The sequence below is a fragment of the Zootoca vivipara genome, chromosome 6, assembly GCF_963506605.1.
Source record: "Zootoca vivipara chromosome 6, rZooViv1.1, whole genome shotgun sequence".
NCBI classification, from domain to species: domain Eukaryota; kingdom Metazoa; phylum Chordata; class Lepidosauria; order Squamata; family Lacertidae; genus Zootoca; species Zootoca vivipara.
Genome location: NC_083281.1, coordinates 42,010,932 through 42,580,539, shown reverse-complemented (window position 1 = coordinate 42,580,539; position 569,608 = coordinate 42,010,932). Strand labels below are relative to the sequence as shown.

Here is a 569,608-nt window from a genome sequence, read left to right as displayed (position 1 = left end):
TGCATAATGCGGAGAAAATAGGGGCAAGGAGGAGTTGCCACAATTCTAGAACTCAGGATCATTCGGTTAAACTGAATGGAGAGGAAACAGGCAAAATGAAGTACTCCTTCGTGCAGGAAATAGTTGAACTATGGAACTTACTGCCACAAGATGTGATGTCTACCAACTTGGATGGCTTTAAAAGGAAAACAGATGATGAGGAGGATAATGCTATTGGTGGCTGCTAGCTAGTCCCAAGTGGACCCACAGGGACCCAGGTGGCGCTGTGGTTAAACCACTGAGCCTGGGGCTTGCTGATCAGAAGGTCGGCGGATCGAATCCCTGTGATGGGGTGAGCTCCCGTTGCTTGGTCCCAGCTCCTGCCAACCTAGCAATTCAAAAGCACGTCAAAATGCAAGTACGGTAGATAAATAGGAACCGCTACAGCGGGAAGGTAAACGGCGTTTCCATGTGCTGCTCTGGTTTGCCAGAAGCGGCTTTGTCATGCTGGCCACATGACCTGGAAGCTATACGCCGGCTCCCTCGGCCAATAATGCGAGATGAGCGCGCAACCCCAGAGTCGGTCACGACTGGACCTAATGCTCAGGGGTCCCTTTACCTTTACCTTTAGCTAGTCTCAATACTGTTCCCGGGAATCGCAAGTGGAGAGAGTTCCTATTGGGCTCAGGCCCTGCTTGTGGGCTTCCCAGAAAAGGCATCTGGTTGGTTACTGGTAGAATAGAATCCTGTACTGGATGAGTCATTGATCTGATGTAGCAAAGCAGTTGTTGATGTGCTTGTGTTTTATAAGCTGCTGATGCAAATTTTCCGTAAAACTGAAGTAACATCAAAGCTCCCCTCACAAGTGTTTAGGATTCTGTGCAGAATGGTGGTGGATGGGGAAATAGTTAAAGGCTTCCAAAAGTCTCTCTCCTCCCAATATCTATGGGTATATATTTTAAGAGGGAGAAGTAGTCTTGTATGTTCCATTTTTCTAGATGTTTTGTTTTGTTTTTCGCAATAGCTGGCTGTAGGTGGGGGACATTTTTCTGGATGGATGTAGAGATGGATGCTTAAGGATTGAAAGGCCCCTCTCCACCTATGTATGGATACTTTTAACTGCTCTTATTGATAATCTGCAGGCCTCTCTTGGGAAATGCTCTTTTTTGTGGAATTTTTCATTGTAGATGGCAGTGATTGTTTGGTGCAGGGATCTAGCTGGGGTTTTTTGTACTTATGGGTACTTATGCTAGCAATGCACAATTGCAGTTTTTATTAAATCAAGGAGAAAGTAAGGTGACTGTGACTTAAAATGCCCTGGATGAAGGCTGAAAGAATCACAGGTGCTCAATTAGCCTGGCACCTAAAACCTAGTGCTAACACTTAGGCATCAGAAGACAGAGATCCACCCCCCTCCCACCAGCTCTGGATGGTTTGAGCAAAGCAGAAACCACTGAAAATACTTGCCCATGTTGATAACTGCAACTTGATTTACACATCAAGCAGAGTGAAGTGGTTCATTCCAGTGCTAGAATTCTGAAATGTGCCACCGGGCTGCTTGGGAGATGACCCTTTAAAAAAAGGTGTGTTTTTAAATGTTCCATGTTAAAAAAACTAAACTAAAACACCTCCCTGCTTGGAGAAAAGCAGCACATCAAAGAGATGGGTATGCTAACCCTTTCTGCTTGATGAGCTTGCTTTCTACACCAATAGCTTACCAAAATTCTGTCACCTAATTCTGTGTAATGTGTTGAACAACTCTGGATTGTGGACCCAAAGGGCTGGTGTCAAAATAACATTTGGAAGCAAAGGGAAGAATTTGAAGCATATCCATGCAGTTGGTGGAAGGGGTGGGTCTCCAGAAGTGAAGTCATCCCCCCCTTCTCTCTGTGTGTGTATAGTATATGTGCAGTGCTTTTTTTTCTAAAAAAATGTTTAGGGGTACCCTCATTTTGAGTCAAGAAAATCTTTTTGTAGTTCAAGTTGGGAAAAATAAATACAATAAATGGACAAAAGTACAAAGATTCACAAAATGTTTAGGGGCATGTGTATCCCTGCTCTCCCCCCCCCCAAAAAAGATCTCTCTCGTGCTCTCTCTCTCTATATACATACGTATACACACCCACATATACACATGAATGAGATGATGAGACGGGTTATTTATGCAATTTCCCCCATAAATTTCCTGGAATCATACTGGAAAGTTAATAGGATGTGAATAAGCAATTTGGATGACATTTTCCTTTGTGGATGTGCTCAAGGGATTGCGTCAGGAACTCCTCCTGTGAACGCCAAATGTTGCATTGAAACAGACCCAGGACAGTTTTGGGCTTTGGGGAGAGTGTTTCCCTAGATCCTGCAGGAGAGGGCTGTAGCCTCCATGCTCTGATCTGGATGCTTGCATAGACATCTGTCTGATCTTGCAACAAAACACTAAATTAGCTAGACTGTGGCTGCGCTCCAACCAGTCTTTCCTTATGTGTTGGGGTTTTTTTGGGTGTGTGTGTCCATTTTGAGCAAAGGGAATGGGAGTGGTGGTGAACCACATTGCACATTTCCTCTGCTCACCTCTCTTGCTCATTTCTTTTTCTCCACTTCCCCTTGCAACCCTTCTACAGGGTCCGCAAATGGGTTGCGGGGATTGGGGGGCTATGAATGCTTGCAGTAAGGATGACCAAATGATCAAGGACTGCCAGTTCATTGCCTCTCCTGTAGCGAGCAGCCAAGCACACACCCCGTACCGACCTGAAGAAGTATCCCAAAAGGCAAGAAGAGTATTGCTTATCCAGAATCTTTTCTTTTTCCTGCCTGCTCCTCTCTGGGGCCAGTATTGGGCATATTCACATGACCAGTAGAAAGTGTTTAGTATCTGAGATGATGGGGAATGTATGGCTCATGATCTGGAGTCTTGGACTGAGTGGGCATTTTGTTGCCAATTGCTGTTAAGCTCTCTTGATTGAGTTATTTCTTTTTCAGTGCCTCAACCTCCTTCCTGTATCTCATCTTCTTTGGGTGAGTATTGGATTGTCATTAAATGTGGTGTGTCCTGTAGAGCTGAGGGAAGTTGATCTTGGGCAGTTCCAAAATGGAACATCACCCAAAATCCTTAATGGGGTGTTATCAAGGGTAAAGGTGGATAAATGTAAGGTAATGTGTTTGGGTTCCTGGGGTCTCAGAAATATGACCTGTCATTCAACTTTATTTATCAACATTGCCTATTGCAACTTTCACTATGTGACCAAGAGACCTAGAAACTTTTAACAAAAATGAAAGCTGAGATTCTCAGGATTCTTTGTGCCTTGCTCAAATATGGAAGTGCGAGGGAAGTTGTAGAAAGGAGACCTTGCAGAGAGGAAGGAAGGAAATTCTTCCTGTTCAATCCCAACTGACAGGCTTCCAGCACAGCTTACTAAGAGAAGACCACAATTGTACAATAAAGCTTGGGGGTGGTATGGCTATGGTACAAGGTAGAGCAGATAAAATTGCAGCACTTAGAGAGGTAAAAAATTGATCAACCTAAGATGAATAAACTAAAGGTTTATGAAATAAAAGTGTCTTTCCCTGTGGAGAATATTCCAGAGTCAGGAGGCCACACCTGAAAAGGCCCTACTGATAAGAAATGTTTTCTTCATCTAACCCCAATCAACCAGCCGGGGATGATGGGATTTGTAGTCCTAAACATCTAGAAGGCGCCAGATTGAGGAAGACTAGTCTAAAACAATGGCAACTAAGTTTCATTATGATCCCCAGAAAGTTTTAGAACAGAGCGGTGATTGCTTCTGGAACCTGCTAGTCTCCTGACAAGTGCAATTTACATAATGTCTGAGTTGTCAGCACATAGAAAATGGAATGTTGTGCTGTCCATCATTAGGCAGGCACTTCCCATGAAAGTGGATTCAGTTATTTATGAAGCAGCAGAGGTGTTGTGTTCTGAGTTGTCTGCCCACTAGGTGGTGCCATCCATCCAGCACTGGGTTCTAGAGCAGAAAGGCCAAAATTCCTTAAGATTAGCTGGAGAGAGCTGAGAGTGGCATCCTTACAGACAGAACACAGCAGCAGCAACAACAACAGTATTAGTGGTGGTGGTTGTAGTAGTAGTAGTAGTAGTTTGGATCCTTGCTACGTTAGGAATTCATTGCTCCATCCATTCAGAATCACGAACGTCTTCCTTGATCTTTTTTTAAAGTCCAGATTATTGAGACTATAATTCCAGGGATAGTCTGCTGGAAGGGGTTAGTAAAATATGAATGAACCATCTCTCTCTCTCCCCTTCTGTCTCTCCATGATCTTCTCTTTTGCTTTGCTGAAAATAAATTTCTGCTCAAAAGGGAGCTGACCCACTTCTGCTAAAGCTTCCAACAAAAACAATTCTCAAGCCGCGTTCTTCCAGGGTGGGGCTCCGAGTGTGGGGGAGCCTTGTCTAAAGGATGGCCCCCTCCACATGTGATGAAAGAAACCCTTCTCCCCTGGCAAAACCATGAGGGAGGCCAGGTATAAAGGAGGAGCAGGCTTCGTTGCTCCTTCCAATGTTTGCAAGGAGGAGGGATCTTGGCAGATCCTGTCTTCCACACCCTAATCCTGAAAGGCTGCCCCTGCGAAAAATCCCCTATGGTCATGGCCACCAGAAAGACTTTGGCTTCATAAATCAGATCCCTGTTTTGTGCAAGCAAAGGCCCCACACATCCCTGCTGCTGGATATGCTCAGCATTTCCAAGTCTGTATTTCTGCTTTGAATATATATATTTAAGCTTGGGTTGTGAATGGGAGAGAGGATGTGAGCTTTCTCATGCAGGTAAAGCATGCACACGTCCAAAGACAAACTTTTGCATTTAAATGACCCCTCCAGTGTACAGAGTACCTCATTATTTTGGAGTGTGAGCAACCAGGAATGAAAAATGCAGGCCCATCCCTGTGCAAGGCCAGGGAAAGGAAAACCATTTCAGGTTGTTGAGTCTTGTAAGAACAACAGAAAATCCCTGCTGGATCAGACCAAAGCCCATCTAGCCCAAGCTCCTATCTCCATCAGTGGCCAGTTGAATGTCTCCAGGAGCACACTAACAGTGTGAAGGCGGCAGCCGCCCACTCTTGTCTCTCCCAGTATCTCACATTCAGAAATAGAGCACCTCTGAACACAGAAGTTCCATTTAGCTGTCGAGGCTCATAGTTGCTGCTCTGTGGACCCATTCCATGTATGCATTTGTCCAAGGAGAACCACGCCTTTGGGAGGCGCTGCCTTTGCTCAGTGGCAGAATGCACATGGAAGGGTCTCGATTCAGGCCATGGCAGGATCTCAGCCAGCAGGAAGACCCATCTGTGCCTGAGACCCTCAAGAATCCCTGTCAGGCAGGCAGACTCGGTGGACTTGTACATTTGCAGCTATTCTTCTGTTGGTGTGTTTTAAGGAGGCATCTTGTGATAGCAAGCTAATAAGTCTCTTGTGGGAAGCGCTCCCTTTTTACAGTCCTGCTGCTTGTGCGCAGGAGACTGGATACTGGGGTGGTGCATCTTCTCCTGAGGATCTGTTGTGCCACTTTTAATTCTGACAAGGTGGGCTGCCCTTGAACCCTACGTGTGGACTTCCTGTGTGTACACGCATGGGTCTTCTGCACACAGTGCTGAAATGGGTGGTCACCTTTGGGTGTGACTTAAGTTGAGCCACACCTCCATCCTTCCTGAAGATGCTGTGACTGATTGCAGCTCTCTGGGTAAGCCGACCGATCACTGTTCAGCAGCTTAGAATGTCATTTCCTGGCATCTCTGGTTACAAGGCACACAGGCCTGGGAATGGTCGCCAGGTGAGATTTTAGAGCAGCCTTCATTCACCTGGTGCCCTTCAAATGTTTTGGACTACATTTTTTTCAGTCTCAGCCAACCCATCCAGGATCTTGGGGTCCTGGTGAAAAACTCAGTGAACGTGGCAATCTAGTGTGTAGCTGCTACAAAAGGGCAAAGGGCAAAGGTGCCCTTATCTATGCTGTTGCCATACTTGAAATACTGTTCTCAGCTTTTGTCCCTCCATTGTAGATCTAGGGAATGACAACCGAAATGATCAAGGGGGCTGAGACAATTCTCCTTTGATGAGTTTTCAGCGTTGCTGGTTTGGGAGCTTTTGAGTTTAGGAAATGGGGGACTTTGTAAAGTGATACATAGAGTGGAGAAAGCGGTTGGGAACATGTTAAGAACATAAAAAGAGTCTTCTGGATCAGCCCAGCATCCTTTTCTCACAGAGGCCAGCCGGATGCTTTTGGGATACCCACAAGCAGAACATGAGCGCAAGAGGCTCCCCTTCCCGGTGGCTTCCAGAAACTGGTATTCCGAATCATTAGTACCTCTGGCTGTGGAGGCAGAGCTTAGCCCTTGCGGCTAGTAGCCATTGGTAGCCTTCTGCTCCAAGTTTTACTCCCTCTTTCACGGTGGTGAACTCCGGGCCATCATGCAATGGGAGCAAATCTGGGCAGTTAAAAGGAAATACTTCTTCACACAGCACACGGGGAAACGGTGAGGTTTGTTTTCACAATTTTTTGTCATATTAGACCATCGAAAAGAGATTATTCAAAAGAATGGAGCATCAGGCTGCCTCTGGTTACTAGTTGTGATGGTTGTGTACCACATCCAGGGTCAGAGACAGTGTGCCTCTGAAGACTAGTTGCTAGGAGGATGTTGCAGTTGTGCTCATGCCTTGCTTATGGTAGGCTTTCCAGAGGCATCTCGTTGGCCACTGGGATGCTGGACTGAATGGTCCTTGATCTGATCCAGCAGGGGCTCTCTTCTACAGAACGGAGGGGAAGAATATGCCTTTTTATCCACTGTATGTATTTAGTTATAACGGTTAGTTAGTTGTCCTTCCCTTTCTCCAAGTTTGCTCAGGGTAGGGTGCACAGATTTCTCCCGCCCCAAAATGTTTGTTCTTGCACAAGAACCCTGGGAGCTTGGTCAGGCTAAGTCACATGGTGGGGATTTGAACATGGACCCTCCCCAGTGTTTGTCTGACACCAGCCAGTTCACCACACTGGTCGCTCGGCAATGGAAGGAAGCAAAGGCAGCCCCTTCTTCCTCTGACTCCATTCATTTGTGGTGACAGTTGGGGAGACCAACAAGGAAGGAACAGAGGCATCAGGATAGAGCCAGTGTGGCGCAATGGTTAGAGTGTTGGACTAGAACCTGGGAGACCAGGGTCCAAATCCCTGCTCAGCCAGGAAGCTCGCCGGGTGACCTTGGGCCAGTCACTGCCTCTTAGCCTAGCCTACCTCACAGAGTTGTTGTGGGGATTAAATGAGGAGGCGGGGAACCATATACACCACTTGGAGCTCATTGGAGAAAAAGGTGCGATATAAATGCAGTAAATAGGGTATGAACAGGATCCCTTCCAAGCAAAGCCGACTGGTGGTGTATGGTTGTTACGAGTGCCTCTTCTGCTCTGGCCCCTCTGCTTGGGAATCAAGTGGATTCCATTCCTCGTTAGATAAGGGATTCTGGTTTCTCACCTTGCCCGCAAACAGACACAGCTTTCCACTTCAAGGTCCCCTTAAGTGAAACCTTTCCATCTGAAGGGAAGTATCACTGCCACTAAGAGCAGTTTAAAAATGCATCAAGTCAGCCACAGCCATATGACAAGGAAAGGAAAAAAAACCCACAAGGAAATGTCCACCCACACACAGAAGCCAGGGTGGGGCATGCTATAATTTTTTCCTGCCTGTGGAAAGCAGTGGAAGAAAAAGGAGAAGCCCAAAGCGGTGGTCGGCTTAAAAATGAAGAGAGAGAAAATGTAACTCCAGCATCTCAGCTCAGTCATACATTCTATCTCATCCATTCCAATGGGATTTGAATGTTTCTAAGACCTTTCAGAGCTTCTGGTGTATTCCTAGGAATGCTAGAAGGTTGAAACTGTCAGACTGGGAAGAAATAAAGACTCTGTGCAAACTCCTCCCTTTTTCTCCCCTGCCCACCATGTGAATACAAAGGAGTGTCAAAGGCGTAGAGTCCTGTGTTTGCAAAAAGGGTCACTCTTAGCATGGATAAGGAGGAGGAACCCTTAGCCAGAAATTTCATGGTGGTGGTGCAGAATCGCTGGGAACTATTGACAGATAGCCTGATTCATTGATATGAAATTTTATAAGGAATTTGGAAGGAGTGCCCTGTGCTTTCCACTCGTTGACTAGAATACTGGAAAATGGATTTCTTAACCACAGAACTGGGCGGATTAGAACATGGCCTGTTTCCTTATATGTAAATGTGCGAATATAAGACGTGACTTTTGTTTTTTAAATATTCAGGGAATTTATTTATTAAAAATATTTATATACCGCCATATCATAAATATATATATATATCACAACGATTTACAGCAATATAAAAATATGGAACGATACAGTTCCAAGAACAAACGGAGTTAAAATAATTTAAAACCAAAAGAATTTAAACAAACATCAGTAGAAGAGGCCTAGAAATATATCTGTGAGGCAGGCCAGTTCTAGGTTTAAGGGGGCACTGAGGAAAGTCCCTCTTGGGGTGTCCCCTCTGCTACGGAGGGGAATTTGAAGTTGCTTCTGGTAGGCAGTAGCAGCACGAGGCAGCTGGGCCCAAGAGCCCTTTATACCGTATTTCCCATAATGCCCTAGGGCAACATTCGAGGGCCATCTTGGGACATTTAATGGGGCCTAGGTTGTTTGGAGTTCTGGGCTGGAAAAATTATCTGAAGGTGGTAGAGAACAAGGGCAGGCATACATAGCAGGCCAAGGTGGCTGCTGGCTCTGGGTTTTCCAGTAACCATAGGCAGCCCAATGGTGAAGGCAGCTCTAGCAGTTGCCGAGGGAATCCTTCACCAACCTGGTGCCCTCCAGCTGTTAGTTCAAAACAGCTCCATGGCAGCCTTGCTGAGTGGGGCAACAGGAGTTATAGTCGAACACAGATGGAGTGTGTGGGGTCTGGCATAACCTCCCTCATAGGATAGTTGGGCAGGGGGAGTTAGTTCTTTGGAGAAAGGGCAAGGCTGAAAACCCAGCTAGATGAACTAACAAATAGATGAATCATCCCCATTCTCCATGGTGAGTTTGCAGGCTCCTTGCAGCTGTTGTAACATCCCATCCATTATCAAAATGGGGCTTTCTCCATCCTGGAGTAGTGCTTAGTTTGGAAACTGTTTTGTGTCCAGGAGGTGTCCTCTCCTCCCCTCCTCTCTGGTCTAAATATATTTTCGCTTTTAGAAGGAAGCTGCTGGGCAATGTGCTGGGGCCTGACCATCCAAATGGCGCCCTTTTTCTTCTGGGCCGGAACACGGACCCAGCCTAATTGCATCCGTGCTGTCATTCTCCTTGTGCAGCTGAGCTTGTATGAAAAATTGCGCAGCTGCGGCTGCTGTAAGAAATAGATTGTGGGGAAATGAATCCGGTCTTGAGAGCTTTCTTTTTTCCTTCCCCAAAAGGCAGGCTTATCTGATAGCTTCAAATCAGAGATCCGGTTTGAGCAGGGGTGGAAATAAAATGTGCTCTTGTATAGCTTTTTCTTTCTTTATTTCTTATCACCCTCGGCTGATAAGCCAGTAGGTGAGAGAACAGGCTATGTTTTTGCAGAGAGACAGTCGCTGCTTATTTGTACTGAGTTGCAGCCTCTTTTGTTCCAAGCAGCGTACAAATGTAATGAAAGAGCAAGGTTTAATTTCTGCAAAGAAAGACTCCAGGGGATCAGTGCTGTGTGGAAGCTTCTTGCAAAGCTGACCTCTAAGCCAAGGGTGTGAGTGTGTGGGTGTGTTGCATCTTTTGGATTAAGCTGTGGTATGCATTGTGCACTTTGCACATGATCAGAGATGCTGTCTTCATTATTTCTTCTTCACGTTTATTCTAAGGTTGAGCTGTGGGTCAAATTAAGCTCAGTGACAGAGACTGCAAGCTTTTGGGGCAGAAAGATAACATTAAAGGCAAGGTGAGGGGGGAGGCTGGGAGAAGGAACAGCATTGAAATGGGAGGTCCAGAGACATGTATCAGGAATGTGGAGGCCTTTTAATTCAGGACTGCTGCTTTGGTGATGGGAGAAACCTATTCCCTGAGATTCATGGTGCCCTCTTTGAATAGCGTCCATATACTCGGGTTACAAACACTTCGGGTTACAGACTCCGCTAACCTGGAAGTAGTACCTCGGGTTAAGAACTTTACCTCAGGATGAGAACAGAAATCATGCGGTGGCAGCACAGCGGCAGCCAGAGACCCCATTAGCTAAAGTGGTACCTCAGGTTAAGAATGGTTTCAGGTTAAGAATGGACCTCCGGAACGAATTAAGTACATAACCAGAGGTACCACTGTATGTAGCGAGCCAGAATCTATTAATTTGTGAGCAATTACTAGTCTCCTCCCCCGGACACTGAGGTCCAGCACCGAGGGCCTTCTGGCGGTTCCCTCGGCAGAGGGCCTTCTCGGTAGTGACACCCACCCTGTGGAATGCCCTCCCACCAGAGGTCAAAGAGAACAACAATTACCAGACCTTTAGACGGCATCTCAAGGCAGCCCTGTTTAGGGAAGCTTTTAATGTTTGATGGATTTCTGTATTTTAATATTTTGTTGGAAGCCGCCCAGAGTGGCTGGGGTAACCTGGCCAGATGGGCGGGGTATAAATAATAAATTATTATTATTATTATTATTATTATTATTATTATTATTCTCAGTCTTTGCATAGCTGCCAAGTCTCCCGTTTTCCGTGGGAAACCCACAGATTTTAATCCGTTTCCTGCTGTTATCCCGAATAGAAAAAAATCCCGGAAATCCCCCGGATTTCCTACCTGCCAGGGAGGCTCCATTTCGGATGCTGCTCTGCCCATGTCTGGGCACTGGAAATCAGGCAGAGCGGCACCGGAAGTTGCTTCTACGCATGTCTGGACATGCGTAGAAGCGTCTTCTGGTGCTGCGCCGGTGCTGATCCTGCATTTTTCAGTGGGAGACTTGGCAGCTATGAGTCTTTGTCAACCTGGTACCTTCCTGATATCGTGGACTACAGGCTGGGGCTGATGGGAGTTGTAGTCTGGGATATCTGGAGGGCACCTGGTTGATGAAGACTTGTTCTAGAGGCACAGTTGGAAAACACTTTCCCATTCACACACTTCCCTGCCCCCTCTTCCTGCTAGTAATATGCAGACCTTTCATGAGGTCTCTATGGGCCTTTCCACACAATGGCTGTGTTCAAAAACCTTGGTAGACCACAGTTTGTGGAAACCAAGCCTTATGAGGAACGGTGGATGGGCTGGGTATATTTAGCCTGGTAAAGAGGAGACTGAGAGGATTATGATAGCCACCATATAGCCACCAAATATCTAAAGGGCTGTCACATAGAAGATGGAGCAGGTCTGTTTTCTCCTGCTCTGGATGGTAGGACACAAACCAATGGATTCAAGTTACAAGAAAGGAGATTCCGACTAAACATTAGGATGACCTTTCTGACAGTAAGAGCCATTTGACACTGGAAGGGACTCCCACAGGAAGTTATGCACTCTCCTTCATTGGAGTTTTTAAAGCAGAGGTTGTACAGCCATCTGTCATGGATGCTTTAGTTGAGATTCCTGCTTTGCAGGGGGTTGGACTAGATGACCTCAGGGTCCCTTCCAACTCTACAATTATATGATTCCCATGAACACAGAGGTTGCTCCTGCATCACTCCTAGCATGAGCAGCAAACCACAGATCCCTCACGTAATGTTGCATCCAAACTGCAAATTAGCTCAAACAAACCACTTCTGGGAACAAACCTTGTGGATCAAAACAAACTGCATTCCCCATTTCAGACAGAACGGTGTTAAGTGTGGGATGGTGACTTGTTGTTCCCACTGGCTGGTGGGGAAGGGCATAACTGGACCAGTCTTTGTCTGCTCAGTAAACCATTAACTTTAGCAATGAGCTGTGAAACACCACAGGGATAGTGTATACAAGAATAAAAATGAGATGAGTAAAAACAGATAAACTTCCACGGACCATGACTTCCATCTGGCAGGTAGGTACCTGGTCTGAGCCACTGTACAATAAACCTCTGGCACATGTGGCACCACAAAGGGAGTCTCCCTGGATGATTGCCGGGAATGGGCAAGTAAGGAGGGAGCAAGGTGATACTGCAGAGAGCCTGGTCCCAAATTGTTTAGGGATTTATAACCTTAAATTTGGCCCAGGAGCGTTCCTGCAGCACTGGTGTTAACTGTGGTATCCCTTGATGTGGGAATGCAACCAACGAGGCAGAATGTGATCTGGCAACCATTTTGTAGTTGTTGCAAGTTCCTTGTTGATGACATCTGTGGAGTACTTTGTGCACACATCGGGGTTGGGAAGTTTTAGTATTTGCAGGACGATGATGATTTACCGTGTTTCCCCCTTTTTAAGACACCGTCTTATAACTTTTTTTACTCAAAAAAACAGACGGTGTCTTATTTTCAGGGGATGTCTTGTACCTTAAGGCCTCCTCGGAAGGGCCAGGCCACTGGCTCGGAGTGCTGCTGGGCGCTCTGCGCGGCACCGAGGCGGCAGGCTGCTGGCTCGGCGCTCCGCCCAGCGCTGCTGGGCGCTCCGGGCGCTCGGCGCTGCAGACCGCCGCTTCCGGCGGCGGGGGGCAGGCCTCGGGCAGCTCTCCCCCCAAAAGAAGAGGCCAGGCGCTGCAGAGCCCTCTGAGCGCTCGGCGCTTCGGAGCGCTCCGCTCTGCAGCCGCCGGCCTCAGGCAGCCAAACAAAAAGAGAAGAGGCCAGGCGCTGCAGGGCGCTCCAAGCGCTCGGCGCTTCGGAGTGCTCCGCTCTGCAGCCGCCGGTTCCGGCGGCGGGGCGGCAGGCCTCGGGCAGCTCCTCCCACCCCCCAAAAAAGAAGAGGCCAGGCGCTGCAGGGCGCTCCGAGCGCTCGGTGCTTCGGAGCGCTCCGCTCTGCAGCCGCCGGTTACAGCAGCGGGGCGGCAGGCCTCAGGCAGCTCCCCCCCCCCCCGCAAAAGAAGAAGCCAGGCGCTGCAGGGCGCTCCGAGCGCTCGCTGCTTCGGAGCGCTCCGCTCTGCAGCCGCCAGTTCCGGTGGCGGGGCGGCAGGCCTCGGGCAGCCCAAAGAAAAGAAAAGAAGAGGCCAGGCGCTGCAGGGCGCTCCATGCGTTCACTGCAGCAACAGCAGCCGGTTCCAGGCCCCTCTGGCTGGCTGGGGCGCTCGGCGGTCTCGCATGGAGGTATGTCTTATTTTCGGGGGGTGTCTTAGATTTCACTAATGCTAAAAAATGCTGCCATGGCTTACTTTCTGACTACGTCTTAAAAAAGGGGAAACACGGTATGTATGTATTGAATTTATATCCCACCTTTCCTCCAAGAAGCTCAAGGTGGCATAGTACATGGTCCCCCACCACCCTCATTTCATCCTCACTACAAACCCGTGAGGTTGGTGAGGCTGAGAAGATTGCAAATGAGCCACAAAGACTGGATTAGAAGGCATAAACTTTACTGAGCCACGTGTTGCTTCCCAACTGTATACAAAATGGAAAATCGGGTCCTCCCTAACAAGAGGGCATGTGTTGAAGTGCGACCTGGCAACCAGACCCTGTGTTGTGGGTGGGAACGTTTGCATGGCCACAACACCCTATTGGAGGTCCCTCGATCTTGGGTGCAATTGGGCCAATGGGATGCCAGTCAAATCAATCGAGGGACCTCTATTTAAGCCCATGCACATGTCCCTGAGCTTCCTCTTTCAGGCTCAGTGCATCGGAACACCCGCCCACCTCTCCCTATATTTAGGGCTTGCGCGTGACCTTGCTATGCCGTCATGTGTCGCCTGTCGTTGGAACAGGGGCACGGCAAGAATTTTCCCCACTTGGCTGATTGGCTGGCGCCATTTGGGTTTCGCCTGCTGTGTAGCAAATCGTCACAACTTGTAAGGTTGCGGATAGGCTCTGGTTCAGGTGATAGGGGTGGCAGGATGCCCTAGCCATCCGTATGCATTGGGTATTTCGCTAAAGGAATCCACGGATTCATGGTTGGTCTTCCCTGTGAGGGGTTGTGCCTGGAGCCTGAGTCCAGGGGACATCTGGGTGAAGGTCTAGCAGGGCTCCTGCTTGCCACTGTCCCAGGTGTTCACCCGAGGCTGGCTTATGGTTGGTGCCCAGGGTCAGCGCTACCTGCAAGGGTGCAGGGAGCTAGTCGAACCAGAGTCTATGCAACCACTCACTTGATTGTAATCAATAAAGTTGTGGCCTAAATTCTGCCAAAAACCAAACCAAAAATTTGATTCTTGTCTGAATTTATTTCGGGGGGTGGTTAAAAGGTCTACACACACAACTAGTCAGATCTTAACTTCCTTTCCCTGCTGGTGCCACCCAGAACTGATTCCCCCCCATACTGACATTTCTAAATCACTTCAGTTCCTGTTCATGTTACAGAGGTAACCTTGCAGTGTGTGTCCATGAATGGAGGAGGGATCAGGCACAATGCTATTTGTCCCAGGGCAGATTCCCAAAATGGTGAGTCACTCACCTTTGCTGCTGCTTATAACTTTGGGGGGGATGTATCTTGATAGGCAAGGCCTCCCTTGACCGTAACACCTGCCATTGCTACATCCATAGCTTGGAATTTAGTTGACTGATGTCTAAGTGGCAGCAAAGCCCTTTTCCCCAAATTTGGTTAGCGCAGCTGCTGCGCCCCTCTATGGAGATGCATGGCACACCAGTTATCCCTGCTTTGGTCACCTCTAGGTTGTAGTTCTGTAATCTGTCATGGGTGGGGCTGCTTTAAAAAAAAAAGCTCTGCTGACCAATAACAACAATAATAATAATAATAATAATAATAATAATAATTTATTTGTACCCCGCCCATCTGGCTGGGTTTCCCCAGCCACTCTGGGCGGCTTCCAACAAAAATTTAAAATACATTAAAATGTCACACATTAAAAACTTCCCTGAACAGGGCTGCCTTCATATGTCTTCTAAATGTCAGGTAGTTATTTATCTCTTTGACATCTGATGGGAGGGCGTTCCACAGGGTGGGTGCCACTACCGAGAAGGCCCTCTGCCTGGTTCCCTGTAGCTTTGCTTCTCGCAGTGAGGGAACCTAGAATATTTACTGTATTCATTTCTTTTGTGGCATTGTTAGGTCACCCACCCACCAAGTCCTATGGGCAGGTTACTGATTTCAACAAATGCAGACAGACAGAGAGAGAGAGAAACAATATCAATGAATTATTAATACCATGTTTAATAATACACCTCTTGGCAATTAATTCTTTCAGCTTTCAGAGTTGCTTATGTTGTGTGTAAGCTGGATTTATCAGAAAATCTGATAAATGAGCACAGTACTGTATGTGGATTCCTGACTATCTGAGCTTTCATTTTAAAAAATAAGTACAGTAAATCAGAAGTTACTTTAGTTTCTAGCACTCATGTTTTTGTATGGAAGTCCAGATAAAGATTAAAACTATTGTGTACTTTCCTGAGGAATTGACAAAAGGTAGGAATGGGAGAGAAAGTTGATTCAGTTCACATTTCAAATAGAATGCACCAAATATGCTCTTTCTAAAACATGTGAACTGAAACAGCTTTCCTTTCAAAATTCACAGGTCTCTCTCTGAATTTTGCAGTGCAGTTCTCCAACCACGTAATATGTATAAAAAGGGTAAAGTGTGCATAAGATTCACATATGAAATGCATTATGTTAAGGAGAATTGCTTAGCAAAAAATCTGTAGGTTCGGCAAAATGGCATACAAAAATGTGTATAAATTACAAGAAATTTGCACTAAAATGCTGATTAATTTTCATGGGGACTTTAAAAAATAAAAAAGGCACAATCTGATGTGGAAATGTGGGGAAATGAAAGAAACTGAAAGAAACTAAAATCGATGCATTTTCCCAGCCCTATGTGCAAACTGTCTGCTCGCTTAGGGCTCTTTTTTGAGCAAGCCCTGGCAGGGTGTAAATGAATGATGGTACCATGGGCAGCTGTTCCATGCCAAACTCCCTCTTGCTTCCTGCATTTCAGTTTTAAACCTCCAGTCCAACCATGGGGAAGCAGAACAGCAAGCTGCGCCCAGAGATGCTCCAAGACCTCCGGGAAAACACGGAATTCTCCGACCTGGAGCTCCAGGAGTGGTACAAAGGCTTCCTCAAGGACTGTCCCACCGGCATCCTCAATGTGGAGGAGTTCAAGAAGATCTATGCTAACTTCTTCCCTTACGGTGATGCCTCCAAGTTCGCTGAGCACGTCTTCCGCACCTTCGACACCAACGGTGATGGCACCATTGACTTCCGAGAGTTCATCATCGCCCTGAGTGTCACTTCGCGGGGGAAACTGGAGCAGAAGCTGATGTGGGCTTTTAGCATGTACGACCTGGATGGGAATGGCTACATCAGCCGGGAGGAGATGCTGGAGATTGTGCAGGTAACCTTTGCCCCTCCTCCTCCTTCTCCTCCTCCTTCTCCTCCTCCTCCTCCTCCTCCACACAGGTTCTCCAGCTCCCCCAAAACTTTCCCAGCCATGTCCATAAAAAATACCCCGAGCTCCCTCCATTGTTTCCTGCTTCCTTCAGTTCTGGGTGAAGTTTTTGTATTTCTGTCTTGAAGGTTATCGCTTAAGAAAAACCTATCCGATTTCAACATTGATCTCTTTACCTCTGACAGCTTTTGAAGTTGTTATTTATGCAGCTTACTGCAGTATTTGTAGAACTTACAGTGCTTGGTAATGTTGTCCTAGGAGCATTGTCACGCTTTGCTGGTTTTTAATCTATAAAAAAGGACATGAAAGGTCGAAAGATTGGGAAAATATTGCCTAACAGAAAGTGGGTCAGTTGGGTGTCATTCTAGAGTGAATATTTTGAATAATTTCTTTTATATGACTGACAGGCGGAAAACCACAAGTTGTTTTTATTTCTTTTCTTTTCTTTCCCCCCCCTCTGGTGTTTTCTCTTTCTGTCTTTGATTTTATTTAGATTAGATTAGTTTATTTATTCTGAAAAAGCTTTAATAAAAATTTTATTTTTTAAAAAAAGAGATGTGAAACTGGAAGTTGAAAAAGAAATTGTAACACCAACAGATTCATGTTGTACGTAGGCACAGCACAGAACTTTGGGAAAAAGTGAAAAGTGTGTATGAGCTCAATGCAGACCAAGCTTAGCACTGGGGGCAAGTGCTCCAGCTCATCCACCTCTAAAGCCATCCCTGAGTGTATCAGAGCATCTGCCAACACTTCCCTCCAGCTGTTTTGGACCACAGTTCCCTGCTGCCTGGGGCTGCTGGGAGTTTCTAGAATCATAGAATCTTAGAGTTGGAAGGGTCATCTAGTCAGAGCAGAAACCCAGTCAGTGCAGACTGTCCATGAGTGGACCATGCAGAGGTGCAAAAGGCTATTCTAGTGTCTCGACACCAGGAATGAGTGAATGACCCAGATGTACCCAGTGCAGATCATCAGAGCAGACCAAAACAGCAAATCATGCAGAGAAATGACAGGGAGACTCCTCCATGGTGGGAACTATGGGCTCATGGGAGCTCTTTCAGTGATGAATTTTGTCTGGGAATTGTAGGCTGAAACATTCAGAGGGTCTCAGATAGGCAATGGAAGTCCTAATTACTGATAGTATACTAGAGGCAGCAATAAGGGCTTGAGGATGCATGTCATGAGGTGGGGGAAAGAAAAACAACTTTCCCCTGCACTACATTGGGAGGTGTCAAGTGAAAAGAAAGGAAAAGAGATGCATTCTCCCCCCTCTCCAGAAACATTACCTCCCCCAATATATAGCAATGAAATGCTCGGTTTTAGGGTTTGCTGGAGGCTTGAACAAGAGCTGAAAAGTCACTGCAGCATTTGGTGTAGTTCTCATCTTGGTTGGGATTATTTCAAGCAGCCTTTCTCTTCCCACCTACCACTTACTGTTTGAAGGGAAGTGTTGACATTGTCTTTTTCAACCCCTAAGATGTGTAATGCAGGAGGACCAAAATAGTTCTGGATAACTGGACCCTAAAACTCAACAGTTTCAGAATTGCCCCCTAATTAAAACTGGCCCTCACTGCTTAATCAAATAAAGTTGGTTAATATGCTGATTAAGCTGATCAAAGCTTGCAGTCCTAATTGAAGGAGTGGGCAAATCCACTCTTAAGGGGTAATTAATCTTGAGTATGATGATTTAATCTATGCTTCAGTTGATTAATGCACCAATCTTTAAGATATGTATATAGGCTGTGTTTATCAACAGTATTTGCAGTGGCCCAGAGTAATTCCCTGGAGGTGTGGGTGGGTGGGTGACCTGTCAGTGAAGCCAAGGGGTTTTCTCCAGTTTTGTAGACAGACCTTTCCTTTGTGTCTGCCTGCCTCCCTTCTTCTTTTCCACTCTCACGCTCTCTGTGTGCCTCATTCTCTTTCTCTCCCCCTCTCTCTGTCACTCTCTAAGCGATGCTGCAGATTTAAAGGAGGATACGCCCGACAAAGGAGATAGGAGAACTGCTTTTCATGGAGATTTAATCAGCAAAGGGAGCAGATTAGTTGGGGTGAAGGGTGTGACTGGCTTGCCCCTCGTGGATCCCTCTGTGCCAGGGCACCCGGGGTGCCTTCCTACTCTGGCAACTGCTCACCCCACCCTTCACTGCCCACTAGACGGGGGGGGGCAGGAGGGGTGGAACAGCTGTTCCATTTCTGTGCCACAACAAGATGAAATGAGACATGGAGGCTTTAATCCCGACCAGTGTCAGCAAGTCGAAGGAAGCCCCCCCCCCTCAGTGATTTGGATGGGAAATTAGGCCCATATTGCAAGATGCAAAGCTACAGACCTCTCAAAGGAGCCTCAGGGCACAGTTGTAGAAGAGTCCATCCTTAATAATTTTAGTAGCACTCTTTAAGCATTTTTTTCAGAGGGCTTTGCGGGATTTGTCTTGCAGGTCTTCACAGCTTCTTCCCCATCACCCTCATCATCATTATTCCTATTATTCCTCTTCCCATTTTTCAGGAGATGGAGCCGAGACTGAGGAAACTAGGGACTTGCCAGTGGACACACAGTGAGTCTGTGGCAGGCGTGAGGCTTGGACCCTGTCCCGCTTTTGCCCCACCCCCCTCAGTGCCTTTTGGTTTCATCTTGGCTTTTACCTCATCATCATCTAGATCAGTGTTTCTCAACCTTGGGTCTCCAGCTGCTTTTGGATTACAGTTCCCATCATTCCTGACCACTGGTCTTGCTAGCTAAGGATGATGGGAGTTGTAGTGCAAAAACAGCTGGAGACCCAAGGTTGGGAAACACTGATCTAGATAAGAACTAGATGTTGTTCAGTAAATGGGATGCGTTTGCAGAGGAGCAGAGAGGGACCAGAAGTGCTTAAACATCACATTTCTCCATCCCTTGGTGGTTAAAATTTGGAAGCCTCTTGGGACCCTATGAAGCTACCTCTGACATCTTAGGAATACCCTAAATGGAACTCAGCTGGAAATATCTTTAGTAGGAAAGAGGATGGATTTCACAACACCTTCACCAAGGCTGTTGCAATGGAGGCTTTTTGTGTGTTTAGGACAGCTACAGTCTAGGAGCAGAGACACACTGAACCCCCGACAGACGGGGCAGGTCGGAGCAGGGAAATAGTGGAACAGAAAAGTGCCATGCACCCCCCACATTTCTCCACTTTGTCTCCTCCCCAAACTACTTTTCTTTTCTTCTTCTTTTTTAAAGTAAACTGCATCAGGGACATTAGTTTACACATGTGACACATTAGTGCAAACCAAGGGCTATGTACACACGACTGTTTACTCTGGCTCCAGTGCACTCCTATGACAGGGGTTGGAAGCTGAGTATGTGTGACGTTAGTCACAATCCTGTAGTCTTTTGAGAAATATCCCTGTTTGATATGTTTTTCCTCAAGCCAGCTTTCATCTGATTTGAAAACACAAACCATGGTTTATAGTGAGGTGTGCATTGTTCAGACAGCTGTTGTGCATGCGCAAACAGCAGCTTCGTCAGAAAGGCGTTCAGGTGGGATTGCAGGTTTGGGGAAACAAATTGGGTCATGCGCATCGAGCAAAGATGCTCCTGTCCCTTCTCTGGTGTGTACAGCAATGTGCAAATGCTGCTTGAAATGCAGTGGGGGGGGGAAGCAACCTCACTCCATGTTAAGCCATGAATGTGTTCATAGCCTAGATCTCTCTCCAAGGAGCAGCCCTGGTCCTCAGCAGCTTCCTGGGCTGTGCCCTGGTAAAAACAGGTGGTGGAGCCTGCAGGTTTGGTGGGTCCAACTCTGGTGTCTTTCACAAACTGATGCCCCCCAGATGTTTTGGACTGCAACACACTGGCTGATGGGAGCTGTGGTTCAAAACATCTGGGCACCAGGTTGAGGAATGCTGTCTTACACCCAGAAGAGAATCAGGTTTTATTTCAGCCTGCTGCAGCTGTTGTTCTGGTTCTGTGTCTTTTCAAACCACAATTTACTTTGAACACCCCTCTGCGCAGCCAGAGTGGGGGAGGGAGCAGAAACCCTTTGTAAGTGAACTTGCCTTTGGGGATCCCTTTTTATTCCACGCTGACATGCATTACAGTTGCTTTTGATCCCACCCGAGTTAAAGCACTTGCTTTTTGGGAGAGAACAGGTGGGTTCCCCACAGAAAGCAAGAAATAGTCCAGATTGCTTGCAGGCAGCCGTGAATCTTTTAACTGGGTCTTGGATATTTATAAATTGGAGCTCTGGTGTCCTTGGCAGAGAGAAATTGGAGCACCTGGGAGGGTGGCTTTTTGTGTGTGTATGTGCAGGTGAATTAAAGCTGGGTGTGTTCCAAGATCAGTTGAGGGTCCCATCTACCCATTCCTCTTGAGAGGTGGAAAGAGTAACATCCCCTTTCAGGTTGAAAACCCAGATCTGTGAAGGATCCAGCCATCTGGGGCTGGTAGGAGTTGCAGTCCAGAGCAGTTCAAGAGCACCAGGTTGGGGGAGGCTGACCTCGTAGCAAATGGCTGCCGTGAACTCAGAGACATCAGTGAGGGAGTTGGTTCAGCCAGGTGTTGGAATCCTGGATTTCAAACCTTTATCAAAGATGTGAGAATTCACTGGAAAGGTCATCCTATGTTCCCTATCTAAAAAATGGGAATGACAAGGGCTTGCGATGATGATGATGATGATGATGATGATGATGATAGTAGTAGTGGTGGTGGTGGTAGTGGTGATGATAAGTGCCACAAAATAATCAGAAACCCTCACTTATTTTGGTTTGGTTTGAAGTATCATGGCCATTTCATGGTTGGCCACTCCTGGCCCCTGATCTGTCTACCCGGAGGGGCTTTTGTGGAATTTGCTGTCGGAATGCGCTCCTGGGGGGGACGGCAGACCCCCAGTACCTCTGAGTGTATCCGGGAAGGAACGTCTCTGGAATGGCATTCCCCTTCATTCCAGAGTGCCTCTGTGTGACAGTCCTTGAAAACGTGCACACAGGTCTTCTGGCATTTTGCAGCAAGTAGAAGAAGACATCCATAGGTCTAAAATATGTTTTATTCACACTATATACAGAGGATCCATAATCACGTCTGTGTTCTCCAGCTCAGGCAGAACAAGACTGTTGCATACTGCAAAACTGAAAGTAAAATAACAATAACATGCTCAGACGGAAGAGATAAAACAGTCTTCCGTTCCCACACTCTTCTCAGACATCTCATGTGATTTATACCAATCACACTATCCAGCATTGGGTACTCAAAATCCTAACATTTGCTAAGTACTCACACAGGGCAATGAAACATGGTGAGGAGGAGGGCTTGTGTCCTACTTTTCCTGAGGTTGCTTGGAAGAGTAGCCACGGAGGCTTCCTTAGAAAAAAGAACTCAGCAGGGACTTCCCAGGAAGCATCTTATGAGGTTATAGAAATGCAACACAGCGGCAGCTGGCCTGGGGAGTCTGCCTCTCTCCAGATGTTGCTGCACTCCAGCTCCCAACATCCCTGAACGTTGACCACGCTGTCTGGGACTGATGGGAATTGGAAATCCCACACAACATCCAGAGGATGTCAGGATACTAGAATTCAGGGTCACTAAGCTCCAAAAGCAAGTCACTTAACTTCACACAACATACAGCCAGCTTATGGAACTCATAGCTACAAGGTAGTGGTGTTTGGTTAGTCACTTATACTGACTGAGGGTTTGGCAAATTCACAGAGGATAGCCTTTCTGTTAACAGGTATCTGCAGAAGTAGTATAGGAGAGAGCAGGGGAAAGTGGATGTCGCCTCCAGGTTCTCCTTGGAAGCTCCAGGGCACATCTGTCTCCAGCTGCTGCAGGATGCTGGTGCAATGCCTGTGTTCTTACTGAATTTCCTGCCTAGCTTTATATTGCCCTCTCCTGGTTGCAGGAGAGTATTGCATGTCTGCATTAAGGGTTGCTGCTGCTGCTGCTGTTAGCCTGGGTCTGCCCTCCTGGAATCTGATCTTGCCCCATGCAGGGCAACCATGCAGAAGGGGTGGGGTGGTAGTGGTAGTGGGGAGACTGACAGAGAGACAGAGACATTTCCCCATCTGTCCTTACAGTTTGTTTTCCTCCCCACTGAATCCTGTCCTCAAATGTTTAGAATTAATTACCAATTTCTCCAACCACGCAATGCACACAGCCTCCTGGGAAACAGCAGGCCTGGGTAAAAAAGAAAAGAACATAATTTTTTTAAATGCTGCTTTTTTATTTAATCAAGTCTGCTCTCCTTTCTTCCTTTTGGCCTTCGAGCACTTGGAGATTGCGCAAACATAGTGGCATTTCTCGTTGACTCTTACCCAGGGGGCCTCCACCACTCCTTAGAGAAGCCCGCCCTCCCTTTGGTCTGGCTGGGGCTGATGGGAGTTGTTAGGCATCTGGAGGGCACACAGTTGGGGAAAGCTGGCTTAGGGCAAGGGATGCTAGGGTGGGGAGAGGATTAGACATGCATTAGATGTGGGAAGCTCCGGAGCAAAACCGTGATACCCATAGCCGAGCAGATGGTGCTAGCAGCTCTTGAGTTACCAGCATCGCCCAGCTTGCCCAGACAATGCTGGGGAGGTCAGAGACTGCTCTGAGGGCCCTTCCCCATCAATCCCTGCAATCTGCACTGTGCTGTTAGCCTGGCACACAGGGAGGCTGCTGCATTTCACACTCTTTCTTCTGACCCATGGCAGGAATCTTTGCACAACCTGAAGATCTGAGATAGGCCTGCCGGTGTGTGCTAGTGTTGCATTGGGAAGGTTTTTGTAGAGTTTCTGGCAGACCTTATCATAGGGGCAGCCAATGTGACGCCCTGCAGATATTTTGGACCACAGCTCTTGTCATCCCCAGCTAGCAAGTCCAATGGTTGGAGATGATGGGCGTTGGAGGGAACCACATTGCCCTGCCCTGTCTTAAAATATGAATTCAGAGATGTTTGGAGTTCTCAGCTGCCTGGAAAGGGCAGCCTTTTCCCCTGTAAATATCTCCCCCCCCCCCGCCTGCCGGCAACAATTTCAGAGGTTTGGGGGCTGGTTGTGACTATGCACTTTTAAGAGGAGCCACTTTCTCCATCCTGCATGGCCTTCTCCTCTTTATTGATCTGCCTGAAAGGCAAAATAGAGCTCAAGAGGGAGAACTCCTTGCTTAAGCTGACCGTCCCCGCAGGGCTGCAGCTCGGGATTTGTGTCTCAACTGGTTCCTTGCTCCTTCTCCGCAGGCCATCTACAAAATGGTCTCGTCTGTGATGAAGATGCCTGAAGATGAGTCAACTCCTGAGAAGCGGACGGAGAAAATCTTCCGACAGATGGATACCAATAATGATGGTAAATGAAAGGAGGGAAAGATTAAGAGGCAACCATCATCCTTAAATCCAGAGCTCTTAGATGGAAAGGCAGGCATGCTGATTAAATATATCAGTTGGGGGGGAGAGAGAGAGTGACAGGAGGATGACCCACACAGTGATTTGGCAAAGCTGGAGGTCAAAGGTGGCGGGAGGCAGGGAAGGAAAGCCGAGATGCCTTCCTGCTGCAAGGACAGGTTTTAGCATCTGCTTTGCATGCAGAAGGTCCTAGGTTCAATCCCGAAGCGCATCTCTGTGTAGGATTGGGGAATGCCCCCTGGTCTGAAGCCCTGGAGAAGGAAGATCTCTTCCTGCTAACTCACCTGCAAGGTGGTTGCCACTTTGGGAACTACCAGTCTAGATGGTTTGGACAACTCCCATCAACCACTGCGAGTGCAGCTGTGAGATAGATGACGGGTAGATGGATGGATAGATAGATAGCTCTGGAGCCTACCTATAAATATAATGCAGCAACCTAAGGAAAGCTAAGCAGGTGCTCAGGTGTGGTCACTGGCTGACCTTGGAATCTTGCCATGGGGAAGAGGTAGGATAATAAACAGTAAAACAAGAGGAGAGGTGACAGGAAACCTCTGCATGCTTCTTGTGATGCTGAAAGATGAAAAGCCAGCCTAAAGAGAAATGTTAACTGCACACTGGGTTGGACAAATTGGACATGGCAAATCTTCAATCTCAGGGAATCCCATAAAAGGTGGGGCTCCTGGGAGTCCTGTGCCTTCTCTGTCACCTGTCGCAGGTATGGGCCCTGATCCCCGGTCTGCCGCAGCCGGTCCTGAGCCCATGACGTTCTAGGCTCCCTTCTGGATGGCGTGTTCATTCTGCTCTCCCCTGTCTCTCCTCCCCAGGCAAACTGTCCCTGGAAGAGTTCATCAAGGGCGCCAAGAGTGATCCTTCCATTGTGAGGCTGCTGCAGTGTGACCCCAGCAGCGCCTCCCAGTTCTGAGCGCCCCCCGCCCTGTCTTCCCTGTGCAGCGGCAGCAGCAGGCGGCAGGACAAGGCGGCTTTCGGAAGCGGAGGCGGCACCACCACCACCACCTCACTTGGCTCACGGTCTCTCCCCTCCCCCAAGGAGGTGACCAGCTTCCCAGTTCTCCCCTTGGGGTAACGGACATGTCCCCAAGGAGGCAAACGGCACTGCCGACGTATTTCTGTCTTCTGACTCACAGGTTTCCTCTCTCCCCCTCTCCTGAACACTGTAGTTGTGTGTGAATGTGACACTGATGTGGGGGTGGGGGGCTCCTGCGTGGTCGGGACAGTGGCAGCAAGAAGGTGGAGCACACAGTCCAGCTCATTTCCTGAGGTGTTGGCATTTGGGTTTTGCAAACTGTTTTCCACACCTGACTGCTGCTTGTGATGCACTATAACTGTGACTGCATGTGTGTGTGTGTGTGTGTGCGTGTGTGTACGTCCTTAATTACAGGAGCAGAATATGCTGCCTGGGGTCCAGTTCAGCCTCCTGAGAACCTTGCACTGTCTCTTTCTGTAAGGCAAGCCCTCTAGGATTTGGGGCTGCCAAGGGAGACTCTTGGGAAACTGAATGAAATCTCAGAAGGAAGAAGGAGATGGGGGGGGGTTGTTAAAAGATACGATGGGACAATGAGCAGGACTAGCACTGGTCATTTGCTCAGTACTCTGTGTAGCTGTTGGCTTCTCGACCCTGGCTAGGAGAATATATTACGTATAAAACCGCCGTTGTCAACCTGGTGCCCACCAGATGTATTGGACTACAATTCCCATCAGCCCCAGCCAGCAGTTGTTGGCTGGAGCTCTTGGGCGTTGTCACCCAATAAATCTGGCAGGCGCCAGGTTGGCACAGGCCAATGTAATGTAAGCACAAATATACACGGTCGCATCATTTAGGAGCACCTCTTTCCAGTATAGAGCTAGTATTTTTTCGCCTACACTACATGCAAACCCTGGTTGTTGTCCGATTCACATGGAGCAGTCTCACACTTTTCAAGGGTGCTTGAACGCAAACCAATCCTGTCTCACTGAAAGGTGCTGGGCCTCGATGGCCTTCAGGTGCCCGCAGATCAACATATAAAGAACCTGAGAAGGAATCAGACATTGACAGCATGTAGGGCAATTTATATAGTTGGTTCATTCGTAACCCACACCTTCCTTGTGCGTTTGTTTCAGGAAGGGCAGAGCATCATCCCTGACCTCTGTTCCAAGTGCCACTGAAAGGAATAGCCCAAGCCACCTTCCTTAAGCCTTCCGACATTTGCTGTCTCAGGGGGGCACAGCTTAGAGTACCTGGTGCAGTTGGGGAGAGGGTCCCTTCATCGGACCCTGAAAAGCTGCAAGGGACTCATCTGGGTCTCAAGACTGCCCATAGAGGAACAGCTACAGAAGCCAACCCCTCAACAGCCAAGGTTAGGCATTCACATCCCTTCAGCACTTTCGCATGTCTGTAATTTATTTATCAGTTTTATTTATATCCCAACTCCCTCTCTGAAAGATGTCCAAGACAGGCAGTTATCAACATAAAAACACAACAATCTCCAGTGAATAATAATAATAATAATTAATAATACCCCACAGTCATACAACTCCAGTGTCTACCAATGTCTACCCCCGTCCAATGGCCTGGGCAGATAAAAAGTCTTCAATTTCCTCTTGAGCATAACCAGTTAATCCTTCACCACCATCCTTGTAAGGTAGGCCAATCTTCTCATTCCCTGTTTTACAGATTGAAGGCTGTGAGAGAGCAATGACTCAGTTAAGACCAACGAATGGGTGTGAGATTTGACCCAGTATTAATATGCTCAGTTGGTTAAGAGGCTGGTGCTGATAATGCCAAGGTTGCAGGTTCGATCCCTGTTTGGGACAGCTGCATATTCCTACATTGCAGGGGGTTGGACTAGATGGTCCTCAAGGGTCCCTTCCAACTGTACAATTTGATACACATAGATGGCTCGGATTCAGCTGGCACTAATAAGAGTACAGTACTGAGGCCTCAAAAAACAGACGTGTCGCCCATGTTGCATGTTTCACCATGTGGGGGCGCCAGGCCCCACATTGAACTTCAGTGAGGCAGTTCCTGTTGCTGCATTGTGGGTGAGAGATCAGAAGCAGGCAGCTGGGCTACTGCCTGTGCAGGCTGGCCAGATCTGGCTGCCTCACTTCCCAGCCAAGAACCATGCAGGGCTTGGCCACACAACCCATGGGTGTGTGCTTTGCAAAGAAATAAATGGCAAATCTGGAACCAGGCAATCAAAAGCTGTTCCTTTGCATACATGTGGCCTAGTGAACACCCACCCACATTTCTGCTTCTATGGAGTTCGGCTTTTATTTCTGCTCTTGGGGAGGGCAAGCAGGGAGCAACCATTACCAAGAGCTGAAAGTCCACTTTAAATGAAGGCTGGGGTTCTCAGGGTGTGGCTGGAGACACCGTGGGGAGGGGCTCAGGCAACAGGTATGGCGTGCCCAGATGAACCCCAGCCTACCCAGGAGAACTGTTGCACTAATGAATCAGTCTGCTCCCCACACACTACTCACCCCAATGGTCTTCCAGCTCTGGAATGCCTTTTTGTTAACCCATTCATCTCTAGAAGCATAGAGCATGCCCAGACAACAGCTTTAGACTCACTCCACCCACCACATGTGCACTGAAGTCCATTCTTCCCTGCCCTGCTATTTCAGTGAGTATTTGCAATTGGTGGGGGGGGGGCTCAGTGGACATGGGCTTAGAACTTTAGCAGTAGGTTGGGGAGACTGTGTCCCTGCATGCGTGGCAAGCAGGATTAACTGGGTGAGGAAATGTAAAGGCATCAAGTACAGTGGATGGTACAGCCCACACAACTGTTTCAGAAATGGAGGTCATCATCACAAGCTTGCTGTCCAGCACTAATATCCAAGATGTGATGGAATGTTTTATGCTGTTCTGCGTGGATGAATAGCAGGAAGCTAAAATTGGGGGTTGGCATTCAGAGGGGCCCTGAGAGATGGTGCCCTTTGTAATTGACCCCAAGGCTGGAGAGGAAGCAGAAGGAGCTGTGAGGCAAGAGAAAATGGCCAGTGGGGCAGAAGGTGGTAAGGTTTGGGACCATTTGCCATGGCCTCTGCCAACCTGGTGCACTCCAGATGTTTTGGACTACAACTCCCATCAGCTCCAGCCTCATGCAACCATATGATGCTGAGGCTGATGGAAGTCATAATCCAAAACATAGAGGGCACAAGGTTGGCAGAGACTGATGTACAAGTTGTTTAGCCGATTAATTAGCTGTTTCTTAACCTGTCAGTGGTTAAATTAATGCATTAAATTTAAATTTCCCAATCTTCAATGCAGATGGCCCTTCTAACATACTGAAGGCAGTGTCAGTTTAATTTACAATTTCACAAACAAATGCTACCATGCCTTTTTAGAAGGAAAAGGGCGTCTTCCATAGATCTGTTTTCATTGCCTTCTAAATTAATGCAAAATAGCTTCCAAGAATCAGAGTCTCCCCTGTCAAAATTTGTCCCCCGATTAGTCCAAGGAAGCATTTGTTGATCAATGCCATCCCACCCACCACCCTCCTTCTTCAAAGAGGGCTGTTTGCTCACGACAGAGCTCCAGTCCCCTTTTCTACCTCAGAAACGGCTGAGAGTATTGCCACCCCTCCGCTCCGGAGAAGAATCCAGCTCCACCCCATTGCAGAAATGGAAGCACCAGTCCTTCATCCATCCATCACAGGAGTGCATGCAGGAAGCGGGAGGGGGAAGGGAACCACAGGCATTGTTTGTTTTTAATAGCTTCAAAAATAAAAGGTATTTTTTTGTCTCAGTGCAATGGCCCGCAGAGTCATTTCAGATGCTCACGGGAGCCACGCAGCTCCCTTCATTCCGGAGGAGAGGAGCGCTTGGGGTCGATTTTTCAGCACAAAGCAACCAGAGTGCTAATCAGAGCAGTAAAAGGTTTGTGCCTCGAGGGAGGCCACTGTTCTCCCGCTTCTGGAGCCCAGTTGCTAAGATTTGGGCCTCGCCCACTGCAGAGAGGAAGCACGAGGGGCCACGTCCATGCAGACTGGAGTGAGGCTGGACTGTGAAGCAGAGGAAGATGACACTGCAAGAGTGGAGGTGCTTCCACAAGAGCAGCCGCAATCTGGGCGGCAAGTGGCCTCTAGAGCCGCGCCGTCTCCATGCAGTCCAACCTCAGGAGATTGTGGCCCTCGCAGCTTTCTCTGGTCTCGGGTATGACAATCTGCAAGGAGACCTATAAATCAAAGAGGCCGGAATTAACAACAGTCCAAGTGTGGCAAAACCACTTCATTGCTGTTTCTCAGAATTAACGTGTTGCTGTTTTTATAACCACACAAGGGAAATCTCATGGAAAACAATAGCTCACCAAGGGGGTAAATACTCAAGCTTCTCACATGAGGGAACAGTCATCACATGGCAAACTGGGCAAGGGGGCAGGAGGAGTTCACCAGATCAGGAAGCTCACTTGTCATGACAGTTACCAGTTGTTCACGGGTGGGGGGGGGCAGTTTGTAGATAACAGACGTCTAGATCATTGGACCACATTCCTTTGATTAAAACTTTAATGAGAGTTTGGAACAGATCCCATTGGCATTCATCAGAGTAAATATGGCAGCTAGGTCACCACAGATGTCTGTGATGTGCCGCTGTCTCGTATTTAAACAACTCTGCTGGGCTCAGTTGAAGGTGCTACTTTTTCGGCCTCAGTTTCCCCATGCAAAAAGAGCTTTTAAGCCCTTTGCCTTGATTGCAGGGCAAGACTCACTCAGAACACCAGCTCCAGCATGATAGGGATACTTCTGCAAGATCTTGCAGGAACTTGGGACAGCACTGCAAGAGCATCCCCAAAAAGGCCCACCAAGAGGGCCTTGTGTGCCCCCCCAGCAAGACAGAAAGCTTAAAAACACTCTGCCATTCTTGCATTTCACTTGTGGGACTTCAGCCAGCCGTCCTTCAACCATGTGCGGTTGAAAGAATGCAATTTAAATGTGCATAAGATGCAGTTGTGCTATATCGGTTGCTGGGAATCACAGCAGTCAGGCGCTGCTTTGTGGGCTCCCCAGAAGAGGCAGGATGGCCCCCCTTTGGCCAGATCCAGCAGCCAGGCTCTTATGTGCCAAATCAGGTCACAGTGTCACTGTCCGGGTGGTGTATATGGAGCTGGCACACAGACACACTGGTGCACAAATGATAGAAAGGTTCTGTTATTGGCAGGTATATTGCAAATTAGGTAAGGCCAGAATTAACAAGATGCAAATTTACCAATGAGTTGCAAATTGCTAATTCTTTGACACTGGCCAAATTATTCAGAGGTGGTTCAAAGGCCCCAGAGGGCTTGAATTTGAATATTTGACAAGATTCTGACAGGCGTAATTGGATCCAGGAGTTTCAGGGTCCCAGCTGCATCAGAGGAGAAGGCCAGTATTAAGAGCCTCGGCTGCCCTGCATAATTGCTTTTAGTTTGCAGAGAAAAGGCTCTGCTGCAGACCATTCACCTACCATCTGAAGCTGCCACCATTAATTTGGTGCCCTCTAGATATTCTGGATAGCAGCTTATCATCAGCCTTAGCCAGCACAGCCACCGTCACTGGGACTGATGGGGAGCTGTAGTCCAAAACATCTGGAAGGCATCCAAGCTGGCAAAGGCCAATGTGAAGAATGGAAGCAGGCAACTGACATAACCAGAGGGGCTGGTAGACTCCCACCAGCCAACGAGGCCAGTGGGTTAGGGTTAGAATTGGTGGGGCCCAGCAAACCCTGAAGGGCCACAGATGTTCCCTGCATTGTGGCATTTATTCACTTATTCATTGCATCTATTATACTGCCTTTCTGCCAAGGCACCCTAGGAGGTTAAAAGGGTTAAAACAAATGATATTACATGTAAAGTTGGGTGGGGAAGGGGACAGTCTGGCTAGAGCAGTCCCCAATGTTATCTTCACCTGCCTCCCTTGGTCTCAGATCTTAGATCCTGCCTCCAGTTTATTTGTTTTATTACACAGGTGGGGCACCTCTGGCCCTCCAGATGCTACTGGACTGTCATCAGCCCATCTTAGCCAACAATTGGGGGTTGTAATCCAGAAACTTCTGGAGGTGCAAGGAGCTACAGTATCAGAATTTGGGAGTGGTGGTAGAGTAGAGGAATGGCACACCAAACCCTTCTGCAAAGCACATGATAAAAGGAGACAAGAACCTGAATTAGGAGGGTGGTGCAAGGAGATTTGTACCTTCTTCTTGCGCGTCCGCCTGCGACACAGCCTCAGATTCAGGAGTGCAAGGGTGATCAGGAAGCATCGAATGCTGAAGATGATCTCCACGGCATCCAGGAAGAAGGAGATGCCCCAAAGGACCAAAGCAGAGCTCTGTGGGAAGGGAGGAAAGTGGACCGGGGGGGGTGTGGGCTTCACATTTTTGGAGTCAAAACTCAATGCCTCATAGAACCAAGAAGGCCATTTGTAATCAACCCATGCAATCCAGGGCCAGAGCATATCACAATCCCAGGTGGGGCGACAAGGGAATGCAAGAGATGACCCAGCTAAGGTCTTGCATTAGCTGAATGAGGGTGCATGGACTCTAGAGACTTCTGCAAACTGCAGAGGATCCTCAGCAGGAAAAAGGAACAGTGTTAAAGGGCCCCCAGAGGTTAGGAACTAAACCATGCTAGAACCCTAACCCTACACTAGAAGCCTTTTATAACCCCACCCCCTCCATCTTAGCACCTCTCCCATTGCCTCTTCCAAGAGGTCCCTCATGGCAGGAGCCCACTTGGCAGACTTACGTAGACCCGGGTGGGGTCGAAAGGGCACTCGTGCGCAATCTGGATGATCTCCACGTTGGCAAAGGTGCAACGAGCCAGGAGGGATCGCCCGTTGTTGAGGAATGTGAAGATGATAGCGACAGCCAGCCCCACTGAGCAGAACAGCGAGAGGAGGGCACTGCTGACGCTGAGGGAGAAAACGGCCCATCTCTGCAATGGAGAGAACACAGTGGTGGGTCTGCTAGTCCAAAAGGCCAGGCACACATGGCTTGCTGCAACAGGGAGCAAGGGGTCCGAATCCTACCCAAAGTGACCATGGGGAAGGACACTCTGAGGTTGGGGTGAATCATCTGGGAGCTGAGCACAAAGCTCAGGTTTCTTGGACACCCAAAAACTCCCAGGAACATGCAAAGTATTTGTTTCACTGTTGTGTTTGGGCTCCATTCATTCATTTATATATTTCTAAAAATTTGTGGACAGCTTAATCACCACTCTCTCAAAGCCAAGTTGAGATGCCAGGCATTAAACACGGCACACCTCAAAACCTGCAGCCTGGCTTCTATGCCCGTCCCCTCCCCAAGCCAAGGATTCCCACACAGAAATTGGCACAGCCACTATCCCAGAAAGTGGGTCTGCCCCCCCCCCCGGAGCATCCCCAGGAAGGAGTCAAAGAGATTGCAAGGTAGCAATGTGGAAACCAATCGTTCTTGGGTGGGGCTCTTTCCTCCCCCCACTGTTTCTTGAGCTGCAGCCAGCAGGGATATTTTACAACTTCTGAAGCTATCAAACTTTCCATGCCATCATCTCATATCCTGGGTGGGGCAGGCAGCTGAGCTGACAGTAACTTAAGATAGGAGAGTACCTAGCTGGGGGTGGGTCTCATGAAAAAGAGGGTCCCCTGCCTGAAGGTCAAGGCTTCGATAAACAGCTGGGTGTAACTAAGAGCCTTGAAGGGCTCCTCCACTTGGAAACATGACCTGCCTCTTAAGGGAGATGATTCTGCTCCAAGAGAGGGGTTTCTTACCAGTGATTTCCGGGATACATATCTGGAGAGTACAATTGCTGCTATTCCACAGGAGATTGTCTGCAAAGGGGTGACAGATGACAGGAAATAACACACCGTAAAGAGTTTTACAAGGTTACAAGCTGGGCTGTACGTGTGGGAAACCAAATTCCCAAAATCCAAATGGTGCTTTCAAGGGGCCATATGTGCAAATAAAACACATTTGAGAACTTTGCACCATCTATTTGCACGTGGGGGACTAAAGAAGAGGGCAAAAAAGAGTGCTCCCCCAATTTTGGCTCTGCCCATTCCCACGGTAAACCAGAAGCCCCCAACCTCAAACAGAACACAGGTTCACTACCCTAAAAGCACATCATTTCCCCCACCATAAGAGTGAATAGCAACCATTTACTTGTATGGAAGCCAGGAAAGGGGTTGGTTGACTCAGCTACACCATTGGGGGCGGACTACACTGCAAGATACTACTACAACAACTTTTAATTGCTCTCTGCCAACCATATCCCAAACTGGAGCACATTTAGTTCATTTCCTAGAACTTCAAGGGCACCCTCTCTGAGAAGGCGCATCAGTCTTCCCTCCTCCAGCAAAGACCCTGCAAGAAAAGGCGTACCAAGATGGCAGAGATCACGGTCACAATGTTGGAGATGGCGTACTGCAGGGAAATGGTGTCATGCGGGTTGGCAATGTGCCGCAGCACCGTCCCATGGACCAGAGCGCTGGTGATGAAGTTTAGGTGGCCAATGACTATCAGGATGAGTCCTGTTTTCATCAAGAGCTTCTGGGTGCTGCTGGAATCAAGGTGACCTGAAAGAGAGGAAGGCGAGGTCTTTCTTCCAGGACTGAGTCTGGCTCACAAGCCACTGTTTCACCTAGACCCAGAGCATGGAATGTTGCAAAGTAAAACAAAGCCAGAGGAAAATTATTATTTATTTCACCCTTATTGCCCTGCCCTTCCTCCCATTGGGAGCACAATAAAAGCAAGCTAGTTAGAAATTTAAAAAACCTCCCCCTTTCCATGCCAGGCATCATGTCTCCCTCCCCACGCCAGTACTTACCCGTTCTCTAAACCAGGGGTCAGCAAACTTTTTACGCAGGGGGCCGGTCCACTGTCCCTCAGAGCTTGTGGAGGGCCAGACTATATATGTATATATTTAAAAAACCAAATTCCTATGCACAGTGACAGGGGGGCAAGTAGTCCTCCTCCACACATACACACACACACCAGCCACCTTCTCGGTTTGCCGCTTGCCTCATTCACCGAAGGGCTGGCAGTGGTGGCGCGGAACAGGCTTCCTCCCCGCCTAGAGAAAGAAGGCGTTGTACTTACCTCCCCAGGGGCTGCCGCCACCACTGCCACTGCTGCTGCTTCTCGTGAAGTGGGTAGGCAGAGCGAGCTCATCCATTCCGGTCTCTGGCCCGCAGGAGCACCAGGGTGGTGGCAGCAATGGCGACAGGAGGAAGAGACCGAGCAGCAGCGGCTCTGCCAACCAAACCAGGTGCGGCGTTTGATTGGCAGAGCCACCGCCACTCGTCCTCTTCCTCCCATCACCATCGCCGGGAGTCTCGGCTTCGCAGTAGGTTCTGGCTTCGTGGCACGGGCCGGATTTATGAGCCTGGGGGACCGCATCCGGCCCTCAGGCCTTAGTTTGCCGACCCCTGCTCTAAACCTTAGTTTAGAAAGTTCAGGTCCCTATCATCATAATCTTCCCACATAGGGAGGGGAATTTCTTTCAGCTGCTTGATGGCTGCCTTTATTGCCCTTTTCTGCCCCTTCCCCAATTCTACAGTATCCCTTTTGAAAGGTCACAGAACTACTGTATATAAATGGAGGACGCCAAGTGTGGCTGTGCCACAGATTTGTATAAAAGCATCACGTGAGTTGATATAACATGGCAGTTTTATGTTGATCCTTCCCTAAGAATCCCTAGAATGGAATTTCCCTTCCCTCTTGTACGTGAGTGGTACAGCCCAGCAACCCAGTGCCATGGACTGGTGGGCAATAGTGGGTCACCCTAGTCTAGATTCTGATCTGCCTTTGGTGGGAACAAGATGTGCAGGCAAGCAGATTTTTCTTCATGGCGACGAGGCAAACCACACACCACATGTTCAATGCACAGGGCTCAGGATTCCTCAAACTGTGGGCCTCGGGCCACTTTCAAGTGGGTCTCAGTGCCACAGCCTGTGCAGGACCTCCTCACTTGCCTGCCCTGCTAGAGCCTTTGGGCTGGATTGGACCAAAGGCAGCCTCTCCTGCTGTGTAAAGGCGGCCCCTGGGAGACAGAGAAGTTCAAAGGGGAAGAAGAAAGGAAGGTCTCCTTCCTTTGAAAGGGTCAGGGGTGCTGAAGGAAACTAGAAAGTGAGATAAAAGCTTAAGATTGAAAATGCTATTATCATACAACTTTATAGAGCACTTCACAGCTTAAAGCCAACAAAGTGGGGTCCAGGACAAAAGCAGAAGAAAACACAAGCTTCAGAAGCAACAAAAACAATTCAACAACCAGCAAAACAATTTTATTCAATATAAAAATGATAATCCATAAATGGTTGGGGAAAAGCCTTCCTAAATAACAAGGTATTCAGTAGGTGCCTAAACATCAACACACCAGGCGGCTGCCGGATTTCAGCTGGCCATTTATTCCAGAGAGCTGGAACTCAGACACTAAAGGCCTGTTTCTAGTACAGGCTAAATGCAACTCTGGGGCAAATGGCACTCTCAGTGGTGCCTCATCTGAGAAACACAGTTGCTGGGCAGCAATATAGTGGGCGAGGAGGAAATAGATAGAAATAGAGAGAATGGAAATAGAAAGAAAAGAGGTAAGAGGGAAAAGCTGTTATCGGAGGAATAAACACATATAGAAGATCAAGGGAAGAAAGGCACTGGCAGAGAAAGTTTTTTTGGGGGGTGAGGATAAGGCACATGCTGAGTGTGACAGGAAAATGAGTAAAAATACTTTTACTAGTGTGGCAGAAACAAGGGCAGAAGCTATGAAAGGCCCTTTCAACCCACACATTCAAAACAAGCCATGAGGTCCATTTTGTTCCATCCTGCCTTTGTTTGACAACATTTTAATGCCAGTGATTCTGATTCCTATGTTTCTAACCCCTTTCCAAAGCATTTTAATTGTATCTCCTTTAGTTGCACATCACCTTGGGAGGTCTAAGCCCTAAGGGGGGGGTGGAATATAAATAAATACTTTAAATAAAGAGCTAAAACATTGCAGATTTGGTAGGCTCCTGATTTACAAAGCCTATGCTGTGTTTCAGCTGGAGTTACCACAGACACATACAATATCTCCTGAAAATCAAGATGAAAACAGGATAATTGGAGGGTAAACCATCTCCTTTTAAAGTATTCCAGGGAAGGATCTTGCTTGCTCTGACCGACAGTCCCAAGAGCTGCTGCTAGTCAATGTAGACAGAACTGAGCAAGATGGACCAAGAGCCTGAGTCAGTACTAGGTCCCTGTGTTATGTTCTTATAGCTCAATTGGTAAAGCTTAAAACTCTTAATCTCAGGGTCATGGGTTCAAGCCCCACATTGGGCAAAACATTCCCACATTGCTACGGTAGATGAGCTTCAAAATCCCTTCCAACTCTATAAATCTATTCCTACTGGTGAGCCTGGGGTCCTGCAGATAATATTAGATTCCAACTCCTATCAGCATGGCCAGGGATGATGGGAGTTGTAGTCCAACAACTTCGGTAGAGCCACAGATTCCCTAGCCCTGGGCTACGTGGCCCAAAGGTCTGATGCAGGAGGCTATTGAATGGCTACATCTTGGACCGACTCTATGGTGACACCATGCTAACTCCCCCAGAAGCCTCAGCCAGGCAGGTGGAAGCTTCTGGCAAAACAGTTTTTTTTAAAAAAATCCTGTAAGACTATAGAACAGGTTTTAGGGGACCCACTTTTTGCTGATTTATCACACCATTTGCTTTCTTATGGTGACTTTGTACTTTCATTGTATGTTTGGAGAAAGACAGGATAGAAATGAGACTATAAATCAAGATACACAATGCACTACCATATGCAAAGATATACAAATTGTACTGGAAAATTACACCTTTTCTATTTCCAGCCCCAGTGCATCTTTGCCCATTAACAGCAACCATTTATCTTGCCAGATTGCTGGTGTAGTGCCCAATATACAGAATGATATACATTTTGCTTAATGAAAAATACTGGATATGGGGAGGGAGGGAGCAGCACAATAGGTTAACAGTTGCAAGAGTCAATGGTTAGGAAGGCAAGTTAACCTAACTCAGATGCAGGAACAAGTTTGGAATCATTCTCAATATTCCCCTGTGGTGCTTATCTGTACCTATACAATATTTGCACTGTGTGCATACTTTATTGCTCTTTGGACTGGGGCACAGGGAAGGTCTCTCAGAGGCGTAACTGTAAGCTAGGCCAATGTTGTTCAATCTTGGCTACCCAGGCGCTGTTGTGGACTCCCATCAGCCCCAGTCCCTGAAGCCAATGGGATGATACAAGTTGGCGTTGAACAGTATCTGGGAATCTAAGGTTGAAAAACCATTGGGCTGGGCTGTGTCAGATGGCAGCTGGGAGTCCTGACGAAAGGTACAACTTCTAGACCTCCGGACTTGTCAGGCATTCCAGGCCTCAGAATCAACACTTCTCTTCCAGAAATGGCCGAAGGGAAGGAACCTCAGCTGTGTTGCAGAACAGAAAGATGCAGAGCCACCTTCCACAGATCAAGGCAGAGAGACAGAGAGAGGAGGTGGGGAGACAGAGACACCTTTTCAGAGGGAAAACTTCACACCATTGGATTAAGGGTTTATGGAGAACATTCAGGCATGTTGACTCAAGCGCCATAAGGAAGTCCCGGCAAGGTGGCATTTCCTTTGGAAAACAAGTCTGTGTCTTTAAAGATTAACCACTCGTTAAACAGCAAACAGCAATCAAGGTCATCTTCCTGCCAGAACATCCCAAAGTCTACAGGCTACATACAAGTAGGGTTTTGGGGTGGGAGGAGGGAGAAGGTAAGATTGCAAAGGACATTCAGCATGCTAGTGGTTTAGACTCTTGTTTCTGCTCTTGCAGGTCAATGTGGTAACCGGTGGGGGCAGGTACTTCTCAAGAATATGTTCTGGAAATCATCTTTGTAGACAGGTGATTTCCCAGGGGGCACAAGTGTTTTCTTCACTTGTCAAGATTTCACTTAAGCACCTTAGGGACAGGTGCCTGCCTTTTGGGGCAGGGGGGGATTGTGAAAATTTGTAAAGTCCCATGTGTGCTGATGGTTCCAACGAAAGCTGTTTTTAAATAACAAAAACCACCAAGAGCTGAAGAAAATAGGAGATCAATTTTTATTCTACTAGCCTGCCTTAGGCAAATCACTTTCTCAAACACTATGCCTTGACCTCATATAGTACATGATTCCCCCCCCCATATTATATTAATAAATAAAACCATATACCCAGCATGCAGTTTGGGTGGTGTGTGCATGTGCACACATGTATCCAACCTAAAACTTAATTCTCGTTCCAACTCCCTTGGAATGTCAGGTGCCAAAATTAGGACTAGTAAATCAAGATTTAAACTTGAATAAACATTCACACCACAGCAGGGAGGCATTCTGTCGCATGTACACAATCCAAATCGGTTCCATTGCATACACAAGGATCACAATCCTGCCGCTTATTTGTAAAATGAGGGTCTGGAGCTCAACCCTATTTAGAAGTTGCCCTTTCCCACCCCTCACTATGCCCCCTTAAAACCTAGATTATGTGGTGCTGGAGGGTTGCAGCAAACCTGTGTTGCTGGGAATGTTTTGCATGGGTTGAAATTTGCTCAACATTGTCAACTGTTCTGGAAAGCTCCTGCATCTTGAAAGCCCTATTTAAACGAAATAATAGCCATGTCTTTGCCTTTATCCCTGCTGCACAAGCATGGTGTTTAGGCCTGTGATGGGAGAGCTGAACCCTAGGATCCCTTTGGATGCCACAGAACAGCCTTCGCCAATTTTGTGCCCTCCAGATGTTTTGGGCTGCAACTCCCATCAGTCCCAGGACCAGCACAGCCTTGCTGGCTGACACTAATAGGAGATGTAGTCCACTAGCCAGAGGGTGGCCAGGTTGGCTGCCATTGAAGATGCTGAGCCAAATCTCTTAAGCTGCGTTTGGTTGCATCCTGGGACACTTGGCACTGTTGCAAGGAAGCGTGAAGGTACTGACACCTTTCTAGGGAAGGGAAGTGCCAAGGGTCCGCCCTGCCCCGCTTGCCTTTGACTTTGGAGAGGGGCCAACTCACCCAGCCGACACATCTTTGCAGTTTGGGATCAGGCCATCAAAATACATCTGAGTTAAAGTCCTCTGTTCTTGTTGTCTCTGCAGAGCACCTGGGAGCTGGCCTTGTTGCAGCTGCCGCTGCCTTGGCACTTCTTGACCATCCACCTATTTCGCGCTTCTTCTGGCTGCCGCCTGCCTCTCAGCATCAACCCTCCTCCTCCTCCTCCTGCCCTACAACTGCAATTTGAAATCAGCTCTTCCTGTTTGACCAGCTCTCCAGGCTCTAGAACAAAGGGCCAAACTCCACCTTCTCCTTCCCGCAGGAAATGTGATTCACCTCCCAAACCCCACCCACTCTGGAGTTCCTTGCTCCAGCCTTCCTGACTTGCTCCCCAGGTATGTCAGCTTGACTTAACATGCTCAGACTCCAGTGGCTCGTCTGATCTAAACTTCCCACCCTGCCCCCCACTGCATGCTTTTCACTGCAAGAGTTTTGCTATTTATTTCTCTTCCTCCCACCTGCAAAACTTTTGAGACAGAAAACATGGCTTTGAAAAGCTCATGTGCATTCCAAAATAGAATCAGGAGTGTCATTCCAGAGCAGTAACTTGAATATCTTTTGATCAGCCCTGCATTTCAAGGTGCCCAAACTTGCAATTCCGGATGTCACAAATTCAAAGGCAGCAGAGTCAGGTGCACAACAATCTTTCTGCGTGTCTATTCTTAGGGCCATTGGCTTCTTGAATTCACTTTGCTATAGTGCCACCACCATTTGCCAGACAAAAATACACACACAGCAATTTGTAGTTCTTATAGGAGACTACGCAGCCAGCACTGCTCTCACAGAAGCCACTTGGCCTCATCCCTCACACACTCTGGAAAGCCGAACCACAATGCCCACCTTCCAACCTCTAGAAGTGCTTTAGAGTCAGAATTTCTTTGTGATGATTCAGGCAATTTGGTTATTGTAGCACCTTGCACATTTCGTTTCATGCATGTTCTGATTCCCTGGTTTCAAATATTTATGCAACTGTGCTTAGAAGAAACTGCGTATTTACTACTCTTTCCCTGTGTTTGTTGTAAAACATTTGAAAATAATAGCTTTTAAAAGTTAATATGTTTACCAAGAGATACAGGAAGTGTGAGGAGCAAGCAGGCGCACAAACATCTGGTGCTCTTCTAAGGCAATGTGAGCCATACCACTAACAGCAAATGTGCTCTGGTAGTTTCCTAAGGCTGGCTGGCTGGCTAGCTATCTAATTTTATATCACCCTCCATCTGAAGATCTCAGGGCACTTCGCAGCATAAAAATACAATATAAAAACACAAAATACATAATAAAAACAAAAACAACCCAATACCTCCCCCCCAAACTTAAAGGGATGTTTATTAGCCAAATACTTGGTTAAGACTTCTCTTTGTCAACCAACTGGCTCCCAGTATGTTTCCGAGCACAATTCAAAGTGTTGGTGCTGACCTGTAAACTGCCTTGGCCCAGGCAGATACCAGGCAGAGGGCCTTCTTGGTAGTGGCGCTCACCCTGTGGAATGCCCTCCCACTAGAGGTCAAAGAGAACAACAATTACCAGACCTTTAGAAGGCATCTCAAGGCAGCCCTGTTTAGGGAAGTTTTTAATGTTTGATGTTTTGTTGTGTTTTTAATATTCTGTTTGGAGCTGCCCAGAGTGGCTGGGGAAACCCAGCCAGATGGGCAAGGTATATGTATTCATTTGTTTGTTTGTTTGTTTGTTGTTGTTGTTGTTAGAACCTGAACTCGTCTGCTCTGTCTGTATGTCTCTTTTACCCAATTTCAAACTGAGGTGAGTGAAGAGAGAGCAAACCACTTAGGAACATATAGGACATATAGGAAGCTGCCTTATATAGAATCAGAATATAGGGCCAGCTAACTCAGCGTTGTCAGCAGTGACCGGCTCTCCAGGTTTCAAACAAGGGAAATTTCCCTACACCACCTGAAAATGCAATGGGTTGAAACTAGGATCTTCTGCATGCAAGCATGTGCTCTGCCACTGAACTACCCCCTTTGCTTTCTTCCTTTGCTGCTGGCTTTTAGCTTTCCCATCTCATTCACCAATAGGAGAGTCTGGCTTGCACTGCAGATTCTGGGATAATACAGTGGTACCTCCGGTTGCGGACGAGATCTGCTCCAGAGCTCCGGTCGGATGCTGAGGATTCTGCAACCGGAGGGTCTGCTTCTGCGCGTGCTACGGTAGACTGCTTCTGCGCATGCGTGTGCGGCAAAACCCAGGGAAATACTTCCGGGTTTGCCGAATTTGCATCCTGAAGGATATGCAACCAGGGGTGTGTGTATCCAGAGGTACCACTGTACTATCAATGCCCACCAGCTAAGTACCTCCAGCTATTAAGCTGCAACAGAAACCTCAAGAGGTTGCCAATTTTTCACATCACGCAACAGAGACAGAACAGACTCATAGAGCTGGGAAGGACCAAAATGCCTAGTTCCAAGTGTCATCCATTCCCCAAGGTCTCCCTTAGATCTCCAGGCAATCCAAATCACAAGCAGAGAAATTTCAGGTACTCGCGGAGGCCATTTCAGAGGACTCAATAGAGCAAGTGAAGCTGCCTTGCAAGAAAAATGAAAGCACACCATCACCACATGCACATCCTGGTATCAACCAGTCTGGGCTAGAGCGAGATTCCTTCTTAAACACAAGGTAATCAGTGTTTCAATAGGATTTTTTGGCAGGAGCTGCTGAAGGTCAATGGTATTTTGACATTACACTCAGGGAGTCTCCAAATTTCCCACATCCATATTTATAATGTTAATACCATGTTCAGAGGCTACTCACTACCATTCAGCAGCAGAGAAGGGGGGGGGGGAGAGATGAGACTACAGGGCCGCTCTGTCCACTCTGCTTGAAGATTAGCTCCATCAGGCTCCTTCTTCAGCCATTATCTACAGCAACCATTCCACCAGGCTGTAGAAGTGAGACGAGACTGTGGAGCCCCTCAACCAGCATTACTGGAAGACAAGCAACTTTTGGTTCCTCTTCTTGAAATATTTTCATTTTAGCTGGCCAGTTAAAGGAATAAATAGCACCTGAGTTTACTTTTTTCCATCCTCCTTTCCAGTCCGTTTTCCTTTTGAGTCGTGTATTGAGATTGCAAGCCTGGGGGCAGGGACTAACATTTGTTAACTGCTCTGGGAGCCTTTTTGGGGTGAAGAGCAGGATAAAAAAGATTTAACACAGAATCATTCTCTGTCATGTGAACTTCCTAGAATGATTTGGCCACCACTGTGGGAGATAGATATGAACTGGTCCAGCAGTACAGATCCTGTGTCTTATTTTCTCACCACCCATAGGCCTGCTATCAGTATTCCAGCTGTGTGTGGGTTTTTTGAGAACTTTCATTGTAACTTTTGTATTATCTTCTACATGCCACCATCACTGGTATGTCAGGGACACATAGCCAATTATTCACATCACCAGTATCCTAAACTGACAGTCATTCATTACTAGGTTCAACTCAGATAGCACCCCATCCATTTCTGTACAGGACTACCAAAATGGTGCTGCTCTGTACTGCTGCTCCTTCTCTTTCTAATTTTAGAATGGAGCAGTAATGACAGCTATTTCCTCTCCTTGATTGCACTTGTTTTAACTGCTCTGCTCCAGAGCTCATTAAGGAGAAAAATGCTGAAATATTTAGAAATTCAAACAGCAGTTTAACAGTTGGGCATCTTGTATAAGGCTACAAGAATAGAAGTGTAGGAAAATTTGGCTGTAAAGTGCTTCAGTCATGAATTTTGTATTGTGGAGGCAGCATTCACAACTAGCCCTTGAACTGTAGTGCAAGGAGGATGCAGGCTTCAGGCCGGGTGCAGGTGTCTTGTCCTGTGCACACAAAACTTTGTATACCAGATACCAGAAACTGCCCAGGCAAAGAGAATGGGTTTTGGTTACTGAACAGTGTACTGTACAGTATTGCTGAACAATGTCAGAGCAAGTACATGGTACTGGATCCTCAGAATGAAAGTATTAGTCACATTTTAAAGACATATAACCTCCCAAACATGGAAAGCTAGTTTTATCAGGAGAAAGTTTCCACTTCCTACATGCAGGAAATGTTTGACACTGGGGAGCTTTCAATATAGAAAACAAACCCACATAGGCTTGAGGGGACTGTACCACATAGTATTCCTACATATTTGGATCTCCACTTTGCCCTCTTAGAGGCATTCACTCTAAACACCTCTGCATGAAGGGTTAAGTGTGTGTGTGTGTGTGTGTGTGTGTGTGTGTGTGTGTGTGTGTGTGTGTGTGCATGCATGCACGCGCATAGAAGAACAAAACTGCTTATACAGGATATAACAGGATGTGGAAGAGTCAAATAAATAACTAAATATTTTCCGAAGAGCCTCCTTCACCTTTATGCTTCTGCTATCTTTTGCTGCCTTTTACACTCATTCCTGTTATACAATGTGGGGGTACCGAGTGGGGCTATTGCTACATGACATACATCTGTTTCACTTCATCCATCCAGTCACTTGCCACACTCCAGTTGCAAGCTGCATCAAGCTTTCCTCTGGACTCATTTCCATCAGGCTATGCCTCCTAAATGAAGTGTATTGTTGTCAAGTGTCCTTATCACTTCAATAGGCTCAGAGCATTCAACACCACAGTATCACTGAGTGCTCTGTCATGATGCAAAGCAAACTTGCAACTGCAGGGACCCAAGCAGCCTCTGGAGGGCAGCAAATTCAAACTTTCACCCTACTCTTGTTGGAAGTATGTGTGCCACACCCAGGCTTCTACACAACAGCACTAATCAGACTGAGTTAGAGGTACATCACTTATATTTTAGGGCAAGGAACAAGCTTCACCAAGGCAGGAGCGCAACAAGGAAAATTCAGAAGAACTTACTAGTCCTAAGAAAAGGGAGGACAGGATCCACTATGAATGGCAACAGGAATCTTTATTAAAGGCGTTCTTTAGGCGTATGTTTGGCAGACATACGATGTACACGCACACTTTTATGTACACTCTTACACAACTCACAGAGCATCACCAAGCGCTTGAACCAATAAATTAAAAAAGAGAGAGATCAAGGGTTTATTATCGTGTAAGAAATGCCATTTCCCCAGAGTCAGGTTAGGGCAGCAGTCTGGGGAATCAGAAACAAAAGCCAACAATGACATAATCACCCCCACTCCTGGGTGGCCCTCACCATAGTAGAGGCAGTAACAATCAGTGTGCTTCTTCTCAGGAGAGAGCGGCCTCATACTCGGGCCTCAATGCACTCCAATGTAGAGACTCTCTCCTCTGGCCTGTGCCCTTCTGCTTGGGCACACTGGCCAATATGGGCACTTGGGCTCTCAGCACCTCTGGCGTTTGGGGGATGCAGGCAGGCAGCAGTCTGGGGATAAGGGGAATCACATTCATCCGAGGTAATGTCAGGCACATCGTCCGACTGACTGTCTGAGCTCTCCAAGTCACTTCGGATGCTTTCAGGCTGTGCTAGAGTGATGTCCCAGGTTTTGCTAGCAATGCAGTCTTTTTGCTCACAGCTTTGGTGGTTGCACATCTGCTCCTGCTCTTCTTCTGCTTCCTCCTCCTCATTCTCTGCCATCTGAGTGTGAACATGGAGAGAATCCTCTGTGCTGCTCCCACTAACAAGCTGGTAATGGCTCGGCTTGGTCTCTATGTCCACCTGGATCTCCATATTATTACACTCTCTGTGGAAGGAGGAGCCCATGTGAGTTCTAAGCGACAACTTTTATTTCAGAACTATTTATTGCAATTCTGAAGTTCTGGCAAGCTAACATTTCTAATATAGTTTTTTAAAACTTACTACAAAACAAACAGTATAATACATGAACAAGGCCCCACAACATATTGCCATGTATCCCTGATGTGTGTGTGCTACCTGAGCCTGTGGCTAGAAAAAAACCAAAATGTTAGCATCAACAACATTAAGTCACTGCTCCAATGTGGGTCCATATGTGTGCACAAAAACACACACCTGGACACATAGACAGACAGATGTTTTTTTTAAAATACTGACAAAGTACAACCATAAGAATAAAACCTGCTGGATCAAGCCAAAGGCTCATCTAGTCCTGCTCTTAACCTCACTCTTGCAGCCTGCAACAAGGGTACAACCAATTCGGAAATAATGAGATGACTAACTCCTTCAAGTGATTTGAACTGTCATCCTGAGTTTCAGCAGCCTTCCCTGGTTCTAGGTCACACACAGAACTAAAGAATCCTGAAAACATTCCACATAACTTTATGCAAAAGATTTTGCTTCCTACTAGGTGCTGCAAGCATATAAGAGCAGGCAACAGTTGAAGTACACCGAGAGCACATAAAAATACGTTAACTGAAGCAAGGTGGCAAGAGAGGTACAGTGGACCCTCGGGTTATGTTATCTTTGGGTAATGTAACTTTCGGGCTGTGAATGCGGCAAACCTGGAAGTGTAAAATTCCGGGTTTCACCACGTGCACATGCGCGAAGCCCTCTGCGCACATGCGCAGGAGCACTCTATCACGCTGTGTGCGTGCGCAGAAGCAGCACCTCATGTTGCAGACTTTTCGGGGTACGTATGGACCCCCGGAACAAATTAAGTTCATATCTGGAGGGGCCACTGTATCTGAAAATTTACTCTTTAAGTTCAAATCAAATCAAATCAAAGCTTTATTACGGTCATATACCAGCTATTAAAACTAAAAATGCTTTACAAAGCTATGGGAGTTGTCACTCGGGGTGGATATAAGAGTCTATGAGTTTGAAGGGGCTATGTTTCCAGAGGGCGGGTCTGGCTGGCCTTTCCCCAGGTGCTGCTCTAAGTCTACTCCTATTACAGGCAACGCACTCAAATACGGCCCTAAGAGTCAGATGCAGTCGTCTAGACTCTAGGGCATATAACAGATCCCATCAGAACCTTCAGGGGTGTCAGGCAGGGGTGCCTTTTGGCCCCCTTATTATTTAATTTCTATCTAAATACTCTTTAAGTTAGTCGCAGAATAATGAAGTATCCAGTATGTGTATTCTTATGTCTTAGCTTCCGATTGCTAAGCTAAATGATCTGCAGAGAATAATAGTCAACAAAGTCCACACCAAGTCACATTCATCCAACTTTCTATCCAACTCTGCCATACAAGAAAATACTCTTCTCACTAAATGAAGTTTTCCATAGAAAACAAGTTATGGTGACCTCCTGCCAACATCTGTTAACAAGATCAGCTTTCTTCAGAGACCACTGACCCCATTACTAACACAAACTAACTGCATTAACATACCTGTCTTGGGGGTTGTAAGAACTAATGATGGAGCCTGCCATAGCTCGCGTGCTGGCATTGTCACTGATGGCTCCAAGGCTGACAGAGTCCTTCGGGAAAATCTCTTTCTGGACATCAGCCTGCACTTCCAGCCTGGGCAAGGGACAGGAATTTATTAGGTTCTTTATACTAATGTAGCTCCCCCACCTCACTTGATGTTTGACTATACCAAGGAGTTCACAAGAATTAAGCATAAAGTGACTCAGTTTTAAGCAACAACTTATTTTGTTGAATTTTGCTTTGCCTGTTTTTCTCTAGAACAGGATTAGGTCATGTCTGTGGCCATGACTAACAGTTCCTGTATAGCACGTTCCCATACATTCTACAGTCAAATTCTGGACTGTACATTTGGTGCTGGATAGAGATTTGATTACACAGCTGCCTATTTCAGACACTCGATCAGAGGAACAGACCTTATAACCTTATGATTCAGGAGGCAAGCTTTTTTGTCATTGTGCCAATGGGATCTTAAAACATGCAAGACAATGCATGACAAAAGCACAGAAAAGACTTAACCCAATTCATTTTTATTTCTAACTAATATAACCATGAAGTAAGAACAGGGGACATTCTTGCATGGGAACACCTGGCTTGGGGTTGTGCAATACAAGCAAACTAGGTTTACTTATGACTGAGTCTCAAACCCATGATATCACACACAGGTGCTGTAGCTGAAATGAACTTTTATTTACCTGCTGTACTTTCCTTTCCCACCCAAGAGGACTCCACCGCTCAGGGTCCCCCCCGAGAGCGCAGCGAAGCTGGCTGTCTCACTGTAGTTGCCCTGCATGACACTGAGCCCATCAGTAGGGCTCCCACTGGTGCTTAGCACACTGGTAAGGCCTTCAATGCTGCTTTCCCCAATGCTGGGATTCTTCAGAGCCCTCCAAGCATCCGCCACTAGAGACCATGAAAAATAGAAGGAACATAACGCAAAAGGTGACTTGACAGCAGCATTCCTACATTAGCAAGTTAAGTTCTATGTAAACTAGCATACCTGGAAGCAAAACAATGAAGCTGAATGAATTTAGTAGTTTTAAATATTCTCGTCCCTATCAGTTTGGAGCAGCAAGTGAAGAAATATGTACGAAGTAATTTGTTTGTAATGTCAGCAAGAAAGAGAAAGAAAATCAAACTGACCTTACAAGTTCACCCCATCAATTATCTAACCCTTCCACTTGCCCCTGGATATAGCTGTTTTTCCCCATCAAGATTAAAAACACAGTTACTTCTTTACCTGTAATTGGCCCATCATCTTCATCAAACTCGATTTTGACTCCTTTCCCATTGGCTGTGCTAACTCCACAACCACCACCACGGCACAAAGAAATTGGTACAACTCCATAGACATATGCCAACATAATAGGGACTCCAATACCTGGAAAAAAGAATAAAAGTTAGTAGGAAACCAGAAACCTGCAAATACAGGTACATGTCCTCTCTGCACATTCTTCAAGGACAGGATGAGTGGCATCTCACTCAGCTATCTTCTTACCACCACGAAAGTTCTTAGTCAGAGACTAAGAACACTATCAACTGGAGAGAAGAGTAGTTTGCATAGATTACACAGATAGCTACTAGAAGAACAGCAGTAACATGTAAGTAGCTTGCCTTTCTTTCTTCCAGTCTGTGTGCTGTTCCATGAATGGGTGATTGAAAACCTCAGGAGAATGACTCTTTCAACTGCACTACCAGCATAAACTTTCACATCAAGGATTAAGTGGGCATAGTGGGAACTTAGCAGTATAATAGAGACACCCAAAATATCCTGAGAATGTAGCCATTTCTCAATTGATATTTGTGAGTATAGGCTGCTTGGCCAACTAGCAAAGCATGAAAGTTGAAACAACCAAACAAGAGAGCTTTGAAACCAGTTTGCCTTTGCACTAAGTCACAACAAGCATTTTATTCTAGCAAAAATCATTGATTCTATGAAGATAGAAGACAATCATGAAACCGACACCCAGTGTGTGCAAAGCAAACTTCCTGTCATTGTGGGTGGGGAAGGCGGGGAGATGAAATAGATTTCGATTAAAGGTGAGGTCTAGTTGACAAATCACCTTGTCCTCATGAAAGGCAAAGCTTAGCAAGAGAACAGGGATAAATAAAATTCTTCTTAAAAGATTATTGTTAAAAGAGTGAGAAAATGCTGATCTATGGCAGGACTGAGGTGGAAGAACATGCGTCCAGAGGAAAAATATCAAACATAAACACAGGGTCTGAACTTTGAGAAGTAGTAAATATACAAAAGTCTATCCATTTTGCATAAGAAGACCTCCAAGTGGAAGATTTCTGTTCATTCAAAAATATCAAATATAGTTCCTTGGAGGTTCTTTGGTTGGGATGTATCGCCTAAACTGAGAGATCAAAGGACTGTAAAGTATGGTGAAGAGTTCTGATATTCTTCTCACCCTATGTCAGATTAGGAATGGAAGCATATGTACTTGTTGTTCTGGGCACAGTGAAAAGACTCTTAGCGCTGTAGAGATAGCACATGATACCAATAGCAGGTATTGCGAATCACAAGAGATCTATAGAGTTGCAGCTGATATTAATGTAAAAGCAAACATCCTCTAGATCTATGAATGGAAACCATATCAAGGGTATCAGCAAAAGAAACCATATAAATCTACTGGGCATGGATAAAGGAAGCAGAGCTGCTTCTTTTTGAAAGCATGCTCTGTTGCTTGGACACAGTTGCCTATTTAAGTAATGTTAGGGAAGGTATTAACCAAGGCTCATTTTCAAGGAGACACACAACTTTTTATATTGAGTTATTATTTCAAGCAGAGAAGGGAGTGACAATGTTCAACCTCATTCAGCATGGCTTATTGTAAAAGATGCTGTGGTACTACAAGAGCTGGAGGGCACAATGTTGACTGCCCCTACTATAGAATAACAGAGGCGGTGCTTGGCAGCATTAATATAAATGATAGAAAACTCCATTAACTATATTAGGACAGAGAGGAGAAAGAGTTTTGTTTTCCTGAGCTCTCTCAAAGGAAGCCTTTGGCTGTGCCACTTCTGCAATGCCAGAAGATTACTGGGCAGAAAGAAATTCACCACCACTCTGCAAAGCATTAACATTGACCACCACCACCCATCCCAAGTTCTGCAGATGCTCTGCAAAGGCACTGCATTGCATCCTGAGCTTAAATATATGTGTTCCATGTAATTAAGTTATAACCCATCTAAGCAGTGCTGGGGTTTAGAAAATCTTAACGCTGCTGTCACACTGAAGCAGTAGCCAAAGCATATCATCCTATGCTTTGTAACACAGAACTCATTTACTTACCTACACTGACAGCAGCAATGACAGGCGATGCAATCACAGATAAGGTTACACCACCAGTGATGGCCAGGTTCCTCTTGTGCTTAGAGGTTTTTTCCCCCTCATACCTGCTATGAATCTGACATAAGAAGAATCAAGGATAAAACAGGCAATGCAACACAAAGAAGAATGGCATTCTAGGAAGATGCTACCTATTGCAGCTCTTAATAGTTTATAGCAGAGATGGCTTCTCCAGAAAAAAGAAGAGAGGCTGAAGGGCTCTCTAGAGGTGGAAGTCTCACTCTGTCCATAACTGCTCAGGTTGGCAGAAATCGGAGCAGGGACCATCAACAAGAATCAATGCCACAAAATCAGCAGCAACTTCAATGAAACTTACTACGCATGCAAAGCCACAGGCAATATGCAGTTGGGCTGGCCACACATGTGTTCTAAGGAAAGATTACCCATCCCAGGTCCCACAATGCAAACTTCAATTATCACTGAAATCTCTCCACCTCCAACCTAAGAGTAGCCTCCTGGATCTGACTATAGGCCCTTCTAGTCCAGCATCTTGTTTCTCAGTAGCCAACCAGATGCCTATGGGAAGCCCACAAACAGCTATGAGTACAAAAGCCCTCCCCCACTGTCATTACCAATGATTGATATCCAAAGGTATAGTGTAATATATTGTATGGTCCCTCTTAACTATAAGGGGAACCACCAACCCTGCAAAAAAACCTTCAGCCTTGTAGTTGGATTTAATTCAGCGTATACAGTTATTATTCTTACCTTTCTCCCAACGTAAACCGGGATTCCAATGACCATGGCTGGAATGGCAATGCCAGCAATGAGGGAAATACCCACTGGGGCACCAATCAATGTTCCGAGCTGCCAGAGAATCTTCTTTTTACGACTCCATGGCTTCTTGCCCCAGAATGTGCAACCAGAAGGGCTGCAAGAGATTTCATATTTGGTCTTCAGAGGGACAAGATTCCAAAATGGGGGGAAGGCAGACACCTGCCCACAAAGGTACTACCAAACCTCTTCCCTCCTCTTCCTGTCCAAGTAGCTAAAGGTGTGTCTACAGCACAGATGGGGAACTGTTTTGACTCTGCAGCAGTGTTAGAAACTGAGATATGAAAGCTAGGAGCTAAATGGCACCTTAAATCTAGGTTATGGGCACAACACAGAATATCTAGGTGCGCTTTTTTAATAACAAGAATACAAAAATGAAAATGAATGAACTGCAGCTAAAGTCTTATTTTCATTTTTCACATGGTCTAGTCCTCATCTGAAGACTGCAAAAAACAAAGCCATTCTTCCCCTGCCCGCCCCCCTAATATTCTTAAGAGGGTCTCTTCTCTAGTCTTCAGAGAGTGGCTGGAAATGGGGAGGCAGAAAAAAGTCCTCCTTTCCTTCCACTGTGCAGTTTTAATCTGAAATCTTAGGCTCAGTAACTGCTCTCGCTAATGAAATTCCCTGTTGCAAAATGTGCCTAGAACAATGGGAGTTTCGAATGCTGCTCTGAGGCATTCCCTCATTGCCAACCCTCCCAAGGGCTACATGCCAAGCAGAGGGGGGAGGGAGGGCACACTTTTTCACAGACACATAATTCGCACACAAATGTATGTACACAGTACACAGCCCCCCACCCCTGCAGCTGATCCATGTACAGTCATGGGTAAAAAAAAGTGCACCTTCTTTGAATTATGTGGTTTTACATATCAGGACATGATAGCAATCATTTGTTCCTTAGCAGGTCTTAAAATTAGGTAAATACAACCTCAGATAAACAACAACACATGACATATTACACCATGTCATGATTTATTTAACAGAAATAAAGCCAAGATGGAGAAATCGAGTGTGAAAAACTAAGTGCACCGTTACTGCTTCCATAGGAACTAAAAGGCTAAATAGCAGACAGGGGCTGCTAATCAAATGGCCTTGCTTAATTGATCATCAGCAAGTGTGCCCACCTCTATAAAAGCCAAATATTTTAGCAGTTTGCTGGTCTGGAGCATTCAGGTGTGTTTTAACACAATGCCAAGCAGGAAAGATGACAGAATGCTCTTAGAGAAGCAAGTGCTGCTGCCCATGAAATTGGGAAGGGTTCTGAGGCCATCTCCAACCAATTTGAAGTCCATCATTCTACATTTTGAAGTATGAGAACACAAATCAATATTTTATCTGTTTTGGTACTCCTACAACACAGTATCTTTTGAGTTAGTGTAGGTTTTGGACCACAGCAACGTAGCTCTAGCAAGGAAGAGCAGTTAAGAGGGCATTTTACCCTCCAACTTACCTGAGGTAATGCAAATCAGAGATTTCCTTCATACAAAGCCAGCAGAATTCACAGCCACATACAGCACAAGTCATGTGATTACAGCTGCCATCATTCATCTTGATGATGTAGGCACTGCAACGTGGACATGGCTTGATGTCATCTGCTATGGAAGTGAAAAGGAGAACCCAGTAAAATTTTGTGCATTTAAAATAAGATTTCCCAAGGAATTGAAAATCATTGTGATCTTCCATTGTAAGAAAGAAGGTGAAAGAACCACCACAGTCTTACTCTTCCAGCCCATCCTCCTTTGAATGAAAAATGTGCTTAGGATCATAGGCTGACATTTATTTACTACATTTAAATCTCACCTTTCCTTCAAGGAGTTCAGGGGAGAATATGCTTCTCCCCCCCCCCACCTTATCCGTACCAGAATCCTGTCATATAGGTTAGGCGGGGGGGGGGGGACTGAAAATGAATGTCTGAAAGTCACTCAGTACTTAAGGTTATTGGCTGAGAAACTCATTCTTAGACTAAAAGGGTAAGAGTATCCTGGGACTGACAAGTAATTCATCCCTGATATTTTTAACAAGGCTGCATAGGATCATAGCTCATTATTACTGCAAGTCCTTTAAATTCAGGAGGTCCCAAATTCAGTCCCCGGATTCTCTAGTTAGATCAGGTGATGGGGAAAGACCTCTGCCTGAGACCTTGGAGAGCCACTGCCAGTCAGATTAAACAATACTGGGCTAGATGGAGAAACAATTTGACCCAGCAGAAAGGAGCTTTCTATGTTCTCAACTCCACCAAAACAGACTGTTGTTGCCAGCATGCAATTTGAAGAATGACATTTGATTTGAACTGCATAGTTATGTTATGTCTGAGGTAAAAGTTTTATAACTCACTTGAAGCAACTGGGTACTTTAAAACAGAGGTGTGGAAACTTATACCTCAGTGCTAAAAGCATTCGCCAAGGCCTCTCTATCCAACCTTGATATTCTTCTCAGCCACATCCCTTATTCTCCTCAAATAGTTTTACCCGTCCAGAATGTGCCCTTGAACTGTGATGATGCTTCCTGCTTGCCTAGATAGAGCAGTGTATGTGTGCAAATATTTGCCTTTTACATTGCTGAAATGTAGCTACCATACAAAGGTAAGAGTCACATCTAATCAAGTCAATCTCTTTCCCAGATCTTCACACACAACTGCAATAGCAACTGGTAAGTAGCTCACTGGTACATACCTGGTCCAGATTCTTGTCCATAACTGAGGCCTGAGGTGTGCTTTGTCCGTACCCGCAGAGTTTGTGCTCTTTGTTGGCGGGCCATGTCGCAAGTTTGGTTTGGGTGCCATATCTGCTTGCAGTGATAGCAAAATTCAGTCTGGCAGCCTTCTCTCTCACACGTCAGTTTGGGGCAGCTTGCACATCCATAGGCAATAACAGCATAACTAAGCAAAAAAGTAAATGGCAGGACAGTGTTTTGTTTGGGGCTTGTATTGACAAAACTGGACTATGTGAAGTAAAGCCACACAGACAACTGTCTCTGTAGAAATATATTCAGCCACAATTAACCTAGCTTTCTCAGATTTACTACCTATATCTCAGCAAAAATTAAGGTACTTTATTTGATGTAGTTAACATCTACAAGCTAACATAATTAACCCTTGTTGAGAACAATACATTTACTGACTTGCTTGTGTAACATTCTAAGAGCTCTAATCATGGGAAGTCTGTCATAATAAAGTTAGTTTCCTCCCCATTTCCCTTAATGGGCTTGGAGTTAACACTTTGGAAACAGAAGCCAATTGGCAAACAATTTCTACCGGTACCCGAGCACAAAAAAGAAGTCAGAAGAGAGGTAAAAAACAATTCCTTGTCACAGAAGCTACCCACCGTACACACACACACAAAAAGACACAAGGAGGTTGTCTAACACTGTAGTCTGCAGATTTTGTAAGGGTCACAAATATCACCCTTGTTACTCTTCTGGCTTTTAATTCCCAAATAATTCAGGTTGCATAACTATTTCTCAGATCTTGCAGCATGACAAATCTGGAATTGTCCACATGATTCACAACCTGTGGGAGCTGGAGAAACCATTTTACCCTAGTGTAGCACAATTAGTAAAGGTGACCATCACATACCTACATGCTAATACGCAGATTCAAAAGACAGAAAAGGAGGTCCATGTATATCTGTAGGACTGTTCTATATTTCTAGTATACAAGAATGCCCAGTACCAGCAGAGAGGCAGATTTAAATATATTAACTGTGCACCACCTATCAAATTATCAAATGTACTACCCTCAATTCATGCAAGTCCTGAACAAAAAGTTATGTTTCATCAGGAGATACAGAAATATGCATGACTACAGAGCATGCTTCCCTTCATTCTGCACTGTCAAAATCCAGGTAATTTCAACTTCCCCAACTCAATCAAATTCTGCAGAACATGCAACCTTGAAAATGCAACCAGAATAAAATATGTCTAGGGTTTTTTGCAATGTACTTAACTTGTTAACAAATTATTCTAAATGTAATACTCTTTTTTTTTTAAGTGGATGATTCCAGAAAGCCATAGTTTAGGCAGCCCTGTTTAGGGAAGTTTTTAACGTGTGACATTTTAATGTATTTTAATCTTTGTTGGAAGCTGCCCAGAGTGGCTGGGGAAACCCAGCCGGATGGGCGGGGTACAAATAATAAATTTATTATTATTATTACTATTACTATTATTCCATGGAGGACAGGGCTGCTTCTGGGGGGGGGGCTGCACTATACAATTTGTAAGCAGCTGCTGGGGAACCTAATTTCCATTTTGTCAGTTTGATAATCTCCTAGCAGGTGGGAAAAGAGGCTTTGACTATCCCAGCTCTTCTAACCTGAGTCCCCACTGGGGAATTAAGCCCCCTCTAGCCATTCCACCCCATCATTATCAGGAAGACAACTGCTGTCCTACAAGAATCATCTTTCACAAGGAGAGCAACATCAAGTTCAAAGACATAGTGTTAATGACAAACCTTTCAGTCTTGAAGGTACAGAAGCCAAGAATTCTCAAGTCTCCTTTAATCCGTTCATGTTTTGCCTCTTAACTACCCACATTTCCACAGCCAAAACTACATTGAGAACAGAATCCACAAGTGGGACCTGCAACAAAACACTGAAGTGCTTTTATTGAAGGTTCCAGGCAGCAAGCCAGGCCCTTTTCCAAGACACTGCATTCCAATTCACATGCTTACACTCACCCCGTTTCTGGGTATGTCCTCTCATCCTGTCAGTTTTCAACACCTACTGAACAGTTTAAGTCTTCATATAACCATTTGGTTTTAGTGGGTCTTTTTAGAGGCAGGAGAAGAGTCATTGTGGTTCATAAGCTATCACTGCATTCACCAGAGAACTTCTCCCCTTTGGGGCAGGCTTTGATTGCCTGCACCTGTTGTTGGGCCAGGTAGATTGGGGTTGCTATCAGATGTCCTACCCACACTGCTTCTAAACAGCTTCCCTGAAGGTGTCCATGACTGTGGTGTTAGAGAACCCCAGGACTGTTCTGGAGAATTCAAAGTTCTTGTCTAAGCTGCCTCTACTGGACCAGCCTCCACTGCAACCATGCAGCTGTCTCAGCATGTTTTTGCATGGCCTGACATACAAGATGGGATATAACTTTGATTTCAGTCTTTGCCACAGGGTGTGAGAGAGATTGTCTGGAGATGTGAAGGTATTGTTATAACCCTGCTGTTAGATCATTTCTTGATGAGATTTGGTGTCATGACAAAAATCCGTCCCTGCAAGCGTAAAGGGTCTATCAAAATGGTCTGCTGTTGAAGACTTATGGAATCCAACTGATTCTTGAATGCTCTGGGGATGTTTCCTGTCTTGATGTGGAACGGTGAGATGAAGCAGGCTATCAACAAAATTGCCCTCAAGCGCTCTGTCTGACACTGTGGAGCCTGAGTAGACAATGCTACCATTCAGTGGATTTATAACTGGCTGACTTACCGAACCCAAAGGGTGCTCATCAATGGCTCCTCTTCATCCTGGAGAGAAGTGACTAGTGGGGTGCCACAGGGTTCTGTCTTGGGCCCACTCTTATTCAACGTTTTTATCAATGACTTGGATGATGGGCTTGAGGGCATCCTGATCAAGTTTGCAGATGACACCAAACTGGGAGGGGTGGCTAATACCCCAGAGGATAGGATCACACTTCAAAATGACCTTAACAGATTAGACAACTGGACCAAAGAAAACAAGATGAATTTTAACAAGGAGAAATGTAAAGTACTACACTTGGGCAAAAAAAATGAAAGGCACAAATACAGGATGGGTGACAGCTGGCTTGAGAGCAGTATATGTGAAAAGGATCGAGGAGTCTTGGTAGACCACAAACTTGACATGAGTCAACAGTGTGATGCAGCAGCTAAAAAAGCCAATGCAATTCTGGGCTGCATCAATAGGAGTATAGCATCTAGATCAAGGGAAGTAATAGTACCAACTGTATTCTGCTCTGGTCAGCGCTCACCTGGAGTACTGTGTCCAGTTCTGGGCACCACAGTTCAAGAAGGATACTGACAAGCTGGAACATGTCTAGAGGAGGGCAACCAAAATGGTCAAAGGCCTGGAAACAATGCCTTATGAGGAACGGCTTAGGGAGCTGGGTATGTTTAGCCTGGAGAAGAGAAGGTTAAGGGGTGATATGATAGCCATGTTCAAATATATGAAAGGATGTCATATGGAGGAGGGAGAAAGATTGTTTTCTGCTGCTCCAGAGAAGTGGACACAGAGCAATTTTACCTAAACATTAGGAATAACTTCCTAACAGTAAGAGCTGTTCGACAGTGGAATTTGCTGCCAAGGATTGTGGTGGAGTCTCCTTCTTTGGAGGTCTTTAAGCAGAGGCTTGACAGCCATATGTCAAGCCATATTTGATGGTGTTTCCTGCTTGGCAGGGGGTTGGACTGGATGGCCCTTGTGGTCTCTTCCAACTCTATGATTCTATGAGTAACACTGTGGTTCTCTGCAGAATTTCAGACAATGACACAGAACAGATGATAGGTAAAGCACATTTAGCCTAAGATGTGATGTGAGAGAGAGTGAACATAATTGTATCTATTGTGTGGTGGTGAAGGCACTAAAGGCTTAACTGGCTGCCACCACTGTATCCTCAAGTAGCTGTCCAGCAGATCTTTTCAAAGTGGCATGTGCTTTACTTATACCTGCTCCAGCAAAAATTAGGCTTGAACCCTCTGAGGCCTGCTGTAATAATTTGCTAGGCACCAAGTGAAGGTAAAAGCATTCCTCTCCACAGTGATCTGAACACCAAAGTTAGAATGGATATTGGTGAGGTTTCCAACTCAACATCTGGTTTAATCCTGTAGGATCAGTTCCAGCTAAAGAGGCCTGATGACATGTAAAAAAGATATTTGTAACAGTTTTACCATATCCTTGCCCATCAAGGCTAATTCAAGCTAGCAGGAATGGGCTGACAAGGAAAGTCCAGGGATTGGTGAATGTGTCATTATGCAAGGGGGTAGTGCCAGACAACCGTAAAGATGTGGTTGCATGACCACTCCTCAATAAGCCCTACCTGCAAACCAAGGTTATGATTAACTACCTCCTGAACACAGGTTCTCCCTTTTTAGCCAAACCAAGAATAGTGGAAGTCCTAACACAGGCTTATTGGAGGATACTGATTATCTTGAGCCATTCCAGACTGGCTTCAGGTCATAGTATCCTCCTGATCAGCTTTGTAAGATACAAGTTCAGGGCACGATATTGCAGTGGTTCTGGTCCTATCTATGGGATTGGTTCCACAGCTTTCTTGCAGTTATGCTATGGGGTGCTACAGGACACTATTCTATTGCCAATGCTATTTAATATCTACACATAGCCATAGGAGTGGTCATTTGAAGTTTGGAGGCAAGGTCTACTTCTCTACTACATTTAAGTCATGAGTGTCATGCATGACCTTCAGAAATTGAATTTGACTCTATCCTGGCACTTGCTGCTATCCTCTTGTTTCTGCCAAAGTTTTTAAAGTGTAAAGCAGATTTTTATATAAGCAAGGCACTGGTTACAAGGTATAGAAGGTACAAGAAAGGTTTAGATGCACGACTAGGCACAAGTGAACACATTGAACTAACAAGCAGCATGCTCCATCAGCCTGTTGAGGAGGGGGTACTTTTAGTGTGTGTGGTAGGGAGCTGGAGTCCTTGGAGTGAGCAAGCAAATTAGCATTCCTCTGAGTGGGTTGGAGCTGCGGTTTGTTCATGCAGGTGCTAGTACCTCCATGCCCTTCAAGACGAAAGTGCAGCATCCAACCTACTCTGTTGCATTCCCAGATGGCAGCGGTTCATCACTGACAGGAGGTAACATTAGAGGTGGTTCCACAATAGCAGAGGTCTGACAAGAGGCAGCTGTTATCACAGAGCAACAACATATCTCTGTCAACCCACTCGATCCCTCCCGAATCCAGCTGTGCACTCACTGCGCCCCCCTCCTTTAGTTGAGATTCCTGCATTACAGAGGGTTGGACTAGATGACCCTCAGGATCCCTCACAACTCTATAATTCTATGATTCAATTCCTTGGGTTCCAATCTTTCTTGGGATCCCAATTTCATCTTCCACAACCCACTGGGACCTTCCTCTAGGTTGCCAAACTTCAACTCCCCAAGTTATTCTTATTTTTCATCTGGATTGGACCAACCGCTCCACAAGACCTCCACAGGACTCATGGCAGAATCCTTAATGAAGTGCATTGTGGGTGGGTGTTTTTGAGTCTTGAAATAGGGAAATCTGCCAGTTCTAGATGGGGTTGGACTCCTTCTGGAAGGACAAGAGCACAGTTTGGGGGTACTCTTTAATCCATCTTTGTCACTGGAGGCCCAAGTGACCTCAGTGGCAGGAAATGCCTATCAGGTCTGGCAGGTATCATTTCTATACAGAGATATCCTAGCTACTGTGATCCACATGCTGGTAACCTTACAATTGGGTTACCGTTAACACATTCTATGTGGACTGACCTTGAGGTTGGTCTCTAGAAGCTGCACCTAGGTTGCTGGAGCTTCCTACTGCACACATATAACATCAATAAAGAGGTATCTGCAATGGCAGTTCATTAGCATAGCTGTCAAGTTTTCCCTTTTTCTCGCGAGGAGGCCTACTCAGCATAAGGGAATTTCCCTTAAAAAAGGGGAGAACTTGACAGCTATGTTCATTAGCTGCTGAACAAAGTTTAAAGTGTTGTTTTTGACCTCTGAAGCCCTAAACAGCTTGGGAACCGATTATATTCAAGACTCCCTTTTCTGTGATATTTGGGTGGGGCACTTCTGACTGCACTGCTTAGTTGGCTGGAGGGACAACTATCGTGGCACCCATGGAGATCAGGAGAGCAGTGATGATAGGATAATTTCACAGATAGTTAAAGACCATTCTGTTTATCATGACAGCCAAGTTTCCAACAGCCAATTTTAAGATATTTTTTGGGTTCTAGCTGTTGAAAAGATATGACTATTTATTTTATTTATTTATTTTGCATATTTTGAACTGCTTTGAGGTGCACAAATTTATAAATAAAAAACTGTGTGTTTACAAATATAGAAGGGACGCGGGTGGTGCAGTGGGTTAAACCACAAAGCCTAGGGCTTGCCGATCAGAAGGTCGGTGGTTCAAATCCCTGCGACGGGGTGAGCTCCCGTTGCTCGGTCCTAGCTCCTGCCAACCTAGCAGTTCGAAAGCACATCAAAGTGCAGGTACAGTGGTACCTCTACTTACGAATTTAACGCGTTCCGAATGCACATTCGTAAGTCGAATTTTTTTTAAGTAGAATCCCATAGGACTGCATTGGGAGAAAAAATTTGTAAGTTGAAGCAACCCTATCTAAAAATTCGTAAGTAGAAAAAATCCTATCTAAACTGCATCCAAGATGGCGGACGGAGCTCCATTCGTAAGTAGAGTTATTCGTAAGTAGAGGTACCACTGTAGATAAATAGGTACCGCTACAGCGGGAAGGTAAACGGCGTTTCCGTGTGCTGCTCTGGTTCTCCAGAAGCGGCTTTGTCATGCTGGCCACATGACCTGGAAGCTGTACGCTGGCTCCCTCGGCCAATAACGCGAGATAAGCGCCGCAAACCCAGAGTAGGTCACAACTGGACCTAATCCTCAGGGGTCCCTTTACCTATACAAATGTAATATAATACAATATAAGTCAATAAAAATAGATATAATCCTGCTTCTACCTTGACCTCAAGTACCAATCTGCCTACCACCTTTCACTTCCACAGGCTGAATGAGAGCTAAATACATGCCCCACCCTATTCATGCTCTGCTCTACTCATTTAATTCTGCCAACACAATGAATTTATTTTAATACCCTGAAATTTCCCCCTCAACCTCAGGGAAAAATACAAAGCAATGAATGTCAGACAGCAGCACAAGCTGACTACAATGAAAAAGGTAGTTCCAGATTTGTATGCAAATCTAACTGTGCACCAGAAGACCAACATTACCATGGAAACACACCCTTGTGTTATGTCTGCAGTTTACCTCCCTAGGCAGAATAGCTAAGCTTGCATTTATGAAGATGCTTAAAGCATGGGTGGGATGCAGAAGCCATGAGGATTTTGCATGCTATTTTTCTCAGAACATGCTGTTACTGCAGTCTCACAGAGAAACTGAACTATGAAACCTATGTGACAAAGATTTTCTACAAAACATGTGAGAAGCAGGGAGAAAGAAATCATATGCATCGTTCTGAACCCACACAGACTACTGACAGCTCTTAGGTACTACTTCAGGCAGCACATATGCTATCTTGGCACCATGTACAATTGACTTTTGTATAAATGTGACAGCTATTAATCAGAGCACATTCCCTATCCCACTGTCTCTTCCAAACGTTTTTTACACGTAAAATCCCCCACCTGAAAGCTGAAAAATTGATATCTACTGTTCAAGCAAGTGATATGCAAAACTGCAGCTGGATTTTGTGCAACCAATTTTTTTGATACTGTATTCTAAAGGTATTACTAGCACTAGCAGCTGCACTGCCTGTTTGTGCTGCTTACCAACCCACCTAACACCCCCCCACACATTAACCCCCTAGAGAAGGGGTCAGCAAACTTTTTCAGCAGCGGGCTGGTCCACTGTCCCTCAGACCTTGTGGGGGACTGGACTATATTTGGGCGGCGGGGGGCGGGGAATGAACGAATTCCTATGCCCCACAAATAACCCAGAGATGCATTTTAAATAAAAGGACACATTCTACACATGTAAAAACACGCTGATTCCCGGACCGTCCGCAGGCCGGATTTAGAAGGCAATTGGGCCAGATCCGGCCCCCGGGCCTTAGTTTGCCCTACCCATGGGTAGATCTGTGCTGTTTCTTCATCTCCCCCTGCCTCCGGAAACTTCAACAATTGCAAAGGGGGAAGGGAAAGCAAAGGTTGGGCATGGGTAGGCAAACTAAGGCCCAGGGGCCGGATCCGGCCCGATCGCCTTCTAAATCCAGCCTGCAGATGGTGTGGGTATCAGCATGTTTTTACATGAGTAGAATGTGTGCTTTTATATAAAATGCATCTTTGGGTTATTTGTGAGGCATAGGAATCCATTCTCCCCCCCCTGCCCAAATATAGTCCGGCCCCCCACAAGGTCTGAGGGACAGTGGACCGGCCCCTTGCTGAAAACGTTTGCTGACCCCTGCCCTAGAGCTTCCCCCTTCCCACCCCATGCAATTGCAAAGCTTGCTTTTCACCTCTCAAACCCCATTTCTGATGCCACTTCTCTCTATTCTACAGCCTCACTTTGCACTCATTTCATCTTCATCCCCTTGTCTGTGCCTCATCCTCTTTTTGTACAACACCCTTACATACAAACCAACCCCATGGTAATCTCGGGTACCTTCCTCTTCCTACACATTGCAACTAAGCACCTTTTCCACCTTCCGCTCAATTATGAAGCTATTCCCTCTTATTCTGCAGACGCTTTCATGACTCTGCTTTGGTCTTCAACCCCATTCCCATGCCTCTTACTACCTCTTTTTTGCAACCCCTTTTACACTCCTATTTTTTCCATCACCCCCTTTTTTATTCCAGCCTCATCTTCACTTTTCTCAACTCTCCCCCTTGCACACAGATCACCATTTGCATGCTTACTCAACTCCCCTATTTTGCAGCCCCCTTTGTGGACACACACCATGATGATATACATTAATGTAGCTTTAAAAATGAATAGAATCTTAAAACCAAGACTGTCAATTGGGCTGTTCAGTTTTAAAGGATGTTGTACATATATGGATGTTTGATTGTTAATTAACTAACTCTTCTAAATTACAGCACTGAATCTGGAACCTCATGTTGAAGACAACACATGGTATCAGGAGTGACATACACTCTGTGAAGCTACTGTGGGATATTTGAGGGCTCAACATCTTTTATTTCTCTGAAGAATAGAAGAGAGAGAAGTTTGAGTTCAGCAACAAGGAAGAAATACTGAAAGAGGAAAAGACGTTGTTTTAAACTGGCAAAAGTTTGAATAAAGCTGTGGTAGAGTAACCCTCAGGGTGGGGAATTGTGATTGTAAACAAGAGGTTTGAGTAAATCAATAATGGAAGACCACTGAGGATCTTTGCTTGTTTTAAACCAAATTGGTTTTAATAAAGAGAACAAGCAGAGATGCATGCAACACAGAAGCTAACAGCACAAAGCCTTTTGAAACTCCCTTCTCACTTGTACTCAAACCCTGTTTTAAACTGCCACTTTGCCCCACTCAGGGTCACCCCTGCTACTTTACTCAAACCTCTGTCATTGTTTAAAACCACTTTCCCCCCTCACAATGCCTCTCTTTTTTTTGCTATCATGCCACAGCAACCTTCTGTGCAACCTGCCTGTAACTTTGCCCCTAACCCCGCCCTCATTTCATGCAAATTCAGGATTGTGATGAGGAACTACAAATGGGGGTTACCTGATTATATTCTTACATTGTTATTACAGTGGTACCTCTACTTACGAATTTAATGCGTTCCGAATGCACATTTGTAAGTCAAAAAAATTTGTAAGTCGAATCCCATAGGAATGCATTGGGACAAAAAATTCGTAAGTAGAAGCAACCCTATCTAAAAATTCATAAGTAGAAAAAATCCTATCTAAACCGCATCCAAGATGGCGGACGGAGCTCCATTCGTAAGTAGAAACATAGAGGTACCACTGTATATACAAAGAAATGTAAAACATAACACTTTAATATGGAAAAGGTCTGGTTCATTATCTCTTGCCTGTTTCCAGACTTTTGGCAGGGATGAGATTTCATTTTTAAATGAACCTCTGCAAATTTAAGAACAGTATATTTTTTTAACAAAACAAAATCTAGATTCCAACAGTGAACATCATGAAACCCACCAGTGTCTCAAGTTTGTTACAAAGGGTACAGTGCTGAAGCTTCTTTCAGAATGTTTCTGGGTAGTCTTCAGGGTCTCTATGTACAAACTATTAGCATAGAATACAAGGCAACCAGATAGGATATATTTCATTTCAGTGTTAAATAGCACACTAACCTTCAGAACCCTGCCACAGAAGTAGCATTATCTCAAATAAAGCAAGTTGGCAGCATCTATCCAAGAACAGGGCGTTCCACTAGCTTGTTTTATGTTTCCTATCAAATCTGATAATTTTTGCATCAGCTGAATAGAGGAAACAGTTAAGTGATAACCAGATTCTTGCTAATTTAGCAAAGCAGAAAAACTGCCCAACAGTATTTAGTGGAGCTAGCGTGTGGGTGGTATACTTGCCCACCTTCTTTTGATCTCTAATTCCTCTAATTATGCAGTACAGCGTAATTTGGGACTGTCCAGCAACAACATATGCATGCCAGAAATCAACAGAATCAGAAGCAATTACAACAATTCCAAGAATATTATGCAGTGCCCAGTACATTACAACTTCCCTTACCCCATGAAAAATTTAAGCTGAATGTTCTAAAGGACAACTTAAAGAATCATTGCTTGTACTTTCCATGCTGTGTTAGAGAAACTTTGGGAGGCTGGTTTAAAAGAAAACAGAAGTGAAAGTAAAACAAGACTTACTCAAATCTCATTCTGACTAACTGCCAAAGGCTAGGCCATTTCCCAGTTACCCAACTGGATGTTGAATCACGATTCAACATTTCACCACCTGCATCCCCATACATAAAATGTTTTCTTACCAGAATGTGCAAGTTTCTGTTCTTACTGAAAGTCATTGTTTACAGTTTCCTCCACTGATGTGAAAGTATAGCTTAAATCTGCTGAACTTCTCAGCATACAGAGGGTTGGGAAAGACCCACAGTTCCCTGGCATTTTAGAAACAGGAACTTTTCAGTAAAAAAAAAAATCCACCACAACCTGAAATACATGCAACACTTGGTGTCAACCTCCATTTTTAAGATGTGATCAGAAATTTTCAAATCAAACTCCCCTTGCCTCCCTTCCAAGTATCACCCACTCCTCCTCATCTGTAACATCAACCCCACATCAATAAATATTCATTAGTACTTAAACCAGATTATCAGGAAAATAAATTTTACTGACAAAACGATTCTGAGCAAAGTCTACCTGCAACTAATGAGACAGGAATGACACAAAGTACAATTCACACCTCACTGCAGGACCTAGTTAATTAACTACCATAAGCAGGGGCAGCCAGTCCTTGCCAAGGATTCAAGCCACAGAATGATTTGGGAGTATCTAGATCACCATAAGCTGGGACTTTCCATAGCTGTCTGACACATTATCTTCCCTCTTGATGGGCCACCCCTCCTCTCTTACTGAGGCCAACAAGTCATAATCTATATAGGTAACAATAGACCACAGCTTAAGATCTTTTGATGAAGCGCAATTTATTAATAACCACCACCACTCATGGTTTTTTAGGTTTGTTTACGCTGCTTGTACTGGGGAGGAAAAAATGGGATCAATCAAGCAGCAGGTACTGCTCATTCATGCTAAACCACAATAACCCAGAGACCCCAGCTTATCTTTATATGCCAACACAAAGTGTTTGAGATAGCATTTCCATTTCATATAAGTATTCCTCTTGAGCAGGGGTCAGCAAACTTTTTCAGCAGGGGGCCAGTCCACTGTCCCTCAGATCTGGGGGGGGGCTATATTTTGACAAAATATATGAATGAATTCCTATGCCCCAAAAATAACCCAGAGATGCATTTTAAATAAAAGGATACATTCTACTCATGTAAAAACATGCTGATTTCCGGACCGTCCGCAGGCCTTAGTTTGGGGACCCCTGCTCTTGAAGATTACTTATGTGTTGCCCTCCCTTTACAGAGGGAAACAGTCCTTAATAAACACCTCAAACTTTAAAGGATATACTGATCTTGTAAAGTCTGTGTATTCCACGTCTTTTCAGTCTGCAACAAGATAACTGATCTTATACATACCGTACATCCTATTTCCCTTCCTACACTGGGACCGTGTTTACTATTCCCCAAGCCCTGTAAAGAAAGTGTCCACTCAAAGAGATGCAGCTTCCTGTGTCCTCTAAAGGTTTAGACTGCAATCCTACGAGGAATGTATATGCTGATTTGCTTCTAGCACATCTTTGGCACTTCCAAAGTACAGTATCTGATCATGAAAGTTTCATTTTCATTTTCACTTTCACTCACACCTATTCCTTTGCAAAATTTTAACCATTAGGCAGCAAAAGTAGCTGCCTTAATGAGAATGGAGAAACTCCTTTATTAAGGGCTGCGAATGATTGGAAGAAGCTAAGCACATTCAAATTGACACTTCATTGCTGGACATAGTCCTGCTGGTGCACTGCATGCACTTGATCAGTAATGCTTTAGTCTTAAAAAATTCTGCTGTTTACCACCATTTCCCCTAAGGATATTGAAAGAGACAGTGTGAGCAGTTTGGGAACAGGGCACTTACTTGTCTCCCTTTGGACAGAAAAAGTCAGATGAGGCAACATTGTTGAAGTACCCGGTAACATTCCCTGTACTACACTTAATTTCTATAGGAACATGGAGCAGTCTGGGCTCCTTTCAGAGGAAGGGCAGGATAGAAACTTAATAAAATAAGTGAACAGTAGTTACAAATACAATACTTATTACTGCATACAATGTTCTTAGTGTTCAAGTGTTTTTCAAACTCTCCTACAAGTCGGAAAAAATATAAAATAATGATGTTCTTTATTGCAGATAAGGGGCTAAAGCTAAATGGCTTGATATGACTGTTCATGGCAGGTGAGATATGAACTATAGACACAATTATACACTATTCCTCAAATGAAGCAGAAGTGTGTGAACTAAACAAGAATATAAAATCTGCAAAAACCACCTCTCCTACGAAGCCTCTGGGCTTAATTCCCAAAGCCCTTATCCCCAACAGAAAAAAGCCAGAGGATGCTCTTCACACCCCTTTTTCTTATATTTCCATCCCTTTGCCATTTTCTCTCTAAACTATCAAATTTTAAACTGTAAACTGTTGATGGCAGAGTGACATACCATTTTTGCTCATTTTATTCTAATGCACCATGTATTCAGTTGGTACAGAACAGTGGCTTGGCTACAAAGACAATATTTAGTCAATGCAAAGGCACCTCCCCTGCACCTTTAAATTGCAGATAGGGCTCAGTAACATGACCTTTAAAAAGAGTTCTCTCCCTAGTAATGCATGCCAGTCTGTGAACCTTGAAACCTGGTACACACCCTGCCAATCATGGCTGGCCCCAATCGAAGTACTGTACTGGCTTGCTTTTGCTCTGAATTGGTGCAGGACTAAGCAGCTTGGAATCACGCTGTTCTGAGGTTTAATGTCCCCCACTGGCAAGAGCCCGCTAGGTGGTGCTGTCTGGACCTCACCCCTATCTGTAATCTGAGGGGCAAGATCCAAAACGGCCAACCCTTCCAGGGTTGTTGTAAAGATCACAGCAGGCTAATACAGATAAAGCAATTTACTCCCCATAACGGCCACCAAAGTAGCAGCTGCTGCTATTATTCTTATTCCTATTCTTATTATTAAACGTGTCCTTCCTCCTGCCCCCGCCTTTGCTCTCTCTCACCCGCAGTCCGGGGCCGGGCACCACCTGCAGTCCGGGTCGGCGGCCAGGCAGCGGCGGAGCATGAACTCCTCATACTTGGCGACAAGGTGGGGCGAGTCGCGCAGGAGGAGGCGGATGTCGGCCGGGTTGAGGCGCTCGCTGCACTCGGGGCAGCTGATGTTGACGCGCGACTCGGTGATCTCGATGCGCAGGTACTGGCGGAGGCACGAGCGGCACGAGCGGTGCGGGCACGAGAGGAGGCGCGGCGCGTTGCCCGCCGGCTGCCGCACCAGGCACAGCGGGCACTCCAGCTCCGACGGGGAGGATTCCTCGCCGCCCTCCTCGCACTCCGCACCACAAGACGACGACGAAGACGAGGTGGCGGCAGCGGCGGCGGCATCGCCCTCCCCGGTAACCGCCGCCGAAGGAGCAGGAGGAGGCTGTGGCGGCGGCGAGGAGGGCGGCGGCGGCGGCGGAGTGGCCTGGGTTGATGCTGCGGTGGGGCTGGCGATCGCCGCCCCCGCCGCCTCCACCACCGGGGCGGGCTTGGCTTGAGGCGGCTCTGGCTTGGCCTTGGCCTTCCGCCGCCGGCGGACCCCGGCCCCGGAGGCTGAGGACGAGGCGGCCGAGGCGGCGGCCGAGAAGACGCTTTGGAAGCTGAGGAGGCGGCGGCGGCCCCGGCTAGTGCCGCTGTTACTGCCGCTGTTGCCATCACCTCCTCCTCCGCCGGTGCCTCTGCCGCCTCCTGCTTGTCCTGAGCCGCTCTTGGGGCATTTGGCCGGCGGGGCAGCCGCGTGGATCGAGGTAGAGCGCGGCGACTCCGAGTCCTTCTCTGAGCCCATCGCGAAGGAGAGGCAGGCGGACGGCTGGAGAAAGCGGCGGCAGCGTCGCCCGCTCGGCTCTGCGCCTCCTCTGAGGTGAAACGAGAGAGAAAGGAGAGTGAGGCGGGGGGAGGAGAGAGCGCATGCGCGGCCGATGGCCCGACCAACCGACCCACTGACTGACTGCTGAGGTAACCCAACCGCCGCCAACGGCCTTTCAGCTCCGGCTGCGCAGGCGCAGAGGCGTCAACTCCGTACAACTCGCTTTCCTTACCCAAGCCGTCTGCTCCTTTCGCAATGCGCATGCGTCCCAAGCGGGGGAAGGCGACTTAAGAACCAATCTCATACCATAATGTATTTTATGTAATTACATGTAATGCAGGCGTTGTGCTTTGAGCTTACGAGCTGCTCACACAGTGAAGGTCCAAAAGGAAGGCTCGTGCGGCGCTCTCAGTCTCAGAAGGTGGGCAGACAGAGCCTTGTTTCTGTGTGTGTGCAGATTTCAAGTGAGCCTCTGCTATTTTTGCCTTTAATTTGCCTTCCCCCCACAAAAAAAGACAGTGTATAAGTTTTATAAAATAAATACTGGGCCGGAAGATGTTCAGGTTGAGGAATAGCATCAAACAACTCTAGCTGGCTCCAACACCTTTTTATTTTTGGGCCTAACGTGGGTTTTCTAAATGCCATACGTTCCAGCTGTCAACCCAAGCCCCTAATTTTGCCCCTCTAGTTGACAAAGGGTGTAGGGCACATTCCTCAACATATGGGCAATAGCAAAGCACATGCTTGGCATGTAGAAGGCCAAGGTTCAAGTCCCCCTGTTCCCCTCAAAGAGCTAGTTTCCAGAGTGATTTAACAATACCTCTACCCAAAGAACACGAGAGTTGTAATTCTGGGAAATTGGGACCTCAACAACTCTCAGAACCCTTAAAAAAAACTACAACTCCTAGGATCACTATCCTTTAGCCCAGGGGTCCCCAAACTTAGGCCCGGGGGCCGGATGTGGCCCAATCGCCTTCTAAATCTGGCCCATGGACGGTCCGGGAATCAGCATGTTTTTACATGAGTAGAATGTGCCCTTTTATTTAAAATGCATCTCTGGGTTATTTGTGGGGCCTGCCTGGTGCTTTTCATGAGTAGAATGTGTCCTTTTATTTAAAATGCATCTATGGGTTATTTGTGGGGCATAGAAATTCATATTTTTTCTTCAAAATATAGTCCAGCCCCCCACAAGGTCTGAGGGACAGTGGACTGGCCCCCTACTGAAAAAGTTTGCTGACCCCTGCTTTAGCCCTTGATAAACCTGTAGTCATGGCAAGAGCCATAAAGTCTCAAGCTACTCTAGGTAAGAGTGCCTCATCTTGCATGATGAAATCCCAAATGACCAAGATCCTTCAGTTTCTTTAAGTTACTTTGTTTCAGCTTCCTCCATTTCTGGCTGCTTGATTTGTATTTATAGCCAAAACACAACATATTATGTACAGTACTCTGTGTGTGCAATTATACATGCATTACAAATGCCCTTTAGACACTTGTCCCTGATATCAGGATCTAGTGTCAGTTTTTCTATGCACAGTGAAAACCAGAAGCCTAGATCATCAGCTCCCATAGGTTCCAAAGCTTGTAAATCCTATTGGAAGCACTTGCTCTGCACAGGAAACACCAGCAGGAATCAAGGAACTGGGGACCTATTGTTCTTGAGATGCCACAACAGAAGGTGCATTCTGTCTGTCTCTGGGGACTACAAGGTGAACCCTAGAGTTTGCATCTTCTTTCCTGGGTGAGGTTCTGGACCAGCAGCTCCCTGTTCATCTGTTCAAACATCACTTGTTTTTTCACTAGAACTCGTAAGATCTGGGCACCTAATAGATACAGTACATGGAATCAAGTTTGTAGAAAGGTCTTCAAGCATGTTCTACCATTCAGCTTCAGTCTCCTGCCTCAAGTTATAGACTTGCAGCCCCCAGCCCAGTGGGGGACTTTCTGCAATAATGAATAAACCACGAGCTCCAGAGGAAACTGCATGGAAGCAACCTTGTGCCTGGGAGATATACATATACAAGGGGATATTTGGGCAAATATTGCTTCTTGCACTACCAAACCCAACCCTTTAGGTTCTGAGCAGGCAGCAAAAAGCCAGAAATAAGTTTTCACCTATTTCAGTAAGAAAATCCCCACCCTTTTCCAGTGTAAGCTGAGCCCTGAAGGTCTACTCCAATACGGAGGTATTGCAATACTTCTGGAAGGTGTTTAGTGCAGTTGTTCCCAAACCTTTTCCCCACAGACCACTTGAACATCGCTGAGGGTCTTGGCAGATTGCTTAATGATCTTTCTGCTCGTTTTAGCAAGTGTAATAAGCTGTACTAAATGCCATATGGTTTTTAATTGTATTTGTATTGCCTCCTTTATTTCTTATATATTGCATTTTCTAAAAGAGATACAGGCAGCAATACAAATAAAAATCAATATGGATGTTTAATGCAATGCAAATGCCATTTCTCTTCTTCAGCCACAAATCCATACACTCCATGGGCCAACCTGAATGGAGCTTTTCCTTGTATGGGGATGGATGTGTTGGGGAAAGCTTAATTTGTTTAAAATGTTGTCCTGATGGCTTTCTGCTAAAAGCATAGGAGGAGGAGATGCATCATGGTAAGAAATGTAATCAAACAAAATAAAATAAAATAATTAATATGAAACCTTGGTCGCTTGAACATCCTTCAGTATCTCAAAAAGAGATCTAAATTTATGTATTGATAATCCACATTTATTTAAACTAATGGACAGTTGATTAGTCAACCAAAAATCTGTTTGTAAATTTTTAGTACCCTACTCCAGTGGAATGAACATAGATGATGTTGAGCTTAGGGAGACTTTATAAAAAGTATAAATCAGGGTTCCAAAACTAAGGCCCCGGGGCCGGAGGCAGCCCAATCGCCTTCTAAATCCGGCCCACGGACGGTCCAGGAATCAGCATGTTTTTACATGAGTAGAATGTGTCCTTTTAATTAAAATACATCTCTGGGTTATTTGTAGGGCCTGCCTGGTGTTTTTATATGAGTGGAATGTGTCCTTTTATTTAAAATGCATCTCTGGGTTATTTGTGGGGCCTAGGAATTCGCTTCCTATTTTTTTTCAAAATATAGTCCGGCCCCCCACAAGGTCTGAGGGACAGTGGACCGGCCCCCTGCTGAAAAAGTTTGCTGACCCCCTGGTATAAATAAAATCCCACTGATCAATCTGTCAGGTGGGGAAGAGCCCAATTCCTAGCTTTAATGGGCTGATGTTTTCCTTTCTACAGGTGTGCTACAAGTGTCCAGCATTCTTTTCTCACAGTGGCCAACCAGACACCTTTGGGAAGCCCACAAGTAGGACCTGTGTGCAACAGCGCTCTCCCCGTCTGGCGATCCACAGCCACCGCTATTCAGAACATCAATACCTCCACCACTGAAAGCGAAACACAGACAAACATGTGGACACTTGATAAGTCATGTCCTGTCCACAGCTAAGATCACAGACCTTGCTATCTGCAAGCCCCAAGTTAAATTTTCTCTTTAAAGTATCATTACTTCCTTCCCTGTCCCACACCCCACTTAGAACACAGCTGACTGTGGTTTATCCTTCTGGTTTCTCTCTTCAGGGTTCAGGTTGCTATCAGGGTTTAAATCTTCCCTGAAGCCTATGCAGGACCAGAGAAACACGTCATAAAGAACTTGAGCCTATTGCTGCAACCAGCCTCCCACAGCTCCCCACACCCAAAATCAAGGGACAAATTTGTTCAGGTACAAAAGTGACAGCCATTTTATTGAAGCAGCAGGTGGGCCCTAAAAGGATGGCAAGTAAAAAAAACTGGAAGCTGCAGTGTTTGAGGGCAGGGGGAGTGTTCTTGGTCCTGGTCTTTCAGTATTTAAGTGAATACTACTCTGAACAATAAAGTAGGCAGCACTGCCCCATCCAGGTGGTGACGACTTCAGATGCCAATTGCTGATGCAGGAATTCTGCAGCATCTCTGCAGCGGGAGTTATTGAAAGAGCCGTTATCCTGAGGCCAAAATTGTCCACCCCAAGTGGAGGCTACATGGAGAAGAGGCACAGCAGAAACAAGGACTTGTGCACAGCTGGAACTCATGGGCTTAGAGAAGCTTTTGAGCGGATTTCTTGCAGTGCATAGTCTGCTAATTTCTGCCCTTTGCCTCCAGTGAACTTCCTAAATCACTGGGACCATCTAGGGGAAACAACTGGGTCCGAGATAGCTTCCCCTCCCTGCCAAGTTAAATTTTTACAATGCAACTGTCTAGAGTCAGAGCTATGGTGATATCTAGCCTTTACAAGCCTGTTTCAACACAATAGAGTACACATTTTCCTCCCTAAATTCTGGTTTGACTTTCTTAAAGAATTCCTTTCAAGTTACCCCTTGTGCTTCCTGCCCCTTTCCTTGCCCTCCCTTCCTTTGCCCCCTTGCCTTGAGAGCAAAGGGTGAGGGTGATGAACATGCAGCATTCGATGGTGTTCTGTCCTGTCTCGTCCACCTCCTGGATTCATGCGGCTGAAATGAAGACAAAATATAAAAAGAAAAATGGTCCTTAAGAACTCAAAATGAATACTTCTTTATGGCAGACAGAGAGGAGATAAGAAATCAAGGAGGAGGGGCTTGGGGTATTTAACACACTTGTGTATTGCCCTTCATAATATTTATCCCAGCGTAGTTTGCAATGCAAATTAAAACAAAAGAGCAATAAGGATGATGGTGGGTGGAGAACTGATTGGCAGCTGCAATGGAACTAAATGGACTGGCCTGTCCTTGTTGGGAAGTTCTTGTTCTTAGGCTCTCTTAATAGAACCTCCATCCCCTACAGGAAAACTAGCTCCCCCTTCACTATTAGATTATAACGGCCTTCCTTTAGAAGGCCTCAAAGGATTCTCAGTGTACAGACCAAAGCTGCTTATGCTCAAGGGATTGTTCATAATCTTAAACTAACAAGGCACCATCAGTGTCTCAGAGATGGCAACAAAAGCAAGCCTCAAACCAGGTGATTTGCAAGCTTGATTCAGTTGCATCCGTCTCCAAGCAAAGCACACAATCTGTGCTCCCAGAAACCTAAGCACCTAAAAGTAGAGTTCTCTGTTGGGATAAGAGATTAAGGCAAAAGCAGCCATAGGTTGGTCACAAATGGGAAAGGGCTGCAACCCCATGGGATGCATGGGTCTTTTTAAAATCACAAATTCTGTGAAATGGCCTCCTCTTGGAAAGAGATTCCCTTTCCAATAAATCACCGTTTTGAGAAGGTGTAATCATGTCCCATTCTTTTGAATCCCATGAGAAAATACCATCAAACATCAGTTCTGAGAAAAACTTTACAAAAAAAACAAAAACATTTTGAGGGGTGAGAATGGTATGTCTCCCCAGTGCCTTCAGATAATATAGTGAGACAAGGCAATTTAAATTTCAGGACTGTTATCAGGCCATCAAACAGGCAAATATTTTCGACTAAACTACATAATTTCCATTGTGAATTTTCTTTTTTTCAAAGCTGCAAAATGCTTCTCAATATACTCTGCAGTTCAGTGGGTTAAAGTGTTCTTCTCACTGCTGCGTTTCTTGCGCAGCGAAATACTATTTTGGCCTATTTAATCAAAAGAGGAGCACAGGTCTTTCAGAACAGTCATTTGGGAGCAAAAATACATTTAAGAACAATTAAAGGAAGGATAAAAAGAGAGAAGTGGAAAAAGACAAGGACACAGGTCAGTGGACAGGCACAATGACTTCCCTCCCCCCACACCCACCTGCCAAGGGCACTACAGTCCCTGATCTATCAAGTCAACTACACATACACAAGGACAAGAGAGCTGTAAGGTTGTGAGGCTAACTGGCAGATATAAATGTGAACCCAGAGGTAGGCAGCAACATCCACACATGCTAGAATTTGCACCTTTATTGTGTTGCAGCAAAACTCAGGAAAAGACCCTGGCAGCCACAAGAGCCAAGTGAAGGCGAGCAACGTACTGTAGCTGTAAGCTGGCATGATGGGCCCCGCAGATGGAAGCACATTATGAAATCAGAGTTCCCTCCCCCCCCCCTCCGCACGCCAGCAACATTGCCACTTGTCTCAAGAAAACTCAAGTGCATCTCAAGGATATCACAAAAGGCAGGTCAAGTTTGAATGAGAACAAGGCTGCTTCAAAGCAAGATTGCAAAGGGGAGAGCAAGGGCTCTGTTTCCCTATCACCTCACTGAAAGGCAAGAACGGGGTCACTCCCAGCCAGCCTTCCCCAGCCTGGTGCCCCCTGCCTCCATGTTATTTTGGAGTACAACTCGCATCAGTTCCAGCCATGCTGAGAGTTGCAGTCCACACCATCTGGAGGGCACCAGGTTGAAAAAGGCTGCCTTAGTGGGATACAAAGTCAATTCTCATGAATAAATTATGCCAGGAATATAGGGCAACAGCATCCAGGCTCTGCCAGACCATTGTTAAGTGGGTTTTCAGTTTCTCCACCACAAATGCAATCTGGCCCACATTCTGGCGCCACTGCTAACCTGCCAGAGGAAGGTAAATGGGAGGGAGTGTTGATTGTCTTGCACCTTTGCCCCACGGTGGCACAATTCACCACAAAGCCTAGGAACCCTCCGTATGCATTCTCACCTTGTCAAACCAGTCCTCATTTTGCCATCTTATGCAAGTTATGGCTTGTACATTAATACACTAAGCCACAAGCACACACACAAAAGCAGAATTCTCAAGCCTGAAGAAGTTACGCAGAGTAGATGCTTCCACATATGGGCTTCCAATTTCAGGCTTCCATCATGAAGTTATAGAAGTATGGGATATGCACCGCACTTCCAGGGATGTGCTGGTTGTAGAGTTTCCGCTTGGCCCATGGAAGAACAGGATGTGCCCATGTCTCTTCACACAGGTGCACACATCTGTGCTGCTTTTGCACACACCCTCTTTAAGCTGACATGGCATTTAATTTCCTGCAGTTTTGGAGCCAAGGACTAGGACAAGGCCAGCCAGCAACTTTGCTTCCCGCCCACAGCTGCTAGTTTGTGACCTTCAGAACTCCTACAACATCGCACCAGGCCACCCGACATGTAGGTGGAACAGGAGAAGCAGCAGCAATTTTCCAGTTTAACCCTGTCGCCAAGATGAGTAGCAGAGCGCTTTCACTTTTGACTGAACAGGCGCAGCAGCCTAGTCCCCAGGTTCCGGAAAGCGGAGCGTGAAGCCGCTGCGCCCCCTGCAGGCCACCTGCACACAGCCCACGAGCTCTTCAAAAAATATATGCATACAAATCGGAGAAAATGCAGCATTTCCGTTTAATGGACAGTATATAAACAGCCTTCCTCCCTGGCAGCTTGGCACCTCTCCTACAGAGCTTGCTCTTGCAGACCCCAGAAGACAGGAAAGGAGAAGGAAGCATCAGACAGGAGAGCCCTAAACAAACATAACCAGGTCTTTACATGTTGCTTTTGAGAAAGCTGCCAGGATGCTGGCAAAAACCACATCAGGGGACTGGGAAGCATCCACAGCCGTATGGATGCCACGCCTGCTATAGTAGTTAACCAGTGGCAACGTCTGGGTGTGGTAGGCCTGCAGACGCGTCTTCAAAGCTCCTTCGTTGTCATCTGACCGGCGTATCAAGGGCTCTCCGGTGACCTAACCAAGAGCAAGACATAAAAGCAGGGGCAGCTAGTGATTTGGATATCAACACCTGGGTCACCTCTGAACACCGGCCATGCTGGCTGGGGGAGCCAAAAACATTTGGAGGGGAACTATGTGAGCTACCTTGAGGTGAAGATGCATCATCATAGGAGGCCAAAAGGACCTAAACTTCAGGATGCTGCAAGACGCAAGAGCTGTAAAAACCCTTAGCAAGCTTAAAACCTGATGCTACTAGCTTGATGACTCCCAGGAAATCTCAAATGCTATTCCAGTTCCCATCAGAGCCAGCCCAAGATATCTGGTGTTCCAAGCACCTAAACTGTCCAACTTAGGAGGTGCCCCTCATGATTCCTTGTACTGTGGCAGAGAATGCTGGGATGCAAACTCTGCCAAGGGCACTTTGCATTAAAAGGGGGGGGCAGCAGAATTCTGTCCTCTCATTTTGCAGAATTTGTTTTGAAGTATTTTATTTAATTTATTCTGATGCTGCTAACCATTGGAAGGGACCAGAAGCTATTCCACTCCCTCAACCAGTGGAAATATTATTTCAGTCTTCCCTTTGGATACTGAGATGTTGCCTACACAGTTTCAAGCAGTCTTTCACAACCAGGAAGGCAGGAATCAAATACTTGCCCCCACCGCTGCAAGACACTGGCAAGGCTCTGGTGAGTGAGACAGTCCCACAGGTTCTGCTTTGGATAACCCCTCCCGCTCAGCCCAACAATTTTGCAGAAGCTAGAGATATGTTCGGATCTGCACTTCTGATTCAATTAAACTGCAAAATTATCAGAGGATTCTAAGTCTAAAAGCAATATCCATCAAGTCAATTGGGAATTCAGTTTTGGTTCTGAATGAATGACCCAGTCAAGACTTAACTGCAGGCTAAAGCCACAGCAAGACCATTAAAAAAATTACAGTATTAAATTAAAATAAATTAAAGAAGTCTATCCAGCCTCCTGAAGGCAACACAGAGCAATCAAAGGCATATTGAATGGAGCCCCAAAAGGGAAGATCAAAATGGGAAGGTTACATACATCATCCTTCATGTGGACCTTAGGAGGATTGAAATCCTCATGGTATGAGCGGCCACTTGCTGGGTGGATGAGCCTGAAAGAGACCACAGCAGTCAGTCGAGTGCATTTCAGAGCAGGTCAAGGGGAGGCGTTATGGAGGAGAATTTTCTTCAGAACTAGGACTACAAGCATTTGGACCAGGCATTAGGGCTGATGCTGCAGCATCAGTGAATCTAACAGGTGGTCAGTCCTTGGATGGAGACCAATGGTTTTTTAAAAAAAAAAACACCTGCATTTATATCCCACCTTTCTTCCATCAGAGAACGTAAGATGACAACACAGGATTCCTCCATCCAGACTAACCATATTTAAAACCCTCTTAGGTTCAATGTATAGCTATGAAGTAAGTTTTAAACAGGGCGGGGGAGGGGACACCACAGCAGAGGTAGGGAACCTGTGGCACTCCTGATGTTGGTGAGAATCCTGCTCCCATCAGCTTCAGAAAACAACATTGCAGAATGCATCATGTGCCCTGGGACCTGTTCTCCAGAACAGGAGTTGCCAATGTGGTGCCCATGGGTGCAAAGGTGTAACTGCCTCTTCCGTTATGTGATGGTAAGCAGGGCTAGTGGAGGTTGTACATGGAGCAGAAGGAAGAAGCTGGAGGAGTGACACTCTATCCCACTTCCCCACTTCCTCCTTCAGCTTTATGTGTTTCTCAATGCTCAGGCTAATTCTACTGGATCCAACTTTTAACAAACTCCCTTGGAAAAGCACACTTTCTTTCTCTCTTTCTGTCTCTTGTGGTGTGTATGTGTTAGATTTGCAGGAGGGGAGAGATAAGTGGCCAGAAGAGATTGTACCCACGGCACTCACTCAAAACCCCCAATGTTCCCACAGGCTTAAAAAAATTGGTGACCCCTGCTGTAGAATATATAGAACAAAAACGTAAACTTTAATGGGGGGAGTGAACAGAACACATTTTCAACAAAGGGTTTCCTTCTAATTCTCATTAGCACTGCAAGCAAGAGCTATCTGCTCCCCACACATTGTACAACACTGCACTCCTAGTTTTGTTTTACAAAGGTTATAACATGCAGCATCTAGTTTTTCTGAGTGGCTCAGCATATGGAATCCCCCCCCCCGTTTCCCCCAAAGGAAGTGGCAGTTACCGTCCAGTGATTCTCCGGATGAGTAAGGAGTCAGCAACAGCGAATTCAATGACAGAATCTAGTTTCTCTTTTCTCTTTTTCATGAGCTCATCCAGCTGCAGCATTTTAAGAGATGGAAAGAAGAACTACTTTTAAAATGCACAGAATGAGTGGATACAGGCCTAAGAAAGTCTCCTCTGAAACAAGAAAAATGAAGGCAGCTGGACCCTCAGCAGGCTTGGAGCTCAGCAATGGAGCCCAAAGTGAGCCATTCCAAGATAATGATCTCCAACTATGCGCCCACATTTTTCCAAACAGAATATACACCTCCTCCCACTTTCCTGTGGGGAGTTACAAAATAGCTCCCTTCTGTAGTTTGCAATCCACTTCATCAGATGCAGAAGTACTGTCCTTAGTTGTAACTCATGGTTGCTGGGGAAGGGAGTGTGGTCTTTGCCAGCAGTGAGGTCAAAATGAAGTGAAAGGGATAAGTATGTTGTTAACAGTGACCATTCAGAAAATTAAGTTGTTGCCGATAACACAGACATCCTGGGCATTGGCAAGCCGATTAACACATGCACTGTGATAAATATCCTTTGTACAATAGTGTTGCCAGGGTCCAGACCTGGTGGCAAACCCAGATGCCAGCTCTGTCCCTGTTTCTACTCTAGCAACACAGTCACAGTAACTTCCAATGTCAAAGGTTCATTCACTTGTTCACCTTCCAGTTTGCTACATGTCCTCTGGCAGCAATGCTCTTCTGCATTCTACACAGCCAGGCTCAATAGAAAAGAAGACACGGATGCAAACCTGACATCAGAAATGGAAATGTACAAAAACCAGCAGGGGAACATTTCAACTTCCATCCAATATTTGTCCTACTGAGGCTAGGCTCGTTGAAATTAATGGACATGACCAGCTTAAGTAAGTTCTATGAGTATAAATTACTTAGCTACCATCCTTAAGGCAGCTATGGTAGAGCAAAGAAATTTCAAAAGGGGACTGCACTGTGAAACAATTCATCAAGAGGTTTGATGCCATTGGTCACGGGCTACAGCAGGACAAAGGATTTTAAAATCACACTACATGTGTTAACCAAGAGCAGGATGTCTGCACCATCAGCAAGTGTTTTGTTTTGTTGGTTGGTTAATGGCCAATATTAATAACATATGTACTTTTCTGCTTTTCATTTCATTTTATCCTCAAGTGTTTACAGTTACACACACACGCCTGAACTCTGGATAACACTTCATCTGATGAAGTGAGCTGTAGCCCATGCAATCTTCTGCCACGATAAATCTTTAAAGTGCCACAATGCTCTTGGTTGGTTCTGCTGCCACAGACTAATGCAGCGGCACTCCTGGAAACTCTTATCCCCAATCTTAGAAGATCCAAATGCAGGTATCAGGAATCACGTACCATCTCTGCTTGTCGCACTGTGCGTGGAAACCCATCCAAAAGGAAACCATTCTTGCAGGAGGGCGTCTCCAGGTTCTTGTCAATCAGCTCCACCACCATTTCATCACTCACCTTACAATTTGGAGTGGGATGGGGGGTGGGGGAGAGAGAGACAGAGAGAGAGACAGAGAGAGAAGAAAATGAAGTCTTGCTACAGTGTCACCAGCATGTCAAACATGCTTATCCCTACCCACAATAATTTTTTCTTCCAAGAAGTCCTTGCGGCTATAAAGTAAGTTTGAAACTAGAAGTGCAAACACACTAAAGGATCAGAAAACAAGAAGACAGAAAGGATAGCTTTAAGACATTGTGTTGCACTCAGGATATCCCAGTTTATGCAACGGCTAGTGCAATATTGCACATTTGATTTCAAAAGAGGAGCCACAGAACAGAAGCAACATCCCCACAATTGCAAGCCCTCTCTATTCAAAGTGCACCACGGCACAGAAATTGTGCAGCCTGGTGCGGCTGGGGGTGGAAGAGGGCTGTCAGTGCTCTGGTGTCCTACTCCCAGCTAAAGACAGAACTAAGTGATCTTACGATCCCTCCCACCTATAACTTTCATGAAAGCTTCAGATTTAAAATTTCAGTTTATTCCTATGCATCAGAAATACATATATAAGTTTCTGATGTAGTCCGCAGTACTGAAAAAGCTACTGTTATCTCCCATCTCAAGACCTGGGTGTGGCGTGCAGTCAATGCAGCTTATTGGCTCCAGGTAAAATAAAACACATTATCTGGAATATCCAGCCATGCCCACAGTGCTCTTGGGTGTCTTAGGCCAGTGATAATCACAGTGGTGGCTTGAACGGAACAGATAAGCATTATCCATCACAGTCATGCTCTAAAACTGTAACTCTGAACAAAGTCTTGTTTGGAAGGCCACCAGCTATGACACAAGAAAATGCAGGCAAACAGAAGAAGCCATCCACATGCAACCCTAACCATGTCAATGAAGAAGTAAATCCTGCTCTATTCAATAGGGCTCACAGTCCTAAGTGAGGTTAGGACTGTGGTCCTAGACACCAAGTCTTGGTCTAGAGATGTCTACAAAGCAAACAGAAAGAGCAAAGAAGCATCTTTCATCAGTTCAGCTGCTGGCATAAGACTGGAATACGTACACTTTGATCCAAAGTATTCTTTTAAAAAGGTCAAACAGCAGGAAGATAAGCTAAATGAAATGGACAGAGGTGCCTTTGCCAACCTGGTATCCTTCTGATGTTTTGACTGGGGCTGACAGATGTAGAGGTCCAAAACATCTGGAGGACACCAGGCTAGCAAAGGCTAGTCAAGAAGAAGAAGAAGAAGAAGAAGAAGAAGAAGAAGAAGAAGAAGAAGAAGAAGAAGAAGAAGAAGAAGAAGAAGAAGAAGAGGAAGAAGAGTCTAGACTATTGCTAGTTCAAATATTTTTTGTTGTTCCAAATAATGTCATTGCATTAAAGTAGGTAACCATGTTGGTCTGACACTGTCGAAAAATAATATAAAAAATAAAAAATTGTCTATAGACCACCTTATAGACCAACTACGTTTGCTGTAGTATACTCCTCTGAGAAATACCCCACCCCGCCCTCCCACTATATATAAAGGTCTGGTGACTTCTGCTTCAGTGTATCTGAAGAAGTGTGCATGCACATGAAAGCTTAGAGCAGAACAAACTTAGTTGGTCTATAAGGTGCTACTAGACAAATTTTTCCCCATTACATTAAGGTTTTAGACATGAAACATTTCACACATTGACCAGGAAAGGATGGAGATGGATGGAAGACAGAAAACATTTGTTTCCCACCAATTCTTCCTAGTTTGTAAGCTATACTGCTTTTATCACAGCAGTCATGAAATCCAAACTGTATAATGAAAATTTTAAAGGGAGAAGGTAAAGAGGCACTCAAATCTCTTTAGCCAGGAATGCCATGAAAACTACTTGAACAAAAAAGAAAAGAAGGCAATGCAATGCAATTGGAACACCAAGCCTCACTCCCTGCAACCAGTTCATAAATCAAAATCCATGCCCAGGGTGATGTGTGACACGACTCCACCGGGCGGTGTGCTGAACGTGTCCACAGAGGTTCTGTGCTCAACTCCAAAACTCTGTGGACACGTTCCGCACACCACTGTTTCCAAATCGTTTCCAATTCTCAGTCACATAAATCAGAGGCCAAAGAACATCATTACAGCAAAAGCTGGTGCCAATACTCAATTTAAAGAGTGGTTTTCAAAACAACAGAAGCTATTTAAAGGATGTGGCCAAAGGGAATGGCTCAGTGGCAATGACCCCTCTGTACCTACCAGCTTTCCAGCATCCATCGTCTGCTTCAACTTTTTGCCCAGCGGTGAGCCAGAAGCCACCATAGCTCTCAACATGTCGCCTGTCGCCAAGTGACATACACAATAGGCCTCAGCTAGCCGAGGGGCCTGCATGGGAAAGAACAAAGGAAATTGTGGGGGGGGGGAATTCACAGAGCAGCAACTGTAGGAAATAATTTTGGTGCATATAATTGAATCACATAGAAAATATGTTCACATGACCACTACAATATGGTAGAACCTTTACTGTGCCAGGTGTGTGAATGTACGTTTTGTGCTAAAGCCTGCAGCGAAAGTTGGACCACTCACTGAGTCCATCTAGCTTCGTTCTCTCCCAGCCCTACATGGAGATGCTGGAGATTGAACCTGGGACCTCCTGCATGCACAGATGCTCTACTATGGCCCTTCCCCTGTTGGAAGAAGGAAGCCTGGATTATAAGAATTGCTTTGGGGAATAAACTGATTGTCTCAGTGGTGTCTGACATTGCTAGTGAGAAAGGGATGCAGGATGAGTGTGTGAGGGAAGAAAGAGAAACCCCAGTAAGAGTCAAGAAGCAAGTAAGGGAAGGCCAAGGTGGCCCTAGAACAACTCTGGATAATTTATTCTGGATTTTAGGATTAATAGTACCAGTAGAGACCTAGGAGGTCACCTAGTCCAAATGCTTTTCAACTGTCTCCATATGTTGCTGGACTACAAACTCTCACCACTTCTGACCACCGACTACTAAGCTATCTGGGGATGATTGGAGCTGTGGTCCAACAACCTCTGAAGGTCAATCTAGTCCAACGGCTTTTCAATGCAGGATGCAACTACTTCAATGCACAGCACCTGCTTACTTACCTCCAATGAAGGAGAGACCTTCCAAAGCATTCCCAAAGTGTAGTTAAAATCTTTCCCCCTGAAATTTCCACCCCTTAGTTTTAGTTCTGCCCTCTGGAATAATGGAGAACAAGTTTGCTCCTCCAAACTTTGAACTCCCCTGCCCCTCAAACACATCAGAGTGAAAGTCCTTCTCCCGCTCTGATCAGATGTGTTAACATTTCCTAAATTGTTGATAACTGAAGCCCACTCCCTCCTGCATTAAAACTGGGAAGCCCACTTCATTCATACAGGCATTTTCCTTTTCCTTTTGGGAATGATTGAAAGGAGGCAAGTCCAGACCACTGACTCATGCAGAGACACAAGGATCAGCCGACTGACAGCAAAGAATTCTGCTATCAGGTGCGATCAAGTGGCATCCAATGCAGATATGGGGGAGCCTGACAGGGAGGAAGCAAAGTCAAAGCAGTGAGCACATACACAGACACAGGACAACCTCCTACGAGTGAGCACTCTAGCCTCACAAGAGGCTTTAGTAATTTGTTCACTTCTTGCAGCAGGGCAGCTGTTCCTTCAGGGCACACTACTTTGCCCAGGCCCACAGTTTTTAAGCACTAAAGAATGCTGATGGTTTTTAGATAGGCAGGCAGCTGAATGCCAGTTTTGCAAGAAATTATTACAGACATGCAATAGTGCCCCACCCAGCACTGTACAAAGGGCAAGCCGCTTGCCTTGCAACAGAGCAGAACGTAGATTAGTTGGCGCAAATAAAGTCCTACTCCAAATAACTTTCTGGTTTTGACACCCCAGCTTTAAATGAAGCGGCTTACATATGCTGCAACATCTGAGGCTGCACATCTTCCACAGGAAGTAAACCTCCCTTCACAACATGGGATAGAAAAAAGACTCCACAGAGACATTGTGCTTCACACACCCTTTTCTTTCTTTCAGATTAAGGGCATGTGTTGTGTAGTGGTTAGTTTCAGACTAGGTCTTCGGAGCCCAGGCTTCAAATCCCTGCTCAGCTATGAAGCTCACTGGGTGACCTTGGGCCCGTCATTGCCTCCCAGTCTAGCCTACCCACCTCATAGGATTGTTGTGGGGATTTAATGAGGAAGGGGAGAAGCACTAAATAAATAAATCTCACCCTACCCAACAGCTACTCCTGGCTATGGCAGTTTTACTCAAAACTAAACAAAAAACTCGGCAGTTACGTTTAAAGTACAAATACTAAAGCCCTACAAAGCAGGAACTTGCGGCAAAGTCTATTCATTCAGGGGAGAAAACTTGCTGTAATAAAAATGTTTCCGGGAAATGTCCTGCGCTGGAAAGGGGGTCCCTGCACAACCTGGGAATCCCGGACTCCTGGGTTCCTTAGAGGAAGCGGGGAAGGGGCAAAGAGGGCAGACTGGGGACCACGCAGGGCGGCTGCTGGACCCTCCACAGCCAAACGGGAGAAAGAAAAGGGCAGGAGCGGGGGAACTGGGGACGTTCCCTCGGGGAGGGACTGGGAATCCCGGACGCCTGGGTCCCCTCACCTGGGTCCCCTTCCCCGCCCCAGGCGGCCCGAGCAGCACAGCCCGGATGCCTTTGCGGACCCCGCGGCCGAGGCTTCCTTCCGTCCCGCATTCCTTGTTCGGAGCCATCGCCAAATCCTCCTTTGCCGCCTGACTCCGCAGAAGGCGTGCGGAGATGGCCCGCCTCCTGCCGGGCCCCCTATTGGCCAGCGCTCCCGGTCCCGTCCCTGCATGACGTCCCTGTCGCCCAATAGCCTTGGAACAGCGACGGGAGTACTTGCTGCCGATTGGAGGACGCGAGGGTTGAAAGGGGAACGCGAAGCGGTTTAGCTGCGCCTGCGCAATCTCAGCTGAGCGGCCACGTGGGAAGCTGCCTTTGGAAGGGCGGTTTGTGCAGAGATAGTCGACCGATCCTCCTCCTCTTCCCTGCAAATCTCGAGAATTAGCTCTTAGAATCATGGAATTGTAGAATTGTAAAGATGGAAGGGATCCCAAGGGTCATTTAGTCCAACCCCCTGCAATGCAGGAATCTCAGCTAAAGCGTCCATGACAGATGGCCATATTGTTGCTCACGCGGGTGGCGCTGTGGTCTAAACCACTGAGGCTCTTGGGCTTGCCGATCAGAAGGTTGGCAGTTCGAATCTGCACGCGACAGGGTGAGCTTGTTGCTTTGTTCTAGCTTCTGCCAACCTAGTAGTTCAAAAGTATGCCACATGCCAGTGCAATATAAATAGGTACCGCTACGGAGGGAAGGTAGACGACGTTTCTGTGCGCTATGGTTTCCATCACTGTGTGATGGAAGTGGTTTAGTCATGCCCCCGGAAAGCTGTCTGGACCAGGGGTCAGCAAACCTTTTCAGCAGGGGGCCGGTCCACTGTCCCTCAGACCTTGTTGGGGGCCGGACTATATTTTGAAAAAAATATATGAACGAATTCCTATGCCCCACAAATAACCCAGAGATGCATTTTAAATAAAAGGACACATTCTACTCATGTAAAAACACATTGATTTCCGGACTGTCTGCGGGCCTTAGTTTGGGGACCCCTGGTCTGGACAAACGCTGGCTCCTGGCTCCTTCCTCGCATCCCTTAGACTTTAACCATCCAGGGGTCCTTTACCTTTTACCTTTACCTTGTTGCTATGGTATTACTGTATTCCTATTATCACTATCACTGCTTTCATTGATATTTTCTAATACTGTATGTAAGTAGTTTTTTTTTTAAGGGAAAAAAGTATATGAAGGCTTTTTAGCTAAATAAATGGTGCCACTATATAAACGCTACTATAGCACTTCAAAGTGCATGGAGCTTTAGAGAAGGGGTGGATAGATTGGGATCTACTTAGATCAGTGATGGCGAACCTATGACACGCGTGTCAGACGTGACACAGAGCCCTCACTGCTGGCACGCGCCCCATCGGCCCATTCGCGCTGTTGTTGTTTCCCCCCCCATTTGTTCTCCTGCTGCTCCTCAGCTACAGCTTGTCGCTGTTAAAACCCAGATCCTTTTTTGTTGTTGTTGTAGCTGGTAGCCAGAGATTGTTTTTTAACCCTTTCTGTGCTGTTTTTTCTGGCGCTTTGGCAGACTATGATTGGGTGTAACAGCGTTCGTTTTTTAACCCGTTCTGTGCTGGGTTTTTTGGCGCTTTGGCAGACTACGTCGGTGCTGTGTGTTAGTTCCAGCGAAGGTATCATTCATCATTTATTTCTGTTCTCTTCCCCCCCCCCCAAAAAAAAATGTGCAGCAGCTTTGGGGCATCCCCCTCAAAAAAGCAAAGCAACTTTTGTACCCCGCCCCCCAAAAACCCTCCCAAACTTTGGTCAGCAGCTCCCCCCAAAAAGCTCAACAACTCTGGGCACTTTGTGATAAATAAGGGGTTTTTGGTTTGGTTTGGTTAAATAATTAGTTTTTGGTTTATTAAATACAGTTATATATTACAATTATACATTTTTGTTATTTAAACTACAAATATCGCGAAATTGTGGGTTTTTTTCTCAAAGTGACACACCACCCGAGTTATGCTCGGTTTTTTGGCAAATTTTGACACACCAAGCTCAAAAGGTTGCCCATCACTGACTTAGATGGTCAATTTGTAGTAGATTGGTAAGAGAGGGTTTTCTCGTATTTATTTTTGCATGTGTACAATAGGTATGAAAAGGGCATCAGAACAAATATACACCTTGTTGAAAAGGCAGGAACATAAAATTATCAAAATGCAAAACTATTATAAGGCTACCAACAACTAATACTGAAGAAAAGTTTGAAGGGCAAAAGGACATAGGACCAAATAAAGTCAATATTGTTGGAATCTGTCTGTCTCGGGAGACAATGGAGAAGTGCGCCTTTGGAGGGAAGTCAGACTGCTGGAAGCCTAACTTGGCAAGAATGAGGTGATGGATAGCCTCATTGGGAAAGAGTTTTAACAAAAATATTTATTCCACCTGCTGAAATGAAGAAACCTGTGCAGCACTGGAGTTCTGTGTGAAACTCTGGTGAGATCAGTTCAGTTCTGGTAGTAAAACCAAATTTATTGGCTTAGAATATGCTCAGAAGCACCCTGCCCTTTAATTCTAACTGCATGTCTTGCATCTGGCTCTGGTTGGTAGATCTTGGGATTCTAGTGGGAAAAAGCAGATTCTGTAAGCCTGAAATCTGCTCACCCCCTTACTTTGCATAATGTAAGAAGACAGCTCTCTGTGTGAGATATTTACAATCTAATATTTTGCGGACTTGAGAACATATGGAGAGGGGAGGAGCATAACATAGTTTCTTATGCAAAAGGACCCAGGTTCAACAACTGGCGTTTCTAGGTAGGACTAAGAAAGACCCCTTCCTAAGAGCTGTGGTCAGTTAGTGTAGACCAGGCATGGCCAAACCTATCCCTCCAGCTGTTTTGGGACTACAATTCCCATCATCCCTGACTACTGGTTCTGTTAGCTAGGGATGATGGGAGTTGTAGTCCCAAAACAGCTGGAGGGCCAAGTTTGGCCATGCCTGGTATAGACCAAATTTCCATTGGCTCCAACTGGATGTGCCTGATGGGAGAGGTAGTTCCTGGCCAAGCCTGCTGCAGAGGACCTCTGCCGCCATGCAGTTAGCAACCATGCAGTTAGCAACCAAGAACATGCAGTTAGCAACCAAGTGAGCACACAGTCCATAGGTCTCCTCTTGTCCCATTTGTATTAGAATAAAAGTTTAAACCAGCCTGCCCCTACTCTTATCAGCCCCAGCTGAGCTGTCTATGCTAACAGTGACTGTTAGGAGTTGTAGCCTAAAACAACTGGGCACCGGGTTGAGGAAGGAAGGCTAATTTATATTCCGTAGACAACACAGCAGCAAACATTTTAAACAGCGAAATGAGGCCATTAACATTGAATGTAGCCATATTATTGTGGTCATTGTGGTGTTCTTTAATTTTAAAATATGCTACAATCCTATATGGGACTTTCTTGTGATCATTTGTGGAAGCTTTGATGAATGCTTATAAATCAGGGATGCTCCCCCGGATAACCTTGGCAGGAGGGTCAAGCACTCCTTTTTGATCTGCTTGGTTTTTGCCTTTGTTCATCTGAATGCAACCTTTCTTCAGTGGCATGTGGACCCTTTATAAGAAGTCACTGTTTGTGGTAAACTCACCCTCTAATCCAGCCCTTAAGAGATTCAAGCACTTGCCAATCAGTTCTTCAAAAATATGACTATTTGAACTATTTTCCATCCAAAATGTGCAGACAAATTAGGGAGCATGAAGTGTATAAAAACAAATGCAGGATCCTCCAGAACCACTGAGTCAAGGCTAGGATGGCTGCGTTGTTGGTTATTTTTGCTTGTTTCTCCAGCTGTATCTTAAGGTCAAGAACTTGCCTTGAGATGAGAAGCAGAATAACCCTGTTATTGCTGGAAGAGGGATTCATTTCTCCTTTCTGGCAAAAATTCAAGGATGCATTGTTAGTGCTGACAGTGGAATAGATAAACCCCTCAAAAGACATGGCTGAAAATTAATACAAAAGTTAAGCATTGAAGAGTACATCAGTTCTGACAGGCATGAACTGTAAATGGTTAAGAGTGTTTGGCTATGACCTGGGAGACTAGGGTTCAAATCCCCACTTAGTCATGAAATTCACTGGGTGACCTTGGACCACTGACCATCTCTTAGCCTAACCAACCTCACAGGGTTGTTGTGAGGATGAAATGGGGAGGAGGAGAACCACCTTAAGCTCCTTGGAAGATAGAAGTGGTATATAAATGTAATAAATAAATATTGTTTGTACACTTCATTGGGCTGTCACCAGTCTTTAAAATGTCTTAGAATTATAGAGTTGGAATGCTTCCCTAGGGTCATTCCTGCAATGCAGGAATCCTGCCCACAACCATCCCTGGGGGGACTTGAACCACCAACTTTCTGGTTAACAGTCAGATGCATTGACCCCTTGCACCACACAATCAATTGCAAGCATTTTCATTAATGCTTCATCAACTGCATCTGCATCTGTTTGCATTGAAGCAAAGCAGTAGGTCTGAAGAAGAAAAAAATATACTTTGCTGTTAGATAATACACACTTGAGTGACCCTCACAGAAGATGAATTTCCTTATGCACGTGTGAGAGAAAAAGCACCCTCAATTTCTGTGAGTATAAGTATTGGCAACAGGTTTTTTAAAAAGAGAAAAACATTAACTCTTAGAAAACATGACTTTCTCTTCTCCCCCAACCTCCAGCTGTTATACCAGGAGGATTACAGTAATTAAGCCAGGCTGGCAGCAACACAGCACACAAATCCAGGCTTCACTCTGGTTGCAGCCTCAAAACTACAGAATAACGAGGGATTCCCTCCAGAGGTAATTTAGCAGCCACAGAAGGATTTTCTAGACCGCAGCAGGGAAGCAATGAACTACACCCATCCAGTGCTGTGCACTGCAGTCCTGATTCAGATAGGGTGGACAGAGAGACAGCAGCATTGCAGCAGTTGCTGTTGAAAACTATACTAAAATACACTGGGTGTAAAGTGTTAGTTGGCCCAACTGACACAAGGGAGGACCAGTCATGGGAGGCTGGCCCTGATCCAGCAGGTGGCCACATGCCCTGTTGGAGAAAGGCAAAAGGGAATAATAATATTGCTCTTCAACTACTGTGTTAGGAAATGCACGTGATTCTGCCCACCACTAAAAGCTGGAGCCAGTAGGTTTTGGGGTGTGGGTGTGGCATATCAATCTCCTTGCAGTTTTAAACTGCTTTGGGGGTTTTGTATTACAATCAGGTGGTACATAATTTTTTATAAAATAAATCACCCAAACATCGCACCCTGGATTTGTCACCTGTGGCAGAGCTTTATTCAGCCTGGTCAGGAAGCCCACTTTAAAGCAAATGCCTTCTTTGCAAGAGGAGAGGTGCTGAGGATCCAAAAGCCACATCCCTTGAGTTTGGGGAGCAAGAGAAAGGAACTTGCTGCCCCTTCCACAAGCCTAAGCAACTCATGCAGGTCAGACACAAGTCAGGCTTGACCCAAGTCAAGCGGCTGCCCCAGTGGCGGCACCAGAACCTCAGGCTCCCCTGTCACGTTGCAGGGATGAAATTATTGGGTGGCATTGTGCAGCCATTTGGAGGGGCACACAAATGTTTTGGACACCAGCTCTGATCTATTTCAGTTCTGCTGGTTGGGAAAGCCATTCCACCACCACCAGCAATAACACACATCCCCAGCATACCCAAACTGGCCTGTGAAAGTGACAGCTTCCCCCCTTCCCTAAATGCTGGGATTGTCCTCCATGCCTTGCCTGTAGCTGCACCTACGTATGTGCAGCTGAAGCTGGAAGGAGAGAGAAAGAGAAAAAGGAGGATGGAGTGTCTGTGCTTTGTTTTCTCTCCTTCAGCCAATTGGATTGCTGTGCTTGGTTGCCAAGGCTACCCTTGTGAGCAGAGATGGAGGGGGCAGCTGCCTATATAAAGGACCAGCATTCCTCCTGTGTCTAAGATTAGCTGGTGCTGCTTTGCATGGTGTAGGCTTTGGAGTGGGGGGAGGAGGAGGAGCAGCCACTGCCGAAGCCTATATTTACTCTTGGGAGACCCATGGGCAAAATCCGTTTAAATGCTTTTTAAGGTGGGTGGAGGGGCAGTCTGGGTACCAAGGTGGGTGGGGAGGGGATGGAGGCTCAAGGGAGAGAAGAAGGAGGGAGGGGGAAGGGAAGGGAACGATTTTCTTGCATGGTTGACTGAGCTGTTCTGGTAACCAGGTGGATTTCCCGCCCCACATCCTCCATATCCCCACCCCTTACAGAGATCTCGGATCCCCAGCAGCAACTGCGCCTCGGGGTGTTGCAAAAGCTCAGAGTTCACCGGAGAACCCCCCTGGCATTACACCTAGCCACCCAGGAAGGAGGAAGGCTTCGGGACTTGGTGAGGCCTTGGGAGGATGGAGGTGGGGTGGAGTGGAGGGTGGGGAGGGGAGGGGAGGGGTGGGGAAGGGTGCTTCCTTCACCTCCCAGGGAGAGGAGGGAGGGAGAGGGACAAACATTGCAGGCACACCTTCACCTGAAATGGGCACCTTTCCCCCTCCCCAAACCCCAGGTCTGCACTTCACGATTATTAATGTGGGTTAAAGACACCATTCCCCTGTTTTGTTTTTGTATTTTGTGGCAGGGGGTGGAGAGAGAGAGAAAGACCTTGACATATATATGCTGTTGTTGGCAGGTTCAGGACAAATAAAAACCAAGTCCCCCTTTATGCAGCTCATATTTAAAACCATGGCATTTGCATGGCCACCAACTTGGATGACTTTGAGAGAGAACTGGGCAAATTCATGGAGAAAACCATGATTACTGTTGTTGTTGTTACATTATTTCTTATTATTAATCACCTATCCACTGTAAGGTCATCAGAGCAGGTTACAGTGTTAAAGCACAATATGAATAACCATTTAAATCAACTTGCAACCGTAAAAATAAGGCAGGACCTAAAATCATACACTTCAAATGTTGAAAGCCAGCGTAAAGAGATGTGTCTTCAGCATTCTCCAAAAGCTGTATAATGAAAGTGGCAGGTGCACTTCTGTGGAGAAGGTGTTACACACTTTAGGGGCTGCCACTGAGAAGGCCGTCACCCCCTAAGCCTTTGAGTGCAGAGGAACAACCAGGAGAGCCCCTCCACTGACCTCAGCACCCAAGAGGTTCTGAAGCGAAGGAGGTGGTCGTCCAGATATTTAGGGACCTGTGTTATTTGGGGCTTTAAACACCAATCTTGAATTGTGCACAGAAATGACCTGGCAACCAGTGCAGCTGCTTTAAAACAGGATTATATAAGATTTAAGTGGAACCCCAACCAGTAATCGGGCTGGTACATTTTGAATCAATTGAAGTTTCCGAGTTGTCTTCAAGGGCAGACCCACAGAGTGCATTGCAATAATCTAGTCTGGAAGTTACCAGAGCATAAGAGTACAGTGGCCAAGTCATCTCTGTCCAAAAGGGGTAAAAAAGCCACAACTCCTATAGAAGCTTTTCCTATGCATCCCAGATGCCAGCTGTATCCCTTATTTCCAAAAAGCTCAAATCAGTGGTTATGATTTATCAACTGCAGGGCATTTCCATTGGCTCAGCTGAGGCAACAGTAACTTTAGTCTCCCCATCAATGATTTCCATTCTAGCTAGTCAGTTCAAGAAGTGCTAAGTGTCTGAGTTTTCTGTTTTCCTCTTCCCTCCCAATCACTTTTCCTTTTGTGTCACACCTTTTAGATCAGGCATCCCCAAACTTCTGCCCTCCAGATGTTTTGGACTACAATTCCCATCTTCCCTGACCATTGGTCCTGTTAGCTAGGGATCATGGGAGTTGTAGGCCAAAACATCTGGAGGGCCACAGTTTGGGGATGCCTGTTTTAGATTATAGACCTGAGGGCAGGGAGTGTCTTATTACTGTAAGCTACTCTCAGAGCCTTTTTTGGCTCCAGAGCAGGGTAAAAATGGCTTGGGTCCAAAGTGCTACTCAGGATCATGCAAGGTATTTATTCTAGTGGAATTCACTTTTTAAAAATATGAAGAAGTGTTTTTAAAATTTTCTTCATTGCTGTGTGACATGTAAAGACTGTGATTCAGCCTAAAGTTGTTTTAGAAATTATAAATTCAAGTTTAGTTGTTTATTCCCATGTAAATGGGAACAGGATTGTGGCCTTAGCTGCTGCTTTGGTTAGGTTAATCATTTTAAAAAAAAACTCTTTAATCAGCTAAAAAGGGGGCTCACAATCAGGCCACATATTTGACAAACATAAATTATATTTAATAAAAGTGTTTGTGCAAAAGCAAAAAAACCCTGCAACCAACTAACAGTATATTAAGAGAAACATTTCTCCCTTGCACAGAAGGAATGTCTCTTCAAAGATGATGCCTGCTATGGCACGCATGTCCATCTGCAATGCTCTAATCTCTTGCCCCTGAACTCTGTGCAGTGCCCCAAAGAAGATACAGTAAAGGACAAACTCTGCAAGACCCACTTGTCCCAACATGAGAAGAGAATGGAACAGATGCAACAGGTCAACAGAGGCTTGGTGAACTCCTGAAAGGCTGTGCCTTCAGCTAGGGAAAATATCTTTCTAGACTTCCATGTTTCTAGTCCTCATGGCTGGTCGTTAGGAATAACTTGGGCAGGCAATGGAAGGCGTGGCTGCTGAGCACCTTTCCTTGGCCTGAATGGGAGAGAAGGAGGCGCCTGCCTTGACTGTTCTTCTCCTTCCTTTTCCTTCGCAGTGTGTTGCATACTTAAAAACTATACCCCCTACTGACGGAGGCTTTAGAAGCAATATCCTCCTTCGACAGTAATGATGACCAGGTACTTGGATGAATCGGACATCATGATGGTGGAGGAGGGCTTCACCACCAGGGACTTGCTAGAGAATCTCCTCCTGGAGGTTTCCCAGGCGGTAAGAGGCAAGGGACAGTTGACTTACTGGGTGGGTGGATTGTAGCCCTTTTTGTGTCTCTGCATCCCATTATGTTCTGTCCATACTAGAGAGTATGACCGCTATCATGTGCATAAGGGAGGGAACAGTTTGCCTGAGCCTGTCATTTTTTCCTCTCTTTTTTTTTTAAAAAAAGTTTTTTAAAAATTGCACTAACATGCTTCTTAAATACCAGAATTATTTCATGATTATTAAAAAGGAGGAGGAGGAGAAAAAATGTAATAAAATGACCTGACAGGAAAGACAGAGCACAAGTGCAGGACTCCAGGTTTTAAGAGGGTTGGGAGCAAGTTTCTTTACCTTTTGGGTTGAAATAGATGCTTGAAAGTCCATGTGCTGTTCCTGGTGAAACCTTGGGAGCCACAGGAATACTAGCTGAGCAGGATCCTGCTTCAGGGCTCTTCCTAACACTTTGCCTCTCCCCCTTTCGCTTGCAGAAGCAGAATAAATCACACAAAATAAGAGTAGCCAGCTTTGTGCAGGTGTAACTTATACAGCTCTCAGAATATAGCTTTTCATATGGAATAGGTGGAGTGTAGAGATTTGAATTTATATCCCATTTGTAGCCCACCCTTCCTCCCAGAAACGTATGCTGGGTAATATGAGAGCTTCCAGTTTTATCCTCAGAAGAACTCTGTGAAGGGAGGTAAGACTGAGAAATGGTGATGGCCCTAGAAGCCTATGTGACCAGGTGTGGGTACCCTGAACCAAGTGAGTGCACAGAGCCATGGGCGTACCCAGCACGGGGCAGGGGGGCAGCTGCCCCCCCAGAAGCAAAAAAGGGAGAGCACAGCACAACAGGCAGGGGTGCTGCCAGCTGTGCTCCGCCTCAGCCTGCTCAGCTGAAGTGAAATTGCAGCAGTGGCAGCAAAGCTGCCTCCGTCAAGGGAAACCTGGACCTGGACCTGGGCTAACTTCAGCCCACACTACTTCAAGTCACAGTGACTTCGCTGCTGCTGCCTCGTTTTAGTCTCCGCTGCCAGTAAAGGAGTGGGCGAGGCAGAAGCACAAGCGCGCCGCCTCGGCAATGGCTGGAAAACGGTCCCTTTCCCTCTGGGGGGCGTGGACATTGACCACGTCTCCTGGGGGGATCTTGGCCACGTCATTGCCAGCCAGCCAATCGGGTGGCTGGGGGTGGGGGCGTGGCTGGCGTGCCCACCCCCTAGTTTTGATCCTGGGTACGCCCATGCACAGAGCCCAAGAAAAAGGAAACCACTTTAAGTGGAAGCTGTCCGAAAGGCGAATAGCATGTTAAAAACAACTGGGTGTGTTTCCCCAGGGACAGGATCTCTTGACTGTCTTTCCTCTTTTTCCAGGGAAGACAAGAAGCCTTTTTTGTGGCAGATCTCGAGGATGTGGTGAAGAAACATTTGCACCTCCTCAAGGCCTTGCCCCGCATCAAGCCTTTCTATGCTCTGAAGTGCAACCGCAGCAAAGGAGTGGTTCAGATGCTGGCAGGGCTGGGGGCCGGGTTTGGCTGTGCCAGCAAGGTAGGAATGCGCTGGGAACAGGGAAACTAGTGGGCTCCCTTCAAGAAGAAGCTGGATGCATGCATTTTTGTTTGGCATGCATTGCAGCATATGCCTTCATTACTATTACTACTACCTTTCCTCCAAGAAGCTCAAGGTGGTGTATACATAGTTCTTCCCCCCCCCCCAAATTTATTCTCACAGGACTAGAGAATGGGGAGCCTGAGGGCAGCACCAGCATCCATCTTGATAAAATGTTGCTCTCCTGCAAATGGCTGGGAGGAAGCCTGGCTTTCAGTGCAGGTCAGACCTTCCCAAGCTTGTGCCCTCCAGATGTGGCTGCTGGACTACAACTCCCATCAGCTTCATTCAGCATACTTCACATGGCTGGGCTGATGGGAGTTGTAGTTCAAAACATCTGAAGGGGCACCAAGTTGGGGGAGTCTGCTGTAGGTGAAGAGCCTACTGCATCTTCTTCTTTTTAATATTCTACCTCTTTCTTCACCCTGAGTGCTGCAAGAGTTGAGTCCCAGCAGCTAACTGGGCAGGATGCAGTCCGGAGAGCAGGGCCGGCTCTAGGGGTAGGCTGAGTAGCGTGGGGCGCCAGGTTGGCAGGGGGGGTGCTGTGCGGCAAAGCCGCGCGGAAACCACACTGTGCCCTGTGCCCGCCCACCAGCCGCGGGAAGAAACGGGGCGGGGCGGGGGCGCCGGGGCGATCTGCACACCATGGCCCCAGGGCACCCGACCTGCTTAAGACGGCCCTGCCAGAGAGAAAGCCAGAGATAGGGATATTGTTGCTAAGGTTGCTGTGCTCAGCTGGATGCAACAGGGCTAGACAGGCAAGAGGAATGGCTGGGAGACGGTTGCAAAGGAAACAACTGGGAGGCAACAGAGCCTGGATCAGAAAGATTCAAATCCTTGACTTAAAATGCCTGCAGTTCCCTCTTTCCAACAGCCCTCCTGATGCTGCAGGAAAAAGGGAGTCAGTATGTGTTCCTTTACAGTTCCCAGCCACCCACTGCCTACAATGCCCAGTCAGAAGAGTCCTTCCTTCCAACATCCTTTGTTTTGAACTTTCAGGCAGAAATGGCCCTGGTGAAGAGTATTGGAGTCCCGCCAGACAGAATCATCTGCACCAGCCCTTGCAAGCAGATCTCCCTGATCAGATATGCAGCTAGCCAAGGGGTGCAGCTGATGACTTTTGACAATGAAGTGGAGCTCAGCAAGGTAGCACGGAGCCACCCGTCTGCCAGGTAAGGCATACAGCACCTGTGGGCATAAATATATATATGCAGAGGGAACAGTTGCAATGGGCATAAGAGTCCAGCGCAACAAGCAGAAGTAGTGAATCTTAAAGGTGTTGATCACAAAGGATATGGGGCCTTTGCTGGAACCCCCAAAGGTTTCACTTTGCAGGTAGAGAAAAGGGGCCATGTGTGTGAAGTTGCAGGTCAGATTGGAGCAAACTCCCTTTGGAGTAAGATTCAGGTTTCAACCAGATACCAGACTATGGAGCTGCCTGCAGACTGTTTTTATTTTGCGAGAGGGATTCAAGTACATCCCGGAAATGTAGATTCACACAAAGTTGATTAATGGACTCCATCGCTCTACAGCAACAAATCCACTTAAAAAGAAAAATTAAACTTTTGCGGTTAAGAAAGTGACAGGGAAATGCATTGAAAAATGTGGGGTGAATAAATGAATAATGGGAAGATGTATAAACACCACACAAGCAAATCAGTTGTGGACCTTTCCCTTAGAGATGTGCCTGGCACCTTCATTACAGTATACAGTTTTCGGTGAATACTGAGGACAATTTTCTTTGTCCTGGCTTTTGAGGTGCAGATTTTTAGGACCCACCTTATTTCTCTAATTGTAAGATGTTATAAAATGTTTTTAAAAAATGTGTTGTAAAGTTGGGTTTCATTGTTGTAACCTGCCCTGGGGCCTGAGTGTGAAGTACAGGTAATATATATTTTTTATGTGGGATTGAGGATAGAAACTTGCAGTCTGAACTAAGGATATTTGCTGTGTGACTCTGCAAGTCTTTGTCTCAAAATTCAAATACACTGTAAATCTGGATTTTGAAAAAAAAAAGCCGGAGAAGAGAGAAACAATCAGCAAAAGGAGAGATATAAAAAATGGGATATTTTAAAAATAATTTGTCCTTGATGCATAATTGGGGGAAAAGGCAGGTTATGGGTTATCACAGGCATCTCCTGGAAAGCAACTTTGCAAAAGATGCCGTTTCTGAGTCTGTACTGTGCCTAGCACGGTGTTGGCTCAGAATAAGCAATAAACCACAATTGTGACAGTCGTTGTCTGAGTTTGCTCTCCCCACCCACCCACCTTGTTCCACAGAATGATTCTGTGCTTGGCTACCGACGACTCCAGGTCCTCCACCTGCATGAGTATGAAATACGGCGCCACCCTTAAAGTCTGCCGTCACCTGCTTGAGACTGCAAAGGAGATGAATGTCGAGGTGGCTGGCATCAGGTAGACTGCGGGTTTCCTTGTGCTCACTAAGGAGAGGGGAAGAAAAGGGCACTCTGTCAAGGCTCACTCCTAGGCAGCTGGCCCCAGGTCTCTTCAGCTGGCCCCCTACCTGGACCTCTGGGTCTTGCTCTGTAGCTGCCATTGGCATTGCCCCTGCATCTTCCCCACCCAGAGTTTTCAGCCCATGTCAACAGCTGAGTCTTGGACACACCCTGTTTGCTTAGGATGCAGGGCAGAGAGCAAACCACTTGGGGCACCTGCATTGTTGGGGGCTTCCATGAGCTGCTGGGTGGGTGGGAACAAGTAAGAGCCCCCACCCACATCAGGACAGTAACTTGAGTGGCAGATATAATAAATTAGTCAGTGAGAGTTTAATCATATTTTGTGGCAATGTCCAAAAGCAAAAAAAAAAAATTGGTAGGGAAATGATTCATAATAAACAGCCTCTTTAGACCCTCTTTTTTTATTTAAGTTACATGGACACGTAAAGAGCAAGTGGCAGGCATGATCAAGTCTGCCAGAGTTCATTATGCACATAGGAGAAAAAAGAAAAAGAAAAAGTATTGGCTGGACAAATTAGAGGAATATATGCTCTTATGGGCAAAATGAATGCATTGTTTTAGTTATTTAATTTGTGAATCGCTTCCCTTGAGGCACCCCAAAGTGATTTGGCAAACGGTGCTCTTATCAGAACAAGAGAATAAACACTGAGATGGAACAGGTTTAATGAAATCTGGGCTTGCTCCAGTGAGTATTGCAGAAGCAAAGCACTCTAACCAAACAGGCAGCATTCTTTTTTTTGCATCCATCTAGACGTTGGTCTGGAAATGAAGTATGTGATCTGTGTTCTGTTACTTTTAAGAATTAATTTGTTTTTTCCTGTGCATCAGTTGTTTGTAAACTGTGGACGTTTTGCACTCATATCTCCAACAGATTTTGGGGGATGTGCATATCTTGACTGGATTGTGTACACACACACACACACACACACACACACACACACACACGAAATGGTTTAACAGTTTTGAAAAGCTACTCACCAGCCGAATTGCCTTCCTTTCCAGCTTCCACATTGGAAGCAGCTATGCCGACCCCCAGCTCTTCACTCAGTCCATAGCAGACGCTCGCCTGGTCTTTGAAATGGGTGCAGAACTAGGCTACAAGATGCACCTCCTGGACATTGGAGGGGGCTTTCCTGGTGCTGAAGAGTCCAGAGGGCGCTTCGAAGAGGTACGAGTCTTGGTTCTCTCTTCAGCAGATGGCAAATAGGCCAGTTTGGGGGGGGGTGCTGGCTCTGGGTGCGCAAGAGCTGGATTCAAATTCCTGTTGAGCCGAGAAGCTTGCTGGGTGGCCTTGGGCAAGTCACAATTGTCTCAGCCTAGACTACCTAGTGTGAGGATAAATCCAAGATGCTGAAAAAGCCAGAGGGAACTGGCAGTGGAGGGCGGGTGATCTATGAAGGTAAGTGGGGCACTCCCCCCCATCACAGTCTACCCCCAGCTAGCTGCCACCTACAGTGAGGGGGGAAAGTATTTGATCCCCTGCTAAATTTGCCCATTTGCTCTTTGACGAAGAAATGACCAGTCCATAATTTTAATGGTAGGTTTATTGTAGCTGTGAGAGACAGAATAACAACAGGAAAAACCCCAGAAACCCAGAAGACAAAAGTCAGAGATTAATGTGTATTATAATGAGTGAAATAAGTATTTGATCCCCTATCAACCAGCCGTCAGGCTACCTGGTATCTTCACTGTATGTAATGAGCTGAGATTAGAGGCACCTGCTGTAAGGGAGAGGTCTTACCTATAATCCCAGCTCGTTACAGTACCTGTACAAAAGACACCTGTTGACAGAAGCAATCCATCAGACTCCGAAGTAGCCACCATGACCAAGACCAAAGAGCCGTCCAAGGATGTCAGGGACAAGATTGTAGACCTGCACAAGGCTGGACTGGGCTACAAGACTATTGCTAAGCAGCTTGGTGACAAGGTGGCAACAATTGGTGCAATAATTCGCAAATGGAAGAAACACAAAATGACTGTCAACCTCCCTCGGTCTGGGGCTCCATGCAAGATCTCAACTCGTGGAGTTGCAGTGATCAGGAGAAGGGTGATGAACTACACAGGGGGAACTTGTCAATGATATCAGGGCAGCTGGGACCATAGTCACCATGAAAACAGTTGGTAACACACTACGCCGTGGACTGAGATCTTGCAGAGTCTGCAAGGTCTCCTTGCTCAAGACATGTACAGGCCCGTCTGCAATTTGCCAATGCACATCTGAATGAACCTGAGGAGAACTGGGTGAAAGTGTTGTGGTCAGATGAGACCAAAATCGTGCTCTTTGGCATCAACTCAACTTGCCGTGTTTGGAGGGGAAGGAATGCTGCCTACGACCCCAAGAACACCATCCCCACCATCAAACATGGAGGGGGACATATTATGCTTTGGGGGTGTTCTTCTGCTAAGGGGACAGGACACCTTCACCGCATCGAAGGGACGATGGACAGGACCATGTATCGTCAAATCTTGGGTGAGCACCTCCTTCCCTCAGCCAGGGCATTGAAAATGGGTTGAGGATATGTACTCCAGCATGACAATGACCCAAAACACCCGGCCAAGGCAACAAAGGAGTGGCTCAAGAAGAAGCACATTAAGGTCCTGGAGTGGCCTAGCCAGTCTCCAGACCTTAATTCCATTGAAAATCTGTGGAGGGAGCTGAAGGTTTGAGTAGCTACACATCAGCCTCGAAATCTTACTGACTTGGAGAGGATCTGCAAAGAGGAGTGGGACAAAATACCTCCTGAGATGTGTGCAAACCTGGTGGCCACCAACAAGAAACGTCTGACCAACGTTTGCCAACATGGGTTTTGCCACCAAGTACTAAGTCATCTTTTGCAAAGGGATCAAATACTTATTTCACTCATTTGCACATCAATCTCTGACTTTTGTCTTCTGGGTTTCTGGGGGTTTTCCTGTTGTTGTTCTGTCTCTCACAGCTACAATAAATCTACCATTAAAATTATGGACTGGTCATTTCTTCGTGAGAGGGCAAATGGGCAAATTTAGCAGGGGATCAAATACCGCCCCCCCCCACTGTAGTTGCCTTCTTAGTAGAAAGCAGTCCAGGGGTGCTGGTTTTGCCTGTCATTGGCTCTGACTATGCCAGACTTGCTCTGAGCTTCAAGGCTGTGCACCTGCTGGAAAGGAAATATGAACGTGTCTCTGCTTGGAGCGCCAAGAGGCACATCGGAGGCTCCCCTGCACCACCATTTCACCCATCATAATGAGACATATTTTGCTAGTGAAAGTAACAAACATCTTCCACAGCTAAGGAGACCTAGTTTCTGAATGGACACAAGACCTTGAACACTGTCGTATTTTGGTTGCCATTTACCCCAGTGAAACACATCATTACAGATGGTGTGGACATTTAAAAAGAGGTCATATATTTGACCAATTTTAAGGGAGGCCGAAGCAAAGTGTGTGAATGGCATCACATCTTGTTGGACACCGTAAACAGCCCCCCCCCATTGTATACATTCCCAGGTAGCCTGTAAAGTTCTGCCTATGACTGATTCCTGCTCCCCATTGCCATCAGCACTCAGAATGTATTCCAGTGATTCCTGCATTGCAGGGGGTTGGACTAGAATAGATGACCAGTGGGGTCCCTTCCAATTCTACGACTTGAGTCCCACATGTTTGTAACAGCTGGATGTGGACTCTTCTCTCTCCCCCCCCCCCATTCAGACAGCAGCTGTGGTCAGCTCCGCCTTGGACCTATATTTCCCAGAAGGCTGTGGGGTGGAGGTCATTGCTGAACTGGGGCGCTACTATGTGGATTCAGCCTTTACCTTAGCGGTCAACATTGTTGCCAAGAAGGAGGTTCCCCTGGACCAGCCGGGCTCTGATGGTAGGTTTGGTCAGTTTCCGTCCGGATTCTGCAATAGGCGTGAGAGATTGTTGCCAGACACCACCACCCCATCACCTGAGACAGGGAACACCAAACCCAGGGGCCAAGTGTGGCCCTCCAGACCTCTCTGTCTGGCCCTTGAGATTCTCCCTAGCACAGGCCTCCTTTCTAGGCCACACTCCTCAGTGAACGTGGGTGGTGTCTTTCAGCTGTACAGTTTTCTATATCCCAAGATCCTTAAGGAGGCCCTTCAACCTGTCTCAGCAACACAGGGCTGGCCTGTCCATGAGTCTCAGTGAGGCAGTCGCCTCAGGCAGCAGGCTGGGGACAGCTGGGAGGGACAGCAGATCTGGGCTTCCGAGGAACTCACTGCTCACCATCCTCCTGTGCTTCTTGCCCCTGCCTCGTCCTCAGCTTCCTCCTCCTTAGCTGCTGCCATCTCCTTTACAGACTCCTTTTTCCCTCCCTGCCACATTCAGCAAGCCAGAGCTTCTCCAATCTCCAGGCTGCCTCCAGTCGCTTCAGGCAGTGCAGGTGGGGATATTCTGTTTTGCCTCAAGCAGCAAAATGTCCTGGGCCAGCCCTGCACCAACATCTGAAGCACATCTGACGGGAACAGGGCCTTCTCAGTGGCTGCTCCCAGAGGCCAAGAGAGACTCGCCAGCCCAGTCACTGGTTACCTTCCACCATCAGGCAAAGGCACTTCTATTTGGCTGGGCCTTTGATGCATATGCTGACGTTGCAATTAGAGGTTTTTTAACTAGTTTTTTTAATTGATTCAATGGCTGTTTCACTTGCTTTGTGTTTATTTTTATTATTTTTTTACTTTGTATTTTCTTGCTATTTCATTGTATTTGTATTATTGCTGTTAGCCGCCTTGAGCACTGCTTGGTGGAAATGCGGGATAGAAATTTAACAAACAAACAAATAAGGCACCCCTGACTTGGCCTCTGCTGCATTTCCTCTGGCTGTCCCAGATGAAGACCCCGGTGGCAGGAAGAGCTTCGTCTACCATCTCAACGATGGCGTTTATGGCTCCTTCAGCTCGGTCATCTTCAACAACGTCTGCCCAATCCCCATCCTGCACAAGGTACAGAGGGTTTTGTAACTGGCTTCCTTAAGCAGAGCCACAGAAGGAGAATGTGGCTGTCACCTGGCACCAAAATCCATTTGCAGGTTTGCAGTAGGGATAGTCAAACTAGAAAGCCCAGCGAAGCAGCACCCTCGGGTGCCAGAGTTACACAGGCCCCTCCCTCAGTAGTGCCACCATCTTGGGGCACCTCTCAATGGTTGGTGCTATGGGGTGGGATTCAATAGTAAATAGCTGGTGTTTGTGGGTGGGCAAGCTTCCCTTTGCACAGATGGGGCACAGTCTGGTAAAAGTGAATTGTGACAAATTTGGGAAGAAAGCAACTGAATAAGCCTTTTTTGTGGCAGTAACTTAAGTCCAGTTGGTTTCAGTGCAACTTGGTTGTGAATACCTTTTTTTGGGTTGTGCCCATAAACTGCTTGTTGATTTCTAATGGTGATGTTTTTTAAACATTGCGGGAAGTGCCTGTATTAATTTCAGACTGTATTGCCTTCCTCCTGACCCAGGATTCTGGTTAGTTTTGGGGACAGAGATTCATTAACCTGGAGAATTTCCGCTTTATTTTTTAAAATACATATTTCTAGTCCTCATAGAAATTCATGCAAGGTCTGGCTAGCCAGTCATAGCTGTTTCCTCCACTTCTCTCGATGCAGAAACCCTCTCCAGATCTTCCCCTGCACAGCAGCAGCTTCTGGGGACCTACTGGGGATGGGCTGGACTGCATTGCGGATGGCATGGAGCTCCCGGAACTGCACCCCGGGGACTGGCTGATCTTTGAGAACATGGGGGCTCACACCATGCCAGCTCCCTCAGCTCTCAGTGGGGCCCAACAAGCACAGATCTACTACACCATGTCGAGGATGGCCTGGTGAGATAATTTCCCAGAACCCCTTGCGAGGGGGAAGCAGGAGATTGTATCAAATCTAAAATTGGAGAAAGCTGTGACCCTCCAAATGTCGCTGGGCTGCAACCATTGGCCCTAATGGCCAGGGCTGATGGGCAGTGCTGGAGGAACACTCTCCGGCACCCGGGGCGGGATGCCGAGGGGCGGGGTGAACTGCCCGGTGACACACACGCAATGTCCATACAGAGTGTGCATGTGCGGCATCCCATACAGTGTGCATGTGCAGCAGCCTGCCACACATGCACAGTCTGTACGGGCTACCGCACATTTGCACTCCGTATGGGCTGCCGCTTACATGCGCTGTCCGAGTGGCATCCTGTATGGAGGGCACACAAGAGCGGCGCCATACTGACTGTGCGTGCCCTCGGGCGCTCTACAGCTGGGGGGAGGCAGGAGGCATCTTGTCACACACACACACCCAGAGTGGCACCTGGGGCGGCTCGCCCCCTCCGCCCCCACTTCATACGCCCCTGCTGATGGGCATTGTAGTCCAGTGGCAACTGGATGTCTGCTAGTTCCCCAGGATGGGAGGGCTTGGATCTGAAACACTTTCAGCATTCTTAAAGTGCTGCAGAAGCTGTGTTATTAAACTTTTATAAAGGCAAAGGAGTGTCATTTGCACCTGTGCTTGTGGGCCAGGTTGCAAATCACACTGGATTTCTTTAAGAGCAAACTGGGAATTGTCTGCTGGCAGGAGAGGGGCACCAGTTTGGAAAACTGAGCCAAGAGAGCAACTGAGTCCTTTCTCTTTTGTCTTGGGCTTGCTGCGGCCCACAGGGAAGCCGTCCAGCTCCTTCAGGGGAAACTGCTGCACCAGGAGGAGGAGGACCGGGAGAGTACATGCGCCCCCCTGTCCTGTGGCTGGGAGATCACGGACACCCTGTGTGTTGCCCCCGTCTTCACTCCAGCAAGCATCATGTAAGCCGTGCCAAACATTCACCACGGGGGCCAGACCCTCCTCCCAACAGAGTCCTGCCACACCTCCTCCCTCTCTCTTTTTCTCTCTCTCTGGCCTGCCTGCCTCCCACATTTTCTGCCCTTGAGTAGGAGCTGTTTTTATCCCCCCCAATGCTGTGTGGTTTTTAAGTATGCAACATAAATCCTGTTCCTCCTGATCTGGGCGTCTCTTGTGTTCTATGCATGAGTGTGCAGAAGTGAATCCGCAAATGATCATAGAATCAGAGTTGGATGGGACCCAAGGGTCTTCTACGGTAGTACAACTCCCCCCCCCCCAAATTCAGGAATTTCAGCTAAAGCATTCATGACAGGTGGCCATCCAACCTCTGTTTAAAAACCTCCAAGGAAGGAGAGTCCACCACCTCACATAGGAGTTTGTTCCACTGCTTAACAGCTCTTACTGTCAGAAAGTTTTTCCGAATGTTTAGTCGGTATCTCCTTTCTTGTAACTTGAAGCCATGGGTTCGAGTCCTACCCTCCAGAGCAGGAGAAAACAAGCATGCTCCCTCCTTCATTTGACAGCCCTTAAGATATTTGAAGATGGCTATCATTAGCTTTTGCTGCTGCATCACACTGCTGACTCATGTTAAGCTTGTGGTCCATCAAGACCCCTAGATCCTTTTCACATGTACTGCTAGTAAGCCAGGTGTCCTCCATCCTATATTTGTGCATCTGGTTCTTCCTGCCTTAGTGCAGAACCGTACATTTGTCCCTACTGAAATTCATTTTGTTAGCTTGTGCCATGTTCTCCAATTTGTAAAGGCCAATTTGAATTCTGATTCTGTCTTCTGTGGCATTAGCTACCCCTCCCAGTTTGGTGTCATCTGCAAGATCTAGTTTAAAGCTCTCCTGATCAGATTCTCAAGACTCTTGGCAAACACATTCTTGCCAACTGCTGTGAGGTGCAGCCCATCTCTCGCCAGAAGTCCTACCTCAAGGAAGCGGAGACTGTGATCCAAGAAGCCAAATCCTTCGTGACAACACCACCTGCACAACAAATGCTTGAGTGGTTGACCTCAAGCATTTTCCTCTCTTCTTGGGCCTCGACCTTCAACAGGAAGGAGTGATGAAAAGGCTACCTGTGCCCCAAGTCTCTTACGCTCCCTGCCCAGTGTCTCATAATCCCTTGCTATGTGTTGCAGTATTATTTGTACTCGCATGAATCAGAAAAAGGAGTAGTGGTCAGTGGGCTTTATAAGACTTGGCAGCTTTTCCGTCACATCGTGAATCTTTGCACCCAGAAGACAGAACACCTCCCGTGACATCCTGTTTCCTCCACACACGACTGCCTCTGTTCCCCTAAGTAGGGAGTCACCTATCACCACCACTCATCTCCGTCTCCTCCTCCTCCTCCTCCTCCACTGGGGAGTAGCAGGAATCGGGACAAGGGGGACTTCACTGACCAAAGTGAAATGAGATGGGAAGGGAAATGGGGGAGGGGGAGCATACTTTGGGTACCAATTCTTACAAAGTTATTTGGTAGCTGAAATGGAAACAGTCCAGAGCTAGGAAGAATCTGGTGGAGCTGGTCTTATAACAGAGCTGTGGCAATGTGAGAGTGGAGGTCTGTCCTCCGAGAAGGAGGGCACCTGTCTACCTGAATTACAACCAGAGGGATCCTCTTCTTTTCCTCTTCTGGCATAAGGATTGGGCTGGCTGGAAATCCAAACTGGCCTCAGCCCCACCTTTGACCTGCAGCGTTAACATCGGAGTACAATGCAGATTACGCTGTCTTCAGCCACACCTGCCCATCCTCATAGATCACAGTTGCAATTGGGTGCGACTTGGCAGGACTAGTGTTTAAGTTCTTAAAAAACCAACTTACTGAACAAAATTAAAATAGAAACCTGAATAATAATAAAATAATAATTCATTACGTTTATATCCCACTTTTTTTCCTTTCTAAGGAGATTCCCTTCCTCATTTAATCCGTACAACGACCCTGCGAGGTAGGTTAGGCAGGGAAGCTGTATAGGGATTTGAACCCCTGGCCACCCAGGTCTTAATCCGAAACGCTCACCACTACACCTTACCGTCCAACACGCCTGCTGCCCGTTCACGTTCTGGCTTTCTCAGCCTGTCCCTAGAGGCCGCTCTCGCTTCCCTCTCACCGGCAGAGGGCGGGGAGATTCGTTCTCAAAAAATGGTTTATCCAATGTAAGCCCGGAAGTTAACTCCCGAGACGGCGAGTCACTCTTCATTTTTCTGTTCTCTGTGTCTCACGTACACGTAATCTGAGCGGAATCCTCCGCGAGTCCCGCAGCGGTTTTACGTCCAGCCGCAACTGTCGTGAAAGCGAGGGGCACGCCTGACGGCAGCAGTGTCGCGAACGCTCGCAAGGACAGGTAGGAGGTAGGTAAGGAAGGCTGGGGGGGGGGGAGAGAGCTGTTACTCAGGTGGAAGGGGCAGGTGAGGGGGTTGTGTGGGAAGGATATCCATTTCACTTCCCCACCCCGTCTGCCTGCGGCGGGGAGGGACAAGCTGTGTAGCAAAGTTCCCTGCAAGATAAAAATGCAGAGCCATTACTTGAAGACGGTTCTGGGGCCTGTTTCCTATGCCTTTGGCGGAAGGGAGGGCCGCCCCCAGAAGAGTTTGCAGCTCCTTGAGGCTCCCCTCAGTGCATGATAGCGCCCTGGCTGGTCGAGGTAGTTTAGAAAGCCCCTTCCGCTCTTCCTCCTCCTGGCAACAAAAACGCCGTAAGAATAGAATAAAAAAATTCCTTCAGTAGCACCTTAAAGACCAACTAAGTTTTTATTTTGGTATGAGCTTTCGTGTGCATGCACACTTCTTCAGATACACTTGAAACAGAAGTCAGACCCTTATATATATACAGAGGGTGGGGTGGGGGTGGGAATGGCTGATGGGAGTCAATGAGGCACCACATTGAGCCGCATGAAATGGAAGTCCATCAACACTCCCATCAGCCCATCACCCATTCCCACCCACCCCCCACCCTCTGTATATACATAAGGGTCTGACTTCTGTTTCAAGTGTATCTGAAGAAGTGTGCATGCACACGAAAGCTCATACCAAAATAAAAACTTAGTGGCTGGGGGAACCCGGCCAGATGGGCGGGGTATAAATAATAAATTATTATTATTATTATTATTATTATTAGTTGGTCTTTAAGGTGCTTCTGAAGGAATTTTTTTATTTGCTTCGACTCAGACCAACATGGCTACCTACCTGTAGCCGTAAGAATAGGTTAGAGCAGTGGTTCCCAAATCTTTTTTGGGATCATCCCCTCACGGTACTCCATAAAAAGCATCATTCAGAACAGCGGTTTGTACGGCCCACTAAGGAAGATAGCGCAATAAAATTCAAAACAGTAACAATTAATTGCATACTTTTTAAAAATTCAATTAAAGCTATTTAATAATAATAATAATAATAATAATAATAATAATAAATTTTTATTTATACCCCGCCCTCCCCAGTCAAAAACCGGGCTCAGGGCGGCTGACACCAACAGAACCACAATAAAACATAAAAACAATTAATTAAAATACAGATTAAAATACAGTATTAAAATTTAAAGTGCAGCCTCATTTCAAGTAGGCCATAAGTGGCTGACACCAACAGAACCACAATAAAACATAAAAACAATTAGTTAAAATACAGATTAAAATACAGTATTAAAATTTAAAGTGCAGCCTCATTTCAAGTAGGCCATAAATCCAAGCCATGAGGGAGAAAAACACAGGGGTCAGGCTGAGTCTAACCCAAAGGCCAGGCGGAACAGCTCTGTCTTGCAGGCCCTGCGGAAAGATGACAAATTCCGCAGGGCCCTGGTCTCCTGGGAAAGAGCGTTCCACCAGGTTGGGGCCAGTACTGAAAAGGCCCTGGCTCTAGTAGAGATTAGTTTAATCCGTTCAACAAAATTGATGAACTTGATCCAGTGATACCAACTTTTCAAAGTCAGATAGTCATTTAGACCTCCAGCACCCCCTGCTGCCCACTTTCCACCTCTCCCTAGGTAGCCCACATTGGCAACCACTGGGTTGGTTAGATGCACTAACCATGTGCGGCTAAGCCATCTCCTTTGAGTGCCCTATGGTAGGGCTGGTCCTGCTCCCAGATATGCTAAACTTCTGGGAACTTTGAAGCTGGGTGTGTGGATGTGAAGCGGGATGTAGTCTGGGAATATTTTGAAGTCTGGTGGGGAGGGGAAATTTGGAGGGAAATGAATTGTTTTGATGAAACATCTCATTGGATTTAAGCTTGCTTTAAGTATGTAAATGTTTCAGGTGTATTTGGCAAGCTCACAGAATTTACAGTTTGGTATATAACGGCTTAGGGACCCAGGTGGCGCTGTGGGCTAAACCACTGAGCCTAGGGCTTGCTGATCAGAAGGGCGGCAGTTCGAGTCCCTGTGATGGGGTGAGCTCCTGTTGCTTGGTCCCAGCTCCTGCCAACCAAGCAGTTCAAAAGTACATCAAAATGCAAGTAGATAAATAGGAACCGCTATAGCGGGAAGGTTAACGGCGTTTCCATGTGCTGCTCTGGTTTGCCAGAAGCGGCTTTGTCATGCTGGCCACATGACCTGGAAGCTATACGCTGGCTCCCTCGGCCAATAATGCGAGATGAGCACGCAACCCCAGAGTCAGTCACAACTGGACCTAATGGTCAGGGGTCCCTTTACCCTTTACCTTTATATAACGGCTTAGGACTCATTTACTTAAGGGATCACCTTACCTACGTGCCACTTTGATCTGCAAAACTTTAACTTCCACAAGTGCCACACAGTGTTGGATCCAAGTTTATGAGTAGTTCTTTTAGAGTGGCAACACTCTAGCTTTAGCTGTGGAAATCCCCTCTTATTGACATGAGGCAGCAACATCGCTATATTGTTTTAGGTGCCTCCTGAAAACTTTGTTTCAGTGGGCCCATTCAGGCATATGACTTGGAAACATGTGTTTTAAAATTGGAATATGTACTAAATTTATTTTTAATCATATTTCCTAGTGTTTGTCATCTTGGGCTCGTTTGAGAAGAGAGTGGGAAATAAATGAAATAAATAGTGTATCAGTTTATAGGTAGTTTAGAAATATGATTGCATTGATTTTCTCCAGATGGTAATTGCAGCATATTCAGCATTAGAGAGGCAGCAGTATGGTGCTGTAACCATTAAGTCCTTAAATGTATCTTGGATTTCTACCAGTTATGGAATTATTATTTTGAAACCATCACTATTATTATTTTGGGGGGGGGGGTATCTAGACTTGGAAATCTCTCCTTATTGTCAGCATTAACCAGACACAAAAAACCTACAATGAATGTTCACATCACAAGCAATTTTTCTTCTTCAAACTGTTTCCAAATCTCTGAGAATTTTTTTTTAAATGCACACACATGTATGTTTGTGGGACACACTTTTGCCCATTCCTAGCTATGTTAAAATCTTTGATTTCTCCATTGATTTCTATGGCCAGTTCCCGCTTCTGTCCCTAGGGACATTTAAAAATAGTTTCTCAATGTGAACCCGGGAAATGACCTAACTGAACAGTGGAGTAGTTCTGCCTATGTGTCTCTTCCTTTGTACTTCCTCTCTAGCCACTCAGTTCAATTCCCAGACACCCAGTTTTCATTTCTCCAGCCACTTAGTGTTCCTTGCCATTGAGTAACCTAGGGACTGTGAAGGTTTTTTCCCATTAAAGATTGTTTGTATCATTGAAAATCTCATAATTACCCTGTCTGCTGATGTCACCCCTTTTTGGGTGTGAGTGGGGGGGGGCTGTACTGCAGAGCTAGCACACAGCCCTGGGTGGGCTTTCACCCCCATAAAGGTGTGGGCAGGTGCTGTGGCTGTAGCCCTACTTCCTGCTCCTCCTCATTACTTGGTGCAATGGTACAGTGAGTGATTGCCAGCTGACCTCACCTCTGGTAGCTCCTAGACGTTGCCATGTGTGTTATCCATATCCTCCACCTAAGGATGTGTTAGGCGGTGTTTTTTTAAAAAAAGGAGAAAAAAGAGTATATTAAACTGGGAATATTTTATTTATCCACCACTGCCACTTCAAAGATGAAGGCAGGCAGTCATCAGATTAATTTGTTCCTGCTTGAACATGCTCACCTTTAAAGCCTTTCTTCCCAGAACTTCCTGCTTCTCTCTCCCTGGGTCTAATGTTCCCCCTAAGGAGGATTTCTTCCTGAGTCACCTGGCTACTCTTCAGCTACACACCTAGCCATGCACATTTAGAATCATTTCTTTATTGGTGTTTTGTTTTTTTCTCGCCCTCTCAGCCATGCCACTTCTCGATCTCCAGAACCAGCTGGGCATTGATGTTGACAGGTGGATGCTCGTTGGGAGTTCCAAGCAGCCCTACAAGCAGTCCAGTTTGTGCTTTGCCTTTGAGAAAGAGTGGCTGGAGTGTGGTGACGCCATTGGGTCCGTAAGGGCAAAGAAGGAGTGCCAGCAGGAGATGGAGGATCTTGCTGAATGTATAAGCAAGCAAAAAATGGTGAGTGGGAGACCTGAAGCAGGGGCCCAGGGTCAGCAAGTGTGCATCTGTGTGCGAGGATGTATTCGTCTGTTTGCTTTTCTTTTTGCTGGAGTATCTGCAGAAGTTGACTGCCTTTTCCCATGTGCTGCTTGAAAGAAATGGTATGGACAGTTTTGGGGAGAATAGATATGTGGTAAGTTTGCTTTCCCTGGGCAGAAGTTATTAGTAGGCAGCTCATTTCAAAGGCAGAATTCTCTTGTATTCCCCTCCATCCTTGATGCCACACAGAGCTACCATTTGTCTTCCCAACATGAGGGGCAAAGGAAAGAGAAGCAGCTGTGCTTCCTTCTCACTGCAGTGAGAACATTAGAGAGGTAGAGTAATTCACAGCTGCAGTTAGTGTGGGTGTAATAAACTGATTTGTAATTGAGCTCTAAAGCAAGTGGTTGACATAGGATAAGGGAACAGCCTTTACTCTATATGCTGGTAACTGCAAGCAGGCTCTGTGGTTTGTGCGCTAGTGTTGGGGATCCATTGGTTGACCCCCCCCCCCAGGGGCAGGGCCATAGCTGTCAAGTTTTCCCTTTTCTCACGAGGAAGCCTATTCAGCATAAGGGAATTTCCCTTTTAAAAGGGGAGAACTTGACAGCTATGGGCAGGGCTGATGTGTGATGCTGCCCTGCAGTGTAGTCAGACCAAATGGCTTGGTATTCTGACTCATGAATTTTGCCAGTATATGGGACACCTTTTGAGGTGCTATCAGGGTGGGGGAAGCAGGTAGAATTCCAAAATGTAAACTCTGTTGGGTTGGTGGATGTAAGCTGGGAGAAACGTTAAAATATTTTGCAAGCTGCAGCTTGTTGCCATCTTTCAGTGTAATTGGCCCACCCCTTTGAATGTTTTCATCATGCAATGGGAGTGAGGTATTGCTGCTTCAGAGCCTCTCTCCTCTCCTCATCACCTCCCCCAGCCCCACCTGCTGTTAACAAAACAGCCCATCCCTAACTGGGCTTCTCACATCTCTGTAGCCGAGAGTGCAGAGTGAACATCTTGGTCAGCTGTGCTGGCACCTCAGGAGTCTGGCAGACAAAGATCATTTTGTGGCAAGTAGAGAATAGCAGGCCATCTGGAGGGCAGCCATGTGTGGGAGCCCATCAAAGCCTTTCACTAGTAAGGTACCTCCTGGCTCTTACTCTGACACTTTGACCTAAAGAACATAACTGCAAGACTGAGAGTAGCAGAGTTGTCAGTCTATTTGAACTCAAGATCGGCTCTAAAAAAAGAATCTCATGTATGTCCGTTTCCCCCCTTCTCTCCCCACACTGATCTGACATCTTTACACTTGTATAGAAGAGAAGATTTGGGCAGGTGCAACTTCTCACAAAGGAGTGGCAAAGCCTTCCCCTGTTGCAGTCTCCTCTTTTGCACAATTTTTAAAGGGAAAGGCATTCCATGTTTTCCCTTGCATCTGGTTACCCTCCAGTGAGTTGGAGCACATTAAAGGGAGTGCTAAATCTGAGATCTTCAGCAATGGGAACATGCTCCTTTACAAATCCCTACGTGCTCTGACCTGCTGGAGAGGGCAAGATTTAACTCAGAAGGTGACATGCCAACTCTCTCTTCTGTTCCTTTGGCAGGTGAAGCGAATGTTGGCGATTCATGCACAGAGGGAGAAGCTGATAAAAGAGGGAAAATACACCCCTCCTGACAACCATTCTGGGAAATTTGACCCCACACCTTGAACTTCTGCTGCTTACCCTGGAGAAAACAGAGCAGGAGCCACTTCCCAGTCTCTCTTCCTTTTTTGTTTTCCTTTTAAAAAAAAGAGTTCTTTCACTAATGTATCAACAACGTCTGGCTAGGGTGGAGACCTTTCTAGTGAAGTGGCAGAGTGTTCCTGGCTTGAATAAAACCACCTCTTTGGGTCTTGAACATTAAGCTTGAGGTTCTTTTCTCCCCCCCCCCATTTTTGTTATTACAGAGCTGCAAGTGGCCATTTGCTTGGAATCTGTGAAAGTGTGGAATGCACAACATGGAAGGCGACCACCTCAGTCAGAACATGGCTGGGGAATCTGTGTCGTTCCTGATGTTGCTAGGATCGCAACTCTCAGCAGCCCACACAACCTAGTGGTCAGGGTTGATGGGAGTTGTAGTCTAGCACCACCAAGAGAGAGGTTCTGCATCCCGATCTAGGTGCTGAAAATGTTAGCTTCCTTTCACCACTTGTTCCTGCTGTCTCAGACAAGCCTGTCTGTTATTACATTTATACCTGTCTTCTCTCAAGGAGCTCAAGGTACACAGTGCCCTCCCCTTTCTATTCTCAGAAACATTGTGTGAAAGAGGTTAGGCTGAGTGAGGGTGACTGGCCCCAAAAGTCACATAATAAGCTTCATGGCTGTGTGAGGTATTTAACCTTGCCCAGTTCTAGTTTGGTGCTCTGGTTCTGTCAGATACTTCCCACCCATGCATCCCAATCTCTGTTTTCTGCTACTTCTTGGGAATAGAACAGTCTTCCAATGAGTGCAGTATAAGAAAACAAATGGATCTGGACTGATAGCCAGTGGGCTTCTACAGTCTGTTGGGCAGTCCTCTTGCACCCTGGATAGGGGTTGTGGCCCATGTCAAGTTATCAGGAGGGTGTGTGAGTCCTTTGGACTCTTCCCCTTTGAGTAGCCCAGTGTTGACTTCTCCTTTCAGCTTGTTCACTTCCATCTGATCAGTCTCTTCCTTGCTCCTTCCTCTTCTGGATTGCAAATTCACATCTTTTCTAGCAGAGGGCCATTGGACAGAGGGTGTTGCCCCCACAGCCTCTACAATGCCTAGCACACACTCATGGCCCTGCATAAATAAATAGCAACCATTTTCCTTCTTACAGACCTCTTAAGTGGGAATCCTCTATTAAGTAATTGAATTCTCAGAGAGTGATGTCCCAGTCTCTAACATAGAGAGTGTGCAATAGTTTTTGTGGCAAAAAGGCTACCAAATTGCCCAGAGTTTTTTGTTTTGTTTTGTTGGCAAACAGTAACTTGGGAAGTTTTGTTACTGGAGGAGACCAAAGGCTTCTGGGATTTCATTCAGGGAAAGAAGAGGCCTCTGTGCATTTGGGTCCCTACCAATCTTCTGCTTTCATGCTTGGTGGAACCCTCTTTTCTCTCCCTCAAATCCATTGTCTCAGTCTCTAGCCAGCCAGCTATATCATTTTAGGAGCTGTCATGTAGTTCTGCAAGTCTGAGGTATGCAGGGACCAGCTGTTTGGTTGCTTGATCTTCTGCAATACCTGTTCTGTATTGAGATTTGCTGGAGCAACTCGTGTTTATTTACAGGTAGAGAGCTCCAGGCTAGGATTCTGTTCCCTTCTGCCATACCTACCAGCCTAGAACTGTCATCTGTCATCTGCTGGGAAGCAAGGAAATGTTGCTTTTAAACCTTACCTGCCACTTCAATCAAGTCACACTGTTCCCTGGTTGCTCCATGTTTACCTTTCTGACAGGCGCTCTCCCTCCCCCCACATTTGCCTGCCTGCCTGCCTGTCTCTGTAGATACATAAATATTAATAATAGGGGCTGTGTCCCTGCTCACACTGCTACCCAACCCCCTGCCATCCCCCCTCGTATTAACCCATAGAACTTCTCACCTCATGCAACTTCTAAGCTTGCTTTTCACTTTCCCCAACTCCATTTCTGAAGCCATTTCTCTCATATTCTGCAGCCCCACTTTGCATCCATTTTCAGCTTCTCCCCCAAGTCCATGCCACCTCCTTTTCTGCCCCATTTTCCCCTCTCTACCCTACTCACTTTTCTCAGCTCTCCCTTGCACACAGATCCCGCCCCCATTTCCATGCATTCCTCCTCTACCATGCAGACCCTTTGCAGACACCCCCTGTAACCTTAAGATGAATAGAACCTTAAAAGCAAGCCTGTCAGTTACTTTATTCAGTTTAAAAGGGTAAGTTCAGCTGATGGAGGTTGCACATATATGGATGTTTGCTTGTTCATAAAATATCTTTTCTAATTTACTATATTTAATATAGAACATCATGTTGAAAATAATACATGGTATCAGGAGTGCAATACATGATTGTGGGAAGGTAATTACCAGCTGGTGAGCTTGATGTCGATACCAGGGAAGATCCTAGAACAGATAATTAAACAGTCAGCCTGTGATCACCTCAAAAAGGATGCTGTTATTACTAAGACCCAGCATGGGTTTCTCAAAAACAAGTCACACCAGGCAAATCTCATTTCTTTTTTTGATAGAGTTACAAGCTTGGTGGGTAATGAGAATGCGGTAGGCAAAATGTTATCTTGATTTCAGTAAGGCTTTTGATGAAGTTACTGTTAGGTGGATTTTTAGCTCGTTGACTGACCGTACCCAAAGAGTGCCACAGAAGACAGAACCGGGATTAAAGATTGCTTTAACAAATTGGAGAACTATGCCAAAGCTAACAAAATGAATTTCAGTAGGAACAAAATGTCAGGTTCTACACTTAGGCAGGAAGAACCAGCTACACAAATATAAGATGAGGGACATCTGACTTGCAAATACCAGTAGTATATGTGAGAAGAATCTAGGCTACAACCTTAACCTGAGTCAACAGTGATGTAACAGCAAATAAAGCTAATGCTATTTTAGGCTGCATCAAAAGTAGTCTAGTGTCTGGAAGTAATAGTACTGAAGGCAGCCCTGTATCAGGAAGTTTTTAATACTTTATATTTTACAGTGTTTTTATATATGCTGTAAGCCACCCAGAGTTGCTGGGGAAACCCAGCCAGATGGGTGGAGTATTATTATTATTAATACCACTCTATTCTGCCTTGATCAGACCACACCTGGAGTACTGTGTCCAGTTCTGAGAATCACAATTTAAGAATGTTGACAAGCTGGAACATGTGCTGAAGAGGGAGACCAATATAATCGGGGGTCTGGAAATCAAGCCTTAGGAGAAACGGTTGAAAGAGCTGGGTATGTTTAGCCTGGAAAAAAGGAGAGACTGGGAGGAGATACGATAGCCATCTTCAAATATCTGAAGGGCTTGCCACATGGAAGTTGGAGCAAGCTTGTTTTCTCCTGCTCTGGAGGGTAGAACTCGAACCAATTGCTTCAAGTTACAAGAAAGTAGAACTTTCTGACAGTAGCAGCAGTTTGACAGTGGACTCCTTCAGAAGGTGGTGGACTCCCCTTCATTGGAGTTTGTTAAGCAGATGGTTGTCTGTCATGGATGCCTTAACTGAAATTCCTGCATTGCAGGGAGTTGGGCTAGATCACCCTTGGGGTCCTTTCCAACTCTACAACTTTATGATTTGAAACTAACACAACAAAGCCTTTCCCAGCTCCATTCTCATGGCACTCAAACCTTGTTTTAAACTGTCACTCTTTCCCTCAATGTTACCCCCTCATCATTCTGCTCTGCAATTTTTTTAAAATCACTTTTTCTCTGTTTCCTTTACTCAACTCTCTGCTGTTATTTAAAACCATCATTTTAAAACTTTCCTTCTCTTGCCCATGCAAATCCAAGACTGTGATGCAGTACTGCAAATCCTCCAATTGTGTGTGTGTGTGTGTGTGTTACCTCCCACATTACAACTGCCATATACTAATATTCAAGCAATATTCAAGGGAGTGGGTGGTGTTGTGGTCTAAACCACTGAGCCTCCTGGGCTTGCTGATCCAAAGGTCAGCAGTTCAAATCCACACGGGGTGAGCTCCTGTTGCTCTGTCCCAGCTTCTGCCAACCTAGCAGTTCGAAAGCACACCAGTACCACTGCGGCGGGAAGGTAAGTGGCATTTCTGTGTGCTCTGGCTCCCGTCTCAGTGTTCTGTTGTGCCTGAAGCGGTTTAGTCATGCTGGCCACATGACCAGAAAGCTGTTTGTGGTCACAGGCTGGCTCCCTCGGCCTGAAAGCGAGATGAGCACCACACCCCATAGTTGCCTTTGACTGGACTTAACCGTCCAGGGGTCCTTTACTAATATCCAATCAGTGGACCCAAACATGTACCCTTATCTAGCCAAAATGGCCCCCATTATCTCTCAAGAAGGAAGTCTCAGCATGTTTGGGGGAAATCCAAAGATTGCAGCAATACAATAAATGTTTAGGGAAGAAAGCCAATGAGGACTGAACAAGCTCAGTGGGTGTACAATGCTGCCTAGCGGGGGTGGTGGAAAACAGTAAAGTATGCTGGCTGGGGCTGATGGGAGTTGTAGTCCACCAACATCTGGAGGGTGCCAGGTTGGTAGAGGCTGAAATAAGTATCCAGGAAGAGGGCATGTTTGGCTAGGACCATGAACAGACTCACTCTTAGGTGCAACATTTTATTACAGCTTCCACTGGGTCAGGATTAATTTTGCATGCAAAATGCCCTGTAGCACAAAGTCCCTCCAGCAAAACTTGGCTGCCTGTGATGATGATATCACTAATGTGGAAAGTTCCCAAAACAAATTGGGAGTATAAACCAGGCTCAGAAATGCCCCCTGCCGCCCAGAGAGTTTGAGAAGAGGGAAAATGGGTGAGGCAGAGGCCAAGCTGGACCTTGTGTGTTTGATCTTTTTTCATTGCTAAATCTTCACCCTTGTGTGACTTGTTTCATTCATTAAGAATGAATTTCACAGGGTGTGAGTGTGTGACACATTTAAGAAATACAACAGGAAAAAAGTCAAATACCTGTACATTTTTTCCTGTGTGTGTCATACATGAGATGTTATAACATTATTATGTAAGGTATGTATGCTAGTGTGTTTCAGGTGGTTGTGAAGAGACCCAACAACCTTTTCCCCCAAAAGATTTTTTGCGTTTAAAACCCGGAATTCTGAAGGTGACCAAAAGGAGAATGAATGGATTTAACTGAGTGTGCGAGAGAGAGAAGTGTCCTCCCGCTGGTTAGCAAGATCCGTAAATATAAAGCAGAGTGTTCTCTCTCTCTCTTTCTCTGCAAACACAGTCATGAGCATAATGCTCTTGTCCTCACACTGTGTGTAGTCAGCGATAAATCCTCACTTGGCTGAGTGTGTTAATTCCCCCCGCTGCCCGCAGAGGAAAGCAAGCAGCTAATTATGCCAGGCTGCCTTTCCACAGCTGCGCTCTGGCCTTGCAATGAGGCTGCAAGATCAAAAAACCAGAGGCCTATTGGAAAATGGGACAGGACAAGGCAGATCAGGTGCTTCATGCCCTGACCACTTTCCTTTTTGCTCCACCTGCATTCCAGACCTGGAGCAGCAAGGCCTTGAGGGGTGCTTGTAAAAAGGCATGTAATAGTCTACCTGTTTTATAACAGAAGCAGGCACCCACAGCAGGAAGTTTTGATGGAAGTGCTGCCTGCCAAAATGGTTTTCTCCATTCCATTTCACTTGATGTTTTAGACTACAACCCCCACCAATCCCAGCCAGCACAGATGTGCTGGGTGGGGTGATGGAGGCTGCAGTTCAGCATTAAAACTGCCAATATCATAATGCCACTCCACTAATCTGTGGTGCAACTGCACTTTGAATATCATTCTGGTCCCTGCACCTCAAATGGGACATGTCAGAACCTGCATTGCAGGGGGCTGAACTATAGATGACCCCCGGTATCCCTTCCAACTCTACAATTCTATGAGAATCACAAAAGAGGTCAGGAAAGGGCACCCAAGGTTATTCAAGGTCCTGGAAGACCTACATTGGGTACCAGTACAATTCCGAGCACAATTCAAAGTGTTGGTGCTGACCTTTAAAGCCCTAAATGGCCTCAACCCAGTATACCTGAAGGAGCATCTCCACCCCCATCGTTCAGCCCGGACACTGAGGTCCAGCTCCGAGGGCCTTCTGGTGGTTCCCTCACTGCGAGAAGTGAGGTTACAGGGAACCAGGGAGAGCGCCTTCTCGGTAGTGGCACCCGCCCTGTGGAACGCCCTCCCATCAGATGTCAAAGAGATAAACAACTACCTGACATTTAGAAAACATCTCAAGGCAGCCCTGTTTAGGGAAGTTTTTAATGTTTGATGTTTATCGTGTTTTTAATATTTTGTTGGGAGCTGCCTGGAGTGGCTGGGTATAAATAATAAATTATCACAATAATAATATTATTACAAGGAGCTGGAGTGATTCCATTATGCAGAAAGGGATTCTTCTCTCTTTCTAATTGTGAAGTGCAGCTAAGATGTTGCTGTAAAGGACCACCCCTACAAGGTGCATCTTCTTTCCAACAGACCAGCTGGTGGCTCCTCTTCTTCGTCTTCAACTCATCCCCTTTGGAAGGTGCAGGCCGCTCCCTCCTTGCTCAGGTCCCAGATGGATTAATTACTGTAACACAGATGGGTCTTGCAGCAAGGGAGCTGCTTGGTGTGCCCCTGTCAAAGTTTCATTGGTGGGAGACACAGATGCTCCATTTCCCCTGTTAGTGACAGACCAAAGGAGCGTTCGCTAAAAGGGAGCAAGGGAAGACCAGCTCCCAGGGTGCACCAACTGCAGCGTCTAACAGAACTTCAGCTCTGGCTATGAACTTGTTCTGCAAGTTTCTGTGGTTCCTCTCCACTTCAACAGGGCTTGTACAACAGACCCTTCCAAACAGACTTTGGGGGACTGCTTTAATGAAAGGTATGGTGCTGTGCTGTTTTTATTGGTATGGTTGTAATATATTTTATATATGTATCTCATCTTAATTCTATCAATGTTTAATTTTTCACATTATATTTTTTCTGTTTTTAGTGGTTCTTATTTTTATCTGTGGACCTCACTGAGTCCCATTGGGAGGAAAGGCAGGATATAAAGAAATATACAGTACAAGAGTAAGAATAAGAACAGTGGCCATGGGATAGCCCGTGTGAAAAGGTAATTCTGCATCCAAATTCTGCAGCTTGCATACATTAGGCAAATAAGGCACACTTTCCATTTTCAAAACTTTAACAAACAGCAAAGTGCTCGTAAGGTGCCTCCAGACTGCAAGCATTTCGCAGGAGGGATTCAAGGGCATAGAGAGAAGAGTACGCAGGTATGTACGGTATATGGGAACTTGAGGTTTGTGTAATTAAAGTGGATTGAAACATTCTCTTGCCATAGTACAACAAATGAGAGAGAGAGAGAGAGAGAGAGAGAGAGAGAGAGAGAGAGAGAGAGAGAGAGAGAGAGAGAGAGAGAGAGATACCCAAACCACAGAGTTTTTACAGTTTGGAAAGTGACGGGAAATGCTTAGAAAAGTGTATAAATGAATGAAAGATTAATGGGAAGACATATAAACACCACAGAAGCAAATCAGAATGAATGCTCATTGTCATATAACCTGGTTTAAAAAAAAATCAGAATGAATACTCAGTAAAGGCTGGACATACAGTAGTCTAACCTATCCAAATTTATTAATGGCTCAATAAAACAGTAGAAATGGGTTTTTAAAGAGTGAAATGGAGCTTGCTCTATTATACAAACTTATGGAAATGTTTACATGCTTGCTACTTTGCATATATAATTCTGGCTTTGCCAGTCATTGAGCTGTACCCTACAACCAAGAATCTGATTGTTCTGGCCCTCAGATTTCAGCAGATATGTGCTTTGACACATATATTTGCCTTCATGAGGGATATAAACTTGATCCTTTAAGCAAAATCACTGAACTGTGCCCACCAATGGCACATTTCCTAACTTTTCCTTAGGCCAGCCCCATTCCTGCTCAGTCCTAAGGCTCCCTTCTTCTTCTTCTTCTTCTTCTTCTTCTTCTTCTTCTTCTTCTTCTTCTTCTTCTTCTTCTTCTTCTTCTTCTTCTTCTTCTTCTTCTTCTTCTTCTTCTTCTTCTTCTTCTTCTTCTCCTCCTTCTCCTTCTCCTTCTCCTTCTCCTTCTCCTTCTCCTTCTCCTTCTCCTTTTCTCTCTCTCTCTCTCTCTCTTCTTACAAACACAGTCAGGGGGATTAGGAAGATGCCAAAACAGAAAAGAGTTGAAGAGAAGGACCAAAATCAGCTCTGGAGGAAAAAATAATAAAAACAAACATCAAAGAGTCCTGCCATGAGAAGGGAAACAGGGGATGTACTGAATGTTGGTGCAGGCTGTGAATGATATAAATAACCATTGACCCAAATCTGTTTAGTACTCCCTTTGAAAACTCATCCCCGGTCTGTCTGTATGCAAACTCTGGGATGGTGCTCTATACCCTCCAACATTTCTCCGATGAAAATAAGGACGTCCCATTCCATAATGTTTATTTTACTATTTATACCCTACACATCTTACTGGGTTGCCCCAGCCACTCTGGGCAGCTTCCAACATTTACAAAAACATATCAAATCAAAAACTGGGATGGCTTCTCTAAATCAGGGACAATAGGGACACTTGGAGGGTCTGGTGCTCCGAGCTCAGAACCACTAAAGAAAAATAGGGGAGATCCAGGAAATGAAGGGGGTGGCTTTTTACCCAGAGGACTCAGTCCTGGAACATGTCAGGATGGATAAAGGAGGGAGTGCCTTGGAGCCCATATCCCCACCCCCACCCCAGCCTTGCTGCTGAGCAACCTCAGTCCAACCTAAATTACCAAGGGTCAAGTAGGACTTCCAGAGCAAAGAGCAAAATGTCCAACTTTGCTCAAGAGCCTGGTGATGACTGGCCATTTTGCCTTTGTGCAAAGTCATTTGCCACAACGATGCTGAAATAAATTATGAACCAGTAAGTGAAAAAACACACAGAGCTGGGGAACAGAGCTGCAGTGTGATGCCGCTTCCAGAGGCTGACACGCACTGTCGTGATAATTGCTAGTTTGCCACAAAGAATGTGAGGGGGAAAGTGCACTTAAAATAAGACAAAGGAAGAGAAGACTCAGCTCTTTTAAAAAGAAGAGAAAATCATCATATCTTGCGGCATTTGCTAGCATCCATTCCGGTTTGAGTCATCCAATCAAGCACAATCCAAGTATTGGAGGAAATATTTAAATATCTTGAAAGGCTTTTGCATCCCAAGAGACTCTTACAGATCAATTCAAAATGTAAACGGCCATCAGGCTTGGCAGATTGGGGGCCCTGTGGAAATCCACAACAGGGAGGACCGATTGAGGGGGGGGGGGTGTTGCAGCTGGAGTTCAGTTCCAGTTGTTGGATTAAGCTAATAGCTACTGAGAAAAAAGAAAAATACAGATTGAGAAAGGGACAGAAGAAGAGTGACACCTAACAGTTCATGGAAGGATGAGGGAAAAAATCATACAGTTCTTGCTGAGCAAAATGAAACAGCTGTGGATGCTGGTCTGGTATTTGAAGGTATTTTTTAAAAACAGTTACCAATTTTAAGCCAAAATCGCCATATTAGGGCAATTTTAGGACAACAACACAAAATAGTGTGTAGGTTTTTGAGTTCTCCTGAACTCTTCATCAGGCTGGAAATGGAGGTGATAATAATATAATAATAATAATTTATCTGGCTGGGTTTCCCAGGTGAGGGGAAGAGAGGCTGGCTGGCAGTAATTAAAGTATGTTTCCTTTGGAATGGTATTTCAGAAAGCAGCCTGGCCAAAGTCCGAACTTCCTGAGGAAAAGTTCTTAACAAAGTAAGCGGATCTTGTAAGGTCCTGCCTTGTGTTGTGTGAATTAGCATAAATGTTTGGTCTGTACTGTTTTTAATTAATCCCACACTTCTCTCTCGGAGTGTTAGAGGATTTGCCTTAATGCTAAAGGCCTTGGACTGGATCCAGGAGGAAGGAAAGAGTGGTGGTGGTGGCAGCTTCACCATGTGCGTCCTCAGAAAACCTATTTGGGTGTTTTAAATACATATAGACATGGCTATGCCCATGCCTGACTCTGTAGTTCTTTCAGGGGGCTTGCTGGTCCTTGGATGGGTCTCTTTGCAACTACTCCCTGAGCTGCTGGTCTGAGAAAAGAAACATCTCTGTGGATGCAAAGAACAGAGTGAAAGCCAATGACGAGGCATGAAGGGGGTTAGCCGTCATGGGAAAGAGAGAGCATAACACCACCTAATCCCACAGAACAAGCTAGTTTTAGGAAAACAAACGCTGGGTCAGCACTCTGTGGCCAAACAGCAAGAACCACTCTCTGTTGTTTGTTCACAGCAGTTGGCTTTTAGAGGTTTACTGACTCTGAACACAGAAGGTCAACAGGAAATCCTATGCTTGTCCTAAAGAAGCTGCCATTTTAAAGTTCTCCAAGAGGTGTAGATATTTCCCATCCCACCACCAGCTCACCTCAGAAAGACGAGGAGCTGTGCAAGAGCATGGGGGTGTCTGTCTGTTCATTTCTATGGGATCATGTTTCACAAAATAATTCATAGAGTTGGAAGGGACTCCAAGGGTCATCTAGTCCAACCTCTTGAAAATACAGGAATCATGACTAAAGAATACCTGGCAGAAGACCATCCAACTTCTGCTCAAAAACCTTCAATGAAGGAGAGCCCACCATCTTCTGTCCCACTGTCAAATGTGAAGCTGCCTCATCCTGACGGCTGGTCCATCGATTGCAGCATTGTTTACTCTGGTTGGCAGTGGCTGCTTGGGGTCTTGGGCACAGAGGGGGTCTTTTCCGCCCCATCTCTGTTCATTCTTATCTATATTTTCATAATTTGATTATGTTTACTTGCTTTTCCAAGTCGGCCGATTTTATTGGTATTTTCTTTATGAATATTTTATATTTTTTATGTGAACCACTTAGAGGTTTGTTTGCTTTTATTAAGTGACACATGTCGTTAAATGAAAATAAATAAAACGACCTGTTACCTGACTCTCTTAATTGGAAATGCCAAGGATCAATCCTGAGACCTTCTATGTGCCACACCTTTGCAGTATGGGCTCCCCACCCCCGAGCTAAATGGTGCTTTTTGAGGAAGCTGCTGTGGTCCACGTACTGCCCGTTCCCACAGCCTGATTGGGATTCCTCTCATCATGCAGGTGCATCAGTGTTTATAAACATAAGAACCTAAGAAAAGCCCTCTGGATCAGGCCAATGGCCATCTAGTCCAGCATCCTGTCCTCACAGCGGCCAGCCAGATGCTTCTGGGAGCCCCCAAACAGAGTGCAAGAGAACTCCCCCCTCCTTTGGTTTCCAGTAAGTGGTATTCAGAAGAATGATGCCTCTGGCAGTTGAGGTCAAGACAGCCATCCTGGCTAGTAGCCATTGATAGCCCTCTCCTCCATGAGTTTGTCTTAACTAAAGCCATCCAAGTTGCTGGTCATCACTGCCTTCGGTGGCAGTGAGTTCCACAGTCTAACTGCCTGAAAAAGTATCTGTCCTGAGTCTTCCAACATTCAGCTTCATTGAATTTTCATGAGTTCTAGTGTTATGAGACAAGGGAAAAACATGTCCTGCCATGCACTCCTGAATGGCACATACTTTTTTGGAGTAAAAACAGGCTGATTTTTTGAAAGCAGCAGCAGTGCTCTGCTACCTGCAGGAAAGGCGACATCTTCCACAGAGAGGCAGCAGTCTGATTTTCTTTCCCAGAAAACTAGGTTGCTGTCCGTTAAGTTTAATTTGAGGCAGGGCTCACAGGCAGCACCTGTTTTTCAGAGCAGGACTCTGGAATTGGTGATTGTTGCAAGCAGGCTGCCTGTAAATAGCCACTCCTTTGGTTCACCTTTGGCGAATCAGACTCACTTCCAGTTGAGCAGGTGGAAGAAACATTTTCACTTTGGGAAATACAGTAGCTGATTCTTTTCCCATTTATTCAAGCGCCACAGATGACTATGCGTAGGCAGATGGACTAATCAACAACGGCCTATTAATTTTTGTGGACTTTCTTGCAAGGCTTGTTGTAATAATAAAAGAAGAGATGAATTCAGTGTTGCAGGAAAAGAGATTGAGCTCCATGTTTAGAGGGAATATACCTGGGGTGGGACAAGCAATAGGAGAAGGCTGTTACCGGTAGAATAGGCGAGGGTTAGCCACAGCACAAATGAGAAGCTGGACTAAAGGCATTCTGGGTCTGATTTGGGAGCAGACAAGCTCTTCTCATGCTCCGATGGAGGTGTGTGGGATGGGTGTGATTTGTGTCAGGTTGGTGTGACTTTGGAAAGCTCCAGAACAGTGCCAACTTCTATAGGAGGGTGTGCTATCTATGGCAAATGATGGCTGCTGCATGAACCTTATCCTATGCCAAGCTGTGCATAGAATTTTTGATGTTCAGCAGATAACAGGCCTGACACCAGTTCCACAGTGGCTCCTGTATGCACATGGAGTCAATGGTGTGGCCAGGCTCTGAGATGACTGGATGGAAGGCATTACCCATCCCTCTGAAAATGTGCATGGATCAGCCTTTGCCAGCCTGGTGCCCAACTTCCATTAGCCTTAGCCAGGCACTGTATCCCAGAACCTCTGGAGGGCACCAGGTTGGCCAAGGCTGCCATGGACATGGGATTATTCTCTCCAATGCTGGCTCTCTACTGTGAGAGGACAGGAGTGCGTTTCTCTCTCTGCTTCATCTGTGCCAGGCTCTTGGTGTGTGTGTGTGTGGGGGGGCCGGATTCCCATGATAAGTGCTAGGCTGCAGGCAGGGAGCAGCTTGGGTCCTGGTTGGGCGGGGGCGGGGAGAGAGAGGTTCGGATTTGGAAGAGGATGCTAACTGCGAGGCTCTGGTGTGGGCATTTCTCTGGGGGCCGGTGGATGCCTCTGGCTGCTCTGCTGGCCTGGGTGCGGGATGGGTGCGGGCCTTTTCTAGGGAGCCTCCCCCAGCATCTACGGGGAGTACCTATGCCAGGGGGCTAATTGTGGGCCCTCTCCCCCCCTGAGCACCTTCCCCGTGGTGGCCACCTGTGCGTGTGGAGGGGGGGGGGTCGTGCCACCCCAGTCCGTCCACGTGGGCGCGCCTGGCCGCGGGGCGGTCCCGATCCGGGCTGGGCGAGGGGCGGCGTCTGCGCGCTGCTGGCGGCGGAGAGAGGGAAAGAGAGGGAGGGACTGGCGGTCGGCGCTCGCTCGCTGGGCTCGGGCTCCCGCTCCCGCCTTCCTTCCTCTGCTGGCTGCTTGGGCAGTTCGGCCATTGTGCACGCGCGGAGGTCGGATCCGTGCGCTCCGACCCACTCAGGCCGCCGGGTAAGGTTAGACGGGGTGTGGGGGCGGTGTACGGAGGGGGTTTAGAGAGGGAGGGAGGGAGGGCGGAGGCGGCCGGGGCATTTTCTCTCCCCTCTCCTCCGCGCCATGGCACTCTGGCAGCATCTGGGGGAGAAGGAGGGGAAGGGGGCACCCTATAGCCTGGCGGCGAGGGAGGGAGCAATGAAATGGTGCCAAAGCAACAGCCCCCCCCCGCTTCCAGGCAAGGATGCTCCCTCCTCCAGTGGCATCTTTGCACCTGCTGCTGCTCCAGCTGCAGCCCCCAGACCCAAAAGGCTGGACGGGGCGGGGCAAGCACCCATCGGAAGGCAGAGGGCGAGCCTTTAAAATAAGGGGGGTGCTGTGCTGGATTTGCACCCACGAGCCCACGGATCGGTTTCCTCCGCGCGCCCCTCCCCCGCCCCCCACCGAAGCACCGAGGGTCGCGTTTATGCCTCCGTTGCACGGAGCCTCGGCATGCCGCCGTCTGCTCCTACTGGAGGTTTCTGGGGTGGGTGTGTTCCCCAGGAACCAGGCACCCCAAAAAGGCATCCTGCCTTTTCATTTCTCCCCACCCCGGGTTGCCCTGGCAAGGCGTAGTAGTCGCCCGATGGGCTTGTGGGTTTGCCTGGCAGATGGATGCCCATTGAAACGGGCGCGCAGGTATCCCCACTCCCAGCAATGGAGGGGGAAGGGTGCTTTGCTGGGGCGCGGGGGGAGAACAGTGAATGGATGCTTACAAATGCTCTTTGTTCTCGACTATTATTTTCATTGATTGTTTCCAATTCCTTGTTTTGAATTACCCTCCCCTTCAGAAATCATAACGGTAATAGCATCAAAATGGAAACGAGGGTATTTATAAATGGTGCTAGCAGATAATGAGGTCTGAGGATCGGGATGTTGTTGTTATTGCTCCATCGCACTAAATGCACAATTTCGCTTTTTAATGGCCCTGCAGGTTTAGAAACGGGTATTATTTAGAACTGTGGTTCATCATCTCTTTGATTGTGTGTGGATTTAAAAACATTTATCCTCCACCACTCAGTTTAGAGATGGAATTATATTTTGCAACTGATGGCTCGTGATCAAATGGATTTTTCTTTTTTTTAAAAAAGCTGTTTCCAAAGGAGGGGATCCAACTGGATTCCAGCAGTTGTGGCTTTTTTGTTTTTGGCATTGTTGAATAGAATCACTGTATTTTAAAAAAAATCTGGACAGAAGGATGCTTTGAATGAAGGCAAATGCATTCAGTTTATTAGCACAGTAGCCTTCTTGCATTTCTCGTGCCCAAGATGGGGGATTCTCTCCCTCTCTGTCTCCCTCTCTCCTCTCTCTCCCTCTCCCTCTCTCCCTCCCCACATTTCCAACCCCCTGCTTTTAGCACCTTAAACTAGAGCCTTGTAAGGCTGATAGTAAAGGATGCATCCTTCTGGCATTGTTGCTCAGGAGTCCAGGGTTTGCAAAAGGAAGGAAGGCGTTCTGCATTTATGAGAAAGGAGGACCACTTGGCTGTCAAGGAGGCTAACCACACACAGCAGTGGTACTCCAGGAAGCTGACAATTCCTACAAGGGAAAAGCCACACAGCAAAGGGTCTAGGAAGGGAAGCATGCTTCCTTCGAGGGACCCTGCCCTCATTTACTACAAATGTAAAAATAAAAAAATAAAAAAATCCTTAGCACCAGTGTGGACAATGCCCACTTTGTTCTCAATGAAAGCCGAGTTGGCCAGACCTGAAAGAGTCACACAGGGCTTAATTGGGATTTCCCTGGACTCAGATCTGTTTTCAGTGCCAAGTCTCAGCCTTGGAGCATATGAAATGCTATTGGAGTGTGCCTCTGAGCATATGCAGAGTGCCTTCTGACCCCTTCTGGCTGGAACCATGTGGAGCAGGGACTTCCAGATCACGGAATGTGGCATCCAGCAGGGGTGGAATGCACAGTCATTCCCAACGGCCACAAATATGTGTGTCCTAGTTGACAGTTGCAATGAAAAGCGCTGAATCTCTGCAAATGGGGACAGGCATGTTCTCTGAGGTACCTCCTCCCCTGCATCAGCCTGTGCTGGGGTAACTCCAAGGCGCCCTCAGCCATAACTGGGGCTTCTTAGATGCATGAACACAGGCATCCCCAAACTGCGGCCCTCCAGATGTTTTGGCCTACAACTCCCATGATCCCTAGCTAACAGGACTAGTGGTTGGGGAAGATGGGAATTGTAGTCCAAAACATCTGGAGGGTCGAAGTTTGGGGGTGCCTGCATTAACATATCCACACCTCACACACCCTACACAAACACACAGAAACTTCATACCTAATTTGCATAGAAGCTGTATACTTGCCTGTTACATCCCACAAAGGTAGGGTTACAATTTTCAGGGCAAGCGCTCCATCTTGTGACATGCTGTGTGCATGTGTGAAGTGCCTTTCCCTCACCCTAGAGAAGCTGCAGCCCGCTCCAACACGCTGGGAGTTGCAAGACAGGGCTTCTAAGACAGCATTCTCCACCAATCTATTTGACAGCTGAGGCATGCATATTTTATTCTGAATTAAAAATTGGAGGCATGCCTTTGTTTTTACTTTGAAAAGGAGCCTGCCCCTTATGTTTCACTGTGAGTAGCTGCTGGATGGAGGTGAGCAGGGACTCATGCAGAGAAGTAACAGGTAGACTCCTCTGAAGGCAGGCAGTTTTGCTGCACCAGGATTTGATCCACTGTTACTCAATGCAGAGATACGGTTGAAAAACTTGCTATCCTGACAAAGGCTAAGCAGAAGGAGATATGGGCAGAACAGTAACTCATACAGAGTGTTAGTGGATACTTTGGAGTGCCCTCTAGATGTTGGACTACAGCTCCCATCAATCCTGACCATGGTCATGCTAGCTGGGGCTGATGGGAGTTATCATAGAATTGTAGAGTTGGAAGGGACCCTGAGGGTCATCCAGTCCAACCCCCTGCAATGCAGAAATGTTGGTTGGAGTCCAACAGCTTTTGTAGGGCATTTGTTAGCTATCCCTCGTATAGGAAGTGACTCCTACGTGCACTTGAACCCTGCAGCTCTTTGTAGAAATTAAGTGACAAGACTAGGGCCAGATCACACTGGAAATGGGCCAAGATGAACAGGGAAGCTGCAAGGGCTTGGACAGATCTGAACTCTTCTTCCTCTTCTTCTTCTTTCTAAAATCAAGTTTCTAGACCTCATGGAAGTGAAAGTTGAAACCAATGTGCTGCAAAAGCACTGAAGCTCTAAAAGTTACCACTCACTCCTTTATGACTTCCTGCCATGTTGCACTCTCCATGTCTTCTCTTTTTCTTTTAAATATAGTTTTATTATTTTATATAACAAGGACACAGAAACAAATTTGGCACCCAGTGCAAAGGACTAATTTTCTTGCTTCCTACCATCAATTAACTACAATGTGTATTTTGTATCTTTAAATGGTCTTCTTCATATGTTATCCCAAAAAGTCCGTCCATGGCTTGCCTTGAGCATTGGAGATTGTGCTTGTATTTTATTTTAATTTCCATAACGTACAAAGCAGTCCCATTGTGCAATAAAATCAGCCATAGGCCTTCGTCCGGTAGTGGCTACAGACCTTTCTTTTCCATACCCCTTTGTGCTTACAGACTGGCAGCCTTCCCCAACAAGGTGCCCTCCAGATGTTTTGGACTCGTCTCAGCATCATATAACAGTGGTGACTGGGGCGGATGGGAGTTGTAGCCCAAAACATCTGGAGGGTACCAGGTTGGCAAAGGCTGATCCATGCACATTTTCAGAGGGATAGGTAACGCCTTCTGTCCATGTAGTCATGGCAGGGAATAAGAATCAAATAACCTAAGAGCTACCCTGCTGGATCAGGCCAAAGGTCCTTCTCTTCGAGGTTCCTCCTTCCCACTCTGGCTGAACAAATGCCTCTGGGCAGCCCACAAGCAAGGGGTTAAGGCAAGTGCAGCCACCAAGCCAGTGGCCATCCCTGCATTATGTAGCAGCCAAGCCTTTAAATTAATTATGTGTCACGTGGATGAGAAGACTTCTTTTGGTCTGTTCTGAATCTCCTGCCAACCCCTTTTCTTGGCTGACCCCTGAGTTCTGGAGCGGTTTCCTTCGCGTCATTCCTGGGCAAAACCACCCGCACCCCTGATATATTTGGAGGAAAATAGGGGGAAATGAATTTGCTTCATTCAAAAAGAACATCTGCGGGATGTTTAAAGCACAAGAATCTCAGGGCAAAACTTGCAAATGTGCATAATGGCTATTGATTTGCATAAGCTGTTAGGAGGCACAGTCTTTAAGATTCTTAGGCAGATGTCAAGGTTTTCAGGCACAGAGAATGTTCTGTTTTTGGAGCAAAGGAGGGAGATCAACTTGCTCTTGGTTCATTAGCACTGTGTAAGGTGCAATGCTTTTGGGGGCAGACTTTGGTAATCTTTCGTACTATGGTGCCCCTGAATGGATCTTTTCCATTATGGATCTTCTCAATTTTGCACCCTGTTGGCTTGGCGCCCTATGGGGTGGGGACCGCCCGGGCCACCCTAAATCCAGTGCTTTGGAGTCACCCTCCTGCCAGGAGACGTTTGTAAACTCATGGTAGTGGAGATCGAGGACCTGGGGGCTGGACTAGATGGGAAGGGCAGTGCAGTGCAGGAGAGCATTTTTAGAGCGCCACACCCTCACCACTGCTTAACTCCACTTGTCTGTGGGGCGAGTCCAGCTCCGTGCAGCTCAGGGGGTAGTGGTAAAATCTGACGGGCAGGTGCTGTTCCTGACACAATCCATAGCCAGGTCCTGTCTCAGACTGCAGACTGCACTGTAGCACCAATACCAAGCCACCCTTTTTGCTCATTGAAGGGTTCTGATGGGCTCCAAAGCTTGCTTGCTTGCTATTTTGTGACATTTTGGCTGCTCGTAATAAAGGGACTTTTTTTCCAGAAAAAAAATGGCACGTTAACTCTTAACTCTGCATGCTGGTGTAACCTACCACTTTCACTGCTTAGACTTTGGAAATGGGTTTGGCAGGTTTCTCTCTGAGAAAAGCTTATTTGTTTGGCATGCAGTGGGTAGGCCAAAAGTCCCCAAGGAGATGTCCCTGCTGTGAAATAAGTGATAGCGCTTTGATCCCACCTGCCCTGCTCTGTTATACCACTAGTGCAGCCACACCACACCCAAGAATTAGCCACACCCAAGCATAGCAAATGATACTGGAGCACCCCAGGAAAGACAGTGTCTGGAGGGCGTTGGCTGGTCCTGCATGTCTAGGTTTCAAGGGCAGATCTGTTACTTCCAGAAATCTGGGTAGCTATAGTTCTTTGGAAACTATTTGGAGAGTGGCTTCCTCAGTGGTAGGGTACAAGCTTGGTTCTCAGAGGCTCCCAGTTTCAATCCCAAAGAGGGATGGAAAACTTGCCACTCAGAGCAGACAATGCTGTGCAAGATGGTCTGACGGTATAAGGCATCTTCATCTGTTTGAATGCTCACATAACACAAAACCGTGGTGTAACTTGGCAATGGTCCTTGTTTGAATGTGTGAGCCCAGCTCAGCCGACTAACCATGCCGAGAACTCACAATGTGCTAACCTGTTGGTTTATGAACCATGGTTTGTTTTAAATACAATTGGACATTCTGCGTGGACGGAGCAGCCTTGCTTAAGCATGGTTTGCTTGACTACCCCATCCTAGATGCTCATCATTTCCCATCAATTCATGAACCCTCCACCATAAATTCACCTACACACCCATTGGCTGTTATGTGCCTTCATGTTCCCACTAACCTGAGATGTGTATGCAGCTCTGATAATACAAATGTCTCTGTTACTTTTACTGTGTGAGTCGCAGTTGAGTGCAAATCTGTGACTATGGAATTAAATTGATCAATTAATTAATCAATAATTGTAATAATCATGCTGATATTCCTAGGCCGGCTGTTCCTAAGGATCGGCAGCCCCTCTGTGCCTCCTTCCCTCCTTCGGGGCCATGTCGTCCTCCGACGAAGAGACACTGAGCGAGAGGTCTTACCGGAGTGAGCGTTCGTGCCGGAGTGAGAGGTCCTATCGGAGTGAGAGGTCCGGCAGCCTGTCTCCTTGCCCACCGGGGGACACCTTGCCCTGGAATTTACCTCTCCATGAGCAGAAGAAGAGAAAAAGTCAAGACTCTGTGCTGGATCCGGCAGAAAGAGCCGTCGTCAGAGTAGCTGGTAAGGAAGCGGGTTCTGAGGGAACCTCAGGGCGGGGGGAGGAACAAGTGTGGCCCTTGAAGCCTCTCTGTATGGCCCTTCGCACTGTCTCCAGGCCACTCCCCCTGTTTCCAAGCCACACTCCTCCCTTACCTTGCATTGTACCCTCCTGGAGTCTTGTTCCCTCTCTGGAATGTGTCCATGAACTTTGCTTGCCTGGATGGAGGCTAGAGAGACTGTGGAGAGATAGATGAGCCTACTATACAAAAGTAATATTTACAGCCCTTGCCCCACCCACTTTTGCCTCTGCCCTTCCTCCCAGTATATAGCTCTCAGGAGATTGTACAGAAGGGAATGTTGCCCTTGGGCTGAATAAGGTTCCCCACCCTTGCCATAACTTAAGGAGGCATTGGTTGATACCTACACAGTTTTCTTTGCAGGGTTTCCCAAACTTGGGTCTCTAGCTGTTCTTGCACTACAACTCCCATCATTCCTAGCTAGCAGGACCAGCAGCCAGGGATAATGAGAACTGTAGTCCAAAAACAGCTTGAGACCCAAGTTTGGGAAACCCTGCTTTAGAGGCAGGTCAGTTCCTAGAAAGTCAGATAAAAGTGAAGATGACAAGGCCCAGGGTCAGGAATGTGACCTCTGCCTATCAAGAAGTTTCAAAACGTTCATGTATTGGGGTCCATGTTCAAATGCTGGTGATGAACTTCAGACTCCAGCATGCCAGAGCAGATGCACATACAGTCCTACCTGAAAAGCTGTCTGTCTGAGAACCACTTGGGAACACTGGGCTGAGTCAGGGGGGTGAGCCACAATCTTATTGTCACGTTTCGGGGCTGAGTCACATGAGTAGGACTGAAATAATTCAGCTCAAACAACTCATGTCTCCCTGCAGAGCTTAGCACTAGATCAGTGTCTCCCTAATGGCACACTCCCCCTTTAATTAAAATTAGAAGCACACCTCACCCAAGCACCTATTTGTTTCTTGAATGTGAAAGAGGGGGGGGATTTCCTGCCCTCAGAGAAGCCTACCCAGCCTTCTGTGTTTCTGTGGAAGATGCTGTTCTTAGGCAAACTCAAAGACTGGAGGTGATGGGTAGCAGAGGAAGGAGACCTGAATTAGAGCAAGCGGAACCCAAAGAGAAGGGAGCGTTATCATGATTGGCACCAAAGAACAACCGCTCATTCCCACAAACTTAATTCACTTGTGCACCTGCCAGTTTGAAATTGCCCATTGCATCACATTGAGGCTAGGCTGGTGGCAGGATAAACCTACTGGGAGGATGAATGTGGCACAAAAGTAGCCAATTGGCTTCCAGTGGCAACTCCAGAAAGACAAGAATGCAGTGGTTGTCTCTCCTCCTTCCCTCTTTCCCCGCATCTTCCTGGTACACCCTCCCACCCCGTCTCCCCCAGCTGGATGCATCTCATTTCCATATCGCTGCCTCTGTCTTGGGTCTTTCTTTGTCATTCCTGGGCTGAGCACTTCCACAACCCTGGCCTCCTCTCCAAACAATCCACTCCCTGTGACAGGCTCCTTTGCCCCGTCCTCGGGCATGACAATGGAATCACTGCAAGGAGCAGTGAAGTGGTCACTAAAGGGGACTTCATCAACTGACCCAGGGTCAAGGGCATGCTGGGGGCCACCCAAAACCTCCCAGATGGGGCAAACGCTTGTCCATTGCTCTGGACTTTGCTGGGCCACCTGCTTCTGCGCTTGTGACAACGCAAATGTTGTGCTGTGGTTTTTGTAGCAGCAGTGCAAAGGCAGTGAAAGCTGTGATGGTGTTATGGAAAACAGTGTTATAGAACAATGGAGGAAGGGTGAAAGCCTTGTGGCCTTCTGCTCTGGGGGCATCAGAATGGCTATGTTTTCTGGGGAAGGGTTGTAGATCAGTGATAGAGTGTTTATGCAGAAGGTCCCAGGTTCAAATCCCAGCTGAGAGAACGCACCCTGCTTGAAGCCTTGGAGAGTCCCAGCCAGTCAGTTTAGACACTTCTGCACTAGATGAACCACTTGCCACTTAGTATAAGGCAGTTTTTTTGTGGGGAGATTCAGGACAGATAAAAAAGAAAGTACTTTTTCATGCAGCACATAGTTAAACTATGGAACTTGCTCCCTCAGGAGGCAGTGATGGCCACCAACAGAGGAAGCTCAATCTTCAGAGCTCCCATTTCATTTTTTTTTACAGGATACATACAGCTATAGGGGTCCCAGAATGGATCAAGACTAGGTGCTGAGAGACATGCTCGTTTTTTTGATCCAAGTTGCATTTGATTTGGAGGTGCTTTTTGCCTCCTGGAACAAAACATCCAGGCACCTCACGGCACTCAGCTTCTTGCAGCCTTAGCTGCTTCTTTTCAAATGAAATTGCTGCGATTATTCCATCTATCTCTCACCTTTCATCCAAAGGAGTCAAGGTGATGTACGTGGCTTTCCCACTCTCCATTTCCTCCCTGTGAGGTAGGTCACCCAGGTAGCTTCCTGGGGATTTGAACCTTAGCTTCCCAGAGCCTGACCTACCGGTAGTGCTCTGCACCACTTTTGGCTCACATTTGTGAAGAAGTTTCACAGCAGCCTTGGGTCCCTTGTGAGCAGAGAACATTGGGGCCCTCAGCTGCTTTAGTGACCTTGTTTTATTTACAAGTATCTAGGTTGCACAAGAGGGGCAATATTAGATCTAAAACAGCACCAGTCCTCCAAACGCAACAGCATACCAATGCAGACTCCCCCTCAAGGTAATTTATTCCCTCCCAGCTTCTAAAGCCAGGCTTCTTTTCATTTTTCTCAATCCTTTTCCCTTTTTCTTCATCCTCAATTCAGGCAGGTGGGGTGGGATACAAGTTTCAGCAGCCTGGAGTAGCCACTCACTCATCCAGGACTATGAATTAAGCCTCATCAGCTATCAAGATGTACAAAGGCAGAGAAAGGGGGAGAGGAGGAAATTTTGCATCTCTGAAGAGCATGTTTATAAGAATGCAGTGAATAAATACAGACAACTTGTTGGTCTTCTCTGAGTGTCCTGGTCCATCGCAGGTTCTCTCATGGGCAGTCACTGCTTTCCTTTCCTCAGCACGCCTGTCTTATGCCATCACTCTAGTGGGCATCAGGTAAATGGTTCAGAGGCAAAATGGCAACAAAGGCAGCTCTGGCTGACTCCTTGTGCTGTCACCATCTCCTTAAGGGAGACATTTCCATGAATGCAGCAGTGGATGATGGCTGTCTTCAACATTAATTACACTTGCTTCATTTAGGGGCTGGGGGAAGGATAGCTTTCTGTTGGAATGATGGATTGGGCCGCTACATCTTTTGGGGGGAAATAAGCAGTGTTAATACAGTCCGATATTCCAAAAGAATGGACCCTGGGAGAAGGAGCCATTTGTTGTGGGTCATTTTTTATGAGATATAAATTGTTCAGACAAGGGGTGCATTGGTCATTCCACTGCACACTAGGGAGTTGAATGCACATCATTGTAAACTTAGGGAAATCCATTTTGTTTGATTGAAAAAGGGGGCATTCCCATCAAATAAGAGACATCTGGCAAGCAGATGTTTTAATCAAACTCTAGTAATTTAATTCCACTGTTCTTGTCCTAGTTTATCCTCTGTGATTGCAGTCCTTCCCAGGTTTATAGCAGCTGTAGGTTTTGATAAGCCTGCTGTCCACTTCCTTGTCCAAATCATTAGCAAAGTTGACATGTTCACACATATGAAGTGCAAATATAGCCATAAGAAGGAGACTGCTGAATCAAGGCAAAGGGCCATGTAGTCCAGCATTCTGTTCTCACAGTGGCCAACCCAATGCTCCAATGGGAAGCCTGCAAGCCAAACAGGAGCGCAACAGCACTCTCCCCAGTTGGTATTTAGAGGTATACTGCCTCTGACACTGGAGGCAGATTGAAACCATTGTGGCTAGTAGCCATTGATAGCCTTGTTTTATTGCTATGGCCGATGGCTCATGCAAATAAAGATTCATTCATTCATTCATTCATTCATAGCCTTGTCTTCCGTGAAATTGTCAAATCCTCTTTTAAAGCTGTCCAACTTGGTGGCCAACACCGCCTCCTGTGGGAGTTTAACTATGAACATGAAGAAGTACTTTCTTTTATCTGTCCCATTGAATTGTAGAATTGTAGTTGGAAGGGATCCCAAGGGTCTTCCAGATTCCATTTCATTGGATGTCCACAAATTCTAGTGTTATGAAAGGAGAAAAACTTTTCTCTATCCCCTTTCTCCATGCCATGCATAATTTTTATAAACTTCTATCATGTCACCCAGGGCCGTCTTACCCATAGGTGCTAGGGGTGCAGGACACCCGGGCGCCGGGCTCTCAGGGGCACCAGGCCAAGAGTCCGGGGCCCAAGAGTTGAGTCCAGGGAAGAGCCCACACATCGGTGGAAGCGCTGCAATGGGCTCTTCTGATGTGGGCAGCTCTGCACCGTGAGTTTGGGGGCAACTGAGCCAGCGAGACGCTGAGGTGGCCAGCTGGCTCTGCCCTCCTGTGTGCCTGGGACTGGGCAACCTTGGGGGGGGGCTGCCAGGCGGATCTTTGCATCCTGGCGCTGCATATGCTTAAGACAGCCCTGATGTCACCTCTTTCTTGGCCTTTTCTCTAAACCAAAAAGTCACACACACTACAGCGTTTCTTTATAGGGGAGCTGTTCCACGCCCTGGATCATTTGGGCTGCCCTTTTCTGAACCTTTTCCAGCTCCACAATATTGTTTTTGAGGTGAGGTGACCAGAACTGCACACAGTATCCTGAATAGAGTCACACCAGAGATTTGTATAATGGCATTATGATATTGGCAATTTCATTTTCATTGCATTTTCATTTATTGCCTAATAATCCTTAGAGTGGAATTGGCCTTCTTCACAGTTGCCACACGCTAGGTCTACAGCTCAGTTGACCCCAAGGTCTCATTCTTGGCCAGTCACTGCCAGTTCGGACCCCCATGAGCCTGTATGTGAAATTAATGACCCCCTCCCCCCAAAAAAAATGTGCATTACTTTACACTAGATTACACTGAATTGCAATTGCCTTTTTCCTGCCCTCAGTTTGGAGAGCTCCTCTTCACAATCTCTTTTTGGTTTAACGACCTCGAACAATTTTGTATCATCAGGAAACTTGGCCAACCCCTGAACTGTCCCCTCCTGCTGCAGTCCTAAGAGGTGCCATCTCTAGACCAGCTCCTCTAGGCTAGTCAATAGTTGATCAAAATTTTACATGCAGCTTAAAGTAAATAAGCAACCTCTTGTATACCCCAAATGAAGCATCTTATTTCGTCAAGCTGGATACAAGGAAATGGTGTGTTGCCCTTTGGCAGGTTTATGTTGTTAGCCTCTTTATTGAGAAACGAGGGAGTGCGCCTCCAGGGGTGAAGTCAAACTGCCGCGTAGGCTGTACTGAAGTATCCTTCCTGGGTCGCAAGCCTGGGCAGTGTGTATGGAGGTCTTGGAATGCCGAGACAACAAAAAAAGCCCTCTTGGCCTCACTGATATGGTCCAAAGGAAAGCAGAACAATATGTTTAGCACCAGCTTGGCTGCAGGAATTGCCAGGAGGAAGCATACAAGTGCCATTCAACCGTCTTATGGACTCCATTCCGGATTTGTGTAGAGTTTACTCCTTAACCTTTTCTTCTCCCAAAAATATCCCACAAGGCACCAGAGGTTTAGGAACAGAATCTTCCTTCTCCTAGATGGGCTGCCTTCCCAGGTTGACGGGCCCTATATATGATTTATGTATAAAATTTCTATACTGCCCTTCATCCGAAAATCGTAGGGCAGTTTACAATATAAAAACACAAACATACATACCCTAATAACAAAAGCAATACCCCCCCATCCTGCAGGATAAAAGGCCACATATTGTTAAATTAGCCAAAGGCTGGGAGAAGAGGAATGTTTTTGCCTGGCGCCTAAAGATATGGAAGGAAGGCACCAAGTGAGTCTCCTCAGGGAGAGCATTCCACAAATGGGGGGCCACTGCAGAAAAGGCCCATACTCATGATGCTACCCTCTGGACCCTTCTATAAGGGCCTCAGATGATGATTGCAATAAATCTATTTGTTTATATAAAAAACCCACAATTTGAGAGCTGGAATTTGAGGACTGGAAGAGGGATATTGATGAGGAAAGCAGTTTAGGAGAAGGAGGACTCCCATTTACTTGATGAAGTTGTGAATATTTTTGCATTCCCATTATGATTTGGTGCTCTATACTATTGGGTGCTCTGTGTTATTTGCAACTACTGGGTATTCTAGTTTCCACCTGGGAACAGGGATGTGCCACTAAGAAGCCCGGGAGCAAAGAGGTGATTTTCTTCTCTTTTTCCTGGGGGAGGGTGGGAATGTGTTCCTTCCCAAGCCTTGTTAGTTTGCATATTATTAATGCATTTAAATACATGCAACTTCAATAATAAGCACTTGGCAGAGAGTCGTGTTTGGTGGGGCTGTGGTGGAAATATGATGTGTGTGTGAGAGGATAAATGAAAGTTAAGGACAAACAAAGGAGAACTTTGTGCTCCAAAACATGCTTACGGTAGGAAGTGAATGGTAATTGACAAGAACTGTTATTAAGTAGCATTGAGGGCAAATCAAAATGCAGACAATTGAAAGCAACAGGGAGGCAAAAATGCAGGTCAGGCTGCAGCTGAAATTGTCTAGACGCCCCCCCCCCCCCTGCTCACTTCCCTGTCGTGCTCTAAGCATGACAGATGCTTTACTTATTTTTAGGGTAAAGTTGACAGCTGAAATAAGCAATACCGTGCAGAGTGTCTTTTCTGGAGATGGGATGTTCTAAAAAAAGGAGACCTGGTTTATTTTTCTGGTAAGCTGATGATCTGAAGTACATGATGTGTCTTAAAATAAATGAGTCTCCTGAAAATAAGGGACGAAATCACCTTTGCCTCATTTAGGCAGAGGTGAAACACTTGGTAAATAAATGCCAGGTAGAGGCTGGGTACCATAGACAGAGCCAACTTCTAATTAATTTGCACATCTCTCACTTAAGCTTATGGCTTTGTTTGTTTTAGTAACAACCACCTGGGGGGTTATTGATAGTGAGGAACCTCCCTTTTGGACCACCCAAGATATGCTTCGGAAATTCATATTCAGTAGTATTTAAAACATTCTACAAGCTTTAAAAAGAAGGTAATAAGTTTCAAAACCAGATTTGCCACACATTTGGAGGGTTGTTTTTTTTAAAGGGGGGGGGCAATATTTTCTACTGAATTTTTGTCTACTGAAGTTGAAACCTCATAATCCCTGCCCCACCCCCTGCTAAGTTTGTTGGAAAGTTGTTGAAAAGCAATGGAGATCTGAAATCTGGGCTGAAGCCCTTTAAAGACAGCCTGGATGGCAGCTGCAAACATTTCTCGACAAACAGTTACACCCATCCCACCTGCTTTTAAAGGTGAGACGCAGTGTGCTCACTTACAAGTCTCTTTCTTCCTATGAAGCTACTAAGGAGCTTGGAGGCACCCAAGGGTGGTGGATCTGCTGCCAGCGGCAGTGGTAGTGATGGGAAGGAGATGAGCCATCTGGCTCTTCCTCCAGCAGTCCAGCCTCCTTTCCTGTCTGGCCAGCACCCTCCCCTATTGATAGGGATTCCCTCTGTTCCATGAATGGGGCAGGACAGGGAGCCAGAGGGACTATGTCTCCTTCCCGTGTGTCTAAAGGCACAGGAGTGACGGCCCCATTCTCCCTCAGGCCACTCTAGTCTCCTGACACCCAGGCCCACTTTCTCTCCATGGTCCTGCAGCACAGAGTACCTCTGCTATGCTAGGCAGCACTGGAGATGTTTTGCACTGACACAACTGGTGTCCTGTTCCCACCCTGCAGCTGCATTGCATCAACATTACATGACTGGTCCTTCTTCCCCTTCTGTGGAAAAAGTGCTCGCAAATCGTATTTCATCCTGTGCACTTGCAGATGAGTGACAAACAAGATCATTTGTATGGGATAGGCAAATCATGCTGACACCTCTCCTTTTGGACTCCAGGGTGCTTTTGAGTTGGGCTGGAGTGTGCCAAGTAGAACACTTTAAAAACAAAAGAACAAAATGCTTCACCAACCCATTCTGAGGACTGGTTAAGAGCATGTGCTATGAACTGGCAATCCCTGTATTCTGAGCTTAGCCCTGAAGTGACACTTGCTCTTTAGACAAGCTGCTGTCTCTCAGCCTCAGTCCTCAAGCTGTAACGTGGGCCTAATAATGCTGGTCTACACCGTTCCTGGGATTACTGAGGTAATGTTTATTTGATGCAATCCTATAAACATTTGCCTGAAATTCAGTGGGGCTTACTTCCATGTAGACATGTATAGTATTGTGCTGTCAGGATGCAGCTCGACGGGACAGTGAGAGCGGCAGGACCCAACCCAGATGTTCCCAATTTCCTACAAAGTGTTGTTTGTTTGTGTGTGTGTGTGTGTGTGTGTGTGTGTGTGTGTGTGTGTGCAGAATTTATAAAGTGTGGCCTGGAGTGGTTGAGTCCTCCGCCACCCACCTTTTCTATGACAAACCACTTAATCCCTCCTCCTCCTTTTGGGGTTACTTTCAAGTCACAAAGTTTCAAGGGTGAAAATGGCTTTTTTTTTAAATGCGTGCATTTTGGGGGGTGAGGGTAGGTGCAGAAAACCACGGTGGGTGTCGTAAGGGTTCAGCTCTGCATTGTACCTCAGTATCGCCTGCAAGGGATGCAGAGCCCCCCCCCTCTCAAAACCCCAGCACCTCAAGTTTTGCTTATGTAGTCTGCATATGGGAGAACACTGAGGAGAATTGTCATGCCAGTCAGCTCATGTGAGATTGAAACTGGAATGGAATAAGGCGCTTTTCATGTTGCCATTGCAACGCAGATGGCTGAGTAACCATTCTGTTGGTTGCCGTGGTTACAGAGAGAGGAGGGAGGAAGGAAATATATATAGCTGACTACTCCTGGTTTGGCTCCACCTATCCCCATCCGTAAATAGGATAGTGGGTCTCAAGATGCCCGTTTTGAAGGGAGTTCTTCCCCTCAGAAAAAGACTAAGGGTTTTTTTTGGGGGGGGTTAAAGTTGATATTATTGTTGTTGTTGTTATTATTATTATTGCATGTTATAACATATATAAAACAGAGAGAACAATTACAGTAGCAGACGAAAGATGAAAAACAGCAGTAGAAAATATGCACATAGAATGAGTTAAAATAAAAAGTAAAGACTTTCAACGTTGAAAAAGACAAGTTTTTGAACACTTTCTGTTGTGAAGAGAATATTATGTTACAAAGGCAGAGTCTTCACTGGGCCTAGTTTTTTTTAATTGTAATAATTATTATTATGTCTTATGCCAACAAATAATGCCCTCAATCACTTTGTGTGCAGGACACTCATTCACTTCCGAAAACCCCCAGAATTGCTCCAAAACGTTTTGGTGCTCAATGCAGAAATGGAGTATATAAATTCAATCCATCCATTGCTCAAGTGACTGCCCCCATACACCAATTGATAAAAGGCACAATTCAGTGAGTTCTCCTGCGCAAGCAACTTTGCTCTGCCCTGTGCCACAGCTACGGGTAAGATTTGCCTGCCTCTTCCTGCCACTCATTGCAGCCCCACCAGCCTGCGGTCTTGTGTCATCACAGGAAATCCCCCAAAGAGAATCTTTGGACTTTCCCACTAATTGACCCTTGATGAAAGTGTAGCTGCTTTTGTGCACATACAGAGAACTCTTTCACCCTGCCTCAGTCTGCACACCTCCATTTCCAGCTGGAGACAATTGGGGCCCACAGCAGTCAGACACTTATCTCATACTTCACTCCTTTTTTGGGGGGAGGGGAAGCCTGCTTTAATTTCCAGGCAATTTCTGCAATCCCCTTTATTTCTGACAGTGAGCACATCCTAGCTTCCCAAATAACAAAGCAAGTGGTTTCTTTTCTGGGTCTTGCACTTCTCAGGATTTCCCACCAGATGTCGCTCAAAATCTTCAATTCATTTGCTGCTGGGTCCCTCTTCAGTTATGACAGATTCTCTTCACCGAAAGCAGATCATTGCACATAGACATCATAGACATCTATTTTTGCACTGATCACATTCTGGGTGAACAATGGCACAGGCCTGAGCTACTTCTAGCCCACCTGCCTGGTATGTGGCCTTTCTTGCCTCCTGCTTTTGTTTACTGGCCAACTCTGCCCACCCCCACCGCTGTCCCAGAAGGTTTGTTGAATTCTTGGTGGAATGTTTTTGGCTTGGTGGGACACAAGGAGCTCAGACATGCAGGAGTACCAGCAGCAACACTAACCTTTGCCGCCCTCCCCCCCCCCCCGGCTTTAACCCTACCTGGTTTGGGAAGATGCTAATTTATTAAGACAAAGTGCCTAGGTAGCAAAACAGCCACTTCTGCAGGGTGCCTGGAGAAACAAGGTGGATTTCTCCTTGAACCAGCAATGTGAAGGATGCCTTCAATGGGGTGCAAGGTTTGCTCAAGGAAAAAAAGCCAGAGGAGCCAGTTTGCAATGCAGATTCAAGCTCAGGAAGGTTTTGACAAGATATATGGAAAATGAAGGGAGAGGGGAAACAATTTAAGCAAGTGAACATAGGATTGCAGTTTACCACTGCCCATACCTCAGAAATACTTGGTGCTCTCCAGCTCCATAAGAATACAACAATTAACAGCCCATGGGAACCATCTGGAAGGTGCTGGGTTGCCAATGACTAAACACTTGCCTACTTCAAAGGTGGAATAAATGTTATCATACAGCTCATGCTGAATGCCTCTGCCTCTTGGCAGCCAGAGGCGGATTTAGGGGAGCCTGGCCAGTTTGGTCACACTGGGCACAGAGCCTCAGGGGCGCTGCAGGAGATGCCGTAACAATGCTTTAGAATGGAGCATAAGAGTCGGGAGGGTGAATTTTAGTGTTGCACAGGGCACTGCTGAAATTTGAGACCCCCAAATGCTGCCTTTGTGCCAACACAGCCTTTTGGAGCTCTGTGATGGGGCTTCATCCTCCAAGGAGCCTCATTTTGCACCAACCATCAACTCCAACAGCATGCAAGGACTATGACATGGCCACTAGTTTGGAACATTTTTCTAGTGTCAATGAAGTGTGGGACCCTGCAGGACTGGCGGAATGGATGCCATTATTGGGACCTGTAACTGGCAGCAGACAGGTGAGATGTTAGGATTCGGCAGCGTGTGGTTGGAAGATTCAGCTGTCGGGGCATGTGAAGGCCAGGCCAGGGGTGCGGGTGGTGGTGGTGATGGGGTGGGGTTCTGGGCACGGTTCTGCTGAAAATGATCAGTGGTGGGCCAAGCCCTGCCATTTGGCTGAGTTGAGGTGGATGCTAGGAGGGCAGGGTGGGCAGACCTCTATATGCCACATCAAGCTCTCAGGTGTGATGGAGGACAGACATCACCAGGATAGAAGTTAGATTCAACAGCCTGATCACCTACAAGGACTGGAGTGGGTGTGCATTGAGTGTTGCACCATCTTGCCTTTCCTCCTAAAAGCAGCAAAAGGGCTTGGGAAGTGGATCAGGAAGAGGGAGGGTCTACTACAAATTTAGATCTGGGGTGAGTTCCTGACTTCTTTGTCCGCTGCCCCCCCCCCCAAATAATTTTCTGTTTCTTTTGCGGATGGAGGCAATCCAACCAACCCCTTCTGGGTCCGCATCCCGCCCATCTGCTCTTCTTCGGATCCAGTTTCCTTTTCTGTTCCGGTTCCCTTTCTGCCTCTAGCTCTGGCCGTTTCCACGCGCCTCTTTGGATCTCGAGGCCTGCATCGCCAGGTCTCCTGACATCCCGGGGCCTCTCGCCATGCCTTCCGGGCTCTGGGTTCGGTGGTCGCACCTGATTCCCGGCCAGCCCAGCTCCTGATGCGGATCCGCTCCAAGTGGCGCCGGCCGGATTCTGCCCTCGCTCTGCCTCTGCAGTTCTGCGGCCGCCCGCCGGGCGTCGCCTCCGCCTCCGCCACCACTCGGGTTGCGCCGGGCTAAGCAGGCTCCTGCCGGGCCGGCAGAATAAGAAGGAGAGCCTCCGAGCCGGGGGCTGGCCTGGGCCTCCCTGACAGCAGCGGGTGGAGCCTGAGCCGGGAGGCCGGGAAGAGAAGGAGGAGGAGGAGACGAGGCGGAAGGAAGGAAGGAAGGAGAAGCAGCAGGCGCAAGCAGTAGGAGCAGAGCCGGCGGCAGGGAGACGCCGACGCCGCGGAGCTCCAGCGCCCAGCCGCCTCTCGCCTTCCTCGCCCGACGCGCAGCCAGCAGGCACCAGGCTCGGCACAAAGGGATCGCCGCTCCCTCCCTCGCCCGCCCGCCAGCTGGTCTGGCCCGGTCCGGGGCGGGCAGCGCCATGGCCGGCTACGTGCCGGGCAAGATGCCGCTCAACCGCAGCCAGGAGAAGGAGTTCGTGCAGGCCTACGAGGATGTCCTGGAGCGCTACAAAGGTGGGCTCGCGGCTACTTCGGAGAAGGGAGCGGCACCGGCGGTCGGGCGCCCCCCTCTTCCTTGTCCTTCCCTTCCCTGAGCGGGAGTCCCCGCGCTTGGGCTGCCTTAATAACACCCACCCACCCACCCCGGCCCAGGTGGGCCCCCCTCGGGCGAGAGGGTGCTTGGGCGGGGGAGGCGCCGAAGGATGCTAAAGTGGGGGGGGGGGCAAGGAGAGGGTTCCAGCCTGGCTGTCAGAATTCCTGGCGGCGGCGGGGAAGCCTGGTCCGGGGCTGGCGGTGGGGGGCTAGTGCGCGTTGGGGGGCTCGGCCGCGGTCCGACTGGCTCCTCCCTGCAGCCTCTTTGCCTTGGAGATCCCTTCCTGCCTCTGGACGCTGTTTGCCGGCCTGCCTCGCGCAGCTCCTCCTCGCCTGCATTCTCGGGCTGGCCGGGGAAGGGCTGCCTGCTGGCTCCGCGCCGAAGTGCGGTGGTGGGGTGTGTGTCTGCCGGCGGCGGAGGAGGACGGCGCCCCCTCCCGCTCCATCCTTCCAGGCCAGAGCGGCCCCGGTCCTCCGCCGCCTCTCAGCCAAGGGCTGCCCAGAAGCGGCTTTCCCTTTGTTGATGGGCCCGCAGGCGAGCCGCGTGCGGGTCTCTCGCAAAAGGAGCGCCTGGACTTGCCCCACCCGAGGACTCGGGAGCTCTCCCTGCCCCGCTTGGCTGCTCCTCTTTAGAAGAACGGAGAATGACGCCTTCCATTTAACTTTTGTTGCCGCTAAAGCAACAACAACGAGGCGCCTACACGCCCTTCCATTCAGATCACCGCGGAGGGTTCATAGGAACTCAAAAGCCAATTGCTGTCGAGACTCCTTCGTGGCGGCCCGTGTGATTTCTAGTGTGGTTTGTGGGTTGCACGGGCGGTGGGTGTGTACGTTCCCATGTAGACTCTCTTTTCTTCCTTGATGTGGCTTGTCTGTCTGTTTGACCCTGCAGGTATGCAGTACATTATTAGCATCACTCGTATGTATATTTTGCCCCTTCCTACCTGATTTTCCTCCAGGTGTTTTGGACTCTGCTTCCCATCACCTGCTCGCTGAGGCTGATGGGAGTTGTAGTCCAGAACCTCCGGGGGAGTAGGGTATTGGAGTGGGAGGCTCCTTTGCTGAAAGGGCTGCCAGTCAGTCACAGAGCATGTGCAGAAGGCCCTAGGTTCAGTTCTCCAAGCCATCTCCAGGTTGGGCTGGGAAAGGACTCCGCCCTGAAAACCCGGAGAGCTGCTGCCAGTCAGTGTAGACAATGAGCTAGACAGAGCAATGAATTGCCTTGGTATAAGACGGCTTCCTGTGTGTTATTGGTGAAGTCCGTGCAGAGGGAAAGTGGACCTGGAAGATGCAACAAGAGAGCTTCCAAGCCTACCATTTCCCCCATAAACTTGGGAGGCATAGCTGTGCTAAAGTTTTTGATGGCAGGTGTGTGAGTGTCATAATGACTATAATCCTTTCACCTGCTCAAAACATCTTCTGTTTTTTTAAAAAAAAATGCTAAAAGCAAGGAATAGCTCTCTATGCAGTATCCAGACTTCACAACATTGGGGGATGGAAGTAAAAACTGGGAAATCCACAATGAAACACATGTTTTGTCCTGCTAAATCTGCTGCTGGAGAGTTGAGTGCTTGCTTGTCTAAATCACTGCTGAACTCAACTGACTTCTTTTTCTTCATTGGGAAACTGGCTGGGTTGCTGCCTTGATTTGGTGTCCTTGCCATACTGCACAGTTGCACTTTGCTGGAGCTCACTTCCCTAATCAGACGTCACTCTCAAGATAGATAGTGCAAGGGAGGAAAAACGCCCTCAAGAACAACCTTGCAAACTGTACAGACTGGAACTGGGTGCTGGAAAACAGCATAAGAAACGTAGGTCATGTGAGACAGTATCTGGTAGCTGCTCTACAAAGTTGCCAGCTTCAGAACTTTGTGTTCTTCGTAGATGGTGAGAGCAAATTTCAGGGTTGTTGTCAAATAGCTTCCAGTTTCAATAAAACAGCCTTTCCCAACCAGGTGCCCCCCCCGAGTGATTTGGACTCTGTTTCCCAGCAGCCAATGGGCTGGGATGATGGGAGTTGTAGTTCAGCAGTGTTTGGAGGGTCACAGATTAGGTGCCTCTGAACATCTGGGGTATTATTTGCCAGGCCTAGTTAGGTTGCTTTTTCTTGAGAAAAGGGACGGCCTAATTTCTGCTGAACATTCTGGTTGTGGGGCTGGAGCACCCCAATGCAAACTCTGAAAGCTTATATGCTGTTGGTGGCAAATCTTAAATCAGTGATCCTTTTCAGCATCCTCTTAATGCAGTGTGCTCCCAGAAGGTCTGTATGGTGCCAACTCTCTCTCCTAGCCCATATTCAAATCTTCCATTTCCCCTGCAATTCTCTTGCTGAATCCCCAACTGTCTTACCATGGTTCAACCCTTGTTAGCTTTACCTCTGCTGTCACTTTAGGCTAGTTCTCCCCAACCTGACTCCCATCTTCCCTGACCATTGACTTGTGCTGCGTGGGGCTGGCTGGAGTTGTAATCCAGCAACATTTGGAGGGCACTAGATTGAGAGGTGATGACTGTACGTTTCTGGGGGTGCGGTGCCTGTCTTGTTTTATCTTATGATGTAAAATGCTGCACACTGAATAAATAATGGCAGGCTCTTTCTTTAAGGCCTTCAAATTAATTTTTAAGCAGTTGCTGCTCTTGATTATAAGTGGATTTCTCTGCCAGGTTGGATGAGGAAAGTGCCTTCTGTTCCTTTAAGAAAGACCTGGAGAAAGTCATGGTCTTCCTAAGACAATTGCCTACCAGGTGCTGATGGGGACAGATACTGAGAAGCTGATGGTGATGCCTGATGCTTTCATGCCCTGGATTTGAGCTTCCGAGCAGGGAGTATCTGGGTGGCCATGAATGGGATTCTGGGCTGGATGGATCCCCGGTCAGATCTAGCAGGCTGGTAATGCAAAGGGCATTGGGTGATGTGAGCCACTGCCCTTTAAACAACAGGCTTATCTGATGGCAATTGAAAGTGAGTGAGTTAACAGGGTGCGCTGAAACTTGTCTGGTGAGGTTAAAACTTTTTCTGAAAGTCAACATTAACTCTCACCTTCAGGCCAAGTTAGACAAGTGTACACACACACACACACACACACGTTTGACTGAGAATTGTCTATGGGGTGGGGGAGAGGAAGGAAATGAATGGCAAACTTGTTCTGGACAGGAAAATCTATTTTGCATTATTAGGCGGAAAGAGGGGAGGGAACACCAGTAGAAGCAAATCCGTCTTTGGTCTTAGCTTAACAAATTGGGCTTCTCTTTCGTTGTATGTACAGCCCTCATGAGCAAAGACTGAACGTATCCTTGGAAGAGACATACACGCACAGACAGACACGAAAAGGGGGTGGGGATGGATTTTACAGCTTAAACATTAATTTCCCTTTGCTAGGCCGGCATCGTAAACAAGATTATTCCCAGCTGGGCTGAGCCCCCTTGTGAATTCCAGGGCGGCAATTGGTTTTCATTAACCAGCATGTCACATTAGCCAGAACTGCGCTTCTCATGGCATGGACCACTGTCTGCTTGAGTCTCTCTTCTGGACAGCCTTTAGGAAAATGACCCTGCGAAAGAAAGAGGGTGGGGGTGTGGGGGGTGTAGAATTCAAACCACTGAGTGCATCTGAGTCCCAAAGCAAGTAAGGCAGCAAAGGAGAAACTTTTTCTCCTTTCATCTTCTTCTGTCACCCCTTCGGAATATACAAAAGCTGCTCCTCCTCCGTATCACTTTTATATGGCACTTTTAATTTAATGAGCAGAGCTATGCACTGATCGCTATGGGGGTCTGACATCGGATCAGCCCTTTGGACCAGCAGCCTTGAGAGGAACAGCTGGCCCACCACTCTCTTTTACATTTTTATTTATTTGTGATATTTATGTTGGCTGTGTAGTTGCATGTTTCTCTGTGTGTCTCACAGAGATAACATGCCAGAACATAATATTTAAGTATATGTGGAAGCAGGAAAAGAAAGGACCATAGTTTTAATAGAAGAGCATCCACTTTGCATGTGGAAGGTCTCAAGTTCAATCTGCCATGGCATTTCCAGGCAGGGCCAGGAAAATACTCCCCATCTGAAACCCTAGAGCAGGCATCCCCAAACTGCGGCCCTCCAGATTTTTGGCCTACAACTCCCATGATCCCTAGCTAACAGGACCAGTGGTCAGGGATGATGGGAATTGTAGTTCAAAACATCTGGAGGGTTGAAGTTTGGGTATGTCTGCCCTAGAGAGCTATTGCTATTCAGTGTGGACAGTGCTGACCTAAATTGACCAGTGGTTTGATCAGGCAGCTTCCAGTTTAAATCTAGTCCATGAGGACTAAAAGCTTTATTTTTTAGGGGGAGGGCTATAGCTCAGTGGTCTTAGAGAAAAGGCAAGCATGTTTGGAGGTAGGTGTTCCAAGTACTCTGGTCCCAAGCCTTGAAGGGCTTGACAGGGCTGGGGCCAATACTTTGAAAGGAGTGAATTCTCTCATTCACTGCCTCTGACTTGTTCAAAATAAGACCTGGGGGTGCAGGTCCCTTTGCTGGTCTTGAAGAGGGCACAGCAAAATGCTTGACATGGCCAAAATGTGTAGTGCCTCATGCCCCAGGATCCACTGCATTGTGGCAGGGGAGGTTGGCGTACAGCCTCTGGGAAGAGCCACCATAGCTCAGTGGATGAGCACCTGTTTTTGCATGCAGAAGATCCCAGCTTCAATCCCCCACGCACCCTTGGTAGGGCTGGGAGAAAGAGCTGCCTGAAACCCTGGAGAGCCACTGCCAGTCTGAGTAGGCAATGCTGAAGTAGATGGTCTGAAGGTCTGACTCGATAGAAGGCAGCTTACTCTGTTCTTCTGTCTGTAGGCAACTATATAAGGCCAAAGGTTGCTCTGGTGCTCTGGAATCGATCCACACTGCACCCCACATTTATGGTGTTTCCAATTTCCTTGCACTGTTTCCCTGATGGTGTAGAGGTAGAAAGTATTCTTCACATGCAAATGCTGGTGGCTTGGATCTTGGGCAGCATGGAAATCCAGTCGGGTAGGTTTTCCAGACGATTGTGAAGCCTTGTCTCCCTTTCTGCTGACAAAGGATAATAATATTGTGTTCACGTGCTAAGCAACGTCTGTGGGGACCTGCTGCTCCAGTCTAGCCAGCCAGAAGTGAGTTGTAATCCAGGCAATGTGATGTAAACTGTACTGCTCTGAAATTGGAATGGAGAAAGAGGGAGAGAAAAGTGGGTGGTTGTGAAGAGGGGGAGCATCTGTGTGGTAAATTATCAAAAGCTATGGCATTATCTACTGTGCCAATTTGCAAGGCATCCCTGCAAACTGAACTCTTTGATCCAAAACAGCATTCATCATTGCATATACTGTATTGAGTGGTTTTGTGGGGCCTATTTTTTTATTGCCTCGCTGATCCTCTAGGCCAGGCATCCCCAAACTTCGGCCCTCCAGATGTTTTGGACTACAATCCCCATCAACCCTGACCACTGGTCCTGTTAGCTAGGGATCATGGGAGTTGTAGGCCAAAACATCTGGAGGGCTGCAGTTTGGGGATGCCTGCTCTAGGCTGTTAATGCTGTGTGTTGCACAGAGGTAGTATTGCCTAGTCACTCTCCACTGAGAGGACTGAGGTCGATGACATCATAAGAACGCTCATACCAAAAGCCATCTCCTCCTCCTCTGCTATGCTTCTGTCATTCAAGCTCCCATTGCTGCATATTGCCCAAGAGCTTCAGTTGTCACACTGGTCTGTGATTTTTGCCCTTTGAAATAGGAAGAGATGCCCATGTTTCTGATTGCAGTGAGGTGGAAGTGGCCTAGCTATTTGCTAGGTCCCAAGCCAATTTGGAGGCCCCCCCCCCCGGCCCTGCTGCAATTGCTGATCTCCTGCTGCTCCTTTCGCCCTCCCAACTCTCTGTGCTCCATTTCGCCCTGCAATGATAAACATAATTCCTTTGTGGTGATGGAGGAGAACGTCTTGCTTGGTGAGCGTTTTGGTTCCTGCAGAGGCTCAGCCTGCAGCAAGTGGCCTGTTCTGCTTAAAGAAGTGGCAACACTCCCTGCCTGGTGAGCGCTTCTACCTCCCAGGTTGGTGTTGCTGGGCGTTGAAGCACCTTTCCCACCTTGCCTGAGCAGTGGGTGGGAAGGAAGCTGTATTTTAAGTGCTGCAGTTCTAGGTGGAGCAGCTGCATTGCCTGTTCTTTGCACGCCAAGCCTTTTCCCTGTAACTTGAAAAATGACATCCTGGATGCTGATGGTTCAAACTTTGGGACATACTGAAATATCATAGTTGGGCTTTCTTGACATGGGGGCTGAGGGAGCCTAGGCTGGGACAGAAGCCTACCAGTGAACACCAGCTGAAATGGAATGTGAACCTAGGTTTTTCCAGTTGAATTTAAGCATATTGTCCAATGCACCAGGAGAGAGAGAGGGAGAAGAAAGAGAAACCTTTAAGAGTTTTTAGCTACTCTATGTGAACTAAGAATTCTTAGAATTGGCTGGCTGCCAAAATTAATGGCCAAAATACCCCCCCCCCAAGCTGAAACAGTATCGTTCAATAACAGTTCTTCCCCAGCCAGGTAACTTATCAATATTTTGGACTACAACTACAACAACTACAATTCCCATCAGTCGCAGCCAGCATAGCTGTTGTAGATGGGCGTTGTAGTCAAAAGTATCCAGACTCTCATTATTGTGTGGGAGGAATTCAGGTGCCTACCAGAAATCTAGGTTTGTGCAATTAAAGTGTCCTAAGAGACTCAATTGTCCTAGTACAACAAATCCACACACACACAAACCGGGACTTTTTGCAGTTAGGAAGTGACAGGAAAAAATGTACTGAAGAGCATGGGATGAATGAATGAATGATTAATTAATTAATGGAAAGACAGGTGAATACCTTGCAAGCACATCAGGATGGGTGTGCATTATTGTATAATTACCTTCTAACAAATCTGAATGAATGGTCAGTAAAGACCAAACATGGCCTAACCTCCTCATAAGCTTCGTGCAAGCAAATCAGAATGAATGTGGAATAAACAAGTGGTGTAGATAAGAGTGTAATGTGGGGTTTATTAAGTGCTTTCTGGGTTCTATCACATGGCCACTGCTGAGCTATGGTTACAGGGAAGCCAGTTGTGTGGGCCTGCCTTCCAGGGTGAGCTGTGCTTGCAGCACAGGGCTGTTGCAACGCAACCTGGAATATAGGAAAGGCCAATACCTTTGCACTTGACTCTTGTTGTGGCGAGAGAGGAAGCCATCTATCCGTCCCACCATCTTCAGATGCTTTGCTGGTCCATCCTGCTGCACAGCTTTCAGGCTGAGGAGTGCCTCAGCATCTCCTTGCTGGCCTGTCGCTCTGTTGGCATCCCTAAAAATACCCTGTCTTCTGAAAGTTCTCAGGTTGCTTCGGTGGTGAAGTCTTGGGTCCTGAGTGGGAATGTTTTGTTCTCTATTTTTGGAGATTCTTTGGCTGTCTTGGTTGGGGAAGGAGAGGCATCCTGCCTCTAGGGATGGCGCCTGCCATGGCCCGTCCTTCTCATCTTCAGCCCCCCCTTCCTCCTTTCATGCTGCCTGAATTCCTACCTGCTGACAGCCTTGGCGTGGCTTGCTCTGGGAGGGGAAGGTGCATCGCTAGGAGCAGACTGAGGAAGCCTTTGATCTCTTCTCCCTGGCGGATTTACTGGATGGCCTGAGACCAAAAGCGCTGATAATTGGCTTGTTCCGTTGCCTCTCCAAATTAAGTGCTGAACCTCACTGAGTGTGAAGGTGCTTCTGGTGTTGCATGTTCAAAGAGAGGGGCCTCCAGTGGGGCCCAGTAGGCAGCGTGGGAAGGGGCTATGGTTTTGTGTCTTCTGGAAAGCTAGGTTCTTTGCCCTCTGTAAAAAAGATGCACATTTGCTTACATTGCGAAACTGCAGTTTTCATGATTTGACATAATACTGCTTCTGCTTGTCAGGAACTCCACAGGGCGCCAGTGTCCTCTCTAACCACCTGAAATCCTAATTTGGGAACTCCTTTGGCTTTTGAAATTTCACTAGACATATTTGCTCACTTAATTTTCAAGCATGGGAGGGGCTAGATGCTTGTTTTCTCCAGGAACCTTTGTTCTTAGGAAGCAGGATTCTGCATGGTGTGTCATGCTGCTTCTGTTCTTCCACAGAAGTGGGTCATGAACATGGATTGGACAGATCAAGCCCTAGCCTGGGAATTGTGATATGAGGGAGGGCTGAAGTCTTGCTCTGTTGGCAAACTTCTTTTAAAAATTGAAAATTTCCCTTTTGTTAGCTGTGGATTCCATCAGATATTGTTGTGCAGCAAATTGCTTACATGGCTTGCAGGGGCAGTGCTCTGGGACGGCAGCTGATCTCTGCTTGTGGCCTCTGCATCACAGTTAGTGTGGGTGGAGCTGGTGGGTGGGTGTCCTTGCCTTGTGCTGTGGGGTTTGGCTACAAACCCCCTAAGCCCCCTTCAGCTTGTACAATTCTTCCTCTTGGCCTGCAGCTTGTCGAATCTCCTTCTGGGTTGCCAGGATGCCCAATTAATTTGTTGTGCAATGGCCGTTGGTACCTCTGCACAGTTGGGTTCTTGGTGCTGTTTCCTTGCCAATTCTTGCCTAAAGTTGTGTATTAAAGTTTGGCAATGGAACAAGGGACAAGAGAGCAGGATTAAGGGAGAAAATCTGAGCCAAAAAGGTTTCTTACAACAAACAATTCCTTACTAAATCCCCTTTGGGCACATGGTTGACTAGTTTTTGTGAAGCCAGCAAAAATGCCTGTCTTTGCTTTACTTTGCAGCAACTCTTTAGGGGACGAGCTGTAGCTCACTGGTTATGCACCTTGTCTGCATGCAGGAGGTGCTAGGCTCAGTCTCCATCATCTTCAGGTGGGGCTGGGAAAACTCCTAGTGCAGTCCCTTGAGCCGCTGCCCATCTGTGTAGTCAATCCTGAGCTTGATGGACTAATGGTCTGAACCAGTATAGTTTCCTATGTTCCTGAACCTCACCTTGAACATGCTCTCTGCTCGAGAGTTGCCCCTCTCTCTCCTCCAGGCCCTTGCCTTTGGCAGGCTGCGAAATTGATTCGCTGTGCTTGTTAATTCTGCTTGGGCTTATTAACATCACTGAGCTGGTGGTGAAGCAACGCAGTGGGGCCCCCACACACCCAGCCCTCCAGCACAGCAGCAAAGAGGCTTCCCACACCTCCCAAGCTTGGCCCAATTGTGTGGGGCTGATGGATTTGCAGATCCTGGCAGGTGTGTCTGTTGTCGAGTGAGCTAACTTCCCTTTGAAGGTTCTTTTCCCATTGCCTACCTTGTGCTATGTCGGCCCAGAACTAAACACACAGTTTTCCAATAAAACTAAAGAAGTGAATGCGAGATTTATCTTGTAGAATTGGGGCTGCTTTGAAATCAACTGGGAGCAGAGAACAGGTGCACAGTGAGCTGGGCTGCGAGCTCCTTGTCTCCAGACTCTGAGAAGCTACCGATTTGGGGTGGAGCTCTTCAAGGCTGTCTTCCCAGGACATCAGCTAGGACCAGCCTTCACCAACCTGTTGTCCTCCAAATGTTTTGTACTATGGCTACCATCAGCCCTGGGCAACACAGCCATATGATGCTAGTTCAAAGCATCTAGAGGGCACAAAATTGTCAAAAGCTGACCTGTATTCTTGTCTCTGGTTTTAGGTCAAAAAAGTCACTCAGTTCTGCACACTGAGATGTGTAAAACCTTGAATGTGCAGCATGGTTTGGGGTGCCTTGGCACCAGCAGCTAGATGACCAGATGTGCCCCTCTTTCATAGGATTTGTGCTTGACCAGGGGCAGCTGGGTCTGACTTAACTACTGGAAGGTCTTGCGCCAGTTCACTGCTGTTTCTCTTTGCCTGATGGAAAATGATGGTGCTGGTGACTTCAGAGTAAATTGCAAGCACACATCCTCCTGGGCAAATAGTACAGACATGAAGTTCGCTGCTGGTGTTACAGCAGAACAAGCTGCAACCAATAAAAGAAAGAGATGCTCATGTGCACAAAACCTTCACAACCACCCTTTGAAGGTAGGCCAGGACAGGAGAATTGGATCCAGCTTGCTTTCCCCAGCCCTCACAGGCCAAGGTTGACGAATTACCTGACATCACAATGATGCCAAATGACCTGTTTTAGCCCCCAGGGATGATCAGCTGATTGTCTGTGCCTACAGGGTGCCATGTATGAGGTTTTTGCAGGTGCTGCCAGTCAGCAGTGCTTGCAATCCCCCCTTTAGAGCCCACCTGCATGTTTACCCACCCTATCACACCTGATGTCATATGGTGTATGGCAGGTGGGTGTGGCTTCGCCAAAGCAGCCTTGCAGACCTGAGATCCCTTATAGTTGCAGGGTAGGCCTTGGGCCAGTTTTGGTGTGGGAAGCCACTGGCTGCTTGAGGCTTCTCAGTGGGAATCATGGACGAGGGTTGATGTGAAGAGCAGAGGCCCTGGTCTAACTCCATCTGCTGGTACCTGTGTCCCCAGGCAGACTGTATTTTGAAAGGCTCTTTCAAAGACTGGTCGCTGCTTGTGGTACGTATACTCAACATATCTGGCAAGTTCTTGTATGGTATGCCTTCCCTTTTATCTCTTCTAAGCACAATTGTCTTGGTTTCTCTTCTTAACTCCATGGTGCAGCGTTGAGTAAGCAGGTGTGCTTCCAAAGATGTGCTTCTTGAGTCACTGTCCCAAACTGTCCCTTTCCCACAAGCAGCCTGATTGTTTCCTTCATCTCTTGCTTCAAGGAGCTCTGGAATCGCTGGCTTCTATCTTGCATTAAACTGTTGAGCTTTTGATGCCTTTGATAAATTACCATGTAGCTTTGCCCTGGTGCCAGGTTAACCTGAGTGATGCTGTTTTGTCAAAGAGCTTTGGACTCCTTTCATAAAGCAGGCACAGGAGTTACTCTCTTGTGGGAGGGAGGGAGGAATACTGCAGCATGCGAAGGAGAAGACTGCACACACCCTCCCCGAACTTGTATGGGGAGTGATGCTCCCTAGGCAAAAAGGAGTGGGAGACAGACATAAACAAATATTGGTCTCCAAGCTCCTGGATTCAGAGTTGCTTCTCTACATTCTAAGTCTGAAAAAGGCTCCTCTTTCAGATCCAGATTATATGGAGAAATTGGGTGTACTGTGCCCATCTGTAAAATGGGTGGGTTTCCCTCCAATTATCTCACAGGTACTGGGGACAGGCAAAATTTGTAGTCCCGACTGGGGCTTCATACCGTCCAGCATTTCTCCAATGAAAATAGTGACGTCCCATCCTATAATGATAATTTTACTATTTATACCCCACACATCTTACTGGGTTGCCCCAGCACTATGGGTGGCTTCCAACATATATAAAAACATAATAAAACATTAAACATTGAATGCAATCTCATATAGGGATTTTAAAAAGGTGGCTCAGGGATCAGATATCTCCATACCCCCTATATTTCTCCAATGAAAATAGGGACATCCTATGGAAAAGTGGGACATTCTGGGATCAAATCAGAAACTGTGATGGTTTCTCTAAATCAGGGACATCCCTGGAAAATAGGGTCACTTGGAAGATCTGGAAGTTTTATTTATGGAGGAGAGGTCTTTCCACGACTTTTAACTATAATGTTGGACTAGATGATCCTCAGGGTCCCTTCCAACTCTGCAATTCTATGATGGTTATGTAGAGCCTCCATGTTCCAGGACTGTGTACCTTTAAGAACCAGTTGCTGAGGGGCAGCAATAGGGCAGGGCTGTTGCCTCCCCACTTGTTTGGCTGGGGGTTGGTTGTGGTTGAAGTGATGGTTCAGTACATGGTAAGGGTTGGTTTCTTTCCTGGCATACGCAACTCCATGAGTTGGCTGACTAATTTCTAAAAGTCTTGCATCTCCCTGTTAGGCACTTCTGGAAATCAGGCTGGCCAATCCTGTGATTTCTCATTGATGAGTGGGGAATCACTCTGCAAATGCTCAGGGGCATTCTCTCATTCCCATGTGCTGCAGGGCTGAGCCCTGGTATCATCAATTGGGCTGTGCTCTGCTGAGCCTTGGCTCAGGCTAAGCTCTGGGTTTCCTCCTCGCTTCCTTGCAACTTTTCTTCACTTGGATGGGACCGTTCCAGGCTGCTGAGCTGTGACTCTTTTGGGACAGTGCTTTATTTACTTTTTCTGCAAATGAAAATCTGGTTGCTCTTCCAGTTTCTGCTTCCTGTTTTCCGACAGTGCAAGCCCAGCATCCTGTATAGAAACTTCTGGAGTCTTAACACTGTACTTTTTTATTTTATTAAAGAAATTGGCATGGACCATGGTGGGGGTGGGAGGGGGAGATGTACTTATTTAATATTGCACTGGAATCCTCACTCTGCACCACTCCCCACTCTCTCCCCCTGCCTCTGGGGCAATATCGGCACTCTTAAACCAAAGCAATCCAAGTTTCCAGGGCCCCCAGCCAAATTGCTGGGATAGGGATGCAAGAAGTTTGTGTTTAAACAGTGCTTAAACACTAAGAGGCTAAAGCTATGAGGATGGAACAGGTGGAGAACCTGCACCCCAGAGTTTGTTTCTCTGGGGCTGCTGGAGAGGGAGATAGACGAGAGGGAGCAGTGGAAGGCTCCCAAGGAAAGCTTCCTCTGGGAGGAGAACACTGATTTGTGTGTTGTACTGTACTGTACTGTATACGTCTTTCCCTTTTTTGCATGCTCCCAATACAGTAGTGTATAGCAAGGATGGGGGAGCCAAATTGAGCCTCTCTGTCAGGCCACATCCTCTCGGGCCACGCCCCTCACCAACCCTGCTTCACACGCCCTCCTTGACTTCTCTTCCTCCAAGGAGTTCCAGGTGGCATACACAGTTCTCCTCCTTCTCATTCAATCCCCACAACAACCCTGTGAGGTAGGTTAGTTTGAGAGGCAGGGACTGAATCAAGGTCATACCCAGTAAACTTCCTGGCTAAGTGGGGATTTGAACCCTGGTCTCCCAGGTCCCAGTCCAACACTCTTAACCACTAGACCACGCTGGCTCTAGCTTGCTACTGTACAAGGCTACTGTACAAGGGTAGAATTATCTTTTGTTTCTCGGCCCACTTTTGCTCATTGTCCCACCACTGCTAACATGTTTAAAGTGTTGATACAAACATGTAAGTGCCCCGTCTGCAGTAACTCAAAACAGGGCTTTTAGCTGTCCCTGTCCAGATATGACAGGCTGCCACTATCTGCACTTTGCGGAAACAATCGAAGACAGCTTTTATCCTGACAAACTTTCCAGCTGGATGCAAATGTCTCTGCCGTGGGTGTCTATTTTGTATTGTTTTGTGTTTAAAATTGTTTTGTGCTTCTTTTTGTTTTAATTGCACGTGACCTTAAGACGATTGTGTGGAAGTTGATTTATGCATAAATGATTAACTATGTGGCCACTGGAAGGGAATATGGTCCTCAGGTTGTAAAAGTTTCTCATCCTTGCCATACAGCTTGGTTTACTTGCCTAAGTTCCCTCCACTTTCGATCAGGATTCCAATACCACAGCAAGGAGAAATAACGGGTGCAAAAGGCAAGAAAGGGTTAAAGTGATAGAGCTGATTTCTAGAGTGGTGAGGCAGATCATAGAAAAAGGCATGGCTAGAGCAAACTGGGAAGTGGCATGAATCTGACTGGCCTGAATAGCAGTGTGAGCGGCCTCCTATGGGGGATTGCACAGGTATTAGGGTGGGGAGAGGAAAGACAGCTCAGCCAGGAAAGTACAAGGTCAGGGATGAACAAAATGTGGTCCCCACAGTAAATGCCCAGTGTGGAAGCAGCCTTGGGTGGTATCACACCACACAGTTGGTGTGTGTGTGTCCCTCTGTCTATTATTATTATTATTATTATTATTATTATTATTATTATTATTATTTCATTTCTATACCGCTTTAAGAAAAATCTCCACCCATTGCATGTTCCCCCATGCCCATACTACTTTGCCCTTGACAACCAGACAAATTTACCCCTGCCTGCCTGCAAATATAAACACACCTCTCTTTTTAAAATATGGTTCCTCCCCATGTTAATATTTTTATTCCTGTTTGGTGGATGAAACGATTGCAGTCTTTTGATGTATCTTTTTAATTAAACATTTTTCAATGAGACTTAGGGAGGCTCTTTTAAAGGATTTTATGTTGCAGAAGCTGTTAAGCTGAGCTGTCCTTTCTGTGCAGGGCGGCAGGGATATACGGTATGTGTGCTCACGAGGGAGCATTTGTACCTTTTGGTGCCTCCTCCCTGCCCCGTAGCCTGAAGTGGTGCAGTCCAGGAAAAGCTTGATCATGTCTGTTGATATATAAACGGGTTTAAGAAATGGAACCCAACCTGGAACTATGTAGATAAAAGGGGTGGGGCTATGCAGTTAGAGAATGAATGACTCCCTCCTGCCCTCCCACCCCAGACAGGGCTGGGGGCAAAGTAAGCCTTTGCAGTTGATGTCTGTGTCTTCCTCTGTTCTAGTAACAGATTCTTGTTACTTGTTTCTGGAAATCCGCATAGGCTGTACATGGGTGTTGAGGATCAGGTATTCTGATTATTATTATTTTTTACAAAAGGAGAAGCTGGGGAAAAGAAGCCCCACCCTCTCCTGATAAGATGTATGACACATGCTGTCATATGCAAGGTGCTAAATCATCTTGAACCCGCCTTATTCTGAGTCAGCCTTCTAGTCCAGCATCTCTTCCTCCCAGTAGCACTGGCATCCCTCCAAGGCCTCGGGAAAAGGCATTTGCTACCATTGCAACCTGATAAAACTAAAGACATTAAGGTCCATCTGAAGGCATTAAGGACCCATCCTCTCTCACTAAGCTACAAGCGTTTCCCTGTGAATACATGAAATTGCCTTACGCTGAATTGAGCAGTCGGTTCATCTGACCCAGTGTCATCCACTCTGGCTGGCAGCTGGAGCTAGATGGGGATGGGGACAGGACACACACTTTTTCATCACTAGGGCTTCTTTTAAGGAAAATTTCAAACTGCTCAGTGGTGTGTGCTTATAATTTGAATGCAAAGTGTGCACCACTACAACACGCTAGTGCATTTTCCTTGTGTGTGTGCACATGCTTTTCTGCTAAAGTCTCCTTCAGTGATGTTTAGAAGCCTACCCAGAGTGGGAGAAAATCCTCAGCTGGCAATTTGGCATCTCGACTAAAGAGGGATCTTGTAGAGAGAGTTGAGAACTCAGACTTCCTAAGTGCCTCTTAGAGGTCAATATGCTGGTGACTCTTGTTACCGTGATAAATCTAGATGGGAGATTTACCTCTTTTCAAAGCTCAGATTGAATAATTTTGTGCTGTGATTATGCTTTCAGGCAGAAATGTTTCATGTTGCTTTGCCCCAGTAAGGTCTCTGTTAAGAATGTCACACTGGATATTTCTGGCATTACCACTGCCGTTATCATAATACTTGCAACCTCACATGACTTGCCAGGAAAGGGGTCTCCCTGCAATTATTTCCTTCCTGGGTACAGACGTTGATGAATACTCGGCAAGGACAGAGCAGCCATGGTGCCTGTGGGGAGGGTGTTTTCTGGGGGTGGGAAAAGAAGAAATGGGCTCCAGGGCAGCCCAGACAACTTAATTTACCTTTTGCATTGTTGTCACATTTGCATCACCTGACATAATACATACATGACTTGAATTTTTGAACTGCCTCCCCCCCCCTTTGGTAACTGCCCATTTGAGTCTGGCTGCACATTAAACAAAAAATTAAAATTAAAAACCCACCTGCCTTTACTTGATCCATTTAAGTGGGGATTCTGGAGGTTGAATTTGGGACTGTGTGCATGCAAAGTTCCTGCACTCATCTGTGGCCCCTCTTGAAACTCTGCCCAGAGTAGTTTCGGTTAACACTCTCCCCTTTCCCTTCTGTGTGTTTCCTTTATGTGCATCTGGAATTCAGCGAGAGTAAGTTTATATTCTATTATTAGAAAAAGAAAACACCAAGGAGATGTGTGTCTGTTCAGCCAGTCAGTCCAGAGAGGTATCAAATCACTCTCCAATTAATATTTTAGAAAACCTTTTCCTCTTCTGGGTGCATCACTGTTACTGGGATGGAAGGGAGGTACAGAATCTCAAAATACTTGCTTTGATTCTGTCTTGAGTTATATATATATATATATATATATATATATATATATATAGATATAGATATAGATATAGATATAGATATAGATATAGATATAGATATAGATATAGATAGATATATTGATATATATATATAGAGAGAGAGAGAGAGACCCACCTTTGCTGTAGGATCCTGAGTGGTGTGTCACAATGACTGGGCTGGGAGTTCCCAGAGTGGGGGGTGTCTGTTGCTGACTCGAAGCCTGGTGGGGCTCACCAGAACCCAGGCAGAGCCAGAGTGGTGTGTGCCTAGGCACATGGGATTTCCCCACAAACTTATAGCATAGAGTGGCCTTCCTGTGGCCCTCCAGTTATTAATGAACTCCCATCAGCCATAGACAGCATTGCCAGTAGTCAGAGATGAAGGCAGCTGAGCCACATCCAGATGAAATAACATAATTGTATGCCAGCTTCATTGCCATAATCTGAGCTCTTGCCCAGGGTTCCCCAAGTATCCAGAGGGTGCATTGGCACATGAAAGCTGCCCTATGAGGCCACCTGGCTGGCAGCAGCTCTGCAGGGTTTGGGGGAGAGGGGGTGTCCTGGCTTTTCTCACCAGACTCAAAACTATCACCACAAATGGAAGTTCTAAAGGTTTTATTTATGGAATCCCAACATGGATCAGCAGATTACAAATTGCTTGGGCTTGGCAGAGATCTCCAATATGGAGACCCTTCCACTGGATCTGGACTACCACGATCCAAGCCACTGGGACTCTTCCCTGCTCAGATTCTCATCCCCCAGCCTGAAAGGACCTCCCCAGCACCCTCCTCCTCTGACTCTTCAGTTTCCTCCCATTCCTCCCTCTCCAGGATGTCTACATGGGAAGCCTTTCTTGTCGCCCTGCTCCCTGAGCTTTGACTGGTGATGTTTGGGCCTGAACCTTCTGCATGCCGTGTGGTCTCTGCGGCCTCCAAGTAGCAGAACTGGCATGGTTACATCTTCAACATAATACCCTTTCTTCATGTATAAACACTCGATCTTATAGTGCAGCATCGCTTACACTTTGGAACTCCCTGCCATTGACACCAGGCAGGCACCTTTGCTATATAATTTTGGTGACTGCTAAAAATATTCTTGTTTAGATAAGCCTACCCAGATCTTTAGAAAGTTGCTGCAGGTTTTAGCTTTCTGAACGTTATAAATTATTGTCAATTTCCTCATTGATATTTTTATAAATTGTTTTATCTTTTTTTCGAAACCGCTTTGAGGTTTGTTTGCTTTTACAATCAAGCAGGGTATAATTTTTTAATGAAATAAATTCCCACTGTTCACAAGTTACTCTATTTCCCCAACTTTTAAAAGCCCCCTTCCCCTCTGCAGACAGTCTTCCCTCCAGACTCTACTTGGTTGGAAGCCAGCTGCAGTGGAGCAGGTTTGGCGGCTCAGGATTGCAGTAGAGGAAGCCCTCCAGATAAATGGGTGCAGGGTTTCTGACAACTGTACTTTCTGCCAGGCAAGCGGTCTGTATTGGCTGTGGGGTGTTCCCCTTTTGCTCAGATTTTTGCTTGTGGCTCCTGCTGGAGCCAAGGAGGCCGAAGGAATGGACATCTCATCCTCTTCAGCTGTTTTGAATGCTGTTGGGTCTCGCTGAGCACAGTCTGATGGGAGATCCTTGGGATTCCAAAAGCCAGGAGGCGGCAGAGCGCCCTGGGGGCACCCCAAGAAGCAGAGAGCTCAGGTCCCCTCCCCTCCTCTCGCTTTTGGGATGCTGAGGCAATTTCCTGTGCATGGCAAGCAGTTCTGGGTTTCCAAAGCCAGCTGGAGCAGTCCCTTTCTCTTTCTCCCTTTCTCAGTCCTGGAATTTGAGACATGCTTCTTCAGAATGAGGGAGAGAGAAGCCTTGTCAGCATCAATGAGTTTAGCACTGGAGCAGGCAGGAAGTTAACCACTTCACAGCTGTGCAGGAGTGGACACCCCAGGCATGGAAGTATGGTGGTAGATGGGGAATGAACCTATATCCCAATGCTTTTATGGCTGAAAGTGCATGTGTTATAGCAGCAAAAGCAAACAGATTTTTCGTGTGTGTGGTCACTTCTGGATTTTTTCTGGAGATGCTGCTGCCAGAACCATTTATGGAATCCTTGGCTTCTTAAAAGGTGCCTACAAAGTTTCACTTCTTGTTCTGAGGCTGCTAAGGGACAAACCCCAGAATCCCTTGCCATGTTGCAGACGGCCAATCATGACTCACAGTGTTTTGGTCATGGGGCTGGCATTCGGAGCCAGAGAAAGAGTGAGTTAGTGTTACATGGCTTCTCTGAGCCTATGCAGATTACCTTCCGGCCTTTGAGATCCAATGGGGAATCCTTAAACACCCTTGAATCCAAGCATTTATGGTATCTTTGGTGTTGGGAGTGAATGTTGCTCAGGTTCAAGAGCCCTGCTTATCTGTCTTTCAACCCATGTTTTCAAGGTATTGACTTCAAATGTGTTCGAAGCATATGGTATATGTCTGACTACACAGAGGTAAGCTGGCCCAAATCGGTTGAAGACTAGTTGTGCCTGCTCACTTCTGAAGCTAAGCCGCTGTGTATGTCCCCAGAGACACTGTCTTTGTTATTACTGTACCACCCTTCATATTTTCTTGGACCGAGCCATGACACTGAAATCTGGTTTAGGGTCTACATTTTGGCATATGTTAAGCTGACCCAACTCATTAAATGGATAACCCAGTGGAAGAATAGATTGTTCACAAGGCCTTATTTTCTTTCTTTGTTCCCCTTCCCATTCCACTTCTTTTCTTGGGGCTGAGTGTTTCTGCAGGGATGTGGAGAGGCCTCAAGCCCTTTCTGGCCTCTCTTTGCAGCTCCCTCCAATTGTCTCTCTGGGCCACCACCCCTCCCCAGATATACCTCTCAGCAGCCTTAATTTGCACCCCTCCTTGAGTATTTCGGGGTGCGGGTGGTACTGTGGGTTAAACCACAGAGCCCAGGGCTTGCCGATCAGAAGGTCGGTGGTTTGAATCCCCGCGACAGGGTGAGCTCCCGTTGTTCGGTCCCTGCTTCTGCCAACCTAGCAGTTCGAAAGCACGTCAAAGTGCAAGTAGATAAATAGGTACTGCTCTGGTGGGAAGGTAAACCGCGTTTCTGTGCGCTGCTCTGGTTCGCCAGAAGCGGCTTAGTCATGCTGGCCACTTGACCTGGAAGCTGTCTGCGGACAAACGCCGGCTCCCTCGGCCAGTAAAGCGAGATGAGCGCCATAACCCCAGAGTCATCCGCTACTGGACCTAATGATCAGGGGTACCTTTACCTTTACCTTTGAGTATTTTACCTTGCTGGGATGTGTCCTTGAACTCTGCTAATGCCTCATGCTGGCCTGGATGCAGGGGAGTGTGCAGAAACAAGCCTGCTGTAGAAAGGCAAAATTTACATTTATTGCGCTGCTCACTTTTATATCTGGCCTTACCCACCCCTGGTGTGTGGGCCCAGGAAGACTTCCCAGAAGGGAATGTGGCCCTCAGGCTGAAAATGCTTTCCCCACAGCTGAGTGCGCTGAGCTTGCCTTGCCATCTTTGGTGTGCTCACCACAGCCTGCCAGTTTTCTTGTGATCTGCTGGAGACTTTAGTTCCATGCAGCTCTGCCTGATCTTTTCCTGGCCACTGTTCCTCCAGCCCCTGACCTACTTTTCCTCCTCACAATTGAGTGTTTGTGAGCAGGGGGAGGAAGGCAAAGAGACAAGAAATGCTTTAAAAGTTTCTAGTTACTTTTTATCATCTTGGAGGGGGGAATGCAGGGTTTGAGCGGTCAATAGTCTGGGACAAAAGTGAGCAGAGGGCACCGTCCGATGGCCGTGGTGGTCTGGGTCATCGATAGAAGCCTCAGCTGTGCCCAAACCACCTTCTCCCCGGGCCAATAATTGTAATTTCGCTTAAACAGCCATCTGCCTCCTTTACTTGCCAAGGAGCCTGTGAAACCCCCTCCAATCTCTTTCAATGAGGGTCCAGGAAAAGCAAGGGAACAGGGAAGAGGGAGGGAGGAACCCTTCCCGCTTCTGAACAATAAAATTGGACGCTGACCAACCTGTTCCTCTCATGGGAGGCCAGCTCTGCTCTTGCTGTGGCTTCCAAACAGTGCCAGGATGTGGCTTCGCAGTGGTGGGTGGGCTTCCAGACCCTCTTCAGAACTGTTGAGGAGAGGACAAGGATGCCATGCTGTTCTGGTGGAGAGTGCTAAGCGCAACTGCTCCCCACCCCCTTTAGCATGTCTTTGGGACTTCCTAATTAGCAAAGAAGCATTTTCGAGTCCTAATTGTCATTTGTCTCCAATAGGCAGATGACACCCAGCTCTGCTTTTCTGTTCCATTCCATAAGCAGCAGAGGCAGTGCAGGTTCTGAATTGGTGCCTAGAGGCAAATAATGAGCTGGATGTGGAGTAAAACATTGAAATTAAATCCAGACAAGACAGAGTTTCTGTTGGTAGGTGTTTCCCAGGTCCAGGTCCAAAACTCTGTTTTGGACAGAGTTGCAACCCCCTGCTCCCTTGAAGAAGCAAATGGGGATTGTTGGTTCTGCTAGAACAGCTATTGTCACTTGAGGCTGAGGAGACCTCAGTCACCAGGAGTGCCTGTGCCTGCCTTTGATTGATGCATCAACTACAGGCTTTTCTGGACAGGGACAGTCTGGTGTCAGTTATCCATGCTCCTGTAATCTGCAGGATAGACAGCTGCAAATAATTTTGTGTGGGGCTGCCCTTGAAGGTGATCAGGAAGTTGCAACTTGTGCAGAATGTCATGGCCAGGGTTTGGTGGCAGCAGGGAGTCAGTCACATGCAACTCTCAAACAGCCACACTCATTGCCAGTTGTATTTCAGACCCACTTCAAGGTGCAATTAAAGCCCTGAATTTGGGCCCCAAATATTGGAGAGAACACCTTCTCCCATATCAACCTGCCCATATGTTAAGATCAGTGGAAGAGGCTCTTCTGCTGGTTCCTGCATGACATGCATTCCACCAGTGGGAAGGTGAGATTCAGTGCATTCATGATGGAGGTGGGGACTTGAATCCATGTTTCCCAGACCAAGTCAGGCTTGGTTGATTCTTGGAGGTGGAAGATTCTCCCATTGTTGACTCCTGTGGTGTTTGGCCTTATTGGCTGCTGGCTTTCCATGCAGTTTGGAATTTTTTCGCCTTTTTACGTTCTTGCACTACACAGCAGGTTAAACCACAGAGCCTAGGGCTTGCCGATCAGAAGGTTGGTGGTTCGAATCCCCGCGATGGGGTGAGCTCCCATTGTTCGGTCCCTGGTCCTGCCAACCTAGCAGTTCGAAAGTACGTCAAAGTGCAAGTAGATAAATAGGTACTGCTACTGCGGGAAGGTAAACAGCGTTTCCATGCGCTGCTCTGGTTTGCCAGAAGCGGCTTAGTCATGCTGGCCGCATGACCTGGAAGCCGTACGCCTGCTCCCTCGGCCAGTAAAGCGAGATGAGCGCTGCAACCCCAGAGTCGTCCGTGACTGAACCTAACGGTCAGGGGTCCCTTTACCTTTACCTTTGCTACACAGCATGGCCAAATGCTTAAAGCAATACAATTTGCAAGGAGAACCTACTTAAGGAAGTCCAGTAGCAGCTGCTGCAGGTATTGTTGCATTGGGTATTCAGCAAAGATTTGTTTGGCCCAGGTGCGAAACAGTTCCTTGAGCCAGTGTGGTGTAGTGGTTAAGAACGGTGGACTCGTAATTTGGTGAACGGGGGCTAGTCACACTTTTCTCTCAGCCTCACTCATCTCAGTGTGTTTGTTGTGGGGGCGGAAGGGAAAGGAGATTGTTAGCCGCTTTGAGACTCCTTAAGGGGAGTGAAAGTGGGGGATATCAAGTCCAAACTCTTCTTCTTCTTCTTGAGCATCCTTGCAATAGCGCGGAGTTCCATCCGTATCACTCCCATGTTGGATCCTCCTGTTGAGGTGAGTTTTCAACCCACACCTTCCAACTGTAAGATAATTAATCAATTTGGAGTGGTGAAGGAAGCACATCATCCCCCCCAGTTCTCAACAGTTGCCCTGCCAGGCTTCCCTTGGCCTTACTTGCCCAATGTTGTGAGGTGCATTGTCTTAAATCTCCTTGCCCCCAGCTCTCTGCAATCACCAGCCCCAGGTAACCCAAGTACTACCTTGATTCCACAGCTTGTTTAGATCATGGTAAATAAGCAGATAGCCTTAACTGAATTTATTTGTTTTGTATTTGTGGAGGGACCTGTCCCTTGGCTCTGAGCTTTGGCTCAGCCTGCCTGTTTCTTTTCATGGAAAGGCCACAGCTTAGTGGCCAGGCACCTGCTTGAGACTGCAGAGAGCCACTGCCTATTGGAGGAGACAATCCTGAGCCAAGAGAGAGCAAGCTTTGTGTTCGAAAGCTTCCCTTGGGGCACTTGGTTACATTTATAAGAGTGAGCAGGTTTTATTTGGGCCGAGCTATTGCTATCTAGGCAGGAATACTTTTATTGTCTAGCTGTTTCGTTTCCGGCTGATTGGAACCTTTCGGACTGGATCAACTTAAAGATTGATTAAGTCCAGCCTTCTGGCATTCATGCAGATTCCTCGCCCACCCAACAAGGACTCTGTCTGCCCTTTGGAGCGAGGCAGATCCTCTTCCCAGGAGATTCCGCCAGGCTTAGAGCAAGTGCTGTGCTCTCCCTTCCGCTTGGCCTATTGTGAGAGATCAGGTCTGTTCTCGCTCAGGGAAAAATGAATGTGTCCCTCCCCCCCTCTCTCTCTCTGTGGTAGCTGCAGATCAATAAATCAATCCCTGAGTAAGGGCAGTGTCCCCCATTGATGTGAAGGCAGATGATGGTGCCATTCCAGTAGAAGCACCAGGGTGGGTGGAGGGAAGGTGCTAATTCTCCAGTCTCTGCTTTGTGTCTGCTTTTCCATACTTTGCCATTCTCTAAAGAGGCTTGGAATGGAAATTCCTAGGGCACTTGGCAAATCTGCAGGCATGGAGCTGTGCCATTTTGGGTTCCTGTCACCACTGTTGCTGAGTGGGGTGGTGGTGGTGGTTGTGCGGGTGGGCTTTAACCCCCCCCCTTTTGTAGGCCAGGGCCATCCATTTAGGAGCCGGCCCTCCCAAAATATCTCATCCAGTCCCAAGCCTGGTTCCAGGCTGCAACATGCCACAAATGCAGGGCTGATATGTTGCAGGTGGATGTGTACAGAGACAACTTAGGCAAATGATCCCAGCCACAACCTGCTGAGAACACGCTCTCCCCTCATCCCAGGCCACTGGGCACATGATATTTTTTACTGTTGAGGGGCAACTCCTTCCTTACACCAAGCAGGGTGATTTCCAGACTCCTCTGTACAATGTTAATTCAGCTTCAGCCCATTTTGCTTGCACAAAGCTTACACAGAGATTAGATAATATTTGGGCTCAATTGGGCATTCTTTCCAATTTCTTTATGAGGCAGTTACAGTCATACCTCGGTTTAAGTACGCCTCGGTTTGAGTACTTTTAGTTTAAGTACTCCACCTGTCTGGAACGGATTAATCCACTTTCCATTACTTTTAATGGGAAAGTTCACAACAGGTTAAGTACGTTTCAGGTTAAGTACAGGCTTCCGGAACCAATTGTGTACTTAAACCTAGGTACCGTATATGGCAATGAGATTTCATCCTTCATTCACTCTGATTTGCTTGTGGGGTGCTTACACATCTTCCGGTTAATAATTCATTCATCCCACACTTTTCTTCCTATCTTCCCATCATTTCCCAAACTGAAAGAAAAAAAAAGCAAAAGTGGATTTGTTTCGTTAGGATGGAGAAGTGCTTTAATTCATGGAAGGTTCATGGTACAGTTGAATCTTTCTTGCAAAATAATGAGTCTGGAGGCACATTTACTCATCTGTGCATACTCCAAAGTCCTTCCACCAAGCTTTTCCTAAAGGGAAAGAATTGAACTTAGCTGTGTAACACCCAGTGCTCCACCCCCAGTTGTGGTGTTGGGATGGGTGTGCACTAGGTTTTTGCAGTGACAGAAAATGGCTTCCCTTGACCCAGCACCTGCTTTTTTAGCATAGAGATCTTTGGGGCCCAGAGGAGCAATTGTGCCTCTTAGATTCCTGGGCAAACAGCTGCTGCTCAGACAAGAAGCAGCAACTGGTGTCCAATGCTACTTTTGCAGCAAAGGAAACTGATACGGTGGCCATTGTGTGCCGGTCTCTGCTGTGCCCTCCTGCTTTTGGGGGCCTCCTTAGAAAGACAAGAGCCTGGAAAGGGCCTGGTTGCCATGGATCTTCTAAGAAATACACTTTTAAAACGCACACGTGTTATTTTCCATGCAAATGCTTATCTGATGTGATCCCCACATTCTTTGTTACCTTGGTATACACGGGATATAAGGGCCATTGTATATTTTAAAAAGAGAATGTCTCTGACCATGTGCTGAGTGACTTTCCAGCATGGCTGAGGAATCACAGCCTCTGCCCCTTTTGCATCCAGAGTGTTGCAGAGGGTAGAACTTATGTGTCTGAGTGTGAAGCTTCCAGGCTGGGTGAGCCCAACACCATTATTTGGGCTAGTAGTGCTTTGCATTTGTCCTGGCACGATATTTCTCTAGAAGCCTGAGTTCTAGTCTTTGGATTTCTGCTCTCCAGCCCCAAAAGAAATGCTATACTCTCTCCCTGCTTGGACAGAGCACAGGGTCCTCGGGTTTAATCACTGGTCGAATTTGCTAAGTTGCATGTTTCAGCGCTCAGTCCTCTGTGCATTCAGGCAAAACCTCTGGCTCTGTTGGTTGCTCCTGTTACCTTCCCAATTTGGCCCACTTTGCGCTGGGCTTTAATGGAGTAAAAGGGAGGAAATTCCATTGGGACAGAAGGAAGTGCGATAACATTGAGTGCCTTTGCAACAAGGCTGGTTCTGGTGTATAAAAATAGTGTTTGGGTAAGCAAGCGCTTTGCATTATTTGTAGTCTGAGTGAGGAGGCCGGGCAGCACCTACAGATGCTTTTCAGGGCAGCCCCAGCAACCCTCTGCCCACTGGGAGCTTGCAGCTCTGCAGGCGGCTTCTGTGTGGGAGAGGAGGAGAGCAGGACATTTGGCATTTCCACTCACAGTGAGGTGGGTCAAGCCTGCTCCTTGCAGGGTTCAGCTGCACTCCCTCAGATAGCATTCAGCAGTCCCTGGTGCGGAGACCGTAGTGGCTGCCATTGCTAAGGCGACGGACGTGGGAGGCTCTGTGGAGTGAGCTGGTGATTGGAAGAGTGGGAGGCTGGCCACGAAAGTGCTCAAGTTGCAGGAAAGCAGCAACAGAGAAGCAGGGGGGAGAGGGGAGGCCTGTGGGTGGGATGTGGGACTCTGCGGACAGGCATAGGCAGCAGCACTATGCCAAACTCACACCTAAACCCCTCAGCTGAATTCTGCAGCTTGCATTTTGTATCTTTCAATAAATGGGGGAGGAATATTTGAGTTTTCTCCCGTGTGGTTAGGTATTATGCAGTCAAACTTCCTTTGAAAAACCAATTTGCTGCATTGAGAAGGCCAAAGTTACGCAACGAGGGAAAATGCTCCGTGGATTTCAGTCACATTCCGCTTGGATCACCTTTTAGGCTATTTGTTCCCAACCAAAAAGCCTTCTGAAAAACAAGTAGTCTCTTTAATGACTTTGCCATTTGCGTGCAAGGAAGAATCCTGAGGGGGGGGGTACGCAAAGAGGGAAGAAGCCGAGGTGGGCTTCCTCTGCAGCAGTTCTGCATCGCTGCTATGTAGGTTTGAGCTTATCTCCCTGTCTAGGATCTACTTTTGTGCCAGGACATGGCAGAGTGTTGGGGCATAGTTGCATGCAAGAGGGACAGGCCCTTCTGCGTTTTGCTTGCTGCATCCGCACAAATCCATGTGTCTTCATGCAGATTGCAAAGGTTTGTGGCTTCTCACCACCATGTGTTGTATGGGAAACCATAGCAGCTCCTGTGGCATTTGGGTTTTTATCCATGCATGTCTGAAGAATGAATATGATGTGGGAATCCTTCTGAGGCAACACAGAAGGTGTCGGGGGAGGTATAGCCAGGGCCGTCTCAAGCAGGTCGGGCGCCCTGGCGCTGAGGCGCGGAGATCGCTCCAGCATCCCTGCCCTTGCAGTGCGCAGCACGGCTTCCGCGCGGCTTTGTCGCGCAGCGCCCCCCTGCCGGCCCGCCGCCCTGGCGCCCCGCGCCACCGGGACTACACCTAGAGCTGGGCCTGAGTATAGCTGCTGATATCCAAACAGATCTTTGACTACTGCTTACTTCTGCATACCCCATTTTCCTCCAGCATGTCCCCTTGCCTTGCCAAAGGCCTTTCTGACTCTTCTGAGATGTATCAAATGACCAAAAATTGTATTGATTCATCTCATCAGAGACACAAAGTAAGAGTTAGCAAAATTATGAGTGTGTGTGTGCAGACTAGGAAAAATCTGGTTCAGATATGACCTACCTTCCAGTAGGTAGCCTTTAGGCGAGGTGCTTCTCTCAGCTTGACCTCAGCCCCCCCCCCAATCTACAGTGTGAGGACAATAGTACTGATCTACCTTACAGTGGCTCACAATGTAATTCAAAGCCATTGTTTGTTTGACAAACTATGAGCTATGTATTGTTTTCCATTTTGTACCTTTGTGGCTGGAGCGGAGCAGCCAAACTATAATTAAGGAACCACTAATAAATCTTAAACCATTATTAAGCAAGGGTTTGGAGTTTGCTTAGAACACTGAGCCACAGTTTATAAACCCCAAATTTCTAGGCCATTGATAAACCATGGCTTCAAATTTTGGTTTGTTGGTAGATGCTGGAGAGACTTTGGATGATGAAACAAACCATAGTTTAATAAGCAATAGTTTAATAAACTGTTGCTTAACATTGTGTGCACAACCAGGCCAGTGTTAGCATTCAAATTGCTACTCACTGAAATAAGTTATATTAATACTAAACATTGTGGTTACTCTCTTCTTCTGCATGGAGAATATCCAGTTGCATTAGTTCCATGTGCCTGGCTGCTTGGTGTTTCTAAGTAACTTATTTGAAATCCCACTTACTGCATGGATGAGGCCTTTCTCTCTTGCAAACAGTATTTTCTCCAGCTCTGCCATCTCTCTCTCACTCTTTCTGTGTGGTTTGGTTTTGGGGCGGGGTGGCGGTGGAACCCTACACCTCTCCTTCGCTCACAGATGGGGCCTTTCTACAGTGTCACTGCTGGTTTGCATAAAGAAGAGGGAGGCATGTGGCTGCGTATGGGGTTGGCTGACACCCAATGAGGTTTTTAATGCACACTTCACCTCAAATAAGGAAACACAAAGAGGGCCGTAACACAGGGAGGCTGGCCGGGTGACATCACTGCTCAAAGAGCGACCAAAGTGCAATTCTTGTCTGGTGGCTGGTTAACTTGGAGCAGGACAGGAGGCTGGCTTGGACCCTCAGAGCGACTCTGTGGATCTGTGCATTCATTCTGCACCCCTTTGGGACATGGTCACGGCGCCTTCCAGCTGAAAGGAGGGCACACCAGCAGGCAAATGAACACCGAGAAATACCGGAAGTTCCTGGATGGACTCAACAACCTGAAAGGTACAGATGCAAGCTCCTTTATTTCTCCGCTGTTGGGGTGTGTGTAAAAAGAAGCAAGGTAGCTGAGCCAACTCTGTTGCCAGGCTCAGGAGGGAGCAGAGCCCGTTCTCCGGTGAGCACAGGTGCCTGGGATAGGAAGGAATAAGCTCCCTAAGGCTGGCGACGGACAACAGTTTTGCAGCCAGTTGAAGGTGGTTTGCCAGGCACTTCACTTGACTGGAGAGGGGGGCAGCTGTGCACAAGCGTTCCTTTTGTTCCACGGCTGCCTCTGGTCAAACAGGCTTTGCAGGTTTTTAGGACTCAGTGAAAACTGCAAATTCTTTTGGCCAGTGGTGCAAATGGGATGTGTGTCTGCATCGTGAGCAGCAGCAGCAGCACCAACGATTTCCTCTTAAGCATGCCTTCAGCTCTCTGAAGAGCCATTGTCTCCAGCTGGAGACTGGCTTTGTGGGCAGTCAGGCTGGAAGGGAAGCGACTGTTCTCCTTGCCATTAATCTCTGTCTGGCTGTTCTGTTGGTGGGGCGGGGGATCGACCCCCTGTCCTGCTTTGTTCTTCAAGAGGTAGCTGGTCCAGCCTTTGTCCTGGCGGTGCCACCTTGTTTCCTGTACCCATTTCTCCTACGGTGTCTCAGTGATGCATGAGTCAGAGTTTAAACATGAACCTCTTTCCCGTAGTAGCTGAAGGCAATGGCTTTATAGGGGCAGAAAAGGATCTAGAAAGCATTTGCTCTTTTACATAAGAAAAACAACTCTCTTTTTTCTTATGAAAAGGCTGCATTATTGCCATTCCTTGAAGTCTAGAGAGGGCTTTGCTAAATAACACCCTGAGAACTTTGCTTCTTCCTGCCCTCTGAATCTACCATCCTTGCTGGGTTCTGATTTGCAGAGAGATTTCCAAGCATTTTAGCTCTTGTGTGGGGTTTTTCTTTTTTTTGGGGGGGGGGATATGGATGGACAGACACATAAAGCTCTTGTATGAACCAGGATTGTAGACTGGAGGGAGCAGATGGTGCTATGTGATCCTTTTGTACCAGGATTGCGATGGATGGAGGCACTTCTTGATGCTCCAGCCAAGCTCTCACTTCCCAGCTCCATTTTTTCCCCACCTCTTTCCCCCCACCCCACCCCCAGAGGTTGGGAGAGGGGATAATGTGTCGATGGACATTTGATCAAGCTCTCTGTGGCCTCTTGAAGCAGGTGCTGGATGGTGGTGGGGGGCACGCGCTTGCACAAATGTTCAGTCTGCGCATGCAGTGTGTGGCTAGTGAGATACATAGGCATGTGCTGAATTGCGGCTTGGCTCAATATGCCTTCCATATATTTTTGCAGCAGGGCAGTCTTGGTCTGTGTCATGCTGAAGATGTTCAGAGCCTTCTCAGGATTAGTTGCCATGCCAGTTTGAAAAGGCAGAATGATGCAGGAGAATTCACTGTGCCTAAATGCTAAATGGTCATGTTGTACTTGAAATGTTGCTCTGACAGGGGAGATGCTTATGGCAGGGGGGTTGACTGGCTTATTTGTAGCGGGAAAGGATTTTGGTGGATTCCTAAGGCTGATGCTTGTTTTCTCCAGGTTATGTCCAGCCACCCTTTGGGGAAGGTTGCCTTCCCCTTGGACCCACAGCCACATATTTCCCGTGCTCAGTTGTCTGCAAGCCCCTCTGAGCAGCTCAGAGAAAGAGGGACAGGAACAGCTGCAATGGGAAAGGGTAGAAGCTGATTCTAGGAAAGAGCCATAGCTCGGTGGCATCCCACCAATGTTGCATGCAGATGGTCCTTGGTTCAGTCCCCAGAATTTCCTCCCAAGTCTGAGAAATAGTCGTCTCTTGAGCCCCCAAGCAGCCACTGAGAGTTGCTGTGGTGTCCGACCATCATTTGGAACTCCCTGCCCATTGACACCAGGCAGCCACTCTTTGTGGTTAAAACATTTTTGGTTAGGCGAGTCAATGTGTTTCAAACTTTTTCCTCCCCTTTTCTTTTTACTGTTGTTAATAATGTTTTAAACTGTTTTATCGGTAGTTTCAATATTTCGCGTAAACCGCTCAGAGATTCTGCTGCAATCAATTGGTGTCTGAGCTTCCCTAAATGAATAAATAAATCCACCCTGAGCTTTACAGATCTCGATGGACCTACAGTCAGATTCCTGGGTGTGACAGCTTCCTGTACCCCTATGGGCAAGGACTTAGAGGGGAATGGGCAGGCGGCTGGGCTCCATGGCTCAAACCTCCTCTGTGTTGGCAAGCAAAGAAGTCTGCTCTTGACTCTTTCACTGGCTTGAACTGCAGGAGAATATCGCGTCTTGTTGGGGCGTCTCATTAGTCAATGAGTTTTGGCCTAGTTTTCTCTCTCTTTCCTGTTTATTTTCCTAGCCCCCAGCAAGGCTCCAGAGCTTTCCTGGGGTAGTCCAGTGACCCATTTTGACTTGTCATGGCCTCTGTTCCTTCCGTTCCCTGTTGGAATAAGGGTGGTTAGTAATGGCAACCCCAGCGGGGAAGTCTCCCCGAACAAGCCTGTGTTTCAAACACAATCTAAATTTGAAATGGTCGTACTGCAGCCAGGCTTGTAGATAGCTGCTCACCTCATCGCCTCTGTTGATTTAAAAATTGCCTATAGGTGACCAGGAAGGAGACATGGAACACAGTTCTTTTCCCCCACCCCTTTTAGGTGACTGCTGTGCCACAAATGGTTGATATATAGTGCGGGGTGCTTTTTTGCTGTTGTTGTTTAAATGGGGCAGTCTTTGACTTGTTTGAGGCTGTGATGGAACCAAAATATGACAGTTTCCTCAAATAAAGCAAGTTATAGGAGCTGAGGAAATCAGGAATTGCCTTAAATTGGGACTCAGGGGCTTGAAACAGCTTGGAATCTGCTATTTATTATGATGACTAGTAATAGTAGTACGGTAGCACCAGCAGCAGGAGCCAGCGTTTTCTCAGGCTTAAAAGCATTGTTTGGGAGAAAGGCACTCCTTTCTCCTTTTGACTATTATGCTTCAGCAATGATCTGCCATGACTCGAATGGGATCCAGGAGAGCTTAAATTCAGCCCTGGCTTTCCATATTTTTTCTCTGGAAGTTCTCTCAGCTGATGATGTTGTTTTGTGTTGCAAAGGTGAGCTGTGTGTTTAGTTTAGCTCAATGCCAAAGGGGCTGCCCTCTGCCTGTTTTCACATTCCCACCTGGCTCGCTGTCACTTTCATGTTGCCAGACTTAGAAGAGAGGCCTGTGACCTCCTATTCCTGCATTTGCCATACAAGAAGAGTTAATCCAGTTCACTTAAATTGGAAGGATTTTGTGTGCAGAAAGAGTGTGTTAGAGAAGAGATAGTTGGGGCTATGTCCTTCATAAATGTTTTTTTCTGTCTCCACCATTTGCAGCTGGTGTTGGGGAATCAAGTGTAAACCAAACTTCTGAATGGCAGTGAAGCAACTGTTTGGAATTAAGGGCAAGCCTGGAGACATTATTTTAAAACACACAGACAGACACACACACACTGGTCATATAGCTCACCATTTGGCTAGCACATCAGCAGTTGTCATACGGAAGTGAGTTTGGCAACTCATTGCCAACCAGCTGGTCTTTTTGTTTAAAAGTACCTTTAAAAAAAATGAAAGGTATTGCATACTTGTCTTCTGCCCGGTGCTGGGCCTTCTGTTTTTCTCCCAGCTGACCTTGTGTTCTACTTTTGCTCCTCCTGCTTTCAATTCTGCATCTATGCTGGTTTTGGGCTAGGCAATTAGCAGGTCACTGCTGGATTTGTGGAAGAGATGGCATTTGTTTTCGCGATGCAGCCCCTGCTGCGTTCCTCTCCCCCTTGGCTGGTAGACCCTCTCAGGGAAGCTGTGAAGAGAGACTCTGGCCCTTGGACACAAGGAATGTTCAAGGAGCTTTGGCAAAGATTGTGCCCACTGGGGAGTGGGAAAGACCTGGATTGCTGTGTGGCTTTTTGACATATTCCTTTGGGACCCTGCTGTCTTGCTAGCCTTCTTCACTTCTTGATTGTTTTGAACCCACTGTGCTGAAATTTTAATTTCGTTGTTTTATATTTTTTGTAAGATGGTTTGAGGGATTTTTTTTAAATAAAAAAACCCAATCAAGCAGCATGCAAATTTCATGAAATAAACAAATGCTCACATTCCTGCAATGCTGTTGCTGTCGATGTCACAGCTTCCCCACATTTCTGCAAAAGGCCTTCAAAGAGATTGCAGCCCAGAACTGTGGTATTTGGTAGCAAAGTTGATTCTGTTGAATTTGGACTCTGGTCACTGGAACATCAAAGTAACTTGTCTTCCTTTTACCGGTAGGTGTTTGGTTATAACTGTTTTTGCTGTGCTGTTGCCAGAGGTGTCTATCCTGCAAGGATTTCCTTAGTTTTGATTTTGCATCTGTTTGGCCTCTGCATGGAGATGGGACAGACCTTGGTGTTTCATGGCTACCTCACCGCCCTGTTTATCATGTACCCTGACAGGTAACCCTTGGCAGGTAACCCTTCACACATGTGTCAGAGAGGGGGCTAAGACACAAATGCTTGTGCCTCAACTAGCCTGTTAGTCTTCTAGACTTGTGTTCAAAAACCAACCAACAATTTATTGGGTTACTCCAGCTACTCTGTGCAACTTCTTCACAATGAAATGAAATAAAACCTGGTGCGTGGATTCTGAATTCCTGATTTACTTGCAGCATTCAGGGTGTTGGGCAGCGATCCAACAGGTTGAGTTGGGCCAGTGGGGATGGATTCTACTTGGCACTGGTGCCAAGAATGAAGCAACTGCTGTGCTTAATTAATATGATACATGGAGCTTAAATCAAGCTCTGCTACAGCCCCAGAGTTCATAGAATCATAGAGTTGGAAGAGACCACAAGGGCCATCCAGTCCAACCCCCTGCCATGCAGGAAACACCATCAAAGCATTCCTGACATATGCCTGTCAAGCCTCTGTTTAGAATGTTAGCTTTTATGTCTGAAACTTAGAACAGGCACCCCCAAACTGCAGCCCTCCAGATGTTTTGGCTTACAACTCCCATGAAACCTAGCTAACAGGACCAGTGGTTGGGGAAGATGGGAATTGTAGTCCAAAACATCTGGGGGACCCAAAGTTTGGGGATGCTTGACTAGAAGCTGCAGAACCTCTGAGTGTGTGCAGAATACCTTCTCATCACTTGAGAAACTACAGGCAGCCCTGGGTAGATGGGGGCTCATGGGTTCCAGGTTGAATGAAGTGCTGGGGCAACCCAGCCAGATGGGCAGGGTAAAATAAAATGGTAAATTTTGCAGTTTTGATGAGGATAGTGGCTTCTTTCTAGCCCCATGTGACATACTGAATGCATGGGATGGAGACTGGATCACAAAGTTCCACAGATTTGGTACCCCCTGGTGGGTCACATGAACATGTCGTGTCGGGGAGGGGGAGAGAATGATCCACAGATGCTGTTTAGATTACTTCTACCGTGATGCCATGATCCCGTAAAAGTATTTTGCTGATATTATTCTTTTTGTACGTGAGGCCCTTGCGAAATGTGATACAGTTCTTAACTGGATTGAAGGAAGATATGTCTTAGAATCTAATGTTAGAACTTGGATACTTAGAATAACCTGTCCTGGGCTTCTTATGAAGGGTGGGATATAAATAAAACTTAACAAAATATAACACCATCCATCTATCCTGCAGATGGTTGGAATGGAGAAAACACCTTTGAGCCCATGTGGAGTGCCCTTTTTGTCACCATGAGGTCTGTTCGGAAAAATCTACCGTACCTATACGTTTCCAAGCCCAGCTCAATATTGATTTAGCTCCAAATCTCCGAGGAAACCCCTTCCCCTCCTCCACTTTGCCTAGGCTTTACATTTGGTAAAAGAGGTTCTTATAGTTGTCTTGCTATCAGGTGAACAATGCTGTGTGAAAATGTGTGAAAAGACCTTTTTGGTGGTAGCACCCCATCCCTGGAATGCCCTTCCCTCTTGCTGTGTGTCTGGTGCCCACATTCCTTGGTTTTTTGGCACTGGCTAAAGATGTCCAGGGTTCTGGGTGGAGTTGTAATAAGGTTTGTTACTGTATTTAAAACCTGCTATAATACATAGCAGCTATATCATTATATAGTGCTTTAGTAATTTTTATCTGATGTGTTGGATTTGTTTCTTTTTGCAACGGTCATTGTGATTTGTTTTATTATGTTATAACAATCCTGGGATTGTTGAAACAACGAAGAATGGGTTTATAAATGGAAGGAAATGAAATAAATAATTATCTCAACGTTAATTTCTTTTTTTAGTATAGTTTTTTTATTCTGCCCTTCCGGTGGCTCTGCGTCTTTTAAACTGTCAAAACTGTACTTTAATAATACATTAGGACAAATACATTGTAATTGGTATACTTTATTTTTGTTTATGGTGTGTGAATTTCTGCCCTTCTTTCAAAGAGCTGAGGGCAGTGTACATAATTCTGTCTCTGATTGGCACAACAACCCTTGGAGGTGGGTTAGGCGGAGAAGCAGGAACCTGGCCAATGGTCACCCAGGGAGCTTCATGGCTGAGTAGGGATTTCTGAAGCCATGTGTCTCTGGTATTGATTTTTGTCATGTTATGGGTTATGGGGGCCTTTGGCCAGTTAAGTGGGAGCTTGCATTTGAATGAATAACAATAGGAACATTCCCATTTTGATCCATGCTGAGTCAACAGTGTTCCCTCCCTTGCATTCCCCAGAGGGTTGTCTCAGAAGCAAAGCCCTCCTGTTAATTGTCTTATTTGTTCCCTTAGGCTGGAAGTTGCATTGCTAATGTAGGTCACTGAGCTTTCCAGGAGTAATTTCCTGCCTCAAGTTTTGATGGGCAGCAACCATGACGGTCACTGCTCTCGAACAACACACACATGTACACACACCCTGTGCAAAGTGCCCGGTAGCTTCCTGTTTAGCTCACGTGGAGGGAGAAGCTCTTTAGACCAATATTTTATTATGGCATCAACCTTGTCTCCCCAGATGTGGGTTTCACTTTCTCCCCAGCTGGCTTGTCGCTTTCCATCAGGCAAAGTTCCAGTAGCCAAGGTTTCTGGACCACTTTTCCTCCCCTGTGTGCCTGGAAACCTTTGGACCCTTAAAATGCTTCTGGCTAAGCCTTCCTACAAAAGATGGCTTTCTTCAGTCCATCTGCCCTAAAGCAGTCTCAAAAAACAACTGCCCTCTACTGTTGAAGGTTCATTCATGAACCCCATTCAGATGGCAAAGGTGTGTCTCTGGGGGATGAGGAGAGGGAGAAGCCCTGCTTCATACTGGTAGCTCTGAAGCTTTGTTCTCCATGAAGGAGCAGGAGCCCCTTGGCATTTTCTTGTCTGACCTTCTGTGTGTGAGTTTCTGGGGTGGGGATTGGCCAGTGTTAATGACACCAGCCTTTGCCAGCCAGGTGCCCTCTGGATGCTACTGGACTACAACTCCCATCATCCCCTGTCAGCAGGGGCAGATGACAGTGGAAGTCCTACAACAGGGGTGTCAAACTCAAATTCATTGGGGGCCGCATCAGCAGTTTGGTCACCCTCAAAGGGCCGGTTGTATCTGTAGGACTATGTGTCCACTCTTTATTATCATAAATTATTGTCACTGCATTCAATTATTACTGTTTTTTTGTAATAATGTAAGTAATAACTAGCTAGGAAAGCAGAAACATAGTCAGAATAATGGCAAGTAGATATTCAAATGTACAATTATTGTACAATTTATTGAAAAATGATTTTTGGTAACTGCACTGGGTGGTGGAGGCTCGCTAGGGTTTCATGCAGGACCTTTGCAGAGCTACTAGTACCTGGAGATGCTGGGGTCCTTCTGCATGCAGGACAGATGTTCTGCCAGTGAGCCACCACCCTTCACCAAAGGGACTGGCTGAGGTTGACTCACTGGAGCTGCTCTCCTGGTTCCAGGGTTTAAGGGCCAGAAGTATAAAGCAGAATCCTATGTTTCTGAGGAGAGGGAGAGGGAGAGGGAGAGGGAGAGGGAGGGGAGGGAGTGAGGAAGGAAGGAGGGAGTGGGAGGGAGAGAGGAAGGAAGGAAGGAAGGAAAGAGGGGAGAGAAAGAAGAGTAGGAAATAAGGAAGAGAATAAAGAAGGAAAGAAAAAGAAAGAGGGAGAGAAGACGGAAAGGGAGAAAGAAGGAAGGAAGTAGAGGGAAAGAAAGAATAAGAATGAGGGAGAGGAAGAAAGAAAGGGAAGGGGGGGGGGTCGCCGCCTTGATTCAGCGCCAGAAAAGAGCGCGAAGGGACCCAGGGGCAAAAAGCATTTCCCCGCCCCCAGCTGTTTGTCGGCACTTTGTTGGCGCGGCGCTTCAGCAGCAAGGTCCCACTGCTGGGTCCCGCTGGCTGGGGCGCTCGGCGGGCCACATGATGAGGTCTGGCGGGCCGGATTTGGCCCCCGGGCCTTGTGTTTGACACCCGTGTCCTACAACATCTGGGGGCCACCACCATGATGATGATGGTTAAAACTTAATTATTAATTTGGCAAAGACCAAACTACACAAAGGTCTTGAGCATGGGTAGGCAAACTAAGGCCCGGAGGCCGGATCCAGCCCAATTGCCTTCTAAATCCGGTCCGCGGATGGTCTGGGAATCAGCGTGTTTTTACCTGAGTAGAATATGTTTTTATTTAAAATGCATCTCTGGGTTATTTGTGGGGCATAGGAACTCGTTCATTATTTTTTCCAAAAATAAAAAACGTTTTTTTAGAAATGGCCTTTGCTTCCTTGAGTTTCTGTGGGCTGCCTTGAGGCTGCAGCTGTGTGCCATAATTGGACATGTAACCAGTAGCTTTCCACTGGAGTCTCTCTGGAGTGTGAGCCAGATGTGCATGCAGTAAAGTGGGTTAAGTGCCAGAAATTGGGCTGAGGCACAAGCAACATGCCCCCCCTCCCTGCCTTTTTGCTATTTTGGGGTCACCATTCTGAATGCAGTGCCATTGACTGGTGATGAAAACACCATCTGGCCCTGACCATATGTCCCCGTGCCTGTTTCCCTAAAGATACACTCAAAGCCCAGTCTCCTGACCCAAGACGATGCTAATGTCTGCCCAAGGTGGATAACTGTCTTCGGATGGGATTTATCTGGTCTTCTGACTCTTTAAATAGTGGCTGTGTATTTACTGAATCTGGGCGTTCCCCGAAATCATACCTGCTAGGGAGTGTCCATGTTGCTTGGACTGATTTGGCTAGCAAAACAGGGCTGGGTTCTTTCGGGCTCTGAAAGTAAGAACAATGTTTGAGATCTTGTCCTTGCCGCTTGCCCAAGACCTTCACCGCCCTTCAGCTTGCCTGAAATAGGTGGTTAAAGTGTTTTCCCAGGGTATCTGATTCAAGTTACTTATTTATCGCATTTATATTCCACCTTTTTCTCTGAGGAACTCAAGATGTGATGTATGTGGCTCACCTCAATACAACAACCCTTCGAGGTAGGTTAGCCTAAGAGATGGTGACTGGCCCCCAAGGTCACCCAGGGAGCTTCATGCCCGAGTGGGGATTTGGACCCTGGTCTCCGAGGTCCTAGTCCAAGATCTAACCCAGGGGTCGGCAACGTTTTTTGAGGCTGGTCTGGTCCACTCCCCGGCAGACCTCTCAGTGGGCAGGAGTGTGCACGCCCGCGCATGCGCTCAAGTTATTTCCGGTGCTAGTGTGTGCTCATGTGCACGGGCGCTCCTCCATCCCAGAAGTGTGCTGGAAATAGTGTGTACGCATGCGTAAGGGCAGTCGTGTGCACACACACTATTTCCGCCACTCTTCTGACCTGGAGGTCGGTCCCCGCGGTGAGAAAAGAAAATGGTGCTGCAGGGGTAAAAAGCACGGAATCCCCTGACTTTTCTGCCAAGGCTTGAGAGCGATCATCAGTTCTCAGGAGTTAGAGGTGCTCTAATGAAGGCATTGTTCCTTCTGGCCTTACTTCTTAACTCTCTCCCTGCCCCCGCCCCCTCGGTGTCCTGCCTGGGTGAACAGGTCTTGCAGGTTTTTGGAGTACAACCGAAACCTGCGAAGCACATTTGACCAGAGACTACAGAGGTGTGCCAGGAAAGAAGAAGAATTCATGTTCCATGAGCGGCAGAAACAGTCTTGTCTGAGCCAAGCTGCATGTTGTGTGCTAAGCCTGTGCCTAAAAAGTCTGCTTAAAACTGGCCACTCTCTGTCAGCAAAAGCTCTGTGTGCACCACTAATTCCAGATCATGACCAGGAGGAGAGCATGACTCTCTTCCCTTCCCCCCATTTTCAGTGCCACTTTCCTGCTGGAAATCACCTCTGAAGGTGCTATTTGCAGCAAACTGACGTGGTTAAAGAGAGTAGCTAGGAGGAACTGGCTGCTTGAATCCTGGCCCCGTGGGGCGCCATCAGGTGGTGTCTGGGGGGTAGGCAGGGCTCAGGATGCCACCTCCAGTCCCCCACTGCCAGTGTTTATTTTCCATATATTTGCTTTTTTGCCCAGTCATCTGTTAATTTCCTTGAATTGGAAGCAGTTGGGGCCGCTCAAGGTGTCTGTGTATGATAAGACAGCCTGAGCTATGACACTGTGTGTGTGTGTGTGTGTGTGTGTGTGTGTGTGTGTGTGTGCAGGTGCCTTGAGGCTTTTCTACCCCATCCCCCACCCCTGGGGCAAGGGGTGCGATCTTTTGCAGCTTCCCAGTGCTGTCTTGTGGAGATGAGTGGGAAACTGCATGGATCAGGGTGGGTGGGTGGCTGCAGTCCTAAGTATTTCTTGATGGCCTGTGGTTGAAGTTTCGTCTTCCTCACTCCAAAATGAAAGCTGGAGGCTTTTTAAAGGCTCCTGGGGATGCAAAGGCCACCTGAGAGCAGATGGAGCCTGGGGACTTGCTGCCACAGCAAGCTGGTAAAATTCCTATTTTGCGCTTGCTTGGTGGTTTTAGCCAAGCCCCTTTTCCTCTCAGCCTCGGCTCCCCACACCCTTTTGCTGCAGCCTGGGTATACCAGCACTGGCCTACCTTGCAGGACTGTTTTATAAGGATGGTTGGGAGAACATGGGTGTAAGGTGTGTGTGTCTGTGTCTGTGTGTTTAACTTTATTTTAAAATCACCTACAGAAACAATGCAAAGAATTGAACTCATTAGCAGGTTTTGAGTAAACATTTACAAATAACAAAATTTATAAGATTATCAGTGCAATAAATTAAAAAAAACATTTGAAATGTTTGAAAATGTTAAGAACATCTTGAAATATTGTTAAACAGCCACATATCCTCGGAAGTAATAATTTCAAGGTTGCATGGAACAGGTATCATTCAGCCATCAAATTCATGTGTGGATGAACATGAATAACGAGGCAGACTGTCACCTCACCAGGGAGAAATTTCCACAAGCGGGGAGACACTACTAAGAATGCCCTGCTGTGTGTCAGCAGCAGCATCAACAAGACATTTGTAAAACTGTCCCCATACCTACTTTTTGAACCTGGGCTGCCACGGGTCACACTCTGGCTTCTGGCCTCCTGTTCTACCAGAGCTTTATCGCTACTTTGGGCTGGGCAGACTGTGCTCCATGTCATCTGGGGCCAATGAGAGCTGTAGTCCAAAGCCGCTGGAGGGTACCAGGTTGGGAATGACTAGCCTGGACCTGAACTAAGCAAAGGAATGTTAGCATTTGCATGATTTAATTTGGTTTCTAATTGGCAAATAGGTTTTAAGACAGGAGAGCAACCCTCCAGGGAACAGAATACTGATCCTTCTTTGCGTTTTGATGATCTCAAATTCCTGATTGCTGCCTTGTGACTTTCAAGGTTGCATTGAGGGGAATAGGGAATAGGGTGGGGAGACTGTAGTGCAACAACTGGGGGTGGTGGCGGCGCGAAATGGCCCTTTAAAAGTTTCCATGAAACGAGCTGAGCTTCTGCTTCTGGTGAATGTGCCTGATTAGGAGGAAAGCGAGGTGAGGGGGATTTCCACATGAGCCGGGAGATGAATGGTAGAGGTTTCTGTTTGCATAAACACGATTTCTGTTTGCATCCAAAAATCTCTCCCTCCCTCCCCCCTACACACACACACACACACACGGAATCCATGCAGTGACACAGGCGGAAGCAGGGGTGCTGCTGTAGCTGGATCTGTCTAGCAAAACCAAATGAGAATTCATTCAGCTGTTCAAATTAGAACTTGGCCAGACACGCGCAGGGTTTTCATGCTCCACATCTTCAGCGCCAGTCGCTAAAACAGCAAGGGGAATCTCTCTGACAAACCGATTTATTTTATCGCAGCAGGAGGCCTTCGAGGACTACTGCCCAGGTTCTCAAATGTGAGCTTTTGTCATGCCAAGTTGCCTGCCCTCTTATTTCAAGGGTCCTCCCGTTGTCTCACCATGGCAAGGCCTCTTTTGAGAGAGGATTGCAGCCTAACAGCCCTCGGTTTCAGTGCCTTGCCCTCAGCTGGGGAAGTGTGAAGCCTGGCGCTTTAAGCCTGTAGGTCCACCCGTGAGGTCTGAATGGTTGGGGCAGTTGTCACAATGCAGACTGTAGCCATTGTGCACATGGTGTGTGCATTATTATCTACCATCGACTCAATTGCACTGACTTATATCTGCAGTGTAATGCAAATCCAAATAATTGTGGCACATCCATGTAAGCCGCCCAGGGTGGCTGGGCAAACCCAGCCAGATGGGTGGGGTATAAATAATAAAATTATTATTTATTTCTTATCTGCAGTTGTTGCCCCTAACCACTTGCTCTTCCCTCACATTCCCACAGTGGATTCATTAACAGGATTTGCAAGACTCGAGCCTGTTTGGGATCCTTCTCCATACAATGTTTGCTTTGGAAGCAAGAGCTACCCTGTTTCTCTGAAAATAATATGTAGCGATAAATAAGCCGTAGCAGGATTTTTAACAACAGCAGGATTTTTAAGCATTCAAGGAATATAAGTCATGCCCCGAAAATAAGACATAGTAATAGGCACAGGAGCTATGCCAGCTGCGGCAGGAGGAGGAGGAAAAAAATAAGACATCCCCTGAAAATAAGTCATAGTGTGATTTTTTGAGGAAAAATAAATATAAGACGGTGTCTTATTTTCGGAGAAACACAGGTATACACTGAGAAGGCCTCCTCCTGCTTCTCTTCATTACATGATTGCAATTTCTGAGGACTACCAAGAATGACCTCTTGCATTTACCTTTTCTCAGCATGGCATGTAGAAAGATGGTTGCAGGAGATGCTTCTCTGTTGGTTTTTTTTATTTCCTCGGACTTCTGCAAATTCCTGGAGGGTCAGGCTATCCATGGGTACTAGCCAGGGTGGCTATATTCTGCCGCTGCTGCCAGAGGTACTATGTCCCTGGGAATTGCAGGGGGGCAGAGTGCTGTTCCCTTGGGTCCTCCTTATGGGAGTTGTAGTCCAAAACACCTGGAGGGGCACGTGCCGGCTGGAAAGTCTGGAGGGCATCAGAGCTGCTCTAGCCACTGTCTTGGAGCAGCTGCTGGACCAGAACAGTATGCATCCGCAGGCCCCTTGGAGTGATTTTTGACTCACTTGAGTGGTGTTTGTGTTTGTGTTGGAAGTGGGTGGCCTGCCTGCGTGGAAGATGTTACAAAAATACACTCAGAAAAGGCCCAGCATACCAGAAAAAGACGCAGTGTGGATGGTTCCCACAAGCCTAACATTTTCATATTTCCCGTCTCTGCCAAGTAGCCTCTGGGTTTGGTGTTAGAATAACAGGCTTGTTTGTGAAGACACCGCAGCTTTTGTTCAACTGGCAAAAAGGGCCTTTTTCACTCCCTCATTCAAGGCTGCTTTCTCTCTCTCCCCCCCCCCCCGCCCCACTCCTCTATTTTTCTTCTTCTTTCCTGTTTCCTAAGCTGCTGTGGGAAGGTTGGAGAGCGTTTGAAGGGGATTCCTTGAAAGCACCCGGACGCTTGAGAAGAGGGGAATTGAGGGGGCTCAGTGAAGCAGAAGGATTTATGGGTTCATAAGGTCCCATGCACAGCCGAGGCTGCCCCCATACTTCCAATAAAAATCCAGCTCACATGCAGGGGCCACAAGCAGATGCCAACCCACCCGTGTCAGGGGAAAGCAGCAAACGGCCTCCAGAGTCACTGTCCAGTTTGTCCAGGTCTTCAGATGAACACTGAGCCTGAAGTGAGACACTTCTGTGTTTCACAGAAGTGTACCGGCATATTCACAGAAACATGGGTTGTTGTGGAGCATGGCTGGGCTGCTGACCTTGTGGAGAGGGCTACATTTCTTATGGGGTTTCAGCTGCAGGTGGGGCTGGATGCAAAGGTGGGTGGCTTTTTCTTGCTTTCTGCCACCTGCATGAGATTAGGCCGGGGGATGGAGGCTACCAACCCCACCTGTGAGAATCATCTCCAGGAGGGGGTGCAGCTGGTTGGCATCTCATGTTTGCCCTCAACATCTGGGTATTCAGAGCTATACTGCCCCTGTCTGTGGAGGTTCCATTTTATCTGACATCACTAATAGGCTTTTTTTTTCAACTGGAACTCAGTTCCGGCACCTCTTAGGTGGGCGCCATTGCCATTATAAGAAAGCAAGGGAGGTGTTCATGGTGAGTTCTAGAACTTCTTTTTCTAGAAAAACAGCACTGCTAATAGGCATTTATAGCTCTGTCCCTCTCCGTATATCAGTCACAACCCCCTTTTAATGAAGCTACAGCCAGTCCCTTGGACCTAGTTGTTGTCAATGAGGATGGTGACCACGGGCGCTTTCTTGCAGGTGCGTGGCTATATATTAGGGTGGCTTTGCATTGCCTTAAAAGTCCATGGTTGTTTTTAAAGCAAGTTCAAGGGTGGGGAGAAGGTGCTCTATGCAAGCAGCACTGCATCTGCTAAATTTGTCCTGCTTTTGGCAATGCTGTGTGCCCACACAGAGCCAAGTGACCCATTCTCCTGGGTCAGGCCCACCTTGTTCCAGCTTGTCCTCCTTTTGCCCTGGTCTTCCAGGTGGGGAGGCAACCCCCTCCCCCCGTTCCTTAGTTGGTTGTGCCTTCATGGGAGGGAAAGTGGGAGGGGCGCCTTCCTTTTCACATAAATCTAGAAGGGCCTCTGGCCTGCCATCATGTCTGGTGCCCTCCCCCTGGGGAACCCCCACATGCTGGCAGCTTCCAGGGCTCTGCTATAAACAGCGATTAGTTGCTTAGGGTTCGAGGCCTCTGAGAACTTCACAAAAGGTCTGGCCTCGCTGCCTTTTTTCTCAGGACTTAATTAATTCTCTGTCAGTCTGCACGTCTCTTTTCTTTTTGGATTCTCAACCCCCCCCCCCCAAATTTCCTTGTTTGCTTTTTCTGCTTCCAAAGTTCCTTTTCTGTGGTGGTGCTGTGGATGGGTGCGGGCGTCTTTCTGCATCCAAAATATCTCCACCCACCCCCCTCGCATGCACACCTTTTGCGAGCAGCCCACGTCTGCTCCTTGCCGCCTGCTTCCGAAGTTTCCTCTTTCTCTGTTGGCCAACACGGAGGTCTTCATTCCTGTCTGCCTCCATGACTCCCTCGTTTCTCTGCTCTGTTACCCAAACTGCCCTCCTCCTCTCCATTCATTGTGTCTTAGTTTCCTTTCCACAATCAACCTCCCCACTCTGCTTTTTAAATGTTCAGGGTGATTTTCAAAAACTGTTTGCACAGTGCCGTCAATGTACTTTTTTGAGTAGCGTGAGTTAAGAAAGAAAAACAAGGGTACCTGCCTGCAAGAAGCTTGCAGTGCTGGGGGAGGAAGAGGGCACAGGAGAGCCTCTGGGGAGCAAGGCTTTCTCTTGTCAGTCTTGAATCACCAATATCATTTGAGTGACCCACACATGAAAGATGGAGCATGTTTGTTTTCTGTTGCTCCAAGGCATAGGACCTGAACCAATGGATTGAAATGACAGGAAAGGAGAATCTTACTGAACATTAATAATAAAATAAATAAATAAATAAACTTTTTTTATATACCCCGCCCTCCCCGGCCAAGACTGGGCTCAGGACGGCTAACACTAAATATAAGTACAGTGTTGTTGTTGTTTAGTCGTTTAGTCGTGTCCGACTCTTCGTGACCCCATGGACCATAGCACGCCAGGCGCTCCTGTCTTCCACTGCCTCCCGTAGTTTGGTCAAACTCATGTTCGTAGCTTCGAGAACACTGTCCAACCATCTTGTCCTCTGTCGTCCCCTTCTCCTAGTGCCCTCAATCTTTCCCAACATCAGGGTCTTTTCCAAGGATTCTTCTCTTCTCATGAGGTGGCCAAAGTATTGGAGCCTCAGCTTCACGATCTGTCCTTCCAGGGAGCACTCAGGGCTGATTTCCTTAAGAATGGATAGGTTTGATCTTCTAGCAGTCCATGGGACTCTCAAGAGTCTCCTCCAGCACCATAATTCAAAAGCATCAATTCTTCGGCGATCAGCCTTCTTTATGGTCCAGCTCTCACTTCCATACATCACTACTGGGAAAACCATAGCTTTAACTATACGGACCTTTGTCGGCAAGGTGATGTCTCTGCTTTTTAAGATGCTGTCTAGGTTTGTCATTGCTTTTCTCCCAAGAAGCAGGCGTCTTTTAATTTCGTGACTGCTGTCACCATCTGCAGTGATCAAGGAGCCCAAGAAAGTAAAATCTCTCACTGCCTCCAGTGAGAGTAAAATACAGTAAAAACATTAAAAACAAAACAAAACAAACCAACACACAAACAGTTGATTAAGATATAAAATATAAGTTAGAATACAGTTTAAAATGCAGCCTCATTTTAGCGGTCGCCTATAGATCAAAGCCATAAGGGGAGAAAATGTCCAATATTCACCGGGGCCAACTATCCATGCTGGTCCTACGTGGGCCAGCAAAAGAGCTGAGGGAAAATTTATATACAACCATATAAGGGGTTCCATTAAAAAAAGGGGGGGGGTTTAGACTGAATCCAGCCCAAAGGCCAGGCGGAACAGCTCCGTCTTGCAGGCCCTGCAGAAAGATGTCAAATCCCGCACGGCCCTGATCTCCTGCGGTAGGGCGTTCCACCAGGCCGGGGCCAGAGTTGAAAAGGCCCTGACCCTGGTTGAGGCCAATCTGAGCTCCTTGGGGCTTGGGACTTCCAAAGTGTTGTTATTTATGGACCTTCAGGTTTTCTGCAGGGCATAACCAGGAGAGGCAGTCCCGTAGGTACGAGGGTCCTAGGCCGCATAGGGCTTTAAAGGGCAAAACCAGCACATTAGGCAGATGGTAAGAGCTGTTCAACAGTGGATGGACTTCCTCGGAAGATGGTGGACTTTCCTCCACTGAAGGTTTTTAAACAGGTTGGATGCCCATCTTTCAGCGATTCCTGCATTGCAGGGGATTGGACTAGATGACCTTTTGGGGGCTCCCTTCCAACTCTGCAACTCTATGATTCTATGAACCAGAGTTTTGGTCTGTGTGAGTCAATCCTAGAGGACCCATCTTCAGTGCAGAGGAGAGCTGGCTGCTAGCCGCATTGCTGATGTGCAGGGCAGTTGCACAAAACCAGTGAGTGCGCACGTGGGCACTTGTCGGGCTTCTGCTGGAGCTTCACAGCTGGCACATTTTTGGAATGCCATTTCAGCAGCAGCTCCCCTGGGGCACTCTGGAAGCCGTGGAGGCAGAGGAGCTGTGGGGTGTGGGGATCTGCCTGGGCTGGCAGGAGCAGAGTGGTGATATGTTCATGTTTACATCAGTGCTCCTTCTCTCTGCCCCTGTCTTGCCATGCTTCTGTAGAGAGAGGAGCTGTCAATGGAGGCTTCCTGCTGGAACTGAAGAGAAGCCTCCTTCCTTGAGGGCCTTGAAGAAAACCCTTCATAAACACAAAAGCAGAAATGTGCTCTGTTTGCAATGAAGCACAAGTGCCAAGCTTCTTCCTGGCATTTTTTAAAGGGGTGGGGATGTTGGCATTACCACTGTGCAAACTGCAGGATGCTGTGGAATTGGGGCAGGACAATGGGCGCGGGCAGGATTTTTGTTGTGGGGGGGCAGGACCGATGTAATTGGTCAGTTATTTAAGTATTTCTATTCTGAGGAAGAAAACCTGAAATGAAGAAGAATGCATTTCCAAATGCTATTCCTGAAATGTCTGGCTTGAACTGTGGACTTCATTCTTGCATGGGCTACCTTCTCTTTGGGGAAGAGAGCAATTTGTAGTTAGTATGTTACTATTAAGTAAAGAAGAATGTAGAATTGTGGAGTTGGGACCACAAGGTTCATCTAGTCCAACTCCTTGCAATGCAGCAATCTTTCATTCAACACTTAGGGACTCATGTCCCTGAGGTTAAAAGTCTCAGTTTGGCAGGTACAATCACATGATAGCTCTGCCAGACAGGATCCCAAGAGCCACTTCATCGCTACACAGGTTTATAATCACTAGACAAATTTATTGTAAGGAAACCATGTGCGTCTCCCCCAACGTGTGATATGTCGACAAAGTGGAAATCTGCTGTTGAATTCGGTGGAAATACATTATTATTTATTTAGAGCATTTGAACCCTGCTCTTCAGCCAAAAAGGCTGAAACATACAATTAAAAAAAGACATTTCCCTACCAGAGGCTTGCCACACAAAAAAAGACATGCAAAGCAAAAGGGACAAGGAGGGAAGAGGAAAATCAAAAACTTGGGCATCACTTTCTACACAGGTGTTCCTGTATTGACCAGTTGGCACAGTTCAGGGGCAAGAGGTGCCTGATGGAACTGGCCCTCCCTCCAACAAAGCTGATGAAATGAGTCTTTTTGCTTCTTGTCTCCCCATTCTGCCCCCCCCCACGCCAGTCTTATGGAATGGCTGCCCCCAGGATGACAGTGGAGAGGAAGGAAGGAGGCTGGTGGGACTGCCTGTCACAGCTGAACCGGTGGAGCGAGCCCTGCTCCTCAGCTCTCTCACATACTATAGTGCAGGCACGTCCAACAAGTAGATCGTGATCTACCGGTAGATCATTGGACGTCTGTGGTAGATCACTGGTATATCACTGGCTTCCCCCAAAGAAGCTCAACAACTTTGGCTCCCCTAATAATGCTCAATATTTTAGCCCTTCACCCCCCCAAACAGGGCTTTCTTCCCGCCTCAGAAAAGCTCAACAACTCTGACCCGAACCCCTAAAAAATGGGCCTTCCTCCTTCCTAAAAAATCTCAACAACTTTGACCTGAACCCCTAAAAAACAGGGCAGGGCTTCCTCCTCCCTAAACAACTTTGACCTGAACACCCCAAAAGGGGGTAGATCACTGCCAGTTTTTAACTCTGTGAGTAGATCGCAGTCTCTTCGGAGTTGGCCACCCCTGCTATAGTGTATACTGTCTTCCTGTGTGAAATACCCTCATAAGAAATTGTCTTGTATGAAGTGCCCCTAAAATGCTATCCCCACCCCCACCAAGTTTACTAGTTACTTCATTCTTCAAGGGACAGGCCTCAGTTTCTTTCTCCCGCCTTTCTCCTGGCAAAGGTCCATTTCTCATTAATCCTTATGTATAGTGTGGATGTGGAATTTCCTCTTGGAAGAAAGCAGCTCTGTTTCTGAGATCTTCTGCAAATCCTTCGAGCTCTTTGTGTTCTCTCCTCCATCAGCTCCCCCCCCCCACACTTCAGTGATGTTGTCTTTGTGGTGTGGGAGTTGGGAGTGGACGTGTTAGTGCCACACAGTATTATCAGGATGTAGCAAAAGGTGTGTTGCTTCAGATTCCGCAAACTGGAACCGTATTGTCCTGTCAGATACCTGGCTTCAGATTCCTAATTGTGGTTCTCCCTTGCAGGCCTGATTCCTGCTAGCTGGTGAGTTTTCCTGCACTGTCAGGGTTAGAACCTCCAGTGAAAAAAGATGGGCATAAACAAAGGCTGCATAATGAAGTCGGTCAGGCCTTGGGGGAGATTAAGAGGCTGCCGGCGCAAGCGGTGCCTCCAGCTTTGCCAATTTTTCCACTCAGAGCTTTTCAGTTTGGCCAGGCTGTGGTGAGCGTGAGAAAAAGGCTTCTGTAAGCATTGCCAAAAATCATTGAGAGGAGCACAATCTACCATACTGCGCCTGGAAGTCCCTGCGGCCCTTTGACAGCCAGCCGTTGTCCTGGAGATCCAAGGGCTATCCTTGACTGGCTTCCTTTGTATGCCCAGGGATCTGCAGCCAAGGGTTTAACCTGGAGCCACTTTCTTTCCACTCTCAGGAGAATGCTAATAACTTTGTCAAGGTGCTGGTGTTGCCACAACTGCATTTGACTGTTTACTTTTTGGGGGGTGGGATGGTAAGCAAAGAGGCCTCCTGTTTGTGCCTCAACCACAACGGAGCCCTCTTATCTCTTCCTGCACCAGCAGAACCTGTCTTTCCTTTCCTTTTCAGCTGGGCAAGGTGAACCAGGGCACCTTCTCTGCCCGCCGACACCTGTTCATTCCCCACTCTCTCTTTTTTTCATCCTTACAGCACTCAGACAAAGGGAGCTTAGATTTTTGGTGCTTCTGTGGCACACGCTTCACACAGGTGTCTCTGGAAAGGCATGTGGTACCGGTATGTGAGATGTCCCAAGAAGCAGCAATCCAGATGAAGGCCCAAGGCCCGCACTACAACAAGGCCACAAGATCTCTCTCTTTTGCAGCCAAGTATGAGCTACTGTGGATATTGCTCATGCAACCTTTGCCCATTGACAGGGGCCGCTGGGAGTTGTAGTTCGAAACATCTGGAAGGCAAAGAGTAGTTGTATCAAGCACTGTGCTGGTAATAGACAGGTAGCAACAGCACACACAGCTAGGTCTTTGGCTCCTCACCTTTGGCCTGCCTTTGATCACCATCTGCATAATAGGAATAATAGTTACCAACTTTTGCACAGTGGAGGGGAAGCACAGCGAAGCTTGCACATGGGAAGTGAGTAGTAGGCCAGGGCTGGAGGCCAGAAGGAAAGCTGGATGTGTGGTGGGTGTGTTGCAAGAGTTGTATGATCTCAAAAACAATGTGTCTTGAATACGGAGCCCTAAGTCTTGGGGGCAGGAAGGTGGGGATCCCAAAAGAAGTCTGCTTACCCTTATATCCCCCCCCCTCGGTAGAGTAACACAGGGACACCAATTGAGAGCACGGCCGTGTCTGATACCTGCACCTAGTTATCTGCAGAGTAGAGAGTGCCCAAGGATTGAAGCAAATAAGCCAGGCTGCACTATTATTGGTCTTTAACCCTCCAAGTTCACTGGCTAGATCACCTTGTGGAAAAATCCACCTCATTAACAGGCAGAGATACTCACTCCTCTTTGAGCCAACTGTGCTTGTTTTGAAAAGGTCCCGAAGGTTTTAAGTTGTCATCTTACTTTGTGTTCCTCTGATCCTTGGAGGATTATGATGCAGATAAGGTTAATCTCCCCTATTGGATCAAAAGGATACAAAGAGGTACACACACACACACACACACACACACACACACACACACACACACACACGACTTCAGCCATAACATGCTAAAAAGGTAATTGCTGCTCAGCTGTAGGTCTGCCTCCTTTCTCCTCTTCCTGATGATACTGTACTCAAGAGACTTTGTTCTTTTGGTCTACTTATTTTGAATTTGGGCAGGATGGTTACAGAAGTGCAGTGGTGCAGCATGCAGCATCTACTTTCATTGTATAGGCAAAGAACATCAAGACTTTCTTAGAATTACTTGCTCTTTTGTAACTTTGCATTCCTAAAATCACCATTCCAGGAATTCTTTAAAAATGCAAAATCAGATTTGTGTTGTGTTCTGTTTTCAGGAGATGTCCCTCCCCACACGTATCACACAACCAGTGCCCACTAAACTTGGGGAACCTCTTGGATAGTTTTTTGGGAAGAGACTCCCAAATGCATATCCCATAGAGGAGTCACAATGCCACCTCAAAAGAGAGGGGATATGGCTAATTGCGTTCCTAAGCACCATTGTAGATCCATGATGAAAAGGAAGCCTCTCCTTTCAGTGTGCAATCAGAATTAATCTTTTGGTGTGAAGGGGCTGCTGAAAAGAGGAATTGACTTGAGCGTTTGAATCCTTGATTCCAGTAAGTTCCCCACCAGGGTTCCTCAGAGTTCATATTTGTATGTGAAAAGACTGTTGGACACCTGACAGGGTACGGGCCTGTTCCAAGGATTGATGTGAGTGTGTGTGTCTCAGGGAGAGAGAGAAAGAAGGAAAGAGTATCGTTGTGTGGTGTCTTGAAAAATATTTTTCTGCTTCTGTATGAGGGTTGGAAAGGCCTGCTTCCTCTCTGGCTGTTGGAATTGAGAGCCTGTTCAAAACCGATTCTCAGAAAATTCTTTGGGAGTTAAACATTTACCTTTGATGCCCTTAAGGAGACTTATAAAGTCTGGTGGTTTCTCAAAAGGAAGAGGCTCTCCTGCTCTGCTAGCAAGGGACCCTCACCTCTCTTCTCACTTGTGGTATTCTAATATAAATTCCTTCTATATTTTGAACTGCTGCAAGCTGTATGGTGTCCTGCCATTGTGTACACCAGCCCTCTGTTTGGGACTACAACTCCCATCAGCCTCAACAAGCACTGCCGCATTTTGCTAGGGCTGATGGGAGTTGGAGTCAAAGACACCTGGGGGGCACTTTGCAGAGCTTCCACGCTTTTGCCTGCCATGATGAGTATACTGTTGCCCTCCTGTAAGTATGGCATGCCTGAGCCCCTCCTAGCTGTGGTTGGGTACCCTCCTGACAACCCTTGCCTCCTGCCCCATTTCTGAGGCTGAGAGGAAAGCTGGGGGATTGGCTGCTGCGTTGTCTAGGTGACCAGAGCCTCCTGCCGCCCTTTCTAACTCTACACTAGAGTCGGGGGTATCCCTGGCCTCAGGGACAAGTGGAAGGTTAGGATCCTGCTGATCACAGCCTGTTGCTTGGTTACCAATGGCAGTTCCAAATTGTGGACTGCTTAGATATGGGAGCGGATCTTTCCCCTGACCACAGCTGTTTGTTTAGATGGAACCCCTTGGCCGGAAAGAGTAGAAGCCTTGAGGGAGACTTGCTGAAACTGGCATATACTATGGCTTAGAGCTGCCTTTCCCAGGTGGCAGGGAACCCAGGTGGCGCTGTGAGTTAAACCACAGAGTCTAGGGCAGGGGTCCCCAGACTACGGCCCGGGGGCCGGATACGGCCCAATTGGCCTGCCAATCCGGCCCGCGACGACCCCCGCCGCCCGCTCTTACAGCGCGCAGCGCGGCAGTGCTTTTCCGGGTCGGGAAAAAAGTGCTGAAAATCCTTTGTGCGCATGCGTATGGGCCTCTCCCGACCCGGAAGAGGTCATTTATGGTGCACTTCCGGGTCGGGGGAGGCCCATACGCATGTGCACAACGGATTTTCGGCGCTTTTTCCACCCTGGAAGCGCGCCGCCGCGCCAGTAAGCACTCGTGCGCATGCGCACGGGCGCACACTCCCCCGTCCTCCGGCCCGCCACGCGATCGGCGCGGTGGGAACCGGCCCAAACGCCAGTAAGTCTGGGGACCCCTGGTCTAGGGCTTGCTGATCAGAAGGTTGGCAGTTCGAATCCCTGCAACGGGGTGAGCTCCCGTTGCTCGGTCCCAGCTCCTGCCCACCTAGCAGTTCGAAAGCACATCAAAGTGCAAGTAGATAAATAGGGACCGCGCCGGCGGGAAGGTAAACGGCGTTTCCGTGCGCTGCTCTGGTTCGCCAGAAGCAGCTTTGTCATGCTGGCCACATGACCCGTAAGCTGTCTGCAGACAAATGCCGGCTCCCTCGGCCTATAGAGCGAGATGAGCGCCGCAACCCCAGAGTCGGACACGACTGGACCTGATGGTCAGGGGCCCCTTTACCCTTTACCTAGAGCTGCCTTTCTCAGGCTTGGGGTCCTGCATTTTGGTGGACTACATTTCCCATCACCCCTGATCCTTGGCCACGACCGCTGGTTGCAGATGGGAGTTGAGCAACATCTGGGGACCCGAGGTTGGGAATGGTTGGTTCAGGAAGCATTTTGGCCAGGATCTGTAAACACCTGTGATTCATCTGCAGTGAAAGGCATTTCAAAGGGGAGCCACAAGATGTGAAAGCCATGGAAGGAGGGGCGCCATGGGAAGCCGGGTGGAGTCCCCGACTGTCTCTAGAAATGTCATATTTTCTTCATGACTTTCCTCAAGGCTGCCGGCTAGGAGCGGGGAGGGCTTGCATGGCTTGATCCATCTCCTGCTGCTTGCCTGTGCTTGTAGGAGGGTGTAGCCCATGTGTGTTTGTGCTAAATGCCTTACTGCTGACTGCATAGGCGGGTATATGCCCAGAGGCATGGCCGAAAGGTAGAAATCCAGGTGAGTCCTGAGGTTGGCATCTGGGTCAGTTCAAGAGGATGATGATAATCCCCACGGCTCAGTGTAATTATTTTAATTAAATAATAATAATTTCGGGAAAGTAAAAAGCAGAGACATCACCTTGCCTACAAAGGTCCGTATAGTTAAAGCTATGGTTTTCCCAGTAGCGATGTATGGAAGTGAGAGCTGGACCATAAAGAAGGCTGATCGCCGAAGAATTGATGCTTTTGAATTATGGTGCTGGAGGAGACTCTTGAGAGTCCCATGGACTGCAAGAAGATCAAACCTATCCATTCTGAAGGAAATCAGCCCTGAGTGGTCACTGGAAGGACAGATCGTGAAGCTGAGGCTCCAATACTTTGGCCACCTCATGAGAAGAGAAGACTCCCTGGAAAAGACCCTGATGTTGGGAAAGATTGAGGGCACTAGGAGAAGGGGAAGACAGAGGACGAGATGGTTGGACAGTGTTCTCGAAGATACCAACATGAGTTTGACCAAACTGCGGGATGCAGTGCAAGACAGGAGTGCCTGGCGTGCTATGGTCCATGGGGTCATGAAGAGTCGGACACGACTTGTTGTTGTTGTTTAGTCGTTTAGTCGTGTCCGACTCTTCGTGACCCCATGGACCATAGCATGCCAGGCATGTCCTCTGTCGTCCCCTTCTCCTAGTGCCCTCAATCTTTCCCAACATCAGGGTCTTTTCCAAGGATTTCCAAGTATTGTAGCCTCAGCTTCACGATCTGTCCTTCCAGTGAGCACTCAGGGCTGATTTCCTTAAGAATGGATAGGTTTGATCTTCTTGCAGTCCATGGGACTCTCAAGAGTCTCCTCCAGCACCATAATTCAAAACGACTAAACAACAACAAAGCTAAACGGACACAACGACACGACTAAACAACAACAAAGCGACAACCATAAAACTGGAAATAACACAAATTCAGCCACAATCATTGGCCAGAAAGCTAGGGCATTTGTACAAATTTCATGGAAAGAACTGCAGAGCATGAAGGCAGGGAAGGAATCGGGAGCAGTGTTCACAGCCTTAACAGAAAGCAAAACCAACAGGGTAACCTGTGGCAATTTACTGTCGCCTACAGTGAGATGGACTGTGTGATTTTGCTGCAAGGGACTAACATGACGACCCCATGGAAATTGCCAGAAAGCATCATTCCTGATCTTATCCAACTGCTAGAGCAGAGGATGATGCTGAGAGCCACCCCATTCAGTATCCAGAGTGAGCCACAGACTTTTCTGTTGAAGCTGAACATGATGGAGTCTCTGAAATAGCCTGTGCGATGCTCTTTCTAGTGCCTGTGGTGAGTGCCCTGAAGTGGATATCATTTAGAAAAGTCATCCGTGGTGTAAAGCTGGGGGTGGGCAACTTTAGGCTCAGGGACCAAATACAGCCCTCTGGGCCTCTCTATGGACTCAGCTACGCAGGTCAATTTATAACATTATAAATATGACACCAGATCGTGCTGTAGAGCGGAATCCAAAGTCAATGGCAGATTGCCTTGGAAGCTCCCCCCAATAGCATTTATTTTTCCATAGCATTTTTTACATGTTTAAAGATCCAGCCTAAATCACCCTCAAAACTCTCCTCAGGCCACACTTCCAACTGGCCTTGCATTGAGTGTTTTGGTCTGCCTTGAGTATTTCCTTGAACTACGATAAATGTGTCATGCTTGCTTTGATGAGGATAGAGGGTGTGTGTGTGTGTGTGTGTGTGTGTGTGTGTGTGTGTGTGTGTGTAGAAATTAGCACACTGTACACAGGTTTAAATTTGCTTTGGTTGCTTCACCCACTTTTGCCTCTGGCCATGCCCGCCACTGTCATGTGGCCATCATAAGGTTGCTCAGAAGGGAATGTGACCCTCAGGTTGGAAAATGTTCCTCACTCCTGGTGTGGGAACTGTTGAAGGAGTCAGTGTTGGGTCAGGTTGAGCAGAGAGCGGTGAAGAAGTCCTCCTGAGCAGCTGGCAGCAGCAGCAGCAGGTCACCTGGGCCGGTGCTTGCCTCTTCCCCTTCCCCAGTTCCCACACAGCTCAGGAGAGACCCCGGAGGGCTGAGGGCAGGCGGGTGGCTGGCCTGTGTGGGAATGACGTCTACAGGAGCAGAGAGGCGCAGCCAAGCGAGGTTGGATTCTAGGGCTGTGCACTCATGGCTGAACATTGTGCAGATTTGCTAAGGGAGGAGGGGGAGGGTGTCAGGGGGGTGACGGCAAGTGAGAGAAGGGAGGCCAAATTCCAAACTGGCTAACCAAAAGACCTTTAGTCAGTAACTTGGTAAGCTGAAACACTCTTGGGTAATGATGTGAATTTTCAAATTGAAATATTGCTCATGCTTTTCAGGCAAAAGGTCCCAGCTTCCACCCCTAGCATCCTCTCCAGGCATGGCTGGGAATGTCCCCTATGCCTGAACCTTGGACAGCTGCTGTCAGCCAGTGTAGGCAATATTGAGCTTCATGGACCAGCTGTATGACTTGGTAAAAAGGCAGCAGGTTCCTATGGACTGCATTCCACAAAGATGAAATTTTGGTCTCTATGTTCTGCTGATGTCTTATCTAGACTCATTTATCAAGTTTTTGTTGTTAGGTTGTTTAGACAACAGCCTTGGTGGTCTAAAGTCCACTCTGTCTTATTCATGAAGTGTTATTATTCTCTACTACTGGCTGAAGGCAGATGAGTTTGTTGTTGTTGAGCAGTGAGGTAAGAGGGCACCGAAATGCAAAAAGTCTAGGCTTTGACAACTTTTAAGATAAGTGAGCATTCATTCACAAGAGAAGGAACGGAAGATAACACAGGGTATCCTAACATAGACAAAACCCACAAAGAGAAAAACAAACATTAACAACAAAATAATGTAACTTCAACTCAAGGAGCCTCTGATAATAAAGTTAAAAGAAAAGTAAAAGATGTGTGAAAGAAATGGATACAGTGATAAACAGGGTATAAAAACACAACTTACATTGTACAATGAAGGAAACAGGAAAAAAAGAAAAAGGTCTTGCTTGTTTACAGATGCCACCAAATAATAAAAAAGGGATTTGCCACCTGTGTAAATTCGATGTCGGGGCGCAGGTGGTGCTGTGGTCTAAACCACTGAGCCTAGGGCTTGCCAATCGGAAGGTCGGCGGTTCGAATCCCCGCGACAGGGTGAGCTCCCGTTGCTCTGTCCCTGCTTCTGCCAACCTAGCAATTCGAAAGCACATCAAAGTGCAAGTAGATAAATAGGTACCACTCCGGCGGGAAGGTAAACGGCGTTTCCGTGTGGTGCTCTGGTTCGCCCAAAGCGGCTTAGTCATGCTGGCCACATGACCCGGAAGCTGTACGCCGGCTCCCTCAATCAGTAAAGCGAGATGAGTGCGCAACCCCAGAGTCGTTCGTGACTGGACCTAACAGTCAGGGGTGCCTTTACCTTTAAATTCAATGTCATATATTTATTAAACAACCCCCACCCCACAAAAAAGAGAGGATCTGCATCACCCCTAACTGCTCAAATATTATAGCTCAGCTTCTCTGGGATAGCAGTGTCAAATCAATAAATGTCTGTAGCAAAACTAGAAGCCATTACCGTATTTCAATTCAAGCCCTTTACAAACTGCTTGATGGCTTCAAGTTCTGTTGAATAATGCTACAACCAAAAACCGCTGTTGTAGAATGGCTCCTTTCAGTTCGTGAGGGTTCTGAGAGGTAGGTAAGGTTTATTTGCTTTGTTTGTGTCATATAATTTATACATCGCTTGATTGTGTAAAAAAAAAGTATAAAAAGTGGTTTACAGATACAACAAATTTTAAAAAATCACAACCATACTTTAAAATATACCAAAGTTAAAATACTAAAACAGATTAAAATGACCTCAACTTTCTAAGCATCTGGGTAGGCTTGTTTAAACAAGAATGTTTTAGCAGTAATCGAAAAAAGTACAGTGAAGGTGCCGGCTTGATCTCAGTAGGCAGGAAGTTCCAAAGTGCAGGTGTTGAAATGTTCTCTCCCTGGTTTGGGAGTCCCATTGTTTCAGATTTGTGTCCATTTATTCTTTTGGGTAGAAGCTGATCTGTTTGTCTTTCGTAGAAAGCAGAAGAGCACTGCATAGCAGGTGAATGAGCCCCAGTGCTCTGGCTGATCTTGCTGCCAGGGTAGGGTGAAGGGGACTGAGTTGGCACCTGGGCTTTTTGTGGGGTCTTGTCCCTCCGTTGTGGTGTTTTCTGTGATGTGGCCTGTTTCCTGTTGCTAGTGAGGAGCTGCTTTTAGGTTAAGCAGTGGCAGGCCTAGCATCTAAGGCTGCCTTCCCTAGGGTGATGCCAGCTAACTTTCAGACTACAGCTCCCATCAGCCCCAGCTTTTGCAGGCTGGGGCTGATGGGAGTTGTAGTCCGATACAGCCAGAGCCCACCACGTTGGTGAGAAGGCTGTCCTAAGGCCTGTGAAAGGGAAGTATCGTTGTCCCTGGATGGAGGGTAGATTTCTGGTTAAAATATGACAAGCCTCATAGTTGTGTCTGCTGCTACAGGGCGACATGGCTGCCTTTCTGGAAACTGTTTTATTTAGCTACTCTGAAACTTGCAACAGAGGGAGGGGGCCATTGCCCCTATAGATGTTGTTAGACTCCAACTCCCATCAGCCCTGAGAGTCAATGTGGCCAGTAGTCAGGGGTGACATGGGAGCTGTAGTCCAGCAACCTCTGGAAGGCTGCAAATTGCCCACAGCCCTTGCACACATGCACATTCCTTGTCTCTACAACATGATCTGTTTTCGTCATTTCAGCAGTATATTTTCGGGGGGGGGGGTAATTTTGTTGGATAACGGGGAATTGGAAATGCTTGCTGATCCACCGCTGGGTGCTCATCTGCCTTCTGCCAATGCTGGCCTGGAGAACTAAGAAAATGATGTTGGGAGCAGCCATTGTAATAAGCAGAGTTGCCAGTGGGTGACTTTGATGGGTAAAGGTTGATGCCTGGCCCATGGCTCATTCTGAAATATAGTTGCTGATCGGGGCGATGAATCTGCTGGTTCTGGGAGTTGAGACACGGCTCTCTCTCCCTCCCTCCCCCTCCCTCTCCCCCCTCTCTCTCACCCCCTCTCCCTCTCTCTTGTTGTGTTGGGTTCTTGTTCTGGGACCAGGGAGTCTACTTTTTAGGTTTATCTTCCCCTTTCTTAGGAAGGGACAGAGTTCCCCATCCTGCAGGGAGAGAGGCTGTCGTCATGATTTGGGTGTCAGGGGCAGGACTCGGACTCCATTATGCCCAGTCAGTTGGCAGTGCCTTGTCTGACATCTAAAGACTGAAGCAGCCCACGAGGAGGTGACTCGGTTCATGTGGGCTTTGAGTCTGCTCTTGAATCTGTTGGCCACATCCTCTTCCCACAGCTCATAGAGTGGCACCAGCAAGCGCAGAGGGTTCCAGAGGTTGCATACTGAATCTAGTTGCTCAGAGGTGCTCAGGCTCTTAGTGATGTTCTCCTCAAGGGAGGAAGTAAGTTGGGTTTGACATCCTGGGGGTTTATGAGGGTAACCTGTGGCTCTTAAATGTGTCTGAGAGATGGAGAGGGGGACACTCCTTCTAGCTTGCATGATAAATGGTGTCCTCTCTGAGCAAGAAGTACAATGGATGACTCAGGGTCTCATGTGTGAGATATTTATACAGATTTCCTTGTTCTACATGATGAAAGCACAGTTGGAACCTCACAGCCAGGTTTCCTGTAACTGAAGGATTAAAATCCTCTTCCTACCGTAGTCTTTCCCCTCATCCACTGCCTAATCAATTTCTGTTTGCATTTATGAACACAGTGATGCTATGGGAGACTTGGATTTGAGAGCTTAGGGTCCTTCTTTACATTTTCTGGGTTTCACTTTGACTGGGCTGCAAAAATGTTGGGGTGGGTGGGAACCCCCCCCCCCCGCCCTGCAAAGTTTTGGACTACAAATCCCATCAGCCCAAATGGCCGTGTTGCAGTGGGCCAAAACATTTCATGGAGATCACAGAGTTGTAGAGTTGGAAGGGATCCCAAGGGTCATCTAGTCCAGCCCACTGCAATGCAGCCATATGCAGTTACCCCATACATTATCAGCACCATAGTCTTAACCAACTGAGCTAGAGAAGACACACAAATGGCTGGATTTGGAGGACACCTGATTGGGGAAAGCTGCATTAGGCAGATTCAGAGTGAGAGGCCTCTCGGTAAAAGCCAGCTCTGATGGTTAAGTGGAACCTCCAGGTCCAGAGGCAACCTACCTCAGCATTCTAGATGCTCGCTCAAACTGGAGCAGGCTGCTCCCTCCGTGCCCTGCTTGTGGGTGCATCTGAAAATGGCTTGATTCTGGCCACAGCTGGAGATGGGGTGACGTTCTTCGATGGACTATTGGTCTGGTTCTGAAAGGTCTTTCTCATGTACTTCCTTTGCAAGCAAGTTTCAGCCCTGGCTCTTTTCATTTTGGAAATGAAGAAAAAATTATGAAAGGCTATACAGTACCGGGTATATACATGGCAATTCAGGTGAGCAGTTTTGCTAACCCACAGATACAGTCCTGTAGCCCACACTTCCTGCGGGACCCTTGGGTAAAAGAAGGTAATCATGAGGAGGGGGCTGGATGGAAGTCTGTGGTAAATCCACTTCTGGTTGTGTGTTCCAGAAACAGGCTCACCACTTTTCCCTTGTGTTCTTTACTTTAAAGCAGCCTTTGCCAACCTAGTGCCCTCCAGATGTGTCAGACTGAAAACGCCATCAGCCCCAGCATCATATGGGATCTGTAGGGCACCAGTGGCAAAGGCTGCTTTGAAAGTGCATGCTCTTTCCTCCCCACCCTTAGAACACCCCATTTCATGGCTCTTGCAGCCCCATTGCATCTGTCTGTTTTCAAGCAAAGTCATGGAACCGTATATATTGTCCATCAACCTCTCTCTGCATTAGTCTCCCTCCCTCAAACAAACTATCCGCTCTGCAGCTCTGCGTACTGGTCCTGAATGCAAGTGGGTCAACCACGCCTGCACTGCTGGCTTGCGGCTTCTCTGTCTCTTCCCTGCTTGAAGTGATACTGGTAGGTGATGCTTTTGAGGGTTCTCTCAAGCCCCCCCCCCCAATCCTATAAATTGCATGGGTTGTAGTTTTGTGCTTCTGCAGCGCCATCTGGCGGGCACTGCAAAGAATGGGACAAAAATAGATCACATGCTTTACTTTAAAAGAACCGCCAACAGCAAAACTTGCACCAGATCGTACAGTTGATTATACAAGTTGCATAGATTTGAATGATTGTTTTTGTGCACATTATTGGCCTCTACTAAACAAACAAACAAAACAAACCTATTCCGTTAAATTTAGGGGAGTGGAGGGGAAGGAACCTTCCAGGGCATTATATACCCTTGGAAATAAAGCAAAACAGTGAGAGCATTGCACACAGACTGTGTTCAAGCCTGCCTTCAATACCATAAGGGTTAGGAAGTTGCTTGAAAAAGAAGAAAACAAGCTGGGATTCTCAGAAAGCTGGGTTTATTATCCAGTGCTGCAATTAGTAGATTTTCTACAATCTTGTGGAATTGTGGTATGCCTTTTCAGCGCATTACACCAGAGAAATGAGAAAAGATAGTCAGTGCCTTCTTTTGTGGACTGATATGTACGCAAGCCTTTGAATTGCACATAATTGCACCACCACTTTACCAATCCAGTAGGACATTCATCTGTTCATGACTTCTCACATGTTCCTCCTACTGTGTTAGTCATTTGGGGGCATGATGATGATCTGAAAATAATATGGAATCAGTGCTCTCACAGTTTACCTAAACTTCCCATACTGCCCTCCTGGAGATGTTTCTTATTATCCACAGTTAAGTAACTGTCTATCTGCACTACAGTAGTCTCTGTTGAACATCTGTCCTAAAGGCTGCTGCTGCTCTTTCTGCCATCCCTATTAGATTGCACTATTGTCCAGTAAAAGGCTTTCCTTCCTTGGGGACGAGTTTCTGATCTTTTTCTGCTCATATGCAGACCTTAAGACCCTCTGTGCTAAGGAAGGTGGGAGTCCCTTGTGAACAGATTCAATTCCATGAAAGTTTCAGATAGGGCAATCTGTGTCTCCCGGGATACACAAGCAGCCCATGAAAAGCCTTTTCGACAGCAGCATCCTTTTGACACAAAGGGACTTGCCCCCCTGCCTTGCTGTTCTGGTTGTACATTTGGATTTGAACTGACTCTGCAGTGGTAATCTTTGCTTAGCAAGCAGGTACTGCAGGAACTACTGTAGTTTGGATTCAGCTTCAGGAGTTTGTAGCTTTGTGGGGTTTTTGGATAACTTGAATGACTGGGTCCAATCCCTGGGGATTATGCTAGGTGCATTTCTGCACTGATAAAACAAAATGCAAATTTTGCTTCAAGGTGACCTGTACTCTTCCCATTGGTACAGGTGCAGCTAATTAAGCAGACAGGTGCTCGCTTGCTGGTTTTAAATAATCTGATGCACTTTTGAGTTCCAGGTGTTCAAAAGACTAGGGATTCCTTTAGCAAGGACTTGGAAAGATATGGATCATTTCAGCAAACCAATAGATGAACAAGCTATTTGGGGTAGCAAAGGCCTTTGTTACTATTCTTCCATTCCCTCCTTCTCCACACTCCCTGTCTCAAACTTTTCACTACAAGAGCAATGTCTGTCATTGTAATCAGCGTGAATTGCATTGGGGCTGGATCTCAAGCGTGTACATCCCTCTCCTGCCCCCTCCGATTGGAATTCCCTACTGAAGTCAAGAGTAGGATCCATCAGTTTGGCACAGCTGTGGTGGGGCAAGACAGATCACACTATAATCCAGCATATTCAGGACAATCTTGGCTGTTGAACCATAATGATCATAGAATCATAAAGTTGGAAGAGACCACAAGGGCCATCCAGTCCAACCCCCTGCCAAGCAGGAAACACCATCAAAGCATTCTTGACAAATGCCTGTCAAGCCTCTGCTTAAAGACATCCAAAGAAGGAGACTCCACCACACTCCTTGGCAGCAAATTCCACTGTCAAACAGCTCTTACTGTCAGGAAGTTCTTCCTAATGTTAAGTGGAATCTTCTTTCTTGTAGCTTGAATCCATTGCTCCGTGTCCGCTTCTCTGGAGCAGCAGAAAACAACCTTTCACCCTCCTCTATATGACATCCTTTTATATATTTGAACATGGCTATCATATCACCCCTTAACCTACTCTTCTCCAGGCTAAACATACCCAGCTCCCTAAGCCGTTCCTTTTAAGGCATTGTTTCCAGGCCTTTGACAATTTTGGTTGCCCTCCTCTGGACATGGTCCAGCTTGTCAGTATCCTTCTTGAACTGTGGTGCCCAGAACTGGACACAGTATTCCAGGTGAGGTCTGACCAGAGCGGAATACAGTGGTACTATTACTTCCCTTGATCTAGATGCTATACTCCTATTGATGCAGCCCAGAATTGCATAGTGGTGATAGTGGTGATATGGTGGTGGTGGTGGTGATGTAATATCTGACATATATTAGCAGTCCCCCCCCCCCAAAAGGAACCCAAAGTGCCTTCCAGCATCAGATAAACATTAGAACCGAATATTAAACCTGAACTGTTGCAGGTGCTGCCAGTGCCACAGCTGAGGCCGAGCGCATGTAAGCAGTTTGGGCAAAGCCTCCTTATGCGTTTGTGGCCAAGATTTGCACAGGGGATTTCCCCACCTTGCACCCACAACCAGTCTGTGATTCCCACTTGCAGAGAGCTGCTTCTGTTAATGAGAGGGTATTTTCAGTTCAACAGTTGAGTTTGGGAAGAATATAAAGAAGCAGGATTCGGGCTGGGAGGAGTGGGAAAGGCTGGTTCTTTGCTTGGTGGACCTGCGCTCTCTTGAACTGCTGCCAGCTTCTCACATCTGTTATAAGGCCCCTGATGCTTTGCAAAGTCACAGAGTGCTAGGCTGGGGAAAGTGTTACTCACCAGGGAAATGTCGAGTAAGTATGCAGACTGGCCTGACACACACACTGGTCTGAGCCGAGCCAGAGGGTGACTCAGCTCTGAGAACGGAAGAGACATCTCTTTAAGAATTGGCATAAAGGGCTGGGAGTTTTGCAGATGAGAGTTCCACAGCAACTGTCTCTTTCGGGAAATGAATAAACTGTGCATTTGTGCATCTTTTAAAAACTCTGACTGGAGCATGTGGCAGTTGTGGGATCAGTTGTGGGTCATTTGTCTTCCATGCACAGGCTGCCTCTTGAAGCATCTGGCACAGAATCTGAATCGCTTAGAAATGTTTGTTTTTGTTTTCTTGTAAGGCAATGTCCCCTAGCTCTCCTTAGGGGAGAATGGGGAAGGACCATGGACATGTGCATGTGGGGGTGAATTGGAGCAGGGAGGGCCTGATTCTCACATAATGCTGTGCCAGAGTTTCTTTAAGCTATGGTTTGTGGAACAAACCACAAGCTGCCCCACAGTTGATCCAACAAACCTTGGTTTCCGAGCACAATTCCAAGTGTTGGTGCTGACCTTTTAAATCCCTAAATGGCCTCGGTCCAGTATACCTGAAGGAGCGTCTCCACCCCCATCGTTCTGCCCGGACACTGAGGTCCAGCACCAAGGGCCGCCTTGGCGGTTCCCTCGTTGCTAGAAGTCAAGTTGCAGGGAACTAGGCAGAGGGCCTTCTTGGTAGTGGCGCCCGCCCTGTGGAATGCCCTCCCATCTGATGTCAGATGGGAGAACAACAACTATCAGACTTTTAGAAGACATCTGAAGGCAGCCCTGTTTAGGGAGGCTTTTAATGTTTAATAGATTACTATATTTTATTTTTCTGTTGGAAGCCGCCCAGAGTGGCTGGGGAAACCCAGCCAGATGGGCGGGGTATAAATATTATTATTATTATTATTATTATTATTATTACAAGTTTGCTGTGTTTTCCAGCTGCTTTTGTAGCTTGGTAATTGTCTGGGGTGGGTGAGGTGGCCAACCAACCTTCCTCAGCTGAGAGAATTGCTATCTCCTGTCACATTCCCGCAGGGGCTAAGTAATTCCTCAGGACACTTAGACCAAGTGCACTGTCTCTTTTTCTCAAGGGAGAAAAGAAGTTAAATTGCCTGGAAGTGAAAATGTATTTCCCTTTATTCTGGCCTATACACTGTGTTGCTTTCAGAAGGATTTTGGCCTTTTTAAGCTTAGTAGACAAGAGTCACCACCCTCCACAATTTCAGCATCTGTAGTCAAGCACAGTCCACCTTTGGGGCATGAGACTGGAAATCTGTCTCTCTGACAGCACAAACCTATTTTTTTAACCAGCTAGTTTCTTTTGTCCCTTCCCTGCCTCTTACAGGGTATACTGCACACAGGGACTATAAATAGGCCGGCCTTCCCCAACATGGCGTCTTCCAAGACATTTTGGACTGCAGCTTCCATCAACCCCAGCCAGCATAGCCAACGATCAGGGTTGATGGGAGTTGTAGTCCAAAATATCTGGAAGGGACCAGGTTGCAGTGTAGCAGGAGGGGATGGAAGCTACACTAGGAGGTTTCACAGGGAACTGGCAGAAAATGATGCTTTCCTTGCTTGGTGGTGTTGGAAGCTGAAGAGGTTACAGGGTTTAGTGAGCAGGAAGAGGTTGTGGCAGAGAGCAGCCCAGAATCAAAGGCAGGAGAGGAGGGGGACAGGAGATGGAGATGAGTAAGGCTGCTGAAGATGCCATGGAGTCTCTCCATCCTGCTGCAACCAGTTCCCCTTTGTCCTTGTCTCCCAGGACCAGAAGAGGTATTAAGAGGGAGGAGCAAAGAGAGACAAGACAATGGAGCCTTAGGCTGCTGGGAAATGGAACCAGGGGAGGCACCTTGGAGAGCTGTGGGAAGGTGGGAACCTTCAATCCTTGCAACTGCTTCATTGGGGCAAGATCTACTGGGAAGAGTTGCTGTGGTCACTAGGCCTGCACTGTTTGGGGTTTTTTTGAATGAAGAGTAAACATCACTGACACAGGGTGTTTTATTGCTGGCCTGCCCCTGACTCCGACTCCTGGCAGTGTAGTGGGAGGGAGAGCTTTTGCTCCTCTAGACAATTTTGAACTGAATTTTTCCTCTGAGGATCATTTGGCTGAGCTTGTACCCTGTCCTTGTTGGAACCCATCCCCTTTTAACCTCCTGCCTCCCTTCTCTCTGCATACAATAGTCTCTCAAACAGGACGTGTGCAGAGAACGCCTTGTCCTTCTTTCTGCTCTTGGGTGGCTTCTGGTGGCTCTTCCCTCTCTGTGTGTGTGTCATTTGGACTGTTGTGATGGTCACGGCTGTTTCAGTTGCTCCATTCACAATAGAGGCTTACTGTATTTTTTAGCAATTTCATATGAAGAAGCAGCAAAATGGGCACAGTGGCCGAGGAAGCAAACTGCACCATCAAGTTTATTACTGGTTTTCCTTCACAAAGGGTGGGTGGAGAAAAATCCTTCCAGCACGGTGTCCTGTCACTTTGGATTGGGGGTTCCCCCAAACTTTTCCACACATGCTTTGAAAGATGTGCTATTTTCTTCATCCTCCCACTGGTCTCTTCAAGCCACAACTCCCATCTGTTAATTCTCTGGGCGAATATTTACACTGCAGAGGATAGAGTAGAGTGGCATTATTATTTTAATAAGTCCACAAACTAACGTGGAACTTTGGAGAACTGAATTTAATAATGGAAATATAAGGAACCGAAACGGATAATTTTTCCCATCTCTAGGTGAACCTTTGGATATCTTATCTCCCAGGCTCTGAAATGTCTTAATCAACAGACAATGGAGATGACTGGATTTCCTCTTATCTTATTTTGACCTGAGACCCAGATTGGAATCAGTCTAAATTAAATGCAAAGAATCCAGCAAGCCTGTGAAAGTAGACATTTTTGGGGTATACTTGTGGAAGAAATAGTAGCCTGGACAGCAACTCTCCTCAGCCCCAGTGGGAACGGCGGTGGAGGGCACTCAGTTGGGGAAGGCTTTCTTACAGTATCTTGGTATGGGGTGTGGGTGTGAAAATATTGTGCTTGTTTAAATACTACACTAGGCTTTTATGTACCGGTAGTATTTTCAGAATTTTTGCTTTTTTACATATCAGTGAAAACCTCCTTTTTAAAAAAAACAAAAACCGGGATGCACAGTGTCAGGTTGTCTCTAAACGGAGCCAGATGGGAACAATCGCCCACTGTCTTCTCCCATCCCTGGCATGGTGAGCCTTTCCCAGTGACCCCAAATGTAGCCACTGCGAACAAAAGTGGCAATGTTTCCCCTCCATCCTTGGAAGACATTGATGGCTCTATGGCTTTGCATTTCTGAATTGGAAAGATCAGGATTTCTTAACCTGTGGGTGCCACTTGCCTATATTGGGCCAAAGCATTGAAACCAGGATAATACTATTATTAATATCATTTGTATAGTGCCACCAGTGTATAATAATAATAATAATAATAATAATAATAATAATAATAATAATGCTCTGCACATAATTAAAATACCCGAAGGTCATACAATCTACAATTCTTCATTAATTTGTTTAGCAAAATTCCTGTGGGCAAATGGGCATGTGTGGAGTTGCGTGAGTGAAGGAAAGGCTTATATCTCACAAGGGCACCTGTGTGTGCAGCACATCACTATCTCTGCACATAGTTGCACATGGCATGTACACATACACTGCCTTGGGAGCCTTGGGGCTGTCTACTCCCACATGGTACAGCCCAACCCCCTGGATGTGTTTGGAGGGACTTTTCTGGTCCACCTGATGTGAGGTGGGTGGGGGATGGTGATGGCAGAAACGACCTTTTTTGAAAGTGGCACCTCAGCTTTGGTACACTCTCCCCATGGACACCAAGAGCATAAGAAGAGTCCTGTTTCTAGACCAGGCCAAAAGCCCAGCTCATCCATTATCATGCCCACAGAGAGCTCGCAAGCAGGACGTGATCAAATAGCACCTTTGGCAGCATGTATCAAATGCTGCAGGTGGTAAACAAACATGATGGCTAGTAGCCATTGATAACAACCCCCATGGATTTGTCTGGCACCAGCTCTTCTGTTTCTTAGTGCCAGGCAAAGTCCTTTCTAATGCCTTGGTTTTAATCTGCTCTTAACAACCCAGGTCAAGCCACCCAACACCAGCAAACTCCCAAAGCTCAGGGCTTCACTTTTGCCCCCTAGGAGTAAATGGCACCCATTCATTATGGCAGAAAGTGAAAAGGACATCATTGTGATGGGGCCTGTCCTTGATCTCGGCTCCAGGGGCCATTGAGAACCAAGGCTTTGCCCATCTGCATAGCCACACCCCCTCACCTGCCTAGCCCAGCCCTCTTGCCCTCCAGTTGTTTTGGACTCAACTCCCATCAGCCCCAGCCAGCACCTCCTGAGGTTTGCAATTCAATGAACTAAAAAAAGCACTGAGCCAACTGGTCTCTCTTTCCCCCCTCCTGTCATCCAGAAGGGCTGAATGGGAGGCTGCTCTTTAGGCAGCCTGTCCTGAGCTAGCAGAAACCCTGCTCTGCCTTGTCTGTCCTGGCTCCTCAAGCAGTCCCTTCCCTGTTCTCTTCCAAACAAGTCTGCTTGGAGAGTGGGCATTCCGATGGGCTTAGGAATGGAAATTTAAGAGCATGACGTTCTCTCTCTTGAAGGGGGGGGGAGGGAAGAGAGGCTGAAGTTGGTTCATTTCATCACGTTGGTGGATGCCAAGGAAAGATGTTTGAGTCACCCGGACGGTCATTTGCTCACTTTCTCTGTTCGAAGTCCCCTTGCTCCGTCGGGCATTTTTGTTTTGGAAGCAACAGAGGGCAGGCTGTTTCTCCCCCACCCCATGGGCTGATGAGAGACGAAGAGAATCCCCCCCTCCTTCCAGAGACAGCTCTCTCTCCTCTCTCTCTCTCTCTCTCTCTCTCTCTCTCTCTCTCTCTCTCTCTCTCTCTCTCTCTCTCTCTCTCTCTCTCTCTCATCTGAACTCTGTGCCTTTGCTGTTCTTGCCTGCCCTGTTCCGTGTGATGCTGTGTCTGGGCGCTTGCGGCCTCAAGAGAGGAATTTAAAACTCGGGATCTGTGATAACGGCGCGGGAACCAGGAGGCAAATGCCCCTTTTGAATGGCACTTTCCTGCCACCCACTGTGTTCGTCTTGAGTCACGTTCTTGGAGTTGCTGGAATCTTGTATTGGACGAAGAGCAGGAGGCAGGAAGGTACTGTTATTTGAGGACCAAAATGTACCCCCCCTCTCTTTCTGTGTACAGTATATGTGTTTGTTTGTTCTTCCACCTGACCTTGTTCAAAGCAGCAGTCCTCTTTTTCTGCTTGATGGCAAGAGGTCAGGAACAGCCCAGAAGCACTGCTGGGTCAGTGATGTCATTGAATATGCAGGAGACTCTGCAGGACACACATAAGAGAAGCTTCCAGAGGGTTAGACTTGTGAGACTCTTTGTTGCACATAAGAAAGTTTCAGTACTTCCTTTAACTGTCAAAGAGTTCTGGGAATTGTAGTTTTTTGAGGAAACTAAATGAGTTGTTTGTTGACTCAGGTGATGCCCGTGACTTAGCCCCTCTGCATGTCACCGGTGTTCATTGGTCGAAGAGCATTCTGATTTATGCCACGATGACAATTTCCTAAGTGACAGCACTATGTGGCTATGTCTCTGGGGCCTTTTGTACGTTTCTGCCTCATTTCTATGAATGGGGATCTTCAGTCTTACACTTCCTTAACATTCTGGTTTCCACGCAACATCCCAGAGCACCATGCAAACCTAAAATTCAGCACTTGGAAAACTCTTTTTAGAACAAAGGATTAGAGAGCAAAGAAGAACAGGTGCCGCTGGGGAAGAATTAGCATGGCTTCTGCAAAGGAAGATATTGTAGAGCTGGAAAAGGTTAAGAAAGGGGCAACCAAACTGGTCCAGGGTCTGGAGCAGCTCCCCTGCAAAGGGAAATGGCGTTTGGGCTTTTTCAGTTTAGAGAAAAGGCAAGAAAGAGGCAACATGCAGAAGTTCATAAAATCATGCATGGCATGGAGAAAATGGATTGAGAAAAGTTCTCTCCCCCCCCCCGCCCCCTCATAACACTAGAACTCATGGGAATCCAATGAAGCTGAATGTTGGAAGATTCAGGGCAAATAAAAGAAAGGACTTATTCATGCAGCACATAGTTAGACTATGGAACTCACTCCCACAAGAGGCAGCATGTGATGGCCACCAACTTGGATGACTTTAAAAGAGGATTAGACAAATTCATGGAGGAGATGACAATTTGATGGCTACTAGCTATATGACTATGCTTTCCATCCATAGCTGGAGGCAGTAATGCTTCTGAATACCACTTGCAAAAAACTGCAGGGCGGAGTATGCTCTTGTGCTCAGGGCCTGCTTGCTGGTTTCCCACAGGCACCTGGGTGGCCACTGGGAAAAGAGGATGTTGGACTAGATGGGTCATTGGCCTGATCTAGCAGGGCTATTCTTATGTTCTTATGTAAGTCCTGCTCCAATGCCTTTTTGGGGTTATTTGAGAGCATCAACAAGCATTTGATGGAAAGGCGTGATTCACCAGCAGTGCAGCCTGCCTTAAGGTTGGGTTTGTTACAGCAGCGGCATCACCGTACAAACCTACAGTAGAAAATTGTAAGAAGTGGAGCCCGAATGCATGATTAGGTTAAGGATGATTTACTGGTCAGAAAAGGTTGAAGATTATTGCATTAAATGTGGCTGACTTGGACTTCAGAAACGTTTTTGACAAAGTCTGCCTAAATGTAGTGATTCTCTTATGGACAAATAAATGGTTAAAAATCAGAAGGTGGAGTAGATTGTTCTCACACAGGAGAGAAGTGAGCGATGGAGTCTCCCATGGATCTTAATTGTGACTGGTGCTATTTCAATTTCTTCATAAATAGTGTTTGGAGGTGGCTGAGTTTGCAGATGAAATCGAAATGGATTGCAAAGACCTCTTTGAATACAAGGCGAATTGGGTTCTGTGCAAGTGTAAAAGGCTTCACTTTGGGACAAACACTGGCTGTGCCTGAATTGGTAGAGACTAACAAGAAAAGAGATTTTGAGGTTATGGAGGAGTGTTCAGTGGAAATCCAACTTCATGTGCAGAGGCAGTGAAAAAGGCAAATTCCATGCTAGGGATAATTCAGAAAGGGCCTGAAATTGAGACAGTGATATAGGAAGGAATGCATATATACCCACTAAAGTCTATTCTATTCTAGCTTTGAACTGGGACAGGGCTTCAGTGCATATTCTTGATGGTCTGATCCATTTGCTCTCTTTGTGCGCGGGCTTCACCTGCTGTTTGGGAAAGCAGCCTTGAGCCTCTTTGTGGGAAGTCCCTTGATGAGTGCTGGACTCAGAAGTCAGCAGGAGAGGAAACCTCCTCATGAGAAAGTGACTGTTTGCTGAGTGTCTTTGCTTGAGAGAACACAGCTATAATCTCTGGTGGAAACAGTTTTTCCAGAGAGACATGGTGACTTGTGAATGGCCCAAGATCATCAGCAAAGTGGGCGTGGCCTTTGCAACACTGTGGAAATCCTTGTTAATGTGTGTGGGTGTTGAATCATGGTTGGGTAAAGAAACCCTCTTATAGAAGACAACTGAAGTTGACGGTCATCCTAATCATAGTGGTTGGTAATCACAGAACCAGCTGATGAGCATTGCTCTGGTTTAACTAAGCCCAGAATAGCAGGATGTGATTTTGTGTATGTTAGGGATGGACAGACAGACACAGCTCAGCAGGAGGGCATCTGCTTTGCATACAGAAGGCTTCGGGTTCAATTCCTCTTAGCATTGCCAGTTATAGGGTTGGGAAAGATTCCTGCCTGAAACCCCGGAGAGCTGCTGGCAGTCAGGTGAATTGGCACAAGGCAGCTTTCTGTATCCCTATGTGCTGTCAGTCCTTTTCTTTCATCAAGTGCATGCTTCTGGTTAGTCCCTTGCTATAGAACCCATTGAGAACCTGGAACCCAGTTACCTATCCTGTGTATTGGATCGGAACATGACTGTTTCATAAGGCAGCCTTTGCGGTGTCCAGCTGCGGATCTTGTAATTGCTGGAGGCTTTGCAGCAGCCTTTCTCAAACTGGTGTCCTCCAGACATTTCGGACTACAATTCCCATCAGCCCAACACATCACCATGTAGCCATGATGGCTGGGGCAGGTGGAGTTGCAGTCCAAAACACCCAGTGGGCACAAGGTTGTAGAAGGCTGCTGTAAAGACTATTCCAAAGGGCGCAGCTGAGTTCGTGCTTTGCTCTGTTTGAGAAGTGCCTTTGGTTTGTTATTTTTTCCCATTGCTGTCTTTTTGTGCTGAGCTCCTCCAGCTGCCCCGAGCCTCCCTCCCTGCTCCCCCTTCCGTCTGTTAGGCCAGGCCAGGTCACTGACAATAGCCGCTTTGCTGTGGCCTCTGTTCTTGGCCTTGGTCAGGAATGCCAGACGGTTGGTTGGTTATCTTCTGGATGGGCAAGGGGGGAATGTGGGCAAGGGTGGGATAGCGGGTAGCCAGCCAGTGAGGCAGCAGCGGGGGCTGCTGAGAGCTGAGCAGTCGGGTGGTAACAGGTTGCTTATCAGAAGGACTCTCTGGGGAAAGATTAAGCAGTTGAAGATAAGCTGGCAAGACCTTGATGTTGTTGGTGAGAAGGAGCAAGAGACTTATTCTTAGCTCAGTGGATAGGATAGTGTCTCTCTCTCTGTGTGTGTGTGTGTATGTTGGGGGTGGGAGGGCTAATCTCATTAGACACCAAGATCTACCCAGGAGGAGTAAGGCTGGGTGACAGGCTCTTAAGTGATGAGAAAAAGCATCGGACAGAGTACTCATGGAGTTATTTCCTGGGTGGCAGTGAAGGAAGCCAGAAGCTGATGTTTTCTGCTGGGCCTGGTCGCTGCCAGGGTGCTTATGTGATGCTGCAGCTTTGTGCTTAACTTGCTGGAAGTGGGGAGCACTCAGCTTGGGTCAAAGAGACTGAAGTGGAGTTATATTTAGAAGAGGAAAAGGAAGATAGCTGATAAGCTAGCCCCGTTATCTCTGCCGTGGACACGCTAAACCATTGCCCTCTTCAAATGGCGTGGTCTTCTGCTGAGCTAGTGCTTTTGCAGAGCTGAGCTCTGGAATTTTTGGGGACTGTCTTCAGCTCGAGGATGTTTTATTTGTGAAGATGCTGCAGGCCCACAATGAATGCAGAGAAAGAAGAACAGCCTATTGTTCTGCCTTAGTGTTTCAGTCTGTTTGGTGACTCTGGGAGTTCACATTAGAACCAGGAGGCAAACAGCCTGGAGCTGCATTGCTGAGTTCTCTTGAGAGAGGTGCTGGCTGGACCTTCTAACTCCCATATGCTGCTTGCTGCATGGAGGTGGCAACTTTGGTGCGATTGAGTTTTGACCAGAAGTTGGAATTTTTAGAGGACAAAAGCTGAAGAAATGGAAAATTCCTCTTCTGTTCCAAGTCCCTGAGTAGTTGTGAGTTGTCCTTTGCAGTGTGTCTTGGATTTGTACTCTTGCTCAACCTGAAGAATAGATTCTTTTTCTCAGTCTCTTTTCTCTCTTGAGAAGTGCTGGACCTGCTGCATGCTTTTTACATCTATTTTGACCTGACCTCATTTCTTGAGTGCAAAGGTGATGGTGGGAATAGGGACTTTCCACCAAGGACATTGCAGTGACTGAATGAAGTATAACCCATTCTGGGGTGAGGCAGGATATTGACCAACCTCCTTGCCGCTGCTGAATCTTCATGCACAGCTGAGGCCTGTGGCTGCCTGCCCCTTTGAGGTCTGGTGATGATGTGGCAGTTTTGAAATATTTGTGCTGGACCACTGTCTTATTTTTGTTTTGCTTGTGGCTCAGAGGGTTTTTGCTGTCTCTCCCTAACTATGGAAGACATTGGCACCTTTTTGCAAAGTGAACCCCTTTTTCTTTGAAGCCTCCAAGGCTCCCTTCTGTTTGGGACTGTTTGCAGAGATGTTCTGAAAGGAGGCTCATGCGCGTGCACGCTTTCTTTCGCTGCTGATCACGAAGGAGGAAGCTGTGGGAGGAGCTGTGGTGAGGAAGCCGGCAGCTAGGGCATGGGGCTAGGAGACCACGCTGAGGATAACAGACTCCAGGGGAAACCAGGAGATAGAAGAGCTCTCTTGCAAACCAAGGACTTGATGCCAATGGCGCTGGGATCTGAGGGGTCCATGTGGCACATCTTCAGAAGGGAGAGGGAGCTGAATGCCCACCTCGTGTGCAAAATGTGCTGCTTTGGTTAGTACGGCCTCCTCGTTTGTTACATCTTCCTTAATGGTGGGTGGGCGGGAGGAAGTGGAGTGCGTGGCAGCCTCATCCAACGCATGGCTATTCAGAGGTTACTTATGTTAACTTCACTTGCTTTCTATGAAGTGTCCTGAAGAGTAAAGCCTGATCCTTCTGTCACTCTCCTCTGACTCATGCATGGGACGTACCATCACCTAACCTCTTTCTGTTTTCCCTTTCTTTTTTAATTCGAGCCTTGTAGGAAGAGAATTTGGGGCATCTAAGGAAGGCTGATCTGATCCATAGCTGGGGCACAGTTCACCAGAAAGGGGCATCCTGTACAATGAGTGGAAATGGTGTGACACTAGTTCGCTTAAGCTCAGTGTGACTTCACAGGAGAACTTAATGTCCCCTGTTAAAAGAGAGGCCTTGACTTCTAATGGGCTTTGCTGCTGCTTTGTCACAAGGCACCATCTTTTTCACACATTTTTGTAACCGTTGTTTTGTTGGAGAAACGCATTGCAAAATTCAGAGAAGTGCAAATTTTCAAGGTTTGCCATGTTTCAGTTCACTTGTTGTTTTGGGAAGTACAGGTTTGGGAGCTTTGCATTAAAATGTGAACTGAACAAAATTTCTCCCCAAGTCATGTAGCAGACACAATTGTCCTCCCTCCCTCCCTCCCTCCCTCCCTCCCTCCCTCCCTCCCTCCCTCCACAGTCTTTTCTGCTGACTGGTGAGAATATACTTTCTCCCTCTTCTGAAGCCATAACTAGACATTGGTTAGTTGATAGAAATGCAAAACTAAGTTATGGCGTGATAAGGGAAATTTAATGTAGCATGGAGATGGTTTTCTTCTGTAAAGATATTTGCTGTTCTTGGGTGTTTTTTGTTTTTTATTAATGTTCTTTTTGGGAACCCTTCTTGCAAGGATGGGGAGCCTGTGGCCCTCTAGAGGCAGGCTGGACTCCAGCTCCCATTAGCATGGTTAATGGTCCAAGGATGATGGGAACTGTAGTTCAGCAAAATCTGGAGGGCTGCAGTGTTCACCATCCTTGACTTACATATTGTTTATGTTAAGTGATAATAAAGTAAACTTATACTGGGGATACATATACGAAATCATTTTTTTAATTTTTTTAAAAAATGATTATATGAGTACTCAAGAGAAATAGTGAAGAGTGTATGCATAGCTGCCAAGTTCTCCCTTTTTTTTAAGGGAAATTCCCTTATGCTGAATAGGCTTCCTCGTGAGAAAAGGGAAAACTTGGCAGCTATGAGTGTATGTTCCTTTATTTCCCCAACCTGTTGCCCTCCAGATGATTCAGTTCCCAGCAGCCTCTGCCAGCATGTATCCTGGCAGGGGCGTACCCAGGATCAAAACTAGGGAGGGCAAGGGGCAGGGCCAAGGCACGGGAGGGGAGGAGCCACAAAATGGGGACGTAGGCAGGGCTACGGAGCCCAGATGAGGAAAGACGTAAGCTCCGGAACCTCTTAAACAATACTGCCCCACCCCCCAAAATAATATATCTCACGTTAGGGGTAAGACACATAATTTGAGCCCCGGAACCTCTTTTCAAATGAGGAACCCTTCTCCGTAAGTGTCTCAGGTTAGGAAGGCGGGGCACAACTTTGAGCCCCGGTACGTACTGAACCAGTGGCGCTGTGGTTAAATCACTGAGCCTAGGGCTTGCTGATCAGAAGGTCGGCGGTTCGAATCCCTGTGACGGGGTGAGCTCCCGTTGCTTGGTCCCAGCTCCTGCCAACCTAGCAGTTCGAAAGCATGTCAAAATGCAAGTAGATAAATAGGAACCGCTACAGCGGGAAGGTAAACGGTGTTTCCATGTGCTGCTCTGGTTTGCCAGAAGCAGCGTTGTCATGCTGGCCACATGACCGGAAGCTATACGCCGGCTCCCTCGGCCAATAATGCGAGATGAGCGCGCAACCCCAGAGTCGGTCACGACTGGACCTAATGGTCAGGGGTCCCTTTACCCTTTACCTTTACCTTTACGTACTGAAAAGCTCTGCAGAGTTTCCCTTTGGCAGGAGGGGGTGGGATGCAGGCATAGGTTTTTGTGTGAGAGGGGGGGAGGGGGGAAGAAGCCATTTCATCTCCTCCTCTACCACCCCATCTCTTCCTTCCTCCCTTCCTCCTTCCCTGCTCAAAGAAGGGGTGGCCCCGGGATGCTCGGTGGCCGCCGGTGTGCGGTATATAAGAACCATGGCGCTCCCTTCTGCCACAGTGGCTTCTCTGGTGTGTCGCTCCGACGGCGGCGGGTGCTACTCAACGGCAGCCGTGCGCTCCGCAGGTGACAGCGGCTCGCTAGCATCGAGCGGCTTCCACTCGCAGTCGTGGTCACGGGGGCCAGCTTGGCTCATCAACTGAGAGCCTGGAGTCATCGCTGAACGGCGACCTGCGCAGGCGCAATGAGAATGAGGTGCTGCAGGCTCTCAACGACCGCTTCGCCGGCCCTGCTTCGAGGGGGGGCTGCCCCCCTGCCCCGTGCTGGGTACGCCCATGTATCATGGACAGGCTGGATGCAGAGGGGAATGGTGGGAAGCACCAGCTGGGAAGAAAGCTCTGAACCTGGGGATTGGTGGTGGGATGATGAGTGGTCAGAGGGAGAAGACTGGGCAGAGGAGGTGTCGGAAGCTGAAGAGGTAACAGGTTTTCGTGAGCATGAAGAGGCTTTGGCACAGAGCAGTTCAGAATCAAAGGCAGAAGTGGAGGCTGGAGAGGAAGGGGGCCAAAAGGCAGAGATGGGTCAAGCTAGTGATGAAGCCAGGGGGTCTCCCTTTCCTGCTGCAACCAGCTCCCCTCCCCCCAGTCTCCCAGAACCAGAAGAGGTATGAAGATGGAGGAGCAAAGATAGGCATGGTGACAGAGTCTCAGATTGCTTGGGAAGGAACTGGGATGGGGTGGGGGGGTGGGAAGGAGATTTAGGCAAGATCTGCCAGGATGAGTTGCTGTGATCACTAGGCCTGGCCTCCTGAGTTGACCTCGTTTCCTTGAATAAAAAATTCACTGACACTGTATGGTTTATTGCTATCCTGCCCCTGACACCTGCTTCTGACAACGCAGCTATGCTGGCTGGTGCTGATGGGAGTTGTAGTCCACACCATCTGGCGAGCACTTGCTTGCAGGCGAGCTGCTTTCAAAGGCCATCACTGACCAGAGTGCAGAAGGCATTAATGAGCCAAGACGGAAACATTGTGGGGCAGGATTCTGGGTGTTGTTCTGCAGCTAACATTAAGAAAATAGAAATGTTTCTGAATTCCCAAGAAAATGTCAGTGCAGGTAACTCGCTCACAGCTGATTATTCAATTATGCTGATTTTCCTCCAAATGAGAATATACAATGGGTAGAGATTTCAGGGTATTCTCCAAGTAACCTGCTGGAGGTGCATCTTCTGGGCTGGTGTCCTATCTGCAGCCACCCAACAGCAGAGAGGCATTTGGGAGCTATCAGGTCCCTATAAGATTTGGAGAGGTCTTTAACCTTACCAGTGCAGGCCCCTGAGAATGAAATAAGTCTTGCAGTTATGATGGGAGGAACTGGAGGCACCTTGGCTCTGTTTCCACAATGTTTCATGGTGATTTTCTTGCAATAGCAAATATATTTTGAGAAGCATTTTGTAGAACAGGGGTGGCTCACCTTTGTTTGACCTGAGAGCAGCTCTTAAGGTTGGCTGACCCTCATGGTGCTCTTTGTTGAAGTGGCTGTGGCTACTCAAGATGAGAATGTCAGTAATAAATAGCCCATCCCTGGAGAGTGATTAGAATGGGGTTACCCCGGGGGTAGGGGTAGGGGATCCTTGCTTCTTGTTGCTTTTAAAATCGGCAGATGTTTAGAAATCTATAAAAGGCCATTTGAGGAAAAGACCCATTGATGTTTCGGCTAGGCCTCCACAGAAGGAGAGTCCTTGAGCATGATAGCCTGTGCGCATGAATCACAATAAATTGTGCCTGCTCCTGGATCTTGATTGCAGAGAGGCCAAAGGTCAGGGCTGGGTGAATTTGTGCTGGAGATGATAGGACTCAAAAAAGAAAAATGTGTGTGTGTGTGTGTGTGTGTGTGTGTGTGTGTGTGTGTGTGTGTGAGTGATGGGTTTGTTCCCCAGAATATGCAGAGTTGTGATGATTCACACAGGGCACCAATGCCCATGGATCTTTATAGATCAGCTTAAGTAGAGAACAATAGTAGGTCCCTTCTCAAAGTATAAATTAGGCTTCTCCAACCTGGCACCCTCCAGATGTTTTGGATTACCACTCCCATCAGCCTCAATATAATTTACCGTGTTTCTCCAAAAATAAGACAAAAAACGCAATGGCTTATTTTCAGGGGATGTCTTATTTTTTTCCTCCTGCCGCGTCCGGCATTGTTGCTGCGCCTATCACTATGTCTTATTTTTGGGGTGTGGCTTATATTCATTGAATGCTTAAAAATCCTGCTATGGCTTATTTTATGACTATGTCTTAAAATAGGGGAAACAGGGTAGCTGTGCTGGCTGGAACTGATGGGAGTTGTAGTCCAAAACATCTGGAATGTACCTGGTTTCAGAAGGCTGATGGACTCTTCTTCATTGGAGGTTTTTAAGCAGAAGTTGGATGGACATCTGTCATGGATGCTTTCCTACTCTACAATTCTATCATTCTGTGAACTTGGGCATTGCAAGAGAGAAGAAGGGGAGGCCGGAAACGGAGTTGTTAGAGCAGACATCCCCAAACTGTGGCCCTCCAGATGTTTTGACCTACAATTCCCATGATCCCTAGCTAACAGGACCAGTGGTCAGGGATGATGGGAATTGTAGTCCAAAACATCTGGAGGGCCGAAGTTTGGGGATGCCTGTGTTAGAGAGTAACAAGGAGTGTGTCACTTCCAGTAACCAGGCCAAGATGTGTGGCGTTTTGGCTTTTTTGGGTTCTCATTTTAATTTTAAATTAGCCTGGAGTCTCATAATCAATGTTTGTGAGTAGCCTCACAAAAAAGCACTGCTCATTATTGACAGCATTGCAGACCTTTTAATATGTAACCTTTGTCCCCTTTCAGGGTCCGTTTGGGGTATTGATGAGGGAAATACTTAACATAGCATGAATTTACTAGTGGCGATGGAGTTGGTAAACCTTGGATTTGGTGTGTGGCTTGGCTTGCTTGCTGAAGTTGCCTGGAGCTGTTTGCTCTGCAAGGGTCCTCTGGTGGTGTCCCCCAACCTAATGCACAATGTTTTCTGGGTTGATCTGGGCTGTGGGGATGGCCCTGCATTTCACACTGAAGTTGGATTGAAAACTTGGACTCAAACGGCTTTGATTATCTCCCAAACGTGTTTCATTGGCTGGGGGGAGGGAGTTGCTTGTAGCACAGAACTGGTGGGCATCTGCTCCAAGGTGGGAAGGGTCCTGAGAGCAGAGCCCTCACCCCCCACACTCTGTGTGTTTTCATTTGAGATGTATCCATAGACCGGGGTGCTTGGTGTTTTGTTTTGTTTTTAATAAAAGCTTCAGGTGTCCTTGGGTTGAGCTTGAGGGCCTAAAATAAATGTTAAATCCCTAAAATCCAATGAACCAAAATACAGTGAAAGAATAAGCCGCTAATTGCCTGCATTGTTTTAGGCTCTAGAAGGGCAGCTTCTTACAACCGATAAATGCACTTGGTTTATGTCGTTTATAAAACCTGTACGCTCGGGAAAGGCAGCAAAAGGTATAGGCTGAGACCCTCATTCGAGAAAGCAACCTGTGTCTGTGTGTGCATAGTTTGGCCTCTCCCTAAATGCACTTGTAGGCATGCATCAGCTCCGAGAAAGGCTTGTGATGCTCCTGCTTTTCACCTGCAACACGAAAAGCTCTTTGTTTTTCCAGGTGACTGATTTGCTAACTTAGGCCTCTCTCTCTCTCTCTCTGCTCTTTTTAACAGATGAACGGGATCGGGTCCAGAAAAAGACTTTCACCAAATGGGTGAATAAGCACCTGATGAAGGTAAGCACGGTGCTGTTTCTGATTCTATCTTATCACTACCAGCAGCCAGCATGGTGGGGCAGAACCACCCTCCCAACACAGATGTTGCTGCAGTTTACCTGGGACCGGGCAAGGCACCATGGCAGTGAGGCTGGCGCTCTACAGGTGCACTGGCAGAGCCAGCCGCATGCTCCTGCTGTTGCGTCTGCACAGCGCCAAATTCCCCACTACCCTCTCTTGCCCTGGCTGCCTCCAGGTAAGTTGCAGTGATGCTGATGTCGGGAGGCACCCCACTCTGCTGGCTGCTACTGCTTAGCACCCAGAAAGAGCTTGTTGGATTTTCCTCTCCTCCTTTATTTATTGTTTGCCTCATGGCATATGCTCAGTTTTGAAAGGATCTGGGGCTTCTGTCATGCATATATCCCCATTCTTAGTACTGAGAATAGTAGTGTACATTCTTTTCTTTTTTTGAAAATGTAGCATGCTCTTAGTTCTTATGGCAGCAGAAACAGGCTTTGAAGTTTGAAATGTCTATCACAGAGCTTAGTGGTGGTGGGTGATCTTTTAACTTTTCTGTAGTTCGCGCCAGTCTTTGCATGGAATATTGCCATGAATCCCGCTCCTCCTCCTGCTGCTCTTGAGTTTTTTCTTACCACTACCCAACAAACCCAATAGGCAGCAGGAGGTGCCCACTGCTTTGTGTTGCTGCGTTGCCTGGGACATTCCTCAGGCAGAGCATATGAACAGGTGTTTTCTTCCGTTTTGGTCCTACAGGTGCGCAAGCATATCAATGACCTCTACGAGGACCTGCGAGATGGCCACAACCTCATCTCTCTGCTGGAGGTCCTCTCTGGTGTCAAACTGGTGAGTTTCCAGGACCCCCTCGACCCCTTTATTTCCACTTCCTTTAGCAATCAAAGCAAAATTATCCTGCTCCTCAAACTCCTAACCAGGGGGATATAGGCTTCCTGTTTCACAAGACATGGACACACACATGTATTTTATTACACTACTGCTACCTTGTGCCACCCTGTAATGCTGGTCTAGGCTGGAAACCACCAGGAACTGAATCTGGTACCTTCTGCAGACCAGCCATATTCTCCCCCACTGAGCTGTGGTCCAAATGTTTGGTCCCAAAGCTATTTCTGCATCACAGGCTCTTCTGTTTTCAAAAGCAGGCACCCTTCTTACCTCTAGGTCTCACTTAAGATTCAGCAGAGGTGGGTTGGTTCCCTTCCCAGCCAGCACTCTCACTCTGCTTCAGTTGAGTGTTTGCAGTGGAAATGTCTATATTTATTATTATTATTATTATTATTATTATTATTATTATTATTATTCATTTGAGGAGGAAGGGAAAGGCCCCTGTTGTATGTGTTTCCCCTCCTCCCCCCTGTGCATTTTGCGTGTGCTGCATTTTCCTTTCCTTTTGGGGGGGTGTGTGTGCCATTTTCTTCTACTTGGTGTCATTGTCTGTCTGCAATGGTTGTTAGCAAAAGGAATCCTCAGGGCAGAAGACCCTTCGGCTGGTGAAAGTGCCGTCCTGGTGTCGCACGAGCAGCGAAGAGTGCGAAGAGGAGGAGGAGGAGGAGGATGGTGATGCAGTAGGTCAAAGTCCTCCTTGGAGCAGCGTTAACAACAACTGGCACCGGGGCATGCTCAGATAATCCAGGTGTACCTGAGGTTTTGGGCAGGGATCACCCAGGCTGTCTTTTGAGAAACAGAGAATGATTCTTTACACTGATGGTCTAAAGGCACGTGAGTCTTTGCTCAAGCTATAAGCAGGCATGGGCCTGGCCAGTGCCTGGGTGGGTGACCATCTGGGACCTAGGTGTATGCTCTCTTGGGAAGGGCCATAGCAGAAGATCCCAGGATCAATGCCTGCTGGTATCTCCAGCAAGGGCTGGGACAGAGCTGCTGCCAGTCAGTGTAGACAATACTGAGCTTGATGGACCGGTGGATCTGACTCAGTATAAGGTAGCTTCCTATGTTCCTATGAGTGAAGAAAGGCAGGAAATAAATTCAAGTTTGGTATTTTAAATAAAATATTTAATATCAGAAAATCCTATCCCATTGCCCTTTTTGCTTTATTTAAAAAAATTTCCTAAAGGTTTGATTGACTATAGATAATAAAACACTCTAAAGGATTCATTGGGGTAACACTGGATGTCCAAAAAATACCATATGCATTCTCTCAGTTGGTGTTACTTGGACATAGTTGAACTCTGTAACTTGCTCCCACAGGAGGCAGTGATGGCCACCAAGTAAGATGGCTTGAGAAGGCGACTGGGCAACGTCATGGAGGCTAAGGGTGTCCATGACTACTAGCCAGGATGGCCGTGCTCTTCTTCCATGCTCGGAGGCAGTAATGCTTCTGAATGCAGTGACTGGAAACCACAATGGGGAGCTAGATAGGTTTTTGGCCTGATCCAGCAGGCTCATGAGAAGTGTGTGCCTCCCGTCTTTTCTCCCTTGACACCAGCCTGGTGTCTTTAGCTGTTCTTCACTACAACTCCCAGGAGCCACAGCCAGTATGGCTCTGCTAGTTGGGGCTCATGGGAGTTGTAGTTGAAAGCAACTGGAGGGCGGTAGTTTGGTAAAGGCTGGGTTTTTAACATCCACTGGATTATCTGTACGTGTTTTCTGGTGCCGGTAGCTGAGTGTGTTGATACTAACCCACGAGGTGTGAGTGCATGATGGTCTGCCTTAGGTACAGCAGATCCTGCACACTTCAACAAACATGTTATGGGCTCGCATGTGTTCTATGTTCTTGTGAGCACATGTACATCCCAGGCACATGGGGATGTCAAGTCTCTTCCTCACTGCCTCACATGTAGGAAATAACTGTTTATGATTAATATGGAAGTCCAATGAAGGCAGTCTCTTTTCTGTTTGGGGAGGCAGACCTTTGTCCTTCCAGAAGGTATCTTATGCCTCCTTAAGTTGCCACAGAGTAAAATGTAACTGCATGCTGTTTGCTTGCCCATGTTTTGAACCACATTGTTCCTTTGAAATGTTCTTGCAGAGGATGGGATCCTGACACTTGCGTGCAGGTAGTTTGTCCGCCAACAACGAGTTGTGGGGAAAGGATTGCACCCCATGAGCTGGAGAGAAACAAAAGAAGGCATGTGCCTTCTATGCATGAGGAGCCAGAGCAGAGTTGTGTGGAGCATCTTGGAAAAGAGAGCATTTTTTGGTACTCTGAACACACTATACCAGGGGTCAGCAACCTTTTTCAGCCATAGGCCGGTCCACCGTCCCTCAGACCATGTGGTGGGCCGGACTGTATTTTGAAAAAAATAATGAACGAATTCCTATGCCCCACAAATAACCCAGAGATGCATTAGAAATAAAAGCACACATTCCACTCATGTAAAAACACCAGGCAGGCCCTACAAATACCCCAGAGATGCATTTTAAATAAAAGGACACGTTCTACTCATGTAAAAACACGCTGAGTCCACAGGCCGGATTGAGAAGGCGATTGGGCCGCATCCGGCCCATGGGCCTTAGGTTGCCTACCCCTGCACTATACGATTAAGCCACATTTGAAGAACATCCTTTCCCTCAAAGAATTCTGCACACTGCAGTTTACCCCTCAGAGTTCCAAGTCCCAGCAACCCTTAACAGACTACAGTACTCAGAATTCTTTGAGGAAAACAATGTGCTTTAAAAGCATGGTGTGTATACAGCCTGTGAACGGTCATTCTAAATCTGGCTTCCTCTGTGCTTTGAAGTACAGTACTGGGGGTTCTTTTGTGGCCAGCTCAGCTGAAGGAGTTAAAAACAATGGCGTTAGTACAAGTTGCTGTGTTCTCTGCTGCCTCCCCCTTCTGGGGTTACCCGCTCCTTTTGCTTCCTTGCTGTCAGGCTACCTTCTGGCTTAGAGAGCTTCCTTTGGTCTCTGCTTCTTCCTCATTCTGGCTGTTTATCTCTCCCTCCTCACTGCTGCTGCTGCTGCAGTTGCTGCAGCATAATTGCCCAGGAGCCATCTGGGCGGAGGCAGCCACATTTTGCCATATGGGCCAAAAGGCACTTGGGCCCTAGGCTTGACAACATTTGGGGCCCCCAACTGCATGGGCAACCCATGTTTTTAAGGGTAGCATGAGACGCCAAGATCCCAACATGCTCCATGAACCCTAGAATCATGCAGCAGAATTGCTCAGTTGTGTTGGGCTGGCACCAGTGTCTGAAAGCTTCTGGGTTACTTTCCCTTGGTGCATGCAGAACAAAGCAATCCCTTTGACTCACATTTTCTCTTGACCCCACTCACCCCACCCTGCTGTTTCTGTTCTACTCTAAAGGCTGTTGAAGTTGTCTTCAGGTATCCTGGCGATGAGAGACAGTGGAGGTTTCTTACTGGGTTTCCTGACTCTTTAAAATTCGGTCCAAAGCCCCTGTTGTGGGCAGAGCAATCTGGAGCTCATTGTTTCCCTGGTGCTCTCTTCCCAAAAATACCTCCACCCGAAGGAGCTGTTTGCCTTCTTAGGGGCACAGTCTGTGTTTCCAAAAGCAGCAGCTGATTTTCATCTGCAATACATTGAACAGGGGAAAGGGTTATATACCCCTAACCTCTTTCTCAAGCATGATAGGCCCAGTCTGGATCTGCTCCTTCTGTGGGCTGCGATTCACCAAAATGCAGTTGTGGGTTTCTGCCATCTCTTTTTGTTTGGCCCTGAGTTACTCTCCAGCTCAGCTGGGGAACATGTGAGCCCTGGGGTGCCCTTTTTCTGTGAAACAAGGCCCACCACCTCATACAGATGGGGAGTGCAGCCAGTTGCCACCATGCTAGTTCTTCTTCGTTCTTGCATTTTGTATGCAACTCTGTTTGAAGTTAAGCTGGAATTGGATTAGCATTCTTCTTTCTCTTTCTTCGGCTTGATCCACTAAGCTGAATGCAGCCCACCTGTCGCCATGCGCTGTGCCCTGACAGGTCCTTGGCCACCTTTCCCTGTTTTTGCAAGTCCCAGATAGGCTGGGAGCACAAGCAAGAGGCTTACAGAACTCATGGTTGGCAACTGTGTTCAACTTGTTGGGTCCTCCTGCAAAAAGCTACCATTTGTTAGTGTTCTCAAGCTAAGGTGTGCTTTGCCCACTGTTGTTCATGACATTTTTACAAATGAAAAACAGGAGCCCCTGCTATCAGCTGTTGACCTGCTTGCCTCTTTCCTAGCCATCTTTCTCTGTCCAGTTGCTTTGCTCTTCCTACCTTTTCGAACGAAAGCTTCTAACCCCTGCTTGGGCCATTTGCAGACCTGAGAACAAAAGCAAAGAGGCCTGTCATCTGCTGAGGGTCTGGTCTTCTTTTGAGCTATGCAAGCACACTTTGCATTAGTAGCCCATGCTCAGGTCCCTAAGAGAAAGTGAGGAGGCAGATTGAAGGGAGTACCCAGTGTGGGTGTCAGGACACCTCTCAAGTAGATTCACATTTTTTCCTGGAGTGATGGAGGAGAAGGTTTGCCGGCCGGCTGGAGATGAGTCCTTATGTCTTGCTCCAAGGAATGCTTGAGTTGAGTCTGCTCTGTGTCTCTTTCAGCCACGGGAGAAGGGCCGGATGCGCTTCCACCGACTTCAGAACGTGCAGATTGCCCTGGATTTCCTGAAGCAGCGGCAGGTAAGACCCCTCCCCAACACACCTTTCAAGGAAGAGAGGACTGTCAATGGTTGCTAGCCAACTGGGCATACTCTGCCTCTGCATTTGGAGGTGGCAGTACTTCTGAATACCAGCTGTTGGAAACCACAGGAAGGGAGAGTGCTCTTGTGCTCTGATCCTGCTTACAGGTTTCCTACAGGCATCTGGTTGGCCACTGTGAGAACAGGATGCTGGGCTGGTCTTCAGATAAATTTAATGGCAAGAGAGCCTGACCAAGAAGTCCCAGGAATTGTAGCTAGCATAGTGCCCTCTGGATGTTTTGGACTGCAAATCCCATTGGCCCCGGGTGCCATGCTGGCTGGGGCTGATGAGAGTTGTAGTCCAAAACACCTGGGGGGCACCAGCTGGACCAAGACTTGCCATCTTAACTGCCTCCATCTGAAGGTAGCCCTGTTTAGGGAAGTTTTTAATGTTTGACATTGCTTTTTTATTAATTTTCTGTTGGGAGTCGCCCAGAGTGGCTAGGGAAATGCAGCCAGATGAGTGGGGTATAAATAATATTATATTATATTATATTATATTATATTATATTATATTATATTATAACCAGGATTGTTTGGGGAAAACTGTAGCAGTTTGTGTGACAATTCCTTGGACGGAACTGGGGGTGTCTCCCTGTTTCTGCGTGAGCTGACTTACTATGCCTGTTAAAAATGGGTGGGTGGGAGCACTGTCATGTCAGTGTGGTTCTGCATTCGCTGATGAAACTCTGTCCACGATCTCAGGCAGCGCCTCCTTTCCCTGCTTGTTCTGTCCTGATGCTTCTGTTCTAAAAGGAAGATGATGACAAGGGTGAGGAACAGAGGTGAGATTTATTACCCCGACTCCCTGGGGCCTGCTGGCTTAGATGAAGGCACGTGCCCTGCCCTGGGGAGTGTTAACAGCTTAATGATAGCTCCTCGCCCTGTGTTTAAAAGGAGCAGCAGAGTCTTGCTGGAGGCTCTTGGTAGCTGGTTCCTCCACACAGACGCTTCAGAAAAGCCTCCTCCATCTTGTTATTTCAAAGCTCAGGAGAAATTGCTTGTTGAGGCACATTGTATGCAGGGCTATAAAAAAACAGAACAACCACCCCAAGTACCCCATAATTCCAGGGTGAGAAACATACAGCCTCCAAGAACCGTTGTGAATCCGCAGATCACTCTTCAGTGCTTCTAGCCTGTGGCCATTTTTGGGTGGGATTCAGTCGCACATCAGCAAATTTAGGTTGTACAATTAAAGTTGGATTCGTGTTCCTGGGGACAAACCTGCTTTCCCACCCCCCTGAAAGCCATTGGGAAATGAACTGGAAAGTATAACAATTGCTTGACTCAATACAAGCAAATCAGAATGGATGCTCAATGTTCAGTGAACAATGCTTGGGTGCTGCTCTGCACATCCCTGCCTAGAAACACTCAGATCTAAGAAAATGTTTGGATCTGGGGAATGAGGAGAGAGCCAGTGTGGTGTAGTGGTTAAGAGCGGTAGACTCGTAATCTGGGGAACCGGGTTCGTGTCTCTGCTCCTCCACATTCAGCTGCTAGGTGACCTTGGGCTAGTCACACTTCTCTGAAGTCTCTCAGCCCCACTCACCTCACAGAGTGTTTGTTGTGGGGGAGGAAGGGAAAGGAGAATGTTAGCCACTTTGAGACTCTTGGTAGTGATAAAGCGGGATATCAAATCCAAACTACTACTCTTCTTCTTCTTCTTCTTCTTCTTCTTCTTCTTCTTCTTCTTCTTCTTCTTCTTCTTCTTCTTCTTCTTCTTCTTCTTCTTCCTCTTCCTCTTCTTCCTCTTCTTCCTCTTCTTCCTCTTCTTCCTCTTCTTCCTCTTCTTCCTCTTCTTCTTCTTCCAAAATAGAGACAACAGCAACAAAAGGCATTAGCTGCCATCAAAAACAGTATAATGAAAGTGCCTCCCAGTGAATATTCATAGGCAGGAAGGTGCCCCTGACCTGCAAGCTCCTGTTTTGATCCTTGCTGTACCCAAACATTCTGGTCCTCTCAGTGCCGGAAGTACTTTGGGTCTTAAAGGCTTCCGTTCAGCAGGGTGTAGGAAGTCTTTGAGGGATGGGAGAGGAGAAGATTTAAGAGGGAAAGGCACATATTTTGGCACTGTGACAGTTTGAGTCCCTAAGCTCTACTTTGCATGGGGCCAGGTCTTCTTTGCCTACTGCACCACCCTTGACTATCACTGTGCTCAGGGCCGATAAATCCTTATGAATGGAAGTCACAGTTCTGCAAGTTTCGGCTGAACTTCAGAGTTGGTTATGGACCATAATGCAGTTCATGTTTGTGATCAATGGTTCAGACAACCATTGTGAGCACATTTTGGGGTACGGTGCAAGAGAGCATCATTGTGAACCATTCCTCAGCCATTGGCTGGGCTTTGAAGAAGCATTTCACCTTTGAAGCCTCCCCCCCCTCCCGCCCCCATTCCAAAACTCTGTGGATAAACTAAGCATTTCCTCCAGTGTCAGGTCCTGAGGCAGTTGTGGTCTGAGGTTTTATTAACTGGGTTGGTTGTGTAATGCAGAGGGTGGGGTGAGCAAGTTTGGGCTTGCGTCTTACGTGGTCGGCAGATTTTTTTCAAAGATAGCATGGGAGGTGGTGAAGGGATAAGCAATCTAAATCAGACTGGCTAAAGGCAGCTCTAAAACACTGCCATGAAATATATGGGCAGAGGCCCTTGGAGAAATGGGGTATATGAAACAAAGCAGGGACCTCAGTGCACTCATGGAGAGGAGGTTCCCTGATCCTATTGCAAAGCCACTTCTCACTATGCAGTGCAGTGGAACTTGAAAGGGAACTATTTGCTCAGTGCTAGAGCATGGGGTCCGTGCATGTTGTGTCCCAGATTCGGTCGCTACCCTCTCTGAGGACCTCCAGTAAAGAGGTTGAGAAATACATTAGAAAGCTGCAGCTGGTCCAGTTAGGCCAGCCTTTCCCATCTGGTGTCCTCCAGATGTTTTTGCTGGGGCTGATGGGAATTGTAGTCCAAAACGTTTGGAGGGCACCAGGCTGACAAATGCTGAGTTAGACAGCACTGGGCCAAATAGACCAATTGCAGCTTTGTGTATTTACCGTACATTGTTGTTTGAGGGATCCTTTCCATGGGGTTTAATGCTAGGAGCAGCATTGAAGACTTGTCAGCTGATGTGCACTCTCAGATACCTACGTCCTATAGCTGAGGAGTTTTAGAGGCTGCAGAGCTACCACTCAGCTTGCTGGTTGGTTGTGCTCTGCACAAGTGCCTCCATTTGAAATCTGCATAGAGGTGGAGGAACAGAGGAAGAGAGGGGGAGGGGTAAAGGAAGGCATATACAGAGGGAGTGGGCAGATACTGGGTTGAGTCTGCACACATGAAGGGGTGTAGTTTCAAAAACCAATGTGTGTGTATGCGTGTGTGGGTGTGTTTTCATTCATTCATTGATTCTCAGGAACTGCTTTTGATACCCACATAGGCATTTTCAGATAACATAGTTGTTTCATCATAACATTCTTTATACTCCTTTAGATTTTTGAAAGTGATAAGTCACACTTGTAGATTAAAAAAAGAGGTTAGAATTATGTCTGATAATAAATTACAGGGAAAGAAAGGAAGAGGAAGAATCGTATATTATTTTTGTTGTTGTTGCATTTTTATCGCACTCCCCCCCCCACAAGGAGCTCATGGTGACATCCATGGTTCCCCCCTTAATCATATAATAGAACCAGAGTTGGAAGGGGCCCTGAGCATCATTTAGTCCAACCCCCTGCAATGCAGGAGTATGCAGCTGCCCCACATAGGGATTGAACCTGCAACCTTGGTGTTATCAGCACCAGGCTCCAGCCTCGTTTAACCCCCTAAACAACCCTGTGAGATAGGTTAGGCTGAGAGGCAGTGAGCTTCATGGCTGAGTGGGGATTCGAACCCTGGTTTCCCAGGTCCTAATATGACACTCTAACCCAGGCAAACTTCGGTCCTCCAGATGTTTTGGACTACAATTCCCATCATCTCTGACCACTGGTCCTGTTAGCTAGGGATCATGAGAGTTGTAGCCAAAACATCTGGAGGGCCGCAGTTTGGGGGTGCCTGCTCTAACCACTATACCACAAAGGAAAATAATTATATAATGCTGTATTGTCATTAAAAAAACCCTGTCATTAATATAAAGTACCATTTTTTCTATAAAATTGTCTTCTTGAGTATGTACTAGGGCCATAGGGACCAGACATAGGAACCAGACACACAAACACACCCAAATCAACTGACAGGACAGCCACTCTTATGGGCCAGGATTTTCAACATGGCCAATCACAAACATATTTCTCAGAGCCTCAGAAGTCTCAAGAAACACCAGTTTCAAATTTGCTGTGATCAGAATGCAAGGAGTTGATGGCTTGTGGTTTCCTTTTGTTAATTTTCTCCAACAGTTTTTGTTGTTTGTTGTTTTTCTGCCGCTAGGATATGCTTGTTCCTTCTTCACGATAGGGGTCCAGAAATCCCAGACACTCTAGGTGGCACTGTTGAGCTACATCAGGCTATTGGCATTAGTAACACCCTAATTTAAGAGAAAATGCAAGAAAATCATATCAGGAGCAAACACTGAGCAGGCCTATTTTAATCTTAATATTGGCACACGCTGCAGTAGGCACACATTATGCATTTGAACAGAATTAAAGCATAAGAAGGAGGGAGGATAGAACCTGCCTCCTAAAGGTGCCAGGTTTGCCCAGTGAAAGAGAAAATCCTCCAGAGATGAAAGTGGGGCGTCGTGCCCTTCCTAGTGCGACTCACCCTGTCGGGATTCTTTACTTTGAATAGTACTGACTTCAGGAACTTGCTACCACAATGGCTTTAAAGAGAGTGGACAACTTTTGGAGGAGGATGTCTGGCAACTGCTATTAGTCATGGTAAATAAATGAGGCCTCCATATTCATTTTGGGGAAAATATTTGGGGGAATAACAAACAAGTAGAAATGAATGGTATAGCAGCAGTAATACCCAGAAGCAGTATTAATACCATAAGGAAGTGGGGTTAGACTTCTTCAAGCGTATATACCCCAGAATTGTAGAGATGGAAGGGAGCCCAAGGTTCATCTAGTGCTGTATTGTCATTAAAATTTTTGTTGCGATGCAAAGGAGCACAGGATCCATTGCCATGTATAATAAATATCTATTTATTTTACAGAAAGTTAGAACCACAATAGAATAGACTAAAACAAATTAACATTTGGGTAAATAAGTCTAAATAAGAGAATGTCTTCAGCAAGTGCCAAAAAGAATACAGTGAATGTGACTGCCTGATATCAAAAAGGCAGAGTTGTTGCCGCCACACTAAATATACTTAATAAATAGCAAAATAATGAATCTGTATGCAATTTGTGCAAAGGGTTTCAGGCTGAATCCTCAGTATCTGCAGTTAATATCTTGTACCCAGACAAGGAAAGCCTTTTCCTGGGAGAGCTGCTGCCACTCAGAAAAGACTTTACTGAGCTAGATAGGCCAATAATCTGGCTCCGTATGAGGCAGCTTCCTGTGCTCACATGCTTGTGGCATGGGTATTGCCATGCTGCCTTCCCTGCTTGTGGTCTTCCTGCAGGCACCTGGGGTTGCCGGACCTCCAGGTGGGCTATGTGGGCCTTTGATCTGAGCCAGCATGTGGTGCCTCCAGGGTCCCAAGGTTGTTAGCCTTCCCCATCTTGGTGCCTTCCCCGTGTTTTCAGTTACAACTCATCAGCAAGACTGATGGGAGTTGTAGTCCAAAACATCTGGAGGGCACCAAGGTGGGGGAAAGCTAGGCAATGAGGCAGCAGCCAGCACTCTATGCTTTTTCACCACATCTTCCTGTTCGGTTGCCTTCCAGGTGAAGCTGGTGAACATTCGCAATGATGACATAACAGATGGGAACCCCAAGCTGACACTGGGGCTGATCTGGACCATCATCCTGCACTTCCAGGTAAGAAGCTGGTTTCTCTCATCTTTGAACATCAGACAGAAAGAGATGCATACTGCATCCGGGATCCAGCTCAATTCGACATCTGTAGGGTGAGGTCTGCATTTTATGATGAATCCTGATTGGTCTGTTAGCATATCCAAGTCAGTGTCATGGAGACCAGAACATTGGAGAATACGCAGCTGCTCTCGCTGATTGTTTGCATAATTCATCCATTAATGACTGACCATGTGAGCATGTTACACACCTTTTGATTCGCAGTGAAGTAATTGGGAAGGCTGTTGTTTGCTTAGCTGAGCTGGAGATCTTTGGAGTTTTTTGGAGTGTCGGAGATGGAATCTGGAAATGTCTTTGAAGGAGGGATGCTGTGATCCCACATTAATAGGACAGTGTTCCTCCCAAAATAATTTTCTGTAATTAATCTAGGAGGTCACAAAAAATTCCTTGGATTTTTGTTCAGCATTGGAGGCAGCTGTGCTTCCTCAGCTTGGTAGATGAGTTTGGGTCTCTGCTTAGGGTCTGAAGATCTCAACACGTGTGTTGGTGATTATTTGTTTTTACAAAGTAATTTTGTCATAGGACAGGATGAGGAGCCTCTGGCCGACCAGATGTTGTTGGATTCCAGTGCCTATCTTCCTTAATTGGCTGATGGGAGGTAGATTCCAACACCTAAAGGGCCAGAGGTTTCCTACCCCTGACATGGGAGAATGCAAATAATACTACGGTATATTCCTACTGCAGCCATAAGGAGAGCATTATTTCCATTTCACAGCTGACCCATGTGTTGCTCAAGGCCACATGCAAAGTCTATGGTAGAAGGGGGGAAACTGAGCCCAGGTCTTTCCATTTCTCTCCTTTGTTGGCTCATAAATTTGCAAGCAAGTTACACCATGCACATTATTGGCTGCATGCTTTTCAATATTTGGTTGCAAGAAATGGCTATATTTTATAATTGGATTATCCCCACAACACCTGGATGGTGTCAGTTGAGAAGTGCCTTCAGGCATAGCAACTGTTTGGTCATGAATTCTGCTGTGATAGAGTGACAGGTGTGTCGTCTTGCTGTTGGTATGCCTGGGTGTTGGTCCTTGTGTGGGAAGACCGTCAGGAATCGCCATGGAATGCCAATTGGGCCAGGGGACCATCCATGCCATTCTCTTGAGTAGTTCTCGTAGCTCACATGTTTCCTGTAGAACTGAATAAACAGATATTTGCCTCCACCCCTTTATCTGATGGATGTGAGGTTTTCCTCTCTGTGGCATTCTGCTGGGACAGGTGCTTTGAGTGCCAGGCCTGACTGGGAGAAATGCTCCTCATGGGGTGGACATTGTGCCCTACAATCTGCATACATGGTACTGTTGGCGATCCATTTGTGGACACTACCTTCCACCCACACTATCTCCTCTCACCAATGGAAACCTGGTTCACTTTTGCTAGGAAGTGGGGCAAATTTGATGGCAACAGTGAGTGAGTGAGTGAGTGAGTGTGTGCCACTGAATCCGATTTTGTCGAAGTAGATGCCCTCCTCATGGCGGCTAGGTGTGGACTAGAAGCCTCTTTTCTTTAAAACACACACACAATTCCTCTTTTTGAACCTTCATAGCAAAAGAAGGCACAGTAAATACCAAAACAAGTGACATCTGCACATATACTGTAGATCTGTACTTATTAGATACAGGCCAGCATTTTAAACCAAGAAAGAGTCCCCAAAGAGTTTGGAAATCCCAGAAACACTTGGACTTGGAGCTGGAGATTATCACGGATCATTCCGTCTGCCACATTGGGTGTGAAGGAGGATTAGCCCAGGCTGGGCCGCAACATACCGTGTTTCTCATATTATAAGACATGTCTTATATTTATTTTTTCCTCAAAAAAAACACACTATGGCTTATTTTCAAGGGATGTCTTATTTTTTTCCTCCTCATCCTGCCGCGGCCGGCATTGCTGCTGCGCCTATCACTATGTCTTATTTTCGGGGTATGGCTTATATTCCTTGAATGCTTAAAATCCTGCTATGGCTTATTTTATGGGTATGTCTTAAAATATGAGAAACAGGGTATTCCCAAGTGCAGAGATCATGAGGCCAACCCCCTTGCAGAAGCTAATCAGGTTTGGGTCTGGACAGTGCCTGGAGACCACATTAAGGATTCATGTTGGCAGGATGGCAGGTTATATTCAGGCCTTTAAATTTTTAAGATGAGCCAGTCATTTTTAGTATCATTCTGCATTGTTTTTAATGGTATTTTATAAGGGTTATTTATTTATTTATTGCCTTTGTACCCCACTCTTCAGCTCAAAAGCTTCCCAGAGTGGGCTTACATACAAATCAATTTAAAAGGACATCTGGAGGGCACCAGGTTGCCAAAGGCTGATTTTGAGGTTGATGGCTTCAAAATCTTACATATACTGCTGGAAAAGGTATTGATTCCCCACCCCACAAAAAAAAAAAAACTCCACGTTTGATGTGAGGCATCTTGGTTGTCTGTGGACACTAGAGGGTGTTGCTGTACTGAGAAAGGAGGGGATGGAAGAGCTGGAGGGGTTGATGGCAGTGGGCCTCTGTGAGCCTGCATTTTTGGTGCCCAGGAAGTGCTTCAGGGTCCCTGCTGCTCCACTGACTCTAGATGAGAATAGCTACCAGCCTTGGGGAAAAACTAGTCAGCAAGAATGAGCTTGGCTAGAGCTTAACAGCTCCCAACTGGAGAGTTTTCTGGGATATCAATTGCTTGTTGCAATTCAGTGTGAATCCTTTTCTCTCCTTCGCATCCCCCCACCAAATTGGAATTATGGGGATTCTTTTTTGGCAATGTGGCTGTCTTGTGGAGTAAGTACCCCAAGGATCAGTATTGGGACCTGTGCTTTTTGCTTAGTCGTTTAGTCGTGTCCGACTCTTCGTGACCCCATGGACCATAGCACGCCAGGCACTCCTGTCTTGCACTGCCTCCCGCAGTTTGGTCAAACTCATGTTCGTAGCTTCGAGAACACTGTCCAACCATCTTGTCCTCTGACGTCCCCTTCTCCTAGTGCCCTCAATCTTTCCCAACATCAGGGTCTTTTCCAAGGATTCTTCTCTTCTCATGAGGTGGCCAAAGTATTGGAGCCTCAGCTTCACGATCTGTCCTTCCAGACCTGTGCTTTTTAGCCTGTGCTTAAACAATCTAGAGTTACAGGTGAGCAGTGAGGTGACCAAGTTTGCTGAAGGTACTAAATTGTTCAGGATTGTTAACAGAAAGAGATACCGGTAGTGAAGGTCTCCAAAAGGACCTCTCCAAACCGAGTGAACAGGCAGTAAAATGGCAAATCCAATCAATGCAAACAAGTGTAAAATGCTGCATGTTGGGGCAACGATTCTTAATCTCGCATATATTTTCTCATGGGGTCTGAACTGGCAGTGACAGGCCAAGAATAAAACCTTGGGGTCAGAGTGGCTGGGGCAACCCAGTCAGATGGGTGGGGTACAAATAATAAAATTATTACTTTTGTTATTACAGTGGTACCTTGGATTACGAACTTAATTCGTTCTGGTGGTCTGTTCTTAACCCGAAACCGTTCTTAACCTGAGGCGCGCTTTCGCTAATGGGGCCTCCTGCTGCCACCGTGCCGCAGGCACACAATTTCCGTTCTCATCCTGGGGCAAAGTTTGTAACCCGAGGTACTACTTCCGGGTTAGGGAAGTTTGTAACCCGAAGTGTTTGTAACCCAAGGTGTTTTCAACCAGAGGTACCACTATATTATTATTAGATTAGATAGCTAGAAGAAGACATAAATCTGGTATGTTGCTGAACAAATCTGTGGTGTAGCCACATTTGGAATACCATGTACAGCTCTGGCCACCTCACCTCAAAAGAGGATATTGCAGAGTTGAAAAAGTTTTAGAAAAGGGCAACCAAAATGGTCAGGGGGTGCAACGACTCCCCTAAGAGGAAGGGTTGTCGTGCTTGGGACTTCTTAGCTTAAAGAAAAGGCGAGTAAGAGGTGACATGATAGAAGTTTATAAAGTTATGCCATTGCATCGAGAATGTGGATAGAGAAAAGTTTTTCCCCCTCTCTCATAATAATCTTAATCATGTAGCAGTTCAGTTGCAGGGAGAAAGTGGGCCAAAGCTGAAAATGAGCTCAGATTTGCGGATGACACCCAACTAGGAGGCGTAGCTAATGCTGCAGAAGTCAAAGTTGAGATTCAAGATGACCTTAACAGTTTGGAGAACTGAATTTCAGTAGGGACAAGTGTAAGGTTCTGCACTTAGACAGGAAGAACCAGCTGCACAAATATGAGATGGGGGACACCTGACTTGCCAGTAGCATATGTGAAAAGGATCTAGCGGTCTTAGTGGGCCATAAGCTTAACATCAGTTAACAGTGTGATGCAGCAGCAAAAAAGCTAGTGGTATTCTAGGCTGCATCAACAGAAGCATAGTGTCCCAATCCTGCTCTATTCTGCCTTGGTCAGACCACATCTGGAATACTGTGACCGGTTCCGGGCATCACAGTTTAAGATGGATGTTGATAAGTTGGAACATATGCAGAGGAGGGTGACCAAGATGATAAAGGGTCTGGAAACTAAGCCTTATGAGGAATGCTTGAGGGAGTTGGGTATGTTTAGCCTGGATAAGAGGAAACCATCTTCAAATATCTATTTGCAGCCATTGTTGCCTTGTTCACAGCCTTCTGTTTCTGCTTGTGGGTGGATGAGGGGAACCATCAGCTTTATCCAAGCACAGACAACTAGTCTGCTAGTCCCTCTTTGCCACTCTGTGTTGGCCCTTTCATCACCGACTAGTGTTGTGCTGGAAGACTTTTGCCCCAATCCAGCTTCTGTTGGGGAAAGCTAAATAAGGAGTAGTTGGGTCAGAATGCCAATGGGGCTGAGCATCTGAATGGGCATCTAATTGAAAGTAATGCAATGTGCATTGTGAGGTACTGGAGGGCAAATAATATCTCCATCTGTAGAGAGTGGCTTTGCAAAGTATATCATTCCCGACCAATGGCAAAGTCAGTTAGTTGTACATAAACGGATGAAAGAAGACAGAAACAGATTTCTTTTTTTAATGGGACATCTTTTATTTGTGCAATGTGAAATCTTGCTCTAATGTGTTAATAAAATCACTCCTCAACACTACTTTGACAAGCATATTGTGATAATTTTCTTGAAAAAGAAATGAACACCATATGGATAGACAGGTAGTACATCTGAACACTCCCAAACCCTGTCCTGCCACAATTGGCCTACCCTTTTTTCTTGCCACCCCTTACTGTGGGGTCCCAGAAGAGGTCACAACAATTTAAAAACACAATATCAAGACCAGTTGAAACAGATTACGAAAAAGTGAACAGGGTTGCTCCTAAAGTATATTTATCAGTTGCATCTTCAGCATACAAGAAAAGCTATGTAATATATAATATCTGACACTTCATTGTTCATGCATGTGCTGAAGCAAGATCTTGCTTATTATCAAAAGCTTTTGCTGCCATAAATGTGTTAGTTTTTAAAGAGAGCCTTTTGATGGAAAGGCAGGATTTTTTTTTAGCAAAACAGGACTCTTGGGCTCTATAATTTCATGCTGGACTCTGTATCATGAAGCATCCCCTCCCCCTTTCCAGGATTTTCAAGACTGTATGCCAACGCCTTTGCTGTTGGGGAGTGGTGCAGTACAGTCTTTCTACACCTTGTAATTGGAAGAATATTATTTGCAACAATAGAAATCTTGGTGCTTCAGGCACTCTCAGCATGCTTCAAGTGCTTTTTCTTTTAGCAGAACAGCACATATATACCAAATGGAGTCCCTCTTAATTAATTTGTCCCCAGTTAATTTCCCACACAGATCCGGTTCTGAAATTATTATTATTATTATTATTAGTAGTAGTAGTAGTAGTAAAAGGTAAAGGGACCCCTGACCATTAGGTCCAGTCGTGACCGACTCTGGGGTTGCGCGCTCATCTCGCATTATTGGCCGAGGGAGCCGGCGTATAGCTTCCAGGTCATGTGGCCAGCATGACATAGCCGTTTCTGGTTAACCAGAGCAGCACATGGAAACGCCGTTTACCTTCCCGCTGTAGCGGCTCCTATTTATCTACTTGCATTTTGACGTGCTTTCGAACTGCTAGGTTGGCAGGAGCTGGGACCAAGCAACAGGAGCTCACCCCATCACAGGGATTCAAACCGCCGACCTTCTGATCAGCAAGCCCTAGGCTCAGTGGTTTAACCACAGCGCCACCTGGGTCCCAGTAGTAGTAGTATGTATATCCTGCCTTTCTCCTAAGCTGGAATTCAAGGTGGCTTATGCATTTAAAAGCATTACAAAGTAAGAAAAACGAACCACTTAAAAACAATAATTAAGATACATCATAACAGAAATCACCCCCACTTATCATTATCCCCAATTCACCACTACAGTAATATCTCCGCGAATGTCCGCCTCATCTAGCGTCCATTCCAGCGAACATCCGCAACAAACCTGGAAGCACCGGAATGGGTTACTTCCAGGTTTGCTGCTCACGCATGTGCAGAAGCGCTGAATCGTGCAAACCACTCCGGACGCATGCACAAATGCGGTGCTTTTCCCTGCGTCCTTTTCGGCTAGCGGCCAGGGCTCTGGAACGGATCCCAGCCACAAAACAAGGCACGACTGTAAATATACAGTATATATTTTTTATTTCCCCAAATTAATATCCTACCCACGAGGTGCTCTGGGAGCCTTTTAAAATTCCACCCTTCCTTTTTCATCATTTTAAAAACCAACGCCTTTGCCATGTCATTGCAACAGCACCACGTGGTGGTATAGGATATGTTCCATTGAACTTGGTGGGATCAGAGTGTGGGCAAATGCTCTTCCCCCAAATTGTCAGAAGTGCATGGAGCCTCTGCAGTTAGTAGATGCTTCTTCACCCCTCCTCCCAAAGCTCCCCCTGCCAACCTATCCATCCCCTAGCCTTTTCCTTCTCTCATTCTATCTGGGACACCCCACACTGACAACTCTGAGCACCCATAATAAACTCCAGTTCCAAGACTTATTTGAGGGAAGCCATTACTTTTGACAGGGGTATCCTAGTGTTTTAGATGTATGGTGCAAATATGGCCTGAGTTCAAAATGTGACATTGCAGCCCTGCTGCAATTGGGGGTCCCCCTTCTCATTCCGCTGCGAGGGGCCCCGAACTTCTGCCCCAAAGTCCTGCCCCTGACAGTGCTGACGGTCTTATGTGCAAGGAGGGCCCCTTCATAGGGGTCTTTCCCTCAACTCTCTGCCAGAGTTTCTGCCCTCTTTCAAGTTGTTCATCAGGCTCCACACATATCCCCCATGGGACAGAGGCTCAGAATTGCCCTGCCTCCCTCAGTCAGGTTGGCCAGAGGCATGAAGGATCTAGCTTCCCATTGGGTCATGCTGTTGCCATGGCAACAGTGTGTGTGTGTGTGTGTGTGTGTGTGTGTGTGTGTGTGTGTACAGCAGAAGGAAGACTGGGATGGCAGCGCTTGCTTGCTACCGGTACTCTTGAGCAGCTTGAGAAAGGCAGCAGAGTGCAGTGCTGCATGGGTGCCAGGGAATATTTTTGTGGGTACATCACGGCCCACAGGTGATGTGTTGGGGAGCCAAGCTTGGATCCCTGACTTGTTTAGATTGCTTGGTTTTGAATTGCATTCTTGCATTGCATTCTTTTCCAAATAGAAGCCCCCCCCCCCGGCCACCTTGCTTTACCTCATTGTGGAGGCCATTGTTGTAGGCCATTGCTACAACTTGTAGCATTTGTAAGAACTCCGTCTTTCAGTGTGGCAACAACTGTACCTTGGAATTCCCTGCCTATTGAGATCAAGCAGGCTTCTTCACTGTACCCTTTTTCGGGCCCTCCTAAAAGCGTTCTTGTTTAAGCAAGATGCTTAGGAAGTTGAGGTAATTTTAATCGCTTAGTAGTATTTTAACTTTTGCATGTTTTAAAGTACAATTGTTAATTTTTCTCAATGTTATTGTGTTTTTGAAAGCTGCTTTGAGGTTATTGTTTTTTTAAATCAAGTGGTATATAAATTGTGAGGGACAGGGGATATCGCGAAGTCCCTCCCCTCCTGAGTTCAAGCCCATCCCCGAGCACAGGGGAAAGCAGAGAGAGTTCCGATTCCAGTGGGGAAGCAGGAAGTCGTGTCCGAGGCTCAGGCAAGGTAGAGGAGCCAGGGTACCAGGTGGGACAGGAAGGGGCAAATAAGGGGGGGAGACCCATCCCCCCAACTCCGGAATTACGCAGAAAGAGGAGGGGAAAGAGGATGGGTCTGCCAAAGCTTTTGTGTTGGAGAAAGACGCGCCAAAAGCCATTCGGAGGTTCTGAACCCGACTGAACACCTAGCTCCGTGTATATAGCAATGACTTCAGCACTGTAAATACGCAGCACCAATAAAAGAATAAAATGCAGAGCTGTGTAGAGTCGTTACTCTGAAGTAGCCCGCTCCGGCCACTGTGACAGCAACCTCCGAATCTTTTTTTGGGCTACTTTGGAGTTGCCGGGATGAGTGCGTCAGAGGCGGAGAAATGGCGGCAGATCGCGGAGAAAGCCCAACAGGACCTGCAGCAACTGGCGCTGCAGGCACAGGGGGAATTAAAGGCAGCTAAAGAAGAAACCAAGAAGGTCCAGGAGGACCGGCTACAACTTGCGGAACAGGTGAGAGCGCTTCAGGAAAAAGAGCAGCAATTAAGGGCGGTGGCGGTAGAGCTCCAAAACAAGCTGGATGCCGAGAAAAACAAGGCGGGAGGGGCCCCCCAACTCCAAGTGCTGCCAGGAAGGAGAGCGGGGACCCTAGTAAGCAAGTTCAATGGAGACCCGAGGGAATATCATGGCTTTGAGACTGAGATCGTGTATGCTCTTGAGCTGCACCATGATGAGTTCCCTGATGATGAGCACAGGGTAGCGTTTATTGTGGAACACCTTACAGGGGCAGCCAGGGAGTGGCTAAGACCGTTAATAGCGACAAAAAATCCTTGCATGAAGAATGTCAAACTATTTCTAGAGGCTTTAAAAACTATGTATGCGTCCGATAGTCATATGGACCAGACCAAGGAGGAACTGCATAATTTAAGGCAAAGAACAATGACAGTTCGCGAATATTGGGCGAGATTCACCATGCTAGTGCACAGACTGGGGTGGGAACTGCACTCGCCTCCGATGGAAGCGGTGTTCTACCTGGGGTTGAATGAGGATGTGAAAGATGAGCTCTCGAGAGGTCCAAAGCCCAGTAATATGGATCAGCTGAGCAAAGCGGCTCTGGCGGTGGGGGTGAGACAGGAATCCCGGTGGAACGACAAGCAAGCAACGCGCGCAAAGCGGGCTTGGTTCCCACGGTCGCAGGAGAAGCCACTCCCCCAACAACCCTTCCAAGCCACGCCTGGGGTCAGCCAGGACCAGGAACCCATGCAAATTGATAGCGCGCGCGGGGGGGCTTTTCAAACCCCAGCGGCGACAAGACGCAAGGAGGGAAGGGGCGGGAATTGCTTTCTCTGCAACTCCCCCCAGCATCTCGTCAGAGACTGCCCACATCGCAGAGAGTGGCAAGGAAAGGCGGGAACGGTTGTGCCCTCCCCCACTGACGCAGCACCACAGCAGGGAAACGGGAAAGCCTGGTTGCAGGAGACAAGGGGCAGCAGCCAGGCGCAGTCAGCAGACAACAGCCCCAGCCCGCCCACCCGCATAGAGAGGAGCAGAGCCAGCCCACCCCTCCCAGAGCAGGAGTGGTTCTAGAAGTGACGCTAACGCTCCCAAATGGCTATCCCCTGACAGTCCTCGCCTTAATTGACAGTGGTGCATCTGCCAACTTCTTCTCGAGAAACTTTGCAGAAGAGCACCAGATCCAGCTTCTGCAGCTGGACTTTCCTTTGCACGTAGCCACCATTGACGGCAGGGAGCTGCTGGGAGGGGCCATCACTCATCAAACCCCCCCCCCCATGAGAATGACGGTGGGAAGGCACTCTGAGACACTGGCATTCAACGTCACCACCATCTCAGACCCCCCCATCGTCTTGGGCATGAGCTGGCTGGCGCGCCACGACCCCTCCATCAGTTGGCACCAGAGATGCATCACGTTTGGGTCGGACTTTTGTCTGGAACATTGCATGCAGCACCAACCAGGGGAGGGGCCTCCAATAGCCACGGTGGCCACCATGCACGTCAAAGGGGGTGAGGCGATACCCAAGCCGTACTGGGACCTGCAGGAGGTCTTCAGCGAAGCGGAGTCCGACCACCTACCCCCACACAGGCCTTTCGACTGCCAGATCAACCTGGTGCCAGGGGCAACTATACCCCCAGCCAAGCTGTACGCCATGTCAGATCAGGAACTGGAGGATCTGCGCGCTTTTATCGACAAGAACCTCAAGCGGGGGTTCATCAGAGAAAGCAAGGCAGCAGGGGGCAGCCCGGTCTTCTGGGTGGACAAGAAAGACACGCAACAGCGCCGTCTTGTGGTGGATTTCAGACGACTGAATTCAGTGACAGAGCCAGTGGCTTTCCCCATGCCCAGAGTGGATGATCTCCTGACAGCGGCACGCAGGGGCAAGATTTTCACCAAGCTAGACCTAAGGGGGGCGTACAACTTGATCAGGATCCGGGAAGACGATGAATGGAAAACCACGATGTTCACGCCTCTGGGCTCTTTTGAATATCTGGTGATGCCCTTCGGGTTGCAAGGGGGCTCAGCATGCTTCCAGGCCTTCATGCACCACGTCCTGGGGTCCCTCCTCTTCAAGAACTGCTTGGTCTTCCTAGATGACATCCTTATCTATTCCAATGACCCAGTGCAGCATGTGAAGGATGTCAGGGAGGTGTTGCAGCGCCTGAAGGAGAACCACCTGTATGTGAAGCTGGAGAAGTGCAAGTTTCACACCAAAGAGGTGGACTTCCTAGGCTACAAGCTGTCAGACAAGGGGCTGGCGATGGACAAGGACAAGGTGCAGGCCATCCTGGACTGGCACAGCCCCAGGACGCGCAAAGATGCCCAACGCCTACTAGGCTTCGCTAACTTCTACAGGAAGTTCATCAAGAACTTCTCTCGTGTCACGGCTCCTATCACCGACTGCCTGAGAGGCAAGCAGAAGTTCCGGTGGACACCGGAGGCGCTAGCAGCGTTCGAAAGCCTCAAAAGGGTGTTCGCTTCAGACCAGCACCTGTTCCACGTGGTGCAGGATGCGCCCCTATGCCTGGAGACAGATGCTTCAGACAAGGCTTTGGGAGCGATTCTGTTGCAACTGGACGCCAACAGAGAGTGGAGACCCTGTGCCTTCTTCTCCAGGAAGCTGACCCAGCCAGAACGCAACTACACAGTGTTTGATAGGGAACTTCTCGCGATCCACGCTGCGTTCCAGCACTGGCGACACTTCCTGGTGGGCGCCAAGCACCCCATCCAGGTGTGCACAGACCACAAGAACCTGGAGTTCTGGAGAACTGCCAGGGTGCTCAACCAGCGGCAGATACGGTGGGCAGAGTTCTTCTCGAACTTCAACTTCTCCATCCACTACATCCCGGGGGAGCAGAATGTCAGGGCGGATGCCCTATCCCGCAAGCCAGAGTACATGGAGGAGGAGTTGCCACCAGCACCCAGGCACATTTCCCCCCCATCAGCATGGTCCTGCGGAGCAGCAGTGGTGAGCGAGGCAGAACTCACAGCACTGACAGCAGCTGATGAATTTGCCACCCGCATCTTCAGAGAACTGAGAGGGGGGAGGGAGCAGGCAAAAGACTTCACAGACCGCAGGGGGCTGCTTTTCTACAAGGGTGCACTGTACCTGCCCACCACCCAGCTTAGACGTAAGGTCCTCAAGCAGATGCACGACAACCCAACGGCGGGTCATTTTGGAAGGGACAAAACCGCTCACCTAGTCATGAGACACTTCTGGTGGCCAGGGGTGCGGGAAGATGTCAGAGACTATGTACGGGGCTGTGACACCTGCCAACGAGCAAAGGTGGTCAGAGCAGCACCAGCAGGGTTGCTGGAGCCATTAGCCACCCCGCACAGGCCGTGGGAAGTAGTGTCAATGGACTTCATCACAGACCGGCCGTCGTCCAGGGGCAAGACCGCAGTGTTGGTGGTGGTGGACCTTATGTCCAAAATGTGCCATTTTATACCGTGTGCCAGGGCGGTCTCTGCAGAAGAGACAGCCAAACTGTTTGTTGACCACGTATTCAGATTGCATGGATTACCTTTAAGGGTTATTTCGGATAGAGGCCGCCAATTTGTTTCCAGGTTCTGGAGGCGGCTCATGAACCTCCTGCAGGTGGAGGTTAGCTTGTCGACGGCTCGGCACCCGCAGACCAATGGACAGGCACAGAGGGTCAACGCCATTCTGCAGCAGTACCTGAGATGCTACGTCAGCCAGAGGCAAACGGACTGGGTGGATCGCCTGCCACTGGCAGAATTTGCCTACAACAATGCGGTGCACGTCTCCACAGGGGTGCCGCCCTTTAAGGCCAACTACGGGCGCGACCTCAGATCTTTCCCGGAGAGGGAGGGGGAGGAGGAGGAGGAGGGCCCGCAGGCAGAGGATTGGGCAGAGGAGCTGGAGACGGTGCACCAGCAGCTCAGAGAACACTTGGAGAGGGCCAAGGAAGCGTACAAAAAGGGGGCAGATCGCCACAGGCGACCGGGGGAGGTCATCAGGGTGGGGGACAAGGTTTGGTTGTCCTCGGAGGGCCTTCCCACCAGAGGGAGGTGCAAGAAGCTGGCACCCAGAAGGTTGGGCCCTTTCACGGTCACGCAGCAGGTAAACCCGGTGGCATACAGGCTGGCACTGCCAGAGGACATGAGGGTGCATCCAGTGTTTCATAGATCGCTGCTGTCGCCGTACAGGGAAAGCAGCAGGCTCCGAGGCAGCGAACAAACCCCCGAGGGAGGGGGGGAGAGGGAAGGCAGGGAGCAACTCAATGAGGCCACGGCCATCCTTGATTCACGGAGAGGGGTGGGGGGCCTGGAGTACCTCATGGCATGGGAGGATGCTCCACCGTCACAGAATGAATGGGTCCCAGCCACTCAGATACAGGAGGAATTCCTGGTAGAAGAATTTCACGCCCTCTTTCCCCACAGACCCAAGCCCTGGCACATGGAAAGGGAGGGGGAGGGGGAGGAAGCACGGGAGAGCAGTTCACCATGGCGCTGGGAAGCGGAGTTTGAGGAACCAGAGGACGAGGTATGGGCGTCACCGAGATCCACCCAGTCAGAGGAAGAAGCAGATTGGCAGAACATTTTTACCCCCACCAGCTCTGACGCCACGGACTTTTTAGGATTCCCGTCCTCCCAGGCGGAAGGGGGGGCTCGCAGGACTGGGGGGAGGTGTTCACACCAACGGGCTCGGAAAGTACTGAGTTCTTAGGCTTCCAGTCGTCACCGACACCTGGGGGGGACCTGGGGAGGGGAGAAGGGGAGCTTGGGAGGGGGGTGGATGTGAGGGACAGGGGATATCGCGAAGTCCCTCCCCTCCTGAGTTCAAGCCCATCCCCGAGCACAGGGGAAAGCAGAGAGAGTTCCGATTCCAGTGGGGAAGCAGGAAGTCGTGTCCGAGGCTCAGGCAAGGTAGAGGAGCCAGGGTACCAGGTGGGACAGGAAGGGGCAAATAAGGGGGGAGACCCATCCCCCCAACTCCGGAATTACGCAGAAAGAGGAGGGGAAAGAGGATGGGTCTGCCAAAGCTTTTGTGTTGGAGAAAGACGCGCCAAAAGCCATTCGGAGGTTCTGAACCCGACTGAACACCTAGCTCCGTGTATATAGCAATGACTTCAGCACTGTAAATACGCAGCACCAATAAAAGAATAAAATGCAGAGCTGTGTAGAGTCGTTACTCTGAAGTAGCCCGCTCCGGCCACTGTGACATAAATTTTATGAAACAAAGAAATAAAATAAAATAAATAAGCAGCTCTCTTGCCCACTTCCCTTTGGCCCTACCCGTTATATTTTTATTTCTGGGCTGGGCTGAGTAGAGTGAATAAGGAAGGGCGACTGGAAGGATGGGATTGATATTACCGTGTTTCTCATATTATAAGACATGTCTTATATTTATTTTTTCCTCAAAAAAACACACTATGGCTTATTTTCAAGGGATGTCTTATTTTTTTCCTCCTCCTCCTGCCGCGGCCGGCATTGCTGCTGCGCCTATCACTATGTCTTATTTTCAGGGTATGGCTTATATTCCTTGAATGCTTAAAAATCCTGCTATGGCTTATTTTATGGGTATGTCTTAAAATATGAGAAACAGGGTATTATCATTATTATTATTATATCCTATCTTTTACCCCAGACCAGGTCTCAAGGTGGCTTATAGATAAAAATGCACAATAGAGATAAAATACAATAAAGCTAAAATCGTATAAAAGATAATCATTAAAAAGTAATTATACATATTATAGGTATTATAGTATATTTTATAGGTATTTCTTAATTGCCCTGTTGTGACAGGTTATTGTGACCCATATTCTGCTGATGTTTCACTATTGTTGTGATTATTGAGGCTATTTAGTTGTTTCTCTCCCCCCCCCCCTGTAAGTTACCTGGATACTTTTTGGATTAGGTGATTAATACATCACATCAAGCAAGTAGCAAATCTGTGCCCCCAGACATGGAATTTGCCATGTAACTTCTCATATTTACCATTTGGTGCCCACAACAATGAAAGTGACACTTAAAATATGGGCTCCTAATGCTAATGCACGTTGCTGTGTCCCTGCAAGCTAGATGCACATGATAAGTGATTCTTCACATTGTTGAAGCTCTTGTTCATTTTGGTGTATGGCTTTTGGTATATTTATCTAGTTTTGCTCTGTCCACACCACATGATAAGAGCTGCCTTGGCTGGGAAGATCCAATTCACCTGAATGACCACCTGAAATTTGGCACATAATGCACTGAAAGCTTTGTGGGGTGGGTGGTACCATTTTATCACTCCATTTATTTATTTGAATCATTCTCTTTAAAATTAGTGCTAACACTTTTCTGGCTTTTTTCTTTTCTTTTAATAGTGAAATACCACTTAAATAAGAGTACTAGAACACTACAGTAATGGTAATTATAAAAAAGGAGACGATAAAAACCCCCACCTTTCCAGTCATTGTCTTTCTAGCCATTGTGGTTAGCAATTGTGACTAGAAAGTCTCCCATCCTCCTTAAGAAAAAAAAAGCAGTATAGGATTATAGTATTACTCAACTATAGCACACTTTCATTTACATGGAATTTCATTAATATTTTAAAATATTTATAGCAGGAGAAGCATGTTAGTGCCAATGAAAAGATCAATAAAACAAATAAACAGGGTGATTAAACTTGGTGGTGGGTGCTATTTTAAGTGTAGCCTTCTTCAGCCTGGTGCCCTCCAACTGCTTTAGACTGCAGTTCCTGTGGCTGGTGGAAGTTGAATGTGCTGGAGGTGAATGTGCTGAGCTGTGGTAGATTCATGTCTCCTTTAAGTCACTGCCCACATCAAAATCCCACCCTTTAAAAAAGACAGAAGAGGATCACTAGGGTATTTTGCTTATGCCGAGCTCGTGCTTCTGTTCTGGAAACTCACTATGGATTTTCTGTCGTCTGAGGGTGCATCCAGATGGGCTTTTTTGTGGAATGGGTGTTCCTCATGCATGCCAGTTATACCCAGCACAATGTTGTTGTATCAAATGACAGCTCATATCTGTGCCCCCCCATCCCATTTAACCTAGATTTACTGGAAATTTGATAAGTTAATGGTCTGTTGTCTACAGAACATTTGCTATATCTCAAATGGCCTGTTGATAAATTAAGCACCTACCTGGTAGCACACTAAGAAATGGCGGATGAACCAGAAAGAAAATGCAGGGTGACAATCACCAGGATTGTGGCATAGTGTGCATGCTCCGTAAAAAATGATTGACTGACACATGGCAAGTCTGCACATCACTTAGTGTGGAAGCACTCTTGACAGACATATAGGTGTCCCCCCCCCCCACTTATACGCAATCAACTACTTCATGACCGTGTATATGTGTGATGCTGGGTAATAATAAAATGATTTAATTAAACCTGGAAATGGTGGGAGAGAGCTGGAGATTCCTCAAGGCTTGTGTGGACATCAGTGAGGGCTGAGGAAGCTCCAAAGAAACTGGAGGCGCAGCCGAGCTTTGCTTAGGCTGCTCAGCCTCCCTGCCTAACAGCTGTTGCGCTCTGTTGCGCAGCCGCTGCTGCCACTTTCCCGTGCATCCTCCAACCTCCAGATGGCCCCAGAGCTTTAATTCTAGTTGTGGATATTTTTGGATCCAGTATTTTTGATACCGATTGAATGTAACCACTGCAGAAGTGGGGGGACACCTGTAGACTTTCAAAACTAGGGCAGAGACTGATATGAGGCCTCCTTCCTCATATTTAATTTACCACTTAACTCTCACAAGTGGTAAATTTCTAAAGCGATAGGTGCTGGAATTGTACATTCTGTCCCAGAAGGCATTCCCCCCTAATCTTAGTGTATTTATTTATTTAAAACATTTATTTGCTGCTTAATATTTGAGAATATCGTAGCAGAGTAAAGAAGACTAGCAGCAGCAACAGCAGCAATAGTAAAATACAACCATACTCTTTCTAATATCCACAGTGATCAAACAAACGCATCAACCACCATCAGTCATCAGAGAATGCTTGGGGAAAATAGGGAGGTAGGAAGGTGTTTAGCATGTGCCAAAAGGATAAAGCATAGTTCTGCAGGGGATGTTGTGCATTTTGGGGATGGGGTGTATTTACTCAGTAGGTGAAACTGAAATGGCTGTCCTGACTGGGGCTAATGGGCGTTGTAGTCCAGAATATGTGGAGGACACCAATTTGTTGAAACCTGGTGCAATGGATGCTGCTTTGATTATCCAGGGACACCTGCTTATTAAACAGTCAGCATCCCTCCTTGACTTCTAGACATCCCAAAAACCTTAGCTTCATATTCACGATCGAGGGAGATTGTAAAATAATGTTTACCATGTGATTTTCAGGGATAGATGCAAGTTTCAAATGCCTGGATATCAAATATTATAGGTGTAACTGAGCTGGAGAGTCCCCCCACCCCCCAAACACCTCTTTCCAGCTTTCGTAAGGTTTATCTCCACAAATCCTTTGGTTGTTATTGCCCAGGTTTCTCTTTTCTGTATCGAACGCAGCAGCAGCAGCTCTGGGCATTCTCTTAGTATGCACAGTGTGTTTGTCTCCTCCTGGGATTTTTCTTTTTATGTCTCTCTGCCCTCCTTCTTTAAATGCTACCTTCTCTCAGCTCAACATCTTTGTTGTTGCTGCTGTTTTGCCTTTTCTGCTTCCTTTTTTAAAATAAAACAAAAAACTTTGCTCCCTGATTTCCATCTATCTGTCTTCGTGCCACACCCCTCACCAGCTTCTCCCCCTCCCTCCCTCCCTCCTGCTGCCACCTCCCAGCCTCTGTCTGGCTCTCCGCTTTCTGCTTTCTGTTTGCCTTACGGAGGGTAGCACTCCCATTACCTCATATTTGGAGAGAGGAAGCTGCAGCCAATCCGGGCTCCGTCTGCTTTTAGGTCAAGTGATTTCTGAACTGCAGTGAGATGCTTCGAATGTGTCTTCCTCCAGCTCCCAGCCTTGTAAGATGGCTGTCTGAAAAACGGCAGCAGCTAGAAAGGGAGAATCTTGGTTTCTCTCTGTGTGTGTATGTATGAGTGTGCCTGCAGTAGTGGGTTTTTTTAAAAAAAAATGTGCATCTAATCTGATGAAGCGGCGGTCAGGATTTATCCAGGAGCCTGGTGCCAGCTTAGCTGCATTGTCACTGGTGTCTTGCGCACCAGGGAGATGGGGAATACTCTGGGTTGTGTTAAAGAGCCGAAAGATCAAGCTGGGGAGACAGGGAATGCTCCCCTCTCCCCCAGAAGGAAAGCCCGCTTCAAACGGAAGAAGAAGGGGAAAAAGAGGACGGTGCCAGAAAGCGCTAATCCGGTGGCAGAGGGACCTTCTGCAGGGACTGAAATTGCTGAAGAGGAGGCAGTGGCAGTGAAGTTCAGAGCCTCTTCCCTGCAGGAGGAGGACGGAGAAGACCTTGCCGAGGGCTTACATCGAAGCCTTGCCCCATATGGGGAGGCTTGCCCCACTTTGGAGCCAGAGGGGCTGGAGCAAGGGCATGTTGTGCAGGTGAGGGAGAGGTTCCAAGGGAAGCTTGAGAAAGCTGACCTAGTGACAGAAAATGCCTCCTCTGTCTGTGGGAGCCCAGGGGACTTTCTGGAGGAGGGCACCACCGTCATTGCCCGCCTGTTCGACAACCCAGCAGAGCAAAACCGTGAGAAGGTGGCGAGTCAGCTGGTTGCCTTTCAGAGGCTGGGATCTGGCAACAGCCGAGCCATTCTGGTGCCTTTGCAAAGGGAGGCTTTGCGTAAAGGACCCACAGAGAGTGACACGGGCACTGTGGTGGTGTGCAGGTCTTGGGAGCAACCAAAGTTGGAAACTCCAGCAACTGTGGTGGAAGAGTCTCATGGGACCTGGGACAGTGAGGAAGGGAACGAAAGTTTATCAAGTGCCACATGGGCTGCTTCTTGGACTGTGGAGAAGGGCACAATCTCGGAGCTGTCCACCCCATCGCCTTTGGTGGATCAGGTGGAGACGGACGGCACAGAGAAGCCTCAGCGGACACCATTTTTGAAAGAACCACCTGTTGGCAAGGGAGGGGACAACACCTGGGTGAAATTGCCTCCCTCCCAAAGCAAGTCTTCCTTCAGTGGGTCAACCTCCAGCACCTTCCTGCACTCCTCAGGATATGGGAGTGACTCAACCCACCACCAGCAAGTCAAGATGCCAGGGACTGAGAGGACCTCTCTGTTGCTCTGTGGAGGCGGCCCCACTTCCTCTTGGGGAGGAGAAGGCCCTAAATGGCAGATGACTGCAAAGGAGAAGATTAGCCCAGCTGAAAGAGGGGTCAGTGTGGGTTTATTTTCTCTTCCTCTTTGGGATCTGGGAGGGTTATGCGTGCCAGGAGCAGCAGTCTTACATGGTGGTACTTCCTGATGGGAAAAGCCCTGGGACTTGAGTTGTCCTGGAAGCCACACCCCCTGGTCTTGGGAGCCCCACCCCCTAGGCTTGTAAACAGGCTGCTTTGCCTGGGGTTTGTAAAAATTGCTTCCAAATGAGCAGACAGGGCAGCCTTTGTATATTGGAAGAGATCCCACCATTCCACCCACTGCTCTGGCCATCAGTGATGCATAATTTTAAAAATGTAGGTTAATAAAGGAAGTCGTGGACTAAGTTGCAAAGCTGTTCCAATTCCCAGCTGCCTAGAATTGGTTGTAGGTGATAAGTGTTGAGGGAAACCAGTAAGTGTTAAGGAAAATGTACTCCATACATGTGCAGGGAAGCTCTTTTGTCTCTTTTGTTTAGTCCCAGAGTTCAGACCTGGTGTGGGAAAGGAGACTCTGGCTCAGATTAATCCCCCTGCCTCTCCCGGGGTTTGTAGATTTGTACCTTTATTGTAATGTATAAAAGAATATTCCCAGCACTGCCTTTGGCTCCTCTACTTGGGTGCCTGTTTGTTATCTCTCTCTGGTGCTTTGTGGGTTTCCAGAATGATACTGAGTCTCAAGCCTATTTGAAGTACTGTACACACTTTGTGTCCTCTTTCCTCAGCCCATATGCAACATAATTTAACTTGGCGAGGAGGGAAATGAACTCTGCATGTACTCAGTAGTGCTCCTGCCTCTGCTACTACCTCACAGATTATGGGGCTAAATCCAGAATGAGCAGGCGAACTTTTTAAAATCAGGCAAGAGTTGCTGTTTTGCTGATAGACCCTTTTGGTGCATTTCTGTTTTGTAAACAAACTAAAAAAAGCTAAGACCGGGCGGGAATTGAACTTGCCTGGTTTGGCGTTGGAGCCCTTCTGTGATGCAGGCAAAGGTCAAGGATTTTTGGTTCTTCTTTAAGCAGTAATTGTTTTTTATGTAGCCAGAAAGACTGCTTACATAGTTCCAATGTCATCCTTGGTCCAGGTTTCCTCTTTGAGGTGTGGGTGTGTGCACATGTACATGGGCTTCCACCAGGAAACACGCTCCTGTTTCATTTGTTAACATGTATTTTGGCTGTCAAAACTCTACTCTGCATAGTAGTTGCCAATTTATAATGGTGTGCACCTGGGGAGAGGGAAGGGATGTTGGATTTCAAGGCATTGTGTCAGGGCCTGGGGGGAAATGGGTTAGGGGGCAGGCAAGCCCTAAAACTGCACCAAGATCTGCCATAAAATGCCCAAGCAATTTGGCATGGACATTTCAACGATGATGTCATTATAGAAGAGGAAACCAGGTCATATATCTCTTATTAGATGTCTCTGGAATTTTAATGTTAAAAGCAATTATTGTAGGACAGGGGCTGTCTACTAATGCAGTGTGATGGGGGACAGATGGAGCTGGCAGTTCTCAAGCCTCTTCGGTCACCATAATTTACCTAAATGCTCAGGAGTTCTCTAAAATGAGAGGCACCAGATATGAACCCCATTGAACTCCCATCCCTCTCCACCCTGCATGGAATTGGGAAACCTTTTCACTTTATAATTACTGATCATTTGCAGTGGTGTCCAAACATTTTTCAAAGAGGGCCAGATTTGATGAAGTGAAGGGCCATGAGGGCCAACCAAAGGTTTTTGGTTGTTGTTTTTTTGAAAGGGTTTCACCCCAGGAAATAAACTGCCAGATTAGGCCCCTGAAATGGACTTTGGACATGCCTGGTTTACAGGATGGGTTGTAGTTATTCTGTGGTGAGGGGTGGGCACTCTGTACATGCCCAAATCACACTTCTCTTTGTATGTCATTGATTTGCATTTTGCTACTAGGAATCAATTCAGAGGTGAGCAATTTTCAAATATTGCCCAACAATATTTTGGTACATAATTTGGTTGGTTGTTGTTTTTTTTTTTGTACCTCTCCCATCACTGCTCCTGCGGTGAGACTTCAGCATGGAATGGGACTGGACTTTTTTTTTCAGGAGCTCAACATGATGTGTAGGTTGGTGGGGAGTTCTTGTCTGTTCATTTCTCTCCTTGCAAGCGAACTGGAAGGCATTCTCGGAAGAGCAGTACAGACGACAGAAGGGTTGTGGAGCACTTTTGGCAAGGGAGAAGAAGCACAGGGAACTGGATGTATTTAGCATTTATATCCTTTCACCCAAAGGTCACAGGACAGGCCCCAACACAATACATTATACAATCATATGCCCCTCATATATAACTCACTAACAAAAGTTTCTTAAATGGAGTACTTCATCCAAGTAAAAGATTACCTCTCATATGTGAAGAAACATTTATTTTAGCAGAGAGAAGTTTAAGTGGGGAACAAAATAGCAGTTTCCAAGTGCTTACAAAAGCAGCCATAAAGTAGATGGAGAACAGCTGTTTACTGGAGATGGCCAAGAACCTGTTGGTTCTACAGCTCTACAAAGCAGTCAGGATTTTACTGTCAGCAAGCAGTTTCTTGTGCAAGGCTAAAAGCCCAACCAACATAGTGGCCCAGGGTAGCCCATGCAGACTTGGCTACAAGCAGAAAGCTGGGTGTCACTAACCCCTGGTACACACACAGCACACACCCCTATGTGTGCAAATGTTTCTGGTCCCCCAATACCCCACCAGTTTGGGAGGTGGCAAAAAGAAAGAAAAATCAAAGTAGATGCAGCCCTGGGGTGAGCAGAGGGACACATCTTTCGACCCAGCATCTTGATGGGCATGCAAACTGGCCATCAGATTGATCATGTTATGAGTGGGGAGGTGGCAAGAAGCCTCCCTCCTAAGATGATCTGCATGGATCATTTGAGGAAGGTGATGTGTGCATGTGTGAAAATGTTGGACTACAGCCCCCATCAGCCCTTGCCAGCATTACCAGTGGTCAGGGATTGTGGGAGTTGTATTCCAGCAACTATTTATTTATTTCAGAACATTTACATACCACCGAATCACTTAATTGTAGAGTTGGAAAGGTCCCTGAGGGTCATTTAGACGAATCCCCTGCAGTGAGGGAACCTCAAATATTACATACCGCTTGATCGCAATAACATTTGGAGGATACTATGTTAGCTAACCCTGCCATACTCTAAATTTATTCAGATCAAATAACACAGTACTTGGGCAACAACTGATTTGCATTGGGGTTACATTCTGGACCCCCATGTGTGCCAGCAGGGCCCTCACAAGCCCTCTCAGTTCTGCCCCCTCTTTCACCCCCTTTTGTGACATTTTTGGGGTCACTTCTGGGTTTGACACAATGCACGCATGCATGGTTGTGCACATATCAGACATGCCTAAAACTGTCACAGGCTGTGGTGTTCTAACACTTTTCATTCCACAAAGTTTCAAAGCAGTAGCCATCTTCGTATCAGTTTGTTTTGTGGTTGTCCTGCCTTTGCATGCTTAGGCATTTTAGTTTCAACATAATTGCAGCATTGCAGATCCTGTAAAACCAATCGAACAAAGAGGGAGCTACATACACCTTCAGATAGTTTGCAGCTGATAGTTTAGCAGCTGTTAATATAGAAACCACTTCAATGTTGCCCATCTCAGCAACTCTGCTTCCAGGTGGGTGCCTCCTAATGCAACCCAACCGTTGCTATTACATGTGGAGCTACAAGAGCAATTTCAATGGACTTTTCCACGGTGTTGGAAGATCTTCCACTTATTTACTGTATACATCCTGCTATATGCTGTCCACACTACAAATTATTTTAATAATCACTAAAACGTGTTTAGTACAATGCCATATTACAATATCACTGCATGCTGCAGTACTTGGTGGTACAGTGCTGTATCCTACATAAAAAAAAAGTTAGAAAAGCATTTTAGCAATAATTAAGAGATCAGTTGAAAACACATGCAAGAATACTAAGCAAGTTCATGCCCCTAGGAAAAAAACACCTCAAAACCTCTGAAAAACAAGGGTTGGTAGGCTATTGGACAAAATAGTTTTTCTTCCTGATGCTGTTTGAATGTCAAGATCCAAAATAGTAATAATCATTTTAGAGTTCCGGTTGTGGGAAGCTGTCACACAAGACTACAGTACCTGCCACATGCAGTCAGTAGATGATTATGGGGAAATACTAGGATCCAGAGGATTTCCTAGTATTTTTGAGGAATTGGAAGATTCCTGGGTCCAGATAGGATTTGATGATAATATATACAATATGGTACCTTTTGTGGCTGTAAACCTAAAACCATGTGCCTAAAACTCAGCTTCATTCAACGCAGTAGAACTTACATCTGTGTAGGCATGTAATAGGATTGTGCTGTGTGCCATTTACAGTGTTTAACATTAGGGTCTATATGCTGTTCTCCAATCTGAGGATGATGATGATGATTACCCAGACCCTGTGATTATCAGCTGAGGCTCATCTTCGTGTGCCTCCTTCACAAGACGTCTGGAGGGTGGCAACACAAGAACAGGCACCTTTTTTTTTTGCAGTGGTTCCCCACTTGTAGAATGCTCTCCTGTTGTTACATATCTTTAGGCACCAGGCAAAAACATTCCTCTTCTCTCAGGCCTTTGCTAATTAAGGAACCAATAGCCTTTTAAACTGTGTGGGTGTTGTTTTTTATTGTTACTATGTTTTGCATTTTTGTATTGTAAACCGCCCTGTCAAAGCTGGAACTCAAGGCTGCTCACAAAAATTAAAACAAACACAAATAAAACACACTTAACTCAGAACATATAAAAGTTATAGTTTAAAAGTATATAAACTATTGTTGGAATTTTAAAAATGTTTTTAAAAACTGCAACCTATGCTGATAGGAAAAAAGAAAGTGTAGCATGCTATTATGGAGTCCTTTGCTTAAGAACATTCAGTTTCCCACAGCCTGCCAGAATAAAAAGTATTCTCCAGTCAGCAGGATGACAAGGAGGCAGCCAGTCTTGGAAGTTCCAAAGCCTGTGAGCAGCATTGTCCTCAGAGTTCTCTCCCACATAGAACAGGACCCGTTAACCAAAGTTTTTGCTAGATGGATGTGACTCAGTTTTAATAGTGTATGTGGATTAAGTCAGGTTATATATATTTTTAAGGTACTGTAATTGAAACACATGTTTAATCATTTTTCTCCACACTCCTCAGTATTGGCTTCCATGCTAGTCTTGTGCAGGGCCGTAGCTACTGGGAGGTGGGGGGAGGGGAGCCAGGTTTTTTTGTCCCAGGTGAAACCTCCGTAGGGACGCCATTGAAGCTCCCTGCCCCTCCCCCCCTGTGTATGTGCATATGCATGTGTGGGCAGTGTTAGAAACAGATATGAAGGCTAGGAGCTAAATGGCACCTTAAACATAGGTTATGGGCGCAACCACGGAGCGTCTAGGTACACTTTTTTATAACAAGAATACAAAGCTGAAAATGGGTGCAAATGTGTGTAGGGGAGTGCCAAATTGGGTCTTTGACCCAGGTGAAATAAAGGCTAGTTTCACCCCTGTCTTGTGGAAAACCCTCACAGCAGATAATGGTGGGGTTTTTTGTAGAGAAAGCTTGGAAGATAGATCTATTGTAGACCATTGAAGGCTCCCTCCTCCCATCTGGAGGTCTGGAGTCCTAGTTTTAAGGTGTGTTTGGTTCATATTTTGCTGTGCTGAGATGGGGACATTCTATTGATTCCCTGGGAGTGGCAGCTTTTTTTGCCTTCCTAGGGGAAGAGCATCATTCTCTTACTAAATACCTTTATAATCTTTCCCCCACTCAAGGTTTTATTTTATTTTTTTAATCTAGCATTTGCAAACTGCCAAATGTGTGTTCTCAGTTCTTTTCTCACCATCAATTCCTTTAAGCCTTCCTTCCTTTCTTGAATAATTCCAAGGGCAGACTCTTCTGCTGAGGAGGTGCCCCGCCCCTCAGTAAGCAGCACCACTCTGGAAGATGTCTTTGAAGCTTGTTAGAGAGGCGCAAGGGCAGCCATTAAATTATCATGATACTCCAATCTGAATTGGCATGAAAAGGCTGGGGGGCTGGAGGAGGGTTGGCGAAGGGAGCTGACGGTGAATGTCAAGCCAGGTTAACCAGACGCTGCCTCTGTATATTATATCTGCTATCTGGCTGAGGTTGCTGTTATTCCAAAACATTGTGGAAATATCCCAGGGCTCAGCAACATTTTATGTCTGTCTAATTTTATTTTAGCTCAACAGTGGTGCCTAGGAGGGTGATCAGCTGAGTGTCACTTAATTCCGTCACAAATGCTTCACCATGGTCTTTGGTGAAATGAGGCTTCATAGGCCTTGGCCAACCTGGTACTGCTCGGCTGGGGCTGATGGGAGCTATAGTCCAGAATAGGGATGGGGAGAAAAATCAGTTTTGTTAGGATTTTAGAGCAAATCTACCTAATTCACACTTCCCAAAACAATACATGGACCAAAATACAGCTACCTATCAAAATTATTATTTTTAAAAAAGAATACATTCCGAAGGCTTGTTCTTTGGGAGAATAAGGCTCCCTGAAGCTAGATAAGGCTTCTGAAATAAGGCAGTTGGATACTGTAGTACTCGTATTCGGTGGAAATTGGGAAAGGCTATTGCTATAGCAAGAAAGGCCAAGTGCAGAAGACATAATGCTTAACCCTGGTTAAGATCCTGAATATACGGTGGAATGATGATGCTGTAATGCAGAAGGTTCCTTTGGACTTTATTTGTTTTTTTGTTGCCCAGCCTATACTTGTGCACTTTGCACGCCCGAGGATTCATCTAGTCTTCTAAAGCAGGTGACAGAATCTGGTGTTACCTGGTATCTCTAGTTTTAGTGGGGAGTGCAGGTTCAACCATTCCAACTTGCTTCTGAATCACATGAGTAGCTGTTTCACAGTGTAGGTGTCTGAAATTTGGGGTCTCCCCAGTGTAAGTGTTATGGTCATGTGACCTTTGATTTTCCTTCAGGCCTGTGGCAGACTTTTGAGGGGGGTGAGAGGGGAGGCTTTCTGAGGAAAGACGTTTGACTGAGAAGAGCCATCTCTGAGGCAGTAGCTAGAAAAGATGGGCTTTTCTATGTGATAAGCATGCCCGTGTCTGGAGAGAGAGGGGGGCGGAGGAGGAGGGAAGCTGATGCACAGAATACAAATGGCAAAGCTGCCTTCCTTTGGCTGTGTGGAGCAGGGGGAGAGAGGCCTGCATTCCCAGCCATCTTCCTGGTCTCTTGTTTCCAAGACAAGATGCCACTGTAGCTGATCAGGTGTGGAAATAGGACATTGCAGGTGTCTCCTCTGGGGTGGGGGAGGGACCTGGGTCCACATTTGCTTCTGGGCAGGACAGAGCAACGAATGTGACACACACACCCTCTCTGTCTTGCATCTAGGCAAGCAAAGAGGCATTACCAGAGTTCAAAGGCACATTCGAGCTAGGCAAAAACACTTTAAAAAGGGTACAAAGCAGGGCTGGTGAGGGACATGGTCTTGGGGGCAGAAGGTGTTTTTGGGGAGGTGGTGTGATACAGAGACAGTCCTGCAGGCCAGGTAGAGTGGCTTGGCAGGGCACAATTGGCCTCTTTGGCAGAGTTTTAAAGAACTGAGTAGAATGTGACAATTCTCTCATTTTATCTTCCCAAACTGTCCCATGCTCAGGGCTAGGCTGTGGGTGTTGGTTTGAGGTGAGTCACGAGCCTGGCCAGTGGTAAGGACCAGTGAGTGAGGCAGGACTGACAGGCAAGCTAGAAGTTAGGAGGACCAAAGCATGATCAAGGATGCATGAGCAGAGCAAGGCTTTGTTGCTCAAGCAAGGCTCGGCTATACTGCTTCCTGCCCAGGGAGATCCAGTGGTGAGCCCTTGTGGTCGCAGTCTGTTCGGAAGGGTCTGCACAAGGAAGCCTGTCACCTATACTGTATTTCAATGGCTCAGAACATGGGGCAGCCAGTTACAGGATTACAGAAACTCCTGTCACCCATAAGACCGGCTAGACAGGAAATATATGATTTTCATAGGACCACCAACTGAGCTTTGTGGCTGGGTATGGATTTGAACTTGGATTTCCTCAGCCTGAGTTCCAAAATATTTATGCTGTGCTACACTACCTTGGAGACTATTAGTACACTGTGTGGTGTGGCGCCACAATCCCCCTAGCAGGATCTCATGCTGCTGTGATAATATTTAAACCCAGATTCAGATAGGTAGCCATGTTGGTCTGATGCAGTTGAAATTTATTTATTTATTTATTTAAATGTCCAGTAGCATCTTAGAAACCAACTAAGTTTGCTCTGGGTATAAGCTTTCGTGTGCATGCACACTTCTTCAGATACGATCTGGAGAATTGTGCATGCACACGAAAGCTTATACTCAGAACAAACTTGGTTGGTCTTTCAGGTGCTACTGGACATTTTTATTTATTTATTTAAACCCAGAAATAACCATATGGGACAAAGGAACATGGTGGGTGTTGCTGTCCTACTACTGTGCCTTCTGGAGTATGCAGGGCTGGTTGAGGAGCTTCACACCATGCCACAGAACACTTTCCCCCAAGCTAGTGTCCTCCTGGTATCTGGAACTACAGCTCTCATCAGCCCCAGCCACCACAGTCTTCAGTGGGAGTTGTGGTCCAAAACATCTGGAGGGGTAGCATGTTGGTGAAGGCAGTGTATGAACTGGCTGTGAGCTGTGGTGATCCAGGAATATATTCTTTACCTCCCCCCAATATGACTTGCGTGTGTCTCTTCTTCCACATATCTCTGGACTGTCACAAATTGGGACATGATATTGGGTTGCTGCCAGTCATTTTGGGATGTAGTGCTGAATGGGTTTTGCTTACTTAGAAATCCTGAGTGGTGGCGGTGGTGTTTTGACCTTCCCCCTTCAGGATAAAAGAGGCACTTGACATGTACACAGAGGAGATCTCATGATTCCATGCATTCCGCAGCCCCACAGGCCCTCAGGATCTTTTGTGTGCTGCAAAAGCCCAAAGTGGCCAAGAGACCATGAAGAAAGGACTGTGAAAACGGGGTAAGGAAGCCGCAGGTCTGAGCCTGGTTCTCCTGCAAGAACTGGGTCTTGCTCCTTCATTTCCTTACAGACACAGTGGCTGGTAACTCATATGCTATCACTGTCACAGTGATGGCAAGGGTTCCACAAGTGCACTCGCTGAATTGCCTGTGATGACCGTACCTGTTGGTCTGGTGAGTGCTGACCCCAGTGTAAAGTGGAGGGTTGGGGGCTCATCTCTGACCTCCTGCTGGACTTTGAAAGTCCTTGGAGAATTCTCACTGCTTTCATAAGTCCAAAGTGAGACGCTGGCCCTCCCTGAGGTAGAAGCATAGGTAGAGGTGGAGGTAACTGCTGGCTGGTTACTAAGCCCAGCTAAAATTTGTGTGCCCTTGAAAAAGGACAATTTTCTAGCAGATGCTAAATATCCTGAATTTGTTTCCCTTCCTCAAGCCCTCCTGTAGATTGCACTAGTGGTGGTGGGAGGGCCCTCACCATTCTAAATTATGGCACGTATTTCATTCCCACAGATGTGTTGATCTTGTGAAATTGGCATCCTTCTCTCAGCCAGCTCTTGCCTGCTTACAAAGTGTTCCTTTGATTAAGGAGTGGCAATCCAGCTCGCCGTGGAAAGAGCTGAGCCCCACCCTCTTTCCCAGCGCTCGTCTCATGCCTGAAGGTGTGCACGTTCCATCAAGTGCAAAAAGCATTCGGCAGCCCACTCCCCTCTCCCTCTCTCCCTTTTATTGGAAACTGGGTCACTGTGCCGTCACCATTCCTCTGAGTGTTCTTCCAGCCGCCTGCATCGATGAAGATGGGGCTTGGCTCCCAGACAGAAAAAGAATATGCATCTGGGGATTGGTAGGGTCTGATGGAAGCCTTGCAGCATATGGGGCAAAGGCCCAGGGAGCATTTCATGCTCTCTTGCTAAACTGCTCCCTTTCTGCTCTGGAGGCAATTCCCTCTTCCACCCACTGCATTGTGTTGCCAGCAAGCCTCTTTTGGCCCTCAAATGTTGTGACTTAAGCAGACCTCATAGGTTTAGCTAGCAGATAACCAAATGAAAATCGCCTTTTCGCTGCTTGCGAAAGCCAGTGTGGTGTAGTGGTTAAGAGCGGTAGACTCGTAATCTAGGGAACCGGGTTCGCGTCTCCGCTCCTCCACATGCAGCTGCTGGGTGACCTTGGGCTAGTCACACTTCTCTGAAGTCTCCCAGTCCCACCTACCTCACAGAGTGTTTGTTGTGGGGGAGGAAGGGAAAGGAGAATGTTTGCCGCTTTGAGACTCCTTTGGGTAGTGATAAAGCGGGATATCAAATCCAAACTCTTCTTCTCTTCTTGCTTCAGATCCCTTTTCCCACCTAGTCCTGCTTTCGTTGCTGAAGGAGAGTTAGAAGCATTGAGGATTAGTGGTACCCTGGCTTAGGAATTTCTAAGGGGGAATTAGCTGCGTCCAATGGAACTGGCAGCAAAATATCAGGCCCTGCTCTTAAATGAATGTGGTGCAGGCATAGTACAAAGGTAACACATAACCCTGGTTAACATACCAGGCATATCATGAAACCAGGGGCTCAGCCAGAGCCTGGATTTGAGGGCTTATGCCTGGCATTGGGACAGAGAGACAGAGTGGGTGTTGCTGGTGTCTCATCTATCCAGCTTTATCTGAGCCAGCAGATGTAGTTTCAGGGTTGAAGAACCAGGGATGATTCTTCTGGGGGACTTAAACATTCACACAAGGGTTACCTTGGTTCAGGGCTTCATGGCCATCATGGGTGAGCCTTAATACATTACTGCTCTATTGCATTTGGTATTGTGTGTGCTTGATCTGTGGTCCGCTATAGAGCAGGTGTGGAGTGATCTGCTATCAAGAGGGGGTGTTCAATAATTCTTTTGCCATGGCCAGAGCAGGGGAGGCTTGGCTTGACTTGGTGGCAGCACATCCTTCCTGCAGGACCATTATTATGGTCCACTTCTGGAGAATTAGATAATTAGAGGAATTCTTGAATGCTTTGGAGGACATGGCTGGTGGTCTTGCTGAGGCCCTGATACCACTATGGAAAGATGAGATGGGAAGGGCCATCCTTGTGATTGCTCTTAGTGCTGTAGAGCCTGTGAGGCTCTTTGGTCTTCTGGGAAACTATTAGCCAGTGCAGCAGGCTGGGCGATGGCTGGTGTGCAAGTTCTGCAAGTCATGGAGGAAAAACGATGAAATACAAATGAGAACAGGATATGGCTGTGCTTTCCATGTGGTAGTGAGGGCAGCAAGAAAATCTTATTTTGCCGCCTCATTTTGCATCTTTAAGGAGCTGTCCAGCAGAGTTGTTTTGAGTTTGTATTAAATGTAAAGATCCTATCCCAAGGAAGAGGGGGATGGGACCTTCTGTCTCTTGCTATGACAAATTTGCAAAGCATTTTGAGGATAAAGTTGTTCCTGTCAGCTCCAAACGAAGGTATGGCTGGACCAACTTCTCTTTCCCGTTTTAGAACCAGCTCTAGAAGTTGAAAATCATTGATTTGTACCTGGAATTAAGTAGACATTTCTGTAATTAGGGCTGATGTATTTATTGTTTTCAGGAGCTATAGATTTGGTGTGTTTAAGGGAATTTTGTTCCTGCCCCCCACTGAGATCATTGTGATGAAAGGTAGTTTATAAATATTTTAACTAAATAATATAGTGAAATACTGTAGAAGCAAGACTAGCTTCAGTCTAGAGAACCTGGAGAGGTGAGGGAACTGCCATGACTGTGATTTGCTCAGTTCAGGTATTATACAGAGTTAACATACATTGAATTTGCAAGGGACGCGGGTGGCGCTGTGGGTTAAACCACAGAGCCTAGGGCTTGCCGATCAGAAGGTTGGCGGTTCGAATCCCCGCGACGGGGTTAGCTCCCGTTGCTTGGTCCCAGCTCCTGCCAACCTAGCAATTCGAAAGCACGTAGATAAATAGGTACCACTCCTGCGGGAAGGTAAACGGTGTTTCCGTGTGCTGCTCTGGTTTGCCAGAAGCGGCTCTGTCATGCTGGCCACATGACCTTGAAGCGGTACGCCGGCTCCCGTGGCCAATAATGTGAGATGAGCGCAGCAACCCCAGAGTCAGTCAGGGGCTCAGGTGTCCCTTTACCTTTACATTTGCAAGCACACTTCAGGCTATGGAAGCCTGTATCCAGGTTTGTGACCAACTCTTGGCTCTCTCTCAGGTATTGAGGTGCAACACTGAACCATTTTTAAGGGGAAACAAGCTATTTTTTTTAAAAAAAAATATATTCTTGAAAGTGTTTTATTATTGAGTGCTGTTTTTATTACTGTATTCTAGTGATACTAGTGGTTTTTAATAGTGCTGTGTATTTCTAGTGCTCTGTTTTACAGTTTTGTTAGTGTGAATTGCTTTGGAAACTACAGTAGTTTGAAAAGAGGGCTCTATAAATAACTTAAATAACTTAAAATAATAATAAACAAATAAGCACGGGGTCCGCAAGGGCCATGGAAACATCAAGCAAAATTGGTTCTTTTAAGTGAATCTAGCCACTTCTTTTAGTTTCCTAAGTATATCTAAAGCACCTCCATCCACACTGTATCCACACTGGTTTGTATAAAGAATATGCACCACAGCAGCTGCACAATGGCACATTTCTCTCTCTCTCTCTAATCTGTCTGATTGCACAGAAATGCACAGCACAGTGGCTGCTTCTGCTTCTGTGAATCTGGAAGGGGGATGGGTGGGATGCTAAGCCATCTGCATTCATCATGGAGGAGGGGGAATGCCCTGATTGGCAGGCAGTGGCTCAGTGGTGGACAGATGTTATCTGAACTGCTGGCTGGCACAGGGCTGGCCTTCCTCATCACCAACCAAGGAGAAAAGTGCTTTAAAAATACTTTGGTAAATAAATATTTTTAGGCCATAATATAGCTGCTACTTTCAGTTTCTGCAAGTGTTACATGCTAGCCTCGTGAAGCTATGGCCAAGCTTCTTAAAAAAAAATTTTTTTGGATAAACTTTATTGAAATTCAAATTAAAAGTATACAAATAAAATTGATACAAATAATATAAACAAAACAAAACATACAAATTATACCAATAATAATAATAAAGCCTTACTGATAAATACCTAAATCATAACTTAAATAAAATAAATCATATACAGTATATCAAATAAAGTAATTTCTTTTAACTTCTTGAGAACTCTCCTCTAAACAGACTTCCACTTGTCGTCCTCCTGGGCTAATAAACTCTCATACAGTACTTCCGAACTACTTCTCTTCACTTTCCATTTTTGAATCTCTACGGGATATTAAAAATAAATCCAAGTCTTCACAGAGGGCCATTGCCTTTTCAAATAATCCCCAAACTTTTCCCAATTCTGATTAAATTTCTGTCTGCTACACTCTCTAATTGAATTTGTTAATAGTAGGTGAAGCCAGAGCCAACGAATTCCAGTTTTGTCCCCATCTTCCTCCCTGTTGTTATTCAAGGGGTGACCCTGAGACCCATGAGGAAGAAACTGACTGGCAGGTGGGGGCTGGACAAAGACAGATTGAGACTATTGAGCCAGCGCATCATTCACCCTAAAGCACTAGCCTCCACTGCTTCATCAAATATCTCCCTTTTCTGCCTGTGCCAGAACCACAAGCCAGCTCACGAGACAAAATAATATCCATTAACAGACAGATGAAATGTAAAGCTTTTATACCAGTTAAAACAAAGATAAGATCAACCAATGAGCTGGAATTAAACCAGCCAGAAAGCTCAGCTCTCTCCCTTGTGCCCCTTCCTCAGCACCTAAGGTGAGCTGGTTATCTGGCTGCCTGAGCCCACTGGCTTACCTCGACATGCAGCAGGGCCATCCTGCCTTGACCATGCACTCTCACTCCAAAGTGCTTCCTTGCCATGGAAGCTGCCTTACATCACATCAGACCCTTGGTCCACCTAGCTCAGTATGGTCTACAATGACCGTCAGCTGCTCCGCAGGGTTTCAGACTGGGGACATTTCCTAGTTCTACCTGGAAATGCCATGGGCCATTGAACCTGGGACCTTCTGCGGGCAAGGCAGTTGCTCTACCACTGTGCTACAGCCCTTTCCCCCCAGTAGTTTCATTGCATCTGACATGGTGTTCTGCCAAATGAAGCGACTGCTTCAAGGCTGTGGTCTTCTCTTCCAGATCTCTGACATCTACATCAGTGGCGAGTCAGGAGACATGTCCGCCAAAGAAAAGCTCCTTCTATGGACGCAGAAGGTGACAGCGGGCTATGTGGGAGTGAAGTGCACCAACTTCTCATCCTGCTGGAGTGATGGAAAGATGTTCAATGCTATTATTCACAGATACAGGTATGTGTCTATTTTCCCCGCCCATCTAGGAGGGCAACCTGGAAAAATGGTAAAACTTCTAAAGCTAAAATGAAATCACGTGCAGATGCTAAATGCTCATATTCTGCAGTTTGAGTCCCAAATACTGAGATTTCTTACTTTAAATTCTGAAATCTGATTTTGAATACACTTAAAATGTGTTATCTGTAGCAGAAGTTTCTGACGACAGCAGTCTGCAAATGTGGAATCACATTTTTTTCCTGTCTCCTGCAGGCCAGATTTAGTGGATATGGAAAGAGTTCAGATTCAGAGCAGCCGAGATAATCTGGAACAGGCCTTCGAGATTGCAGAGCGGCTTGGGGTCACCAGGTTGCTGGATGCAGAAGGTGATGATGGGGCAAGTCAGCTGGGCAAATGCAGTGACTTTTGAGCAGTAGAAATGGCATTCTGTTGATGCTTTACTATGGAATGCAGATACAACCTGGCTGCCTCTGAGTAAACTCCACATGTTGACCTGCTTCTTATGGTTTCATGGCCAGCCTAATGTTTACTCAGTTGATTCTGATACTTTTCTGAACGAATAAATATAATGTTTGGGGTGCTGGTGCTGGGAAATCTACCATTTTTTGCTGGTCAGTCTTGTAGTCGGCAGCCTCCTGTCCATCTCCTTCCAAGCCCCCATCCATCTTTTCCTTGGGAAGGGAGTATGCTGTACTGGGTGCTGCTAGGCAAAAGTGCCTGTGGTACTTTCACCCAACAGCATTCAAGATACAAGCACAATGCCCTATCAGAGGGAAGGGTTGACAGGAAAGAGAGTATTTTCCCACTCTGGAGCATGACATGTTGGTGGGCAGGTGTGGGGTTACTAGATTGGTTTCGCCTTGGTTGCACAGCGGCCAAACAACCCCCAGCTCTCCTCCCAGATTTGAGCCAGGGAGGTGGCAAGGAATGCTGCACACCCACCAGGTGATCCTCACTCACCTCTGTCAGGTGTAACACCTGTTGCTGATCATGCTTGACAGTGAGCCATGCTTGACAGTTACCCTTGCCATGGCAAGCAGAATGGTTGAAACTTGATTAGGATAGGGCACAATTGTTGTTGTTTAGCACTGTTTTGTGTATGTTGTGCTTTTAAGGAGTTGCATAAGTAAAAGTACAGGTAGCTGCCTGTAGAGGAGCTCACAGCCTAATTTTTTTACAGTGGAGTGAAGGTAAGAAATGGAGGGAAGAGGAGGCTCAGGAACAGCAAAGAGGACAAAGTATGAATGCAAGTCTTGCAGAGAGGATTGAATTATGTAGGACCTCTAGAAACACTGTTAGGCATCTATTTATTTTACTGATCTGAATAAATAAATAGATTTGCACTGATTAATCAAGTAAGGCTTCTGCTTAAGATTCATGTCAGATCTGAAGCTCTCTCTTGGAGTTGATTTAAACATTCAGCAGAATTGCATGCTGCTGCTTTCCTTGGGTTGCGTGTTTAGCTGCTCTGCTCTGTGTACATGCAGGATGTGTGTGTGTGTGTGTGGTTTATGCAAAAATGTATACACTCCTTTTTGCCTCAAAAAGGGCTGCTCAAAGTGGCTTACAGAATATGAAAACAAGCATAGAAATGATTAAAGCACAATTAGCAGTCTAAAGGCAGCATCAAAGAGGAAAAGCACAGAGCTAAAACTATAAATAAATAAATTTAAATTAGGCTCCCTTCATTCAGAAAATCACAGTGCCAGGGAAGAATTATTCTAGGTTAGCTTGTTTTCTTTGTGGAAGGAGTATTCTCTCCTCCACAGTAGAGCTTTGAGACCTTTAATCATACACATATGTGAATATTGAAGTGGTACAGTCCAGGAAAATCTGGACTTCAGCTCTTGGGATGTATTTTTATGAATAGGAATACAAAGCTACCTTTTATGCTTCAGTTCTTTTCAGTTCACCCATTTGACTGCTTCATTCTTTCCCCTTTTTTCTAGATGTGGATGTTCCCTCACCAGATGAAAAGTCTGTGATAACTTATGTGTCTTCAATTTATGATGCCTTTCCCAAAGTCCCAGAGGGAGGAGAAGGCATCAGTGCCACCGTAAGCTTTGCTGCTGCTTTTTTTCTTCTTCATTCTGATGGGACCATCCTGGCACATGAATGGCTTTTGGACTGGGCCACTCCAAAATGTTTTGGAAATTGCTCTCAGGAAATGGACAATGTGCATATGTTGACTTGAATGAGCCGGTGGGCAATTAGCTAGGAGGGGGGGGGGACAGGAACCTTGACTAATCAAAATTTGGACAATGTGCTTCTACAGTATTGGGAGGAATGCTTCTGAAATCCATACCATATGTCCAACCAAAATGTCACAAAGTTGAGTGCAAGCTTTTGAAAAGTTTCTCCAGAACTATTTATCATGCTTGATGGTAAACAAAGAAGGAAAGAGGTGGAGAAAAATGCATATATTTGGTGGTGAAGCCCTCTCAGTCTGCATCTTGTAAGAGTTAAATTGGAGTGAGGGGTGAAGTAGCAGACCGCCAGCTGAAGCTGTACCTGCTGTTTAGGTGTCAGGTACTGAGGGCCCTTGTGTAGCAAAAAAAGATTGACTGTGGCTGTTCTGCTACATATGTAAGTTGAAACACTGTTACCTGGGTCTGTCCTTTATCCTTATGGGAAACATACAGGTTCCTTCAGAGGCAGACAACACAGAAGCTAGGTGGGCTTGTATTAACAAAAGTTGAGGTTGGTAGTGTGCTCCATTAAAAAAAAAAGTCAGTAGAAACCCAATCAGGTAGCCACACCTAGCAGATGGAGAGGATGTTCCCCCTGAGAAGGTGGCATAAAATCCTGTCCCTTCATATCAGGATCCTCTGAAAAACCATCACAAAAAGGGGAGCTGGTTGTCCTTTTACTGCAAAAGGCTGGACAAAGACTTGCAAAGCTTTAAACTACAGGAGTGGCTGTTCCTAGAGACCTGGGACTTGATGTCCCTGTTGCTGGGTGATTTCTGGCTCTGTGGCTCTGGCACTGAGGCATCTCTAGGCAACCCCATTCCTTCTTGACCTTTGCATAAACCCTGCTTTTTAAGGCTGTGGGCCATTCTCCAACCTCGTTCCTGCTGTATATGTAGACAGGCTCTGAGACCTTGACTCATACCAAATTGGATGGAGACCATTTCTGGCAGCAAGCTGGCTGTTACACTGATACAGTATTCTGAGACACTCAGTGGAAAGCATGCATCTGCATGACTCTTCCTTTCTCCTATTTGGCGTAATATTTTGCCTACTGTTCATTTAGAGCAGTTGCTTCATAATCATTTATCCCACATAAAAGGCTGTTCTTTCCCTCTCTTTCTGTAGGAAGTGGACACAAGGTGGTTAGAATACCAGAACCATATAGATTCTCTCATCTCCTGGATCAAGCAGCACACGATAATGATGTCTGACAAATCTTTTCCCCAGAACCCTGTAGAGCTCAAGGTAAACTTCAGATCCATTTTCTCTAGCCATGTCTTGTATGCTTCCTTATGTGAGCCCCCCGCTCTGCTCTCCACTGAATGATTGTTCCCTCTCCTCAAAATCTAAATCAGAATATTTATTGGTATGTACATGGGACAAATCATAGCTCAGGTTTGGTTCATACAATCCCTGAACTGACTTCCAATGATAAGCTTAGTGACTGAGGTACAAAGAACCACTAATCCCCCAAAGATCATATATATAAGGGTCTGGTTGCTTCTGTTTCAAGTGTATCTGACGAAGTGTGCATGCACACGAAAGCTCATACCAAAATAAAAACTTAGTTGGTCTTTAAGGTGCTATTGAAGGAATTTTTTTATTTTGCCCCAAAAGATCAGAGAGATTCTCTCTTCCTCTCAGCCTGTGTCATCCGTAGCAATCTTATAATTTCTATTGTGTGTGGAGGTCACAGTTGGGGAGAGAAGTTCTCACTGGTGAATGATCCAGAACTGACATTGCGAATCTCTTGCTCATGTAGACAGTGTTTACTAGTGTAGGACAGGTGCCCTTGGGACTTTCCATGTGCCATCTGTGTGTCTTCCTCAACTGCCTGGTTGGAATGTGCCCTTGGATTATGATAATGCCTCTTCCTTGTCTGGGTGGAGAACAGAGGAGTGTTTGTGTGCCTGGCTTTTGCATGGCTGGAATCCAGCCTGCTGTGCAAAGGGTTAAGGTTATACCTGTTGCTCCACCTGTTTTTGCTTCTAGACCAACCCCCTAGTGGCATGTGTCCACTATAAGGTTATCTTATAAAGCGACCCTTGGGCTGAAAAAGGCTCCCTGTCCACATAGCGCAGACTACAGTGATCTGAAAGCAAATACTAGGAGCATGCTAGGTGTTTGTGGATCAGATGGCTGGAAAGAAGGGGGCATAGCTCATGAATTAGAACATCTGCTTTGTATGCAGAAGGTCTCAGGTTCAATCCCCAGCAGTATCTCCAGGTAGGGCTGGGAAAGACTGCCTGTTCGTGACCCTGGAGAGTCACTGCCAGTCAGCATAGAGATTTCTGAACTAGATGAACTGATAGTCTGTAAGGAAGTTTCTAGCTGCAGATGACTCAAGTGAGTGAGCCAAGTCAGGGCAAAACAGTTAACCAGTCTGTTGAGGAGACAGATAATGTTGATCACTTTGGAACCCAGATGTTGGCAAGGTCCACTAAAGCTCCCCAAATGAAATGAAATTTAAGCAGGGATTGGGGTCCACCTTGCATCTCTGTTGAGACTAATGACAAAGACCCAGGCAGCACTGAGCATCTCTCCCAGTTTCCTGCCATTTCTTTCTGCCTTCTGTCTGTTCACTTTTCAGGGATACTCTGTGGGTGAGGATGGGACACCTTTTCCCCTACACTGTGAGGGCTAGTAGCAGCTGCGTATTTCCCCCACTTCCATGAGTAAAGTGATTTGCTGCATGGTGACTCCTTTGCTCTTTATTCTTGCAGGCACTTTATAACCAGTACATACACTTCAAAGAAACAGAGATCCCAGCAAAACAGCAAGAAAAGCGAAGCATTGAGGATCTGTATAAACTACTGGAGGTGAGACAGGTTCTTGGATGAATAGGCAGTTCTTTTAAACATTAGAAAGAGTTTGGTGGACTTTAGTCACATTTGTTCAGCTTGCGTTTGTCCTTCAGCAGCCTGCCCAGCCTTCTTCATATATCTCTTTGGTTTTTGTCCTTTCTAGTCCCAACCTTATTCTTAAAAAAAAGTTTGTTGTTCCTTGGTCTTATTATACAGTGGTAACTCTACTTACACATTTAATGCATTCCGAACGCACATCCGTAAGTCGAAAAAAATTGTAAGTCGAATCCCATAGGAATGCATTGGGAGACAAAATTTGTAAGTCGAAGCAACCCTATCTAAAAATTCATAAGTAGAAAAAATCCTATCTAAACTGCATCCAAGATGGCGGACGGAGCTCCATTCGTAAGTAGAGTTATTCGTAAGTAGAGGTACCACTGTAGTTTCTTAGCCATTGTCGCATCTCCCTTATTTGCTAGAGTCAGGGGAAGACTATCACAGTAGGAAATTACCTAGGCTCTTAGCATCCCCAAGGCTTTAACTTATTTTCTTTACTAGCTGGCCCTGCCACGCGTTGCTGTCGGTTATTTGTGTGATTTCCCCTACCCTGTGCCAATCCATGACGTATCCCTGTGATTCCCCCACTCCTCCCCTCACCCCCCGGCTTATCCCAACTCTGTCCTGATCCATGACCTATTATGCCCCCTCTTCCCCCCACCCCCAGTTTATCCCTGTGATTTCCCCCTCTCCTCCCCCTAACCCCCCCACTTAGCCCTGTGATTTCCCTCCTCTCCTCCGTCCAACCCCCCCTCCCCGGGTTATCCCTGTGACCCGTTCATTTTGCACACAATCATTCCCCCAATGTGTGTGTTCTGTAAAAATTTGCCCTGTCCCAACCCTGACTCCCCTACCCATGTGTTTTATGTGAAATAACATTTATTCTACCCAAAGGCACGACCCTGTAAAAGGCCCATATTCAGTTGATTCTATGCTGTGGCCTATTTGGCCCCCCCATCCAACCTCCAGTGAGGCCCCTAAATCCACTCAGCCTAGTCTGCAAAGTCGAGGCAAGATACTGTGGAGAAGGCAGGTTTCATCCCTGTGTCTCCCCCCAACCTGTTCTGACCCATTACCTATCCCTGCCCCCTATTCGGCCCCCCATCCCCCCCAGGCACGCCCCGACCTCCACTTGGCAATGTTGGGCCTTGTTGCTGCAAAAGGCCTGTTTTCAGTTGGTTTGGCCTTGTTGCTGCTTACCTTTAATTTCCTTTTTTTGATTGTAGAAGTTGTAGTATTGTAGAGGGAAAGGATCGGAGGACGTTGCTGTAGAGGTTTTGAGGACGTTATTTTTGAGTGGTTTAAGATGTCGGGAAAGCGTCTATGTGGTGCTGTGGGGAGGGGTTGAGAGGGAAGGTTTTGGAGAATGGTGGCAGTGAACGGATTGGAGGGTGCGTGCCCCTGTAGAGGATCTGAGGACGTTGGTTAGAAGGGTATCAAAATGGTAGAATGGGTATTTGAGGGCCTGTGGGGGGGTTATGATTGTGAGAGGGTAAGGAGCGGACGACGGTGAGAGAATTTAAAGACGTATTAGGATGATTGAGGGAGTGTGAGAGGATGATTGAGGGAGTGTGAGAAGATTTTAGGAAGCTTGTAGGAGGTCAAGACGTTGATGTCGTGTTTCTCTGCTGAGGTCTTTGACACCTCTGCCGGATGGATACATGTGAGTGGTGGATCTCATGGTGGAGGCGGGGTTTGTGGGTATGGTGTAGATTTCACAGGAAGGGAGAGGGTGTACTGTGGGAGGAAATCCACTTGAGGGTGCTGTTTTACTTTGTTGAAAAACAGGTTTTTACCTGCGGAGGTGTGAGATGTGTGGGTTTCCCCCCTCTAACAACACTTGGAGAGTGACCTGGATCGTTGTGTCAAAATTTCAGGACGATCGGTCAAGCGGATACGGAGAAAAGTGGAGCCCGCACTTCCATGATTTTTACATTTTCTTATATATAGATTACATTAAGATCCCTCCTTTTCCTCCAAGGGGCTCAGGGTGGCATATATGGTTCTCCCCTCCCCACTCCACCTTTTATCCTCACAACTGTGGTAGATTAAAACAAGAGGCATAGACTTGCCCAAGCTCATCCAGTGTGAGCTTTGTGACTGAGCCTCCCTGGTCATAGTCCAGCACTCTAACCACTACACTGTACCACGTTGGCTGTCATCTTGGCTTGTGCCTGGGCATGGGTAAAGTGAGTCAACAAAGGCCAGTCTATGGGCCTGAAGAAACAGTTCCTCTTCATTTGTGCTTTCCAGACCTGGATTGAATTTGGGCGCCTTAAGCTGCCACAGGGTTATCATCCCAATGACGTGGAGGAAGAATGGGGCAAGCTCATCATAGAAATGCTGGAACGTGAGAAGTTGCTGCGGCCAGCCGTGGAAAGGTAGGTGGTGAACTGTTGAACAGGATGACTAAGAACCCCCTTTCCCTGCCAGCAGGCAAGGACAACTACGTCCTTTGTGATGTAGTAGCATTAAAAACAATTAAACGGATGTCATAATCAATGGCATATAAAACATAAATTCTAATGAATAAATATTCCACTTTTAAAAGTATTTTTTCTGGCTTTCTGTTTTAATTCTGGTGAATGACACTGTTCCTTCAGGTTGGAGCTGCTGCTGCAGATTGCAAACAAAATCCAGAATGGGACTCTCAGCTGCGAAGAGAAACTCACCCTGGCAAGGAACACGCTACAAGCTGTGAGTCTTTCCCTTCTGTTATTCAGCTCTCCCTGATCGTCTCTCAGATCCGCACCTGCAGGGTCTCAGCATGCAAATGAAGGCAGTCAAGACCTCTCAGCTTTCAAGCAGCAACAAAATTTGTAGATTCTCTCACTAGGAAAATGCACATATAGAACCAAAGGTTTGGCTGGCTAGAAGAGTTTAATATGTTGGATTTCACACTGCCTCCAGCTCCCAAAGCTTCCTCAGTTGTCTTATTATTCCCCCCTCTTGCTATCAGGAACACACAGCTCTCTTATCTGTAGGAGCTGGGTGATGTATTCCTTGGTCCTTCCTGCCTCCATCCTTCCCACAAGCCTTGCTCCTCTGCCATTCTTCCTCCAGCCTCTGTGTTTTTTCCCTTTTGCCCAATCAGCACCCTACCCACCAGCCTCATTACCTCCAATATCTGAAGTGCTCCTTGCCCCTCTGCCCACTTCAGGCATGCAACTTGCTCTGATTTCTAGCTCCATTTCAAGTGCAGCCAAACTAGATTTTCATGCCCTGCACAGATGTGGTACTTTTAGTCAACACTGTATTGCTTGACATCTTAAGGATAGAATGTTCATGAATATTCCACAACATCATGCCAGCTCAGCTCAGTGGGACTTGCAAGTGATGGCTATTTATTTGCTTTTAAAATATGAGCTTCTGCACGTTAGTCAGATCTGCTTGTCCTAGAAATACACTGCAAAGTGAGAAACTCAGTAATAACCTCAAATCCTCTCCTGCCAGGATGAAGCGCACCTGGAGTCAGGCCAGTTGGTGCAATATGAATCTGATGTTGTCATGTACCTCCAGGAGTGTGAAGGGCTCATCCGCCAACTACAGGTGGATGTTCAGATACTCCGGGACGAGAATTACTACCAGCTGGAGGAGCTGGTCTTCAAGTAAGGCGTTTCATGTGTGGAGCCAAGGAATGAGGGTGTGGGTTATATTCAGCTGGGCTCAGAAGGAGCATTTGGAGAACAAGAATGTTCTGATAGATGACATGCACTGTTAATGCAGTCCTGGTGGTGATGGTGGAATGAGTTTGGCAAATTTAAGCTGAAAATGCCTTGGGGAAACACCTTATTTGGGGCAGGGTGAGCAGAAGAGATTAGTATGTTGGGTCATCTTTCAAAAGCTCTTACCCCATCCTGAGGAAGTGTGCAGAAATGGGGGGTGATGGTGGGTGTGCCTGGCTCATGTGTGCAGGAACCTGCCCTGGTTGGAGAATGACCTTGTGAGCCCACAACCTCATCGACATTCTCCATTCTGCCCCCTCTTGCTTGATTTCTCTCCCAGGATTATGAGGCTTCAGGACGAACTGGTGACATTGAGGCTGGAATGCACTAACCTCTATCGGAAGGGGCACTTCTCCTCCCCCTCTTCCTTGGACTTTGTCCAGCCTTCCTCCCTGAGCACCAGGCACCTTAAGGCTCAGCCCTTGCTGAAGGGAACGCACACAACAGCCACCACTGCCTCTACCTCCTGGTTCCGGAAGCCAATGACCCGTGCAGAGCTGGTGGCCATTTCGTCCTCCGAAGATGAGGGCAACCTCCGGTTTGTGTATGAGTTGCTCTCTTGGGTGGAAGAGATGCAGGTGTGTTGTTTAATGTTAAACAAAACATAATTCAGGTGATGAGGTGTATGTGTGGGCAGAACAAATGCCGTTTTCAAATGCTTGGTGTGATCACTTAATACTCATTCTTTACATCACTTTTTTATTTAAGGGGACCTGGTTTACACAGTCCTTTGCCAACCTGACATTGCCTAGATGTTTTGGACTGCACTTCCCATTGGCCAGCACTGATTTAGCTGGTGAAATATACTATAACTTTTAAATGCTCCATCAGACAATTCCTTGGGAATGGCTAAAGAAGTCTTAAACTGGCTTTAAATTATGCCCTGGCTAATGTTCTTGAGCAGCTTCCACAAAAGTCTCTCTGAGTGTCCTTGAGAGGTTGGTCCAAAGTTGACTTAGTTAACTGCATGTGTCTAGTTTCTTTTAATGGGACACAGAAAGTGAAGCTGTCCTTAAGTTACTTATTTTAAAAGAAGCCCCATGAGAAGAACCCTGCTGGAATAAGGCCAAACACCTGTCCAGTCCAGCATCCAGAATAAAGTCCTTTTGGTTATTAACATTTGGGCTAGTATTCCAGTTCACCTTGGTGAATTTCTTGATAGCCAACAGTTTACAGAAGAATGGCATGACATGGCAGGAGTGTGATGCTTTCTACCTCTTAATAATTGGGTTGCAGCAAGCAAGGGTTAGCTGCTGTTGTTTTGCCCACAATTCAGCTGGGAAATGCTGACATTGCCTCTTCTGTGCTGGTTTCAGATGAAGCTGGAGCGGGCTGAATGGGGGAGCGACTTGCCAAGTGTAGAATCCCAACTGGAAGTCCAGCGCCATGTCCACAGCAGTGTGGAAGACCTAGGCTCCAGTGTGAAAGAGGCCAGGATGTATGAGGTAAGCAGGGACGCCTGGGGTGGGGTGTGAAGGGCGGCAGGACTGGTTTAGCTCACATCAAGAAAGGCGTGGAGGTTCCAGAGCAGCTCCAAAGAAGACAAGCAAAAGGTTGTGGGAGAGCATAATGTGGGAGGTAAGAACTGGAGGAGGAGGAGGAGCTGATTTTCGTTTGGAGGAGAGAAGCCTCCGGCCGCAGGAAGGGGTTGCTTTAGAGTAGCCTTTCATCTCTAGCTTGCACTCAGCTCCAGATGCTTTGGATGTCAACTCCCATGGCAAACATGATGGTTGGGGTGGTTGGAGTTATAGCCCAAAACATTGAGCTGGTCACCAACTTTATGGGGAAGGTGGCCTGGGGGCCTTTATATGCAAGCTCTTTACACTTGGTTTTGCAGAAGCAAAAATATAAATCTGTTGAATTAGATAGCCAGGCTTTCTTTTGTTAGCTTGAGTATCCTTTTCTGCCCCACTAAGTTCATGTTCCTGAGAGGAGATCTCATGCAGTTGCTGCTGGATTGGGGCCTCTGGGGTGTGTTGCTCTAAGGATAAAATTCATTCTAAGGGAGGGGTTGCCGAAATAGTGTGCTCCAGATTTTGTTGGACTCCAACTCCCATCAGACCCAGCAAGCATGAGTAATGTTCACAAATTATAGGAGTTGTAGCCCAGGGACATTAGGCTACCACTGCTCCAAGGGGGAAACACATCTTGGGACAGTCAATGTGCGTGTGGAGGGTTTTGATAGTGTGAAAACGATCCCTTAGGAGGATTGGGAATAAGTTCTGTGGCTAAAAGGGACACATAGAAGTCTGCTGTGCTCAGACTTCATTGTGCTGCTTTCAACAGGCCATCTGCCAGGGATTATTAGCTGTGATTCCTGCACTGCAGGGGGTTGGACTAGATGATCTTTGGGGTACCTTACAACTCTACAATTCTATGATTCTATATTTTATGATGCATGCAAGATTTGGGAAAGTGGAGGGATAAGGAAGAGATGAGAGAATTTTAATAGGACCTCCAGCTCTCTGTGCATTTCTAGTTAGGCGTGTAACTTTTGAACTGCTTCTGATCCACTTCTTTTTCTCTTCCTCCTGTTTTTTAAAGGGTAAAATGTCTCAGAATTTCCACACTAGTTACATGGAGACACTGGGGAAGCTGGAGACCCAGTACTGCAAACTGATGGTGAGTTGTATTTTGGGTTGATTCCTGTAACCAGCAAAGTGTCAGGGAACCTCATTCAAGTTCACAAGTTGTTGGAAGCCCCTCAAAGCTGTAAATTGCAACTTTATTCATGGAGGCTTAAAATTTTTGCCTGTGTGCCTGAAACCCTTTCTGTGCAATCTCTTTTAAATAAAGGTTTGCCTTTTCCTTGTTTTGTGGTTCACAATCTACCTCACATCTTCAAGGAGTGTTTCTGTGGCAGAAGAATGAGAATGTCTCCTTTAAGAAGCACTTGCTATGCAGTCTTTTCATTGATTTAGTTAAAGCATCCCCCCCCCCGTGCTGCCACTCCCCCCAAAAAGAAAAGAAAGGCTTATATCAATATGAAGTCTGTTCCTGCCCTCAGATTTATAACACAAAAGGAAAGGGAATTGGGAAGAATGAGGAAAAATAGCAAAGGCACAACTTCTTAGTTACAGAGTTGTTGTAATGACCAGCTGGAATGGCAAGCGTTCAGCAATATGAGGACCCTAAAGTTGATCCAATGGAAAGGCCTTGCATTTCTGTCTTTCCCTCTGCTTTGTTCCTTGGGAAATATAATACATACAGTGGTGCCTCGCTTAACGAATGCCCTGTAAGACGAATTTTTCGCTAGACGAATGGATTTTGCGATCGGAGGTTGCCTCGCAAGACAAGGAGATTTCCTATGGCCGCCGCTTCGTCTTGCGAAGCGTAGCCATAGAAAAACGAACCTCTGACTTCAAAGTCCAGCGTGCAGCGAAAAATTGCCAGGGATTTTTGCTGCCTGCCTTCCCCTTGGCTTGGGGAAGGCAGGCGGCAAAATACCCCCACACCGCCGCACTTCGGCTCCGGGGGACGGAGCCGAAGTGCGGGGGCTGCGTAGGCAAGCAGCTGTGTGCCAGGCGGCGGGGGGGAAAGCAGCCCCCACACTGCCACACTTTGGCTCCGCCCCCCCAGAGCCAAAGTGCAGCGGTGTGGGGACTTTTCACTTTCACACCGCCGGGCTTCAGCTCCAGGGGACGGAGCCGAAGTGCGGCAGTGCGAAAGCCCCCGCACAGCCGCGGGCTTTTTGCCACCTGCCTTCCCCTTGGCTTGGGGAAGGCAGGCGGCAAAACGCCGCCGCACTGCCGCACTTTGGCTCTGTCGGGCGGGGGGAGGGAGAAGCGGAGGATTGGATTGGTCCTCCGCTTCTCCCTCCCCCCGCCCGACAGAGCCAGCAACCCCGGGATCTGTGCTTTCTGTCGGCGGTGGGGGGGAGAGGAAGGAAGGAGGAGAAAGGGCTGCTTTCTCCTCCTTCGTTCCTGTCCCCCTGCCGCCGACAGCAAGGACAGGTCCCGGGGTTCGGAGAAGCGCTGCTTCGTTCCTCTCCCCCCACCACCGACAGCAAGGACAGCTGTGGGGCTGTTGCCGCCTGTCTGCCTGCCTTCCAGGGAGCCAAGCAAGCAAGCGCCGCCACTGCCGCCAGTCCCCCAGAGCCCATAGGAACGCATTAATTAAGTTTTAATGCGTTCCTATGGGAAACGGTGCCTCGCAAGACGAATTTTTCATTGGACGAATTTACCGCCAGAACGAATTAAATTCGTCTAGCAAGGCACCTCTGTACTGTCCCCAGGCCCACTCCCTGGTACAATAACAGTAATTGCAGCAGATAAGTCATGCTGCTGCCAGGGCCGTCAGTTTAGACACATTATTTCTTCTTCTTCTTCTTCTTCTTCTTCTTCTTCTTCTTCTTCTTCTTCTTCTTCTTCTTCTTCTTCTTCTTCTTCTTCTTCTTCTTCCTCCTCCTCCTCCTCCTCCTCCTCCTCCTCCTCCTCCTCCACCTCCACCTCCACCTCCTCCAATACACAAAGTAGCATGCCAATATAATAACAACAAAAATAGTGCCTCTTGAAAAAGATCTGCAGTCACACATGCAGTTTGCTCTGGTACAACACAAGAAAGCCCATGTAATTCTTTTTTTCTTTTTTTGTAAATAAATTTTTATTGGTTTTACTATTTCAACTTCAACAATAATTTTCCATCAAAAAAGAATGAGAAATACAAAATATCCAACATGAAGTATAAGAACTAAAACAAAACAAAACAAATCTTTTCGGAGGTTGTCTTTAACCTCCTGGCTTCCCTCCATTTCCTTTCCTGGTTCATGGAGTATATATATTTTCTTCAACCTCTTTTTTTCCTTATCCTTTTTATTTTATTACATACCATCAGTTTTTATTGTTTCAGATCAAATTTCCTTCTATAAACTTTATCTTATTTTAACTACTTGCAAGTGTTTAGTCAAAGCCTGCCAATGTATCTACTTGTACATATACAATAAATGCCTCCCATTCTTTTTTAAATTTCTCAATGTTATTGTCTCTGGGCTTTTCTGTAAGTTTTGCCATTTCTGCATAGTCCATCATTTTCAATTGCCATTCTTCTATTGTTGGTATCTTATCTTCCTTCCACCTTTGGGCTAGTAAGATCCGGGCTGCTGCTGTGTACATAAACAGTTTTTTTCTTTTCCTTTAGGATTTTGTTTTCTGTTATTTCTAGTAAAAAACGCTTCTGGCTTTTTGGTAAAAGTCATTTTAAACATTTTCCTCAGTTCATTATATATAATTTCCTAGTAATTTTAAACCATTTTACACTCCCACCACATATGGTAAAAAGTACCCTCTTTTTCTTTACATTTCCAACACTTATTAGAACTTGTTCTACACATTTTTGCAAGTTTTACCGGTGTTACGTACCAACGATACATCATTTTCATTTAGTTCTCTTTCAGTGTTGTTGTTGTTGTTTAGTCATGTCCGACTCTTTGTGACCCCATGGACCAGAGCACGCCAGGCACTCCTGTCTTGCACTGCCTCCTGCAGTTTGGTCAGACTCATGTTGGTAGCTTCGAGAACACTGTCTAACCATCTCATCCTCTGCCATCTGCTTCTCCTTGTGCGCGTCTGCTTCTCCTTGTGCCCTCCAACTTTCCCAACATCAGGGTCTTTTCCAGGGAGTCTTCTCTTCTCATGAGGTGGCCAAAGTATTGCAGCCTCAGCTTCAGGATCTGTATAGTTCTTATACTTTAGTTCTTATACTTTAGTTCTTATCTGTACATGCAGTAAATTTCAAATCCACCTTCCAAAGTTTCCCCCAGTCACATTCATTAGGATATTATGTCCCAGATCTCTCTAATCTAATTCTTAATATACTAGGCTACAATAGTGCTGTGGGTTACCCCACAGGGTACAGCTGCCCCACCACCTTTTCCTTCTCTTCAGATCAGAGTCTTCCATGCATCTGTTGTGGTGCATGCTCTGGCTCTGGCTAATTTATGTATGCAATAAATGCATATCAGATTGCATGAAAGTTGCCCACATTTTCAAATCCTCCGGCCACACATGCAGAACAGGTAGGTTTATCAGGCACTGTAACCCCACCCCACGCTCTGAAACCACAAATTGGTTAACAGTGCCTTTTCCCGATGTTTGACTATTTCTATCCTAGCAGCTGCCAGCAGGTAAATGATTTGCTCCTTTAAAAGCAGAACTGACTTAGAACCATCAATTTTTAATACAGTGGTGCCTCGCTTAACAAACACCCCGTAAGACAAAATTTTCGCTTAAAGAAAGGATTTTTCTAGTGGAGGTTGCCTCACTAGACAAATTCATTTTACGAAAAATTCGTCTAGCGAATTGCGATTTCCCATAGGAATGCATTGAAATTCAATTAATGCGTTCCTATGGGCAAATTTTTTTTAAAAAAAATTCAATGCATTCCTATGGGATTCGCTAGACAAATTTTTCGTTATAAGAATAGACCCGTGGAACGAATTAAATTCGTCTAGTGAGGCACCACTGTATAACGTAATGTGACTCTTCCCCATCCTCCCTATGCTACGATCTTCTTTTGTTTGTGCATTTAAAATATTACTTCAGAAATGGTGCATTATGCTTCTCTCATGTGATATAGTTGCACAGGTGGTTTGCTTTTTAAAACAGAGAAGGTGGACCCCAGCACATGTGTATCAGTAGCCATTGTTTGCAAACAGGACCTGGTGCCTCTGCAATGGAAAAGGGGCTCATGGGTGTTTCATACTAACCCTAAAATGTAACAGGAGAGCATGTAAAAAAAGGTTTGAAGAATAACTTGACAATGTGGGGATTTCTGACAAGGCATCTGGGAAGGAGGGTGGTCAGCATCAGAAGAGCCCGGCTGCTGGTTCAGGCCAAAGGCAGCCCTGCAGTCCAGCATCCTGTCCTCACAGCGTCCAGCCAGAAGCCTTTGGGAGGCCCTCAAGCGGACAATCCCTAGAGTGGCAGGAAATGTAACAAAGTATGTTGTCTTTTTGCAGGAAACCTCCAGCTTCCGACTGCAGCACCTCCAGAGTTTGTATGGGTTTGTGTCTCGAGCGACGACAGAGCTCATTTGGCTCAATGAAAAGGAAGAAGAGGAGCTGGCGTATGACTGGAGTGACAATAATCCCAATATGGCTGCCAAGAAGAATTATTTCTCGGTGAGTAGGAGGGGTTGGATGCGGCCAAGTGTTTGCAGTGCCTCCATGGTGTTCTGTATTCTGGAAGCAGCAGAGTTCCACATTTCTCAATGAAGCTCTGTGTTCAGGAAAACTTACAGGTTTCTGTGCATTTTCTCAGAAGTGCCTTATTTTGCTTCAACTTCATTTTTGTGCTTCCTTTTGAAATTCCCTGGTCAAGTCAGTGGGTGATATTCAACTAAGTTTTTCTTAGAGTAGACCCATTGAAATGAATGAACATGAATGAATACATTAATTTTAGTAGGTTTGCTCTGTGTAAATTTTTTTTTTAAAAAAAATTGACTACCACCCATAGTCTTTCCTGTGACTTGGCCAATGAGTTTCGTCAGTTTTCAAAACTTTATTTTACCTTACAATTTTATATCCAACTTTGCTTATATGTTTGAACCAAAGCATTTTATAGTAAAAATGGGGGGGGGGGTTTATCAACAAAAATGCTGATCCAGTTCTCACTCAAATTACAGTTTAGCGTGAATTAATAGTAGTAGTATCAACAACCCCATTGAGAAGCAACCCCCACTCTCAAAAAATAACTAAATCAAGTCCAAAGGCTTTCATAAAGAGGGAAGTCTTAACATGGATGCAAGTACTGGGCTCAGCAGGCTATTGCTCCATAAAATCATCAGCCTCCCAGTCATTTAAGGCTTTAATGGTAAGAAGTTTCAATCACCTTGAGTCGATGATCCCCTTCATGGCCAAGAACAGATTTAAACCTTGGTTTCCCCACACCCAAATCTTCTATTCTTGCCAAAATGTGAATTGCTCTCATTGCTTAGAGTTCTTGCAGGCAGTGGGGCTGTAAAAAAGAGCTATGACCAGCCTGTGGCTGATCTACAGATTACATTATCCCTGACCAATGGCTGATGGACGTTGTAGTCCAGCAACATCTGGAGAGCCACAAGTTCCCTTTTCCCGTTGTGAAGTTTCATGGCTAAAGTTTCCAATAGTGCCGCATGTCTGCGTGCCTCCCGCCACTATTCCTGTGATGCCTACCAACAGAAAGGCAAACCTATTGTCTGATTTTGATATAAGGAATGTTATTGGTCCTCTTTGTATTTCTGCTGTGCAGGAGCTCACAATGGAGCTAGAGGAGAAACAGGATGTGTTTTGCTCCCTGCAAGACACAGCTGAGATGCTGTCATTGGAGAATCACCCAGCCAAGCAGACTGTGGAGGTAAGAGAAAGCTTGGAGGGGGGCATGCTTTGAGGTTGTGATTTTGAGCACTTTAACATGTGTGTTATGCTAGACAACTTCATAGGATATCTTGATGTATTTCAGTACGACTGCATCTTCCGCACATTAATTTGTGCCTTTTCAACCTTCCATGGTTGAAGGCTGGCTGGTTGAAATTGCACAGATTAAATGCACACAAGGTTTTCCTGGCTTGAAAAGAGTTTTTCACCTCTCTGCCTTGCTTACTGGGCAAGGGCCCTCTTGTCATGCCAGCTCTGGAACCTTGAGTATTGTTGCATGAGATCTTGTGGGAACTCAGTCAGCCCTATGGGATTGTGTGAGAGCATCCCAGAGCTGGTGCACTGAGTGGGCTTTGCCTGGTAAGCAAGACAGAGAGCTTAAAACCTCTTTGTGTGAGCTGGCACAGCAAGAGGGCCTTATGATAACAGATGTTTTGAAGTCTTTTGTTACAGCCAGTTGCCCCTTCCTGTATTCCTGAACATAAGCCTTGATTGCATGGCCAATTTTACTTTATTTAAAATATTTCTTGACTACCCTTCATCCAAACAGGGTCGTCTTCCAAAGGGCATGAATAAAACTGGTGATACCAGATACAAATTCAGCAAAGGTCTGAGCAGGCTGTAGTTGTTGGATGCAATTGTACAAAAAATGCTCTTTTGTCTGTTGTTTGGTTTTTCACAGGCATACAGTGCAGCAGTGCAGACTCAGTGGCAGTGGATCAAGCAGTTGTGCTTATGTGTGGATCAGCATGTGAAGGAGAACACAGCTTACTTTCAGGTACAGGGAATTCTCCATGGCTGCGCATCAGCGGTTAACTCATGAAGTCAAAACTAATGCCCTGTTGAAAATTTCTCCCACTTTTTTTCAGCCATTCTCCATCAGTTAATCAGAAAAGAAATGGCATTCAAAAATGATTAAATGGCAGAGGAAATATCTGCATAGCTGCCAAGTTTTCCCTTTTCTCGCGAGGAAGCCTATTCAGCATAAGGGAAAATCCCTTAAAAAAAGGGATAACTTGGCAGCTATGTATCTGTGATATTTTCATGAATGGGGTGCAGGGATTTTCATACACTTACCTCACTTTAGAGGTGAGTTTAGGGATGTGTATGAATGTCTTTTATGTCATTCTACATCTCTCTGGTGGTCTGCACTTTGAAGCCTCCCTGGGTGTTTGTTGTTCCATTAAAACCCAGGAAAAGGACACCATAGCATTAGCTCCTTCCATGTGGCTTTTTCAGTTCTGCAAGTATGGACAGCCAGGGAGGCTGTAGAGTGCTGGAGGAATGTTTACTAGAATAAAAAAACCCACATACCTCCTGCATGACCTTATAATGCTAAGATAAGGTCAAAACCCTGCACCCACCAGAATTTTAAAGCAATGCTTAAGTTCCCTGAGAGTGAGGCAGCATAACTTAAGCTTCTGTTTGAATAACTGTAAGATAGATATTGACACATCATGAGTCAGAAGACACTCAAACGCTGCTGCTGAACAGTACAGAACCCCACCCCAGCCTAACTGGTAGTGAGAACATTTGTTGCTTATCTTCCCTCACTGCTTCTGCTCCCACCATATTTCTTCTCTTGTCTTATTTATTTGTTAAAAGGTTTATATCCTGCTATTCAACACAAGTGATCGTAGAATCTGAGAGTTGGAAGGGACCCAAGGGGTCATCTAGTACAACCCCCTGCAATGCAGGAATATCAGCTAAAGCATCCCTGACAGATGACCGTCCAACCTCTGCTTAAAAACCTCTAAGGAAGGAGAGTCTACCACCTCTCGCTGTCAAACAACTCTTACTGGCAGAATTTTTTTCTGTATGTTTAGTTAGAATCTCATTTCTTGTAACTTGAAGCCATTTGTTCAAGTCCTACCCTCCAGAGCAGGAGAAAACAAGAATGTTTCCTCTTCCATGTGACAACCCTTTAGATACAGTGGTACCTCTACTTATGAATGACTCGACTTACGAATGTTTCTACTTACGAATGGAGCTCCGTCCGCCATCTTGGATGCTGTTTTGATAGGATTTTTTCTACTTACGAAATTTTAGATAGGGTTGCTTCGACTTACGATTTTTTTCTCCCAATGCATTCCTATGGGATTTGACTTACTTTTTTTTTTCGACTTACGAATGTGCGTTTGGAATGCATTAAATTCGTAAGTAGAGGTACCACTGTATTTGAAGATGGCTATCATATCGCCTCTCATTTTCCTCCTTCCCAGGCTAAACATACCTCAGAGTAGGATCAAATATAACAATAGAAAAACATACAATCAACCCATCTCAAGCTTTGCTAGTAGAAGAGTAAATCAGCTCTTTGCTTGTGTGGTTTGGTAGCAGCATGGAGGTTGCAGACTGTGCAAATTCCTGGCCATGCCAAGCAACTAGAGAAAGCATCCTCCTTTTATTAGTTACTTTATTAGAGAGGCATCAATATGGCTCATCTTGGGCTTGTTTTCTCAGAATTGGATCATGATCAAGACTTGTTAATTATCTTGATCATGTTCCATTCCTTAGAAAACAGGTCTAACATGAGCCATACTGATATGTGTCTAATCAAATAACCCAGAGGAGGCTGTTTGCTCTGGTTACTGGCCTTCCTTTCTCATGATGAAGATGCCTTTGAGCAAGTTGAATGGATGCTTTCTTTTCAGTCTTTCAGGTAAATTCCGCTCTTTCATAAAACATGCAATAAGAAACCTCTGACTGGTATTTTGACAAAGGGGAAACATTTTTGTGCTTTTGCAGTTCTTCAGTGATGCCCGTGATTCAGAGACATACTTGAAGAACCTCCAAGATACCATCAAACGGAAGTATTCTTGTGACTGCAACACCAGCCTGACACGCCTGGAGGACCTGCTCCAGGATTCCATGGTGGGTGCTCTTTGGGCAGATCTCAAGGTCATACAGATTTTGGCACATTATACCAGAATCATAGTTGCAAGAGACCACAAAGGTAATTGAATCCAGTCCCTGCTGATGCAGGAGATCATCTGCTGAAGCACCCCTGATAGCGGGTCATCCATTCTCTGCTTTTTAATTTCTAACAATAAGAGTCCACACCTTCCAAGGCAGCCTCTCAAACAGCTTGTACCATCAAGAAGCCCTCAGATCCTTTAGTGCCTGACATACGTCAATTTATTGTGATGATCTAACCCGCTCAGTAGCATCCAAGAACCCCCAAGTTTTTTCCAGTAAATTTGCTTACATTGCATCTCCGCATTGCTTACTTCTCTGCGCTTTATTTGAAAAAAGTAAAAAAGAATGTGCACGTCTTTTCAGAGTCTGCCTACTTTCCTTTCAAATGTTCCCAGAACTGCATTGTTTAACTATCCTTGTGTTTCAGTTCCACTCCCCACTATGAAATGCCTACTTGAGTGTGACCTCTAGCATGCTATTTATTTTCATTTTGCTAACTCCTCCTGCTGCTGCTATGAGCACATGATGGTGGCTTTTGCCATTAATTGTCTACCACAAATGGCAGTGGTTCACCAGGGTCTCGGGCAATGAGAACTCGTTCCTGCAAAGCATGTGCTCTATCACTGAGCTGTAGCCTCTCCCACCTTACACTGAGTCAACCCGTTGGTCCATCTACTCCAGTGTTACCTCCTCTGACTGGCAGCAGCCCTCAGTGTGCATGTGTCTGCTGTCTGGAACTAGGTAAAATACAGCCATCGTGAGCAAGCAGTTGTATGGGAAATAGTACTGTTGTGGTCCCTGTCCATATAACTCAAAATATCAGTGTTTGATGGATGACAGCAACTGGGGAAGTAGGCAGAAGCATGTGGCCACCATGACCTTTGAACGAGAGGAGCAGGCAGTGTGAAGTGTTAGGGCTCTTCAGTGCAGGGTTTGCTGACAAAGGTCTTGGCATAGGGTCTTTGGCAAGAGTGGGGCAGCTCAATGAATGGAAAGGGTATGACTCAGGGCCAGCTCTAGGTAGACCCCCGGTGGCGCAGGGCACCACGGCGCCGGCCCACCAGGAGGGCGCCGCGAGCTGCGCCCACCCGCTGGCCAGCCAGTCCGCCGCGCAGCTGCGCCTGTGGCAGCCGCGCTGCGCCCACCTGCCCACCGCGCTGGGAAACGGGGCGGGAGGGCACCGGAGAGAGCGCGCTGTGCCTACCCGCCCGCCGCGCAGCAGCGCCTGTGGCAGCCGTGCTGCGCCCACCCGCCCACCGCACTGGGAAACGGGGTGGGAGGGCGCCGGAGAGATCCGGCGCACTACGGCGCCAGGGGCGCTTAAGACGGCCCTGGTATGACTGTTTGTTGTTGAGTAACATTATGGCCAAAGGCATTGAGACGAGATGAAAGGAGGAAAATGGGGTGCAAGAGGAAGAGTGCTGGGAGACAGAAGGCAGTGCGTGAGCAGGAAGAAACAGAATTGTAGAGCTGGGAAGAACCCAAAGGCTCATCTAGTCCAACTGCCTGCAATTCAGGAATTGCAGCTAAGAGTTATGAGAAGGTGCACATGAAACCTGCTATGGGGAGAATGCTGAAAACATCCTCCTTGAGATGTGTGGTCGGCCATAGTGTTTAACTCTGCAAATCCCTCGGAATGTTGTGCTTGCTGGGGCTGATGGGAGTTGTAGTCCAAAGCCTCTGGAGGGCACCAGGTTGGAGAAAGTGGGGGGGGGGACATTTGTGGGTGTCAGAGGCAGCAGCGTCTTCTTAGATATTGACCCAACTTGGAGACTGGCTCAGAGTTTCAGGCAGGAAGCTGCACAAGTTTAAAAGTAATGGGCCTGGAGGCTACTGTGGACCTTCCAAAGGAGCCAGCATGTGCAGCTCAAGGACGGGCTGCTGCATCGTAGACCTAATCTTACTGCAGTTCCAAAGCTGCAAAAGAAGATGGGTTCCTTGAGCCAAGGGAGATGCTTCAGCACAAGGTGGAGCCTGTCTCTTGTCTTGCAGTGGTTCTGACAGATTAAAAACATGGGATGCTTCATTTGTAGACCTTGAGAGCTATGGGAGGCAGCTTTTGTTGCAAAGATTCTTCACAGGAAGTCAAAAGGGAAAACTTTGGCCCATGTGTGAGATGCTTCCTTTATCAGAATAAATGAGTTAAAGTTGTATTTCTTCCAACCATGCTCCCCTGGGACAGGAGAAGGTAGCTTGTTTTTAACCTTTTCTTTCTTTCTTTCTTTCTTTCTTTCTTTCTTTCTTTCTTTCTTTCTTTCTTTCTTTCTCTCTCTCTCTCTCTCTCTCTCTCTTTCTCTCTTTCTCTCTTTCTCTCTCCACACACATCATTTCCCCAGCTTTCTTTTTTCTATCAGGTTTTAAATTGCTTAAGTACAGTACATACATTGAAACTACCTGAACAATCTTTTTCACACAGTTCTTGTGCCTTCTTTTATTTCACCTTTTTACAAAATGGTTTTTCTTTCTTTTTCCCGGTGAAAAATGATGGGTTTGGGCCTTGTTGCACTGTTCACAGTTTTGCAAATAATTCTGAATTTTGGACCTAGTAGTAATGTTTCAACTCTGCATGCAGCTTTGGTGTGGCGGGGGGAGGGGTGAGTGGGCAGGGAGGACTTGGAGATAATTGGTCCTCTTGCCTGGAATAGTATTAAATATGGATTGTCTCTGCACTCTCTGCCCTACTCCCACTTCTGCTTGGAGAAGTTGCAAATGAGTGTGTGTGCGCACATGAAGACATGGACACACACACAACCCTACCTAAGCTTGCCCTTGAAAACCCAAACCTCCCTTGACCAAATGCAGAGGGCAGTGTGGGCATGAGATTTCTGGTCATTCTTCTCCTGCCTGTCCTTGCCCTTCTGTTCCATCCATCCTTCTTGCCTTTCTAATTTTGACAGGATGAAAAGGAGCAGCTGATCCAGTCCAAGAGTTCCGTTGCCAGCTTGGTGGGTAGGTCCAAGAGCATCGTGCAGCTGAAGCCACGAAACCCTGACCATGTTTTGCAGAACACCATCTCTGTGAAGGCCATCTGTGATTATCGCCAAATTGAGGTGAGCTGATAACAGCTGAAGTGAAAATTCCTTTGGATTCTGAGTGTTCTGTTCATTCCGTAAATCAGAATTCTGCCAGTTTAAATCCAGGCTCTTTCTCTTTGAATTTATAAACCTCTCAGGTTTCAAAGCCAGTGTTCAGTGATGGCCTTGAGATAGTATGGTATAAGATAATACATAGGCAAAGCAATGATGATGATGATGATACATTGCAGTGTTTGTCATAAGGATTACTGTGACAATTTGGCTGCATTCAGATAGCATACTGTTATAGCTTTATCAGAACAAACAATGGTGAACTTCAGGTTTGCAGTTTTAAGCTTCCAGTTGAAGCTTATACTAAACTTTGTTTTCCTGGAATGAGGGCTAGTTAACGAAACTAGGGTACCAAACCAGACTTAAACAACATGGGAAATTATAGCTTGTTAGAAGACAGGGAGGCAGTGGAAGACAGGAGTGCCTGGCGTGCTATGGTCCATGGTGTCACGAAGAGTCGGACACGACTAAACGACTAAACAACAACAACAAAGAGACCATGAAGAAAATATGAGTTTCTTAATGTTGGCCTCTGAACGCGATGTACACATGGAATGCTTTCAACATTAAAAAAATGTTGTACAAAGGCCCAGTAATATTGCTGTTTGTGCATGGAAGACAGGGTGAGAATCAGTTCTTGGAGCCTGGATGCCAGGGTTGCGGGGAAGAGGTGGGGTCACTTAGATTTTGATTGAGCATTGGTAAGAAGACCCAAGCAAGAACATTTAACTTCAGTTGGGCGAAAATTTATTTCAAGTGCCCTATTTCACCACTGTAAGAAACTAACTAGGGAGTCTTTGGCATCTCCTTCCTCTGAGATAGTGAAGAATAGTTGGAGAAGCTTCTGCTGAGAGTATTTTAGCTGTGGAATGAGGTTGGAGTGTAGTAAGTCCAATTGCATGTTTTTGCATGGGTGGGGAATAGATAGATAGATAGATAGATAGATAGATAGATAGATAGATAGATAGATAGATAAGGGCGGGAGCGTAGAGGAAACCCACTCTCTATTTATTTATACCCCCTCCCACCTATGCAAAACTGTGTTTGCAGGCTTACTTGGCTTTGGGAAAGTGGCATAAGGGCTCTGGCAGCATCCCAGAGCCCTCGTGCAACCAACCCAAAGCTGGGGAAACAGGCCTCCACCTTGCAGGAGACCTGATGCAGGGGGTTCCTGACTTTATGCATCTTTGTCTCTACACATGGAACCCGGAAACCTTACTGTATTGGGTAGCCAATATGGTGCCCTCCATATTTTTTGGACTATAACTCCCATCAGGCTCTGCAGGCCTGGCCAATGGTCAGGGATTATGGGAGTTATAGCCCACAACATCTGGAGGGCACCACGTTGGTCAACCCTGGACTACATGATGCCTAGGATCACTTTGTGGGAGAAGCGGTGTGGGGAGAACGAGGGGTGACAGTTTGACCATCTACTGGACCAGTGTTCCTTTTGTTGACCACGCAGATCACCATCTGTAAGAATGACGAGTGTGTGCTAGAAGACAATTCCCAGCGAACCAAGTGGAAAGTGATCAGCCCTACCGGAAATGAGGCCATGGTCCCGTCTGTTTGCTTCTTGGTGCCCCCTCCTAACAAAGAGGCCATTGATGTGGCCAGCAGGTAAAGGGATCTTTCTTTCCTTGAGCAGTGCCAGGGTTCCTATTGACCTGGGGTTCTGTAGGTGTGTGCATGCACCATCTTGGGTTGCATGGCAGAAGAAAGGTGGGGTGTGAATGTCAAAAAACCAAAATGTTTGCAGCAATTTGGTGGGGGGTTGGGTCTGATGTAACATAAATCTTTGTGGAAAGGAATAGTTTTCAACAGAGCTCTACATGTGGAACAAAATCTAGCTACTGGGGCAAAGCGTACAGAAAGCTAAGATCATACCTTTTGCCCCTTGAAGATTCTAGTTCTCATTGTGGCCAAATGGGTACAGCATCTGTCTATTTCTTCAGAGCCAGAAAACTTCCCAGGCAAACATTTTGAAGTTGGTGCCTATGATTTTGCCGTGGCTCTTTAGCCTAGGGGCAAATTGGAACCTTTTTTTTAGCCCAAGGGCTACATTTAGATAGATAAACTTTATTTCGGCCATAGGCCCATAATGTACTGCAACCAAGAATAAAACAGTATAAAACCGACATACATAAAAACAATCAGACAAATTAAAAACATAAAAGAATCAGAACAATCAGGCAAAATTAGTTCCTCATACAAGGAACATTGTACAACGTTTTTAAAATGTTTCAAGTAGTTTTGTGGGGGTTTTAGCTATGGTTAAAACGTTAGTGCATTGCAGGCCATCATGAAGGGCTACATTTATTCTGGGCACATTCCAGGGGCCACATGCCAGTCCTGGGTGAGGCAGGAGGCAAAAGAGGGCAAAGGAACAAATGTGAAAGTTGCCTTTTTACAGTAGGCAAAATGCTTTGCATGCCTGGACAACCCTCTCTATCCTCCAGCAAGAAGTATCATCCAGGTTCAATGACTTATTTCAGCCAGGCAAAAATACTCGAGGGGTGTAGCTAAGGAGGGTGTGTCCTGGGGGGAATCCTGAAAGCCAGCTTGGAGGGCTACACGTGGCCTCTGGGTCTGAAGTTTATCAGCTGGCTTCTAAAAGTGTTATTTTGGAAATGGATTTTTGGGGGGAGTGGTTGCTCAATTCTTGCCTTTTGTGAGCAGTTGCATTTACCTTTTGAATATGCTTGGGATATGAGGAGCTGCTTTAAACCGTGTCAGAACAACATTTCCAATACTGTCTTCACCTGACCTGTGCTGGGACTGAGACTTGCCTTCCTGAGACTGAGACTGGCCTTCCTGAGTACATACAGCGTACTAAACAATAATTCAGAAGGTTGATGTCCACATGGTGCTGCATACACCCAACTTTGAAATGCCTTCCAATTGTAGGGTGGAACAGCTGTACCAGAAGGTGATGGCCTTGTGGCACCAGCTCCATGTAAACATGAAGAGCCTTGTTTCCTGGAACTACTTGAGAAAAGACATTGCTCTGGTGCAAAGCTGGAATATGGAGAAGGTAATACTGCAAGCCCCAGAGTGATGCTTGCCAGTGAGATAAGGGTGTGCACAGCTAAAGCATGTCAACCGTAAAAGTGGCCTCCTGATTGGGTGGAGCTGGACAGGAAGTTAGAAGGTGGTGGGAGGAAATGGGAAGGTAAAGTTGGGTAATAATACAAGATCAAAGAATTACGTGTGCAGGGGGGTGAGGGCGAGGGCAAGGCATTACCTCAGCAACCAAAGACTTCCTTTTGTAAAATCAGCCCAATAAAATAAGAAGTTGTTTTCATATGCCACCAATATAGTGCCACTTCACAGAATAATCAAAAAGAACATCCTGCTTAAACTTCTGAATTTAGAAGATTATAGAATAATAACTAACCACTTCTTAATATAACAGCCCCATTACACAAATATCACCCCTATTCTTCCCTTGGCCACTGAAAGCCAAAGCCAGCTCAAACAAATACATTGCAGAGGAGGTAGCTCTGCCACTCTGTTGCTTCAAAAACAATAGCAACTTTGGGTTAGTAAAGACCAACCAACTTTATTGTGGCATAAACTCTTGTTGGCTAAGCCCCATTTCACCATATACCTGAAACTTTGTGTTATCTGCCAAAGTAGGTACTGGCCCACAATAAGTGATGTCATAATAAGTTGGTGATAAGATGCCACAAGACACTTTATCCATGTAAATCAAAAGCAAGGAAGGTGCCTTAGATTGGTTTCATACATATATTGCCTCCTACTAAGAGTTGGTCCTGTGTGTGTTGCTTGTCTCTGGTGACATTACAGTTACTGGCCAATAGGCACACTAGTCCTTCTGAAAGGGGCAATAACATTGCTAGCACCTTTGGAAAGGTAAATTAGAGTCCAGTATGGTTTCAAATTGGATGTGGGGGGCATGTGCTGAGATTTCTGCATTTCAAGGGGTTGGACTAGATGACCCTCAGTGTCCCTTCCAACTCTAGAATTCAATTTTTTTTATTCTATGAATTTCCCAGCTTGAAGCAACAAATACCTGCAAAACTTGCTTGACTGCAGCCAGCAATGAGACAAAAAACACAGTGGTACCTCGCAAGACGAATGCCCTGCAAGATGAATTTTTCACAAGATGAATGCGTCTTGTGATCTGATGGTGACTCGCAAGACGAATTCGTTTTGCGAAAAATTCGTCTTGCGAATGGCGGTTTCCCATAGGAATGCATTGAAATTTAATTAATGCGTTCCTATGGGCAAAAAAAGAAATTTCAATGCATTCCTATGGGAAACCGCGATACACAAGACAATTTTTTCACAAAACAAATTGACTCGCGTAACGAATTAAATTCGTCTTGCGAGGCACCACTGTAATGCCTATCATTTTCGTCATCTTTGCTTGTACTGGCCTGTGGCTCCAAGCATTGTTCATCTTCACATAGCCTTCTATGTGAACATGTCCCCTTTGTGTGTGTGCGCAACCCACAGCTCAGGGCCCTGGCCCCAGGGGAATGCCACCAATCCATGAGGAGCCTGCAGGTACACTACGATGATTTCTTGGAGGACAGCCGGGATTCGGAGCTCTTCTCTGTAACAGATCGGCTGCGCCTAGAGGAGGATGTGGACTCATGCAAGGAGCACTTCCAGCAGCTTTTGCAGTCAATGGAAAATGGTAAGCTGTCTGAGCCTAGATTAACTTTGCCAGCCTGGTGCCTCCTTCCTTCCATCAGCTCTGGGCTTGGTGAAGCCTGGTCTAGATGATTAATATTCTATGGCCTTTTAAAGGTGTTTGTGGGAGGTGAGGTTATGGTTTTGTTTTGGTTTTAACAATTTATTTTGTGCTTCTAGCCCATGGGTCAGCAAACATTTTCAGGAGGGGGCGGTCCACTGTCCTTCAGACCTTGTGGGGGGCTGGACCCACCCCCTCCCGAGTGCACACACCCCCTCGTGAAAGGCCCCTCCCCCTGCTGATGCCACTCACGCCGCTGACACCTCATCTTCAGCAGCGTCGGCGTCTTCTGTCTTGGCGGGGCGCAGAGCCCATGCCACTGGCCTGGACGGTGGAGGCAGCCTCTGCGCCGCTGCTGTTTCCTTCCTGCTCAGCCACTTCCTCCCGCTCGGCTGCCTCAGCAGGAAGGAAGGGGCGGCACCCAGAGGCATCCACAGCTTCTGATTGGCCGCAGGAGATTCCTGCAGCCATTCAGAAGCCGTGCCGTGTCATGGAAGTCAGTTTCCGGGCAGCAAGGCCTCCGCACCGCGCCTGTTTAGCGTGGGGACTGACTGAGTGGGCGGCAGGGTTTGCAAGGTTCACGGGCTGGATTAACGAGCCTGGTGGACCGTATCCGGCCCTTGGGCCTTAGTTTGCTGACCTCTGTTCTAGCCTGTATTTTTTATTTGTGAACTGCCCTGAGATCTTCTGATGACCGGGGGGGGGGGGGAATGAATGAATGAATGGGAATATTTGCAGTGTGAGAGCTGGAACGAACAATAACTGTTTCATTCAAGGGTGACTCTGGCCACCAAATGAATGTTTTTTCCAGCCCCAGGAGCTCTCTCCTGTTTTGATCAAGATGTGGTAAAAGTCTTGAAGGAAAGAAACATGTTTTTCCAATTTTGTCACTCTTTGGATCTTGCACATTAACTTGCCAGCTGCACTTGGCTGTAGCCATCTTCAGGTGTTTTACTTGACAGTAAAATAAACACATGAGGAGCGCTATAGGGATGAGCAGGCTAGCTGTACCCCTTGCAAAGTGGAGGGTGCCTCCTGTACGTCTGGAGGCTCCCTACACATTTCATAACCCTGAAAATCAGGGATCTCAAATGTGCAGTCCTCTAAAGCAGATTCTAAGGTTTGGTTCATGACACTGCACTGTCCACTGTAACCAGCAGTGCTCCCCCCAGGGTCTCTTGCAGATGAAGGCCTTTATTTCCCAACCCTGCTATCTTCTGAGGTCCTTTCTAATGGAAGATGCAAGGGACTGGGGCTGGATCTGTGGCCTTCTGCATGCAAAACACGGAGCTTCCATTGAGCTTCCAAACAGCAGTAGTATTTGACTGACATCTGAGCACATGAAAGGAAGATTTCAGTTATTTTGCTTTTGTTGTACATGTGTGAACAGAGGACAAAGATGAGACTGCTTCTCGGACATACCTCTCTGAGCTGAAGAATATTCGGCTTCACCTGGACGAATGTGAACAACGTCTGGTGGGCACCATCCGGACGCCAAGCAGCACAAGAACGGATGGGGACGCCCTGCAGGAAAACACTTTCCGGCTTGTCGAGCAGGAGGTTGGTGTTTTATAGTCTTCAGGGACTATTCCAGATTTTGGACAGTATGACTGAAAAGTCCCTTCTTTGACTTGTTACATCCCCCAGCTTAGTCCTTGCCCCTGCTGACCGTTGCTGTGAAGGCAGATATGTAGCATGAAAGGTCAGCATCTCTGCTCTTGCTCACTAACACCTGTTGGTCTCTGCAGAGATTGAAGGAAGATTTGAATCATTTGAAGGACGACATGGAGCAACTTTCTGAGAGATGCACTATTTTCCTTCACAAGTCTCCAACGGGAACCAGCACTCCACACCTTCGTTCTGAGCTTAACCTGCTGGTGGAAAAGATGGATCATGTCTATGGGCTCTCAACTATCTATCTGGACAAGTGAGTCCTTATAGCTGTCTTGTTATCAAGCCAAGAGAGGGAACCAGTTGTTGCTGTATGATAGGAACATACACACAGACCAACACAGACCATTCGTCCTTCTAGTTCAGTACTGACTCTGAACCTGAAAGCTTTTACCTACAGAGTGTGTGCTCTGCTGTGGTTACTCTGTAAAATGTAGAGACCTTTTGGCTGTTATCATCCTAGGACATGAAGAGTGGTTTATGCAATCCCCAGGAATTCATGCAGTGGGGCTTATTCAGTCCCCTAGAATCCAGTAATTTTTGGAGAATTCCCAGAGGAAACGACCACTGAATTCCATTTTCTCAAAGCCAGTTGCTTCAGTTGCTTCTGATTGGAATAGTCTAGCAACACTAGGATTCTGAGATCTATGTCATAGCTGTCAAGTTCTCCCTTTTTTTTAAGGGAAATTCCCTTATGCTGAATAGGCTTCCTCGCAAGAAAAAGGAAAACTTGACAGCTATGATCTATGTTGAGTTCAAGTGATGCAGAAAACTATGATAAAACTTATAATAGTTTCAGGAAGTGAAGTTTCCCTTTTTATATCTGATAGGTTAAAGACAGTGGACGTTATCATTCGCAATACCCAAGGAGCTGAGTCTTTGGTCAAAGGGTATGAGGTTAAACTGAGCCAGGAGGAGGCCGTGCCTGCGGACCTAAGTGCCATTCAGTGTCACCGAGCCACATTACAGGTAAGCTTTTCCCTCCACCAGCTGGGTCCTGTGGGTGGGGGGACGCCTGTCTCATGTGGCTGCAAATTCTTACTGTCCTGATACAGCTTATTGCTGCCTGGTGGTGAATAGCAAACAAAACAGCTGTGCCTTTCAGGTTGATGCTGATAGCTCTTGGCAATGAGTCTGGCTTGTGCCAAGCTGATGAACACAGCATCTTGCATCTCCTGCCCTCTAGCGTCTGCCTGCTTCAACAGATGTACTTTGGATCTCCCAGCCATTCTGTGGGTGGACAAGAAGCGATTGTGCATTGCAGAAATGTACATACCCTCCTTGAGCCAAATAGTTCTTTTTTTAATAGCAAATACCTTTTCAGATCAGTAAATGAAGTTAGGTAATTACAAATGCATTAGCTTGAAACAAACAATGCAAATATTATTTTACTCCAGAGGTGAATAACCAGTGGTCCTCCATATGTTGTTGGACTCTAGCTCCCATCAACCCTATCTACCATGGTCAGCAGTCAGGAATCAAGAGGAGTTGCAGTCCACCAACATCTGTAGGGCCACAGGTGTCCCACCCCTGGAACAATAAGTTGCAGTTAAGTTTAAGGCCTGAAAGGAAATACTTGGATTGGCAGCTACATGAATCCAGGTGCTGCTAAGTGAAGCCATGGTTTAGCACAAAGGTGCAAGTTTCCAGGGAGAATGCAGCTGCTTGGCTCGTCTTCTGGTCCTGCTGCTGCTGCCGCCATGGGTTTCGCCATGGTTTGGCTTAACATAACATCTGAACTCAGGTTTGTGGTTTATCTATCCCAGATAAACCACAAGTGGTAAGTCATAGAACAACACTTGTTTATGGATTGTGGTTGTCTAGAGCAGGCATCCCCAAACTGCAGCCCTCCAGATGTTTTGGCCTACAACTCCCATGATCCCTAGCTAACAGGACCAGTGGTCAGGGATGATGGGGATTGTAGTCCAAAACATCTGGAGGGCCGAAGTTTGGGGATGCCTGGTCTAGAGTGACATAAACCATGAGCTCAGGTTTGGGTGTAATGCTAAGCCCAACTGTGGCTTAGTTTATGGCAACATGGTGGTGGCAGGATTGGAGGAAGAGAAGAGTGACCACAATCACCTGTCTGGGAGCCCACAAGCTTGCCTGTTTTGGCTTAGCATTATGTGTGAACTGAGTCAATATCCTATTATTTTTATATGCTTGGCTTTGTAATCACTCTCTAGACAGATGTGGTATTTTTTAGTTCTTTTTAAAGTGTATTGATTGAAATGATTATGTATTTAACATTTTAGCTATATAATAATATGCCCCGAGTTCATTGTACAAAGAGTAGTATAAAACCTTAATAAATAAATATTCACAGCACTGTGAATCTAGTGCCCTTCAGACATTTTGCAGAACAGTTCCACACAGCCCCAGCCAACATGGCAGTGCTGGCTGGGGCTGATGGGAGTTGCAGTCCAAACACATCTGGGGGTCACCAGGTTGGTTAAGGCTGAGCTAGAGGATGGGTTCTTGCAGACTGCCTATTCTTTATTTCAGTCATTCTTAATCAGTGCTTCTCTCTCTCTTTCTCCATTTTTAATGCTGCAGCAATGGATCAGTGAAGTGAACGATAAGGGCAATGTCTTTGCTATGTTGGAAGATGACTTGGCAAGAGCTAAAGTTGTGACAGACCAGCTGTACAATCTGAAGCAGGAGCGCAGTCCAGACCTGGAGCGCTACCAGGAGAAAGGGAGCCAACTCTGGGATCGCTGGCAGAGGGTTAGCCTACAGATCGAGACTCGGTGAGAAGAACCAGCTCTGGGCAACTGTTTTTTCACTGATAGGCTAACCTACACTTCCCTATTTGTTACCCTCTAAATGTTTCAGACTGCAAACAAAAGAGAGAAAATAATACCTACCCATACCCTACCCTTTTGAGGACATGAGCCAGTTCTTGCACAGGAGAACAGAGAAGGGCTCTGCAGAGGCTTTTGCTGCTGTTTCTGCTAGGCAGGAAGGGGTTAAAGAGTCTTGCAGGCAGTGAGGGTAGGTGCCAGTGTTGCTGCTGTCACCAGATCAAAATATGGCTCTTGGTAAAGATTAGTTACCCAACATGGATTTGCCACTGGAATTATAGGTTGTTTTAGCGCTCATCTAAAAGTTGTAAGTGCCAAATCTTGCAGGATTCCATCTTTCCAGGTTGTAAACCATCCCAGATTGCAAGCCTCTACAGGGCAGAACCTATCCTCTTTTCTTTTTTACTCTAGAAAGTGCCATATACAGCAAAACTGTTCTTACATCAAAGCAATATTGTTCATGCAACTTAAGGTTCATAGTTTTATCACACACACCTTTTCCCTTCTCTTCATTTCTTGACAGCCGATCAGAGCTAGAGAGTATTGAGGAAGTACTGAGTGATTACCGGAACTGTCATGGGGCACTGATCCAGTGGATTGAGGAGACCACAACGCAGCAGGAACTGATGAAACCTGGACAAGCGGAGGATAGCAGGGTCCTTTCAGAGCAACTCAGCCAGCAAATGGTAAGGCCTGGACAAAGCCACTGTTGCTTAAGCCATGGTCTATTTAACAAACCACAGGTTACCTACAAGTTATTCCACAGATGATCAAACAAATCATGGCTTGTTTCTCCAGAGTTTGTTTTGCTTTCCAACTGCTCTTGCCTCATGTTTTTGTAGCGTCTGAGGGTGGGGAGTGACCAAACAAGCTATGCTTAAGAAATTGTGCTGGGTTTGTGCATAATGCAAAGCCATTGTTAAAATCCATAAGCTTTAGGATTCGTGGAGAACAAAGCAGTTAATAAATAGATTATTAGTGGCTGCTAGTAATGGAATCATAGAATTTGAAGGGACTACAAGTACCATCTAGTCTAACCTCCTGGAATGCAGGAATCTTTCACCCAACAGGGGGATGTGAACCCATGACCCTGGGATTAAGAGTCTCATGCTCTACCAACTGAGCTATCCCTCTGAAAACCAGTTTCTGGGGATCTGTGTGGGAAGACAGCTGTTGCGTTTAGGTCCTGCTTTCTGGCTTCCCAAATGCATCTGGGAAAGACTATGCTGGACTAGATGGATCTTTGACCTGATCCAGCTGGTTGTCTCTTACAGCTTTTTGAAGGAAAAGAACTGTAAATTAGGAAGAGGGGGGTATCCCTACCTCAGTGACCGACTGATAACTGTAGGGATGTTCTTGTTGGAATCGTTGACTCAGTAATTAAGTGAAGTGTGTGGGCAAAATAAAAAAATTCCTTCAGTAGAACCTTAAAGACCAACTAAGTTTATATTTTGGTATGAGCTTTCGTGTGCATGCACACTTCTTCAGATGTGTGGGCAGTATGATGTGAATCTGTAGGAAAGGGAACAGAGAGAACAAACCTACTTAGAGGGCAGATAAACCTTCCAGTTTGTCACCATGGTTTTAACATTGCTTTTCTCTTGCATTTAAGGCACTGTTTGCTGAAATAGAGGCAAATCAAGCCAAACTGGACCAGTGTCAGAAACTATCTCAGCAATACTCAGCTGCTGTCAAGGTAACATGCTGGCTGTTCTGACTGAGTCTGATGGGAGTTGTAGCCCAAAATATCTGGAGAGCACCAGATTGGAAAAGGCAGATTTAGATGGTTATCTGAAATGCAAATGACTGAACCACAAGAGATATGTGGGTTCTTTAAAATTATCTGGAAGTTCTGGAAGGATCTGATCAAAAACCTTTTCAAAACCATCATTTTTTTTTTAATCTACAACTTAAGTGGTTAAAAATTGACAGAATTAGCAGAACTTGCAAATATGACAGCCAAAACAAGGAATCTGGACATAAACTGACAAAGGGCGAATGGGAAAGCTTTGGGGAGTATTTAAAAAAAAGATGCTAAAAATCAGTTTACAAGTACAGTTGTACCCTGGTTTTCGAACAGCTTAGTTCTTGAACATTTTGGCTCCCGAATGCCGCAAACCCAGAAGTGAGTGTTCCGTTTTGCGAACTATTTTTGGAAGCCGAACATCCGATGGGGCTTCCGTGGTTTCCAATTGTGTGCAGGAACTTCCTGCAGCCAATCAGAAGCAGCATGGTTTCCGAACATTTTGGAAGTCCAATGGACTTCTGGAACGGATTCCGTTCGAATTCTAAGGTACGCCTGTAGTGGTAATTACCGTATTGGCCTGAATATAAGCCACACTTCCCACCCCAAATTCTGACTGTGAAAAGTTAAAGTGCGCCTTAAATTGGCTTTTACAATATCGCTGCTGAAACAGACATACAGTAAAGCGGAACCGAAAAAATGTTTTATTGCCAATTTGTGAGCTTGAGACTGTTCATTTGCCATTTACAGGTGTGAGTGCCTGCGGAATTATAGCAATTGAATAGTGATCTGCGATTTTAGCGATTGTACGGTAACTTTTGCGGGCTTGCAAGATCAAAGGCTTAAATTGGCTCGCCATTACAATTCTACCAACCGCAGTGATTTTCAGCCTGTAACCCAATTTTAAAGGAGCAGCTTATATTTGGGTATTCTCTTTTTTTTCTCTCCCCCTCCCCCAAATTTTAAAGGTGCAGCTTATTTGTGGGTGCGACTTATATTCAAGCCAATACGGTATATGACAGCAGTCAACTACAACAGTGGTCTAGAAGGGATAAAAGGAGGGTGGATAAATAAATGGAGATGCAGCAAATTTAGGTTTATTATGAATGCCATGGAATGCTAGGTTAGGAAGTCTGTACAGAAATTTTGTATGTGGGGAAAACATTATGTGTAAACAGAAAAATGGAAAATGTAACAACAACAACAACAGTTTAAAAAGATTTGGCATGTATACAGAGACAACACATTGGCCCAATTCACATGTAATGCTAAGCCAAATCATAATTTAGCAGGTGGACTCCTGGGGGGGGCACACATGTTGTCTGAACCTAGGCTTGTAGTTTAGCTCTCTACAGACAAACCTAGAACTTTAACTAATGTTTATCCTATGGTTTACAACTTGTGGTTTGTCCGGAGAGCTAAATCCAGTAGGCTGGTTTCAGATGACACGTAAAGCCAAATCACAGCTTAGCTCAGCATAGCACAGCAGCAAAACAAACATGAAGTCTCAAAGCCACTGTGATCTCTGTGGGAGGCCTCATGTTTCCTCATTTGTGATAAGCCAAAGTGTGACTTTGCGTTCCATGTGAACAAGGGCATTGTGTGGCATCGTTAGTTTTATTTATTGCTTCTTTTTCAAGAATGCCCTTCATCCCAAGGAATCTCTCCTATACACGCCTGCTCAATTTGCTTTGGGATTCTGTTTTTCATTTTCCACTTTATGTGGCAATACTAAATGTGGGGTTTGTGAACTGAAACCCCCATATTTCCATTTTTGCATTGTCAGGACTATGAGCTGCAGCTGATGACGTACCGTGTGTTTGTGGAATCTCAGCAGAAGTCCCCCGTGAAGCGCAGGCGCATGCTGTCCTCCTCTGATGCCATCACGCAGGAGGTGAGGGGCCTGGCCACTGCCAGCTAGTGTGTTCTCTAGGCTGGAAGTGGAGTGGGGCAGGGGAGGCAAGGGCTTGCTCAGTTTCCTGAGTAGATGGACATGTGGCACTTCTGCCTCTCCTCCTGAACCCGTGTGTAAAAGTTTCCACCCTCACTGTCTTTTCTGTCAGCCACAGAGGCTCTAAGCTCTAAGCATCAGGGTCTGGCATACGTAGACTTCTTGGAACCACGGGTTCAAATCCCTACAGGGATCGACCCAGCTCTGCCACCTGCAAGGTAAATAAAGAGCACCATGCAGTTCGCTGTGTGTGGATCTTTTGGATGAGTCCAAGGGTGCTTCCAGATGGGTGTTTGGTTATCAGATTGGTGCTCCTCATGCATGCAGTGTTTTTGCAGCATCCCCAAGACATTGTCAGCATCAAAATGCTAGCCTATATCCCCCTTTGCCCCCCTTTTTATCTGGATTTTTTATTTTAGAAAACCCTGTTGCCAACCACCCATTTGCAAATTAAGCCCCTGTCTGGAAGCATCCAAAGAAAAAGAGCCAGCAAGAGAAATCTCAACTCATATGGAAGCCTGAGGTGCTGAGCAAGTCGCCTCCTTGAGTTTCTGCTCTGAGTTTGTGTTGGGGGTGGCCCCAAGTGAGGTTTTTTGTTCTTTGCTTCCACCCTGATGAAACAGATTGGGGCTCTGCTTCTTAGAATCATAGAATTGTAGTGTTGGAAGGGATGCTGAGGGCCATCTAGTCCAACCCCCTGCAATGCAGGAATCTTGAAAATCTGGCCTTTTCCCGCAGACCTCAGAGCAAATTGCTCCCTGGTAGCCTTTCACAGGACCATTTTACAAGGCTAGAATTCCTTAGCTTCAGCAGTGTTCCACACAGTCGGAGAGAGAGAGGGTGTCTTGGTCCTGCTGGCAGAACTGGGCTATTTCAGGATATGGCTGTCTTCCTCACCCAAGCATTTGGGGGGAAAGAGATGTACAGGAGAGAAGCATCCTGATTTCACATCCATGTGCAAGATGGCAGAGTTCTTCTTCCAGCTAGAAACCACCCTGGGATAGCTCTCAAAGCGGCCTTTCTTCTTTGAAAAAGCAGAGAGGCTGTCTGATGCATTTCTTCCTTCTCCCGTTCCTTGTTTAATTGTTATTTTAAGATGCACACATGCTCTGTCTCCAAGATTGCTGCACTTCGCTGTCTCTGTAGAAATGTCCATCAGATGGTGCAGTGAGTGAGGGCATTTCCCTCTTCTCCAGAATGAGAAAGGCTGCATGTTCAGAGCAAAGTGAGAAGTTGGATGCTTTGTCATTCATTGGCTTTAACAACCATGTTCTTTGTGGTGTTGTTTTTCTCTTGTGTTCTCTCTCCACCCCACCCTTCCAGTTCATGGACCTGCGCACACGCTACACAGCTCTGGTCACATTGACCACACAGCACGTGAAGTACATCAGTGATGCTCTCCGACGCCTGGAAGAGGAAGAAGTAAGGATATAATTTATAGTGACTGCTCTTTGGTGTCTGCATTGTGAATCCTTTGTGGCCCACTGGGGTTAGGCAGTGGGTTTTGCCTAATAATAATAATAATAATAATAATAATAATGTATTTATATATTTATACCCCGCCCTCCCCAGCGAGAACCAGGCTCAGGGCGGCTGACATCAACAAGATCACAACAAAACGTAAAAGAAAGAAAAACAATCGATTAAAATGCGGATTAAAATACAATCCAGATTTTTTTAAAAAAATTTTTTTTATGCAGCCTCATTTTAAAATGGCCCAAATCAAAACCATAAGGGAGGAAACACATAGTGGTCAGATGAGTCCACCCCAAAAGCCAGACGGAAAAGCTCTGTCTTGCAGGCCCTGCGGAAAGATGTCAAATCCTGCAGGGCCCTGGTCTCCTGTGAGAGAGTGTTACACCAAGTTGGGGCCAATACTTCAAAGGCCCTGGCCCTAGTTGAGGCCAATCTTATGGCTCGGGATCTCCAAAATATTGTTATTTGTGGACCTTAAGGTCCATGTGATCTTGGGAGTTTTAGTCCCTTTCCTTTGAAGGCATCAGGGCTGCAACAGTTAGAAGGACTCTGGTTGGCATAGGGTCACAAACCATCAGCTTCTTGCTAATACTTGCAGTCATTCCTTTCCCTAAGCCTCATGTGAGTTGTTGTTTTTTCCCTAACCATCTCTTTCCCTGGCTCTTCCATAACCCAATTTAGTTTCCATTTACTGTAGTTTTTCCCTCAAGGAACCACCTCTTCTGTCTATGTCTATGTATACTTTAGGCCCTTGCTTTTCAGTCCCCTCTCCAGAGATTTCCCCACTTAATCCCCCTCCCCCAAACACCTCTGTTCATACATATCCATCTGCCTCCCCACCAACACCATATTCTTACATTGTATGTAACCTCCAACCAGGTTAATTTTCACTTCACCCACAGAATCTACACAGTGTCAGTGTTTTGGTCTTGATTCATCTATCCCAAGCAAGTGAGAATGTTTGTGAGCATTCCGTGGCATAACAGCTTAGCTAATATCTAGCAAAGGCTTGCTGACACGGAGCCAGCACATTTTTTTAGCATGTTAGAAGTATTTGGTTATGTTGCATACATTTATGTGGCCATATTCCATCTTTCTTTCTTTTTTCCTTCTTGCAGAAAGTTGTGGAGGAGGAGAAGCAAGAGCATGTGGACAAAGTGAAGGAACTCCTGGGCTGGGTCATGGGTTTCAAACAGAGTGCACAGTTCAAAAGTGTCCCACCAAAGGGCAAAGAGCTCGGAGATATTGAGAAGTCCATCTTGGAGCAGCAGGTGCGTAAGGGCACGGGAGGGGCTCTCTCACTTCCTTTGATCCTTTTCCAGTGTGTGTCAGCAATACCAGGCTAAGGCTAGGTCAATCCTGCTGGGTTTATCTCTATAATGGGCAATAGGACATTACCAGGTGGGTTGCTAACTCCTAGTCACTTGAAGAAGGCAGAAAACATCTTCCTTTCCACCGGATGTGAACTCCTCCACTTCCTCAGGGGTTCAGTTCATTTTCTGCTTTGCTTGAAGTTGGAGTTATTTTTTCGTTTTTGTTCTTCTGGTCTTAATGAACAAACTGTGGTGTGAATTTTTGCCTGACTAAACCTGTCTCTTTCTGGAAATAGCCACTGATTTTTGTCTGCCCCCCCCCTTTCTCTCTCTGAAGCTGTTTTCTTCAGAAAGAATTCCCTGCTTCAAATATTACTCCAAATGCAGGTTCATTCCTGTTACTAATTAGCTGATTTCTTAAATCCCCAAATTAACTGTTACCTATTTGGAACTTCTGAGAATTTTTTAAAGACAAAAGCCAATTAATTCTGATGCTGGGAACTTGTGATCTATTTGGAATTACTAGTCTAGTTTGTGGTGATCTGGTGCCCTCCAGATGTTTTGGACTATAACTCCTATCAGTTCCAGCCAACATTGCTTGGAAGGCTGCATTGAGTCACTGGCTCTTGAGCTTCTTCCAGTGCTTGGACATGTGTCACTAGATCTTAGAGATGTGTCACCCTTCTTGCCCTTCTGAACAAAGTTCTCTCCTTCTTCTCATCAGGTTCTAAATGAGGAATTGGTTACAAAGCAGGAGCAAGTCTCGGAAGCTATCAAAACTGCTCAGATCTTCCTTGCAAAGCATGGACACAAGTGAGTTGGGATAAATAATTTAATTTGTTTGGTTTATTGCATATTTGGTTGTTGCAAGGGGTGGGGATGGAGTTTAAGCTTGCATTTTCCCTATTTTTAAATTCACTTAACTTCTCTGAGTGTTTTATGCTGTCATCCTGAGAAAACAAAGATGGAAATTTGAAATGGATGTCCTGTAGAAACACAGGAGCTAGGGAGGAAATTTCCAGGCTGTCGTTGCTGATGGAGTGTTTTTGACTTGGCCACAGAGGTGTTAGTTTGCACCTCAATGATGCAGCACATGCTTTGAATCTATAAGATGCCAGGGTTGACCTCTGCATCAGGTTTCCTGGAGCCTGCCAGTTGGAGTAAGCAGTATAGGGCTAAATTGGCCATTTCCTCCACTCAAAATATTGCAGGCCTGAAGCCATATTGCAACCCAGAATCTCAGCAGACATCCTTTTAGGGTTTCACAATTGCCATGCTTATATAAAGAGATGTCTCTTATGTGCCAACCTGCAGGCTTTCTGCCGAGGAGAAGGAACACATTTTGACCCAGCTGAATGTCCTCAAGAAGACTTATGACCAGCTGTGCTCTGACTCCACTGAACAGCTCCAGCAGCTCCAAAGTCACATGGCCCAGGAGACCGCCCATAAGGTATCCCTCCTCTCTCCATCCCAGTATCCTCCCCAGTTTGTGATATTCTTTCTTTCTTTCCCTCCCCAGGGGTGGGAGGGAGAATCTGTTCTTGGCAGCACTTGTCCCTTCATCCACAGCCCTGATGGCTTTTGAAAATCCTTATTAGTCAGCTCCATCCCATTCTCTCCCATCTTCTGCATTCTGAAGAGGTTCCTCCTTTGCTGAATTGGTTTCTGAAGGGCGAGACAAGAGAGAGTTTCATAAACTTGTTGATTTGGGCGGATGACAGACTAGGGTTGCCAGACTCGTTGCCTGTGGGGGGCTCCTGTGCCTTGTAGAAGAGAAGTTTGGAATACTCAGGTTCCTTTGCAACCATGCTAAAGTAAAGAGGAAAGCTGCTAGCTGACACATTCTCTTAGGAAAAAAATATAAGACTTTGGCCACCCCACCTTGTTTCTTCAGCAATACACTAAAAATGAGTGCATTCCCCATGTAATCTGGGATTGGAGATTTCCAAGGATGTCTTTCACCTATGGTGATGATGATGATTAATTCCATTATAAGCTTGCAGCACTGCCACAAAAGGAGAAGTTTTCAGCATGAATTTAAAGGCATAAATTACAGTAGCCTAGAGTTTTGCAGACCCAGTTTAGGTGAAGAGTTCAGGTGTCAGGGGCAGGTAAGTAGGTAGGTAGCAAAGAAAAGAGAGATAGAAAGAGAGAAAGGATCAGAGGCTGTTCCAAGACCCAGTAGCTCTTTAATGGCTGGGCCAGCTCTGCTACTAACAGTTATGATGGGGGGGGGGAGAAGCTAAGGGAGGCAAGTGAGGTCATGGAGTGGAACAGAAAAGCCAGCAAAAGGAACCAAGAACCTGACTTAAGTATAATGCATGCTTCTAATCTGAAGCAAACAAGAGGAAAACAAATCTCTCCCCCTCCTCACCTCCCCATCCACATGGCATGACAATGCTGTGTTATTCCAATAATAGGATACTTCACTAGCAGAAAATATTTCATACATTTCTTCCACACGCTTCTGAGCTCCACTTTATGCCACCCTCCCTTCTGGCAAAAATGTCTTTGAACACCTGTCCCATCTGTGTTTCTTGGTTTGTTCTTCTGGAGTCCTGCCTGGGTATACTCTGTATATTACATGTACGCAAGTGTGGTATTCATGTGTCCAATGCAATATGTATATCTGTGTGGAGTTATGTTTTGACGCTTGCTACCTCCCTCTTTGTCTTGAAGCACTAATGAACCTATTAAGCCAGGAAGAAAGCACTGTTGCCCTTTTTAGTATTTGGGCTAAAGGTTGTATGTACCAGCTTTTCAGGGGTAGGAGGTTCCATCCATCCATGGAAAAGGCTATACTGATCTGCTCACATTGTTCCCTCTTGTAACTCGCTGGGCGCCAGCACACTTTGCTTCTGGCTGCCCACTGCAGGAGACGCATGTGAACTAGCAGGGGTCTAAAGAAGAAAGGCCAGAGTGGAGCAGAATGACCAGAGAGGAATTGATTTTTCCAAGGAAGCTGTAGACCAGCTGTCACCAACATTGCTCCCTCCAGATGCTTTGGACTGGAACTCTGGTCAGCCCCAGTCCCATGTGTCTGTGCTGGCTGGGGCAAATGGGGCTGTAGCCCAAAACATCTGGAGGGTACCATGTGGGTGAAAGCTGCTTTTAGACGTCTCCACTTGTGTGTGGATTTACCTTTTACTTTGGTTTGAGTGCGTCACAATTGTAGGAATCCTTTGGGGAGCCATTTGAAAACCTTTTTGCTCATGGAAGAATCTCTAGATCTTGGTTGAAAATGTCTGGTTCAAAGCAATGGGAAACTGCACGCCCAAACCAAAATGACAGAACTCTCTGCATTGAGCATGATGTGTCCCTGTTTGGTTTGTGTTCATGTGGAATTACTGTTCAGATTAACTGCCATCCTTGCTTCCAATTTTGTGTTGTCGTTTTTTAAAAACTAACAATCTGGAGGTCACACCAAAAGCCTCACTCAGGAAATGAGAAAACGTGGTGTGTGTGTTTTTGGGGGGATATTGTTCTTTCTACTTTTTTGTGCAAAACAAACAGTCGCATGCCGGATGCTAACACCCCCCAGCTTTTACACTGTGTGTGCCATACGGCTGAGCTGCTCCATAAAGGCTCTGTCTTCTTTCACTGCTCACGGCAAACCCCACAACTCGGGTAAGTAAAAAGCCTTTTATGACTCCTGTCCTTCCCCTCTTTTCTCTCTCTTTTCTTCTCTTGCTGATTTTAATATCTGGATGTGCATGTTCGGAGTCTTGATTGTGGTGCAAGAAGGCTTTGTAGGCCTTTCCAGTGGGCCCCTGCCCTGCTGGGCCATGAAATGGAGCTTTGTCAGGGCCACCTCTTAGCTCTGCCAGGTGTATCATTTGGAGCCAGAAAGAGCACAGCCTCTTCTTAGGAAGTCTGGATGCCTTATCAGGCTTGTTTGCCTGCAAGCTGCACCCATGGTCTGGATGGCAAGCTGGCCTCCATGGACATAGTGCAGTCCAGACCCCAGCCAAAATGGCATCTGTACCAGTGTCCCAAATATGGGCTTATGTGCAGTGCAGGCTGAGATGGCCAAGGTGTGGCGATTTCACAAATCTACTTAGTGCTACATCTCCCTCCCTTTTCCCAGCTAAACCACCTTCACCAGATTTCCAATTTAGTGCAAAAGTGCAGGTTAAGAGTCCATGAAATTCCCATTGTGTGCTCTAGGGGACAGAGTTCTGGGTATATTGGGAGGCTTAGTTCAAACTGCAGCATAGCCATAAGCTCAACTGCAGTGTCCTTGGGTAAGTCATTTCAAGTCCTTTCTATAAATATCTGTGGTCTCCACTACATTTATTCTGTCATCCATAGAACTCAAAGGAATATCATTATGCCTCTCCCTCCATCACCTTTGGGTGTGTGTAGAGGGTCAGGCTCAGCTTTTGAAAACTTCCTGTGATGAGCCTGTGACCTAGTTTGCACACAGTGCTAAACTTGGAATTTTGTGCCAACTCTGCCAAGTAGCTTAATTTGTTTTCTTCTAACAATCCATGATTTCAATCTATGGTTTATTGTTCACTTTCAAATCTTGGTTTGTTTTAACTATGGCCTGGTATTACAGGCAAACTCAGCATCCTTTTTTTGCCATGGTTTGTTTCAGTCAGGTGTTCACCAAGGCAAAAGCAGTTGGTAAGCAAACCAAACTTTGGAGGAATAAATTGTGGCTTGTTTGACCATCTGTTAACTTGTTGTTAACTTGTGGTTGTTAAGTAAACTGTGGCTTAATCAAATCATGGCTTAGAATCGTATGCAAAGCAGTTTATGTTTGGAAGAAACGCATTGAGATGTGTAGGCCTCCTTTCAGCATTAGTTTACCAGCTAAAGCATCTCATCTGCAGAATACAGTAGTCGCCCTGGATGAGCCGAAAGCGCCTCCTGGCTTGCCCTTCCTGCAAATGCAATTGTGATGGAGAGATGACTAATGGCAGACAAGCTGGGTCCTTCAGGCAGTTTATCTTCCATAATCTGCCTCCGGACAGAAGACTAAGGAATCCCAGGGATACTGTTGAGAAATCACTGCTAGATGTAGGTGTGAGCAGTGTCTGAGGTCCTTGTTGCACCTTGATACCTGTTCAAGTTGGTTCCAGTGTTTTCACACACACACACACACACCCCTTGCCCACAGTACTTGCTTATTCTAGGCTGGATTTTGATATGTCATGAGACAGGGCTCTGAAGCCTTCTGAAACACCATGGTGAGGGTGAACTTTGTGCTGAAATGTGAGAGGCTGCCATTTAAGTGGTCAGGAGAAAGAGCTCAATGGCATGGCTGCCTCTTCTTCCATGGACTGCCACTTTTCATGCCTGTGTGTGTACTAAGCTTATGGGAAGCTTGAGGAAGGGGCTAAGCTTGTGCCACTTCCCCTCCTCCCTTTCCCTTTGCTTCCTGTTGGTGACCCTGTCTTGTGGCTCTTCTGTGCAACCTGTCTCTCTCTCTCTGCATATATAAATGCCAAAGGGTGGTGAGTGCATGGCACTCTCTCTTTCCTCATCTGTCTTTGTATCTTTATGTGGAACATCTTGGCCACTCGGTCCATCTTGCTGCTTTGGCTGCTTTGCTCCTCTTGACGGGTGTCCGAAATGTCTCAGAGTAGCCACTTATGGCTGGCTAGATTGAGCTCCAAACAACCTCCAAAACCAAAATCTTACAAAAGAATCCTTATTCATTGGGGAATCTGCTCTCTAGTACCTTAAAAGACTGAGACATCATTGGACTTGGGGGTGCTTTATAGTTAACAAACACCTTCATAGTAGTTTCCCGGGTCTTAAACTTTTTTTCTCTCTCTCTCTCTCTTCCCCCTCCCCCTTCCTCTCTTTAGGGAATTGAGACTGTGGCAGGAGTGCTGGACCTTGGCACAATGGAAGTCTTTCCTGTTTGGGGGGCCATGCAAAAAGGTCTAGACCAAGAAACAGGCCTTATACTGCTGGAAGCCCAGGTGATCACAGCTGGCCTTGTGGTTCCCAATACCAGTGAAAAGCTCCCTTTGGCAGAAGGCCTGGCACGAGGCATCATAAACGACAGGATCTACAAGCTACTGGAGGAACTGCAGAGTGCCGTCCAGCTGGTAGACAGCATAGATGCCAAAGGGAAGCAGTTTCTTCCACTTGTGGCTGCAATGGAAGATGGAACCATCAGTGAAAGCATTGGGCTGAAAATCTCAGAAGTGCAGATTCTCACTGGCGGGTTTGTAGACCCTTCCAGCCAAGGCAGGATCAGCTTAGAAGAGGCTCTTCAAAGAGGAAGCATTACCACCCACCTTCATGGGAAGTTGGTTTCGCGTCTGAGGTCTTGCAAGGACTTGATTGACCCCAATTCAGCCAAGAAAATTAGCTTGAGCAACCTGATGCAGCAGTGCATCCTTCACCAGGAGACAGGACTGAGGCTGCTCCCAGTGAAACAGCTGGCAGGTGGGATGGTGAGCTTAACTTCAGGCCGGAAAGTGAGCATCTTCCGTGCAGTTCAGGAAGGGCTAATAGAGAAGCAGGTGACTGTGAGGTTGCTGGAAGCACAGCTCTTTGCTGGTGGCATTGTGGACCCCAAAAGCGGCCATCGACTGACTGTGGATGAAGCCATAAGACATAATCTGATTGACCAAGATCTGGCTTGTGCCCTTCTGGTCCGACAGCTACAGACAGGTGGTATTATAGATACGGTTACAGGAGACAGGCTTTCACTGGATGAAGCAGTGAGGAAAGACTTAGTAGCATCAAGAATTGCTGTAGTGATTCTAGAATCCCTTTGGTCATTTATGGGTCTTCTGCAGCCCAAGTCAGGTGAGATTCTCCCTGTTACAGATGCCCTGGAGCAAGGCATCTTGTCTTCTGAGCTGGCCCATAAGATTCTAAGCAAACGGCAACACATTGAGGCACTTTTCATACCCCAAACCAGAGAGATCCTGGCCTGGGAGAAAGCTGCTGATCGAGGGATTCTGGGCAGAGATGCCATCGAAAAACTGAAATCAACCCACCTTCCTGATGTCATGCCAAACATGCCCCTTGCAGATTCTCCAAGCAGGCAGGAAAGGAGTATCCTCCCCTCAGATAGCCCAGGGGACCTTAAGAACCAAAGCAAATGTCCACAAAGAAGCTGTGAAGAAAGGACATTGTTTCATTTGATGACTCACAGCTATGTCAACATCAACAATGGCCAAAAATTGCTACTTGTAGATGGGGAGTTAAGTAACCTTGCTGAAATGCTTGTTGCAGCTCAAGATAATGGATCTAATGCACATCCCTTAAAAACTAGTGAAAGCCAACCCCAACAATGGGATGATTTTGAGGATGGGAAGACAATAACTGTGGTTGCTAAAGCCCATAATGAATTCGCTTTGAAGGAATTTGAATTCAATTTATCTGTGTCCAAAGAAGAGCCTGAAAGAAATATGCCCTCAGAAATTTGTCCATCTAACGAAACACTTGAAATAGATATTGGAAAACTTCCAGAGAAAGAAATAGAATGTGTGAATGTAAAGACGCCAGAGATGGAAGTGGATCCTATGGGAGACCTTAAAAGTGAAATGGATGACTCCAGAAGAGAGCAAAACCTGACAATGAACCAGAGCAGGGATGAAATTGAACTGCCAGGGTCCAAATCCACCAAGGACTCCAGCTTTGAAATAGAATCCACAAATGTGGAGATCTCGTGGGAAAATGTTACATTTGCAAAAATACAGGCAGAAGAGATGGTTTTCAAAGAGTGGGAGACTGGTATTGAAATAGATCCTGTTGAAAAAGGAACCGCTATATCCACTGTTGATTTGGAGAAACCAGAGGAATCTCAAAATTTGAAGGACAATGCTATTGAAAATGTCACTCTTGCAGCAGAAGATGCAGCAGGCGCTGACTCTATGAATTGGCTAAGTATTAGAAAAGTGAGAAATGAATCAGTTGAAAGTCTTTATCAAGCTGAAGGGAAATCTACAGATGACCATATTATGGAAGAACAGTTGAGGATTGAAGGAAAAATGGATCATTTCCATCAAACTGATAGTTCTGCATCACCAAAACTGTCCCCAGACTTGGGAGAAGACAACACCCTTAAAATATTGCTGATGCAGCTTCAGGATGGTGGCATAATTCATGAACAGACAGGGAAGAAGATGCTCCTAGATGAGTCAATTGCCTGTGGAGTTGTACCCAGCCATACAGCCATAAAACTGATGGACAAGATGAAAATATTCAGTGGCTTCTTTGATGCTGAGACCTGTGAATCATTAACCACTGAAGAAGTAATTGGTGAAGGACTGATGGATGAGAAACTTATGCAGAAGGTGCTGGCATCTGATCAAGCCATAAGTGGTGTTATAGATCCACTTCGAAAAACCATTCTCTCCATCAAGGATGCATCTGAGGTTGGTCTGTTGGACAAAGAAACTGCTGCACGAATCCTGGAAGGGCAAGTAGTTACCGGTGGGATTGTTGACTTCAAGCGTGGCAAGAAACTGTCAGTCACATTGGCTTCTAACCATGGCCTCATACAGCAATCTAACCAAGAAGATCTTAAGAAACTAGAGAAAGCATCTAAGGGGAAAGGTGCTGAGGATGCAACCAAAGAGAAGCTAATCACTTTGCAGGCTGAAATAGGAGGCATCTTAGATCCTAAAACTAAAGAACCTTTGACAATCACCCAGGTTGTGGAAAAGGGATTTCTCACCAAGGAGAAAGCCTTTCAACTCCTGACCAAGCAGATAGCTGATGGAGGGATTATTCACCACAAGACAGGCTTGAGACTTTCCGCGGAGGATGCTGTGGAACATGGATTGATTGACCAAGGCTTCTATGAAGATCTCAGAAAGGCAGAAAGTATATGCTTGCATCAGTACATTCACCCAGAAACAAAGGAACCTATGCCCTTGCCTCAAGCTGTATCCCTGGGATTAGTCAGCTCAGATTTTCAAAACAATGTTCAAGAAATACAAGCCTCAACTGGAAGCATATTTGACCCTGTTTCTGGCCAGAAGATTATATTGGCTAAAGCTGTGAAGGAAGGACTCTTGCCCAAAGCAGTTATGGAAAAGGCCATTGCATCCTCTGGAATGAAGCATGCAATAATTGATCCAGAGAGCTGTAGGCTGGTCTCCTATCCAGAACTGGTCAGGAAAAGCAAAATTGACATTGAGTCAGGGCAGAGATACTTGGAAGTTGTTCCTTTTCGAGACCTCAAAGATGAAGTGACTGGGAATGTACTCTCATATCCACAAGCAGTTAAGCTTGGCAAGGTAGACCCCATGCTTGCCTTGAGGTTGTTGCAGGCTCAAGCAGACACAGGTGGCATTATGGAGACTTCAACCTGTCAAAGGTTGACACTGGCATCTGCTTTGGAGAGAGAAGTGCTAGATAAAGATACAGCTAAAACCATTGCTGTTAATCAGCTCTTGGCTGGAGGAATTATTGGTCCTAAGAGTGGAGAACGAGTAGCGTTAAAAGAGGCAGTTGAGAGGGGCTTAGTCAGTGAGGAATTAGCCAGCGCAGTTAAAGAAAGTGTTCCAATAAGCAATGATACATCTGAATATGAGAACCTGGAAGAACGTGAAGATCAGCAGCCTCAGCTGTTGCTGCAAAATGGGACCTCCATGTCTGAAGTGTTAGGCTTTTGTGAATATGCTGCTGAGAATCATGATGAGAAAGAGACTCCAGTACCTTCAGCTATGGAGAGCAGCCTAACTGGTGAGGCCACTAACAACTCTTCAAAAGGGATTCAAGAGATGCCAGAAGAAGTGGTTGAATCGGTGCCAGCCTCCTTTCCTTTTCCTTCTGCACTGGATAGTTTGGCCAGTCAGCTTTTAGCAGAAGGCAGGCTGGCACCTGAGCTTGCCTATATGTTAGACCCAGCTGATGCCCTGAAAGTTAAAGCGCAGAAAAAAAATGTTAGGAGGAAAAGCAAGTTGAGAGGGAAAGAACTCCTGAAAGGCGAATTGGAAAAGCAAGGAGGAAACAATCAGGAGATTGAAAAGAAATTGGAAGGAATTGTGTCTCAGGAGGAGAAGTTTGGGATGAATGTGATGATGAACCAGACAATTAATGGGGACCAGGAACAAGACAAGAGATTTACTCAGGAAGAGAGTGATGCTGCAGCCATTGTCCTCCAGAATAAAGCTCAGGGTATCGTACACTTGGAACCTCTGGAGGTGTCAACACCCAAGAAACTCAGTTCTGTAGGTCAGACGGAGGAAGAAAATGATTTCATAAATTCTGAAGGACTTCCTACAGTTGTAGAGCCCAAGAAACAGGCCTCTGATGAGCTGCTGTGTGCGGACATCAAGACTGAACTACCAAGCCCTGGATCTCAATTAAGACCCTGGGATCTTCTCACTTCAGAAAGTATTGACTTAAAAAGCACCAAGAAGAAGAAAACAAAAAAGAATAAAAAGCAGTCTGCTGCCCCAACAGAACCACTTAGGGTGTGTGGCTCTTCCCAAGAAAGGTCATCCCCTCCTAACCCAGATTCCAAGGAAACTTTGATGAGAAGGATCAAGGAGGAGTTGGCCTCTGGGGTTCTAGAATCGTTCCAGGAGAATATATCTGACAGGGTGACCAGCAGCCAGACCACAGTAGAACAAGCGGAGGTTGAGAGACTAGATCCACAGGCATTTGGAAAAGAGAACAAGCAAGACAGAATTAAAGCGAACATCACAGATGATCAGAAAGTGAATGTTACCCCAAAGACAGAGTCACCCAGAGAGTTAACAGAGCAAGAGACTAAAACTTACCAAGATTCCTTGGTAGAGGTAGATAATCTGGAAGAAAGTGTATCTCAAGAAAAGGCCAAAGAACCAATTATCTCAAAGGTCCAAAAAGCTAATGTTACTACTAAGGTAGCTGGCACAGAATCCTCAGGGCCTTCTGCACTCAAGACAGAACCTGTGCAAAATAGAGAGATCCTAGAGGACAAGATAAGTCATTATCATTCTGTGCCTTTGCTCAGACAAGAGGATGCTGTCCAGGAGCTAACTAGAAACTATGGAAGTGCTGTTGTCAAAGGAGTGCCTGTGGATGCAGAAGCAGAAGAGATGTGGCACATTGGTTCTATGGGAGACAAGAAAATGGAGCCAGAGGCACAGATGCTGCAAGACCAAGAGTTTCCAGAAAGCAAGAGGGATATTTCTAGGCGAAAAGCACCTATGCAAGACACTGAAACCTCAAAAACGACCAGAGAAAGCAAGGATGCTGATGAACCCACCTGTGTGGTTGAAGGCAGTGGGGAGGAGAGATGCCAAGATACCCCCAAACTTGCCAAGGTAGGTGGACTTATTAATCTCAGAGTCATTTATTCATATTGTGAAGCTAGCTGGACAGCTGACATGAAAGTATATCTCTCGAGCAGTGGTGTAGGGTGGGTTGGGAGACACAGGGGAGTGCACCTCTGGCACTCTATCAGAGCAGCAACAGCATCTACCAGAACACCAGGGTAATTTATGGAGCCTCCTCACTCTGGTGAGTAAATGAGGCACTAATGAGGCTTTCAGCTTTGTGACAGATAAGCATAGAGGAAGTCAAGAACATGAGAAAAAATAAGCAAGAGGCTAAATGCTTCTCTCCTTTGAATTCATGCAAGCAGTTTAAATTGTAGCATTTTCCTTTTGGCAAGGTGATTTGCATTCCTGGTGAAATGCTAACAGTTGCATTTCAGCTTCTGGATTTTTTATTTTTTATTTTGCTGAAGCTTAGTATATTTTACCTGTTGAATCTATGCAGTCAGGAGGGAACATCTCTACATTTAAGGAGAGCTGACTCCTCAGGAAACTATGAACATGATTGCAGCCACGCTTATCTTGATGACTTGGCCATGGATGGCTCTGGGAGCTGCCATGATGCACTTCAAATTCTACCACTACACCACTGCTCTGGAGGCCAGGTAGTCCGCGCTGAAGGAGCAAGCTAAACCAGGCCCCCTTCCCTTTGGTGCAGCCCTGCCTATGTCTTCCTTTACAGTTGCCCAGCTTCAGTGAAGAGGGGCAGGTGGAGAGGTGGCTCTTTCCCCATCATGGTTTGGAGCTTGACTTGCCCCCTAAGAGTGCAAGGAAGATGAAGTTAGATGCCCAATATATGTGATATAGTGGGTGGGGGAATAGGGTACCCTCCAGATGTTTTAGACTCCAACTTCCATCAACCCAACCAGTATGGCCAATGATCAGAGATTATGGCAGTTGGCTACCCCTGAAATACAGCCTGAAAGTCAGGGGTGGGGAACCTCAAGTCTGCAGGCCAATTTAGGCCCATCAGGCCGCCCAGTCAGGCCTCTGCAGCTGTTTCTGGCCACACTACAACCTCCATTCATTCAGCTGACACCACATGGTAATGACAGGTGCTTGCTTGTATCAGGCTGTATTGAGTGGATATGGTCCTGCCAGAAAGCATTTGGTGCCAAATGTAAGAAGGATTTCTTAACCAGATGTTGGAAGGTTGATAGCTAGGTAGACTGGTGAGTCCCTCCTGGGAGAGAGTCTCAAGAAGACAGGCCACTATCAGGGAAACCTTACAATCTCTTTAAGAATTAATATTTTATATACAAATATAATATTTTATATACAAAAAATGAAATTTGGCCACACAAGAAATGCAGTTTTTAGATGAGATAAGCTAGAACCATGCAAATAGAAAAGTCCAAGATTGTTGTGCTTTGTCTATATCTCTGTCCTATTCTGTCTAAAACCGGTGTTTTAATGCCTCTGACTCCATAGGCTTCACACAGCAAACAGCTTTGCCTCAGCTATGATGAGAAATTAGTTGTGCTCCTGTCCAGAGTGCGTGACATTGAGATGCGCATCCAGCGGGTTCAAGTTGCAGATCTGAGTTCAGCAGCACTGCGGGAACTGCTTCGCCAGGCTGAGGTAAGAGGAGCGGCTTTGGTTTTCACACCTAAAGGTCACTTTCCCCAGTGGGCTGGCCACTATGGCAATTCACAGGAGAGCACCTTTGTTCCTTGTCAACTTGCTCTGCCTGTAAGCTTCTCAGGGAGTTCTGAAGCGTCTCGTGGCACCTCAAATTTGTTAAGGCGTAAGCTTTTGTGGACTACAGTCCACTCGATCAGATGAGTTACTGTTGCTGTTCATTCTTTTCACATCCTCTGCAGTTTTTGCAAAGTACTTTTAGTCTTTGGTCCGATCTACCCCTGTGATATAGATCACACTAGGCGAATGAGGCTGAGAGAGTATTGTGTGTGTGCACGCATGCCGAAAACTGTAGAAGGGAGTTCAGGGCCATTGTGAGAATTGAACCCTGGTCCACACCCTTATACCAGATTACAATTGTTGGTTTTGTTTTTTTACTCCTACTGGATTGAACTATTTGGACCAAATCTTGCTTCATGCTTGGACAATGACACATGTACAAGAGCTTCTTGGGTTCTGCTGCTTGGACAGGATTTACCATGACCTGAAAAGAGTTGAGAAGCCCTAACAGCAGACAGGGGGAGTGTGTGGCTCAAGTTCTAGCCAGCCTTGGCAGGACCATTTGGCTTGCTTAGATGTCTGCTTATAGGTACCCTTTTGCCCCTTAGGCCTTGGACGCAGAGCTGAGGAACTTGTCGGCTCCAATGAATCAGGAGCTGGAGGCAGTGAAAGGGATTGTATCCAGCCCTCCCTGGGAAGTCCCTGAGCAATTACTGAAAGCTTTGGAGAAAGATGCCAAGAACCTTCAGAAGTCTTTTGGCTCCGTCAGTGAGGCCCTGGACTCTTGGCTACTGAACCTTCGTGCTGCGACAGAAGCAGAAAAGGTACTGCACTCCTTACAGCCTTCCTTTAGCTAGGAGGCTCCATGTTTGTTCAAAGAAGGTGCTTGCCGATTCTATGGAAAAGGAATGTTCTTGGAAGCACAGGACCCACCCTTCCAGGGTCCTTCCAGGCAGGTGTTTATTGTGGGGTGACTGCTCCTCGCACATGCAGGAGTTGTTGTTTTTGCAACATCCACACAACATCATTGGCATCAAAATGCCAGCCTGTATCCCCCCCCCCCCGTTTAATCTGGATCTACGCTTTCTGGGGAAAATACAGTGTTAAAAAAGAATCCTGTTGCAATATCCGAACAACTTTTATTACAATATTAAATTCCTGTCTGGAAGCAACCCATATTTTTCCTAGAAGGGGTAGAAAATGGGCCAAGGTATGCAAGCAAAATTGAGCTGCAAAGGTTTCATGTCTGAATGTCCCCCCACACACACACACATTGCATAAGTGGAAGTTTGTTTTATTCATTCATTTCACAATATATATATATACTACTTGATAGTAAAAATAGATCTCAAAGTGGTCTACAAAAATGATAAGCAATAAAATTATCAATAAGAAAAACCAGCCATTATTCACAGTAGATTAAAACTCACATCAACTTTCTAACCCCCGTTTGTCCTTAACGTGCCATTAAGAGCATAAGAATATAAGAACAGGCCTGCTAGATCACACCTACACCCATCTATTCCAGCATCCTGTTCTTGTTCTCTTTGTGGGCAGCAGATGATTTGGAGGAAATGCCAAATAATTAAGCAATAGGAATTTCTTGCATACTGAAAAAGACTTCCTTTGTAGCGCTCCCCCCCCCCCAAAAAAAGTGGCAAGCATTGTTTAAAAAGCAGCTATTGCTACTGCTGCTATATGTGAGCCCGTTCACAAGAGCTCTCCTACCACATGGATCTTGAGGGAAGAGTCACCTTGTGGAGACACTTTTGCTTCAAGAATAGGCCAGAGTTTTGCGCCTGTCAGCTAAAATGCCAATATTTGTTAAGGTTCGGCATCTTTGGCTGACCTTGGTTTGCCCTTTTGTTCCTATTCAGGTTTTAATTATTATTTCTCTGTTGTTGTTTCATTTTGAGGCTGAAATCCTGGCGCAGCATGAGAAGCTGCAGGGCAGGCTCCAGGAGCTGCTGAGCTGGGCGTCTGACACCACAGAGTTACTCAACCATCTAGAGTCCCACACTAAAACTGATGCCAGCAGCTTGAATTCCTGCCTCCAGAGCTACAAGGTAGTTGCCATAGCAATGTCACAGGCTAAGCCTGACTGGGAGGGTGGTAACTTCCCACGGAGGGGGTGGGGAGTTCCTGGTTGTCCACATGCTAACTAGGGGGCCTATACTCTCTGCTGAGAGCACCCTTGGGACCAGACACTTTGGTACTTCTGCCTTGGCTCACTTCATTTCAACCATGAATGCAATTATCCTATCAGCTACTCAATATTTGTAAAAAGGCATATGTTTAGGAAGCTGTCCTCAGTATTTACAAACTCATTCTGGGACCTTTCCAGCTCTGCAAATAACAGTTACCCACATGAGAATGACCCTCCTGTATTGGATCATTGGTCTGCCTGGTTGAGTGTGTTGCTCCCTTATGGAGCCAGATGCTTCAGGGTATTTCACAAACAGGGCTTTTATGGTGGTAGCCATTTCCTGCTAGTTCCTAGGCAGCATCCTGACCACCAAAGGTTGCCTTTATGGAAATTCTGGTGGATGAATTAGGAGGGCCAGAGAGAGGCCGGTAGGCCTCTTTCCCCCCCCTCATTCATCCCCACCCCCACCCCCGCACCCTCTTCCACTTTTCTTTCATTGCCCTGAGTTGCCCTCCTTCTACTCCTGTTTTATTTCCCACCCCCACCTCGCACCTTTTGGCAAGATTCAAGAACTCTGCTTAGTGGAGACTCCTTGCTTGCCTAGGCAAAGCTCCACTCCCCCCACCCCCACACCATGCAGGGTGGTCTGCATTATGATCTAAAAATGGATCTATGATGGCAATTAGCATCACTCATGCATTTTGCGCCAGTAGACAACATAACCGTTTGTGCAAGACTGTGATTGTTGTAAGTTATAACCATTTATGGCTATGAATTGTGTAGCTTTATGATCTGGCATTTGGGGGAAAAAAATATTTCCTCTTCTCCGCCTGGAGCTCTTGAGAGCTTTTTGTGGGTGTGTGGCATGGCTGAGTTTGCTACTGGCTCCTCCCAAGATAATATGGCTGCGAAGCCAGATCTTAAGCTGCATGACCTGCTATTTGGGGAGAGTGGTAGGGCTGCCAGCCAATTCCTTTCTACTTAGAACAGCCTTTGCCAATCCGGTGCCCTCCAAATGTTTCAGACTACAACTCCCATCAGCCCCAGCCAATGTTGGTTTGACTTAGAATGTAGCATTGCCAGGCATTTCTTGTTTTTCTGGGTGATGAGAAGCTCCCCAGGGCAGGGTTGGTGGGGTTTAGCTTCTTTGGGACAGGAAGGGAAACCAGAGCATACCCTGAAGTCTTAGGGTGTAGTTGTAATGTATATTTTAAGATATTACAAATGTAAGGAGAGCATTTGGGAAGCAAACCAAGACTTCTGCATCAGGCTGCAATTCCACATCAGGTTCCCAGGGAGAAAGAGCTTGTACCCTGGGATGCCTCTAAAGTTTTGTGTGGAAAAAATTGATTTCAGTTCTCATTTCCTACCAGCTATGCATGTCCTGAAACAATATGTGAACTGAAACACAGCCATCCTTTGAAATTCACACTTCTCCAAATTTTGTGTTCCTTTCCAAGCAAATAATTAGTCAGGGCAGTCTCGAGCAGGTCATGCGCCCTGGCGCTGAGGGGCAGAGATCGCTCCGGCGCCCCCGCAGGGCGCAGCATGGCTTCTGCGTGGCTTTGCCGCGCAGCGCCCGGCCTACCGGCCCGGCGCCCCACACCACCGGGACTCTACCTAGAGCCGGCCCTGTAATTAGTACAAAAATGCATATACTAGGAGAAAGCATACGTAAGTGCACATATTAATGAAAATAGCATATTAAAATGCTTTATATTAGGGGGGAATGGCCTGCAAAAATATGTTTATTGGGCAAAATTACATAACAGAAATGTGTGTAATTGAAGTATATACTAAAATGCTGTTGAATTTTCATTAGGACTTAAAAACCACACACAATCTGGTGCAAAAATGTGAATGGGAAAAATAAGAAAATGAGAGAAACTGAAAATGACAGACTGACCCATCCTTAGGTACTTCACATTCACCCACTCACAAATTCATGGTGTGTGAGAGACAGAGGGGCAGAGAATAAATTCAGACTGGCTCCAAACTATTTCTCTGCCCTTCTCCCTAGCTCTAAGTGTGTCAATTTCAGGCCATTGGGGAAAGCATCCCCCCCTGATGAAGGACCATTAAGGCTTTTTTGTTTTAAAGTCTCTGGTCACTTGGTCATTCAAGCAGGTGAAACTTGCAAAGGTATCCTGCGGGTGACTGAAGTCTCAAAGTGGCTACATTTTCTCCCTCTTCCCCTCTCTTGACATGGCCAGGAGCTGAAAAGGCCCCTTGCAGATACCAAAGCTCAGCTTGATGCAACAGCCCTTGACATTCAGTTCTTCATTTCTGAGCACGCTCAAGACTTGTCCCCGGAACAAAGCAGGCAACTGTTGAGGCTGCTGAACGAGCTGCAGACATCCTTCCGGGAACTTTCAGAGAGGCTGGCCACCCGGGCAGAGGTCCTTCAGGTCTGTCTCCAGCAAGCGGAGCAGACAGATCAGGTGACAGTGGTGGAGTGGCAACCTCTTTGCTGTGTCGTATTTAACAGGGAGCAGGATGTGTGTCTTTTCCTCTTTAACCAAGCTGCCCTTCCTACAGTTTCTGTACACGTCCTTTTGCAATTAAGTTGTGGCATCATAGAGTGCGTCAGCTGCTGCTTCAAAGCAGAGAGATGCCTCATTTCTGTGTCTCTCTCCTTCCATCCTCCCTTTCACAGAGTGAGTCAGGACTCCAAATAGGTGGGGGACACCAGTTAAGCTTGTTTCTGTCATGGCGGTGGGGCTGAATCTTGCCTCTCAATGCCCTAAAGTAATGCCCTGGATGGAGCAAGAGGGAAGAAAGCAGAGCATTAAAAGTGGCACATTTGTGACTCAAGTGTTAGCCCAGGGTCTGGGGGACTTGTTGCTAACTGTAGTTTTTAGCTGTAGTAGATGTTTAGGTGCACATTATGAGTGCAACAGGCACAGTGGTCCAGTTTTGCACATGAACGAGCAGCCTGCTAGCTTATGCTCCGGAGCTGTGTCTGCTGCGCTCCTCACTTTGTAGAGTCAGGAGCAACAAACCATGAGCTCTGCTTTAATGTGTTGTGCAAAATGCTGCTCGTGGCTTGTTTATCTCCAAACAAGCCACACTTAGTAAGCCAAGAGACTGAGCACCAAGCTTTGTTTGTAGAGGAACAAACCAGGAGTGCTGGCTTGTATGTTATGGTTTGTGGCAGGTCGGTGGAACCCTTGGCCTGCAAGTCTGTTTTCCTCCAGCCATGCTCACTTTTCTCCCACCTCCATCATCTGATTTCAGGTGTGTCGAGAAAGCTGTGGGTACCAAGGGAGAACCTTTGCAAGCAGTGCTTGCTGTTGGTAACTGTTTAAATTTTGGGGGGTTCCAACCTGCTGGTCAAAGGGGATCACCGTTACCCATCCCTGGTTTAGGACTTGACAAAACGCATGACATGGTAGAAATAGTGCAGGGTTGTTATCACAGTTGCACACAAGGCCCACCCAGGGCTGCAGTTTAATCAAAATCCACCTCCCTCCCCCTGTTCCTCTGACTACTCTCAGACTGGAGAAAGTCTTTTATGAAAAATGAGTACAGTCTCTGCAAACATAGTTACCCTTCCAGCCCCTGTTCTGTCTTACATTTAAGGGTGCTCTTGCCCTCGGTGTACTTTTACCAGCAGATATAAACACATTCTTGGTTATCCTCAAGCTTTCCTCACTTTAACAGCCTAATTTTGATGCTGTTGTTAAATAATTGGGAGCAGAAATCCTTGCCAATCCATTGCAGATCAACCAAAGATCTACCCAGTAGGTCCAGTCTCCCATTGCTTACCCCTGCCCTTTTTTCAGAAGACTATCCTTAGAAAGCATAAATATAAATGTGGAAGGATTGTGGGCTCAGCTCAGTTCTGGTGTTTAGAACCCACGTCAGAGACACTCGCAGGCTCCCGTTGGTGGATCTTTGGGTTCTAGTGAAGCACAAAATAGATCCAGCAAGCTTGAATTCTGCCCTCCACTGATCTAGAGAATGTAGAGTGAATATTCGAAGAACAGGAAGAATATCTGCTACTAAGACCCTTGCTGTGCTTCTGAGTTCAACAATGCATCCTCTTTGGCCCTTAAGAAGTGTACACAAGGATGCTCAATACAGGTGTGCTTTTGCAGCCCCCATAACTGCATGCCCCTGCCTCTCTTTTTCCTTCAGACACTGCTAATACAAATAAGGTTTTGTTTAACAATTGTCCTCTTGTAATGTGTGCCTATTCTGCCTCTCTTCTTTTTGTGTATGTGTGTTTGTGTGTATTAACCGTTTTGCTTTGCCTTTTCAGATTCAGTGTGCTCCCATCCCTAATGCGAGAAGATCTTGTTATGCTGCTGAAGAGTGCTTTTTTAGCAGTGTTCTTTTCCCCTCTCCCCTCCTCAAACTGCTTCTGTTATTTGGCTTAAGGAATGTCTGAAAATGAACAAAAAAACCCTGTTTTTCATTTGGCAGAAGTTTGTATGTTTTGATCGTAAGGCACCAAGGGAAAGACAAATTGCACACTGGTTGGAAGAAGGATGGCCCAGGGTCACACATCATGCTCAATGACACCCTATTTGCAGGACTCCCAAGAGGATAATCTGGGACTTGGTTTGGTGCAGTGTCCAACATTCACTCACACTCACTCTGTCTCTCTTTAGCTCTCCCACTGTTCCCAGAAATAACATTTTTTGGGTTTATAGCAGTTGTGCAAGGTCATTCAGCACAGCTTGTTATTCCCCAGGTATCTTTTGTTCTTGAGACTGGGATGCAAAAACAGGGCTTCAAGCAAAAGTTGGGTTAATTGCTTTCTAGCCCTGACAGCATAAGCCAGAATAACTACCTCCATGGAAATGATTTATGTTTGGGTTCAGTGAATGTGTTTCCTCCACCCCTCTGTGGGAGAAAGAGGCAAAGAGGCATGAAAAGTGTTACATTGGAATGCCAAAAAAAAAAAAAAAAGGATTTTGCAGGAAAGGTCTTCAAGGAGGAGACCAGATTCTTCCTTCCTCCGATTTTCCTGCAAGAGCCACACAGATTTTGCCATCCATTTTCCCTCTGATAAGTCATCTTTCAAGGAAAAAGCCATCAGGTCAACATCAGTCCTTGATAAATGGGCTGCTAAGAGAGGGAACTAAAGGCAGAAGAAAGAACCTAGATGACAAATGACTCCGTTTTAAACCATATGCGCTTTGTTGTGCCAGACAATGGACCTAAATGACCATCTAGAGCAAAAAGTAAAGGGTAAAGTGAGAGAGTGTGTGAGAAAGAGACGATCCCTCTTGCGAGCCATTGACTGCATCTGCTTAAGTGCTTTCTGTTTTGCAACTTGTTTGGCTTGCATTTGTGGTTTTAACAGTTGAATTGACAGGCATTAACAGGTGCTTTGTTTTTGTTAAACAATCCAAAATCTAAACAGACACTTCAAGAACAGCAGGCAATACGTAGCCAGAAACTGGAGGAGTTGTGCACCTGGATGAACCAGGCTGAGCATAGACTGGTGGATCCACAGGGAGCAGCAAGGGAAGGGGACCTCTCTGTACTGCAACAGAGCCAGAGTGACGTGAAGGTGAGAACACAATTACAGTAGGCTGGACCACTGCACTATGTTTCCCTTGATGGAGCTGGTAGTCAACACATCTTGTGACCAGGCTGTTGCTGGGTGTTTCTTCTTGCTGCACTCTAGCATCTGCACTCATGTTTTGTTCTGTCATTGTTACAATGCAAGGCGTGTGGCTTGTTTATTTGCTTTGTTTCATTTGTAACACACCCCTCTAGCCGGTAATCCCAGGGCAGGGTACGTGCACCATATATAAAAGCAAACTTAATAATTCAAAAGTTCTAATAAAATCAAGAGGACAGCATGAAATCTAATCAGCATAATCTCTGCTCAGAATTCAGTGGCCTCTTGCCTCAAGAACTCAACATCATTCCAAGTCTGTGAATACCAGTTTACAGTTATGCCAGAGATGGTCACTCTCTTTGCTGCTCTTTTGATTTCTGCCATTAGGACCTGCAGAGAAGCCTGCACAGCCGAGCAGCCTCTTTTGCCGGTGTCTTGAAAGCGACAGAGGAGTTCCTGGAGGAGAACCGGACCAAGCTGGACCCCAAGGAACTTGCATCCCTGCAGGAAAGGCTCTGCCAGGCTAAGGAGCAGTACCAGTCCCTGCAAGAGAGGACAGAGGCGGCGCAGAAGGAGCTTGAGAGTGCTGTGAGCACTGTGGTGCAACAGCAAACAGAAAAGGTACAGCACTCTACAACCTGGAACTGGTGTGGAAGATCCTTCCTTTGCATTAGAAGGGAGTTGGGTAAACTTATAAGAGGCTGTGTGTTGTCCAGTGCTCTGAGAATTGTAGTGGGATGCTTCTGAGGCATGCAAAAAAAAAATAAAAAATTGCACGACATTATTGACACCAGAATTCTAGCCCATATGTACCCTATCTGTGCTTCGTAATCTATCAGCTTCCTATGCACTCTGCTCTGTTTCCAGATTAGAGCTGTCAAAGACTTTGAAGAAAATAAGAGTAAGATTGAATCTCTTCTGCACTGGGTGGCATCACTAGAGCAGCCCAAGGAGCTCACAGAAGCTGAACACCATCGAGTGGGTCTAGTGACTGGAGGAGTCCAAGATACCCCTGATGGTGGATTCAAGGAGGTGGACAGAGTTGAAGAAAATCTCACTTTGCACTGTGAGAGCTTGAAGGTTGGTGGGGTCTGCTGGATGGAGGGTTGAGTTAAAGATCTAGGTCTAAATTCCAGCTAAGCTAAATGTGTTTATTTGGAGGGTCTTGCTCAAAGTCAGGAGTGCGGAATCTTTTTCATCCCCAAGGGCCGCATTCCTTTGTGGGTTGCTCTGTCTTCTGGCAGATGTTGCTAAAATCAGGATGGTCAGGAAGAACAACTGAGGGAGGGAGGCCTGTCCCTGCTGTTCCCCAACATTTGCCTCCTGCAGCAGTTGCCTCATGCTGCCTAACAGTAGGGCTAGCCCCATGGGCCTGATATTGCAGAACTGTATGGAGGTTTTGCATCTTTGAAGGTGGCTGCAGTTTCCCTCCCTAGCCTTGTAAAGGGCCCAGGTTCTAATTTCACAGGGGTCAGTGTGGACTTGATGTACTACAACCTAGTTGTTTGCTGCTCTGCTGTTCCAGGTCTGCCACCAAGAGCTGCTCTCTCAGCAGCAAGAAGTCATTCTAGCTACGCAGTCAGCCCAGGCCTTCCTGGACAAGCAAGGCCACAATCTCGCCCCAGAGGAGAAGCAGAGGCTACAGGAGAGGCTGGAGGAGCTGAAGGGACAGTATGCCACCACCTTGTCTCAGTCTGAGGTGCACCTCAAGCAATCACAGACGCTCCGGGATGAGCTGCAGAAATTCCTCCGGGACCATGTGGAGTTTGAGGCTTGGCTGGAGCAGGCCGAGCAAGAGCTGGAGAGGATGCGTGCGGGAGACGGCAGTCTCGAGTCCCTTCAGCCCATGCTCCAGCGGCAGAGCAGCTTTGCGGAAGATGTAATCTCACACAAGGGGGATTTGCGCTTTGTGACAATGTCCGGGCAGAAAGTGCTGGATGCCGAGAAGGTGGCGGCAGAAGCTGGGAATGCTGGGGGGCCTCCAAGGCCTGAGGTTTTAGCTACTGGGGTGCTGGTGAAGAACAAGTTGGACGATGCCACCAAACGATACAGTTCTCTCCATTCCAAGGTACAAGAACAGTGATAAAAAGAAGGTTCTAGACCTCTGGATCTAGAACAAGCAGCCTTTGGGCCCAACCCCCCCCCCCATTCCATAAACTCATCTCCAATGCCCCCTGCCCCACCTTTTAAAAAAAAGTTATTCAGAAGAGCAGTTTGCACAACACACTAAGGAAGATAAGAACACAATAAAATTCAGAGAATAATTTTGCATGAAAAATATTGTGTGTGTGTGTGTGTGTAACTACATATATAAAACTACATAAAATAGCAGTAAAACTTTAAATACAAAGCATGGAAGGTGGGAACTTTGGGAACCACTGTGATATGACTTCATTCCTGGAGCTTAATGTGGACCTCCTGTGTTGTTGATTTTTTATGATTTGTACATAGCCTTGGTATAGCATAGTGACAGAATATTGGACTAGGTTCTGGGAGCCCGGGGGTTCAAATCTCCATGTGGCTCACTGGGTGACCTTGGCCAGTCGCTGCCTCTTAGCCCAGCCTAACCCACAGTTAACACGATGATAAAATATACGAGGGGGAGAACCATGTCTGCCACTTGAGCTCTTTAGAGAGAAGGTGGGATAGAAATATAATTATAAGCTACTGATTGTGGAAAATTGGAAAGTGAGCTTTCTAATCCCTTATGATCTCTACAACTGACCATGGTTGCCATCTTGGCTATCCATCTGGGTGGGGTGGGGCAAAACTTGAATCATAGCCTTAGACTTACCGCAGAATCATCCGTGATAATTGTCTCCTTTTCTTGCAGTGCACTGCACTTGGTTCCCATCTGAGTATGCTCCTGGATCGCTCTCAGCAGTTCCAGGACATAGCAGAATCTCTCCGGACGTGGCTACAACAGAGTGAAGAGGCTATGGCAACTCTCCTGTCGGAGCCTGTTTCTTCAGATCCAGCCATTTTACAGAGGCAGCTTGCCAGTGCCAAAGTAAGTGAATGGGGCTCATGGCTCCCCTGGCTTAGTCTTGGAATTGACTAAGTGGTGGTTGATGGTTTTACTCATTAATCACAGAAGGAAGAGTAAGTAATGCAAGTCTTCCCATTTTTTGCTGGGGATTTGCTTGAAAAGATCCTCTCCTGTGGCTTACTGGAATAAGGCTGCCAGTTAGGAATCTGGGTTAGCATATGGGGTTGTACATTACATATATGGCAGCCTTCACCAAAACTGCTACCCTCCAGATGTTGTTGGATTCCAACTTCCATCAGCCCCAGGCAGCATGGGCAGCAACCAAGGATAATGGGAGTTGTAGTCCAACAACATTCAGAGGGCACTCACATGACGAAGCCAAGTATGCTGCCTTAATCTCAGTCATAGAATGTGTAGTCCCCCAAAAGAGCACAGACGTGTGCAAAGTACATTTTCCTCTACATTGAATATTTCATTCATCCATTCATTCCATTTATTCATCTCATAATGAAAATATTTCCCTGGGTGACTTACAAAGTAATATCAACAAAATAAAAACTTCTGATTCAGGAATAAACCAATTAAACCCACCCAGCAACAATTCAACAACAAAATCAGTGCAACATGACCAACGTATGTCAATAACCAATGACCAGTTCATTGCCCGTAAAGCAGTGCCTACCCCCAAAAAGCTTGGCCCAGTTAGTTGCCATCAAAGTTGGCAAGATCAATGATGGTTAAAAATACAGAGTGTCCATGATGATTAAGTATATTATGAACATAGGAAGCTGTGTTCTATTGAGTCAGACCATTGATTGGTCTCTGGCAGCAGCTCTCGAAGATTTCAGGTAGGGGTCTCTCTCAGCCCTACCTGAAGATGCCCAAGGTTGATCTGAGGACCTTCCATGTGCAAAACAGATGGCCTGCCATTGACATATAGCCCTTCCCTAACCACAGCCAGGATTCATTGAAGTACTATATCAAAGAGCCGCAGGTTATTCTTCATGTCTGTCCCTGCTCTAATTCCTGCTCTGCTCTCACTGCCATGTCAATTGCAACAGCACCTGCAGGAAGACCTTGCAGAGCACCAAGTGCCTGTAGAGAGGCTTGAGAAGGCAGCTTGGTCCCTCTTGGAAATACACGAAGCGCCCTTACCTGATCACAGAGGCATTCGGAAAACCACAGGTAAGGATGTAAAGAGCTGCTCTTTGGCCCTTGTTGCTCTGTGGACTTCCCAGGGGGGCTCTGGAAATGGGAAGGTGTTGTTTGAGCAATTTGAAGTGCCTTGGGCTGGCCCGGCTCTGAGGAATGACATTTCTCAACCTCCTTAGTCGGCCTTTTACACGGCTGAGCGATTCATGGCAGCTGGACCCTACACGATCTATGGGGTACTGTACTGAAAGCCCCCCACCCATTTTAATTTTCCGCACCCAGTTTGTAAAGGATTTGGTGCTCCCTCAGATTCCCTCGTGAGCCGTTTCCAGAGCCTATCCTGTCAGATGGCGGAACGCTCAGACCTCTTGCAGAAGTCCATCGCCCAGTCCCAGAGTGTGCAAGAGGGGCTGGAGAGCCTCCTTCAGTCCGTGGCTGAGGTAGAGAGGAACCTCCAGAGGGAAGACGTGGCTGCTTTCTCCTCCACCTCCATCCAGGAGTCCCTCGCCACAAACATGGTAAGCCGGGGTTTGTCTTTGCTTTCTGTCCATGGTTTTCTTCCCAAATATTTCTGTGCAGGATAAAAAGGTAAAGGGCCCCCTGACCATCAGGTCCAGTCGTGTCTGATGCTGGGGTTGCAGCGCTCATCTCGCTCTATAGGCCGAGAGAGCCGGCGTTTGTCTGCAGACAGCTTCCGGGTCATGTGGCCAGCATGACAAAGCTGCTTCTGGCGAACCAGAGCAGCGCACGGAAATGCCGTTTACCTTCCCGCCGGAGTGGTCCCTATTTATCTACTTGCACTTTGATGTGCTTTCGAACTGCTAGGTGGGCAGGAGCTGGGACCGAGCAATGGGGGCTCACCCCTTGCAGGGATTCGAACCACCGACCTTCTAATCAGCAAGCCCTAGACTCTGTGGTTTAACCCACAGCGTCACCTGGGTCCCAGACTAAAGTATTTTTATGCACAGTTTGGAATGCACCAAAACTGCACTGCAAAAGCAAGAGACATGCATAATCTAACTGGAAGTTGCGTTCCAATCCACAAGAAAGTTCAGGATTGGGTCAGTCGGCTGTGAAAAGCGAGCAGAACAGAATTCCTTCCTCCCCAATCCTTATGTCTGTCTGCCTGCCCTTGTGTGTCCGTTAACAGAAGCTGAAGCAGGACATCGCCAGGCAAAAGAGCAGCCTCGAAGCCACCCGGGAGATGGTGACCCGCTTCATGGAGACCGCTGACAGTGCCACAGCTGCTGCTCTGCAGAGCAAGCTGGCCGAGGTGACAGAGCGCTTTGGCAGCCTTTGCCGGCAGCAGCAGGAGAAAGAGGGCGCCTTGAAGGATCTCCTCCCCAAGGTGGAGCAGTACGAGCACCTCTCTGAGAAACTGCAGCAATTCATGGAGAGCAGGATGCGGCTGTTAGCCTCAGGAAACCAGCCCGATCGTGACATTGCTCACTTCTCCCAACAGATCCAGGTGAGAAGCTGCAGAATGGTGGTGGTGGAGAGAGACAGAGAGGAGTGATGGGGGACCAGGCATAGCTCAGGAGTGGAGCCACAGGATTGTATGCACAGGGGCCTAGGTTCAGTCCCTGGCACTTTGGGGTGCAAAGCAGGGAACGGCTTTGGGGACTTGATGGACCAAAGTTCTGGCTCAGAATAAAGCAGCTTTTACCTGCATGGGAATGCAGTGTGCTCAGAGTTTGAACACTGAAAAAGAGGGCTCATTTGTAATCCTGATTGCTGGGGGAGAATGTGTGAGAGAGAACAAGATGGAGGAGGGAGTGAGTTTGTGAATAAGTGGGTGTCTCTTATGTGGGTGGGTGTGTAAGTGAGGGAGAGTGGGGTAGATCCACCCAGCTGCCTTTTGCATTGGCCCTGCCCATTGCTAGCATGTGCCTGCTGCACTGTTAACAAGGAGGGAATATGGCCCTCAAATTGGCCTTTACTTAAAAGTTCTATACACCTTTCCTCGTTGGAAGCTCAAAGTGGCTAACAGTACAATCAAACCATATATTGACAATTGACTTTCACTAATAGGAGCCTTTTAATGCACACTTTACCTGGTATATGCAATTTGAACACTTGGTTTGCTAACTGTAAAATTTAGAGAAGTGTGAATTTCAAAGGATAGCTGCATTTTGGCTTGTGTATTGTTTTGGGAAGTGCAAATCACCTTTCAGCATGAATTGAATAAAATTTCTTCACACACCCCCACACCCCTGCTGCCTCCCCACACCACCCCCAGTCACACATGGCTTCCAGGAGCTGGCATGAGCTGTGCAGCCTCTATTGGTGGCCTTCTGTAGTGAATTTGTCCCAGAGGACCAACTTGGACGTGTGTTGGGCACTACTCTTTGTTCTAATGGCGACATTCCATCCACTGCTGTTTTGTTGCCAGGAACTGAATTCTGAGATGAAGCAGCACCATGAGGCCTTGGACACATTGGAACATCTGACCACAGAGCTGAGCTCTTCTGGTTTTGCAGCAGCAAGCTCCTCCTCCCACCAGGAGAAGGTGCACAGTTTGCGGAAAGACTTCATGCAGTTGCAGAAAGCAGCAAGGGAACGGTAAGGGATGCTCTTTGCTACTGTTTGATACAAAGGTGGTGATGAGCAGACACTCTGCAGCTCAGGAGTAGAGCATCTGCTTTGCATGCTATCAGGGAATGTTATAGCAGTGAACATTCCCTGACCATTGAACTGGAGAGGCACCAAGGCTCAGACAGCATCCTAGAGCCATTACTACAAGGGGGGAGGGGTCGGGAGAAGTGTCCAGCGGGGAGATGGCCCGCCCTTTCAAGTTCGCGCCTGAATTGAGACATTCCAGAACACGTAAATGTAAGGGGAGGAGATTCAGAGTCCCACGGTTGTTATGCTGGGGGAAGAGCAGACAAGGGGCATTAGGGGAATCTGCGTCAGACTGAGCAGACATGTTTTCTTGAAACTGTATTGCACTGTATATATCAGGCACAATAAAAGTCTTAAAGACAGAATGACTGTGGAAATCGTTTCTCAAGAGTAGCCAGAAGCGACCTTGACACATGCAGAAGGACCGAGGGTTGTGCCACATGCACAAGAGACAGTGCAAGTGGCCCTGCATCCTGTCCTTTGCGGAGGTGGAGGGCATCTTTGGAAGGGAGCCAAGATCCAGCTTTATAATATGGCTCCTTTTACAACTTAATTCCTTTCCTGCCAGTGTGGTTTCCAAACAATGTGGCTGGTGCTTAGTTGTAAATTTTTGCTCAATAGAAATTTGCAGCAGTTGGAGGAGGAATGTCAAAACCAACATGTGTCTAAAGCTTGGTTCTCCTTGGTTGTTGTTTTTTTTTTTAAAAAAAGTAGGGCTTCTTTGACTTTTTTTTGCAGAGGTCATGTTTTGGAGGGAGTTGTCTGGGGTTGTTTGGGTGGGGGGGAGTTGTCTGTTCTTTGGAGGATGTCTGAGCATCATCAGTTTTTATTCTATGGAATTAGTGTTTTCTCATGCCTGTGATAGCTTCTTAGATTTCCAAATGTGTCCCTAGGACCACAAAGATGGAGCCCCCCCCCCCCCCGTCTAAAGCCTTGGACACAGCCTGACAAAGACATGTAAAGGCAATGATTTTCCTGGGAACACCAAGTTTATTTTCTTTCTCTGCTGGTGGTAGTGAGTTAAAACCTACTTACCTCACACCAGAGACAGAGGCAGAGAGAAGGTTGAAGAACAAAGCTGTCATAAACTGACATTTTGATAACTTGAAGGTTTCAGGAAGGGTATAGACCAGGGGTGGCCAACTCCCAATAGACTGTGATCTACTCACAGAGTTTAAATCTGGCAGTGATCTACCCCCCCCCTTTTTAGGGAGGAGGAAGGCCCATTTTGGGGGGTTCAGGACAAAGTTGCTGAACTTTTTTTAGGGAGGAGGAAAGCCCCGTTTTTAGGGGTTCAGCAGGGCAATGTTGTTAAGCTTTTTTAGGGAGGAGGAAAGCCCCATTTTTTAGGAGGGCAGGGCAGATTTGTTGAGCTTTTTTTAGAGGAGCCAAAGTTGTTGAGCTGCTTCGGGGCGAGCCCGTGATCTACCAGTGATCTACCACAGACATCCAGTGATCTACCAGTAGATCACGATCTACCTGTTGGACATGCCTGGTATAGACCATCTCTGCCTCAGTGTTTTCTCAGCATGACTGGGAGGTGGTGGCTGGCTTTGGCAGAATTTACTTCACAGGAGAACTTAGTCTAAATGTCTGCTCACTTTTCTGTGGTGGGTGGATAACCTTGTTAGGGCCAGGAACAAAGAACAGAGCATGAAGAGGCTGAGATTTCCTTTCAGTCCTTAATCCATTGGACTGAACAACAATGTCCCAAATAGGTGGTCCAGTGTTGCAGAAGGAGCAGTAAGAATACTTGGCATATATGCAGGTGTTAAGTGCACTTGGACACGGTTTTTCTCAGAATCCCTTACACAGCAGCCCTGCAAGGAAGGCCATGTTAACACATTTTGGGAGCAGGAGCAGGAGGTTGAGCCTACTGTGGTTGCAGACTTCTCAGTGACTCAGAATTCATTTGATGAAATGCATGCTAGGAAAAGGGCTAGCAGAGCTGGCCCACTTTTTTACCTGCCTCCTTTCTCTCCACTTCCCAGAGAGAAGGGCGCATCCTCCTGCCAGGAACAATTGAACGAATTCCGAAAACTGGTTGAATCCACCAAACAGTGGCTGAAAGAAACAGAGGCGACTGTCCCAGCCACAGAGGCTTCTTTGGGCACCCATGAATTGGAGAAGCGGATGCAGCAAATTGAGGTGGGCAGATAAAGAAGGAAAGAGTCCCAGAGCCTGCTAGGGAAGATGTGCTCTTGAGGGAGGGAGATCACAACTGTTTATGAACAGAAGAGCTTCACTGCATCTGGGTTGACGGTCTGAATAGGGGCTAGTTTCCTCTGAAACTGCAACAAATACAGGAAGCTCTTGGGAGGACCCTCTCTTGTAGGCTTTCTCTAATCTTCCTGGGTTCCTGTAGCCAGAGCTGTGAACGAACAAATCATAATTCTGCACCTCCCTCAAAATTAATCTTGAGATCTGGGTTGTGGCATTGTGCAAATTTTGTTTGTCTTTTGTTCTGCATTCTGTTTCTGTACACCAGGTAGCTTCTGAATGCAGAGCGGTTTATAAATTTTGCAATGAACTAATTAAATTAAATTAACCCAAAGGGCTGCCCAGGTGGGTGATGCATCCCAAGTGCTGGGCAGACACACCTGTTAAGCACCAGCAAGACCAATGCATTGTGTGCCTTCAGGCCATGCCCTGGGCCATTGCAGGTTTATATCAGTTTGCTTGTTTTGCAAAATATATCCTGTTTCTGAGGTTGACCTGAGGCAAAGAGATATGCAGAGCATCAGGCTCCAGTTCCTGAGTACAGTACTAGAAATTCTGCTTGCCCTTTCTCAACCTGATAGCTGGGACTGAGGGGAGTCAGTATCCAAAACATCTGGAAACCACCAGGTTGGCAAAAGCTGCTCTGCCCCTCCCCGCTTTCCTGTTGAGACTTGGCGGAATTATGGCCATCCATTCAGGCCTGTCTTCACATCATTATGGGTTTCGGGGGGAAACATGGAAGCTGAAGTTCTCCAGATGTTGGATTTTTGCATCCAATAGTACTTTGTGCAGTGGAACTGGCAGAGGACACCTTTCCCTGGGGCCCAGCCTGGTGTTTCAGGAATTGCCTCCTTCCATAGAAAGCTGCCTGAGAACTTTCTGCTGTGGCCCCTTCTTTTTGTTTCCTGCTCCCCTTCACCCATCAGTAGTTAGGGAGAAGAGAGAGGTCTTTCTTGGGTTGCGGCATCCAGATTACAGCATCTCTGGTCCAGCCTTAGGCAGGCATTGAAAACACTTTTGTTTTACTGGGCTTTTTAAATGCTTTAAATCTGTTCTGATAGTTTTCCATGTTCTAATGTTATATCATTTGTTGTTCTTACAAGTTTGTAAGCCGCTGTAAGTATTCACTTGATGTTAAAGGGATAGATCAGGTATAAATGTGCACCAGGGGCAGCCAAGTCTTGGCATGCCCTACTTGCCTTTGACCACCTTCTGATGCTTGACTATGTTCTATTACCAGGTGATCTTGGAAGAATGGACAGGGAAGGGAGTTCTGGTGGATGAGATCAACCGCAGGGGGACGGCCTTGGAGAGTCTGATAGTTGAGATTACAGCTCCTGATGCCCAGTCCAAATCAGGTGGGTGAGAGAGACAGGGGCACACATTTTCAAAGCTGTTTGGAGACCACAGAGACAGCACTGTCCTTCCTCCACTTTGGGAGCCCTCCTGACTTCAGTTGCTGATTTGTCCAAACCATAGAAACTTGAGGTGTGTGGCAGGGGGTGGATTGGGGAATAAGCCATAAGGCTTGTCCTGATTCAGCATTTCTGCAATCTGCATAAGATCTTGGAAGATCTCGCCCATTTTTGGCATTCTTGTTTTGTGTTCACATTGATGGTCAGAGGCCATGTGGTGCCCAGGCTACCTTTCTTAAAGGATCTCAAAAAGACCCATTTCTGCCTGAAACTTCAGCTGCAGTTCTCTTTTCCAAGCAGAGAAGCCTTCACCAACTTGGTGCCTTCCTGATGTCTTGAACTACAACTCCCATCAGCCCCCACCATACTAGCTGGGGTGGATGAGAGTTTTAGTCCAAAACATCTGGAGGGCCCCAGGTAGGTGAAGGTTGCTCTATTTATTTAATTAAACTCATTTTGGGATTTTATACTGCCCTTCACCCATGACTCCAGAGATTTTTGCAGCACATAAAGCAGCAAAATACAGCAAGTTGCTATAAAAAGTCAAAAATCATCAATAAAAGAATAAGCAGAGCAGCAGAAAACCAGAATTTCAAGTAGTATAACATTTTAAAGGCCTGGCAGACTAAAAAGAAAAAAAAGATGAAGACTTGCATGACCCCATAGAATAAATGACACAGGGCTGAGCAGTTGTCCCCCAGCGCCATCTTCTGGAAGTCACCAGAAGTGGAGTGAAGCCACTGGACGGCCATACCCACAACTCCTAACCTGCAGAGGCAACTTAGAACATACTGGAAGTCACTGAGTGGTCCTGAATATTCAGTACGTTAGCACTTTTCCATCATTCTTTTGACATAAATCATTTATCAGGGTGACCAGTCTGGTTTCTATGCCAAGACCCAGATTGAATTGGGGGCTTGTCCACCCTGGAGTTTACAGTGTTTTTGCAGCTGTTTGCATCTCCATTTAATATGTGTAACCATTGGACAAGACTAAATTCTTTTTTTTTTTTTACAATCTATTTTTATTAATTTTCCAATTAAAACACAACTATATCACATCCATTATTCCAAATTATACAAATCCATATCTATTAAGCCGAATATTATGCCAAATCTTATAAAATTTTGGAGTTCCCATGCTTCAAAAATTGGGGTTTTCTCGCAACTGTTTATTGCCGTCTTTGTTCTAAAGTCCAAATAATCACTCAAAATCCATGATAGTCACAATCTTCCCCTGCAGTCACTAAAATATTTTCTTCTTTCATCCAATTTTTCCACCGCCGCTGAAATAAGCATCAAACGAGATTTCCCATATATTCATTCTCCTGTGTGAGTTTTAATCAGTCCGGCCTCCCCATAAGAGGACAAGGACAAGACTAAATTCAATGCTTCTTCCCTTGCAGGAAATTAGGTTCCAAACCACTCCACTTGAGGTCGCTGACCATTTGTTTTGGTATTTTTGTGTGGTTAGATCAATTGTCACTTTCTGCTACTCCCGTTTCCATGCCCACAACTTTCTCAGTGTTTTCGTTGCTTTTCCAGCTGTTTTTGCAACTTTTCCCAGTACACTCCAGAAGGGAAAGTTTTTTTTTCTTTTGATCATAGAATCTTAGAGTTGGAAGTGCACCCAGGGGTCATCTAGTCCACCCCCTGCAATACAGGACAGATCCAACCTCTGCTTAAAAACCTCCAAGGAAGGAGAGTCCACCACCTCTCGTGGCGGTCTGTTCCACTGCTAAACAGCTCTTACTGTCAGAAAGTTTTCCCGAATGCTTAGTCAGATTTGCACAAAACCAGAAAACTGCACAAGCAAACCACATTAAAAATGGCTGCAACACACCCTGCTGGTAAGGGCTTAACCCTTTATATGTCCCTTCTCTCCCTATTTTCGTTTTGATCCCCTCAATTTGCACAAAACCAGAAAACTGCGAGAGAGAATTTACAATTGCCTGACTGCTTTTGCACACTTCTTGGGCGGGGTATATTTTTTTTTAAGAACATGGTGTCCATGCAGCTATCGGCAACATGCCTGTTGGTACTTAATTAGCATAATAGAATCAACAAATTAGAAGGCAGGGATGACCACAAAAGGGAATGGCTCCCAGTATGAATGGGGATGACTGAAGTTGTTCCTCAAGTACAAATTCAAATGTGTGCAGATGTGGACCACTCTGCTCTGATTTGAATGAGGTGGGGGAGTGGATTAACAGCTAAATAATGCTAAAATGTGGCAGTTGTGTGGCCACCATCTGCTCAAGCACCTTGCTCAGGACGAGGATGTTCCTCACTGTCTACCAGGTGTTATCCATCCTTGGGGCCTAAGATGACTTTGGTTTTCAAGAGACCTTCTCTCCTAAAAGCCATTAATTGCCACCTGGATGCAGGCAGTTCATTTTCTTCTCCTAGATGTAATTATCCATGAAGGGCAAGGGCTGAGCAGGCATGACGTAGGCCACACCTCTACATGTCCCTTGTCTGAATCTTCAGGTTGCAGCAGCTGAAATGAAATGGGGAAGGGCTGCTGCTCAGTGGTAGAGCGCGTGCTTTGTGTGAACCACTCTGAGATCTATGGGAGAAGGGAAGTATATATATTAAAATAACTAAATAAATGCTTAGTGTGCAGAAGGTCCCATTTTTAATCTCTGGTGTCTCCAGGGAGGGTTGATGAAACACTACTGCCTGAAACCACGGAAGCCTGCTGATGGACCAATGGTCCGACTTTCTGTAAGGTTTCATTCCTCTGTTCCAGTGAACCCATAAGACCCGAGCAGACAGAGTCCTGGACATGCCATTTGTCTGAATTGCTGTGCTTGTGGCAACTAGGACTGTGAACTCAGTTCAGTCTTTACTCCGAAAGCAAATTCCTTAGCTCAAAATATGCTCAGGGGCCTGCTTCTCTTTCGGTCTCACTGTGTGTCTGTTGCACCTGGCTCTCATTAGTACCGTAGATATTGGGGGTTTAGTAGACTTCACAAACCTGAAGTCTGCCCTCCTGTTCTCTGAACCATATATAACCCCCTGATATTTGGTTCCCAGGACTCAGTAAAATGTGGGCGAAGAAGTATTGAGAAAGCTGTGTTGTATAATGTCTTGTGGTCTTGCACTGTGCTAATTTTGTTTATGGTGAGGCTTTTTTCTCCTAGTCACATCCATCATTCTAAGATGAATTGTGGCTCAATTTGTGCATGAATTGGGCAACATAATAGCAGCCCAAAAACCGCTTTTGTGTTGTTGGCCCCGCACTTTACAGTGTTAATATATGCAAAGGTCAGTCACATTGGTTTCCCAGGTGACAGGATTACTTCCTGCTGCAGCACCAAGCCACATGACTTCATGGAGATTGTTCTTTGGTGTCTGCCTTGTTGTTACCCAGGCAACGACAAGGAACTGAGCTTCAGGCAAACACCCAAAGCTAAGGTTGTGACGTGTCACTACCGGCTACTGAGACAACAATGAACCACCTTTGGGGGTGGGATTTTATTTACACACAGCCTTTATCATAGAGAGGCTCCGCGAAATGACCCATATTTGGGCATTTGTGGTGGTATTTCTGTACCAGTGCACAACTTTAAATTAAAAACAAACAACAAACCGGGAAGTGCACTAAAGCAAATGTTTTCAGCCAGTTTTCATATTTTGCAATGGGCATAATGGAGGCTTGTGCTATTTTGTCTTGTGGGGGGAAATATTCATCTCCATCTTTTGTTTGTTTGTTTTGTTTCAAATATTAAAGTCTTATGCAAGAGTGATAAAAATGTATTGTGCAAGACTTCTGCATTATTATTATGGATTCTTTAGGCCTTATATGTGTACTGCAATCACAGTCTCTTGCTGTGCAGAGCTTTTGAGAGAATATCTCCTCTGAACCAGGCATTTGGCCATCAGTGGAAATGAGGGCCTTTTGTTTGGTGATTGGGGGCTGCCAGAAACAAGCTGGTAGAGTTGCACTTGGGTGAGGATCCAGCAGAAGTCAGGTTGTCGCAATAGACAATCTCCATGGAAACGTCCCACAGCAAAAAATGTGCTAACGAGCTTCCACACCAGCAATCACTGCAGAAGTATAATGAGTTATTTCTAACCATTTTACAACAATGGTCCCCACACCTTTTTGGGCCACTGCCCCCTTAACTCCATAAACTCATCCTCAGTGCCCTGTACCCTACCTTATAAAAAGCTTTATTCAGAATAGCAGTTTGCACAACCCACTAATAGCACAATAAAATTCAAAACAGGAACAATTAATTGCACATTTAATCAAAATCCAATTAAGTCTATTTAGTTTAATTAATTCAACAAAATTGATGAACTTGATCCAGTAATGTCAGCTTTTCAATGTTTGGTAGTCATTTGCACCTCCAGCGTCCCTCTCACCCCACCCATTTGCCTCTTGGCACCCCACTAAGCAATCCTGCTCCCAGGCAAGTACTGCCCACTGTTTTCAAAAGTTTGGGCTGCCACTTTGATGCTGCTGAAGCTGTCCTGTGGATGCTGTAAAAACAGCAACAACACACACACACACCCTCAGATGTTGGTCTTTGTTTGCACATAGCCCCTTCGTGGCCTCCTAGAAAGGGCTGTATTATGGCGACAAAGGGTACAGCTTACATGTGTTTTCAGACACCCGTATTTCTAACATGTTTTGTCTCTGTCATTTTGTCTTGTCTCCCTGTTGTTTTGCTCAGGTTCTATGCTGCCCGCTGGGGGAAGTTCTGTAGGCAGCGTTAATGGATATCACACCTGCAAAGGTGAGAGAGCCCAGAGTGTTGTGCGTGCTTGTGTGAGTTGTGTCCTGTGGCTGGTGTTGTCCTGTTCTCTCAAAGTAATAGGGAAGTTGGTAAGGCCGAGGCACATGTTGTTGGTTGCCCTGAAGAAGAGCCTGGCTGCTGGATCAGGCCATAGGGGGCCCATCGAATCCAGCCCCCTGTTCTCACAGTGGCCAACCAGATGCCCCAATGGGAAACCCACAAGCAGGACTTGAGTATAGCAGCAGCTCTCTCCTACTGTCTTGTGATTCCCAGCAGCTGGTATTCCGATGTATCCTCTATCCCTTATGGATGGAGATTGTGTTTGGGTGCCCATTGTTGTCCCCTCTATTCAAGGCAAAATATCACTGGTAGAGCACCTGCCCAGGTTCAGTCCCCAGCATCTCCAGGTAGGGCTGGGAATGTCCTCTGTCGGAAACCCTGGAGAGCTGCTGCCAGTCAGTGAGTGAGCTGGACCAATGGTCTGACTTGGTATAAAGCAGCTGGAGAAAAGAAGGTGCTGCTCTAACCCCAGAGTATGTGTCCCTTCTGTTCGAACTGTGGGGAGGGGAGAGGGCATGCTGCAGAGTAAAAACTTTGCAAGGGTCCTTTCCCACCCCCTCCCAAGCCTCACCTGGTGTCCAAGGGGGATACCTTCTCACAACAGTCTGACTGCTTCACCTCAAACCAAATTGTGAGGCCTGCCTGCTGCTCCTCAGGCCAAGGTGGTGAGTGTCAGAGCAAATACTGAGAACTTGCTGAGGAAGAGAAAAAGGTTTTTCTGTGTGAGGTGGATATTTTGGGAGAGGGTTTAGAACAGCCTCCTCACAACCTGTTGCTGGACTACATGCAACTGGAGCTCGTGGGAGCTGGAGGGCACCAAGGTGGGGAAGACTGGCTTATTTCAAGTGCCTTTTGGAACTTGTGTCTGGTCTGTTCTCTCCAAGGGAAGTAATGCATGGGTCAAAAGTGGGGCGAATAACTTGGCATTTCCTGTTTGTGTAACTTCATTGGCCCTGGCCTTCCATCAGAATGTATGGGAAGCACACATTTGTATGTATAGCTGGTGTGCCTGTGAACCACACAGGTACAACCGCACAGGTACCCATGAAATCACCTCAGCTGATCTGCTTAGGTGTCCTGTCTTTGTCCATATGAAAACACCTCTAACTTTTTATCTTTATATTACCATCAATATGGAAATGAAATCATTTCTCCAGCTCAGATTCAGTCCTCCCCCCACCCCCTTTTTGTTTTTGTTTAGATTTGACAGAGATCCAGTGTCATGTGTCAGATGTCAACCAGCAGTACGAGGGGCTTGGTGCCACTTTACGGGGGCACCAGGAGCAGCTGTCCTCCATGTTGGCCAAGATGAGAGATGTCCAGGAGGAGGTGGGCTCCGTGCTGAAGTGGCTGGAGTCAAAGGAACAGGCCTTGACCGCGCTGGAAGCTTCCTCCTCACCTACCAAGTCAGAGACAATGAGGGTTCAGGCAGACCATAACAAGGTTCCTATTGTTATTCATACATACCTTGATATCCTCCTTCCTCACCTTGTTTGCAGCAGTTCGATACAATATAAGGGGAGAACGTCCATACATGAAGTAGCTTTCGGGGGGGGGGATATCGCAAAGATGTGCAATTTGGAAATGGTCGTTTTTATAGATCTGGCACAGGAGGTACTCTTTTATAAGGCTGATCTAACTGTTGGTGCTGGTGCATGGCCAGCCACTGAGCTCAATGGCAAGAATCCAGTTGCCACGTGACAACCACAGGTAGTTTAAGGCCTTTATATGCAATCCGAAAAACTAAACAGGGCCCCAGACATAGCATTAAAAAGGGAATGCAGAAGGGAAAGTGTTTCTATTTTATTATTTATTTATTTAAGTTTGTAGGCCTCCCTCCATCCATAGATCTCAGAGCAGTTCACAACATAAAAATGCAAGACAAAAATGCATAATAAAAGCAAGAGCGAGCTAAGTATCCACCACCCACAACACATTAAAAAGGGTAGTGAGTGTAATCAGCCAAAGGCCTGGTTGAGGAGGATTGTTTTCTCCTGGTGCCTAAAGGTGTATAATGAAGGCGCCAGGTGAGCCTCCCTGGGGAGAGCATTCCACAAGCAGAGAGCCACCGCAAAAAAAGGCCTGTTCTCGTGCTCCCACCCTCAGTTCCTCTCATGGAAGAGGCACATGAAGAAGGGCCTCAGATGATGATCTCAGGGCCCATTTAGGTTCATATGTAGAGAGGCATTCCTGAAGGTATTGCGGTCCTGATTCGTTTAGGCTTTATAGGTCAAAACCAGCACTTTTTATTGGGCCACAAAATTAACTGGCACCTAGTACAATCAGGCCAGTACCTACCGTATGTAATATCCTCAAACCATCCTGCCCCGGTGAGCAACCTGGCTGCTGAATTCTGCACCAGCTGAAGTTGCCGAACCGTCTTCAGAGGCAGCCGTACTTATAACGTGTTGCAGTAATCTGAGGACAAGAAGGTAAATTCCTGACACTGGACATGGAGGAGGTAACTGAGCAAAGTTCATCTGATCTGTCAAAGAGGAAGGCCCGGCCAAAATGGCACAGTGGCCCTAAGCAGACAAAAGGTTCAATGCTAACAAACACTTCTGAAGAGCCCCCTGAAACTGATGAATGTATTTTAAATATAACATGTCCCTTTGATAACATGGCTGACTGGATGGTAGCCTTGCAGCCCTGAGAGTCCAAATTTGAAAATCTGCTACTGTAACTAATTTAACAGAACTGGAGAATGAAGCACTGTCTCTCAGGATTGGCAATCAGTCAGAGTTGATCTGATTGGTGATACTTTACAAAGCTGCATTTATAAACCCATTTTTATGTGTTGTGAAAAATTATTGTGCATTTTTCAAACTGACTTGCCCTGAGAGTTCATTATTATGTGGCTTTGCATTATGGCCTGTAATATATTTCTGGTTATCAGTGGAAGTGTTGTTGGGCGTGTTGTCCTTATCAGAAAAGTTCGAAGTGTGCTTATTTTCTAGTATTTTCTAGATTCTGCCCTTCAGGAACAAGCCCAGCTTGAAATGCATGTGGTACTTGAATCCCTTGGAAATGGGAACCGTTTTTCTTCCCACACACCTGTCCACCCCACACCTTGAAATTTTTGTTGCTTCATCTAATACACAAAGCATGATCTGTTTCTAATAGTAATAATAATATTGCAATTGTCTCTTGTGGCTCTCTCTCCTCCCCTCCCACTACCCTGTAGGCATTTCTGGCTGAGCTGGAGCAGAACACTGTGAAAGTCCAGAAAGCAAAAGAGTCTCTTTCTGGACTCCTGGAGAAATATCCCGAATCGCCAGAAGCAGGAAATTGGAAGCGGATGCTAGAGGACTTAAGTATGTGATCCAGAGACCTCTGAGAAACTCATCTGGGGCTGAGCAAGACTAGGCCAGTTCTAGAAAGGCAAAGCAGAGCTCCGTCTAGCTGAAATATAGACTGTGCGGTGGGTGGTGCCGTGGCAATCAGGAAAGGACTGTAGGCTAAGGGGAAAGTGTGGAAATCATGACAAGGAAGCCAAAGGTCCAGGAAGTTCTCTTAACTCTAGTGCTGTGGAAGTGAATGAGAGCTGGCTGCCTCAGATGGCAGATGCTGAAAGGCAGGGAATGGCAGTGAGATGGTGGACAGCAGCCTCCTCTGTGCCCCCTAAAGAAGCCTGCTATACTCAGGATGATGCTGTCCTATCACCAGTATCAAAATACGATTCAGCTACCAGTCCAGTCAGCATCTGTGTATGAAATGAAGGGTGCTATCTTGTCCTTGCCTATAGAAGCAAAATGGCTTGTGCTGGCTGGGGAGAGGGAGTCATTTAGAAATTGTGTTACTGACATTCTTGGGGTATCATCAGATAAACCTCTTTGGTGGCCAGCAGGCCAGCACATCCTGCTTCTGAACAAATCAGGCTATCACAGAGTTAAGTGGAGAAAGCATGTGCAGCAGGCAGAGAACAGCGTTCAGCAATCGGAGGGTGGAGAGGCTGAGAGAGGAGGTATTTCTTAGGCAGTTATCCTTGGTGTGAGAAAAGGGGCCATCCTAAGTGCATGTGTGTGGGTGTGCATTCATTTCCCACAGGGTTGGCCCAATGGATTATTCCGCAGGAATGTGCAGCTCTTTCCATTTGGGAGCTCTAGCCCCTCCCAGACTGAGTGCATGGTCTCTCTCCACCCCACTCCCTGTTCTGCATGCAACAGAGGATCTACACTGGCCAGAGAGATGGAGTTGCACAAGGCCCTCCTGAGTAGTGTGTAGCAGTTGCAGACCCTGAAGCCTGCAGTTGTGGGCATGCCTTATAGTCAAGAGTTCCCTTGCCCTCATATTTGGTTGTGTTTCCTTTTCCAGATCTTCCCTTGCACATCCCACTCCAAATCTGGGTAGATCAGGCTCATGTCCTGGCCAGTTTATAATGCCATTTTATTTCTGAAGCAGCCAGAAATCGTTAGTTAGCACAAAGCATGATCTGGTTTTTGAGTGAGTGTCAGAGCTGATCATGCCTATCAGCTTGCCAAAGCTATTGCAGTCTTACTGTTGTTATTTTGGGTGAATGCTGTATGATTTCCCCACCCCCACCCCCCACCCCAGAAAGATGAAGCCTGACATTTTAAATGTTTGCTAAAACTGTAATTCATATTTGCAAAAGATTATTGAAACTGCTTCATTTGCCAAAATTTTCCCCTGAAAACTTTTTTTTAAAAGAGCACTTTTAAGAGCAGTTCCGTTTCTGTTTGTTGAGAGGAGACACTCCCTGTTTGCATAGGAACTGGGCCAATGAAAAGCATTGTATGGAATCTTTCCAAAAGTTCATGGAGGAGGCTCTGCCATTCAGCTGAGATCAGGTGCACCACCTCGTTTTGTGGTCGGGGGGAGCCCTTAGTGTGGGGGTAGGACACAGTGTGCACCTGCGTTAAATTTTGGTGTCAGTCTGCAGTATCTTCAGTTAAATCAGGAGGAACGGACTTCACCTTCCAGGGGGTCACATTCTAGCCGTGAGTAGGGTAGAAATGAAAGTAGGTGTGGCCAGAGCTCATACAGAGCAAGGCCGCCCCACACTCACACCACACCCATATGCATACACACACGCCTGCATGCTGTGACGACCATGTCCCAACCACCTAGGTCCCATGTCACCTGGGGAGGGGAGACATGGCCTCATTTGGTCCATGGGCCTGAGTTTTCCCATCCCTGCTGTAAATACCTGATCAAGTAAGTCCTAAAAATTCATCCATAGCCAATGAGTCCCATGGAAGCCTTTGTGGAGGGAATGTACCCAGTCATGGTGTTTCTGGCATTCAGATTCCAGGTGGGCACATGCCAACCAGGTGACAGCAGAGCGCCAGCAGAAGTTGGAGAAATCAGCCAGTGAGCTGGCCAGCTTCCAGGTGGCTGAGGGCCAGCTGCGTCCCTGGCTGATGGAGAAGGAGCTCATGATGAGTGTGCTAGGCCCACTCTCCATCGATCCCAACATGCTGAATGCACAGAAGCAGCAAGTTCAGGTGAGAAGCCGGCAAAGGCATTTTATGCAACCAGGTTGAAAAGGGTATGGTGGTCAATGCAGGTGGAAGTGCCTGCTGAGCGTGTGCTCAAGCAGTTGGAGCAGCTGCCGTGCAAATGCACCATCCCAGCAGGTCCCTTTGGCTGTGCTCATTGGCCTTGGACAGCCAGCCTTGGGAATCTGTTCCTAAAACCAAATCTCGTGTCCACAAGTGTGCTTGGTTAAGAAGGTACAAGACACCCCTGTGACTACAAGAGTGCACCATGCTAGTCATTTGCCAGTGAGAGGGAACTGTTGACCTTTTACACTGCACTGTCACCACTGCAGATGGCCTGAGCAACTGCAGCTTCTACCACAGCAATGATCAGTTGGTACAAGGAGCTGATATATTTCCACCTGTCCCCTGGCTCATCAGTTTGAGCAACACAGGGTGCCTGTCCTTGCCTACCTGCTTTCCAGCTCCAGATCACTAGCCCTGACAGAAGGGGTGCTTGGGTAGAAATGCTCGGTTTTATTGAACAGCTGGCCCATCTCTTGCATTTGCCTTCCTCTCCTTTGGATTATGAATCATGCTACTAAGAAGAGGCCTGTAGGATCGAGAGGGTAGGATTGTTGGGAGATCTCCATGCTCATACAGTTTGACTCTCAGTCTGCAATTTGTTTATATGAACTGGAGCAGCAGCAGGACAAATAAGGCAGGGGAGTGGAATGTCTTTTGAATGTCATCATCATCTCTGACATTTTTTTAAAGCTGAAATCCTGTTTCAAGCTGACTTCCCACAGCTTCTTTCCAGAAACTCTACAGATGGTTTATAGCAACTCAATATGCTTTTAGTTGTGTGTCAGCCAACCTAAACTCTTGCAGCAGACTAACTTGTTTAATTGATTCATCAGCTGACATCACATACATTTGCAGCTCATTGGATGTATCTTCCGAATCCTCAATGAAGAGGACAATTCATCTTTGGCTGCCTCGCATTGCTCAGACCTCAGCTTTCCAAGGAGCCTTGGACTTCCTTGGAAGCTTATCAGAGGTTTCTCATTCAGAATCAAATCAGGCATGGCAAGCAAGCTTCCATTTATCACTTCCCTTCCAGTGTGCAAACACAGGGAAATGTTGGGTGTGCTCTAGGACCCACTCGGGTCATGTGAGGCCTATCTGGAACACTTGCAAGAACCAAGTGTATGTCCTGGAACAGGGGTGGGCAGGAGGTAGACTGGTTGATCTCTCAGTTGTTTAACATTAGCAACAACAAATTGACTTTTCTTACCTAATTTAGGCTGCTGAAATGGAGTTGGCTAACAGGGTGGATTTTTTGTGTGCAAAAGGACTGAGCTCAGAAAAGAATGAGCTCAGAAGTACCCTGGTTAATTCTAACTATGGGCTCATCCAGACATTCCATTTATTCAGCACTCATCTTAATTGGTTTACATGGTGGTTTGACTATGTCTGGTCTTCATTGCGCACTCCTTCTGATTTGTTTGTATATATGCCATTTAGCATTTCTTCTGCATTCACCCTGACTTGCTTCCAGGGGATTTATACATCTACCTGTTAGTCAATCATTCATCCCACAGTTTCCCCCTTCACTTTCTGTGCTGCAAAGTGGGACTTGTTTTAAACAGTAAAAATGGATTTGTTGCACATGGGTGACTGAACCCTTTAATCCACTTTAAATGCCCCATATAGTGGTGGTCTGGAGGCACCCTGCATGTCTTTTGCACCTGGCTCTCATCGGTAGATCTTTGAGTTCTGGGGAAAAAACAGATTACTGTAGATCCAACAAGCCTGAAGTCCACCTCTGCCCTAGAATCATTTCCAGTATATTGAGGGGTAGAACGTGTTCTCAGATTAATTAATGTGAAAAAGGGGAAGTTTGGAAACCACTGATATTCCCAGGAACGGCATTGCTTACATCATATCACATCACATCATCACATCACATCACAGCAAGTGCTGCTTGATTTTAAAAAAAACAAAGCACCTTCTAAGTGGTTTTATAAAAATTAAAAGAAACATTAAAGTTATCAATAAAAACAGTTAAAAGCAAGTAAGGAGGTACCAGAAATTGAACAGCCTGATGTCAATGGGTTAGGAATTTCAAAGGCTAAGTGCTGCCATGCTAAAAATTGATTTATTGCAAAATGAGCATTATGTGGCACTTGTAACAGTATCAATTCCACAGTTCGAAGCAGCTGAGTGGGCACATATAGGGTGATCCTATAAGTAAACTGGCCCCATGCTGTTAACACCTGTATATAATAGTAACACCTTGAAATTGGCCCAGTAGTAACACCAAGTCATTATTATCATTAGGTTTAAGAAGGCAGCCATTCCCTTGGACCTTTAAAAAAAGTTTTATTATGCAACCAAGACTGACAGTGCTATGGCTGCATTCTCCTTGGCTTCTTTAATCTTTTTTTTAACCATCTTGGTCTCTCATTTAAAAACATATGTACTGTTTCTCTACCCCCTCCCCCATTTTAGTTCATGCTGAAGGAGTTTGAGTCCCGCAAGCCCCAGTATGATCAGCTGAATGAAGCTGCCCAAGGGATACTCACCAGCCCCAGCGAAGGGTCTCCATCCATCAGCAACATGCAGGAGGAGCTCCAGGCTGTCAACCAGAAGTGGACTGAACTCACGGAGAGGCTCAACTCACGCTCCAGCCAAATTGACCAGGCCATTGTCAAGAGCACCCAGTACCAAGAGCTGCTCCAGGGGCTGTCTGAGAAGGTGAAGGCTGCTGGGCAGTGCCTGAGCACCCAGTCCACCATCAGCACCCAGCCGGAGGCTGTGAAGCAGCAGCTGGAAGAAACAAGTGAAATCCGGTCCAACCTGGCACAGCTGGAAGAGGAGATCACGGAGGCTCAGGCCCTGTGTGATGAGCTCTCAGTCCTCATTGGGGAGCAGTACCTGAAGGATGAGCTGAAGAAGCGCTTGGAGACGGTGGCCCTCCCTCTCAAAGGGTTGGAAGATTTGGCAGGTATGGAAATGAATCATTTGAAAACATGGGGTGATCAGTGCTGTATTTGCAGAATTTAGAAACACAGACAGCATTTAGTCGAGAAGGAGGACTCCCAACAGCCAGGAAAGTTGTGCGGGCAATAAGGACCCAATAGATCCTTGGCTCACCAGATGTGATGAAAGGCTTAACCTCAGGGCCACTCCACACATTATGAAGCAAACTCAGTGTGTCACCAACACAGGCCCAATAGGAAGCCCCAGCCAATGCCATCTCCCAGTTGTATTTTCCCCTAATGCATGTGAAGAAGTGGGATGGTTAGCTGGGCTCCATTTTGTCTGTCTGAAAAGAATTGGAATGCCAACCCATCCCGTTTTGACCACTGCCTCTATGTAAATGGAAGGTCTAGAAACCTTTTTTTAAGCAAACAGCTGTTCAGGGGATCCTACAGAATCAATTAAATTCCCCTGAATAGACTCTATGTTGTGTGATTTGTGGCTTCCTAGGTTTATAAGATTACCTTACCTTTAATGGTATACCAATTTGCTTTTTCACTGAAAGGTGCTTATTTGCAAAGACTGGAATGTAGATTTGTGCATCAGGCACATTAGGAGATGTTCCTAGCTTTATGAAATGAATGTCTTAACAATGTATTCCTGCCTCCTCCAATTTTCAGGTGACCGGATGAATCGATTGCAGACGGTGCTTGCCAGCTCCCAGCAATTCCAACAGATGTTTGATGAGCTCCACACTTGGCTGGATGACAAGCTGAGGCAGCAGGCACAGAGTGGGCCCATCTCAGCTAAGCTGGAGAGGCTGCAGTCTCAGATCCAGGAGCAGGAAGAATTCCAAAAGAGCCTCAACCAGCACAGGGGCTCCTATGAAATGATTGTGGTAGAGGGCGAGTCTTTGCTCCACTCCATTCATCCCGGCGAGGAGAGAGCCAGTTTGCAAAGCCAGCTGGTCAACCTGAAAGCAAACTGGGAGGAGCTTAGCAAACAGATCACAGACCGACATGCTAAGCTCAAGGACTGCTTACAGAAGGCTCAGAAATACCAGCGTCATGTGGAAGACCTCTTCCCGTGGGTGGAGGACTGCAGGTCAAAGATGCTAGAGCTGGAAGTCACTCTGGATCCAGTGCAACTGGAAGCCACGCTCCTGAGGTCAAAGGCTATGCTGAGCGATGTGGAGAAGCGCCGCTCCCTTCTGGAGATGCTGAACAGTGCCGCTGATATCCTCATCAATGCATCAGAAATGGATGAGGATGATGTTAGGGATGAGAAAGCTGGGATCAACCAGAAGATGGACGCTATTACAGAGGAACTCCAAGCAAAGACCGGTTCCCTGGAAGAAATGTCGCAAAGGCTGAAGGAGTTCCAAGAAAGCTTTAGGAACATTGAGAAGAAACTAGATGGGACAAAGCATCAGCTGGAAATCTATGAGGCTCTCGGTCCACAGGCCTGCAGCACTAAGAACTTGGAGAAGCTGAGAGCCCAACAGGAGGTTATCCAGGCATTGGAACCCCAGGTGGATTACCTGAGGAATTTCACTCGGGGCCTGGTGGAAGATGCTCCAGATGGCTCCGACTCCTCCCATCTCTTAAGTCAAGCTGAGGTCGCCCAGCAAGACTTCAAAGCAGTCAAGCAAAAAGTTAACGAATGTTGTCAACTTATGGAGAGCAAGCTTGAAGGGATTGGCCAGTTTAATAATCATGTTCGGGAGATGTTCTCTCAGCTGGCTGACCTAGATGACGAGTTGGACAGCATGGGCTCTGTTGGGAGAGACATGGACAGCCTGCAGTCTCAAGCAGAGGATGTCCATGAATTCCTGGGCAAACTTCAGAGGCTGAGGCTGGATATCCAAGCTTCTGAAGAGAAATGCAGGCAGATGTTGGATGATGAAGGAAGCCCCGACCTCATAGGGCTGAAACGTGAGCTGGAGACTTTAAATAAGCAATGTGGCAAACTGAACGAAAGAGGCAAAAGTCGCCTGGAGCAGGTGGACACAACCCTGGCTCGTGTCAAGGACTTCTATGACAAACTAAAGGAGCTGAACTACATGACAGCCACAGCAGAAGACAGTGAAGCTTTGCAGTGGGTCGTTGGGACAGAAGTGGAGGTCATCAGCCAGCAGCTGGCAGATTTCAAGGTAAGGACCTGGCTATGCTGCAGATGGCTTCTGGCTAATGCTGGATCTACTGATGAGTTGTTTTGAATGCTGTAACCCACCCTGGGACCTTAGAGTGAAGGGCCTGCACTGTTCTGTGGGTGAAAATTCGCCCTATGCTCTTTCTCCCTTTTCCCCCTTTTTGCCACATACAATCTTTCAGCTTACCTTAGCAGTTTTTATACAAATGAGAGAGATAAAAGAGTTCTAGAAATAGTATAATCTTATTTTTAAAAGACCTTTATCACTTGTTTGTATAAACACTGCCAGGTTTGGCAGAAAACAAAGAGCACAGGGTGAATTTCCATCGGTGTCATTCTCCCTGGGTGACTCTTTCATTCACATGAGCAACTTTTGTGGTCCAATTTAGGAGGCTCTTCATTCATTAAATCTTAGTGTGTACATGTATTGCAACACACTAAAAACTCAACACAGTATGTTGTGCTTAAAAAACATCTGTCCCTCACAACCCACAGCGGTCAATGACCCTCCACTTATTTGGATTACTTATTCTAAATATTTAACTTGAATTTGGTTTGAATATTTTAACAGCTCTCAGCTGCCACAGGTATTCTGTGAAAAGGCTCTTTATATTTAGAAGCATGTAAGACATAATGAACTGCACCCTATATTACTTTTGTAGTAGTAACTCCTACACCGCAGAATGAGAAGTGAATCAGTTAAATCATCAAATAACTCTGTATTCTTCTCCCCACTCCATGGGGAGGTTGCCTGAGACTTCCTTGTATGACTTGGTGCTCTGGCCTTACCTTCTTCATCCAGTGGGGGCAGGAGTTTCTGCCACATCCCAGCACTGGACGCAATTCGAATTGTTGAACCATTCTCAATGCAGAGATGCCACAGTTTCCTCTGGGGAAACAGCCTGGCTGTTGTCCCACTTGCAGAGCCTGGACCCAGATAAATGAATCACAAATCATGGAGGAACATCCTCTGAGGGTGTGTCTTTTCTACTTTAAACAAAAGTCTTGCTGGCTGCAAAAGTGAAGTGTGCTTCAGAAGTCTGAGAAACGCTACTCTTGAGGATGTATTGCTGTGCAGTAACTCTGAGCCAATTGCCTTGTTGGGCTTGCTGTTTGTGGCAACTGACTTGAACACAGAACTTTTCCACTTGCCAGGAAAGACAGGGGACGTTTTAACAATCTCCGTGAATCACACCGTGAATTGATCTCAGTTAAGCGTAAGGCTCTGGTCTCCTCCTAGCCTGAGTGCCTTTGATTGGAAACTGAGATTGAGCAAACTTTACATTGAGAAGGAGCTGTTCTCTAGCTGGCCTGTCTGATATGGAAAAGTTGGGAAGGGGCAAGGACTGTGACTTGGGTTTTCTGTGTGGAGAGTAGAAGGCTTTGAGGACCCTCTGTAATTTCACCCTTGATATGTTTATTTATTTAATAATTTCTGCCCAGCCATGATGCATAAATCAGGCAGGGTGCATTATAACAAGTAAAATTGCAATTGCGGGGAGAGACAATTAAAATAGCTATTTATTTACTATACTGGTTAATATTTAGAATTTCTAAGTGATGTACATAAAATGATTTTTTTAGTCATACAAAGTATAAGAACAATTATAATTCATCCTAGAATGCCTACCTTAAAATGTTTGCTGAAACAGGAAAGTGTTTGTCAATCACCTCAACTTCAGCAGGGAGGGGGCCTGTCTAATCTCAGTCAGGAGCACGTTTGACGGGGTTGGGGTCCACATGGGGTCCACTGCATGGCTATATCTGATGGCATGCAGAGCCTGGGGAGTGGACTCCCCAATTTTTCCAGTTCTAGTAACTGGTAACGTATATCATCTGCACCAAGGAAATCCTAACCCTTCAATCAGAATACTGTAAATTATTATTATTATTTATTAAACTTTTTTATTTTTTTATTTTTATTTTACATAAGCGGCTCACAGTAAACACCTACATTAAAACTAGCATGAAACAAAATGAAGAAAAATCTAAAAAGTGATAATATTTTTAAAAGAGGATTAAAACATTATGTGTGTGCATCATTTGAACTATATGTGGAATTTGTTGTGCTTCCAAGATTTCAAGTTTTCAAAGGATAGAGAGGAGGGAGTTTATGTTGACTAACTATGGGTAGCCTGTCTGGTTCTGGGGCTGATGGGAGCTGTAGGATGAAGACTATAAACTATTGAGAACACTGCAGGTCACCTAAGGCTTTCCTGCCCTGCCACATCACACTACTACCTGATCTCTGGAAGTCCTTATTAGGCTTCACCAGGCCACTTCACAAAAGAGTCTCTGAAATCATAAGGTCTAGAAAGTGCCTGAAATTCTGTTCAGCACTAGCAGTGTGTTTTTTTCCTAGAAAAATTGGTGTTGGTACTTGCCAGTACTCACTATGAAGTTGTTACAGTAAGTGTCACACTTTTTAACCAAAGAAGAAGTGCCGGTAATTACCAGGAATACAGAAGGACTGTGTAACTTGCTTGTTCCTGATGATGATGTTGGTGGTGGTCTCTTGTGCTTCCATGCACTCTGGTTTCCTTCACGGTGTTCCATTGCTCCAGAAGTGGCTTAGTGACGCTGGCCACATGACCCAGAAAGCTGTCTGTGGACAAACACTGGCTCCCTTAGCCTGAAAGCAAGATTAGTGCTGCACCCCATAGTCGCCTTTGACTGGACTTAACCATCCAGGGGTCCTTTACCTTTTACCTTTATTCAATAAAAAGTTTCAAATTGATTTGACAAAATATCAACACATAAAACAATTTAATGCATAAAGCAATTCACTCAGAGTTGGTGATATGAGGGCAGGGTCACTATGACAGTTGTCCTTCCTCACAAAAAAGGAGAGTTCAGGTGCCTCCTGAACCTGCTGTGGGGGAAGGAACTTTGAATGGTTTCTCTCATCAGCATGAAATCACACCCTGGGCTTGTAAGTGTTTTCCTTTGGGACAGAGACTGGAGAGGCGCCAACCCAGAAGCTTCTATTCCCAGAGCTTGCAGCAATTCTGTGACTTTCTTCTGCTGTTCTCATGTTGCAGAAACTGGGATTGGCAGCCGGCTGGCTGATAGGGGGGTCTGTGTTGTGCTGAGCTCACAGGAAGTTAGAACAATGGGAGGAAAGGATTTGTCTCTGTCGGCTATATTTACACCCCCAAGAGGGTCTCTGACTGGGAGAGCTTTCTCCTGAGGCTCATTTCCATAGCTTGGAGAACAGAATATCCCCCTTCTCAAACATCCTATGAGTGCAAAATTGGTTTACCTTCTCCTGCATTTACCTTCACCACCCTTAAATAAAAACCCCAAGCTTGCTTTTTACCTTGAGTTCCCAATTGCAGCATTTGCAAACCTGGTGCCCTCCAGATGTTTGGTGCTGCAACTTCCATCAGATTCAGACTGTGTAAGACAAGAGGGCCCTCACAATCTGATTTTTATACCTGTTGCCTTTCTTTTTGCTCTGGTCTGTTGCCCCCGCTGCTGCTGTTGAGGCTGCAAAAGAGAGGCTGCAGATTGGCAGAGGGAAGTGTTAAGAAGGGAAGGAAAAGGCTATCCTTGACACAAATTGCAGCCCCACCCCCCAAACTATCAAAATAGCCGTTCATTTCTTAGCGTTTATACATGAGGCAGGTGCTTAGTGGGTGGTGTGAAGAACGTGCAGCCTTCCAAGTGCTGTTCCCAGTCACTGAGCGCTCTGTTATTCCTGTCCTGGAGATAATTCTTTATATCCTTTGAAGGCTGGCCCCAGGACCAGCCCAGTACATTTTGGCACCTTAGGTGAACCACAAAATTGCACCCACCACCACCAGGGAAGAAGGGGTGAGTGAACAAGAGTAGAGGAGACCAGAAGCACCACCCATTCACCAAGAGGATGCTATGGAGGCAACCGGGGGGGGGGGCAGATTTTGTCTCTAAGGTTCAGCTGTTGATGCCACCATGACAGCAGCTGTAGGGATGCATTCCTTGGAGGCTGGGTTTGCTGCCCTGTGAATCCTACCACCTGAGGCAGTTGCCTCATCTTGCCTCATGGGTGAGCCGGCCCCTCCTTATTTTATCCTCCAAGCTGCTTCTGCACCCTGTGAGCCTTATGACGCAGCGGGGATTTGAACTCTAGTCTCCAGCACTCTGACCAGTACACTGCGCTGATCCTCTCAATTGCTGATTGACCTCTCCTATCCCCAGCTGTTACCGGTAGCACTTGACTGTGGGCAGCTGAGCATCTGTAGTGCCTATTGCAAGTCCTCATAGTTTTGGGGCCAAACTTGGAGAAAACACTGGGGCAGATTCACTGGAGAGCCAAAGGCAAAGCCAATTGCTCTCCAAAGTTAGTCCAAAGGGTTAAGGACTGGAATGTGTGTGCAGGCAGAAGGGCAGCAGTGGGGGATGGCAGGGAGACAAACCCAAAAGTTCAGAGCCTGGTTCTTGCTCAGGTGCAATAGGTCAGGCCTCACCTGGAAGTATTTACAGCCCGAACCAATATACAGTCGTACCTCGGGTTGCGAACACCTCGGGTTCCGAACAACCCGGGTTACAAACTTCGCAAACCCGGAAGTATTTTCGCCGTGCGCAGAAGCGCCGTGCACCTTTGCGCATGCGCAAAACGGCGTTTCGGGCCCTTTTCGGGTTACGAACTTTTCGGGTTACGAACTGCGACCCGGAACAGATCGCGTTCGTAACCCGAAGTACCACTGTACTTGATTAGGGCCCTGAGAGGGCAACACTTATCCTTTCTACATGGCCTGCGTCCCTGGGCAGCTCACTCACCCCAAGGACAGCCAGGACACAGAGCAAGAAGGCTGCTGCTGGCACAGCCTTCCATATGCTTTCATGTTTGTGATGCCTCAGGTGAAGTGATGGCATGAAGGGGGATCTTTGCTAGGGGAAAGAGTCATGAATGTCCCTGGGACTCACCAAATCTGGAGAGCATCAAATTCAGTTTTGTTTTTGTTTGGCAGCTTAGACAAGTCACATCTGCTGCCAAGACTTGCAGCCAATAACTCCAGAGTAAAATTGCTTCTCAAATGAAAAGTGCTAATACTGAATTAGTAATAGCATTTATACAACACTTTTTGAATTTTCAAAGCACGTTATCTCTGTAATCTTTACACCAGTCCAGTGGTATAATTAGTGCTAGTATATTAGTATTATCCGCCCTTCACCAACAATTGCAACAATTTGGAATTCAGCATTAAAAGCAGTAAGAAAAAAATTATGTCACAGGAATATATGCCTCTGTTACTGCCCCATGTTGCAGATATGGAGCAGAGAGGAAGGGGAGAATTATGCCTTTCTTAATGGTGGCTAATGGGTTAGGGGCAGAGGTGGGTTGCTGCTGGCTTAATCTTAGCCCACCAAATCCATCCCAGGCCAAATGGTGTTGATATGATTCATGGAAAGTGTTCAGGCTTGGGCTCTTAGTGAGTTTGTGAGGGAGGGACAGCTACTGAGGATGTCCCTGGTGAGTGCTTCTGCTCAGTGTTTGAAACTCCCATTGTTCTAGGTGCATTTTGTCACAGGGAATTTCATTAGTGCAAGCAGTTTCTGAGCTCTGGGTGCAGTACTGCACCTAAAATTTCAGATTAAAACTGCAGAGTGGAAAGAAAGGAGGACCTTTTTCTGCTTCCCCACTTCCAGCTACACTCAGAAGACAGGAGAAGAGACCCTCCTAAGAATATTAGGGGTGTGGGCAAGGGGACTAAACCATGTGAAAAATGAACATAATATTTTAGCTGCAGTTCATTCATTTTCAGCTTTGCATTCTTGTTATAAAAAAGCGCACCTAGGCATTCCGTTGTTGCACTCATAAACTCGGTTTAAGGTGGCATTTATCTCCTAGCTTTCATATTTCAGTTTCTCACACTGCTTCTGCTGTCTGAATTTGGTGCATGGTTGGTGCGGTCAAAAAGGTGTGCTTGGTCTGTGGCGAAGATCACAGTCGGTGGGATGCTATGGAGGAGACAGGACTTGTGGCTTGTGCAGGCCTTAAAACCTGAACCCTGTAGGTAGAGAGTTATGGAGGAGGGTAGGTTAAAACTGGGGTGTGCGCCTGCAAGCAGAGATGCCTTGGTGTTCCCCAGCAGAAGCTTCTGAAGAGTCACTGAGAGGTAGCAAAGAGACACACAGAGAGACCAGATGGCTGGTTCCAGTCTATTGGAGCTCTGTTTTTAATCTGCAGTCAAACCATCCATTGCCTAATCACTCCAATTATTTGATTAAGAGTGCAAATTACCATGCGCAGCGTAGGGGGATGGGACTATGACTGGTTACAAGGAAATACATTAAAGCAGCCAGCCAGACCCAGAAAGGACTTCATGCAAGGCTGATGTTCATCTTCAGTTGCCCCCCCCCTCCACACTTACACTTATGCCAATGTAATTCCACGCTTGCTGCTACACACCCAAAAATATGGTTGTCTGGTGCTTAATAAGCCTCAGGAATGTGCCAGGCAGCGTACAGGATGCCAAAGAGACTCCAATCGTTACTAAGAAAGAGGCTTGCTTGTTTGCTAAAAGCAGCTTTCACCCACCTGGTGCCCTCCAGATGTTTTGGATTATAGTTCCTATCGGAATTCCCTATGCTGGCACTGATGGGAATTGTAGTCCCAAACATCTGGAAGGCACCAGGGTGGGGAAGGCTGATTTAAAAAATATTTTTAATCTTACACTTATGTATATTTGCCAGGGTGACATGAGTGGGATCATGAGAACAATAAGAACCAGCAAAACATTTCAGAAAAGTTCCAAGATGATGAAATGTTCAAACTATAGCAAAAACAAGCACACACCTTCACTTTTCACCTTCAGATTCATCTCTCTTGCTCCATCTAACAAGGCCTGTTAATCAGCCTGCTTCATAGCCCAAGAAATAAATACCTATGACTGAAAGAAACTCTGCAGATGCTCAGAGGCACTCTCCCCTCCAGCCTGTTTGCCAGCCAACATCCATTTCAATGGATGAATACCTCACCCTTGTATGTTGCGGAGTCTTGGCACTGAAACTGAGCCCTACACTTGTCCCTTATCCTCCTCCCCCCTCAGCTTCACCTGCTTTGTGCAGATTGTAACCCCACCAGAAAGGGCCCAAGCTGCCTCTGTGGTCTGGCTAGTGGTGGGATTCAAGAAATGTATTAGTGGCAATGGTGACAATACATTCAAGGGTTTCCTGTTCATGAGCTCCTTTCCCCTACAATGGCTTTTTTTGTTTTGGGGGAGAAAAGAAGCCAGTGCCCTGTTGCAAATGGGATTTTGCATATTGGCAACCCTAAAAGAACCATAGCCGCCGCCTACTCCTCCTCCTCCTCCTCTTCTCCCCCCCCCCCCCGCAAGTCCTCCTCTCTCCTTTTTGCTGTCTGTCTGGCTGCCATCCTTTGCCAGCTTTGTATAATAACTGCAAGAACAAAGGCGCTGTGGCCAGAAGGGGGATGAAATTGAATGCAGATTTTCCAAGTGGTTTCATCCACCCAAAAGCTGAAAAGCACCTGCGTGCTCTTGGCAGAACGGGAGTTCGGCTAACAATAGAGCCGTTTTGTGGGGGCGGCCATGAGGGAGAAGGAAGAAAGGCTAGATCCATCACACACACAAACATCATCACCTTTGCAGGCTGAGTGGTTGTTGTTTTATTCTGAATGGTTCGTGCTTTTCAGTTTTTATGCAAAAGAGGCAGATAGGGGCTCCTGTGTGTTAAGAAACAAAAAGGCACAAATGGTGATGTAGGACAGAGTAGCCCATCATTCCAGCCTGAAACGGACCATGAGTGAGGCTAGTCTAGTCTGCACACAAAGCCTTCCTTTGCCTCTGTGATCAAATGTGCAAACCCTGGTGTGAGGTGAGGCTTTCCTGTTGCAAATGCCCACTAGTTCACCAGTCATTACCCCTGACTTCCTTGTCCACAAAGCTAGGAGTGGTGATCCTTTTCCCTCTTGTAAATGATATTTACCTTTCATATAGGATTCAGTTATACTTGAATGGAAGGGATTTTACTGCTGAATTAACACTTCCGAACACTTCCCCACCTTTCTAACACCTTGCAACTTAGATGTGCCTGGGAGAGTAATTATTTTGCAGCTTTCTCCATCTCTTCCTCCCTCTCCCCCACCCCCTAAATCTAAAGGTTGATCTGTGCTGATAAATTATCTACATCCTGCACCCAAAACGAGTGCCTTTCCAGTGTTGAAGAGGATGTTTTGGTGGACCTTTCCAAAATGCTTTGGATGGTTGCTTCTGTGGTTGGGTTAGCCCTGGGTGCTGCCCTGCACTTATCCCCACAGTTGCCCGGGCTTTTTTTTTTTTAAGGGGGGGGGGTTCATAAAAGTTTACATTCTTGGATGCCGATTTTGGCCATAGAGAACCAAGGCTGACTTTGTCAGGGCAATTGTGCAGAGTGCAGCAGGCCCAGTTACCATCATTTCAATTAACATGAGGTCGTCCTTTAAAGTAGCCCTCTCAACCTGGTGCCCTCCAGCACAGCTGTAGTCCAAAGTGGCTGAAGTTGGGAAAGGATGCTTGAGGATGTGTGAAGCACTGCACATACCTAAACCTTATGATGGCCTTGCAAGACACTTTGAAATTGGTTAGGCAGTGAGTTTCATGGCATAGTCGGGATATGAACCAGCACCCGTGGTTGGCATTTTTATGCCTGTAACTTGAAATCCTAGTTTCTCTGTGGCTGCATTGGCTCTGCTGGGTAGCAAGAGGAGGAATCGTCTGCTCTGTAATCCTGGTGTCTTTATGGATGCTGGGATGCTGATAAATCCACCCTTGCTCATTCCTCTGCCTTGCCAGATCGGATGGCCCAGCTGGCAATATTTTTAACCCTTCTCTGATGTGCATTGGCTCCTTCCAGTCCAGCTCTGAACAGCTGGGGGTGGGGAAGGGGTGGGAGGGAGGGAGGTGAACAGGGTAGCTATTTTGTTTTCCTTGTTGGATGCTTTCCAGGCCCACTTAAATTGTTGCTGTTGCTGCCACCGCCTCGCTGTTTTGAGGGCCATCATCACCCAACAGAATGCTTCCTCTTACCCAGCTGCCTAACCTTCTTTAAGTCATGGCACCAGCACCTCCAGGGGGCAGCGTTAGAACTGGGGCTGTGGGCAATTCTATCCAGTGGCTAGAGAGCAGCAGCACTTGGGCCCCATTTGGCTGGGTGGCCTTGGACCAACATCTAGTGCTCAGCCCATAGGGTGTTTTTCTTTCCTCCAGGTGCTTTGCATTGTTGGTTCCTACCTGTGCCTCCCATTCATGACTTTCCAACATAGTGCCTCATTAAGCAGGCACCAACCTCTGCACCTTTGTTCTTGGTTGGATGGACATCCTGTACTGCCCCTCACCCAAAATACCCCACTGTTGTTGCTCTTCTCTTATCAAAGCTTTTTCTTTCTTATAAAATATCATAGAGTATGCACATTTCTACCTATTCATCCATCCTAACAATACAGGTGAAACTTGGAAAATTAGAATATCGTCGAAAAGTGCATTTATTTCAGTAATGCAACTTTTTATTTTTTATTTTTCTTTTAATTTTTACAAAAGCTTTCTTTTGGGAATTCCACAGTAATGAAACAAATAGTTACAATAATACAAAAATAAACATCACTATTACATTTCATTAATTACATTCCATTTTTAATTGACACGCCTAACGAAAAATAATTACAATTGCAACAAATAAAGGCTTGACATATCTTGCTTTGCATGCCATCCATCTATCTCCTATATTGGTTTCACCTTTTAAGTTGCATTACTGAAATAAATGCACTTTTCAATGATATTCTAATTTTCCGAGTTTCACCTGTAGATGCCAGGCTTTTCCAGGGGTGACAAGGTGGTGATGGTGTATTTCTTCTAACAGTGGAAATGCTGCCAAGATTAAGGTCTGCATGCTACCCACCCACCTTGCTTCTATGGGTGGTGCCTGTGGATGTGTATATAAGGGTGAACAAATGATCTGTTGTTGTTTTCCAGTTACCTGGCCCAGTGAGCTCAAGAAAAGAAAGACTCTGTGTGTGTGTGGCGGGGGGATTCCATGCAGAAGAAAGGGCCCCTGGTCTTCTCCATCTGCAAAATGGAAGTGCGATGACAAACAAGATGTGCCTTGCATGTTAATAGTGCTTTATAACAGAAGACTGAAATGAATTAGGCATTAATCAATGTAATTGACTGCAGAGTTAAAACTGTGGTTGAGTTGGGGCTCTCCCATGTGAAATAGTTGCTGTTTTTGGAAGCCAGTTGAATTGGGGGGCAAGGGAAGGGCTCTAAGGCCCCGGTCCCCCTGAAGTTTTTTTTTGGGGGGGGGTGCCTCCGGCCTCTCCCATTAATGTTCTCATGGAGAAAAAGAGAGGAGGCAAAAGGGTTTGGTGTGCCTGCTTCTGAAAGGGAGGTGCATAATTCAACCCATCTGTGTTCTTCTCTGGTTGTTCAGGAAGAAGTTAGCTTGCTCTCAAATCCCTTCCAATGCCTTGGCCAATGAGTGCAGAGGCACTGGCATTATCAGAAAGGTTTAATTCTTTTAGCTTAAACTTTAATCAAATCAGACTGAATTAATTAAGTCACTTTATATTTAGACTCCTTGCATTTAAATGTTCGCTTATGGTTCCTCCCCCTTCTTGCCAGCATACACCTGGGCACCGTGCACATAAGTAACAAGGGGATGGCGCTGAGGGTGGCAGGCCCCTTCCTAATGTGTGAATGTGCAGGTGCTGCAAATAGATCTGTGTGCAAGCAGAGATGTTCTCCAGCTCCAGTAAGAAGTCTTAATGTGTTGTGTCAGGCAACACCCTTCTTACTCAAGGAATGAAAGTGCTTTGGAAGAGAAGCCAGCAGGAACCCAGACAGCCTCCGCTTGCCAAAAGCAGCACCGGCCAAAGAATCTTGCCATTGTTCGTTCTGTGGAAGACAGGGAAAAAACCCTGATTAATCATGACCTTGGCCTTTTGGTGAGAGGTCGGTCTTGCAGTTTGCGCTCTCTCTCTCTCTCTCTCTCTCTCTCTCTCTCTCTCTCTCTCTCTCTCTCTCTCTCTCTCTCTGGATGTGGTGCAATCTGGCTCCCTTGGGAGTTGATGCTGAACTCAGTTTCTCTCCAGTTAGTTAGTTTGCTTATTTGTTAATTAATTTTCTGCCTAACCCTTGCTCTGAAAGGAGTCCAGAGCAGTAATCAACAATGTAGTAAAACAATGCAATTACAATAAAATAAAAACCTCTTTATAAACATTAAGGTCACCTAAAAACATTTTAAAACAGCTGCATATCCTTACAGCAAATAATTACAAAGTTGCTGGGAAGAGCATCTTTTCAGTCAGCAAATGCCCCCTGAATGTAAATTGGACACACCTTACTAGGGAGGGTATTCCAAAAATGGGGATTCACCACCAAGGAGGCCTTGTTACAGAGAAACATGAGCCGGGCAGCACCACAATCAGCAGGGTTTCCCCGTCTGATCAAACTTGTGCTAATAAGTTTTCCAGGCCCATATGTCCTATTTGGGGGAAGGGCTGTAGTGAAAGGGATGCTGTGCAGTTTTGCCGCGGATTCTTCTTCTGGCTGCATCAGTATAGGAAGCCAGTAGTTCCTCATCAATGTTCCCTTGCCAGTGCAAGGAAGCAAATAATAATGCCAAGGTAGAAAGCTCTAGGTCATTAACAGTGATGGAAAGACAAGCCTATCCGCATGGCAGAGCAGTGTACCCAGTCCAGACCACTAGTGCCCCACAAAGAGGGAGCAGGTACCCAGGCTAGAATCTTCTCCCAGGACTTGTTTGCAGTGCGAAGTTCAGCCCTGCAACATGCGAAGTAGCAATAAGCAAGAATGCTTTTGCTTATGTGCTGAGTGTTTTTCCAGTGGCTAACCACAGTTAGCACTCATGCACAGCTGGGAAGAGTGAAAAGGAGGAGTGGGAATCCTGGAAGGACCACCTGATCATATAACAGGGCCATTCCCCATAGAGTTCAGAGCACAGAATGCCCCAAACTGAGAGAAAGCAGATGCAGATTCAGTAACTGGAGGATGTGAGCCAAGCACCTATCCACTGATTAATGATTGCTAGCATTTCAGCACATTAGAGCAGCCTTTGTGGTAGCTGAGGCTGATGGGAGTTGTAGTTCGACCAGGTTGGCAAAGACTGCTTTAGATGGGTGGGCATTTGTGTTTGCCTTCTTAACAGCTCTCAAGCTGCCCTGCCTGCTGGAAGGCAAGTTGACCTTGTGTTTGGGGAAATGTGTACGTATCTGATTTGACCCTTAGGTAAACAACATAAAAGGATGCTTCATCAGCTTCCATTGCTCGCCACACCTTCCTGTTGTAGAAATCAATCAGCATCTGAGTTTGCCAAGCAGAGTAGGGAGGGAGAGTTGTGTTTCCTGTAGGGTGCGTCCCAGAATGGGCAGCAGCTGTGAGCACTGTAGTGTTTGGCATGGCAAGCCAAGAGGCTGTTTACTTAGCAGCTCTGCAAAGTACCCGCTTTATCTGAGGTTGGCATCACCAGGGCGCTTTCGGTTCCCGACAACAAACTAGTCATTTATGTCCACTTACATAGTTTCCCAAAATTTGAGGCGACACAGTTTCAGAAACTAAGAATGAGCAGGTGACTCATGAGCTGGAGGCTGGCAACAGAGATTATTTTTCTTAAGAAAAGGAAAAGGAGATAGAAGAGTGTATGTTGTACGTACAATTGGGTGCCCAGGGCTCAAATTTGACATCTTTCACCTGGAAGCTCTCTTCCAAAATCTCCAGTCTGTTAAAGCAAGCTACTTAGTGGCAAGAAGAATGCACTTGGTACATGTTTAAAAGAAAATTAACCTTAAGGAAACAAGCCCAGGGTTTAGCTCAGCTGAGTGCCAACCCAGATGAAGCATCAGAGGGGGCTCTTAATCGGGTGGGAGACCCAGGAGAGGCCTGAAGTGCAGATGGGAGATTGCAAACAGAATGCCCAAGGACTGGATGAGCTGCAAAGGTGGGAAGCTTACATAGGGGTCTCCCAGCCTGTCAGAAGGCCAGGCAGGGTTTCAGTTTAAGGAATAGATGAAGGCATGACAGTGGGAAGGGTCCACCACTCCCTGGGATGGCTGAAGTGAGGGCCACTCTTCAGTATAGGATCTAGTGCTGGAGAGTGAGCAATTTTAGGTACAAATTCTTCAAAATAGTAAATGTTGGGCAACCAGAAGGAATGGCACTGAGAGGGTGAGTTATGGGCAAGTGGGAAGCCCAACTGTGGCAGTTCACAGCTGAGTTGATGGAGTGGCCCTAATCCTGTCACTTGAAGTGGCCTTTGCTGGTGCCAAATGTCACATCTGAGGACACTGAAAACACTCTCTCTGCGTGGTATTGTAACCAGGATTGCAGGGCATGGGTTGCTGTAATATATAGACCAGTTTTCTTCCACTACTCCCCAAAGGAGCTAGAACAAGGGCTTGCCACCACCGTGAGATGATATTCCTTCCAATGGCAGAAAGAGAAGCTTGTATTGGAGCTGCAACTTTCTTTCAGTGGTGTTGTGCTTCCTTATTTTCTGTGGATGAAATATGCTCCTTAAATGGACCATGCCAGATTGTAGGGCTCCAGAAACTTCCTGGTTTTGTTGCCTGGTGGCTTAGCATCTGGCAAGACTTGATCTATGCCTGGTGGGCTTCAGTCAGTTTGGTGAGCAGGTTTAATCCAGGCACTTTGTCAGGCATGGCCTGGTTGGGCTGCTGCAGGGAGCAACTTTCTGCAGTGCATCCTAGGAAATTCTGTTGCATCGCTTGCAGAAATGCTAACTCTGGCTGTTGGGACAAGGCCACCTTCCTTTAACCACAATCTGCAAGAAGAGAAGAGGCTTTTCTTCTTAGGAAAGCAGGATTGTAAGGCGCCTGAGACCTGACATGAAATCAGTTTGAAGTCTGTCATGAGCAAAGCAGATAAAAGGAATTGCCCAGTGCAGTGCAGTTGGGTGGGATTAGCCTGGCAGCTTTTGTCTAGAGCACATTTGGAGCTGAGGGTTTAGCCTTGTGTCACAGCTACCCACTATGTCCACAGAAATGTAATTTCCTCCCCTCAAAGATTGGTGCAGGCAGAACTGCTAGATCGAGGCTGGAAGAGGTTGAATGGAGGAGGAAAGATAAAGTAAATCCCTTGTGTTTTGTAAGTACTAGCCGAGCGTGAGTGAAGGAGGGGCTTTAAAATAAATTATACAAATCCCGCTTCTTTCGTAGGAGGGTGTGTGCTTGTGCAAAGGTGCAGTGTCAAGTTCTGAATTAGCATAATCACAGAGAGCTCAGCACTGGGATAACTTTAATGCTCCTGGCTGTGGTTGCAGAGGAGCACCTCCCTGTGAAAAACTTGGTGCCTGTAAATCAGCCATGCCTTGCTCGGGTTGATGGGAGTTGTAGTCTTAAGACATCTCATGGGTACCAGTTTGAGGAAGATTGCTGCAAAATCTCCATAACTATTCTTAAAAAGAAGAAGCAGATAAGATTGTAAGGTCACTGGACTCTCTGACAAAAAAGCAGAAAAAGGTGCTGTACATTTATGAACTTCCAAGAACCATAATGGCTAACTAGAACTTCCAAGTGCAGAGGCAGCCTACCGGTAATACCAGAAGCCTGGGACAAACTGTGAGGATCAGCCTTTTCCCCCCCCTGACCTGCTTGTGGCCTCCCAAGATGCCTCTGGTTGCTCATTGTTGGAAACAGGATGCTGGGCTGAGTGTGAGATGGACCTTTGGCCTGACTCAGCAGGTGTCTCCTTACATCATAGTTCTGTGTTAGCCAAAACTTCCCCCCATTGTTCCCCAATAACCCCATCATAATCCAGTCAAAGATCGCTGAATGAGCCTAGGAAATCGGGGGTGGGGGTGGTGTTTGAATGAGAGCCTGCTTCCACTGCCATGGGCTTAGCCTTGGAGTGTGTGGATTAATGCTGGAAGATTCAGGACAGATCAAAGAAAGTACTTCATGCAGCATATAGTCAAATTATGGAACTTGCTCCCCCTGGAGGCAGTGATGGCCACCAATGTGGATGACTTTGAAAGAAGATTAGACTAATTCATGGAGGGGAGGGCTATCAGTGACTACTAGCTATGATGCCTATGCTCTACCTCCACAGTTGGAAGCAGCAATGCTTGAGGATTTCTCACAGGAATCTGGTTGGCCACTATGAGGAAAGGATGTCCACCTATGCTGGACTAGGTGAGCCTGATCCAGCAGGCTGTTCTTATGTTCTTTCATTCTAAAGAAGTGAACATGTTACTGGGCACGTGCTGAGTGAATTCTCACCACTGAGCAGCCTCAAGCCCCTCATACACCAAGGTGGAATAGTGAAGAATGCCTTATAGGCCAATATTGAGTCTGGGCCCCTCACATTTTAGAAATTAAGTCTTAAGGAAAGTGCTTTGCTTTGCTGCTTACTTCCAGCTGCTAAGTTGCATTATGAGGGACCTAAAAATACCCATCCAAATAGCCTCCTGATGTGGCTTGTCCGGGCAAGCAGTTTGTGTTGTTGCCTGGAGGAGCTGTTGTGCAGTTGTTTAGCAGATAGGGATAAGGAGGGTGCTGAAGTCTGCAAATGGGCAGTGTGGAGGGGGGTGCACGAGGCAAGGCCCATAAGCAAAATACAGGCTGTGTTGTATACTTTTGCATGCCCAGCAAGCCCCATATATGGAGGTGCTCTGCCTTCTGAAGGAAAAATAGGGGTTTTTGCTCTAATCCTTGGTGCCGTGTAACCATCAACAGTCTTCTTATGCCTTGTTTATGAAACACAACCCACAGTTTAAAACTTGAGCTTCAAGCTTTAATTGATTTAATCAGTAGATCAATCAACTAATTTTTTTGCTGATGAATCCATGGGAACAGATTTTAATTAGCAGAGTTTAAAAAAAACCCCACTTACCTATTTTCTGAGGCTATTTTGAGTACAGTGTGCCACTGTCATAAAAAATGAGAAAAAGAAAACATTGAAGGTGGTCTTTTCCTGTTAATAGTGTGCTTTAAAATGCCACTGCTGCTGTCTCAATACAGTACAAATATTTTAGACTTTGGGATCTCCTGCCTGAAACCCTGGAGCGTCCCTGCCAGTGAGTGTAGACAGTACTGTGCTAGATGGGCCCAAGGGTCTGAGTCAGGAACATAGGAAGCAGCCTCATACCACCTGCCTTGTGAGTTATCAACTGCTATTCATTAATTGCTCGACAGACCTACTTAAGATCAGTTTGTAGGATTAATTTGCTCAGTGGCTCACTAGAGCACAGTCCTGGAATCTGCTTGTAGCTCTGTGGCTACAAGCCACATTCCCCAAACATGTGGATTAACACTGTGCTTCTGAGCATGTAGACTGCTTTCCATCCACGGCTGAGCTACTACAGCAAACCCTGCAATCAATTTTAACAAGGCAGGGACCCAGGTGCAACAGTGGGCAAAGTCCCAGCTCCTCCTTTTAAAGAAATGCTTTGTGAAAAGCTGCTGGTTACAGAAGGAAACCAACTTTGGCTTCAAAGTGCCCCACCCCCCAATCCTAACCAAGTTATTGTCCTCTAGGCATTTTGGACTACCACTTCCAGCAGCCCCAGCATCACATGGCCATGCTGGTGGAGTTGTAGTCCAAAACATCTGGAAGGTGCCAGGTTGGGGCTGCTCAAAAGGATGAGCCTCTTGAGCTAACAAACCTTTGCTGTGCATGTGGGCTTGGGAGTTTGCTTGAATTTGCCTTGGGATTCTTTGCTCACCAGGCATACTGTAATCCCACAAATAAACTGAAATTAGCAGACGTGCCTTTGGCTTGTTCTCCCTCTCTCTCATTCCCTTCCTTTTAAATTGTCGCTAGAGGATACAGAGTCTGGAAGTTCTATCAGGTAAATATAGTTCAGTGCCACAGCTGGCTGCTTAGCTGGTCTTTCTACACCACACTGCAAGAAATGCAAAAGGAACCATGGTCCCCATGGATCCCTCAGAAATCCTGTACTCCGCCCAAGTCTCCTGCAGCTGGGCCAATCTTCTGGGTGCTCAGAGCATCTTATTGGAAGGACCGCAAAACACTCAAAGTGCTGAAGACGGTCATATAAGGAAGTAGCCATTATTCATTTAAAGGAGTGCCCTCTTGTTATGAACCCAAAATGATTTTCCCCCACCAGGTAAAATGTCCCTCCAGGTTTTTGAAAAACAGATACAGGAGCAGGGAGACATTGGTTCCTACACACACCCCTCCCTGTTATCTCTCCAGTCTCCAGGCAAGGAAGAGGCATTATCCAAGTTCAAGGACACATTTCAGCCAGGCAAAACTGTTCTAGGATAGTGGTTTTAGGCAGGGCCAGTGAAAGGTGTGGCCTGTGGAGACTTTCAAGGACCAGAAAGTGGTCTGCAGTATTTAGACTCCAGGTTCCCTACCCCATCTTAAAGAATCAGTTGGGGCGGGGGAAGAGATATTTCAGATTCTTAGTTGCCAGAGCTGAAATTTTAGAGACCATTTCAAGGAAGTGGGTGGAGTGGAAGAAATGTTACCATTCTTATATGTGGGCATCTTGTGTGAGTTGTTGCTACTTGGAATTTTTCCAAGACCGTCAAGTAGGCTTGAACTAATGCCAGTTCAAAGCAAATATTTTAGCTTCAAGAGAGTCAGTTCGTGTGATGAAGGACAGACCAATTTCGATATCAATATCTTTATACGCATATTTGATTTTAGTGGGGAAGGGGTTAGGCCTACATTCCCTCTTCCAAGGAGGAGGGGAATGAATGTACATTGGCACTCCTTTTGTTGGCATGTGACCTGATGAGGAAATAGCCAAAGAATTCCTGGCTGCAAACTCAACACATCGTCCTTTTATAAGCGAGGGGGGAAACCTCACATGGAATTCCTCAGATTCTTCCTGCAGGAAGCTGAGAGAGCCGTTAAAAATGAAAAACTGGCCCTGCGCAATTGGAGGCAGTTTGAACAGTGAAGGCGGCGGTGGCACATGAAGGGCCTGCTTTGGTGAAACTACTGGCCAGATTATTGTTGCAGCTGCATCCAATTATTACAGCTAGCCTAGACGTTCTTCTCTGACTGTAATGTCTGGCTGTCTACTGCGCTCTTGAGCCAAGCAAGGGAAAGGCCAGGAAGGGGGTCTCTGTGTGCACACAAAACAGTATATTGGCTGGTGGTGCTCTGGGAAGAGAGGAGACTGGCAATCTCTCTAACTCTGTATGCAGCCGTTGCTATAGGGCTTTTTGGTGGTGAAATTTCCTGTTTGGTACTATAAATGATGCAATGAAATGTTGGTTAATGAGATGAATGCTCTGTGGCACCAGAATCCAAGCAGATAAATCTGGATCACCTTGACTTGGCCCATCCCTTAACTGTTTGCCAAGTTTTCTCCCTCGCCTTGGGGGAGGAAATCATATTTAAAGTTCAATTTGATTGACAAGAATCGCTCCTCCCCCAGAATTGATTCGCTCGATTGTGCACCTGCTCTCTGCAGCATACCTGTGGCCTGGATTGCTTTGGTTGAATATGGGAGGAAGCTCCTAGGAGGGTAATCTCTTGGGTAGGAGTGTAAGCTATGTTTGCATGGAAAGTGAATTGCACTCACCCACTTCTCCCCCCTACCCATACAATCCACGTTCAGTTGCTGCTTTTAATCAAAACCTTGCAGGTTTTGTGGGGAGAAGATGTGTGAACATGCTGTTGCAGATGAGGCAACTTTTTGCTCTTTGGCCATGATTTCTAGATTGTATCATGAGGAAATCTGTGCTTTGTCAAGTGTTCACTGTGGGTTCCTCAAATCAAGGTAGACAATCTTCCCTGAAAGAGTGTTTGCCCCAAGACTACCAGCAACTCCCTTCACCAGCCACAGAGTGTTGCAGGCTGTGCTTTTGGTTTCCAGGGAGAAGCCGGGGACACCTGGTATGAGCGGAGTCCTTCCTAGCTTTGTGCAGCGTTGCTAGAGCTAGAAACCTTCGACTTTGCTTACTCTTGGTGCTTTATTTCTGCATATAGTCATGTTGCAGGGAAGCCAGATTTGCAGGGAGTGACTTGTTGAAGAGGAAGTGTTTGCATATGGTCAGAGGCACTCCAGCCAGGGGCTCTTGCAGTAAAAACAAGTACTGTATGCTGTGAAGATTCATGGCCCAAACTGAGCCTCTGGATGAGCCACTGCATGTCACTGCAGGGCTGCTCTTTTCACTCCTTTGGGGGTGATGCTGCCTACATTTCACCCCACCTTGCGGGGGGGGGGGGTGGCAGCAGCAGCAGCACAACCAAAATATGCTGTGATTCATTAATGCAACCCCACCCTAGCCACAGCTAAAGTGGGAAGCTTGCTGCATTTCCTCTCCATCTGCCCCCCACTTATCTGTCTCCATCATATTGCCCTGAAAATTTAAAGGAGGCATGGAGAAGAATCACAGCTTTTCATGTGTGGCTTTATACCTTACTAACTGAGGCTCACTCTTCACATGCTTTTGTTTGGAAGTGTACAGTACCATGAGGGCTGGTTGTGGGTGTGATGTTGTGTGAGAAAGGCCCCCAAAAGAGGAACTTTATTCTTTGCTTCACAGGGCTTAATCCTATCATGTAGTTATATGTTGGGTCTTTGCTATGCCCCCCCCCCTAAAATGGTGTGTTGCAAGGGAAATGTTACGCTTTTGAAATGCAACTATGAAACTTTAGCGGCCCCATTTGAAATATCCTAGCATACCTTTGTGCAGACATTTCCACATAAAGACACATCTTGACCCTGTCCTGCTGTTTTCTCACACATGCACACCTGTGCTTTAAAAAAAGAAAGAAATAAGAATGCTTTCATATACAGTGTTCTCAAAGCTGTAGGGTTGCAAGAGATTTAAATGACCTGCAACTCCTTAACCAATTTCTGGATAGCAAATAAGAGCTAAGGAAGAGGGATTTACGCTGCACAGGTACCTCCCCTGCTCCATCATATTAATAAGCTCATCTGAAAGTTATTTCCCCTGCCCTCTCCAGGAAAAACCCAATGTCAGCAATTTATAATAGTGGTTTTGTATACCTAGGAGGAAGACAGTGGTGAGATACTATCATTTCCTCCCCCTAGTTAAAATTGCAGCTTTGTGAGGATTGTTTGCTCTGCACTCTGCACATGTTCAGGCGGCGCGTTCCCACGCTCCAACGAAACGTCTCCACCATCTTTGCGGCAGAACCTTATATTTCTTTGGTTTGGGGGACGGTTGTTTGCCGTACAGAGGGTGGAGAGAGATTCGCTGGCAGTCGTGCGGGAGGTTGCTCATCGCAAGGCGTCTCTCCCCGCCCCCGCCCCCCAAAAAGTCTTGGCCTCCGCGAACTGGAGTCAGCGGAGGGGCGCGCTGGAGGGAACCCGGGTGCCGCTGCTCTTTGTCAAGGGATTTGCGCTGCGACCCCCGTCCCAGGCGAAGGGGGCAGAGGAGGAGGGGGAGACCCAGACAAGGCGGGGGAGGGGTTGTTTCTCCCCTTTGAATCAGCAAGATTCCTTTTCTCCCCCGCGGACCAGGCTCGCGCCCTGGCGAGCGCGCGTGGGTCTCAGCGTCCAGCCGTCTTTTCCGCTGCTGAGCGGCCGGGTCCTTGACTGGCGGGGCTGGATTTCCGCGCCTCGATCCGACCGTGGCCGTTGGCTTCGCCGAGCCCGCTTGGCCTGGGGCTCACTAAGGCCGCCCCCATCCTACCTCCTCCCCGCCCCTCCCGCTCCGCCTCGCTTCGCCTGCTGGTCCCCGCCTCCTTCCTCCCTTCCCTCTCTCCCTCCCCGCCACTCGGCGCGTCCCCTCCCCTCGGAGTTGGCAGCTTGTTGGCCCAGCCGGAATCTCGCAGCCGTTGGCGCTGAGGGCCGGAGCTCTCCTGCCGGAGTTGGGCTTCCCGGGCGGGGGCCGGACTGCTGCTTGGTCTCGCCCCGCCGGCCCTCCTCCAAGGGCGAGGAAGAGGAGCGGCTTGCCAGCCAGCCAGCCATCGCACGCTCTGCATCCCTCCATCCGAGCCAGCCTCGCCGTGCAGCCTTTTGTTCCCCCGGCAAGAAGTTTGTGCGCTGAGAAGGGCTGTGACAGCTGCAGCCCCGTTCGGGAGCACAGAAGAGGGGGCGGCGGCGGCGGCTCCTGCTCCTGCTCGCTTGACATGCAGCCCACGGCTCGGCTCGGCGGGGACGGCTGCCGGGGGAGGCGGGCCCCGCTCTTGCAGCCGCGACGCACAAAAGGCTCCAACTAAACTTCCCTCCTGGAGAGCGAGCAAGCGGGGAGAGCTCCGTCTGCGCGGCCCGAGCATGGCAGGAACCGAGAGCAGCCCGGCGGAGAAGACACCGGCAGCCGGCTGTCCCGGCCCGTCCCCTGCGGGGGCGCCTCTGCTTCTGTCCGCTGGCTGCCGCCGCCCTTGAATGAGGGAGGAACGCCGAGCAGACTTCGCCACGAGATCCCAGCTCGCTCCCAGACTGCACGGGGAGACCTGCCTGTCTACCTTCCGGGGCCTTTCCTAGCGGCGCTGAACCAGCTATCCAGCCCGCCGGCCGAGGATGCTGGGCAGACTGGAGGCGCCCGACGTCGCCCGGCATGAAGAACTTCCTGCGCTGGGACCGCGAGGGATCTCCGCCGCCAGGCGCAGTCCGAGACAGCCGCGCCGCGCCGAGGGGCCGGCGAAGCAGCCTCTGCAAAGCGCTGTTCTGCCCGGGCATGGAGGCGCGCGGGAGGCCGGGCCTTTGTTCCGCCAGGAGAGCGCGCTCTGCGGCCGCCTTCCCGAGAGCTGGCCTTTTCCTCGCCGTCGCCGTTGTTGAGCTTCCGACCGGGGCGCCCTCTGGAAGAGGCTTTGTCGGAGCGGGCTGGAAGACTTGCCTTAAGGAGAGCAGCCCTACCGAGCAACCGGAGGAGGCGGGGGGCTTGCAAATAGCGATCGGCAGAAACGGCTTTATGTGTTGGCCTTGGACTGCTAGCGTTTCCGCAGGAGCCATGGAATGCCTTGCCTCTTTCAAGGACTTCCACGGTGGAAGATGACTTCTCTCTGGAAAGCTCTGTAACTTCTGTGGAATACAAAATTGTGACCTCCCAAGTCGTTATTAGGGATTTTCAAAAGACACCCTGCTCCACCGTAATCTATTTCTTTTTACTTTGAATGGAGAGCTTGTGAGGCAGGGGAGGGATTTTTGCTTGTTGTGGGACTCTTCTCTGCGGGGTCCCCCCCCATTCTATTCTATTCTATTTTCTCTTATTATTTTTTTGAAAAGTATGGGCAAGCCACTCAGCAGGCCTGACTGTTTAAGGCAGAGTCCTGCTTGCTTGGGGAAAGGAGAGGATGAGGATGGGTATATAGAAGACTGTTACGTCCCTCAGAGGTCCATCTACGACACCATGAGGATAAATGAGCAAATTGATCAGGGGTCCAAGACTAGCCAGCCTTCCAAGAGTACCCTTGAAAAAGGGGATGGCAGCACAATCTCTAGCAATGGGACTTTAGGGGCACCTAGTGTCTTTGAATCAAAGGCACCTGAGAGCAAAAAGTTAGACGAGAGGGTCATTTTTGATGCCTTGAAACTTAGTAGTGATGTCTCCAAGTCAGCACCGGCACCCCCAAGGCGGCGGCCAAACCCGGAGAAGAAGGAGAATGTCAATAGGCGGTCATGGAAGTCCTTTATGCCACCCAATTTCCCCGAGTTTGCTGAGAGGATTGAGGCCTCCTTGAGTGAAGTCTCAGAAGCTGGAGTTTCCAACCCATCCTTGCAAGAGAAGCAGGAGTCCACTGCCATGTTGGCAGAGAGCCCTAGGCTGTCTGACCAGGGGGAATGCATGTCAGAGCCATTGACCCTGGAGCACATTCCCAAACTGTCTGGAGTTCCAGAAATTCAGGAAGTGAAGCAGCTAAGCGAAGCCTTCTGCGAGTTGTCTCAGGATGAGTGCCAGCCTCTTCTGGGACCAGAGGACGTGGTAGTTGACATGACCGGCGGCAGGTGGCGGGACCACAGGCTCTCGAGCGCCACGTGGCCAAGGGTGATGAAAAATGCCATCAGAGCAGGCCTTGGCAGTGGGCATCATGACACCTTGGAGGCAGACAACACAGACTGTGTCATAGAAACAGTGCCACTGTCTCCTTGCCTGAGTGAAGAGCTCCTGGACCCCGGGATGAGCATTCTCATCACCCCCAACCTCCGGGAAAAGACTGAGTCGGAGCTGAAGTTTGAGGAGGATGAGCGATTGATCATGATGGAGGCTGGGGAGGAGTGGGAGGAAGGCTTGCTGTCAGGGAAGGCTGCTGAGAAAAGAAGTTGTTGCTTGACAGATATTTCTGAAGAAAAGGAACAATTAAGTGTTCCAGCCGTGACAGTTACGGAAGCTGTAGAGAGTTTTGCTGTCCAAGGGACCTCTAACCACCCATCTCACTGGCAGGAGCTGTGGGATGACTCACAGCTGCGAGCTGTCAACTCTGCTCCCGTTCCCCAGGAAACGCACCAAGACTTAAACACTACTCTTGAGGAGGAGGTGGAGGCTGGTGCCTGCAATGCTGAAGCTGTAGCACCCGAAGTGGAAGAGGAGGAATTTGCTTCTGGCCTAGAAGCCTGTGCCAGCTCTCTTGCCCCAGAGCAGTTCTCTGACACGGATTCTGTGCAGATGTTCCTTGAACTAGAAACGCTTTGCATGCTCGAAGAAGGAGGGGATGGAGTGGCTCCAGGTGATCTGGAGGTGCAGGATGCTAATCAGTGTTCAGAAGGGCTGGGCATGCAGAAGGACTTGGCGGGAGCCTCCCAGCCCTTGACTCACCTTGAAGTCAGCATGGCAGACTCTGCTGTGGTCTCAGATCTGGAGGACTTTGATGCCACATGTGGTTCTCAAGCAGTAAGTACAGCAGAAGCTACCCTTTCAGAGTGCTACTCTGAACGGGAAATTTCTGGTGACTCTGAAAAGGTGACGTCTTCCAGTCCTCCTCTTGAAAAAGATGCTGTATCCCAACAATCACTCTCATCCTTAGTTAGTCAGATAGAGGAGTATGGGGCAGAACTGTTGGCAGGTCATGATCCCGCAGAAAGCCAGAGGGTCAAAGGATTGTTGGACTTTGCCATGGGTGAACATGTGGCTTCAGTTGATTTCCCTTGCTGTAGAGAACCACCTCCTTGCATCCATGTTCTTGCCATAGGCAGAGAAACTGAGCAGCAGCAAATGCAGCCTGTCATTTGCTATGAGGCAAAGGAGGCATCCCCGAGCCATGATGAACTTGCCACAACTGCTGAGGAGCTAGACTCCCAACCAGATGTTGACTTGGCAAAAGAGATGGTGAACACTGAGGTGAAAGAGCTGCAGGCTTGCGATGAGCTCAACCCATCAGAACGGACTGACTTCTCCAACTGGGATGTCCCAGAGCTGGTTTCTGAGGATGAAGTTGCAGAACTGGATAAAGAAAACCTCCTCTGTGGGGGCCATGTTAATGACATGGAGGACATAGATAGTTCCTGGGTGCCTTCACAAAGTGAGTTTTCATTGCGGGACTCGGAGGAGCCTCTAAAACATGTGGGCTCCTCTGAGAACTTGAAGGCTGTGTGTCAACTTGAGCCTTTAACAAGGCTGTTGTGTGACGGAGAAGTGGCAGCGAGTGCAGCCCTTTTCCAGGAGGAAACACCAGAGGTAGCTGAGCAGGGAGCAGCAGCAGCAGCCAAAGGCAGCCCAGTGGAAGAGAAGGGATATTGCTTGGAACCTGAAGACTTGGAGTTCCTTTTTGGGCAGAGAGGGGACAGTGAGATAACAAAGGATGAGGAATGTAGTGCCATGTTTGTGTGTACCAACTCACAAGCTTTTGTTGAAGACTTGTTTGCTGCACAGCCCAGTTCAGAAGACTTGGCCTCTGCTTTTGGAGAGGAATCTGCTTCTGTCAGTCCCCTCCCTAGTGACAAGGCTCTTGATGCCCCTTCAGATAGCCCAGAGGAGCTTGCCGACCCCTTTCCTTCTGCTGGAGTGGGGTCTTCCATCACTGATGGTCCAGCAGCTGTAACATGTTCCACCCTGCCTTTGCCATCCTCACTTGCTTTAACCCCAGAGGCAGGGGGGCCTGTTGTGGATTCTGCCTGCTTGTCCAGGTATAAAGAAGTTTGTGGTCAAGATAGCCTTCCAGGAGTCACTTCGGAGCCCAAAGCAGAGGACCTGATACCATTCTTACCAAATGCAGAGGAGATGCCCTCTGCTTCTGTGCCATTCTCCTTGGAAAATATGCCTCTAAGTAGAGAGGAACTGTCTGCTCTGGAAGAGCTGGACAATGCCACAATGTCCACCTCCATCAAGAAGCCTGTTCAGGTGGCCCAAGGGATTAAAGGCCTTGCCATCTCTATGCCATTGAGTGCAGATGGTGTGCCAGAGCCGCCAGAAGTTGGTTTCTCTCTGGCACCTGGAGCAGTGTGGGATACAGTTTGCAGCACACCACAGCTGCCCTCTTCTGCAGCACCAGAAAGTGGAGAGGAGGAGCTGACCTCTGCTGTGCCAGACTCAGAAAGTACTTCCTTTTCTTTCCTCGCTGCAGAAGGGCCTCCTGCTGAAACGGATGGATTGGTTCCAGATAATGAGGTATTTGTTTCCCCTGGTCCCCACACGCTGCCATATCAGACGTAAAATTACTTTTTTTGTAGGAAGGGAGTTAGGGGGGAAGTGAAGAGTTAATCCATAGTTGACTGATTGATGTAATTTGGAGTACAAAGCATGCCTGACTTTTTCTCCCTTTTGTTAATATTTGGGTTCTCCTTCCCTTTGAAAGGGGGTTACATTTTGTAGGCAGAAAGTGTCTTGGTAGAAAGTGTTGGGCGGGTTTCTTTTTCTTTTCAGGTGTGGGGAGGGTTTCAAACAAGAACAAAGCTGTCATTATCTTGCTTACGTAAAAATATTCTTGCCACCACCAGTGTCTTGAACTGACTTATTCAAGTAGCATTATGTTCATGTGCTCAGAAGCAAATTATACATTTTCTTCTGAAAGATTGTGATTAAGTGTGGGTAGCTGCAGAGCTCATAGATGGGAAAATGTGTTGCTAAGAGGGAAATGGTATAAGGCAAATTCTGGCTAACAACATTACGTAAATGATAAAAACCAACCAACTGCCTAGTCAGGCTCTTTCAAATCCATAGAGAAGAAAAGAAGTTGCTGAAAACTTTTTCTTTAAATCTCCAAGTAAAGAAGGGGTTTGGAAACGAGAAGTTTTTGTGCCAAGTCTGTTTGCAGCACCAAACATCTATAAAAGGGCATTGTTTTCTTTTGGATACTGATTTTGACAATTGTCAACCATGCTAAGCTAGTTTTTTGTACTTTTTAAACTGTCATGACGTTGGGGTTTTTTCCTACCCCCCTGCCTAGGAACTTGGCTTGGTTGCAATTTCTCACGCTTCAGACAGTTGCACATTTCAAAAACAAGAAAAGCAGAAGTAGCCAGAGGCTTGAGAAGGGCTATGATGTAGTGTTCATTTCACATGTGGAAAACAGTCTCCAACTGTGGGCAAAAGGCCGAGTTTTTCTCAGTGAAAAAATGCAGCACCCACAGCCAAGACTGTACAGTTCAGACCTGTAATTAGGAAGAAAAGTGGGGGGAGCAGGGGATGCCAAGCTAAGCCAAACTGACATGAATTATCGCTCTGGGTTTATTACAGTCTGTCCAGCAGAGTCTGAGGAGAGAGAGCTATCTGAGGAGAGAGAGCTATTTGATAGGAAACATTGTCAGTCCCGTGGTGCCCAGATTGGGAGATATTTGCTCAACACGTCAGGGTCAAAACAGCCAGGGGAATATATGGAAGGTGCTCTTAGCTGTTGCCATGGTTGGTTCTACAGGGGAGAAGAGAAGCTATGAGAGGTTATGGGGCATTTCATACATTGCCAAACGAAATGTTGTGCTGCTCGGTATGAGATAGGATCTCCCACTTTTTAATATGGTTCAAAGCAGCTGTGAGCCCCCAAACTGGATTGTTTGAGCTGCACTAGGGAGACAGTGTTTAGCCACTGCCGCCACTGCCACTCATTCGCCCATCTCTTGTTTTCCTGATCTAATCCTCCATTCTCACTTTAGCCGTGTGATGATGGGGGAACGGGCAAGTACATTAGGCAAGAAGCCATGACTTCTGGCTTTCTGATTGGTTTGTCTGCATGATACATTTATTGTGTGTGTGTGTGTGTGTGTGTGTTGCATTTGCACTTGGATAAATATAAACCAGCTGTTAGGAGAAAGAGGTCAGCAGGTTTACCATGAAGGATGGGAACAGGATACTTGAGAGAAGCATCTTGTAAATGAAAGCCTGGTAGCATCATTAGGAGGGCAGGGAAGCAGAGAATAACAAGCAGATGAATTCCGTGTATTTTCTGGGTAATTTTGCAGGACTTGCTTCCAAATTCATTCATTCATTCATACATTACATTTATATCCCACCTTTCTCCAGGGAGCTCAATATGGTCTACAAACTTTTCCCCATTTCTTAATCACAACAACCCTGTGAGGTAGGTTAGGCTGAGAGTGAGTGGCTGGCCCAAGACCACACCCAGTGAGCTTCATGGCTGAGTGGGGATTTGAAGCCTGATTTCCCAGGTCCTAGCCCAGCACTCTAACCACTACACCATACTGACTCTCCTGTGAATAGGAACACTGACTGGCATTCTCCACCCCCAACACACACACATTTAGTTTCTCTATTGGGCAAACCCAAATGTCACAAAATGGTACAGAAGCTTTTAAGTTCACCAAAACTTTTCATTGGTCTAGATGGGAAGAAGGTACTTCCGTCAAGCCACCCATTTCTGCATCTGGTAAGAGTCTTACGATGAAGAGTGGGAAGAGGTAGACCCCCCTTTTCTCCCCTCACATATTTACTGTCTAAAAATGGCCCTTTCCAGTGTAGCACCATCCAGATTTTTTGAACTACAGTATAGCTGTGCTGACTGGGGCTGATGGGAGTTGTAGGCACCATGTTTTGAAGGCACCATGTTGGGGAAGGCTGGTGTGAGGAAAGGGGCCACATGCCACATGCTGGCCCTCCTATCGCAAGGCAGTGTCTATCCTCCCTTTTCTTTTGCCCTCCAGTCTTTCCTCCTCCTGCTGCTTTTCCTTCTCTGAATCTGGGAAAGGTTTGTGCCTTTGTCCAAGTGAGAGCTGGCCAGCCAGTGCTCTGGCATCCTCTCCGCGTTCTGTGTTTGAAGCTCTAAGCTACGCTTCCAAGTATTTTCTGCCGAGGCGGTTGTTAAGACTGGGTTTTGCGTTTTTAAGCCTCCCCCACTAAACCTGTCTCTGGTTTCTGGATCATTCCCGCCCAAATATGGCAGCTGTTCCTGATTGCGGGTGGGGGTGGGTGGGGATTTTGCTTGATCAGAGCGAAATGCTTTGGAGTCCTCTCCTGTGTTCATTTTAAAAATAAGTTTTGTATTTGAGGTTATGGCCGGAGCGTGTAGGAAGAGGTGGCGGCATGTCCCTTCAGAGAGCTTGCATGCCTGGCTTATCGGTCTGGGGTGGGTGTGTGTGTGTGTGTGTTTGTGTGTCTGGCTGCTGTTGCATGTAGGAGGGCCCTTTCCATTTATATCTATCTATAAAATATATAATATAAAATAAGCAGTCCCAGCAGAAGGGCTGGGTGAGTCGTTTTGCTGTTATGTTGCCATCAATCCTCCTTATGGCAGAATGGCTCTATAGCTCTGGACAGCATCTTCATTTAATATCCTGGCACGTTCCCATTTCTGGAGACAAGTTGCTGAACATTGCAAGGGAGGAAAACATTTCCCCCTGACTTTTCCAAGCTTAGATTCTTGCTGCCTTGCATCGCAGCTGTCTCGCTCAGGCCCCTCCATAAACCATAGGGAAGTTTGGGCGCAGTTTTGTTTGGAAGTGGCTGCTAAATCTTTACCTGGCCGCAAAGCTTTAGAAATGTGTTCCTGTTCCTCGTTTTCTTACAAACAGAGCCATTTGTTGCTTCAGTTTGGTGTTTTTTGCTGCTGATTTACTTTTCATGTGCCAGTTTCCCCCGGGAACAAAGGGCTCCTTAAAGATCACCAAAAACTACCTCGCCAGGTGTTTTGGACTACAACTCCCATCATCCCTCACCATTGTCTATGTTGGCAGGAGTGGGGGTCCAGAGCACCTGGGGAGGCTGTCCATGAGTAGGAGCATGCTTTTTCTTTCTCCCACTCCTGCTGCTGACATTTATCATGACATCCCTATGAGGTAGGGCAGACTGATAAATAGTGGTGATTCAGGGCTATTGGATGAATAAGAGACTTGGTCCTGGGAGTCTTGTGTTCTAGCAATTACTCAGCAGGTAAAAAAACAAACCAGCAACCAGGTACTAAGAAATTGGGGGGGGGGGAATATGTTGTGTAATGCACTGCTTGAAATTTGAGTGTTTTTTTCAGCTCTGGACCTTAATACATTCAGTCATGGTTAAATGCCCTGTGGGATTTAATCACACATCCATTTTTTTGTTATAAAACAAAAGTCTGTATTTTGAAGTAATTGTGCTTAAATGCCACAGCGGATGAATTCTACCACTTACACCTGCACAAATCATGCATTTTAATATGATATTTACAGAATTGCTGTGTGTTGACTTGATCTTTTGGAAACGCACCTGATAAATCTTGTTAATAAAAAAAAATGGTTCTCCCAATGAAGCATGAGAAAGAGGCTCTTCTGGGTGGTGTATCTTGGCATGATAAGCTGCTCTCAGCAAGACAGAGCTCTCTGTTATAACTGAACCAAATGTCTGTAGCTTTTGAGTAACACAAAACTCATTGCCTAGACCAGATGTGCGGAACCTCAAGTTGTTGCTGAAATACAACTCCCACCATCCCTGGTCTTCAGCCATGCTTTCTGGAGCTGATGGGAGTTGCAGTCTGGAGGGCCAAAGGTTCCTTGCACCTGGTCTCAGTGATAACGCCAATAGATGTTGGCCCAATAAGAAGCAGCATTAAAGACAACTTTTTGTTTTGAAATGGAGGTCCAAAGGAAGACTCTGCCAGGATGTAGTAAGATGCCTAATCTCAAGTCAGACTATTGATCTATATAGCTCAGGAGTATCTACACGACTAGCAGCAGCCTCCGAAATAAGGTGTGCCCAGAACTGTCTCTTGCAGTGCATGATGGCAGCCTTCTTGGGAAGAGTAAGACCCAGTCCAGGGGCTGCATGCAGCTGGTGTGGCTTGAAGGGCATGGGGGATGGGAGGCTCTTCTGCCCTTCTTCTTGTTCAAGGGCAGCTACCCTTTGAGTGACACACTCAGTGTGGCCTCTGACCACTCTGGGCTGCTCCCAACAGATTCAACGCAATGCCTCTTCCTTTAGTCTGCCACCCTGTGCAACTGCCCTGTCTTCCTCCTGTAAATATGCCTAGAGATGCTGGGGATTGAATCTAGGAGCTTCTGCATGCAAAGCAGTTAAATTATAAGAAGAGCCTTGATAGGCCAGAGGAACTGACAGATCCAGCATCCTGTTCTCTGGCTGGCCAGCAAGATGGGAAGCCTGGACCTGAATGCAGCAGTGGAGGCAGAGCATAGCCGTTGTGGCTAATCGCCATTGATAGCCTTCTCCTCTGTGAATTTGTCTAATCTTTTTAAAGCCACCCAGCACAGCTGTCAAGTTCTCCCTTTTTTTAAAGAGAAATTGCCTTATGCTGAATAGGCTTCCTCGTGAGAAAAGGGAAAACTTGGCGGCTATGCCATCCAGGTTGGTGACTGTTGCTGCATCTTGTGGTAGGTGCTCTTCCATGCAGCTACAGCCCTTCCCATTAGTTGAATCAATGTAAGCTGAAGGAGAAGGGACTGCGTGCATTTTAAACGGAAGTTCTAGAAGAGAAGGGGCAGCAAGAGGAGCGGGAGGCAGCTGGGAAGAGAATGAGGTGCTAAACCAATCAAACAGGAGTGATATGGTCAGGTAAGAGGAAAAGAGCCATCCCAAGATGAAACGTGACAAAGCTAAAGGCTGGGGGCTGGAAAGACAGTTGATGTTTCTCCAGGACAGCATCAAACCTTCAGGTGTTTATTGACTCACATAACTCCTTTGTGTTCATTAAATAAAAAAAATAAAAAAATCCAGTCCTCTATAAAGAACTTTGAAGATTACAGTGGAAATTTTGCACCAGACATGGAAGTGAGGCAGAAGGGATTGGGATAAAGCAGGCATACCCAAACTGTGGCCCTCCAGATGTTTTGGCCTACAACTCCCATGATCCCTAGCTAAGAGGACCAGTGGTCAGGGATGATAGGAACTGTAGTCCAAAACATCTGGAGGGCTGAAGTTTGGGGGTGCCTGGGATAAAGGTTTAGTAAATTCATCCTTTGCTCTGTCCCCACAAAAGGAAGTTGCTGCACAAAGTATATCCTCCTTAATTTCCATCTGCCAGCTTGGCTTTGGGCCTCTGCTGTTTAGCAACCAGCCAGGGCAAGCAGTCCTATGTCATCTGCTAGTGTGGCTGCTGTTGATAGTTCCTTAGAGTTTGCCCAGCTCTGTGTGAAGCAGGCCACTGTTCTTCCCATTCCACAGGGAGAGAACCAAGTGACATGAAAGAGTAACATGCCATGCGCTCCATCATGGTATATTATCAGAACTCCCAGAAACACACAGGGCTTGTCGTCATCACTGAGATCAGTTTACATGTTCAGCTGGGAGTCAACAAGCTGAGAATCGAGCAGTCCAAAACATATCTAAACTGGTCCTTAGTGGGCCAAGGGCCTCTTTCCAGAGATGCTTTAGCTAGACAGTGAGTAGTTTGGATGAAACACACTTCTTCAGATGCACATGAAAACTCATACCAATGACAAACTTAGTTGGTCTCTAAGGTGCTACTGGAATGAATTTTTTTAATTTTGTTTTGACTACGTCAGACCAACACGGCTACCTACCTGTAACTAGAACAGTTTGGATGAGATTGCCTACCTACCTGTAACTAGGACAGTTTGGATGAGATTGCCGTCCTGAGCCTTGAATAGGCAGTACAAATTCCAACATGGAAGCATCTTTTGTGTAGGAATTTGTGGACATATGAATCTCTCTTGATTCCAGCCATTGGATTCTTCCCTACCTGTGATCATATGTATTCCTGGGAGTTGCAGAGGTTTGGCGTTTCACGTGTGTCCACATGGCTAAATGGCCTCTTCTGCTGTAGTGTTCCCAAGTGAAGGAGCTACCCGCCTTCCCCTTTCTCTTAATTCCTCCTCTGCTACCATTTCCCCTTCACAGGAGCCTCCCTTTCCTGGGAAGGTGAAATGGCAGCTCTGTCAGAGTCTTGTCTGTCATCAGGGACTTTTCAGAATATCCAGGGCTCCCTGATAGGAACAACCCTCTCCTGATTTTATCTTGCACCTTCTTTCCTCCCTTTATTTCTAAACCTTGCTATGCCTTATGGTGCTTTTTTTTCCCCTCACAAGGTCGTGGGAAGATCTTGGAGATGGAGCAATTTGCACTCATCTTTCTTTTGTCTTTTTGAGTGATAATGCAGCAAACTTTCAGTATGTTTATGATATCTTGTGCATGTGGAAGGTAGTATATAGGAAGCAGTTGTGCAGCTGGTGTGAACATGCTGTGGAATGTGGTGCTCTCTCCAGTGGTGTTGAGAGAGGGAAGTGGATAAGTTTTTCTCCAAGAGAAAGAGTGAATTATGCCTGTCGAGCTTACAGAGGAGTATGGGTGTGTAGCTAATCTGGCTTTTCTGGTGCAGGAGAGAGATGTAGCTGCTGGCCACTTGCTAGGCCCACATGCTGTGTTTCAGTACAGGTACAGCCTCATTTGTTGCCATGACTTTTCCTTCCCAGCTCTAAATGCAACAGAGCTAACACTCTTCTTGTCTATATCAGGTTGGCTGGCTGGTTTTTACAGAGATACCCTTTATAGCTCAGCTGCACACAGTATTTTCTTTCTTTTTGCTTGTGTTTAAAACCTTTCTCAGAAGTGAAACAAAAATCCAGATTCCTCTCTACAAATACCTTTCTATCCTCAGCTCAAGATAAAGGTAAAGGTAAAGGGACCCCTGACCATTAGGTCCAGTCGTGACCGACTCTGGGGTTGCGTGCTCATCTCGCATTATTGGCCGAGGGAGCCGGCGTATAGCTTCCAGGTCATGTGGCCAGCATGACAAAGCTGCTTCTGGCAAACCAGAGTAGCACATGGAAACGCCGTTTACCTTCCCGCTGTAGCGGTTCCTATTTATCTACTTGCATTTTGACGTGCTTTCGAACTGCTAGGTTGGCAGGAGCTGGGACCAAGCAACGGGAGCTCACCCCGTCACAGGGATTCGAACCGCCGACCTTCTGATCAGCAAGCCCTAGGCTCAGTGGTTTAGCCCACAGCGCCACCTGGGTCCTTTTCAGCTCAAGATACTGATAGCCAATTAGTAAGCTGGTCCATTCTCATTAACTTGCTATGTCTGCAAGCTTCATTCATGGGTCGGTGGGATCTGCAAATGAAGTCTGGCATTCGTATGCAGGAGATGCTCTCAGCCACAGCTGGAGACAGAATGAAATGGTTAGCCAATAGCCTCCAGGGATTGCCCTAAGACAGCCTTCATCAACTGGGTGTGCTCCAGATATTTTGGACTGCAACTCTATCAGCTCAACCAGCACTGCCAATATTCAGGAATGATGGGAATTGTTGTTGAAAAGTCTTGGGGGTACGAGGTAGGATGAGTGTGCCCAAAAGTACTGAGCAGCTTCTTGCCAGTCTGATGTTAGATTTAGATCAATGTTGTGTGCTGACAGAGACCTGGATTCAAATCCCTCCATAGCCTTGATGTTCACTGACAGCCAGTCATCTTGACCTTGGGAAAGTAAGAATCTCCACTAAAGCATCATATATCTCACAAGTTTGTTATGAGGATAAAATTGGAGTGGGGCTAACCATGTACAGTATGCTGCCCTGAGTTCCCGGCTTGATAAAACAATAGCAAATAAAAAGGCTAAGTAAGGAAACTGGTGATTTGTGATGGAGGCTGACATCCTTTGTCTCTCACCCCACCCCCCACCCCCCGCTTCCATGTTTCCTCAGACATTCCAGAAGGAGCAAGTTGACCCCCTTCAGGCAAAACTGCAGCAAGTCAATGGGCTTGGACAGGGACTCATCCAGAGCGCGGGAAAGAATTGTGACGTCCAGGGCTTGGAACATGACATGGAGGACATCAACACCCGCTGGAACACCCTCAACAAGAAGGTGAGCTGCACTTGATGGCTCCTCGGCATTACCAACAACGTACTGTCAATAATTCGTATGATCATATGATACACAATAACCCTATGACTGCAGACGGGGAATGAATCCTAACATGTACTTCTGCTGGGAGGGACACGAGGTGACCGCCTTGCAGAACTAACCAGGCCTGAACATGGTTGATGCCTGGGTGGGAGACACCTTGGGAACCCCAGGTATGCCACTTTGGGTTCCACGATGGAAGAAAGGTGGGATTTAAATGCACTTCAACTACAATGGTACCTCAGGTTACAGATGCTTCAGGTTACAGACTCTACTAACCCAGAAATAGTACCTCGGGTCAAGAACTTTGCTTCAGGATGAGAACAGAAATCGTGCGGCGGCAGCGGGAGGCCCCATTAGCTAAAGTGGTACCTCAGGTTAAGAACAGTTTCAGGTTAAGAATGGACCTGGACCTCCAGAACGAATTAAGTTCTTAACTCGAGGGTCCACTGTACTGTATTTATATTGCACAGGAGCTGTTAGGATGCAGGAGGAGGGTGCCTGCCCATGAGCAGAGTGAAGATCATTGTCAGTGAAGTCCAGGCCACCTAGTGTTAGGCAGGGAGAATGGATGTGGGCCCTTTCCACACACACACACACAGTGTCTTCAAGTACTTTTCTATTCCTGTGTATAAAAGAAGGTAAAGGGGGCACACTTAGGGAAGTGGCTGGGGGTGGGAGATAATTGTGTCCCCCGGTGGATCTGTCCACCATTGTGAGTTCTGTTTGCTTCTCTCTGCATAGATTCATTCTGGATTCTGTTCCTTGGTCATCCTAGAGAGTGACCAATTATTGGGAAATCGATTTTTTCCTAAATGTTATTAGTTGCTTAAAAAAAAACCTCAAGAGAAGTATTGTTCTACCTTGCAGGGTGACTGTGAAAATGAAGCAAATCTGAGAAGCACTCTTTCCAAATGGTTGACCAGTAAATGCTTCTGTAGCAATATATATGTGTGACTGTTATGTTCTGGCAAAATTTAGGTGGCGCAGAGGATTGCACAGCTGCAAGAAGCCCTGTTGCATTGTGGGAAGTTCCAGGATGCCTTGGAGCCTTTGCTCAGCTGGTTGGCCGACACGGAGGAGCTCATCTCCAACCAGAAGCCGCCATCTGCTGAATATAAAGTAGTGAGGGCTCAGATTCAGGAGCAAAAGGTGAGGAGTTGGGGGCCAGGGGACCTTGAACTCACAGAGCACTGCTGGCTGGCAGGACCCTCCATGGCCTCTCTCTGCTCTGGGCACTCAGCTCCACCAGCAGCCCCAGGTATCCCCAGTTGACAGGGAAGGTTTCACTTGCTTTCCTTTCGGCAGACGGCTTCTATCTACCACCTGTGCCATGTCAAATAAGCAGGAGAAGGAAGGAAAGAGGCTGGTAGTTGGTGAGCTTTGCAGAACAGAGAGAAGACAATATAGGGGGCAGACACCCAACCTTTAGTGTGGAGACAGCCCCCACTAGGAGTGGCATAAAAGGCAGCCTTTGTTGGGTGAGGCCTGGGAACTTGAAGTTGATGGTGGTGAGTGAAAGGGGAGAAAGAGGGCACAATTAAAAGCAATAGGAGGGAAATGTGAGTTTAGCAGAGGGAGAGCCCTGGGGACTGTTGGCCTTACTGAAGGCAGAGGGGTAATTCCTTCCTTAGCAGAATAATTATCACTTTCTAATACTTTATTCCAAAGCTGCTCCAGCGTCTCCTGGATGACCGGAAAGCTACTGTCGAGATGATCCAAGCAGAGGGTGGGAGAATAGCTCAGTCCGCTGAACCAGCAGACAGGGAGAAGATAGTTGCCCAACTAGAGAGCCTTGGAAGCCACTGGGCAGGACTTCTCGGCAAAGCTACAGCCAGGTAAGCTACAAGGCCTGTAGGATGCAAGCTTGTCTGCTGTAATTTAGCACTGAAGCGAGATAAAGTAACCTTTGCTTTGCGCTCTCCTCTCCCAGCAAAGTATACTTTGATGTTCTTTTGGTAAGCTGCCTTATACTGAGTCGGACCATTGGTCCATCTAGCTCTGTACAGGCTACTCTGATTGGCAGCAGCCCTGTCTGGAGATGCTGCTGGGGGCTTGACCCCTGGGAGCTGCTGCATGACTGCATACATACACCTTTCCCACACATGTGAAGCAACCCACAGACAAAAAAAGGGCTAAGGAGCCATGTCCTGGGTATAGAGAGCTGCAGGTTCCCTCTCTCTGTCCCTTGAAGTTTCTGCTTTGCTTTGGGGAGGAGGCTGTGTGTGTGTGTGTGTGTGTGTGTGTGTGTGTGTGTGTGTGTGTGTGTCAGAGCAGCTCTGGAAATAGATGGGAGTGTAAAATCCAGGGAAAGGGCTATTATTAATATTTTTAAACCTGGCAGTTGCATTCCAGCAACTCCACAGAGAGTCAAATGTAACATCTGTGAAAATGGCCTATATCAGCAATTTCTTCAAGCTATGTGTCTCTCTCACCCCCTGGCTTTCCCACATTTCCTAGACAGGTTTCATTCACATGGAGAAGGGGGAACCCCACTCCTCCTCAGCCCCACCATGTCTAAACATGAGATTTCAGCTCATCAGATATTTTGCATGGGGCTACAAAAATTACCAATATTTTCATTGAACCCACAATTCCCTTCTTGGTCAATCATCACCACTTTAGGCCCCTTCAGTGTATATATCATTAAGGTTTTGGGGGTTGTTTTTGTTTTGTTTTGCTTTGCTTTGCTTCATGCATCTATTACTTTACCCATATATTCATTGAAGTGCATTTCTCATTTTGTTACCCCCTGCCCTGTTTTGGAGACATCCTTTTGGAGCTCTTCACGGCCCACTTGGTTGTTCATCATACTGAATACTGTGGTGTCATCCACAAACGTTGTCACCTCCCTTCTCACTCCTATCTCCAGATCATTCCTGAACAAGTTCAGGGGCACCATCAGCTCCAATGCACAGATCCTTCAGGAACTTTACTGCGTGCTTCCTTCCTTCCATTGTGAGAACTGCCTGTTTATTCCCACACTCTGTTTCCTGTTCTTTAACCAGCTGCCGATCCTTAAGAGGATCTGTTCTTTCGCCCTGTGACTGCTGAGTTTATTCAGAAGTGTTTGGGGAGAGGGACCTTGTTAAAAACTTTTAGTGAGCTCAGCTATGCAGTGTCTGCCAGACTACATGTTTCAGCAATCTTACTGGCACTCTCAGACTCCAAAAGGTTGATGAGGCAGGCTCTTGATACATTAATCCTATCTTCAAAAAGGGGGGGGGTGGAGTTAATGACCCTGGAGGCTCTTGCTCATCCTTTGCCAAGATGATGCCCTCCGGATGTTGGCTGGGGCTGATGGGAGTGGTAGTCCAAAACACCTGGAGGGCATCATCTTGGCATAGGCTGTTCCAGCCAGTCCTGGAAGTCTCTTAAAATGCTTTCTAGCAGAATCCCTTGTGCAAAAGCTGAAGCTGGTTATCTGCTCAACTTTCTCAGGATAAATACTCTGGGTGCTCATTTCATTCTTTGTTATTGCAGGAATGGCAAAGTAGCCTCATCTTCTTCCTCGCCCGCCCCCCGCCCCCAAATTGTTGCTGATAGATTTGTTTTTTTTCTTGCCACAGGCAAAACCAGCTGGAGGAGATCCTGGTTTTGGCCAAGCAGTTCCACGACACATCGGAGCCCATCTCTGACTGGCTGACGGTGACTGAGAAGAAACTGGCCAACTCAGAGCCCATTGGGACTCAGACGGCCAAGATCCAGCAGCAGATAAGCCGGCATAAGGTGGGCGAAGGGTTGCCAAGGAATTGCGAAATGTGGGGGTGATGGGGGAAGCACTGTGCGGTAGGCACTTCAGTAAGACTACCTGCTAATATGAAACCTGGGTACCTGAATGAGATGGGGGTGCGGAGGGAGGTTGGAAACATGCATGTCATAACAGAACAATCTTTAAGCCAAGCTGAGTTGGTTGGAATTCAGGATGAAGATTCTCATGGTTTGTTGAGCTTCAGAACATGCAGGACAAGACTGTCAATGACTACTACCCATGATGACTTATGTTCTGCTTTCACTGTCAGAAACAGTATACCTCTGAATAGCAGGTGTGGGAATCAGAAACAGGTAGAATGCCGATACACTTGGGTCCTGTTTGCAGACTTCCTACAGGCATTTGGTTGGCCAGTATAAGAGCAGGATACTGGGCTATGGGACTGATCCAGCAGCAGGGTTGTTCTTAGGTTTTTAACTTTAGTAGTTCCTAGCATATTGCCCATATCACTAAATCCTAGAATCCTGCACTTGGTGCAATCCTCGATGGTTCTGCTTGGAATAAGTTCCATTGGGTTTAGTGGGACTTACTCCAGGTAATTGTGTATAGGATTGCAGCCTTAGAGTGTTTGAACACTTGAGTGATGTCACGTCAGCTCAGCCAATTGCAAGAAGGAATCGTTGTCAGTGTCAATCAGGGGTCTCTGGGTAGGAAGAATCCTGGTTCATTAGAAGGGAATTGTGTGAGAGAGACACCCCCACACCTTTCCCCAAATTCAGTAACTTTTCCTCTTTAAGCTATGAAAATAGCAGCCGCAGCTATAACTCCTGTTCATGAGATTAGCTGGCCTCCAGAGAAGAATGAAACAAAACTCCCATCTCTCACTTTTCTTTATTAAAACAATTTATTTCATATATGTTATTGCCCTCATGGGTGGATATTTTTACTTTGAGTTTGCATGATCATCAGACACACTCATTTCTCAGTTTTGTTTTAGATTTGTTTCCCGTTTATTCCATTTTCAGTCATAAGTTTCTGTCTGCTTGTTTTGTGTTCCCCCTTCTCTTAAACCATCTCACGGACCTCCAGGCCCTCGAGGAGGAGATAGAGAGTCATGGCTCAGCTATGGCTCTGGCAGTCAACACTGGACAGTCCCTGGCCTCCTTGAGCTGTCAGGCTGAGCAGGCCTCGCTGGCTGAGAAGCTTGACCTGCTTGAGTCCCGGTATGCAGAGGTTTGCGACCGGTGCGGCCGGAAGGCTGCCCTTCTTGACCAGGCCTTGTCCAACGCCCGGCTCTTTGGGGAGGACGAGGTGGAGGTGCTCAACTGGCTGGCTGAGGTTGAGGACAAGCTCAGCTCAGTGGCCGTCAAGGATTACAAGCGGGACATCCTGCAGAGACAGCATGCTGACCAGCTGGTACTGACTCCTTTCCCCATCTTTCATGATGTATTATTATTATTATTATTATTATTATTATTATTATTATTTTATTATATTTTCCCATCTTCCATAATGTATTCTTCTTCTTCTAGCTTTTCCTTTGTTTCTGTTGCTTTGAGTCTTTTGATTTTGATCTGGGCCATTAATATCTCCCTAGAACACCAGCCCCACCCCTGCTGCTGCCCCATACAGCCACCACACAAACCGGCGTTATTTCTGTGCCAAAGAAAAAAAGAGAGAGAGAATGATGACCAACCCATGTCCCAGTTAAGCCTTTTAGAAGGCTGCCACCCTCTGCTTAAAGCAGCCCTTCCCAAACTGGCGCTCCCCATAGACCCCATGATCCTGGGGTTGATGGGGTTTGTAGTCCAGAAAAATTGGACTTGGTTAGGAAAGGCTGGTGTAAGTATTCCTCCTAGCTTGATGTAGGACTCTCCCTCCTCTTCTGTTTGGTAGAAATAGCATCATCAATGCCCTGCCTTCCTTAGGCTTCAGGCTGCTTCTGTGTCCCCTCCCAGAGGCTTCCTATGTGGAAGGGAGCCACAGATGTCTCTTGGGTGCCACCTTTACTCCGTCAATGTGCTGATGTTGTTGGAGCCCCAGTGGGGGAAACTTGTTTTGGTCAAAGAGGAGCCTCTCCAGGGGAACTCGCCTTTGACACAAGGTTTTTATCCCCCTGCCTAGGCCTTGAATGATGAGATTGTGAACCGCAAGAAGAATGTAGACCAGGCCATTAAGAACGGGCAGGCCCTTCTAAAGCAAACCACAGGTAAGGCTAGCCAGCCTGTTGCGCTCCCCACAATCCTTCCTGTCATTCTTCAGCCACTGAACAAAAATTGACTCCTCTGTGCCAATAGCTGCAGAACATAGTACAACTCTCCCCCCCAAAAAAGATTCACCCACCTCATTTCTTAGTTTCTTAAAAAGGGTTGCTTCAGGCAAACAGGAGGGGGGTTGAAAGGGGCTTTAAATCCCAAGTATTTGCTGCTTTTTGCTTAAGAAGGCTTGTCATTTTCTAGAACATTAAGTATAGAAACTGTTTTATTGTTTTTAGCTTATTGAGTCTATAACCTGTGGGGAGTTAATCTTATTTTATTCTACTTCGGTAGCTTTTGGGTGAGAAGTGGTTTCTAAGCCTGCAGATAAAGAGGCAAAACAAAAAAAAGTCTCTAAACCAAAAGACTAGAGCTTGCTGCAGCTAAACACTTGGTGGCTCCCTGCAGGGGAAGAGGTGCTGCTTATCCAGGAGAAGCTGGACGGCATCAAGACCCGCTACTCAGATATCACCACAGCCAGCTCAAAGGCTCTCCGCACTCTGGAGCAGGCCCGCCAGCTGGCCACCAAGTTCCAGTCCACACATGAGGAGCTGACAGAATGGATGGGTCTGGTGGAAGAGGAGCTGACGTCGGGTGGAGGGCACTCTCCTGTCGGGGAGCAGATCCCTCAGTTCCAGCAGAGGCAGAAGGTCAGGAGCCATTCCACACTCAGGCAGAAAGTGTTCAAGGGAGAGTGGGCTTCGGTTGGAACAGAGAGTGTGCTAACTAGTTAGTAACTAACGGACCAAAGACGTGACCAGCTTGTAAGTTCTCTAGGACTTCTCATCAGGCAAGAAGCCATTGTTACTTTACCAAATGAGTCTCGCTGTGTAACCTGTTGTTTGTAGCATCAGAGACGGACCTACTCAGTCTGCAATCCTCCTCTTGGAATGTGTCTACAAGTGCTGACTTCATGGCTTGCTAATTGCTCTACTTCCCTGGGTTGTTGGGTTTTTTTTAAAAAAAAAAGTCCATACTCCCAGCTTTGTGTGATATTCTGAAGAGTTATGGAGAGCTTAGAAGCTTTTAGATTGGTCCTGATAAAGGCATTTGGAGGGTTTTTTTATGGACTGACACAGCTACTGGTGTGTCTGCTTTTTAGTTTAAAGCACCTGCAAGTAAAAGTGGTTGTTATCATACACTGGCCTGTGATCCACAGCCAGGAAGATGCCTTTCCCGCTTCTGCTGGGATGGGAAATGTTCTTTCCGCTTTCCTTCCACTTCAAATGAAATACCTCTCTCCATCTCAGCAAATGGAGGCCTGTATTTCCAACATTAGGGGGTCCTGTGCCGGTCTTTAATCATGAAAAAATACCCTTTTTGTACAACCCAAGGGGCAAGTGGATTCATAACCATAGACAGCCGGACATTTTTTCCTTTTCTTTTCCAGGAACTGAAGAAGGAGGTGATGGAACACAGGCTTATCCTGGATACTGTGAACGAAGTCAGCCGTGCCCTCCTGGAGCTGGTGCCCTGGCGTGCCCGCGAAGGGCTGGATAAGTTGGTTTCGGATACTAATGAGCGCTACAAGATGATCAGTGACACCATCAAGCAAAGGGTGGAAGAAATAGATGCTGCTATACAGAGGTCACAGCAGGTAGAGTTTGAGAGTTTGCTTTTTTAGTGGCCCTTGTTTCTTCCATCATAAGGACTTGGTGCAGAGAAGGCAGGGAGTGGGCAGGCTTTTAAATTAAAAAGAAAATAGGGCCTGCTCCTCCACACAGATGACAGAAGACTCTGCCCACTGGCATAGGAAGCTGCTTGGGCACCGGGAGCAGCAAACATGACGCGCACCCGGGAGCGGGGCGTCGCTACGTAGCGCGCATCCACAGCGTCGCTATGTGCAATGCATGCGCCGCTCACGGAGCTGGGAGCGGTGGGTGGGTGGGAGGGGACGCTTCTCCCCACCAGCCTCCAGCTTTCTTCCTGCTGGGCGGAGCCATGGAGGCTAGGGGCGGGCCAGGGAGGCCTCGGCTCTGCCTAGCAGGAAGGAAGTGCACACCGGCCGAGCAGGTGAGCGAGCAAGCCAGCTGCCGCCGCGCCGACCAAGGCTTTTTACCGAGCGGTGGGGCTCAGGTTGGGAGTCCCAGGGGGGGCGTGCCGAGTGTCACCCCCACTCCAGGGTGGCACCTGGGGTGGTCCGCCCCCTTGCTACGCCCCTGACTCTGCCATCAATAAGCTGTAATCGGGACTGGTACAATGTGCCACAAACACAAAACAAGAACTAAAGATATGTGTACTGCCAGTCATTAAAGCACGTGATCTCACCCGCAGGATACACATCAACTCACAAAATGTAATGTTTCTGCATGGAGCATATTATCAAGGAATCAAACATTTGTAAAATCAGTTTATTTTTCTAGCCTGTCTTGGGTGGTCCTTTTTCTGGGCTATCTTCTGCTTTTGCAGATGGAGTAACACTAGTGAGGCCAAGGTCAGTTTCAAGTGAGTCATTGATGGAGAATTGGATGAAAACTGAGTTTTCACTCGAGAATAGTGAACTAAAAAACCACAAGCTTCAGGTCAACTTTCTCACACACATTCATTTCAGATATGGAATTAACTCCGTAAATCTCATCTCTTGATCAGTCAAGTGCCTAAAACACTAATGTTGATTCCTAAGAATTTTCCATCTTTGCACAGGGCTGGTAGTTTTTAAACTTTGATTTTTCAGCACGTACGAACTTATAATTATTTTCACACACTGCTCAGAAGCTGCCTTTTCTCACACATGGCCCTTTGGGTGCTGCTGATGGACTCATCACCCCTGTCCATTGGCCTTATTGAGGAGAGTCTGAGTCCCAGCAGCACCTGGAGAACAGCATTGGGGCTTGTAGATATGTCAGAAAACAATGTTGTGGCTAAGAGGAAACTGCAGCTTGGTCCGTATGTACTGCTTTAGCTAAAATCTAGCCTGACTTCCTTTCCCCCACCTTGCTCTTCATTTAATGCTCATGCAGCCTCATAGTTGACCCACATGTGAGGGCAAATGCCAGGCTTCTTCCGGTTTGTGCCTTGCCGGCTCTAAATTCTCCTCCTTTCCCCCCCGGACAGTATGAGCAGGCAGCTGATTCAGAGCTTGCCTGGGTTGCTGAGACGAAACGGAAGCTGATGGCGCTTGGCCCAATTCGCCTGGAGCAAGACCAGACTACAGCTCAGCTTCAGGTCCAAAAGGTGAGGGACTCTTGGTTGAACGCTTACTGGATGGAGTGAGCTGGAGGGCAAAGTGGTACTTTTAACCGTGCCGTTGCAGAAGAGTAGATGATGGCCCTGAGTGCTGGGAAGCCAGCAGAGAGGTTGGGTAGTTCTAGAGAAGAATGACACGGAAGCAGAAAGATCATCTGGATTTCTTGAGGCATTGGGAGTTGTGTGGTGTAAAGGCATCATGGATGAAACCATAGGTTAGGTCCAGACTTAGCCATGCTTCCTGCCCATTGAAATCACCAGGACAGATTAGTAATGACTGTCTTACATAGTCTGCTGATTTCAATTGGTCTAAAGCAGGGGTCCCCAGACTACGGCCCCCGGGCCGGATGCGGCCCCATTGGCCTCCCAATCCGGCTTGCGACGACCCCCGCCGCCCGCTGCCCGCTCTTACAGTGCGCGGCGCGGCGGCGATCTTCAAAATCGGGGAAAGATCGCCGAAAATCCTTTGTGCGCATGCGTATGGGCCTCTCCCGACCCAGAAGAGGTCATTTCCGGTGCACTTCCGGGTCGGGGGAGGCCCACACGCATGCACACAAGCGATTTTCGGCGTTTTTTTCCCCGACCGCGTGCGTGTGCGCATGCGCACGGGCGCGCACTCCCCCACCCTCCGCCCCGCTGCGCGCGCACTCCCTTACCCTCCGGCCCAAAGCCTGGTAAGTCTGGGGACCCCTGGTCTAAAGAATGACTGACTTTTTCTGGAACCAACTCAGTGTTTGGGTTTTGATCTCCACAGGGATAAGGAGGACAAAGAGGAGGGGGGGATCAGGGGGCTTTGGGTGGTTCTGAATAAAATCTGAGTTGCTGTTCAGATTTGGCAGATTGGATGAGGTGTTGTGGGCAAGGGAGTTGAAAAAGAATATTTCTTTGTGGAATTGGGGGCATCTGGACTCCACCTGAACAGAGCAGACAGTATCAGGGCAATATTGCATCCAATTCTGTTCTCATTATTTTTAACAGGCTGTTTCCTTGATCTGTTTTTTATCAGTCTGGGGTGGACTTTTTGCAGTTTTTTTATTTTATTTTACAGCCTTGTTCTTAAGTTGTATTTTATCTTATTTGTTGTTAATTGTCTTGGGTACCACTATATGGATGGGTGGGGTAAAAATCCCCACCCTAGTCCCTTCCAGATGTTTTGGACTACAACACCCATCAGCCAGCACAGCCAAGGGTTAGGGATGATGGGAGCTATACCCCAAAGGCATTTGGGGGGGTACCAGGTTGGCAAAGGCTGATTTGAATCATACCAGATGGTTAGGGTTAGGCAGAGTTGAACCCTATGGCCTTGATAAGTGTAGGCACAATGGCTGCAGTCAGGCCAAGCATGACATTGCAGGATGGATGCAGGGTGCTTGCGCCGTCTCTCATCACCCACTTCTTTTTAAAGAAAATTGCTTTGTGCTTGTTCAACCTTTCAGGCGTTCTCTATTGACATCATCCGACACAAAGATTCTGTGGACGAGCTGCTCAGCCAGAAGAATGAGATCTTTGGAACCTGTGGGGAAGAACAGAAAGCCACACTGCAGGTAAATCTCTTGTCCTGCATGCACCATCTTGCTGCCCCCCAATTGCTTTTTCACTACAACTCCCAGCAGCCCCCAGTCAAAACATCCAAAGGGCACTGGGTTGGCTAAGGCCGCTCTAGTGAGAGACAAGAAAGCTGCAGAGGGCAACACTCAGCCAGGGGCCAGCCTTGTTGTACTGGTGCATGTTTTCAGTGGTCCTGCCCCTGGGCTAACCAAGTTTTTTTGTTTTTTGTTTGCTAGAACTTAGCCCAGAGTAGCTACTGGAAGTTGCACCATGCATTTATAGCCGGTAGATAGAAATGTCTAGTTAGCGCAAAGCAAAAGGCAATTTGATTTAGTGGTTGGACTAGGACCTAGGAGACCAGGGTTCAACTCTGAGCCAGGAAGCTCACTGGGTGACCTGAGGCCAGTCTTCATCTTTGAGCCTAAGCTACCTCACAGGAGAGCCATATACACCCCTTTGAGCTCCTTGAAGGAAAAGTGGGATATAAAACTAATAAATAAAAAGAATCCAGTTGGCATCCGCTCCATGCATCTGCTTTTGTTCTTTGACTCACATAGACCATTTCCCCTCCTCCTCAAGTATATTATATCCAAAATGCAGAGTACCAAGTGATGTGTGCCTGTTGGCTAGTGGCAAGAGCTATGTGAATGGCCCAAGAGGCAGTATGGGGAGATTTATTTAGGAAAACAGGCTGGAACATAATCCAGTCATATAAGAAAATGAATACAGAATGGAGCAGTCCTGCTGACTTGGGTCACGAAAACCGTCACCCGGCATCTCCTAGGCAGACCTCTTAATCCTTGCGCCTCTTCCCTGAGCTTCACATCTTACTCTTCCTGCAGGAGAAGACGGAGTGTCTTCTGAAGCAGTATGATGACATCAGCCACCTCAATTCAGAGCGCTATGCCCGCTTGGAACGTGCCCAGGTCTTAGTCAACCAGTTCTGGGAGACTTACGAAGAGCTCAACCCTTGGCTGGAAGAGACGCAGGTGTTGATTGGGCAGTTGCCCCCTCTGGCCATTGATCACGAGCACCTCAAGCAGCAGCAGGAAGACATGAGGGTAAGAAGGGGATGGGGGCATGAGAGAGAAGCATGAATGCCCAGACCACCAGCTTCCCATTTTGTAAAACTTAAGTTTCTCACACCTGTATAACCTGAGATATGAGGCTAAATTTACAGGCTTTTGTTTTCTCTTTTGTGTTTGGGGGGGAGAGAGTAGCCTGCTCCCCACTTTGCATTGCCTTCCCCCCCCCCAAAAAAAAAAAGTTCTGCAGACACCCATGGTATGAATCTATGTGGCTTAAAAAACTGTAGGCCTTTAGAACACTGATTGCGAGAAGCAAGCAAAAGTCCCTCTGTGTTCGGGCAATAATGCAAGCCCCAAATGTGTGGATCAGTAAAACATTTGGCTTTAGGAAAGTTGCTGAGCTTTGCCAGGGGCCCTTCCTGAGGGACGGAGGTTGTTTGCAAGCGGACATTTGCAAGCTGAGGAAGGTTGGTGAGCAGAACATGTGGAAACTGGGCAGCAGTCAACTAGAGAAGCAAGTGGGTTAGGGAATGGAAGGAGGGGAAAGACTGGAGTTAGTGATTGGTTGGGTAGGAGGGTGATGGTTTTGTATCCCAAAGCCCTGTTGGAATTTTGGAAAGACAGTTAAATTTGCCCCAGCAACTCTCTTTGGATTACCCAAGGCAGCAGAGAGAGGGTATCACAATGCCCTCATCTTATTGCTGAAAACAGTAGAAGTAGTTACTGAATCATGTAGTGATAAAAGATCTCTGCAATGCAGATTATGAATTCACTCTGGGACGGATTCAGCTAACCTAGTGCAGTAGCAGAAGCCAGCACAAGGACTCCCACTAGCACAATGAGACTGCTTTCTGTACCCTGTGCCTCCCCCAATTCCACTCTGAAGTTTTTGGGAGAAACCCAGAGCAGCACTGGGGGTGGGGGAGGGGAGAGGGGAGATAGCTCCATCTGGCTAGCAGAAATGTGTGCACTGACGAAATGATTGCATTAGCATGACCTTGAATTCCACCCAGTGTTTCCACACTTTATTTTAGTATATATTCAGTATATTTTGAAGTATAATTCCCATCAATGCCAGCTAGCACAGTCTGTTGGCTGCAGGAGTTGAGAATTGTAGTCTAACACCTCGGGGGGGGGGGGGGACCAGGCTGGCTTTGAGCATTATGGCTCAAGGTTAATATGGTCTCTGCATCTCATAACATGATGCTGAGCAAACACAAGTTCTTTAGCTTTTTGGAGCCAATAAACACAGTTGGTTTAATTGCAGAATCTGCTCTTTTGTTTGATTTGTGAACCTGGGAACACAGTGTAGTGAAATGCATAAAGCAGGAGGTATCATCTTTGAGTCTCATTGCAATTCTTCGCTTTGCAGCAACTGAGAGAGTTGATTGCAGAACACAAACCCCATATTGATAAGCTGCTGAAAATCGGGCCACAGCTGAATGAGCTGAACCCAAAAGAAGGTGAGATGGTACAGGAGAAATACTTGACGGCAGAAGCCATGTACTCCCGCATCAAGGAGGATGTCCGCCAACGGGCTCTGGCGATGGACGAGGCTGTCTCACAGTCAACCCAGGTTTGTGATTCCCTGACTCCATCCTTCAATGATTCAGTGCAATCTGTGGGTATCATATGGGGTGCTTAGGTGGAGATTGTTTGCAATCTGTCCTCGCTGTAGAAGAGGATGGGGATATGCCGTATTTTTCGCTCCATAAGACGCACCCAATCAAAAGACGCATCTAATTTTTAGAGGAGGAAAGGGGGAAAGCCCTGGTATTTTTGGGATCAGCTCAAAGTTGTGCAGCTTTTTTGCAAAGGGGGAAAGCTCCATTTTTTGAGCATCAGCTCAAAGTTGTGCAGCTTCTTTTGCAAATGGGAAAAGCCCCGTTTTTTGGGGGGATCAGCTCAAAGTTCTGCAGCTTACCTTGCAAAGGGGAAAAATCTTGTTTTTATGGAGTTCACCTCACAGTTATGCAGCTTCTTTAGGAAAGGAAAGGAAAGGAAAGGAAAGGAAAGGAAAGGAAAGGGAGCCATTTGTACAGTTTCCAGACAGATAATCTAATCAGCCAGTCACATGTCGCTGGGGAAACACAACAATGGAGGCCTGGGCAAGGGGGTGGGGCCGGGAAGGGAGCTAGCTTCTCTTATCTCCCTCCCAATCTCTTGCAATCAGCTGCTGAGCTTTCCCTCTTGTTAGCCTTTAGCTCTTAAAAAAAAAAGCACAATCTGCTTTTCGCCCCGGGCAATTCAGCTCCAGGCACCATGCATTCACTCCATAAGACACGCAGACATTTCCTCTTACTTTTTAGGAGGGAAAAAGTGTGTCTTATGGAGCGAAAAATACGGTGCTTAGCCGCCACCCCCTCACCTTTTTGAAAGATCACAGTCCCCACAAATGCATTAGACTTACCAACTCCTCAACCCAACATAAAAAGCTGCCTTAGTCAACCCAGTTCAGTATTGTCTACACTGACTGGCAGAGGTTGTTGAATCATAGAATTGGAGGGAACTCTGATGGTCATCTAGTCCAACACCTTGCAATGCTGGAATCTCAACTAGATCACAGAATCATATTTCCAGGATCCCCAACAACCCTCCCCCAACGCCGCTAATAGCCTGGAACAAAATTTTTCTTTAGCCCCAATGGAAGGTCCTTTGCTGAAGAGAATAACTGCTGGGTTGGCCCATGACATAGGAGGCAGTGAGTTCCTTTGTGTAGGGGAGTGAACCCGTTTTCTCACCTGATCAGAGCAGGGGTGGGGGGTAGGGATTGGGGATGAGATCAGTGCAAGGGGAAACTACATTTAAATATGGCAAAGGATTTTTGTTAGGCACAAATCCCTTTGCTATTGCTAATTTCCTTTTCTGTGTCATGTGATTTTGAGCTTAAGACAGGAATCAAGCAGATTCTTCTTATCACCTCATTTCAGACTCTTCCCCACCCCATGCAATTGTCTTGCATGCTATTTGGAAGTTAGTTGGTAAAACTTTAACCATTGTTAATCTATGGTACCCTAGCCTAGGTTTTGTTCTGTGTTTCATCTGTATAATACATTGAATAAAACAATACATTTTTATTTTCCCCCATGTTCCGGTTTTTGCTCATATATTAACTCTGAGTTGTTGTTTTTCCTCCTCCTCCTCCATTTCCCGTCTCATCTCCCCTCCCATTGTGGATTTTGTTCCCTGTTGTGTGTTTCGGTGCCTGTTCCTGTCTTCCCTGCGTGCTGTTCACATTTCATTGTTGTGTTGACTGCACCACACCATGACAGATTGGAGAGGTAAGAATCCCTCCTCTTCATCACATTGCAATCCTTCTCCCCTCTGACTTACCAGAAAGATGGTGTCTTCATTGGCTAGCAATTACACTCCCCTTCTTTGCAAAGTGGTTTTTTGCATGCATCTGTTGTTGTCTGGAATTACTGGTGGGTTTTTTAAGCACAACACACCCTGCCTTATTTTATAAAGCTCAAAAACCTCCCAGGTGCAATAGTATTTAAATTCCTTGGTGTGAATTATTTTCAAAGTACATCAAAAAGTTAAATGGTTGGCTCAGTTAGGAGTGGACTCCCCCCTTTTTGGAAGTCCTCTTTGCAGACTTTGATTCAGGCAGAAAAGCCAGTGGGGTTTGAAAGCATTAGGCTGCAGAAGGGGTGGCAACTGGCAAAGGTTTGCTCTTGGCCTCATGCCTTTCAGCTGCTGTTCGGTTGAAGCAGAATCCCTGTAGCTCTGTAGTTGGACCTCCCTCCCTCTCCCTATAAGTGTGTTCTCAGGAGAAGCACCCCCGCAACATGCCCATCGCTGCAAATTCATCTAAGCTAATTACGGATTGCTCTTTGAGGAGCTGTTTTTGAAGAGGGAATGATGCAGCTAATGGACAGGATCCAAAGGACTGTGTGATTCACTCCTGGTTCTCAGACAGCAGCTTCTCAGCCATGCCGCATGACTAGCTGCTTTTGCAACCATGGGGAATGGTAGCAGTTGCACTAGAGGGCACCAGGTTGGGGGAGGTTGTTCTATGTATGCACACTGGTATTTCATGCATCTGATTATGGTGACTCAGCACTTCTTTGAAGGGTTCAACAGCCTTGTGAGGCAGGCCAGTTTTATGGCCATATTGCTGGATGGAGAAGGGGCATGGGTAGGCCCAGCTTGAGGGTCTAGTCGCTTATCTTGGGAGCACCTGCTGAGTCTGAGATGACATTTACTTTGGGAATTGCTTGGGTTTCACTCATCACCACTGCAGTCAACATGAATGGAGAAGGCTCTTGAAGCTGTGCAGGATTGTGCCAGTTGGATTGTTATTGTCAGAGGATTCCCCATCTTTTTGCTCAGAGTGGATTTGGTTTCTGTCAAAACAACTTCAGTTAGAGCTGAGTAAGATGATTCAAATCTTAAGATCCCTGTGTGTGTCATTTTGGGGAGTGGGTGGTATTCCAGTATCCAGACAGATTCCTTCCAGGGGAAGACTTTCTTAAAGCTTTCTGGATTATGAAACCAAACCAGGAATCCATCTGCTGTCAAAAATCACACCCACAGAAATAAAGTTTGAAATTGCCTTACTGACCAAACTCTTAAACCTGTATAGATGTTGCTTTTGTTCAGTGAGGGGCATGACAGCAACCTTTTGTGGTGGAAGGGGAAACAGGAAGCCGCCTCTGGGATGAAATTGACATGCATTTATTTACCTATTCAGTCAATTTCTGAACATCCCTTTATCTGCAGATCACAGGGTGGGTTACAGACAAGTCAATCAAAACCATAACATTCAATTAAAAAATTAAAAAACAAATCATAGCAACACAGCCGATAAACTATGCATCTTACCATACATAAGAGTGTTGGGCTAGAAGCCTATGCTGATTGCAACAGGCGCTGCTTCTGCTGCTCCTTTTTGAAGGGCCTGTAGATTCCTATTGGCTGTTCAGTGCAGCCTCTCAGTTGTGCCCTTGCTAAGCCGCCTCCTTCTTCCTGCTCAGTTCCATGACAAGATTGAGCCCATGCTGGAGACTCTGGAGTCTCTCTCCTCCCGCCTGCGAATGCCTCCACTGATCCCAGCTGAGGTTGAGAAGATCCGAGAGTGCATTGGCGACAACAAAAATGCCACCATGGAGCTGGAGAAGCTGCAGCCGTCCTTTGAGGCCCTAAAACGCCGCGGGGAGGAGCTGATTGGACGGTCGCAAGGTGCAGACAAGGATCTGGCAGCCAAAGGTCAGGGGAATTGGAACTGTCACATGTTCGCTCCTTTCGGTTTTTTGTCATGCAAATTCTTATAGTCCATGTCTTCTATGGTATTTTCACCCCCGACTGAAAGAGAGTCTCATTATTTTGGTTTGTGATGTTTCCTCCATTTCAGAAATCCAGGATAAATTAGACCAAATGGTGTTTTTCTGGGAAGACATCAAAGCCCGGGCCGAGGAACGTGAAATTAAATTCCTGGATGTCTTGGAACTGGCAGAGAAATTTTGGTATGACATGGCTGCCCTCCTGACCACCATCCGAGACACACAGGACATTGTCCATGACTTGGAGAGTCCGGGGATTGACCCATCCATCATTAAACAGCAGGTGGAAGCAGCAGAGGTAAGGATGGCAAAGGCAAACATTTCTGCTGTAGGCAAACGGAATGGCCTGCTGCGTAAGGCATGGAATAATACGCTCGCCTATAATAAATAAGAAAGCCTCCCAAGGTGAAAATGATTCAAATAATCCTATTTAAAAGCAGAACAGATTTCTGCTCTTTGGTCTTTAAAATCTCTGCATTTAGCAGCTTTGACAACTGCCTTGCATATTGTTATAGCAAGGTATGTGTGCTGCTGCCTGAGCTTCCTGCCTTTTTTCTTTAGAAATTTAATCTCTATTAGAAGCGCAATTTAATAAACAAGATGGCTTATAAATGTGTGTTGTGAGTCACTCTGGCAGCCCAGATGCCATTTGGGAGCTGTGCTTGCTAATAAAACATTGTGGTGACCATATTCCTGCAGACGATCAAAGAGGAAACGGACAGTTTGCATGAAGAACTGGAGTTCATCCGGATTCTTGGGACTGACCTGATCTTTGCCTGCGGTGAGACAGAGAAACCAGAAGTGAAGAAAAGCATAGATGAGGTGGGTAGAATGTGGCTCCTGGCCCTCTCTCTCTGACCGTTGGACCTCTCCCCAGGTCACACACCCATCCTCAGTCACACATCCTCTCACCAGCCTGACTTCACACCCTCATTGAGTGCTTTTGCCTTGCTAGAGGCATGTCCTTGAACCCTGATCATGCCCCTTGTTTGCCTGGATGGAGGATAGTGAGGAGCATGTGAGTGTGTATAGAGGACTGTGGCACAGAGGACTGCTGAAAGTTCCTCAGCCTGATGAAGAGACTTGTCTGCAGTAGAACTTTGCTGCTGCTCTCAATTCATTGTCAAATTGGGAGGCCAGGAGGGCAGGGATCCTGCAAAGTGAATCGGGGGCATCAGTACACCACCCATACTTAGCAAGTGTGTTCTCCAGCTTAGCTTACCTGTGCTGCAAATGAGATATAAAGCAGGCAAGGGACAGGTAGCCCAGGGCACTGCCCCCCCCCACATATTCCTGAAAATCAGGCAATAGTCTGGGCTGCCACTTGGCAGGCATGAGAGTCAGTTGCACAAAGAATGGCACATGTGGTGAGCTCCAGGGCTGACCGGGGCTTGGTGCCTCGAGCTCCCTTGTCTGAATCCAACCCTGCACAAGATGCTGCCCATTTGGCTCCCCCACTGGCAAGGTGCTCAGCCCCCACTGACCCCTCCTTGCATTTGCAGATGAACGGTGCCTGGGAGAACCTGAACAAAACCTGGAAGGAGCGGCTGGAGCGGCTGGAGGAGGCCATGCAGTCGGCAGTGCAGTATCAGGACACGCTGCAGGTGACAACGGGTGGCAGTGGAGGCGATATGCAGGGGTAGGGAAGGCACAGAGGCAAGAGAGATGCCTTACCAGGCCATTGGTCCATCCACACTGGCTGACAGTGGCTCTCCAGAATTTCAAGCAGGAAGGCCCTCCCAACCCTACCTGGAAATACCGTCAGGGATTGAACCAGGGACCTTCTGCATGAAAAGCAGCTGCTCTGCCACTGAGCCACGGTGCTTCCTAAGGCAAGCAGGGATCATTTCTAGCTACTGCCTGAAATGGATTCTGGCTCTTAATTTTGAGCATCTTTCATTGTAGTGCCAGGCTTACTGCATAAACATCACAGAGTAGTCTGAGGGACACCAGATTCTTGGAGGGTGGGAGGGCCAGTGTCATTTTAGTTGATTAACTAAAGGTTGTTATACACCAGCCTTTGCAAACCTGGTGCCCTCCCATTGGCACTGATTGAGAGCTGATGGGAGTTATAGTTCAAAACATCTGGAGGGCACTAGGTTGGTGAAGACATCAATAAAACAACAGGAACATAACTACAGTTGAAACCAGTTATGAATTATTAGCCCAAAATGACAGCATCTCAGAATAGTACTTAGATCTTGGACAGAATAGCTAAATTCTTCCAAAGGCCAGAGAGAAAGCAGGTATGTTTCAACCTGGTGGTGGAATCCCAGCAAAGTTGTAGCAGCGTGCACACCTGAGATGAGAGAGTTCCACAATCACGCACCACTACAGAAAAGACCTATAACTGTAAAGGGAGCCTCTGTGTGTAGGGACAGTCTACCTTAGAGAGGCTGATCCTGGGGAGAAGCAGCAGGGGATAACCCAAATCTTGCCCTGTCAGCTTTCCACTGTTAGGAACAGGATACCAGGCTGGACATGGATCTTTGGTCTGGCATCTCAGAGGAGTAGTTGAGCCTGTGAGAAAGAGGAAAGGCTGAGGGAAAGGGTTATGAACTGGGTGCTGACTCTTTTCATGGAGGCCACAACGCTGTGCCTCTGGGTGGAAGCTGGCTGGGTCTCCCTTCATTTGTGGGCCTGCTCCCTTTTCAGGCCATGTTTGACTGGCTGGACAACACGGTGATCAAACTCTGCAACATGCCCCCTGTGGGGACGGATCTCAACACCGTCAAAGAGCAGCTGAACGAGATGAAGGTGCGTGTGTTTGTGCCCTGTGATATTTTCAAATGGTGGGCGGCTTATAAATTCTTTAAATAAATCGTCAGTCACAGTCCTGAGCTTGAAACTCTCTGCTTTCTCCTTCTTGGCAGGAATTTAAAATGGAAGTTTACCAGCAGCAGATTGAGATGGAGAAACTGAATCACCAGGGAGGGCTCATGCTTAAAAAAGCCATGGATGAGACGGACCGAGACATCATCCGGGAGCCTGTGACGGAGCTGAAGCATCTGTGGGAGAACCTGAACGAGAAAATAGCCCATCGGCAGGTATGGTGGATGAACTGGCCTGGCGTAGGTTCAATTAAAGGGGCTGGTTATCACCTTTTGAAGCCCCAAAGGGTCTCAGACCAGGTTACCTTGAGGGCTGCCACTGCTGTTTCCTCCTTGGGCCTGGCCAGGCCCTCCACTGTGTGTCCCATTGCTAGCTGGAGTGCTAGAGATTTGTGCAGCTTCTGTGTGATGGTCTTTTGTCATCTATTAAACACTTTTTTTTCCTGCTTAAGCCGATGTTTTATTTTTACATGTTGTTGGGTCCTGTTATTTATTTGCCTGTTTTTGGTATACTTTGCACTATTTTTAAAGTACTGCAACCTTAAGGGCTCCTCCTTGGTGCATAGGAAAACGGAATTTTTTAAATCCTATAAAATAAATACAAACACACACCTAACCTTGTTTTCTTAAAATAAATTCCTCTTCTTACCCTGTCTACAAACAGCACAAGCTAGAAGGTGCCCTCTTGGCCCTTGGCCAGTTTCAACATGCGCTGGCTGAGGTGATGGCCTGGCTGACCCACACTGAAGAGCTGCTGGATGCCCAGAGGCCCATCAATGGCGACCCAAAAGTCATCGAGGTGGAATTAGCTAAGCACCATGTAAGTGTGGGGGAAGGGATTTTATATTGTGAACCACCCTGAAATCTATGGATGAAGGGTGGTATACAAATTTAGTAGTATTATTAGTAGTAGTACTTGCAGATTGCAAAGAGGTCCCTGTTTCTGTCCTGCAGTGAGAGGTGTCCAGCTTGGCAGCAGAATATGTCTGTTCTCAGGTCCTGGCCAATCTCTGTTGACGGGGCTCACAAAATTTCCTTGAGACCTTAGAGAGCTGTTGCCAAATGCAGTGTGTGACTGCATGGGCCAAAGATCTGGTTAAGTCAGCTCCTTTCTGTCCTTTTGCCATTGGGCCACTGCAGAGCTTTTGGATAACAAAAGTGACCCCTCCTCTGTGTCCTGCCTCAGGAATCTTCATTTTTCTGGGCTGTCACTGCAGCAGTGCCATTATAGCTCAATCGGAGGCTTGCTTTGAGGGAAGGGCTGGGAATATTATGAGAGCAGCATCAACGGATGACACTGGAAGCTGCCTTACACTGAGGTAGACCCTTGGTGTCCTGGCTCCCACTCACAGACACAATGCTGGCTCTCAGAGCAGTTATTCCAAAAGCTTTCTTCCAGAATTCCCTACAGGGCCTAGACATGAGATGAGTGTAGATGAGTGGTTAAAAGGGGCTGTGGAGTTCATGGCTAGGCATAAGTGAAGATGTTGTCCCAACATGTGACATGTCTCCCTGGGGTCCCCTTCTGAAGAGCTGGCTGGGCACAGTCATTCGTGTGGGTCCTTTCCCAAGCCACAGGACCAGGCAAGCAAACAAGCACTTCTATGAGAAGGCTGGGTCTACTCATGTTGGCATAAGTCATGTCCTTGGGCATGGGGTGGGTAGATGCTGTCTGTTCACAGTCCAACATGAGCTGACACCTCCCGGGGAAGGGAGTGCATCACTGGCAGGAGGCGCAGTCACTCCCCTGACACTTGGAATGCCTGATGATTCTGAGATGGGTCTTTCTCCCAACAACCCGCTATCTGGCCCACTAAGCCACAACCCAGAATCAGGGTCCACACTGCCATCCCATGCCAACCAGCTCTGCCAAGATGTCTCCATGGGGCTCATGACAATTGGTTCATCTGACTCAGCATTGTCTACCCTGACTGGCAGCAATTCCCCAGGATGTCAGAAAGAGTCTTTGCCAGCCCTACCTGGAGATACCAGAGATCCAGCCTGGCACTGTGTGCATGCAAAGCAGGTGCCCTGCCACTGAGCCACAGCCTTTCCTCTAGCTGGGGTGTTTGCTCGGGCTTGCCAGGTCACATTTGGTTATTGCCAGTAACTTACTGCCGATGCTGAGAGTGTTTTGTAAGAATATCCAGGAAGCCTCATATCATGTGCTTTGCTTCCTGAGTTTGTACACCGAAGCCAAAATGCAGGAGACTCCAGCCATGCTGAATGACAGGGGCTGAACTTGGGTCCACCATCCATCACCATCATCCTTTGCTAGTGCCACAGAGGCTTGCAAGGGCCCTAAAGCATTTCCTCTTCTCCACCTGAAACACCACACTAGGTGCTGAAGAATGATGTGCTGGCCCACCAGTCCACAGTGGAGACAGTGAACAAGGCTGGCAATGAGCTTTTGGAATCCAGCGCAGGGGATGATGCCAACAGTCTCCGGAACCGCCTTGAGACGATGAATTCGTGCTGGGAGTCGGTGCTGCAGAAGACAGAGGAGCGAGAGCAGCAGCTGCAGATGACCCTTCAGCAGGTCAGCTGGGAAGAGAGTCCAACCTCCCTAGTTAGGCGGGCAGTGGGTGCTTTTCAAAGCCCTCTCATTCCCTGCATTCCTCACCCAACATTTCAAAGAAGCCACATTCAGGCATGCACCTGAACACACAGAAGGTTGAGATGGGAGTGGGGAAGGTTGGGGCACGTCCCAAGATGAGCACCAAGATCTGTAGGAAAAAGAAAGGCTTCCAATTGCAGGGGTTTTTTAAGCAAGTTAATCACCAATTCTTTAAAAAACAAACCACTTCAGACCTTATCACAAATTGAAGTTCTCCCTATAATAATAACTGAATCTTCAGTGCACAAGTTGACATTATGTTTATATATATTTTTTGTTTTTTGTAAACCATTCTAACTATTTGGGGGGGTGGAGGATGGGATAGAACTCTCTTGTTAAATATACAAGTGAAAGGAGTTGTGAAGAGCAGCTGTTGCCCCTGGGGGAGGGGATTGGGGGGGCTTGTGTGTGCTGCCCCTCCTCCTGGTTATTTATCCCTTTGTGTGTTCAGGTAATTGCCCACCAAGAGTTGCTCTGTGGTTTGGGTGTACAGATGAGTCTTTCTCAGCCGCTTCCTCACTTTGGAGATGATTCGTTCTTTGAGCCAGAGTCTTTTTGGGAAAGCTTCTCTTCTGGGAGCTAGGCTAGAAGAGTATGGCTGGAAATAGGCTGGGATTTGAAATCTTATGCTTGACACTTTGGTTTTGCTTTTTTAATGTCACTACCTCAAAATGTATTTCTGTCCTTTTGGTTTTAAAAATCCTGGTACCTCCCGCTGAGGTTTCCAAGACCATCAGAGTGAATTGCTTGTGCCCTTCAGTCCAGCATGTGCTTTGTGTTCCCTTGCAGGCTCAAGGTTTCCATGGTGAAATTGAAGACTTCCTCCTCTGGCTCACAAGGATGGAGAACCAGCTGTCTGCCTCCAAACCGACAGGTGGGCTGCCAGAGACTGCCCGAGAGCAACTGAATGCCCACTTGGTGAGTTGTGATGGCCAAACTGATGCCTGGAATGAATGGCCCCTTAATATGGGAGGGAAGGGCAATGTGCATCACAGGTGGGACGTGAAATACCTAAAAGGGAAAGCGCCAGAGAAAAAGAAATGGGTAAAGGCTTGGTTAGCTTCATTCCAGCTTACAGTGCACAGCTGTATCTACCTAAGGTACTCGTGGATGTTCCATGTTGTTGCGGTCACTCAGCTATCAGCTGGCATCAACCCTGGACCACGACAAATGTGAAGTTTTTACACGTAAGGATGTCACAGAGAAAAATGTGTGCACAGTCAGGTGTAAAGATTATTCACCAGTGGGAACCTTCCCCCTAAGTTTTGAAGCCACAAGCGGGGTGATTTTTGTCCAGATAATGACTGGGTGGGGTAGACCTCCTTCCCAGGGATTGTGGTCTTGATCAGATTAGGGATCTCCCATCCCTGTAATTAAATAATGAAAACCTGTAGGTGTAGCTGCGCACCACATGCTTAGAGTAACATGAAGCATTGGCCCTGAGAAGCTGGAATTGGCAGACAACCCCCAGAGCCAAGTGTACCTGGCAAACAGAAGCAATCTTCACACACAACTGTGCTATTAGTTGTCTTGCCTATGCCATGTGAACCCCCATGTCAGGAAAATTTGTCCTGCAAAGCATCCTTTGTTTACGATGCCTCTGTGTTGTGCAGGAGCTCTATGCCCAGTTGAAAGCCAATGAGGAGGTCTACAGCCAGCTCCTGGCTAAAGGGAGGTTGATGCTCCTGAGCCGCGATGATTCTGGGTCTGGATCAAAGACAGAGCAAAGTGTGGCTCTCTTGGAGCAGAAGTGGGGCCTCGTCAGTATGAAGATGGAGGAGAGAAAGGTAATGTGCTATGAGGGGTGGGGGTGTACCCATCACCCACTGTACCCACTGTACTCACATTTGCATGGTGCAGAGCAGGGGGCTCTTGTGTGAGTGCTACACATTCCCTAGCTTGTGCAGGAAAGCAAGGCTCTGTACATGTGGAGCTTCATATAGAGGGATTCTTGAGACTTGAGATGGTATTAAAGAGGTGTGTGATTGAAAAGGGAGTGGAGAGAGAACCTTGCTTTGGTTTTAATCCAGCTGTTTCAGAAGTCCATTATTGGGAGGTTGTGATGGTCCAATAGAGCAGGGGAAACTACCATAATGTGGTGCCTTCCAGCTGTTCTCAGGCTCCCAGCCCCTATGAGCCCCAGCCAGCATGGTCAATGGTCAAGGATGATGGACACTTGTGCAGCAGCATCCAGGGGGCACCACATTGACTGCCCCCCCCAGTAGGTGGTCTCCTCTTGTTCTGATGCTTTTTGTTGGAAGAGAACCTGGCTCCACAATGGCTTGGATGAAGGGGAAGAGTTATCAGCATTTGAAATGTGATGTGTTTATATGCAAGTCACGTTCGTTGGTTGGACTGAGAAGGTCCAGCCTAGAAGGAGTCTCTCATTTATTACACAATTGTGGTCTTTGTCTCAGAAGCCAGCATTTGTGAACTTTGGCTGGTGCTCCTTTCTTTCTGCCTTTTGTGCTCATTCTGCTGCTTTTTCTCCCCCTTCTTTTAAAACTCAGTCCAAGTTGGAAGAGGCCCTCAGCTTGGCAACCGAATTCCAAAATTCCCTGCAGGATTTCATCAACTGGCTCACCCTTGCAGAGCAGAGCTTGAACGTTGCTCCTCCACCCAGCCTCATGTTCAACACAGTGCTCTCACAGATAGAAGATCACAAGGTAATGATGCCCACCTGGGTGTGCATGCGTGCATTTGAGGGAGGGTGGGGGGAACTATCGGACTTGAATAGTGAAGCTGCCAAAAGATAGAGAAATACTTAATTATTTAAAATAGGTGTGGAGTATTGAGAGAATTCAATTAAGATTCTATAATTGTATCATATTCACAAGTGCTCAAAATTTGAGAAATAAAATAAGTTAAGAGCTAGATAGTATCTTCTATCCACAGCAAGAATAGACAATAAGCACTTCCACAAGAACAATTATAAAATTAAATCAGAGAAATATTCCATCATAGGTGTTTTCAAATAACCAAGTTTTTGAAACTGCAAGATGATAGATAGATAGATAGATAGATAGATAGATAGATAGATAGATAGATAGATAGATAATATTAACACATAATAAAGAGGAAAGGCTGTCATCCTACTGCTGTTTGCTTGGCTGCCAGTAGGTGGCACTGTGAACTACAGCATGATGACAGTATTCTGAGAGCTGCTGGGCTCTTGCATTGGAGTTTGAGGAGAAGGGAAGCAGAGGGGGGAATGACTATGGTCCAGCTGAGTCGTGGAGGAACTGTCAGGACAGGCTGGGGCAGCCGCCCCCAAACTCCTGTTCTTTTGCTGCTGCTTGCCTAACACCAATGATGCCATTTCAGCACCACTGGAGGAAAAAGAGAAACAGAGGCAGGTGGGCAACCCAGGCGAGCTGCCTAGAAATGGGCAAGGCAGGGCAGCTCCCCAGCAACTATCCCACTCTGCTGCCATCCATCACTGCCCTCTTCTTTGCCTCTTCCACTGAGGTTGCAACAGCAACTTTGGTGTGAGGCAGGCAGTATGAATAGGAGGGAGGATGTCTAAAGCAAAGAGGCATTGGCAAGTGGCGGTGAGTGAAGTGAGCAGTAGCACAGCCGTGTGTGTGTGTGTGTGTGTATGAAGCATTAACAAATTAATCTGTAATATTAAAAATGTGACTTAAAATCAGTTAATAAAAATAACTATCAGTTGCATTCTACTAACTTTTACGCAGAGTACACCTCTTGAAACAAGTGGACCTAAGTTAGTCAAGGCCATTAATTTCAATGGGGTCTAGTTTGAGTAAAAGTTGGTTGACTACAACTCCAGGCTTTTACTAGTTCCCTAAAACAGGTGATGGGGCTTGTGAGATGGGTCAGATTATTCATTTGTTGCAGGTAGGGAACTGGAGGCTGTGTGTGTATGTGGCTCACTCTTGGCTACCCAGTCAGGCCCCAGCCTAGGGACTACAAGTTGAGCTTTGTGCTGTCTCACCTTGGAACAAAACCTCCATCCCAAATGAATTGGCCTTCCCTACATTATGTGGTGCCTAAGAGACCCCGGAGAGCAGCCTTCATTTTTTCCTTGTCAGGTGTTTGCCAATGAAGTGAACGCCCACCGGGACCAGATAATTGGCCTAGACCAAAGTGGAAACCAGCTGAAGTTTCTCAGCCAGAAGCAGGATGTGGTCTTGATTAAAAACCTCCTGGTCAGTGTCCAGTCACGCTGGGAGAAGGTCGTCCAGCGGTCAGTGGAAAGAGGGCGGGCTCTGGACGATGCCAGGAAGCGGGCAAAGCAGGTGAGGAACAATCCTTTGTAGGCTAGAAGCCAGGGAGGCACAAAGGTTATAAGCTCAGAGCTACAAAATACTTCTGTTCCTCTTGGGCTCATTGAGGGCATTGGTGTATTAGGCACTGTTTGCAAAAGTATGAAATGTGGGTCAGGTGTTAGGGGGCGGGGGTAGGTGAAAATTGGCAGTGATCGGTGGAGTTGGAGAGGCATGTGAATTCTAATAATAAACTAAATGAAAAAAAATGAATCTTCATAGTTCCATGAAGCTTGGAAGAAGCTGGTTGACTGGTTAGAAGATGCAGAAAATCTCCTGGATTCTGAGCTTGAAATTTCAAATGATCCCGACAAGATCAAACTGCAGCTCTCTAAGCACAAGGTTAGAATTGCATGTGAAACAGTTCCTTTGCTTCTTGTGAAATTATCTGTAGCCACTGGCCTAATTCTCAACCTATGTTTTGGGTGGGTTTACTTGGGAAAATCAGGAGTTCCAAAAAACCCTGGGTGGCAAGCAGCCTGTTTATGACACCACGATCCGGACAGGAAGGGCCCTGAAAGAAAAAGCTCAGTTCCCAGATGACAACCAGAGCCTGGACCATCTCCTTGGGGAAGTCCGTGACAAGTGGGACACTGTCTGTGGCAAATCGGTGGAAAGGTGAGTGCCTGAAAGGGCTTCCTAACAGGTAACATCCTATAGTAAGTTGAGGTGCCTGCAGGTCCTACAAGGGGGTGTTAGAAGCCAGCTTTAAGTCACCTATTTGGATAGGGTGTGAGGGGCATCTATCAGCATCAAGAACTATATTTGACATTTGACCAGTTTGTATACCGACTGCACATCCAATCAGAGCAGTGCAGAGGCCTTAGCTAGTTTCCTGCTGGATTTGCTCTGGATTTATCTGGATTCTCACAGGCCCTTGCTGGTAACCCACACTAGTCTGTTCTTAATCTGTTTGCTTTGGATTCCCCCCCCCTTTATTATTACCACTGTATAGTTCTTGGTTTTATTGTAATTTTTACATTGTGCTGTACACTGCTTTATGATTTTTAAATGCAAAGCCATGTAATTTGTTTTAATAAATAAAATACCTTTTTCTTAAGGTTTACCTAATGCTCTGATTACACCATATTTATTATGGTGCCCAGGGAGGTGGCCAATTAAGGGGAAACTGCAACACCCACTCACCCCTGCATTTTTCATTTTTACAGGCAGCACAAACTGGAAGAGGCCCTTCTGTTCTCTGGCCAGTTCATGGATGCATTGCAAGCTCTGGTTGACTGGCTGTACAAGGTGGAGCCCCAGCTGGCCTTAGACCTGCCTGTCCATGGGGACCTGGACCTGGTCATGAACTTAATGGATGCTCACAAGGTAACAGCTGCTGGGGGACAGAGCCATCCATTTGGAAACCACTTCACACTGTGTAAGCCTCAATGTGTTATGGACTAAGGCAGTGAACTGGAGTCCCAGTGAAAATGTACTTGAGTTTATAAGTTTTATATCTCACCCTTCACCCCAAAGGGAGCCCAGGGCAGCTAACATAAAGGAATCAAAATATAATACAATAACACATGAAAATGTTTAAAACATCATTCGGAACATAATTAAAAAATGGGAGCAGTTAATACCTCCAGAGTTTTGAAAAGTGCAAGGCCATTAGAACAAAACTGCCTTTTAATGAATATATACTTGCAAAAGGTCCAAGATCGGGTTTATAGGTCTCCAGATAACTATCAAAAAACAAACTTGGTGCTCTTTACAGGGGTGGAGAGCTTGGAGAAAGAGAGTGCAACTATGCTCTGTTCCCCTTGATAGGTCTTCCAGAAGGAGCTTGGCAAGCGAACAGGCACTGTCACGGTTCTCAAGCGCTCAGGCCGGGAACTTATTGAGAACAGCCGCGATGACACAACGTGGGTGAAAGTGCAGCTGCAAGAGCTAAGCAACCGCTGGGACACCGTCTGCAAGATGTCTGTCCTGAAGCAAACTCGGTTGGAGGAGGCCCTGAAGCAGGTAAGAGACGGGGAGCAGGGTGGTATCATCTGCAGCTTGCACATCTCTTTGGTCCACACCGGCCCTGTGACTCTGTTGTATCTATTGCTCCACCCCTTTTGCCTCTGGCCCCGCCCACCACTGCCGTGTGTCTTCCCTACCCCGGAAGGTTCCCTGTAAAGGAAAGTGGCCCTTAGGTTGAGAAGAGTTCTCCATCCCTGCTGTACGGCAACTCAAAAGGCCTTTGCTCCACGGGGAAGGGTTCACTGGTGCCGTTTCTCCTATCCAGGCAGAAGAGTTTCGGACTGCCGTCCATCTTCTGCTGGAGTGGCTCTCTGAAGCTGAGCAGACCCTCCGCTTCCGGGGAGCTTTGCCCGACGACGCAGAAGCGCTACAGTCACTCATCGATGTGCACAAGGTGAGCAGCTGCTGTTCAGAAGAGGGGAAAGGCGGGAGCCTGAGGGGATTGCCAGGCAGCCAGGCTGAGCTGTTTTACCTTTGCCCTTTGCTGCAGGAGTTCATGAAGAAAGTTGAAGAGAAAAGGCTGGATGTGAACTCCGCTGTGGGGATGGGGGAGGTCATCTTGGCCGTTTGCCACCCAGACTGCATCACCACCATCAAGCACTGGATCACCATCATCCGAGCTCGGTTTGAAGAAGTGAGTCACAGAGACCTTTGCTCTGCCTCTCAGCAGCTGCAGCCAGCATGAATGGAGCTGAGAGACTTAATAATTCTATGACTGTATAAGGATAATAATGCATTTTGAATCCCCTTCCCACCTTGCTTCAGCTGCTGTGACATCATAGAAGGTTCATGACAATGCTGCCTACTGAGATGAGAGGAGCCAGCTACAGAATGTAGAAATTCACTGCAGTTCCTAAAATGCTTGGGTGGAGGTGCTTTTGTTTTGATTTTATTTTTGGAAGAAGCAAGAGCTTTTTTTATTTAAATGATTATTTTTTTACTCCTCTTTTTGAATGAACCTTTTCGGAGTAGCTTGTGTATAAACATAATATGATAATCACATAAGAACATACAGCATTCCCCTAAAAAAAAAATTCTGTATACTCCCTCCACCTTCAGCTTGAAACATTTTTAAGTCTTCTCCCTTAATCTAGATTCTAGACTATTTTATCACTGGCACCATTAGTACAAGTTTGCTCTTGGTGCCCTAAGTCTGTAGTGTTCGTAGGTTGCAGAGCTTGCAGGGTAAAACACACGATCCAGGTAAGCTAGAGGAGGGGAATGCAAAAGTGAAGAAGATGCTTAGGCAAGGGAAGTTGCATGCACACACAGGCATCCTCCCAGAGAGTAACCCGGAAAGACATACCATTCCATTCCGCTGCCTTCCCTCTTCCCCATGCAGAGATACCGTACCTCTTGTTTGCTGCCAACTACCCTCCCTGCTTTTCTCCTCTGCCAGGTTCTCACATGGGCAAAGCAACACCAGCAGCGGCTTGAAGCAGCCCTCTCGGAGCTAGTGGCCAATGCAGAGCTGCTGGAGGAGCTCTTGGCATGGATTCAGTGGGCTGAGACGACGCTGATTCAAAGGGACCAAGAGCCAATGCCACAGAATATTGACCAGGTCAAAGCCCTCATTGCAGAGCACCAGGTAACCCTGCCCTGCTTGGCTCCCTCTCTGACAACTTCCAGAAAAGAGCATGCTGTGTGTTTTAGACAGTTGTCCACAGTGGCTTTAAAGTGAAACGAAGTGCCTGATTTCATTCTTCCGAGCTGTGTGTGAGCTTGCACTGCTTTGGTTTTGCCATGGAGTAGGACTCCACATGCCTGTAAGCTTAGAGCAGAATGGAGGGTCATTGTCTTCCCCTTCAGCTCCTGCTGCTTAGAGGCACTCTGGCTGGTGTCCCCAACCCCAATCCTGGCTCATCCTCTTTTCTTTTGACATCTAGTGGGCTATATATATATATCTAGCACAGGCTTTCTGAACCTGATGCCAAGCCTTTCAGACTACAGCTCCCATCAGCCCCAGCCTTGGCGCAGAGGAGCTTTCCCTAACCTGCTGCTGCAGATGTTTTGGACTCCCAGCAGCTGCGCTGGTTGAGGCTGATGAGAGTTGTAATTCAAAATGGCCACATTGGCTCTGGGGTTGATGGGAGTTGCAGTCCAAAACAGCTGGAGGGAAGACTGATTTAGCAATGTCATGCAAGAACAAAGAATGTGGCATTAGATGCAAGATTTGGGTTCCTGAGAATTTGGTGCTTAATTTTGAGATTTAGGTACTAAGTTCCTAACCCCTGTGATGGCAAAGATATGCTTGAAGGTACGTGGGCAACAGCTGGTGAAATGTTACTATCCAAAGAGGAGACTGAATAAGAATAAGAGCCAATCTGGTGTAGTGGTTAGAGTGTTTGGGCTAGGGCCTGGGAGACGATAGTTCAAATCTCCACTTGGGTAGCCTAACCTACCTCACAGGGTTGTTGTAAGGATAAAATAGGAAAGAATATAAATGTGATAAATATTTATGTATTGTGTATTTCTGTATTTCCTCCGTAGTTCTCGGGGCAATTCACAACATAAAAATACAATAAAATAGAAAATACAATATAAAAAACACAAAATGCATAACAAAAATAAGAGCAAAAACAAACCAATAATCCCCCCTCCCACAACTCATTTAAAAGGGTATCCGATGTTAATCAGTCAAAGGTGCTTTGAGTTGTTTGGGGATAAGACTGCTTACATTAGCAAAAGGACAACATTTAGTTGCATAGTAACAAAATGCTGCACTCTTCTTCTATCTCTAATCATCCTTCCTACTGCATTTTCCAGTCCTTTATGGAAGTAATGACCCGAAAGCAGCCAGATGTGGATCGCGTCACAAAAACATACAAGAGGAAAGCCACAGAGCCGGCTCATGGACCTTTCATTGAGAAATCCCGAAGCAATAGTATGTTGGCAACCCTTTGGGCAAATTTTAAATATTTGGGGCCTAATGCATTTATGGCTTTAAACACTAATTAAAACCATCTTGAACTGGGCCTTGATCAATAAATAAGTACTGTATATGTGCTCAGGAACATTCATATCATCATCGGCATTATGATTACTACTTTTATTATGAAAATTACTGATGCTACTACTACTACATATTCCATGGCTGAGACCAGTCTTTAAAAAAAAAGTCTGGGCTGTAGCTCTGATGTGCCTTGGCTCAGATGCAAGCTTGGGGTGACTTTCTGCACCTCCTTGGGCCAGGATGGGCAGCCTTTGGCCTAGTTTCATAAGCCCTTGGCAAGCAATCATTTCAGGCCTCAGGAGTCTGTCCCAGCAGCCTGCTGGGCAGGGTAGGAAGAGAGAGGAAAGAGGCGTGGGGGAGAGAGAGAGAGAGAGAGAGAGAGAGAGAGAGAGAGAGAGAGAGAGAGAGAGAGAGAGAGAGAGAGAGGTGGCTCCGTCTACCTCCAGCTTTAGCCCTGCCCACAGTCAGCATGTGGCCCCCAAGGAAACACAGCCCTTGTCAGGAAACCTGCTACCTGTCCCTGTCTTGAAATGCCCCATGCAGACTGCAGGGTTGATATGATCTTAGTGAAGTTTCCAGTTTCATCTGAAGGAGAGCTCAGCATTTAGTTCCTGCCTTTCCTCCTGTACCCCTTCCCCATAATTTTTTCGTTGCATCCCTTCGGTTTGCTCAATTTCTGCTATGTTTCCTCCCTGCCCCTGTCTTTTTTTCCTCTCAGGAAAACCCCTGAACCAGACAGCCCCACCCCCAATGCCAATTCTCTCCCAGTCGGAAGCAAAGAACCCGCGCATCAACCAGCTTTCGGCCCGCTGGCAGCAGGTGTGGTTGCTGGCGCTCGAGCGGCAACGCAAGCTCAACGATGCCCTGGATCGGCTGGAAGAGGTAATCACTTTCCCTTCTTCATGTGCACAGGGAACCCCTTCCCAGCATAGAAACCAATGCCCCGGCTGAGAGAAGCTGGGTCATGATGGTGTAGCACTTCTCCCAAAGCCCCAGCTTCCAGGGGTTTTGTACAGAGCTCTCTTCTCCTGCCAGTTTCCAGCTACAGGAACTGTAGGGTTTGCATGAGTGCAGGGAAGAATGGAGTAAAGTGAAAATGAAACAAAGACAGCCAGAGTTTGACCAGCAAAGACTCTGAGCATGTCAGGAGTGCATGCGGAGAGTGGAGTGTGTCTCCTCTCTCTCTGTCAGGTCGTTTTTATTACACAAAGGAAAAGCATCACAGAATTCAAAAGGACCAATCAAATTCCTCCAGGTACATCCCAGAAAAACCCATGCAGTCCTCACGTGGGAGAGGATCAGATTGACAAAGAAGTCCTTGAAGAAGCAGTAAACAAACTTTCCCAGGCTATAGACCTCTTGCATTCCTAGGCTTCATAGCCATGCATATCAAAGAAGAGAGGGGATTAGGAAGAAAGAGAACGATAACATCCTAGCGTGATAATTCACATCCTGATATGAGTTGCCTTTTGTCAGGATGTTAGACACCTATATTCTCTTCAGGAACTCGGCACATCAGCATAATTACCTCAAAGAGAAAAGTTACCAATGGGAAGTATTTAACAGCCAATTATAAAAATGCCAATTGTGAAACTCAAGCAGCATCTGGCTAATTCAGCATCAATCCTTAGCATAGCTGCCAAGTCTCCCGTATTCCCCGGGAAACCCCCGTTTTTCCAGCCGTTTCCCGCTGGCAGCCCAGATTTTTAAAAACCCCATAAATCCCCCAGATTCTTACCGGCCCGGAGAAGCTCCTTCTGCGCATGTCTGGAATCTGGACATGCGCAGAAGCGATTTCTGGCGCTGCGGCCATTTTGGAAATGGGCAGAGCATGCGTAGAAGCAACTTCCGGTGCTGCTCTGCCCAGTTCCAAAATGGCCGCAGCGCGACTTGCGGTGCTGCGCCACTGCCAATCCCGGATTTTTCAATCTGGGAGTTGGCACCTATGGTCCTTAGATGCAGAGTGACTTTTCCACTTCTAGTACTGTAAATGAAGAATGAAAGCAGCAAAACTGTGCAGCCTGTGCAATTCATATCAGAAATCATTTTATAAGTGGTCCAGCCAGAAGTAGTCCACTGCCCCTGAACCCCAGTTGAGAAAATGTCCTACTCAACCGACACACTGACCATTTAGCTTTATGATTTCCTATATCAATTTTTCAGGACGCTACAAGGAACTGTAGCTTCCTGGTGTTCTTGATGGTGCGCCTCACTTTCCCTTCAAAGGAAAGTCAGTGGGTGGAAGCTTGTATATAGCCTTTCCATCTCCCTTTGGGGAAAGGAGGTGACTGCAGTGAGGCTGGAGCAGGGGAAGGCAAACTACCTTCTCATTTCCTTTCCCAAACTGGCCCTGCTTTAAGGCTGCTTTTCAGGGTCTGCAAGTCTTAACCACATTTCCTGTTTCCCTCTTGGTGCTGTGGGGTGTGCTTGTTGGGGTGAGCAAGCCTAGGCAGGGGCCTCACCCATCCCTGCCCCCTAAAAAGCAACTAAACCACTTCATGATCGTTTTGCCTTGTGTAAGTTAGAAAAATTACTGGTTTTTATGCCACTATAATAATAATAACTATTTCTGTGCCTCTTTATTCATATATGAGTTTACAGTCATTTACAATTTGACAATACTAGCTAATTAGAGAAGGTAAAACAGGTAATGCAAAGAAGTCTGTACAACAGCAGCAGTGCCCAAAATGTAGAGCAGGGCAAAGGGGCAAGTGTGGAATTTGTATCTTAACTGCTTTCCTCTCAACCATGCTGCTTTCGGGGAACAAGGTCCAACATTCCCAGTCCTCCATAGGACTGGCATTACTCACTAAAAGATGAAGAAATAACACAGATGGATGGGAGCTGGCAGGGCATACTTTTAGCCCACCCCAAATCCATGCAATTGCTCTTGGCCCCTTGCCCTTGGTGTACAATTAAAAGCCCTGGTAAAAGAGGATTCTCAGTTGCACAGGAAGCCATTAGATGGCTTCTCCCACTACAGACATTCACCCCTAAAGACGTGAGGGGCCAGGGCTAAATGCACAGTCCCACTGTACCCCTTCCTTATTTTTGTGAGTTTAGTGTCAACCAGACAAATCCTACACTTTGAGAGAAGAGAGAGCTGTACTGCTGCCTCCTGCATCTTAGGAGATGTAAATATTTGTAGATCCTCTTTCCAAGTGAGATGTAAAACAGCCTTTCCTCTTCCCTTCTCCAGTTGAAAGAGTTTGCAAACTTTGACTTTGATGTATGGCGGAAGAAGTACATGCGCTGGATGAACCACAAGAAGTCACGTGTGATGGACTTCTTCCGGCGGATTGACAAAGATCAAGATGGGAAAATCACGCGGCAGGAGTTCATTGATGGCATCCTGGCATCCAGTAAGCCCCCTACCTCTTTTAATGCTTAAAACACTTTCAGCTGCCTTTACCTACAGGCTTAGTTTTTTTCCAGATTGAGGAGCAGGAAGCAATTCCTGCTTAGTGTCAAGCAAACAGCCCTGCCTGCAAGAAGAGCCATTGTGGTGCAGTATAGTGTAAAAACTGTAATAAAAGTAATAGTGCTTAGAGTGTTGGACTAGGAACTGGGAGACCAGGGTTCAAATCTCAACTCAGCCATAAAGCTCACTAGGTGACCTTAGGCCAGTCACTGCCTCACAAAGATGTCTGACAAATCTTGCATTTGGAATCGGTAATGGAGTTTCCATCTCTTCTCTCCCATTCAGAATTCCCCACTACTAAATTGGAGATGACTGCGGTAGCTGACATCTTTGACCGTGATGGGGATGGTTACATTGACTATTATGAGTTTGTAGCTGCTCTGCACCCTAACAAAGATGCTTATCGGCCAACAACAGATGCAGACAAAATTGAGGATGAGGTAAGACATTTTGATAAGGCAGCAGGGATCCAGGGGCTATGGAGATAGTTAAGCTGTTTCAGTCTCACACTGCTCTGCAAGCACCTAGGATGCAGTTGGTGCTGTGTAAGTTGTGGAAGGATGCCTACTTGATCTTCCTGCCCTCCCTCCCTTTAAAACCCACCTTTTCCAGAAAGCCTTTGGCAAAGCCACCACCTGGTCTCCACCCCCTAATTCAATAGCCCCATATTCTTCTCCTGCTATCCTTCCTTGTTACTTCTTTTCTAGATTGTAAGCTCATTGGGAAAGGGACCTGTTTTCTCATACTTTGCAAAGAACCACATGCATGGATAGTGCCATAAGAATAATCATAATAGTCGCAAGTGCCAGCCTTCATTTGCTCAGGGCTGTCACATCTCTTTTGTATGTAAAAAGTCAAGGAATCAAAACTTGTGAGAGTGAGAAGAACTTGAGTCAAGAAGTGAGAGACTTTGCCAGTGCAATAACATCCAGGTGTGGAACACACTCTGCTCTAAGGTTCAGCTGGTGCCAACCTTTGTTAAATTCCTAGGTCACTCCTCCAGGCCTACTAAATTTTACATATGTAGCTGCAGAGTTCCAGAGAGTTGCTATAAAAAAACAGTAGGAGTTGTTTTCATGGTGTTAATTGTATTTTATTGCTTTGTTGTATTTTAATTTCATGCAACCCACCCTGAGATAATTTGTGATGACAGGAGGGATATAAATCTTTAAAATGAATATATAGTAGAACGGGATTTTGAATCTTATCTGGGGAAGGCAGTGGGGTGCAATAAGTGGCAGGGGGAGGCCCAGGATTGGGGGGAATGGGAGGAGTGGGAAAGGAAAGGAAAGGAAAGGAAAGGAAAGGAGAAATAATAATAATGATAAAAAAGAGGATAGTATAGAAAGATATTTGAAGTTTTAATATAGACTTGGAAGTAGTTATAGGCTGTAATATAAGAGTTATGTTAAGGGTTTAAAAATAATATGAGATGAGATTGTTAAAGGGTTAATAGTAGGAAAGGATGTTAAGGAGATTTGTAATATGCTTTATAGTTATGAGGTAGAAGTTACTAAAGATGAATTATAATGAACCGCAGATAGAGAATCCGAGGAAGTCACCCCAAAATGGTAAAGAAAAGAATAAAAATTTATAAAGTCAGATATTTTGTTTTATGTGGGGGTTTTTGTTGTGTTTATATTGTAATTGTGTAGTTATTTGTTTATTGTTTTATTATGTGTGTTTATAAAATTATAAAACCAATAAAAAATTTTGAGAAAAAAATAAAAATAAGTAGACCCTCAGACTTGTTCCACTGGGGTCTTGGGTTAAAATCCCTCCCATTCAACCATGAAGCTCACCAAAACAGCCATAGTCCAGTCACCACTAATCTTCCTATCCTCACAGGGTTGTGGTGAAGATAAATTGGGACAATATTGCCCACCCTTTGTGGTTTTTCAGTAGGGACTGCCTTAAAGTAAAAACAAAAACCTTTCAAACCAGTTGGAGAGCTTTCCTGTAGTTTAGCCTAATGGAATCTTCTTTTCTTTCTACCCAACAGGTGACCAGGCAGGTGGCTCAGTGTAAATGCGCAAAGAGATTCCAAGTGGAGCAGATTGGAGAGAACAAATACCGGGTAAGCTGAAGGGGGCTTTGCTTGCATTGACAGTTGGAGGGTTAAAAAAGGGTTTAAAAAAAGTTCTCTAATTTCATTTTGTGGACCTCCATTTCATTCTGTGGCAGGGAACTCCATGATTGACTGGGGCGGGTGGGTGGGAAGTGTTTCCTTTTGCCTGTTTTACTTTCCAGCCCTGTGTGTTCCTCTGAGATTTAAACATATTCCTTCTGAAAATGCTCATGGGGATATTGTCTCAAAGAGGAGACTTCTGTGCTGCTTCTGTTTTTGTCTCAAGTTCTCAGCATCTTCCATTGGCAATAGAGCCATCTAGCTTAGCTTCCCCACGTGCCTGAACCGGGTGCAGTTTTAGCCGAGGTGCAAACAATCTGAGCAGCCACTTGTGGGTGGCTGCATTTTTAAGGAACAAAGCAGGGGTTATAATTATCACTTGGGTTGGCAAAATATCTTGAGCTTGCCCTGAAGAGTGGAGTGTGTAAAATAACCAGCACTGGCCCTTGTCACATTTCTAAAGTGTACAAGATCTTTGGCTTGGTTCGTTAATATAGATATGTATAAAAGTACCAAAATGTGACATTTAGCATGCTGAGTAATGTTGACTATACACATCAGTGGTACTTGTAGTTAACAAGACATTTTTCATAGTGATGCTCTGTTAATGCTGCTCAATGTTTTTTGTTTCCTCTTTCTCTCTCCCTCCCTCCCTCTCTCTCTCTTTCATTTGTACTTTCTTCTCCTTTGTAGTTCTTCCTCGGCAACCAGGTACAGTGTGCCTTGCAATGCTGTCTCTACATCCTTTTATAGATTGTTTCCCTTAAAAGAATCGCATGTGTTGTCCCTTTACAAACTGATATTTTCATTGCTATGGGTGGCTGTGCTGGTGTGGATGCTGTGGTAAGAGCTTGCCTGTAGTAACAGCCAAGATTCTGGTATACAGTGACATAATGATCAAGGAATGGAATGGAAGCAACGCTACAAATGTGCAAATGCACCCATAGTGACAGACACACACATGGGCACTCACGGAGGAACTTTCATGTGTTTTGTGTGCCAGACACTTTTTTAGAAAATTGAAACTCTTGGTAGTAAAGCAGCCTTCGCCAACTTTGTGCCCTCCTGATGGTTTCAACTGTGACTCCAGTCAACCCCGATTGTGCTGGTTGGGACTGATGAGAGTTTCAGCCCAAACCATCTGAAGAGCACCATATTGGCAAAGTCTGCATTAAAGTAACTTATATTTGACTTCTTGGGCAGCTAAGCTGGAAAACTGTGCTGGCAGGACTGAATGCCTCAAAACTGGCTAGCTAACTCAAATGGGCTTAACTTGAACCAGGCTGTAGCCCTTGAACCAGTCTCTGAAGCCCATTGTTCAGCCATAAGAAGTATTAGAGCACAATCACAGTTTGATTCTGTAAGCTCAGTTCCACATATTTGAGAGGTGTAGAGAAAGGATTCCCATTGGAGCTGAGCACTGTATAATCCTATGATTTCAGAACCTGCCACATAACTTTTCCGGTGGGGGATTGATGGATATTTTCAATCACTAGCAACTGAGGCTATGCTGTTAACCACCAAAATAAAATATCCAGAACTGACCAAGGGCACATAGAGCAGAACATACTGTGCATGCAAATCCATGCCCCTGAGGCATGTGAATAGCAGGCTCAGTGAGCTAATTATCATTTCCATTGTGTACCTTCAGATTTCTAATATCATACTTGAGGCAAGAGGACACATTTCTCTTGCAGCTCTTCACAAGTTTGGTCCTTCCACTGTAACATCAGAGCAAGAGACCAGCAGGATACCTAGTTCTTAGAATGCATCATCTCTTGGTTCTTCCAGGAGGTGTAGCTTCTGTGCCTCTTTCACAGAGTTGAAATTCTTGCAATGTATTCTGTATACCAGTATCTGGATGCCTTCCAATTAATTTTCCACCGCTTTTGGAATGCAAGCGCTGAATCCATTTGGATAATTTCCTTCCATAATTAGCACTAAAGCTTCAAGCCATCTGCATGGATCATATCAAATAACTCAAGGCTTCAAGAAGATAAAATGAAAAAAATGCTTCTCATTTCCTCCTGCATAATTTTGAGCCAAATCATAACTCCAGAGGGAGTTTCAGCAACACAGAGAAGAAATCCATTTTAAACTTGTTTTGTGAGATACGTTTTGATAAGATAGTGGGAAAGTAATGTCTTCAGTGCCTTAATTTTGCTGGACAGGGTGGACTGTTTTTACTTCAAATGAGCCCTCAAAGCCTAACATTATAAAAAGAACTTGAATTTCCTTGAACTGGTAGGAAAGAGCACAGTTAAAGTTAAAGTCAGAAAAATCAAACGGTGAGCCAAAAACACAGAGAAGGTCCATGCAGCTGATTGCAGTTACCTTCCCTCACTTTTGTAATGTAGAAATGAGAAATTCCTCACCTGTAAAACATGGGTAAAAATTACCTACTTTACCATGAGGGTGATGACAATTAAGGGCAGTGAAAAATATTCATATAGCACTTGGCATTTCCAGTGTGCATTATGGATATTGATCTTTGCAGAGCAGATTTCTAGTGAGGCAGGACATGCTGCTTGGTCCATTGGTCAAGGCTTCAAATTGTGGAGATGTCATACTGCTAGTGATCATTGCAGTAAATGTATTTCTGATCCTTAAGGCTACCACTTTGCAGGTTTGCACATCTCTGGCTGCTGCAATTAACTCTTCTGCTGCGTGGTGGTGGAGATGTCATGTACCATTAATTTTATGGGTCTTCAGATCTGGTGAAGGGCTTCCCTCCTTTTTGATGAGAGTGATTGGTGGGATTCTGTTATTGAAATTCATTTGAATTCCAGTTGTCCTCTCTCCAGAAATGAACTGTATCAAGACTGGCATGCAACTGAATTCGAACCATGCTCCAAACAACCCCCCAAGTCCTTTGTTGGGAAATTGCTCAGAAGTTCGAAGTTCTGGCTTTATTTTATCTTCCACATAACACAATGCTTACAGTTGGCCCAGAGACAAATGGGCAAGCCTTTAAGGGAGCACAATAGATGTACAAACACTGCAGAGGAGATAGTTTTGGTGAATGTGGACATTGGGCACTACCTCACCCTGAGTCCCCTTTGGTCTGTCTGGTCCATAGCAACCTTAACTGTCTAGCCGATGATCTCCAGGGCAGTCTCTGGCAGGAAGAGAGAAAAGGCCTTTCCCATCACCTACTGCTTGCCTGATTCATTTTAACCTGAAATGCTTCCAGGGATGGGCTATGGGGTCTTTTCGGCACAGAACAGGTGCCCTGCCACTGAGCTGAGGTAGCTCCAGCAAAACAAGGGTGCGCCTCCTTCATTTTCATTTAGTTATAGTTAGCAGTGCATTAAAATGGATCCACTCTGGTTTTATTAACATCATCACCACCATTATTTATCCATATACCGCTTATAGACTTCTAAGTGGTTTACAAAGCATGAAAACCAGTTATACAAACATTTAAAATGTAAACATCCATAATGAACCCATGTAGACATTAAAAAAATTAAATTTCTTGAAGGCAGCTAGTAAGTTCAGGAGAGAGGCCCAGTGTCAAAGCCCATCCTGCTGCAGTCCCTCACCTGAAGTGGCCCTGCACTGCCACCTTTCTTTTTTAATTGCAAGGTGACTTCGGGGGTCATCTAAACCATTTCCCTTTCTGCTGTTCCCTCCACAGTTTGGTGATTCGCAGCAACTGCGGCTGGTCCGTATCTTGCGTAGCACAGTCATGGTTCGCGTTGGTGGAGGATGGATGGCCCTGGATGAGTTTTTAGTGAAGAACGATCCTTGCAGAGGTAAGTAATGGAGAGTGAATCTTAACAAACATGGGGCTCTTAACATCCCCCAGTGTAAGGCTGTGAGGTGTCCGCCATTAACAGTGAGCGGGCCAGGACCACCCATGGAGCACAGCCCAACCCAGCAGGAAGTCTTCTCGAGGTCAGTCAAAAGTGGCTTGGCCAAGGACTTCTTGAGGAGGGTGGCATTGTCCTGTGTTGATGAGTGGGAGAGAAGTGCCAGTGAGGTTCTCTGCTGCAAACACCATGATGTCTTGGGCAGACCCTAGTCCATCCTGAATGTCAGCATAAGTACCAAAAAGTACTTGACTAGGAGTTCCTATGTAACACTCACATGTGGGAGGGGGGGAGGAGGAGAGAAGTGGAATCCACCAGAGCCCCCACCCACCTCTTCACATCTGTGGGCTGAGCTCTCTTCTGGTACCCCTTCCATTTTCCCTCTAAAATGGCTGCCCTGCATGCCAGCCAGCGTGGAAGAGACTTCCCTTGCCTTTTTCCTCCTCCTCCTCTTTTACCCCCACTGCTGTTTTTCCTGCTCTGTCTTTTCTTTGTATATATGTATTTTCTTTATTCTAGTTCACCACCCGGGAAGTAAAATAAAACGCTCTGATTCCAGCTCTTCGATTGCCAGTCAGTCTCCGATAGGTTGGCGGTTTTTCTTGGCTTCCTCTCACTACTCCTCTTCCACTTGTTGGGAATGGCTTTGCTTCTCTAACCTGCCTTGATCTTCCCAACCATCCCCTCTGGCCCAGAATAGTACTTTGCTGTAGTGAAGGGCATGGGGTGGGGGCAGAGAGAGAGACAGAGTTGTTGTTTTTTGGCTGGTTTGGGCTGAAAGCTGCAAGGTGAGTAGGCTTCACAGCCCCTGCCTCATCTTGTTCCTGTCTGTCACAATGGCCCTGAACTCACCATTCATTTTTTTCCAAGGACTCAAGAGAGGGTGGCAATATGTATTCTCTGCACCAGCTTAAGCTCGCAGCAGCCTTGATGGGTTCAGCTGAGCGAGAGCAGCTTGCCCGAGTGAGGAGCAGGGATTTGGGCCCTGGTTCAACACCAGACTAGCTTCCTTTCTTGCCTTTTCTGCATCTCCCTCAATCTCCCCCCAAAATTCCTCCCCTTTTCCATTATAACGTTTACCTTTTCTTCTGGAAATTGCCAGTAAGTAAATATGGTGTTCTGTAAGACAAAGGCTGATGTTAGAGGCCTGAGAGGGGATGGCTACCCACCCAACCCTTCAGCCTGAAGTCTGGGCCCCCTTCCTTTGAAGACAGTTTATTCCTTCTGGCCTGTGGCTGTTGGGTGGCCATTTTGCCCTCCCCTTCCATGATCGTTTGTCTGAATGTGGCTGCATGCTGCCATGTTGTAAAACCTCTGGGATAGTCTTCGCCAGTCAGTGCTTCCCAGATGTTTTGGACTACAACAGTCATCAGTCCCAGTTAACATGCACTATGAAAGATGGGGCTGATGGGAGTTGTAGTTCAAAGCAAATGGAGGGCCTAGGGTTCAAGAAAGCTGCTCTAGGATTTCTGTTTCTTGATTGCCTCTTGGTAATGCTGATTCTTCTGTTCCCGGTGCTGCTCTTGAGCACTCCTGCTAGGCGTCCACAGATTGTTCTGACGCAATCCTAGGGGTGCTTCCAGATGGGAGTTTATCATGGAATCAGTGCTCCTGATGCATGCAAGTGTTTTGCAGAGTCCACACAACATTGTTGGCATCAAAAAACCAGCTTGTACCAACTCTGAATTTGATCTTACTGGGGGAAATCTGATAAATATATATATATATAAACCCAGTTGCCAACAACCCACTTGCAGTATTCTCAATAGCTCGTTTGCAAGCTAAGCCCCTCTCTGGAAGCCCCCTTGGCAGCTGCAATTGCTTGTCTTGGGGTAGGATAATGTGTGGAATTTCCAGCTGCCCCTTTTTCTGCCTGGCAAGGCTTTATGCATGGTGTCTTGCTCACTTAACAAAACTGCTCCTTGCTGTGTATATCTGTTTGTTAGGTTTGTTGCTGTTTTTCCTGTAAAACTGCGGCATATGCACTGTTTTGCTAAGAAGCAGGTGGTATAATTGCAAAGGAAGGAAACTGAAAATTGGGGAAGGGGTGTAGTTCAGTGGGAGAGCAACTGCTCTGCCTGCAAGTGGTCCCAGGTTCAGTTCCTGATGACATCTCCAGGTAGGGCTGGAAGAGACTCCTGCCAGAAATCCTGGAGAGCCGCTGCCAGTCAGTGTAGGCAATGCTGAGCTATGGGGATCAATGATCTGACACAGTATAAAGCAGCTTCCTATGCTCCTGTATCGTGGTTGCAAATTTTAAGTCAGGTTCATTTCCTTCCATTTCTTGAGAATCAGGTGAAAATGAATTGAGAGCTCTTTAGACGACACTTTGTTCCCCAGACCTCTTGCCACATAAACTTAGCTAGGTGTGCTGTGCCAGCAGCTCAACAAGCTCTGCTTTGGGTCAGCAGGCTTCCCACATTTTGGGGGGGGGGGTGTCATAGAATTGTAGAGTTGGGAGGGAACCCAAGGGTCATCTATCCACCCCCGCAATGCAGGAATCTTTTGCTCAGTCTGGGGCTTGAACCCACAACCTTGAGATTAAGAGTCTCATGTTCTGCTGACTGAGCTATTCCAGAATTCTTTGGTGCTGAACTGAGACTGAGTAAAGGAGACTCCCACCCCACCCACCCCACCCCCAAGGGTCCCTCACTAGCCTGTAAAGCAGATTGTACAGAAGGATGTAATAGATGGCGTTGGTGGTATAGGCGAGACGGGCGCTCTCTATACGTGCTTAGAGGTTGCATATCTGAGTCCTGTCAAAAGCTGTGTGTGGACTTGCCCTGTTGCAGGCTGAAACACCACTGCTCTGAATGATGGTTGTGGTGGGGGCTTCTATATGAGCTGCAAAATGCTCCTAGATCTTTCCCCTCCTAGGAAGACTTTCCCTCTCTATCTTGAGACTTTTAACCTGCTGCTGGTGTAGCAAAGTGAGAAGACCAAGGAGTCTGTCTCACAGAAAATGAACTGGAAGGAGGAGGAAAGAATCCAAATCACACCCCAGCAAGCCTGCACCAGGGAGTCAGAAGCATCTGGCTTTGCCTGGCTTTGCCATCTGTTTATATTTCAGACTCTGGTTTCTTTGGCTTTTTTTTCTTCATGTTTTATGGTGGTTCCTTTCCTACAGCTCGAGGAAGAACTAACCTTGAACTTCGAGAGAAATTCATTCTCCCAGAGGGAGCTTCTCAGGGAATGGCGCCATTCCGGTCCAGGGGGCGCAGGTCAAAGCCCTCCTCTCGGGCAGCCTCCCCAACGCGGTCTAGTTCGAGCGCCAGCCAGAGCAACCACAGCTGCACTTCGATGCCCTCCTCCCCAGCCACACCTGCAAGCGGGACAAAGGTGAGAGGGCTTCTTTAACCATTTAAAATGGCTTCTGTCACTCAGTTGCTCCAGGACAGGTACAGGCCTCTGAGTCTGCAGTGGGGCCTGTCCACAGAGGACAGAACTTTCAGGGTTCACTCAAACATTTATTTCTGCACACAACAACAATGAAATGCTGTCACATCCAGGTGGGTAGAGTGAAATGGCGGAGTTCCTCTTCCCCTCCCCTCCCCTCCCCCAAATTACACCTGTCTGTGTCTCATTTTAATTTTTGGGCCATCCCTGGTTTGTTTTCCTGGCTTCTGTGATCCTGAGAGTTTTTCTCCCCTGACACTTGGCCTGGGTGAGGTGGCCACGTTGGCAGTGGGCACAGAGCACAACCCCTACTTGTGTGACTCTCATCTCGTCGCCCATTTTGTATGTTTGCCTTCATTACCTGTTGGGTGTGTTTTTTGATTTTATTTTAGGGTTTATTTAGTTTTCTGTTTTTATTTTCCTTCCATCTTGTACACTTCTCTCCCCGCCCCACCCCTCCTTTCCTTTCACTCCCTTCCCCCTTCCCTCCCTCTCCCTCAATTTCTCTTTGGATTTTCCATTTCACAGACTCCGCATCACTTCACTCGCAGTTATGACAAACCCTGGTTGGTAAACAGCAAGGCAGGTACCCCTTTGAGGGGCTACGATAATGCTGACCTCCACCTGTCTGCTTCTGAGGTAGAGTATGGCTTATATGGGCCAGTCCCTGTTGCAAAAGGAGGAGCCCCCTTGGCTTCCTTTTCCCCTCTCTTAATGCTTTCCTTGTTATAACAGCGCTTGATAACACCTCTTTCCATGCTAGGGCTGCTGCTGTGTTGCTCATGGGGCTTCTAACTCCTGTTTCTTAAAGAGAAAAAGATTTGTTCTTCGAAATACTCTTTCAAAACCAACAGAACATTAACACACAGTTTGCAACCAGTTTGTGTTGAAACAGCAAACATTTTCCCAGGAGTTCAAAGTGAGAAAATCTTTCAAGTTTGGGGCTGTTTTAGAACATTAAATGAAAGAGAAATGATAGAGGAGGGTATCACTTAAAAGTCGGGGCTCCTGAATAAAACAGCCAAGTTAACACTTTGAAAATGAGTGCCTGTGTCTGTACAGAAACCCCTCAATTTGTCATCCCACACACGACCCAGGTGAGAATGTTGGGAGGGGAGAAGCTTCTTAGAAACATCTGCCTGGCTGCTCTTGGAGGTAGGAGGCTGGGTTAGATGGACATCCTTTTCCCTCCCTCCCAGCCAAACAGGAGGAGTGGGGGTGGTATTAATGATGGGCTACCAGCTTTGTGTCCATATAAGTTGCTCAGACCTGAAATGATAGTTGCTTCAGTTTGGTTTTCTCCAACTGGGTGCCCTCCAGATGTCTTAGAAGACACACTGTGCTGGTGATCAGAGTCATGCTCCAAAATGTTTGGAAGGCAACAAGTTGATGAAGCCGTTTTTGGAACATAGGATGCTGCCTGAGTCCATCTAGCCCAGTGTTGTCAACACAGGCTGGCAGCAGCTCTCCAGAGTCCCTGGCAGGAGTCTTTCCCAGGCCTACCTGGAGCCGCTGTTAGAGACTGGACCTGGGACCTTCTGCATGTGCAAAGCATGTGCTTTAGATTAAGCATTTCCCTGCTTTGCGCCACTAGAAAGGCAGAGACAGTTGGTGCACCAGCAATGGACTCCCTCTTCACATCTAGCGCTTGGGAACTGGAGTGAATTGGGAGGATGGCTTTTCCTCCCACTGAAATAGTAGCTGGCATCCTGCTCCACACCTGCTTTAAAGAGGTTAATGGGAGCTGCAGCTGTGGTGTCCAAAATTAGCAGGATCCCGCCCACTTCAGGACCAAGCGGATCCCCTGCTCTTTCCGGACAGGGGTGTGATGACTTGGACTAAACCTCACCAAAGGTGCCTTCTTGCTGCTCATACTCCTCAAGTGCTCAGGAGCTTCTTTCCTGCCCTTTTTAGAGATGGCAAAGACAGGGGTCCAATTAATGAGCTTGCCATCCAGCGCTGGTAAAGAGGACTAATAGCAGAGAATGGCCTTCTTGGTGTGTCTTGTCTGTCTGCTTCTCTTCTTGGCCTGCAGCACCTTAAAGGTCATGAGGAACATGGGGTGGGTGGGCAGGTGAAGAGCTGAATGTCCACAGAAGTTCCCACGTGGTACTTCTTGGCTACAGCAGCCACAATTTGGTCTTTCTGGGTTCTTGTTTAACAACTGTTGAGCCCCTCTGTGGTTCATGGGGAGGGGGCAGCAGGGCTTGATGCTCCTTCATTCCTCGTTGACCTTTAAGATGCAGTGGGGGCTGCAGTCTGGCTGCTGGAGTGCAGGGATCCTCTCAACTCAGCACCTGTTTAGGAAGCAAATGATGACTGTTGAGATAAACGTCTCTTTCTCCCAAGGTTGTTCCCTCTTCAAGCAGCAAGCTGAAGCGACCCACTTTCCACTCCAGCCGAACTTCTCTCGCTGGCGACACCAGTAACAGCTCCTCACCAGTGTCTTCAGGTGCCAAAACTAGTCGGGCTGGTAAGTGCCTTTCTGGAATTGACACAGTCCCTGCTTGTATGCTGCATGTATTGCCTTTTCATTCTTTGTTTTGTAAATCACTTCAGGGCTTCCTTTAGTTGTGGGGAACAATGAACAAATTCAGTAAACTGAACTGAACATTCAGGTGAACACAGGAGTGGGACTTGGGCCAAGGTGCTCTGAGTTTCAGCCTTTACTTCTGTTAACCTGATGAGGGTTACTTCTGCTGCTGGGGGCTTCTGCTGGGGGCTTCTGCTGCTTACAGTCTTCACTCTGCCCTTGTAAGCCTTAAGTGTACTTGCAGCTGGTTTTATGTGCTCTTGGGAGCACACTCTGTGTGCACCAGTCAACGGGTCAGAGCTATTGCAGGTGGCGCCAACTGGAAGTTCAGCACATCTTTACTATAGCCAATTCCATTTATGCAAGGTTTTATTATTTTAGCCTGCAGTCCTGCCCCCACATAGCTGTGCATAAGCCCTATTGCACTCGGTGGGACTTCTGAGTAGAAATATATATGGGATACGCAGGAGCTTTTTGTTGAGAAATTAATAGCAAGTGAAAGCCCCCATGCTTCAGTGATTCCTCCAAGATATAAGGAAGCCCACACATGACCCCGCCTGGCCACAAAGTGGAATGAAGCATCGATGGTGATACAGCAACATCAGCCAGTTTGACTGTCACCCCCACTGGCTGCAAAGCAGTTCCAGAGCAAGGGCTATCTCTATAGAGAGTAGTATACTGAAATAGGTTCAGCTATGTTGTGGGGAGGGCCTGATTGCTCAGGCATCAACTGCTTGTGGTAGCTGTGAGGGCCACCGTTCCAGCGCGCACACACAGGATGTCTAAAGGGAAGGTGGCATCTAGCTGGAAAACAAGATGGGGGCTGCCCTCGAGGGACGGAGGAATAGCATGTTGTAAGGCCTTCCTGGGCTTCCATGGTGGTGATGGACATATCTGTTTTACTTTTCAGATCCTAAGAAAACGAGCAGTCGTCCTCAGAGCCGGGCAGGGAGCCGGACAGGGAGCCGTGCCAGCAGCCGGCGGGGCAGTGACGCATCTGACTTTGACCTCCTAGAGACACAGTCAGCCTGCTCAGACACTTCCGAAAGCAGCGCAACGGGGGGGCAGGGCAGCTCCCGATGGGGCATGGCAAAGCCCTCCAAAATCCCCACCATCTCTAAGAAAGCGACCACAGCCACCCCCAAGACGCCAGGCCCCAAGAGATAATAATAATAAGACCCCATGCACACATCTACACATACACACAGAAAAACAAAAAAAACCTGTGTCCATTTTTTAACCCTCCTTCATACATTGGATGTATATTTATGCTACATGGGAGAAATTATATTGTTAAAAGTGTAAAAGATTAATTGTGTTATGAAGCTGCCTTATTTTGTTCTGTTAATTTTCTTTTTTTGTAAGTTACTATTTTCATGTGAATATTTATGTAGATAAAACTTGCCTTCTGGTGACCTCCTTAGCACTGGGAGGGCCCAGGGAAAAAATGAAATGTGGGAGAGAATAGAAGCAAGCAAAAGGTCAAGATGTGAAAATGTAAAAACAAAAAGTTAAAAAAAATTATATAAATAGGATTTCTGTGCAGTGCAGGAAGTGATCCTGCTTTATCTTTTAGGATTATTTCCTAAATGCATCTTTATAAAAACTCAACTTGCTATCTCAGCAAGGTAAATTATATTTAAAAGCAACACCTGAATATCCAGCAGTGTTCAAGGAATTATTTCTCTCTCTCTTTTTTTCTCTTTTTTTCTTTTTTCTTTTTTCTTTTTTGTAAATCAAGGATACCTCAAAAAGAGAGAAATGTGAGGTGAGTGGGATCTGGGGCTTCTGTTTCCAGTTTTTAAAAGAAATCATTGTGGTTTTACCTGAAGATAAAGTGGAGTAAGTTTGAACTAATAAATTTAAAAAATTGCACACACGCTACATACAAGTAAAGATGTTCACTAAAATGCTGTATTTAGCGAAATGAAAGTACTGTCAGCCGCTGAGCTTTTAAAGAACAACTAATACTATGTTTTCAATATTTTACACTTGAAGCTCTCCAGTAGCATCATACATGTGTGGACGATGCCTGGGGTTGGGGCACACACAGCAAAACCTTTGAGCAGTGGAGCCAAAGAGGGGAGTTCCCACCCACAAAACTTGGTTCCTCTCTCACATTGCTGTTAAAAAAAAAAAAAACTGACTTCACTTTTTAGTTCACGAACTGCTATTTAACTGCATTGTTTCCTATTTATTTATTGTCTCAACTGGTTAATGCTACTTCTGACCAGACTGATGTCCAAGAGGCCCCTCCAAACTCCAGGGGAGAAGCAGACGACAGAGCTGCCTTCAACACGCACAGGAGCTTGTTCTTGGGAATTTTAAAGTGCATCACCAGCAGCCCCACTTGTGCGCCGCCCCCTCCACCCCCCCCAGCTCGCTTTTATATGATCATTTTTTCCATTGTGGAGGGGAGAAGAAGGGGAGGGGTGTTTTAAAAAGTAAAGCCAACTTTGGGACAGTAAAGAAGGGGGGAGGGGCAGGGAGTTGGGGGCTACTTGGTCTTCCTGTATTTATTAACTTTTGCTCTTTCCCCTGCTCTGACTGACCATATTGCTGTGTGATTCTCTCAGTTGGTTTAATTGAGCCAGAACCTGAAGCTCTACCAATGAATTGTTTAAAAAAGAAGACACTTTTGTATTAAAATTGCTTGCAGTAATAATAAAAAGAAACTTGCCTCTTTTTATGCCATGGAAGAAGCCACTGGATTAGCATTAAGAGTACAGGTGTGTCTTCCCAGCCAATCACTTTTCCTCTGGCACAGAATAGAGCCGCCTACTTTCTCTGTGATTATTTGTTCTATGCAGTGGTTCCAAAACTTTTTTGAGTCTCCCCCACTTGGTTCCATAAGATCATCCCCAGTGCCCCCTGCCCTATAAAAAACATTCAGAACGACCCACTATGGAAGACAACAAAATTCAAATTCAAAACAGTGACAATTGCACATTTATTCAAAATTCAATTAAAACTACTTAGCTTAATTCAACAAAATTGATGAACTTCCAGTGCTACCAGCTTTCAAAACCCTTGCCTCTTACCAATCCCCTAGGTAATCCCACTGCCTCTCGGGGGGCAGTACCCCACCCCATTTGGGAACCACTTCCAAACCATAGAAACCAACAGATGTGTACCAGACTACCACAAATTATGGGCAAGTTAACCAGTCCACTGTCTCCTAAAGGGCCTCTGCAGTAAGAGACCAACTTACCATGCTCCTGGCTGTTGCGCTTCTAAAGGGATGACGTTCCATCTGCTCTGCCCTTTCAAAGCACAGGAGGGCAACTCACAGCAGCGTTTGGTTTGGCTTTGCTTTTGTTTTGCTGTGAATGGGGAAACTTGACATGTTAGGTGAATGTGTATATGAAGCACTTAAATGACAGGCAGCGTCAAGGACAATATGTGTACAAATGATAAAAGGATAGAATGTGCTCATTTCCATACTTAGACTTCCCAAACCATATCGGGAGTCTGTGCAAAGCCCACAAGCAGGACAAGAACACAAGAGAAAACTCTTTGTGGTTTCCAGCAACTGGTATTCTGAAATATTACTACCTCCTACCATGGAGGCAGAGCATTGTTGCAGTTGATAGGCTTATCCATTAACTTGTCCAGTCCTCTTTTAAAGCCATCCAAGTTGATCGCCATCACTGCCCCCTGTAGGAGCGAGTTCCATAGTTTAACTGCACTGTGAATAAAGACTTTCTTTTGTCTGTTCTCGAACCCTCCAACATTCAGCTTCATTGGATGTCCAAAACCTCCGGTGTCATGAGAAGGGAGAAAAATATTCCACTTTCTCTATTATACTGCAGCCAATACAAAACACCTTGTCTGTGGTCCCACTAAGTCAATGGTGGCATGTTGAAATGGATGTAAAGATGGAAGTTTGCGGTTTCCACAGATAATTGTGCCCTGCTTTTTTCTTTTTGAGCACAGCACTTTCATTTATGAGCTGCTTGAAATTGGCAACATGGGGTTTGACAGTAATTATGTAGGCAATGATTATAGCAATGTTCTTGTAATTTGGCAACCCTGCAAGTAAGTTGACACTGCCCTCCAGAGCTGTGGAGTGCACACATTCAGTAACCCAATACTTCAATTAAAACTTGCTTATTTTTTTCTGGCTTTCTTGGAGCAATGCTACCCTCACAATTTCCCTGCCGTATAGAGACAGAAAGAGAACGTCCAACAGGGGAGGAGAAGCAATTAGTGAGCCAATCCCTGAGCAGCATTGGAACCTTCAGCCGGCTTCCAAATGGGCAAGACCAGGTCTGTGTCCTGGCAACCATGTAAACACACAGGCCTGGAATCCAGAGCCACAACTGCCCCTTTTTAAATCAATACAAATAGGGTTGTTCTTCCAGGGCCCAACAAGCAAACAAAGTTGTCATTTGTTCTCCAGGCTCAGACTGCTCCTGTGCCTTTTCAAGCAGCCTAACATCCAGAAATTGTGCTTAGAGTAGGTTGCCACATGTAAATTCCATATGCGTGAAGAAGAGATTTGGCAGGACTCTGGCATGACAAGCTGCTAAATTCCCTCTTACCCAAGACCACAGCCTTTTATCTACAGGAGGGGCCCCAATCAAGGGGCAGAGCACATGCCTAGTCTACACAAGGTTCCCCAGTTCGATCCCTAGCATCCGCATATCTAAAAGACTCTCGGATGCCAAAGCGGAGCTCCATATAAGGCACATAGATGCTCACAGGCAAGCTCAGCTTCTGAAGTTTTAAAATGCTCCTAATCCTAGATGCACCTGTTCTACAACAACTTTTCTTTCCACTGAATTAGCTGAATTCCACTATTAGCTGAATAGGCCACATGCTGAATCCTTCGTGTCATGCTCCAGGGAGATGCAGGGCTCAACTGGATTCAGGGTGCCAAAAGATCAAGTGACAGGTGCACCATCCTAAAGGACACCCCCCCCCCCGAAAAAACCCCAAGGAGGTCATTATGTGGATTCCATTCTTCCCCACTTTCAGTAAGGAAACCCCTGAATACTAATCCAAGTTATGCCATCTGTTTCCTACCCTTCTCTCTCCCCTTCATCATCACCTCAGTTAATTTAAGTTTGAACTGGAAGCTCTTTAGGGGCAGAGATGCTTCTTTTCCCAGCTTATGAAACACTGCTAAATTCTGCATATGGGTACTGATGGGGCTGCTTTTAATCATCATAAATAGGAAGCCAGGTGTCATACCTTGCAAGAGGAGCCACTGGAACCACCTCTTCCCTGACACACAGCAGATGAGTGTCTCTCGGACATTCTGCAAAGGAGAGCAGAAATGCATCTGAGTCTGAGGGAGGGATGGACTGGGCGGGTGCTCAGCTACACTCCATGCCAGTTGGGGCAGGGTGCAGTCAGGTCTGGGGGACTCTGAAAAATTTGACCCAGTGGGTCTGTTTCCCCCTCCAAAGTGTGGCTGGGGGTATCAACACTTACTCTGAATAGTCTCGTCTCTAGGGCCCTAGCACAACTGAAATCACACTGGCAGGAGAGACTCCCACCCACCCCATACCTTTGCCTGCAGCCAAGTCCAGAGAGACGCCGCAAGGACCTGTTGCCTGCTTCACAGTGAGTTAGGCTCAGAACCCCATTGTCATGGCAACCATGGGTGCCAACTGCCCTTGGCCCCAACTGCCACTTTCAGAATGAAAGAACTGGGGGGGGTGTGTTGGGAGGGGAGTTGCTGCTGTTGGTTTATTGAATCTTTATTTTAGATTTTGCTGTGATTTATGTGGGAAATGTTCAGTTTGGTTTTTTAAAATATTTATTGTTTAAAAAGGTAAAGGGACCCCTGACCATTAGGTCCAGTCGTGACCGACTCTGGGGTTGCGCGCTCATCTCGCATTATTGGCCGAGGGAGCCGGCGTACAGCTTCCAGGTCATGTGGCCAGCATGACAAAGCCGCTTCTGGCGAACCAGAGCAACACATGAAAGCACCGTTTACCTTCCCGCTGTAGCGGTTCCTATTTATCTACTTGCATTTTGACGTGCTTTCGAACTGCTAGGTTGGCAGGAGCTGGGACCAAGCAACAGGAGCTCACCCCGTCACAGGGATTCGAACCGCCGACCTTCTGATCAGCAAGCCCTAGGCTCAGTGGTTTAACCACAGCGCCACCTGGGTCCCTTTTTTTTATTGTTTAGGACTACTTTTGTTATGCTGAAGTTACATATTTATTTATTTTCACATTGTAAGCCACCATGAGCATGGTTTGAACTGTAGAAAGGTAGCATACAAGCATGACCATTACCTCAGGACCGCAAAACAGACAAGGTTGCCCAAGAAGGGCAAGGGAGGAATTTGACCAAAAATAAGTGAAATGACTCTGTCACCTGAGGGGCAAGAGTTACATGAAATTGCCCTGCTACCAAATCTGGTTCTTTGGCATGTTTTCTTTGGAGAAAAATCAACTGAGTTATCTGGGGCTTACCTCAGAGTAGACGTGTGTAGTTCTTTACTGCTCAACTTTCCCTCTCTTCCATCCATGCCTCCCCCCCCCAAAAAAAAATTGATATGGAACACCTATTAAACCATTTAAATAAAGCTGTAGAGGCACAAAATAGTTCACATTTAGCTAAGGTCTAATACCGATCATGTGACTTTTATAACAAAAATACACCACTATCAGATCAAGAAATACAGACTAAACTAGGAGACTTGCAAACCCCTTGGCTGCTACTCCACCAAATCCACTTTTTTGTTGTTTAGTCGTTTAGTCGTGTCCGACTCTTCGTGACCCCATGGACCATAGCACGCCAGGCACTCCTGTCTCCCACTGCCTCCCGCAGTTTGGTCAAACTCATGTTCGTAGCTTCGAGAACACTGTCCAACCATCTTGTCCTCTGTCGTCCCCTTCTCCTAGTGCCCTCAATCTTTCCCAACATCAGGGTCTTTTCCAAGGATTCTTCTCTTCTCATGAGGTGGCCAAAGTATTGGAGCCTCAGCTTCACGATCTGTCCTTCCAGGGAGCACTCAGGGCTGATTTCCTTAAGAATGGATAGGTTTGATCTTCTAGCAGTCCATGGGACTCTCAAGAGTCTCCTCCAGCACCATAATTCAAAAGCATCAATTCTTCGACGATCAGCCTTCTTTATGGTCCAGCTCTCACTTCCATACATCACTACTGGAAAAACCATAGCTTTAACTATACGGACCTTTGTCGGCAAAGTGATGTCTCTGCTTTTTAAGATGCTGTCTAGGTTTGTCATTGCTTTTCTCCCAAGAAGCAGGCGTCTTTTAATTTCGTGACTGCTGTCACCATCTGCAGTGATCAAGGAGCCCAAGAAAGTAAAATCTCTCACTGCCTCCATTTCTTCCCCTTCTATTTGCCAGGAGGTGATGGGACCAGTGGCCATGATCTTGGTTTTTTTGATGTTGAGCTTCAGACCATATTTTGCGCTCTCCTCTTTCACCCTCATTAAAAGGTTCTTTAATTCCTCCTCGCTTTCTGCCATCAAGGTTGTGTCATCTGCATATCTGAGGTTGTTGATATTTCTTCCGGCAATCTTAATTCCGGCTTGGGATTCATCTAGTCCAGCCTTTCGCATGATGAATTCTGCATATAAGTTAAATAAGCAGGGAGACAATATACAACCTTGTCGTACTCCTTTCCCATTTTGAACCAATCAGTTGTTCCATATCCAGTTCTAACTGTAGCTTCTTGTCCCACATAGAGATTTCTCAGGAGACAGATGAGGTGATCAGGCACTCCCATTTCTTTAAGAACTTGCCATAGTTTGCTGTGGTCGACACAGTCAAAGGCTTTGGCATAGTCAATGAAGCAGAAGTAGACGTTTTTCTGGAACTCTCTAGCTTTCTCCATAATCCAGCGCATGTTTGCTATTTGGTCTCTGGTTCCTCTGCCCTTTCGAAATCCAGCTTGCACTTCTGGGAGTTCTCGGTCCACATACTCCATCCACTTTTTTAGCTAACCCAATCACCAGTATAGCAGCCACCCTTGTAATATCCCCAGAAGGACATGGACCAGATATAACATCTATAAAATTCTACTCGGTGCATCAGTGGGTTCACTTGACCCTATCAACATGGATGCAATTTTGGCTATAAACTTGAACCAGCTCAATGGAATGGACAAAAAACCTATTTATTTTGGTGAGTGATAGAGAATTAACTGTAAAAACTCAAGTAGGTAAGTTCTGTCCTCCCACCGCCACATTTTGTCCAAGATCAGGTCATTTTTTGCAGGAATTTGCCAAGGCCAAATTCAGCAGGTTCCCTAAGCCTGATTAAATGCTGGGAACAGGGACTGGCCCACTTGTATAACAGTAGAATTTTGAGAGATTAAATTTATGGATAGTAGTTTCAGAACAGTCTAAAACCATTATTTTCCCCTACATTATGTCCCCCTATCCTGTTGCAGCAGAGTATGTTGACCATCATGGACTTAGATAGTTACAGAGGGGTGGGTGCCATATCTATATAGCATTAAAATAGAAAAAATCATTCCAGTAGCACCTTAGAACCCAACTATGTTTGTCATTGGTATGAGCTTTCATGTGCATGCACACTTATTCAGATACACTGAAACAGAAGTCACTAGACCCTTATATATAGTGGGAGGGTGGGGAAGGGTATTGCTCAGAAGGGTGGTGGGAATGAGTGATTGGCTGATAGGTGTGGTAAACCTGTTGATGACTGTTAACGACTGCAATTGGTCTTGCAGGAAAAAGCAAGGTGTGAGATGGCTAAAAATAGCTTTATCATGTATAATGAGATAAGAATCCAATGTCTCTATTCAGACCAGGTCTCTCCATGGTTTTAAGTTTGATAATAAGTTGCAATTCAGCAACTTCTCTTTCCAGTCTATTTCTGAAATTCTTTTGTAATAAGACAGCTTCTTTGAGATCTTGTATAGAATGTCCTGGGAGATTGAAGTGTTCTCCTACTGGTTTTTCAGTCTTATGGTTCCTGATGTCAGATTTATGTCCATTTATCCTTTGGCGTAGGGTTTGGCCTGTTTGTGCAATATAGAGAGCTGAAGCGCACTGTTGGCATTTGATGGCATTCACAATGTTAGAAGATGAGCAATTAAATAGTCCTGAGATGGCATGTTTGATGTTGTTGGGGCCAGTAATGGTGTTGTCTGGGTGTATGCGGCAGCAAAGTTGGCATCTGGGTTTATTGCAGGCTCTGGTACCAGTGTCCATGTTAAGTCTGGCTGTTGTATTATTGTGGGTGAAGAGTTGTTTAAGATTAGGTGGCTATCTGTAGGCAATGAAAGGTCTTCCTCCCAGAGCTTGAGAAAGAGAACTGTCATTGTCTAGGAGAGGTTGTAGATCTCTGATGATGCGTTGTACTGTTTTAACTTGGGAGCTGTATGTGATTACTAGTGGTGGCCTGTTATTTTCTTTTTTGGGTCTGTCTTGCAGCAGGTTCTCTCATCAACAGGTTTACCACACCTATCAGCCAATCACCCATTCCCACCACCCTTCTAAGTAACACCCCTCCCCACCCTCCCACTATATACAGTGGTACCTCTGGATGCGAACGGGATCGGTTCCAGAGCCCCGTTCGCAACCTGAGCAGTGCGCAACCTGAAGCACCGAATCTGTGCATACTCACCGCGCAATTTGGCACTTCTGTGCATGCACGTGATGTCATTCGGCGCTTCTGCACATGTGCGAATCGCCGAACCCGGAAGTAACCCGTTCCGGTACTTCTGGGTTCTGACTGTACATGTCCCGTGTCATACGCAACCTGCAGTGAACGTAGCCAGAGGTATGACTGTATTAGGGTCTGGTGACTTCTGTTTCAGTGTATCTGAAGAAGTGTGCATGCAAACGAAAGCTCATACCAATGACAAACTTAGTTGGTCTCTAACGTGCTACTGGAAGGAATTTTTCTATTTAATTTTTATTTTGTTTCGACGGCAGACCAACATGACTACCTACCTACCTACCTGTAACTATATAGCATTGTTATCTTGCTATTCTGTGGACGGTGGTGGAGAGCTTCCAGAATGGCTTGCAAATGTTAGTGATGAGACACATCATAAAAGGAAAGAGCACAGGGAGAGAAAATTGTTATAAACTCAGCCTGGAGAACCAATCTGAGAAGTCCTACCAGCGCTGAGAGTTCCCAGGGAGGCAGGGTCCTCTGTAGGTCGGGAAGAAGCATAATTGCAACCAAGCAATTCAGAGCAAGACGGCTAATAAGCCAGTTAAAACAGGATGACAAAGTTCCTGTGGGTGTGCTCACATTACCCCCTTGGGAGGGCAATGAAGTTGTTTCACAGCTCTTTCCACACTACCTGTTCACATCAGCCCAGTTTATTCTCTTTGTGGCAGAGCGCGCCTTTGCCCTCTGCACAGGTGTTCACACCTTGGCCAGAGATTAATTAGGAGCGGCTTAAAGACTCTAATCGGAGTGAAGTTGCCTGGTTTGAGAAGCAACCGCTTCGAGCAGTAGTCGCTTATAACGAAGTATGGGATACCCGTGCATTTTGGAGAACTAACTGCGACCACCGGTGAAAACCCCAGCACGGAAACGCAGTCAATGCAGAGTTAACGGGAGTGTGAGTGAACACAGCCTTAAACTCCCATCGCCCGATAACTAGAAAAACTGGCTGGGGCTAATGGGAAATGGTGTCCAACAGAGCCACGATACCTTTCACCTGCGGGACCCCTAATCCTAAGGTAGCAGCACCTGCTCGCCCAGAGAGCTCTAGTCCGTGAGATATGCCGCCCTGCGGTCTCTCTTGTTCTCTGTGGGTGCCCCCAAGAAAGGGGGAGGACACGCCATCACGGCTCTGCCTCTTCGTGGCAAAAGAATTGCGGGCTCTGCCCCGAGGCGCTGCCCGTCTGGGTCCCAGCAGCGGAGCAGCAGCTACTGCTGAGGAGACGGGCGGTAGCAGCTCAGGCGGGTCTGTGTGAAAGAAGGCGGGGAGGTGGCCTTCGCAGCCGCGCGGCCTCCTCCCGGGGGCTCGAGAGGCGCGGCGGCGGCTCGGGAGCCTCCCTTCCCTGGGAACCGATCCAAGGGAGCTTCGCTCCTGGCGGTGTGGGAGGCACTCTGCACGCGCTCAGGGCCCCTCACCGTCGCTCGGTGGAGGGCAGGGCTGGAGCAAGCGAGCGGCCGCCCAGCCCGTCCGACGAGCAGCAGCACGTGCTTCCCGCCTCAAGCCGCTTAAAGAGCCGCCCCGACGGCCGCAGCGCGCCCGATCAGCCTGCGCCCTGGCCGGGCTGCTGCTGCCACCGCCGAGCTGGGCGCCAGGATGCGGCTCCCGCCGGCCCCGATCCCCTTGCTCTTCCCCATGCTGCTGTTGCTGCTGCTGGCGGGAGAGCCCTGGGCACGCCGGGCGTCGAGCCGCGCCGCCGCCTCCTGCCCGCAGCAGCAGCAGCCGCCCCAGCAGCGACGCCTCAGCGGGCGAGAGCGGCGCGAGATGCAGCGCGAGATCCTGGCCCTGTTGGGCCTGCCGGGCAGACCCCGGCCCCGGACGCGACCCGCCCCGACGGGCACCAAAGCCGCCGCCCGGCAGCAACAACGGCAGCCGCCCTCGGCCGCGCCGCTCTTCATGCTCGATCTGTATCGCGCGATGGCAAGCCAGGACGACGACGACGGGGACGACGAGGGCAGCCCCTGGACGCCGAGCTGGGCGAGGAGTCCCCCGCGGAGTCGGGCCGCCGACGGCGCCGATACCGTCATGAGCTTCGTCAACCTGGGTGAGTGAGCAAGCGAGCGGGGAGGCCCTGCGTGCGCGGCTCCGACCGCACTGCGATCCGGCGCAGCGCTGCTCTCGAGGAACCCGGCATGGGAGAGCGGCCACACCTCCGACGCCAGCAGCTGAGAACCGAGCGGTGGGCGAGGACGGGGTGGGTAGAGGGTGGTCTGCAGCCGGGGACCACCGCGCGGACCAGTAATAATTACAAAACTCCTGAATTCGGCTACTGGCATACAGAAATAAGGTTTTGTATGTGTCAGGATGACGGGCTCTTATTGTGTGCTTCTTCTGAATTCCTGGGCAGAGGTAGCCCATTTTCTGAATCACAAGGTGGAGGTGGAGGTATGAAGCTGAACTACTATTTTGCTCCTGGATCCAGCTGAGTTACCTTCGGGTTCTAGTCAAAAAAGCAAGTAGATCCTAGAAGACAGAAGTCTGCTCATCCTTGGCCCTCCTCCAGGGTGTGCTAGGTGGAATTCAAGGTCTGCAAATCCTAGGCTGTGCAAGCGGTCTGCTGAACTGAGAAGTAAATTTGCACCTTTTGGGGATGTGCATAGGATTGCAATCTTGGTGACACTGCGGAGTCCCACAAAATGTCATGTGTGCTCCGATACTTCATTCCCAGACCAATTTTGGGGAGGAAGCCATCTGTTGAAAGGGATGGATCCATGGGGTGGGAAAACCCTTCACCCAAGCAAGGCAAGGCAGTCCACCCAGCAGTCTCTCCACAGGACCTGGGGGGGGGGCGACTGACAGTGGCAGCAAATCTCACCCTGAGAAGAGCAAGCAAACAAGGCAGCGAGGTGTTTTGAGGGGGTCCTAGGGGAAACTTAAGCCACTGACTGAGCACTGGGGTGAGGGAAAGCACCAAAGGAAGGAAGCAAACTTCCCCCCTTCACATGATTCAGGTCCCACCTTCCAAATATGGGGTCAGCAGGAGACACTTACCGGTACTTCCAGGAAATCTTGCAGAAAAATTTGGGGGAGGGGGAAAACGCACCCATCGCGCTCCATTGGCAAGAAGAGCAGGGCAGAAATGTGATCAATAATAATAACTATTATTATTATTATTATTAACCCTTGCTGTCCCAAGTTGGAATAATAAATGAAAGAAACCCCCCATAGGCACACTTGGGCATCAGCAGGGGTGCCAACTTGAACAAAATATTGGGGGAGACACATGATTCACACCCTTTGAATGGCAATACCCATCAACTTTGGGGGGTTGCCCTGCCCCCTCAAATATTTTATGGGGGGGTGGAGACCCCATAGCCCCTGGGAGTTGGCTCCTATGAGCATCAGAGTTGGGGGGGGGGCAGAGACAGAGAGACTGCATGCATTTTTATGCAAGTTGAAGTCTTCAGGAACTTCCCCACGACTTCATGGCATTTCATTGTTTTGGCTTTATTTTGGGGAGGCATATCACTCTGGGTAGCAGAATTCCAACCTGTCTGTACTTTGAGGATTATAGGACTAGTCCATATTCACAATCCATCTCAGGGTATAATGTTATTTGGCTGTTTGCCGGGGGTGGGGTGGGGAGACGGGGGACAGAAGGTCCTAGAAGGACCGCTGTGCAATCCATTGTCATTCAGGAGCCAAAGGGGTCCTGTGGCCTGTGCTACATCTTAGTACAGTACATTCAAATGATTCTCTCCCTCCACGCCAGGAAAAGAGAGGAAACTCCCTCTGTATAGACTAGCCTGATGCTTTTTGCTGTTGTTTTTTGCATTCTGTTTTTTATGGGGATGTTGAAGCATGCAGCCATTCCAGGACCTGCATCCTGATAAGCTTGATGACTTAACTGTGCTGATTGCCCCCTGACCTGACCTCATGCACATGTTGCCCCTCTGTAACTTGCAGGTGGTGGTTTTTAGCAGTGTGTGACTGGTGGAGCCTGGGTGGGGTGTTCTCATGGTGAAATGTAGCACAACTGCCTTTTATCACAACTAGGAAGAGCAATGTGGCCAGGCCAGAATGTGTTGGATGGAGAGCAGGGGACTTGAGGGCTTTTTTGCCACCTACTGCCAAGCTTCCCTCTTGATGGGGGTCATTGCTCCATCAGCACTGGAGGGCAAGAGGGAGGAAAGGGGGGTGGATCAAGCATTGAGAGCCAAGGTGGGGCTTCCCCTCTGAATGGACCAGGCTCGCAGCCTTGTGACACTTGGAGCAAAGATTCCAAGGAGTCCCATTCCAGGTGGCAAGCAAAGAGCCACTGGAATCCTGTTAAGCCAGTTCTTGTGCCTCTGAACTGCTGACTTACTGAAACTTGGTTGTGTGAGCACTATATGAAGCGGCTGTTCCTTAACCTGCATCCCTCATGTGATACTTCTTCAATTTCGAGCTGGCCCTCTCCTGAGGGTACGCGCTAGGTAACAATTCAAGAACCGGTATGAAATAGATGCAATCAGATAGAAATGTCTAAGTTGGCCTGAAGGAAGCAGCCTTGAATGGCTTCTTTCCCTCCCAACCCTGTTCCATTAATTCATGTGAGACACAATCCTCCCCACATTCATTGTCCATGCAGCACAGTCAATCCTGGGGCAGATCTTTGGGTGCTTCCAGATGGGCCTTTATTCTGGGAGGGGGGATCCCTGCTCATGAAAGCTTTTTGCAGCATCCACACGAGGTGGTTGTTATGAAAATGCCAGCTTGCATTACCGCCCTATTTAAACCACTCAGCACTACATGTGATTGATGCCCGTAGTATTGCTTAAAGTGGCACAATCCTGGCCTAGCTTTGCCTATTCTGCCCTGGCTCTTGCCAAGCAGTGAGAAAAATAGGGTAATGATTAAAAGGCCCGCCTTGGGTGGCAGAACACAGGCTCTGATCCAGCTCTGGTCTTACATTTGCACATATTAGCATTCCAAATACGGGAAGTGTGTGTGTGGGGGTACATATTAGCATTTCAGATACGGGAAGTGGGGGGTACATATTAGCATTCCAGATACGGGAAGTGGGGGGTACTTCTCTTCCTTCTCCCTACACCCCACAGCGGGAATCCCGCCCTGTAGCTGGTGCCAAATCCCCCAAGCAATACTAGGAAGCTAATTAAAGCACATATCCTAATTAGCTTTGAAGTGTGTGGGAAGAATCCAGATAAGAGGCAGGTAACATTTGTAACTGTGGGAAAGATTGATGGGGAAACATTGATGTGCCTTTCTGTGGGTTCTGGCAAAAAAGGAAGGGAAGGAAGCCAATGTGCCCTTCTAAATGTTTTTGGACTACAACTCGCATCATTTCTGGCCAGTTGCCAAGCTGCCTAGAGCTGATGGGAGTTGTAGTCCAGCAAGATGGAGGGCACCAAGTTGCCTACACCTGTTTTAATGGGAGGGAAGTGGTGCAAGCTCCCAGAAGTGAGAGGTCTATTTTGGAGGGGGTCTTGCTCTCATAAAGACTATTGTATGGAGGAGAATGCACAAAGGAGCTTGCTTTGTGCACAGCATGCACAAGAGGCACCAGCTTAGGCCTCCAGAGGGAAATCTGCATAAATGTCTTAGAAGAGGAGTCCCGCTCCCATCAGCCCCACCAAGCTCAGTTTTTCCTCTGCCAGCCTCCACCTGCCTACCTTCACACTTGCAACCTCTCCAGGTTTGTGGCTCTGCCTGCCAGCTTCCTCCTTTGTCTCAGTGTTGCTCTTGCACAGGCTCCCCCAAACTGCAGCCCTCCAGATGTTTTGGCCTACAACTCCCATGATCCCTAGCTAACAGGACCAGTGGTCAGGGATGATGGGGATTGTAGTCCAAAACATCTGGAGGTCCAAAGTTTGGGGGTGCCTGCTCTTGCACAACTAAGGGAGGGAGAAAGAAGGGGACAAAAGTAGAGTCAGTTGGTTCTGCCTGCTGTTGGCTATGGCACCACCTACTGTTGACCTCCCCTGTCTTCCACTTTACCAGTCGCAGTGTGCACCAGCTGCTACTGCTAGCGAGGATGACCGTGTTGCCAACCCCTGACTTGGAAGCTTGCTGTGCATTTCCCCATGGAAAGCAGGGCAGCTTTGTGCCTACCTGCCTTTATACAATCCACTTTATATAGTCTATAGTCCACTGGTGCACCTGGAACATTCAGAGCCTCAGCCACTGCCTGGATATATCCAGGTGCAGACCCCAGTCTAGCTGTGAAGTTCATTCTTCAAAAGGAGCACAACCCCATCCAGAACAGGTTGTACGGATTCCAATCTCCAGTTTGTCACCTCTGTCTTCCCCAGATTAAGTCTCACTTTGTTAGCCCACCACTTCAAGATCTCCACAGCTTCCTGTGAAAAGTACCTTTTGGAGACCCTGTATGACTGGAATTTGTCGTGTAAGATGAATTGCATTTAAAAAAAACCAATCCAAACCCCTCAAACTCTACTATTCACCATTTAGCAAAAAGGAAGCCACTTCTATCCTTTTGCCAAGTTTGTGAGGTGATGCAGGTTGATAGCAGCTTCTGAGACAACACAGGTTCAAGTCTTCCCACCAACTGGTGTTCCTTTGGCTATTAACACAGTGGCTTCTTCATCTGGGCAGAGTGCACAGAGAGGTGTAGCTCACTCCAGGAATACCAGCAGCATTGCACTTTCATTGTGCAAAAGGTCCCAGGTTCAATCCCCAATGGCATCCAGGTAGGGTTGGGAATGTCCCCTTTCTTGAGAGCTGCTGCCAGTCAGTGTAGGCAATATGCCTGACTTTGTATAAGGCAGCTTCCCGTGCTTGGGAAGGGAATAAAACCACCCTCTTACCTGAGACCATTAATGAGATTGGTTCCCTGCTCATATATCACTTGCTGGTTTTTAGGGTTTGGAGTGCTTCGGGAACAAGTTAGTTGCTTCCCAACAGGCTCCTGCCCAAAGGCTTTAACACACCACAATTTCATGGCAATTTCACACTCTACGTGCTCTGGAAACGTGGGTTAATTTTATTGATAGCCATAATTAGTGGGCTTTATCTCTTCATGGCTTACAAACCAGCTATGCTCACCATTGAATTTTGCAGGGAGGGAGAGCAAATTCTGATCACGGACTAGCAAAATGTGTTGGCATAAACTTAAGTAACTAGGAAGTAGAACCAACTTCAGCTTCATTTTGTTTTGCATAATTTGTTCCTGGTTTTTAAACATTCCAGAATTCTTGTAAGGGAAGGGGCAATGGAGAAAGGATTGAAGAAGGAAGGAGAAAGACACAGATATATATTTTGGAGTTCTTTCATAGACACGAAACTTGCGCTTTCTTTGTTTGGTGAAAGGCATTGTATATCTTGTGGTGCTGACGGCGTTTCAAAACAAAAATGTTAATAATTCTATACTACACCTAATTTCCATTGTTACACAACACCACTTAAATAGGCTCAGCTTTTTTTGTTTAGCAGATTCAACGGGGGGGGGGGATACGCCAACATCAGACATTACCCGTTCTAATGAATTTCTCTATCTTTCATACTGCCTTTTATGTATGGTTCAAATAAAAGATGCCAGCCTGTCCACGCCTGTTCAGTGCAGGGCGAGTTCATCTTTGGTAGCCTCCCAACAAGGAAACATATGGGAGGCCTCTTGCACCAGAGAAATTCTGAGGACGTTTTAAATTTAGGATTCTCGCTAGCCGTCCTGATTTCCAGCGGAAAGGGCAGCTGCATCGCGCTCCCTGCCTCAACCGCAAGAGCTTTGGACCAAATGCCAAGAGGAAACTGAGGTTGTCTTCTGGGAGTCGATCGCTGTCCATGGCGACTATTTTTGGGCAACGCAGAAAGCTTAGGGGAGCCACCCAGTTTAATGGCTTGCTTATGTCCTAGGAATGATGAAGCTGGGCCTGCTGCATGGGCCTTACCTGGACTCTTGGCAGTCTTGCCCATAAAGTCTTTGGGCACAATCGTGGCAATTTCACCTGCACAAGCACCCCCTCCATCCGGAAAAGAGTGGGAGTTTGCATCTCCTTCCTCGTGGCTGAATTTTGCAATTGGATAATCAGCGGTTGCTGCTGCTGCTATTGTGGGTGGGGCTGCAGCTGCCAATAATCTTCCTTCTGTCAAAGCAGTGCTGTTGCCTCCATAGTACAGCACAGTTGTAATTTGAAAACAGCAACAGACTCTTAAAAGGCCAGTGAGACTGCCTAAAAACTGTGGCTACTTCCCCAACTTCCAGGAATTTAATATCAATCTATCTAAATGGATATCAATGTTTAGTGCTCTTTCTCTAGAAAAAGAGGTGCCGAAACTCACCATGAACGCCTCTCTTGTTCTCTTATAAAGCAATGGTGCCCACCTGAGAGGTGCCTGAACTGAGTTCCAGTAAGTTCTTGCTCGGAAAAAGCCCTGTTAATGTTCTATATTACGGCATATAGTTATATTCCGGTGTATAAGACGACTGGGCGTATAAGACTGCCCCCAACTTTTCCAGTTAAAATATAGAGTTTGGGATATACTTGCCGTATAAGAAATACGACCCGGCGTATAAGATGACCCCCGACTTTCAAGAAGATTTTCCTGGGTTAAAAAGTAGTCTTATACGAAGAAATATAATATCCAAAATATATCTGTTTCCCAGAGAGCAGTACAGCAAAGGAGCAGTGGCATGCAGTCCTGGCATCAGCACCTGGGCTAGTTTGGGCATTCCTGGACAGGTGCTGCTCTAAAATGAATGAATGTGGGCAGATAGGCATGTACACAGTTATAGGTGCTTGGGTTTCTTTGGGGTGGTTTGTTTTTTGTTCTTTAAAATACACTATCCTTTCCTACAACAAAATGATGCTTTTTCCCAAGTAAATGTCTTTAGCACCAGGCCACTCTACTTTTTTGAAGCAAGCTCTACTTTGTTCCTCTAGTCATTGTGGTGCTATGATTTAAATGACTTTACAATGCAAATCTGCACATGCTCAAGAGTTTTTCCTCTTTTTTAAAAAAATTGGGGTCGGTGAATTTTTCTTGTTGTTTTTCTTTTTGCTTTGATGTACCAGGAAGGTAGAAGCAATTGTTCTGTGGTGTGTGTGTGTGTGTGTGTGTGTGTGTGTGTGTGTGGGTGGGTGTGTACAGTGTGATTTTCAACTGAAGTAACATGCATGCGTATCTGCAGGGTCGGTTAAAGCCAGTAAGTCCAAGTTCACCTATTTGTACCATTGGCTGAACCCTTCCTCCTTGCAGGGTCCAAAGTCCTGCCAAGCTACTCTACAGCTTCCTCTCACCAGTGGAAGTCTTTGGGCTCTCAAATTTCAGCTGCACCCTGTGCAATGCTAAAATTCGAGGGGGGGGCTCATGCTTCATTCTACATCTTGTTGGGGCGCCATTGGCACCCAGTGTGACCAAACCAGTCAGTTGTGCTATCCTAAAACTGCCTCGGCCCCACCCTCCACATCCTTCTTGTAGGAATACAGGAAGTTGCCTTAGACTGAATCAGACGAATGGTCCATTGAGCACAGTATTCTCTGCACTGTCTGGCAGTGACTCTCACGGGTTTCAGGAATGAGGTTTCCCCAGCCCTACCTGGAGACAGGCCGCCTCAGAGATCCAGAGGACGCAGGTCCATAGCTGTCAAGTTCTCCCTTTTTTAAAGGGAATTTTCCTTATACTGAATAGGCTTCCTTGCGAGAAAAGGGAAGACTTGACAGTTATGCCCAGGCCACTTCTGAGGCACCAGCCACTCCCTTGTGGCAGGCTACTCCCCCCCTTATTTTCTAACTGTTGCAATGGCAAGGAGTGGTTACAGACCATATTTGAAATAAACGGTGCACAGCTCAGAACAAACTAGTGCAGCTTTTGAATTCAACCCACCTGCTGCCTCGTCCTTTAAAGTTAAGAGGGCTCCACCTCAGAGGCTCCCAGGCAGGCAGATGCCAGTTGGGGTGGGAAGCCAGGCCCGAATGCCTGCAGCAGGTGCTGTTTCTGCTCCTGGTTCTTGCAAAGCCTGAGGCTGGCTAGGGTGGCTTCTCCCATACCCGCTTTAGCAAGGGAGGCAGCTGCAGGGTCTCCTGGGAGAGCATAGTGGGCGTTTGGCAAGCTGGCAGGCAACGTGGTTGCCTCTCGGAGACAGTGTAATTGTTGGCTGGTGGTCTTCAGCTGTGCTTCAGCTGGATTTGGTCTGGCCTCTTGTTTTTGCACATAAGGCAGCAGAACAAACCTCAGTGCAGATAGCAGAGGATTATAGTTGCACTGATTAAGTGGGAAAAGATTCTCCCTACCCACAAAAGAGAAAACTATGCCCATATTCTCCACATAATGGCACACAGGAAGCTTTTTTTTTCTCCAAATGCCAATACTGGCAGCTCCTAGATTCCTTGGGGTCCAGACCTCGAAGGAAGCCAAGAAGATTTTTAAATTTCTGGAGACCAGCATGAGGAACAAGGGAAGATGGGAAGACAGGGGCAGTCACCGTGGTGTCCTCCAGACCTTGTTGGACTCTCAACACCCATCAGCCCTGGCCAGCTTGGCCAGTGGTCCGGGATGAGGGAAGCTGGGTTGCCAAGAACATCTGAAGGGCACCACATTGGCATTCCCTGAGCTAAGGAGGCGCATTCAGCTGTCTGGGTTTTTTCCTGTACCACGTATGGAATTTTTGATGCTTGTTTTTTTGTTTGTTTAGATTAATAAGGGTGAGCTGGAAGGCATGTGGGAAATGTGTGGTAAGAGGTTGGAAGCCAAAGGAATGGTATTCAGTGGTCTAGTGCTGGGGGAGTCCCAGCACTCCTATGGATGTCTGGCAGAGAAGAAACCATGCAGGAAATAAACTGAACTATGGAATGATAGAAAACTTGCTTAACCTGTGTCATGAATATCCCTAGGGCCACTGGCCAAAGGCATTTTGCTGTTTGTGGGCAAGGGGCAAGATGGTGCCTCCCCACCTGGCTGCCACCACTGGCAATGGGATCCTTAACCCCGGGGATAGTGGTGTGGGCTCCACATCCTCCACCGTCTTCAACTGAGGAGGCGCAGAGCAAGCCCATCCACTTTCCACACTTCAGCATCTGTCGCCTGAGGCGACTGCCTCATTCTGCCTTATGGTAGGGTTGACCCTGAATATTGGAAAGCTAGAAAGGCCCTTTACAGCAAGAGAAGTTCAGGTCAAGAAGCCTCTTCTTTTCTACGTCTGCTCTTGGGAAGATGGGCAGCTCATCATGGGGGGCCAGGTACACCTTTGTGTATGCACCTCAAAGTATCTGTTAAGTCGCAGGGGGAGAGAGAGAGAGAAATGTGTAAGCAAATTATATAAGGCTGGGGGCTGAAGTTTTCCACACTCTCCCTTCCAGACACAGTTTTACGTTCGGCTTATTTTTTTGGCATGGATTCTGATAGATAGAGTTCTTTCTGCATCTCATTCAAATATATTTTAAGACTTCAGATTCTTTATGTGGTTCGGTGTGCCAGAATTTCCTTTTAATTTAGTGTCCGAAAAAGGCACATGGACCACTCTGAGGCAGCAGGGACTAGTATAATTACAGTGGAGGTGTAATTTATAGAATAAAATGACACTCACACACACACACACACACACACACACACACACACACACACACAGCTGAAGCTAAAAATAACTTGAAAATGGCAGGCGTGTAAAAGACGCCCTGTGTGCAGACCTGCAGAGATTTTTTCATGGGGCATGCTGGAAGATGTAGAAAATGAATATACTGGAATTATCTGCAGAAATGGAAAAGGTGCTGGAAGGGATGGAGTTTTGTTTGCGTTTTAATGAGAAACTACCTGATTTGCACTTCTCAAACCTATATATGAACTGAAATACAATAAGCTTTCAAAATTAATACTTGTACAGGAGCTGGAGCTGTTGAGGAGAAGCTTTTAGCCCAAATCTACTCTTAGCCAGGAAGCCCTGCTTTTGGGCCAGGCCCCTCGCAGGGCTGTTGTGAGGACAAAAAAAGGGTGCTACCCTTGGAGATAAAGTGGGGCACAAATATCAGATGGTATTAAAAGCACACTTAAATAGAGCTGTTGAGAGTTTCCACTGAGAAATCAGTGCCTGTCTGCTCCCCACCCTGCATTCCCCAGTTGCACTGCAGACAATGATGGGGCACAGAGCAAAGCCACCCTGGGATCTTAAGAGGTGGGCCATCATTGGGGAGGAGCAGGTGGTCCTTTAGATACCCTGAAATCAATCTAGACGGGGCAGCCTCCCCCAGCCTGGTGCCCTCAAGGTATTTTGGACTACAACTCCCATCAGCCTCAGCATTCTACAGTTGTGCTGGTTGGGGCTGATGGATGCTGCCTGGAACATCTGTAGGGTACCAGGTATAGGACTTTAAAAGTGACAGCCAGCTGTTAGAGTGGGCTTGGAACCATACCGAGAGCCAATTTAGATGACAAAGGAGTCACATACTCTGAGTAGCAAGCGCCTGTCAGCATAGAGCTCCATTTTGCATCAGACATTAAAAAAACAACCACTCACGTTATTAGGCCAACCAAAACATCACAGAAAGAGTAGTCAATCTTTTGAATTGCTCAGAGCTCAACATCAGGCCAGATAGTAAACAAAGCAAGTGGCGGAGAACATCTTAGCTGATGGTAACAAAAGAATTTGCTTTCTTTAGCATCCAGCCTAATGAAGAGCTCTGGGGAACTTGAAACCAGGTGTAGTCCTAATATAGATCTGAGTTTTTTTTTGTCTGGACCAACACGGCTAACCTTTTTTTCTTTTTGTTCTGTGCCAGCTGCAGCTTCTGAACATTCTTCAAAGGCAGCCCCACCTAGGGAGCAGTGTGGTAGTCCAGCACATGAGAGCCCGGCTGTGCCCAGGCTCAAACTGAACCATGATGAAAGCCTGTGGATGCTCCCACTCCCCACCCCCAATCTCACAACAGGGCAGTAAAAATGTGTGTGCTTGAGCAACACAGGAAGGGAGAGTGTTACTGTGCTCAAATCCTGCTTGCAGGTTTCCCCACAGACATCTGGTTGGCCACTGTGAGAACAGGATGCCAGTCAAGATGGGCCATTGGCCTGATCCAGTTCTAGGCTCTTCTTGTGTTCTCATTGAAACACCCTCAGCACTCTCAAAATGTTTTGGCTGCTTCCTTTGCCCGTGGTGAGTTCTGCCTCCTCCTCCTCCTCCTCCTCCTCCTCCTCCTCCTCCTCCTCCTCCTCCTCCTCCTCCTCCTCCTCCTCCTCCTCTCCTGCAGTGACAGCAGTGTTGCCCATCCCTCCTTGCCAGGCCCAGGCCTCTGGCCAGGAAGAGCTCTGTGTCCGCATCCGCCCAGGGTCGGGCACCCTGCCAGAGTCGCCTTTATTTTCTTTAAAAACAAAATGAGGAGTTTGTGGTGAACCCAGTAGCTGGAAGGAATGACTTTTGAAAGACAGATGCATAATTTAAATCTCAGCATTCTGTTTGGGAGAAGGGCCCTCCATCGCTCACTCCCCTTATGTAAACATCCAGCCTGACACGATGATCAGAGTTAACAAAAGAGAGTGGAAAATATGAAGCAAACACAAAAGCAATTAACATGCCAAATAGCACCAAGCTGTGTTTTCTGTAGCCTCAAACTATTTTGATTTCATTATTAAAGGACACAGCCCTAGGACTTTCCATCTAGCATGGTTTTATTAGCAAATGATTTAGAGAAAGATGGCAGTGGCTAGAAGCTAGGAATTGGTGGCGTGTCTATAGAGTACACAGCATCAGGGTTTTGGCGCTGCCAGAGCATGGGCCTGCCTCTCCTGTGCCTCAGTAGTACCACACAAGGGCCTCTCTGCCATGCTGGAACGGGTTCAGGGTTACCTTATCAGAGAACTATAAGTCATAGCCACTTTACTGCATTTTAAAAGCCATTTTAAATGCATTTAAAAACCTCAAAACATATGCAGGTGCAAACAGCATTGGAAGTGGGTTTCCATGTAGCTGCTCCACTATCATCATGAGCTTAAATCATCAGTGTTAAAGGCAAAGGATGCCTACAGGGGTCTCAAAATTTCCATTGGTAAAGGCAGGGCTAGGTGGGGCGTCCTCGGTCACCAGATGGATTAACCTTCAGCTGCAGGTGTCAGTGTAGGTGCTGTTCTCCAATTGTTCTCAGTCTCAGTGTTCCTTGGTTGTCTTTCAAATTTTAATACTGTACTTCTGTTGGAAGCCGCCCGGAGTGGCTGGGGAAACCCAGCCAGATGGGCGGGGTATAAATAAAAAGTTGTTGTTGTTGTTATCCAGTGTCTTAGGCTGGTGGCTTTTGATGGCTGCTTCCAGATGGGTGTTTATTGTGGGATGGGTGCATCGTGCATGCCATCTTTTTGCAGTTCCCACATGGCAAAGAGTTTTTAAAAACCTATTGCCAAGGATCTGTTTGGGGCATAACAATGGTCCATTTTCAAATTAAGCCTGCATGGAGACGCCCAGAGTGTTTCAGAGCAGCAGCAAGCGATTATCAGGATCCCCCAGTGTAGATAAATGGTCATCATCAAGCATCCCTGAAAGGCAGTCCTCTGAGTGTATGTGTCTGTCTGTTTGTTTGTTTTTGTTTGTTTGTTTGTTTGTTCTTCTCTTTCACCTTCTGCAACCATGAGAAGCTTATGGGGTATAGCCCTCCCCCAGGCTTGGTTTCCTTGAGGAAAGCAGCCACTGGAGGCTTAGGGTGTTTTGTAATATTTGTGGTTATTTACAAAGGTACAGGTTGGATACACAGCTTAGACTCTCCAACAACAGACAGCCAAAGTCCACTAGTTCCACATCAGATACTGGTAAATCAATGAAATAGAAGAATAGTGCTTAGATGTACTTTAAACAAAAAAATATTTGCCCAACCAGGTTTTTTTGTGTGTGTCAAAGTGCATTGGGGTGTGAAGATGTATGCTCTTAACCCTTTGCTTTTAAAAACAAGCACATGGTTGCTTTAAGTAATAAATCCCAGAGAAGTTATTGTCTTCTCCATCCTGCCCTGGCAGCTGGTTAGGAAGAGGCATTTCTAGGAAAAGGGGTTCCCCTCCCCTTTCATTGCAGAGTGCCTCAAAGCTAAATAACGTCTCTATTAAACTCCCATAATCCGGTAAACAGATGGGAAAGAACATGTGGGTTTGGTTTAGGTTTGTTTTCAGTGTTTGCAAAGTACTAATGAACTTCATTTACAATCCTCAAGGTGAGAAATGTTCTCTGGGTGCCTGGCCTGCAGGCACCATTAGTGGCGTAATAGCATTTTTTGGAATGTGCAGGAGGCAGGTCTCAGCCTGAAAATAAAGGACAGATTAAAGTAAAGAGTGCATCTGAGCACACGAAGGTTGCCTTATCTTTTAATAATCATCATGAGCTACACACACACACACACACACACACACCCCTGGGGTAAAGGTATCTAACCTATTCTGGCTTGACCCCCAGAACTTCTGTTTTTAGAAATTGCCCATGAGTGCAAAAACAGTGTTTTTACACACTCCTGTGCTTTATAATATGGTCACATTCTTAGATGCAGGGGTGGTAGGCTGGGAGCACACAAAGCTTTTGAGACTGGTGTCTCCTCACCCCCTGAACAAATATAAAATTGAATCCATCCAACTATCACTGCGTTTGCTTGCTTTAATGCCACCCTTCAATTAAAAAGTCCCAGGGCAATTTATAGCAGGTTACAAAAAGGCAGCAAAATGACATTAAAACGATGATTGCCAAGAGGACAGGGCAGCACGGAAAACAATCAGAGCAGAGATGTTAAATGACCAGAGATTAAAAGTCAGGAGAACTAAAAATGTAGTTGGCAAGTGCCTAAAAATACAGCCGAGCCAACCCAATATGTTTTGCTGCCTGAGGCAGACAAGATGCCTCCTCCACTTCATCCCCTGGACTAGCAGCTGAATCGTATTTCAACACTAGCTGTAAGGCAGAGACCTCTATCTCATATGGTTAGCTTAGGGGTTGCCAGGCAAGCAGTGTGGCACATGCGCAGGTGAGCCCTGTCCTCCAACATCTCCCTGCTCCCTGTTCATCACATTGCTTGGCCAGACAAATGCTGCAGAGGCAACACCCACATGTGCCGCGGGAACAAAGGAACAACGCATGCACATACATGGGGCCAGCTGGAGAGTATGGCCTGTGCTGGCTGCCTCTCTGCCTGCTCACTTGGCTAGGGGCCTTTCCCAGCACTGCCATGTATGACATGGGAGCGGAAGATGACTAGGCCAGCTCAACCAGGCCCACATCCCCTCCAGGAGGACAACTCAAGAGGAATAGCTGGGAATGCTTGGGCATGGAGAAAGTGGGTGGAGAGAAGTTCTCCCTCTCCCAAAACACTAGAACTCGTGGCCATCCAATGAATCTGAATGTTGGAAGATAAAAGAAAGGACTTCTTCATGCAGCACATGGTTAAACTGTGGAACTTGCCCACACAGGAGGCAGTGATGGCCACCAACTTGGATGGCTTTAAAAGAGGATTGGACAAATTCAGAGGAGAGGACCATCAATAGCTATGCTCTGCATCAGCAGTCAAAGGTAGCAATGCTTCTGAATGCCAGTTGCTGGCACCCACAGGAGGGGAGAGGGCTCTTGCATTCAGGTTGTGCTTTGGGGCTTCCTGTTGGGTCATCTGGTTGGCGCAAAGGACACCTTTTGGATGCCAGCAGAAGGCGGCAAACGCTTTGCTCAGGTGCCAGACCTGCTTCCCGTTTTGAGAGGTTTCTGTCAGTGTAGCTGAGATGGCTAGAAAAATGGCAAAACAAGGAAAGGATAAAGTGTGTGTGTGTGTGTGTGTGTGTGTGTGTGTGTGTGTGTGTGTGTGTGGCTGGCTTTAGCAGACAGCTCCTAAACTTAAAGATGTTTGTCAGACTTGGAAATAAAAACAAACACAAGCAGTCCAACCCCCCTCAAGTTCTCTCTGCCTCGGTTCCCTTAATTGGGAAGGGAAGTATTCCTTTGGAAACCGCTGCCCACCCTAACCTCTCCTGGCACGTCACAGACAGTCGAGCCCTTTTCACACACCAAAAAGGGGGGAGGAAAGCAGCTGTTTTCTCCCAGCTAACCACCAGGCCTCTGCACTGCTACTTAACAACCACTAAATTCCAGGATGCTAGAGTGCCTCTCCCAACCTGCTGCTCTCCAGATGTTTATCTGGGGAGCATTAGGTTGGCGAAGGATGCCCTATGGAATGCTAGGGAGGGCAATTCTCTCCCAATTCTCCTGACCGCTGAGTTGCTGTAAGCTGAAATCAAGAAAGGTACTGGGGGATCTTACTAGTGTGGCCTGAGAGACGGCTTTCAGAGCTTTTCTTTGAAAATAAATAGGGTCAGTGGCATTTGTTCTTGTACATCCCTTGTTCCCCTTGCCAGGTTTTGACAGCCAGTTTCATGGGTGTAGCTAAGGGGAGGGGCAGGGGGGCATCTGCCCCCCTAAATCAATATAAATAAATAAAAATACATAGCTAACTGAGGTTCCCCCCCCAACACACAAAAGGCCTGTCCACCTAACAAAAAACCTGGCTTCACCCATGGCCAATTTTATTGTGTTACTCCTATAGCGTCTGTTATAGATTAAGAGCTGCAACCAAAGGAGATTCTGCCATCATTTTAAAGCTGTATCTCTCCAGCTGTATCTATCTGTCTTTTGTTTCTAATCCATGGAAGAAATGTGAGACATATTGATTAGTCAGGAGGGGAAATTCCCCGTGAAAAATGTGACCCATAACTTCATGATGCTTTACCTCCCTCCTTAGTAGGAGGACATGTGTTTTATGTTACATAGATTGACTCAGATCCATTGAGGGAGAGCCATTTGCCTGTGCCACCCCTCAACCCTCAGTCAACAAAGTTTTCAGAAGGCATTTTCTCCTGGCAGATGGTGTGTGCTAAACTTGAATGTATTTTAAACTCAGTAAATAGAGTCAGTGCTGTGTAGTGGTTAGAGTGTTGGGCTAGGACCTGGGAGATGAAAATGGAAAGCCCTACTTATCTGTGAAGCTCACTGGGTGACCCTGGGCCAGTCACAGTCTCTCAACCTCACAGGGCTGTTGTGAGGATAAAGTGGGGACAACCAATTTTAGCTCCTTTGGGGGAAGGTGAAATAGAAATGTAGTAAATAAATAAGATTTGAGTAATGTGGAGTGAAAGCTAGAGTGCCTTCCAAGCATAGCAGAAGGACAGCATCAAACTGTGTAGTAAAAATTAATAAAACAAATCACCTCCATTTTTTCTAATTGACTGATATTTTATTTGGCTATTTCATTAAGATTTTACTGTTTAGCATTCTGGTCTTTTAAATGATCATTGCATTGGTTTGTCTTTAAATGTATACAACACTGTGATAACTATGGTGGCTTGCTTAATGCCATCATATATCTTTAGGCATCATGCAAAAACCTTCCTTTATAACCAGGCCTTTAGCCTTTAACTATCTGTGGCCTTTTAGAAGTGGGTGGGATATTTTTAATGTATTTCTTTCTCCTCCTCGTTTTAATGTATCTACATGGGTTTTTTTGTCTGTCTGTCAGTTGTAAGTCAATTTGGGTTGCACTGGGCAAGTTAAAGCGACTTAATTCAGTAAACAACAACAATAGAGAATGTGGCTGAAAGATGTCCCAGTAATCAATGTGGGGGTTTTTTTTGTGTGTAATCATGTCCCAATTCTTTCCAGTTGAACTAGATTGGGACATCTTCCACCAGAAGCCTTATTGGAAGGAATTCAGGTTCGACTTGACACAGATCCCAACAGGGGAGTCTGTAACAGCAGCTGAATTTCGAATTTACAAAATGCAAAGCTTCAGTTGGCATGTCAACAAAACCCTTCATGTCAGCATATATGAGATTGTCCAAGAACATCCTAACAGGTACAGTAAGAGCAAACCAGCTTCTGACCCAGAACACACAAATGTCAAACCATGGAAGTAGGGAACTGCTTGTAGACCAAGGGGTGAATTAAAAACCCAGCCAAAACATTTGCTGGGTACAAGGTTGGGTAAGGTATTAGTTTTTTTTAAAAGCCAAGCCAAATCAAAGAACAAACATCCTCCTAAACACCAATTCCATTTAACCATACTTTAAAAAGTTACATCATGAGCCTCACAGAACATATTGGAAATTAATGCGGTAGAAAAAAGTTGGGGAGAAAACCACATATCCAATTGCAGACTCCCACCAGATACAGCAGAGTGATGATCTGAGGAGCTGGGAGATGGAACGTGGAGCAGGAAAGCAGTTTCTGAATGCTGCAAGCTGAAGGTGGATAGCATCCTTAGAAGCAGAAGCGTCTTCTTGCTTCCTAGATAAGAAGAGAGCAGCTCAGCAATTTTATGCCTTGGTCAAGTCAGGAAGCAGTTCTCAAGCCATGCCTTGCATAGCAGCATATGTGGAAAGTTGTAGAAAGTTTGGCTTTGCAAAAAAAATTGCCCCCAAATTGCCACAGTAGCTGGAATTGGCATGGGATGATGTCACATGTTGGTTGCCCCAAATGGCCTTGTGGGCTAAATGAGAAGGCCTGGTGAGTCCCCCTCGGCTGCACTTAGAGGCAATATCCCACAGGAAGAACTCTTACACCACGTTTGACTGCAAGTAACAGCTTTCTAATGAGAGTCATACAGGAGACATTCCCTATGGGTTAGGAACATAGGCAGCTGCCTTACTCAGTGCCAGATCATTGGTCCATCTAGCTCAGCAGCAGCTTTCCAGGAGATGCTGGGGATTGAACCTGGGCCCTTCTGCATGCAATGCAGATATTCTACCACTGAGCTACATTCCTTCCTCCAAATATATACAGTCATTTTTACACAATAGGAAGTTCATTTACACCAAGTCAGATCATTGGTCCCTCTCTCAGTAATGTCTACACTGACTGGCAGGTTTTCAGAAAGGTGACATTTCTACCCCTGCCTGGAGATGCCAGGGGTTGAGCCTGGGACCTACTGCATGTAAAGCAGATGCTTGACCACTAAGCTACAGCCCTGCTCAGTATTCTCAGGTCATTTTCAAATTATTTTAAAATTTACACATACTGATGCCAGGTTCGGGATGCAAAAAGGTTTACTAGGTAGGGAGAATCCCCTGTGAAATATAGGAAGTAATTTTTAAATAAATGCACCTACACTACAAGTGTACCATGCATACAAATATTAAGTGAACAAATGCAGAAAATAAGAAGTAACTGCTGCAAAGAAAATTTCCTTGTCAAAACACTGTAAAATATTGGGGAAGCCCAAGAGTAGCTTTTGCCAACCTGGTGCCCTCCAGATTCCATCAGCCCCCAGATAACACATTCAGATGATGGTGGGTCTGATGGGAGTTGTACCCCCAAGTCTTCCAGGGGGGCACTAAGTTGGGGGAGGCTGCCTTGTATCATGTTGCTGTTTCTTTAAAAAAAAAAGCCAAGCATTTTGTACTCCGAGCAGCTGTGCTCATACTTGCTTTCTGCTACTCCAGGGACTCAGACCTGCTTCTCTTGGACCTCCAGAATATCCTAGCTGGGACAGAGGGCTGGCTGGTGTTCGACGTCGCAGCTGCAAGTAATCACTGGTTGTTACACCGCAAATACAACTTGGGCTTGAGGCTCTATGTGGAGACAGAGGACGGTAAGGCTAATGGGATTTTTGATTTATTTATTTATTTTGCAGTTTTTAGGAATTTCATTTTGTGGCAAGAGTTGTTGTTATGTTGGCTGTAGAGAACAAGAGGCGCAAACCTGATAAGGTGGTATTGCATATGGAACCATTTTCTGTTCACGTACAGCTTATTTATTTATATTAAAAATTGTATAGCTCCATAGCATAAAAAAATAACAAATAGGTTTACAAAAGTATCCATATATCCAAAAGGCAGCAACCAGATTACCGGCTGGGGTTCCATTTAGATCTCATATAGCCCCCGTTATATGAAAAGAAAAGAAACACTACTTACCAAGCAGCCTAACCAGCAAAACTCTAGGAAGAAAGAGCAGCTGGCAGGGCAATAATACCAGACATTTGGAAAGCCTTGAGCACCCTTTGGTGGAAAGACAGGTTACAAATTTCAACAGGCAAATAAGATTAAATGTGTAGTCTGATACATATCAAAATTGGAAAGGCCTCAAAAAATGGAAGCTAACTTTTCAAGGAAGGTCAATCCAGTCTCCATCTAGTCATTTGTACATCTTGAAAACTTGTAAATGCCGTTCTCTAACAGCCAAGGTGAGCACCAGAGTCGCTGTGTGCTTGCTCTTCCTTTCTCCCTCTTCAGGATTCTTGTCCTCCCTAGTGGGGTGCCCTGGGCAATGACCTCTAAACGGATTAACACCCCCACCTATTAATCTGATGTACAGCAGTATTAACATAGCGGAAAGGGTTTGTTTTTTGGATTCTGCAGGACAGAGTGTTGATCCTGGACTAGCTGGCCTCTTGGGTCGCCGCGGACCGCGCTCCAAGCAGCCCTTTGTGGTGACATTTTTCCGGGCAAGCCAAAACCAAGTCAGAGTTCCGCGTGCAGCCAAGCACCTGAGGAAGAGGCAGCACAAGAAGAGCCACAGCTTCCCCCACTCAAACAGGCTCCCAGGAGCATTTGGTAAGGAACAGGAGGGCTGGAGAAGCAGCTTGGGAATTGGCTTAGTGAATGACAGTCCCCAGGCTGGGCCACAGAGGGTCCTTTGTTCTGTCACTCAGGCACATGTCTTCTTCAGATGCAGGCTACTGCACCAGGCATCCAGCAGGCCCTTCAGTGCTGCGAGGTGACTGGCAGGCTGCTAGCAACAAGGGATCAAGGATGCTTCCACCTGGAAGCTCATTGTGGACTTGGGTCTTAAGAAATAGGGAATCAGCCATTGCTTCTTCACCCCAGAATCCTAGGTGGTAAATTGATGCCTGCCAGCACTTGGCAGAGACCAGTTCAGTCTGCAGCCAGCCTCCATCTTTGGAATGAGTCTAGATGCAGAGTTCAGGGCCTTCCAGACTGATTTTTTTATTCTATCCCCTGCGACACACAGAACTTTGTGTAGCACCCAGGAAGAGATCTGGAGAGCTCTGTTGTGGCTTTTGGGTTGGTCCTAATAAAGGCACTGCCCAGCACTGGCTGGTCAAACCACACCAAGTTAAAACTAATGATGAAAACCACAAGAAAGATCCTGATGCAACCAAGTGCCAAGGAGAAAAGAAATTGGCTCGAAGCATAAAAACATAAACAGACCTCTGCTGGATCAGGCCAATGGCTCCTTTCATCCAGCATCCTGTTCTCATAGTAGCCAACCAGATGCCCCAGTGGGAAACCCCTAAGCAGAACCCTAGCGCAAGAGCCCTCTCCCCTCCTGCAGTTTCCAGCAATTATATCATTGGGCAAAGGGCATGTAGGCACCGTGTTGTTCAAATGGCCTGCTGGGGGGCAGAGGTTGCCCACCACTGCCCTTCCATGGTGCAGATTTCCCTTTGGCTTATTGCCCATTCAGTGAATGATAGAGAACCACCTGCCTTTTGATGGACATTCCTGGTCCTTCTCCCCCCAGATGATGTCCACATTTCTGAAGGGCGGCAGGTGTGCAGAAGGCACGAGATGTATGTCGACTTTCAAGAGCTTAAATGGATGGTAACTTTTTTAAAAACATTCTTCTTTACAAAAGTCATTTCCCCCAGAAAAGTTAAATATCTTAGCATCACCTTCCCCTTCTCATTTCCAATCTTTTCGGTCTTTCTGAACCCATTTCTTTCAAAGTCATGGAAGGTTTACATAGAGCATATTTTCTCAGGGATTCCCAAGGTGGCAGCCCAGAGAAGTGAATTGCTGCTCCCAAAAGCCCAGCTTGTGTGCACCCAAGCACACACACACATATGCAGGAAACCACCCCTAACCCACATTGCTGTGGCAGAGCACCAATCTCTGTCTGTGCCTCATTCTGATCAGCAACCTTCAAAGAAAAAGTGTGGCTTAGATATCAGAAGTTTTGGGGACTCATGTAGATTTCTTAAGAAGAAGAAGAAAAGACTAGCAGTGGAGTCCTAGAGCTAGTACAGGCCAAGGGTGAAGCTGGCAGTAGTTTTACTGCTCTGCTAGTGCCCTTCCCTGTGGTCTCATGCCAGCAGGGTAGAAATGAGCTCCTCCATCCCTTTCAGGATGGATTAAAAAAAAATTAATTTCCCTTCCACTGGGAACAATAAAAGGGAAAAAAAAGGGAAATAAAGGTGAAAGGATTTCTTCTGGGTTTGGGGGTTAGGAAAGCTTGGGTCCTTCAGATTCCTCCTCCAACGTACCCCACACTGCCCCCAACACAAACCTCGCCAACATTGGAGGGCTGGCATTTGAAGGGCCAGGGTCAGAGACATTTCTGTGGTGATGAGGAAGGGAATCCACTGATGTCTGATCTCTCTCCCTGATCTCATTATCATTTTATTGTTTTATGCATCACCTTTCATGTGAGTCTCAAGGGCATTTGCAAACACACCATAAAAACAACTAAAATAGTTTCAAAACAGTACCAAAAGACTGTTTTTACCCAATTAAAAAGGCCTTTCAAAAGATAAATGTCTTCCATTGATTCTGGACAGTGCAGATAGCAGGTGCCTGTTGTATCTCAGTGGAGAAGCTGTTCCACCCGAGGAGCAGTCACACTGAAAGCCCTGCTCAGAGCTGCTGTGGAGTATGCTGCTGATATTTTGGGGACTTCAAGCAGAAACTCAAATGCAGCAACCAACTGCACCCTAAGATTGAAGCCTAATTTTAGGAAAACTGGTAAAGTCAGAGTTCTTTAAATGCCTTTGCTGCAGGTAAGCTTTTTTAGCCACACCTTCTCCTAAGTTATTTTGCTTTGTTCTTCCAGGACTGGGTGATTGCTCCGCGGGGCTACTCCGCCTTTTACTGCGCAGGGGACTGCGCTTTCCCTTTGGACTCCTGCATGAATGCCACAAATCATGCCATCCTTCAGTCCCTGGTCAGTGTCTCCATATGGCAGAGGGCACCTTGGAACAAGAGAGACAAGCTAGAGGGGATTGTCTGTAGGTGTTGGGGAAGCCCATAGCTCGGGAGCAGAGCAGGTTCAATCCCCAATGGCATCTCCAGGTAGGGCTGGGATAAGACTTCCGTTTGAAACCTGGAGATTCGCTGCCAGTTGACAGTACTGAGCTAGACGGACTTTGAGCAGCTTCCTGTGTCTTTCTGATCAGAGTTGAAGAAGTGGGGTGCACCCTTGTTCCGCTATCGCCCCTAGGTCAGTAGCTTTCACCGATGCCTTTAGTACACTTGGTAGTGTGGGGAACTGGATTGGGCTGGGCAGTTCTCCTACAGCTTGCGGGCCAGGTTTGATGAATGGGAAGGGTTGCCCACTTGACAAATCATCTGATGTCACAATGACATCAGGAGACTTGGTTGTGCTTTAATTATCTGGCATGTCCCACAAGTGTGGCAGATGCCCCAGGTGCCAGCCTTTCACTTGCAGCATCTTCCCTCCTGTGGTCGAGAACAGGAAGGTGAGATGACTTTTGTCAGGGCTGTGGTGCAACGGAAAGAAATTAACACCCCTCACCCAAAGCCTTAATGCTCCCTTAAACCCCAATCCTGATCACGTCTTTCCTTTTCCTGGCTCCTTTTTATTATTATTACAAGGAGATCTATAAAATGCAACCACACATCTGACGTATAGTTTGGCCCTTAGTGAAGCTGAAGCGTAGACGCCATGGTGGCATTCCTTCTTGCAGCCCTCAGGGAATTCTGGTGTCTGGTGGAAATGCACCTGGCGATGTATCTTTGGACTACAACTTCCATCAGCCCCAGCCAGTAGGGCTCTGGCTCCACCTGACTGGGTTTCAAAACGCCCTAGTGTTTGCATGGGCAGGGGACAAGTCAGGAGAGGCAGAGGGAGCAAGCTTGCGATACTGTCTCTCTCTTACCCCAGCTACAAAAGCTGTTTCCCATGCACAAAGATAGTTTTCTAGCTGAAATGAGTTCACTTGATCCGGGGACCCACTGCAACCCCGGAGACCTCATACATTGGGCCTTTAGACAGGCAATTGAGCGTGAGGCCATCTTTCCCTGCAAAGCAGCAGCTCTCCAATCAGTTCTTCCCTCTGTTGCAAGAGCTTCTTGTTCACTTCATTGGGGTGGGGAGGCAGTTCCAGGGGCATCGTGATCCCTCGAAAGACATCGTGATAATCCCCCACTCCCCTTCAACTGAAATTAATGGGATAAAAGTAGATGTGCAGTGGAAGCAACAGCCGCTGCAATCTGACTTCCAGCCCGTCGATAGTTGCCTTCCAGCGATGGTGCCTTGAGAGTGGCTCCAACATAAACTGCAACTCAAGCTGCCAAACGGTTTTGAATAAATATTTTTGCCAACGCGGACAAATAACCTACTCATGGAAATTGATGCCTTTTCTCCGTATAAACAAGTGCTGCTTTGAAGTTTTTTCCTTCTCCAAATCAAGATGCTAGGTGGGGGGAGGCTGGGTGTGTGAACATTCAGCCTTTGGACCTCTGGGGCTGGTTACTCAACGCTCCAATCAAGCCGGACAATTTCCGATGGAGGAGAGCTCCAATGACTGCGTCTCCCTTTAACTCCATTTTCAGGTTCACCTGATGAAGCCTGAAACAGTCCCCAAGGCCTGCTGTGCACCCACCAAGCTCAGCGCCACCTCAGTCCTCTATTATGACAGCAACAACAACGTCATCCTCAAGAAACACCGCAACATGGTGGTCAAGACATGTGGCTGCCACTAATGCTGGGGTGGACATTGGACTGCTGCTGCATGCAGGAAAGAGGCAGGACGGAAGCCCTGGCAGTCGCGGGCCCCAAGCACCTGTTGGAGAGGAAGGGGACCAAAATCTTGCCACTATGCAGTAAGTGAAGGAGTCGGCTTTTCCCGCCTGACCTTGAGCTGACACAGACTCGGGCTGTTTGGCTGAAGGTCAGTTGGTTCACATCCTCGACAAACTGAACAATCCCCCACAGAGGAACCTTTGCCAAGCAAACTAAAACATGATCTGACTGCACGCATAGGCCTGTTTTGTATTCTGTGCCAAAACCCCGCCCAGTTCCTGCACTTTAAATTAAATTAAACTTAAAAAGCCACGGTAGAGAAGCATGCAAATCAGGATGCCCTGTTTGTACACTTTATTTTATCCCTGACATTTTCAGGGCTTTTGAAACAGAAGTCAGCCCGAAATCTTGCAGAGAACAGCATGTGCAAGCGTTGGTCAGCCCAGAGAGAGGAACACACCTGGGCAGTGTTGTCTTTGCCCTTTGGGGATGCTGGAGCTTTTCACAAGTCCTGCACATTATCAGCTCTCTCTTGGGCTCTGCACATGACAGCCACACTTTCTTTGAAACCCTGAGGGTCCCAAATCTCAGGCTTCCATGCAAACCATGTCCACTTGAGAAGGACCAGAAGCAAGGAACAATCCTGGCAATTGGGGGGCTGACACCATGTAGGGGAGACTGTGGCATCCCATCAAAACCCAGGGCCTCTGCTTCAGCAGACCTTTCCCCATGTGACATTAAGGAAGGTCTACAAGAGACCTTTTGGAAGGCTCTGTGGAGGATGAGGTTTTCCTTAATATAGAACACCCTAACCCACCCTATCCGGGGTCAAAGAAGTGTCCCTCTGGTGAAATGAGCTAGAGAATGTGGCTCTCCTCACCCACTTCCTCTTTGTGTATAATGTAGCCAATGGGTTTCAATCATCTGGGGCATTTCCAGAGAGCAGGCACCCCCCCCTGCATTCACTTGACCCTGGATTAACAGCCAAAAAGGGCTCTGGGCATTTTTAGGTCTGCCAGTTTCCATTCTTTGCTGGAGGTGCACCTTAAGCTAGAACCAGGTTGTATAATCAATCTGGAAGGTGTTGGCCACATGCAGAAGAAAGTTATGTCCAGTGCCCTTTGGGGGCTTCATCCAAGCAGAAGTGAGAGTTGCACCCCCTTCCCTGAAGTAGAGCAAATAATTAAGGGCACAGAGCATATGGAGCAGTTTCCTTGCCCCAGGCCTTCCTCTTTGCAGCAAGTCTTCCTTTAGATTCAGCACCCAGCTTTCCCCGACTGCCTTGCTCAGCATATCTGCAGCAAGTAGGGTTGCTTGTTGCCTTCCTAAAGAGAACAAGGAACCATTTTGCAACTTGCACATAGCTTTGCTCAGAATAATTATGCGCATCTCTCAAGCGCCCCAAAGCACCCCCTTACTCACTACCCCCAAGCAGAGGCTCATTCAGTGACTCCCACACCACAATCTCTCTGTAGGCCAAGAAGATTGTGCAGAATCCTCAGTATTTCCAGCTTGATCTGTTGGGTATCTCCTTTCATACACCTGAAGAGCCAGTTCATCTCCCCAGCAATTAGAAGCACGGCAGCCCACACCCATTCCTGTGGGTCTGTGGCCTCAGTTCACTCCCTTTGGCATAGCCTGCTACAGCTCCAGTGACGCATAAGATGTTAAGTAGGGAGAGCCCAGCTGGATTAGGCCATAGGCCCATTCAAGTGTAGTGTTCACTTCCCTGGAATCTCACAGCCATCACAGCAAAAGTCCATGCCTGTCTGTTCCTGAATCGGATCCTCAGTGGTACATTGCTGCTTCTAGACACAAGTTTCATTTTTAGCCATCAGTGATGCACAAATTCCAAGATGATAGGTCTTAATCTTCTTTTTAAGCCACTTATGGTAGAGACTGTAACAACATCCTGTGGTAATGAATCCCATAATTATACATTGTGTGAATAAAAAAAAATCCTTTCCCTTGGTTGTTCAGAAGGTTTTACCAATCAGATTCTCTAGTGGATATATACAGCATGTCTGGATTACTTTTTTTTTTTGAACAATGAAACCATGTGTGTTCTGGCTACTCCAATTTCCACCCACACACCTTCTTGCAAGAGCTCATCAAAACTTGGACAGGGAGCTGGGAAGGAGATGGTGGTGGCAGTTTACCCCACCATGTGGTGAAAGAAACTGGTACTTAAGGGTATGCTGCATTGGCACATGGAAGTTCTACCCTGGCTGATAACCACTGGGAGCGTAAGTAGATCTAAACCTCTTTTAAGTGAGCTATTTTAGGATGGCTAACCTATAGTGAGTTTAGACCCATTAGACCCATTCACAGAAGGCAGCCTCTCAGTGTGATTTCACAATGATTTCTACACAATCAGTGTCACCTATGAATGTTTTTATCAGTCAACAAATGAATTGAAATAAGAAAACAAACACTAGATTGTTTAACATTGTATATGAATGTAACCACCAGCTCTCCATATTTAGTGGTGACAAGGTGGCCATGCTAGCATCTTCTGGGCACAGGACTTAGGCTGGTAAGACAAACCACAGCTTCACTGTAGATTTGGGATATTAAAGTTAAGGCCTCAAACATCTATTGAAGTTCACTACGGATAACTGTATCAGGCCTGAGCCAGGTTTTCCTAGATCTAAAGAATCTCCACAATACCTTTTCAATCTCTTGAAAATGTCCAGAAAAGGACACTGCAATGTCTCAGGAAGGCTTTTTCCTGTGATGAAAGAGTTTGGTTAGAGAAGTCTATAGTGTTTTAATCTAAAAAGTTCTAATTGTAGTTCAGAAAGACAAACATGGCTGATCTGGCAATATAGTTTAAAAAGCTAAACTCTTAAAAGGCGAGGTATAAAAAAAATAGCTATAATTTATTTATAGGAGGAAAAGTTCTGTACAAAATAGATTTCTTTAGAATAGACAGATCTCAATAAGGACATACAAATACACTTTTTGTAATCAAGTGATGTGGTGCTCTGCTCATTTTGTTGGGGATTTCCAATTCACTTCTGCTTGCACAAACATTCACACATATTCACCACAGTCCGAGATGATAACTTTTTGCTTTGGTTTCCCATCTTTGCTGCCTTCGGCCTTTATAATAAAGAGAGAGGGGACCAGGTGTTAAAGTCAGGTTAAAGGAAGAAATAATGTGCTGGGACATTTCAGTCTCTTAGGCTTTCTAACCTCGATCTGCCGCACCACGTCCATCCCTTCCGTCACCTCTCCAAAGACCACGTGCTTCCCATCCAGCCAGTCAGTCTTATCACATGTGATGAAGAACTGTGAGCCGTTGGTGTTGGGGCCAGAATTGGCCATGGACAGCAAGCCTACAAAGACACAAACCATCCTTTAAGAATGTCCTCCAAATCTGGAATAAAAAAAATATCTCTGTGTGTGTGCATGTTTATAACAAATTGAGGAAAGGGGAACAAGCGACTAAGACAAGGAGTTGAGGCTGAACTCCTGCACCTCCAGCTTTGGCAGACCAGAAGATCCAGTAGCGTTTTCTGAACCTGCATTTAATTATATATTTTTTAAAAAGCCAACTACCACCATTTGGGAGATATAAACGTTTCACACTTTGCATTGTTGCAATATATCCCCCAAATCTAACAGCTCCCACTTCCTTCAATTCTTTGCCTGGAAACTTGAAATTTGGAAGATTATGTAAAAACAAAACACTCTTAGAATAAAGCTAAGTAAAAGAAACAATACTGCCTCATTTGCAGTAAGCAGTGTTGAGGAACCTGGATTCTCTTGTGCAGAGCTCGCTTCAATGCGAGAAGTGGGGGACTGGGTGTCTTGGGCAAGATGGCCTTAGGAAGCCCACTTGACTGTTTGATGGTGGAGGCTGGTTAGAGTGAAAGGAAGAGGCAGGAGGATAACAACACCCCAGCTATCCCTGCACCACCACAGAGCAGACTCTGGGGAATGCTCCGACTTGGCACAAACCTGCTGGATATTATTAGTATTCATTAATGTATACATGTGCCAAAATAGGCTTCTAAGTCATTTACAAATTATAAAGTGGTTATGCTAACATTAAAATATAAGCATCCATAATTAAAATACACAATAAAATAATTCAAAACAACACAGCAATTAAAGCTGGAGGCTCAAGTCAAAAGATCAAGAGAACCTCGACCTCGACTCCAAACTGCCTGACCAACTCGAGGGCAAATAAACCCACCAGCAACTCTGTTACTTACCTGCCCCTGTGTGCTTCAGGATAAAGTTTTCATCATCAAATTTCTTCCCGTAGATAGATTTGCCCCCAGTGCCATTGTGGTTGGTAAAATCTCCCGCTTGGCACATGAACTGAGGGATGACACGATGGAAGCTGCTCCCCTTGAAGCCAAAGCCCTTTTCATGCGTGCACAGACAGCGGAAGTTCTCTGAAATCAAGGAGGGTCACAACAGAAATGTTCAAAATTAAGGAGGGCAACGAAGGGGCTTATGGCAGCTAGGGCTGGGCAATATTAGGTTTTCAACAGCATGGCATATCACCAGCCAAATATCACAGTTAAAAAGTGCTGCATTGGCTACTTCAGCTCTCACTGCATGGAAGCTGAGGTGCTTTCACCTCAGCGCCTTGCAAGTTAGGGCCAAAGCAGATGGCCCCAGCCCATTGCTCAGCTGGAGGGCATGAAGGCTCCCACCCCCAACCAAGCTAAGCTAGCCCTCCACTCCCCAAGATGGAGGGAGCCCTGTGGCGGAGCCTGACAGGCTCAGTTTGCAAGGCTCCCTTCGCCTTTGCCAGCAAGGTGTGAGGGGCGGGCAAGCAGCCTCCTTTTCTTGGGAGAAAGAAGTTGCTTGCTTGCCCTCTCCTTGCCAGCAAAGATGAAGGCATCCCTGAGAATAGAGATCCTTCAGCTTCGCCAGCAAGAGTGTGGGTGTGGGTGCAAGCACCCTCCTTTTCCCATGAGAAAGAGGCTGCTTGCTCGCCCCTTCCCTTGCCCAAAGACGGAGGAAGCACTGCGACGGAACCTGACAGACTCCATCGTCAGGGCTCCCTTTCACCTTTGCTGGCACGGCCCTCTCAGCCAGGGAGCACAAATACTCTCGACCCACAGCTGAGCAAGATCCCCATCCATCTGGCACGCGCGCATGCCGGAGGGACGGGGGCTTATTTGCACACCTCAACCAGGGAGCACAAAGCCTCCCACTCCCCAACTGAAGGAGCCCAAATCATCCCGCTTGCATGCTAGCAGAAGGATCAAGGCTTCCTCAGCCGCGAGCGGTTACAGTTTAACGAAGCCCCCACTCCGATGTTGGCTCGCACGAGCCATTGGCAGGTTGGGGGCTCTCTAAAACTGCTTGGCTGTGGCGAAGGCAGCCACACACTTGTCAGCCAAACAAAGACTCAGAGGGAGGAACAAGCTGTATCAGGACCTGGCTGATGCAGCTTGGTTCTCCCTCTGTGTTGGCATAAGGGGCAGGCCACGATGGCAGTTTCACACTGGTGAACGCACCACAGCTCTGAGTTGCTCTTCCTCCAGTGGCCAGCTGCAGCTTGTTTCCCCCTCATTGTGCTGGGTGCTGGAGGGACAAGGGAGCAGTGGAGGTTTCACTAGCGATATACCACCGAGTGAAACCACATTCGCAGTCTACTCATACCGGTCCTGGGCAATATATCGCCCAGGCCTAATGACAGCTACAAAGACAGCCTCATTTCATACAACAAAATGTAGCTGAATGAGGTAATAGTTCAGCCTCTTCAGTCTTCTTTAGAATAATTCTACTATACTCAGTGCTATTTTTCTAGAAAAAAAGGGTGTCTGAACTCACCATGAACACCTCCCTTATTCTCAGATAATGGCAATGGCACCCAGCTGAGAGGGGCCAGAACTGAGTTCTGCTTAGTTCCAACTGAAAAAAAGCCGTGACTATACTGATAATTTAAAAATGATACCAACTGAATTCTAAAAATTAAAAACAAAGCACTGGTATCTAATATATGCAGAAATAAACAACGCCAGTACTTCCACTACAGGAGAAAAAGAGACAAGTAAAATGGTCTTTTCCCATGTTTGCAGAGGATGCAGAACACAGTAAAGGAGAGGGGCTTCTTTAGCTCACTTCAGAGCAAGGAAGAAGATAAGGGAGTAAGTCTGCTGCTTCAGAAATGGCAGAACATTAATGGATAAGCAGGAAAAGACAAAATGATTCTGTTTTGACTCAATCTTGTGCTCAACTGGGAAAGCAGAGGGATTTGCAACCCAGAATAGAAGAAACAATGCTAGAGAACATGTAACTACTTGAAATGAGTTCAAATCTTCAGGGCCAAAGGAAGCTTACAAATGTCACACAGCAGCTCTGAAGTAACATCTAATGATAGTCACACTCAGAGTAGACCCACTGAAATCAATGGGTCCACTATGAATGCAATGAACATTGGATATCAGCAAGTGCCTGCCATCTATGGGAATTCTTAAGAGAACGGGTGAGGTGCTGAAATGTTGTCCTCCATCTTCAAAAAGCAGAGCGAGGCAGATCTAGGCAATTGATCTGAAATACTACGGGGGGAAATGTGGGGTTTTCAACCTGCCACTGTACAAAAAGGAGCCTTTTCTTACCGGTGGTCATAGGTACAATATCTGATCGCAACAGGATGTTCAATCGACCAGCAGGCTTGTTTCCAATCTTGATATCCATGTAAACCTGGGGGTTTGCCCTTGATTTTTTTGCTGGTGGTTCACCCTAGAAGAAACACAGAGCTTTTTCCAAGGCCAAAACCCTAGTCTCACCTCAACCATGAGTTTGAAAGCGACCTCAGCAAAGCCACTACAATGGTACCTCACAAGACGAATGCCCTGCAAGAAATTTTTCGCAAGATCTGATGGTGACTCGCAAGACGAATTCGTTTTGCAAAAAATTCATCTTGTGAATCGCAGTTTCCCATAGGAATGCATCGAAATTTACTTAATGCGTTCCTATGGGCAAAAAAAGAAATTTCAATGCATTCCTATGGGAAACCGCGATTCGCAAGACGAATTTTTCACAAACCGAATTGACTCGCAGAACAAATTAAATTCGTCTTGCGAGGCACCACTGTATCTCTACGTGACCAGCCTGAACAGGATTATTGTAAGGATTACTGTGATAATGTATAGGAAGGAACTAGATACTTCAAAGCACTTTATAAATGTATTATTATTGCTACCGCTGTGATCTCTAAGTGAATTTTGTCATCTCTGAAAGCAAAGAAACCCCTCTTAAGGTGTGTGTGATGTGGAACCAGAGCATGCCATGCCTCCAAACTGCACTCAGTTGTCAGGCAACTGTATACCATCCAATGTGCATGTAGGCAAAGAGGCTGTGCAGGCTGCACTTGGGGTACTCTGCAACTTAAGGGGGACTGAAAGTGCTCAGCAAGTGCAACAGATTACTAGTAACAAGCCCCCTGTGTAGATGTGGTCAATGGTTAGGTCCCCCAAAAGATGTTGCATCTACAGAGTGCTGCATGCTCCCACCCACAAGCCAAGATAATGCCTGTGTACCTCCTGTGCCTCTGATCGAGCAGGCTCTGCCCCTTCTTCCTCCACATTCTCCTCCAGTGTCTTTCCTGAAAATTTCTTCAGCCAGTCATCATCTGACCAAACTGTCAAAGAGAAACAGAAGCTGTTCTTGAGAAAAAAAGAATCTAGTATTGATCTTTTTGCCATCAAGGTAAAATACAATTGCTTCCTCACACACAATAGCTGAGACTATCGGCTTGTGGCACCAATCTCAGTTCCATGCCTCACCTGGGCGGGAGGATCCTTCTTTAATCCTCATCGGCTTGGCCAGGTTGACTCGAATAGTCCTCCCAAAGAGCTCAGATTCATTCTAGATAGGGGGACAGTATTATTTAATGACATACTTTTATCCCACCCTTCTGCCAGAGTTCAGAGCAACACCCCTTCATTTTATACTTGCAACTACCCTGTGAGGTAGACTGGGCTAAGAGGGAGCAACTAGCCCAAGATCACACCCGCTGGGTGACAAAGAAGTCACTTTGCCAATTAAGTGGTATATATATAAATTGTAGGGACCCAGGTGGCGCTGTGGGTTAAACCACAGAGTCTAGGGCTTGCTGATCAGAAGGTTGGCGGTTTGAATCCCTGCAACGGAGTGAGCTCCCGTTGCTCGGTCCCAGTTCCTGCCAACCTAGCAGTTCGAAAGCACATCAAAGTGCAAGTAGATAAATAGGGACTGCTCCGGCGGGAAGGTAAACGGCGTTTCCGTGTGCTGCTCTGGTTCGCCAGAAGCAGCTTTGTCATGCTGGCCACATGACCCGGAAGCTGTCTGCGGACAAACGCCGGCTCCCTCGGCCTATAGAGCGAGATGAGCGCCGCAACCCCAGAGTCGGACACGACTGGACCTAATGGTCAGGGGCCCCTTTACCTTATATAAATTAATCATTAAAAACAGCATAGAATTTTCCTTCCTGGCAGTTCAGGGGGAGGGGAGGAAAGCAGAGAGCATTGGTCACATGAGCCCAATGCTTTCTGTAACACTAGTTTAGTGTTGTATGAATCAGGCCAATGCATAGCAAGGAGATAACAGATCTTTCAATTCTTAGTTCTCAAAGGCCACCTGAAACTAATATTTTTTGCATGAGGAGGCTGTGTTCAAAGCACCCCAGAAGGGAGGCCCAAGGTGTCTGGGCTGCTTTCTTCCCATGAAATGGAATTCAGAGCAGGGGCATCATTTGAACTTTCCAGAAAAGTAAGTAAGATCAATTTACCATGTTGTCAATGGCAGCTGCAGCATCCTAAAAGGAAAAATACAGATTTTACTATGTGCTTACTTGCTCACCTAGTTCACTCCAGCTTGGTGTCCCTATGCCAAGAAGTATTAAGTGTGAAAGAGAAATTGTTCCTAGGACCCACAAGAAGCAGCAGACAGTCAGGCACATTATCGCTACAGGCTTACAAAGACAGAAATACACTTTTGAACACCAGCCTACAATCAATTCTTCCCATTCACAGTTTCAACAGTCACATGCTCTGAAATTTAACTGGAGCAGCAGGAATGTAATGAGGAAGAGTCATGATTCTGCATGGTTAAGCAATACAAGCTTCTGTTCCACTGTAATCCTAAGGGTGCCTTCAAACACAGCTTTCTGACCCAAGATACATTTACATTTACTCTCTACTGCTCATTCAATTTTAATTATTCAAGCAACTATAAAAATATTCCTGGAAAATCAGTAAGTTTCCCCTGCCCTCAAAAGTATTGATTATATAATGGCCAACCCTTCCTTCTTTGATGAAACCCAGCCACTACCCAAGTCAGCACCCTTTTTTACCCTCCCCACCAGCAGTTCAGCAAATGTGAGGGAAATGGATGAGGAAAACTTCAACAAATCTGAAAATCCACCTCAAAACCCTCCCTCTGCTATTCCTCACCTCAGCCAGCTCAAATTCAATGAAAGCAAAACCTCGATGCTTTTCTGCAGAAATACAAGAGAAAAGTTAGCACTCCAAGGCTCCAAGGCAGACAAGATACATCAACACAAGATTGCAAAGAGAAGCAAAATGTCTCACACTAACATTTCAGAAGCCCCGTCCAATTGATTTATGGCATGTTACTAGCAGACCATTTAGTGAACAGGAGTAAAGTGCTCAGAAATTTATTTTCATTCTACCACCTAGATGCTGTTTTTTCTCAGAGAATATAGGAAGCAAGAAGCCACAAAGATCTTGGCCTAAAAGTTCTCCATTAGAAGCTCTGTTTTTTGTCAGTACAGATCTAAAACCAATCTGCATCATGCTGAAGTAAGAATACAGAGCTAAACTATAATAATTTATTTATACTCCACCCATCTGGCTGGGTTTGAACTAATCTAAGATCGAAATAACTGGAACAGAACAACAACATAATTAAATAATTAACAAACACTGCGGAGTGAAATTATTATAGATGGTGCAAAACATTGGGCACACTCTTTTTCATATTTCATTTATGGGGGAAAAGTTTATGGAGCTCATGCACCAGAAGCTAAAAAGCCAAATAACTTGATGGGTCATCCAGGAGTTATGATGAGCAGCTGCAGCTCATGAGCCTCATTTGAGAACAAGTATGTTATGCTGCCAAGACTAAACCTAAGGATACCTCAGCTCTGACACAGTTTGGAAAAAGTCTTAGCATCTGAGCCACCTGCTATTAGAGTCTCCTACTAAGGCAGGCATCCCCAAACTTCGGCCCTCCAGATGTTTTGGACTACAACTCCCATCTTCCCCAACCACTGGTCCTGTTAGCTAGGGATCATGGGAGTTGTAGGCCAAAACATCTGGAGGGCCGAAGTTTGGGGGTGCCTGACCTAAGGCATACAATATCAAATGTAATGTGGTGGCCTAAAAATTCAAGTATTTCATTAGGAATCCAAAGCATCACTCCTGTCCATGGGTAGACCTCCAGTAGGAAAATGCAAGAGAGGACAGGCCTCCAGCATCTTGAGTTGTGCAAACAGAGCCATTTCAACAGGCACGGCTTCTCATGCTAGGTGTGGTTTCCCCTCTTTTTACACAACTGTTCAAGGTGCAGGATCTCAGTCCTCTCTTGCATCCTGCCCACCCTAACACACAGGGCCCATTTTCAAACCCACTTGCAGGGGGCAAGCAGGGATTTGGGGAAGAAACATATTCCACGTCGGAAGGAAACGCCTTTCAAAGCAACAGGAATCACTGAATGCAGAGGGTGGCCATGATAGAGCTCCTGCACCTTCAGCATTAGCCCTGCAGCAGAGAAGATCCCCGTACGCCATGCATGGCAAAGTTACCACCTGCATAAATCCTCTCTCGGCTCAAGATGCAGGAGAAAAATCCAGCCCTCCAGCTCAAGTCTTCCCCAACGCCTCGAACTCCTCCCTCCACAGGTTTTGGACCGGGGCTGATGGGAGTTGTAGTCCAAAACCTCTAGAAGGCCGCCCGAGGCTGCTGCGGCTGTAGCTACGGAGCCAAGCGCCCCCCGCTTCCTCCTCCTCACCCGTTTCGTAGTCCAAGGGGATCTGGATATCCGTGATGTCGCCGAAAGGGATGAAGGCTGCGTGGAGCACTCGCTCGTCCACCTCCTCCGCCAGCCCGCCTGAAAGACGCACGAAGGCCACGCGCTTAAGTCGGGGGTTCCGGGGGTGGCCATTCCCTTCCCCCTTTCCCGCCGCCGCCCCTTTCCCCCCGCCTCCCGCGCTCTCACTCACCCACATACAGCACCCTCTTGGTAGACGCCATCTTTTTTCCTTTCCCACAATCCTCTTTTCCGCGCCGGAAGTAAAACGTCACCGCTGCGCGCCTTCGCCCCGGGAAGCCGCTCTGCAGTGGGGCTCCTCGGGCAGGGCGGGGTCGCTGTTGTGCCTGCAATCCTGAAGAGCCACTGCTGTCAGTCAGTGTGGACAGTACGGCGCTTGGGGGGAGACTCAAGAGTCTGCATAAGGCGGCTTCCCAGGTTCCGATTTACTTCGGCCCTTTTGATCAGAGCCATGAGGACTAGAATCTCTCCAAGCGCCCTGCCTGAAACCCTGGGCAGCCACTGCCCATCAGTGTAGGCAGCACTGAGCTAGAGGGACCCGGAGTCTGACTCTGTATCACCAACAGGTACAGGCAAACGTTTGTGGGGCACCCGGGGCCCAACAGGCAGTCGTTCATGCCTGCAGTGAGAAATATTTCCATTGGCAGTCTGTGAAATACTATTATGGTACCTGTACTTCGTTTTTCACAAAGAAGCCCATAACTGGAAAAGGTGCAGAAAAAGGCAACCAAAGTAACCACAGGATTGGCACACCTTCATAACAAGCAAAGCTAAAAACTTTTGACAGCAGGGTGGCTAGTTCAGAGAAAAGGAACAGAATACAGAATGTTAATTTCATTAGTGTTTCCTAAACTGTAGCCAACTGATTCCCCACCCCCCAAGGCATCTGCTCACTGTTGAAATGCATAGGGGGGATCCGAAAAGCTATTAATAAGCTCACCCAGGAGAGCTTGGGCATGCCATAGGATTCCTCCGCCTCTTAAAATAGCAGGGCCGAGCTATGTTTCAAACAAGATTCTGAAAGGCCCCTGTGGTTTCCATAGTGGTCTGATACAAAAATTTTTTTCTTAAGGCACGCAGAACTACCTGTGGTTCTTTAGATCTTAAATATCAGAGACTGTGTATCTTCTCTTAGGTTACACTGGGATGGCCAAACTTGGCCCTCCAACTGTTTTGGGACTACAATTCCCACCGTCCCTGACCACTGGTCCTGTTAGCTAGGGATGATGGGAGTTGTCATCCCAAAACAGCTGGAGGACCAAGTTTGGCCATGCCTGGCTTAAATAGCTAAAATAGAGGCTTTCCAAGCAGCCTGGGCAGTGCTGGTAGTTGGAAGGGAGCCTAGGAAGTCATCTAATCGCAATCCAGGGTGTAAATTGCAACATTTTAACAGGTAGATGGCCTCTGCTTAAATACCTCCAAGCAAGGGAGAGCCCAAAACCTCCTGAGGCTGCCTATTCCACTGTTCTTTTTTTAATTTTAATTTTCAATGCAAAATTACAACAAAAATTACAAACATAAAATCCAAAAGAAAAACAAAAACAAAGCAAAACAACACATGCCTACAAAGAAAACTATGCCATCATAATAATCTACGTACATACACACATACTGACTTCCTTCAGTATGTGACTGTTCCACTGTTCATCAGCATTTGCTATTAGGAAATTTCTTGTAACGTTTAAGCCAACAGTTCTAGTCCCATGCTCTGGAGCAACAAGCCGGTTCCATCTGCCACATGAGAGCTCTTCAGACCACTGAGGATTGCTATCACATCTTCCAGTAACCTGCTCCCAGCTCTTTCAATCATGACTTGGTTCCCAGGCACTTCACTCTTCCCTGGAGACACTCATGTCAGTGTCCTTAAAATGTGAGGCCCAGAACTAGTATTCCACCTGTGGCCTGACACACAATCAAGTGGATTGCTAGACCAGCTTTATAAGTCAGTAAAACACACCAGTACCTGCTCTCAAGATTGCCATTTTTAAGACACGACACAAAAGGGGGAAGGAGGACAAAAAAAGTTAGTGCAGTTGCCAGTTCTTAAAATACCAGTAACTTGGTGGGCTAGAAGCACTTCAGGTAGCCTGTGGAATGGCTACTGCTAGGTAAGAGTTGAGGAAGAGCCAAAACACATCTGGTTTCTCAGTAGAGCCAACAGAATACCCCTGCTTCTAATCTCTCCCTCTGCCGCATCCTGATAGAACTTTTTCACCTCCAGATTTGGGCACTAGGCTTCTGTTAATGCAGTCCAATATTGCACAGGCTTTTAAAAAAGGAGCTACTGTATACTGCACTGTTGACTCATGTTCAGCTTGTGATCACGATTATACTACCCACATAGATATCAGCCTTGAAAATAGAATGCTACCGTAATGTCAGTCAAGTTGGTGCTGTGTGGGAACATGAAAATAAAGGGAAGCAAAAGGAACTTGCCCTCAATTTTTTGTTGTTGTTTAGTCATTTAGTCGTGTCCGACTCTTCGTGACCCCGTGGACCAGAGCACGCCAGGCACTCCTGTCTTCCACTGCCTCCCGCAGTTTGGTCAAACTCATGTTCGTAGCTTCGAGAACACTGTCCAACCATCTCGTCCTCTGTCGTCCCCTTCTCCTAGTGCCCTCCATCTTTCCCAACATTGGTCTTTTCCAGGGAGTCTTCTCTTCTCATGAGATGGCCAAAGTATTGGAGCCTCAGCTTCAGGATCTGTCCTTCCAGTGAGCACTTGGGGCTGATTTCCTTCAGAATGGAGAGGTTTGATCTTCTTGCAGTCCATGGGACTCTCAAGAGTCTCCTCCAGCACCATAATTCAAAAGCATCAATTCTTCGGCGATCAGCCTTCTCACTTCTATACATCACTACTGGGAAAACCATAGCTTTAACTATACAGACCTTTGTTGGCAAGGTGATGTCTCTGCTTCTTAAGATGCTGTCTAGGTTTGTCATTGCTTTTCTCCCAATAAGCAGGCGTCTTTTAATTTCGTGACTGCTGTCACCATCTGCAGTGATCAAGGAGCCCAAGAAAGTAAAATCTCTCACTGCCTCCATTTCTTCCCCTTCTATTTGCCAGGAGGTGATGGGACCAGTGGCCATGATCTTGGGTGTTGTTGTTTTTTGATTACAGGTAGGTAGCCGTGTTGGTCTGGGTCGAAGTAAAATAAAAAAATTCCTTCAGTAGCACCTTAAAGACCAACTAAGTTTTTATTTTGGTATGAGCTTTCATGTGCATACACACTTCTTCAGATTGTTTTTTGATTTTGAACTTCAGACCATATTTTGCGCTCTCCTCTTTCACCCTCATTAAAAGGTTCTTTAATTCTTCCTCACTTTCTGCCATCAAGGTTGTGTCATCTGCATATCTGAGGTTGTTGATATTTCTTCCGGCAATCTTAATTCTGGTTTGGGATAATCTAGTCCAGCCTTTCGCATGATGAATTCTGCATATAAGTTAAAGAGCAGGGAGACAATATACAACCTTGTCATACTCCTTTCCCAATTTTGAACCAATCAGTATCCATATCCAGTTCTAACTGTAGCTTCTTGTCTCACATAGAGATTTCTCAGGAGACAGATGAGGTGATCAGGCACTCCCATTTCTTTAAGAACTTGCCAGTTTGCTGTGGTCAACACAGTCAAAGGCTTTTGCATAGTCAATGAAGCAGAAGTAGATGTTTTTCTGGAACTCTCTAGCTTTCTCCATAAGCCAGCACATGTTTGCTATTTGGTCTCTGGTTCCTCTGCCCCTTCGAAATCCAGCTTGCACTTCTGGGAGCTCTTGGTACCACATACTGCCTAAGCCTGCCTTGTAGAATTTTAAGCATAACCTTGCTAGCGTGTGAAATGAGTGTTCAATAGTGTTTGTATATAATTCCTCCCTTCACTTCAACCCAGCTTTCACCGGGGTTCCTACCTAAAGGGGTTTGCACTCAGAATAATTTGAAACCTGGAGGCCACATCATCAGGAGGCTTGAAGAAGACTCAGGCAATTACTTGAAATATTTTAATTATTTTATTGGTAACACTTTCCAGACTTTGCAAACAAGATTGTTTGATCAAAACCAAGAACCACAAATGAAAATGTTCAATCAGAAAAATGTAAGTGTCTGCTCATGAGAAGACAAAGTAGCTGCAACCCTGGCTTGAAGAAGGAAAACTTGCATATTTAAATCTTGGAAACCAAAAGCAGTAGAGGATTTTTCTTTAATTTTTATTTTTGCAAATAAGGCATATTAACTTTCTTTACACAGTGGCAATGAATTATGTTGCATGATATTGAAATGTGCAGTATAATGTTATTCTCTAAACAGCTTCAGGTTTCTTCAGGGGGCTCATTTGGCTTTCTACAACCTATAAAGAGAGAAAGAATGCTGTAATGCTGAATTAGTTCTTCAATTTCTTCCTGGTTACCCACTCTTCAGACAGTATAATTCTGTATGTTGTTGCACCTCACAGGTTTTGAGAAGAACATAGACATTTTAGGGTTACTCTGCAAAGCAATTATGGATCAAGGTGAAATACAGGTTGAGGGGAGGGGGAATCAACCCTGAATTCTGCTAAAGTTAAATTCTCTACTGATTTTAAGTAATTACCGGTACTTGAGATTATCGATTGAATCTTTATGCAAACATTTTGGTCTTTTAAAGGATGTGATGATAGCCCACTGACCCTGGGACAATTTTCACATTCATTTTTGCAAACAGAAGACAAATTGGCCTTATCAGGTAAGCCTAGAAACAAACCATACTTGCTTTCTTGAGGCAGCTTTTTGGCACATACAAGACAGAAAGATCCACAGCTTCTCCAGATCTGCTCTCAAAGGCAAGTGACAGCTGTGAGCAAAGAGAAGAACCAGGGCAGCTGGAATACTTACCAGCCTCCCTAGTTACGAGGTAGCAGCAACTATGCCCACTTTCTGGGCAGCTTCTTTCTTGGCTTGATGAGCTTGCAGCACTGCCACAGCCTCCTCCACCTGGGGCAGGAAGAAACCAGGTTCACTATCACTCACCCGAGGAAGCAAAAAGGAGGATACTCCCCCTTGAATGTATGTGGCAGAGTTAAGAGAATGGGGAGAGCCATTACCTTCGAACGGAGGGATTCTGGGGATTCTAGCATGTGCAGCAACTCCGAGTTGTCAATCTCCAGCAGCATTCCTGTGATCTTTCCTGCAAGGCTTAGATGCATAGCTTGGATGAGCGGGAACAAACGTTCTCCTAGGGAAGCAGTCAAGAGGAAGGGTGTCACTTCAGGCTCACACAGCCAGGGCAATGCGGGTGATGGGGGGGGGATCCTTGAGTCTGAAGGCATTTTGAGTTTCTGTACCACTCAGTCAACTAGATGATGGGTGAGAGACACTGTTGGCCAGCATGTAATGGCTTTTTCCACCTGCCCTGTCCCACCCTCCCTTCATAAGGGAGCTGTTTCCAGAGGAAGAACTGTGAAGGGTGAGAGACTCCATTTCACCTGTGCTGCCCCACCTACAACCAATCCAAGGAACCTTCAGTAGGGAGTTGATGCCACAGTTGTTATGTTTGTGTATTTTAATGAGCTGAATAGAGTGAAAGATTATGAGTCATGGGGTGTGAAAAGAGTGTGTAAACTTAACAGCTTAATTTATTGATTTGTTAATCATGTGATTTTTGCTTTAGCTTATTTTTTAGTTGCTTTGTTAACACTGTTTTATATATTGTAATTGTTTCACTGATGATTTCTTGATATGCTGCATTTGTGATGGGATGTTCTATCTGGTTATTGTTATCTATTGTTTGTAAGCCACTATGGCTTTGTAAGCAAAGCGGCATAGAAATATAATAATCAACTGTGTCAAAGGGACCGTGGCTGGAGATGAACACAGAAAGCAGATATCTTCCTAAATCATAATATTAAGTGCCATGGGATATCAACACACAAGATTCTGTTGGTCCTCTATGAAGCTTCCCAGGATAAGCTCTACATGGAAGCTGCCCACCACCCCACCAAACTGGAATCTATGGCTTTCCAGTACAGATAATCATTTACAATCTGAGAAGTGAGATATTAAGCTATTATATACCCTGTCACTTCTGTACACATGAGCTTAACATATTGTAGAGAAACTTGTTTTTACAAGATTTTGCCTATGGCACCTGTGCCCCAAATCTCTGAGGGCTAGAAAGGATTGGCTTACCCAGCATTTGTTTTTGCTCCTGGGGAGGGGCAGCAGCTAGCATAGATGCAGTTAAAGGCTCTTGTCCTTGTACATGAACAGCAGGCTGAGGGGCCTGTTAAAGAGAAGAAAACTTTTATGTTGCGAACAACCCTGAGATCTGATGAAAGGTGGTATATAAATTTAATAAATAAAACAACACAGTAAGAAGTGAAAAGGGAATCAGTTCGTTTGTTTTAAAACAATAAAATTATCAAATAATTACAGGTGAAACTCAGAAAATTAGAATATCGTCGAAAAATAATTACAATTACAACAAATAAAGGCTTGACATATCTTGCTTTGCATGTCATGCATCTATCTCATATGTTGGTTTCACTTTTTAAGTTGCATTACTGAAATAAATGCACTTTGACAATATTCTAAATTTCCGAGTTTCACCTGTATATGCTAAACGTTCTCTTTTTAGAAGTCACATCTAGACTAAAATATTCACAACAGCAGTGTATCATCCTTACAAGAACTCTTAGTTTTGGAAAGAACTTGTTAAAGTCAGGGAATGGAACTACATAATCAAATATTAAAACACACTGAATAGTTTGGGGATAAAGTTTCTCTCAAAATACTCAAACTTTGAAACTGGGGACGTAAGAGGAAATGCCTGAACCTTATCAGCAAGGTTTTTAATGCAACAGTAAGAAGGGGCTGCTGAGAAAACAGAGCTTCCATAAAATGCCTGATGGAATAGGTCTTTGTCAAGTGCCTGACGTTCAATAGGGCAAGTGGAGGAGGGCCTGTCTAATCTCAGCTGGAAGTGCCACAATACTGCATAATGGCTTCTGGTGGATACAAGCCATGCATCTGAACCATCACCAACCACTAACAGAGACTCCCCTAAATAACTCTGTGATGAGGCAGGAATCAGGCAGTCCTTAAGATACCCTAGACCAAACGTATTAAGGGCCTTGTAAATTCAGAACCTTGGCTTTGTCCCACAACCACATGGGACAGCCACTGCAAGCTTTTAAGCTTCAGTGTTATACGTTGGCAGTAGTCTGCCGGCACCAACAGTACCAAGGTAACTTCACTTTATTGTTTTATTCACCCTGTCCCATTGTACTAAAGGCAGAACAGTTCCCTTAAAGCTAGTGGAGCAAGCACCTGAAGGAGTTTCTTTAGGTTAACTCAGTTACCCTGCACAAAGCTGGACTGTTGATTTCCGCCCAGACTGTACATGTTTATGGCAAACTGTCTGAATTATAGCCATTTTTTATGTCAAAACAGAAACAGTTGCTTACATACAGAATGCTTGCTAAACTGCCTGCTGAGCACAGATTTGGTTGAGATTCAGAATCATGCTGCATTGTAAACAAGGGGGAGAAAACAATCTGCCACATTAAATTTAAGAAAAGCAGGTCTGAAGCAGCATGATAGAAACACAGGCACTGTTTCAGCCTGAGACTGAAAGACCTGACCATGACTTTCCTGAGCTCTAGAGGAAAAACCAGAACACAGATATTCCCTGCAGTCTAACACTGATGTTTCCATGCGAAGCCTCTTATGCTACCTGCAAAGGCTGTACAGCTGGGTGGGGGCTGCGGACACTGGAGGCATATTTGTACGGCGGAACAGCCCTTGGAGCTTGCGCAGCTACAGATGGTCGAGGCGCTAAATTTGGAGCTGTGGCAGGAACCCCTGGGGTGTTTTTTAAAAAGAGAGATAAAAATGGAGAATCATTGTTTTTTTTAAAAAAAGTCAACAGTATCAAACCTCCCTCTCAAAAGCTCAAGACAACATAACCCCACTACCATCACTTTATCTTCACAAGTAAACTTTGTCAATCACATCAGACCAGATTGTAAAGCAAACTATGGCTTAATAGGAATGAGCAGCGTGCTAATGCGTGCTTCTCAATACGTTCCTGTGCTGCTGCGCCCCTGCTGCTGACAAAACGAGCCACAGTCTAGCTGTCACGCTGTCTGAACCTGGGCTCATGGCTTGTTGCCTCCAAATGAGAAGTGGTAACTAAGGTTTGTTTGTGGCTCACTGTTTACGATTTTCTAGTGCACGCTGCTGTCGCATTAACATGCAGATTCTTTTAAACTATGGCTTAACTTTAATGTGACATGCAAGCTGGGACTGTGACTGACAGCTGAGTGCGGAATTTGAGCCTGGTGTCCCCAATCCTAGTCCTGTTAAGCAAGTTTATTTGAAACTGGGGCTATTATCTGTCAATTCTAATAAGATTTGTCTTTTAAGTGTTTGTCACCCTGGGTTCCTTTGGGAGTGAAGAGCAGGTTACAAAATTAATGATCAATAATGGTACTAAGTGCAAGGACTAAAATTATCTGCTACCAAAATGTCTATAGACAGACCCCTCTACCTTACTGTCAGTGCCGTGCAATGCTATCAGGTGCCCTCAGAAGGAATGGGCAGCAGAACCCCACCACTCTTTGCACACACCAGGAAACAGAATGATCTACCGTGTTTCTCCTAAAATAAGACACGTCTTATATTTATTTTTCTGCAGCGGCCCGGCAGGGAGGGAGGGAGGCGGCGGCGGTGCGCCTGTCTTTGCCGGCTCCCGTTCGAGCTCCGACCCAGCAGCGGCCCGGCGGGGAGGGAAGGAGGCGGCGGCGGCGCGCCTGTCTTTGCCGGCTCCCGCTCGAGCCCCGACCGAGCAGCGGCCCAGCGGGGAGGGAGGGAGGCGGCGGCGGAAGAGGATAATGAGCGGTGGCCGGCGGAAGGAGGAGCCGACGTCGCATCCGCAGCAGCACCTGGTGGCCAGCGGCGGCGGCAGCGCCTTGAAGGGCTCGCTGTGGGGCAAAGCGCTGCGGAGCGACTCAGTGAGACCCAGCGGGACCCGGGAGAGACAATAACCCAACACGTCTTATTTTTGGGGGGTGTCTTATTTTTTTTTCCTTTCGAAAATCGTGCCATGGCTTATTTTAGAGGCACGTCTTATTTTAGGAGAAACACGGTACCATATCCCGAATCAGCTTCTATAAACCAGTAGGAAACCCTGCAGGTCCAGTCACTTACCAACCCTTTGGGTTGCACCAGGCATGCCACGTGAGGCTTGAGCATTGCTTGCTGGAGCCAGATGGCGTAGGGCTGGTCTTGGTCCAGACTGGCGCATAGTGTTTGGCATTCCTTGGAAGCCTGGAGTGGGGTTTTTTTTGGGGGGGGGGAGGAGACAGAGAGATAGAGAGCACAAAGCTACTGGTCAATCACAGTAGGACAATACTACTGAACTAAATTGTGGCAAGGACAACCACAGGGATTAGACATTTGCGACACAGTTTCTGCCAGGCTACCATATCCTGGTAGATAAAAAAAAAAAGGAGATGACTGCCTTTACAAGGGTGGTCAACTCCTGGCCCAGAGGCCTGAAAAGGCTGCCCCAAGCAAATGTTTCTTCCCCCTGCCACACAAGACTGTAGGGGCAAAAAAGAACAAAATAGATACAGCACAGGGTGGGTGGATTCAACAGCCTGATGGGGATGCAAACTGTCCCCTCTCTACTTCATTTCCTCAGCTGATCTGCACAGGACAGCTACTTTTCCTGTACACATGTGGTGTCTGCACATGTGAAAATGTGGGATGGCCACACTAACCCACCACCGAAATGTGGCCCCCAGAGTTGGCCAAGGGTAAATGTGGCCATGGAGGGGGGGTGCTGCCTCTATCTCCAAGGTCCAAGTGGCTCCTTCATGCTCACCTTGAGGTCTCCCTCCTTGCTGCCAGCGTGGGTTAGGCCTCATCTGAGTCATCTGATTAGGTGCATAGTAAGTGGGTCTGTTCTGAGCCTGAAAAGCAGAGCAGGGCATGCAGTCACATTGCAAAATTACTATTAACATTTATTGGCTGCTTTAGACCAGGCATCCCCAAACTGTGGCCCTCCAGATGTTTTGGCCTACAACTCCCATGATCCCTAGCTAACAGGACCAGTGGTCAGGGATCATGGGAATTGTAGTCCAAAACATCTGGATGGCTGAAGTTTGGGGATGCCTGCTTTAGACAAAGGAAAAATCTCAAAGCAACTTGACAAATGGTTCTTAAGCAGGTTTAAATGCCCCTGTTCATATGTTCCAACCTCCAATTCACAGGAAAAGTGGGGAGAAATATCCTGTATGCTTCATTCTCCAGTGACCAAGAACCTACAAATTTTAAAAGGTGATTATTTCAGGTAGTTCAATATGCCGTAGAGAGATCATGTATCAAAGCTAGTATTTTGGACAGAGTAGCTATAATCCTTGAAGAGCCACAACCCATTTTTTGCTGGGACTTACCTGGGGCACAGCTGGCATGAAATACCCTCCTGCAGCTGGCTGGAACTGATTGATGATGGCATTGGCAGGCAGGGCTCTCATTCCAGCAATGCGCTGCATGTATTGGTTGGTGAGGTGGGCTTTCCGCTCCTCCTTTCTCTGTGCCAATGCAACATATAGTGGTTTGGAGCCCACAATGCGCCCATTCATTTCTGTTACAGCTTTGGTGGCCTCTTCCGGAGAGGAAAAGCAGACAAAGCCAAACCCTTTGCTTCGTCCGTCTTCCAGCATCACCTAAACAAAGGTAGTTTTTAAAAAACAACTCAGGGAAAGAAAGCCTCATGCTTTCTGCACTGATGCTGCGTCAAGTTGCCTGAGCTGGGGGAACACTGCCATGGGTGGGTGGGGAAACACCTCAAGATGGCAATGTTAGAGGAGCCCCATTGTTAAAGAGAATTCATGCAACAGCACTCTGCAAATGGCTCTGCCCACTGACTTTCTGCCAGGGATACGTTTGTAACCACAAACACAACATATAAGAATAGCACTTTGGAAGCAGGCTTGCTTAATAACCCCAGCCAGCCCTCTTCCTGCCCTTAGTTCACACATGGATGGTAACTTTATCCCTGATCTATCACTTGCTAATTAACAGCACAGATGGTAACCACCACAGGACCACTGCAGGCTTTAACACCCGAATGGCAGAACCTGAGGTACCCCTATTCTTCAACATGTGACTTGTACAGCACTGCTGAACTTAACCCAGGAAACTGCCCTGCATAAGCCCAATGTTGCAAAGGTGTAGAGACAAGCCCTCAACAAACAGGGAAGTGACTTGTCTGGATTTGCTTTGCATTGCTTTAGCACCATGTGTCCCCAGGCCTACACATATTTTGCCAGGACTGGGAAAGATTCAGGTGCAGCCCTCTCGTAACAACTGCAGCATGGATCATACAACCATCAGAGGCAAAGCGGCAGGTAATTTCGCTATCCTCTTGCCCCTAGAGGTTTCAACACACAGCACGGGCAAAGTTTGTTTTATGGTCAAGATGCCTCCAAAACAGGCTACCTGAAATTAAGTCCCACTGAGTTCAGCAGGTCTTAACTAAATATATTTAGGATTGCACCCTTAGGCAGATTCCTCAACAGTTCCTACTTCTGAAGCCTTACTCTGTGTCTGTTAAATTCCAGTCTTTACCTTGGCACTTGTGATAGACCCAAAAGGAGAGAATTCCTTCCTCAGTTTCTCATCATCAATTGTATCATCCAGGTTCTTAATATATAAGTTAACTCCCTAAAACAGAGAGAGAGAAAAATGGCATGCCACAGTAACAATGCAGAAGGGAACAATAATTCATCTTTACAAGCAGTAAACTACAAGCAAAGCCAATACATACTGATTGATCTTTACAAACAAATAATGTTCCATCACCTGCTGAAGGCAAAAAAAACCTGAAATGTCACAGAGTTTGTAGAGGCAAGTTTCTTGTAAGAGAACATAAACTTGCCTGGATTTCCTCTGCGTTGCTTTAGCATCACATGTCCCCGGGCCTGCACCTCACAGCATGGAACGGGAAAGATTCAGATGCAACTCACATCAGCCCCCTTCCCTGGATCTGACTTTCTTCTACGCTACATACAACCTACATATTGTTTCTACCATCTAATTATTGAATTTACTCAAACAGGACCTTCAGCTGATAGCTGCTATGCATGGAACCAAAACCTTCACACGTGGCCAATCCCACCAAGTGTCACCGTTTAATTTGACAGTGTCATCTTATTTGTGTCCATCTTATTTGACACAACAGAGAATGTACAAGGAGACCAGAGTCCAGATGGCAATCTAAGGCAAAACACACCATAATGGTTCCACCCCACAAATGTGTGAAGTTGGAAACCTAATCAAATCAGGAGCATATTCCTTTTACCTGATACCGGCTGATTCTCTCTTGTTTAAGCTGCTCAAATTTCCTTTTCAGCTCTGCCTGGCGCTCCACTTTCTTCTGTGCCCGGCCCACAAACACCATTTTCCCATTGATATCTTTTCCATTCATTTCTTCCACTGCCTGTAAGGGATTTCAAAAGAGTAATGTCTCTAAGATGCTGAACTGGTTACCAAAATTCTTATTTACACTCCTATTTCTTCCCCTGGACTAACAACCCCATCTGAAATTTGGCAGGCTTCATCCACTCATAAGTGGCAAACATCTTCCAGTTCTCCCAAAAATTAAAAAGGGATAGCCATGTCCAAGAGGACGAGATGGCTGGACAGTGTTCTCGAAGCCACCAACATGAGTCTGACCAAACTGCGGGAGGCAGTGGAAGACAGGAGTGCCTGGCGTGCTCTGGTCCATGGGGTCACGAAGAGTCAGACACGACTAAACAACAACAACAACAAGCCATGTGTTGATTTTCCCATTAGTCAATGGGGAGACATGCAAAGCTACATGAAACAAACCAGAGTGAGGCTACCCTTTGGGCTGAAAGCAAAGGGCAAGGTCCATCCAAGCCCCCAATCTAAAGCGGGCTCCTTTTTTTCATGTGCACCCCTAAAAATAATCGCAGAACCACATTTTAACCATAAATAAAACCCTTTAAAGTCCAAAACCACCTTGTTTTGTGGTTGCAGGAGAATAGCTGACAGATAATGGGAAATAGTTCCAAGGCATAGATTAGCTCTGTGTTTGGGTGCCACCCATAAACATTTGCTGAATGCCGTTTTCCAATCCAGAAGCAGGTAATACATATTCTGTAACCCATATACCTTGTTGGCTTCTTCATGCTTCTCAAAGCTCACAAAACCAAAGCCTTTCGACTTCCCAGTGGGATCTGTCATGACTTTAACGCTGAGGGTCTTACCTATTACCAGAAGAACAGAGTTAGCAAAGGTAGCTTACAACAAAATTTCAAGGAAGAGCTTTCAAAATGAAAACCAGTAGCTTAAGGATTATTTCCCCCCCAACAAGTCAACATTGATGCTTCAAATTTGCCAGGCTGAGACCCAATATTTACAATATCTCTTAGGAGAAACTCCCTATTGTATTCTGCTTTGCAATCTTTCTTTCCTTTTCCCTTTATTATATTTTATTGCCAGGAACTATTAAATAATCTTACACATAAGAATTTAAACAATTTTGCTCTCAAAAAGAACACCAAGTGCTGAAAAATAAGTTCTCAATTCTCTCTATATTAATTTGCTCCAGTGAGTACATGGATAGTAACCAGAGCCAGAACGACAACAAAAATAAAGTCAGTTTAAAATGGGGGGGAATTGTAAATACTAACTAAAAAGTGAAGCCATAAATAATGTATTGCATAAAAGCTTAGTTAATGAAACATTATAATATGATGACAAACTATATATATTTTTTAAAAACTATCTGTTCAGCATATCTAACACCCTCCAGGTTTAGCTAGTTTAAAAGCAACAGCAATGAAGAAGGTAGGAAGAATGGCCCCCTGCACTCAAGGATGCTTTGTTGGCATCTTTTCAGCTCTTTCAGCCTTTGGCTTAGCAGTAAGGGATCACTGTGGCTTCCTGAAACCAAACTCTTGACTGTCCTTTTGTGAGGATGCTTCATGTGCACAGCACCCAGGAGCCCAGATGATAAGTTCAAAAATGAGTCAACAAAAAGGTACCAGCTGTGACGGCTTCAGAATGTTAACAACTTGCTGCTGGAATATTTACCGTATTTGCTGAAAAGCTCCTTCAGCCGTTCGTCATCCATGTCATCCCCAAAGTTTTTAATGTAGACGTTGGTGAACTCCTTTGCTTTGGCTCCCAATTCTGCCTCACGCTCTTTACGGGATTTAAATCTCCCAACAAATCTGGATGGAGAAAAGAGAAAAGCTATGATGAAAAACCCTTCCCTGCCAACAACAGGAAAGAAAAAAGCAGCAGGTAGGTGTGAGAAATAAATAGGGTAAACGACTAAGCAGAAAAATCCAGTCCTGATATGGAAGCAGCAGCACAAAAACACCCACCCAGCGCTGCTCAACAGGGCAAACCAGAAGGGAGTCAACTAAGCCCAGCAGCAGGGAGGCAGAAAGTAAGGGGCAGGCCCCTACACCAGGGGGAGTAGGCTGTGGCTCGGGCAGGGAAACTCACCAGCCCTGGAGTAGAGAGGCAGCAGGCCAAAGCTGGGCCAGGAGAACCAGCAGCCTTGTGGGTTAATACTGAGATGCATCACGGCTCATGCGGTGGCTGCCGCTGCTTCTGGCCGAGACACTCACACTTTGCGGTCGTTCAGCAGCATGCCATTCATCTTCTCAATGGCCCGGTCCGCAGCGTCCTGTGTCTCAAAGTGCACAAAGGCATAGCCCTTAGAGCCATTCTCGTCACACACCACCTGCAAGGCAATAGGCAGAACTGAATAGCATGTATCAGCAACCCAAGGTTTTGGGTTGCACATTTCTCTTCACCTGAACTGAGCTTCAAAAAACCTGAGGTTTTTTGCACCGAAATTGTGCAAAAACCCTTTTTTGCACCAATACCGTGAATGAAATCACAAGAGCTGTTGTTCAATGTCTAAGCAAAGTTTCCAATCAAGGAAAGGAAAATGCAGTTAGAACACCTGGCAATAACTTCTTGTCTCCAGATCATTTAAGACAGGGGTGTCAAACTCAAATTCATCGGGGGCCGCATCAGCAGTTTGGTCACCCTCAAAGGGCCGGTTGTGTCTGTAGGACTATGTGTCCACTCTTTATTATCATAAATTATTGTCACTGCATTCAATTATTACTGTTTTTTTGTAATAATGTAAGCTCATTCCCGCCCCCACGCGGATCACATTCCTGCGTCATGGCGCGTGTGTGGGAGGGGATGTAAACGAGGGAAATTTGAACAAAGGTGGGGATCGACGGCTTCCGGGGGGAGGGCTCAACTAAACCTTCGGCAGGAAGGAGAAAGCCACTGCTGGGATTAAAAACCTGCAGATGGAAAGAGGGCTTCCCTCTCCCGCCCTGCGCACACCCAAACCCCGCTAGGCAGGATGCCACACGCTGCAACCCACCCCATGCTTTGGAGAGGGGCAGGAACATGTGGTGCAGCGCCAACTCCCTGCTTTGCTTTTGCATCCTCCCTCCTCAGCGCCAGAGTCCCTTCCCCTCGCGCTGAGGGAGGGCAGCGGATTTCCTGAGGAGGAAGGCAGCGGCAGCCCCAGCGGACGTGCATCTTTGCCTCAGAGCTGCTCTTCCCCCCCACCCGCGTTGTTGTCGTCTTCGCTGCCGCCTCTCCCTACCGGGACTGCAGGCAGAGGAGGCTTGAAAACCTCCCCCCCCAATCCCCCTCCCACCTACTCAAACCGCGAGGCGACTCCATCTGGAGCCCTACATCACGAGGGGCTGAGAGGAGGCGGCGACAGAGCGGGAAGAGCAGGAACCCGTGCCGTCGTCGCCGCCTCCCTCCCGGCCGCCCCCCAGGGAGCAGCTCCGCCGGAACTGAGAAGCCAAAGGCCGGCTCGGGGGGGGGGGGGCAGAGCAAAAGCCAGGCACCCTCCCGAGTGTCTATGAGGAGAAAACGGGGGAAGAGGGAAGAGAAACCCGGCTCCATCAAGAGAGCGACTGTTGCGCTTCGCCTACTTCCCCCTCAGGCTCAATCCGCGTCCCTTTCGCCCGCTTGCTCGCCCACCTCCCGGATGCAGCCGAGGAGAGGAAGGGAAGCGGCGGGCGGCGGCTCCCCAGTGCCGCCTCACTCGCTCTCGGAGACAACAGCAAAGCCCGCCAAAAAAGAAATCCAGCGCTGCTCCATCCCGGCACCAACTTTGCCGGCGGTGCCTGTAGGGCTTTCCTACCTCCTCGGCGGGCTTCCTCCTCCTCCTCCTGCATCTCACTTCCCCGTCTGGCCGCTGTGCCACCGCCTCCCTCAGCCTCATTCGAAATTGAAATTCCCTGGCCAAGGCCGTCAGCGCGGCTCCAGCGCCCCGGCCTCCGCCTGCAGCCCTGCCCCCGGTTTTGACCCTCGGCCAATCACAGGCTCCAGAACTACTCTCAGCTGCTATTGTCGGCGGCAGCTACGCGGGCCACATGATGAGGTCTGGCGGGCCGGATTAGGCCCCCGGGCCTTGTGTTTGACACCCGTGATTTAAGAGATCTTTTTACTAGATTTCCATATTGTAACTTCACACACACACACACACACACACACACACACACACAAATCCTATTCCATTTTACATGCATTCAAGACCCAAGCCACCTCATGATATGTTAAAATACATATAAGCAGATCTCCCTGGAATCTTGGTAAGATAAAAAGTCTCACCTTGCAAGAAAGTATATTCCCAAAAGCCGAGAAAGTGTCATAAAGTGCCTTGTTGTCTATGGATTTGTCCAGGTTCTTAATAAAGACATTCCCTACACCTGATTTCCTCAGGGAAGGATCACGCTGAGACCACATGATGCGGATGGGTTTCCCTTTGATCACATCAAAGTTCATGGTGTCCAGGGCTCGCTCAGCTGTAGGAGAAGCAATAAAAAGACTGTACTTTCAGAAAAAGGGAACCAATCCTTCATAAGCAGGTGTCTCTAAATAATGTCAATCTTCTGGATACTCATTCTCTATCCACATCACACATTTAGGCAACCTTTTTTTTGATAATTTGTATTTTAAATAAATAAAATATTTCCTTCAACTAAGCAGCAAACCACCTGAAGACTGAGAGAAGAGGTGGAAAGGTGTGTTTATGTACATGCACATCTATGCAATACTCAACATCTGACTGTCGCCAATACTGACTATGACCTCTGCAGGTAATTCAGTAAAGGTAAAGGGACCCCTAACAGTTAAGTCCTGTCACAACTGGGGTTGCGGCACTCATCTCGCTTTACAGGCCATGGGAGCCGGTGTTTGTCTGCTCCGCAGACAGTTTTTCCGGGTCATGTGGCCAGTATGACTAAGTTGCTTCTGGTGCAATGGAACACAGACACCAGACACACGGGAACACCGTTCACTTTCCTGCCGGAGTGGTACCTATTAATCTACTTGCACTTTTTGGCATGCTTTCGAACTGCTAGGTTGGCAGGAGCATGAACCGAGCAACGGAAGCTCACCCCATCGCAGGGATTCAAACCGCCGACCTTTTGATCGGCAAGCCGAAGGCTCAGTGGTTTAGACCATAGCGTCACTTGCATCCCAGATAATTCAGTACATCAGCACTAATACGGATAGGTCTAGGAGCACAATGCAAATACTGCACCTAGTGTATGTAGTAGCAAGCATACGGATGGAAAGATTTTCCCTAACCAGGTGAGACAGGCAGGAAACATGCTTGGTGCATATCCCAAACTTGCCAGTGCCAGGTTTTGTTTTTTTTATAAACAGCAACAAAAGACTTAGAACCAAGTTGGTATTACCATGTAGACTTCACACCACTGCTTTCTTTGCCATTCAGGCATTATTATGTATGACCACCCTATGCCAATACAGAATCAGAGAAGTCCTACTCGAACTAAGTAAGGCATCACATCCATCATATTCTAAAGCTTCAGCAATGTACTCTCCCTTAACTCACACTAATCCTCCTTCAGGATTCTATTTCTGTACTGAGTAGCATATTAAAAGGATGATGACATATACACACCAGGATCCTGTTCATAAAATTCCGAGGCTTGGGACTCAGCTGCATGCCAAGTGAATAGCAGGAAGGAGAGAGCAGGCAAGCCTGAGGCTAGAATGAGAATGTGCTACCTGATATGTTACCCACCTATTTGTCTCTAACAGGGAAAACTTTCCCAACTCTGGGGGTGGGGGAAGGAACCCATGCAGGGCTTTCCTGGCTGCCTCACCTGACAAAAAAGAGCCCAGGTAAAGGGGGGGGGGAGGCACGGGCAGCAGAAACCAGGAAAGAATGAATACAGGCTTAAGATCTCACATATATCCACAGAAGTACTCTTTACGAAGCTAATCATATGCCTTCTTTACCAAGACCTCACCTACAAAATTAGAAAGCTGCCTGGCCAAATTGAACTAAACACCTGTGGCTTCTTTTCCGTGATATAGGATCTTCTAAATATAGGGAGAGTGAGTGGAAAAAGTTAGCTAATTTAATGAATCACTCATCACTCTTGACTATACCTCAAAATGCATGTCCTTGTTCTCAACAAGTATGCCCAAAATATTATACAGAACCCTTAAAAATTCCATTCCCTTACTGTCAATCGCTTGTGGAAAGGGGGGAGGCACCATGATTTTAGTTGAAAGGGAAGATTCAGTTGTGTTGCTTTAACCAAAATAATTCCATTTCAAGTGGCACCTCAGCCCAGCTACTCAAATTTGGCAGCGTTTATTTATAGCAAGAAGAGGTGCTCCAAAGACATGTGCTGGCAAGCACAGCAACCCTTAGAATACACCACTTGCAGCTGAAAGGGGATGAACAGTTGGAAGTAGGCATGCAACAAGAGGTTCCACCACAGCACATGCTGCACCGTAAATATGCTGGACCCCTTGCCCTGCAGAGGTTCCCTAGCAGCATGTGACCATGGGCTTTGAGATGTTGCTGTAAAATAAACATTCCCCCATGCTCGAAGTCTTATTTAGACAGCACTGTAGCAGATGGGACTGGCAGCCTTCTGAAACACTTACTGAAAAATGCTTTTCATTTTCTCTACAAACCTCCATCATATTCAAGTTGAGCTTGCACAAAATAGAATTCCAGGTGATGTACCCCTGCATTTATCTATTTGATTTATATCCTGTTTTTCAATGCAGAAAGCTCCTGTGAACTTAACACGAAATAATTACATTAGGACTGCTTCTCTCTCACAGTATTCATCCAGGGTAGCCAATATGCTCTCTCACCAAAACTCCATATATCTGTCATTAGGGTACTGCAGCTCTTCCTACAACTGTTGGGCCCATTTGCCTAACTGCAGGCTCCTTAGTCCCTTCCCCTACCGACTGCAATGCTCAGACAACTCTAGTTTCAGCCAGTGCTAGTTTCTGGGAGACCACGTGGCTGGAAGGAAATGGTGAGAAGCAAGTGATGTGTGCAGAGTGCAAACTTTGGGATACCAAAGAGAGAATCTTGATTTGCCCCATACTTACCATCAGCTGGTTGCTGAAAGTTAACATATGCATATCCTAGGGAGCGGCGGGTTATCATGTCTCTGCAGACACGGATGGAGAGCACAGGACCTGCAGGACTGAACTTCTCATACAGCATGGCTTCGGTGACATCAGGGTGCAGGTCACCCACATACAGAGATGCCATCGGGTAGCTACTAGCAGCTGTGTTCATCTTTCACTATCCCACACAGAGGCCCAGATGCTTATGTTAAACTTTTTTTTAAAGTATTTTTAATATATATTTATTTTTTTAAAACTTATTGGAAAATAAGGGAAATCAGCTATAAGAGATTTGCACAGAAAACTAAGTTCAGGGACCTGAAATAGATATGTTTCAAAAAGCAGTTTAAATATATTTTTTTAAATGAAATTTCCAATTCTGCATTTTAAAAAAACCTCGTAAATCTTTCCCATGCAAAATGAGCAATTGTTGATTGTATTTTAAACTTGTAGTTTAATACTTCAGGACTAACTTCTTTCCCTGTCTTCCAGATATTAAAAGGGTAACTTTTTAGGAGCAGGGGTCAATAACCCTGCGCCATTTTAAATAAATAACTAACAGCTGTTGCCCCTATAAAACTACTTACGCAACACAGATAAAATCTGGTTTAAAAAGACAACAATATGTATCAAGCAAGGCCTGGTATGGCTTTATTTCTTTTTTTTAAAAAAAAAACTTCAGTAATTTTAAAGGGCAGGAAAACAGTAGAGAAGGCCAAGCAGATCAAGACGAAGCGAGAGACAGTCAGTCATTAAGAGGGAGAACGAAGGGTGGTAGGAAAGGAGAGGAGAAAGTGCGCGGAAAGTGGGGCGCCGGCGGCAAGAGAACCACCTGCAGACAAGGCGCAGGGGCGGCAATGAACTGGGGAGGCGGCAGATAAACCTGGGCTCCGGCTTCAAGGAAGGTGAAGGGGGGGGGGAACGCGGTTCCTACCCTCTCTGGGCGGGCCGGGTGGGGGAAAGCGATTCTAGGGTGGCGGAAGGTGGGGCGAGATTAGAGGCGAGGTGAAAATAAATAGGAATAAATACGGGGGGGGGTGTTGAGGGGGAAAAGACACACCAAAGACGATTGAGGGGGGAAGAAAAATCACGAGGCAGATTTGGGGATTACAGGCAAAGACAGACAGACGGACAGGCAGGCAGAGAAACGTCAGCCAAAAGCGGCCCCCGCGCAATTAACAATTGCTTAATTATATTATTATTATTATTAAATTAATTACCCTCCTCCTTATTCCTGTTTGTTATAATCAGTTTTTTCCTTTGGTTTTTTTTCTCTTTTGCTGTTTTTAAGTCTTTTTTTTCTTTTTAGGGTTTTTTTCCCGCGCCCCCCTCCCTTCCTCTTCCCTCCTCGGAGGCTGCGAGCAGAGAGGGGGCAGCGCTGGCCGACCAGGACCCTTTATAGGCCGCGCCGAGGCGGGCCGCCGGCCGAGGGCGACGCTGCTGCTCGTGCTGCCGCCGCCGCCGCCGCGAGGGCTGCTGGGCCGTCTCACGACGAGGAAAGCAGGGAAGGAGGAGCGGCACACGGAGCGAGACGGAGGGGCCGCCGCAAGCTGCAGCGCCACCGCCTGGCCGGAGGAGAAGGCGGCGGCGGCGCTGCTTTTCAGTCTTTCCCCTCACGACCGTTTCTCCCTCACACTCGTGGCGCCAAGGCGCCGGGAGGCTTCCCCCTGAAATCACATAGTTCCTTAAGGATGCTGAAAATTGTAGCTCTGTGAGGGGGAAACTACAGTTCCCAGGTGGCTAAGGCGGGGCGCAGCATGAAGTGTATGGTGTTGGGACAAAATAAAAAAATTCCTTCAGTAGCACCTTAAAGACCAACTAAGTTTTTATTTTGGTATGAGCTTTCGTGTGCATGCACACTTCATCAGATACAACTAGGTGTTGGGACAGATGCACTCCATGAATTTAAGGCACATCCAGTACATATTTAAAAGCACGTGACTTTCCCGCAAAGAATTCTGGGAACTGTAGTCTCGATACCGTAGCTTTGTGAGAGGTGAAATACAGTCCCCAGGAATGGATTCTTTGGGGGAAGTGGTGTGATTTGGATGTGTGGTGTACCTCTTCTGTTTTCTCTCTTCTCATATATTAATGTCACTCTCACTCAAACACCCCACTCCTCATTCATATGCATCCTTCTGCCAGAAAAACATTATCCATGATTTGGCATTGAAAGGACAGGGAGGCCAAGCAAGGAGGGAAGAATCGTGTTCCAATAATCTCAATATTATTGCTGCTCAGAATATTTATAACTCACTTTCAATCCAAAGATTTGAGGACTAGATTTTTTCCTGAAGCAGCTGATGACATAATGCATTTGTTCTTATCTGTTGTGTTTATTGTATTGAAATAGAGGCTGTCAGTATTTTGTGGTAGAGGCTCAAGCACATACCAGAAATTTAGGTTAGCACAATTAAAGTGGATTAAACTGCTCTGTTGGTTTAGTACAAATAACCCACCAAAACAAAGGTCAGGGGTTAGGAAAATGACAGGGAAATACACTGATAAATAAGAATGGGGCAAATAATTAACAGAAAGTATCCCATAAATCAGGATAAATGTTCATTGTTATATAACCTCCCATCAAACAAATCAGAACAAATGCTCAGTAAAGTCTGGACATAATCTAACCTCTGTATAGGCTTTGTGCAAGCAAATCAGGATAAATGCTGAATAAATGGGTCATCTTGAGGAGCTCCACCTCATTTTAATCTCCAGCATTTCCAGGCCTTTCATGGCTTTGCCAGCAGGACACAAATAATAGGCTACATATATTTTTCGAAGAGCTAAAACGATTCTGTGATTCCACTCTGCATATCACACAGCTACACCAGCATTACTTAGGCATAATGTAGCTGGGGTCATCCTGTGAACTTACAATGGCAAAGCCAGAAACAAAGCATAGTATGTGTGAGTGGAAGCCATGGCTCAGTGGGCCCACTGTCAGTCTGTGTAGACAAGATTGAGGCACACTTGAGATGTAGCAGCTCCCTCTGCCCCCCAAGAGCAGACAGAGCAGCATTGACAGCCACTCCCACAGCATCCCCAGCAGGACAACATCCTCCAAACACAATGTCACACCCCCCCAGTGATGTTCTGGGTATCTCCTATGCAAAGGTGGTGCCAGTGAAATCACAGGAGCAGCAAAGGATGCCCATAATGTTGTCTTGCCCAGTGCACACTCCTTCCACACACAGCAAGATGCCACACAAAGGAGTGCCTTTCCCCTAACACAACCTCCCTAGTTACCGGTAAGAAGAGGGTAGGGTAGCAAAAGAGCCACCTGTAGCCAGAACCTTCAGGGTGAACCCTTATAGAGAACATCTCAAGCTCATTGCAGGCAATCGTAGGAGCTGCCTTAACCGTGATAATGCCTTTTTCTTACCTGTATAGAGGTGAAAGAAGGGAGTGCGGGTATGTGTAGAAACTAGCATACTGTACAAAGGTAACATTTACTTTGATTGCTCCACTCACTTTTGCCTCTGGACCCACCCACCATGGGCATGTTGCCCTTGAAAGGTGTCCCAAAGTGATCCCAGGGCTGAAAACGTTCGCCCACCACTGCTGAATGGGGAGAAGATGCAAAAGGGGAGCTATAAAAGCAGTGAACACCATTTCCTCCCTCTCACCGTGTGTGTGTTGCTCCAAAAAATTAGAGGGAAGTATATCAGCTGAACCAAGCAAAAGGGAAAAAACATCATTATTTTTTACTGGAAGTGCAGCAGCAGATGGTGACTTTTTGCTATTACAGTGCCACAACAGCATGCTCAGCCTCTAACAAGCATGAAAAAGGAAAAGGGTTTATAAAGCTGAAAGAGTGCAGAATGTCCAAGCACTACCCACTCTATGTTCCTGTCCTCTTGACACTTGCATGCATATGGCCCAGAGAGCACTCCCAGTCCCAGCAGCAATGAAGGCATGGTAGTCAGGAGGAAAGAGCATTTTCCTTATATAGACTGTGTCCACAACATAATCAACAAATTGTCAGGAAAGGTTCTTCTAATGTATGCAAAAAGCAGGAATAAGGGTTGAGTTCAGCTTCACTTTTTGTTTTTATTCAAGAGAGGGCTGCTGAAAATCTCTCTCTCTCTCTCTCTCTCTCTCTCTCTCTCTCTCTCTCTCTTTCTCTCTCTCTCTCGGGGCGGGGGGAGGATCACAAAGGTCCAATTTCCATAGTCCAGGTATGGCAGATCCTAGCAGCTTTCCCAGTTTTGATTCCTGGTCCTTGAGCAGAAGCGATCAGAACTGGAGGTGGTGGAGGCATGTAAACTGGTGCTCCTGGACTGTGAGCCAAAGAGGAGGAGGAGGAAGAGAAGAGAAGGGCTGCAAACTGGCTGCTCCTGGGGGCCGCTGCCTTCCTCGGCCTCTCACTAGATCCACTACTGGGGGTGGCTGTTGTCATCAGTGGGCAATGCTTACTCTGTTGGGGTGATGAAGTTCTACTAAACAAGGTGTTAGGGCAGACTGATGTGAGAGAATTTGGAATTTGGCAAATGGGTGTTCCCCCCAGCATGGGGCCCAGATAGATTCCCGACGAAGCAGCCAGGACTGCCAAGCCAGGGTTGTCCTCCCTCCTGGGGAGATGGACTTGGGGGGAAGAAGGAGCTAGAGATTTTTGGAAAAGCCACCAAGGCCAGGACTGGAAGGGCAAGAGAGAGGATGTTGCTTTAGAAGGAGGTTCCATTTCAGCCACATAGTTGTTCAGGTGCGAGAGGAGCCGAAGCTGGACAGAATCGGTGCCACTCTGCCCCTTGAAGGTGCCCAAGTATCTCACTACTTCTGTAACGCACTCACGAAAACCGATCGTCCTGTAATCGACTGCCAGCACTCGAGCATCTAGTGTTTTGAAAATAAAAACAGATACGCTGCCATTACGTCCCTCAGCATGACACACATGACTTTGATACCCTCTGAAATGGGATTTGGAGTGCAATCCCAGCCGGCTAATGCACTTTGCAAGAGAGTTTAAGAAACATAAGTTGCTTCCTGAAGGTACTTTCAGCCAGTAGACGCCACTTAAAATGGATTGGCAGAGTCAAACGCAATGTGGCATCATCTGTGCAGTTAGCAACAGTTATCTGATTAAATGTTGAAAAAGAGGACAAGGCAGATGCAGCAGCAGGTCTCCCAATGCAATCAGGACTCTGGCTACAGCAGGATGGAGGTGCAGGGGGACTTTAACCCTTTGCCACACACACCTGCTGTTTACTCTGTAAATCCATTCAGGCAATTGCTTATTGGGGTCACGTCTAGTTTGACCTTAGACCACAGTAGCGTGAGATTGGTGCTGGGGAGCCATTTATACAAAGCATAGCTCTACATGCTAACTTCTATGGTTGGCTGAAGATATTTTGTGGCCCCTGAGGCAGAGCAGCAAATGCACCCCCCCACACACACACCCCAGTCAAGGAGCAAAGTACCCCCAGACATGCTCAGAACTGGCTTTAAAGGAACATTTTGTCAGGAGGTAGCCAGAACATAATCCATGCTACTATGCTGCTTGCCTCATCTTCCGCAGGGCCAAAGATAGGGGACCCCAAAGCCCAAAAAACTGGAGTTGGGTAGTTGCTACAAGGCCCAATACATCCTCTGGGTTTTTACATGCTTTACCTCCTCTTTTTTGATTGATAATCTTCATTGTCATTGTCCCATACAGAACAACAAAATTGATTTTTTGTATATATGTGATATACCCATGTGGAGTTACTTGTACCCTATGATTGAAAGATCGTTGGAGACATTTAGGCAGAATGGCAAGAGGGAGGAGAGCTGCTTCTGCTGCCGCCACCCTCCATTTTCTGCCGCCTGAGACAGCTGCACTGCTTTGCCTAATGGCAGGGCTGGCACTGCTAATTGCAGCAGCAGCATCTGACTGGCCTCCATACATAGGGTGGCAATAACATAACATGGATGGCAAAGACTTAAGCAGAGTCAGTGTTTTTTTTACCTGTGTCTCCAATGGCATGAAGCATTTTTAAGTGATCTACTGTCATCTGCAAGATCTCTGCTTTCTCCATTTTGGAAGAGCCCTGTTTATTGGAAAAAAGAGGACTCCCATTATATGAACACAGATTGTAATGTGTGATAGTGGCTACTTCCAGAGCACTAGTACTATGCGGGAGGGATTCATGCACATACCAGAAATTTAGGTGTGCCCTGGGATTTGCTGGGGCTATACATAAATAATATTGTGTGCATATATGTAGAGTAGAGTAATTAAGGTAAAATTAATATGTGATATTTATGTCGGTAAGCATATTAGATGAATTAGATATGTTTGGTTGGGAGGGGAAAGAATATGCTTGGAATATTGGAAGTGAGAGGTGATGGGATAAGGGCTTGAAAGGGAGTTCGAAAATGTGTGCCTGGCAGGTGGGAGTTTACAGCTGTTAGCTGGTATGAGAGGTGGAGGCATCTGGACGATGGCTGGGTTAGTTTGATAAAGGAGGGTTAGCATTGTTATTCCTTATTGTATTATATGAGCCTAAGATAACCAAAAACTGAACATACACTTGTATATACTGAGTGATCATAAAACCTTTGATTATTCCTTTAAAAAATAAATTACAGCTTCATACACACATGTCTTTTTACTGGGCGACGCTAGAGGTGAGAAATATTCAGATACTTTGATGGCAGGAGAAATAAAGGGAGTTGATAGAAATACCCATCAGAAAGCCAGCTAAGGTGGTTAAGTGGTCCAGGGCAGTTGAGGAGAATCTAAGGGTAGTGTCAGTGAACCACGTAGTGGCCGGGGGGGGGGGCATGGCATGAGGTGCACAACTTAAGTGGATTAAAGTGTGCCATTGCCCTAGTGCAGTGATGGCCAAACCTGGGCCTCTAGCTGTTTTGGGAGAGCTAGAGGCCCAGGTTTGGCCATCATCCCTGACCACTGGTCCTGTTAGCTAGGGATGATGGGAGTTGTAGTCCCAAAACAGCTGGAGGGCCAAGTTTGACCATCACTGCCCTAGTGTAACACACACACACACACACACACACACACACACACACACACACACACACAGAGTTTATATCCCACCTTGTTCTCCGAGCAGCTCAAGATGGCAGTTTTGACTCTTTCCCTCTCTACAGTATTTTATCCTCACAAGAATCCTGTAAGGTTAGCCTCACGGTCACCCAGTAAGCTTCATGATGGCCAAGTGGGGATTTGAATCCAGGTCTCTCCAAGGTCCTAGTCTAACCACTCTAACCACTATACCACAATGGCTACCCACATTTCTTTCTTTCTTTTTTCTAAAAAGAGGACTTATTGCTGTTCGGGAATACTAACAGTTATGTTCACACCGCCATAAGAGCCAACTCCAAGGGGCTGAGGTCCCTTCAGCCCCCCCCTAATATATTTGACTCCTTCTCTCAAGTCGACGGGCACTGCCATTCAAATAGTGTGTGTGCACCACGTCTTGCGATCAATTATATGGGGTGGGACTTAACTGGGCCTCCTCAATATTTTATTCAACTTGGCACCCTCATATTCTGCCCCTATCCCTTGGGCTCCCACTGCTAAGGTTTGAAACCACATTCCCACAACATTAGCCAGAATCCATAAGAAACATTTAGTTTATCGACAATACCACTGTTTGATGCGGGGGTTTTTTCTCTCAAAGCAGCTTCGATCCAATAAGAAAACGTACATGATCATCACTTTGTACTTAGGAATGGTGTGAATATTTGAGACTGCCATTTCCTATGAATGGACTGAACGCAGATGAAAGCTTAATGAATGCAACCAAAAAGGTCATGCACATTGGGTTGAAGACACACACACCCCTTTCGGAAGTGAACAACGTCATGCCAATGCAGCTTCAACTGCAGCAGGAGAGGGACAACTTCACTGCGTTTTAAGCCACTAATGTGACCATACCAAAAGCGATGGGGAAATGCACTGCCAATAGTGCAATGGACAATTATTTAATGGGAAGATGTATAACCACCAGAAAAGCAAATCAGAATGAAAGCAGCATGAATGCTCATTGTTGCATAACCTCCCTGCAAACCAATCAGAACAAATGCTCAATGAAGACCGGACATAGTCTAACCTCCACATAAGCTGTGTGCAAGCAAATCAGAATAAATGTTCAATGAACATGTATTCTGGAGGAGACTGATGTCAGAACTTGGGGCGGGGGCACGAATTTGACATGGAGGTGCACTTACCTGCTTCTCAAAGGTAGTGGGAACCAAACGCCGTAGTTCAGATAGGCTGCTGTTAATGCGGTCCCTGCGCCGTTTATCGATTATCTGTAAGGGCATCATGGAAAAAGACAACTCTGCATCATTCATTTGCACCATTCATTGAAGAGGCTGCAACCCTATGGACACTAACCCAGGAGTAAGCCTCACGGAAGTCCAGAGGACTTACTTTTGAGGAGACATTAAGTAGGCCTCAAGTTTTTGATGTCTACATTAAGTTCAGAATTCATTTTAAAATTACATCATTTTTTAAAAGAGGAATTAACTGTTGCTGAAACTCAAAACAGAAATACAAACACTTTAAAATATAAAAATGTTTTAAAATTAAAAATCAATAAATCATCAATCTTTATCCACTCTGTTTAATGTTTAATCTCAGAACTTTGTGTGTAACCACCCAACTATTTGCAAGCCACTTTTGAAGCCATACCATTCCAAGACAGTAACAGAAATGTAGAAACAATTCAGTATAGCAACATAATTAATTAGTAAAACAGCAGCACAATAAATGCCAGCATCAGATCACTCTGGCCAATCATCTTTAGGACTCAATTAAAACCTGGAAGTGAGGAAGCCAGTTGAAGTTCTCAAGGGAAGGCATTCCAAAGATGTGAGATGGGAGCCTGAAAAGGGTGTCTGGCCATGTAGAGAGCCTCTGAGGCAGCAATTCACTCCCCCACTCCAGCGAAGTCCTGGGGATGGAGGACCATAAACAGATATTGAGGTCTGGCAATTCTGATCAAACACTGGATAGTCTTGGGACCTGGGTTCGAATTGCCCTTTCTCCATATGTGGACTCCTGGGAGGTTTTTTAGAAAGTCATTTTATTTCAGCCAATTTCCTCATTGTAAAACGAGGGCTAATGAAAAGGAATGCAAGTTATTTTGCAAATAAAAACCATTCTAAAAAAAGAATAAAAATAAATCAGATTTTAGATCATGCAGCACTCACCCCTCTCCGCTTCTTTCTTGCTTGTACATGAAAGATCCTTGTGGGAGATGGTGAGCTGAGAAACAACATCAACAGATCCGGTAAGAAGCATTTGTGGCTTTAGCACAGGCATCCCCAAACTTCTGCCCTCCAGATGTTTTGGACTACAATCCCCATCATCCCTGACCACTGGTCCTGTTAGCTAGAGATCATGGGAGTTGTAGCCCAAAACATCTGGAAGGCCGCAATTTGGGGATGCCTGCTTTAGCACTTTTTGACTAGACTACGATTCCATGCATTGTATTGGGGTGCCCTTAAATACTGCTTAGAACAGGGTAGTCCAACCCGTGGCCTTTCTTGCGTATACTGTACATCTGTTTGTGTATTAAATTTGTTTAATATATTGTGCATTTAATTACATATATTTAATTAAATGTATTAATTGCGTATATTCAATAATATGAACTATACTATGTACACTTTAATTTACAATATGGAAATTTAATTCAGTGCGGGGCCCACAAGTTGTGCGCCAAAGTACTCTTGCAGCCCACTTGGTATGAAAAGATGCACAGCCCTGGCTTAGAAGCTGCTGCTAGGCCAAAAGAGTTGATTTGGTGGTCCAGAATTTGAATGGAGTGTGGCCCTAAATCAGCTTGCATGAGGATATATCTTCTGCTCAATGGTAGGAAAATTAGGAATCTCACACAAGCTGAAATGAAAAAAACTTGGTACTCCCCTCTGAGTTCAGAAGTCAATACTCGCCATTTGCCCCTGAAAGGGAAATGAAAGACACTCATGCAAATAAGTTTTCCATCAGTGCCAAGTGTTATAAGAAAAAAAAATTCCTATAACACAAGGAAAGCAAAATCTATGAACAACTCCATGTTAGAGAGTGTGTTTGCTGAAGCTGTATCTAGTGGCTTCCCTCTACCAGCTTCCTTCCTGGGCAATTGGGTATGGACCATTCAGTGGTACCAGACCTCCTGCCTCCAACTGATGCTGTTCCATCCATTTGGCATCCTCACCACGGAGGTGTCTCCTTACCTGCTGAATTCTTCCTCCTCCTCTTTTCCCGCCACAAGGGGTGCATGATCCAAGCCTGTGTACAAGTCGTGGCCCTCCTCCTCCTCCTCTTCCCAGCAGTGTCTCTTCATACTGAGGCACCTAAACAGATGACAAATATCCTTCTCCTTACTCTGCCCAGAATCTCTGGGCCACCATCTCCCCTCTTCAAGACATAGGGAAATGGGCTCTTCCTTGTCCCCCATTCAGAGATTTCACCTCTCCTGCCTTCTCTTCCTTTTCTCAGCACATCTTTAACCTTCCTGTATGGTAAGTGAAGGAGTTCCCTCCCAGGGGTGAGAGATTACTGGCTTGCTCTTGCCTTCCCCCCTCTCCTCTTGCTGGTGGAAATCCCAGGAGGGTTTGGGGGGAATCTTCCTGTAAAAGAGTAGCCTGTGTGAATTGCCTCTCCATCCCTCCCTCGGCCTCCACTGATTGGTCTCAGCTGCAGTTTAAAAGGATCAGTGACCATCCTGGCAACAGAAAACCGTGGGAAAGAGGCGAGACTGATAAAGCCCTGAGTTGTTTCAGGAAAAGAAGGAAAGAAAGAAATGGGGGTGGAGGTGGGGGTGGAAGAGAGAGACCTAGCACATCATGTCTCTGCAACTCTGCTGGACTGGAGGCGGAATAATTTTTAAAAAAGATTTTTCAAGGCTTTTAGCTGCAGGAGAACACTTTGACTATTGACCAGGATCAGTTAGAGAGCACAAACAGAAGGCCCCAAGGTGGTGGAGCTGTTAGGGCCTAAGGGGAGAGAGTACTTTCCTAACCACACTGAAGGATCTCAGGGCCAGCAGCAGCCCACACAACCATAAACTACAAAGCACCAAGGATGGAAAGAAACCTTGCACAATCTTAAACATGTATCCCAGGATCCTCAGCAGCATTACAAAGGACTCTGGGATGCACCTTTCAGCTAGGGGCATAGGAAGCTGGCTTATACTGAGTCAGACCCACTGGTCCATCAGTGTTGTCTACACTGACTGGCAGCAGCCCACCAGGGTTTCAGGCAGGTGTTTCTTCCCAGTCCAACCTACAGATGCTAAGGGACCTTTTGCATGCAGGGCAGGGCTGTACCACCTTCCAAGGGGCAAGCAGTTTGGCAACTAACTGCAGCTGAAACTGAAATGCTGAAGAGCCACTGACAGTCAAAATAGAAAATACAGTACTGAACTAAATGAACCAGTGGCCTGGCTCAGTATAAAACATCTTCTGGTGTTACTCTTTCATTTTTGCCTTTGGCAAAGAAACGTGGCAGGCTTTATTTTGTTTCAAAAATGTGTTTGTCTAGAGGCAGCAGTGGGACAACAGGATAAGGTGTGTGTCCACCACAGGAAACAAAACTTCTCTCCAAAAGCACTTCCTGCTTCCTTAAAAACCATTACCTGTCTCCCGCTGAGCACTAACAAAAACTCATTCCCTGAGAAACATGGTGCACTTTATATGATTTATCCCATTATCATTGGCACAATTTCCTTCTTCTGGACAGAAACAGAACTGCTCTCCACTGCCAGCAGCCCTTCCCTCACAACCTTTCTGGGCTTTCTCTGAACTTTTGTCATGTCAGCTCAATTACAGCTCAATTGGTTACATGTTGTCTCTAGGATTACTCTGTGTTATGAGTGCAGAGACTGCAAAGTGACTTAACCCCCTTATAATCAAATCCACATTCCTGCCTGCCAGAGCTCCCAGCCTGCAGTGTGGTAAATCTGCTGGAAACCAGAAGCCCTCTTATGTGCCAAGCAACCCCGCTCCTGGATTAGCTCGTATTTGTAATGATATGAAACAGATACTGCTCTGAGTTTACTCACACTTCAATTGCAATGGAGACCACAGGGGAGAATGAATGAGAATTATTAATGGCCTGATAAGGAGGTGCCCAGTTAAATTAAAGATGCTGTCAAGGAGATTAAATGAGAGGAAAGAGACAGAGATGTTCTAGCAGATGAAGCACACACTCTACATCATAGGAGCCAACTTCTAGAGGCCATGGGGGCTTCGGCCCCCTCAATAAAATATTAGAGGGGGCTGGGTCGGACCCCACAAAGTTGATGGGCATCACCATTTAAATGGTGTGTGTGTGCACACCGTGTCATGTGATTGATTATGCAAGACGGGTCTTACCTGCCCCCTCCCCATATTTTATTTAAGTTGGAACCTCCGTTTGACATTTTCCCCTTGATGGGTCCAAGATGATAAAGGTTCTGGAAGCTGAGTCCTATGAGGAACAGTTGAGGTAGTTGGGTATGTTTAGCCCAGAAAAGAGGAAACTGATATGAGATATAATAGCCATCTTCAAATATCTGAAGGGCTTCCACATAGAAAAAAGTTTTCCATTTGCCCCACAGCAATGGGGCAAATACGTTCTTTACCTCTGAATCGGAACAAACAGCAATCTGTGAAAATCTGATTGCCATTTGCTCTGATTTAGCAGTAAAACACCGGGTTTACCTGGGGAAAGCAGCAGAAGCAGGGAGGGTCGGGCCAGGACCTGGAAAGACCCAGAACAGAGCCTAGAAACGTGGCAGAAAAGTGGGGATGAGCCCCTGGACGCAAACACACACACACACACACACACACACACACACACACACTGTCATGATGGAAACCCTCCCCACATTTCCTGTCTTTATCTCTAGCTCTTTTCATTTTCTCAAGAAAGTTTAAGCCAGTAATAACCCTCATACATAGCTGCCAAGTTATCCCTTTTTTACAGGGATTTCCCCTTATGCTGAATAGGCTTCCTCGCGAGAAAAGGGAAAACTTGGCAGCTATGCCCTGATATCCATTCTTCTTGAACTTTAACAAATGGCACAAGATCCTTCTGCCTCTCTTTCTGTTGGTTCAGCAGCGCCCTCTTGTGGCATCTCTTTTGATTTTTTTAATTCAGGTCTGCTAGCTGACATATGAGGTAACTCACATTTTATGCAGGGGTTACACTCCAGGTATGGTACGCATATGTAAAAACATGTATATTTGGACCACCTGCTTGGAAGGAGGCTGTTCCATGCATTCACAACTACATTTGGACCAGAATACAATAAGCTGCCTTAAACCCTTGAGAGCCATTCAACCATCAACTGGGAGGCTGACTTCCACTGCCAGTTTCAGGAATAGTCCAACAGTCCTGCCTTGCAGGGAAATAAAGCATTAACTTTTGATGGCTCTAAACTGCCTTCTTTTTTTAAGTTCCACAGTTTTCATGTTAATTATTCACTACCTTTTTTGATATTTGCATGCCCAGAGTACTTTGGGCATTTCTGTAAAAAGAAGAGTCCTTAAATCATACATTCTGCACCAATAAAGCAACAAATTTAATGTTAACAGCAATGTATTGAAGAGGTTGAGTCCCCTCTTGAGTTTTAAACAGAATCTCAGATGGCAGGGGCACCCACAGGAGGCTCTCCAGTGAAGGACTTGAAGCATGGGTCACCAACGTGGTGCCCGCCAGCGCACATTCACCTGCAGCGGTCTTCCCTGGTGCTATCATCGCCCTCACCTCTCCCTGCTGAAATTAGGCTCAAAATAAGCCTTTTGTTGTAGCCAATCTAAGGCATTTTTCCAAGCCAAATTGCAGTGCGGCAGGAGACAAGTACAGGAAGGCCTACCAGTGGGGGGTGGCCCCTGAGGGCAAATGGGGCACTGCCCCACTAACCTCTATCTTCCCTCTGCCAGAGCCCACCTGGCCTGTCTTCTCACTTGCAACCTGTCTAGAGGGTGGCAGTGCCTGTTGGCTTCCTCCTTATTCTCAGCTTTGCGCCTTGCAGGGAGGTGGATGGGGACAAACTTAGATTGTCTGTGTGGATACGTTTCCTTGCTTTGGAAAATGAGGTCTTTCCTTGCAGTCTCATGTTTTAAAGCCCTTTCTGATGCTCCCATGGCAAAGGCATGGGTCGTTTCATCCATAAATAGTGGGCACGGACACAGGAATGCCTGGCAGAGGCTTCCAGTGATCTTGCAAGAGTTGCCTTCCTGGTGCTGTGCCATCTTTCATCCTGCAGAGTTCCCACCACAGCCAGGCCTCTTTTTATTTCTCCTGGTGCAATGGGGCTGCTGGCATCCCAATCTCCTTGCTTCACAATACTGGCACAACCTGTGGAGAACTGTGGTTCTCAAGCATCTACCTTCAGCAAACCTCTTGCATCCTGCCCAACATTTCATAGGCGAAATATTTCCCCTAATACAAGCATTTTTGTAAATATTATTTGAAGAACTGCATCGCAAAAAATTCGTATGTGAATCTTGAAGAACAGCTGTATTTTGGTTCTCATACGGTTTGGGGAAGTGAAATTTGGATATATTGATTAAATGCACACTGAATGCACACTGATTTCTCCTCCATCTCTAGTCTGGCCACATCCACTTTTGGCCAGACTCAACTTTGTAGGGTTAGTTCTTAGGTGAAAACGTCTGGCCACCCTTGTTGTAGTATTTATTTCCAGCTACTTTGGGATCTTAATGGAGAGTGGTCTTTCCTTAGAGCAGTGGTGTCCAAACGTTTTTCAAAGAGGGCTAGATTTGATGAAGTGAAGTGCTGTGAGGGCCAACCAAAGTTGTTGAGGTTTTTTTTTTCCAGGGTTGAAGCTGTTGAGGTTTTTTTTACCTCAGGAAATAAACTGCCACAGGGGCCGGATTAAACCAACCGGCGGGCCAGATTAGCCCCCCAAAACTGACTTTGGACATGCCTGCCTTAGAGCATATGCAGAGTGCAGGGGGGATGGTTCATGGTGGCTAGGCTGTCTTTCAGCATGTCTTCCTTCGCTGGTCTTCTCTGTGAAGATTATGAGGAGGAACCTTGGGGTGAGTTTCGCTGGGATACTGCCCCTGAAAGCCATTGTCTTTAGATTGCTGAGCAGAGACAACGGCCTCTGACTCTCGAGTCAGCATGCCTCTTATCAAACGTTTCAGTAGCTGGAAAGGCAATGGTGCCAGGTGCTCCTTCTCAGAAATATGGGTGTGCAATCTGAGTGGCCCTTCTAAATTTAACAGGCGTAAAAATAGGCAGAGCTTGGGTGGGATTCAAATATGCACATTGGGATGGGAGGAAGCCTGAGGCAGTGGGGTTTTTTTTAGCCCAGGGCAGAACCCAAAGGCAGAACCGGCAATGAGAAAAAGGTGGCATTTGTGTTCACGTTGGCTTTGAATACACTTCTCAAATGGTGGGCCAAAAACCACCAGCAGGTCTCAGTTCCACAGCCTACGGGGGCTCCTCACTCCTCTGCCCCCCCCCCACCCATGGCCATGCAATAGTTTTTCAGTTGAATGGGTGCCAGCGCCAGCAATTCCCTGGATGCCAAGTGAAGGTGGCCAGGAGACAGAGATGTTGGCAGGGGGCAAGGGGAGGAAATAATAATAATAATAATAATAATTTATTATTTATACCCCGCCCATCTGGCCGGGTTCCCCCAGCCACTCTGGGCGGCTTCCAACAAAACAGAAATTCTAAAATACAGAAATCCATCAAACATTAAAATACAGAGATCCATCAAACATTAAAAGCTTCCCTAAATAGGGCTGCCTTGAGATGCCTTCTAAAGGTCTGGTAGTTGTTGTTCGCTTTGACCTCTAGTGGGAGGGCATTCCACAGGGTGGGTGCCACTACCGAGAAGGCCCTCTGCCTGGTTCCCTGTAACTTGGCTTCTCGTAGTGAGGGAACCGCCAGAAGGCCCTCGGAGCTGGACCTCAGTGTCCGGGCAGAACGATGGGGGTGGAGACGCTCCTTCAGGTATACCGGACCGAGGCCGTTTAGGGCTTTAAAGGTCAACACCAACACTTTGAATTGTGCTCGGAAACGTACTGGGAGCCAATGTAGGTCTTTCAGGACCGGTGTTATGTGGTCTCGGCGGCCGCTCCCAGTCACCAGTCTAGCTGCCGCATTCTGGATTAGTTGTAGTTTCCGGGTCACCTTCAAAGGTAGCCCCATGTAGAGCGCATTGCAGTAGTCCAAGCGGGAGATAACTAGAGCATGCACCACTCTGGAGAGACAGTCAGTGGGCAGGTAGGGACTCAGCCTGCGTACCAGATGGAGCTGATAAACAGCTGCCTTGGACACCGAGTTGACCTGTGCCTCCATGGACAGCTGTGAGTCTAAAATGACTCCCAGGCTGCGCACCTGGTCTTTCAGGGGCACAGTTAACCCATTCAGGACCAGGGAGTCCTCCACACCCGCCCGCCTCCTGTCCCCCACAAACAGTACTTCTGTCTTGTCAGGATTCAATCTCAATCTGTTAGCCGCCATCCATCCTCCACCCGCCTCCAAGCACTCACACAGGACCTTCACCGCCTTCACTGGTTCTGATTTAAAAGAGAGGTAGAGCTGGGTATCATCAGCATACTGATGGACACCCAGCCCAAACCCCCCGATGATCTCTCCCAGCGGCTGCATATAGATGTTAAAAAGCATGGGGGAGAGGACAGAACCCTGAGGCGCCCCACAAGTGAGAGCCCAGGGGTCTGAACACTCATCCCCCACCACCACTTTCTGAACACGGCCCAGGAGGAAGGCGCGGAACCACTGCATGACAGTGCCCCCAGCTCCCAAGCCCTCTAGACGGTCCAGAAGGATGTTATGGTCGATGGTGTCAAAAGCCGCTGAGAGATCCAGCAGAACAAGGAAACAGCTCTTACCTTTGTCCCTAGCCCGCCGGAGATCATCGGCCAGTGCGACCAAGGCAGTTTCAGTCCCATGATGAGGCCTGAATCCTGACTGGAAGGGATCCAAATGGTCCGCTTCTTCCAGGCGTGCCTGGAGTTGTTCAGCAACCACTCGCTCAATCACCTTGCCCAAGAATGGAAGATTTGAGACTGGGCGATAGTTGGCCATATTGGCTGGATCTAAAGATGGTTTTTTAAGAAGCGGTTTAATAACCGCCTCTTTCAGCGGGTCTGGGAAGGCTCCCTCATGGAGAGAAGCATTTACCAGCCCGCGAAGCCCATCGCCCAGCCCTTCCCGGCTAGCTTTTATAAGCCAGGATGGGCAAGGATCAAGGAGACAGGTGGTTGGTTTCACTCGTCCAAGCAGCCTGTCCACATCCTCGGAGGTAACAGATTGAAATTGATCCCACAAAACTTGACTAGACAGGACTCTAGCACTCCCCCGCCCCGGCCCTGCTCCCACGGTGGAGTCTACCTCTTCCCGAATCTGAGCGACTTTATCTGCAAAAAACTTTGCAAAATCATTGCAGGAGATCATGTGGCCCATACTGGGCCCGGATGGAGCAGGTGGTTCCGCTAAATTGCGAACCACCTGGAAGAGTCTCCTGCTGCTGTTTTCTGCAGATGCGATGGAGACGGTGAAGAAGGTCCTCTTCGCCGTCGCCATTGCCACTTGGTAGGCTCGAAGTTGAGCTCTAGCCCGTGTCCGGTCTGATTCAAAATGAGTTTTCCGCCACCGGCGCTCTAGCCGTCTCAATGACTGTTTCATCACCCTCAGCGCCGGGGAAAACCACGGGGCTGTCCGGGCTCCATGCAATCTGAGAGGGCGCTTCAGAGCCAGACAGTCAATAGCGCTGGTTAACTCCGCATTCCAGCGGGCCACCAGGGAATCAGCTGAAAGGCCATCGACATGGGATAAAACATCCCCTACCACTCTCTGGAAGCCAATTGGATCCATTAAGTAGCGGGGGCGGACCATCCGAATCGGTCCCACCTCCCTGCAGAGGGGAAGGGTTGCGGAGAAGTCCAGTTGCACCAGAAAGTGATCTGACCATGGCACTTCTTTTGTTTCGCTTTTACTTAATGTCAGATCACCAACATCCATAGAGGTAAACACCAAGTCCAAGGCATGTCCGCGGCTATGAGTTGGGCCAGACTTATTCAGGGACAGCCCCATGGTGGCCATGCTTTCCACGAAGTCCCGAGCGGCTCCTTGTAAGGTCGTGTTGGCATGGATGTTAAAATCCCCTAAGACAACCAAGCTAGGTGTCTCCAGGAGCACATCCGACACGACCTGAAGCAGCTCGGGCAGGGAATCCTTGGTGCAGCAGGGAGGTCGGTACACCAAAAGGAATCCTGTACTGCCCCTATTGCCCAACTTCCAGAACATGCACTCAGAGAACTCAGTCTTACCAATAGGACGCCTGGTGCAAACTAATGACTTCCTAAAAATCACTGCAACCCCCCCTCCCCGCCCAGATGGCCTGGGTTGCTGTGCATAAGAGAAACCTGTTGGGCAAGCAGCGCCAAGAACGGGCCCATCGGCTTCATCCAACCAGGTCTCTGTCACACATGCCAGGTCAAATCCTCCATCCACAATCAGGTCGTGAATGGCAGTGGTCTTATTCATCATCGACCTGGCATTGCACAGCAGCACCTTCAGGTCATGTGCTCATCCTCCTTCTTCTCTTCCTCTGAGGGAAAGAGGTCAAAGATAAATTGGGGAATGAGACTGGAGAACTGCTTCTGTTAAACTACTCTGGGCCTATTGCAGGGGTGGAGAACATTTTTTGCCCAAGGTCCACATTCCTTCTGAGGGTCGCATGCCACAGCTGGGCGGGGCCAGAGGCAAAAGTTAGCAAAAGAAGAAATGTACATTTTACGTTTGTACATCAGACTAGTTCCGACACACATTCACACGCACTGCTCTGTCCTTCATCCTGGAAAGCAAGAGTCATGATCAGAGTTCAAGGCAGGCAAGAACAATGCAAAACCAGTTAGGGGGGTGGGCCAGGGAAAGGGGTGTGGCTTGGGTAGAGTCCCAAGGGCCAGACAGAGATGCATTTGCGCCCCCCCTCCATGCCCAAGGTTCCCCACCCCAGTCTACAGTGTACCAATAACCCAATAATAATGCCCAATAACCCTCCAATGGCAAGATGTGGTGGATATTCTCCAATAAATGGTATGATAACTAGGTTTTGATTCACAAGAAAGGGAAAATTAGTACTATGCTAGAGGGGGTGTTGCTGTCACCTAGTTCCCTGTCACTCTTCCAAGTTTCTAGTCCTTATGTTCAAGAGCACTTCAGCTTGCTATCGACATACCAGTGCTGACAGTTCACAAACAGAAGGGGGAACGAATGGTAACAGACAGAATTTATTACAGATAACATACCCAGAAGGACAGACAGTCATTTATTGCATTGTTTCATTCCTAAGCAAAGCCGCCAGCAGACACGGAAGCATGACCTTTTGCAGCCTCCGCCTGCTTCCACTGTGGCAAATGGGCAGTCAAGCAGGGAACGGCTCCCCGGATTTTGCCCCGTGTTAACAGTACAGCCCATGAGCACAGCAGGGAAAATGCAACACTGGTTAAAAATGGAAGACGCCACATTATTCAACAGACCTCTGGAGCCCTGCTGAAAAAACAAGGGGGTAAGTGGTGGAAAGCTCCCAGACACACTAGGAATGGGAAGGTTCCAATTGTATATTTATCACATTTATAGCCTGCTTTTCCTCTAAGGATGGTGTATGGGCATAGGGGTTAGGTTAGGCTGAGCAAGACTGGTTTTTCAGTCTCTAAGTGACCATCAAGGCTCAGTGGGGATCTGGACCTGCGTTTTCATAGTCCATGATCCAGCAGCATCCACTGCAGTACACTGACTCAGGAACACAGCTTTCATTTACTGTCTTTTCTCAAAGCACTGAGAAATAAAAAGAAAACACAGAACATCCTGTGCTTGCTCTCTCTCCTTTTTGCTTGGGGTGGGGTGGGGAATGAGTCAGACCATTGGACCATCTAGCCCAGTACTGTCTACTCTGACTGGCAGCAGCTCTCCAGGATTTCAGGCAGAGGTCTCTCAGATGCCAGAGATTGAACCTGGGACCCTCCACATGCAAGGTGGATGCTCTAATCACTGAGCTGTGGCCCTTCCTGATAAGAGTTCTTTCTGGAAAGAGGTGTATGCAACATTTTTTTTTCTGTTGGCAGGCCTCCTTCTCAGTCAATCTCTTTGAGGGGCCCTTGGACAATCCATTTGTGATGGGCCCCACTGGTCATCACTGCCTTTGACCATTTTTGGGGTGCTCAATGTGGGTTGGGCACATTGTTGGGGGTAGTCTCAGGAGGTCACCCCATGCCCAGCCTCACCACCCAACCAATGTCTGCTCTTCAAGGCTTCTGATTCCAGGTAAATTCAATCAGGGAATTGCACACATGCTTTTGCACTCATCCTTGCAAATAAAATAGCTAGAAATTTCTTCTTCTCCTTCTCCTTCTTCCAAAACTAGTGTTGAAATTTCACAACGCTTAAATTGGCACCATTAGCAAATTCTGCACAATGCAACTGTTGAAGCGTGTAATAAAACACAGCCCCCTTGCGGCAGCCAGCAAGGAAAAAACAGTACATATCATGAATATTCAAGAGCAAAAGGTGGCAATCAACCTTGAAACATTGTGAGTGGATGGCAGGGCAGAAGCAAAAGTCTACCAGCAGATACTGACAGCAATGGTGTGATGGGCACGCAAGGTTATGGTGAGGCAGAGGGAAGAGCATTTCCGTAAAGTGCAATGTGTACAGGTGGATGTAAGGAAGCCTTCTCCCAAACAACCTACCCCAAACAAGACACCTGCCATCCCAACCCTTTTGGTTCTAGTCCTCATGGAAGGTGTTCTAAACTTTTCATCTCTCCATAGAGATGTTGCTCTCTGCGTATCAAAGGCTGGCCTAGCCCAGTCCCGCTCTTTTCTGTTACTTTCTATTCTCATTTTGTTTCTCCTGTCCCAAGCGCCTGGATTTCTGAGCCACCCCATAAGGGACGTGGGCTGCGATGGTACCCATCTCCTTCGCCCCTTCCACATGGAACATTTGGTCATCAAAAAATATGTGTGGGCGAATTTTCTCCAGCAAGGGTCCCTTGGGGGCGCCAGCTAGGAAGACGGCTTCATCCGTTTCCAGCCCCCAGCTCCGGAGAGTCTTTAGGGCACGGGCTCCAGAACTGGCTGCGCTCCGTGCCGTGACGAGGTACGTGCGGATGGGGCATTCCAGGCGCAGCCCCTTGGAGTAGAACTTCTTCTGGAGCTTCCCAAGAGCTTCCAAGAAACCTTTCAGCGGCCCCTGGAGAGGTGAACAGACAACATCAACCAGAACTTCCTTCCCCACTCTCCATACATTTGGAAAATAACCCTCTCTGGCTACCCACACAGAGTATGCAATTGTTGCAAGGGGCTGTTGCCATAATACTTCTGTGAAAGAATAATGACGAGTCTCCATTTTGTATTTGTTCTTTTTTTATATAGAATGGCTGCTTTCTGTAAGACCAGAGGCTGGTGAACATGTCGTCCTCCAGATATTGTAGGGCTCCCAACCCCACAAAGAGCAGAGCCAATGGCCAGGGATGATGGGAGTCTGAGTAGAGCTCCATCTGAAGGGCCAATGGGTAATTTAAAGATTAGACACTCGGTTATTTGGAGGCTGTTCCTTCACAGGCAAAACTAAGATACAAGCACGGGGAGGGTGGCAAAGGAAACCTAATGACTCTGGGAACCTGGAACTACTTAGTAAAACAACTCTCCTGCCCTTCTCATTGGCGAAGAGGTTGGGATGGGGAGCTGGGATGGTGTATGTAATAAGTTATGCAAACAGAGGGAGAGAGGTAGAAACCAGAAGAAGTCAGGATGAAGAGTGCTGCAGAGAGCCTGAGCTCCATGGAGATGGGAAACAAGAAGATGCACAGTCTGCGAAGGATGAGCTGAAAGAAGCTGCTCTATGGCAGGTATGGGAAAACTTTGGCCCTCCGGATGTTGCTGAGCTACAACTCCCATCAGCAAGTGTGACCATTGGCCAAGGATGATGGGAGTTGTAGTTCAGCAACATCTGTAGGGCCAAAGGTTGCCCACACTAGCTCTATTGTTAAGTATTGGCTAAAGTAGGGAGACAGTCTACGCAAGGTTTGAATGGATGCAGTTTCCCCCCATATTATTTTCATAGCCTAATTGGTCTTATGGTTGAAAGATTAAACTGTTTTTAAAACAGTAACAAATCAACCAGAAATAAATTTCAGAAATAAATTCACCTCCTCTTCCTCCTCATTGTGGTTTGCAAAAAAAAAAAAAGCATTGCTGAAGAAGCAAGCAAACAGGAAATAATCAAACAACCTGCCTGGCTCCTGAGCTCAACCAGCTTGTGGAAATCCCAACATTTCCCAATAATGCATTTCTGGGTATTCTCAGTCATACCTGAGCCAAAGGCTTGTTCTCATTAGTCTTCTCATGCTCAAAGAACTTGTCAAGACCATGAGCCTTCACAATCTGCTCAGACTCATCTGAAAACAGCACGGCGTCTCCGTCGAAGGCTACACGCAGCTGGTCCTCTGAAACCTGCACGTCCCTGTTGGGGCTGAACATGGTGGCTGCAGCAATTCCTTGGGGAAAGAAGAAAAGGATCTAGCGGCACTTTCTAGAAGCTCAGCCTCCTGATGGCTCGCACTTCAATTTCTTCCTTTTTTAAAAAAATGTAAAGGTCTGTAAAACCCAAAATGCTATATGAGTTATATTGGAGCATAACTAAACAATATCCTCAATGTGGTGTATATGTCAGAGTGTGTGATAAGTGTTAGGCGTGGGGACCTGTCAAACGGACTGTGGTCAGGCAGAGTTCTCTCCAGTCTTATCTGAAGAGAATAGCTCAGTTGGTCATCTCAGGGTTGTGGGTTCGAGCCCCACTAGGGCAAAAGATTCCTGCATTGCAGGGGGTTGGATGAAATGACCCTCGTGGTCCCTTCCAACTCTATAATTCTATGATTCTGTCAAGGAAGCAAAGCAGCCCAGCACCACCCTCAAAAGGAAGTAGCCCTAACCTCAATCGTTTCTTCTAGGCAACTTGATTCTGCATGTAGTAAACAAGCTCTTGCTTCCCAGGCATCCATCCCACAAATTCATCTCATACGACAGGCGGTCACCCTACCTACTACTAACATAATGGGCAAGGCTCATAAACCTATTGTGAGCCATGGAGTCTGCTAGGGGAAACAGAGTTCAAAGAGCCTACAAGACTACATATGCAAAACTAGAGTACTTGGAGTTTCAGGATTTGGGGGGGGGGAGGGAGAGTTACAACAGAAAAATTAGTTTAGGTTTTAAGCCACACGTGCCAACAGACCACACACTCACACATACGGGTGACTTCCTACTCCCTTTCCAACAGCAAGCGAAGGACAACAAACACCTTCACTCACCCTCTTCTATGGCTTCACTCACTTTCTCACAGTCAGATGACAGGTACAGGTTGGTGTGGTAGGCCTTCAGGTAGCAAATGGGGCTGTTCCCACCTGTCATGCAAAACCTCTCGATGAACAGGTCTGGAAGAGAGAGAGACATGAAGAAAACATTGAGGGGAGGAAGAGAGAGGCCTTGGGAAGCGCAATCCACCAGCGGATGTAGCACCTGCAGGGACTCACACCTGCACTGGTTCCTCGGTTGCCTTTTGATGCCAAAGTTTTGTTCAGCTGTTTATCAGGGAATCCAGGTGGCATCTTTCAAAGGTAGCACTCTGGTGTACTTATTTACCTTATTTACTTCCCAAAGCTTACCCAGCTTTGGGAAGGCAGCGTGAGGGCTGTGAGGGTGCGTCAAATGTTGCTGAGGGCCACCCAAAAAGGCCTGAAGGGCTGCGTGTGTCCCTTGGGCTGTGAATTGGACCACCCCATTCTAACACCATCATTGAGATACATTTACCAGGGTTCTTTGTGGGATGGGGATTCAAGACATTTAGACTGGTATAGAAGCAAGACAGCTTGGTAGTTTGCAAATAGGTGACAAGTAACCCATCAATTGCTTGGGTGCTTCTGGTCAAGGGAGGCGGCTTCCGGTAACTCACTGTAATGGTTGATGCTGTTGATCAAGCGGACTCCCACCTGAGCGTGGTTGTTAGTCATGAGGACGATGTCGAAGAGCTCTTCGCTCTCTGGGTAGAGCGCCCGCAGCTGTATGTTAACAGCTTCCAGTGCCTAGAAAGTCAAAGATGGCAGAGCAGTCTGGCCAAGAACACAACCGGACTTCCTTAAATAAAACAATAAACAGGTGGGGGAAGGAGGTCCCAAACCATCAGTACAGTACTCACTGCCAGGTGAACAGCTCATCATTCAGATACTTTACATCCTTTTTTAATCAAAATCATGCAGTGGTACCTCGGTTTAAGTACACAATTGTTTCCGGAAGTCTGTACTTAACCTGAAGCGAACTTTCCCATTGAAAGTAATGGAAAGTGGATTAATCCGTTCCAGACAGGTCCGCGGAGTACTTAAACTGAAAATACTCAAACCGAGGTGTACTTAAACCGAGGTATGACTGTAAAAGAAAAGCAGGGGAAGCCCTGATTGTGCACCTGAAGCTGCCTTATATGGGTTGGTCGCTCTATCTACCTCAATATTGATTCTGACTGGCAGTGGTTCTCCAGAGTCTAAGGCAGAGAGAAAGTCCCTTTTCCTGCTTGCCTGCCACCTGATCCTTTCAGGTCAATGCTGGGGACTGACCCTGAGACTTTCTGTAATGCAAACCATGGGCTCTCCGACTGAGGTCCCTCAATAAAGCACTGTGATGCAGACCCCATTTCTCAAAGCAAAGAGAAGTTTCAGGGGTTCCAGTGCTTGCTGGGTTTCAGTACCCTTTGGAATGGGGGTCACAAGAAGGATATTGGTGTTTAGTAGTATTTGCACATAGATGGCAGTATGGCATTAAAACAGACTCTCCAGTGCCCAGAGTCTTACATTAGAGTTAGACCTTCAGGGAGACACCTAGCACAACGATATTGTGGCATTGCAACAGAGCATGACCCACATTTCACTGGATCAATCATAAAATCTCCATCTGGGCTAATTTACTGATAAGTGACAACCAGCACTTGCTTCATCCCTTTATCTTGAACCCTGATTCTGATGTTTCCATCTGGAGGTGAACAAAATCATTAGAAAAGGAAAAGACCTTGACAAAGGGAAAGGCTGCTCCAGGCAGAAAGGGCTCATTCTCGTGATCCAGCTGGAATTTCACGTAGGCCTCCACACCCTGCTCATTGTAAATCTTCTGCTCCTCTTCCATACGGAAGAGGGCTCGCGATGACACCGCAATCGTGATGGCATTTTGCGGCTTTGGCTGCATGAGAGAAAGAGAAAGAGAGGGTAGTGCCCCATGAAAGACAACAGGCCTATCCACGGCCATATTGCCTATGGCACCCAAAGGGAGCTTCTAAATGCCAGGTGCTCCTGTTGAGGACAAATATCAAGAGATGATGGCCATCAGTTTCATATTCAACTTGTCAACACCCCAGAGCATCTGACAGGCCACTGCTGGATGCAGAATGGACTTCAGTTAGATCCAGTAAGGCCATTCTGATGGAATATGATGTCATAAAATTGTAGGTACTTTATATTATTCTAATTCAGCTTTACCCAGCCTGGTAACCTCCAAATGTCTGGGACTATACTTCCCATGGTCCTACTGGTTGGGTCTGATGGGAGTTGCAGCTCTAAACATCTGGAGGGCACCAGGTAGGGGAAGGCTGCTTTAATTCAATAATATAGCATATTGATTGTCATAGAATCATAGAGTTGGAAGGGGCTATGAGGGTCATGTAGTCCAATCTCCTGCAATGTAGGAATCTTTTTTGCCATGTAGAGGAAAGACATTGCCTGCATATTTTTCAGTAGCAATACAATCAAGAGCTTCAGGTCATACCCACACCTTCTACTTAAAGCTAGGACTCACTCAGCTACAACTTTCAGAGATGACCTTGGCCAGTTACAGTCTCTCTGTCTAACCTACCTCACAGGGTTGTTGTAAGGGTCAAATGGGGAAGTGGAGAGCCATGTACACTACCTTGAGCACCTTGGAGGAAAGGTGAGATATAAATGTAATAATTGGTGATACCCCCACCACCCAACATCATAATTTCTCAGAGGCATCCACACATATAAATGCAAATTTTGTGGTTGAAAGCCACCCACAAAAATGAGGGCAGCACTGACATGGAGAAAAAATGGAGGGCTTGAAATATAATTTATTTCAGGCCAAACTAAAATCCTTCCTGGGGCATTATACATATATGAGCAACATAAAAAGCAATGGAATAGTTTTACAAAATATAATAATGTATAACACTTTCTCATTATCTTGTGCTCAATGGATAAAAACATATCAAGTTACTTTTGTAAAAACAATAGGGAAGATAACTTAAAATGCATTAATAAAAATGTCTCAAAGAAAACCAAATGAAAAACAAGCTGCCAAAGAGCTCAATTAGCAAAATTCCAAGTGTAACCTATATCTGAAAACCATTATTATTATTACAATTTATTACCCTCCCTTCACCCCCAGGTCCCAGGATGGGTTACAACCATTAAAACACAACATTAATATTAAAACACAACGATACACAATATTAAGAACAGTTTAAAACAACTTAAAATGTATACATATATGTATAAATAACCAGCATACAAACAAGAAGAAAGCAAACTATATAACAAAGTACCTAACAATGGCCCTGCAGGCAGTAATTTTTCCTAGCCCCACCAACCCCATCTAACTCCCACTGACTGATAACTGGAAGAAGAGTCTGTACATCATACTAGAGATATGGCTTCTGTCCCATGGATGAGCATAATTAACTCATCCCAGGATCACACTCTCTGTTCCTGGAAAGACACCAAAGACAGTACAGGAAGTGGAAGTCGAGAGCTACAATCTCTCTCCCCCCCCCCCTCTTTGAGAGTAATTGGCACTTCGGGTCAAAAAGTTTGGACTGGACACTCCTGGGAGAGATAATATGTGCAACACTGCAAATTACTCAGCATTTTCTTTGGCAGGATCCTGCAATTTCATGATGCCGGTCTCTGCCCTTTGAAATAGCAGCATGATGGCTTTATTTATTCACTGGATCCCACATCCTGTGTAAAACATCTCAAAGCGATTTCATTAAAAAAAAACACCATATACAAACAATGTTCTAGTTAAAACAGTTTTAAATGCAATATAGATGCAGACTGGGGTAAAAAAAACAACAACCCACCGAAAAGACCTGCTGAAAAAGGAAAGCCTTAACTAGGCAACAAAATGACGACAGAGGCAAATTCTGATTCATGTGTGAAGTTGTTCCCATCTGGGCTGGGAGACGTTTCTGCTACTGAATGTCTGCTGACTGGACAGCTCTTGAAGGCAGACTGACAGAGCAGCCCTAAAGTTGGCAGTCCTGTTTGTTGGGAGATCCTGCCTGGTATGCAAGTGCTAATGTGGACAGGCAAGAAGGACTTTTAAACCAGCCATGGATGGGGCACACAGTGCAACCCATTTCTTACCCCCACCTGCTCTTTTGCAAGCTTAATTCAGACCCAGCTTGGCACCTGAGGTGCAAGACCAAAACAGAGGTCTTTACAGGACCTTGGGAAATCTGTGTAAGAGTAGAAACACCTTCCTAAGACATTTCAAAAAGGCAAAATATGAGGCATTTTTGGGCCATTAGTTGTTCGAGGTAGTCAGCTATTAACTAGTTATTAACACCCCTGCTAACAATAATTCTCAATAATGTGGGAGCCATGAGTTACTAATTAGCTAAAATATTATTTTAATAGCTCTTCAGGGGTTGCAGGGTGATTAAGTTTTACGATCCTCATATGAGGCCTTCATCTTCCTGCTCAGCTCCTGTTTGCACTGACACAGCTTCTCCAGCACTGAACACCTCCCTGCCTGAAGCATGATCACATTTTCTTGGATGCCAGGATTCAACATCCACAGGACGGACTATGCTGACACTGTTTCCCCCAGTCCCCTTCTCTGTTCTCTTGGATGTGGCAGCCATTTTGTGTTACGCCGCACTCCCACGGCAGCCATTTTGTTACTGACACCCACGGCAGTTTCTCAAAATCCCAGATTTTGCCCCCACCCAAAAGTTGACCATTTGTACCACAGTATTACCAGTGCCAGGAAATAGATGTTTTTAGTTGTAATTGCTGTTTTTTTTCTTCAAAAAAACGCCTTAACTGTTGTTTTTTTGCTTTGTTTTCAAACTGTGTATCAGCTTGCTTCCCCTGGCTCCTTGGAAAGGAAGGGTGGGATACAAAATAAAGGAGTAAAATGAAATAATAAAAAATATTAAGGCTTCCTGCTGCAGTGCACTTTTCTGGAGTGCCTCACAACCCTGCCCACCTGTCAAAATGACATTGGGTGCTGGGACAGGTTAGTATCCAGCCTACCCTCCAAATCCTGTTTCCTATCCCTGCCGTAGGCATACCTCCCCTGACCTCTCCTTGCTACTACAGATGGTTTTAGTGTTGCTCTAGTTTTTAGCCCTCTGGTTTTTTTCCTTTTAATTATTTGATTTTCTTGTTTGTGTCTGTTTTATTTTTGTTTTAGGCTGCCTGGAGAGCTCTTGTAGCCAAAAGGACCAATTTATTTATTTTTCAAAAAAATAATTATAATTTGGTTTAGTTTTCTCTGGCTGGCAAATGAGCCTGTTAGTTGGCAGAGCTGAAGAATAACTGATCTTGCTTTGTGTGTGTTGCTGGGATGACCCCACCCCAGTGCACCAATTGCCTTTGAGGTCCTGTTTTTGAGCCTTGACCTTATAAAAGTGACACGACAGAAGTTTATAAAATTTGACATGGCATGGAGAAAGTGGATAGAAACAAAGTTTTTCTCCCTCTCTCAAAACACTAGTTCTCGTGGAAATTACAATCAATGTAATTTCTGACTGTTTGTAGAGGGGATGTCCTTCTTCTCCATGCCAAAATGCAAACCCTTAAAAGAGATGTTTCTTCCTGATTCTGGGTCTCTCTTGCCTCCTTGCAAGGAGGGGAGGGAACTCTGTTGCAACAGAAAGATACAGATCTGCCTTGCTTTCACTCCATCCTGCCTCCATCCATTCATCTGACCAATCATGGAATTAAGGGACTTGGTCCCTTGGGGAGTTGGGCAGCAAAAGCCAACCACCCCTATTTTTCTATATCAACAGCAACGTATGGGCTCTCCATCCACATACCCATTTTGCCTTTTGTAATAACAGGCATTTCTCTAGTTAAGAAAACCATGCAAGTCTTATTCCTGCATTAATCTCTCTTTGTCAGGCTCCCCCTTATTAAGGCAGACAAACCTTCTCAGGATCTGTGACCGAGTGCACGTGTGACCTTCAGCAACCTTCAGCTCTTGCAAGGATGCAGGAGATGGCAATACTTCCGAGCAAGCCCCATTTATCCTCCTAGCAACAGCCAAGGTTGCACAAGGTCAGGGAAACGCCAATGAGACGTCTGGATCTAGAAAGCAGCCCCTGGCTGGCAGGGAGGAGAGGGAAGGAGAGGGAGATGCAAACAGAACCTGGCAGATTGAAATTGGGGTGGAGAGAAAAATGAGGTCAGCTCCCTTCCAGACCATCCTCTTCCTCACTTCCTGGGGTGGAGGATTAAGTTTGGCAGAAAGATTAATGGAACAGAGAAGGGAGTGATTTGGTTGCATTTCCTGGGTTTCTGATCAGAACCTGGCATCCCAAAACAGATCAGACCACCATTGCATTGTACTAGGAGACAAGGAGGCAGAGTTACCATCAAGGGATGCAAGCTATTTCACAGCTGAAAGCTGCCAGGCAACCAGAATGGAAGTGCTAGATCAGAGAAATGGGGCTCTATTGATCCTATTAACTCTAGGAGCCTCCAGGAATGTGGAGTGCAGAGATAGTCAAGTGAGAAATTTGCCCCTGGGAGTAAAAAAACCAAAGGTATGGAAGTGGGGGTGGAAAAGCCCCCAGCCAGAAATCCTTGTGTCAGGTGCATAGGGATTGTGGAAGTCACATCCAGATTGTATTTTGCAGGAGGGATGCAAGTACATACCAGAAATGTTTGGACAGGTGAAGTGTTCCATTGCCCTAGTGCAAGTGTGGGCAACCTTTGGCCCTCCATATGTTACTGAACTACAACTCCCATCACCCCTAGCCACTGGCCAGGCTTGCTGGGGCTGATGGGAATTGTAGTTGAGCAACAACTGAAGGGTCAGATGTTGCCCACAGCTGCCCTAGGGCAACAAATGATATTTTCACTTACAAAGAAATGAAGAGAAGACCTCGTATTTTTCAGCTGCTCCATGTGGAATTTACAAGAGGATGTGATTTCAAGTTGTAAGAATTTTTTAAAAGAACGTTTAAAAAGAAAGTGAATTTTCGCAATTAGAAAAGGGACAGCGGAAATGCACTGGAAAGTATGAGCTGAAGCAATGGTTAACAGGAAGAGACAAACAGCAATTCAGGTTTTCTTCATATTGCCATTTGTTCCAAGAGCAGGTCTTTATGGGGAAAGTGCTGGGTGCAGGGAGGGAGGAGCATACACTCCAAGATTTCTCCAGTGAAAATAGGGACATCTTATTCCATAATAATAATAATTTTATTATTTAGTCCCCGCCCATCTAACAGGGCTGCCTCAGTCACTCTGGGTGGCTTCCAACATATAAAAATAATAATTAAACGTTAAACTTTGTTTTTTTAAAAAACCTTCCCTATACAGGGCTGCCTTTAGATGTCTTCTAAAGGTTGTATAGTTACCACTTATCTCCTTGGCTCAGGGTCACATAACTCCATATCCTCCCACATTTCTCCGATGGAAATAGGGACGTCCTAGGGATGCGGGTGGCGCTGTGGTCTAAACCACATAGCTTAGGGCTTGCCAATCAGAAGGTCGGCGGTTCGAATCCCTGTGGCGGGGTGAGCTCTCGTTGTTCAGTCCTTGGTCCTGCCAACCTAGCAGTTCGAAAGCACGTCAAAGTGCAAGTAGATAAATAGGTACTGCTCTGGTGGGAAGGTAAACGGCATTTCCGTGCGCTGCTCTGGTTCGCCAGAGGTGGCTTAGTCATGCTGGCCACATGACCAGCTGTACGCTGGCTCCCTCGGCCAGTAAAGTGAGATGAGCACCGCAACCCCAAAGTCGTCCGCGACTGGAAGGGTCCCTTTACCTATACCTAAGGAAAGTGGGACATTCTGGGATCAAATCAGAAATCGTGACAGCTTCTGTAAATCCTGGACTGTCCCTGGAAAATAGGGACACTTGGAGAGTCTGGCGGAATGATCAGACACAAACCTGGAAAGCCCAGGTCTATGCCTAGAAATGCAAAGCAAATGTAAGAGTGAATGAGCCCTTAGTATGGAGGGAATAATTTGCCAAATGACCACAAACCCAGCCTGGCTATTCTTGTGACTTTTAACAGCAGCCTGATCTGCAGAAATCAACAGGAGAAGCTTTTTAAGATAGGGTAGCCATATTTCAAAAAGTGAAAATCCGGACACAAAAGTTGTTGAGCTCTTTTGGGGGCGGGGGCACTTCCATACGCCCGGGTTTCCCTGGACATTTTTGCCAATTTTCAGAAATTCAGTCTGGATACTATTTTCGACGGACAAATCCTGGATATGTCCGGAAATTCCAGATGTATGGCAGCCCTATTTAATACACAAAGACAGAATATTATCGCCCAATAATTAGTGCCATAAGTGATCATGGGAGGGTAATGAATTTTGGGCAAATTGAATTGGGAGTGATCAGGGTAACTGGGTAGGATATTAATTTGGGGACCAAACTGAGTAAAAATGACTTCATCTTGAAATGATTTGGCAGAAGTGAATGGGGGTGTGTGTGACTGAATTGATTCTGAATAGGATCTATGGGAAAATTAATGGGGGATAAATTAATTGAAGAGGATCTGACCTGGGGTGAGTTGGCCTGTGAAAATTAATTTAAGAATTTATCTGGGGTGAGCTGGATGAGAAATTAGCTGCCTGGCCTTCTATGGCATTTAAATTTGCATCAGTTAGATAAAGGCATCAGTTTGCATGAATTAGCATAAGCACATTTTATGCACATTTTTTCCAATGGCCCTATACTCTGTATATTTTACCTATCGAGAAAAGCCCACACTTTGGACCTGAGCTGGATGTTGCTGTGGCCAGCTTTCAGGCTACCCTGGGGCGCTTGGGTGGGGGGCTGTTTTTCAGCAGTCCAATCTCAGCATTGCTGAAATGGAGCCAGTCCTCAAGCCACAAGGGCCAGCCAGCTGGCAAAGGCCAGCAGCATTTGGGCCGGGAACCAAGAGGGGAAAGGAACCAAGAGAGGAAAGGAAATCTGCAGAGATGTGGGATAAAAAAACTGCAAGGGAGTGCCCCCAACAAGCACCAGGTACAGGGCAAAACTAGATGTGAAAAACCCACAAACAGCCTTCTGTTTGAAAGGCCGCCATAAAAGGTTGTGGAGGTGCAAATCTGGTCAGAGGAGTGCAGGAAGGGAAGCATTTCTCTTGCAAGTGGGACTTGACTGAAGCAGTGCCCCCACCTCATTTTGATCAGGAATGAAGGCCCTACCCATTCACTGTTCTGGAAAGTTAAAGCTGTCATGGTTTTCATTTGGCCATGAGTTCTGATAAAAACTAATGTATTTTCTGCCAACAGTTGTTAGCACTGGGCCTTTCGAGCTTGATTCAAAAGGAAACAGTCTTTCCTAGCCTGGCGCCCTCCAGATATTTTGAACCACAGCTCCCATCAACCCCAGTCTGCACAGCCTTATGGTGCTGGGACTCATGGACAGCAACTGCCCTCCCATGTGGAAAGATCAGGCAGTTGCCTCAGGAGGCAGTACAGCAAAACGGCCTGGCCCAACCCTGCTCAGGGGAGGTGTAGTCCAAAGCATTTGGTGGGTACTGGGTTGGGGAAGGCTGAGTCCCATTGTGTTTCACAGCTCTTTCTCCCACTAGCTGCTCACATCAGCACAGCTTCATTAATGTCAGATTCATATCTGTTTGTGTACACACCAAGGTCTTCACCCTATGCCAAGGTGCTCACACCTTGGCTAGAGGTGAATTAAGAGTGGCTTAAGTACTCCAAGCTGGTTTGAGAAACCACGGCATAAAGCAGTAGCCTTGTACTGTATAGCAGAGTACAGGATACACATGCATTTTGGATAACATTGTGTGTGCACAGTAAACAAGAATGCGAACACTACCCTAGAGAGGAGACATGGGACCACAGAGAAGCAAATGATGATCTATGCAGGCCGTTGCAGACCTATGTGGGCCAGATCTTACTCCCTTTCCCTGCAAGAGCTTTGCAGCCTGTTAAAGTATGTGTGAAGTAACTAAACGGACAGCTAATACAGCATTTTCCACCTGCCTAATGATAGGGCCAGCCCTGAACCAAACAGTGAGATGGCTGGAGTGGTGACATCGTGAACTCTGGAGATGGACAGGTGTGAATGATGGCTCTGCCCATGGCTGTGAAGCACTCCAGCACAATTCATATCCATTTTAGTAAGGTTTATATAGGTGGTCTTGGCAGGTCCTCACCCAGGTTAGTCTGTCAGGTGATGCCAGTTGGAATGGCTGCCTCCAGCAGTCAGGTTAGAAAGATAGGCCGATACTCGGGCTACCCTGAGACATTTGGCACTCTCCTGCAGTAAACAGAAGGACTAGCCTCAGATGGTGATGATCCACCACATCATCCAGAAATAATACTTGGGAGTAGCAGTTTTTAAGCCTGCTGTTAGAAAAAGTAGATGTGGTACCATGACACATGATGTGTGCACATGTGTAGATGTACACACAGACACATCCACCTGTGAACTGGCAAAGGGGTCTTAACAGATGGAATGTGTGTCTCAGCCCGCAAGGTTTTGACCTTGTTCCCCAGAAGGAAGAAGCCACACTCTGTTTTCATGGCTTCATCTACTCCTTACTCCCTTCTCCTGCTTCATCTCTGCAGCTGTCATGGGCCCTCTTCCATGCAAGCAAGAACAGCATCTTCCAGGAAAAATAACATTCTTTGCTGATTGTCCGTTATCTCGATGATGCTGTACAACATGTGCCTTTGATCCATATAAAGGTGCCTTATACTGAGTCAGATCATCAGTCCATTCCATTTGGCATTGGATTGTGTTTAATTGTATTTATATGTTTTCTTCGTAATGTGAACTCGCTTTGAGGTGCTTCATAGGAACCAATTCAAAACTGAAATGGATAACCATCATAGATCCACTATAGACCTGTCTGCTCTGTCTAAGAGTGGACCCCTCGAGCCTAAGGCACCCTCCCCCAACCTGGTCCCCTCCAGATGCTTCAGATTACAACTCCCAGCTGCTGATTCAGGATGGTGGGAGTTGAGCGGGGGCAACTTTCCCAGGCCTCTGCAATCCTTTAACTGGACATGCTGCAGGCTGGGCCTGCAAAATCTGTGTTCCACCTTTGAGCTGAGGGCTCTCTCATCCTTGGTAACAGCAGGTGGGCCTCCCTCCATCACACATCACCTATTTTTATTTTATTTATTACATTTATTTATTACACCCCACCTCTTTCTCCAAGCAAATCAAGGTGGCATATATGGTTTCCCCTTCTCCATTTTTATTCTTACAACAACCCTGTGAGGTTGGTTAGGCCGAGAAACAGTGACAAGGTCACCCAGTGAAAAGGTCACCCAGTGAGCTTCATGACTGTGTGGGATTTGAACCCTGGTCTCCCAGCCCCCCAACACTCTACAGTTGGAGGTAGCCAAGCAGGGAGACTCAACAGGTTCCCTAAGCTGACATTTCCTATTGGGGGGGGGTTCTCTCTTTCTCCTTGCATCCAGCTAGAGTGTCATATTCTTTATATGTACAAACATGCAAGTAAACAAGCCACCCTGCCAGGCAGGCCACCTGCTGACCCTTCCTCCCGCCCCAGCAAAGAAGAAATCTCTTACTGATTTGGGTTTCTTTTGGGGGGAAAGGTTTTCATAAAACGCCCGGGCATCTTCCCATCCCTCCTGCTTCGGCTGCCCTCCGCCGTTGGCTGCTTTGCTGCCGGACTCTCGGGGGGCTCCTCTGCTCTCTGGGTGCCCAGCTCTTGGCGGGTCCATCTTCCCTCCTCTCTGCCCTTCCAGGGGAGCAGGGTGGCAATGGCAACGAGCAGCTTGTTTTCCTCTTGTCACAGGACTGCCTGCCCGCGATCAAGAGCCGGTAGCCCTTTGGATGCAGCTCAGCAAACGAGATGAATCAGGCAGCAGCAAAGTCGCTGTAACTGTGCTGTGTGTGTGCGTGCGGCGGCGGCGGCACAGGCACGTGTGCACAGATTGCTGTGTGTGTCCGTCTCTCAGAGTAAGCTCTTTATAAGGGATCCCATGAACCTCCTGGGCGTCTCTTGTTGCCAGATCAAGTGGCCGAGTGACTTAACCTCCTCAGGGCAGGAACTGCTGCAGCTACTACGGTAGCAAGCTGTTCCTGGTCCTGTTGCAGGGAAGTGTCGTGTGCCCCCCCCCCGCAATCTGGAGTGTTTCACTGCAAATCAACATGCAATCGCAATTAAAAGGAGCTGGGCACTGCAAATACTGTAGCATATTCCCGAGAGAAAGAGAGAGACTTCTCTAAAAGGGAGAGGCTGCACCCACACCTGCTTGGAAAGTGTGCTATCTCTGAACCGGAAGCTCCGTTCATGTTTTAAGCATGAGAGGAGCAGGTGAATAAAACTAGGCTGGAGAAAGATGGTTTCCTCCCTTTTATAATGCTAGAAAGCAACAGGATGATCCAGTGAAGGTTGGGGGAGTCAAGGCTGACCAGAAGAAGCTTTTCTTCACACATCACCACACAACTTGCACTGTGGAACTCCCTGCCACAAGGTGCAGTGATGGCCACCAAATCCAATGGCTTTGAAAAGGGGATTACGCAGCTGCATGGCTATTGGTGCCTGCCACTACCAATGGGGATGTGCGAGCTAGAAGGCTGATAGGAGTGTTCAGGCAAGTAAAATGAGAATGTGCACTGAGGTATGACTGTGACTTTGATCTTTCTGCACAGCCTTCTAGGATTGACAGGATTCTCTCCCCCACCCCCACTGTCAGATCTTCTTTCAGTGTCCAAGCAGTACGTGTGCCAGTGTCTATGTGTGTACTGAAGGGTCTGTGTTTGTGTAAATGTCAGAGGCCACCCACAGACACAGGTCGCCAGGAGCAATGCTGTGAGCCTCAGCCCCCAAAAAGTTCCTCCTCCTTTGTGCTTCCTCTACACCTGCGGGAAATAGTTTGAGGGGGGGGGTTTGCCTGTGAGCTTCCCTTCGGGGCATCTGGTAGGCAACTGTGGAAGCAGTCATGTCAGGCCAGATGGGCCTTTGGTCTGATCCAGCCGGACTCTGGCTGTGGGGGATAACCCATGGTTAATACAAATTACTCTGCACATGCTCAGGCACAACATAATAAGAGTCCTGCTGAAGGAGACCAAAGGTTCAACCAGTCCAGCAATCTGTTTCCTCTCAGTAGGCAGGCAGATGCTCCCAGGCAGCTCATAAGTGGGGCATGGAAGAAAGTGCCCTACACTCTTGTCTGTCCCACAGTATCTGGTAGACTGCCTCTGAATCAGGAGGCTCCACTTTCTTTTCCTGGCCAGTTGCTGCTGATTCAACACCTTCTCTGTGAATTCACTTTTCCTCCCTCTTCTTTTCAATCTAGCCGGAATAAGCTCTCAGCACTAAAGCATTTAGTGCTAATTTCTTTGCCAAAGATGGGACAACCACTTTCTGTCACCTGGATGCTTTGCGCAGATGAAAATGTTCAAGATGCTGAATTTTGCATTATATCCTTTGCAAGGATATGCCTGGGAGACACACTGATACAAAATTTCATTGATACGAAATTGTATACTGTTTAATTGTCAAAAGCTCTAAGACGATTTGGCTGGTTCTAGCTACCTCGCTTTGCCCCAGGAGCTTTTCTGCCTCACATGGTGCCTTGCAGGCAGCTCAATGGACTCTGTAGCTCACACCATTCCCTTACTGCCACCTGCCATCCACCTGGAGACCAGCACAGCCAGAGGCATCCACAGGTGTGCACTGCACAGGTGTGAAATGAAGCAGACACTGTGCAGCTGGTGCAGCTGATGAGGACTGAGCCCTGCTGCATCTTTAAGAGGTGCTGCCTAGAAGAAGATGCCAAGGATGGCTATGTTTGCCAAGATCCTTCCCTCTCCTGCATAAAAATCCAAGCCAGCCAGACCTGCTTGGCTGTTCCCCAGAGAGGCACCCCAGCAGGATCCCTTCACACACAGTGCTGTCAGGCTGGCTCTGGGGACCCCACAGCCCCTTCCTCTGCTGCATCCAATTTCAACACCCGGACACCATCTGAGTGAGTCCCCTAAGAGCCTGTCCCATAGTTTTCATGCTCCACAAAAGACTTGATGTGCAACATATATATCTTCTACTGGAGGAGTCTATTTGAAACCTGGCATAGAATCTTTTGGCAGGTTTTTTTTGGGGGGGCAGTCTCCCTCCTCTCAAAAATCCCTGCTTTCTCTTTATATCTCTCTCCCCCTTTGCACAAGGGTGGTGTCTGCTCTTCCCGGGAGAATGACTAGCAGATGCTTTGATGCAAGTGCCCAATAATAATCCCTGCAGGGTATGTGGTTATGTAATGCAGTCCAGTTTATGATATAAAAGGGAGCTTAATTTTCCATGGCTAAAACACTCTCGTTAGGATAAAACCACAGTAAAGTAGTTTACACCACAATCACTCGCTCTTTGTCCCCTCCACACACACAGACCCAGAGTGAACAGCCACCCAGCGGAATATCTTTTTCACCAACACAAGCTCTGGGCGTTGAACACCTGGTTCAGGTGTGAGGAGCATGAGAGGTTGGCATCATGTTTAGTGGTGCAGTAATTGCCAGGGAGGGGCAAAGAAAGAAAGAGACAACACCTCTTGCATTTCTGCCTGGCCATGCCACTGTTGAAAGCATGGCACCTCTACCAAGAAGCGAAGGGGGCAAGGAATGAAAGCAGGGGTTCCCAAATCTTTTCTGGCCTTAAACTCATCTCCAACAACCCCTACACTACCCTATAAAAAGCACTATTCAGAACAGAGGTTTGCCCAACTCCCTGAGGAAGACAAGAACATAATAAATTTCAAAATCCAATTAAAACAGTTTAGTTTAATTAATTAATTGAACAACACTGATGAACTTGATTAAGTGATACCAGTTTTTCAAAGTCTGACCATTATTTACACCTCCAGCACTCCCTGCCGCCCCCTTTGTGCTCATTCTGAGGTAAACTGCCCCCTTTGGGAACCACTGAATTAAAGGATCGGGATGGAAGCACTTGGCAAGACCCCGGACCAAGAAGTAGTTTTGGCCCCTAACAAAACTCAGATGATAGTAAGAGGGGCCCCTCATGAATCAAGTTGGTGGCACCACCATCAAAGGGCACCTGCGTTTATGGCTATCCAGAAAAGTGAACATAATAGGGGTGTGGGGTGTTTAACAAATCCTATCTTGAAGCAAGATAGGGGAAGATGGATTTCCACTAGTGGACATGAACTTAAATGGGACCAGCAGCCCATGTGGGGTGCGTCCCTGCCTCCTACCCTTAAGCAGACACCAGAGTGACTGAGACCATCAGTGGTAGCAAGCTGTACTTACTAAAGGCTCATCCATAGTGCTATATAATGTGGATAGTCAGAGCTTCCTGTTCCTCCATTAATTCTCTATTGCCCATATGACGTTCTTCTCCAAAGTGCTGCCTTCCCACGCATTCCACTCCTTCAGACCGGATTTTCTCATATCAGGGATACATGTACTCCAAAAAGGAAAGAGCATGAGACAATCTGGATTGAGGAAGGGGGAAGTGTGGGAAGGCCATGATTTGGAGGAGAACATAATATGGATAGTGAAGAATTAGTAGAGGGACAAGAAGTGTCGAATATTGCCAATAAGCAACAGTAGAAATGGGATCTCTGATATGTTTATATATACATATATAAACACACACACACCTTTTCTCCTTCTGTGAATCTGACAGAGTCTCAGGCCATGCTGGCTGGGGCTGATGGGAGCTGTAATCCAAAATATATGGAGGGCACCAGGTTGGGGAAGGCTGTACAGTTAGCACCTTGACCAGAATGACAAGGGGACGCAGAAGGAAATGTTGCCGCTCCACTCTGACCCCTGCGTTCAAGCCCCCAAGCCATCCTTTTCTTCAAAGAGCCAGCTCCCACTTTTGATGATATGTTCATCATTTATTCCATGACCCAGCCTTAGGGCGATTCCAGACTGCCACTCTTTTAGGGTGTGATCCAGTCACATACTGGCAAATTCAGGCACTCTTGTGCAACAGACATGGCCGGCCCACCCATGAGGTTACTAGGTAAGGTGACTGCCCCAGGCAGCAGGATCCACAGGGGCAGTAGATGCCAATGTAAAGCATTACTCCCCCCCCCCTGTTCCTGATGTAGATTTTCACTCAACCTTTCTTTCCTGGAAGTAGGGTGTGTGTGTGTGTGTGTGTGTGTGTGTGTGTGTGTGTGTGTGTGTCATTTTGTGGTTCGCCTCAGGTGCTAAAATGTATTGGACCATCCACAGGAGCTAGTATAATGTACTGGTTAGAGCACTGGACTAGGACCTGGGATATCAGGGTTCAAATCCCCACTCAACCATGAAGCTCACTAGGTGACCTTGGGCCAATCACTGTCTCTTAGCCTAACTTACATCACAGGGTTGTTGTGAGGAGAAAATCGGGAGGGAAAGAACTGTGTGCACCACCTTGTGCACCTCTGGAGGAAAGGTGGGATATAAATGTAATAAATAAAATCAAATAAACCTGTCCTCCCTGCCCCCAAGTTGGAATTTCTGGACTTACTTGATCAACTTCTGTTTGGGCTGTGCCAAGGTGTGGATTCAAGTAACTGAATATTTATCTGTACAATAACTACATAAATCACACACACATAGAAACTGAGCATGCCAGGGAGAAAGCTACCCTCAACCTTTCTCCTTGACGTGCTTGCTTTCTCTTTGCAGGGATTTACTTAATTTCTTAGTGCAGGAGTTTTAATTAATGTGTTGTTAAGCGACCTTCCTTACTCCTGCAGTCTGCTGTGGGCCACTTTACCACTTTGGTGAGAAGGATGGGCCTAGAATTTGCCAGGGGGAGGAAGGAACTCAGAGCAAGCTCCCAATGCCTCTCCCTCTTGCAGATCCAGCTATCTGAGCCCACTGATTCAATTTCACTCCCTTTAAATATAGGTGATCTGCTTCCAGCTGTGGCTTGCTTCTCAAAAGACGTGACAAGGCTTCAAGCTTGCTGACCCCCACCCACGGCACCTTTTTCTCAGAAGCAAAGGGCTCAGTAGTGCCCCCCCCCCAAGCGATGCTGCAAATGTATTCTGCACTTTTTCTGTTTGCTGTTCCTTTGCATGTTAGGGACATAGAAAACTGCCTTATATGTGGAGAACTGAATCTGGGATTGGAAAACTGAAAGAACCAAAATGTGTGGTTCCTTCCATCCCTACCTGGGACCTTTTGCATGCAAACCAGATCCTCTATCACAAGCCACAAACCACGACCCTTTTCCACATTCCAGATCAAATCATCTGCTGACCAGATCATGTGATCAAGAGCTCTACCAGAACGACTGGACCATTTTGATGCAAACCTTCCCCTGTTCTCTGCTGCCAAAGCATTGGGGACTAGAGGGGAAGCGGAAGGGAGAAGGGCAGAGATGTTTAACAAGGTGTGTCAAATAATTTGTAGTGTATTCAGAGCTATAAACAGACTGTTTTGACAGCACCAGCTCACTGTCAAATAGGAAAACAGTTAGACACGTCTTTCTCTGTGCTGGACCCGAAGCTGTGACCAGGGGCTTCCCTGAAACCCTAATGGGGACATAAAAGCTGTTGGTGTGTTAATGCGGGGAGCCCACCCAACTCATTCTCAGGTTGTACACATGTGTCAATAAAACCAGACTACCTAAGAACACCACAATCTCCATTGACCTAGAATCATACAGCTGGAAGAGACTACAAGGGCCATCCAGTCCAACCCCCTGCCAAGCAGGAAACACCATCAAAGCATTCCTGACATATGGCCATCAAGCCTCCGCTTAAAGACCTCCAAAGAAGGAGACTCCACCACACTCCTTGGCAGCAAGTTCCACTGTCAAACAGCTCTTACTGTCAGGAAGTTCTTCTTTCCAGGACCTCCTTCCCAAGGAAATAGAAAATCCCAGGTAAGTGCAGGAGTCCCTATAGTCTCTCACCACTTGGAGATTGGAGTGTCTGCAAACATGATACATCAAGCGCATATACACATAATATTTGCTGCAGGGATGTTGGCTGAACGAAAGAACAATTGACGCAGCTGTCTGGAGGGTTTGTTGTTGAAATCCAGATCCCACGGTGGGGGTGGGGGTGTGCAGGTGGGGGGGGGAGTCCTGGGAATCCTTCAACATTGGCACAAATGTTCTCGCAGGAGGGGGAGGCAGAACGTGGGATGGAAAGTGTGATTTATGCTTCTGGTGAGTCACCCTGAGCAGGTAGGCAGGCAGGCACGACGAAAGACGTTGATTCTCAAGGCTGGCTCATCTCTGCGCTAAATGGTGACACGCAGCAGCACAGACACGGTTGCAAAGCAGACAGCTCTTTGAGTTTCAGCCACCAAAACGTGCATTGGAAAATCAGTTCTGCCTCCGGGCCAGAAAAGGATCCCACGTGGGACAGCATCAGATCTGAAGAGCCCTGCCAAAAGGCCCATCTTGTCTAACATCCTGTGCTCACAGTGGCCACCCAGATGCCTCTCTGTGCAAAGCCTGCAAGCAGGGACCTGAGTGTAACAGCCCTCTCCCCGCTTGCAATTCCTTGGCCCCCTGCCCTCAGGCCGGGAGTTGGCCTTTTCTGTGGTTTCCAGTGCCCTCTAGTGGCTGCTAAAAGCCATGCCCACAGGATATTGCGGCTTTATTATTGTTGTGTTTTAGGGGGAGGCCAGCAGAAGTGACAGTGGAGCCTGCATGTCAGGGGAGGAGGATGGTGTCTGAGGGCGAGTGGGGCACTGCCCCACCAATCTAAGCATGCCCTCAGCCAGCCGCCACCTGCCTGCCTTCTTACTGCCATCCAGTACAGGTGAGTGGCCCTGGCTGTCAGCTCCCCCTGCCTTTACCGCTGCCTTTGTGGAACCCAGTGAAGAGGAAGATGGGGACCAAGCCAGAATGAGTTGGCTCTGCCTGTCATTGGCTCTGGCGCCACCTACTTGCCTTCCTCCCTACCAACCCTAATGAGCAGCTGTATCACTTTTCATACTGCAAATGTTCTGGGGTTATTATTTTTGCTTTGTCTTTTTGTCCTGTTTTGTACAGCCGCTCGGACAGCGATAATGCAGTATGAATGTTTAAACCAGCGGTCCCCAAACTAAGGCCCGGGGCCGGATGTGGCCCAATCGCCTTCTAAATCCGGCCCGCGGACAGTCTGGGAATCAGCATGTTTTTACATGAGTAGAATGTGTCCTTTTATTTAAAATGCATCTCTGGGTTATTTGTGGGGCATAGGAACTCATTCATATTTTTTTTCCAAAATATAGTCCGGCCCCCCACAAGGTCTGAGGGACAGTTCACCGGCCCCCTCCTGAAAAAGTTTGCTGACCCCTGGTTTAAACCATAACCATAACCCGGGTCCAAAGTAAGGTTTGCAAACTTCCCCTTCGTTTTCCCAGTCATGCAAGAGAAACTCCAAGTGCCACACAATGTTTGTTCCATACTTATGAGAAATCACTCTTTTAATGTGGCAACGCCTATTCTCTGGAAATTCCTGCCTATTGAGATTAGGCAGGTGTCTTTGTTGTACTGTGTTCAATGCCTTCTAATACCATTTTTGGGACCCAGGTGGCGCTGTGGTTAAACCACTGAGCTTAGGGCTTGCTGATCAGAAGGTCGGTGGTTCGAATCCCTGTGACGGGGTGAGCTCCCGTTGCTTGGTCCCAGCTCCTGCCAACCTAGCAGTTTGAAAGCACGTCAAAATGCAAGTAGATAAATAGGAACCGCTACAGCGGGAAGGTAAACGGCGTTTCCATGTGCTGCTCTGGTTTGCCAGAAGCGGCTTTGTCATGCTGGCCACATGACCTGGAAGCTATACGCCAGCTCCCTCGGCCAATAATGCGAGATGAGCGCGCAACCCCAGAGTCAGTCACGACTGGACCTAATGGTCAGGGGTCCCTTTACCTTTACCTTTAATACCATTTTTAAGGCAATGTAATTTTACCATGTACATTTGTTTTTAACTGATTTTATCTATATTTTGATAATTTTATTATGTTTACTGTTTAAAAAGTCTAATATGTTAATGTGAATGTTAACAAACAGTTAATACCATTTTATATAAGTTGTGAGAATTATTAAATTGTCATATATAAAACTTGTTAAATAAATAAAACAAATAAATATTGCTTCTTCTTTTTTTTAAAGAAAAGGAGGCCAAGTTCTAAACTTCCGTTGTGTGGACACATTTTATTTCCCCCAAGTATTTTTTTTTTAAAAAAAGACAATGTATGTATATATTTATAAACAACATCACAGTTTCTAAACAATTATTACAATATTCAAAAACCACAACAAGCAGACAGGACAAGATCTCTAAGAATAATCTTCAGTTCAGGATGGGGACAATGAAGGGTGGAGGTAGCAGACCTGGGGATTGGCTGTGGGTCCATATTGTGGCTGCATTCAGATGTAATGCTAAGCTAAACCACAGCTTGGTGTTACAAGAATGAGCCTAGGTGAGCCTCAAGCCCAAGGATTCTCCACTCTGGTGCAGCTGCAAGGAGGTGAGTCAAACCTTCTGCTTCCGTTTTAGATTTTGCTTAACCACAGTTTAGTGTGCCATCCAAACCTTATGGTGCAGTTAATCTTACTGTGGTTTGAATTGAAAGAAGCCAGATTCCTAAATTATCGTTTGAAATTGGCTTGTTTCTGCTAACTATCGTTAAGTTAATTTAGGTAGGTTCAGATGACACAGGAATCTGCAGTTAATCAGAAGTGGAAGCTTCTGAACTCCTCCATGCAAATTGCTAGAGGAGTTGAAGGAAGGTGGGAGAAGAGAGGAGTGTGTAAGGAGACTTGCTGTGGCTCATCCTCCTAAGGCTAAACTATTGCTCAGCACTAGGTCTGAACCTTGGTCTTAGGGCTCATCTCTATGCAATTTCGCTGCTTTGGAGCTGAGTCTTGGAGAGCTCAGCATAGCCAGCCTGCTCCCACTTCCCGGGTCTTCTCCTGCACCAGGTGCCCTGCCAAGAGCGTCCCAAAAATAATAACAATAGTAATATTTTTTTTCCACTTGATTCCTCTAGTTGGCATTACAGAGGATCCCCATATTTATTTTACCCTTCATGTCTTGCCTTCTTCAATGCCAATTCTTACAATCACTTTGCTCAAATTGGGGCATTTTTCTTTGCGTTTCGCCCGCATTTCATGCCTGGAAAAACGGACTAACACGGCTACCGTCACAGTGCAAGTTTGCAAAATTGTAAACTTTCAAGGAGTGAACAAGAGGGCACACAGCCCACCCACTCACTCCGGGCCAAGAGCTTCACACAACCACATTGCCACAGGCCAAATGCAATCTGGAAGAGGGGTGGGAGAAGAGGGGGTGGGTAGGGGGGAGAAGAGAGGGCTGTCTGGGAAGCGCAGCAGTGTCCCAACAAAAAGCAGACCCCGCCCACCAGGTCCCCCTGCCCCAGCAATTCTGATATAGGATTGTTTGGCTCCAAATCGAATCTGTTTCCGCTCAACCTGGGGGCAAAATGCATTCCTCGCCTACAGTAAAAGAACAAAACAAAACCCAGTATTATCTTCCACATCGCCAGTGCACCAATGAGGCAACCTGAAGCAATGGGCAGCATGCTCCACAAGAAACAGGAGGTCCTGGTCCCCGCTGCAGCACCCACCATGCTTCTTCCAGCTGCCACCCTTCTCTGGCCTTGGTGGCAATGGCTTCCAGCTCAGTTTTGGATAAACCAAAGACACAGCTGAAAGCTAAAGCCAGGGAGAGTCTTGGTGAAACGGGAGCATTCCCCCAACCTGTTGCTGGCTACATTACTGCTGGTCTCCTTCCAGCAGGCCTGGATCTCTGTGTGTGTGTCGGCAGTGTGTCTTGCCCGAGACACCAAAAAGGTGTAGGGCTGGCCCTGCTCTTTCAGACCAAGGTAATCAGGTCAAGAGGTCACCCATCAGCCTCAATCAGCAAAACCAACTGTCAGAGGTGATGGGAGGAGGGGACCAGCAACACCTGCAGGACCACAGATCTCCTGCATTGGGTTTCTGCCAGCATTCAAAGTTGGACCCTAAAAATGCAAGCCTCGGGTTCTGTGTTTCAAAGGGGCTCCCTTTGCAGCCAAATATAAAATATACAATAACTATATTTGCAATGCAGTCAAGCATCCCCTACCCTCCCCCCCCCAAAAAAACCTGCCTGTTGTCTCTTGTTGGCTGGAAGAAGGAGAGATGCTTAAAACATGGAATGCCAGAATCCCAGAATCCTACAGCATTTTCCCCAACTATCATTGATTCTTCAGCCCTTTTGAAATGCAGATGTTTCTCCCCCCTGCCCATTAGTAGATGGGATGGCAAGAGCAAAGGATTCAGGAAGAGCAAACACAGAACACCCTGCATTTTCAACATGGCCATCTTAGGACAGTGCTACCCAACGCAGTGCCCCCCAGATGTTTTGGGTGACAACCATCAGCACTAGCCAGCACCAGATTGGAGAATGCTGCCCCATGATTACCCAGAAACACTTCTTACCTCTGACAATGGCATCCCCTTCAATGGCAGGTGATGCCACTCTGTTTTCAAGGAAGAGAGGAGGAGGAGGAGAGTCTAGAGGGGGAAAGAATACCTTTGACCCATTGCTAGGACGTTTTGCTGCTGCCATTCACTATTCATGGCTGTGAAGAAAGGGGTAGGAAAGGTGTTGAGGGGAGAAATGACCTGTTCCCTATTTGGGGCTTCAAGCTGAGTGTGTTGGGCAGGGGGAATTACAGGGCAGGGGAGGGAAATGGTTGCCCCAGAGCTGCCGTTCAAGGGGCACATCTGAAGATTACGTTAGAGGGTCACCGGAGGGAAGAGATCTGCCCTAATCCTAAGAGCTACAACTGAAGTGAAGGATAACAGACTTCTGAGGATTACAAGACCTTGCAGTTGTCAAGGGTCATGGATATATAGGCAAGCCATCGAAAGGTAAGTTGGCCTGTATGTTCTTGGGAATGTCCAGGAGCAAAGGGGGAGGCAAGAGGGATGATGGGCCCCAGAGGTGGTGGGACCGGAGGGTCGAGACAGAAGAAATTCATTCTAATAGGACCTTGGTGAGGTCACAAGAGCAATGGCCAGAGGAACTGTGCAAATTATGAGCTGCAGGCCCCAGGGGATTGCATGGTGGGGCCTTGTTTGGGACCCAGGAGGCTGTGTGAAACACAGTGCTTCCTGTCCCAGGGAGTGGAGTCTGCAGCTCCCCAGGAGAAGGGGGGAAAGATGCAAGGATGGGTAGGCCAGGCCAGGGTAGGGCGGGGGGTGAGTTGTGCATTGGGACCCTCCCTCTACTTCTGCATGTCACACTGCAGCAGGAGGACAATGGAAGGGTCACTCTTGGCGGCTTCTTTGAACTCTTCCAGGGTGATCTGGTCGTCTTTGTCTTTGTCCATCTTTGTGAAGATCTTGTCGACACGCTGCTGCGGCGTCAACCCATCTTGGTTCATCCTCATCATGATGACGGTGCCCACCATCTTGTAGATGGCCTGGAAGGCAAAGGAGGGAGGACTGAGGACATGGCTCTGTGGCTCAGCATGTGGCTCAGCATATCCTAGCCCAGCACCAGACTACTCTCTGGGGTCTCTGCAGCCAGGAGATATCTGTTTGGGACTAGTCTCAGAGGGCAGGTGGCGGTAATTGCTGTTATCAGTGTCTTGCCATCCCAGGAAAAGAGCTTACCTGCCTCTCTACAGGAGGATTCCTATGTAGTGCTCATGCCCCAAGCAAGTTTTTGTCAACTTAGGGCCCTCCAGAGGTTCTGGACTACAACTCCCATCAGCCCCAGCCAGCACATAGCCCCGAACATCTGGAGAGCGTTGGGTTGCCAAAGCCTGCACTATACTAATCTAATCCACCAAGACTGAGGAAGAAACACATCCACAGAGAATGCTAGCATCCTCCCATACCTCAATTATCTCCAGCATCTCCAAGCGCGTTATCTTGCCATCTCCATCCAAGTCGTACATCTCAAAGGCCCAGTTCAGCTTTTGCTCAAAGCTTCCCCTGGAGGTGACTGAGAGAGCGCAAATGAACTCCCGGAAGTCGATGGTCCCATCCCCGTTCTTGTCAAACGTGCGAAATGCATGCTGGGCAAACTTGGAGGCATCGCCGTAAGGGAAAAACTACAAGGAGATAAGATGGGATAGGAGCAGCCATGAGAGGGAAAGCAGCTAGCAGCAATCTGGGAGGCGGAGGCCAGTGGGCAACAGCCGGGCAAAGACTTGACATAGGCCACTTATATTGGATTCAAGCCTTTTCCAATTTAAAGCCTAGCTGGGAAAGCTCTGCCTACAAGCTGCACCAGCATCAGCTGACAATGGCACGGCAACATTGCAGAAAATATCACAAGCAGGTTGCAGAATCCATGCTCTGCTCTTTCCCCTATTGTATTCATGGTGCAATTTCCCAACGTGGAGATCACAGAATCATAGAATTGTAGGGCTGGAAGGAACCCCAAGGGTCAGCATGTGCAACACCCTGTAATGCAGGAACCATAGCTTAAGAATACTTGACAGACGGCCATCCAAACTCTGATTAAAAACCTCCAATGAAGGAGAGTCCACCATTGCAAAAGTCTGAGGTTTCAGGAAATTATTACAGCTGAGCTCACAGACACATTCCAGCCGGGCAAGAACAATGAGTATGTGGAGGAGGGCCACTGGAAGGGCCTGAGGGTCCCTGTCTTATGGGAACAAGCTTTGCTGCTGTGCCAGGCTCAGACAGCAGGACCTCAACAAGGCCCAGCTAGGCAGCCCCTGCACCCTTGTACAGACCACGGACTCCCTGCCACCGCCACCATACCTTGATGTAGAGTTGCTGGAATTCCTCCAAATTGAGGATGCCCGTGGGGCAGTCCTTCAGGAAGCCCTTGTACCACTGCTTCAGCTCTTGCTCATTGAACTCAGTGCTCCTCACCAGGTCGTCCAGCATCTCTGGAGCCAGTTTGCTGTTGTGTTTGCCCATTGCTGGTTCTGGAGAAAGAGCGACATGTCGTCAGCGATAGTAAACCCCTGGCCTATGTGCAACAGATACAACAGCAGCAACAGCAACAAGAACAACAACAAGAAGAACAACAACATGATATTCCCTTGTTTGGCCCTCTACCACCGCTTCCCTTCATTAGGGGACTCACGGCATCCACTGGAGAAAAACATACATTGTCACACAACTCTCCCCTCAATTTCTCTCCCTCTTGACCTATCAACCCACATATTGCAGGCAGGGCCAGCCTAAGAAATATTCCTGCCTGAAGCAAAGGACAAGACGGCATCACACACCCTTCCTGTATATGGAGAATGACCAATTATTTCCTCAGTACAAGCATCCTCAACTGCACCTGCAGGGAGCAGGCTAGGTTTTTCTTTGGGGGGGGGGTGCAGGACATGTGATGTACACAGCACTGCCCTCCAACAAAGAGGAATAGCTAGAGACAGCCTCAGGGGGAACAGTTGGGGGTCTGCCATTGCTGCCCCTCCAGGGACTGACACCTGAGGTGGTTTCCTCCCTTCTGCTAATGGCAGGACCAGCCGAATCCACAAGGAGAGCCACTAGCTCAAAAGAGGGTGCTATTCCCCCCACTCCCTCGACTTCCTATACCATTTAACAGGCTGCCTATTTTGGCAGAGATGACGAATCCTCCATTGCCAGCAAGGGCTCCCACACAGCCTTGGCACTTCCTCGCTAGTTCACTCTGAACAACAGATGGCTGATGGGAAGGCGCTCGCTTCTGCCATCCTTGCATGGGAATCTCTCTCCATTCCTTCCCTTGGAAGTTAGTTCAGAAAAAAAGCCCTTGCTTGGATGAGTCTCTCTCTCTCTCTCTCTCGTGACAAACGCAGCCTTTTGTGCACTGTTACAGCACGACACACACATGCCAACCAAAGTACCATACATGGAAAGCACTATTATGCCACTTTCAAGCGTCACGGCATCCCCCGAAGAATCCTGGGAACTGTAGCTTGTTACAGGGGCTAAGAGTTGTTAGGAGACCCCTATTTCCCTCACAGAGCTATGATTCCCAGAGTTCCCTGTGAAGAGAGATACAAGTCACACTGGAAATTGTAGGTCTGTGAGGGGAATAGGGGCCTCTGAACAACTCTTGCCCCCGGTTACCAAACGACATTTCTCAGGGTTCTTTGGGGGAAGGTATGGCTGTGGAATGGTAGTTCTTTAAATGAATGTCTGTTCCATGTGGCTGACTCTTATATAAGCAAGCATCAGACTGCAGCCCTGATGGTGCCCTTAGCGTTCACATGTGCAATAATGCAGTTCTGCCCTGAACCAGCGCTTCCCATTGCAGCTTTCTTCCAACCTGTCTCCCTCCTCTGCTGCTCTCATCCCCACCCCACCCCCCTGGCCAAACCTTGGCAGACAACAGGTTGGAAAAGGCTGCAATACAAAGATAGGCATGAACCAATGGCCTGACTTGGTACCGTAATGGGAGTTTGTATTTTGAAGAAGGTGTCAAAAGGTGGAGGAAGGTGACCCCCTTGCCCCCATCCCCACCTTCCCCACCTGCTCAAGCAAAGGAGATGCAAAAGCCTTCCCTTCCCTTGCCAGTTAAATTCCCCTCTGGTGCTTCTCTCTCTGTGCCAAGCAACTGACGAGGGCATACTTCACATGTTAACCCTCCCCTCTTGCATTTCAAGAGATAGTTATTTTGTTGACCTTCAGGGAAATCAAAGGCTGGGAGGAGAGATTCCATCCTCCGGTTCGGTTTTTGCTCTTGAAGGCATCTGGGATCAGAAGTGCTTCCATGCAGCACCTTAGAGGCATGCAGAGCTGTGGTTGTTTGCTGCACTCACACAACCTTGTTCTCATAAAATTGCCACCCCATACCCGCCCCCCCACCCCATTTAATCCAAATCTAGGTTGTCACTGGTTTGCTTTTGTTATTGTCGTTTTTTTACTTATCAAATTTTCCATGGAAATGGTAGATCCAGATCAAATGGGGAAATAACATACATTTTGATGAGAACATTATGATATGGACATGGCAAAGCCTGCATGCAGGAGCAGCACTAAGCACACAATAAATTGCTGTGTGGTGAAGAAGTTGTGCCAGCCAGCAGAGAGGAGTAGGGTGATATGGTTGGAGACCCTAACAGGAAGCCCAGTTATTTCTTTGTCACTGCCCAGCTATTGTACGCAACACAAATCATGTATCCATGCAGCCTTCCATACGCACAAGAGGTGGAGAAGTGGGGGATATTTTCTGCAGAGAAAGGTTAACATAAGAGCCCAGCTGGAGCAGATCAAAGGCCTGGTTCTGCATCCTGCTTCCAACAGTGGCCAGTCAGAACCCCCCAGGAAGGCCAGAGGCAGCCCTTGCCTTACGATTCAGAGGTAGGTTCTCTCTGAACATAGCAGCTGCCTCGTCCTGAGGCTGTGTCCACACTAGGGCATTAATGCATGCACGGGCCAATTTTCCCATGTGCGCATTTGTGTGCCATCATGCACCCATGAGTGCTTTCAATCTTGATGTTTCCAGTTCACGTTGCATTTTTTGTATTTATTCCTCCTGAAGGACCCTAATAAGCACAGGAGTGGCCGGTCCCATCCTGGGGTGTATTTGGGCTGTGTGCTGTTGTCCACCCTCCCCCACCCTCCCTGAGTTCCAGGCCCTTTGCAGATTGAGTAATTGAAAATTGGTCGCATCTCTATATACTTATTGCCAGAAAGACGGCTCACCTCCCCCACCTTCGCATTCTAAGTCTGTCCTGCTCTCGCTTGTTTGCACACACAGAGCAAATCTTACGGTTTGGGGGGTTTTTTGTAAATAAAATAAACAATAAACAGCTGTTTTGTGCTAGAGCAGTTTGGCAAGAAAGAGCTGCATTTTTATAATACAGAAATAAAAGAAAATTGTCACGCATGCAGCATCCTTTCCTTTGGGCTGATGGAAACAAAATGGGAGTAGGCACCTAGCGAAATGTCACAGCACACATCAAACCCACCCACCCACCCTGCATTTCAGTCTCTGATCATGGAAGGGAGGCTTCGTAGCCCTGCCTGTAGATGTCCTGGGGCATTAAACCTGGGACCTTCTGCATGCAAAGTATATGCTCTAACCACTGAACCACAACGCCATTCTATGGAGTTATCACAACTAGCAGCCACTGAGCAAAACCTACAACATCTGGAGCATTTTTGTTTAGAAAGCAGGTGACAGGTGGAGGGGGGGGGAGAGGATAAGACTAAGTTGTGAGCCTCTGCCATGTCCCATTCCTCCCCCACCCCACTCCACCCGTCACCTGCTTTCTAAACAAAAATGCTCCAAATGTTGTAGGTTTTGCTCATGATGCAGCTGAGAGACTGCTGGGTTTGGAGGTGGGCAGGCATGGTTTAATTTCCAGATCAGGCAGCCTGAAAGCTCACATCCGTTTTGCCACAACAAAATGGGACATGCATTTTAAAGGGCTCTGAAAAGCTCTATAGGTGACATGATGTCTTGCACTGTATTCCACCTCAGGCAAAATGTTACATACCTGTATAATACACACCGGCACACACTTGTGTGAATAAATAGATATTTCGAGAAGAGGGTATCATTACTTCCAGACTGAGGAAGAGCTCTGTGTAACTGAAAAGCTTGCAGCTACATTGCGAACCTTCGCCAGTCCTAATAACGGCTCTGTTCCACTGTCTCTGTAGATTTTGCTCTAACAGATGAAAATAGCTACCTCTTTTGATTAACAATAAAGAGATTAGGAAGAACAGCTTCCCTTTCAGGCTTTTCTGATTGCCTCCCCACCCCACACCCCACCCCGCTCCTTCACTGGGGTGTTATGTTCAGGAGGAAATTTGGGGCAGAGAAATGAAGGGACAAGCATTTCAATATCCATCCTTGCTACACATAGCAACCGGTGCTGAGGCTGCCATGGCAACAGCTGCACTGTAGTGAAATTGTTCCTAGCAGCAGCATGGGCAGCAGCGCACATCCCTGAAGCTACCAGCCAACTCTTTCATCCTTGCATCTCTCCCCATTTGTTTTCCCCATCTTCCTTCCACAGACCTTTTATGATCCAGCCAAAAAAGGCCCCCTACCCTCCGCACAATTAAGCCATTTTTTCATTTTTCTTTTGGAGGAAGAACAGAAATAGAAGCCAGCATAAGCATTCTGATCCCACCCTGCAAGCGGTTATTGTGTTACGCCTTCTCTATGACCCTCAAGCACGGCTTGTCTCCCCACATTCTAAAACCAAGCTGCACCCAGCTGATATATATTTCAGTGCTCGTGTCACATGAAGGGGCTGCCCAACAGCTGCATACAGTATATTCTCATTCTCTCTCTCTCTCTCAAACAGCGATGGGGAATCTGTAGCCCTCCAGTCAGCCCCAGCCAGCATGACCAAGGGCCAGGGAAGCTTGGAATCATTTTCCAACAACAGCTGGAGGGCCAAAGGTTCTCTACTCTTGTTCTTTATAACAAAAGCAAAAACCTGTTCAGGCAGCAAGTTCAAGAGATGAAGAGGAAAACCAAACCCACCGGCTACTTTTGCGCCAGATATTACTAGTGAGCTGTAAGAGTTTGGTATTGGAGTACAAACAAGAAATACATGGAAGGGAGCACCTGTTTACTTTTTCAATAGGGCAGCCTTCCCCATCCTGGTGCCCTCCAGATGTTTAGGACTGCGACCCCAGCTAGACAAGAATTGCAGTCCAAAACACCTGGAGGGCACTAAATGCCAGAAGGCTGCAATAGCTGGTCTTGCTTCAAGGTCATGTCACTGGGCTTGTCTGCATGGGAACATTCAGAAGAGGGAATTTTTAACTTCCTTCTCCCCTTTTGCTTCTCTCCGCTATTAATCAGCCAAGATTAAAATGAACCCAGCAAAACTCAGGAGGTAAATGCTGCATTTTTCACTCTATTTCTAAATGTGGTCGAGGATAAGATATTTCCCTTTGAACTCATGATTCTACTCTGTTTCTCTAAATTCTTCTGCTTTGTTGGCAAAGAAGCTAAGTTGTGCTTCCATGGCAAGAACCCCTTGGCAATAACAGCTGCGCTGGCTGGGGCTGATGAGAATTGTCATCCATAACATCTGGAGGGCACCAGCTTGGGGAAAGGCTGGTATAAATGTTGCCAATATTTTTGGGAGCCAAAATGAAGGTGAAACTGGCCGAAAGAAAATATAGGTTTGGGGGAGCATATTTCAGAACAGGAGGCATCAAAGTGAGAGTTCTGCCGTCTGCTGGAAATGGGAGGGTGACTTCTTTAAGCCAGCCTTCTCCAACCTGGCACTCTCTGGATGTTTTTGGACTTCAACTACCATCAACCCCAGCATCATTCAACTGTGCTGGCTGGGGCTGATGGGGGCTGTAGTCCAAGCTGAAGCCAATCATGATGGCCCTCCAGAGAGGGTCTCTCAGCCACATGCAGCAATGACACTACAGACGCCACAGCCGAAGACATTTCATTCCTTGTAACGATTCTCAAATCTCTCTCTCTCTCCCCCTGCCCCTCTCATCTCACAAACACACTTCTTCCCGGGGTCAGACACCAATTCCTACCCTTGTCAACACCTGCCATGGTAGCACCTGAAGCAGACAACTTCACCTTGTTGCATGATAGGTCTGACCCAGAGAATGTAGTGCCTACGTTTCTAGACTGCAGACAGGGAAATCCTCTCACTCCCCCAAATTAGAACCGCCTGGATGCACCCAGTTTGGGAAGAAGAAAAAGTCCTCTGGTCCTGCAGCACACAATGGCCACTATACACTATGGTTGTATTTTTTCCATGCTCTTACCTTGCTTATTGCCACACGTGCCTCTGTCTATTTCTTTCTCGCAATGCACCAAAGCCTCTACTGTGAAGTGAAGGCAGAACCAACAGCTGGGGTGTGAATGCAGATTTGCGGCTGGACTCAAGGAATCTCTGTCTAGTGTGTGAGCTGCAGAAATTTGCCTCCCTTTCTGGTCGACACACAGCCCTTCTATGCTGGCTGGGGCAGGGGGAAATTATTTGCATAAGAGAACAGAAAACCTGTTGTAAAGGAGGCACCATTTGCATGACCCTCTCAGATGCAGAACTTAGCCTGGGAAAGGTGGCTTTTTGAATTACCTTGAAAATAGAGCAGAGGTGGGGAACCTGTCGCCGTCGTCCCCGACCCTCCAGTGCACATCAGCCTCAGCCAGGGATTATGGGAGTTGTAGTCATGCAACATCTGGAGGGCCACAGATGTTCTCCACCCCAGGAGAGGGTGAAAGAGCACCAATGGATTTCAAAGGTGCTCCTCTTAATGCTCATAAGCTGATCAGCACTGACATTAGCTGCATTAGGGAATTCCTGATGTAGAATTCCCACCATGTCTTTACCTGCCCCATCACCTGATGTCACACTTGATGCCAGTTATTGGACAGGTGGCTGTGATTGGGGGGGGGGACACCCTCAGGTGCCTAATCAACTGGAAGTCAATATCCTACTGCTATTTTAGGAGCGGGAGAAGTGAGGCACCATTTTGAACAAAATATACTTCTGTTCAAAAAGGGATTATTTGTCCCAGTTCTAATGTGTAGGTTAGGCGAGGATGAGAGGTATGGGATGGGATGCTGGAGAGTGGGATGGGGACAGAGCTAGCTAAGGAGCACGCACACACATTATGGCAGGGCAGAACGCTCTGTGAGGTCCAGAGATTTTACACCTAACCACTGTACAGTACATCCTATCTGAGTGCTCCTCTGAATCCTAAACCTTAACTTGTTAGACGTTTTCTCTGCAGTCATGAGGGACAGAAACTTAAAAACAAAGAAACAAACAACCAGAATAATAGAATTGCACAGCTGGAAGGGGGCCCAAAGGTCCAACCCCCTGTGTTGCAGAAACCACAGCTAAATAGATGGTCATAGAACCTCTGTTTAAAAACCCTCTAATGAAGGAGAGTCTACCACCTTCCCTGGGTGTCCATTCCACTGTCAAATAGCTTACTGTCAGAAAGTTGTTTCTAATGTTTAGTCAGAATCTAATTTCTTGCCATTTGCATCCATTGGTTTAAGTCCTACCCTCTGGAGTAGCAGAAAATAGTCTTGCTCCAGATCCCAGAAAAAGTGACCACATTCAATACTCCTGCAATCTGTATGGGCAGAGCTGGATTTAGGGCAGTGTGAGAGTTTATCCCTACAGGGCACCGAGTCGAGGGGGTGCAAAATGATCATTACCATAATCAAACCTATGTTGTTGTTGTTTAGTCGTTTAGTCGTGTCCGACTCTTCGTGACCCCATGGACCAGAGCACGCCAGGCACTCCTGTCTTGCACTGCCTCCCGCAGTTTGGTCAAACTCATGTTCGTAGCTTCGAGAACACTGTCCAACCATCTCATCCTCTGTCGTCCCCTTCTCCTAGTGCCCTCAGTCTTTCCCAACATTAGGGTCTTTTCCAGGGAGTCTTTTCTTCTCATGAGGTGGCCAAAGTATTGGAGCCTCAGCTTCAGGATCTGTCCTTCCAGTGAGCACTCAGGGCTGATTTCCTTCAGAATGGATAGGTTTGATCTTCTTGCAGTCCATGGGACTCTCAAGAGTCTCCTCCAGCACTATAATTCAAAAGCATCAATTCTTCGGTGATCAGCCTTCTTTATGGTCGAGCTCTCACTTCCATACATCACTACTGGGAGAACCATAGCTTTAACTATGGGTACCTACTCTAAGTTAAGGGGTGTCCATTTTTGTCCTTGTCCAAAGTGCAGCAACCAGATTAGTGGCTGGTGCTCTATTTAGATCTCAGATAACCCTTGTTTTAATACAGCTGCATCGATTGCCAGTTCAATTCCAGGCCCAATTCAAAGTGTTTGTATTAAAGCCCTCACTGACTCAGGCTCCAAATATCTGAAAGACCGCCTCCTTCCCTACAGACCCCCTTCGGTGTTAAGACCAGCAACGCAGGTAGTTCTGCTGCCCTCAGAAGTTCAGGAGTGGCGGCGGTTTGCTATAGGGCCTTCTCTGTGGCAGCCGCTAAGTTGTGGAATGCCCTCTTCACAGGGGTGTATCTGTCTTTACCCTGGCACCTAAAATCTATATTTTAGGACCCACTCTATTTCTGTGAGTGTTAAGTTGCCCTAAACTGTTTTCAATGTTGCATTTTAAATTATTGTAAGCCACCCTGTGACCTTAGGGTGAAGTAAGGGTAATACTGTAAATTAAAACCAACACCTTCATCATACCTAACAAACCAATGCCTCAAAGATGGAGAAGGCAGGTCAGTGAGGTTTCAGCCTCTTTCTCTTCCCAGAATCCCCAGTAGGAAAAAGGAAGCTCCAATAAACGTGGGTGAGAAACTCAAACTGGGGCAGAGATGGCTTATGAAAGTGGAGTTGCATTATGTTATATCTTAGAGGACAAGAAATGTCCATTGCCCTCAACAAGCTGACAGTTAATCACAGCAACAAACAGAAGGAAAGACTAACTGGGATGTCAGATGATAATTGGATGCAAGGCACAGTTCTTCACCAGTGCCACAAACCCATTAGGACTGCTAACTACAGTTAAACTATGTTAGCTATGAATTCCTTACATGTACCAGAGTTGCTACGTCAGATGCAGAGGTAACAGCCAAGAGTGAGGCTGTTACCTCTGCATCTGACAACCCTCAATGACAGGGTGGAGTTGGAGAGTTTGCATCAGATCAGAGAGACACAGCTGAATGTGGCCATCCCCAATCTGGCATCTCCAGATGTTTTGGGCTACATCTCTCATCAGCCCCAGCCAAACATCTGTGGTGCAGCAGCTTAGGGAAGGCTGGCTTAGAGAAACCATTCTGCCCCATCTGCAACAGCAGAACCACACAGATCTACCTTGCAGAAGTGTTGTAAATAGGGATGGAAGGACCGGTCAGTTCCCCTTTTCTAGGTTTTTCGTTTTTTCCAATCTCCAGCATGCACTTCTCCAGGTTTCTGCAGCAATTTCTGAATTTTCTTCTTTTTTCAAAGCCTTGTGAATATTCTTCAGCATTTTAGTGCTAATTTCTCCCAACATATACATTTTTGCTTACAGTTTTAACATGTAATTTTTGCAAGCAATTTCTCTTACTATAATGCATTTTGTATGTTGTTTTCACTGATATTATATTCATTTTTATACCCATCTCTCCCTAATATATGCATTTTTGTAATCATCGGTTAGTTAGAGAATTGCATTGCAAAATTCAGATATGTGTGAATTTTAAAGGGTGGTTCTGTACTTTGATTCTCATGCCGTTTCAGAAAGTGTGAATTTGATACATTTGGTTTTATAATGAGAGCTGAGGGTTTAGCCACACTTCCTCTTGTCCTGCTGCTTTCCCCCACTCTTCAGTGCTCAATCACAGCAAATGGCAATTTGTGTTTTCTCCAGATTGACAGTTGCTCTGATTCAGAGCTAAAGAGCAAGCTTTCCCTGGGAAAGGAGCAGGACATGGGGCAAACCGCTGGAACCTGTGCTTTCTAGGCACCAGGCAAGCAGAGGTTTGGATGAGGCCTGAATCAAATTTCTCCCCCATCCGTCATTGTAAGGATTACAAGATAATGCATGGACACTGGAGACTCTTAAAGCATTATACGAACGCCAAAGATTATGCTTTCTGCCTCTTTTGTTTGCTGGGACCCTGTTCTGACAGGAAGAGAAACTTCCTCAACATCCACCCATGGTGGGAAATAATCTATTGAAGTCCTTCCATTCTCCCTGTGCCTGTCCCTGGAAAAGCCCTTAAAGTAATCTTCCCCATTTCATGGAATCATAAAATTGTAGAACTGGAAGGGACCCACATGGGTCCTCTGGTACAGCCCCCTGCAATACAAGAATCTCAGCTCAGGCATCCATGAGAGATGGCCATCCAAACTCTGTTTTTAAACCTCCAAGGAAAGTGAGTCCACCACCTTCTGAGAGAGTCCATTGTGCAGTTGAACACCTATTAACTTGTCAGATGTTCTTCCAGATGTTTAGTCAGAATCTCCTTTCTTGTAACTTGAATCCAAGTCCTTGCCTCCAAGTAAGAGAAAACAAGATTGCACCATCTTCCATGTGGCAGCACTTTAGATATTCGAAGATGGCTCTCATATCTCCTCTCAGTCTCCTCTTATCCAGGCTAGACCTACCCAACTCCCTCAACCATTCCTCTTAAGGCTTAGTTCTCACACCCTTGATCATCTTAGTTTGCCCTCCTATGCAGATGTTCCAGCTTGTCAATAGCCTTCTTGAATTGTGGTGCCCAGAACTGGACACAGTACTCCATGTGTGGCCTAATCAAAGCAGAAGAGAGTGGAACTATTACTTACTTTGATCAGAACACTATACTTCTGTTGATGCAGCCTAAAATACCATTAGCTTTTGTTGCTGCTGCATCACTGTTGGCTCATGTTAAGTTTGTGGTCCACTAACGTACCTAAATCCCTTTCACATGTACTCCTTGGCAAGCCAGCTATCACCACATCTTATGAGATGATTCTTTACTATGAGATAGGAGCCCCACATGCACCCAGGTTTTATGCAGTATCCATATGATATCAATGTCATCAAAATACCAGCCTGCACCTCTCTCTTTCCCCACCCTATTTAGCCTTTGTGGGGGAAATCCATGCCTGAGGTGTATCTCAATAACTTGTTCACAGTATTGAGCCCCCACCTGCAAGCACATCCTACCCACCTCTAAGATCTCCCCCCACCCCTGCTTTGCTTGCTCATTTTTCTAACTGGTCTCAGGCAACTTCCTCAGGAGTTTTGCTAGGTCATTAAAGGACGTGGGACTCAGCCAGTCTATAGCACACATTTGCATAACACATGCATACACTATTTTTTTATGTAAGGATGCACATATAAACTGATTTTCAGCTTATATTTAAAGTGGGAGGGGTCAGACAATCCTGGTGCAAAAGGCCCAGGGCTCAGGTCCTTGCCTAACAACACCCCTACCATTTCCTCTTTAGAGTTTTTAAAGCAAAAATTACTTTGCTCCAGCCTGCTATCCTCCCCTTGGAGGTGGATTTTGCAAAGGGGTGGGCTTTTATTCTGGAAGCTGCTGTTTGGCTACCTCCCATTTCCCCATCCTATTTCCAGTGGCAGATCTTAAAATTCAGCGGCACCCTGTGCGATGCCAAAATTCAGCGGTCCACCTCTTCTCTCACCTTCCATTCTACATCATGGTTGCAGCACCCCATGCACTGCCCCCGAGGCTCTGCACCCACTGTGACCGAACCAGTCACACTTTCCTAATCTGCCTCCGCTATTTCCCTATTTGCAGAGAAGGGAGTCAACCTAAGGCAGCTGCCCTCCTAAACATTCTTGCACAGAGGTCCCACAAAATCAACAAAAGTTTCCTCCGAGCAAACCTGCTGAGGACTAGATTGCCTCTAGGAGAATGGAGACTGTCTGGCCAACAACCTTTCAGTAGTGAAAGTAGAAAGCCCAAATAGCCCCAGTCATATGTGCTAACAATAAACATGAGCCACAACCCACTGGGAAGTTCTCCTGCACAGGCTTATTTGAAATGAATGGGAGAAATTGTGAGCTCAGAGGCACACCAAGATTTCTTCCAGGGTTGGACAACTGAACCCAGAGCTCCAAACCCCCCATTTCTTCACAAAAAAGCTTTATCCCTTACGAAACCCCTCACAAGTCTGACTGTGGGTCCTATTTTGCAGAGGATGGTCTTTATTTGATGCCTGGTCTTAGTTCTGGTTTGTAAATACTCACCTATGGTGAATAAGACAAACCTCTGGGAGACCAGGGCTGCTTCCAAGCAGAGAAGTGTTTTGCGCTCTGAAAGAGAGTTTGCGCTTTCCCTCTCCTCAGGCCATTGGGGTGCCATAAATGGCTTCAGTCAGCCCTGCATTGTATAGTAGGTTTTGCAGACTTGCTTGCAAGGATAGCTGAAACTGTATTTTTATGGAGGACAGAAAGGGAATCCTAAAAGGGCAACAGTCTACCGACCTCTCCAGTTGTTCACTTGAATGAGTAAGACAATGTTCGTGAGTGCACAAAACCACTGGCCTCAGCCGATGTGTCAAGGCTTTAGCTCCAAGAGATTATCGTGTGCTCACTAAGTGTTCCTATTTAAGTGCCCTTGTCTTCTGGTACTTCTCCCAGATAAATCATTATCCCTTTTAAGGGAAATGTCAGGATTCACCTCCCCCCCCCCCTGAAAATCCTGGTCATACCTCTGCTCTTCTAGGTTCAGCCCCCCTCTTTAGGGTCATTAGGTCTCTGTAGGGAGAATGGAGACCTTTTGACTTGAGTGTGCATGGGTGTATCAACACATGCATGACAGCCTCAAAAGCCCAGGCCATGTCTCCTTTTGAACCCTTCAAAACACCAGTCCAGTATTGCTGAATGTGAATGTGTCGAGCAGCCGCTTTTTCACAAGTCCAGGCAGATCCATCCAAAGATTAAATGCTCCATTGCATGTTCTTAGGAAACTGCCAGGGCCACTTTGCTTAGCAGCGCCTGCTTCAGAGGCTGTCACAGGAGAGGTCACTGCAAAGTGAAGGAACACAGCCACCTCCAGCAACCTGTGGGGGGTTGAATGGTGGGGTGTTCAGGCACTGGCGCCCCCTTCCCCCTGCTGCGTGAGAATGGGGGTGTTGCAAGTACAGGCAAGCATTCCTATTTTTGTCTGTGCAGTGTTGGAAATCAGTGCAGAATGGGCACAAGGATTCCTCCTCAGTCAAACTGCAAAACTGAATTGCCAGTTCCCTCTCCCTGCCCAGAGAGGAGGCCACATCACACGCCTCCCCCTTCGCTTCCTCCCTCCCTCTCCCCATCTGCTAGCTCCTAAAGGCAGGAACGTTCTCCCTCCACCACCACTGCCCCCCCTCCACTGCAGTGCCAGCCACTCTGAGATTTTATACGCTCAGACACGGAATCCACAAAGTCTGTTTTCTTTTTGAAAGGGGGCGTTGAAGAGAGAGGGGAAGAGAGATAATTTGGGAAGGGGGGATTGCTACGGGGGAAGCAAGGGGTTTGGATGGAGGGAGTATGCCAGTGGGGTGGACTGTAAGGAGGGTTTCATCTGAGCCAATGTGCAGAACCCATTTTGAATTCCACATGCCAGCCGTAGAACATGCAACGGTAGAAGCATCAGGTCATGGGCATCCCTAAGCATGTGCAGAGAGCTTTCCCTCCCAGGCAAGGGACACCATCCCACTCCTATCTGTTTGGGATTAGGGCGGCAGGACTTCCAATAAAAGTTGATCCCAACCCCCCACCCACCCACTCACTTCTCTGCCAAGGAATTAAGCATATTTTCCATTGGTTTGGGGTAAGACAGCTTTTCCTGGCATAATTGTGGTGAAACAGGTGAATGGACCTCACTTTGAAGCTGTGTGCTTGCTAGACACCTGGGTGATACCTGCATCCCTGAGTTAAAGGATAGACAACCAGGAGATGCCCTGACCAGAAGAGAAAGGACAAAGCAGATGCCATAACTGCAGCACTGTTGATAGCACAAAGATAGTGGCTTGGGATTGCATTCCCTGTAAAAGCATCAACACACACACACACACACACACACACACACACACACACACACACCATTGCTCTTCCCAAACCTCTGGGACTGCTGGGGTCACCAGGGTTGTTGCTTACCTTGGTGGGTCTGCCTGCCCCCAGGGGATGCCCACCGCAGGTGCGAAGTTTGAAGAGCAGGAGGGAGCGCTTAAGCCATCCACTGAAGGAGATGCTGCCTGCTGTTTTGACTGCTCCTCTTGATGCTGCGGCTGCGGCTGCTGCTTGGCACCTTCTTCTTCCTCCTCCACCACCTGCTCTGCCTTCTGAATTGCTTCTCCGCCTCCTCTTGTATCAGTATGTGCCCCTCCTAGCAGGGAGAAGGGAGGGGCCCCACTGGCCTGCCTCTCAGCCTCATTGGCTGCGGCGAGTGCCTGTCAGAGCACACTGCTCCAGGTGGGGTTCTGCCTTTTGCTCTTGTTCCTCAGCCCAGACCAAGGCTGAAAAGAGAGCTGCCAGGGCACGGTGCCCGCCTGGCATCAGGCAAGTCCCAGCCTGCTTGCTTGAAGGGCTCTCCCACCCAACCCCTTTGTCTTTGGACAACAAGGGATGCTCATAAGTCACAGTGCTGGAGACAGATGCATAGTGCTTGGAGGAAAGTAACTGCAGCAGACTGCCAGCCCCAGTGCCGAGGTTCAGTTGCTGCCCTCAGGACCCAGAAGCCCTTAGACAGAGTTGGAAAGACATCCTCTAAAAAGCCTCAGCTCTCCCTGATCAGGGTTTGTTCCAGCCCTTCTTTAGCCTGATTCTCACATACAGTCATAGCTACATGCTGTGGAAAGGGACAGAGGGGCAGAGCAAGCTGCTTTATCCCCAGTCAGTCCATTGCTCAATCTAGCTTAGTACGGCCAACACTGACTGGCAGCAGCTCTCTGGGGTTTCAGATAGGGGTCTCTCCCAGATCTGTCTGGGAGATGTCATGGATTGATTGATCCCTGCATGCAAAACATGTGCTCCTCCACTGAGCTACAACCATTCCCTTAAGGCAGGTGTAAGGAACCTTTGGCCCTCCAGATGTCGTTGAACTACAACCCCACCACCCCTGGCCACTAGCCATGCTTGCCGAGGCTGATGGGAATTGTAGGCCAGCCCTATGTGGAGAGGCAGAGGTTCCCCATGCCTGCTTTAAAGTAAAGGCAGTGTCTCTGCACATGCTGAGAGGCACTCTTGACTTCCAGTCTAAGGCTGTGTTGGCACTGCAGATATGCAGTGGGGTGACTCCTGACTAAAGCCACATTACATTACATTTATAGCCTACCTTTCTTCGAAGAAGCTCAAAATGGTGTACATACATCTCCTCTCCTCACAACAACCCTGTGAGGTGGGTTAGAATGAGAGTGAGTGACTGGCCCAAGTGAGTTTCATGGCTGAGTGGGAATTTGAATCCTGGTCTCCCAGATCTTAGTCCCACAATCTAACCACTGCACCACACCGGCTAGTTAACCTAGCCTTGGAGATTAGCCTTGGAGGCGAGACCCTCCTCCTGCTTGAATCTGGCTGGAATATTTGGGCAAGGAATGGCAACAGAGCAAACAGGAGTTCTGGGTAAAGTAAGCTATGGACTCTTTTTCTAAAATGGAAATTGGGATTCTGAGTTCTGCAACAGAACAGGTGGGTGGGAATCCACAAGATAGGGTGTGTGGTTGTGTCAAGACTGAGGGAAATGATGGTATAGGGAAGCAGATGAATTTAATGCCAGTACAGGATCTCGAGCAACCTTCCCCAACCTACTGCCCAGCCAGTGTAGGAGTTGTAGTCAAAAAGTATATGGAGGGCACCCAGTTTGGGAAGGCTGGGCTCCTGCACACTCCCTTGTTTTGTTTCTCCTTTCCCTCCGCAGTGCCTTTCCAAGTGTCAGCATTTGCTCTGTAACTTCCTTGAGAAAGGGCCCTTTTGTTGATGAAACTCTAAAGCGAAAAGTAAGTTGAATAGACTACTTTGTTGTTAATAAACAAGCAATGGCAACAGAAGCAGGTCCCGTAGATACCCCATGACCTGAAGGTCACTGGATGGGCAATGTATCTCCCCTTTTGACTCTGATCCTTTAAGGAATCCATGCCAGTTGGATGGACTGGTCCTTCCCACCCTTTGAGTGTGAAGAAAATCAACCGCCTCTTCCCTTGCCCCACTGTTGTCACAATCAGCAGGAGCCCTCTGTTTGTGAGGCCAGGCAGCTTCACCCTCCACTCAGCGCCTGGGCAGGATTGAGGTCTCACCTGCTCCATCACTACACAAGGCTCAGACAGAGGGAAGGAGATACAGTTTCTTTTGTGAGAAATCTGTCGTCATGATCTTTAAAAAGAGGGAGAAGCAGATTTCAGAAACAAATGTGAAGCATTTCCATGGCAACTGCCCATGATATGGAAGATTCCCCCCCCCCTCACCTTCCTCCTCAGTGCTTCGCTGCAACAGCCTATCCTGAAGGTTACAGAGACATATTTTTTTTTGGAGGGGGAGCTTCTTTTATAGCCAAAAGGGACCTATTTGAACAGAAGGAGGGGCCGGGCTACCTCCCCTGGTCCCCCAAAGCCAGCCAATCCTGTTCGAAATGTCACAGAGAAACATTTAAGCAACCGAGACAGTAGAAATGGCAAAAAGGGGCGTCTCCCTGAGGACAGCCATAAAGACACCAGGCTAGGGAAGGGCCCATCACTCAGTCAGGCATAGAACAGCTGCTTTGCATGCAGAAGGCATCCAGTTTCATCTCTGATTAAAAGGGTGCAGTCGCAGGGGATGCAAGAGAACCTTCCCTGCCTGAGACCCTAGATGAAGTAGGAAATTTGGAGCACAACAGACTCAATGTCTGAAGGTTTCATACGTTCACTAAGCACATGCAGAGTTCAGTGGGAAGGACCATAGCTCAGGGATAGAGCACCTGGTGGCATCTTGGCATGGGACCAAGGAAACTTCTGGAGAGATGGTGCCCACCCCTCTTGGCAAGCCTCCTTTAGCTTTGGGTCCTCAGGTGTTATTGGTCAGCAGCTCCCACGAGCTCCAGCCACTTTAGCCAGTAGTCCAGGATGTTGGGAGTCATAGGAGCCAACTCCTAGGGGTCGATGTCCATTCAGCTCCCCCAATAAAGTATTTGAGGAGACTGCTCCCCCCACCACCAGTTAATGGGCATTGCCATTCAAATGGTATGCATGTGCTGTGCCTTGTGGCTGATTATGCAGAGCTTGGCTTACCTGACCCCCCCCCCAATATTTTATTCAAGTTGGCACTCCTGATGGAAATTGTAGTCCAACAAAATCTGGGGACCCAAAGAAGGTTGGTGTAGACCAGGCATCCCCAAACTTCAGCCCTCCAGATGTTTTGGACTACAATTCCCATCATCCCTGGCCACTGGTCCTCTTAGCTAGGGATCATGGGAGTTGTAGGCCAAAACTTCTGGAGGGCTGCAGTTTGGGGATGCCTGGTGTAGACAATCCTGTGTTATACTGACCAAGGCTCTTGGCGTATACCAAGTGTAATTAACCCAGCTGCCTGCATTTTTGGACTGCCATGGGGGTTGGGGCTGTCATGATGAACTCTTGCACTTCAAAATTTACCATTACACCATTGTGAGTGTGTGTGCATACCAGGGCTGGCTGGTCCATTAGATTTGATGAGTCGCTTTCTAGGCATGGGTTTGCACTTTAAAGCACCCCACGTGAGCATTCCCCTGCCCTCCGACCAGTGCTTTCCCCTTCAAAAATCCGCTCTGTAACATTGAATGGGAACAAACAGCAATTCAGGTTTTCTGTGGGTTGCCGTTTGCTCTGACCCAGCGGCAAAGAGTGGGGTTGTGGGGGGCAGCACTGGGACAAAAACAACAATACCCACTTAGACAAGGCACTTTAAAGTGTGGACTGGTGTCACCAACAGGTTTGTGAAAGGGGGGGGGAGAGCTATCAATTAAAAATCCAGCAACATTTTCCCCCTCCCCTTTCCATGATCCTCTGAAGCCTTGAAATATTTATGAAAGGTTAATTGAATCAGTTAATTTGTGAGGCCAAGGGAATCTAGGATCCCTGACTGTTGGGGTAGGAGAGGCAGGATCCACCTTGCATAGCGTTAGCAATTAAGGTGGATTGTGTTTGGTTGTCTCCACTCCACTTCCAGAGGTCAATAGATCATTGGCTACCAGATCATTTTCTCCGCCAGCAAAGCACACATATTTCCCAAGAGCATGGAAAGAGGAGGATGCAAGGGTGGGAGTGGGGATTATTTTCGTTTTTATATTAGAGTCTTTCAGCAGAGCAAAGGCATTGCTTTTCATCCATCAGCTAGATGCAGAATTAAAATGCAAGCACTGTGTAGCACATATGTTGTTTGGCAACACCTTTTGCTACAGCCAATACCGTATCTGTCTATAATGTATACTCAACAGTTTGTCCCATGGAGCAAAGTCCCCTTGCAATATTAGTTTAAATTTTTTTATTTTCCTTTCAGATTTGGCCCTTTTTATTGCTTCCTGTGGAGTGCAAACTGGGGGATCAGTGGTGAATTGTCTCTTAATAGAAAAGGACTACCGTAATTAAGCGATTATTCATCACTCCTCCCACAACTGCCTTGGACAGGAAGGAATAAAATGAGCTGAATCTGCAAAGAGGAATTTTTCTGTTAAAGCCACAATATCCCTTAGAAGTCTCCATCCCACATTGTTTTTCCACACTCATCCAGGGGCGTTGCAAGGGGGGTGCGGTCCGGCCCGGGTATCATGCCTAGGGGGGTGACAAAAAACCCCTGGGTGGATCGGTGTGGCGGTGCTCTCACCCCCGGCAGCCAGATTTTCACGATTTGTGTGATTGTCATTGTGAAAATCTGTCCGCTGATCACACAAATACGTCCGGTGATCAGCCTGGCACCCCCTGGCGTGCATCATTTGCAAGTCTCTGGGTGGTGGTTGCATCCCGGCAGGCGCTTTTATGCGATCGGCAGTTGGTTTATTGCGATCGCGGGGTGGCGTTGGCACCCCCGGTGGGCCAACTCTCCCTAAAAAAAATGCCAACAACTCTGGGCAACCTTCCCTAAGAAAGCTCAACAAATTTTGGGTACTCTCCCTACAAAAAGCTCAACAACTCTGGGCAATGTTCCCAAAAATTGCAATGTGGGGTGGTGACAAAAAAAAACCACACTGGGTACCATCTGACCTTGCTGGTTGGACGCAGAGGAATGGTGGGAGGAAGCAGTTGGAGAACAACCAATGGACGAAGGCTCAGAGCCCAGGAGTGATGGTGGGAGAATAATGAATAGTAAGAGGGGAAAGAAAAGAAAAGACTGGAAGGAGGAAGCTGAAGAGGTAACAGGGCTTAGTGAGCTGGGAGAGTCTGTGGCAGAGAGCAGTCAAGAAGCAGAAGCATAACTCATTACATTTTGCCTCATCCATGTTTCATTCAGCGCCGTCTTAAGCGCCCCCGGAGCCATGGTGCGCCGGATCCCTCCAGCACCCTCCCGCCCCGTTCCGGCGCCCTCCCACCCCGTCCCAGCGCGGTGGGTGCGCCGGATCCCTCCAGCGCCCTCCCGCCCCGTTCCGGCGCCCTCCCACCCCGTCCCAGCGCACTGCTGTGCGGCAGGCGGGCGGGCAGGCGCAGCTGCGCGGCGGACCGGTCGGCCAGCGAGTGGGCGCAGCTCGCGGCGCCCTCCTGGCGGGCCGGTGCCATGGTGCCCTGCACCACCCAGCCTGCACGTAGGGCCGGCTCTGGTTTCATTGTCTATATCTTAAGCATTTCATGCCTTCTTAAATATTTGTTAGCTGCCCTGAATGTTTCCTAAAACAGAAACGAAGGGCAGGGGGAAGCTGCCTTACACAGAGTCAGGCCATTGGTCCACCTCCCTAAGTACTGTCCTGGCTGGCTTCCCTGGTTTCAGGCAAGGGTCCTGACTTGGACATGCCAACTGACTTGGACATGCCAAGGACTGAACATTCAGCCCTTCCGCAAGAAAAGTAAACAGTCTACTACATTAGATGCTTAAATTCTAAGACATTTGATTTGCCATGACACTGAATCAATACTGAATTGAAAAGTAGAAGTAGCTGTGTGAGCCCATAAGAAAAATGTCAAAATCCATGTTAGGGCAATACCTTTATTAGGCCACAAAAGGGTATGCCAGTTTTTGAGCTCTCCATAACTCTTCACCAGATTATATGGTAAATGGGAGGCGGGGGGGGGGGGGAGAGATTCTCTAGTTATGAAGCCGGAGAGTCTGCATTGGGTACAATGCAGTAATCTGTTACCTGATTACAGTTCTAGACAAGATGTGTTATCAAATACATTTCGAAGCTAGGTAGTTTTCATCCTGCTCTAGACATTCTGCAGTTGCTGGCTGGCCTTCAGCAGCAGCGGGAGGCAGTCCTGCCTCTTATTTTTCCAACATACCCCTCTCTTTTCAAAACAGAACCTCCAGGCTAGAGCCGTATTTGAAAGGATGTCATGACCAAGGCGAGACCAGCAGAGGGTGCAGGAGAACATACTGTAGTTATGAGTTTTTTAAATGCTCATTTCTACGGAATGAAGCAAAAAGTGGTGGGATTCTGATCCATCTATTTTCAAGCATCTAGAAGTCAGAAGTCATGAATTTGCCTAATCCAAGCCATTCAAGTTGGTGGCCATCACTATCTCATTTGTTTTTTAGTAGTAGCAGGCATCTAACAAATGTAATCAATAAACAATCTAATTTAGAGTACTGTGATAACCTCTACACGGGGCTGTTCGGAAACTTCAGCAAGTTCAGAATGTTGTAGCCACACAAATTATAAGGAACATATGACACTCTGCATTAAAACAATGGCATCACTGGTGACCCATCTGTTTTCCAGGCACAATTCATGACCTACAAAATCCTATAGTGGAAAACCGATGTGGTGTAGTGATTAGTTTTGGGCTAGGACCTGCGAGACCAGGGTTCAAATCCCCACTGAGCCAAGAAGCTGAATTTAGAGCCATCCAATTCGGCACAGTATAGACCTGTTAATCAAAATTGGGGAAAGTCACATCAAACTGGGTGATTACATCTTCAAGTGTGTCCATGTTGGCACAGCTTGGACTTACAATGGCAGATTGGCCAAAACCATGCCAAAGCCATGTGTCAGTCTGCCGTCCTGATTCAAAATGGAGCCCAGCACCAAACACGGAGGAAGATTGCCTCCCCCTCAGGAACCCTCGTTTTGAGTTGGGCCCTGATACTTTCAAATGCATCCATATTGGCACAGGTTGGAACCGTCACAGAAGATTGGGCAACAATATTTTCAGAACTGTGTGAATTGCTGTACATTGGTCTGGACCATCATGCCAAATTTGGGGTGTCGCAGCAAATGTGGTGACAATGTCTTCAGAGCTATCCAAATTGGTGCAGTTTGGCCCATCACACTGAAAAATCAGGTGATAACACACCAAAGTCATATTTCAGTCCACCATCTTGATTCAAAATGGTGTCTGACATGCCAGTCTACAAAGACCACTGCCCCCACCCAAGGAACCCTTGTGTCAAGTTTGGTGATATCTCCAAATGGACCAACAACTTTCCGAAATTTATAGTAGATACACACACACATGGGATGCTTCAAAAAATGGCAAAATATATTTCTAGATTTATCTGGCAAGGGAAGAAACCAAGAATAAAATATAAATTACTATCAGATATGAGAGAAAGAGGAGGTTTCGCCCTGCCGGATTTGAGATTATACTATGAGGCATCTTGCATTTGCTGGATAACTTGAAAATTTTGGATAATTTTGAAAAATGGAGATGTGTTAGATCCTGAAGGACACAATAATAGATTTGGATGGCATGCATATTTATGCATATTTATGGTATGACAAAGTGAAAGTACACAAAGGCTTTCAGAATAATATAATAATAAAATCAATTTTTAAAGTATAGGAGAAGTATAAAGATTTACTAGAACAAAAACCACCCTGGTGGCTTTCCCCGTTAGAAGCACTATCTGTGAAGAAAGTAAATATGAGGACAAATTGGCCAGGATATAGAGAGCTGTTAACTGAGGTAGAAAACCAGGTAAAACTAAAAGATTTTGAAGAGGTGAGAGAGCAGGTAACAGGTTGGTTACAATATCAATTAAATGACTTTTTAAAAACAAATAAAAAGAAAGGTTACAGGTAGGTAGCCGTGTTGGTCTGAGTCGAAGCAAAAATAAAAAAATTCCTTCAGTAGCACCTTAAAGACCAACTAAGTTTTTATTTTGGTATGAGCTTTCGTATGCATGCACACTTCCTGGTATCTGAGGAAGTGTGCATGCACACGAAAGCTCATACCAAAATAAAAACTTAGTTGGTCTTTAAGGTGCTACTGAAAAAAGAAAGGTTTTAGTTATGAATTATCAATATTTCAAAAAGAGATTTTGGAAAATAACTTTAAACTACTGTCTAAAATGTAGAATTTGCTCCTATACTAAAGATGAACAGGTAAAATATGTGATGATAAAATGGGTAAAAGGTGTGGGACATAATATACAAATGGCAGACTGGGAGAGGCTATGGAAAAACAAACCTGAAATTTACGGCATGCTCTTAATTGAAAGAAAACTGCATGAAAATGATATATCGGTGGCACTTAACCCCAGTAAAACTAGCAAAAATGTATAGAACAAGTACCAACATATGCTGGAAATGTAAAGAAAAAGAGTATACCTTTTATCATATGTGGCAGAACTGTAATGCAATCAAAAAATTCTGGGAAATGATATATAATGAAATGAAAAAAATGTTTAAATTAACCTTTGTTTAAAAAAACCAGAAGCTTTTTTACTAGGAATTATAGGTACTGAGATTCCAAAAGAACAGAATAAATTATTTATGTACAGTATACTACAATGGCTGCCCAGATGCTGCTAGCCCAGAGATGGAAGGAAGAGACAACCCTGACAAAAGAAAAATGGCAGACCAAGTTGATGGACTATGCTGAATTGGCAAAATTAACTGGGAAGCTTAGGAACCAAGAAGACAAGAAATTTATAAAAGAATGGGAAATGTTTATAATGCATATACTGTACAAAAATTATTGTAAACAGGTTAAAACATTAGCAGGATTTTAAATGCACTTGTAATGTAATAGAAACTATAGATAACTTAGGAAGATGAAAATTTTGGAGAATACTGCTATGCAGATGAAAACAGAATTAAGAGGACCCACAGATGGGATGGGGCAAATCAGGAGATTCAGAGTAATCTCGATTTGTGAATGTGTAAGACATTTAGATGTAACTTTGCCACCTTTCTTCTTTGTTTTTTTCTCTTTCCCTTCTTTTGAAAATCAAATTAAAAAATTATAATAAAAAAGATACACACACATGGGAAAGACTGCATTTTCCCATACAAGTTTGCCAGGAGAGGCTTGTCTTTTTTGTCCCACCAATATCTGAAGTACATCTAGTGGAACTCAAGGGAGAGTCTTCTTGGTGGCTGCTCTCAGGCTCTGGAATTCCTTGCCAAGGGAACCTGGATAGTCCCATTTCTGATGGCCTTTTGCTAGCAACCAAATGATTTTTTATTTAGACCAGCCTTTGGCCCGTAAGCTGACTTGAATATATTTTGCATATTGTTTCAGGATGGGAGAGAAATTGGGTTTGGCTTGCATGTTAATGCAAACCTATCTAATTCATACTTCCTCAAACAATATGTGAATGGAAACACAGCTATCCTTTGAAATTCGCACTTCTCTGAATTTTGTGGTGCACTTCTCCCACCAAAACAGGAGTACAAAAATGTGTGAACTGGGAGAAAATCTGCATAAAAATGAAATGCATATATCATAGCTGCCAAGTTATCCCTTATTTTAAGGGATTTTCCCTTATGCTGAATAGGCTTCCTCGTGAGAAAAGGGAAAACTTGGCAGCTATGGCATATATTAGTGAAAATAACATACAGAATGCATTATATTATGGAAAATAATTTACAAAAATGCAAACATTAGGCAAAATTACATTAAAATGTATCTATTAGGAGACACGGGCACTAAAATATTGGTGAATGGTTAGGGCTTTTACTTAATTATTTAAAGCAAATTTATGTGGGAAATGGGGAGAACTGAAAATGGGGGGAGGATGAGAAGCAGAAAATAACAGATTTATCCACCCCCAACTTGGTTTGAAATGGTTACTTTCATTGATGCTTAACCTGCCTTGTTTTTACTGTATTTTGTTAATTTTGCATTTGAATGCTGTT

The 569,608-nt window shown here is 46.8% G+C and overlaps 13 protein-coding genes and 2 non-coding genes across 41 annotated transcripts in view; 5 read left to right on the top strand and 10 right to left on the bottom strand.

Annotated features, from left to right (window-relative positions):
- The window catches only part of HPCA (hippocalcin), a 27,505-nt gene extending 1,953 nt beyond the window's left edge, over nucleotides 1-25,552 (top strand). The window contains exons 2-5 of the mRNA XM_035119533.2: nucleotides 2,956-2,991; nucleotides 15,933-16,331; nucleotides 23,567-23,672; nucleotides 24,553-25,552. Of these exons, the coding sequence (XP_034975424.1) occupies nucleotides 15,954-16,331; nucleotides 23,567-23,672; nucleotides 24,553-24,650 (582 nt within the window). The 5' untranslated portion in view covers nucleotides 2,956-2,991; nucleotides 15,933-15,953 and the 3' untranslated portion in view covers nucleotides 24,651-25,552. The remainder of the gene's footprint in view (nucleotides 1-2,955; nucleotides 2,992-15,932; nucleotides 16,332-23,566; nucleotides 23,673-24,552) is intronic.
- Nucleotides 25,534-38,985, bottom strand: TMEM54 (transmembrane protein 54). The gene is made up of 6 exons (XM_035119532.2): nucleotides 38,722-38,985; nucleotides 33,059-33,252; nucleotides 32,449-32,508; nucleotides 31,446-31,634; nucleotides 30,895-31,029; nucleotides 25,534-28,904 (listed from the first exon to the last, which is right to left on the bottom strand). Exons 1-6 carry the CDS (start codon nucleotides 38,732-38,734, stop codon nucleotides 28,812-28,814), a joined length of 684 nt encoding a protein of 227 aa, XP_034975423.1. The 5' UTR covers nucleotides 38,735-38,985; the 3' UTR covers nucleotides 25,534-28,811.
- A 4,650-nt stretch (nucleotides 38,986-43,635) lies between these two features.
- RNF19B (ring finger protein 19B) lies at nucleotides 43,636-67,674 on the bottom strand. Of its 2 annotated transcripts, none has more exons than XM_060275869.1 (9): nucleotides 66,619-67,674; nucleotides 52,819-53,024; nucleotides 51,597-51,738; nucleotides 50,081-50,243; nucleotides 49,316-49,430; nucleotides 47,258-47,398; nucleotides 46,713-46,920; nucleotides 45,982-46,113; nucleotides 43,636-44,414 (listed from the first exon to the last, which is right to left on the bottom strand). In XM_060275869.1, the coding sequence occupies exons 1-9, from the start codon at nucleotides 67,437-67,439 to the stop codon at nucleotides 43,958-43,960; spliced, it is 2,385 nt and encodes a 794-aa protein (XP_060131852.1). In that variant the 5' UTR covers nucleotides 67,440-67,674; the 3' UTR covers nucleotides 43,636-43,957. The 2 variants fall into 2 exon arrangements, with proteins under 2 accessions (XP_060131852.1, XP_060131851.1); XM_060275868.1 differs by having other exon boundaries at nucleotides 51,597-51,741; nucleotides 66,619-67,673.
- Nucleotides 67,675-71,191: 3,517 nt separating this feature from the next.
- AK2 (adenylate kinase 2) lies at nucleotides 71,192-83,526 on the bottom strand. 3 transcript variants are annotated; one of them, XM_035120072.2, is made up of 7 exons: nucleotides 83,363-83,522; nucleotides 80,987-81,112; nucleotides 78,662-78,772; nucleotides 77,264-77,358; nucleotides 76,113-76,185; nucleotides 74,877-75,072; nucleotides 71,822-71,963 (listed from the first exon to the last, which is right to left on the bottom strand). In XM_035120072.2, exons 1-7 carry the CDS (start codon nucleotides 83,468-83,470, stop codon nucleotides 71,956-71,958), a joined length of 717 nt encoding a protein of 238 aa, XP_034975963.1. In that variant the 5' UTR covers nucleotides 83,471-83,522; the 3' UTR covers nucleotides 71,822-71,955. The 3 variants fall into 3 exon arrangements, with proteins under 3 accessions (XP_060131853.1, XP_034975963.1, XP_034975962.1); XM_060275870.1 differs by lacking the exon at nucleotides 74,877-75,072 and having other exon boundaries at nucleotides 71,192-71,963; nucleotides 83,363-83,526; XM_035120071.2 differs by lacking the exon at nucleotides 71,822-71,963 and having other exon boundaries at nucleotides 74,331-75,072; nucleotides 83,363-83,525.
- A 183-nt stretch (nucleotides 83,527-83,709) lies between these two features.
- On the top strand, nucleotides 83,710-103,263 carry AZIN2 (antizyme inhibitor 2). Of its 2 annotated transcripts, XM_035120717.2 has the most exons (12): nucleotides 83,710-83,997; nucleotides 88,055-88,174; nucleotides 89,611-89,729; nucleotides 92,066-92,238; nucleotides 93,594-93,767; nucleotides 94,827-94,999; nucleotides 96,108-96,242; nucleotides 97,307-97,472; nucleotides 99,992-100,154; nucleotides 101,132-101,244; nucleotides 101,898-102,112; nucleotides 102,926-103,263. In XM_035120717.2, the coding sequence occupies exons 4-12, from the start codon at nucleotides 92,137-92,139 to the stop codon at nucleotides 103,068-103,070; spliced, it is 1,386 nt and encodes a 461-aa protein (XP_034976608.2). In that variant the 5' UTR covers nucleotides 83,710-83,997; nucleotides 88,055-88,174; nucleotides 89,611-89,729; nucleotides 92,066-92,136; the 3' UTR covers nucleotides 103,071-103,263. The 2 variants fall into 2 exon arrangements, with proteins under 2 accessions (XP_034976608.2, XP_034976607.2); XM_035120716.2 differs by lacking the exons at nucleotides 83,710-83,997; nucleotides 88,055-88,174 and adding an exon at nucleotides 89,318-89,433.
- A 2,060-nt stretch (nucleotides 103,264-105,323) lies between these two features.
- On the top strand, nucleotides 105,324-111,486 carry NDUFS5 (NADH:ubiquinone oxidoreductase subunit S5). Of its 3 annotated transcripts, none has more exons than XM_035120776.2 (3): nucleotides 105,324-105,457; nucleotides 109,349-109,566; nucleotides 111,186-111,486. In XM_035120776.2, exons 2-3 carry the CDS (start codon nucleotides 109,351-109,353, stop codon nucleotides 111,288-111,290), a joined length of 321 nt encoding a protein of 106 aa, XP_034976667.1. In that variant the 5' UTR covers nucleotides 105,324-105,457; nucleotides 109,349-109,350; the 3' UTR covers nucleotides 111,291-111,486. The 3 variants fall into 3 exon arrangements, with proteins under 3 accessions (XP_034976667.1, XP_060131850.1, XP_060131849.1); XM_060275867.1 differs by having other exon boundaries at nucleotides 105,364-105,450; XM_060275866.1 differs by having other exon boundaries at nucleotides 105,381-105,461.
- A 31,255-nt stretch (nucleotides 111,487-142,741) lies between these two features.
- Nucleotides 142,742-434,248, top strand: MACF1 (microtubule actin crosslinking factor 1). Of its 18 annotated transcripts, none has more exons than XM_060275855.1 (101): nucleotides 142,742-143,100; nucleotides 221,034-221,095; nucleotides 221,849-221,938; nucleotides 222,565-222,675; nucleotides 226,608-226,685; nucleotides 232,549-232,641; nucleotides 265,653-265,819; nucleotides 266,072-266,184; nucleotides 267,769-267,875; nucleotides 269,137-269,256; nucleotides 270,735-270,830; nucleotides 273,126-273,253; nucleotides 273,476-273,569; nucleotides 274,326-274,480; nucleotides 274,878-275,175; nucleotides 275,914-276,042; nucleotides 277,142-277,219; nucleotides 281,553-281,714; nucleotides 282,823-282,927; nucleotides 283,630-283,725; nucleotides 285,696-285,821; nucleotides 288,764-288,916; nucleotides 290,418-290,572; nucleotides 291,860-291,986; nucleotides 293,435-293,618; nucleotides 295,066-295,235; nucleotides 295,424-295,602; nucleotides 296,177-296,315; nucleotides 297,903-298,096; nucleotides 298,674-298,836; nucleotides 299,763-299,846; nucleotides 301,681-301,788; nucleotides 303,169-303,267; nucleotides 304,440-304,592; nucleotides 305,359-305,447; nucleotides 305,949-306,084; nucleotides 310,454-315,871; nucleotides 317,315-317,464; nucleotides 318,133-318,348; nucleotides 319,441-319,590; nucleotides 321,884-322,111; nucleotides 325,045-325,194; nucleotides 325,636-325,869; nucleotides 326,116-326,328; nucleotides 326,774-327,316; nucleotides 328,082-328,258; nucleotides 329,299-329,422; nucleotides 329,699-329,907; nucleotides 330,540-330,857; nucleotides 331,782-331,951; nucleotides 334,003-334,159; nucleotides 335,472-335,589; nucleotides 340,331-340,393; nucleotides 341,655-341,896; nucleotides 343,638-343,767; nucleotides 345,719-345,918; nucleotides 348,406-348,901; nucleotides 349,557-351,028; nucleotides 384,905-385,066; nucleotides 386,087-386,257; nucleotides 386,777-386,943; nucleotides 388,675-388,834; nucleotides 389,907-390,233; nucleotides 390,942-391,026; nucleotides 391,481-391,722; nucleotides 392,463-392,669; nucleotides 394,127-394,246; nucleotides 395,695-395,802; nucleotides 396,649-396,867; nucleotides 398,207-398,410; nucleotides 401,814-402,045; nucleotides 402,191-402,417; nucleotides 402,819-402,941; nucleotides 403,622-403,723; nucleotides 404,775-404,876; nucleotides 404,993-405,166; nucleotides 405,615-405,770; nucleotides 407,292-407,489; nucleotides 408,357-408,485; nucleotides 409,181-409,354; nucleotides 410,078-410,233; nucleotides 411,620-411,826; nucleotides 412,076-412,195; nucleotides 412,302-412,471; nucleotides 413,023-413,182; nucleotides 413,627-413,821; nucleotides 414,090-414,218; nucleotides 414,315-414,458; nucleotides 415,224-415,412; nucleotides 416,591-416,708; nucleotides 417,496-417,659; nucleotides 419,977-420,139; nucleotides 420,484-420,638; nucleotides 422,201-422,275; nucleotides 423,020-423,037; nucleotides 425,967-426,084; nucleotides 426,661-426,729; nucleotides 429,269-429,480; nucleotides 430,066-430,176; nucleotides 431,887-432,010; nucleotides 432,981-434,248. In XM_060275855.1, the coding sequence occupies exons 1-101, from the start codon at nucleotides 143,007-143,009 to the stop codon at nucleotides 433,235-433,237; spliced, it is 22,656 nt and encodes a 7,551-aa protein (XP_060131838.1). In that variant the 5' UTR covers nucleotides 142,742-143,006; the 3' UTR covers nucleotides 433,238-434,248. The 18 variants fall into 18 exon arrangements, with proteins under 18 accessions (XP_060131838.1, XP_060131839.1, XP_060131840.1 ...); XM_060275856.1 differs by lacking the exon at nucleotides 142,742-143,100 and adding an exon at nucleotides 169,420-170,798; XM_060275857.1 differs by lacking the exon at nucleotides 142,742-143,100 and adding an exon at nucleotides 195,757-196,286.
- Nucleotides 434,249-443,301: 9,053 nt separating this feature from the next.
- On the top strand, nucleotides 443,302-469,328 carry LOC118086764 (bone morphogenetic protein 8B). The gene is made up of 7 exons (XM_035118756.2): nucleotides 443,302-443,749; nucleotides 460,253-460,445; nucleotides 462,031-462,179; nucleotides 462,949-463,143; nucleotides 464,075-464,154; nucleotides 465,383-465,493; nucleotides 467,125-469,328. Exons 1-7 carry the CDS (start codon nucleotides 443,302-443,304, stop codon nucleotides 467,272-467,274), a joined length of 1,326 nt encoding a protein of 441 aa, XP_034974647.2. The 3' UTR covers nucleotides 467,275-469,328.
- Nucleotides 464,173-482,175, bottom strand: PPIE (peptidylprolyl isomerase E). 2 transcript variants are annotated; one of them, XM_035119733.2, is made up of 12 exons: nucleotides 478,512-482,175; nucleotides 478,301-478,399; nucleotides 476,722-476,765; nucleotides 476,058-476,084; nucleotides 475,075-475,156; nucleotides 474,829-474,929; nucleotides 473,905-474,028; nucleotides 471,538-471,723; nucleotides 470,513-470,655; nucleotides 470,365-470,419; nucleotides 469,985-470,045; nucleotides 464,173-469,226 (listed from the first exon to the last, which is right to left on the bottom strand). In XM_035119733.2, exons 1-12 carry the CDS (start codon nucleotides 478,540-478,542, stop codon nucleotides 469,202-469,204), a joined length of 978 nt encoding a protein of 325 aa, XP_034975624.1. In that variant the 5' UTR covers nucleotides 478,543-482,175; the 3' UTR covers nucleotides 464,173-469,201. The 2 variants fall into 2 exon arrangements, with proteins under 2 accessions (XP_034975624.1, XP_034975623.1); XM_035119732.2 differs by lacking the exon at nucleotides 464,173-469,226 and having other exon boundaries at nucleotides 469,283-470,045.
- A 354-nt stretch (nucleotides 482,176-482,529) lies between these two features.
- Nucleotides 482,530-499,256, bottom strand: PABPC4 (poly(A) binding protein cytoplasmic 4). 3 transcript variants are annotated; one of them, XM_035119731.2, is made up of 16 exons: nucleotides 499,037-499,251; nucleotides 497,796-497,994; nucleotides 495,015-495,208; nucleotides 492,986-493,101; nucleotides 492,441-492,580; nucleotides 491,517-491,611; nucleotides 490,681-490,818; nucleotides 489,948-490,043; nucleotides 488,771-489,043; nucleotides 488,200-488,287; nucleotides 487,521-487,640; nucleotides 486,046-486,173; nucleotides 484,500-484,593; nucleotides 483,416-483,546; nucleotides 483,207-483,305; nucleotides 482,530-482,683 (listed from the first exon to the last, which is right to left on the bottom strand). In XM_035119731.2, exons 2-15 carry the CDS (start codon nucleotides 497,986-497,988, stop codon nucleotides 483,219-483,221), a joined length of 1,893 nt encoding a protein of 630 aa, XP_034975622.1. In that variant the 5' UTR covers nucleotides 497,989-497,994; nucleotides 499,037-499,251; the 3' UTR covers nucleotides 482,530-482,683; nucleotides 483,207-483,218. The 3 variants fall into 3 exon arrangements, 2 of the variants coding, with proteins under 2 accessions (XP_034975622.1, XP_034975621.1); XM_035119730.2 differs by having other exon boundaries at nucleotides 497,796-499,251; XR_009557753.1 differs by lacking the exons at nucleotides 482,530-482,683; nucleotides 483,207-483,305; nucleotides 483,416-483,546; ... (3 more) ...; nucleotides 488,200-488,287; nucleotides 491,517-491,611 and having other exon boundaries at nucleotides 489,000-489,043; nucleotides 497,796-499,256.
- Nucleotides 489,536-489,670, bottom strand: LOC118088065 (small nucleolar RNA SNORA55). Its single transcript, XR_004692925.1, has one exon. It is a non-coding gene; the product is annotated as a small nucleolar RNA SNORA55 (small nucleolar RNA).
- On the bottom strand, nucleotides 490,205-490,338 carry LOC118088066 (small nucleolar RNA SNORA55). The gene has a single exon (XR_004692926.1). It is a non-coding gene; the product is annotated as a small nucleolar RNA SNORA55 (small nucleolar RNA).
- A 221-nt stretch (nucleotides 499,257-499,477) lies between the features above and the next one.
- Nucleotides 499,478-508,228, bottom strand: HEYL (hes related family bHLH transcription factor with YRPW motif like). Its single transcript, XM_035120768.2, has 5 exons — nucleotides 508,005-508,228; nucleotides 506,979-507,033; nucleotides 505,992-506,075; nucleotides 503,764-503,845; nucleotides 499,478-502,652 (listed from the first exon to the last, which is right to left on the bottom strand). The coding sequence occupies exons 1-5, from the start codon at nucleotides 508,226-508,228 to the stop codon at nucleotides 501,970-501,972; spliced, it is 1,128 nt and encodes a 375-aa protein (XP_034976659.1). The 3' UTR covers nucleotides 499,478-501,969.
- A 10,407-nt stretch (nucleotides 508,229-518,635) lies between these two features.
- NT5C1A (5'-nucleotidase, cytosolic IA) lies at nucleotides 518,636-532,996 on the bottom strand. The gene is made up of 6 exons (XM_035120355.2): nucleotides 532,636-532,996; nucleotides 522,876-523,043; nucleotides 521,773-521,902; nucleotides 521,132-521,254; nucleotides 520,134-520,318; nucleotides 518,636-519,012 (listed from the first exon to the last, which is right to left on the bottom strand). Exons 1-6 carry the CDS (start codon nucleotides 532,789-532,791, stop codon nucleotides 518,647-518,649), a joined length of 1,128 nt encoding a protein of 375 aa, XP_034976246.1. The 5' UTR covers nucleotides 532,792-532,996; the 3' UTR covers nucleotides 518,636-518,646.
- A 10,139-nt stretch (nucleotides 532,997-543,135) lies between these two features.
- HPCAL4 (hippocalcin like 4) lies at nucleotides 543,136-559,721 on the bottom strand. The gene is made up of 4 exons (XM_035119012.2): nucleotides 559,528-559,721; nucleotides 545,781-545,950; nucleotides 544,886-545,101; nucleotides 543,136-544,465 (listed from the first exon to the last, which is right to left on the bottom strand). Exons 2-4 carry the CDS (start codon nucleotides 545,940-545,942, stop codon nucleotides 544,268-544,270), a joined length of 576 nt encoding a protein of 191 aa, XP_034974903.1. The 5' UTR covers nucleotides 545,943-545,950; nucleotides 559,528-559,721; the 3' UTR covers nucleotides 543,136-544,267.
- Nucleotides 559,722-569,608: the final 9,887 nt, after the last annotated feature.

Bases quoted from the DNA above. Each gene is read 5' to 3' on its own strand.
- PABPC4 (XM_035119730.2), bottom strand. From the start codon at position 497,988: ATGAACACAGCTGCTAGTAGCTACCCGATGGCATCTCTGTATGTGGGT. The intron at 490,819-491,516 runs GTATATGGGTTA...AATCCCTTACAG, and splicing joins AGCATGAAGAAGCCAACAAG to GCAGTGGAAGAAATGAATGG. The intron at 488,288-488,770 runs GTAAGTCCCAGC...TCTGCTTTTCAG, and splicing joins TCATGCCAGCTGTGCCCCAG to GCTCAGAACAGACCCACTTA.
- HEYL (XM_035120768.2), bottom strand. From the start codon at position 508,228: ATGGGGGACAAGGAAGAGCCCATTTCCCTATGTCTTGAAGAGGGGAGA. The intron at 507,034-508,004 runs GTAAGGAGACAC...GTTGTTTCTCAG, and splicing joins GAGGAGGAAGAATTCAGCAG to CTCACCATCTCCCACAAGGA. The intron at 502,653-503,763 runs GTAAAAAAAACA...TCAAAACACTAG, and splicing joins TCATGCCATTGGAGACACAG to ATGCTCGAGTGCTGGCAGTC.
- PPIE (XM_035119732.2), bottom strand. From the start codon at position 478,542: ATGGCGTCTACCAAGAGGGTGCTGTATGTGG. The intron at 474,930-475,074 runs GTGAGGCATGGA...TCTCTTTGACAG, and splicing joins AGAAGGATCCTCCCGCCCAG to TTTGGTCAGATGATGACTGG. The intron at 470,420-470,512 runs GTTAGAAAGCCT...TTTATTATAAAG, and splicing joins ACGTGGTGCGGCAGATCGAG to GCCGAAGGCAGCAAAGATGG.
- TMEM54 (XM_035119532.2), bottom strand. The intron at 32,509-33,058 runs GTACGCCTTTTC...ACCCCTTTGCAG, and splicing joins CCGTGATCTCTGCCATCTTG to ACAATCTCCTGTGGAATAGC. The intron at 31,635-32,448 runs GTAAGAAACCCC...TCTCCATTGCAG, and splicing joins ATGTATCCCGGAAATCACTG to AGATGGGCCGTTTTCTCCCT.
- MACF1 (XM_035119735.2), top strand. From the start codon at position 250,408: ATGGGGAATACTCTGGGTTGTGTTAAAGAGCCGAAAGATCAAGCTGGG. The intron at 282,928-283,629 runs GTAAGAGAAAGC...GGTTTTTCACAG, and splicing joins CAGCCAAGCAGACTGTGGAG to GCATACAGTGCAGCAGTGCA. The intron at 319,591-321,883 runs GTAGTTGCCATA...TGACATGGCCAG, and splicing joins CCTGCCTCCAGAGCTACAAG to GAGCTGAAAAGGCCCCTTGC.
- NT5C1A (XM_035120355.2), bottom strand. From the start codon at position 532,791: ATGGACCCGCCAAGAGCTGGGCACCCAGAGAGCAGAGGAGCCCCCCGA. The intron at 521,903-522,875 runs GTCTTTTCCTTT...TTGACTTTCTAG, and splicing joins CAGCCTTTCCCTTTGTCAAG to GCACTGGAAGCTGTTAACAT. The intron at 519,013-520,133 runs GTATGACTGAGA...TCACCTCTCCAG, and splicing joins AGAACAAGCCTTTGGCTCAG to GGGCCGCTGAAAGGTTTCTT.
- NDUFS5 (XM_035120776.2), top strand. From the start codon at position 109,351: ATGCCACTTCTCGATCTCCAGAACCAGCTGGGCATTGATGTTGACAGG. The intron at 109,567-111,185 runs GTGAGTGGGAGA...TTCCTTTGGCAG, and splicing joins GTATAAGCAAGCAAAAAATG to GTGAAGCGAATGTTGGCGAT.
- LOC118086764 (XM_035118756.2), top strand. From the start codon at position 443,302: ATGCGGCTCCCGCCGGCCCCGATCCCCTTGCTCTTCCCCATGCTGCTG. The intron at 443,750-460,252 runs GTGAGTGAGCAA...AATTCTTTCCAG, and splicing joins CATGAGCTTCGTCAACCTGG to TTGAACTAGATTGGGACATC. The intron at 462,180-462,948 runs GTAAGGCTAATG...TGGATTCTGCAG, and splicing joins CTATGTGGAGACAGAGGACG to GACAGAGTGTTGATCCTGGA.
- RNF19B (XM_060275868.1), bottom strand. From the start codon at position 67,439: ATGGGCTCAGAGAAGGACTCGGAGTCGCCGCGCTCTACCTCGATCCAC. The intron at 53,025-66,618 runs GTGAGAGAGAGC...TTTTTTGCTTAG, and splicing joins TGCCCGGCCCCGGACTGCGG to TTATGCTGTTATTGCCTATG. The intron at 49,431-50,080 runs GTAAGAATAATA...TTCTTATGTCAG, and splicing joins CGGTTTACGTTGGGAGAAAG to ATTCATAGCAGGTATGAGGG.
- HPCAL4 (XM_035119012.2), bottom strand. From the start codon at position 545,942: ATGGGCAAACACAACAGCAAACTGGCTCCAGAGATGCTGGACGACCTG. The intron at 545,102-545,780 runs GTATGGTGGCGG...ATCTCCTTGTAG, and splicing joins TCCAGCAACTCTACATCAAG to TTTTTCCCTTACGGCGATGC. The intron at 544,466-544,885 runs GTATGGGAGGAT...TTTGCCTTCCAG, and splicing joins AGATGCTGGAGATAATTGAG to GCCATCTACAAGATGGTGGG.
- AZIN2 (XM_035120717.2), top strand. From the start codon at position 92,137: ATGATGACCAGGTACTTGGATGAATCGGACATCATGATGGTGGAGGAG. The intron at 95,000-96,107 runs GTAAGGCATACA...CTTGTTCCACAG, and splicing joins CGGAGCCACCCGTCTGCCAG to AATGATTCTGTGCTTGGCTA. The intron at 101,245-101,897 runs GTACAGAGGGTT...CTCTCGATGCAG, and splicing joins CAATCCCCATCCTGCACAAG to AAACCCTCTCCAGATCTTCC.
- AK2 (XM_035120071.2), bottom strand. From the start codon at position 83,470: ATGGCTCCGAACAAGGAATGCGGGACGGAAGGAAGCCTCGGCCGCGGG. The intron at 77,359-78,661 runs GTACGTGATTCC...AAAATGCTGCAG, and splicing joins CAGTGCGACAAGCAGAGATG to CTGGATGAGCTCATGAAAAA. The intron at 75,073-76,112 runs GTATGTAACCTT...GCTCTTGGTTAG, and splicing joins AGGTCCACATGAAGGATGAT to GTCACCGGAGAGCCCTTGAT.